General features: G+C 43.5%; 7 protein-coding genes, 1 long non-coding RNA gene and 1 pseudogene across 25 annotated transcripts; 2 read left to right on the top strand and 7 right to left on the bottom strand.

The window, feature by feature from the left end:
* The first annotated feature begins 28,172 nt into the window (after positions 1-28,172).
* On the top strand, positions 28,173-376,917 carry MCPH1 (microcephalin 1). 13 transcript variants are annotated; one of them, XM_082444090.1, is made up of 13 exons: positions 28,173-28,624; positions 29,667-29,758; positions 32,996-33,114; positions 51,788-51,875; positions 54,888-55,002; positions 56,177-56,320; positions 59,538-59,627; positions 61,089-62,258; positions 79,192-79,301; positions 103,084-103,121; positions 105,370-105,535; positions 130,153-130,230; positions 258,385-258,762. In XM_082444090.1, exons 1-13 carry the CDS (start codon positions 28,585-28,587, stop codon positions 258,727-258,729), a joined length of 2,595 nt encoding a protein of 864 aa, XP_082300216.1. In that variant the 5' UTR covers positions 28,173-28,584; the 3' UTR covers positions 258,730-258,762. The 13 variants fall into 13 exon arrangements, with proteins under 13 accessions (XP_082300216.1, XP_082300212.1, XP_082300217.1 ...); XM_082444086.1 differs by lacking the exons at positions 105,370-105,535; positions 258,385-258,762 and adding an exon at positions 257,737-258,341; XM_082444091.1 differs by lacking the exons at positions 105,370-105,535; positions 258,385-258,762 and adding an exon at positions 133,574-135,162.
* Positions 130,237-187,266, bottom strand: ANGPT2 (angiopoietin 2). Of its 3 annotated transcripts, none has more exons than XM_082444103.1 (9): positions 185,681-187,252; positions 157,231-157,386; positions 153,931-154,052; positions 149,075-149,307; positions 147,026-147,156; positions 141,755-141,856; positions 141,038-141,204; positions 136,593-136,723; positions 130,237-133,320 (listed from the first exon to the last, which is right to left on the bottom strand). In XM_082444103.1, exons 1-9 carry the CDS (start codon positions 185,966-185,968, stop codon positions 133,160-133,162), a joined length of 1,491 nt encoding a protein of 496 aa, XP_082300229.1. In that variant the 5' UTR covers positions 185,969-187,252; the 3' UTR covers positions 130,237-133,159. The 3 variants fall into 3 exon arrangements, with proteins under 3 accessions (XP_082300229.1, XP_082300230.1, XP_082300231.1); XM_082444104.1 differs by having other exon boundaries at positions 147,026-147,153; positions 185,681-187,249; XM_082444105.1 differs by lacking the exon at positions 136,593-136,723 and having other exon boundaries at positions 133,161-133,320; positions 185,681-187,266.
* LOC309651401 (uncharacterized protein) lies at positions 237,591-380,445 on the bottom strand. The gene is made up of 11 exons (XM_082444147.1): positions 380,311-380,445; positions 378,218-378,257; positions 249,687-249,787; positions 248,821-248,933; positions 246,279-246,526; positions 245,222-245,313; positions 244,402-244,613; positions 243,840-244,101; positions 242,080-242,180; positions 240,150-240,241; positions 237,591-239,946 (listed from the first exon to the last, which is right to left on the bottom strand). The coding sequence occupies exons 3-6, from the start codon at positions 249,766-249,768 to the stop codon at positions 245,223-245,225; spliced, it is 534 nt and encodes a 177-aa protein (XP_082300273.1). The 5' UTR covers positions 249,769-249,787; positions 378,218-378,257; positions 380,311-380,445; the 3' UTR covers positions 237,591-239,946; positions 240,150-240,241; positions 242,080-242,180; positions 243,840-244,101; positions 244,402-244,613; position 245,222.
* Positions 380,446-380,535: 90 nt separating this feature from the next.
* On the top strand, positions 380,536-442,421 carry AGPAT5 (1-acylglycerol-3-phosphate O-acyltransferase 5). Of its 2 annotated transcripts, XM_082444113.1 has the most exons (8): positions 380,538-381,137; positions 398,638-398,707; positions 403,869-403,984; positions 407,124-407,213; positions 417,030-417,120; positions 430,816-430,977; positions 437,371-437,494; positions 439,892-442,421. In XM_082444113.1, exons 1-8 carry the CDS (start codon positions 380,919-380,921, stop codon positions 440,115-440,117), a joined length of 1,098 nt encoding a protein of 365 aa, XP_082300239.1. In that variant the 5' UTR covers positions 380,538-380,918; the 3' UTR covers positions 440,118-442,421. The 2 variants fall into 2 exon arrangements, with proteins under 2 accessions (XP_082300240.1, XP_082300239.1); XM_082444114.1 differs by lacking the exon at positions 407,124-407,213 and having other exon boundaries at positions 380,536-381,137.
* LOC309651421 lies at positions 407,121-417,119 on the bottom strand. Its single transcript, XR_014258116.1, has 2 exons — positions 417,006-417,119; positions 407,121-408,263 (listed from the first exon to the last, which is right to left on the bottom strand). It is a non-coding gene; the product is annotated as an uncharacterized lncRNA (long non-coding RNA).
* On the bottom strand, positions 412,445-417,022 carry LOC309651384 (protein SEC13 homolog pseudogene; annotated as a pseudogene). The gene has a single exon. The product of its transcript is annotated as a protein SEC13 homolog pseudogene (transcript).
* A 26,372-nt stretch (positions 442,422-468,793) lies between the features above and the next one.
* Positions 468,794-505,532, bottom strand: XKR5 (XK related 5). Of its 2 annotated transcripts, none has more exons than XM_082444405.1 (7): positions 505,402-505,532; positions 503,281-503,464; positions 496,449-496,633; positions 495,447-495,656; positions 493,727-493,896; positions 489,007-489,118; positions 468,794-470,345 (listed from the first exon to the last, which is right to left on the bottom strand). In XM_082444405.1, the coding sequence occupies exons 1-7, from the start codon at positions 505,457-505,459 to the stop codon at positions 470,221-470,223; spliced, it is 1,044 nt and encodes a 347-aa protein (XP_082300531.1). In that variant the 5' UTR covers positions 505,460-505,532; the 3' UTR covers positions 468,794-470,220. The 2 variants fall into 2 exon arrangements, with proteins under 2 accessions (XP_082300531.1, XP_082300530.1); XM_082444404.1 differs by lacking the exon at positions 468,794-470,345 and adding an exon at positions 475,353-484,971.
* A 3,879-nt stretch (positions 505,533-509,411) lies between these two features.
* On the bottom strand, positions 509,412-516,829 carry LOC309651553 (uncharacterized protein). The gene is made up of 6 exons (XM_082444406.1): positions 516,308-516,829; positions 514,014-514,099; positions 512,783-512,909; positions 511,970-512,065; positions 511,360-511,442; positions 509,412-510,902 (listed from the first exon to the last, which is right to left on the bottom strand). Exons 2-6 carry the CDS (start codon positions 514,023-514,025, stop codon positions 510,192-510,194), a joined length of 1,029 nt encoding a protein of 342 aa, XP_082300532.1. The 5' UTR covers positions 514,026-514,099; positions 516,308-516,829; the 3' UTR covers positions 509,412-510,191.
* A 3,910-nt stretch (positions 516,830-520,739) lies between these two features.
* Positions 520,740-536,169, bottom strand: LOC309651596 (putative protein FAM90A23; the record flags this gene model as incomplete). The annotated part of the gene is made up of 6 exons (XM_082444427.1): positions 520,740-521,624; positions 522,222-522,327; positions 522,766-522,965; positions 530,234-530,301; positions 534,392-534,518; positions 536,158-536,169. The coding sequence occupies 6 exons, from the start codon at positions 536,167-536,169 to the stop codon at positions 520,740-520,742; spliced, it is 1,398 nt and encodes a 465-aa protein (XP_082300553.1).
* Positions 536,170-561,827: the final 25,658 nt, after the last annotated feature.

Raw genomic sequence — 561,827 nt, forward strand, 5'->3', positions numbered from 1 at the left:
TTCATCTTGATCTTTTGTTAGCACTTTTATGAGTTCATCAGTTTTCCATTAGAGTTCTGAAAATGCTTATTCCTTCAGTTCAGCAGTATAGTCAGTTACCAGAAACCGGTACTTGTCAAGTCTTTTCCATGAATTCCTTGAAGATGAAACCCTTTTATAGGAACATATTTGCAAAAGCATCAGAGTACACCCAGAACTGTCTGTAAATGACAAAAGACTTAAAAATGACCATGGTTAAAGATTTGATGAAAGTTCATAATAATGCAATTGACAAGGAAATTTAGTTATTTCTGAGATATACATTTTAAAGTAATAACTAGAATTATGACTTATAACATTATACCAGAACATATAAGATTTTTAGAAATTTCATGTAATGTCTGAAACATTTATATTAACATATTTCCATATGAATAACCCAAAGAAAGTTTAGTATTAGTTTTTTTTTGTTTGTTTGTTTGTTTGTTTTTTTATACTGCAGGTTCTTATTAGGTTCTTTTAATTTTAAAAGACTTACTGCAGATATTTCAACATCCATAAAATATGCATAAAGCGTCTATTATAAACAGGAATTTGGTTACACCATGATAAATTGCCATTTTCGTGGGTTAGGCCCAGTTATTGGCAATTTCATGGGTTGCAGCCTAAATAAAGCTATCCAGAGGACAGAGCAGAGAGCAAAGCAGCAGTGAGGGTTGCCCTTACAGCAGGGAAAGCTGACCTTGGACATTGTTACAATTATGTCGTGGGCGTCGCCACAGAGAGCAGGTAGCAGAGGAAACTTCCAGTGACCGGGCAGAAGCAGGGGCAGATGGGGGCATTTCAGGAACCACTCCAAGAAGGACTGGCTGAGGTGTGCAAGGACTAGGAAAGATGTAAGAACACATCAGAGTGTTACATAAGGTTAGTTGTGAGGCAATAGCCCTCAAGTAAAACTCCAAGTGAAACATTATAGAATTTTGAATATTTTATAATGGCATTTATCTCCAGAAGGAACGAAAACGCTATGGTTGGTGGAAAGACCAAAGAGAACTAGCTATGCCATCAATAACTTTGCGTGGCACTGAAATATCTTACAGAATTAATTCAGGGTTTACAAAGGGGAGATCTCAGTCCCTCTGATTTAGGAATTTTACCATTTATAGATTAGAGTGTAGTGATTATTCAGGTGTAATGAACAGAACAGGAGGAAGCCAAAATCAATCTTTCTAACAAGATTCACTATGCTGCTTCCAAGCTTTTATTGTTCATTGAATAGACGTTTGGGGTTATTTTTTCCCCCAGATGAATTAATTCACCATTTTCTGGTTTAAAATATTTCCTTTCCTGCTCAGCTTTCTGATCTCTGAAATTCTGTTTTTTGTTCTTTGTCTGCTGTTACTAAGACTGCCCACCTAAAATGAGCCCTCTAACACAAATTCGTACATACCTCCTCCAAAATCCAGACGCTTCTTTTCTTTAGGAAGGCCACATAACAAAGGGCTTAAAAATAAAAACAAACAACAACAACAAAAACTAACTTTGGAATCAGCATCCCTGGTTCTGGTTCTCGCTACTATGTGACGTGATTTTGTACAAAACACATGATCTCCCTGAGCCAAAATTTTTTCATTTATAAAAGGAAGATAATTTTTTAAAATATTAAATCTAAATAATAGAGTTTTATGAACAGTAATTGTGATAGTGCATATATTCACTTCACAGAAAACTTGGCATGTATTGGGCTTATTAAACAGCAATTATCATTTTCTTAAATATTATGTGTCACTTTTCTTATGATTTTTCTGGATAATATAATAATAATTACCTTTATTGAGCATATACTCTTGGGCTAGACTCTACTCTGGAAATTTTACGAGTATCATCTCATTATTTTAAACCCCTTCAAGGTTGATCTTATTTTTACCAGTTTTACAAATAAAGCAGTATAGTGCAGTTTCAAAAGCAGTTTTCAGAGCCAGACAGACCTGGGTTCCCTTACAGATTCTAAAATTTACAATTTATAAGACCTTAGGTAAGTTGCCTAATCTTTCTAGCTCTTTGTCTCTTCGTTTGAAAAATGGGTCATACTAATCACAAGTTTATTTGGACTTTGTGGGAACTGAATGTGATATCATATGTAAATTACAAAGCACAGCTCTTAGTGTGTAATAAACATCAACAAATCTTAGCCATTTTTAAAAATTCTCACAAGGAAATTGAGTCTCCATGGGAATAAGTAATTTGCCCCAGGTAGCAAAGCTTGTAAATGTCAAAGCCGAGGTCCAAAAGCAGGTACAAGTCCAAAGTCTGTGTTCTTTCCAGCATATCACCGGCTGAGGTCAGTAAACTTGACCCCTGTCATTGTAAATACTGAAAAGCTTTTCTACTTGCCTTTACTTTTGGATACAAGTTGGTTAATAGATGGTGGTCATTCAGCTCCCATATTCACTTAATTTATCAGCTGCCTGTTTTTCTCCTAAGGGTGGTTACTTATGCCTTACGAAGTCATCTATCTTAACTCCAGGCCTTTGCAATAAGAAGCTGGATGAGAGACAAAGAATACTCTAGCCACGGAGATAAATACACGAGGCCAGGAAATGGCTGACCTCCCACAAAGCCCAGCATCTTAATAAAAGTGATATGAGCGTGCCATAGAGAAGGAAGAACTCTTCTGCTCAGAATCTTCCAAATAGGGCTTTCTACCTATTATTGTTTTCACACATTAACTGAAATAAAGGCAGGTCTATGTTAAACATGTTCGTATTGTCATTAGTTATTTATTTCAAATACGTGTATCTGCGAGACAGGTTACATGGTAAAGAGCAAGGTACCCTCAAATGTGAACTTGAGGTTCAAACCTACTTTCCCTAATAAAATTAGAGGGAAGGGCGTGTAATAAATAAGCCCAGTCATGTGTAGAAGGAATTACCTGTCCCAAGTGATCATTTGTACCACTGGAAGTCAACTAGAAGATGTTGCTTATAATTGAAGAAAACTTACATTGTACCCTGTTTGAAGAATAGTGCTGTCTTAGAGGATGAAAAGTTAGGATAATCTAGGTACCAGTCGCCATGCTAGGATTTTCCTATATTCCTTTTCATTAAATTTCCACAACAATTTGGGAAGACCTCTACTGCACAGGTGAGAAAATGGAAGTGCAAGAAAGCTATGTAATTTGCCCAAGAGCACAGAGCTGAAATTTAAAGCAAGGTCTGACTCCAAATTCCATAACCTTTCAATAGAAAAGTAAGAGTTTGAATATCTCCAAAACTGTCCAGAGAAAAGTACAGTCTCAGTGGTGGATTCTGGTTCCTTTAGAAGGTAATTCTCTGTAGCAAAATTGGAGTTCTCAAGCTCTCATTGCTTGGAAGTCACTGACCAGCGGGGCCATCAATTGCTCAGATTCCCAGAGCATCAAGCAAACATCTGTCTCACATAGATGCTCCACGTGCTTTTCCAGAGGGTAAGACACCAATTCCCTTAGCACTTGCACTTTCATGGTTAATTAGCAAACGGTCTTTCTGATTTATCCACCACCTTCGTGCTAGCTTGAGCACCGAGAGTCATTCTCCAGACTCTGTGAGTCCTGATGAAATAAAAGTTATATTTTAAGGCAGGACAAGAAAAAATTAAACATAAAATTCTCTCTCTGTGTTTGTTTGTGCCATGTGCACCTGCATTACACCTTAACCAGAGCTCCTCAAAGATGGGAAGCCCTGCTCAAGCGTACAGATCAATTTTTGTCTTTCTTCTGACGTTAGCAATGTAAGTTCTTAGAAGAAGAGTGTTCTTTCCCAGCTCTGTAGGGGGTCATGGTGACTTGCTGTTCACTTTGCATGTGTTTACTTGGACTCTGGATCCTTGGTGAGCTTTACGTAAAATAGCAGCACGTCATTTTGATGTGTGATCCTTTGTCTCAAAAATGTACATGACTGTGCCTTCAACTGTTAACAGGCGGAGCAGTTCTCAAAGCTTTATGAGAATCTGCTTCCAGAGTTATAATCCTCAGTTTGGCTCGAATAAAATTCCCTTTTTTCTTCTTAACTTGTTAATTAATTGAATTTTTGTCAACAGTTCTCCCCCCGCCACCCCCCAGTAATGGAGTTTCCGGGCCTGTGAGAGCTTCTCTATGGCAACCTTGTCATCACTGCAGCCAGTTTCAGTGGTGGTAACAGAGAAATCCAGCCTATCTGTCTAGGTCTGTCTCTACAGGACATGGTGCTTAGTTGGTTAGTGTAAAGTCAGATCCCCTAATGCTTAAGCAACACTTACACTTTCAACAGTTCCATAAAGAAGTCAACTAATATTTTTCAAGCATCTGTAGGCCCAGACATTATACTAAATACAAAGGGCTATTTAGACTCTAATTCAAAGAGATTCACTCTTGGAATCCACTCTGGAAACCACAGTCTAGTAGAGGAGCTCATAACTCCTCATCAGAAGATCACAAGTCATCTGAAGGAATCCAGGGAGGTCAGCTGTGCTTTACAACAGAATAGAGGGACATCCAGTTCAATAGCTCCAACGTAACCCAAGGCTGCCACAGGCAGCAAGTGTAAAACCCAGTGTCAGGGGAAGGGGGATGCCACTCTCTTCCTTCCAGGTGGAGGTGGAAGTCTGGGCTCCCTACGCAGTCTCTGTTGACACCCCAAGGTGGGAGGAACCCCTCATTACCGCTGGGTGGGAGATGGGGTCCAGCTCCCTCTGTGAGCCTGTGCTGATACCACCCTGGCGCCATGATGTCCCGAGGTCCCAGGTTCTAGCCAGTCTGCCTTCTCCCCACCTTCCAGAGTCTCCTCAAGTTCATTTTATAGATAATATCCAGTGTTTTTAGTCGACTCAGCAGGAAGAAAAGAACAAAGTACTGCTACTCCACCTCCTATACACCATGTGTCAATCCAGAAGCCAGCCTGCCCCCCGGGGACTCTGCTCGGCCAGGGTTGAAGGTTGTGTCAAGGTGATGTATCCCCTGAGGGAGGGCTACCCCATGGGTATTTCCCTCCTCTACTCCTATCTGGACCCTCGGTCTCACGGCCAAACAACACACCGTAAGGACCCAGTTCCTGGCAAGGTGGAAGGGCTGGGAATTGGATGAGAAAACAGCCATTCATCTCAGCATTTAACTTCTGTTCTCGCCAACTACCACAATAATAAGCCACATGCCGTACTATATTCCTGGCTAATAACCAGCAAGGAGGAAATGAGCACATTTATGAATTATCCCATTGTTGTTCTTCAATGTGCAAATCCAAGTGTTATTTTAAGTAATTTCCCTGCCGAAGTAATCATTTCCCACCACGGATGTCTCGTTTTGAAAATAACCTTAGAGATTATCTTCTGTATATTACATGTACATCTTTACATTGTAAATCTCCTTTCAACCTACAAAGTTTGATTTTGCAATGGCCACTGGCTTACAAGGATCAATGCAGCACCAGCTAGATAAAAAATACACTTGCTCACCTGTATGCAGTGAAAACAGAAAAGCAGTTACTACCAAAGTCTGTTTGGAGAGTCAACGTCTTTGTAAATACATCAAATAACAGTTGTGACATGAAATTAAAGCACATTCAGATATATTGCTGAAAAGACTGTCTTTGTAGTAGAAGTCAATGCTAAATCCTCACAAACATGATAAAGTAAAACAAAACACCCTCATGAATGAGAAAATGTAAAAAATCAGAAACTGAACAGAAAACTTGGATTTACTCTTTATTCTTCAGCGTCTTCAGATCTTGTCTATTTGTCTTCTGCATGACCACTGAAAATTGCCCATTCTGGTTTATTTTCCATAAGCTCCTGAGTTATGATATCTTTGTTATTATATTTTGTCAATGTGCAAAACCTTGGGAACATGCTTATTCTTGGAGAAGCCCAAGCCTCCTCCTGCCTTCCTTCCCACTGAACTTGAAGACATCCACCGTACAATGTAGGAAATGACATGAACGTGAGCCGTTGGGGGCAGGCAGATACCAGCCAAAGAGAAACAGTCAGGTTATGTTTGAGGTCTTTTCATCTCTTGTGAAACCTTAACAAGAGCAATGTGTCTAATTTTGAGTCTTACAGGTGTGAGAAGAGGATCCAAAAAGAAAAGCTTTCCACTCCTACCCTCTAGCTAAAATTAGCAAATAAACAAAAAAATCTGTCATGGCTTCTGATCGGCTTGCAAATTCAAATACCTTTTCTGATTCTTTGCCACCTTTCCTAACGCAGCCTCACGACCGGACTGCCTGATCCACAGGAAGCCTGAGAATCCAGTGACCCAGCTCACCAGTCCCTGTGTCCCCTACGCACCATCCACAGGCCACCGTCATTCACCCACGTTTGCTTAAGGTCACTTTTTTGCAAATATAAACAAAGCATTTTCTCTATGTCAGGTACCATCTTAAGTGGAGGAGATAAATATAATAAAATTCAACCCTGGAACTGCGTGCCTCACACTCATTTATTCTGGAATGTTCTCCACCCCTGCCCAAATGCCACCCTTCCCCGGAAGTTCTATTCCTTCCATGCAAAACTCGCTTTGATATCCTGTATTATTTTCATGCATAAAGGAGCTGAAACTCCCCACAAACACACACACATTCTTATGATGCTGTAAAGGGGTATCGCGTGTGTACCACCCCTACCCCGCATCACACCTCCACTCCCGACCCTCCACAAAAGAGCTCAAGGGTTATTTTAGGAGGAGAGTTTATGTCCTACAGCAGGTGGTAGAGTGGAAGTCCAAACCCCAAACTCTAAGACTGTCCCCTTTCTGGACAAATAGGATCACCAAGTTTTATTCCTGGGACAGGATAAGGGGATTAACGTTTCTTGAGACACTTTAAGTACATATCTCATTTAATCCTTTCAGCAATCCTAATAGATACCATTATCTCCATTTTTTACTTTTATTTTTATTGTGGTAAAACACACATAACACAAAATTTACCATTTTCACCACTTTTAAGTGCAGTGGCATCAAGTCCATTCACATTGTTGTGCGACCATCACCACCATCCATCTCCAGAGCTTTTCACCTTCCCAAACTTAAACTTAGTACCAATTAAACAATAACTTCCCATCCTCCTTCCCCAGCCCCTGGTGACCATGATTCTACCTTCTGTCTCTGTGAATTGACTGTTCTGGGTCCCTCGGATGAGTGGCATCATAGAATATGTGTCCTTTCATGAGTTTCTTATTTCACTCAGCATAATGTCTCTAAAGTTCATCCATGGTATAGCATGTGTCGGATTTCCTTCCTTTTTAATGTGAAATAATATTCCCTTGTATAGATGGACCATATTTAGCTTATCCCTTCATCCATCTATGAACCTTTGCATTGCTTCCACCTCTTGATTATTGTGAATAATGCTTCTACAAACATGGGTGTGCTATTATCCCCTCATTTGAAAAGTGAGGTTTTCTTACCATAGCTCTGGGGATGGAGTTCAAACTCAGGAGAGTCAGACTCCAAGATACACATGTGGCTCTCACCCAGGTTGCCTCTCCTGCATTTATGCAAAGGAATTTATCAACGTTGTCCTCACCAGGCTGCAGAGGAACAAAAAGATACGAGTGTCCCCTGCAAGGTGCAGAGGTAGAAGGTACACTGGTGGTTACCAGGGGATGCAGGGGGTGGGGGTGGGGGCTCTGTTTAATGTGTATCGAGTTACAGTTACACAAGATGAGTAATTTCCAGAGATCTGCTGTACATCATAGTGTCTGTAGTTAACTCTACGATACTGTGTGCTTAAAATTTGTTAAGAGGGCATATCTCATGGTCAGAGTTCTTACCACACACACACAAAAAACCACAAACGGACACAAGGAAACTTTTGGAGGTGATGGATATGTTTACTTCTCTGATTGTGATGATGGTAACACATGTGTATCCGTATATCCACACTTACCAAATTATACACATTAATGATGTGCTGGGTTTTTGTATATCCATTATACCTCATTAAAGCTGAGGGGAAAACAAAGAAAAGAGAATGAACAATGAGACACCTTCTTGCTGAGATTCTGGGTTGGAGAAGAAATGAAGGTCATTGGCACTGAAAAAGTCTGAATTTCATAAACAGGGAGGCTCCAGACTCCTGAGCCCAGAGCCCAGAGTGAAATGGGAGCCTGTGCGTGGGGTGAGATGGAAAGACCAAAACTTTATCAAAGATGAAAACTGTATAAACATTGTTCTACAGGCAAAGTATTCATATTCCCATATTTTATTCTTCTCTCCAAAATATGTCCTAGTCAGGCTACTTTGTGCTCAGTAGAGAAAGCCCTTGATAACCATTATCAAAAGAAAGACAAGCTAAAATCCACTGTTGTACAGGGAAAAAAATAAAATGAGATGGGATGGAGAGAAGGAAAAATAATACTTACATGTAAACCAAATGATAATAAAATTACAATATGAGTCAAATAGTCTGTGCATAGAAATTTTTTAAGTAATACGAAGTGGGGACTTCCCTGGTGGTCCAGAGGTTAGGACTCCGTGCCCCCAATGCAGGTGGCACGGGTTCCATCCCTGGTCGGGGAACTAAGATCCCACATGCCTCGCGGTGCAGCCAAAAAATAAAAATTAAAAAAAGTAATACCGTGTGGTTGTTTTGTATCCTCCCAAACAAAATTTTTAAGAAAAGAGAGTGCTTTCTTAGGGATTTATTCTGATTAAAAATTTGAAAACAGAATTTATAATCCAGAGACAATTAGTTTTATCCTTTTATTCACGATAAAGAATACAGATTGAATAATAATAATACCTTCTCATTAATATATGAATTTTTAAACAATAAATATGTTGCCTGCGTTTGAACTCTAGATGACCACTTACTGATTGACAGCAAAGGAGGACAAAACGCTCCTGTCCACCCTCTCTCTTAATCGGCCAACGTCCTTATTCTGAGAAACATTCATTGAGGACTTTTTGCTTCACCCTGCATCACATGTAACTTGTAGGAGACACTGCAGCTCACAATTTCACACCCAATGGTCTGCTCACTTTTCCTTCCTTGCAGAAGTGGGTTACCTACTACACTGTAATCAAAATACTGAAGAAATGGGAATCTTAGAAAAAGGCACTAACTTTGTATATGAGATAGCTTGGCCTAAATACCTTCACGATTTAAGTGAAATTAAAAATAACTTTAGATCCCTTTGCAAAGGCTGGAAATTCAATGATTTAAGGGTAACAGATGCGGTCAACATGAATCTTTCTAGCTTTACCAAGGTGACATGTGAGCAGCCATAAGCTAGAGGGACTCACTCTGTATGTCCAGGAGGAAAAACAGAATTCTCCTGTGTCAGCAACTTTGAGTAAAGAGAGAGAGATATACTTTGCAATGTCCCTACCTATGAACCCCTGATAGAAAAGCTGGGAAAGAAATTATTAATTAGTAGCCAGTGGCTGGACCAAGGCTCAGGCAAGCTAAACTAAAGGTTTTACAAATACTTTACAAAATTTACAAACAGTTTTACAAATTTTACATCAGCCCTGTTCTGGAACACCCAAGAAATTTTCTGCTTTGTACAACTCTTCTACCAGAGTCGGATTCCCTGGGAAACCAGGTGAATCTGGGGGAGATGCAGGAGAGACAAAGAAATTAACATTTGTTGAGTGTCTTCTATGGTCCAAACTGTCTCCATATGCATTCTATAATTCCCAATAAAGAAAAAATCCTTCTATTGATACATTGATAATACCACTCCCACTTGTAAAAGTTGGGTAACTTGGCTGAGACCAACACAATCTCACTAATAATAAACTACAGAAAGAATCAGACCCAACAAAGCTGCTTGCCCACCTCACTGTCCCTGCCGTGAACAAAGGCATCACATGTTTGCCCTTCCCCATGAATCATTAAGTGAAAAGACATTCCTGAAAAGTAAATTAGTCCAGGAATATCATCAAGGCCACGGAAGAGAGATCAACACTTTACACGTCTCCTAATGTATGTCTTTATGGAAATGGTGATAAACACATCTGATTTACATTATATCTTCAATATGAGTTTCACTTGACTTTGCATAATGAATTTTAACCTTCAACTTTGGGCACATGAAATTTAGATACAAAAGTCAAAGCAGTGGAGTAAAGCATGTCTTAAGGAAAGGGGAAAACAAAAAAATCAGCCCTTGCCAGACTCCTGGAAGATTTGAAAAAGAAAGAGCAAGAGTTCTTCGGCTCCTAGAGAGGTGAAAATGAGAAAGCAAGTCAGAGATCATGACAAAGATGAAGCAACTGGAGGTCGAACTAGATAATTTCCAAGGTTTCTTCCCACTCAACAACCTATGATTCTATCGTATGAAAAGGGAAAATAGAAAGTAAGGGTCCCTTTGTAGTGAGACTTCAGTGAGCCCCCTACGCCCATATCTCCTTCCTGAGCTCGAGAAGCCAAGCTGAATCTCTGAATCCTTCACTCAGAATAATGAGCTATTTTGGCTCTTTGTCCAAGGAACCCAATCTTCCAGAACCCAAGGCACTTCCTGATACCTCAAGAAAGAAATCATGAAAAGGATAGAAAATATTAACCCAATTAGATTCAGAATCGGCCATATTTATTGAGCATTTTTAAGAGCCAGATTCTTACAGATGTTCTGATGATAATTCTGAGTGATGAGTACTCCCTATTTTCTTTTTAAATCATCTATATTGAGGTATAATTAATAGCCAATAAAATACATCCATTTTAAGTGTACAGTTTGATGTGTTTTGATAAACGTAACTACCAAGACAGGAAGACACAGAATATGTCCATCAACCCATAAAGTTGCCCCATGCCAGCCCCAGGTGACCACAGATATGCTTTATGTCACTGTAACTTATTTTTACCTTTTCTAGACTCTCATATAAATGAAACTGTATATAATAATGTTTTCAATGTTCACCCATGGCATTACATTTATCAGTACTTCATTTCTTTTTATTGCTGAGTAGTATTTCACTGAACACATTATATGGATATACTGTAGTTTATTTATACATCCATCTGTTGATGAACAATTTGGGTTATTTCCAGTTTGAGGCTCTAATGCAGTAACATACTATAAACATTCATGAACAAGTCTTTGGATTGACACAAGTTTTGCTATCTCTTAGGTAAACACCTAGGAGTAAAATTTCTGAGTTTTATGGTATGTGTCTGATTAATTTTATAAGAAACTATTTTCCACAGTAGCTGTGCCATTTTGCACTCCTACCAGACGTGGATGAGAGTTCTAATTGGTCTACAGCCTCATTGACATTTCATATCGTTAGTCTTTCATCTTGGCCGTCACTGTGGGATCACATTGTGGTTCTAGTTTTCATTTCCCTGATGACTAATGATGTTAAGCATCTTTTCATTGGCCACTTCTTTATCTGTATTCAAATCTGTTGCCCATATCACTTTTTTATGTTATCTTACTAAAGAACTTTAAGTTATTTAAATATTTTTATATACATCCTGTGTCAGATATACATATTATGAATGTTTTCTCTCAGCCTGCGACTGCTTTTTTGTTTTCTAAATAGTGTCTTTTGAAGAGCACAAGTTTTAAATTTTAATGAAGTGCAATATGTCATTGTTTATATAGTTCATGATTTTTGTATCTTATGTAAGAAAACTTTGCCTTCTCTAAGATCACTAAGATTTTCTTCTATGCTTTTCTTCTAAATGTGTTACAGTTTTCATGTTTACATGTAGTCTAAGATATATTTTGAGTTCATTTTTGTGTATGATGTGAGGTAGGGCTTGGGGTTAATTTTCCCAAATGGATATCCAGTTGCTCCAGCACCTTTTGCTGTCAAGATTATCCTTTCTCCCATCACATTATCTTGGCCTCTTTGTTGGAAATTCATTGATCACATATCTGTAGATTGGCATTTTCTTCTTGACAACAGAGAAACCATCTGGAAATAAAATGACTTCCCCTGGGTCACACTATAGTTCTTTTACTTGTAAATTTGTTTATATTCCCAACGTTTTGGAAAGTTTTGAAGCAGCTTACTGAAATGCTTACAGCATAAAAACCAACAGCTACTAAGTGCAGCTAAGATTCAACCCAGGTGTTTTCATTTTAAATTCTGTGCTTTTTTTCTTTTTCCTAGACTGCCATACTATACAGACTACTACTTCTCCGGCTCAGTCCGTGAATAAGTCCCCACCATATTCCAACATTATTCCAGGGACTGAGGATGGAATCGTGAAGAAAGCAGAGACTTTTGCCCTTAAGGAGCATATATTCTACGAGAAGAAGTCAGAAAATAAACACAGAGTGGATATATAGGGAGCTAGAAAAAAAATAGAGATAGATTAAAAATTCAGGCACTGACAAATTCTCTGAAAAAGATAACATGAGGTATTATTGGTAATATGTTAGGAGAACGGCTGAATAAGTGTCACCACCTCCTTATGAAAAGATGACATTTCAGGGGAGACTGAAATGATAAACAGGAGTAAGAAAAGCTAAGGGAACACAAAGTGCAAAGGTCCGTCTAATCAGAATGGTGTGTTGAAGACGCAGAAAGAAGGCCAGGATTTGTCACTCCTGGCTGCCCTGTGGGTCGTGGGATGAGAGAAGGAGGTGTGCTGAAGCCAGGAGGACCGACCGTGAAGGAGGCTGCGGCAGCTGGCCATGAGAGATGAAGGTGGTGTAGACTGGGGCTTTAGCAGTGGAGATGCCAAGTGCTCAGGGTCCATATATACTTAGAAGGTAGAGCCACCAAGATGTACTTCCAGATGGAATGTCGGGAAGAGGGTAAGAGAGGGGTCGGGGTGTCTCCTAAGTGTGTGGAGAGTGCTGCCTTTTGCTGAGACGGGTCTGTTTAGGTGGAACTGGATTTGGGGAAGGGAAATGAAAGCAAATCAGCTCTGTTTGGACTGTATTAAGTTGAAGATACTTGAGATGTTTAAACATGGATTCTGAGTAAGCAGTTTGATACATAACACGGGAGCTAAAGGGAAGAGTCCGGCACAGAGATGTAAACTTGAGGGCATCAACTAATATTCGAGGCCATGGGAACAGATGAACTCACCTAAGAGTGCTGCTGAGAACTTATCTTCTCACATGAAGATTTGGGGAAGAAAAAGAAGATTTTGATAAGAGACAACTATGGGTGTGTCATGGAGTAGAGTTCAAAAACTATAGAATAAATCGTGGTTACCAACAGCCATTTCTGGTGACGTTCACTCGCTCTAATGTCTTAACTATCAATGAATTGTCAGCACTCACTGGTGTATACTACATGCCTGAAACAATAAGTGAATTATACAATATCTCCTAAGGAGACAGATACTGTCATTATCCTCTTTCACGTGTAAGACAATTGAGCACTAGAGAAGTTGAATGATGTGTCTCCCACAGACGGTGTCACTTCTGAGTCTAAAGTTGGCAAAATTTGACCATTACTCTGTACTACCATCAGTATAAGTGGTTTACATTTGCTATCTTAATTCCATCTAATCTAAAATGTCATTGATCATAGAATGCACCATTGTTTTATGTTCCGTGGAGAGAGAAAAAATTTCTGCCTATTAAACTGTGGCACGGTTACTGCTTGGAATTTTTATATATAGTTCTTGAAAGAACTCATTTAGAATTAATTAGATCGAGACTGGTTTCATGCTAATTTTATAATACAAGGGAAAATAAAAACAAAATATATCATTAGGGTTTTTCTAAAACTTTTCCATGTTTGAGTCCAACTCTTCTGAAATACTTTTTGTCTCAGAGATACACATTTTTTTTTTTTTTACCCCAAATCACCCTTTGTACCATTTGAAGTGCTGGTGATGTAGCACTTCTTAAAAGAATCCATAACTCAGCTGAAAGCTATTATTTCTGAGCTTTGAAGCCTGCTTTCCAATTATGGAGTACGGGTCTACTTTTGATCCTGACTCAGGAATGTTGACAAATACACCTCTTTCCCCATCTTTCCCACTTTCTCCCACGACTGTTTTTTCTCAGGAAGTTACAGATGGAGACCTTGGCTTCCAGGTTTTTTCAGCAAAGGCGGGTCACCTCCTGCTCGCTGATAGCCATGCCAGCACTGCCCCCTGGCCCTCAGAGGCGGTAAAGCAAAAACCAGTAGTAGACTGTACCCCAATTTCAGAGATGCAAAAGGTAAAAACATGTCTGCAACGCAGAACTGATGAAATCCAGTATTTACAGCAGGAGTAAGGGGGAAAATTAGGAAGACTAGCACTGCCCCAGAACAATATGAAGGACCAACAGTGTTAAAAGCAGGCAACGTTGAGGGCTCTTTTGCTTTCCTTGATTTGCAATATTCCAAAAGCAGCCAGGCTTGCTTTTGTAAAAGCTGTGTTGAAGGATTGTAAATAAATTTATTGTTATTTTGATAATCTGAATTTTCTAATTTTCCTAAACTGAACCTAGATTATTTGTGTAATATTTTTAAAGCAATATTAAGTGATTCAATGTTTTCTTGTTTCATCCCGGTTAATTTCACTAGTTCTTGTATATGTCCTAATCTATATATAACATATATATATATATATATATATATATATAGTTGCAAATATATAACATACATATTTACATATACATATATATTATATAGTGTGTGTGTGCATATACACAGCACAAGGGCATCTGCGTACAGAATGCTGGAGGTTGAAATACGTGCTTGTGACACACTTTTCCACAATGGTCACCTTAATCGTAACATGCACAATGTTGCTAAGCGAAAGAAAGTCAAATACATGTTTACAGGTAAAAGGCGCTGGTTATACGCCTGTTTCTTGATGAACTCTTGCTGTGCGTTCTTTCAGTCCTTAAAATTTTCAAAGCGGAGCAGCGCCATCTGGTGGTACAAGCCAGAGCTGCAGGCAACACATGCCGTGACTCCAGGGCAGGTCCTCGGTCCTGCATCCCTTTCGTTGAGAAGAAAATTATAGCCGAATTTGTGTGTCTGTTAGTGATCCAAGTCTTATAAATGATCACCAAAATGTCAAAAGCCCCAAACTCTTCCAAAGTGGTGGCTTTACGCATCCAGTATTTCCTGTAAACCGTCGCAATAACTTTTCAAACCTTTTTACAAATTGTTGGATTATGTTGGCAAACTCAGACACATTTTGCCTAAAGATAAACATGTTGTAATGATGAAAGGATTGTTTGTCTTATAGAATTACACCACAGTGACTTTTAGCCTATAATTCACTTGTTCATGTTATTTTACAAATTACTGATACATGCAAGAGTTATCACTATGCTGATGGGAGTGGGGAAATCCACCATCATTTTTGGTCTGGTTCACCTCTATAGCTTTCAAAATACTTTCTTCACGTACGTCATCGCTCTTCTCCAATGCAGCCGCTAATGTGATCTTTTTATCCCCGCTCAATATTGTTATTGCTTTCTTTTAAAATGTAAGAGTGGGACTTCCCTGGTGGCGCAGTGGTTAAGAATCTGCCTGCCAATGCAGGAGACACGGGTTCGAGCCCTAGTCGGGGAAGATCCCACATGCTGCGGAGCAACTAAGCCCATATGCCACAACTACTGAGCCTGGGTGCCACAACTACCGAAGCCCACACACCTAGAGCCCGTGCTCTGCAGCAAGAGAAGCCATTGCAATGAGAAGGCCTCACACCGCAATGAAGAGTAACCCCCGCTCGCCGCAACTAGAGAAAGCCTGCGCGCAGCAACAAAGACCCAACACAGCCAATAAATAAATAAATGAATAAAAGTTTTAAAAAACAAAATAAAATGCAAGAGTAATACATGAATATGTGCTCGCTGTCAAAAATGATTTTAAGCACATAGGGGAAAAGTGAGCATCTACCTTGACTCCACCATAAAGCCATTCCTCTCCCCAGAAGGGATGTCCAGTTTGGATCCTTTTCTGTGCATTTCCATGTGAAGGTGAAGAAATGAACATACCATCAGCAGAATGTTTTGGGCCATCTGTTTCCACATGAAGTTGTTGTTGTAACTATATACCCATCATTACCAAGGACTGTTGTAGCTATGCTTACAACATAAAGTCTTACTGGAACTATCAAAAGGATTTTTTGTTTTGGAGTCCAAAGTATTTAAAGAACTTCCTGCTGGACTTGAACTAGAGCTTGGACTCTGTTGACCTTTCCCCAATTCCATGCTGAATTCTCCTCAGCTCAAGCCCCTTCATGAACATGCATGTTCCCTTAGCTTAAAACTTGGATATTAAAAACTGAACTCACTTCTTTACTGAACACAGACCTTAAGTCCCACATCAGCCATTCTGCTGAGTCCAGCTGATCCTGCAATCTGTTCGTCTCTCCACACTTGAGCTGTGTAGCTCTGCAGGCTGAGAGAAGGGGTCCATCATAACAAGTAGTTCTGGGATCCCCACGTCATGCTCTGATCCCACCTTGCAGAAACCTTGACATTCACTTCTGTAGAGTACTCAACAGAACTGAAGGAGGTATCAATAGTTCTAATAAAGTTACTTTGATCAGTGCTCAAATCATGCATTTTCTGTCATCAATCTCATCCCCTTCCCCAAGGAGGTATCAGAGTGCAGAAAGCAGGGTCCCAGGTGATCTCATGGAGCTGGCCACACGTCTGATCCTCAGAAACTGATTAGCTTGAGTTTTCAAAGTCTATTCTGATACATCCCTTATTAATTTTATAATTTTATGAACAATTTTGAAATATACTATCAAAACCATTGAAATTTTTGCTGCCCTAATTCTCCAATCAGAATATTTTCAAAGATAGCTAGGAAAGTATGAGCCCTCTAGGTAATTTCTCTTCTAGAAAATATTAGCAAATGAAATTGAAAGAATAAAAAAACATTGACACAAAACATAAGTGATACTGTTCAGTGTTTCTGCCCAAAAAAAAAATTGATGACGATCGTTGTTCCCAAAGGCATTTCCAACAGCGTTTCAGGGAAGAGCTCTATCTAACGTGTTTTGTAAAAGCACTTTTACATAACTTTTTAACCCAGATCTTATATGAAAAGTCACCTAAAATTTTAAATGGGAACATAGATAACCCTCTCCCCCGCAATTTAAAAGTAGTCTTTTCATTTTCTCTCAATTTTTTGGCTTCAAATCTTTCCATTTTCTACCCACTTTTTATTTGGTCGTTCTCAGTTCTTCAGGGCTGTTGAAACTGAATACTGCTCCCTGAGGTGTCGTATTTATACTACTCTTACCTGGCTGACTTATTGTACCTCCTCTTTACCACAGAGTTAAGTAGTAAAAAGGCTAAGAGATAGTGACTGGAGAAAAAAAAGATGTCAAAATATAATCCTGACATTTGTATTTGTATGAAATAATGTCCAGGTTTCTTTGTTTGGCCCAGGTGATCATTTATTTATCAGCAATTAAAACATGTAGAGAACATACCCTTTTTAAAAATATTTTTAAAAGATTCGGTGACTGGACTTCCCTGGTGGTCCAGTGGTTAAAATTCCACGCTTCCACTGCAGGGGTCGCAGGTTCAATCCCTGGTTGGGGAACTAAGTTTGATCTTGCATGCCTCGAGGCATGGCCAAAAAAAAAAAGAAGGAAAATATGAGGGAACTAATTGTCATATGATCCAGCAATTCCAACTCTGGGTATACATCCAAAAGAATTGAAAGCAGGATTTCATAGAGATGTTTGTTCATAGCAGTGACAGTCAAGAGGTAGCGATCCAAGTGCCCATCGAGGGAAGAATGGACAAATGAAATATGGTATTTCCTTACGATGGAATATTATTCAGCCTTAAAAAGGAAGGAAAGGAAATATAAGAGCTAACACCTATCCTTCTCAAACTCTTCCAAAATATAGCAGTGGGAGGAACACTCCCAAACTCATTCTATGAGGCCACCATCACCCTGATACAAAAACCAGACAAAAATGTCACACAAAAAGAAAACTATAGGACAATGTCACTGATGAACATAGATGCAAAAATCCTCAACAAAATAAAGCAAACAGAATCCAACAGCCCATTAAAAGAATCATACACCATTATCAAGTGGGCTTTATTTCAGGAATGCAAGGATTCTTCAATACATGCAAATCAATCAATGGGATACACCATACTAACAAACTGAAGGAGAAAAACTATATGATAATCTCAAAAGATGCAGAAAAAGCTTTCAACAAAATTCAACACCCATTTATGATAAAAACTCTCCACAAAGTAGGCATAGATGGAATCTACCTCAACATAATAAAGGCCATACATGACAAACCCACAGCCAACCTCGTACTCAATGGTAAAAAGCTGAAACCATTTCCTCTAAGATCAGGAACAAGACAAGCTTGTCCACTCTCACCACTATTATTCAACATAATTTTGGAAGTTTTAGCCAATCAGAGAAGAAAAAGAAATAAAAGGAATCCAAATCTGAAAAGAAGAAGTAAAACTGTCGCTGTTTGCAGATGACATGATACTATACATAGAGAATCCTAAAGATGCCACCAGAAAACTACTAGAGCTAATCAATGAATTTGGTAAAGTAGCAGGATACAAAGTTAATGCACAGAAATCTCTTGCATTCCTATATACTAATGATGAAAAATCTGAAAGAGAAATTAAGGAAACACTCTCATTTACCATTGCAACAAAAAGAATAAAATACATAGGAATAAACCTACCTAAGGAGACAAAACACCTGTATGCAGAAAACTATAAGATACTGATGAAAGAAATTAAAGATGATACAAACAGATGGAGAGATATACCATGTTCTTGGATTGGAAGAATCAGCATTGTGAAAATGACTATACAACCCAAAGCAATCTATAGATTCAATACAATCCCTATCAAACTACCAATGGCATTTTTCACAGAACTAGAACAAAAATTTCACAATTTGTATCTAAACACAAAAGACCCCGAATAGCCAAAGCAATCCTGAGAAAGAAAAACGGAGCTGGAGGAATCAGGCTCCCTGACTTCAGACTATACTACAAAGCTACAGTAATCAAGAGAGTATGGTACTGGCACAAAAACAAAAATATAGATCAATGGAACAGAAGAGAAAACCCAGAGATAAACCCACACCCATATGGTCACCTCATTTTTGATGAAGGAGGCAAGATTATACAATGGAGAAAAGACAGCCTCCTCAATAAGTGGTGCTGGGAAAACTGAACAGCTACATGTAGAAGAATGAAAATAGAACACTTCCTAACACCATACACAACAATAGACTCAAAATGGATTAAAGACCTAAATGTAAGGCCAGACACTATAAAACTCTTAGGGGAAAACATAGGCAGAGCACTCTTTGACATAAATCACAGCAAGATCCTTTTTGACCCACCTCCTAGAGAAATGGAAATAAAAACAAAAATAAACAAATGGGACCTAATGAAACTTAAAAGCTTTTGCACAGCAAGGAAACCATAAACAAGACAAAAAAACAACCCTCAGAATGGGAGAAAATATTTGCAAATGAATCAACGGACAAAGGATTAATCTCCAAAATATACAAGCAGCTCATTCAGCTCAATATCAAGAAAACAAACAACCCAATCCAAAAATGGGCAGAAGACCTAAATAGACATTTCTCCAAAGAAGACATACAGATTGCCAACAAACACATGAAAGGATGCTCAACATCACCTATCATTAGAGAAATGCAAATCAAAACCACAGTGAGGTATATCACCTCACACCAGTCAGAATGGCCATCATCAAAATATCTACAAACAATAAATGCTGGAGAGGGTGTGGAGAAAAGCGAACCCTCTTGCACTGTTGGTGGGAATGTAAATTGATACAGCCACTATGGAGAACAGTATGGAGGTTCCTTAAAAACTAAAAATAGAACTACCATATGACCCAGCAATCCCACTAATGGGCATATACGCTGAGAAAACCATAATTCAAAAAGAAGCATGTACCACAATGCTCACTGCAGCACTATTTACAATAGCCAGGACATGGAAGCAACCTAGGTGTCCATCGACAGATGAATGGATAAAGAAGATGTGGCACATATATACAATGGAATATTAGCCATAAAAACAAACGAAATTCTGTTATTTGTAGTGAGGTGGATGGACCTAGAGCCTGTCATACAGAGTGAAGTAAGTCAGAAAGAGAAAAACAAGTACCGTATGCTAACACATATGTATGGAATCTAAAAAAAAAATGGTTCTGATGAACCTAAGGGCAGGACAGGAATAAAGATGCAGAAGTAGAGAATGGACTTGAGGACATGGGGAGGGGGAAGGGTAAGCTGGGATGAAGTGAGAGAGTGGCATGGACATATATACACTACCAAATGTAAAACAGATAGCTGGTGGGAAGCAGCCACATAGCACAGGGAGATCAGCTTGGTGCTTTGTGTCCACCTAGAGGGGTGGGACAGGGAGGGTGGGAGGGAGACGCAAGAGGGAGGAGATATGGGGATATATGTATACGTATAGCTGATTCACTTTGTTATACAGCAGAAACTAACACAGCATTGTAAAGCAATTATACTCCAATAAAGATGTTAAAAAAAAAAAAAGGAAGGAAATTCTGACACGTGCTACAACACGTCTGAACCCTAAGAACATTCTGCTAAGTGAAATAAACCAGTCACAGAAAGACATAGTACACGATGCTACTTATCCGAGGTCCCTAGAGGAGTCAAATTCATAGAGACAGAAAGTAAAATAGTTGCCAGGAGATGGGGGAGAAAAAGGAAGAGAGAGTTAGGGTCTGATGGGTATGGAGTTTCAGGGTTGCGAGATGAAAAATGCGAATACCTTTAACACTACATCTTGCACAGCAAACTGTCGTGCAAAGCACAATTTATACTTGACACCACTGAACTGTTTACCTGCGATGGTGTGATTTGGAATAAGAATAATCAATTTGGTCTTTGTCCTCATTTCCACGGCAAAGCTCCTAAAACCTTGGAATTTCCTGTGATGAGAGTGACAAAGTTGTCTTTTGTTGTGTTAACGAGGTGACTTTTGGCCCTGAGGGTGGGAACTGGTTGCAGGTAAGCCAAACATCGTGATTAGAGGTTGGAGTTTTCAGTCCCAGCCCCTCGAGCTACTGTTGATGTAGCACATCTGCCATTTACATTTAGATTGTTTCCAATAATTTTCTTAGGTCTTGACCCTTGCAATTACATTAGAAATCAGCAAATCCCACTGTCTATATCCAAGATAGACCTATATTCTGTGAAAAAAATCTCCAGCATGGGCACAAAAATACACTGAGTGTCCACCGCAGCGCTGTGATTTTTCTCCTTCACTAGTGGTTTGCTGAGTGTTGGGGGCTTTGTTGCTGCCATATAGTCTCTGCAAGCAGCAGAAAGTGGCAATGCAGCGCCCCATCTCTTCAAGGGACAGCCCAGCCTTATTACCACGGCCACTCTTTGTCCGAGCTGTGAACACGGCCCAGGGTAGTAGATAAGGTGGCATACAAAGGAGCCGGGGCGCTGGATCAATTACGCTCCCTGCAGTTGGAGGCCCGTGAAGTGTGCCATTTTTAGGGTGCAGTGTAAACCTGGATCCAGTGGCTCTTTTACGGTGCTATGTCCCCTTCTAGTCTATCTTTTGATAAGTACATGGATCTGAGAACCAAGGGGTAAAAGCAGGAGTGGCCTTGCTCCCCATCACTCCCAACGACTGGCTCAGGGAATTCGTGTGTCGCATCCCCCCACAGGCCTAAGCTCTGTGGGTCTGGAGGTCCTGCTCCCAGAGGGAGGTTGTCTCTAACCAGGGCACAGTAAGAGTCACACAAACTTTAAACTGTAAGACTCACACTAAACAAACTTTGACAACTTGTGCCCAAAGACTAACAGGATATTGGTAGGGAAAAGAAGCATAGGATGGAAGTCAATGACGGAAGTCAATGACGGATAACCAACTGAAGACTTAAAATAGGATGGATAATTTTTCATGAGCATATATGCTTCAAGATATTCAAAGCAACAACTCATGAAACTGCGAAGGAGAAGTCATTGGCAACCATAGTTAGAGATTTGCACACACCCCACTCAGAACCGGATAGAACAAGCAGAACATAAGATTGTAGGAAACTATCACAATCATTCAGTGCGCCTCTCTTACACTCAACCCCTGTGCGTACAGACACCCATCATGGGCCCTTTGCAACCTCCCGTGGGAATCAAAGGGCATGGGAACCAACCAGCTCAGAGCTTTGGTTGACGCTTTTGTTGTGAGTAATAAAGTCCTATGTCTCTGACTCAGGAGTCCTGTGTTTTCTGCCAGCATTCATGAGGCAGTGCAGGCTAATTTGTTGGCTTGCAAAAAAATAAAATCCCAGACCCTGCCCAGTTCTTCACACAGGCCCAGAGGGTTCATCTACTCAGACCTTGCCATCTCGGGTTTCAGATCCCATTCCTTCCCTGTCAGGCATTTACACCCCTGTGTAGCCCCTTCTCTTGAGTCTGGCCTGGCCCTGTGAGCCATTGCCTACCAATTAAATATGGTGCAAGGGGCACTGTGTGTCTTCTGAGACTAGGTCACAAGAAACCTTGCAGCTTCTGCAAGGGTTTCTGAGAACACTTGCTCTGGGGGAAGCCAGCTTTCCTTTAAGAAGTCCAAGTAGATAAAGAAGATGTGGTACATATATACAATGGAATTTTACTCAGCCATAAAAAAGAACGAAATAACGCCATTTGCAGCAACATGGATGGACCTAGAGATTATCATACTAAGTGGAGTAAGTCAGAAAAAGACAAATACCATATGATATCACTTATATGTAGAATCTAATAAAAAAATGATACAAATGAACTATTTATATAACAGAAACCAAATCACAGATCTCGAAATCAAACTTATGGTTACCAAAGGGGAAACGTGGGGAGACGTGACAAATTAGGAGATTGGGATTAACATGCACACACTACTATATATAAAATAGATAACTAATAAGAACCTGCTGTAGGGCACAGGGAACTCTACTCAATACTCTGTAATGACCTATATGGGAAAAGAATCTGAAAAAGAATGGATATATATATATATGTATAACTGATTCACTTTGCTGTATGCCTGAAACTAACACAACATTGTAAGTCAACTCTACTCCAATAAAAATTAAAAAAAAAAAAAAGAAATCCAACTATCCTGGGACCACCAGGTTTGAGGAAGCCTTCCCCAAGCCAGCCACATGGAGTGGGAAGGAGATGCCACACAAGAGCCCAGGGACTTCAGCCATCCCAGCTGAAATGCTAGGAGGGTCCTTGAGACGGTTCTCAGGAGCCCAGCCCCACCTGCCATCTGAGGGTAACTGCGTCGGAGAACGCAAGTGAGAACCATGAAGCTGAGCCCGGTCAACTCACAGACCATCACACACTGTCATAAATGGTTGCTTTAAGCCACAGAGGTCGGGGGTGGTTTGTTACATAGCAGGAGATGCCAGGAGCAGGGAATGAGGGGGCAGGATCAGCAGAGAAGCCAACCATGGGCGAGCAGGTGAAGCGCAGCTTCAGCCTAACTCCACAGGGAGCTCCTGAGTGAAAATCATTCAGTGCGTCTCTGTCCCGGCTTTTGTCCAGGGCTTTTGAACTCAGCCTCCCTCACCGGAGGGACGGTCAGTGGCCAAGGGGTGGGGCTGGAAGGTGATGCGCCTCCCAGCGGTCAGGGCGTCAGGGGTGTGAGCGCATCCCCTGGAGCGGGGCAGGTGGGAGCCCTCAGCCAGCGCACCTGTGCTGTCAGGGGTGGGGCACAGCAACGGAACAGCGAAAGGGCGTCAGGACACACCAGCAGTGTCTGCCACTCTCCCTCTGACAGCACCCTCTTCCAAACACCTCCCGCCTGGGTCCCGAAGGTAGCATCTGACTTGTCTTCCCAATTCTACCCTCATGGTCCCCCATTCTCCACGCAGCACCCAGAACCATCTCTTGCCCTGAGTTTAATCTGGGCACTGGGCTGGAAACCTTCCGCAGTTCTCCCATTGTGCTTCGATGTAAGTCCGAACTCCTCGCCCCGCCCTACAAGGAGCCCAGTGGCCTGGCCTCGCCCACATCTTCACTCCAACCTGCACCGCCTTCCCCACTGGCCTTCCCGGGGCTCGGACTCCCCAGCCTCTGCACAACTGTGGCTCTTCCTGCAGAATTTGTTCTCCAGCTGTCCTTGCATGAGGGCTGGGGGAGTGAGGTTGTGAGTCACAGTGAGGGACGGAGGGAGAGAGTGAGACAGAGAGGGAAGGAGGGAACTAAGGAGGGGGACGGGGAAGGAGAAAGGAAGGGAAGAGTGAGGAAAGGAGACGGGAGAGAATGAGTGAGTGAGTGAACAAAAGCATTTTTATTCTAGAGAAAAATTAAAATCTGTCTTAGGAGGCAAGAGTCATTGCTGTTAGGTTGGGTATTGGAAAAAAACCCCAATGATTTCTGCATATAAACAGGCATAATATATAAAATATATATTTAAAAAATAATATATAAAATATATTTAAAATATTTATAAAAATATTTGCCGAGGGGGCAACCAATGGAAATGGACATTAGTAGAGGTTTAGAGCAGATCCCAAGGTCCCCGCACTGGGCCCGGTGTTAACCCATCATGGGGAAGCAAGATGGAAAGGGGCAGAGGTAGTGCCGGGAGAGAGGAGACAAGCAAAGCCTAGGGAGGTTCAAGACCACAGCTGTTTTCCAAATGATCCAGAAGTATCCAGTATTTCAGGAACCAGTGTCGCTGTACTGATGTGCCTTGGCTTGAATATGTCCGCTGAATAGAGACTTTTTAACAAATTTGAGGTCATACCATATATAACTTGGTGCCCCACTTTTTTCAGTTTAACGGTATATTGTGCGCATTTTTCCATGGCCGACACTTTTTGGGTTCAGCCCTTTGCTTCCAAAAAGGATTTCAGGCAATTTCATTTTGAATCAGAGTGTTCAGGGGCACTTACTTCAGGCCACAGGAAATTCTTTTGAACGACCTGCTTCCAAATGGTGCGTCTACTCCCCTTTGTAAGTCGCTGGTCATTGGACATGGTAAATAACTGTCAATAAATGAAGGAAGAGGTAGATACTAAGTTCAGTCAAAGCACCAAGGGCGGGGAGAGGCGCTAACTTACGTTTTATAATTGCAGCTACTGGGGTAACTGAAAACAACAACATTAAAAAAAAAGCCAGCACTGGCAGAGAAGCAATTCCCTGGAGATCTGTCTCACTGTGTTTCATCTGTTCTGCTCACAGAAGGGCAGTATTGTTCGGTTTTTCTGATTGAATTTTACATAGATCCTGGGAGCAATAAAGATAATGAACAACACATTTCCTGGCAATTAAGCCAAGCGGCTGGTCTAGGTAAAAACTCCCCTTGTAAGGAATCCTTATCTTATTTGAACACATATTTGAGTTTATTAGGATAAGAACATTACTTATTCAGTCAGCTATAAAGTTCTATTTTTATTGCTGTAAAACATGACCAAGACACAAAACTAAAATAATTCATTATTGTTCTTGCAAATCATTTCAGTTCTTCAATTTTTCATTGCGTTTTTTTCCCTTCTTCCTTTTTCAGTCATTCACTTAATTCATGTATTCATGGTTTTTACAATTTTTTCATGTTTTTGAGGGCAAGCATGTTAGTTATTCTGTACCATCAAATAATAATTTTAGAACACATCAAACCTTTATTTTTAAGAATTTTAAGTTTGAGAAAAGCATATTTTGCTAATATTAAAGAAAATGCTAAATTCCCTTTTAATACTAATAATTAGAGATTTATATTTTCACTAGGAGATTATAAAGTTTTAAAGTTTTCTATTACATTTAATGTGTTCTAGTCAAGTCTCTCTCCACTGTCTTTTTTCTTTTTTGTTGTTGTTTTTGTTTTGTAGAAACACCATAAAGGAAAATGTAACTCAGCGATCTGTGCCTCACCTATGAAATTCATGAACTCCTAGGAAAACAGATCCACTTCTGCCCTAAATGTTGATGCAGTACTGTTAAGAATGGAAGATTCCAGGGCTTCCCTGGTGGTGCAGTGGTTAAGAATCCTCCTGCCAATGCAGGGAACACGACACGGTTCGAGCCCTGGTCCGGGAAGATCCCTCGTGCCGTGGAGCAACTAAGCCCGTGCGCCACAACTACTGAGCCTGCACTCTAGAGCCCGCGAGCCACAACTACTGAGCCCACGTGCCACAACTACTGAAGCCCCTGCACCTAGAGCCTGAGCTCTGCAACAAGACAAGCCACTGCAATGAGAAGCCCATGTACCACAGCGAAGAGTAGCCCCCGCTCGCCACAACTAGAGAAAGACTGTGCACAGCAACGAAGACCCAACACAGCCAAAAATACATAAATTAATTTATTAAAAAAAAAAGAATGGAAGATTCCAGAGGGAACTTCAGACTCCGGGGCACCAGGGTTTCCTTCTGAAAACCTGGGCCCTGTATCTGACTTGTCTGCAGGATTTCTCAGAGATGGGCTCATCCCAATTCCTGTCCAAAGGTGGTCATTTGTCAGAAAGGAACCTCTGAACACCTACCACCTGCTGAGCTGAAGTGTGCATCTCAGGAAAGTCAATATTTTCAGCTTCCCTTTGTCCTGAGTGTGTATAAAGGGCTTTCAAGTATTTATCCCTTTTATTGTGAGTGAGTACTGGCAGAGAAAAATGGCTTTCATCTTTGATCCTTTTGCAGAGAGCAAAAACGTAGAAGCACGGATAACTTATTTTAGACTTTACTAGATCCTTTCTTTAGGCTATTTTATTAAAAACCCCAAATAGAAATGCAATGACAAAAAATAAAACTACACTATATTAGTGCCAAGGTCACGTTTCTTTGAACCCAGTAGTTTAATTAACTTTGTTCTTAATGGTGAGGTGTACATCAACTTAGATGATAGAGTCTCCTTCTGATGTGAAGAGGTAGTCAATCAAATCAGAAGAGGGTAACTAAAAGCTCGGAAATTGAAACTACGAATAAGGGGGGACTTCTGTACACTGTATTTTAACCTCATGAGACTATTATTATTGTTTTATACAATCCATTTTTGTTATTGTTATTTAGACCAAGTGCATTTAGATTTACCCATATTTTAACGCTTTTTGTTATTTGCTATTCCTTCTTGAGCTGAGTTCACACTCCCAAGTAGACTGTGTCCCCATTTCCTCAGAGTAGAGTTTATTAGGTCAACAATTTGTGATAATGATACAGTTATTGACCAGAGATTTGAGTCCAGGAAGTGGGGTTTGGCAGCTGCATATACTCAAGGTGATTCTTTAGAACCACAGTGGGCTCGTTGGATCCTGTTAACAGCTGGTATAACAACTAGGGATGAATGAAGGAATGAATGAATGAAAGATGAGCAGTCAATATTCTTGTACACATACCCTGCCACTGGATGTAGTAGAAAGAACTAAACTTGTATAGTTTCCAGCTCCAACCAACATCATCTGTTACTAGCTGTTTGTTGCCTTGGACTAGTCAGGTAACCTCTCTTGAACCTGATTACTTATGGTATAAATTGTATAATATTGCTTACTTTCTACCTAACAAGGCCCATTGTAAGCATCAAATGACACAAAGTATAAAGAGAAAGTTTCTTTAATTGTAAAGGAGAGGGGGGTGGGCAAAGGAGGGGTCCACTGTTAGTCTCCAGGTTACAATAATAAATACCTATAAAAATAGCAGAACTTTAGTGAGAATCCAGGAGGAAATACATATAAGTGCTATATAATAACAGTCACCTCATAGGGAGGATTAACTTTGATAATACATCTAAACTTGGGTCATACATCACTTACATGATAAGTGCTCGCTAAACATTAGGTATTATCTCTACTATTATTATTGCTTTTTTATGAGAAAATGAAGCTTGGAGAGTGTTAGTAACTCATCAACATCTCATAGCTAGTTAGTGGCTGATATTAGCCTCCAAACTCCAAGTCCAGTCTGATTTCAAAATGAAGCCTGTTCTTCTAACCATTCGGTTATAAGGGAATCCCTTTAAGATTACGCTTTTCTTTAAGCTTGGGAATAGATTATATCCTACATGGTAGAACACAAAGATGGTACTCAGGTCACTGAAAATGAAACTTTTTACACTACAGACGGCATGGGTCCTTTAACTGATTCGGTGTTTCAGGGAGATTAAACAGAGAACTTATCAACAGGTGGGCAAGACCTTCCCCTCCCTAAACGTCACCGCCGGGAAGCTGGGGGCTGGGACAGTCTCCCCCGGGGCGCATGCGCGCAGCCCTCGGGGGGGGGGTGGGGCCTGCAGGCGGGGGCGGGGCTTGCAGGGGAGCGGGCGGGAGGTTTGAAACCCGGAGGCAGAGCGGCCGGCGGCCGGGCTGCTCCTGAGAGTCGGGCTCGCCCGCTCCAGCCAGGATTTATCCGCTCCGGGATTTGCGGGCGCAGAGCTCGAGGGGGCGGCCAGGCAAGCGGGACACCCCCTCCCCCAGGCGGGAACAGGAGATCCGGGGCCCCCTGCGGATATCGGAGGCCCGAGGTCCCCGCGCGTGACCTGACCCGCAGCGTAGACCTGCGGGCGATGCGAGTCTGGGCAAGAAGAGCTTGTCTCCACTTCTCGCGAGGGTGGGCCTTAGTCCCCCACCGCGCCCTCCCATCGGCGGTTTAGAAAACGCGGAGCAGCGGATTTCCGCGCAGCCGGAGCTGAGCGGCGCGCGCTCGCGCTGCGCATGCTCAGCGCCGCCGCTCCGTCAGGCTCGCGGCTCCGCAGCGGCGCGCTCCCCGCCGCCCCTCATGGCGGCCCCCGAGACCCTCGGGGGCCCCGTCCTGAAAGGTGAGCGGGTGGGGGTCGAGCCGGCTTAAGGACGGGTACCGGGGTCGGGCGGCGCGGGGACCGGGCTCGCGGGACGCGCGGGGCCTGCTGCCTGGCCCTCCCGGAAGTCGGCCCGGGGGCTGGGGGGGCTGTCCCCGGCCTCGGTGCCGGGACCACCCGTGTGGGGTGGGGTGTGTCTCCGAGCCCAGTGCCGGGGTCGCCCCACGTGGGTTCGGTCCGGTGGGGCCGGCGGTGCAGACGCGCGGCGGGGCGGGAGACGTGGGTGGATTTGATTTTCAGCGTTTTCTGGGTCTGGCGTCTCTGGCCAGGTGGATTGGGGGGGGGTAGGGGCAGTAGTGAGATCGGGGGAAGAAAGGGTAGCGCCCCCCGCGTGCCTCTGTCAGCGTTGGCGTCTCGGCCGCTGAGTGAGGAATCACCGCCTCCGGGCACACCTGGAGAGCATCAGGGTCGGAGCGGCGCCCACCAGCTACGCTCCCTGCCCCTTGGATCCTGCCTGATGCTCGTTTTCTGTAGGGCCTGCCGGTGAAGAATGCTTTTTGCCTTTTTTACATGGCTTGGGGCGGGGGAACAGAAGACGGGAGGACAGATGAAAATTATATCAAACCCAGACTGCCTTGTTCATAAAGTTTTGATGCAACACAGCTATGCTTGCCCATTAGTGTGTTGTCTTTGGCTGCTTTTGTGCGACAGCCGTGAAATTGAGTGGCTGGTATGGCCCTCAGAGCCTCAGCTGTTTGCTCTCTGGTTCTTTACAGAAAACAGGCTCTTGCACTAGAAAAGGTTCGGCTTTGGTTTTAGGAATTTGGGAAGACCATCCCGTTGAGAATGTAAACGGTGACGTGTGTATGAGTAAAGTTGTTTTCCCTTTGAAATTTTAAAAACTCTAATAGCACTAATACTATTTTGAATAGGCTTTTAACAGAAGAAATGTAAAACTTACTTTTGAATGTAAATAGAACAAGAGAAAAATCTATGGAAACCCTTGGGCGAGGTATGCTGGAATATCAGATATATTTCACGCTAGTATCTTGTTTATTTTCAGATGTTGTGGCCTATGTAGAAGTGTGGTCAGCCAGTGGAACAGAAAATTATTCAAAGACATTTACAGATCAACTTGCGGACATGGGGGCAAAGGTAGGAAATTCATTTTACCAGTGCTGCGTCTGACAGCCCTCTGAAACATACGGAGATCTACTTGCGTTTTCTTATTTTGAGAATCTTTACTTAGAACACGAAGGACAAAGAAGACAGTGGGTAAATGGCAGGAGGAAGAAGAAAACCATGGTATGAAGAATTGAGAACAGTTGGGCTTGTGGGTGATGGGAGAGGAGAGCTTGAGGATAAAAATATTGGTCCTGCCATTGGCTGCATGCTGCTGTTGATGAAAGTGCGGGATACAGGGAAAGGAACTGTTCTTTAACGGAAACGTTGTGGATTTGGGGTACACTGGAAGTATCTGATAGACATTCGGATGTACAAACCTGGAGCTTGAGATTTTCAGGGCTAGAGATAACGGTTTAGGCGTCGAGGCCTTAAGGGTCAGGTGAAGCCACTGGTGTGGTGATGACCCAGGTAGTTAGCATGAAAAGTGCTGCAGGTGGAGCCTGTTTAGTATTTCAGGGGCCGCCGGTGGGAGCCATGGAACCAGGCGGAGAAGGATGCCAGGGGAATCCAGAAAACAAGCCTGGAAGTTGGAGGAGGGACGGCCTTCAAAGATGGACTTTTAAAACACTATCGAATCTTAAGTTAAGAGTGGGAAGTATTCTTCAGGCTTGAGAACTGTAAGGTCAGTGCTGGGCCTATCGCAGTTGTCAGTGAACTGGGTGAAGCGGGTGGAAATTAGCCCGGGAATCACGGAGACCCGAGGAACGGAGATGGTGGAGGCAGACGCTCTCTGAGTGGGTTCAGCTGTGAACAGAGTTTATTTGTGTGTGTGTGTGTGTGTGTGTGTGTGTGTGTGTGTGTGTGTGTGTGTGTGGATGTTGGGATTTGGGGGAGGGTGGCCGATAGGCTGGTGAAGGGAGAGATTAATACGGGTAAGATAGCATTGAAGGCAGGGCAGGGATTAGGGTGAAGCAAGGGCATAAGGTAAACTGCAAGGCGGCATTCACCGTCAGGCAGTACGTGCTCCCGAATTTCCCTTGACTCACCCTAGTCCCTGCCCTGACGAGACCAGATGTAAAGGCCGGGAGCAGATAGGGTGGAGGACGGTCAGAATGCAGGGTGGGGCTTGCTTGTGAACCTGAGAAGACACCTTTTTTCTGACACTGGAAGGTAGGAATCCGGGAGAGCTTCCGCCTGATGATACCGACCGCAGACTTGGGCTGCACGTGTTACTGTGGCTGAGAAACAAAGCCGTGGGACACAGGAATTGGCAGAATGGCTTTTGAGAGTAGTGCTAAGGTCTTAGATCTCTTGAATCTTTTTTTTTTTCCCCACCTTTATTTAGAAAATTTTCAAATAGAAAAATTGAAAGACTAGTGCAGTGAACATAGATCCAGCAATTAACATCTTTACATACTTGCTTTGACTCTGTCTCTCTGAACTGTATATTTATATGTGTATTTTTTTCCTCAGCTATTTGAAAGTAGGTTGCAGGTAGGATAATTTGCCCCTCAGTATATTTCGTCTGCATCTTTAAGAACAAGGACATCTTCTGTGTGATGGAAGACCGTTGTCACATCTGAGGAAACTATCAATGATTTCCTAGCATTTTTCTGCAGTATTTGAATCAGTTTATCATTCTGCCAGCATATAAAAGCTCCACTGCTGTATCTGCTTGGTTAGGTCTGTCTTTACCTTCAGTCTTCCTGGTGCATTTCTGGTGGCATAGCATGCTGGTTTAAATTTGCATTTTCCTGCACATCTTCACATATTTATTTTGAAAACCCTGTTCAAGTCTCCAGCTAATATTTCCATTGGGTTTTTCTTTTTCTTCTTGATTTGTAAGCATTCTCTATATTTTTCCGTTGACCCTTTTGTCAGCCATGTGAATTGCAGTATTTTCTGTCACTCTGTGGCTTGCGTTTTCACCTTCTTAACGGTGTCTTTTGATGATAATTGTAAAGTAGTTTATTCTCTATTGTGAGCTTTTGTGTGTGTATCTTGTTTTAAAAAATCTGTTTCTCCACCGAGGTTATGAGGATTTTTCTCCGTTACTTTCCAGAAGCTTTATCATTTTGCCTTTCACATTTAGATTTAAATTTTTGCATATGGTGTGAAGTAGTTTCATTTTTTCCCATGTGGGTGGTCATTCATCTCAACACTCTTGATTGAAAAGACTGTCCTTTAGCCAGGCTGCACAGTAACACCTTTGTCATCAGTCAGGTAACCATGTTTCTGTGTCCATACAGTCTGTTCTCACGACAAACCACCTTGTCTTAATTACTCTTTATAATAACTCTTCATAAGTCTTCTCCTTGCTCTTCAAGGTGTCCTGGCTATTCTTAGCCTTTTGCCTTTCCAAATAACATTTTAGAGTCAGTTTGTCAGTTTACAACATGAAGCTTTTTTGGGATTTTGATTGGTATTGGATTGACAACAACAGACTAGTACGGAGAGAACTGACATTTTTATAAAATGGAATCTTCTAACCCATGAACATGATGTATGCCTTTGTTGATTCGGGTTTCTTTAATTTTTTTCAGGAACGTTTTATAATTTTCTCCAGTTATTTTTGATGCTGTCATAAATGGTATCTTTTGAATTCTTTTTTCTAACTGCCACTGTTACATAGAAATCGTTCATTTTTGCGTAACCACCTTGTGTCCAGAAAACAGTAAGTTTTCTCAGTGAGTTTCTCACAAACTCATTTATGAATTCTGTGGCGTTTGGGGGATTTTAACAGTGTGCACAATTGCACCTTATGTGCCCAGGACTGTTTTATTTCTGTCGTTCCTACTCCTAACACTTTTTATTTCTTTTTCTTGCCGTACTGCGCTGGCTGGGGCCAGTTGAATAGAATGGAGATACCAGGCACCCTCATCTGGACCCTCTTCTCAACGGAAGGCTTTTAGCATTTCCCATCATGCAGTTTTGTACCAACTTTCAGATCCTAATTGACTATGAATTTTCCTCATGAATAAACTCTTAAACTTTAATGCGTTTTTGGCATATATTGAGATGGTTGTGATTTTTCTCTTTTACTTTGTTAATGTAGTGAATAATAATGATTGACTTTTTGTTGTTAACCAAACTCAAGTGGTAGGAATGTATTATCCTTTTTGTACTTTGATACTGTTTGCTAATTATTTTGTTGCTTTTTTTTTTGCAAATGCAGTGTCACAGGAGTGACACTGGCTTGTACTTAAGAAACTGTGTGAAAATAGTATAACAGTAACTTACCTTTTGTTTTCTGCATTTTGTCTGCAGGTTTCAAAAACTTTCAACAAACAAGTGACTCACGTCGTGTTCAAAGACGGGTACCAGAGCACCTGGGCCAAAGCACGGAAGAGAGGCGTGAAGCTCGTCTCAGTGCTCTGGGTTGAAAAGTAAGTCATATCTTTTGGTTTTTTCACCCTTAAGTTATCTAGTATTGGTAGAGTGTGGAGGTATTTTGCATGAATCACAGAACCAGATAAAGTTTGATTGCCATCTTTTCTCTGCCTGTTACTAGGGTCTTTTAACATCCTCAGTTTCCTGAGTCGCAAGATGGGTGTGGTATAACTCCTAGCCTGCCCAGAGGCCCTGGGAACGGGGTATGTGTGGTGTGTTCAGGAAACAGTAAGGAAGCAGATTGTGTTAGTCTGCTAGGGCAGCTGTAACAGAATACCACAGACTGCAGACTTAAACAGCAGAAATTTATTTCTCACAGTTCTGGAGGCTAGGAGTCCAAGATGAAGGTGTCCACAGGGTTGGTTTCTTATGAGGCCTCTCCTTGGCTTGCTGATGGCCATCTTATTTCTGTGTCTTCACCTGGCCTGCGTGTTTCTTTGTCCTCATCTCCTCTTCTTATAAGGACACCAGTCTCACTGGGTTAGGGCCCACCCCAATGACTCATTTAACCTTCACTGTCTCTTTAAAGGCCCCATTTCCAACTACAGTCACATCCTATGGTACTGGGGGGTTAGGACTTCATGTGAACTTGAGGGACACAGTTGAGGCCATACAGGAGTGGTCGAGAGAAAGCTTAGGAGGAGGTTGAGGTCAGAAGTAGTGGGGTTTCAGATGATGTAAATCGAGTTCCCTGAAATCCAGATGTAAAGGAGTCATACTGCTGCTTTTCTAGAAAACTAGAGTGAATTTACATGAAAGCAGTGATGTAAAATGTAAGGCATAGACTTTGGCTGTTGATGTGTAAAGCTGCTCTAAAAGAATAAAGGCTATTAATTTAAAAAACTCTAACAGTAAGGCATGGCCATTGATTCCATTTCTTTATCTTCTGTGGCCTGGGCAGTTTTGAAAACTCCAGCCTCACTCTCCACCCTTTTGTTTAAAATGAGATGTTCTTCAGTTTGGATGTGACCTGTGCCCCATGTTTAGACTCAGGTTATGGTTTCCCACCCAGAAGGCTCCATGAGTGAGGTGTGCCTACCCAGAGACCTGCAGTGTTCATCTGCATGTTAATTTTGGTTACCTGGCAAGGTGTTTGCTGCTTTTTCCGCTGTGTAATGACTGTTGTTTCCCTTGAGACTGATAAGCTACCTGTGGGAAGGCAATTGAAGATCATGCAGACATTCTGCTCCCCCTACCCTCCAGGTGTAGCATTGGTGATGATTCTTGCCTGAACCAACCTTAACTCTGAATCTCACAAGACACCTATTTTCCAAGTTCAGCACTTCCTCCTGTTTCCCCCGGCTGTGCCCAGCTGTGTACTATAGTAAAGAGCGTTCTCTTCTCCCACACTGATTGATTAACTGGTTAGTGTCAACTGCCAGGTTCCTATATTTTTCAGGGGCTTGTAGTTCATTACTGTCTGTTTGGTGCTCAGATTGTTCAGATTTGGATAGAGGGAGCCCCTTCAGCTGATTCTTCTGTCATGGTGACATGTCCCGTCTGACACCTTGTACCTGCTCTACCCCAGCCTTGGCGTCAGCCGTTTCTGCAGAGACCGTGATTCCTTTGAGTGGGGAATAGTGTCAGAGACTAAGATGTGGTGCTGGTGGGCTCGCGGCCATGGAGTATCACTGCTTCTTGGCCTTTCGAGCAAAGGCAGGAAATACATTTGTTCCTTTTCTTCCCTTTTCCTTCCCTCCTTTGGACTATTTGATCTGTTAGTTTTTAAACTAAAACTCTTTCCATTCTTTTTTTTTATTTGTAGTGATTGCTTTAGGGATTACAAAATAGATCCTTAACTTCCGAGTCTACTTAGACTTAATATTGTACCACTTCACGTAAAATACAGAAACCTGGTAATTGTGTCCATTGCTTCTGCCCTGCCATCCTTTATGTTAGTGTTGTCATGTGTATTACATCTATATGCATTATAAGCTCACAGGGCAGTGTTGTCATTTTGCTTTCAACAGTTGTCTGTATTTTAAGTAAACTAAGAGAAAAAATTGTCTCGTATTTATCCATATATTGACTCTTGCTCCTCGTTTCTGAGGATCTGAGTTTCCTCTGGTCTTATTTCCTTTCAGTGTGAATTATTATGTTTGGCATTTCTTCTTTTTTTTAATTAAGATAAAGTCCACATCCCATAAAACTCACCCTTTGAGTGTATATAGTTCAGTGGTTTTTAATATATTCTATTCACAAAGATTTGTAGCAATTACCGCTACCTAATTCAAGAACATTTGTGTCACTCCAAAATGAGCTCCATAGCCATTAGCAGTCACTCCCCATTGTTCCGTTAGCCCCACCCCCTGGCAACCACTAATCTACGCTTTGTCTCTCTGAATTTGCTTGTTCTGGACATTTCGTGTAAGTGTAATCGTACAATATGTGGCTTTTTATGTTCGGCTTCTTTCACTTGGCACATGTTTTAGAGGTTCATTCGTGTTGTAGCCTGTGTCAGTACTTTATTCCTTTGAGTGGCTGAATTATAAGGATGTACCATGTTTTGCTTATCTTCAGCAGGTGGACCTTTGGGTTATTTGCACTTTTTAGCTATTATGAGTAATGCTGCCTTGAACATTTGTGTACAAGTTTTTGTATGAATATATATTTTCAATCCTCTTGGGTATATATGCACCTAGGAATGAAATTGATGAGTCACGTGGAAACTACTTGTTTAGCTTTTTGAGGAACTGCCAAACTATTTTTTGGATTGGATGCGTCATTTTACATTCCCACCAGTAACGTATGAGGGTTTTTATCCCTCTTTTATGTTTATAGACATTGTCGTGAATGTGAAGTGGTATCTCACTGTAGTTTTGATTTGTATTTCCTTAATGAGCAGTGATGTTGAGCAGCTTCTTGTGGTTTTACTGGCTTTTTGTATATTTGGAGAAATGTCTATTCAAATACTTTGTCCATTTTTTTTAAATTGGGTTATTTTTCTTGTTGAGTTGTAAGAGCTCTTTATCCTGGATATAATACCCTTATCAGATATAATATTTACAAACATTTTCTCCCTTTCTGTGCGTTATTTTTTCACTTTCTTGTTGATATCCTTTGAAGCACAAAAGTTTTTAAATTTTTCTTAAGTCCATTGTATCTGTTTTTTTCTTTTGTTGCTTGTGTTTTAAATGTCACATCTTAGAAATCATTGCCTAATCCCAGGATGTAAAGATGTACACCTATGCTTTCTTCTAAGTTTTATAGTTTTATCCTTACATTTAGGTCTGCAGTTATACTTGAGTTAATTTTTGCACATGGTGTGAGGTAAGGCTTCACCTTCACTGTTTTGCATGTGGTTGTCCAGTTTTCCCAGCACTATTTGTTGAATAGACTGTTCTTTCCCCAGTCAGTTGTCTTGGTACCCTTGTTGAAAATTAATTGACCATAGATACATGGGTTTATATCTGGATTCTCAATTCTGTTTCATTGATCTGTGTGTATCTTTATGCCAGCACCACAGTCTGGATTCCTGTAGCTTTACAGTAAGTTTTGAAGTTGGGAAGTGTGGCTCCTCCAATTTTGATTTTTCAAGATTGGTTGCTTCTTCCAATTCCCTTGCATTTCTGTATGAATTTTAGGATTAGCTTCAACTTCAGGGGGAAGAAAAGGGCAACTAATATTTGATAGAGATTGCATTGAGTCTTTAATTAGGTAGGTGTTGCCATCTTAACAGTATTTAATCTTGCAATCCGTGGCCGTTGGATGTGTTTTCATTTTTTTGGCCGTCTAATTTCTTTCAGTGATGCCTTGTAGTTTTCAGGGTGCAAACCTTATACCTCTTAGGTTAAATTTATTCATACTTTTTTTTTCTTTTTGATGCTATTGTAAATGGAATTGTTTCATTGTTTAGTTGTTAAAATATAGAAATGTAACTGACTTTTGTATGTTGATCTTGTATTCTGCAAGTTTTCTGAACTTGTTTATTAGCTCAAAGTGTTTTTGTGATTTCCTTGGGATTTTCTGTATACAGTGTTGTGTAATCTGTATACAGCGATAGTTTTACTTCTTCCTTTCCAATCTGGATGCCTTATATTTCCTTTTCTTTTCTAATTGCCCTGACCATAATCTCCAGCACGACATTGAATAGAAGTGGTGAGAGTAGCCACCCTTGTCTTGCTCCCAGTCTTCGGAGAAAAGCTTTCTGTATTTCTCTATTAAGTGTGATGTTAACTTCGGATTTTTTTGTTTTTTATAGATGCCCTTTGTCAGGTTGAGGAAGTTTCCTTCTATTCCTAGTTTTTTTTGTTTGTTTCAGTTTGTTTATCATTAAAGGATGTTGGATTTTGTCAAATTCTTTTTCTGCAATTATTGAAATATTCATGTGGTTTTTTTCATTCATTCCATTAATGTGGTGTATTAGATTGATTGATTTTATATGGTGAACCAATCTTGCATTCCTGGGATAAATCCTGCTTGGTTATGTGTATACTTTTTTTTTTTAATTGCTGGATCAATTTGCTAGTACTTTTATTTACTTTTATTTTTGCATCTGTATTCATAAGGGATATTGGTCAATACTTGTGATGACTTTTTCTGGTTTTGGTGTCAGGCAGTATTGGCACCATAGAATGAGTTGGGATGTGTTCTTCTGTCTTTTGAAGTTTGTAAGAATTGATGTTAATTCTTCAAGCATTTGGTAGAACTTCAGTGAAGCCATCAGGGCCTGGGCTTGTTTTTGTGGGAAGGTTATTGATTACTAATTCAAACTCTTGTTATAGGTTTATTCACATTTTCTATTTCTTGAGTCAGTTTGAGTAGTTTGTGTCTTTCTAGGATTCGTTCACTTCATCTAGGTTGTCTAATTTGTTGGCATATACTTGTTTGTAGTATTCTGTAATAATCCTTTTTATTTTGATAAGGTCAGTAGTGATTCATTCTTGATTTTAGTAATCACTTCTCTTTTTGTCTTGATCAGTCTAAGCTAAAGGCTTGTCAATTTCATTGATCTTGTCAAAGAACCAACTTTTGGTTTGTTGATGTTCCTCCATTGTTTTTCTGTGCTTTTTAAATTTCCACTATAATTATTATTTCCTTCTTTCTGCTTGTTTTGGGTTCAGTTTGCTCTTATTTCTTTAGGCAGAACATTAGATTATTCATTTGAAATCTTTAGTCTTTTTTAATATGTGTTTATAGTTATAAATTTCCTTCTAAGCACTGCTCTAGCTGCATCTCTTGAAATTTGGTATATTGTATTTTTGTTTTCAATTATTTCAAAGTATTTACCATTTTTTCTTGTGATTTCTTCTTTGACCCATTCGTTATTTTGTAACTTCTTGTTTAATTTCTACATATTTGTGAGTCTTCCAAAGTTCATTCTGTTTTTGGTATCTAATTTCATTCTGTTATGGGTAGAGAACATATATTATTTCAGTTTTTTTTTTTTTTTTAAAGTAGTTGAGACTTGTTTTTAATGCCCTAACATTTGATCTGGCCCGGAGAATGTTGTATGTGCACTTGAGAAGAATGTGTATTCATTCTGTTGTTGTGGATGGAATGTTCCATATATAGATGTCTGTTAGATCTAGTTGGTTTATACTGTTTTCTAAGTTTCTTTCTTGATCTGTTCTTTTTTTTTTTTTAATTAATTAATTAATTTATTTATTTTTGGCTGCCTTGGGTCTTCGTTGCTGTGCACGGGCTTTCTCTAGTTGCGGCGAGCGGGGGCTACTCTTCATTGCAGTGCACAGGCTTCTCATTGCGGTGGCTTCTCTTGCTGCGGAGCAGCAAGAGGTGCGTGGGCTTCAGTAGTTGTGGCTCGTGGGCTCTAGAGCGCAGGCTCAGTAGTTGTGGCGCATGGGCTTTGTTGCTCTGCGCCTGTGGGATCTTCCCTGACCAGGGCTCAAGCCCGTGTCCCCTGCATTGGCAGGTGGATTCTTAACCACTGCGCCACCAGGGAAGTCCCATTTCTATCCGTTACTAATTGGGGTATTGAAGTCTCCAAATGTTTTTGTTAAATTGTTTATTTCTCCCTTCAGTTCTGGCAGTCTAGCATTTCTTTTAATCAGATGACAGTAGATTTCCATGGTTTTCTCCATCTGAAAATGTCCTTATTCCATCATCATTTGTGAATAGTATTCTCAATGGATATAGAATTGCAGGGTGACAGGTTTTTTTTCCCCCCAACTGCTTAAAGGTGTTTTCCCAGAGTCTTCTGTCCTCTGGTATCTCATGAGAAGCCTGTAGTCTTTTAAATAATTTCTGTGTTGTAAGTAATGTGTCCTTTCTCTCTGGCTTCTTTCAAGTTTTTCTCCTTATCTTTGGTTTTCAGAAGTTTCAGTGTCTAAGTGTGGTGCTTTTTAACTTATTCTGTGAAGATTTTGCTGAGTTTTTTAACGTATGAGGTTATACATTTTTTTTCTAAAAACATGATTAGTTTGGGCTGTTGTTTCTTCACATATCTTTCCTGCCTATTTTTCTGGTACTACTCTAGCTGCATATCAGGAATTGGCTAAGTTTCTCTGTAAAGGGGCAGATAGTAAATATTTTAGGCTTTGTGGGCCGCATGGTCTTTATTCAGCTGCTCCCTGCCCTGGAGAAGAACAAACAAATGGGTGTGGCTGTGTTGCAGTAAAACTTTATTACAAGACCTTGTGGTGGGCCGGGTGGCCTGCGGGCCATGGTTTGCCGGTCTCTCCTGGGTGATAAAGTTCTTGAAATTTTCCCACTTGTCCCTAATGCCCTGGTTTTTGTTTATTATTTTTCAGTCATCTTTTTTCTCTCCAAGTTGATCTTTCTTCAATTTCATTGACTCTTTTTTCCATCAATTCCCTTCTGTCATTAAGTCCATTAATTAAATGAATTTCAGTTCGAACATTTCCACTTGATTCTTTTTTGTGTGTGTTTGTGTGTTTTGTTTTTCAGCTGAGATTTCCTGTCTTTGCTCTCCCTGTCTTGCACTACAAGTGTACCTTCCATCCCCTGTGGAGGGCAGTTGTAGCCATTCCTTGTCTGGTCCTTTCAGCATCTTGAGGCTGGTGGCTGTTGATTGTTTTTTCCTTGAGGACGTGTCACATTTTCCTGACTCTTCCGTAAAACAACTTTGGGGTGTATTTTGGGCATTGTAAATGTTACATAGACTCTGGGTTCTTTTCTATTACGCCAAAGGGTATTGATTCTGTTTTAGCAAGCAGTTGAACTGTTTAGCTGTAAACTGGGGACTGTCATTTTACAGCCTGTGCTTGCATTGCTTGGGTTTGCGCAGTTCAAGCCTTAGCTGCAGGCTTGCTTGTCTGCCCCGTGGACATGCAGATCAGGGCTCAGCCAGGGGCTTGGGCTTTGATGCTCAGAATCTGAGGTTCCCCTTCTCTGGTTTTTGCTTCCTGGATCCTTGCATCATTTCCTGGTGGCCTTAGCTGCCCAGGCTCTTTATCTCCCGTTCCTTTGGCCAAGACAGCAGCTGCCCATCACTACCACTGCCGTAGAGATTGTCATGTTTTACTTCAGGGTAAAGCCCCAGATTTTTTTTATTTTTTTGCTTCCTTTCAAAATGTGCTTGTTTTTGTTTTTTGGTTTTTGTTTTTCCCTAGCCTCCAAAGCCTTCTGGTAGTTGGAGGGTTTTTTTGGTATTTCCAGAATGTGTGGCTTATAGTTTATAGTGTATTTATTTGTGGGAGATTTGGTTTGTTGGGAGTAAACACAGTGGAACTTAGTATGTTCTTTTTGAAGCATCTGGTGCCAGTCTAATTTTTTTCTCCTTGTAAATTATTCTTTCTGCTGGGGGGCTGTAAGGATTTGGTTTTTTTCTTTTAAAGTTTAATGGTCTTTTCTTACTGTGTCTCTAATTGATCCAGTTGATCATTCTAATTCTAGATTGGCCTTTTCAAGAGATTCAGGTCTTTATTTCTGAAAATTTTTCTTGGATGATTTCAGTATTACTCTGTCCCCTTGCTTTGCTCTTCTTCTTCAAGGGCTGAAGTTATATGTATGTCAGTCCTCCTTTACCTGCTTTTTATTTCAGCCAGTTTGGCTCTGCTTCCTTCTCCTTCTGCTTCACCCTGTTTTGGACTTAGCTCCTTCACGTGTGTCCCATTTCAGGGTCACCTTCCCTGAAGTGCTCTCTCTGTTCTCCCATCTATAGTAGAGCCCCCTTTGTTACTCTCTTTTGTGCTGGTATAACTTATTTGTTCATTTGTGTGTCTGTCTGTCTACCTACCAAATCATGCATTTTGGTCTTTCCATTATGATGTAGACTGTACGCACAACCTCCGTGTTTGTCATCTTCTGTAGTTGTGTTTCCAGTAAGCACCTAACACATAGTAGGTGCTCAGGAAGCATTTGTCCCAACAGCTGATGAACAGAGGAGATATCAGAGCTACAAGTAAAAGGTTGTATGGATACGTGGGTACAGAAAAATAGACCTTTACTGAAAGCTTGAAGTTAATGGAGAAGCTTGGGCAAACATGTAACCTGACAGCTGGGCACTCCTGTCCTGAAGTGAGGCCTTCAGCCAGTCCTGACGTGGGACCTCTCACCAACAGTTTTTCTCCTGCTATCCTGCTCCTTTGCTGGTCTGTTCCCTAATTTCCTTCCTCTTTACCCCCTTTCTCATCTCTGCCGCTGCTTAGCTCAAGGGACTCATAGAAACTACAAAGTAACTGTAACTGTACCTGAAGGCCATCTCTTAAGGTCTCTTTAATTTAATCACATTTTTAATACAAATTCTTTTCTTATTATTATTGTTTGTTGTAACACAATCAGATTTTAACTATTACATACAATTAATTACTGATTTTTAGATTTCCTTCTGCTATCTTGAAAACAAACTTTCTTTTGAATTAAATATATTTATATTTAAATGTGTGCTACTTTTAAAGTGAAAAATCCCTACTTAATCTACCTTATGCCTTATCTTCCAGCACTCCGCTCGGTTGGGGGAAACCTACCATTGAGAATTTGGAGTATATAGTTTCAGATTCTTTTTTACTGAGCATATAAAAAATGTGTAATCGTGCATGTATACACTCACATTAGTATATATACATCCAAGTAAATAAGTAGGTTTCTTTTTTCATGGAATGCAAATATGCTTTTTTAGTTAACAGTATAAGAGAGAACATTTTTCCATGTTTTTACATAGAGGTGTATCTTATTTTTTAAAACATATATTGGTCTTTTGTAATAGATACCCAGTAATTTATGTAAACTATCTCCTATTAATGAGTATGCAGTTTTCCATTTCTTTCTTCTTTTTCTTTCCAATCAGAAATAGAGCAACATTGAACCTTTGTGTACATTACTTTCTTGCAGAGGTATAAGTCTTTCCATAGGTTTAAATTCCAAAAATGGACTTTTGGGTTCAGAGGGCTTACATAGTTAAGCTTTTGATAGATGCTATCAAGTTACATTCTGGAAAGAATGTGCCAAATTCCGTTCTTTCTAGCAGTGTGAGTTATCAGACTTTTTAATCTTTCCTACTTTGTAGGTGAAATGGTAAAGTTGATTTCATTTGCGTTGCCTTGATTTTTAGTGAGCTTGAACTTCCTTTGACAGAACTTGGAGGTAACAGCCAAGCTGACCTTTATTTTTTGTGTCATGTATCCGTTCTTCTATCATTAACTGCCTGTGCAGACCATTGCTCGTGTTTTCCACTGAGGATGTGAACTTTCATGAAATACATAAGGTCACTAGGTGTCACTAGAATCCCGTTTTGTTGGGTTATTTCTGGGTGTGTTCTTTCTAAGAGCAGACAACTGTAACTGCAGTTGATAAAATTCTGATGTTTCCTTTGGACACACGTTTCCATATTGAAGGAAGAAGAAATAAAGGTGAAAGGAATGAAGGTCAGCTTGACCATCACCTCTAAGTTCAGTTGGAGAAGGTTGTTGAAGTTACATTTTTTAAACAGTCACAGACAAACAGAAAACTGGGGACACAGTTCTCAGGTGACATCCCTGCGTGTTTGAGAGTCCGCCCCTCACACCTGCCTTTAGTGCTTCCTACACACAAGCATGTTTCCTTGCACAACCACAATGCGGCCGTCCACGCTGATCTCACCGGCTGTTCAGTCACACACTTGACGGCCATCGACTCCACTCCAGAAACCCACGTTGTGTCCGGTTGTTGCATCTCCCCGTCTTTCTCCCCCGGAGCCCTTCCTCGGCCTGTCTTCGGCTTTCCTGCCTGTGATGCTGTTGAAGGCTACGAATGGGACTGAGTCGGGACTGTCTGGTGCTTCCTGGTGAGATGATCCGAGTTCTGCGTCTTGCAGGGATGACCTGGGACTGGTGATGGGTGGTCCCTCTCTGTGTTTGTTGGTGGTGCCTTCCAGGCCGCTCCACTGGGGTGAATGTGCCCCCTTGGCAGTTAGTCAGTGTGGCTTTTGACGGAGGGACTTTCACACTCTGTAAATAACTCTCCCTCATCACACTGTGTCTGTACTTTATCCAGTGGGTTATAATCCGTTACTATCATTGTTCCTTTTAAGGTTTGAATTGTCCTCCATTGGCCAGTGGTAGCCCGTTCAAGTTGACTTTTGTCATTGTCATTATTTTATCATTTCTCCATCGTTCCCTGAACACTTCTTTTCTCTTCTGACACAATTTAGTCCAGGCTCAGCTTGTACTTTCTCTTTCCCGGCCCTGCATGCAGCCTTTTCTCCAAGGAGCCTTGGTTCCTTTTAGTGGAAAAATTGTACTTGAGTCCAAAACCTGGGTGGTGGGCATGCTCATTGCCGAGGGGTGCTGGTCCCACGCCTTCTTGTGGGCAGAGTTGGTGATACGTACCTGTATCCGTGCCACGCATTTGTTTCTGCAGCCATCCGTGTATAACGAGTCAGTGAGTTCCCACGGACACCTGTGGTTCCAGCCCAAAGATGCGTTTCCCGCCAGCTCGTGACATGGCATTGCGAAGCGGTTTTGCTGTTTGACACATGCGGGGGAAAGGCCACTTGAGCACCAGACGCTTGCTTTGCTGTCCTGGGTGCCCCTTGGTCTGCGCAGCATTTGATGCAGCACTTGGGAGGCGGAGAAGGCAGTCATCCCCACCCCACTCTACAGGGGGTCTGCACTGCAGCCCTGGCCAGGATACTTGGTTTAAAGCCTTATTTCACTGTTGACAGCAGTATTTGTGATAGACCAAGGCATGTGTACTGGGATTTGACAAATTAAGGCGGGTCATCACACCAGTCACATAAATTGTCCCTACTTTGTGCCAGAGGTTTTTATTTCCCCAGCATGTTCTCTGATACGGTTCAGGATGGAGGTGGTCGGCCTTTTACCGGCAAATCCAAAGGCCCCGGGGTGGGCGTCCGGGGGCTCTTGGCGGAGGGGCCGCGGGGGTCAGCGCGGCCTGGGCGGAGTCGGGGCTGCGGGTGGAGAGCAGAGGGCCTGCGGGAACCGAGGCCTCCAGGCAGCCCTCGGGAGGCGCCTAGCGGCGGTGGGGCTGGGAAGGTTTCCTGCCGCCAGCTCTCCGTGTCTCCCCGGCATGGCATGCACACGCTCTCGTTCCAAGATCGGTGAGCAGCGGTGGGCACAGTGACGTGCCTGCTCCTGGGAGAGGACGGGGACCTGGCCGGGCGGGCAGAGCGGGCCGGGCCGGGCCGGGCCTGGGGCCGACCTGCTGCTGCGTGCGCATCGCGCAGGCGCCCGAGGGACGCGGCATCAGCTCCTGGGCGCCGCCGGCGCTCCTCCGTGCTCTGCTGCTGCGTTTCCCCTCCAGTGCCCCTCCCTCAAACCCAGGTCTGAAACTCCTTTTCTCCCCTTAAGGTCTCGTCCAATCCTGCCTCTCCTCTGGTCGCTTTCCAGCCAGCAGCCTGGAGCGCAGATCCAGGCCGCGGGCTGTGGCGCCCACCGGGCCGGCTGCTCCCCGCGTGCGCCGTCGGCGGTCGGTGCTCTGCCCGCAGCGCTGCCCCCCAACTTCTGTGGCCCCTCGCCTTCTCCCCTGTGCCGCTGGTAGGGGTGGGGACGCGACCTGAACGCTCTGTCAGGACTGTGTGCTTGGAGCCTGGCGCCTCCTCAAAGTTGCCCCGGTCCTTCGTCTCCCCTGAGCGCGCAGCCCTTCTGCTGGGCATCGAGACCCTTGTGCGGAATGACTGGCTGGCCGGGCTCGGGGTGGCCGGACCCGAGCAGGCGGGGCGGGCAGTGCCGCAGGTCCCGCCGGTCCCGCCGCTCGGCCCCGGATCCCAGGCAGGACTTCCCAGGGCAGGGCCCGCGTGCTGGGCTGAGCCCAGGGCTCTGAGAGTGGCAGCCGGAAAACGGGTGAAAGGCTCGTCCTGCTTTTAGGGGCATCTCTTGAAACTCTTCCCTTCTTGACCACTAGGTGGGGGATGATGTCATCATTGTACATTTCTGAAGAAAAGCAGAAGTGCAGCTGGTGAGCTTTTTCTGTTTATTCAGTAGATTTTGATTGCGCGCCTGATAAACGTGCTTCTGAGGTAGAGGCTTCAGTATTCTCCTGCGCGTGTGGGCGCACGTTATGTTTGTATCGTGGAAGGGCCGACGTTCAGCCGAGTGGGTTCAGGGAGTGTGTCCACGCCCGGCTCCATCCTACCCCGTGGGGGGCGGGTGGTCGGGAGCCTGGGGTCGGGCGCACCTCCAGCCCGATGGGTCGAGCCTTTCCAGGTTCCTGACTAGCAGAGGAGGCTGGTGGTTCTGTAAACTCGGGCAGATGGTCTTGTGTGAGCCTCCGTGTCCTCGGTCGTTCCGTGGGGGGAACGGTACTGCTTCCCCACCAGGCTGGAGTGAGGCTTCGCGGGAGCTGACTGCGCCTCATGATGCTGCCGGTTGTAACTTTCCCGTCGTCGTGGTGATGATGGGATGATCCCAGGTCTTCCCAGCCGAGTCTTCCATCCGGGTGCTTCCGGCCACCCCTGTTTGGCTATTTTGTTGCTTATAACAGTGGGAAATGGGTGACATTTCTCCTGAGCGGGAGGAGCTGGTAGACACTGCTTGAGGTAAAAATTGGTGATCAAAGGATTTTTTTTAAAAAAAGAGGCATCCTTAAGAAACCTCTCTCTCCTGGTCTTCTCCATCCTTGCTGCCCGTTTCTCATCTTTTTTCATTAGATCCATAATTCTGCCCAGCTCTTAACTGTAGGCTTCCTACAGGCTTCGGTGATTAGTTGGTTTTTTAAAAATCAACTTTATAAAAATGATTTTCGTAAGATGAAATATTTCCATTTTAGGTATATAGTTCACTGAACTTTGACAAAGGTACATACCCATGTTACCACCATCACAGTCAAAACACAGAGCATTTTCATCACCCCAGGGGTTCCTTTGTGTCCCTTTTTAGTCAGCTTCCCCGCCCACACTCCCCGCTCACCTGGTTTCTGTCAGTATTGATTAGCTTTGCCTGTTCCAGCATCTCGTATAAATGCAGTCATCCGGTGTGTATTATGTTGTGCCTGGCTTCTTTTGTTTAACGTGATGTTTTTGAGATTTATCCATGTTGAGATTTATCCATGATTTATCCATCATCCCCCATCAATAATTTCATTTCTTTTCTAGCAGAATAGTATTCTTGTGCATGGATATACCAGTTTGTTTACCCATTCACTTGTTAATGGACGTTTGGGTAGTTTTCAATTTTTGATTGTTACCAGTAAAGTTCCATGAACAGTCATGTGTGTGACCTTGTATATCTTCCTGCTCCTGGGTCATTACCCAGACTGTTTTCCAAGGCGGTTGTGTCACTTTACGTTCCTACCATCAGGGCACGAGTCTTCACCAGCACTTGGAGCTTGTCAGTCTTTAATTTTAGCTTTTCTAGTGGCTGTGTAGTGGTATTCATGTGTTGTGGTTTTTTTTGGTAGCGGTTTTTTGGGATAAAATTCAGCCAGTGTACAGTTCAGTGGTTTTTAACATACTCACAGAGCTGCGCAGCTACGACCACGATCAGGTGAAAGCTTTCTCATCACCTCAGAACAAAACCTTTGCATCGCTGATCCCTCTATGCCGCCCAGCCCAAGGTAGCCACTGGTCTACTTTCTGTCCCCGTGGATTTGCCTGTTCTGGATGTTTCATGTAAACAGAATCATACAGTATGTGATCTTTGGGCCTGGCTTCTTTCTCATGACCTGATGTTTTCAAGATCCATCCATACTGTAGCCTGTGTCAGAATTTCATTGCTTATGATCAAATAGTATTCCATTGTATGGCTGTCTCACATTTATCCATATTGTATACGATATGCAGATATTTTCTTCCATTCTGTAGGTTGTCTTTACACTTCCTTTACAGTTTCCTTTGATGCAGAAAGATTTTAATTTTGATGAAGTCCAGTTTATTTATTTTTGTTTGTTTCTTGTGCTTTGGTGTCATTTAAGAAACTATTACCAGATCCAAGATCACAAAGATTTACTATCTCTTTTCTAAGAATTGTATAGTTTCGGCTCTTACATTGAGGGTTTTGTCCATCTTGAGTTAGTTTTGTGTACGGTGTGAGGTCGGGGTCTCATGTCTTCTTTCTCATGTGATTGTCCCACAGTTGTCCCAGCCCCATTTGTTGAAAAGATTTACGTTGTTCTTTCCCCAGGGACTTGTCTTGACCCTCTTGTCAAATCTGGTTTTAATTATATTTTCCTGATGTCGAGTGCTGAACATAAGATAATGTGCTTAGTGAATCTTTGTGTATTGTCTTTGGTTTAAATCTTTTGCCCATTTTTTTTTTTAAAGTGTTTTTTTTTAATTAATTTATTTATTTTTGGCTGTGTTGGGTCTTCGTTTCTGTGCGAGGGCTTTCTCCAGTTGCGGCGAGCTGGGGCCATTCTTCATTGCGGTGCGCGGGCCTCTGACTGCTGCCGCCTCTCCCGTTGCGGAGCACAGGCTCCAGACGCGCAGGCTCAGTAGTTGTGGCTCACGGGCTTAGTTGCTCTGCGGCATGTGGGATCTTCCCAGACCAGGGCTCGAACCCGTGTCCCCTGCATTGGCAGGCAGATTCTTAACCACTGCGCCACCAGGGAAGCCCCATTTTTTTTTTTTAAATTGGGTTTTTGTCTTCATAATATTGAGTTGTATGTGATTTTTGTATATTGTACATACTAATTTCTTTGGTCAGATTTACATATTGTAATTATTTTCTCTCAGTCTGAGACTTTTGTTTTCTTTATTGTGTCTTTCAAACTATACAAATTTTTTGTTTTGTTAAAGTCCAGTTTTTCATTTTCTTCTTTTGTGCTTTATGTTTTAACATCCTATCTGAATATCTTTGCCTGCTTCAGAAGCATGAATTTTTTCGTGCATTTTCTTTTAGGAGCTTTAGGTTTAGCTTTTGCGTTTAGTTCTATGATCTGTTTTGAGCTTCTTTTTTTTTTTTTCTTTTTCTTTTTGGTGTGTATGTACACGTATGGTGTAAGATAAAGAGCTCAACAGTGTTTGTCTTTCTACAAACTACTCATTATTCAGAAAATATTTTTGAGTGCTTACTCTCTGCCAGACATTGGGGTTACAGCTCTAACTAGACAGGCATATTTACTGCCTCCCCGGAACATACTTTTAATGAGGAAGGCAAGTTTTGTAAGTGCAAGAAAGGTTTTGTAAAGGCCCTGGAGGGCACAGGAGGCCCCCTGGAGTGGGTTGCCCTGCTTGGGCAGAGCGCTTTTGGGGGGGCCAGGGGGCTCTTGGAGTCGGTGGGAAGCTTTGAGCTGAGGCAAAAAAGACAGCAAAGGAGCCAGTCTTTCCCTGAACTGGGGGACCGTGTCCTGGGGGCAGAAGGTCCGGCCCGAGGCAGGACAACGCCGGAGGGTCAGTGGCTGGAGTCTAGTGAGAGAAGGAAGCTTTGGGACAGAGACCTGCTCCTTCAGGACCTGGGTGAGGGATTAGAATTTTACCCACATCTGTCTTTATCCTAGTACATCCCCTAAGCGTCAGAGCTACGTAAGGGGTTGCCTGCTAGATGGATTTGCTTGGATGAGTCATCTGGGTTTAAATACGTCCAGAACTGAACTCATTCCTAACCGCTTCTAAACTCCATCTTCTGTCTCGGTCTGTGGTGCCGTTTTCCTGCCTGTTGTGTAAGCCAGAACCCTTTGGATCAGGGTGCTTAGTTTCCCATTGCTGTCCTGTTAGGAAGGGAGAGCTGGGTCCCACACACACCGCAGAGAGGAGAATCAGCTCGTCTTACAGGGCTCACAGCGAAAACACTAGCCCCTTTTTGTCCCAGTTCCTGTTCTCCGGAGGTGTCTCCTTTCCACTCCTGCAGCTCTTTCTAGAGCTCTGACTTACCTCCGGATTCCTCATTACTGTGGCTCCACCGCTGCCTTGATGTTCGTTTTTGATGTTGTCTAATGACTTTTTGGTGTGGAGGTGAGACTTTAGCTTTCCAACTAGCTGCCTTTGGGGGACACACCCCGACGTCCCCATGTACATGCATTTACCGCGTGCATATACTCTCCACACCCCCCTCCCCGTGATTCTTAGTCTTCTCATTATTCCAGTGTATGCGATCAATTAAATCAGTAGTTTTATTGACATTATTATGACTGTGAAAGTGGTTTTAGCTGAATCTGAAAATGCACCACAAATACATTTCGTTTCCTGCACATCTTTGTCCTGACGGAGCTGGGCCTGGTATCCTTAGTCCAGTGTGTCTTCGGTCCGCGGCATCTGAGAACAGAACCCATCACCTCTGCTCCGCTGGAGGAGCGAGTAGGGTGCAGCGGTTAGGAGTAGAGCTGCTGCTCTTCAGACCCACCCTGGCCTCCCTTGAGGTGCGAGGAGAGGAATCCGGACCCTTCTGGTCGACCCACCACCCCCAGCTGCAAGGCTGGGGTTTCCTGTTAGTTTCTCAGTCCCCCAGATTCTCTCTTACCTACTCTTTACTTCTGTTGGTTTGTGTCCTTTTGTTTTCCTTTACTGTCATTTGATTGGGGTTTGGTGGAGGGAGGAGAGAGACATGTGCTCAGCCCATCAGATCTAACCAGAGGTCAGGCGTGCGCTGTTTTTATTCCGAAGTGTTGCTCAGTTATGGGTCCCCAGCCCAGCCCCACAGCGTTGCTGAAATCTTTGGCGTCTCCTACCCCACTAGCCCTGGCTGGTCTTGGTGTCCCTGTCCTGGAACTCGTCCCTCAGAGGCACCTGTCCAGGGCCCCTGACACCTTCTCTGGCCCGGGAGCCCTCAGGACGAGGGTGTCATCTTTGCCACTGTCTCCTGACTCCTGTTCATTCACTTCACTCACACCGAGTGCTGGATGTTTTCCCGAAATTATCACCCTCTTCACTTCGCTGTGCTTTCGTCTCTGCTCCTCCTCCAGACAGAAGACCTGCGTCCTCCCACGTCTGCGTCCTCATCCGATTCAGCCTGGTGGTGGCCTCTGACCTGCAGCCTTTCGTGACCCTGTCCTGTCACCTGTGCCGTCTGGCTTGTGCTCCGCCTTGCGGCTCTTCTCTTGTCCCAGTGATTGTGCTGCCTTCTTCTTTTTTACATGTTTGACCATTTCTTTCACGTCTGGCCTAATAGAAGACAGTTGCATTCTAACATCTTCTAACATCCGCTTCTGCATCTGGCGTGTGGGGGTGACCCACGTCATGCAGCTTCAGCTCCACCGTGTGCTCTTGAGGGTGAGGAGTGGAGCAGGCGGGGGGTGTATGCTTATCATGATAGCAGTAGCTTTGACCTCGCGTCAGGCGTCTTCTGTGTTCACACTTTGAGATTCACAGCTGATGAGTGCTGTTGACATTTTGGTGTGTCATCTTCCAGACTTTTCTTAAAGTGAGAAATACTTCACTGTACAATACCATACACATGCACATTTCATTCTTATTTTAGAGACCTTTCTATATCATTAGGGATAGATTTGCCTCATTCTTTTTTTATTGCACTGTATTTTATTATATTTTCAGCTATTATTTGTGTACTAAATGTTGAACAGTAATAGTCTTATGAAATATAGTTGGAGACGGGGTTAGGGGCCTTATTTTAAAAAGACTTAGATTGGTGACATGATTTTGTAAACATGGGAGTGATTGATCTGGGTTATGGAGAGATGAATAAAATGTTTTAAGATGAATGTTTCAGTATTATATGAATGAATCAGAAGAGGAGAAACTGTAGGGAAGGAGATCATTTAGAAAATCATTGTAATTGTTTAGATTTGAGCAGCTGAGTGCTTAGAAGTGGGTAATGGTCGAGGGATTCCCAAGGCAGGTAGGGAGGTGAAGGGCGATGCGGGAGGGGAAATGGCAGATGTGAGGACAGACGGGCTGTGGAAGCAGGAGGTACAGCTCAGGGTCGCTGGGACCGCAGAGCTAGGTCTCCAGGTGATGGTGGTGCCTTGACAGAAACACACAGGAAGGAGAACTTGGTTTTGGAGGTTAGATAAGCTTTCTGGCCTCAATTTCTTTAGGACCCTTCTAGCTCTAGATTATTCATTTTATGGCCTGTTTACTCTTAAGTTGTGCCTTGAATAGCGTGTGCTTCATGAGTGCCACACAGTGACCATTTTGGAGTGTTTCATGTCTCACATTATTGCATAAAAATTGTACTTCCTGTACCTGCCTCTCACTTCTCTTCTGCTCTTACACTCAAAAACAGCAAATAGAGAAGGTTTTGGAAAATTGAATTTTTATTGCCTTTTGTGTTTGGTAATAAATGTACTTATTTTAAAGGACATGTCTGTTAGAATGACCTGTGTAGGGATTTCTTTCATTGCTAACTGACACGTGTGCAGATTTAATGTTGTGTGACTCTAATAGGAACATGCCCATTACCGTTTGTTTTGATCACACAGATGCAGGACAGCTGGAGTGCACATTGATGAATCGCTGTTCCCTGCAGCTAATCCCAGTGAACACCTACCAAGCCTGATGAAAAAAAAAGTAAGTACGGGACTTCACTGTGGACTCCGGCAATCGTCAGTTTATTCGTTTCTTCCTTCCTGGAAAATAAAACTTTCAGGAGTATGTTCAAGAGTTGTCTGAATACTGCTGTTGATGGTGTTCTTCTTCTCACACAGCATGTTTTAATGAGTTATAGAGCTTACTTTACCCCATGAATGCTTTGATGTAGTTTGTGATAAATGGAAGAGACCGTTTGTCCAAAGGAGAACTAAAAGTTGCCAAGAAACCAGCATCCTTTCAGGTGCTCTGGTAACTACCTCAGGATTCAGGTTGTTAACGTCTGTAGTAAAATACATTTGATCTGTTTGGCTGGAAAATCTCAAAAGTCTGAGGCAGAAATAGCCAAGTGTGCACAGTTATTTATTACAGAAAATCTGTGCAAATATAAAGTTGCTGCTTTCCTCTGAGGTCTGGTTCACATTTGAGCCACAACCCTTTTGGTTTTTTATTATTTGAAAGTTTTAATTGATTTCTGTATCTGAGGGTAAACTGTTCACTGTGACACATCAGTCACTTTGTTGTCACGTGAGAATCCCTGTTGGAGAGAAGATTTACAGACTTTCTCCACACTGAGTGAGGCAGAGGAGAGCTGTCGATTAGGGAAGACATTCCCGTGGATGTCTCCAAGTTTTCTGAAATAGTAAATCCTGTGTCTCCATCACATTTCATCTCAGACAAGCTGGAACGCACCCGTGCAGTGATGGAAACTCACTTGTCTCCGTCCAGATTGTGTCGGACGGTAGTGAAATGGAGCGTCTCATGACTCTGTGGTAGACCAGCAGCAGCTGGTAATACGTTGAGTGAACACAGATCAGGCATATCGCTCCTAATTTCCCTTCCCTCAAAATAAGCAGTTTTCAGTTTGACTTGGGTCCTTGCTGATCAGGTGGTCTTCAGTACATGTGCTTTGAGTGAACGAGGTTCTACTACGTTATGTGTACTGTTTGGTGGGTTGCTTTTTCTCCTTCACGTAACCGTGTGTTTTCATATCAGTGTGTGTACGCGGCTCCACTTCCTTCTGCTTTGTGTTAAACAGCGTGAATGTGGCTTGGATTCATGCACCCTTACATCATTGACGAGTTTTACTAAGTATGTTGTCTGTGTGATGTATTTGAGTTTATTTCTGTAAGCGGAATATCTAGAAAGGGACTTAGAGTTCCACCAACAGTGTACAAGGGTACTTTTTCTTAACACTGACCACTGCTGGATATTATTCATCTTTTAAATTTTTCCTAATCTGAAGCATTAACAATGTCTGCTCATACCCTTCACCACTTAAGGTTTTATTAGTCCCTACAAGCATTCCCTTTCCTTCCTTTCTCCAAATGCAGTTGCAGGTTAAACCTGACTCCAGACCTTATTCTTTTGGTCTTTGGGGAGGGTCTCTGCTTCGCTCCCCTCACTCTGCTGCCAGCCTGACCCTCTTGCTTGCTGTTCTTCAAACATACCACGTTTGTCTGTGTTTTAGAGCCATTGCATTGTCTGTCCCTCTGTCTGGAACACACTTTCCCCCCTCCATCCACAGACGGTTCTCTGACTTCCACAGGGCTTTGTACTGCTGGTCCTTTCTCACTAAACACCGGCTCACTCCCCTGTCTACAGTGGTAGGTCCTTCCCACCATGCCAGCCGTTCTGAGCCCCCGGCCTGCTTTTTCCGTGTTATAGTACTTGGCCCTTGCTAACATACTGCAGAAGTGCGGGCAGCCGGCCTCTCGCGAAGACCCCAGAACCCCGCGTGGCGGTGCTTCCGAGCCCACAGAGCGCCTGCTGGTCACCTGCCCCTGTTCTAACTGCGTTACCTCTGCCAGCGACGGGGCCCTCCCACTGGTGATGGGCAGTGTTGACGAGCTTTGGGAGTACAAACGCCCCGAGCGCCAGGGGCCCATAGTTACAAAGCAACGCTGTTAATTAGTGCCTTGCATGCTGTCCAGGTACTTTGGCAAAAACAGTTCAGGCCGGCTCCAGGCCTGCTGGAACTAATCCTCCTGACACACATACGATGTAGTTTACTTATTTGTTATGTGTATTTTCTGTCACTCCTTCATAGAGTATAAGCTCCCTGATGCAAGGATCTTTCTTTGTTTCCAGACCAGTGACTGACACACAATACCATTTTTGTTAAATGATGAACGAGTGCGTTACTAACAGATAGAGCAGGGTGCTGAACAAGAGCACAGTGTAGCAGCAGCCTTGACTGGCTAAGAAGTCCTTCCTTTAGACTGGGACGCACGTGAACACACTTGGGCTGGACGCCTAAAGAGGCCTGGACAGAAGACACGCTTCCCTAGCATCCTTCAGAGACCCTCGGGTGTAGGAGTAACCGTAGGTGAAATCGGTGTCAAGCTCAGCTTTTGTGTTTACGGTGGCGACCTGCCCAAATGGGCTCTTCCGCAGGGGACCTGGGGGCCTGCGGTGTAAAAAGTGCTAGGAGACGTGAGGACGGTAGGGTGAGACGGTGACCCGGACGCCACGTGTCCGAGGTTTCCTCATTCCCTACACTTTGGACGCGTGGTCACAGGTTTTGTTTTTTACTGGCTGAATGGAGTTGCTGTGATGTAAAGACAGTAAGACAAGATTAAATAATGGTGCTCTTCTTTGGTAGTTATAAAATAATTACTTTTGTGTTTTGTTACTGTGTCATGACTTTTGGGGGGGGGGAGATAGATGTAAAAGTAGCAAAAAATAAGGAAAAGGAGACTAATGTCGTTTAAGAATCTTCATGGAAACTAAGAGTGCTGGGGTCCTGAAAATGCCTCAGAAAACATAGCCACTTAGTGTGTAGCTCTTTATTCAGTCTGAAAATTCTGTCCATATTCTTAGAGTTATAGGAAGAATAAACATTACAAATTCACATATAGTGAAGAAATATCTCTTTAAGTAGGTTGTATTATGGATGTTACAAAAGATATCAGGAATGTGTACGGAAGGGTTCTTTTCCTGTCTTACACAATCGCAATACAGTATTATTTTTTTTATGTCCTTTTTGTACAGCGCAAGTGTATGCAGCCCAAAGATTTTATTCCTAAAACACCAGAAAATGATAAAAGACTGCAAAAGAAGTTTGAGAAAATGGCTAAAGAGCTGCAACAGCAGAAAACCACTCTGGGTAAGCTGAGAAATGTAGGGCAGTCCCTGGTGCTTGTGTCTGTACTTCTGAAGCAGCAGAACTGAGCAGAACCCTTAGCCTGCACGGTGCTGCCCGATGCCTTTCCAGAACATTGGCTGAACCCTTTGCCCTTGCGCTCGGGCATCCCACTGCCTGATGAATCGAGTCTCTCGGTGCCGTGCTGGTGCCTCCCTGACAAATCCCGCGTGACTGTCTGGTCTGCTGCCCCAGACAGACATGGAGTTCTCCTTGGCATCTGTCCGCCCTGATGCCTGTCACCCGCCTGGACCCCAGACCTGCTCTGAAGTGGTCTCCCAACTCCTCCTCTGCCCTCTTCGCCCAAGCCTGCAGCACCCCATGCGGGCGTCTGGCAGCGCCTTGGCTGGCCTTCCCGCCGCTGTGTCCTTAGCCTCTATCTCCCTGCTTCAGTCAGAAGGGTGTACATCCGAGCTCACGTGGACACCCCACCCGGGCTTTAACGGTCCTCAGTGTCATCCTAAGGAAAAGACACTTAGGGTAAAATCCTGTACTTCACATGTCCTACAGCCGCCCACATCCTCTCTGATCTGCCTGCCCTGCAGCCTCACCTCAGCTCTGCCCCTCTCTGCTGTCAGCCTTCATACCTCTGCCATTTGGCCATCTTTCCTGCACCAGCGATAGTGTATTTGAAAAGAATTCAGCAAAATGGTAATGATAGATTTTAAAAAGTTCTCTTTTTAGACCAAATTTATGTCTGAATTGTCTCTTAAAAACTACAACTATAAGGTATTAAAGATTCAACTAACGTATGTCTGCATGTTGCCAGAAGTGCAGTAAAAGTTGTGCAGGCCTAAGAGTTGCAAAGGAGAGGCTACTGAATGATTTGTTGTGGTCTGTTTTTTAAGCGGGGCCGGACAGCTGGTCAGGGTCCTAAAGTTCTTTCATTACCTGCAAGGTGTGGATTCCAGGAAGCACACCACTGTTCACCCCACCACTGAGCCCCTTATTTCATGGCTCAAGGATCCTCTGACCCCCTTCCTGCCGCCGAGTTCACGTGCGGGACTGTGTGTGTGTCTGTCAAAAGGGAAGAGGAACCCATGGAGTAGGGGACAAGGGGTGTCCTTAAGAGGAATCATATTGTTGAAGGAGGAAGGCATTTTTTTGAGATTAAAACTGGGTTTTTGTTTCTTTTCAGGTAATGATGCTCCTGTTCTCTTGTTCGAATCTAATGGCTCCCTGGTGTACAGTCCCCCAGTTAGAATCTGCAGTGGCCACCACAGTGCAGCGGGGAAGAGACTGCAGGCGATGCAGGCGAAACGGGAGGATCTTTTCCCCACCTGTAAGTGACACTTCGTATGATGGAAATTATGAAGTAGGTGAATACAGTGTGGAAAGGGTTTTTTTTTTCCTTTACATAATATTTTAGTGAATTTAGATTATAATTTTTTTTTACCTCTATCAGTGTAGGCTTTGTTGATATTTTCTTCCAGAAAATCTTATGCTTTGTTAAGATTTTTAAAGAGTATATTGGGTATGTAGTATTCTCCAGGTTTAAAATCCTGTTGTTCCTTTGTAATTTTTCATATATTCGGGATTTTTCTTTCTTTTTTTAAAAAATTAATTGGGCCCCTCTTTTGAAGGAGTTTGCTTTAGATTAAGTATCTAATGCTTCAGTTTATGTTTTCCTTTATTTCTTTTATCTTGAAAATTTTTAAGTAATATACAGGCACATTTTCATAAAACGTTGACCAGTAGTACATCGTTTGTAGTAAACATCCATCTTGATTCCCACCTCATTCTCCTCTGCCCCTGGGTAACCCGTGTTTTATGTTGATGTGTTTCTCCAGATCTCTTTCAGTGGGTCACATGTCTGTGTATACGTGAAAAAGATAAGGCTTCTGTATTTTTCTCTGTGGTGGTATAACTTTTCTTTACCTAAATTGGATCATGGCATACCTCTTATTTTCAGCTTTCTTTTTTTACTGAAAAGTGTATTGGTGTGGACCTACATCTTTTTTAAATTTTTTATTTTTAAAGATGTTGCATAGTAGTCTAGAGTGTTGATATTGAATCATCTGTCTGTTGGTGGATATTTTTCCATTTTTTCTTTCTTTTTTTTTTTTAATTTTTGGCCTCGCCTTGCAGCTTGCGGGATCTTAGTTCCCCAATGAGGGGATTGAACCGCAGGCCCCGGGAGTCCTAGCCACTGGACCACCAGGGAATTCCCCCAATTTTTATTTATTAGAAACAGTGCTGCAGTTTTTATTCTTTTTAAACTACACGGTATGGTGGTTCTTGCTTTTTATGTAGCCATTTTCCTCTCTGGACATAAGGCTTTTCCCCCCACTGTTTACTGTTATAACCCACACGCCAGTGGACATGCTTCTATATGAATCTTTACGTTCCTCTGTATTTCATGTATTGCAATAATAATTCATAAAGGCAGAATTTAAAAATTTTGGTAGATATTGTCAGATTGCCCTTCAAAAAGTTTGTGCCATTTTACCCTTTGCCAGTTGTTTATAAGAACTGCAGTTTCACACCCTTGGGAAACTAGATTGAGTAAGATACACGAACTCTGTGTTGTTTGTCATAATGCAGTGACTTTTGAGAAACAGAAATATTACGTTTAAGGTAGACAAATCTGTTCCGTTTGTCTTTTCCTTCTGGCCTCTAGGATTCCTGTGATGCTTAGAACTCCTCCACCACAAGGTGTCAAAATTGTTGTATTTTCTGCTATTACTTGTATGGTTTATTTTTAAGGTTAGTTGTTTCATCTGTCCTGAATTTATATCTGTATATTTATGCAGTGGGCACGTGTATCAGTTAAGGTTAGTTGTGGCCGCCGATAACGGATAAATGCAAAAACCAGTGGCCGCGCTTAGATAGAGTTGTGTTTCTCTGTCCTGCCAAAGAAAGAGGCCGGCAGGGTTTGGGGAGGCTTCCCGCCTGGCCTCCCCGGAGCCAGCTCCCTGCAAGCAGGCGGCCCCACCAGCTCCTGCCTCCTGCTGCTGCCGAGCGCCGCCGGCCAGAGCGCGGTCCTGTGGCTCTTCCTGCTTGCAAGCTAAGTGCGGCCATTTATGGCCCAGGAGCTGCAAAGGCAAAGCACCGCTCTGGACGAGCCAAGAACTACAGTACAGTTCTTTGTGTCTGTACATCTAATTTAATCTGCCAGTTTAATTTATAATGGGCAGTGGCATTCAGGATGGCATGGCTAAGGTGACTGCAGTAGTTTTAGCCTAGGAAGTAGGAAACAAAATACAAGTCACCTACAGGGCACTGCAAGCAAGACTGAAGTGTAGTCTTAACTAGGGTGTGTGTCTGCGCTCATAAAATCAGGGTCTGTTGTAAGAGGCAGGTGGGAATGGCCACTGAGCTAGGTAACTAGCAGCGTTCCAGGGGACTCTCCAGATTGTTTCGACAAATCATTATATATGTGTGCAAACTAATTTGCCTTGGACTTTATTCCACTACTTTGCAGTGTTAATTCTGCTACGTAACTGCCTCCCACAGTTAAGTTTAAATTCAGCAGTCGAAAATGTTATCTGTGTGCTTACCTTTCTTATCTTGGTTTATTCTCATTTTCTAATTGTTCACCTAAGTTTTCTCAGAAGTGTATCCTTTTCAGTCTCCTCAAAAAACATCTCTGACCGTGAGACCGAGATCTCTCTTTTGTCTCTGGTCTGTTGCATGCACAGCCTTTGAAGGTGACGCCTGTGGCCTTAGCTGTTGAATCGCTGATCTCCTGGATGTTGTTCTGTGAAACCTCCGCCCTCCGGACACTTGGGGCTGCATAGTTCTTTGTTGCTGGGGCCGTCCTGCACCTGGCAGAGTGTTCGCAGCGTCCCTGGCCCCTGCCCACTAGAGGCTGGCAGCATGGGGCCGTCCTGCGCCTGGCAGAGTGTTCGCAGCGTCCCTGGCCCCTGCCCACTGGATGCCGGCAGCATGGGGCGGTCCTGCGCCTGGCAGAGTGTTTGCAGCGTCCCTGGCCCCTGCCCACTAGAGGCCGGCAGCATGGGGCTGTCCTGCGCCTGGCAGAGCGTTCCGCAGCGTCCCTGGCCCCTGCCCACTAGAGGCTGGCAGCATGGGGCACAGTCCACCCCAGCCCCACCCGCGATGTCCAGCAGCATCCGCAGGCGCCAGGCCGCCCCTGGTAGAGAACCACCGCTCTGGTCATAGAGGCAGCTGTCTGTGATCATCATGAGAAAAGCCTTGATCATCGAGCAGTGAGACTGACTGAAAGGTTCTCTTTACCTGTATCGAGCTTCTGCTGAGGTCTAGGCCGGCCGACTTTCCAAGAGCCCTTCCAACTTTTATGATCCTAGGATTCTGTGCCTTTTTTATGGTATGATTTGTATAAATTATATTTTAATGATTCTCATCATCTGTAATAGATTTGAGTAAGAAGTCTAGAATAGCACGTATTAGGAATAAGTCCTCTGTGTGTGTGTGTGTGTCAGTGACACAAGAGTGGAATGAGTGGACCTAGTACTGGCTTCATCTACTACCAGAGATCAGAGCTGTCATTTAATGAGGAGTTTTGATTATGTTTTCAGCTTCCCAGATGGTTGAAAAGTCTGACGATAACACCGTTAACTCTCTGTGTGAAGCATCTTTGAACCTTTCACATGATACTTTGTGTTCAGGTAAAACTTTTTAACAAAAGCTTTGTTTTGTGCATGGTTTATTCTTTAATATCTTTGGTGTGTGTGGAAATTATTTGCCCACGTATCTTAAATAGTCGCCATCTTTTTATTTCATACCTGATGCATGCGTTGCCTGTAAGTTGGAAACAAGTGACGACAGTCACTAGCTCAGTTTCATCGTTGGCTGTGCTGTGGGCGGGCGCTGCTCGCGTGTCTGTATCTCGTCTGATTCTCCCGTTAGCCCCGTGACGCCGGCGCCGTCGTTGTCCCGCTCCTGCCGGTGAGAAAGCCCGGCCAGAGAGAAGTCAGACGGCTCGTAAGAGGTCACGCCATTTGTGAGCGGCTGACCGGGGCTCCGAAGTAGGCAGTCTGACTTCAGAATTTACTCTCTTATGCCGTGTCCTGCTGCTTGCCAGCCTTTTGAAAAGTGAGCTAAGCTTATTCAGCTGCTAAAATTAAACATGTCCTATGTCTCCAGCTGCCGACTTAGAGACACGCAGCACCACCCGCCCGCTGGGCTTCTCTCTGCTCCCTGGGGGCTGCCCCTCTCCTCCCTCTTTAAAAGCAGAGCCCTAGTGGTGTCAGTCAGTAAGTTAAGACACCTCCGTTGCCTCTGGTGTGGAGTTTCTATAAACTGGGGCTCCTCCGTCTGTTCAGCAAGCGCCGAGCCCCTATCAGAGGAGCCAGTGCTGGGCGAGCGGCTCCAGATTCCAGAAAGCCGTGTCTGTGCTGGGGGCGTCTAGGCCGGGGAGGGGGGCGGATAGGAGTATAAGCGCAGGGTGCTGACACACACGCTCTTCAAGGTTTGGGTGCAACTCTGGGTGGCAGAGGAGGGCGTGGGTGACCAGAGCTGGTGGAGTCTGGGAGGATTTGCAGGGGTTCTGACGTCCGAGGTGGGTTTCGAAGGAAGGGTAGTGTTTATCCAGGTTAGAGCGTGCAGCGGGGGGAGTATAAACCCAGCTTTCAGGAGCTGGGCGGAGCTTCGCGTTACCCTCAGGAGACGTGTAAGAAGTTGTGTGCAGGGTCAGAACCCTGAGATACGCCAGGCGGCTCCTGGCATATAAATACAGAGTGAGGCCTTCGGCAGGCGGCCGGGAGTCTGGGCGACCGAGTCCATCGTGGTCGACTAGAGCCTGAACGCACGGTCCTTCCTCCTCGGACAGCGGGCCTCCTCGAGGCTTTAGTGACGGGGCGCGGCGCTCTTCGTGGAGCGGGGCACCCGGGCGTGAGGACGTGCAGAGCGCTACTGCCTCTCGGACCCCACCTTGTTCCGGGCCCCTGGCTGGCAACGCCGGCCGGGAGGGCGTCCTCGCCTGTCGTGAGAACTGGGCTGGGCGCTGCCCTTCCGAACCAGGAGCTGGGCTTAGCAAGTGCCGCTTTATCACGTTGCGGGCGGACTGAGAATTAGTTTTATAACAGTGTAAACCATTAAAAAGTTGCTTCTTTATTAATGTTTTCCAGAGGACTTCTTTGCTGGTGTTCTACACTTGTCTTTTGATGATCTTTGTGGGAGCTCTGGATGTGGGACTCAGCAGAGGAAATTGGGCAGATTCCTTGATGAAAGTAAAAGCGCTGCGTGTGCTTCCTCAGCTGTGTTGAAAACGAGCAGTGTCCGTCCGCCAGCATCTCCCGGTTCCCTCGGTCAGTTAACCCTTCACCAGTCCCCCGGCAGTCTTTCCAAGGGAGACACCCACGGGCAGAGGGGTGCTGCGGGCCAAGCCATCACCCCCGACGCGAAGCCAGCGTGGGAGCCGGCTCGGGGGGTGTTCGACGGGAAGAGGGGCCTGTCTCCTACGTCATCTGTAACAAAAGAGCCCCCCAGGGGCCCTTCATGTCCCCAGAGCTCCTCAGCCACGGGAAGAAGGGTGTCGGCGAACTCCAGGCCACCCCCGGAGGAGAGACTGAGGAAGAGGTGGTCCCTCGGGTGGCCCCCCGCGCCCCGGCTGCAGCCGGAGAACAGCCCGAAGTGCGCGAGCCGCTCTGCCGTTGAGACTCTGGGCCGCGGGGAGTCCTCGTACGATGATTACTTTTCTCCCAATAATCTCAAGGAGAGGGACTCGGAGAGCCTCCTTCCCGGGGTCCAGCCGCCCGCCGGCCCTGCCCTGCTCCACTGCACGAGGAGCCTTTCCAGGAGGGAGAGGACCAGCCTCCTGGAAAGGGCTGACTTTTCCTGCATCGGCAGAAACCCCAGGTCAGCCGATGGTACCTACTCAACAGTGAAGGCTGGCTTCCGTCTCCAGAAACCTGCAAACTACGGAGCTGATCTGGGCTTGAGCAGCGTGACTTCTAAGGAAACGCCTGCTGCCGAAGGGACCCCAGGGGACTGTCCCCGGGCCGAGGCTCAGAGACGGGGAGATGCCCGCCCGGGCGGGAGTGACTCTCCCCATACCCTCGACGGACTCACTCCTCAGAAGGGACGTCGAGGTGATTTTACTCCTTTGAAAGGAAGCAATAAAGAAATGAAAGGATGGATTGACATAAAAAGCACACAGAAAGAAGATACTCCTTCTAAAATGGTGAATTCCCCTGAAGGTGAAGCACTAAGTGATTATAAGCTAAACTGTGCAGGCGACTGTGATGTGGAGAAGTCTGCAGAGGCGAGGGAAGAGTTACCCCGAGGACGCAGTGGAAGTATGTGCACCTCCTGTTACTGGTCTCTCCACTATAGGAACATGCAGTAGTGCGCCCATCTTCCATGTTTATCACAACTTTTTCATAATTAAAATTTCCTTTTTTCCCTTTTTTTAAACTTTAAAGAATGTATTTGATATTTACAGCGATAAATTCTTTAACTTCTTGAGGAGTAGACGGCTTACTGCCCCATGGAATTTCTAGGTTCCTTGGTGAAACCTGTTATTAGGAATACATTTCTCTAAGTCTTATAGGTGAAAAGAAGAAGTGATGTCTGGATGTCTTGTGTGAGTAATGGGCTAGAGTGAGCGCTTTTCCTTGTTTCAGTGCAGCCTGTCACTGCAGCACCACTGCACAGAGGCACGCGAGTGGAGGTCTTCTGAAACTACCAGTTTGTAATGGTGAGGCTGTTTATTTTAGAAGGGAAATTGAGGAGTGTAAGCCATTCATTCTGTTAAGAAAAGATAAATAAATGTGGAAATAAGTTATCAATATTTATTTTTGAAGAAACTGGGCAATGTTAGCTATGAAGAAATTTTTTTTTAAGTATTTTGTTTAAATAGTTCATTGTAACAGGCCTTATTAGATTTCTATTTATTTGCTTTAAGCATGTCATTTAAATAGATATATTCCTATCGGTAATTTAATTGTAACCATAGTAATGAACTATGTCATTATAGCAAAAGTAGCAACAATTTTGCACTTTCTGATTATAAGCACAGACAGGTTTCAGCAATCAAAAGTGAAGAAATCTTGAACTTAAACCATCTTCACCTAAAGATTGGGTTAAAATTTCGATAAGGCCAAGTTTATTCTTCATTGTTTCTCTACTCCTTGAATCATTTTAACCACGCTTTTCAACTTGGAGAAGTTATATGGATTGAAATAATCACAGATGTATTGCATATCTTTTCCTTGGGTATGAACTCCCCGAAATCATCTCACAAAAAGAATTTAATTTGTATATCATTAGCCTTCTTTTTATGTCTGAGCTTTCTGATATATATAAAACTTTATTATATATTTATAAAATATATAAAATTTGACATAAAACTATGTTTTATGTTCCATTAGGGTTAGTATGTGTTTTCAAAATATTTATTTTAAAATTATGTCAAGGCTAAAATTAATATAACACAGTGGGTGTACAGAATTAGTTTGGTAGCTAAGAATATCCTGTTCTTGAAGCTTACATTCTCATTCTTCTCAGTTTTCATCTTGTGTGTTCTTTCAGCTTTTGAATAATACCTAATGACGTGCAAACATAAGTCAAGTAAAAAAAAAAAAAAAAACAAAACCTGCTTTCAGGTGGTGTGGAGCACCGTGCAGCCCAGCGTTGCGCCCAGCGTGACGGTCCTGCTCCGGGGCTCACCGCCACGCTCAGGGCCCCGTGGGGTCTGGGGCACGTGTGCTGAGGGGTCACGGGCTGCAGGCAGGGCCCTGGCGTAACTGAACCTCAGAGACGGAATCGGATATTCTGTGTGCCCTAACGTAAGGACATGTAGATTCGCCTTGTTTTACGTCATCCCAAGAGAGAAAATCATTGAATTTAGGACAGGAAAAGACTTAGCTATTGTCTAGCCTAAACCTAGCCCTTTGTTTTATGGTGGTAAAGTCAAGACCCACCGATGTCTTAGATGGTCCACAGTCAGCCCACCTGGCATCCCACCTCTCTCTGGGACCCCCCCCCCCCCGCCCCAGGTAAAGGCACATGGCCTGCGGGCTACCTTAGACGTTCGTAGATGCCGAAATTGCGAAGCGGTGAAGCCCACTCTACTTCAAGCTGTACCTCTCCAAATCTTTTATGTTGCAATAAAAGTCTTTTTTCAATATCTGTTTCCGTTCACTTTTACTCATCGCCCTTGTCAGTGTCTAAGATAGATAGTGTGCAGCAAAGGTTGTGAGAAGAGGTTACAAAGACACTCAGTGATAAACGTTAACAGAACAAGAATGGAGAGAGAAACTTCTGATTTTTAGAAAAACAATAACCTTTGAAATCATATTAACCAATAATTGTTTTCTTTCTAAGCTTTTCATTCTCTAGTTTCATAAAAATACACAAATACACGCTCAGTGTAAGAGAAACTGCTAAAAAGGATAAAATCATCCTGTCCTGCTCTCCTCATCTACCCCTTTTCATTACTTCATTTAACAGGGGTTTTTGTGCACCTGTTGTGTCCCAGGGTCCCTTCTAGTTCCCAGGGAGACGGCAGAGAAGGAGGCAGCGCACCCCCCACCAGAGGTTACATTCTAGTGAGGAGGAGGGGACAGTAAGTGTACGTCAGCATCATGCCAGGTAGCACGCCGCGTGAGACAAGTGCGCTGGTTAGGTTAGGGAAGGCCTCTCGGAGGAGGTGACGTTGGCTCACAGGCCTGGGTGTGGGAGAAGAGGTACCTTGTGGCTGGGGATCATGTTTCAGCCTGAGGAAACAGCAAGTGCAGATGTCCTGAGGTAGAAAATGCCCACAAGCGCCGCAGGGAAGCCACCGTAGCGACAGCTGTCTGGGCTGAGGGAGACCGGGAGGAAGTGCAGTCAGAGAGGCCCCGACAAGCCTGGGGTGGCTTTGTTTTGTTTTCAAGTGTGATGAGGAGCCACTGGCGGGTTTTAAGCGGGGAGTAACCAGTTGTGATTTTTGTTGTGGACGTAACCCTGAGAGTGTCCGCTAGAGGCAGTCCGCCAGCAGTTGTGTTTCCTTCCAGACATTGTGTGTGTGTGTACAAACACACAAGTGCAAGATGATGTTTTAGGGGAATTTTATCGCATACATAGGATTACATTATCCTATTGCCTTAAAATCTGGTTTTTTGAAAAATATGTTGTTTCCATATCAGTATCAACAGAGCAATAGATCTACCTCATTTTAAAATATGTTTCAGGAGTCAATGAAATTTTTCTATAATGAGTCATATAGTAAATGTTTTAGACTTTCTGGGCCAGGAGGCAAAATCAAGGTACGTAGGTAGGTATACAATGAGAAAAAGACATTATTACAAAATTTTTATCGGCTAAACTCAAAGTTGAGTACAACTTTTTTGTAATACAAGTCTAATGAGAGTAGAATTCTACTTTGGGGGAGGAATAACTTAATTGGGGTTCAGATTGAGTGATCTCATCAAAATTGATTGCAAATGTTTATTAAGGCTGACGTGTAATAAGATTTTACGTATTTCACCTTGGAAAATGCCGTTTCACACGGATAGGCTACCACCCCCGAAGCACGCGGGTTTCATCGAGCACATGCTTGCCTAGGAAGGATCTACAGACTTTTATTAGTGTGTCCCCTGCGTGTGCCCTGTAGCAGGTCCTCCCGGTGCAGGTGAAGCTCCTCCGTGTGCAGTCTTGTGGGTTTTGAGTAAATCCCCTTTGCTGTTGCCTCAAGGTCTGTAAAACGTTGCTGGAACTGGAGCTTGCTTGTGGGAGATACATCCACATCAAATTAGCACGGCACTGGAGATCTAACTTCTGGCACCGCAGGACAGGAAGTATGTAAAGCTGCTCGATGTCACTTACGTGTGGAAATGGCTTTCCACCCCCTGTGGCATTGCTGACCACAGCTCTTCAGATGACCACCTGAGGTCGGTTTTCACTGTCAACTAGTTAAAGCCGATTCATGATCCTGAATTAGCGCACAGCTTGGCCGATGCTCGTTTCTCAGTAACAAAGGTGGCTGGAGTGGTTCCACGGGCGCCGCGTGGCCACCGGCGAGAGCAGAAAGAAATCCTTTCCACGCCCACGCCCTCACTCTGGTCCCTTGGTCTGAGAGAGGCTTTGCTGTGGATGATGGAATTGCGTGTCAGCACAGACACGTGCCTTATCTAAACAGTTTGGCCATGTCCAATTATTAGGTTCTTTTTGGTGAATAATAGTTGCCAGTAGAGGTTGATGAAGGCTAGTTTGCCCTCTTCTGCAAGCTCTGTCTACCAGCTCTTATTGAAAGCAAGTCCAGACACGCAGATATTATAAAACATTGGCATGCAGATGGGGAACTGTCCACAAATCAGACCTATAAGCTGAAGTCCCAGGTCTTGTCCTTTAAGTTAACTGTACCTGATGTGAAAGGTTTAGTAGAGGCAGACGGGATTCTCGGGGCTCATTTCTGGGAACTGGTCAGCATCAGGCCACTAGATAACCCTCAGCCCTGCAGTTTCTCATAGGACCATTTAGGGACCAAGTCTTGCATATGACCCCTAGGTACCAGCTATGGCGCATGACCTATTCATACGTGGGTAGGGGGGCCCTGTGATATTTTAGCCAATCCATGAATTTAACTGAGACATTCCTGGCATCCATTACTCTGATTAACAAGCCGATGATATCACCAGTTACCACTCATTTCTTTCATCCATTTTGCCAGTTAACAAAGCATCTAGTATTGGGCGGGAGGGTTTATAGGAGTTGTCTCTAAAGTGTGATGTTCCTGTGAGCTCACCACTACTGGCGGGGGTGTCTTGATAGAGAAGCACTAGCACACGTACTTCATGTCATGCAGTCTGTGATGAAATGTGCTAACTTACAGCCTTCACGACACTATGTTGCTCTGTCTTAGTGCACTAATCCCTGGGACAGAAATGGCAGGAGGGGTCTGTGCTGGCTTTGGTGGTTTTGTTGGTGGTCACTGCCTGTGTCTCTGAGTTGGGAAGGATTATGAGGCTTGGTCTTGGCTTTGAAGGACAAAGTGACATGAATAGTAGTGTCTGCTTAGAGAAGTGATTAACATGCTTCAGTAGGGGGTTTATCTGGATTATCACTTTATTTAATTGGTGGAGAATTATAGGCAAAAATGCTGTAGTAATTGTCTGTAGAAGGTATTTTGTATATTTCTTCATTCGTAACCCCAGGCAGGGAATTGCTTTTATAATTTCAGATTTGTTTTGCAGCCTTTTGAGAAAGTGGTAATCTTATTTTGATGTAATTGATACATCTCATTGAAGTCATCAGGAGATATACCATTTTCAATTGAATTAATTAAAAATATTTCATACATGTTTTACGAAAACAAAGCCCAGCAAATTATAGGCACTTAGATATTCAATGTAGAATATTTTGCATTCTGAATATTTCTTCATTTAAGAGAAAGTATGATTTACTATTGTACCAAGTAGGTAGGCATACGTGTACATGTATTCCTTAAGTATTTAAAATTGAAGATTAATTATTGTACTTCTGGATAATTCAAGTAATATACAAATATATTCAGAAGAGTGTTTCTCCTCACCCTCTTCTCCAGAACCTCCCAATCCACTCACTGGATGTAAGAAGTCCTAACAGCTTGACGTAGGTTACTCAACCTATGTGGCTACAAGGAGGGTATTAGAACCCACTGATTATTTGACTGCTTGATGTGTTTATTTGTATATTTATTCATTTATTCGCTAATCACCTATGTCCAACACATAAGCACACGGGGAGTTAATGATGTAAAGCTCTGTCCCTTTTCCCTCAGGAGCTTAGATGTGCAGGGAAGATGTAGTCAAGTTAATCCATATACGAGGATCAGGCAATTCAAAAGATGGAGAGATGACCCCCCAATGGGAGAGGTTGTATGGTATTAAAACTGATATACGCATTTAAAATCCAGATTTTAATGGTCTCTACAATGATTATAAAGGAAAAGGTTCCACATCATCTTTTGAAGATCGTGATTAGATTTTATTTTTGTTTTCTTGGTTAACAAAGTGAACTTGATATTTTAGCAGATGAATGTGTGTGTGTGTGTATTCTCTTGTCAGCTGAGTATTGCTTGTATAGAACTTGTGAACTGGCACGTATCCAAATCCCAAAAGTATATATGGAAAGGATTTTTCCTGGGTGTCTTTTAAGGCTCTTTCTACAGTCTTAAAATTCTGCATTCTACATTGTTCTTAAATAATTCATTTTTCAGATTTTAGGAGCTCAGAAGAAATTTCCCACTGGGACCGTGTTAACATTTTGTATTGATTAGTGTACGCCTTTATTGTTAAAATTATAGATTCTTAAATCAGCCTTCAGAAGCCTTTTTTTCTTTGATATAGTTGATCTTACAGTGTCTTGTACATGTAAATATTAATTGCTTTAATATATTATTAGTAATAGTATTATTAGTCTTAATTCTGTGTCTTGGAAGTAGGAAAGTAGGATGTGCAGGAGGATAGATTGTTGGGAATAAGTTTATTTTGTTTTTCTCTGCCTTGGACAAAACTTTGACATGGACCAAGTTTCTTTTTTTTTTTTTGTAACATCTTTATTGGAGTATAATTGCTTTACAATGGTGTGTTAGTTTCTGCTGTACAACAAAGTGAATTAGCTATACATAAACATATATCCCCATATCTCCTCCCTCTTGTGTCTCCCTCCCACCCTCCCTATCCCACCCCTCTAGGTGGTCACAAAGCACCGAGCTGATCTCCCTGTGCTATGTGGCTGCTTCCCACTAGCGATCTATTTCACATTTGGTAGTGTATATATGTCCATGCCACTCTCTCACTTCGTCCCAGCTTACCCTTCCCCCTCCCCGTGTCCTCAGGTTCATTCTCTACGTCTGCATCTTTATTCCTGTCCTGCCTCTAGGTTCTTCAGAACCTTTTTTTTTTAGATTCCATATATATGTGTCAGCATACGGTATTTGTTTTTCTTTTTCCGACTTACTTCACTCTGTTTGACAGTCTCTAGGTCCATCCACCTTACTACAAACAACTCAATTTCATTTCTTTTTATGGCTGAGTAATATTCTGTTGTATATAATATGTGCCACATCTTCTTTATCCATTCATCGGTCGATAGACACTTAGGTTGCTTCCATGTCCTGGCTATTGTAAATAGTGCTTCAGTGAACATTGTGGTACATGCTTCTTTTTGAATTATGGTTTTTTCAGTGTATATGCCCAGTAGTGGGATTGCAGGGTCATATGGTAGTTCTATTTTTAGTTTTTTGAGGAACCTCCATACTGTTCTCCATAGTGGCCGGTATCAACTTACATTCCCACCAACAGTGCAAGAGGGTTCCCTTTTCTCCACACCCTCTCCAGCATTTACTGTTTGTATATTTTGTGATGATGGCCATTCTGACCGGTGTCATGATACGTCATTGTAGTTTTGATTTGCATTTCTCTAATGATTAGTGATGTTGAGAATCCTTTCATGTGTTTGTTGGCAATCTGTATATCTTCTTTGGAGAAATGTCTATTTAGGTCTTATGCCCATTTTTGGACTGGGTTGTATGTTTTTTTGATATTGAGCTGCATGAGCTGCCTGTATATTTTGGAGATTAATCCTTTGTCAGTTGCTTTATTTGCAAATATTTTCTCCCATTCTGAGGGTTGTCTTTTCGTCTTGTTTATGGTTTCCTTTGCTGTGCAAAAGCTTTTAAGTTTCATTAGGTCCCATCTGTTTATTTTTCCATTTCTCTAGGAGGTGTGTCAGAAAGGATCTTGCTGTGATGTATGTCATAGAGTGTTCTACCTATATTTTCCTGTAAGAGTTTTATAGTGTCTGGTCTTACATTTAGGTCTCGAATCCATTTTGAGTTTATTTTTGTGTATGGTGTTAGGGAATGTTCTAATTTCATTCTTTTACATGTAGCTGTCCAGTTTTCCTAGCACCACTTATTGAAGAGGCTGTCTTATCTCCATTGTATATTCTTGCCTCCTTCATCAAAAATAAGGTGACCATATGTGTGTGGGTTTATCTCTGGGCTTTCTATCCTGTTCCATTGATCTATATTTCTGTTTTTGTGCCAGTACCATACTGTCTTGATTACTGTAGCTTTGTAGTATAGTCTGAAGTCTGGGAGCCTGATGCTTCCAGCTCTGTTTTTCTTTCTCAGAATTGCTTTGACTATTCGGGGTCTTTTGTGTCTCCATACAGACTGAAATTTTTTGTTCTAGTTCTGTGAAAAATGCCATTGGTAGTTTGATATGGATTGCACTGAATCTGTAGATTGCTTTGGGTAGTATAGTCATTTTCACAGTGTTGATTCTTCCAATCCAAGAACATGGTATATCTCTCCATCTGTATCATCTTTAATTTCTTTCATCAGTGTCTTCTAGTTTTCTGCATACAGGTCTTTTGTCTCCTTAGGTAGGTTTATTCCTAGGTGTTTTTTTCTTTTTGTTGCAGTGGTAAATGGGAGTGTTTCCTTAATTTCTCTTTCAGATTTTTCATCATTAGTGTATAGGAATGCAAGAGATTTTTGTGCATTAATTTTATATCCTGCTACTTTACCAAATTCATTGATTAGCTCTAGTAGTCTTCTGGTACCATCTTTGGAATACTCTATGTATAGTATCATGTCATCTGCAAACAGTGACAGTTTTACTTCTTCTTTTCCAATTTCGATTCCTTTTGTCTGTAAAGCTTTTGATTTCTCCATCAAATCTAAATGAGATCCTTGCCGGGTAGAGTAATCTTGGTTGTAGGTTCTTCCCTTTCATCACTTTAAGTATATCATGCCACTCCCTTCTGGCTTGTAGAGTTTCTGCTGAGAAATCAGCTGTTAACCTTATGGGAGTTCCCTTGTATGTTATTTGTCGTTTTTCCCTTGCTGCTTTCAATAATTTTTCTTTGTCTTTAATTTTTGCCATTTTGATTACTATGTGTCTCGGCGTGTTTCTCCTTGGGTTTATCCTGTATGGGACTCTCTGCGCTTCCTGGACTTGGGTGGCTATTTCCTTTCCCATGTTAGGGAAGTTTTCGACTATAATCTCTTCAAATATTTTCTCTGGTCCTTTCTCTCTTCTCCTTCTGGGACCCCTATAATGCGAATGTTGTTGCGTTTAATGTTGTCCCAGAGGTCTCTTAGGCTGTCTTCATTTCTTTTCATTCTTTTTTCTTTAGTCTGTTCCGCAGCAGTGAATTCCACCATTCTGTCTTCCAGGTCACTTATCCGTTCTTCTGCCTCAGTTATTCTGCTATTGATTCCTTCTAGTGTAGTTTTCATTTCAGTTATTGTATTGTTCATCTCTGTTTGTTTGTTCTTTAATTCTTCTAGGTCTTTGTTAATCATTTCTTGCATCTTCTCGATCTTTGCCTCCATTCTTATTCCGAGGTCCTGGATCATCTTCACTATCATTATTCTGAATTCTTTTTCTGGAACGTTGCCTATCTCCACTTCATTTAGTTGTTTTTCTGGGGTTTTTTCTTGTTCCTTCATCTGGTATATAGCCCTCTGCCTTTTCATCTTGTCTGTCTTTCTGTAAATGTGGCTTTTGTTCCACAGGCTGCAGGATTGTAGTTTTTCTTGCTTCTGCTGTCTGCCCTCTGGTGGATGAGGCTATCTAAGAGGCTTGTGCAAGTTTCCTGATGGGAGGGACTGGTGGTGGGTAGAGCTGGCTGTTGCTCTGGTGGTCAGAGCTCAGTAAAACTTTAATCCACTTGACTGTTGATGGGTGGGGCTGGGTTCCCTCCCTGTTGGTTGTTTTGCCTGAGGCAACCCAACACTGGAGCCTACCTGGGCTCTTTGATGGGGTTAATGGCAGACTCTGGGAGGGCTCACGCCAAGGAGCACTTCCCAGAACCTCCGCTGCCAGTGTCCTTGTCCCTACGGTGAAACAGAGCCACCCCCCGCCTCTGCAGGAGACCCCCCAACACCAGCAGGTAGGTCTGGTTCAGTCTCCCCCAGGGTCACTGCTCCTTCCCCTGGGTCCCGATGCACACACTACTTTGTGTGTGCCCTCCAAGAGTGGGGTCTCTGTTTCCCCCAGTCCTGTCGAAGTCCTGCAATCAATTCCCACTAGGCTTCAAAGTCTGATTCTCTAGGAATTCCTCCTCCCATTGCCGGACCCCCAGGTTGGGAAGCCTGACGTGGGGCTCAGAAGCTTCACTCCAGTGGGTGGACTTCTGTGGTATAAGTGTTCGCCAGTCCGTGAGTCACCCACCCAGCAGTTATGGGATTTGATTTTACTCTGATTGCGCCCCTCCTACCGTCTCACTGTGGCTTCTCCTCTGTCCTTGGACGTGGGGTATCCTCCTTGGTGAGTTCCAGTGTCTTCCTGTCGATTATTGTCCAGCAGCCAGTTGTGATTCTGGTGCTCTCGCAAGAGGGAGTGAGAGCACGTCCTTCTACTCCGCCATCTTCTCGATTCCTTCTATCTTTTTCTTCTCTGATTGCTGTGGCTAAAACTTCCCAAACTGTGTTGAGTAATAGTGGTGAGAGTGGGCAACCTTGTCTTATTCCTGATCTTAGAGGAAATGGTTTCAGGTTTTCACCATTGAGAACGATGTTGGCTGTCAGCTTGTCATATATGGCCTTTATTATGTTGAGGTAAGTTTCCTCTATGCCTACTTTCTGGAGAGTTTTTATCATAAATGGGTGTTGAATTTTGTCGAAAGGTTTTTCTGCATCTCCTGAGATGATCATATGGTTTTTCTCCTTCAGTTTGTTAATATGGTTTATCACATTGATTGATTTGCATATATTGAAGAATCCTTACATTCCTGAGATAAACCCCACTTGATCATTGTGTATGTCCCTTTTAATATGCTGTTGGATTCTGTTTGCTAGTATTTTGTTGAGGATTTTTGCATCTACATTCATCAGTGATATTGGCCTGTAGTTTTCTTTTTTTGTGACATCTTTGGTTTTGGTATCAGGGTGATTGTGGCCTCGTAGAATGACTTTGGAGTGTTCCTCCCTCTGCTGTATTATGGAAGAGCTTGAGAAGCATGGGTGTTAGCTCTTTTCTAAATGTTTGATGGAATTTGCGTGTGAATCCATCTGGTCCTGGGCTTTTGTTTGTTGGAAGATTTTTTTTTTTAATTTATTTATTTTTGGCTGTGTTGGGTCCTCGTTTTCTATGCGAGGGCTTCCTCCAGTTGCGGCGAGCGGGGGCCACTCTTCATCGCAGTGTGCGGGGCTCTCACTGTCGTGGCCTCTCTTGAGGTGGAGCACAAGCTCCAGACGCGCAGGCTCAGCAGCTGTGGCTCACGGGCCTAGTTGCTCCGCGGCATGTGGGATCTTCCCAGACCAGGGCTCGAACCTGCGTCCCCTGCATTGGCAGGCAGACTCTCAACCACTGCGCCACCAGGGAAGCCCCTGTTGGAAGATTTTTAATCACAGTTTCAATTTCAGTGCTTGTGATTGTCTGTTCATATTTTCTATTTCTTCCTGGTTCAGTCTCGGGAGGTTGTGCTTTTCTAAGAATTTGTCCATTTCTTCCAGGTTGTCCATTTTATTGGCATAGTGTTGCTTGTAGTAATCTCTCATGATCCTTTGTATTTCTGCAGTGTCAGTTGTTACTTCTCCTTTTTCATTTCTAATTTTATTGATTTGAGTCTTCTCCCTTTTTTTCTTGATGAATCTGGCTAGTGGTTTATCAATTTTGTTTATCTTCTCAAAGAACCAGCTTTTACTTTTATTGATCTTAGCTATTGTTTCCTTCATTTCTTTTTCATTTATTTCTGATCTGATCTTTATGATTTCTTTCCTTCTGCTAACTTTGGGGTTTTTTTGTTCGTCCTTCTCTAATTGCTTTAGGTGTAAGGTTAGGTTGTTTATTTGAGATGTATCTTGTTTCTTGAGGTAGGATGGTATTGCTATAAACTTACCTCTTAGAACTGCTTTTGCTGCATCCCATAGGTTTTGGGTCATCGTGTTTTCATTGTCATTTGTTTCTAGGTAGTTTTTTACTTGCTCTTTGATTTCTTCAGTGATCTCTTGTTATTTAGTAGTGTATTGTTTAGCCTCCATGTGTTTGTATTTTTCACAGATTATTTCCTGTAATTGATATCTAGTCTCATAGCGTTGTGGTTGGAAAACATACTTGATACGATTTCAATTTTCTTAAATTTACCAAGGCTTGATTTGTGACCCAAAATATGATCTATCCTGGGGATGTTCCATGAGCACTTGAGAAGAAAGTGTATTCTGTCATTTTTGGATGGAATGTCCTATAAATATCAATTAAGTCCATCTTGTTTAATGTATCATTTAAAGCATGTGTTTCCTTATTTATTTTCATTTTGGATGATCTGTCCATTGGTGAAAGTGGGGTGTTAAAGTCCCATACTGTGATTGTGTTACTGTCGATTTCCCCTTTTATGGCTGTTAGCATTTGCCTTATGTATTGAGGTGCTCCTATGTTGGGTGCATAAATACTTACAATTGTTATATCTTCTGCTTGGATTGATCCCTTGATCATTATGTAGTGTCCTTCTTTGTCTCTTGTAATAGTCTTTACTTTAAAGTCTATTTTGTCTGATATGAGAATTGCTACTCCAGCTTTCTTTTCATTTCGATTTGCATGGAATATCTTTTTCCATCCCCTCACTTTCAGTCTGTGTGTGTCCCTAGGTCTGAAGTGGGTCTCTTGTCCACAGCATATATACAGGTCTTGTTTTTGTATCCATTCAGGCAGTCTATGTCTTTTGGTTGGAGCATTTAATCCATTTACATTTAAGGTAGTTATTGGTATGTGTGTTCCTATTACCATTTTCTTAATTGTTTTGGGTTTGTTATTGTAGGTGTTTTCCTTCTCCTTTGTTTCCTGCCTAGAGAAGTTCCTTTAGCATTTGTTGTGAAGCTGGTTTGGTGGTGCTGAATTCTCTTAACTTTTGCTTGTCTGTAAAGGTTTTTTTTTTTTTTAAATAGAGAGAAAGTCTTATTTATTTATTTATTTATTTATGGCTGTGTTGGTTCTTTGTTTCTGCGCAAGGGCTTTCTCTATTTGTGGCAAGTGGGGTCCACTCTTCATCACGGTGCGCGGGCCTCTCACTATCGCGGCCTCTCTTGTTTCAGAGCACAGGCTCCAGATGCGCAGGCTCAGTAATTGTGGCTCACGGGCCCAGTTACTCCACAGCACATGGGATCCTCCCAGACCAGGGCTCGAACCCGTGTCCGCTGCATTGGCAGGCAGACTCTCAACCACTGTGCCACCAGGGAAGCCCTCTGTAAAGGTTTTAAGTTCTCCATCGCATCTGAATGAGATCCTTTCTGGGTAGAGTAATCTTGGTTGTAGGTTTTTCCCTTTCATCACTTTAAATATGTCTTGCCACTCCCTTCTGGCTTGCAGAGTTTCGGCTGAAAGATCAGCTGTTAACCTTATGGGGATTCCCTTATATGTTATTTGTTGCTTTTCCCTTGCTGCTTTTAATATATTTTCTTTGTATTTAATTTTTGATAGTTTGATTAATATGTGTCTTCGAGTGTTTCTCCTTGGATTTATCCTGTATGGGACTCTCTGTGCTTCCTGGACTTGACTGACTATTTCCTTTTCCATATTAGGGAAGTTTTCAACTATAATCTCTCCAAATATTTTCTCAGTCCCTTTTTTTTCTCTTCTTCTTCTGGAACCCCTATAATTCGAATGTTGGTGCGTTTAATGTTGTCCCAGAGGTCTCTGAGACTGTCCTCAATTCTTTTCATTCTTTTTTCTTTATTCTGCTCTGTGGTCGTTATTTCCACTATTTTATCTTCCAGGTCACTTATCCATTCTTCTGCCTCAGTTATTCTGCTATTGATTCCTTCTAGAGAATTTTAAATTTCATTTATTGTGTTGTTCATCATTGTTTGTTTGCTCTATAGTTCTTCTTGGTCCTTGTTTAAAGTTTCTTGTATTTTCTTCATTCTGTTTCCAAGACTTTGGATCATCTTTACTATCATTACTCTGAATTCTTTTTCAGATAGACTGCCTATTTCCTCTTCATTTGTTTGGTCTGGTGGGTTTTTACCTTGCTGCTTCATCTGTGTATTTCTCTGTCTTCTCATTTTGCTTAACTTACTGTTTTGGGGGTCTCCTTTTCACAGGCTGCAGGTTCGTAGTTCTCATTGTTTTTGGTGTCTGCCCCCCGTGGCTAAGTTTGGTTCAATGGGTTGTGTAGGCTTCCTGGTGGAGGAGACTAGTGCCTGTGTTCTGGTGGATGAGGCTGGATCTTGTCTTTCTGGTGGGCAGGACCACGTCCAGTGGTGTGTTTTGGGGTGTCTGTGAACTTATTATGATTTTAGGCAGCCTCTCTGCTAATGGATGGGGTGTTCCTGGCTTGCTAGTTGTTTGGCATAGGGTGTCCAGCACTGGAGCTTGCTGGTCGTTGAGTGGAGCCGGGTCTTAGCATTGAGATGGAGATCTCTGGGTGAGCTCTCGCCAATTGATATTACATGGGGCCGGGAGGTCCCTGGTGGACCAATGTCCTGAACTCGGCTCTCCCACCTCAGAGGCTCAGGCCTGACGTGTGGCTGGAGCTCCAAGACCCTGTCAGCCACACGGCTTTTGGGAAGTCTGAGGTCTTCTACCAACATTCAGTAGGTGTTCTGCAGGAGCTGTTCCTCATGTAGATGTGTTTTTGATGTATTTGTGGGGAGGAAGATGATCTCCACGTCTTACTCCTCTGCCATCTTGAAGCTATGTCCCCTAGTTTTCATGGACCAAGTTTCTCTTAATAAATTTAATGGTTTTCTCAACCATATGTTCTCATGCTGCCTTCGCCTGGTTCTACCTCCAGAGAGATCTTCCCTTAGTATCAGAAGTATCTCTTAATCCTGCTCATTTCCATTGGGTGAGGGAAGGTAGTGATTTAACTAATTCACTCTGAGAGGCGAGTGAGTTCACTTTCTCACCTTGATGTATCAGTATTTGATGATATTGATGACCCAGACAAATTTCTAAATGGTGAAAATTCAGGCAACATAACAGTGATAAACAGCCTGGGGTTGTGAAGTTCTTTTCTCTCTGTATTTGATCATTTTTTGAAAATGGAGGCAGTGAATCACTTATATAATGAAGAATGAAAATGAGGGGAGAGAAAAGAGTCTAGCATTTATGACTTTGGTCCTGGACGGTTGATAACCCTCATCACCCTGGGATATGTTGAAGGAAGAACAGCTACAGGGTGGACCATGGCACGTCAGCTGAAATGTCTCGGGGGCATTCATGATAGATGTCCGTTAGGTGGTTGGGTTTATCAAGTTGCACCTCAGGTGGGAGGTCTTAGCAAGGGACATTGAACTAGGACCCTTCAGTAAAGGATGACTTCATGGGCTATGGTGAAATCACCTTTGAGGCGATGACAACCCACTTAAGGAGCAACCATAGCAAGAGTCTCCACGAGGCAGAGAGCCAGGAAGATGGGGGTCAGTGTTTGCTCACTGATCTGCCTGTTCTCGCCTTCCTTGGCACTCTCAGCTGCTTTGGGTTTACTGATGACATCCTTAAAGAGAACGTGTTAGTCAATGACTGTAGCTGTTGCGAAATGCTGTTTTAACATAACCACATAAGAAATCATTTGCTTATATCATTTTGTGACTGCGTGATTGTGAAAACATGTCATTAGCAATGTCAGTCTGTCTTAAGTTTTAAATGGCTATAATGCATATTCTGGATCTTTATGTCTACAAAATGCTTTGCAGCCTATTTCATTGTTCTCAGCTAGGACTGAGGCAAAATGAGTACAAGTGGAAAACTTAGCATAGTTAGATCTTAGCACAAACTGTTGTATGCAGAATGCCCTTTCACGTGGCCTACTAACACATCCACTCCAAGTGAGGTCTCTATTTAGCTAGCTGCAGCCATTGCCGGGGTTGGCCAGTCACCTGGGACTGAAATAGGACTGGGAGAGAAGTGAAACACAGGGAAAAATAGAAGCTTGTTAGGGAGATGGTGGGATCAGCAAGTGACTGGTTCAAGCCTCCGAAGGAATCCAGTATTGGGGTTTATAGGTGGGTCAGAACCTGACCTTAAAACATTTTGGGGGACCAAGTTGAAGATAACTAGTTTGAATTCAATGAAATACTTAACCATTGTTGTTCTGCATTTTGTTTTCACTGAGCTAAAACCCCATTTTTGAAAGAAGAGTTAAAAGTTTCAAATCAGAGCCTCCAAACTTAATTATATCTGTTTTATCAGAGCATCCTATTTTATGGAAATACCTGCACAACAGTCACTCTCATGTTATATGATTTTTAATTCCCGATGGCTCTTAAATCATTTTAGCCTTGTATCATGTTCATTTCTCTATGTCTACATTTTGTGTTGGCTTGTGAGCTCCCTAAGGGCAGGGACAGTATTTGTGTATCTTCGCATCTTTGGTGGGCAGCCCCTGAGCACTAGATATTTGTTGATAAGCCCATCAGTGGCAGAGGGGGATGACGTGGAAGGTGGGTGTGTGGCACGGCAGTGGCTGGGACCTGAGCATCCCCGAGGCTGCTGTGTGCCCTTCGTGTCAAGGTGCGAGTTATCCTACTGAGACCGTGTAAGTGGTGGCTGGTACGCTTAGTCCTTCTTCAAAGTATCGACTAAGTCAGACATCAGGCAAACTATTTGGAGAGGAAAGAATGAGAATTGGGAGCACAACATAAAGTAGTAGCAGTGGATGAATCAAACATTTCACACTCCATCGTTGGCTACTTAGGGTTTCTACACCGTTTAGCATCTGACAAAACCGAATTTCACGTGATGAATATCTTCTTTTTGGTTTGTGTGTCTTCATGACAAGAGGTTGGTCTAACGTGGAAGTTTGTGGGGAGTAAAATCATCACCTGTCATTTGTAGATTGTAACCTGAAACTTTGTACTGAAGACCGTTGGCTGGAGTAACTCAGACTCACCCCCTAAGCTAAGGTTACTTATTTCCTCTAATACAGAACTGCCTTCTCTGAGAAGCTGGGTTTTGATCATTATGTAAAAACCTAAGAATTGGAGTTTGAATAGTGCATGAGGTATAGGCATCATTTTGCATCATCCATTGGATGCATGGGTTTCTGTCGAACTAGTACATTTTCAAGTGACAGGCACAGTTGTTTCTGACCCTTGAGTTAGTGAATTGCTTGGGATACTGGAGTGGAATAAGCTGAATGTTCTAACTAGATCTCAACAAGCAAGGAGTATGCAATGTTTATTTTCAAACGCTATACTTTCTTATTACCAGAATGCATAAGTAAATTAATTAAAAGGTTTTTATTCAGCTTAAGTTGCGTTAGTATTCAGTCCATGTAGAGTTCTAACTAATCTTCAACCCACTTGGGTTTTAGGTGTTAAAAGAGGACCAACAAGGCATGATGTTTTGGATGGCTCATGGGAAGGCTTCAAGGATCTCATCAGACCTCATGAGGAATCAAGGAAGAGAGAGAAAGGCCAGAAGGTTGGTGTGTGAAAATATTGTTTTAAGCTTTCCGATGCTGAGGCATCATGATGTATTGCTCTGGGTTAATGAAACATAAACTCCTCTGCCCAGCTTGTATTTGATTTTAAAAAATTGATTATGGGTGGATGTTGGGAAACTCCGACAGTAAAACCAAGAACGTTGGTCACATTCAGGGCAGAGAGTTACTATTGGTGGAGCAGGCCTCCTCTTGCCCCTTTGCCAGGGCATTTCTCGCTTGTAAAAATGCCGCCAGCTTCCCTCGAGCAGGGAAGGTTGGTCATGCCAGCAATTGCTATTGTTCTATAATCTGAATAAACAGTCACTAGGTAGGAGGTGAAGAACCCAACCATCTTCCATTTGTGAGCTAATCATGGTTTGACCCCAAGCCATCGGAGGGAAAGGTTTTTGTACTGAGGCTCGGGCACCCACTCCTCTGTGGCTGCAGCCTCGGAACCCGGCTCTTTCTCTGAGGCTGTGTGGCGCTCTCGTTGCACTGGAGGCTTACTCGGATAATGTGGGGAGGACTTTACATTTGTTGATTCTTCAGCATCTACTCTCATTGCTGAACTTTTGAATTAGCCACTCATAATCTTGGTACAGCTTTTGTACCTGCCCCGTGGGTGACCTCGGTAGAGAGCTGGTGCCCTGCGGCTGCATTTAGGTTTTGTTGTCCTGTGTTCCAGTCTTCTTCCTAGTTGCAGCATGGCCACTTAATCTTTTTCCTTTGGAAAAATTAAGGAAAAAACCTGTTTGGCATTCATTCCACTGATAGTAGTGTGCGCTACTATCTACGTCCTGCTCCTTCGGAGGCATTCCATCAGTGCTGAAGGGAGTGGTCACTGCTGGTTCGGTGTGAAAGAATCGCCCGGAGGACTTTTTTTCCCCAAACTCCTAATGTGCCTCTCACCACCCTCCCTTCCCCTTTGGTAACCATAAGTGTGTTTTCTACGTCTGTGAGTCTGCGTTTTGTAAATAAATTCATTTGTGGTTTAGATTCCACATGTTTTAGATTCCACATGATTCCACATTCATGTTTTAGATTCCACATATAAGTGATATCGTATGATATTTGTCTGTCTCTGTCTGACTTCATTTAGTATGACAATCTCTAGGTCCATCTGTGTTGCTGCAAATGGCATTATTTCATTCTTTTTTATGGCTGAGTAATATTCCATTGTATATATGTACCACATCTTCTTTATCCATTCATCTATTGATGGACATTCAGGTTGCTTCCATGTCTTGGCTATTGTAAATAGTGCTGCAATGAACATTGGGGTGTATGTGTCTTTTTGAATTAGAGTTTTCTCTGGATATATGCCCAGGAATGGTAACTCTATTTTTAGTTTTTGAGGAACCTCCATACTGTTTTCCATAATAACTGCACCAGTTTACATTCCTACCAACAGTGTAGGAGGGTTCCCTTTTCTCCACACCCTCTCCAGCATTTATTATTTGTGGACTTTTTGATAATGGCCATTCTGACCAGTATGAGGTGATACCTCATTGTAGTTTTGATTTGCATTTCTCTAATAACTAGTGATGTTGAGCATCTTTTCATGTGCCTGTTGGCCATCTGTGTGTCTTCTTTGGAGAAATGTGTATTTAGGTCTTCTGCCCCTGGAGGACTTTTTAAATGTGCAGATTCTCTGGTCCTACTTGAGACCCTCTGAGTTGGCATTTCCCAGGCAAAGTTTACATCACAGCAATGAGCTGTGAAAGCCCCACATGGAGTAGAATCTCCTTCTTCACAGGAAGGAAACCGGTACTCAGAGAGGGCAGAAAATTCACCGTGGGTACCACGTCTCCCTCAGGGCAGAAGGAACAGAACCTGGATCTACTGTCTTCCACGTGGCCTTCTTCCTAATCCATTTCTTATCCCCATTCACTGCACAACCTTTTCTCTGATGAATCAAGAACTCGTCATGCCTGAGGGCAGTGGCCCCCAACGTTGCCTCACATTGCAATCACCTGGGGATCTGAATTTTGTCAAGATTCCTGGCTCACACCCCCAGACAGCCTGATGTCATTACTATGGGGTGCATCTTGGGCACTAGGATTTTTTAAAACTCCTGAGCTAATTCTAACATGAAGCAAAGTTTGGAAACCACTTTTGTGCCTTAGGGACTTTGTCTAGCATAGTTCAAACAAGTAATTTATCCTGGAAGAAGTTCTGTTTGTTTCTAAACATGTCTCATATAAACGGATTTTATCGTTTAGACTTGTAAAAAACAAAGACAGAGACTTAAAATCCTGATTTGTTTGCTTATGGGATAAACGTTTTTAAATTTAGATACCAATATAGAGATGAACGGTCATGGTTTATCATTGCACAGGTTAAAACAAAGGACAATAGAAATTTCTTAAAATGCAATTTAAAATTTTAAAGATATAGCTTCCTGGCAGTTTGAGATCTTGGAGTATGGGTGTGGGGAGTGGAGTTTATATTGTTATGTTATAGCTAGTCAGCAGAAACACTAAGTTTAATCGACTGGTATTAAAAGTCTACTATGGAGCTGCACAAGGATTGTGAATTGGTGAATTAAATACAGGTCTCTGATCTGTAACTTACAAGTATAATATTAGTCTTGAGGGTTATGATAGTATCCAGTCATTCCCTTTTTTCCCTACCAAAACTGAGGTCTTACCTGCTTGCTTTTGTTCCTTATTAGATTTCAAGACAACCTGTGTTAAACTGAAATTTCAGACTTTTTAACATAGTCATGTTTTTATGTATAAGTATATATAAGGGATTAGATTCCATCGAGCACAGCAATTGTTGACATTTCCTAAAAGATATCTTGTAATTGGATTTTAATGTTGAGTAAAGCAACTTTACAGGAAATATCTTTCATCAGCTAATTATTAAAGCACATGCCTCTACTGAAATGGAGAACTCTTGGGTCTAGAGTATAGGATCGCATTTTTACATTTTCACATGGGAGCTGGCGTCCATGCTGTTTCCGTCATTATGAAAACGGTTTGAAGCGGATGTGTCCCAGGACCCTAGTGATCTTTTTAATCTTAAACTTGACGTAGCACCTACGGGTAATGTCCTTTCTGGGCAGCCCTGCAGAGCAGGCCTGTGAAACTGTGAATCCTAAGTTCTGTGCTGTGTAACAGTGCAGCGTGGAAAGCGGGCAGCCTGTGGGTAGGGACCACAGCCTGGGTAGAAGGTGTGGCCTGGGAAGGATGCTGGTGCATCCAAAAAAGATGCTGAAATCAGCCCCAGCAGGTTCTGGGTGAACTCTTCTCATTCTTGGTTTTCTGTAGTTTTGCTGCAGCTCTGCCCGAGTGTTGCTTTTGTCGTCAGCCTGATGCAGGGTCGCAGGTCTTCGGGTCTTCCATCTGCTTTGGAGAAGTCTCATTTCTCTTTCTTCCACTTCTGGAAATTCACTCACACGTGTTACCTGAGCCTTCTGTATCCCATGCCTCATGATTTTTCTATATTTCTATATTTCTCTCCTTTTTTATCTCATTTCGTTCTGGGTATTTTCTGCTGATTTCCCTTTCACCTCTCCCTCTTTATATTATAGGTGTACTCTTATGGTAAACCTATATATTGCATTTGAAAACTTCATTATTGTATTTTTCAGTTTTCGTTATTCTATTTGGATTTTTAAAAATTTCTAGCTTTCTGCCAAAATTATTAATTTTGTCTTTTATTTCTTTATGCATAATTAGCATATTTATTTTGAAATCTAAACCGGGTAACTCCATTTTCTGGCTCCCTTAGTTTCTGTCTTTATTATCTGTTGTTTCTCTTAGTTTTCTGTCGTACGTTCCTCTAATATGCTTTATTATTTTTGGCATGTCTTCCTACCAGGAATTGAGATGATCTGAGGCTGAGCCTCTCTCTCTGTGAGGCCAGCTCTCCCCTTGCTCACCTGAGGGTTTCTCTTCCTCCTGTGATTCACTGTCTTATCAGCTCAGCAGTGTCTCTGAATCGTGGGTTTGTGTCCGTCCAGCTTTACTAACTGTTCACGATGGGGAGGTTGTTCTGAACTACTTAGTCGATCCTTCCTGGAAATAACGGGTGAATTTTAATGGCCATTAAAAAAGGGTTTTTTTCTCTAATTAGAGACGGGATAAATCCTTCTCTGAGAAAAGAACAATGAGAGACCAAGTCAGCAGAATTTTTCAGATGAACGTGCAAGTCATTGGTTGCAAAAGACACACTAACCATCTCTTAAAGAGGGAAAACAGATATAATTCAATAAAGAATTACAAAATCTCAGAGCTATAATTTCCATTAGAGATTATTTGGTTTAGTACCCACTTTTAGTGGGAAGAGTCATTTTGTACATTAGTGGGAAACTATCTTTTTTAGACTTATTACTTTAAACATATGCTTATAAATTCATTGAACCTTTTTTATTTTGAGACCCCAGTTAAGCAATATCATCACCTCCATAATCTTAGCTTACAATACATGGGTCATTGACAAGGAAATCTATTTCTGCCATCTTTTCACAGGGAGAAATATAAAATGTTATGACAGATCATAGCCTGTCTTGTTTGTTGCTTGTTTAATATTGTCAGACATAGAACCTGAAGAAGGTAAATATAACATTAATGCTAGTGATACGGTGAACGCATATGAAAATGTGGGGTTTTTCTACTACAAAGTGTTTATTCTACTACTTCTGTTATTCGTGTTATTGTTGTTCAAATATTATTATCATTAACAAAATTTTTCTTCTTTTTTTTTAAATTAATTAATTTATTTATTTTTGGCTGCATTGGGTCTTCGTTGCTGCGCGCGGGCTTTCTCTAGTTGTGGCGAGAGGGTGCTACTCTTCATTGTGGTGCACGGGCTTCTCACTGCAGTGGCTTCTCTTGCTGCGGAGCACAGGCTCTAGGCGCGCAGGCTTCAGTAGTTGTGGCTCATGGGCTCAGTAGTTGTGGCACATGAGCTCAGTAGTTGTGGCTTGCAGGCTCTAGAGTGCAGGCCCAGTAGTTGCGGCACACGGGCTTAGTTGCTCCGTGGCATGTGGGATCTTCTCAGACCAGGGCTCGAACCCGTGTCCCCTGCATTGGCAGGCAGATTCTCAACCACTGCGCCACCAGGGAAGCCCTCAAATTTTTCTTTTAAGGTAAGTCATCCACTGGACAAGAAAACCCAGCTTTCCTTAGTGGCTGTGGTTTTAAATCTTGCTTTGGGGCCCTCTCTGCCAAGCAGGACTGCCCGTCAGAGGGTGAACTCTGGGTCAGAGCACAGGAAGGGTCCAGGTGGCTCTCACAAGCTTGGAGGCTTAGACAGACATGAAGGACCAAATACTTCAAATCGTAGAAGTACACTTATTTTGACCGTGGTTTTAAAAAAAAAAAAAAGACACTATACACTAGATCAAGTCCTTAAATATCCAAGTTTCTTAAACAGAGTAGAAAACAAATGATGAATAACGGTTTTCATATGTTCCAATAATTGCTTGTTCTCACATTTTTACTAGGATATGAGCCCCCTAGGACACAAGCTTTAATCTTTTAATACTCATCGTAATACAGTATGACACACAAAATTGGTGTTTAGTAGATATTTGCTGAGTGAATAAGGGCTGAACGAATTTCCCTTCTGCTTTTTGAGTTCATATCTTACACCATTTCTGGTGCTTCTAACCATCACACAGTGATGTTGTAATAATCATAGTATACCTCATTTCTTTTTGAATATTCTTCCTAAATTTGTGAAATGGCCTCCTATTAGTGAAAGAAGGAATGTTTCCATTGCAGGACATTGTTGCCACAAGCGTTGATTCCTGAGCCAGACACCACTATGTGGTGGTTCTGTCACATTGAACAAGTAAATTAGTATTTCTGTGCCTCTGCTTCCTTTTATATTAAACAGGCATAATAATAGTGCCAATCTCAAAGGGTTTGTGCTAATTAAATGAGTCGAAACCTGCAAAGAGTTGAGGATGATAGATCCCTGATATTCATGGGCACTCAACAAAAGTTAGCTCTGTTTTCCAGCACAAATGTGGGTGAAGATGACATCCACATACGGACTCAAAGCAGACTGGGGGGGGTCACTCTGCCACCCGCTTCCCTAGCCCCCCCAGAGACTGGCACGTGTTTGTAATGAGAATGGCCCTCAAAGTTCCAGTATGGCCCAAACTATGTCTCTTCCTGGATTCACTGACCACAGTCATGCCTGGGCCAAAACAGCACCTCAGGGCGTGGGGGGGAGGGAGAGCTGGGGTGCATTTTTGAGAAGCCCCCCACACGGTTCAGACATGACGATCCTCCTCCCAGGTGAGAACCTGTGTCACAGGGTTAAATGGAGCCTCGTCTCTCTACGTCTTTAGCGTGAAACCCCCGTCACCTCACCCGGAGGCAGGCGGTGTGCGTTTCCCAGTCCCCGATCCCTGCTCTGGCGATTTGCTTCCCTCTCTCTTCTGGTACCATTACAACTGTCTGAAAATACCCGGGCTCTCCTAGGAGACCTGCGTGAGGTGTACATAACGTGCTCACTGTTGCTACTCATAGTGGCCGTTCCTCAAGCACCGAGACCTCTTCCAGAAAGAGCTTTCCATCTCGCCATCACGCGGAGGTGCTGGAGAGAACCTCGAGCGAGCCCTTCTTGGGAGGGCAGTAGGTTTGGAATCACAGCTTATCCGGGTCGGCCTTCTCCGAAGAAGGAAGCTTGCAGCCGAGAGAAGGTAGAAGAGAGGCCACAGGGGCGCAAGAAGATATGCTGGGCCGTAGGGCGGACGTGAGGGCTCAAGCGCAGGTCCAGCCTGGGTGGGCTGTCTGGGGGCAGGGACCAGGAGGTCTGGGGAGACGGAAGCCTTCCGGAATAAAGAAGTCGGGTATCTGAGCCACGTTTCGTGTTCTTTTCCCTAGTGTCTCCTTTCCTCGAAAAGGTCCCTGAATGAGCACTTCACAGCTCTACTGGAGACTCCACGATTTCATGAGTGTGCTTTTACAGTCTGCAGTAATTCCAGGACTTTGGCTCTTTGCCATTAGATAGTGTGCTTGGCTGGAAGCGTATAATCTGGTGGGCCGCTTTGTTTTTAAGTTTAACTTTCAAGTTGAAATAGCAGTGACTCATCCACATGACAGGTGATATTTATTTTGTTTCTTGACAATTCCGCACGAGCATGTTGTTACTACTCGGGGGAATTGGCACACTTCCTGGAGGATGACACCCTCTGTAAATTCCACGGAAATAACTCCCCAGTGTTCAGACACCTCCCGCCTCCGCTGCCGATGGGGCCTGTCTCCTGGGGGGGCCTTTGAAGACAGATAATTAGAGAGATGAGCTGGCAGAGACTGCAGGCACCCTAGATTTCTAGCACGGGTGTTTCAAGGATCTGCCATCCCTTGGATGAACCGTTTCTGGCAAAGCGCGCCCAAAGCTGGCAATGGGGGCGTGGGAAAATGTGTTCGTTATGACAGGTGTCGCTCCTGCCCCCAGATGTGACTCCGAAGCCCCGGAAACCCGCGGCCTCATGGTGGTGTAGCAACTGCTTTTGGCTTTGTTAGCGTGTTGTTTTCTTCTTGTTGTGTATGAGAAGAAAATATTTATAGAGAAAACATTCAAAGAGCATCTTCAAGCGGCAGCACCTTTTCTTTACTGTATTTTCCGTGCCCCGTGGCTGCCGTTGTGTGTGGTCTAAGGTGTGTGCTTCAGAAACCCTCAGGTGTGTCCCGTACGGGAGGTGGTTGGTGTGAGGGCCACTGGGCTGGCGCTGAGGCCATTCTCCTGGGCGCCCGCGGTCATCTTGGGCCACGTCAAGGTAGGGGCCAGGGTAGAGCCCTCCCACCCCCTGCGGAGGTCATGAGGCCGAGAGAGGAAACTGCCAGAAATCCTGTTACCATCTGCCGGCGGGCACTGGGCAGGCTGGGCCAGTTTGAGATGCACCTTCCAAATGTGAACAGTCACAGCTGCCGGTTCCTAAGGTCTAGCTTGCTAAGTAGGACCTTTGGGGGATGTTAGCCAAGCGATAGTAAACCACGGTAACCTAGCTTAGAAATATCAAGTTCATCTCTGTAAAATATGCAAAACCTATGGGGGCTTCCCTGGAGGTCCAGCGGTTACGACTTCGCCTTCCAGTGCAGGGGGTGCCGGTCCCATCCCCGGTCGGGGACCTGAGATCCCACCTGCCTCGCGGCCAAAAACCCGAAAACATACAACAGGAGCAACATTGCAACAAAGTCAATAAAGAGTTCAAAACGGGTCCACATCCCAAATAATCTTTCAAAAACATATGCAAAACCTCAAGCAAAACAGTAACTTGCCGAAGTAGCAAGCGTGAAACTTTAAGAAACCCAACAGAACGGCTTCTTTGGGAGTAAAGGAACTGAAGAGAAGGAAGAGAAAGACACAGGTGCAGTCCCGGTCCACCTCCGCCCCCGCCGCCCTCCCCGTGTAAATACTCATTCTTCACCGAGCTGCGGTGCGGGCCGTTGCTGCCGGCGAGTCGGTTACAGGCCCTCGGCCCCCGCCCGGCTCCCCGGCTCACAGCCGCTCTCTTCTCGGACCGCCCGGCCACTACCCCCCGGCTCACAGCCGCTCTCTTCTCGGACCGCCCGGCCACTACCCGTGGTCGCTCTGCTTCTCTTAGCAGCAGCTGGTTTGGGAACATGACTCACTTCGGCCCAGTGAGATGCGAAGGGAAGTCTTGCTGGGAGGTTTCTGGAAAAAAGCCTCCTCTCACTTGAGACAGCCCTGGGAAGAGAAGCCCTCCTGGTCCTCCGAGCTTTGTTATGGCTGGACGCGCCCCGGGGAAGGAACCGCGCAGCCCGAGGACCGGGCCAAAGAGCGGGCCCCGGGGAGGAGGCGGGAGGGGGCCCTCCGATCTCACGGCTTCTTTCCACTGACGTCAAGGCATGTTGCGACAAGGGACCCAGGGCTGCGTCTGAGACGTTGCTAGGCTACGCCAGGACGCACACATAGGGAGCCGCAGGGCTGCACCCGTTTGTCCACAGAGCTGGAGCTCACTTTAAACGTGGGTGGTTTTCCCAAGCAGGCTTTTCCTGTCTTCTCTGGAGGAGCGGCGCTGTCCTCTCCAATCACCAGATATTTATTACTTCTTTCCTTAAGTCTCTTCAGCTCTCTCGACTCGGGTTCAAAGTTATTGCTTTCCAAATAATACTTAAGAATATGAATTATGGGATATTAGCAGTTAAAAAAAAAGAAATGAAAACAGCATTATTCAGATGGAAAGGAGTTAAGTGGAAGAATGACAGATGAAACCACAGCTCAGAATCAATGAGGCATTATTACAGACTGTTAGAAAATAAAATAGGAGGCATTTCAAATAGATTTTGGCATATGCCTTTGTGGCTTTTGGATATGAGTTCAGGTTTAGTTCATCTGTCAATGATGAGTCAGTGTAACGTACAATGGCTGTGAAACGGGGCAGCCTGGTCTGGGGGGGTCCTTTCTCTGGTCTTCATCATCAGTGACTTTAGTTTCAAAAACTGTTCTTTTTGAATTTATGCTATCTTATTTTTCTGCAGAAATGTCTTCTGCTTTTTACTTCTGAATAAATTCACGAGTTAAAATCTAATTCTGTTCATTTTAAAAAAGGCTCTGAAATCTTTCTCAGCATTGATCAGATTGCAGCTTTTTTCTTTGTTTCTGGTATTTTTTACCATGTTCCTCCAGCTCCTCGGGTGAAGTTTGAACACAAAGGTGGGACAAAGGATGGGAAACTAGGAATCAAAAACCACGGCGGAGGCTGCGGCTGTGGTAGGAGCCCGAAGGACCAGGGCCGGGGCGGTGGGTGTCTTTTCTTTCTTTTCTTTTCTTTTCTTTTCTTTCCTTTCCTTCCTTCCTTTCTTTCTTTCTTTCTTTTCTCTTTCTTTCTTTCTTTCTTTCTTATTTTTATATTGGAGCATAGCTGATTAACAATGTTGTGTTAGTTTCAGGTGTACAGCAAAGTGTGTCTTTGTCTCAAAGTAAAAGCTCTAGCCTGGACATCCCATGAAGTTGCATGTTTTCCCCCAAACCTACCCCTCTTATTTCCTAAGGTCCAGACTTGGTGAGTTTAGAGTATATTGAGAGTATATGGTGAAGGAACTTCTGCCCTTCACCGGACCTGAGCAATTAGAGCAAGTTTCTTTCAAAGGCCACACGGCAGGGGTCGAGCCCTGAAGCCCGTCCTTGTCTACCTACTGGAGATGGGCAGGGGATGAGAGCCAGGCTCAGGCCAGCCATCTGCCCCTGAAGCCCGTCCTTGTCTGCCTACTGGAGACGGGCAGGGGATGAGAGCCAGGCTCAGGCCAGCCATCTGCCCCTGCCCTCCTGGACGCTTTGTATGTCCCTTCTCGCTCCACGCGCCCCATGGACTCAGATTCTCCCGTCATTCGGCGGATTGTCATTTGTTCAGGTAGGTGGTCCCAGGTTGAGTCTGTGTGAGCCCCTTGGAGCTGCCCTCTCCCCAGCCCCTTTCCCCTTCATGCACTTCCTTCCTTTCTAGAATACTCAGATCACCTGGGCTCCTGCTTCCTTTCCGTGCTCTGGCCCCGTTTCTCCATGAAACTGGTTCCCTTGAGTGGAAAATGGATTGCATAAAAACAAGACGGGGCGCTCTCGGTGTCTTGGTCTGCTCAGGCTGCTGTAACGGAATTCCACAGACCGGATGGTTTCTGAACAACACTTCTGGAGGCTGAAGTCCAAGATCAAGGCCCAGCAGGTCTGGTGTCTGGTGAGGGCCATCTTCTTGGTTCATATCTGGCTCTCTTCTCCCTGGTCCTCATACAACAGAAAGGACGAGGGAGCTCTCAGGGGTCCCTTTAATAAGAGCATTAATCCCACTCATGAGGGCTTCACCCTCAGAAACTAATCACCTCCCAAAGGCCCCACCTCCTAACACCGTCAGCTTGGGGTTAGGATTCCAACACAGGAACTTGGGGGGACACAGACATTCCGTCCATGACAATGTGCTTCTTGATATTAGGGCTTCATTGCCTCTAGTCCCCGGTATGTTCAGGGCCAGGAGATGGGCAGACGCGTAGACCCCTGGGAGTTTCAGTGTTAGATGTTAACTTTGTTAGATAAAGCATCTTAATAAGTGAGGTGATATATGTTTACTTTTTTTAACAAATTGGGTATTGATGCATACCTCAGATGTACATTTTCTCTATGCTTGTTTTTTGTACTGTAAACATTCATCTTTATCCAACATATGAGTATTCAAAACTGATACTGACGCTTTACTGATCAGTTTTATTATTGCATTGTTCGAGAACATTTAGAAAGGTATTACATTTTTTAGAAAAAAAAAACCCTGAATATTAAGAGTCTCTATAATTCTCTGCAAAAAAAGATATAAGGAAGGGACAATTAAGTTACAAATAGATTTACATAAGAACGTTAAAGATTTCTGCCCCAACTTCCTGCAGTGAACCCAGCTTCAGAGCGTAGACTTTATCATCAAATTAAAAAGGGGAGGAGGGGTATCAACAGTATGAAGGACACATCTAGTGAGCTGCTTATTTTAAAACGCTGGGACCTCTTGTATCCGTGGATTGAGTCTTTCTGAAGACACTTAAATGACACAGCTGCCAGGGATCTAGATAATGGAATATCCTCAGGATGTAATTTGAAGACATTTTCTAGAATCTGTTTTGTTCTATTTGATTTGCTCATTTTTACTTTTCTCTATAGTCAGAATTCATGCAAACATGTTATTCTGGCAGCGCCCCTGTATCTAGATGGGCTTATATTAGTAGTGAACGAAATCAATAATTTCGGCAAATGTGTGGATTATCTCTTCACTTCTTTTTTTAGGAGAAGCATTTCCACTGTTTACTTATGAAATGGTACCTAAAGCCAAAACATTTCAAAGAATGTTTTATTTTTAAAGTTTCTTTTTTATCACTAATAAAACAAGTACGTTTGTTTAATTTGACCTCCCTTTGATCTTATTAAAACAGAATCAACTAGGCTATTTCCCAAATATTCATCTTCAACACCCCCCCCTCCACTCACCACTTTAGAACTTCCAGAAAATGCTTTTGCTAAAATTAAGTACAACGTTTCATATTTGTGAGTTGTTCCTCACTGGTTAGTGGATTATTTCACATGATTACCTCTCAGTGTTTGCTTTGATTACCTTTTGTTACTGCATAGCTGTATTTGGACAAGTGTTTTCCTTTTAAGGGACAGGGTGCTATGTTTTCTTTTGTCACGAACAAACAACAATGTTAAAAACATAAAAGGGTTGTTTTTCTTCTTTGTAATGGACATTCTATAATAGAAACCCTGAAATGCTTAGCCGTGCTTAACCGTGAGTAGATGTGAGCAGAATAAGAGTGGGAAGGTTACATTTTATATTAATATACTGCACATGATAAGATAAAGGTTTCCACTTTTCTTGAGGTCGTCCATATAATACAGTTTTACTGTATTTTTTTCATTGGTGAGACCTTCATGCTTATAACTAAAATGTTAAGATCCATGCTTTGTGCTTCTGTTTCTTCTCATGTCTGATGAATGCAACTAAACCCATGGGTAACCCACGAATACACGTAAACTTCCTGGACCTCCAAGCCATGTCCCGCTAGAGGCAGTGCTGGAAGACATCAGAGGTTGTACCTTGAATTGTCTGGTTGTTTTGTTAACTTACCATCATAAGCTATAGCAGATGATGAAAGAGTTCTTAATGTCGTCTCAAAAATAAGGAGAAAATCAGTGGTACCTCCCACAAGACATATAAACTAAGGGGTATCATTTCCACCGTCCTGTTAAGAATTAGGAAAAGTCTTCCCTCTGTGAACTCCTACCATTTCCAAGTGATTTGTCTTATTCTGAATGTTGGTCTCCTAAGTGACATCTTGGTGCATCCATACAAACTACTCTCAGATTCCCAAAGGAGCCACTTCCTGTCACATCCATTTCTTTGCGTAGCTGTCCTCCTGTCCTACCCTACCTGCCAAACTCCTCCTCCTCCTCCAAGTCTGAGCTTGGTGACATTTTCCTTCAAGATTTCCTGACCACTTTCCCCCTCCAGGCAGACAGTTTTCTTCCCTTTGTACTCTCAACTATACATATATCTGATGATACCTGTAATTTGACTGGATTATAATTTATATCAAAAAGCTTGTCACCCTCTTAAGGGCGGGAATCATTGTTCTTTGTGTCTCTGGTGTCTGGTTTTGTGCTTGATAGATTATTCTGGCTTATTTAGTATTTATTGACTAAATGAATATTTGGTATCTGACTATATTCTTTCTTAAGGATAGGATCATTCTGTTCCCATTAATTATTCAAGGATTTCCTCGTGTTTTCATGGGTTTATATTCAAAACTGACCAAAGAGGACAAACTTGACATTTGAAATTAAAACACTTCAGTAGAAGATCTAATGAGACAATTGCATCTTGGGTATTCACAGCCTTTCTCAGAACTCTGTTCCCAGGCAGTTAAAACGAAAGTGTAGCAGTTCTGCGAGACAAAATGCACCGGAAATTAGGGAGCTGTTTGTATTCAGACCGCTGTAATATGGAGCTCGTTCTTTAATGGGGAACACTCAAGGGAAGGAGAGGGCTGGGGTCTCACAGAGCCGGGTAAACAAGGGCGTCACTAGGGGTCTTTGGGAACGAAGACAAGAATGAAGATGGTCTCATCTGAGTCAGTGGAGGAAGAGAGGTGGTGCAGGTCATGGAGAGCAGAGTGGTCCTTTGGGGTTAGCCTCTTCAAACACGAGGGTGGTGTGTTTCTAGCCAGCACTATTTCCCAGGAGCTCAGGGCTCGGGTTCCATGTTCTCAGTCCCAGAGCAAAGGATGTGGTTCCTCAGCAAAGAACTTGGAAGTGATCGTAAACCTTCTGAGTGAGGCAAAGCTGAGCCTCATAGTCTCCAGGGGATTCTTGCTGGTGTTGGTTCCATCTGTTGATGGCAAATGTTGGTTGCTTTAGGGTCCTGGATATCAGACATTGTGAAAGAGGGATTCCTAAAGTGAAAAGGAGCAAAACAAATTGATGTAGAAGGTTGTATTATAGTGAAGACTCAGGAGCTGAGCCCTGAGGGGCCTGGTCTAGGGGGTCTCAGGGTTGCTGGAGGAGCATCTGTTGGTTTTGCAGGACAGCTTGTCAGGTGTCCTGAGGGTCTCGAGCGAGGCTGCCCACAGGCATGTTTACCTCTCGCACAAAGGCATGTGCCAGACTATCCTGTGGCCTGTCCAGAGAGGACCCTGCCCACCTGTGATCATGTTGTTGGGCTGCAGTGCCCAGGGCTCCTTCAGATCCTGGGGAGAAGCGCCAGCTGCAAGATAACTGGAGTCCAGATGGGGGGTCTGGGCAGACTGGTGCCAGCTCCTGCTGGTGCCGAGATATTAGTTTGGGGGCCTGTAGCCAGATAGTGAAGGAAACCCGAAGAACTGGCAATTTGGTAAGAATGGGCAATTTGGGCAGGGTAACAAGATCTGGGCCAATATGCAGATAGGGGTGGAAACTGGTTTTTCCCTAGAGGAAAAGGAAGTCAAGTAAATCTCTACCAGACAAAAAAGAGTTTTCACATGCATCAGGTCCCTGCAGTCTACACAGAGGTGCAGAATAACTCAGCGAACATGGCTAGACTCTGAAGTCCTGGAATGGTGTGCTGTAAACAGTGCAGAGTTTCCCATAGAAACAAAATTTTTTTCTATAGTCCCTCCCCCAATAATCAAAGAAAGATTATTTATGATCACAGAATAAGGCTGGTCTCATTAGCTGTGTTTACATAGGGGCAGCAAGAATGGTAATTTACCATCTAGGCCTTAGGTTTGATTTGCAGGATGTTTTCATAAGGAATCTTAGATTGTAACATTTAAAAGCCTCTTGGGGCAAGGAAGCCAAGCCAAGGGCTTGCTGTCAGATTTCACCTGCGGTGCCTATAAATTTGGGTGAATTCCTTTCTTCTGAGGTCTCCACTGTATCCTATAGTTCTTGGGCCTGCTGCAAAGTTACTCCCTTACTCTAAGATCCCTGTAAGCCAGGGACCAGGCTCGTCATAAATAAGCTACAAGGATATATTGTACAGCACAGGGAATATAGCCAATATTTTATAATAACTTTAAATGGAGTATAATCTATAAAAATTTTGAATCACTATTTTGTAACCCGAAACTAATATAATATTGTAGATCAACTATACCCCAATTAAAAAAAAAAGAAAATAAGGAAATCAAAAAAATTTTTTTGAAAGAATACTATTTTTTAGCTCTGTTTAAAATACTGAGAGTTCAATTTCCTTAATATTTGAGAATTTTAGGAATATTCAGTTTATAGGCAACTTATTTCTAAGTCAAGAGCTTCTTTAAGAGATTTTATAATCTCAATTGGTAACAACATCTCAGGATGCTTTTCTCAGGATGAGGGAGAATGGCCTTTCTGAATTATAGGCACGTGCGTGCACACACACACACACCCAGAGCTTGTAATTTCAATTTTAAAATTTCACTCATAGCTCAAAATTTCTCTCATGGCATAAACACAGAAATACAAAATTCAGTCCAGATATCTACTCCCTCATGGCATGAAATTCTTAATAGTTTTGAGCTGAAAGTAGGAAAATAAACAGAAAAAACTAAGAAGGCAGATTCTCTGTCATCTATCAGGCAACAAAGACAAGATCTCTGTGAACCATCAACCAGTTTATGGTGATCAAACCATGAAACCAAAAGAAGCTGGCACCAGAGTGAACACTCAGAAAGAATAAAAATCAAATTCTTACCATGGTATCAATGGACAAGAATCTGGACTTCAGGACAGGATCTGGACTTAACACTGGGACCCTGGGTCACCACTCAGGAAAGGTGCACAAGGACACCTTCAGCCCTGGTTAACTGGGTGGGGAGACGGGGCCAGTCCCTTCCAAGTCACAGCACCAGAGCCAAGAAAATGGGAATGCACAAGACAATGAAGATCATTCTATTCCGACTGATGTAATAGGGAGCATGTTCACTAATGAAGAACATTGCAAAGAAAAGGGGGGGAGCCTGGGGCTCTACAGAGACAGGTAAACCAGGGGGTCATCAGCAAGTCTCGTGGGAATCATGGGGAGGATGGAGGAGGGCTTTTCTGAGTCACTGAGGAAGAGTGCTGGTGGGTCCTGTCTCGGAGTAAGGAGAGAGCAGTGTGGTCCTTTCAATTATGCTTTTCTAAGAACATAACAGGGTGGGAAGAGCTCTTTACCAGTGTTCTAGGTTCTGGGGCACAGGGATCAGATAAAGTTCAAGTTTGTTATGGAGAATCAACTTTGTTTTTTTTTTTTTTAATTTTTATTTATTTATTTATTTATGGCTGTGTTGGGTCTTTGTTTCTGTGCGAGGGCTTTCTCTAGTTGTGGCAAGCGGGGGCCACTCCTCATTGCAGTGCGTGGGCCTCTCACCATCGCGGCCTCTCTTGTTGCGGAGCACAGGCCCCAGACGTGCAGGCTCAGTAATTGTGGCTCACGGGCCCAGTTGCTACACAGCACGTGGGATCTTCCCAGACCAGGGCTCAAACCCGTGTCCCCTGCATTGGCAGGCAGACTCTCAACCACTGCGCCACCAGGGAAGCCCAGCCAATCAACTTTGAATAGACTGGGAATGCATCTTATAGGACAGGTAGATCCAGGTCTCAGTCTTAAAGGACTATTTAATTTTTCAACACTGAATATGGTTGGTTCTAATAAATGTTAGCTGGTCTTTCTTGGTCTTTTCCAATAATTTTAAATAAAATATACTTTTATTAGATTTGTATGCTATGAATATCACCTTACATACAGATTTCATGGCCGGGGTGGAGGAGGGTCAGATTATCATCATTAACAGAGAATAAAGTGGCCGAACTTTCTCCCCATTTTTATTACCTTCGTTGAAATGTGACATGTAGCAAAGGTTACATAGATAAAGGACTAACTTAAGAGGTGGCTTGGGACTTCCCTGGTGGCACAGTGGTGATGAATCCGCCTGCCAGTGCAGGGGACATGGGTCTGGGAAGATCCCACATGCCGTGGAGCAACTAAGCCTGTGCGCCACAACTACTGAGCCTGCGCTCTAGAGCCCGCGAGCCACAACTACTGAAGCCCACGTGCCACAACTACTCAAGCCCGCGTGCCTAGAGCCCGTGCTCCACAACAAGAGAAGCCACCTCAATGAGAAGCCCACGCACCGCAACGAAGACCCAACGCAGCCAAAAATAAATAAATAAAATAAATAAATTTATTTTTCAAAAAAGAAATGGCTTGTATTCTCATGAAATTACATACTGTGAAGGTTCTAATTTGAAAAACTGCTAGGGTTAATATCTGCTCTCAACAGAATTATTAATCACGTAGCACCCTAGGAGTAATTCATTGTCTCGTTTCTTAGATGAGACATGTGAGGTAAGGAAAGGCCAAGTGGCCTGTCAAATATGAAATCGCTAACAAGTGAGCTGCAAAAAGTTGTCCTGAATTACAGTCTTATTCTGGGTCTACTAGCATCTGATTGTATTTCTTATGCTTCATATATTCTTTTTGTATAATTGACTGTTATAAGGTATTTTCCAGTAGTGAGAGCATTCTAAGAGGAGGAAAAATACCTTGACTTTTGTGTATAGAAATTCTATTCCACTCAACAGAGCACGCTGAATGCTTGCTACACTTCAAGTACTATAAGGGATAATGTGATACTTGACCCTTTGAGTTGTTTTTGCAACAGTTGTCATATGCCTTGCCAGTTAACAAAATATTCACCTGAATAATGGTTTAAACTTTTTTCTTACAAAAATTTTCAAACAGAAAAAAAGTGAAAGATTGTACACTTGTTATCGAACCAAACTTGGGTCCACTCACCCACCGCATAGCAAAGCCAATTTACTGACACTAGGCTGTGGTGAGGGAAAGTCCAGCATCTGTTGCAGGGCCCAGCAAAGAGGACATGCTCGGAAGACCCGAGCCCCCCGATGGCTTTCAGAGAAGGGCTTTTAAAGGCAGCATTTGGGAGGAGGGCTGCAGGATGCGTGACTTTCTTTTGATTGGTTGGCGGTGAGGTAACAGGGTGGTAGTTTAGGAGTCTTAATCACCAGCCTCCTGGTTCCAGCCAGTCTGGGGTCTAAGTGCTTGTGGTCACCATCCTCCACCTGGGTGGGGGTGGGAGGGGGCTTAGTTCTTGCGGAAGAGCTCAAAGATACGTGTCAGATCATTCTGTGTGTCCCTCGAGGAGGAACTAGGACCCAGTTTTATTGTTTCTTGACTGATTTTCCTTTGTTTCTGCATTCCCTCACTTCTGTAATTAATAACTGCCGGAGTCTGCTCTTTGGAGCTCAGGGAAGGCCTAGGAGACTGAAGCCTTTTTTCTACAAACAGGAAACAGGGGACACACAGGGGATTTTGTACGCAGGAGGGCCCTGCAGGGTCCTGCTCAGTTTCCACTGTTTCCACTGATAGAGAATAATTTAGCTATTAATGAAACGAAACAGACAAAAAACTAGCAGAGAGGACAATTAAAATAGAAAAACGGAGAGTCAACAATGTTCTGTTGCCACTGAATTCACCTCTGGAGCCAGTGAAAGGTGTGCCTGGAGGTAAGCTGCCCATGGACTGTCCTTCACTGGTGATGACGTTTACCGACCTCTTCAGATAAACCTGCTGGGCATCTCAGTGGGAGACCTTCAAGACTGTTGAAAGATAAGTTTTTCTAAAGGCACATCATAACTCTCTTAATAACAGAAAGTGAATGCATTACTTAACTCATTAATTAGTGATGGAACCAGAAAGCTCTTTTGTCCTGTTCAGAGGAGAATCCACAGAGCAGACACATGGATGGACCACAGGAGTTCTGAAATGGCCTTGTTAACACATCCAGAGCTGGCTTTTTTCCCCAAAAGTCAGTTAAACCTCCTTGGGACAGACTTTGCATTTCTATAGATAAGAATTATTTGCATTACTTTCAGTTTTCTACAATAAACAGAGTTGTAAAGTAGCTCAAAAACAACGAAAGGCATAAACCCCATAGAATCAGGCAACCCTGAAGGGTAAGTGTGACAAACAGTGCACAGTTTTCCACTGAAGACACCCAACAGTCTTTTGTTCCATTTAAAAGTATTTCTCGGGGCTTCCCTGGTGGCGCAATGGTTGAGAATCTGCCTGCCAATGCTGGGGACATGGGCTTGAGCCCTGGTCCGGGAAGATCCCACATGCCGCGGAGCAACTAAGTCTGTGCGCCATAACTACTGAGCCTGCACTCTAGAGCCTGTGAGACACAACTGCTGAGCCCATGGGCCACAACTACTGAAGCCCGCGTGCCTAGAGCCTGTGCTCTGCAACAAGAGAAGCTACCGCGATGAGAAGCCGACGCACCGCAACAAAGAGTAGCCCCCACTTGTCACAACTAGAGAAAGTCTGCGTGCTATGCAGCACCGAAGACCCAACGCAGCCAAAAATACATAAATAAAATAAATAAATTTTTTAAAATAAGATCAGATAAGCAGATACATTTACTCTTGTAAAGGGCCTTGTACTCAGAGTGAGATGTGACGCCATTGGAGTGAAATGATCTAAGTCTAAATAGTACGACTCTGGCTTCTATGTTGAGTATTGAAATTGGAGGCTCAGGATTTCAGCAAGGAGGTGATTTAAGGGGCTTTGACAGTAACATCACTTCATCTGTGTGAGACATGGGATGTTAGGGGTGGAGGTGATGAGAAGGGGTCTGACTTTGGATACATTTGGAAGGTTGAGTTGATAGGATGTGTCAATGGATTGTACACGAAATTAATAAACAGAAACCCCATCACGCCCTGCAGTGATAGCAGAGCCCAACAGGAAGAAGAGGGACTCCTTTTCTTTCCTGGCAGTGACTCAGCCAGGGACAAGCCATGGACTCTGTTGAGATAGCTCTCCCAATTCCGCTTTCGCTCTATAAAAGCCATTCTCCTTTGTTTGCCCCAAGGGGACTTGCACGTGACCCGCCGTGGTTGCCCACGTGGAATTGCAGTTTTCTGCGGATCCTGAATAAACCCCTCTCTGCTGGAGAAATATCTGGCAGCCTTCTTGTTTCAGGTCACAGTTGCATATGTGGGGCATGAGAAAAAATTAGAGAGTCAAAAATGATGAAAATGCTTTTGACCTGAGCAAGAACAGAATTGCCATTAACAAATGAAGCTGTGGAAGAAATAGGTTTGGGAGAGAAGATCAGTAGTTTCGTTGTTTTCTTTTATCATGATAAAATATATGTAACAGAAAATTTTGCCAATTTTAACCATTTTCAAGTGTTCAGTTTTGTGGCAATGTTCAATGTCGTACAACTATCACCGCTATTTCCAAAACATTTTCCTCAATCCAAACTAAAACTCTGTACTCATTAAGCAATAACTCCCGGTTCCCACCCCACCCCCAGACCCTGGTAGCTTCTGATCTACTTCCTGTCTCCATGAACTTACTTATTCTAGATATTTTATAAGTAGAATTACACAATATTTGTCCTTTTATGTCTGGCTTTTTTCTCTTAAGCGTGATGTTTTCAAGCGTCATCCATGTTGTATATATCAGAACTTCATTCGTTTTTGTGGCTGGATAATATTTCATAGTATGTATCTGCCAAATTTAGTTTATCCATTTACCTGTTGATGGACACTTGGGTTGTTTTCTCCTGTTGGCTCCTGTGAGTAATACTCTTGTGAAAATTCACATACAAGTATATGAGTCCTTGTTTTCAATTCTTTTTGATGTATTCCAGGAGTAAATTTGCTGGTCGTATCGTAATTCTATGTTTAACTTTTTGAGGAACCACCAAATGTTTTCTACAGTGGCTGCATCATTTTATATTCCAGCCTGCAGCATATGAGGCTTCCAACTTCACACCATCATCAACACTTGCTGTTTTGGGTGGTTTTTCTTTTTTTTGGTTGTTTTTTTTGTTGTTGGAACCATCCTGGTAGCTAGAAAGTGGTATCTCATTAGGTTTAGGTTTGAATTTCCCTAATGACTAGCGGTTTTCATGTGCTATGGGCCATTTGCTTATCTTCTTCGGAGAAATGTCTATTCAAGTTAATTTTTGTATATAGTGTAAGGCAAAGATCCAGTTTTATTCTTTTGTATGTGGATATCCAGTTCTCTCAGCATCATTTGTCAGAGACTATTCTTTACCCATTAATAGTCTTGGCAACCTTGTAAAAAATCAGTTGACCATGGATGTGAGGGTTTATTTCCGGAGTTTCAATTCTCTTTTCATATCTATCCTTATGACAGTACCATACACTTTGAACACTGTAGTTTTGTAGTAAGTTTTGTTTTGTTTTGTTTTTATAGATTTATTTATTTATTTTTATTTTTTTTGGCTGCGTTGGGTCTTCGTTGCTGCGTGCAGGCTCTCTCTATTTGCGGCGAGCGGGGGCTACTCTTCGTTGCGGTATGTGGGCTTCTCATTGCGGTGGCTCCTCTTGTTGCGGAGCACGGGCTGTAGGCGTGTGGGCTCAGTAGTTGTGGCTCGTGGGCTCTAGAGTGCAGTCTCAGTAGTTGTGGCACACAGGCTTAGCTGCTCTGCGGCACGTGGGATCTTTCCCGACCAGGGTTGGAACCCGTGTCCCCTGCTCTGGCAGGAGGATTCTTAAGCACTCTTCCACCAGGGAAGTCCCTGTAAGTAAGTTTTGAAATCAGAAAGTGTGAGACCTCCATCTTTGTGGTTCCCTTTCAAGATTGTTTTGACTACTTGGGTTTCCTTGGAATTCCATGTGAATTTTAGGATGGATTTTTCCATTTCTACAAAAATTGCCATTGGAATTTTTATAGAGATTACATTGAATCTGCTTTGGCAAGCATTGTCATCTAAATAATATTAAGTCTTCCAATTCATGAACACAGGCTGTCTTTCCATTTATTTAGGTCATCTTTAATTTTTTCAGCAATTTAAAAAAAATTTTTCAGTGTACAAGGCTTGCATCTTCTTTATTAAATTATTCCTAAGTATTTTATTCTTTTTGATGCTATACAAATGGAATTGGTTTCTTAGTTTCCTTTTCAGATTTTTCATGACTAATTATAGAAATACAACTAAGTTTTGTGCATTTTTTTTGTTTCCTGCAACTTTGCTAAATTCATTTGTTAGTTCTAACAGTTTTTCTGGATTAGCCAGGGTTTTCTGCATGTAAGATCTTCTCATCTGTGACCAGAGGTAGTTTTATTTCTTCCTTTCCCATTTGGATGTCTTTTCTTTCTTTTTCTTGCTTAATTGCCTGACTAGAGCAGTGGCTTGGGTTTGGGCATGTCACATTTGAGATCCTTATTGGCCCTCCTGACAGAGGAGTCAGATAGACAGTAGAGTCTTTGAGTCAGGGCACCAAGGAGTAGGTCTGAGCTAGAGACGTGGAACTGGGACTGCTCGGCCTGTTGCTGCTGTATAAAGCCCAGAGGCTGTGTGAGAGGCCACGTGGGCAGTGAGTGTAGGTAAAGAAGAGAAGCAGCCTGAGGTGCAGTCACGGAGACGAAGCCTAGTGATGCCGAAGTCAGGAGAACTTCCTCTTCCCATTCCCCTTCATCCCTTCGTTCTAGAATTGAGGATTTCCCACCGATGAAACCTTACAGGCGTCCTTTGGATGGTTCCCCAGAAGAAAGTAAGTGCCTTGGAATGGCCTCCTTCTGGGTTTTACTTGGATGTGGCCACACCACTGGGCCTGTGTAGGTATCATTCCAGGGTGACACTGAAGCCAGACTCTTATTCAGCGAAGAGAGAGACTCCTCCGTGAAGGCTTTGTCTCCAGACTCGACCCAGGGAGCTGTGCTCACGTTCCACACGTACCCGAAACAGAGGAGAGCTGACACAGGAGGATCCAGAGGGTTATCTAAAGGACAGGGCGGCGTCATCCATTGCTGGGTTGCTCATCTGCCACTTGTGAGACGGCTTCCTTTGAGTATCTTTTTCATTCGTCTTATCTCTTCCTCCACGCTCCCTCGATACACCCATGGGGCTCACAGGCCCTTCAGTCCCATCATGTGTCCCCAGGTCCTCTGGGTGTCTTTGGTTCCTCCTCATTCATGCACAGGACCATTCAGGGCACCGACGCATGTGCCATGGTGGGTTCGTGGTTATACCAAGCAGCTGGATGCATTTGAAGTACATCATGTGAGCTGAGACAGTGTATGAATAACGTGTGTTCACATTTGTTTTTTAAATAAACAGAACATTTGGCTTAATATATACCAAATTATTGATATTAAATGATTGTCATTTCTGGCTGGTGGAACTATGGGGGAGTTTATATATCTAATTACATATTTTTAAAGCATTTAATTCTTTGCCATCAGCATGCATTTCTTATACAAGTAAAAAGTATTTTTAAACTTTTATTTTTAAAAATTTACATTTCCAGTTAATAGGAGATGCCAACACATAAATAAGCAGTCCCATTATCTGTGCTTTTGTGTGGAAGGAGTTAAAGAATTTGCTTGACTCAGGTACACACATTACTGTGTACCTGTGTCCAAGACAAGAAAATGGTTGCCTAGAAGCCTTAGGAAAAATGGTTTCTAAGCCTGCAAGAAAAACGCCTTTCTTACCCTCTCCTTCCTTGGAAGTTTATTCACAGTTTGGCACTTTGGGAGGTCTGCTAGCCAACTGGTAGGACGAACTTCAGGAGGGAAACTTTTTTTCTCTTCCACCTCATGTCCTGGATTATTTTGGGTTGGTTTGGGGATAGTATCTGAGTTTCTATCTCTTGGGCTGTTTTTTTTCCAGGAATATAAAGTTTTTTTCCTTTGATATATGCTTAAATGTTTACTTTTAAGTGATGTAACTTTTCAGAAAACATATTAAAGTTTATTTCTGTGGGAAAAATATTTTTTATATTTTTGACTGTTTTTTGTTCCTTCTCTTTTGACATCTCTAGCCAACAAGAACATTAGTCATGACAAGCATGCCATCTGAGTAAGTACTCATTGTTTTGATAACTTTCTCCTCAATATAAAATTTTAGAGTTTTTGTTCATATACTGTGCTGCTGTGCTCTTGGGCGGCTCATACCTCTGTGCTGTATTGCTGTGACTCTAGATACTTAGTATTGGAGTTAGAAGATCACTGGAAATAAAAGAGGTGGTTAAAAGACTGTGAACAGTTTAGCACTGAAGACCTCTTGAGTGGTTTGGACAGCATTTGGAGGCGTTATAGTATTTGCTGTTCTCTTGCTTGTCTCGTACCTATTGGCTCTACATGTCCGCCATCCCCACCCCATGAAGGGCCCGTAAGCGGAGCCTCACTGGTGGAAGCATTTCCCTTAAAGGTCTTAAAGAAACGCTCTGGTGGTAAGCTTTCTACCGCTGCGTTAAAGCAGCTGTGTGCACATCGTGTGGGAGAGTTCACAGCTTGCTGGCGTGCTCTTATCACCATCCTTAAACTTTTAGCACGATATAGAACATCCAACAAAAATACAGTGCCATATTCTTCGCAACAGATCTTTGAATTCTCGTTCAAAGGGGAAAATTGTGTTTTTTATATCTATCAGAGGTTTTAGGGCTTTAAGACATTGATCAAAACGTTGGGGCATCTCAGTGAAAAACAGGCTGCAAAAAGAGTGCATGCTTCCAACACTTTCTGTAGTGGGATCCCTTTCCACCTGTGGCATGAAGTTACAAGGACCGGTTGTTCACACCACATTACCTAGTGAAAAAGGAGAACACTCACAATTTCTGTTAATGTCTTGTGACATATATTGGTCACCCTAAATAGTCTAATACAGAAATGAATATTGAATACAGGTCTAGCATTTTTAAGAGTCTATATTTTTGCCCCAAATTAAAAAAAAAAAAAAAAACACTGATAACTAGTTATTTTCCCAGTTGAAGGTTTGAAAATCAAACTCTTCATTTAGGCCATATTCTCTTTTTTATTCTTTCTAGCACCACATATACTTCTTGTCTGAAGGTAAGAACGAGACCTAGACGTTCTGAGGCCATATTGATTAGCCCTGTCTTGAAAAGATCCTTGTTATTGATTAGCACATCTACAAATAGCCAGCAGCTCCCAGACTTGGAATGAGAAAATCACAGATATGCAGGAACGAACGAGGTTTCTGAAGAGCCTCTGGGTTAGAGGTTTTCACTTCTTTTTGTTTTTGTTTTTGTTTTTGTTTTCTTTGCCTTTTGTCCCCCCCAGTTTAATATTTTCCACAACCCCAATAAGCACAGATCCTCTGGTTGAAGGGGTGATGGGACCCGACCTTGACCCATCCGTCTTCTGTACCCTGGGGATCCCTGAGAACTTCTCACCAGGGTAGAGGTCAAGCCTTTCATTTCACAAGTGGAGAAACGGGTCCTTGTGATTGGCAAACCCAAGTTCATTGGTGATAAAAATAAGAAATGCTGTAAAGTGGATGGGGGATTGTCAGAGACGGTCTGCACAAGCATGGACAAAACTGCCTCCTTCCCTTTGGAGTATAATTTTTGGAGAAGAGAGAAGTTTATTTCTTAACTCACTGTTCACGTCATAGTGTGGCTCAGAAAGCCTACATATTGTTTGTGTTTCATCGGGGATTTCCAAAACTTGCCTGGAGACCGAGGGAGAGGAAAAGTGGAGAGTTGTTTGGGAAGGAAGTTAGAGAGGAAGAATATTTAAAGAGAAAAAAAGCGTTCTTAAAGCATTAGTGGAATGACAGACCAGAAGATGAACACTGATGAGCTTTGTGAAATTTGCCCTGAGATTTGATCCGATGACTTAATAAAAAGGACCCCTTTTTCCCCCTCTTAGTAGAAAAGCGATGTGTTTGACTCTCAGCAAATGTTATATTTTCCAAATAAAATGAGTGAGAAGCTTGGTCCTGACCATGCACAAATTGGTTCAAACGGGACACAGAAGTAAATAACTGCCGTGGTGTCTGGGCAGGTGTCAGGAGGTCTGGTGTGGGATGCTGGCTTGCCCCACCCCGGGCACATGGGGAGACCCCTGGTAGCGTTGGGGCCACCGTTTTCTCAGCCATTAGAATAGGTGGTTGGAGTTGAGATCTGAAATTTTTTATCTCCCCACATTTCAAGTCATCGACGGCAAAGAAATTGACATGAGCGCCATAGCCGACATCGATGCAGAATTCTTCCGGTTTTTTACGTTTTAATTCATTGCCATCACCTCGATGTTTCTGCTCGGGAAACACATCCATTGCGTTGGTTTTTCTTCCTATCTGGCAGAAAGCAGAAAGTGGTCATCCAGGTTGTGGATAAACGGAAGGGCTTCTCCTTGGCGGGGGAGGTGTGTGGCCGCCCCACGCACGTGCTCGCCGGGAAGCCCCGCCGCACCCAGAACGCGCTGCCGCCGGACATCGCACGCGGCGGCTGGATTCTCTCCTTCGAGTGGGAAAGCCGCTGCGTCAGCGAAGCGCGCGTCTGGGTTAGTGTCCTGAAACAGGGCGTCCGATGGCTTTGGTCAGGCCGAGTGGTGGCCCTGCATCCGTGTTATCACGCTTCCTCTCCGCCTGCTCTGGTCCCTCTGGCTCCTCACCGCCAGCCACTGCTGGTCCCCAGGAGGACGGGCAGGTAGCCTTCCAGACACAGACCTCGCAGCCGCGGGCAGACACAAGATCAGGGCAGACTTGGACGGAAAACGTCCAGTGCATGTTCTCACAGTCAGATGCACTTTCTTCCGTTTTTGACCAAGAAATAATGTGACCTATGTTAACGATGGTTTAAAAAGCCAAAAGAATTCAGTGATTGTTTTCACAGATGGATTTACTTAGGGTGAAACATGTTCATTTAATCCTGTTTGGATATGTTTTATCTTATGCATATCTATCTTTAACATTACTTGCCCTTATTTCTCTGCATTAAATGTAGGGTTTTGGGTTTTTTTTTTTAAATTATTTTTTAATTATTTTTTAAGAATTCTTTTTTTTCTTTTAATTAATTAATTTATTTTTATTATTTTTTTTTAGCTGTGTTGGGTCTTCGTTTCTGTGCGAGGGCTTTCTCTAGTTGCGGCAAGCGGGGGCCCCTCTTCATCGCGGTGCGCGGGCCTCTCAGTGTCGCGGCCTCTCTTGTTGCGGAGCACAGGCTCCAGACGCGCAGGCTCAGTAGTTGTGGCTCACGGGCCCAGTTGCTCCGCGGCATGTGGGATCTTCCCAGACCAGGGCTCCAACCCGTGTCCCCTGCCTTGGCAGGCAGACTCTCAACCACTGCGCCACCAGGGAAGCCCCTGGGGGGTTTTTTCTAATCATTGTTTTCATTATTCTTGAAATTGAAATTGTTTGTTACTCTTTCTGTTTTTACTTTGATCCCCAACCTGTGGTCACTCCAAAGCATTGCTGTCTGAGGGTAGCATCATTTGTTACTTGCGTTTCCATTTTGCATCCGCTAAGTACCCACCCTCCCTTCTCCTTCCCCTAAGCATGGTGTTATATTAATACTGTGTTAGTTTAAACTGGTAGAATTATAATACACAAGCAAACTGTAGATATATTTTCAAGAACAGAGGTGGTCTTTTTCCCTCGTCATGATTTAACCCTGCATCGGTCCAGTACAAGAGGTTTAGGACATTAGTGCTTAGAGTCATGAAGTGGAGAAGGCTGAAATTCCCCCCAAAAGTCCTATTTGCATAGGCGGCAATTGGGGATTATCTTACCTAATTATGTCTGAGTACCGATCCACATTTATTTGTATGAAATGTCACTAATAACTCCAGCTTCCGTGCATGAATATCCTATTTGCCTTCTCTCCAGTTCACAGTGTCTCTGTCTGTTTATCAGTCACCTCTTCCTTCCCGGGTGTCTCAGAGGGAGAGATGTTCTTTATCTTTTATGAGGCCAGGCAGCTGTACTTGATTCTGTGCCCAGCCTATTCTCCTGGAATGTGGAGCCAGCAGAGAGGTCAGGCATGAGGGCCGGCGTTTACTGCTGCCAGGCGTGGAGACCGCTGCCTGGGTGCCCCCTGTGTTTCTGCTTCGTGTCCTGCCAATGTTCTCCCACTAATCACACATGGAAACGGAGCCAGGTGCACATTTAACTTCTGGTAACCATATGTGGAATTAACCACTCTCTGTGGGATTAACCACTATCTGTGAGCAAGGCAGGAAGTAAAACATGTTATTTGATAAAATTCCAGGGCTCGGACAAGACTCCCCGCCTGGGCCTTCCTGCCCTGAGGGAGGAGCCTTGCCCACATGACGTAAGTGAATTGATTAAGTGCAATAAGGCAAGAAAACGAAATAAAAGGCATTTAGGTTAGAGGGGAAGAGGTGAGACTAGCTCTGTTCTTAGACAGTATGCTTGTTTATGTAGACAATTGCAAGAAATCTATACCAAAAAGCTCTCAGAACTAATAAGTGAGTTCAGCAAATTGTCGGGAAACAAGGATACAGTAATACAAGGTCAACAACGAGGTATTTATGTACAAATCTAACAGAAAAAGATGTGCAGGACCTACCTGTGTGCTGGAAACGACAAAACACTGATGTAAAACAACAGAGAGACATACTGTGCGCATGGATTGGAAGACTCGGTGTGGTTAAAATGCCGCTCCTCCCCAAAATGATCTGCAGATTTAAATCATTCCCACTCAAACTCACGGGAGAATGCTTTGACGATATAGACAAGCTGACTCTAAGATGTGTATATGGAGAAAAAGGAACAGAGTAGATGAAACAGTTTTGGAAGAGAAGGACAGAGCTGGAGGCATACGCCCCCGGCCCCTGGCTTCCAGGAGTAGGAGCTGCTTCCCCTCATCTGGAAGGTGACGGAGCTGGGAGTGATGACCCCTTTTGGAAGGGGACCCTGTCCGCTTGGAGAGCCTTCACCCAGCCTGACCAGCCAGAGAGAACAACTTCAGACTAGAGAGCCCAGCTGGACGGGGGTGGGGAGAGGCTCCGACTAGCAGGGTTGGCTGGTCTTTGTGTGACAGCGGGACGAAGTGGAGCAAAGGAAACCCCATCTACCCCTCTACCCAGGTGTCCCACCCTTGCTCCTTGTGCCCATCCTTTCCTACTGGCCTCTCCAGGTGATGCCCTAAAGTACGTTCCTCTTCAGGGAGAAGGTCACACGGAGGCTCCCATCTGAGCAGTCATCCCCCGCTCTTGTCTTTCCCTGTATTTATTTCCTGAGTCTGGCCCAGACTCTGGATTCAGGGATACTCGCCTCTGCGTGGGACCCTCAGACCCGCCCGCATCTCCGCTTCTCCCCCTGAGGTGGGGAGTCACAGAGCTGAGCCTGCCCGACGGAATCAGAGCCGCCTGTGCAGACTCAGAGCCCGGACGCTCCTCCCGCTGCAGTGGGAGCAAAGCAGCTTTCGCAGAAGCTGCGGCCCCTCCCCACCCCGGTGGCAGCTCAGTCTCTGCACTGACCTCCCACCAGGCAAAGGTGGTCGCGGGCTCCCCACGTGCACCCCCAGAGCAGGTTGCAGGCCCCATGGCGTTCCAGCGGCCCCTGCTCTTCCTTCCCTCACTTTACTTTCCTGAACAGTGTGTGAGACTCAGCTCAGGCCTGTGCAGGCAGGAAGTTCTCCCATCCATCATCCAGGAGAGGTGGGCTGTGGGATGTGTGACCCCCTCTGGGGCATCAGGCGGTGTAAACCTGCCACCCCCAGCTCCTGATCCGGTCTCACTCCTGGGCTCTGGTGTGGTTCAGCCTTGGCCCAGGCTCCCGGCCTGAGATGGTGACTAAGTTCAGGGGCTGCAGGAAGCTGTTTGCTCTGTTTGGGGGCAGGAGGTATGTAGGGAGCTGGGTCCTAGTCTCCATTTATGAGAAACAGAGAGATTAGGGGCACGCAGGTCACTGAACCCACACTTCTGCAGGCTAAGCTGGATGTGTGTGGGACTGCGGTCGAGGGGGTGGGCGGTCTGGGTCCACTCGCAGGCTGCAGAGGTCGCTCTGTCCCTGGACCTTGCTTCCGTCCTTTCTCACCCTCCTCGCTTCACTGGCCACGGGGTCTCCCTCCAGCCCTGGGTGTGCGGCTCTGCCATCCTCACCCATCATGGGGCAGAAATGAGGAGCAGTAGCCTGGGAACACAGAGGCAAGCAGAAGGCCAGGGAAGGACCAGGCCTGGAGGGCACAGGCCCATCTGGGCGTCCTGCAGAGGGGCCCACAGAGACCAGGAGCTCCCCAGGAGGAGGGTGACAGCCACTGCCATCCAGGACAAGCGTCCAGCCATCTGCTTGCCTCTCCGATTGTCTCCAGTCTTCCCACTCGGCCCAGAGATGGGGCCACGTGAAGGTGTCCTTGGCTTCATCCTGCTTCCCCTTCCCCACCCTGTGATGTTTATACACACAGCCTCAAGGAGCAGGAGCCGGTGGTGAAAGGACATACCTGCCGATTCATAGCCGACATCCGAACGGATAAAACCATGGAGAGAAATGTGTGCTTCATTAGTAATTAATGAAAGGAGAGCACTTTTCCCGTAGCAAACCGTAACAAAAAATAAGACGCAGTTATTGGCAAAGTAGCACTAAAATAACACCCCACACATTGCATATGGGGTACCAAGTGGTCCAGGCTTCCTGATGTCAGTTTGGTGATAGTGGCAAACATCCTAAAAGTTTCCATGGCCTTTGACTTCATAATTCTACGTTTGGTCATTTATCTTAAGGAGATCATTAAAGATGTACTTATAGGATGTTCATCCCAGCATTGCAATAGAGAAGAAAAGGAAAGCGACTGTCTGATTGGGGGTTCGTTTCTTTTCTGCTGTAATGAAAATTTTCAATAGGGAATTGCTGAAGTAAATTATTGTGTATCCAGCCAGATGGCAGAGTACTGCACAGCCCTTAAAAATCATGTAGAAGAACATTTGACTAGAAAGAAAAATGCTCTTTGAACATTAAAAAAGGTTATAAAAGTAGTGAGTATTATGTAATCTCAATTTTGGTTTTTTTTAATATAGGTGTGTACTTGTGTACATAAAACAGATAAAAAGACTGAGGACATATTCCAAAATGTTAATAATAGTGGTTATCTATGGATGGTGGAATAAAATAATTGTAATTTTCCTCTTTGGTTTTCCTGTTTTAGAGGAAAATTTTCTAATATAGAAAATTATAGAAAATTTTATAGAAAATTTAGAAAATTTTCTAAAATTTTATAGAAAATTTTAAATAAAATTATTTTCTGAATAATATAGAAAATTTTATTAGAAATTTTATATAGAAAAAATTATTTTCTAAATAATATAGAAAGTTTTCTAATATAGAAAATTTTCCAAATTTTCTATATTACTTGTGCATGACTTTTGTATAATAAATAAAATTTAAAAGAAAAAAAAAGCAGTTGGAGGTATAACACTACCTGATCTTAAGGTATCCTTTGACACTTCAATAATCAAGATGATGTGGTCTCAGCAAAAGGACAGACATAATGGAACAGATGGAGAGTCCAGAAATACACCCAGGCAAACGGCCACTGGTTTTGATGAACATGCAAAGGCCATTCAGTGGAGAAAGGACAGTCTTTTCAACAAATGGCGCTGGAGCAACTGGACATCTGTATACAAAAAAATTAACCTATAACCTTACGCTCTGCACAGAACTTACCTCAAACTGGATCACAGACTAAAATGTAAAATGATCAAAACCATAGGATAAAAATCTTCGTGACCTTGGTTTACACGAAAAGTTCTTAGATACAGCACCAAAAGCATGATGTGTAAGAGAAAAGATTAACGTTATACTTCATCAAAATTAAAAATTGTTACCCTGTGAAGAATATTATGAAAGGACCAGGAGAAAATACTTGCAAATCTCATCTGACAAAGCACTTACATCCGAATATATAAGCTCTCACAACTCAAAAATAAGAACACAAACTACCCAGACAAAGGGCGGTTCTGCTTAGAGACTCCTATATATTTCCACTGCACCCTGGGCCTCCAGGTGTTGGGCTGTTGGCATTCCCAGACGGGTCCTGTGAAGTTGGCACTGCAGACCCCGACTGAGAGCCCCCAGGCGTTATACCAGGGCAGAACCCCTAAGCAGGAATGGTGTCTTTGAGGAATAACGAGAAGGTCGGATTGCGGTACGCCAAGAGAAAAAGTAGCAGAAGATGAGATGGGACAGCCAGAGCGTGACGGGAACGGTGGTAAAGTGCTTGTGTCCTATTCCTTGTGTCGTGATAAGACAAGGGAAGGTTTCTATCCTGGGAGTGACGTGATCTGACTTGTGTTTCCCAGAGGACGTGGCTGCTGGGTGGAGAGCTCCCTGCAGGGGAGCAGGGTGGCATCAGGGAACCTGCTGGCAGCTGCTGGGGTCAGTATTCCAGTGGGAGAGACTGCAGCTCGGAGTGGGTGGCAGGAGGGGTAGCAGTGGCAAGACGCGCTCTGATTTGGATGCGCTCGTGACGGTCGAGGTCAAAGGCTTTCTCATGGATGGGCTGCAGGTTGCGAGGGCAGAGGAGTGGGATTATCCCGGGGTTGTTGACTTGGACGACCACATAACAGTTGATAAGAAGATGACTTAGCAAAGATCCATGATGATTTAGAGGGGTGCGTGTGGAGGCTTCTCTCTCCTCCTACGCACCCAGGCAGACGTCACGGAGCTGTGAGAGGCACCAGTGCAGGGACCAGCCATCCACCCAGCGCCAGGCGTCACCGGATCCACAAATCCGCCATGAGTGGCCCTGCAGTTTGACACAGCGGCTGCCCCTGTTCCCCCCTGACTCCCTGCAGCTGAGCACAAGTGACGGTAGCCCCAGGAGCCCCCGTGTCACCCACGGGACCCTTGCCAGATAGTCAGCCCACTCGGCCGATTTTCTTAAATAACACAAGGTAGCATCACCTTGAATAATTTCTTCTGCTTCAGGATCCATGGTACTGTATTAGTTTTCTCTGGCTGCTGTAACAAATTTTTCAGAGGCTAAAAAAAAAAAAAACCCCACAAATCTCTTTTCTTACAGTTTCAGAGGTCAGTAATCTGAAATAGGTTTCTGGAAGCTCTAGGAGAACAGTTGTTTCCTGCCCTTTCCAGCTTCTGGAGGCCACCCATGTCCCTGGGCTCGTGTCCCCTTCCAGCGATTAGGTCATGACCTCTGCTTCCATAGTCAAATCTGTGATTTCCCACTTTCGTCTTTCACTTATTGGGACCCTTGTGGTCTCATGGAGCCCACCTGGATAAACCAGAGCATTTCCCATCTCGAGGTCAATAACTTCATCACATCTGTAAAGTGCCTGTCACCGTGGAAGGTAACACATTCACAGATCCTGGGGACCCGCCTGTGGACAGCTGTGGGCGCCATTATCCTGCCTTCTCCCACATGCACAAGTGCATTAATTCTATAAAGGCCATGTAACACTGTTTATTGTGTTATAAACAGTTATAAAGGGCTGATGACTTTTAATTGATTTGAATTCTGTAAGGGCAGGCTTTCTAAAAGTTTAGGAAGACACAGAAGGAGGAAGGCATGTGAAGAGTAGAGCTTGGAGTGACATGTCTGCAAGCCAAGGAGCCCAAGATTCCTGGCAGCTCCAGGAGGGAGGCCTGGACCATGTTCTCCCTCAGAGGCCCCCCCACCCCAGCAGGGACCCTGCCCACGTCTTCATGTAAAATTCCTAGTCCTCAGAATGGACTTAGGTCCTTGTAAATAAGGAGACAGACCGTTCAGAGACAGAGCACGTTGAGAAAAATTAAAAAGGAAACGCTTACAGAAAGAATAGAGTAGGTTGCCCTGGGCCTCCAACCGTCCCCAGTCTGTTCATGTCCTTCCTGACGCGGTGCTCACCGGCGGTGCTGGCCCGGAGCGAGGCTGACCCGCGGGGGAGGGTGGGGTGTGGACCCCCCAGGACAGGAGCAAGGGCAGGACTGGGGCGGGGCTGTCATAGTGCTGAGCCCGGAGCCTTCCTCGGGGTTTTAACACTAGTGCAGGAAAGCATTCAAGTGGTAATTTTTTTTTTTAATTAATTAATTTATTTATTTATTTATTTTTGGCTGTGTTGGGTCTTAGTTTCTGTGCGAGGGCTTTCTCTAGTTGCGGCAAGTAGGGGCCACTCTTCATCGCGGTGCGCGGGCTTCTCACTATCGCGGCCTCTCTTGTTGCGGAGCACAGGCTCCAGACGTGCAGGCTCAGTAATTGTGGCTCATGGGCCCAGTTGCTCCGCGGCATGTGGGATCTTCCCAGACCAGGGCTCGAACGCGTGCCCCCTGCATTGGCAGGCAGATTCTCAACCACTGCACCACCAGGGAAGCCCCAAGTGGTAATTTTAAACAACACATTTTACTTACCAGTATAGTGATTTCAAACAGTGGCAAAGCAGCTGCCTCAAAATCTAAGAGTATTTTACCCTTGCTAAGGCACTAATTAAGCCACCGGTTCTTCTGTAAGATCCAACTTCCGACAGGTCCTATGTTTTGTTTGTCTGGTATCTCATACATCTAGTGCCTTCTACTAAGAAGACAGGAATCAGCAGGTAGCTGTTCAGAGAGAAAGAATGGGATGACAAGGCCCTTAAATGATTGCATTGAAAACACACATCCGCACACAAATGTAAATCCATACGTGCTTGCTCTGTGTGGAGGTTCCCATATATTTCCATTATGTCGTCATCATTTTCCACGTATAAATCGGCAGTGCGTTTACCTTATTTTGAAATAAAGGCCCATAGAACTATAACACAATGTCCAGGCCTCCAATGTTTTATCAGTTGCAATAAAAAAAAAAAATAATTCAGTACAGAACAGTTAAATGGTGAGCCACCTGGCTGCCCCGGGATTTGGGGATTTAAAGTTAATCCATCCCCACATAAAACGGGAATAGACTCTGCTGGGTGGCGGGAACCTTCCCGCAGGGCAACCTTAGGTAAGACGCTGCATCTCACTGAGCTGCAGCTCCTCGTCTGGGAGACGGACCTAGCGACAGGATGTCCGTCACAGGATTGTGTGAAAGCTAAGAGTTAAAGGTGTGTGGTGCGCCTCACGGTGACTGGCAAAAAGTAAGAACCTAACGTATGTTAGCCTTACAACAGAAATAACTTATTCATCCCCTGCAAGAGCTGTAAAAATCACTTCTTACATCCTGTCCCCGTGGTCTTTATATATGGAAAGGACGTATTAACCCTAAAATTGACAAAAGACACTTGCTCTGGACCAGTGAACCCTTGGCCGTGGACCCGTCCTTTCCACGGCTGGTCCTGGGGAACATCCACAAAAGCTTGTAAACGCTGTTGGCGCTCGTAGGAGAAGAGGCTCTGGGGCCCCTTTATCGAGGAAGGGGTTGTGAGAGAAGGCTGGAACAGGGGTGGTCTGGGTGGACAAAGGGAGGAGCATCTGCGTCTGGCCTTTGGGGGACCCAAGAACAGACTCTTTCCTGATCCTGCGGATTTCAGTGTATTTGAGACACCACTTCTCCTAAAGCCACCGTGGTACTGATTTTCATATATTGTTATTTTAAGCTTCTCCAGAACCATCAGAGTCCTAGTACTCCAAGTGAGAGCTCTCAGAGTTTAAGGATACTTTTGGGATTTGTGTCTCTCTATGAAAACAGCTTACCAACCATGCCCGAACACTCACTATTTGTGAAAAGCACCAACCCCTGGGAAATCAAAAAGCACAGGATGCACTGTGGCTTAAAGAAAAATGCCTGGTAATTGTGATGACTCACAGGTTTCCTCTTGCGGGCATGATGTGTTCATTGATACTAATATAGATTATTGCCTTTAAAAAAACCCGTAGAAATGAACTGAATCCCTTTCCCTGTTCAGCTCCATCTTAAATAAGACAAGACATCCTCGCTGCTTCTTGAATGGCCTCCTCCATTAATTTTCTAAACAAAATCAATCGGACGAACATGATAAACTCTTTTGAGAGACAGAAGTTGCCCCTGCCGCTTACAAAGCCACACCAGCTAGTTTCTAAAGCTTAGTGCACAGTTTAAAACTCATCTGCAACTTGTTCACGACTTTGGACAGGAGCTTCACAGGCGGCAGCTTCTTTTAGGGTCAAAGTTTGAAGACTCCACACACTTACTTGAAGGGTCATGTTGCCTTTGTGCAAAAGGAGTGACTCTCGCCCTGTGGTCTGCCTCCTTTTTCCTTGTCCCCAGTGCAGTTTGGGGGGTTCTTAAAATACTCCTCTTGGCGAGCGCCATGGACTTGCCTCCAAGAAAAGCATTGCTGGGAATGCTTTTATTCCAGGGTTTGTGTGGTATTCTCTGGAAATTTTTTGTGAAGGAGAATTCTAGCAGCTCTTCAAAATTAGACAGTTGTATGTGGTCCAGTTAGTCATAGCCAAAAAATCATGGTGATTTTATAACACAGTTCAGTTTGAATTTTTACTTAATCTGGTGTGTGTGTGTGTGTGTGTGAGTGAAAACTCTGTTGGCGATTTCTACTTGTTTACAGTTCCCACTTCCATTGTTAACTCTGCTGTTTTCAGCAAAGAGAATAACTTGTGCTTTTCCTGCTTCGTGACTGAGTTGTCTATCAGAAACAGAAATTAGGCCTATGTCCTGTTCACAGGAGACAGGAAGTAACACAACAGAAAAACAGAAATCGGTTTGACCAAAGTGTCCCTTTAGACTGAAGTGTGTTTGTTATTTTTTTGTTCAAGCGTGGGCTCTTTGAATTCTTTAGCAGAATTGTCTCACTTTCACTTGTTTGGTGTCTGCCACACTCCTCCTGACTCACCTGTGATTCCGCTCTGCCTACTTGCCACCTCTGTCCAGGGAGGGGAGGGGCCCTGTCACCTCTTCTCCCCTCTGCTCCCAGTACATGTAGCTCTGTACCCCTTTCAGAGACACGCAGAGGAGTGACTCAGCCTCTATGTTCAGGTCTAAAAGTGTTGATTCTGACTGCTTTTGAATAAGGCTTGATAGAGGGTCTTAAAGCTAAATCACCTGTAAATGCAAATCCAGGGCTTAGAAGCTAAATCAGTTCTGCAGCCACATTTCAAGGCAGTGAACTCAACAGAAGAACAGAAAAACACTTTATAATCAAGTGTTTCATAAATCAAAAAATGATGTCATAGTGGGTCAATTGTCTTGAAATGATGTGATTCAGTTTTGGCTTTCTCACACTGAACTCAGTAGGCAATGAGTTTGATAAGACGTATTGTACGTTATTGGCGTGAGCATGGAATAAAACAACCGAATTAGAATGAAACATAGTTCCTGCAGCCCATGCCTGTCGTGTTGCTCTGAAGAATGCTTAGTCACCCTCCTAAAATTACAGCCAGTGGTAGAACCAGACTGGAATCTGGGGTTTTCACTGGTGTTCTGGTACATCCCTGCCTTCCCGGGACTGTTCAAAAGGAATCGTCTTGAAACTATTTTCTCTCTCTCTCTTTTTTCTTAAAACCTTAAGTTGGCGTATTAACTTTGAATAATTTTTAGACAGAATGTACTTTATACACCACACTTGTCACCAGGGTTTGTGAGCTGTTTTCGTAAGTTCTCCAGCAAACATTTATTGGCTGCAACCACATGCTGGGCGTTGATGACATAAGATCTCCAGCTTGGGTCTTTGAATCTTCATTGGCTTAATTCAAGTTATTTTCACTCTGCCGCAGATTATACCTCGATGAAGTACTTATACTTTAAAAAACGTTTTCCCATCCACTGTCTCCGGGACCCTGTGAGATAATAAACATTGTTCTGTTTAGTGGTGGAGACACTAGGAAAAATAGCTCACCTGACTTGGATGTGAATCTTGGAAACAGTCTTGATAAAGGTATTACCCTAGGCACTGGCTATAAACAGTCATCTCAAAGTACACCTAATTTAAAAGTTTTCCTCCTTAAAATAATGGATTCTGTTTGTGGACCGACACAGAGCCTGCCGTCCTCTGCTCCTTTCACTTGCAGTGGTTCCTGGAAGGTGCCCAGGATCTTCTCTGCACACCCTGGGGCCACGGGCAGTAGTGGATCTGCAGGGATCCTGCACCAGCTCTGCCATCCTGTCGTCCCAGCCAGACCTGGCGTACTCTCTCCACCCTGGAGGTGCTGTGCCCTCCCAGCTGCATAGCCTCACCACTGAGGACAGATAGGAAAAAGTGATTCGCCTAGGAAGTCCGGGGCTTGGGTGTTGCCCTTCTCCAGAACCCTTGGAAAGCTGTGTGAACAGGACCGTGGGTGTCACCTTGGAGTGACCCGTGCTGGAGTTTAAGGGGTGAAAGTCATCTTTAGGGGGAGGAGGCTGTGAAGTCCTGGACCGCAGCCGTTGACTGTGTTATGAGTGAAGTTCCACCATCATTTTGGAATTCGTAGCTTCACATCGATAATTGGTTCTTCTGCTGTGCAAAGGTGCTGGAAAGGTCCCACGGCTGAGACTGCAGGAGACACGGCCCGGGGCGCTTAGTTGGGACGCAGAGGACAGGACTTCGGCTTCGTAGGTCATGGCCAGGAGCTTGGGAAGCCACCGGGGTATTTTAACAAGAGGGCGGCCGGCTTTTCTCTCTCTGGCTTCGTGTAAAGAATGGATTGCAGGGAGGCAAGAACAGAGGGACCTGAAGCAGGCAGTTAACGATCGTCCAGGTGAGAAAGCACCATGGCCGTGACCGGGATCAGTTTGGTGCACTTTCTAGGAAGATCTGACAGGGTTGGAGAACATAGGTGTGTGGAAATAGAGAAGTCAAGGTGCCTCCTGCCTAAATGTTTTACTTGAGCAGCTGTAAATGATTGAGAATTCTGTAGGGTAGGTAGTGGTACCAGTTACTGAGATGGGGAGTACTGGGGGAGAAAAATGTTTGCAGGGTTTGGGGTACGATAAAAAAATTCTGGGTTATACATATTAGGTTTGCGATTTCTATTAAACAACCACATAGAGATATCACATCAAATTGTATAAAATATAAATATCAAATTATATTTTCTGTAATTCAGTATTTATTTGTTTGTTTATTCAGGGCAAAGGTTAGGGCTGTAAATATCCAATTGGGAACCATTAGCACATAGGTGGTATTTAAACTGTGGTACCTGGGGAGTGAGGAGGGAAGTGAGCTTAGGACTGGGTCCTGGGCTGTGCCAACCTGTAGAAGTTGGGGAGAAGGAAGAAGAGCCAGCAAGCGAAACCAAGAAGGATCAGGTGGTGACAGAGGTGGACCACCAGGAGGACTGATTCTCAGGCAAAATGGGAGCCGTCTCAGAAAGCAGAGCGTGTTCAGCAGTGCCGAATTCCACTGAAAGGCGAAGAGGGTAAGGACAGAGAAATGACCATTAGGTTTGACCAGAGGGATGTGGTCAGAGACCTTGGAAGCATCAGGCTTAATGATAAGGAGGGCTGAAGAGTTAACAGTAAGAAAAGAAGTGGAAACAGTGAGTGTAGAACTGTCTCTGCACCTCCTGGCGTCTGGACGGGGCAGCATGAAATGTGACTCAAGCCTCGTAGCGTGGCACATTGAAAGACAGCATTCCTGGGGCCTGACAATTTGGTTTTGTTATGATGAATTGGAATTGGTCTGGTGAAGCACCTGAATCTATTGGCTTTAGCAGGGGAAAAAGAAAATACTAGATTAAGGTTGTGTATGTTAAAGCAGAAGTTACCGTATTTGGCAAACAGTGTAAACGCACGAGGCTACACATGAGAAAACCCAGTGATTCCCCTTGTGCGGGGCTTGTTGCTTTTCAAAATACGGCCTTCCGGGGTCTCACTGCTTCTGTTTTGTTTTGTTTAACTAGGGGCAGCTAAGTAGAGATGCCAGTTCTTACCTTTTCTTAACCTCAGATTATCTCTTCCTCGCTTTATGCTTGAGAATTCTAGGACCTCAACTTAGTCCACGTGGAATTGAATCACAAATTCAAAGTTCATTTTTAGAAAAAACTTCAGTTATACCTAAAGGTACATATTTATTATTTAACCTTTGCAACTTTGTGTTGAATTCCTAAACTTTCACCTGTGTTTCTGGCATCCCAGTGAAGCAGTGCTCTCCTTAAACAGCAGCACAGAATATCTTACCTTCAGGTTCTCATCAGAAAATGCAACCATGATTTCATTCTGTGGAACTTTTCGAAAATTAGGGTCAGCTCTCCATCATTGAGATTATCTGTCGGTGACCTTGGGGACATTGTTAACTGTGCATTCTTTTAGGTTTCTAAGCTCTATTCCTGAGTTAGAATAGATTGCCACAGAACATCATACTTGAGCTCTGTTCATCCCTGCACAAGTACCCTCTGTGAATTGGACTTTAGTGGAAATATTAGGTTTTTGAAGAGAGAGGATGTAAGAAATACTGGATTTTAAAAAACTATTGTATGTTTTTCAAAAACTGTAATTGACAACATTTTGCTACCTGATACTTTTTATGTATGATCTACACAATGTGTTTCTCCTAAAATTCATTGCCCTGGAAGGTTCTCTGCAGAAAACCTTTTAGGCTCTTTTTTTTTAACTGGAGAATAAGAAATACGTAACTGAAAGTGATTTTGTCAGGCTTCCCTGGTGGCACAGTGGTTAAGAATCCGCCTGCCGGGGCTTCCCTGGTGGCGCAGTGGTTGAGAGTCTGCCTGCCAATGCGGGGGACACGGGTTCGAGCCCTGGTCTGGGAGGATTCCACATGCCGCGGAGCGGCTGGGCCCGTGAGCCGCAGCTGCTGAGCCTGCGCGTCTGGAGCCTGTGCTCCGCAGCGGGAGGGGCCGCGATAGTGGGAGGCCCGCGCACCGCGATGAAGAGTGTGGCCCCTGCTTGCCCCAACTGGAGAGGGCCGTCTCACGGAGGCGAGGACCCAACACAGCCAAAAATAAATTAAAAAAAAAAAAAAAAAAGTGCTTAAAACTAGTGATAGAAAAAAAAAAAAATTAAAAAAAGAATCCGCCTGCCAATGCAGGGCACACAGGTTCGAGCCCTGGTCCGGGAAGATCCCACATGCCGTGGAGCAACTAGGCCCGTGAGCCACAACTACTGAGCCTGCGCTCGAGTCCGCGAGCCACAACTACTGAGCCCGCGAGCCACAACTACTGAAGCCTGCATGCCTAGAGCCCGTGCTCCGCAACAAGAGAAGCCACCGTGATGAGAAGCCCGTGCACCTCAATGAAGAGTAGCCCCCGCTCACCACAACTGGAGAAAGCCTGCATGCAGCAACGAAGACCCAATGCAGTCAAAAATAAATAAATAAAATAAAGTTATTTTTAAAAAAAAGGAAAAAAGTGATTTTGTCAACTGAAATAGCAGCTTGCCTTAGATGCCTGATAGATCTACTTCTTAGTTCTTTTAAATTGGTCCTTGTTCTTTTGCAAGAACAAATATCCTGTGCTTGAATATTAAAGTTCTGCATAACCTAATAATTTATCAAACACTGGTGGTTCTCAGGGAGTTCACAGACTTGAGACATTAGCCTTGACACATAAATGCAGTTGTGTGATCTCTGGTTGTGGGCTCTCGTGACGCTGGGGCAGAATGAAGTGCTTCCGTCCTTCACATGGTCCATCCTGCCTTCCTTGCAGGCTGCCTGCTATGTGCCATATCGCACACCATTGGAGAGGGTCCTTCAGTGAACAGGGAAGCACATCTCCACTGAACTTGGTTTCCTATAACTCTTTTTTATTTTGGTTTCGTCGGATGACAGCAAAACAAGAAAGACTAGTATACAAGCATTAATACTATGCACAGGACTTTTTTCCTTTTAGGCATTTCTAATATTCTGTGGATGCCTATCGAAGTAGAACACTTATTTCAACTGTTAAACTGTGGACAGTATTTTTGGTAGTAAAACTCACGTAGAACAAAAAACAAAAAAACCCCAAAAACAAAACAAAAAGAAAACCTCGCATAGAGACAGCCATACCCCTTCTTAGCCCAAGGGACTGGGGCGAAACAGAGACGGTTTGAAACATTAAAGCAGCCCCTTTTTAGCAGACCCTGGTTATTTATTTAGTGATTACAAGCTCTTTGAGGGCAGAGGCTGTGCCTGTCTTTACTTATGTGGCCCAGGACTCAGGATGGGACGTGGAACACAGCACTTTCTAGTTGAATCAATGTGTGAGTTGATGGATGACTAAACCTACTGTTATTTCTTTTAAAAATCTTGGAATTTATTCTTGCCTCTGATGAGCTAAAAATGTCGTTTAAAAATACTGTACATCATTATAAATTACAGAAATGTCCATGTAGTTCATGTGTTTCTCATTAAAATTCATGAAAATAAGATGACCTGATGCTCATTTAAGAAAAAAATCTCTAGAACTCAAATTCACATAAAGAACAAAAAACAGAGATTGCTGTTAGTAGCCATAATATTTGGTTTATTGTCAGGGATGGTAATAATAATTTCTACTCTGTTTTCATACGGCGAAGTGATGTTTCTGCTATTTATTTTAGTTACATTGGAATGTGTTATATTTATTTCTTTGTTTTCGTTTTGATAAGAAAAGTGGAGCTTGTGTTATTTATAAAGATGTTTGGACTTCACATTTAACTACACTGGTAAAATTCTGGGTCACCCTGCTCTCTACTTAGCAATATGTAAAAAGTGGCTAATCATGAGCAGTGAAGCTCTGAAATCCAAGAATAATCCATTTTTCATTCTTGCAGCCTGAAAAGATGGGGTAAAATATAAGCGGAATAAATCTAACTTGAATGCCTGCATATGATATAGCCAAACTTGTTTGTAGGAAGGTACATATCAACATGTAGCTTCTCTTTCCTCTTACCATCTGGTATTTAGTCTCTGTCAGTTAATATCTCTTAAAAAGAGAGAAGAATTCTTAACTACTTATTTTTAGTACTTTATTGCTTATTTTTTCCGTCTTGGTTAAATACACTGTGTTAAGTTCTGGGTTTCCTTCTGTGCTCCTCCCACCCCCTTTTCTGAGACAGCTGGAGCAGTGCTTTTTAAACCTTAGTAACATGTGAATCACTTGGGGTTCTTATTAAAATGCAGATTCTGATTCGGTGGGTCTCGGGTTCTTCATCTGCTCGCAGCTCCCAGGTGCTGCTGGTCCCAGGACCACGTAGGGAGGGGCTGGCGCCCAGTGAGCATGTCTGAGGGTGGAGATGGTGCTGCTTCCAGAAGATGCTAGTCATGTAGAAAAGTTAAAGAGGTGGGGCCGTCTTGTCAGGAGACTTACCTACGCTCAGCTTGTCAGTATAACAGTCCTTTGTGGAAACCGAGAATTGAACAGTTCTGATAAATTGCTCACGATCACAGCGCTTGAACATGGTGGATTTTGGATTTGAATTCAGCTTTCCTCCATTCGTAACCCACAGACTTTCTGGCATCTACTTCCAGAGATAGCCTAGGGGATATTTTGATTTTTGCTGCCTTACACTTTGATGTACTCATTCTGGGACTGCGCACCACCTTGTGTGTTTTTAAAAGGTTAACGGCTAAGAGAGTGAATTTTGCTGCCAGCCTTGCCACTCGCCAGCTGTGTGACGAGGAAGGCAGTGAGTGTCCAGTGGGCACTCAGGTGATATTGATTTACTAATATTAGTAGACAAGACTTTTTGACACCCGTCACTAGTCTTCATTCAAATCATAACGCGTGTGAACCTTGAAAGCACGATGCCAAGTGAAAGAAGCCAAAAGATCACATACTGTGGGGTCTCTTTCCTATGATGGGTCTGGAAGAGGAAGATCCTCGGACAGAGGCCGATCAGTAGTTACCGGGTTGGACCGGAGAGGATGAGGAGTAATCTCTTAATGGGTGCGGCGTGTATTCCTGGGCTGACGCAACAGTTTCGAAACTAGAAGGAGGTAGTGGTTGCACAACGTGGTGAATAAACTGAATGCCACTGAGCCGTACACTTTAAAAGGGTTACTTGTGTATTATGTGAATTTCACCTGAATTTTAAAAATCACATGGAAAATTGCCTCACTGAGGGAGACTACTTAGGTTTGTATTTTTAAAATGACTTGATGGCATTATAGAAAGCATTTCTTGGTGTTCTGAGAAGTGTTGGAAATACTTATTTTGGAACAAACGTCGTTACCTTGAAACTTTGCCAGTTCACGTTGGTCCTTCTGGGAGACTAGACCTCCTCTGCTTTCTGGCTCCAAAGTGTTCAGGACTTAAGCACCCTATTATATGGTTATTAAAAGTTATGCTATTGATAGCCCCAATTTTTTCTCCTGAAGCTTAACCTAGAAACAACTTTATTGCCACAGCAATTTCATTAACTACACAGATATTTTTGTAATCTATGATGATGTATAATATTTTCGTGTGACAGAAAGGTTAACTGACTTGCTTCTTGTCGCAAAACTGTGAAGAGATGGACATTGCTTTAACCCAGTGGTCTGGGTTCTGTGTTCTTAACCAGTACATTATACCGTCTGTTTGTGGAAGAAACACAAAGATTGCTATTCTCCCTCTAGAAAAAGTCGAAACAATGGACCTAGTAGCAAATTCTCTAAAAGTTTTGTTGTTTGAGAGAATCAATTACTCTCATGACTGAGGCAAAGAGTCTATGAGATCTGACAGGAAAAATATAATTTAATTTTTATAATTCCGTTGTTAGCTAAAAATAGCGAAAAAATTAGTGAGGACCGTTTTTGTTACTCTTGGATAGGAAAGAAGAAATTTGCAAATGCTGAATATATGTTTCTATACCTCCACAGACTCTCACAACCAAGTTTTTTACCCCAGTTGGTGTGGGGAAGGGTGGAAGGGCATAGGGTGATGAAGACAAGCCCAATCTCTTTTCAATGAGTAAAGGAGAAAATAACGTGTACTTTCGACCTGTTTGAAATTAACAGGATTCCCATTGGTTAAATCTGTGGCACAAGTTTCTAACCATCAGATTTGAATTTTAATCACTCAGTTGGCATTTTATACAATATGAAGTCTTCTGTATGCAAAGAGTATTGTTGACTTTTCCCACAAAGAAGCCCCTCCCCCATTTTTTTCTTTAGCTGCTATGTTCTCACTAGTATTCTTAGTACCAAAACTGCAGTTGAATTTAACAATTATATATGGTAGGTGGTATGGTCTGGCGACAAGTCCAAAAATAATGATTGGTTAGCCTGGCTATTTAGAAACTTGGAATAAACAATATTACAATTACAGTAAGACATTGTGAATGTTAATAAATGGTTTCAACACGATTAGTAATACTCCCAAGTAAGTTAAGTCAGCTTCCTATTGAAGTTGTAATTATCGACACCAGCAGTGAATCATCATCATTCAGTTTTTCAAGTGCAACCTAAAATCCCTCTTACAGGTTACTTTCTGCTCATCCTTCTCACATCACTTGTACATGGAAATAACTGTTGTTTTCCCTCTCTTTAATTTTTTTTTTTTGAGAAACGAAAAATTAAGGGTACCTTGTTTAGTGTTTTTGCTTATTAAATGCTCTGTGAATAAATTAATTTTTAAGACAGCTAAAGAAAATTTCTTGGGAAAATTTCTCAAAATATTAAGAAATGAAAATGAATGTTAAAGAAAAAAATTAATTTGGTTCTGATCCAGAAAGTGGCATTTAGTTCTTTTGATCCTTCAGAATGTTCTAATTATTCTATGAGGAATAGAGAGTTGAAGAACCTAATAAAAGCTTGTGACAGTTAGCCAGCACCAGTACCAAATAACAATAGACCATTTTTTTACTTAAACAAACAAACAAAAAAAACCTTGTGCTTTACATAGACACATTAATTTATAAACAAGAGCAATTTGGGTTTATGCTATTATAGTAAACCGAATTAATCTGCCTCACAAAGTTGTCCAAGCAACTTTAATGCTTTCACTGCTCCTCTTCTGCGTTGTATTGGAAGTTCTAGCCAGTGCAATAAGGTAAGAAAAAAATATACACACAGATTGGGAAGGGAAGAAATAAAACTGTCTGTTTACATAAGACATGATTGTCTACCTAGAAAATATCAACAAGTCTACAGAAAAGCTCCTACAGCTAGTAAGTTGAGTTAAGCAAGGTTACAGGATACAAGGTCAATATACAAAATTTGGTTGTATTTCTGTGTACTAGCAATGAACACCTGGAATTCTAATTTTTTTAAATGCTGTTTATATTAGCAACTCCAGAAGCTGAAATATTTAACTTTAGGTCTGACAGAATATTTGCAGGATTTGTATGCTGAAAACTACAAAATTCTTGAGAAAGAAATTTTAAAAGACCTAAATAAAAGGAGAGAGATACTATGTTCATGAATTGGGAAACCCGGTATTTTTTAAAGCTGTCAGTTCTCCCCATTTTGAACTCTAGAATCAACTCAGTCCCAGTTACAAGCCCAGCAAGATGTTTTTGTAGATATTGACAACTGGTTCTAGGTGCGAAGCACTTTTGAAAGAGAAGGTTGGAGACTCACACGATAGAGGAATCTAGGTGACCAGTAAATGAGAACTCTGTACTGTTGTGGAAACTCTTTCGTAAGGGTAAAATTACCCAAACCAAAATGTTTTCAGAATCAAGTGTAATTTATGAGGCCTCTAATAGAAATGGCACTCCCTGCCCTGCTGTTTCCCAGCCCAGATTCTCACTCCTACAATATCCTTCTGATATTTAATTTACATATTTCTAAATAAAATGCTTTTTCTGCTTTTTTTTTTTTAATCACTTTTAGACGTTATCTATAGGCTTCCTTCTATGGAAGATTAAAATATGACTGTATAGCTTTCACTGTGACATACACATCCCCTCCCCATCTACCCAGTATGGTTCTGATTTTTGTTTAACATGTTATATATGCATATAAAGACATACTTGTTCACATTTACATGCACACATGGATGACTATGTGAATGCTGTTTGAGCTGAGCCATAGAGTGTACTATGATTCTATTCCATTTCTGGTCATTTTTGTTTGTTTTTTGTTTGTTTGTTTTGTTTTGGTTTTTTTTAATGGGATTTATTTATTTATTTATTTATTTATGGCTGTGTTGGGTCTTCGTTTTCTGTACGAGGGCTTTCTCTAGTTGCGGCAAGTGGGGGGCCACTCTTCATCGCGGTGCGCGGGCCTCTCACTATCGCGGCCTCTCTTGTTGCGGAGCACAGGCTCCAGACGCGCAGGCTCAGTAGTTGTGGCTCACGGGCCTAGTTGCTCCGTGGCATGTGGGATCTTCCCAGACTAGGGCTCGAACCCGTGTCCCCTGCATTGGCAGGCAGATTCTCAACCACTGCGCCACCAAGGAAGCCCCATTTTTGTTTGTTTTTGTTGAGCTAATCATTGACAATCATTTTCATTGCTTAGTTTTCTATGTACCTATCACTAACTCACCACAAGAATTTCTAAAAAGCATTGTAGTTTTTCTCCAAAACTGTCTACACATTAGATAATCTTCCAATCCCATTTATTTCTCTTGGAGACACCACCCATGAACCCCTTTGTTGCTCTGCTCCCTGTGAGACTGGTTCTCCCTAGGTCTACAGAGCAGCTGTTATCCTGGGACTTCCCATCACTGTGATCCCAGGAATCCCCTTTTTGTTTGCTCTGGTCTCTGTTTGCATGCTAGAGGCTTTTATCAAATGGGTAGAAAGTTATGTTTAATATTGAGGACTGAAAAGCTGATTGAAATTCTGTTTATCTGAGTGTATAGATCATCTGATATGATGGAGGTATTTGATAGATGGAGGTCCACGTGTCAGTATCTGTAGGTCTTTTTTCCCTGGGCTGATTTGTTTCTCCAGAAAAGAAAGGCCCTTGTCCTGCCATGGGGTTCTGTGCTCGTGTCTCGGGGTGAGGGCTGTGCTGGAGGTTTTCCCTGCTACTTCTCACCACTGCTCCCAGAAAAGCCTGTCTGACTTTACTTTTGTCTTATTCCAGAGGAGGGTGCGCAGGAGGGTGGAGGTAGGAGATTTCTCCTTTTCACCCTGTTCTACACCGCATTTTCAGAGCTTTCTAGTACCCCCAATGTCCCGGCCTTTCTGGGAATCTGTGGAGGGAATTGGATGCTTCCTACTGACTCCCTCTCTAGACGTTTAAGCTCGAGGTTTCTTTGCTCTTCTAAGTCAGTTACCATTTATCCATTTGCTTTGCAACTTTCAAAACATCATCAGCTTTTATCTGCAGTGGGCTCTTTTCCCATTCCTCTTAGCTCCATCATTTTAGCTGAGTCTTGTGAGATGGTGAAAATAAGTTATGCTCACTTTGCTATGTTTACATAGTTGGCTTCGTTTTCTCCTTTGTGTTTGATGCTATTCTTGACTTGCATTTACTCTCAGAGCCCTTGTCTGGCTTGGGTTGACTCTAGTTACTCTCCTCACCCTGTTCAAGGAGAACGATTAGGTGGATATAAAACGAGAGAAAACCATTTGCATTTTGCCTGGTATGGAATTAGTTGCAAAGTCAGTCTTACATTATGGAAAGCTGTCTCATCATTAACTATTAATCTAATAATAAGGCAAGAAAATGGGTCCTATTTAAATTCATCAACAAGGTCCAAGTTTTACAAGTGATAATTTTACAATGCCAAAAATATCATATTCATTTGCAGTGGATGCTGAAATAACTCAGCCCTCATTTTAAGGGCTATCCACATGGGATTTGATCCTCTGTATTCATGCAACCCCATTCCTTGCTTTATATAGCTTCTCAATTATTTTCATTCTATCACGTATATTATTATAAATATCTCAGGTTAACCTTTTATTTTTAACTACACTTGCAGCCTTAACTGCCATCTTGCAGAGTAGATTTTCCCTATTTTGAACACTCTAGTAAGGTAAAGATAAGTCTAGCTAATGAAAGAACTAAAGCGAAAAAATTTACACTCTATTTCTGATTTGATGATTTCATTACAATCAAATTAGTGTTTTTTTGCTATCTCTGTACAGTACTCATTCCTGGGATGCCTACATAAATTAAATTTATTAATTTACTTACCAAAATGCTACTGTAGATGCCTTATGGTTTTATTTTTATAACATTTAGAAGTGGACAAATTCAGAGAACATACATTTTCTCCAAGAGATTGTTTAAATTCAGTTGATATTTTAATGTGGCTTACATTTGAACTCAAATGCCACAGCCATTTTTAAGACTGGTTCCCTGGACTCTCTCACTGCTACATTGTGTTTCTCACTATACTCGTCTTCCACATGCCTCATGTCTTGAAGTGAACCTGATTTTGAAACTTTCCACAATTTACTTCCTGGGCTAATCACATGAGTTTGTAGGGAACTAGTGTGTCTTCTGTAAACAATAACAAACATCGACTGATAAGAGTAAGGTAAACACTGTTACTTCAATGGGTTATTTTAACCACCCATTAACCATGTTTTCTGTGTGTACAAACATGATTTCAGTGTAGAGTTACCAATTTTCTAATACCTTCTTTCATTGGACTTATTAAGGTAAGTTTTGTTTGTTTGTTTTTTTGTAATGTTTGTTAGACAGTAAAAATCAGGGGGAAACCAAAAGGGAATTCAATGACAAAATACTTGTCTACACACAAATCTATTGAAGATTGAACAGGGTCCCTGAGAACCCAACTCATTGCTTTCCGTCTCTCTATATCATCTTGGGCCCAGTGCCCATGGAGCTGTTTGTCCTGTCTTTCCTGGCTTGTCTTCTGATTCTCCTGCCCAACAGTTGTGCTTGCACTGATGTCCTCAGCACACAGGGGTAGGACAGGGTATATTATCATACCTTCCCTACCATATGCAGCCAGGCAACCCTATTTTCTTACCACTTCTTCCAAAGCTCCCTCTACTGCAGCCAAAAAAATAGAAGCTACTTTAATCCTGGCTTGGCACATGGTATTCTCCCTCTTCCAGAATACCCTCTCCCCTTCCCACTGTCTATCTCTTTGCCTGATGAGCTTTTACTCAGTTTAAATGTCAGCCCATCTGTGGACCCTTTCTTGGTTTTCCTAGCCCGAGTTAGTTTGCTTCCTACCACAGGTTTGCACAGCCCTGCTTTGGAGGAACCAGCATTTGGTTGCTGTCATGCCTCCTGCAAGAGGGTAAACCCTTCTAGGTTTGGGTTTGGGTTTCCAGGACCCAGCTTGGACTCTTATTCATGGTAGGCTCTCAATAAGTTGTTCACAGATGAATGGATAGTGAGCAGAAAGAAATAGTTGTTGAACAAGTAAATGCATCTATTGACAGTAAGATCCGGGCCAGTGCTGAGAATGATCATTCAGATTCTGTATTCCGTTCTTGTCTTTATTCCATTATCATGCTCACTTTTTCTTAGAAACAAAACATTGCTGTCTCATGTTGGATAAGTATTAGGTTTAATATATAAAAAAGGAAATATTTCAGACTGATAGCCCATAGATGGTTCTGAACTTTAGGAACTACCAAAAAGGAAGACTTAGACCTCATTCCTGGTAATTCAGCAAAAAAACCCTTGAGTTTTACATAGCAACTCTAGGGCCAAAAAAAATAAAATGGATTTACTGAATGTAACAAAGAAGGAAATTGCAGATAAAAGGATCAGTGTGAGTTATGTAATTCAGCTTGATTATTTTAGTTGTAAAATTCTACTGGTACATAGAAACATACAGCTTTTCAAGGAGTTTGGTCATAGAGTAGAGATGAGCGCAGAATCTCAAATGTTGAATTAAAAATGAAAACATTGTTTTGATTATTTAAAAATGTGTGGGTTCTAACGATGATGATGAAAGCTTGTTTATGAGACATTTTACTCTTCCAAAGTGTGAGAAGGATTTCCAAACATGTATGTGGAGAACTTCTCCTAAAAACATTAGCTAATGATAGAAATAAAGTTACACACCAAAAGGTTTGCTTTTTGAATTTAGGCTTATGATCTATCTTCTCCTAATACATGGGTTTTTTAAATTAATAAAACTCTGTATTATTTACTAAGGGTTGTCTATAATGACTCCTTAAATTGGAAACTGGAATTTAGGAAGACGTAGTATATCATATGTTTAGAAACGGGGTGGTTATCCTCACTAGGATAATAACCCAGACTTCTAGCCATCAGGAGACTTTTTTCTTATCCAAGCGTTTATTAATATTTGTAACATTTTTGCAACCTGAAGATTCTGATGGCACTTTGGTGTTCAAGACACATGTACTTCAGACCAATGTAGTATGTAGTTACTGCTAGGGTTTTTTTGTTTGTTTATTTTGGTTTTGCTATATCTTCAAAATGGTTTATTGTCCACTAAAAGCCTAATAAGTCTATAAAAAACGTTCTGCTTCTTCTGTCACTTATAGGTACTGCGGTCTTTGGAAATGGGTCATCGGATTTCCGAGGAACCGTTCGAACAGTCAAACTACTTCCCTGCAGCTCCTGTAAGTCACATATTATTTTATGGTGCTAAATACAATTTGGTATTTTCAGGAAGTCATTATTAGCATAGTTATACACTCAAGTTTTTTAAATTAAATCAAGAGCAATTATGCCTATAACTAAAAAGACATATTTGCAGAACTTAACACATTTTGTGTGTTTGTGAGAATAAATGTGAGAATGTGAGAACATTCCTCAAAAAGTTGTGAGAAATGTAATCTCAAAAAATGTAATTATAAAAGTTCTCAGGATTGAGAAAAACAAAAATGAAAAAAGACTAGATTCTTGAGAAGATACAATTATATATTGCTTACTGCCTCAAAAAATAATGCTGTTACTGTTAACAGAGATAGAAGTGATAGGTATAAAAATTGTGGCCTGCTAGCATTATGACGTGGTCTTTCTGTTTTGATATTTTTCCTGAAACTCAGCTTCAGCTTTACTGATTTTCAGGTATTTCAAATGCTTAATGGGAAAGTTCTAGGTTCTAATTGTTTTAAAGATTAATAAGTAGGTAATTTCAGATTTAGTTGGAAGCAGGATTGTGCAGAAGTTGGCTTTTGTTTTCAAATGTTAACTGGTTTGTGACGTTTTATCCTTTCAAAAGATTAATACCTGAAAGGTAAATGATGATTTGTAACCTGTGAATGGTCTTCATGTTTTTTAATTGTTTGAGTATGCCATATGACTATCACATAGTGAGAAGTTGAACTCTGCCCTCCAGTCGCTGTGGTTTTCTAGTTGTTGGGTTGTTTTTGTTTTCATTTTTGAGATTGCTGTTTTGATTTGCTATGGACTTTATAAATGTTTTCTTAAGGAGAGAAAAAATTCCTCTCAGCAAGACTCTTTGTTTGAAATACCGGGTAAGGAGTTGAAGTGTAAAGTAAAAACGCAAATTCTCCCCCACTCGCTGTCATGAGAGAGTATACGTAACTCTGAATAACATAGTAAGGTTTGTCTTTGAAACTCACCTTATCTGCCTACGTGAGCAAGTGAATATAAATTAAGTGTGTTGTTGCCAATTTTTCCTGTATTATCATTTCCGCACCTTGGTGTCTGTCATGTGGTCATTGAGATGTCATGGAAATTTATTGTTCCTTTTGAGGCGGTGATATTTTCTTATTATCAGATGTTTTTTAGCTTGATACAAAGCTGTGTATAAATTCAACCTCTGTTAACTTTATGATGCCTTCTTACATGTAATAAGAGGACCTGTTCTGGGATGGGAGGTTATGTTCTCATTAATATATTTGTTGGGAAAGTGCAGCATGGTGGAAAAGCAGAGGGCCTGACTTGTCCAGAGTCCATAAGTTAACTCAGCAACACCTGAGTGTCATAAAACTAAGCTGGGAAGAGGGGGGTGTGGGGATAAAATAAATTAGATAAGAAAAATGGAATAAAGGAAAAAAATAGTGGTAGAACAGTATAAGGTGAAGACAGACACAGGTAAACGCTGGCTGCAAATTTGGCTCTAAGTGTCCTAGTAGCTGACTCAAAAGCGAATATATGAGAAATTGCTTCCAAATTATGAAGCATTACTCAAATGTTCATTAGTATTAATTGTACGATGAAAACTTCAAACAGAGTTAAAACTCTAGGAGTTTAAGGTTTCGCAGTCCTGAGCTTAAGTCTGTGCTCTCAAAATTTTCTGTAAACATTTGAATATGCTATAAATATCAGATTTTGGTTTTGCGCCCCAGAACACTTTTTTTTTTTTTTTTTTTAAATTTGCTGGTGGTTTAAGCCTAGTAAGATTTAAGTTAATGTTACTAACGCAAATTATTTTTTCCCCTAAATAACTTCCGGGGTGAATCCAGCTTGAGAAGTATAGCTTTGTAAGTGTTTTAAATGGAAGGGTTTTCTCAACCACAAACTACATTGTAGCCTACTTCCCTAAAATACATCTTAGTAGAAGAGAAAAAAGACTTTTGTATTAGAATAGTGAGTAAAATATAGGAAAGCCTCTTTGTCATGAAATTAAATGTATAATTTTCTTCATCATTAAAAGTCAAGATTTTCCTTGTCACAAGGCACAATCATTTGTTTCAGAATCATATTACAATGTTGTAAATATCATAAAAGTTAAATGCGGTCATCTCACCTAATAAGTTATATTTAATTACTAAAAATCCCTTCATATTTAACAGCGAGGCTGAAAAAAAATAGTACAATCTTCATATATACTAAAAGAACACGTTTCTATTAATAATTTCAGAGATCCTGAAAGTTTTCACCATAGAAACTTGAAATATATATATTTGAGCATTAACTTAAAACTAACCTATCAATGCCTATGCAAATATGCTGTTCTCAAAATGAAAATTTAAAGCACCTACGAGGAGGAGTAAAAATGCGTTAAGTATGTTTTGCCTTCTCCAAATATTAAACCGCTAATAACCACTTCTCATAAAAATCCCTGAATATATAGTATATTTTTATGGCTTCGAGAATTTTTCCTTCCTTTTAATTACGATAGTGGTGCTGAATTCAGGACATATGGATATTTACACAGTCTATAAACAGTGCTCAGAAGAATGCAGTTCCAAGGTTATCTCTACTATATGGCATAAGTGTTCTGTTTTCCAGTTATTTACTGATCGACTCGCACATAACATTCTTGGTTGTGACAACAGAGCCTGTAAATTGTCAGTCTCATTCGCAAGCTTAAATTTATCTTCCCGTAGGCTTTCTACCAGGTCACCATGCCAGGCTGTGGCTCGTTGGGGGTTGTGCTTCGGTTCGTTGAGTGATGCGGGTTTAAGGGGTGACGTTGATGGGGCTCTAACTGGGAGCTCGCGGGTCCCCTCGGTCTGGAGCGCGGGCAGTCTGTCCGAGCTGGATAGGGAGGCAGCATGCAGCTGTGTCTTCCAGAGCTTTGGGATTAAGTCTTTGAAAACTGGAAGACACCGTTCCTCAGGTGTGCGCAGGCATTTAGAAATCTGCTGGGCGGATCATCATGGTCGTGGCCTTGAGGGAGTAGCCGGACCCTTTCCAGTAGTACCACTTAATACCATTGAATTTATTTGTGTTCTGCCTCTGTGGGTAGTACATTCCGTTCAGGTTGGAAGGACCACAGGCATCAAACCACCAGCCTGTGAAAGTGAAACACAGAAGGAATTAGGAGCCAGGTGGCCCTATCTCACCGCAGAGTTACAAATCCTGGCTAATCCGCGAGTCACGTCGTGCTCATTTTAAGCAGGTGTGTGTGGGCCTTCTTGAGAGTGGAGGGGGCCGCCCTGGCAGGTGGCAGTGTGGTTTTCCACCTCTACACTGGCGGAACCGTAGCCCCTGGGGCACATGTTTTTATGCGCTTTCTTACTCCTCTTTCCCTGTGCTGTGGGAAAGGGCCAGTCACCCACAGACACGACTAGGAGACCCACGGGACAGTTGGAAGTGTGGAAAAGTCAGAGCCCGAAGAATCGATGGGTGGCTCTCATCGGCCCAGGAGCACCTTCCATCCAGTGCCAGCAACACGGTGGACCAGGCTGCTTCAGGCTCCCCTCCGCCTAACAAAGAAAGTCTTTTGGGGACTTCCCTTGGTGCAGTGGTTAAGAACCCCCCCTGCCAATGCAGGGGACACGGGTTCAAGCCCTGGTCCGGGAATATCCCACATGCCGCGGAGGAACTAAGCCCGTGCGCCACAACTACTGAGCCTGCGCTCTAGAGCCCGCGAGCCACAACTACTGAGCCCGTGCGCCACAACTACTGAGCCTGTGCTCTAGAGCCCGCAAGCCACAACTGCTGGAGCCCGTGAGCCACAACTACTGGAGCCCACGTGCCTAGAGCCCGTGCTCCGCAACAAGAGAAGCCACCGCAATGAGAAGCCCGCGCACCGCAACTAGAGAAAGCCCACGCGCAGCAACGAAGACCCAACACAACCAAAAATCCATTAATAAATAAATTTATTAAATAAAAAAAAAGTCTTTTTGTTTCAAACGTAACCCCAAATTTTAAGTACTCAGTGGAGCTAGATAAAAAGGAAACCTTTAAGTCCCAGAGACAGAAAGGAAATGTAAAGCTATAGTGGTGTGTGCACTAAGGTAAAGTGGGGACCTGGGAGGCCACTGCATGGCACAGCGGCGGGGCAGTGGGCATCCGCACCTACATCTGAAGGACTAGGCTTGGGCTTTTAATACCCTTACCTAGAGGCCCGGGGTTTGGGACGGGAAGGAATGACCTCAGTCTACAAGCATTAATCCAGATAAATCTTTGAAAGATAGTGTTGGAAGGACACATACAGTATGATGCCATTTATATAAATTTCTAAAGTACAGAAAAAAATAACTATTATTGATCTCTCCATACCTAGTAAAAGAAAGAAATAATGTGAACGTTACAGGTATTGGTAGGGCATGTTTTATTTCTTTAAAAAGGATTCTGATGCAGTTATTGTATTATTTATACACTGGAATGTGATCACCAGTTATTACATCCAAGTGCCTAAGTTTTTTCCTGATAGTAACAGCTCCATGACTTGAGTTGATTCAGATTAATGTTGATTTGATAAGACATTTGTGTGTGAGACTCATAAACCTTCAAAATATTCAAGAATATTGCAGATTTATAGATCCGTCCATTCCGGAGCCTGTTGTCTGACTCAACTATAGAATTTACTGTCTAGGCAAAAATCTAGCTGGTCATTAGGCTGGTTTATCTGTGGTCCAGACCACGGCTTGGAATCTGACCTCTACAGTCGGGACCGCTCTGCTGTCTCTCTTGGGCTGCGTTTCTTCTCCCCAATCTCCTTTCCACTTCCACTCTCAGCCCTAAATCTTGATCTGAGTAAGTAAATATGTTGTTTCCTTGGTTATTAATGCACTGATACTCTCTTGAGTAGCTCTTGACATTCGGGTGGTCTGAAAACCGCCACCCTCTGCGTGGACAGCTGGGCTCAGTGTGGGAATGACAGGCAGGAAGAAGGATTCGGCGCGCTCCCTCCCCTCCCCCCTCCCCCCTCCCCCCCTCTCCCCCCACCCTCCCCCGGCTGGCTTCAGAAAGGATTACTGTGGTGGGATGGGAGAGACAGGCAGCTTTTACACGATCAGCGTAATAGCTTTCTCTGGTCGAAATAATTACTGAAGTAAGTATGGCTAATAGGGAAGACCTAAGTCACCAACATATATTTATACATGAAATATATTCTCTAAGGAACCATAGGACTGATTTTCTTAATGGAGCCTAATTCTCTCAGTATCATTTTAAAGACTTGAAAATTACTGAGTTTCAAATTATTTTTGTAAATAAATCCTTCCTTTTGTCCGTAAATGATTCTTAACTGCAGTACAAACACATGACAAGTTTAGACCCTTTACTTGTTTATGCAGTACCTCGTATTTATAAGATACATTGACTGCAGCTCTTTCCTCTGGTTTTCCTGGGTGAGTAATGAATGAATTTTTGGTGATACAATTCATGGTCTCTACAAATTAAACCCTGCCAATTTCCTGTTTGCCTCTGCATTTAGTCTACACTGTTGGCAGAATTTTTGTTGCTGATTTCAACCTTTCAATGTTTTTAAGAACTAACTCCACAGCATTTGCCCGACTTTTTTCCTGGTCTCAATCACAATTAACTGGTTTTGGTTATTCCACGTTTAAACTTTTAGGAATCAGAAGAATACGTTTTCTAACAGTTGGTTCCTGTCACTAAACTCTGAAACGTTTCTGAAAACTCATCTGGCCATTAAGTGACTGTTATATCACATTTTCTTATGGGTATGTTTTCTGTTTGTTTGTTTGTTTTTTGTTTTTAAGAGGTTTAACATGAAAGATAGAAGGCAAGAAGAGCCTGAAGATAAAGGCCTTAAACTGGACAATCAGTCATTCTAATTTGATGCACAGAAAAGGAGCTTGGTTAATTAGTTTCTGTGCATTATTAGTATTTGCTGTATATTAATGAAATACTTTAAAAAAAAAAGACAACTGAAAAATCCTTGTTTGAACAATAAATTATTAATTGGAAACATTTCTATACTAATGAATCTATATCACTGTTTTGGTAGCCATTTTTCATTTTTAACCTTTTTAATAAAGCAGAATGGAATTAAACCATCGTGCCAACATCTGATACTCAGCACAAACCCCAGAGAGCTTGCTGAGTATCACATGGCCCCTCTCCTTGCCAGGGGTAGGTCCTGAGGAGACACAGTTGGCCTGCTGACAATTCTAGCTCAATATCACATTCGTGTGTAAAACTCAACAGTCTGAAAAAGCGAAAAACCAATCTCCCTGTATTGAGCAAGTAAGTCTATTTATGAAATTTGGACATTGTCACCAATCACAGGTTGAAGTCCAAAGAGGCAACCTTTCCCTCTATGAAATCCTTCCTTGCCAGTACAAATAGGAAGAGAGAAAAGTCTTCCCACCTCCTGTGAGCATTTGTGAACATTTGCAAATACATTTGTCGTTGTCTGCGTCCTTTGTGCTAAAATCATTTCCTGGTTGGCTTATGCTGCTTATTTTGCCGGCTGTCCCCGTGAGTCCTTTAAGGTGAATCCTGTAAGCATGTAAAGAAAAAAAAAAAAAAAAAAAGGCAAAACATAATTGGCTTGGGTGGTTGATTTATCATAGTGGAAAGTTTTTTACAATGAAGAATTTCATTCTACAGAAACACGTGCTATGCTGGTTAGTGCACTAATGCATACTCCGGACAAAATGTTTTTGCGCTGGTATAAACAGGAACCAACTTATCATCAAATCCTTAGGCAAAGAGGAATGTTTTCATGAAGCCTTCAACGCATATCACTTGCACAAGCGTCAGCGGGGACTTCGGGGCCCTGTAATTTATTTTCCTGCTGCTTTTAGGTAAACAAAAGAGGGGGAAACACATCGTGATGGGACCCTCTTTGCACGTCTCCAGGAGTCGTCCGTATGCTGTAGAAGTGAGAACCCAGGATGACTGGTGGCTGTGGGGAGGGCAGCAGGCAACAAGGGACGGCCACTGAATGTGGAGCAGAAATCTAGTGAACTGCGTGGAAAACAAACCCTTGTGGCTGCTTTGCCTTGTTTCTGAATAGTATCATAATAAACCTGCCAGACACTGAGAAAGGATAAGCGTCCTATTAAGTTAGACCCTAGATGATAGCCCAGGCTTTTAGAAGATTGCAGAAATCTGGCTCGCCCCAGCAATGTGCCTGCCAAGGAGGAGGGGAGAAGGGCAGGGGCAGGTCTGTGAGCCCGACTCCAGGAAAGCCCCAGGCAGACAGGCTCCGGAGCTCGGAGCAGGGTCCAGGGGATGCGGGTGCCTGTGTCGAACTCCACGTCACAGTGTGGCACTTGGAGTGTGGAGACCTGGGGCGTGGGGGTCTCCCCGTCCCAGGGACCCTCCTGCTGTACTTTAAGCCCCGCCGACGCCGCTCATCTTGGTAACACCTGCTCACATTTGCTAACAGCTATCTGGGAGGGAATAGAATCTCCTGGAATTCAGGTTGGAACAGAAGGTGGAGCCGAGAGGAAAGGTTCTCCAGGGGCGTGTCTCTAACCCGCCCGTGCCACTCGCTCTCCCGGGCTGGTGCACGGAATGCCCAGACCAGCCCCGAGAGGCAGGCGTCACCCCCCCCCCCTTACATGTAAGGTCGCTGAGGTTCGGTTCGGAGGCGGGAGCTCGTCCACAGTCACGCGCTGTAAGTGGTGGAGCTGGGACTGACAGCAGCTGGGACTGCACCCCGGTGAGGCCTCACACTGGTGCACCCCTTCACAGGGGCGCTTGGTTATCGAGGAGGCAGTTGTGCAAAGGGGGGCACGGGGGCATATCCAATGAGTTCCATAAAGCGTTGGTCCTGAGTAACGTTTGTGTTGGTAACTCAGATTTTTAATTGTTTGTAGTACTGTAGCTCTGGAAGCCTCATCACAGGCATTGACCGAGTTTCTGAATTTCAGGGTTATCCTCATGCTTCAGAAATGACCCTGGGCCCTAGCTCAGCCTCTGCATACCTGCTGCGAGGCGTTCCTGTAAGTTCTCCTCACCATTGGGATTTTGAAACACTTTAATTTCTGTCCAGGCCCTTCTCATTAATCGTAGGTAGGACTGAGATGAACTACTCCCCGTGCTTTTCCTCCTTTGAACTCTCCTGTCTCCTTTGAAAGTCTCAGTTCTAGTGGAACGCATTAAATTTCCCCAAAGCAAAAGAAGGGAGAATACTATGTTTTACGAGTCTCTATGAGAAAAGTTGTATCTTTTTAGATCCTTCGGCTGTGTGGCCCATTGTTTTATTTTTGTTTTATTTTTATTTTGTGGCTGCGTTGGGTCTTCGTTGCTGCACGTGGGCTTTCTCTAGTTGCGCTGAGCGGCGGCTACTCTTGGTTGCACTGCGTGGGCTTCTCATTGTGGTGGCTTCTCTTGTTGTGGAGCACGGGCTCTAGGCACGCGGGCTTCAGTAGTTGCAGCATGCAGGCTCAGTGGTTGTGGCACGCGGGCTCTAGGGAGCGCGAGTTTCAGTAGTTGTGGCTCGTGGGCTCTAGAGCACAGTCTCAGTAGTTGTGGCGCACGGGCTTAGTTGCTCTGCGGCACGTGGGATCTTCCCAGACCAGGGATCGAACACGTGTCCCCTGCCTTGGCAGGCGGATTCTTAACCACTGCACCGTCAGGGGAGTCTGGCCCATTGTTTTCAAGTTGCCTTCTTGTAAAATTTGATTATTAAGAATAGCCACGTTCTTGAAATTACTTTAAATTGGTACCCATTGCTTTTATATCACAGTGGAGTGAAGGGAGAGGTAATGCCAACGTTTAATAATTAAATCTCGGTGTTTGTATAGAATTGCCAGAATGTTTGTGAAAAGTGACCAATTCTTAAGGTCTAATATACAAATAGTTTTTAGTTTTAGTAAAAATAATCATACTCTATTGATGCATTTATCCCTTCGTATAACGTGTATTTTTTCAGTTTTCCTACATTTGGGAAAAAATTCCTTTAGTGAAAAACAACTTAGCTGCTACATGCAACTGGCATTCTGAAACATCTGTAGTTATTGTAAGTTTTAGTCACATCCCAGTTTTCTTATCACATTGACATGTTTTATTAGGATAATAATTTTTTCAGTGTAGTATCTGTTTTATACTGCCAAGTAAATTAAACTGAGCTTTAAACAACTGTGTGCTTTTTAAAATGGCATATCCAAAAATTGATTGCGCTTCTAAAGGAAATATCTGTTAAGAAGCATCACAGTTTAAAATATTTTTATAATGTCAGCATACAAGGGTAATGACCCATATTGTAAAATCTTCTTATATAAACAGTCTAATCCTTAATTTTCGTGTTTTTTTGTTTTTTTTTTTTTTTAGTTCCTGTGTTGTAGATTCCTAACTGTTGCCAGTTGAAAAAATATTTAGCTTGGAGGTCAAACAATGACCAACCACTCATGTCTAAAAATTCATTGAAGTTTTGATCTGTGGAGTCAACTCTGGGCTGCAGTGAGGCCCCAACACCTATCTCTTCATTCAGCTGAGCTCCTGTCGGCCCTGGACAGCCGGCTCTTTCTGTAACGAGAGCTGATGGGCTGTTCCACTGACTTCTTAAAAGTCGTGTCGAAGCTTGTCGTACGTTATCTGTTTTCAAAACATGCTTCTGAATTTCGGTCCACTGTTTATAAAGCAGGACACTGGACATCGTGCAGTTCTCAGGTGGCTCTCAGTCAGCTGGCTTTCAGCCCGTTTTTCCATGCTGTCCATTGCGAGCCTCCCCAAGGAAGCCAGCTCAAGGACTTCGAAATCCTGGGTTTTTCCCAAACTACTCAGATCTTGGAATTTCTGTCGAGCAGAGGGTCTGAGTCGGGCATCAGTGGGATTTAGACGGGGCGGCAGGCCAGTTGATGCCTGTCTCCTGTGACGTTCCTATGGAACTTGGCTTGTTTACTTCTGACTTCAGAGTTGGTGTTTCATAACGTGTGCTCCGTGATCACCAAAACCCCCAAACACCACCAGTCCAAGCTCTCTAGACTCCCTCAGGGTGTGTTGGTGCCTGAACCCTTGTGTTGTGCCTTCTCAGACCAATTCCCGTGTGGCCACCGGGCACCCCATCGCCCTGCTCTGTCCCACCGTCGACACGCATTTCTGAGCCCCTCTCCCTGTAAAGCACAGATGCACGTGCCTACTGCCCTTGCCTGGCACAACAGGTTGTAAAGATCCCTTTGCTCTGTCTCCACTCTCTGGGTGTTTTAGAGCCAAAGAGTAAATTCCCAGTCAAAATTGCCCGTGCTTTTCTTGGAACATTCAAGATTAGCTGTGTCCAGTGGGTGGGAGGAGGTAGGTAAATACTGAGGCAGTGCTGTGAATCAGCTGGTCTTCCTATAGCAGAGGGCAGAGGGTCTTGCTACCTACTGCCCACCTAATCCTTCCTCTTTTGAACTTGGCAACTCATCCTGACTTTGGGATGGAACATAACATTTGAATGTGTTTAAACTTCAAAAAGATAGATTTAACTTTGAAAACCTTCTGGAAGAAAACAATATAGTCATGGGTATACATCTGTTGTGATATTGGCATGACATTTTGTAATAGGGATACAACATTCACCTATTCTACAGATAGTTGTTAAAGGCCCATTATCTGCCGGGCAGGGTTCATCTGTGCCCTGAGGATACACAGCAAACACAACAGGCAAAATTCTGTCCTCATGAAGCCTTCCTTATATTGTTGAAATTAAAGTTAGAATGTTGAAACTAGAGAAACTTACCTAAAGGCAGCAAAGAACTCTAAGAAACAAGATGTTTTTCCGCCTATGAGTAATTTAGATTCTGGTTAATGCAATGGGGTTCTGACTTTCTGGAGTCAGCAAATCCTTTAACTTTTTTCAGTGATATATCATTTCCTTACCTGTAATTGAGTTCTTCGCTTGAGAGATAGAAATGGTCGTACAACGAGTAAGCCTCATTCCCTTCCCAGTCTTTCAGGTGTATTTTAAGCACGTAGCGTTTCTGATTAGTCACTTGTGAAACAAACTCATTTCCCAGCCAGTGTTCGCCTGAAGGGTTCCCAAATCCCTGAAATCCAAGTTGTAAAATTCACTTACTTCATTTATTTTTTCTTCATGTATTTGAAATCAATAGTCCATCAATTTGACACGGAATAACCATTCAATATTCAACAGAAATCCCTTCCCGTACCGTGAAACTTTGGGGTCTTCCATATAAGAAAGATTTTTAAAAGGTCAGTTTTAGGAAACTAAGCTGTTACCAGAAGGAAATTAGTATTGGAATAATTAGAACGACTTGGGGAACCACCAATATCATAAACAGCTCAGTTTATAGACGTGTGAAACACTATGAAACGGTTTACCAAGAAATGCTGAGCCCACCGTTAAAAATAAGCCTAACTTTCGCATGCCTTTGTTTTGATATATAGTTTACATCACATTGGCAGGACCATTCTTTAACAGGGAGACTGAAACACCAGTTAAAAAGAACCCTTTGGTTAAAAAAAATGGTCAAAAGTCATTGGTTGGTTTTAGATTTGTGGTAAAGTTCCTGCACATTCTCAAAGTTAGTTTTCGCAAAGAAAGTTATTTTCAGCTGGTTTAAAGAGTATTCATACCACTTTATATTCTTTCCAAGTCCTCTGAAAATCAACACTGCCATCTTCACGTCGCTGAATAACTGTCCACCCACCTCCAGCTGTTTCCATGTCACAGTAAGCCTGCAAACAGGAACGCACAATTACTGCCTGGGAAACGTCCATGACTTGGGTCTTTGTCTTAAATAACAGAAACGAGATGAACGGAGATACTTATAATAAGACCAGGGCTGATGGGGTTCTCTGGGGTAAATCTTTGTGGTCTTCCAAGAGGCAGAGGATTTTAAAGAAATTGAAAACCATGAATTTAAAATGATGGTGAGAAATAAACAGTAATATAACATGATGTGTCGATGAAACTAGGACCTTGTCATCATCTGTTCTAGGCTAAAGACCCACCCCGATAGCTGACCCTGAGATCACTGTTCCTTAGAGATTTGTTGGGAACAGGACATGTTGGCAGATTGCCCCAAACCTCTCATCTCCAGCCTGTAGAAATCCATCGCCTCGTGTTCACAGCCCTGAAAACCTTTATGATGGTTGCCAGTCCCGACTGACTCTCCAGAGAGTGGTGTAAAAGGGAAACTCTTGCATTGTGGGGTTTCCAAGACTCCTGTGATGCCGTGGGGCTGTTTGGCTTCCTCCATGTGTGGGATCAAAGTCAGGTTTCCTGGTTCATCCCTCAAAACAAGGGATGGGTACACGGGGGCTTCCGTGTACCCAATGTGTGTGTGTGACCTGAGGGGGCCTGGCAGCTCCACCCCACAGACCCTGACTTCATGCTTCTCTGCACTTTGCTCACTGCCCCTGTTATTTCTCTTCCCAGCTCTTTTGATTTCTGCTTTTAAACGGGCTTGGTGGGTTCAAACTTTGTTCACTACACAGGATTCTTTCTTGGGCTAAGAGCATGCATGCTCAATTTCAACTCAGCTGGAGTTTTATTACGAAATTAAAAACCCCTGAAAATAAGATTACACAAATAGTTTTAAATAATGAGATTATAGTAGAACGAAGGAGTTTTCCAAAAAGTTAAGATGTATTTCCTTACAGGTTACAAGGTAGTAAATGTGAAAGTTAAGGTTCAAAAACAATTAGAAATAGTCTTCCTTTGTTGTCTTCCATGGTCTTTGGGGGGAATAATGGAGATAATTTTGGCAGAGTAAGTTTACACGTCAAATCTACTGCATTTGTGAGCCGAAATCCTGGAGAATGGGGGCTAAAGGAGAACCCAGAATGCACCTAGACCTGCCCTTTCATTGTAAGCGCTCGTTGGCCATCCTGTTTCCAGTGGAACCAAGAGCAGCAGCTGGAACCCAGCACTGGTTCTCCTGTTGCGCTCTCTCCACCTCCATTCCAGACTCTCTCCAGGATGGACACTTGGCCCATCATCACTTTCCCAATGATCCTCATGTTTCGAAACATGTGTTCCATGAAAGAAAATTATATTTATCAAGAATAAAATGATTTCCCCATTTTAAATTAATCAGCCATATGAAATTGATCTGCTTAATATAACCCCTTATTATCTCTCTGTGTTGCCGTGATTATTATTATTATTAATTATCGTTGTTATCATTGCTATGCATCACTCTGTTCCAAGCACCAGGCTAGGTACTTTCCGTATGTTATCTGTAATCTCACGGCAACTCTGCTGTGATGCTATCATTCTGCATGTTTGAAAGGAGAAAAGATTTGGTAAAGTTAGGTTAATTTGATCAGAGTCATTCAGCTATTAGGTGGCATATAGGATTTGAATAAGGTCTCTTTAATTTCCTAATTCTGCGATGTGTTTTATACTCCCCCACGCTTCCGAAAACAGAGGAACCTGACTCTTTTGTTAATAGGTCAGAAGTCCCTCCATGCAGCTCCAAGTTGAAATCAGTTCATGAATAATACTGTCTCTCGCTCGCCTCTGGTCCACAAGATGGTCAGTACTGTTCACTTCTGTCAACGTGTCTAGTAAACTAGCTGAATAAGCTCCATTGATCTGAGCAGTCCTGCGCACACACGGTAACTCCCCTGTATCCTAAAAGGCGTGCTAGGGGGTAAAAGGACTGCACACTGTCCTCAGTGAGCCTGTCCTCATTCTAATACTTGCTTCTTCAATGTCAAAATCACTCTGATGAAGTCGCTGATATTTAAATCAGAGAACAAGTCCATCTTGTTGTGGAAATCAGTGGAGACCAAGAGCTGGGGTCTGAGCCATAGTATCCTCTAACCCCATTAGGGACAACGACGGGATCATGAGAACGTTTTCTTAATATTACTTTGTCCGGCTTAAGAAAAAGAACAGAGCGTTTATAAAAACTGAAGTATTATGGTTAGTTGGCTCGTGAGGCTTCCAGAGGAAGATAGTGTTCAAGTAGAGTTCTACACGTAGCCAGAAGGTACAGATGAAAATGATGAAGCAGATTATATCAGGGTCGGAAAAGCATAAGTCCTCGGATAATGCCCATGACCTCACTGCTCAGTTACAGCAAACCTGAGGGCGGTTAATACTTTTGATGAGCACACCATGGTGTGGTCCAGGGACCTGATACCTCGCTCTAAAGCTTGATTTCTTTCAGCAAATAGCGCTTGATTGAAATGTTATGCTTCGGCTCTGAGGCCATGGTGAATGCGTGATTAAAGATCAACATTAGGAGTCGGGTATCCTGGGCAATTTAGGGAAGGAAACTGTTATGTCTCCAACAAGCAAAAACGTAATGCTAATGCTTCTGATAAATGCCATCTTGCAATGTCTATCTTGTACAAAAACCTAATGAATTCTTCAAAAATGAAGTTGAAATGATATTTAGGCCTCTTTGGGAAAGATCTGCGCAGAGATCTGTTGAACGTTCTTTCCTTGAGTTAGAGGAAGCAGGCCAAGCTCGGGTGCCCTGGCCCACGGAGAGGTCCTCGGGTCCTTGGTGCTCGGGTGTTGCATGGATGGCACGCGCCGAGCCCTGTCCTGGGTGTTCATCTCCGTCACCACCCCGAAACCGCCCTCTAGGACAGGGGGCACCGCGTCGCGTCGCAGGTCAGGAGGCGGAAGCCTCACGCAGGTGCAGTGACGTGCTGAGAGGCACACACTGGCAGAGTCAGAACTTAAACCCAAATCTATCGGACTTCCTCAGATTGAATTATGGAGTCTGAAGTCTGGAAGGGAATCCAGAGGTAACTCATCTGGACCACATATTTTAGAGATGGAAAAATTGAGGCTGCAAAGATTGTTGTTCCCGGCTGTGTCAATGAGTTGTTTTCACTGCGTATGTGTAAAAGGCGTATATAAATCCTAATGTTTCCAGCCGTGGCCTGACACCACATGACCCCAGAGCTGTATATCTTCTTCTCCCGGCAGTGAGGCCTTTGGAGTTGCTACGGCGAGCTGGGGCAGGGACACGCACTAAGGCAGGAAGCGTTACACAGCAGTAGGAAGCTGATGGTCCCTCTGGGTCTGCATCGGGGAGCATTCCCACTTTACTCTCCATCCTCCTCCTCCTCATGTCACTCCTGTCCCCTTACCTCCAGACCAAGAACAGACCAACATCTGGTGGCAGACAATAGCATACAGAGAGCTGCCATGAGAACCAGATAGCAGAGGGGACTGAAGGGCTTAGTATAGAGTCTGCTCATTACTTGTTCATCTGCAGCAGAATATTTGGGTTTTTTTTCTCCCCCCAGTACACTGCTTTTAGGGTGCTAGGGACATTAACTGATTTTCAAGGTTGATTTAAAGCAGCATGAATGAATTAGAAAGCTTTCTTTGGAAAGTCTTATCGTGAATAATAGCACAAGAATATTGTGCTATTATTCAAGATAAATCGAATATTTATCTTTTAAATTCAAAATCAAGTGTATGTTACTATTTGAAGTTCGATGTCTTTAAGCCCTTGTTTGTATTTTTAAAGTGTTTTTCTTTATTACAATGTTAAATACTGAGGATAGCCCTGAGTTCAAAGAGATGATACTTTCAGGAGCCTTTAAAATTTCCATTTTGATACAGCGTCAAGTGCCTTTTCTGTAAGTGTTTCTGTTCATTCAATGTGTAGCTGCTTTTACAGTTAGACGTAAACATATTTATAGGCATTTAACATATACAGTCATCCCAGAGTTATATAACACTTCACACTGATTCTCATGTAATGTTGTTTTACCTTATCAAAGCCACATTGAAATATTCCCCGGGGAAGTGACTTTTTTTTTTTTTCTCATCTAAAGCTTAACATCTCCCAAAGCAAGTTCAGGAGGCATGCTCCCTGAGAAATCCAGAATATCCAAGAAAAACCGAGCTAAGCTGTACACTAGCTTCTCCTGATGGTAAATTCTAATTCTAGGTTCACTTTTGAGCTTCCACCTTGAAGGAAACTCCAGGTACTTGGGAAGAAAACGACCTGCTCTCATTGATGGTGTGATTTAAGTCTTCCAGCCCATCAGATGGGGTAAGAATGGCCCACCCAGGGAAGCCTTGAGCCCCCTGCAGGAAGTCCAAAGGGTCAGAACTGTCTCCATAACCATGTCCTTGGCCTTTGGGGCTGTGACAGCATTTGCACTGATGGTACAAAAGCACTAGAGGGTGAAACTGCCATCGCCCTAGAATGAACTAAGGAAACAGTGCAAACCATGCCGGAGTCACTCTGTTCCTCAGTCACACACTTGCAGTTTGGGGGGAAAAAGCCAATTTCACTTCAGGATGTCTCTGACAAAGCAGTACAAAGTATTAATTTTATTAAACCTCTACTGCTGCGGGCACGTCTTTTTATATTCTGTTTGATGAAATGGAAATGAGTATAAATCACTTCTGCACATCAAGGTGCCATGGCTGTCTCAAAGAGAAATTTTGTGTGTGACTGTGTTAGTTGCAAGTTGAACAAGCCTTTTGTTTTTTGGATGGAATACCATTGCTGCTTGAAATAACGATTGAAACATAAACTATGGGTATTCAAACTCTGGTATTTTGGAAGACATTTTCTTTAAAGTTAATGATGCGAGTCTGACACCTCAAGGCAAACAGCTGACACTCTGCATGACTACGCCAAATGCAAGGAGAAAATAAGTAGATTATCTTATATATTAGGTAGACACATATAATAAGATGGATATTTCTACATTGTTCATACGCATCGTCAGTGTCTGTGCCCAGTGGCTGGACTCGGAGCCCTTGGTGAGACCTTTACGTGGGTCAGTGTTTCTTGCTTTGCTCTGAGTGGAGCTGGGATGCATCCGGGGTATGTGAACTATGTCTGCAGTTGCTCCACTTCTAAAACGACTTGCTTCAAGCCAGGGAGGTGAAAATGGGAGACAATGCCTTACCTTGATCTCCTCCGTGGAGTTAGGGAACGTCAGCGTGTAGATGCCACTGGTGGTCAGTCCTGATTTGAAAGCTTCCGCGCAATCTCTGAAGATGATTTGTTCTTCCTTAGCAATGAGGGAGTGCTTAGCTGCTTTTTAAAAATAGGAAAGCTTTTAAAAGGAGTTCATGGAAAGATAAAAGTATGTTATTTCGAGATGCACTCATTTGCTAAGTTTTATTACGTTTGAATTCTTACAGTAAGTAAAAGGGAGATGCTAGTACTTTAGCCTTTCAAAAGTTATTCTTTCAGCCTGTTTCATGTTAACTCTCAAAGATTGTTACCAATAATCTATACTTCCTTCTTCTTCTCATCAACTATGTAATGCAAGTACTTCACAATCAGCCTTAATAAACTATTACTTTTTAAAAACTCTTCCATCTCGAGTAGAATCAGATAAAGTTATTACAGAAGAATAAAAAAGAATGTACCTAAAAACAGTGTTGTCTCTACAGTGGCTGCATCCATAGCCCATTAGCCACATCCTATCTAGGCAGTGGTGTGGGTGGTTTTCCTTTCTTTTTGTGTCTCTGAGGCCAACTCTTTATACGTTTCTTTAGACCGTTGGGTGAAGACATTTAGTATTCTTTGGATTTTTAGCAACCGTCTCATAATAGCTTGCGTTAAAGAGGAACCTAACATTTATTTATCTGCGTCTTCCTTTTAAGTCTAAAAAGTCTAGGACTATGAAATTCTTTCCAATTTTTATCCTGCTCTCAACGTTTAGACTTCCCAATCCCTTTTTTGCCACATTGAAAAAGTGTTTGCGTGTATGTATTCTTGCAGGTATGTGTTTGTACGTCATTCTAGAGACGGACAAAAGCCTAGGTGTCTGGACCAGGTGGCGTGGGCAGGCATCACAGGTGGGGGCTCCCGTCTGCACACGAGCCGGAAGCACACGGGGTAGACGAAGCCTGTTCTGCTGCTCTTTCTCCTGTGCTCATTCGTTCTGCCAGGATCTGAGCTGCGTGATTTTCTCTACTTTGGCTCATCCAGGCTAATACCTCACACTGTCTTGGTCCCACCAGACATCAGATAATTGTCTCTTCCTTTTCTCTGAATGTGAAAAAATATATGATTTTTTTTTAAATTATAAGAGAGTGAAACTCTAGTTGGAAGGCATACGCTGCAAACTGGCCACCTGGTGTGAAACCTGCCACTTAGCACAAGGTTGTGCTACTGTTTTTGTTTGTTTGCTTCCTTGTTTAAGAAGAAACCTTATTTAAATGTTTCTGTAATTAAAGTGGGGATAACTGTATGAGTCAAGGAAAATGTGAGAACATATTTCTTATGGAGGTGAAGAGGGTCTCTACATGAATCATATGTAAAGTGCATCTGTGTCAAAAGAATACAGTTGAAAGGACACTATGAAACAGACCATAGTAAGAACTAGGCCCAATGTTTAAGAAAAAAAAAAAACTTAAAAATACCACACAGGTTGTGTATCATGTCTCTAATTAATGACTGAAGATGCATCCCTTCTTCCCTCTAATATCGAAGAGAAGTTGAAAGGTCAAACAGGAATAAGGAAGGCAAGATGTAGTTAAGGATGTGGTGAGAGAAGGAAACTGGCATTTCTTGGGTACCAATCTTATGCCAGTTACTGCAAGTACCAATATTATCTCATTTAATCTTCACAACAACCCTACGGGCCTAGGATTGTTTCTCCCTCTTAAAAAATAAAAAAAATGTCCACTATGGTTTAGTAACTTACCCAGCCCCAAACATCTAGTTAGCAATGGAACTAACTAAAAGTAGACTCTCTGAGCCCATGAACAAAAGTATGTTTGGGTTGGTTTGCCTCATAATAATTAGTATAAATATATATTCCCCTTCCCCTCTTCCTCCTTTTTAATCGATTCCATATTGAGACCCTATAAAGCATTCATATGAAATATGTAAGAGAAATGTGCTTTTTCTTGAAGATGAGAGTTTTTTTTAAAATTTTGAAAGATTCGTCGACTACTGGCAGATAAAACTGAAGAAAAACTTATATGTAAACTTTACTTACAGTTTGATGTCGATATCATAGTCAGTAAATTATGCACTGTCTCCATCAGATCATGTTGCTGCTTTTGCAGAACTGAGTTATTCACCGTGGCCGTCACCAATTGTTTTTCTAGTTCTTCAATGATGGAATTTTGCTTGGATACTAACACCTGGAGCTGATCTTTCTCTTCTTTGATTGACCGAAGTTGGACTATGTGCTTGTCTTCCATATCTAGAACTTTCTTTTCCAGGAAACTTGTAAAGGGAAATAATTGGTAGTTAGTGAAGGGTTCTCTGATCACCATCAAAGCCAAGTGCTTTGTAAACAGCTAATCAGTTTCATAATCCTTATACAATCGTTTATATTTATTGAATTTCTGCTTCTCCAAGGCACTCTGTTAAGATGTTAAAGGAGTTGTAAAGTGACAAGATGTTGCCACAGCCCTGAAGAAGCTCTCAAACTTGCTGAGATCAGATAGAGGACATAGATATGACATGAGGAGAAAGTACCCCAGTGAAAATGTAAGGTTCATAGCTAGAAGTTACCGCATGCAGTGCATTTGAAGACCATGGTTCCGCTGAAGAGGAATGTGGACAAGGACAAGGAACCCTTGGTTTGGGGACACCTGTGGGTCAGTGGGGGGAGCCCCGGGCTGAGGACCTTGCCTCTGCACGTGACCCCCTGGGTTACCTGGGGCAGGCCATCCCCTCCTTGGATCGCAGGTGTATACCTATCTAAGGGAAAGTCCACCTCCAGAAATAAATCTCTATCCATAGTGAAGGCATTAGATTAGATGATGCTCTCTGAGACCCCTTCTAGTTCAAATAATCCATGGGTCTGTTGTTCCTTTTTGGGGGCAGTAACATTTCCTGAACCTTTAACCCTGGAAACAACATTACTCAGCCAAGGGACAAACTACCCATTACAGGTCTTACCTATGAGCATTAACAATCAGTATTAATAATTATTATTATTAGAAATCAGTTGCAGTTCTTAAATTTATCCCAGTCCAATAGTCATTGTAAACCAGTGTGTGACAATAAGTATACTGTCAAAGTACCAAGTCAAGAAATAATCCGTTACCGTGATGCAGACATTTGCTTTCGACTTTGATCAGGTTCTCCATATCCATTTTTTCAACTATTATTTCTTAATATTTTTACTGATATCAGCTAACTTACTTTTTTTAACTTGTGTATCACTTTCATTGATTTAAAAACCAAGATGACTTACCATAAGCAGAAGGTAACCTAAAAATAAATGCATAATTTTTTTCTTTTCTACCTAAAATCATTTCTAGGACCATCAGCGTACAGGCAATAGGATATGCTCCTACAATGCTTCACCTAGACAATTAACATAAAATGTACGGACATTTTAAAATCACTAATCTATACTGCCTTCAAAGTGATGTTGCTGAAATTTGTTATCCAGCCAATCTTTTGTTGTCTTTAATATTCTACGAAGAGGCATAAAAGAAAGGTGTGATGATCACACGGTCCACAGTGTGAATGAGAGTATGAATACTCTGGGATGGATATTAAAAAAAAAAAATTTGTTTCTTTCTCCCAAACCTCTACCAGTATAATCCAGAGGTCAATCACATCCTGATCTAAAAGATTTAATCTTACGATTAAGTACGAGCAGGTACTGAAGAGTTAAGCCCAGCACCGGGTCATCCCAGACCAGGCTGGTCGTGAGCAGCACCATGTATCATTGCATTTAAGGCTGTAAGGCGTCTCAGAGATCAGATTTTAGAGCAACATTTTGCAAAACGCACATCTGGACCTGTTACTGGCTTGTGCAGTCAATTTAGTGGGTTGCAATAAGCTTTTCTTTTTTTTCTTTTAATAAAAGGACATTAAATAAACGGGATAAAACAGATGAGAATAGAGCATAAACTCATAGCAAGAACTTTGCACAGCGCAGCAAATGCCATGGTCAGTGTTGACGGGTGATGGGAGGAGGGTGGGGCAGGGTGGAGAATGCCTGCATTGCCTGACACTTTGCTTATTAGCATCTTATTTGAATTTCTGATACAGGATGATCAATTTGATCATCACCATAACAGTTGGACTTAGGTACAGCTTAACTTTATATTAACATAATTCACGGTCTGTTGAGAAATGTGGGGAAATATCCTTGTTGGTGGAAACATCAAGGCTGAATCATGTTTCTTTTATGAGTTTTTTTTTTTTTTTTAATTATTTATTTATTTTTATGGCTGTGTTGGGTCTTCGTTTCTGTGCGAGGGCTTTCTCTAGTTGTGGCACATGGGGGCCACTCTTCATTCATCGCAGTGCGCAGGCCTTTCATTATCGCGGCCTCTCTTGTTGCGGAACACAGGCTCCAGACGTGCAGGCTCAGTAATCGTGGCTCACGGGCCTAGTTGCTCCGCGGCATGTGGGATCTTCCCAGACCAGGGCTCGAACCCGCATCCCCTGCATTGGCAGGCAGATTCTCAACCACTGCGCCACTAGGGAAGCCTCCCTTTTATGAGTATTTATTGCCTCTCTTCAGAAGGGGACAGTGTCAATGACAACATTTTTCAATAACAATAATCATATAACAATATCACAATTTAACTGAACTGGTACAAGTAGCCCCTAAATCAATCACTTATTTTAGAAGAAAAAACAAAAAAGGATGACAAGATGAAAAAGGCATAGTAATTTTCAACTTCAGCTGGTGAATCAGAAAGTGTTATAGTGGCAATTTTCAGAAAAATGTTGACTCTAATAAGTACTTTGACTTCATTGGAAACTGTTCCACGAAGAAGGCAATTGTACATTGGGGGAATTACTGAAGATAATTTAAAATGTGGTTTGTCAAACGTGCAACACATTCACATATTTTTGTAATGATGTTCCTGCAGATGAAATCTTAGGCTAGTCAAAATTTAAGGCACCTGAAAACAGCACGCCAAACTCACTGAAAGAGGTAGAATCATCAACACAATTTTCTTATTTTTATTTACTTACAGTTGTTGATGAAAAAAACATTATTATTGCCATTTCATTTCATATTTGTGACAAAAGACGGCGTGATTTCTGCAGCTGCTAAAATGATTATTCTTCCTGCAGGTATAGATTTGGATTTGTTACATATGGTTTTTATAAGTCAGCTGATAAAAGCTATGCCTTTCAGTGTCTGCACTATGGCAGGTCATTCAGAAACAGTTCTTATGCAACTCCAGTCTGAGTTAGATGTTTGCTGTCTAAGCTGTGGTGCTCTGGTGCTGCAAGTCATGTAGGATTTTAGTCTGTTAGAGATGTTTATTCGACAAGGTAGTTTTACGGAGAAAATGTTGGGATGTTTAAATATAATTTCATATAAAAATGGAGTGAAATTATTGGAAAAGCACACTACTGGTCAAATGTCAATTAACCTGGGAAAAATTGTGAAGGATTAAGGAGAAAAAAATGTGAAGGATCATTTAAGCAAGAATTATCAGAAAATACAGCAGGTTTCTGTGTGGTTGCAATCACTATTTTGCACATTGTAAAGCTTTAACATACAAAGGAATTTCATCAAATCGTGGATGATCAAAAAACGTAGTGAAAGTTGTCAATTGTTTTTTACAGCAATTCAGGTTGACTTTGTATAGGAAAGTTTGCACCTTGTGGTAAATGAAAATATTAAGCAGTGTGTCTTGATTTGGGAATAAGATGCACACTTTTTTAGGCAAAGGGCAATACAGTTTGACAAAAATTTACAAAGATGGTGCCTGGGTAACGTAACTGACGTGTGTAAGTGATCATTTTAGCATCCTTGCGTACTAACTTAGAAAATTATGGTGGGATCCATGTCCGATACCAGGGCGTCCAGCATTACTGCAGCCCACTCAAAAGAACATTAAATAAGGCCATTTTAACAACATGAAACTAGAGAGACTGTTATATCTCAATTATTAGTCTCAGACTTTTATTTATTACTTTGCAGAAGAGAAAAATTTGGAACGTTAAGATATTTGGAATAAAAATCTACTTGATTTTCAAAACCCTAAATCATAATGAGTCCAACTTGTTACTCAAAAGACAGAATTGTTTCAGCTTCGTTCTTGATTAACAGGAAAGAATGATTATAAGACAATGAGTTTACAGTCATTTTTGGTTAAGAATAAAGAATCATTTAATTGTGAATTAGAGTGTGTTGTTGCCTGACCATTCTCTATGTCATATGTACATATCCCGATTAGAAACAAGGAGGTAAGCACACCTGGAATGTGAATAGAATTATCCTCATATGTCCCCACCTGGAATAAACCTATGAAAACCATCCCCATTGGTCATCCATAATCTTAGTTTTTGTATTGGTTTTCTTGGGATTTTTAAATATTTATTTAGATATTAATATAACCATATTTAGTATTAACTTTTGTTTTTACTTTATCATACGCTTTAAGAGTAAATACTGCATCATGAAATGTGCATTGGTTTACAATAAAGTGTAGTTTTCCTGCTGTAGACGGTTTTGCATTGGAATAAACTAAGTCCTCAGAGGCAAAGAACTTGGTAAAGTTAATATCAAATTGCCCCAACCAGTGTGACTTTTACTGCACAACCCTGGCAGTAGTTTTCCATAGATTCATGCATAATATTGAGGTAGAATTTGGAGGATTAGTGTAAGAGAATCTTTAAGGGGCCAGAGGATTAAAAAACAAAGTTGAGGACTGTTTTAGAAGGTGATGCCCTTCCAGTATTTTTCTCCAAAGCCTCTCCCTACCTTCCCCTCACAAGGTTTCTGATCCTTGTATTATACGTTAAGAAATTCAGCATTTTGGAAGCCACACTTACAATTAATAGTCATATGAAATAGGCTTTCATATCTAGAAAGTGTACAGTTCTGGATTATACATTTCTTTGTATTTTCATTACCTGTTCTTATCTTGCAGTTTGTTTATTTCACTGGTCTGATCCAAAATCTGTTTTTCCAATTTGTTTGTAGATAGGGAATGTTCCAGAAGCTGAAGTTCAAGTCTTGTTGTCTGATTTAATACCTAAATGTAACAAAATAAAATTCCTATTTATTATTTTTTAATTAGATAGAAAGTCATCTAAATTATAGGAAAATATAACTAAAATGTTACTTACTTACCCAAGCATCTTAATTTGGCATATTTTTCATTTTCAGAAAAGGCTTGTTGTGCTGGATTACATCAGAGTGTGTTAAACATTTTTTTCATCACGTATTTTGGAAAGGGTTTAATAGTTCTGAACAATGGTGTTTGTGTCAAATAATGTTCATTTTCTTGTTCTGCCATGTTTTACCATTTCACACAGTGAGATAATTGAGAGTATAAAATGGTCATATTTAATATATCGGAAGTTGTTGATAAATGAAACAAGGCTTTTCCTCTGCTCAAGACAAAATGCTGTTTTCACATCTGTCAGTAGACAAAGTGTTCAGAAGTCACATACTTCCACTCTATAAGAACGTAGCTCATTTTTAGCCCAGCATTTCCTTGTTTGTATTCACTTGTTTAGTCTTTCTTTCTTTCCCCTCCCCCCTTTTCTATTGCTCTTTTTCCTATTTTAAAAATCATGTAAACCCATCAGGAAGCAAGAACATCAATATGAAGTAGGAGTTCAGTTTTGCTTTGTGGGCCTTTCTGACATAGACCACGTGCGGTATCTCTGTTCCCATTGTGTTCAAACAACTTAAAGAATGAATTCTTTCGCGTTTGGCTGCGTTTTAGCAGGAAGAGTCCATGACTCACATCCTCTGTGTCATGGTTACTCAGGATGTGACATCATGTGTAAGTGTCAGGCAGAATTGTTGCCCAGAATGAGGGTCCTTGAAAGAAGCATTGTTTGCTCGGGGTCTGTGTCATTCATGAAAGCGGCAGCCCAGCCCCACCGTGCAGGTTTAGGGACGGTCTGGTCCTTAGTCAAAGCTGGATGCCTTCATACCATGAGCACTTCTGCGCATGAATAAAGGCATTGGCCAACTTCAGGGTGTGATTTAATATTAACACCCGGAATATAGATTTGGCCTACATCTTCTTTGGGCCCAGACATTCTGTGTTGGTTATTGATAGAAGGACCTGGAAACTCGGTCTTTTATTTAGCTCCTAAGAGCTATAAAATGAGTTCAGTGGGGGAGGGGTGGGAGGATGGCATGTGGGTCCTGACCCACCCAGGACCAGTTGCAATGTTTTCCATCACTTTTCCGAAGGCCTCCAGCTACAGGTGACTCTAAGTTACCCAGGTCACGTGGTTGTCTGTTCTCTCTGAGTTCTCAGGCCTCCAACCACCCCTCACAGTCTGGTTTAATAGTCTGACACCCTGACAGGCTGGAAGAATCTTCATATCAGAAATTTTCATGTTTGGATTTAACCCATTTCACATAGTAACAACCCAGCAGATGCCTTAAGTAAGTTGGTACGTAATTCGGTCCCTTGATGTCCTTGCTTGGGCTCCGCCGTCTTAATGTTTTCAGTTGGACATTATAGGCTGTTTTCTTTCCAGCCATCTTCCTATTTTCCTGTTATCCTGGATCAGATGATATCTAGTTTCACAATAGATTTTTTTATATCATGTGACCCAACAAAACCTCATTAAATGCTAGTAAGCCTAACTTACACAGGATGGCAAAGATTTACATCATTGCTCTGTATCTTATACTTTTTTATTTCTCTTATCTGAACCATAGGCAATGTTATACTTCCAGGACAGCTTTTTGAAGGGCTTAATTGCTCATCAGTTTTACTACCCAAAGGTGGGATGTGGCCTAAACATTACTAATTTATTCTAATAATTGGCAATGGATATGTTGGTACATTTACTTTTAGATTTTTGTGTCTTCTCCTTTTTGGATTTTATTACCTCTGGGGATTACAGTTTTCAGTACCTTGTGACCTGTTGTGTAAGATACTTATATTTGTCCTAAACTGCTCTGATGTTATGGAAAGATGTGGTAAGCAAATAACTTCTTATTCTATATTCAGATAAAAATCTTTTATTCTCCTACCACCCCCCTGCTGTTCTCTCTACCTTATCCAGTAGTTCTCAGAGAGACAATGAAAGAATGCTGGTGCCCTTCTCAACGTGGGCTTATTACAGTTGGAAGGCTTATCGGTTCCTTTATTTCTTATCCCCTCCTGACTGATGTTTGGCATTTCTTGGTCTTTTAGCTTAAGTAGCACATAAGAATAATATGTCATGGGGATCGTTTACAATTAAATCTACATTTGTTTGTTTTTTTTTTTTTTTTTAGCATTATTTATAACTCAGGGTAGGAAGATACTAACTTCATAAGCCTATAAAGAAGCTAGGGTTAGGACCCAGAAGGCCATTTCACCGATAACAAGGCTTGAACTTGAAGCATCTCCATAAATCCCCCCAGCAGCACTTTTTCCCCACCCGGACTCTTCTTATTGGGTCACATATCGTTTGTCATTCAGCATGGCTCCAGATGAATTTTGTTTTAATGTTTTGCTGTTATTCTTCTAATATTTTCATATTTCATATTCTTCTTTCCTACTACTATTAATTGATAGCTCATGGAATCTTAAAGCTAAAAGGGAACTTGGCAGTCAGTCACCTGGCCAGTCTCCCCATTTCATAGTCACAACCTCAGAGGCCAGGGAAAGCTAGTGCCTTGTTGAGATTCGTGCATCCAATTAATCATGGAACTCAAGGCTCTGGGCCTCAACCACTTCTTCTTACTCTTCTCTTTGCTTCTCTCTCTATAAATTCACACCACAAATTGTACAAACACACACCACAAATTGTTTTGGCAGTTCTGTGAGACTTAGCTTTCATCTTAACTCAAGAGTTAGGGTTAAGCACAAAGCTTCTAGCACTCTGCCTCAGTGCTTTTCATGTCTCAGATGCACAAAAAAGGGAAGGGCTCAGAAATGGAAAGTTTATCTCAAGTCCAGAAAATACCAGTGAGGCAGAGGAACATCTCTCTTGTAGTCAAGTATGAATAACATGAAAATGGTTTGTATGTCCTCAGTAGAATAAAGGTAATATAACTTCAGTAGTAAAAATGAAAATATATTTCCTGATTTTAAATTTCTATCTGGACACAAATTCTTAATTTCTTATCAATTCATCCTTTTTTCCGCTATCCTCGCGCTTTCTCTGCTTTTCCCTTGTTTCATTAGGTAACGATTTTGCGCTAGTATTTGTCTGGCTGGGCCAGTCTATGTTTCCTATTTCACTACTTACTTGGGCTTCAACATCAGTTAACTTCCGGGTCTGCTCTGCGGTTTGATTTAGCAGGTTGGTTCCTATTTCTATCATCACAGCGGTCTGGTTCTGCACTGCGTTCTGTTGTATCTCCACCATTTCTTTCTTCATGTTGTCCTGGATGTAATTCTCAAGCTAGAAAAGAACAAGTGTCAGGAAGACGGTCATGAGTCAAATGATCAGAAACCTTATTCCTAATTAGTTTCCCTGCCTTTTAAAACACCTCTTGGAAGTCTTGTGCCTTGCTCTGACTTTGCAATCTTGCTGGGTTTTTTTTTTTATCACTAGCAGTAAAAGACAGTGTGATTTTGTGTTAATTCAAAATCTGGCAGCTCAGTAACAGCATGTGTGGGAGACAGATGGTTCAGATAGCCCTAGAAGTGCACACAGGCAAGGGAGGTGGTAAGACCACAGCTCAGAGGTGGGCAGATGGCCGTGCCGTGCGGCAGGAAGGGCCACCAGGATTTCGCTGTGTTGCATCCACGTTACGCAGGAAATGAAAATCTGGTACGAAGAAGCATCACTATTTCTACCACTTTCTAGACTTGTGGTTTCTCAAAATACAGGCTTCAGAAGACTCTCTAAGACAGAGTATGAGGAGGGATGCACCTTTGGATTTTCCCTGTAACTCAGGGCCACGTTCTGCAGAGACCACCCCCCTACCTTCCCTCTTACTGAGGTCATCACACATTAGACCTGTTAAGTTCTCCTAACGTGTGCATTTTTCACGGTTTCGTCATTTTCTCTATCAGGCAGACTTAATCCTAGTCTAGTCTGTTCATTATCTCACATGACCGTCAGGATTGGTTCTTCTCCCATGGACCGAGGGCATGCCTGCTCATTTGAACACTCGCTTACATGCAAGAGCGTCAAGCTAATTCACTGCCATGGGTATAGATGCCTATGTCTTTGGCAGTAAAAATATACAGTTAAATACAAATGCAGGGACTTCCCTGGTGGCGCAGTGGTTAAGAATCTACCTGTCAATGCAGGGGACACGGGTTCGATCCCTGGTCCGGGAAGATCCCACATACTGCAGAGCACCTAAGCCCGTGCACCACAACTACTGAGCCCGCAAGCCACAACTACTGAAGCCTGAACGCCTAGAGCCCGTGCTCTGCAACAAGAGACGCCACCACAATGAGAAGCCTGTGCACCGCAACGAAGAGTAGCCCCCGCTCACCGCAACTAGAGAAAGCCCGCGTGCTGCAATGAAGACCCAATGCAGCCAAAAATAAATTAATTAATTAAAAAAAAAATACAAATGCAGGCCAGCCAGGTGTGTGGGAAGGAACATGTGGGCTTCAGGCTGTGCACACCTGCTCCCCTATTTTCCTTGGACTCTAGGTAAGTCGTTCAACTTTAGGGGGGGCCACAGTGTCCTCGTATATATAATAAGGGTTTCGGTTTGGTCAGAGGAGTGTTTTAAGGATTAATTAAGCTCTGCTTTTAAAGGCATTGTGCATGTATAACTCTAGGTACTTAAAATTTCATTTCCTTTCTTTGTTTTTCTTAATGATCCAATCATGGGAGACACAATTCCAGTCATTGGTCTAAACTATAAGGTCATGAGGACAGAAAGCTTATTTTTATTTTCATTTCTTTTTCACATAGTTATAACTCAAAAAAATTTTTTTATTAAATTGGATACTTGAAAGTTGATTATAAAACTGCTTATTTATAAACAAAATCTGCTAATAGTGCCTTTCTTTACAACTCATGATTCTCTGCAGAGAAACCATTCATAGAGCTAGTCATCAAACCTTATTTCTCCTAAAGTGTTAACCCCTGAGTAATTCTATGCTTCTGCCTATAAGAGTGAGAAAATGGAATGGACAGGGTCGAGTTTCTCCTGATAATCAAGGGCTTCTTTGTTGGTGCAGCTTACACACTGTGTCCTGAGTGGTGGTGCAGGGTCGGGGTTGGTGTGAGAGCTGTAGGGCTACTGTTTCCATGTTGGTTTGCATCGGCTCCATCCCACGCACTGCCCGTCTCCCTCTGTGCTGGTTATCTTGATGGTTCACAGTCACCCCCTGGTTCTCCCTTGGTTTGGGCAGATCAAATATAGCATGAAACCTGACAATTACTAGAATCCTGATCATTTGTAAAATCTTGTAGTTGACGCCTTTACTTCTCAATGTGAGAAGTGGTCAAAATAGAAAAGACCACCATAGGAAAAAAAATCAGGTACTACTACTTGGCAGTCCAACAAACATGTATAATATAGACTTCATATATTCTGAAGCATGATAACCCTTGTTACCCTTTTATTAACTAGCTAGTACTAACTAGCTCAGGCCTTTTGGCGGTTGTGGTCTTTCTTTCTTAATTCATTGTTTCCTTTTTCCTTTCCCCCGCCTTTTAAAAATTGTAACTTTTTACAATTTAAATACATGATATAAAACAGCTCATGGATAGAAGTTTGTAATTTCTCCTTCCCTCCCTCCCTCCCTCCCTGTCTCCTCCCTCTCTCCCTCTCTCTCTCTCTCTCTCTCTCACTACCATGGGAATAATGGAATTTTTGAGGTTAAAGTTAAAGCTATGTAAGTCATCCAGAAGAGTTGTCTTAGTTACTCTTAACACCCAGCAAAGATAATATTTAGAAAGACTTATTCTGGGAAGTTTCGAACTAGTAAAGATATACTTAAGCTGGGGTTTGATTTAAGTACATACTCTGAAGTAATAAGTTACAAACTAGTAGAAGTAAGTCTTAATCTTCTTGTTGATTTGAGTACTTAAGAGCTAAATAAAAACGGTTCTATCTTGTTTCGCTCTAAATCGCATAACTAGAAGGGGAAAATGAATCCTTCATCATCCTCAACCCCGACTGTAGAACTAATGAGTCAAATGTGGTTACAATCAACAAGACACATGAGAGGATTGTTTATAATTTGACATTTTAAAGTCAAGTTCCAATTTAAAATTAGACTCAAGAACTTTAAGACATAAAAGACCTAACTTTTTAAAATAAAATTTCTTAACTTTATGGCCACATCTTTCTCTAAGCTTGAAAACAATAGAATATAAATGCTTTTTAAGTCACTATTTTTTCAGCTTTTCAGGATGACGAAGTCTGTGTACGAGTTATGTGTGTGTGAAAGTATATGTGTATGGTATGTTGCGGGGCGGAGGTTAATCTTACACTGAAGCACGTTACAGATCTGTGTATACACATGATATGTGTATATAGATATTATATATAGTATATACATATATAGTTTCTTTATATAATATGTACAACTAAAAAAAGTAAAATTCTATATGATACTGACCCAATTGCTAACTAATTGAAGTCTTTGAGAGAAAAGTAAAACACAAACAGGAAAATCAAGTATTAGATACTTTGCGTTGATTCTCAGCAAGATCTGTGCTTTCACCCTTGACGCAGCGAAATTAAATTAAGGTTTTTAAGAGAGATGGGTGATATGACAGTTGAGTACTCTAAGAATTAAGAACGTACTTAGTCCCAGAAACGGTAGCAGGAGTAACAACCACAGTAACTCTAGTTGATGTTTGTTGGTTGCTTCCATGTCTCAGTTACTGAGTTCATCTCTTTCCATGGACCACAGGTGCCCAGTCTCACATGGGCACTTCTGGACTGGGGTGCCTGGAGCAGACTGGTAGTTCAACCCCGAGGGCACACCGCACTTCCTGCCTTTTAACAGCCAAGAGTGGTACATCCCAAAATTGCTGTGAGCGTGCCTTCCAATGTCCAAGCTTCTCAGTGCCTTAAAGAAAAAGATAGACCACCTACCACATAGTTAAGGAAGGAGAGGGGGTCATTTTTACTAATAGAAAAGCCTAGATGCGAAGACTACCAATGACGATTTTTATCTCCTGGGACATGACAAATGGGTATTTTTCACCCCCAAAGACTAGTAGTAATTTTTTTTAGAGAGAAAGACTCTGAACATTCATTACGTAGTGTGAAAATTGCCCATTTAATGCAGGCTTTCCCTAAATCACTGCATGTGCCTGAGCATACGACCAAATCTAGAAATGAAGCCAGTTTGGCTGATCCACACGGATACATGTGCTTTGAAATTCCCCCATCTCTTGAGGTTGACAAATTAGTTCTTTTCTAGTTTGTTGCCTAAAAACATCTTTGTTTAGTATCTCCTGTATTTAATTGTCTGCAACTGAAACCCAGAAATCTAGAAATCGGCCCAATGAAAGTTCACTCTGGTATAAGGAGGTCTCAGTACAAGAAAGAATATGAAGCAAATGAGATCTTTCCTCTCGCTGGCAGCGTCCAGCTCCCCCTCTCCTGCAAATGTTTCCCGTCCTTGTTGTTTGCGCTTAGCCACTCTTATCAAAACAGTTCCAAGACACTTGAGCCTCCCCAGGGAGGGATATGGTTCTTTCTCGTTTCACATGGGTGGCTTCACATACTCATATTTTGCAGGAATGTTTGACATTGCCCTCATGTCTGAAGATGATTAGGCAGTGATTCTCATTTGTGGGTCCAAGTGCCTCGGAAAGGTTCCCATTACAAGTTAGAAAGAATTGTGTGGACGTTCATTTTGTCCTCGTCTTAATTAATGGTCCAAGCACGCTTCCATGTGTGGGTCCTTGAGCTCTTTCTGTTTCCTTCGGGTTCAGATGGATTATCCAAACTTAAATGAACCTCGTAAGGCTATTGCTATGCTTATACTTGCATAGATTCTTGCTTGATATTATTTTTTATTCGCTAAAAAGAATTACACCCTAAACACCATCTTTTAAAAGTTGGCCACACATTGAAATTCAAGCAGCCAGAAGAAAATATTTTAACACAACATAGGCATATATATTTTTTTCAATGTAAAATATGTCCTGAGGTTTTTCATTACTCCCCAAACATTTGGAAAGATCAAATTTGACAGGAAAAATAAGTCCATTTACGAAGCAACTGTGGCAGATTGATTACACACTAAAATATTTCCCTGGCTATCTTCCTTTTCACCAAGATTATCATCATCATTTTTTTGTACCAAAAGGAAAGTAATCTCGGAATTGGCTGGGGAAAGGAAAACATAGATAGTATACAAAAATCATCCCTAACTTCAAGATTTTGATGTTGGTCCCTTACCAACTATATAGATCCTGGTTGAGAGATCACTTCTACTTAAACAAAGCTCCGTGTCCTGATGCCTTTTAGTTCATTAGGTTTTGTCCATCTGAATAACCTAATTTCCATAGGAAGTTAACAAATAACTTGAGGTTTCATTGGAAACATTTTATTCTATAGCATTTCAATTTGGAAACAGATACTATAACTGTTGTCTCTTCCACTCACACCCCTCCCCCAAAAAGGATGTTTTTTCCTACCTCACTAATCCCTCCGACTTGATCCCTTCTTCCCACCAAGGTCTGCCCTCCTTTGTCTTCTGGGTTGTGGCGCAGCCCCTAACTCTGCTTCCATCCCGCCTGAGAGTCAGGTCGCTGGGTGCAGCTTGATCCCCCTGCAGCTCACGTACTGCACTGCACCTGCTCCTGTGAGGCAAAGCGCAGCACACACCCTTCTTGGCCTGTGCCCTGTGATCTCCTTGCCTCACGTCCTGTGCTCACCTGCCTCCTGGATGTGCCAGACCACGTAGGCTGCTTCATCCCTCCGGCCTTCGTCTGCATCTCCTTTGCCAGGAGGCCTTGCCCTTTCTGCAGTCAGATGCTACACCATTGCCCGCTCTCTTCAAAGAGCCCCACGTCCTTGTGTGTTGCGATTTGATATCAAAAACATTTCGTTTTTGTCTCATTGATTTTTAAACCTCCTAATACTACAGGTTTACGTTCTTCTTTGCTTGGGATACAGCAATCCTGAAGCCGCTCTCCAGCCATCCGCACTAGTAACAACGAGCAAAACATTTGCTCCGATAATTAGTTTGGAAATGTGAACGCGAGATCATTAAATCAAAGGATATTCTGTTTGGAAGGCTTATGACCTAATGTTCTTGGTTCCCTGTCATGAGGAAACTAAAACATCTTTGGAGGTCTTCAGACAGAAAAGTGGCAAAACTGGGCTTTCTTCTCCCTCCATATAAGGTTTTGTTTTGTTTTGTTTTGTTTTGTTTTGTTTTTTAATCTGGACATTTGACTGCCCAAGCAGTTGTGTCCTCAGCAGTGTTTAAGGAGAGATGCAGATGTTAAAGGGGGAAGGGCTGGGAGATGCACGTCTCAGGCAAACCTTTGTCATCTCAGACCTTGCAAGGGACTAGGGGCAAATGCATTGCTCCACATTTTGGAGATGATGATCAAATACCCCATGAGCTGGGGAGTCTCTACATGTCCTTTTTATATTGATGCCATACTTGAATTCATGTCTTCCAGAAGAGCCCATATCAAAGCCACTTGCCTTCCATTCTGGCCCTTTCTGTCCTCTCCAGGGTCCGGCAGATGGGATATAAAGGGAAGCTAGGCCCTGACAGCACAGGTTCTCTGAGTGGTTCGTAAGCACACCTGCCTCTGTCCGCCATAACCACATGGACCCCACCCCACAGAGGATCATTCAAGCGCTTCCTACAACTAATTTGTTCTGACCTAGTTTTCACTTTTTTCTATTTATCATTTGTGAATGACATTCTGTTCTCTGAGCCTGTGTCTAGATAACCCCGTTCCTATTTTCACTAGTACAGAGAGACTAAAAGTGTGCCCTGTGCTGACTGTAAACTTGGAAGACGTGATAAGGCAGAGCACCGTAGTCACTAGTTGCTGCCGTACTGAAGTTCATAGCTTGTCCGCCTCCTCCTGGGACAGATAAAGTTGTAAATAATCTGAGTTCACCAGTATATCTGTGCTCCATCAAGTCATATGTCTTTGCTTTTATTTGTGGGCATAACTATATACTCCTTTTCATTATTTAATTGTGTTGTGTTTTTTTTTTTATCACATACACTATCTCTTCGCCTCTTTGTATGTTGCCCTTACCATCACTCCAAAATCTAAGGAGAAAATGTATTTTTCCCCTCAAAATGTTCCAGTCATTTCCTACTGATGAAAAGGCTATTTTTCATCAATAGCATCCCTTTTAAATTTAGGCAAGCATAATGAGGCTGGTATAGCAACATAAATTTGTTTGGGCATTTCATATAGGAAAAGGGGTCATGTTTTACACAAGATAGAGCTCTTAACTGGGCTCTTAAAGTACATACCTATTTACCCAAATATCTGCTAGGGCTCTGGTTCACAGCACTCACAGATACTTGTAAGTCAAGGAGCAAATAAAATGCAGCAGATGCTGTTAGGTCACATATACACTCATATACGGCAAGGCTAGTTATAGCAATTGACACCTGTAAAATGCCTATCTGTATCTACATCTATATCTTATCTATCTTTCTGTGTATATCTATATGTGTATGTTTAATCTCCTTTGATTCTCATGCTGCCTTAGCTTGGGTTTCCCCCGAAGCGGAGCCCGAGACAAACGCACACATGCAGGAAGTTTACTTAGGAAGTGGTCCCAGGGAGCAGCCTAGGGGGACAGGCGAGGGAAGCTGGGTGGAGGAGGCCGGCACACAAGCGGACACCCTTGACCACCGCGGTGGCATTGGTGACAAATCCCGCAGGACCTTCTAAGGATCCGTAGGAAATGTGTTTCAGAACCTTCTGCCTGGGGCAAGAGAGAGCGCACTCCCATCCCTCGCGGGGCAGGGCGACCCCCGTGCTGTGCTGCAGGGGCCCGCGGGTGCGCCGGCGTCCCCACGGCTGGGGGTCAGGCGGGGAGTGGGCGTCCGGGGGCCTGAAGCCCACTGACTGCTCCCTGTGAGACTGGCTGGCGGGGGTGGGGGGGGGGCCAGGGGACGGGCCGTGGTCTCCAGATGTTCCGGGGGATCAGGGGCCGCCCCCGGGCCTCATTCAGAGAGCAGAAACCCCAGGCCGGAGCCCTCCCAGCCTCACCCGCAGCCGCGTGCACCTGACTGTGCTGTGATGGGAGGTGAGGCCAAGGTGAGCGGCTCCCGGCCCCAGGTCGTGTGGGATCATTGGCTTAAAGCCCTGGCATGTGCAGTTTGGTAACGTTGCTGACAGAGCGGCCGTGAAAGCAGCTCTCCTGAAAGTGTCAGTGTTTATAACGGATTGGAGAAAGGGTGGAGCCGGAGACAAAAGCGAGGCCACGATCACCGATCACGTATGCAGAAGGTAGAACATGAGCTTAGCAGGCCAACGCAACTGAGAGGACTTCCCTTCAACCTCAGCAAATGCCCGACGGCACAGAAGACATTCTGCAGGCTCCGTCATTGGTCTGGTGCCTGGGACACTTTGTTCTCAGCCTAGGAGATGCAAGTGATGCTTCCTACAGAGGTAGAAAGGGAACATACGACTGTTCTCTCGTTTATAAAAGGAACTGAATTGTCAGTTATTACAATGGGAGCCGTTGAAATTCAGCTCTGGGAACGAGATTTGAAGAATTTAGATTACAGTATACTGAGGATTTCTTTTTTAATGAAACTAAAGTGTTCTTGCCTCTCTGAAATTAAGGTGCACCGAGAAAAAAATAAGGTAAGTAAATTATTTCAGTGTCTTTCTACGGCAGGCAGAATCTTTGAAACATTATGTGTATATTCATGAACATACATATTTATAAACATGTCCTCAGGTGTGGAGATAAATGTAGATACAGATATATCCATCCATTGTCACCTGGCTGTGGGGTGACAGACCTTCAAAAGCTGGGTGGGGAGGAAGGCTTTGGAAATCAATAACATTGTTGAACTTTCTCATTATATGAATGAGGATTCTAGGCCCTGGATCACAGTGTTAGCTGGTAGCGGAGTGAAAATTAAAACCCTGGTGACCCAATGCCCAGTCCAGGACTCTTACCACTGCACTGGTGTACCTGTACTTACCCGAAAACTTTGCTACCAAGTGTTAACAATGTTACTTTTTCATTTCTGTGATGAAGTATTCAGATCGCAAAGGTTACTTATGCCTGTCCCATTTCTGCTCTTTCTGTATTCTGTGGGTTTGCAAAAATCCTGGTTAGATTTCTAGGGACAAGATAGTGTGATCGGGCATCCCTGGTGGCACAGTGGTTGGGGGTCTGCCTGCCAGTGCAGGGGACATGGGTTCGAGCCCTGGCCCGGGAAGATCCCACATGTCGTGGAGCAACTGAGCCCGTGAGCCACGGCTGCTGAGCCTGAGCTCTGGAGCCTGCAAGCCACGGCTGCTGAGCCCACGTGCCACAATTACTGAAGCCTGAGCTCTAGAGCCTGCAAGCCACAGCTGCTGAGCCCACGTGCCGCAACTACTGAAGCCTGCGCGCCTGGAGCCCGTGCTCTGCAACAGGAGAAGCCCCGACAGTGAGAAGCCCGCACACCGCAACGAAGAGCAGCCCCCACTCACCACAACTAGACACAGGCCGCACACAGCAACGAAGACCCAACACAGCCAAAAATAAAATAAATAAAATAAATAAATAATTTTTAAAAAAAAAGATAGTGTGATCATCTTTGGAGCAAAAGCAGATTTTTTTTTTTTTTCTTTTTAACATGAAATAAAGGTACACTGTCACAATTACTATACTAGATGGCTATGAAAGGGAAAAGGCTTGAAGAATTTAAGTGATTTTTGTCTTGAAGATACTTTCAAGACAAACTAGTTTTTTAGAAGGAAGGCAGGAAGCTTGTGTTGTTTCTTTAAAAGAATGGGGGGAGGCGCTGGGAATGCAGATGGGAATGCTTGAGAACTGTCAGAACGGGGCCTTGCACGCCCTGCTGAGCGCCCGCACAGCGGAACAGATTCCAGCCAAGCCCCTCTGCTGCCTTATCTCCTCTGCTAGCAAAAGGTGGAGAGAATTCCAACGGAGAGAACGCGAGGATACTACTGGAAGGTGCCCAAAGTACACTCGATTGATTTGCATGAAAACAGCGATAAAGTCTTCCATCCCTTGTATATGATGATGTACTACTGATGTACCATCAGCAAAAATGTGTTCTTACGGTATTTTCTCGGTACGGCTGGTAGCTCTCTTTTGAACTGTTCATGTTCTCTTGCCCCAAAACCATTCTATCTACTTTACGGTGGATTTGAATAAATGGACACAACATGTATGTGTATACTCTCTCCACCGACTGACGTTTCTAAGAGCCGAGTGTGTGTGACGGTGCCTTGTGTGTGGTGAGGAAATGGAGAGCTTCGTCCAGCATCACGCTCTAGTCAGACTTGCTGCAGTAACAGTGCTGGGAAATATTTAGACAAGTGTGTTCATTTTGCTTTTCATGTTCATAAAGCTGTAGCTGCAGCTTTTTTAATTTTATGATTGTATAGCAGCTAAAGTTCATGCTTTTCTGAACCATTAAGGAGGGAGAGTTTACCTCATCTAATATATTAGATTATCTCTAATTTGACCTCTGGTTCAGTCCTCTCAAAGGTTTAAAGCTATAAAAGTTTTCATATTTTTACATTTATTTACATAATTCAGTGGCCTGTGTGCGCATACTTTAAGGAATCGTATTACTTGCCGGCGCTTTGCAAAAGCAAAGAAACTTAAAAGTGATCAATCCTTTTTTTAAACTCACATTAGAAATACAGATTATTTGTTTAATTAGGCTATGTTTTGCAGATTACTCTTTAAACCGTAATGCATTTTTAAGCATTTTAACAACTTATTTTAAACCTGATAAACAGAAAAAAAATTTTTTTTCTAATCGAAAACAATGCAACAAAAGCAGAACAATATTCAATGACCAAATTAAGTGGCAAATAGAATAGTACAGCTTTTTTTTTTTTTTACTAATTATAACTCATCTTTATTTCTTGATCTGAAATTTGATAACTGTATCAAGTATATATCAAAGTATTTACTGTTCACCGATGAAATATTTTGCTAGTCCAGCTGGGACTGCGGTTCACTTTGCAAGGCCATGGGGAAGCTTTACGCATGTCCCCCCTTCTGGCTGTGGCTCACAGGCCCTCAGAGCTGCGGACGGCTGAAGTTTGGCTCCACAAGAAGAGAACCTCCACCAGGAGCTGCAGATAGTGATTATGACTTCGGACAAATCAGTGACCTTCTAATTATGTCTTCCAAGACCTCCAGACCCAAAATAAGAGTGTCTTGCTACAAAATATATGTTGTATCAATCTTCTCTTTACACAATACCAGTTCTAGGGATGGTGTTGTTTCTGACTCATTTTTAGAGGGAGTTTATTTCTGTCATTTGTTTCAGCGGCATGTCATTCATGTGTAGGGAAGTCACCTTCTCTCCAGTGGTTAAGTAAGAATAGAGATGCAAAGTTTGGCCATAAAGTGAAGATGTCACTTTAAATGCACATTATTATATTTCTACATGGTTAGTTACTTATCACCCTAATTTTTGAATAAAATTTCACTCTAAGAAGGAATCCATTTAAATAGACACCCAGGGACTTCCCTGGTGGCTCAGTGGTTAAGAATCCACCTGCCAATGCAGGGGACACGGGTTTGATCCCTGGTCTGGGAAGATCCCACATGCCACGGAGCAACTACTGAGCCCGTGTGCGCCACAACTACTGAAGCCCATGCGCCTAGAGCCCGTGCTCTGCAACAAGAGAAGCCACCGCAGTGAGAAGCCCGCGCACCACAACGAAGAGTAGCCCCCGCTCACCGCAACTAGAGAAAAGCCCGCGCACGGCAACAAAGACCCAATGCAGCCGAAAATAAATAAGTAAATAAATTTTTAAAATAAATAAATAGGCACCCATATAGATTTACACCTTGTCATAAAATGAACCTTTCTTACATACTAACTTGCTCAATATAAAACCTGTTGAGCTGCCCAAATCATGAGGATTGGGAATGTTTTGTGGCCAAGCATATGATGCCAAATTGAAACTGCTAAATAATATTCCTTTGTGAGTACTTTTCACTGCTTTCTTTCTCACAATAGAATATTATTTTGACGTGTAAATATTGCTCCTTGGGGACTGGTTTGATGTGTTAGTGCACTACATCTCAATTTTTTTAAATAACAGATCGCGGGTAAAATTAAACACATCACGGGCAGCCTGTGGAGCAAAAGGAGCCCGTGCAAAAGAGTACCTACTATATGATCCCATTTATATCAAGTTCAAGAATAGACCAAACCTATGGATGGTGACAAAAGTCAGAATAACGGTTTCTGGTTGGGAGGCGTTTAGGAGTGTGCAAGAGAGATTATTAATGGGGAAGGAGTACGAGGGGACCTTCTGGGTGTGGGAGATGTTTTATATCTAGATCCCAGTGCTAGATACACAAGTAAATTCATATTTTAAAAGTTCACGAAGCTGTCAATTTAAGGTTAGTACACTTTATACACTTCTCGTGTTTTAGACCTCAATAAAAATATTTTTAAAGGCACGGGTATTAAAAATGAAATGTTTGATAACTTTTGCCGTGACACTGCAACCCTAGTTACTATAAGTGATTTTATTTACCTCTGTCTGCAGCTTTCATCTGGTTGTACCTAAGTACTGCCTAAAGAAAAGAACTTTGAAAAAGTGGTTTTAAAGTGACTGTCTGCAGAGAGTGTAGATTAAACCGTTCCAGCTGCCCAAAGAGGGTTAAAAGTATTCAGTTAGGTAAATTAGTAATTTAACATTCTGAAACTCGATTCTTTCCGGATCAAGCATAAAAGGCATTTGCTCTCGGAAGACTGAGAAAGAATTCATGCAGTTCCCATTAGTCTAAAAATAAATAATAAATAAATAAATGTCTGAGTCATGGGTTGCATTTTGATGGAGTTCAGTGGCTTCAAGCATAGGAAGAAAATGATTTATCCTTTGAATAGCTGTGCTACCCATTGGGATGAATACAAAATTACTCTGAAAAAAGTAAAATAAATGAATTAATCTATTGAATTTAATTGTATTTTGAGTTATTCCAATTAAAGCAGCTCTTGCTTTTGAGCAGCATTATAAAAACTTGAATAAAGTAGCTTTGTGTTGGATTCAGGTTGGAGAGAAGTTACATGTGTGATTTTTGAAGCTGTTGTAGGGCCATCATTATGGCACAGGTTTTGGGACTTGGACACACCTGGGTGTGAATCCTAGCTCAGCTGCATACTAGCTACCAGGTCAACTTTTTTAACCTCAGATTTCTCATTGGTAAAATGAGTATATAAATGCATTCTGTGCTACGTTCGTCTGAAAATCAAATGGGACAAATGAATCAGAGTTCCCAAGCTGTGTGCCAAGCCTCCCCAGGTCCCTGCAGCAAACTCCTAAGAACACTGGGGACAGTTCAAATATTCAAGGGAAATCCCACAATATTTAACATCTGTCAGCTACTGGAAGAATTAGTAGCCCAAAGTAGCTCAGTTTCAAAACTATTAGATGGTGCCACCGGGCAAAGCTGGGTTTTTAGTGGTTTGCTGTTGTTAAAAGCAAGAGCGCTACAAAAATCAGCATGGAACTTAAAATGGGGGTGGCAGTGTCCGACCCGATTCCGAAGTTTGAGGAGCTGGGCAGTGCCTAACTGGCAAACAGAGTCCATAAGTATTTGGGGTTACTTGAGTTTTAGAGCATCCTGTATGGAACCTTGCATTTGGTAGGGTGTAAGCCCAATCCAGATACTGCCTTTAATTGCCCTATGATTTGATAATATTTATCGGAAAACCAGTAAATCAAAAAGACTTATTAAATCATATAAGACCTTCATCAAGACGTGTACTTGAACAGTTTCCCAACCTCAGAAACCATTCAGAAAAACAGCCACGCTTCTCGCAAGCTTGTTGCTTGGCCCGGTGTCTGCTTTCAGGCTAACAACTTTCGTAAGCGCCGTGCACTGGGGGAGAAAGCTTCTTAGAGCACACGGTGCGTGTGTTCTGTGGACGGCGTGGCAGCCTCAGGCCGACGTGTTTTGGGTGGTGTAGTGGGAGTACCGAATGCGTGCCAGTCTCACGAAAGTAACGTGGTCCATTTCTGCGTGTAATTTACAGCTTGCATGCTTGCCACCCTCATTCGTTCAAAGTTGAACTAGTTTTATGGCGCGCAGAGAAGCCCAGCTTACTTGAACACCAAATGTTCAGCGTGATTCTTCAAACGCTTGTGGTAAAAGTACGAGGGACTTGAGTCATTTTCCCATAATTAGTTTCAGTTCTGTAGGTCAGCCCCCCCTCCCTAACCCTGCTGCCTTGCATGCACGTCTATTCCAATGGAAGCTAGTGGAAAATTCCTATCCCCTTTCACTCCGCTGCCATGAGTTATAAAAAGCATGTCATTCAGGATTGACTTTTTCTTCTGCAATGTTGAATTTTTACTCACAATTTGAAGGGGAAAAAAAAATAATCATTTTAAGAGCGATTTCTCTGTCAGTGGGGGGAGGGGCCACGGCATCACTTTGAGCCACCGGAGAATGGCTGACTCACTTTCCTTCATCTTTAGGGGGTCGTGTATTTATATCAACGAGTGCTTTCTGAGGGGTAGTATATCAGAGTGCAGCATACCACCTTGTCTTTTTCAGGGTCCCATGACACTCGTTCACACAAGTCACTTAAGATCCACATGTCACTGAGTAATCAGTGGGCACAACAAGCTCACAGGCACGTGCGGCTGGGGAGTGAGGGCTCATACAGGAGATGGGAATGAGGGGCGAGGGCTCACATAGGAAGTGGGGGTGAGGGGCGAGGGCTCACACAGAAAGCAGGGAACAGCGGCAGAAGTTTTCCTGTTGTTACGGTTCATTTGTTTGTTTCAATCAAAATATGAGTCATCTTACCCCCATTTTTAACCAAAAATCACTGCGGTCACTGCTGTGATTTGGTCTTGACGCCTACAGGCCGGTTTAATTTTATCAGTGGTAGTGAATTCTTGAAAGCTTCCCTCAGTCGTAGAAATCTGGTTTCAAATTAACGTGGTCCACATGCCAGCTTAAACTTTGTGGCTTAGCGTTTTTGTTGAATCCCCTCGGCGGAAGGACCTACATTGGAGTTTTGGCTGCTTTTTGGGACTCAAATTATGAGTAGTTGGTTCCACGGGAATCTTGGCCCTCTCCTGGAGTGACTCTAGGAGCATTTTGGCTTAAGGAGGCCAAAGATAGAACTTAAGTGAAGGCTTTTTCCCAAAACGCCTATCCTGCATCCCAGCACTTTCAGGTGGTATGTGTAGACCTCTTTTAATTGTTCCTGAACCCCTAAACCATTGGTCTCCTGGAGTGTGATTGGCTTTGGGGGAGAAAGTCCATGCTAGCCTCGGAAATATCCTGAAAATGACCGTGGTAAACTCAGAACTGGGGTATGAACCCTCATCTTAATCCTTCTCCCTGGGGGCCACTAGCTCTCCTCCGGCCGACCTCAGGGAAGCATCTCTCGGTTCTTCGTGGCCCCGTTGCTGTGGTCTCGGTGGTCCCCATAACTGCTCAGGAAGCAAGATGAGGCCGCCCACGCGGAGAGAGGGGCCGACATGCCCCATGATGCAGAAAGTACACCTAAGGGGTTTTCATAACGATGACCGTAAGTCGTATGCGTTCAAGTGTAATACCATTTAGAAAGATTTGAAAAAGGAAAAATCCGGGTGTTCCCAAAAGCAGGCGCCAGTCTGGAAGATGGTTTTGTTTAGAACCGTCTCTCTCTGGTGCTGGGAAAGAAGGTGTCGTCAGGGGAGAGGCGAAGGTAAGGCCAGAGGGAATGGCAGGTCGTACTGGTCAGGCCTGTATTTTACGTCCAGGCTTTCTTTTCCATTGAATGTTTATACAGCTCCTTCTTTCCTCAGGTGTCTGCTGTACTATTGAATTATCTCTTTGTTAGCCTCCCATTGCAACCTTAACGGAATTATGTTTGACCAGTACTTAAAATACTCCTCAGAAGTCCTTTCTGAGCACCTCGGGAATAAACACCAAGACCACTCTGCAACGTATGGAATATTTTCTGAAGAGCAGGTTTCATTAGAAGGTAGATTAGTCTTGGAAATCATTCAAGGAAGCTTTAAGTCAGTCCAACTGTACAGGTTCCAAAGATACAAGAAAGACAATACACAATACTTGGGTTTGTCCAGTTAAGAAGTGTCAACTTCCATAAAAGAACACAAGTATCCACCTACAGTAGTACGGCGGGCACATAAGTTGTGTCATGCTCCTACAGTGAAACACTACACAGTAATGGAAAAGGGCAAATTTCAGTACACACAACAACATGGATGAATCACAGGAATAATAATTTTTAAGAAAGACTCAAAGAGAATACATACTGTATTCCAATTACGTGAAGTACAAAACTTAGCAAAATTACCCTGTAGTGGCAGAGGGCAGCATAGAGGCCAGCCTTGAGAGGAGGGGCTGCAGGGTGGGAGGGGCAGGAGGGAGCCACCTGGTGGTCATTACACAGGTGTGTACATCTATCATCGAGGTACACGCTTCGGATTTGTTAATTTTATTCTAAGTTATACCTCAAAAAAAAAAGAAAGTGCTGGATTCCATAAAACAGAGCCAGCTCAGAGTCTGAGGCATGTCTAAGCCAGCGTCTGAGTGAACGAAAAGCAAGGGCTGACCTGGTCCAGTCGAGTGTTTGGGGGAGCAGAGGTGCATGTGTGAATGGACCGAGTTCCTGCTCTTCAAAGCTTCTTATTTTGCCCGTCCCTTACTCCGACAGGGCTGTCTTGGGAAGAGTTACATTTCAGTTTCTTATTCACTTGCTTATTCATGAATCCCTCCCCATGTCTGAAAACAGAGCCATGTGTGTGCCACTGTCTGCAGATTCAGCAGGTGCCATCTTGCTGTGTCCTGAGATGCCAAAGGGCGACGGCAGCTGCCATTTATGCAGCGTCGCCCTCCTAGGGAGGCTTAAATCATCCGGGATTGACTGTTCTGCGTATCAGCCTCGGTTCCAATCCTGAGAGTGAGAAAGCAGAGCTGGAAGGAGGGGGAACAGTGCTCGGAAACAGGACAGACGTGGGTTTAAATCCCTGCTCTGCAACCTCACATCTCTGGAAGCTAGCAAGTCACTTAACATCTCAACACTTTTCAGCCTTCCCCGGGGTCAATGAAAACAATAACGTCGACCCAAATTGGTCTTCTCGCAACTTCCAATATTTGTTCTTACTCCTGGCGGTGGACACACTCAGGGCGTGACCGTTGTGTATAGTATTAGAATGGCAGGTGTTAGGGGACCCCCGTGAAGTGATCCACGCAAAAAGATGTCTTATTATAAGAAGCTCGGAAATAAAGACATTATCCTAGTATTGCTAACTTTCTGCCATCTGATACCACTCTGAGCTTGAGTTTCCTCAAAAGAAGAACAGGGTATCTACCTTCAGTAGGCTGTCACGAGATTAAACGAGCTGACGTCAGCAGGTCATGTGCACCTGGTAAATGCCAGCTGCTATGCTGAAAACCGGCAGCATCCTGCTTCCGTCACTTCACAGTAACGACTACACCTCAACAAAGGGGAGAAAGAGGCTTTCTCTGTTTTGAACTCTCGTGACTGCTGTCATATGAACAGGATCCTTTTTGCAAGAAGTCTGTAGACTTTTTAAAGAAACCAGCAAAGTATGCTGGCGTCAAAGTAGAGTCGAAAGCCCCCACCTTGTTTGGGAAGAGGTGAGGGCGTGGTGCTGGGTTATCTCCACAGCTGCTGTGGTTGACCTGTGTTCCCGGTTTAGGATTTTGAATCACTTAAAATTGAAATGGATAGAGAAAGGGCCCCAAATAAGTAGAGAGAGTTGTTTATTCACCAGATATTTTTATCCTTTTTTTCCCCTCATCCAGAGACCATTTATATTAATGGTAGTGGTATTTCAGGTGAAGAAGGGAAAGGAAAAGTAGCATACTGTCAGACTACAACTGTAAAACCTAAGTGGCATAGGGCAGGCTAATCATGTAGCAATAAATAAATGATGCATATTAAACATCGTCCAATTAGAGGGAAAGCACATATAGATTTATTGTGCTTGTCATAACCGAGAAGGGAACTGTATTGGAAAATATGGACAATTAATTACACATCACAAAGTGAACAATTGTTTTTGAGGGGGTGGTGTTCTGATTAATGTTGATTCTTTAATTTGTAATATAATTATCCCAACCATCACTGCTTTTAAGAGCATTTCGCTGTTGAAGTTAAGTTAAAACCAGTTCGGGTCAGGAATTCCTGTTACTAATACTTTCTTGAATTAAAACTGAATAAGTTTATTTTATTTTATTTTTTTAGGAAATTTAAGAACCTATTTCTTAGTAGCTAAAAATAATAAGGAATTTCATACACGAAAACCAAATGTTAAACATAGATAATTGGCTTGTGGTCGGAATCTGATTATTTTACGTTACTCAGCAAAATATCTTCTCTCCAGCAGCATTTTTGTACCAGTATTTCCCATTAAGAAGACCATTTTGCTTAGAGAAATTTTAAGCTACATCTGTATGTAATAATTTTTCAAGATTCCAAGGACTAGATAGTAGTTAATAAAACTCAAAAGAATTCTTGAATTATCTTCAGACTAATGTTTATAATTATCCAGCAAGTAAACAAGAGTTGATAATACCTTGTTGATTCTACAAATCTAATGGCAGAGAAAGTGCTTGCAGGAGCCCAGAGGAAACGATACCTCTTAGGAATTTTGAATCTTTTCTACCAAGATGTGCAGGTTGACTAGTTAACCCCAGACCACCCGCTGTTCAGTATTCATATAGTTCCTGCCATTGTCTTCTATAAAAACAGAACATACAGAAGAGTAACATTGCTCTTAGCTTACTGAACGCGGAAGTGATAATAATAAGTTTAAGCATAAAGTCTGACTGTTTTAATGGGCTCATGGCATTACCTGCAAGCACAATGGGGCACAAGTAGGGTGGTTTAGGAGAAGATGCCACGTACGATTTTGGAGCTGCGTGTTTCAGGTACTCAACTACCTGTTATAATCAGGACCTTCTACAAGCACACTTAACAGCTGTCCTTTTCCATGATGAAAGGAAGTTCATTGTCTTACAGAGTGAAGATGTGCCTTGAGGCATAAAGTCAGATCATTTAACCTGATAAGACTGAATGGAGTTACAATCTTTAATGTGAGATAATAGTACAGAACTTGATAAGTATGTTTCTGGTATCATTATTAAAATTAATTATAATGATAATCCCCGAGTACTGTGACATCTGACAGTTTCCAGCACACTTGTGCATTCATCATCCTATTTGAAACACGTAATAATCCCCTGAGGTCCCTGCTGTAGGTAGGAAAACCTTACGTTTCTGAAGGTACACTGTGAGGGTTTTAGCTAGTTAATAACTTAGTTGAATAATCAAGGTAAGGGGTCACTGAACAAATGTACAGTTAATCATGCTTAAAAAAAAAAAAGTCATTTACTAAGTGAAAGAAGGCAATTTGAAAAGGCTACATACTGTGTGGTTACAACTATATCACATTCCGGAAGAGACAAAACTATGGAGACAGTAAAAAGATTCGTGGTTTTCAGGGGTTGGAGGAGGTGGGGATGAAGAGGCAGAGCACAGAGGATTTTTAGGGCAGTGAAACTACTCTGCATGATTCTGTAATAGTGGATACAACGTCATTATACGTTTGTCCAGACCCATCGAATGTACACCACCAAGCGTGAACCCTAATTATCAACCGTGGACCCTGGGTGATGATGTGTTCGTTGATTATAACAAAGGTACCATCTGGTGGGGTCATTGATAACGGGGAGGCTGTATATGTGGGGGGCAGTAGGGAGCATGTAGGAGATCTCTGTACCTTCCCCTCACTTTGGCTGTGAACCTAAAACTGCTCTAAACAATTCAGTCTTTTTTTTAAAACTATCATTTGCTACATATAAGGAGGAACAAATGAAATGAAAAGCTTGCATTCCGTAGCTTCAGACTGCACCAGTTAACCCAGCCAGCTCTCCCTGGCTATATAGTTGTTTCGTGGAGACACAGAGACGCAGGAAAATAACAAGCCCGCCCAAAGGCACGCTTGTTAACAGTGATGGCATGGACTTCACGCGTAAACACGGTTTCTTTTAGATTTAGATTTCTTGGAATCTGACCAAGTGTGTCCAGGAGATCTCTTCTGTTGGTATAGAACCCCTTTATTCCAAACTCAGGAGAGCAGGAACACATCATTCCCTTTGCTCTAGTTTGGCTCAATTCCTGGGGCTGCCTTGGGCCAGAAATGAAACCCCTGGAATGGTCTCAATTTTTTTCACCTCTATCCTTTTCCTTCAAGGTGGTGGTCTTGAGGGCCCCAAAGGCTCCTCAGACAGAGGGAAGGGGGCAGCTCCTGGTGTAGGAAAACTGTCCTTATCAAGTCCCACACGACTCAGCAGGTTATACCAAAGAGCGTGGCCTGCTTCCTGAGGGTTCATGACATTAGACAACTTTGCTGTTGAACCCAACCACCAAGGTGTGCTTCTGGAGGCCACAGTGGAAATCTCCCATGTGTCGCATGCTCAGACCATTCCTAAATGTTAATTAGCGACATACAGAGGCTGACCCACAATTCGGTTTAACCTTCATCCCCGGAATTTGCTGGAACTGTCACAATGAAGGTGCTCGTATGTATGTCCTGAGTACTTATCTTAAGATGGGGAGATGTCGGTGGCAGGTTTTGTCACCAGGTTAATCAGTAGATTAAGTCACCCCGGTGGAATAGTCCCTCTCACATCAAGAAGACTTGATATGTGAGAAAGTGTTAATATGGTCTAGATGTAACAAAATCGAGAAATGGAGAGGTTGAACGCTTGCTTCCTTTTAAGACTTGATTAATATTCTCTACCTAAAAGACCAATAACTGCTGTGAATATTCAGCACATACAAACCATGGGAAACTCTAGGAAACTGTGTCAACACAATAAAATAGTGTATTTCCCAAGACCTCTGTATCTGAATATCTCTTCCCTTAAAAATCACCATTGTCCATGAAAAAGTATAAAGTCACATATTTTTTAAATGACAGGTTATATTCTTAGTGTATACACTTAGTTTGCTTGATTGCTAGTTTTTTAAGTATTAAACATTGGAAGTGAATACTTGGTAGTGTTAAGTTGTCAGGTTGATAGAAAGATTCTGAAAGTAACTCCCAGCCGGGTAAAAGGGTGCTCAAAGGAAGGAATGAGGCTGTTTGGAGGAAAGTAATTACCGGCCAGGCACCCCCCGAGGCGGGTCCTACAGAGGTTTTCATTAGGTTCTAGTTGAATTGCCAGGATAATGGTTTTAGCTGGTGGAAAGGGTGGTGATGGTAAAAGGACCAGGCCCACTTCTCAGAGATTTCTAGTGCTTTTCACATCTTTAGTCAGCGGTGCATGCCAAGATTAGGATGAGAAAGAAAGGTGATTTCATGGGCAAATATCTAATTAAAATATTAATTTAAAGACAGCTAGCACACCTGACTTTCGGTTCAGGTGGCTGAGGAGAGCTCATCCCTTTATTTTCAAACCATATATGAAACAGTCATTTTAATCCTGATAAATGTTGAAAGTTCTATTCTAAAACAGTACCCATGAATTTTTTTTTTTTACTGTAATCAAAAGATCACATCAAATTGTTGACCTTGACATTACTTTCTCATTTTAAACATTAACAGCATGACGTCAAGGTATTTTTGTTTATATCTACTTGTAGAATGCTAAATGAGAGATACACCCTAGTTGTTTTTTAAAATCAAAGAGAGGCTAGGGCAGGTCACACGTTACTTTCCTGGGACTGAATTTTATTTGCCTGGACTTTCAGGTGGTACTGGGAAATTCAGGCTGTCGCCCTCAGTCGACTTCCAGAGAAGGGTTGTTACTGCATGTACGGTTTGTAAGAATTTGTATACTTTCTCTTGGTTATGATACAGGTTGCCTTTACTCTTCTGAACCACAGAGTGGAATTTCATGTGATTACTTTACACACAGGATATTCCCGATTGCTTTTTTTTTTTTTTCTTAGCAGCTTTGGCACCAACCCCACATAGGAAGGATTGCGAATGTTACCCGATGACCAGGTTGTCCACAAGCTGGTTGGGCCCCAGAACACCTGTGCTTGTCCTCAGACAGGACTCACAGGTGGTGGCAATTGCCTCTCTTACTGACTTGGGATGTCAACCAAGTTACTTAACCTCTCAGACCCACTTCTTTTTTTATTGTTATTAAAATAGATAAAAGTTATCAGATAGGTATAGGTGTATATAATGTTATAGCATATACAGCGTGTTTTTAAAATAGTCATCCCTGTATAGGCGGATTTATGTGCTGAGTAGTAAGGTGCTTATTTCAGAATGCTAGAATTATACATAATATTTTTAATGCATGTTCTGTATATGTGTTATTTCCTGCAATATCCACCTATTACTGATGACTTTGGTGATCAGGAAAAATGACCATTCCGAAGTAGTTCCAATTGATTGTCCTTTTGTAAAAGAGGTTTCAGTGGAGTGACCACACTGTCTGGCACTGCTCCCCTCTCCCCTCACCCTCCAACACTCCCCATCTCCTGCACCCGCTCGTCTGTCTCGTTTCACCCGATGTTCTGTGGGGCGCTTATCACCTTCTGACCCACACATTCCAACAGGATGTGGTGGTGTAATGCCGCGTATCCCCACCAGGGCAGACCCTAGTCTTTGTCTTCGCCCCAAGCACCTAGAGCACTGCCTGGGCACACATGGGCCTTCAGTAAATATTTGTTGAACAAATAAATGAACTTCAGTGACGCCTGCCCTGAACTGGAAACACCCCAAAAGGAGTGGGAGGGGTAGAGCAGTGTTCACTTATTTATGTTAATGAGCTAAGAAATAACACGATATTCATATTCACTCACACTTCTCCCAGTGATTTTCTGCGGTCTTTCCAGCCCCGTGGAAAAGTCTGCTTTTTGTCAGAGGAGGGATGTGCGTGCTTTTCCGTGTTTGTTTTTCCTCTCTGGGTAACGCATGCAAGACTCCTACACTGCAGAGCACTCTGACGTTCCCTGACCCGTGTTCATGAGTGGTTTTAAAATAGGTGGGGTTATAGCCACCATGTCTGTGCTCTAGAGGGGTTGCTGGGACGGAATGAGGTAAGGTATGGCAAGTGCTTTAAAATTATTCAGTACCCCTTGATTGCCATCCCCCAATTACTACTATTGCTTTAGTGATAAAAGTGTCACTGGAAAGTTGAGTGGCTCTCTTTTTATCAGAAAAGTTCTAGAAAAATTTAGAAGAAAAACATTATCAGGTTCCTTCAAGTCAAAGAAGGATGTAGTGAAAAGAGAAAAAAAAAAAATATATATATATATACACACATGCACACACACATACACATACACAGTGGACCCTTAAACAACATGAGTTTGAACTGCACGGGTCCTCTTATACTCAGATTTTTTTCAATAAATACATACTACAGTACTACACAATCCACAGTATTTAGTATATATATATATATATATATATATATATGACATATATATATACATGACTCATATGAATTATATTTTATAGGTATAGATGTGTATAATGTTATATAATATATACTTTTTGTATACATTTACAATAAGTATGTATACATATATAATTATTATAAGTATATATGTGTATAGTTATTATAACAGAGAGAATAGTTTGATGATTTGTCATTATCAGTAAGTAATATAGATGCTTTGCAAACTATGAGCATCTGATCTGGAAACAATCTGTATATGTTCATGATTCATTACCTATACCCTCTTGATCTCGACCCAGGAAATCCAAAGCTGTCCAGAATATGGAACAATATAAGCCACCTCCTTTTTGTCAAAATAGCCATCCCATTTACTGCCCCCTTTCCTGTGTTGATAGGTGATAGATTCCATCACAGGTAGTCTCTCCTTTTTCTCCTTCCCCCCATGTCTCCTTTTCTCTCTAATACATACACACACCCCTTTAATCCATATTCTCCTTTTCCTTAGTCTTCCAAATTTTGCTCTTTTCCCCTAAATAAAATCTTTCTTTCAACCTCTTTTCATGTCACTTGTGAGCCAAAAAAAAAAAGAAAAAGAAAAAAAGATTCTGATCACTGTATAATACCACTGGACAGGTTTTAAGAAGAAGGAAATTCGTTCATTTTGATATTAAATTTGTCACAGTAAAGGGCTAGTATACATCTCTAAGTGTTCATCTTGAAGAAAGGGGCTGAAGTTTGAGAGGAAGGAGAATTTACATCCTATTTTCTACTGTTTTAAAGGTTTGACTTTGTAATTTTACATGGCCCATATATTACTCTCATATTTTTATTTTATTGTTAAGTTATCCATCTGGTGGTAGGGTTGATTGGAACTGTTGTTCTTGAATTACAAATATACAAAGTTTCAGTTATTGTATGGATTAAAATAAGCACTATTTTAATCCATAAAAAAAATGGGCCAGCTTGAGCATCTGATCACCATTTATAAGATTAGTATCCTCTTCAAGTTCCATATAGTACAGTAACTGGCTTACAGATCAACTCCTGGATTACAACCTGTTTGTAAACTGTAGAGGACCATATTGGTTAAAATCAACCAATTTTCAAAATACAGTAAGGAGACTATATGGATTATCTAGTGTCTAAACAGAAAGTCAGATATGATGGAAGGTGTATGCACAAGCCCATTTCCTACTTCGTGACTGCAGGCAAGTTCTTCATCTCCCCACAGTGTGATACCTGCATAGTTAATCCAGGATGTCACACAGCCCCATTCAATAAGCAGAGGCCACTTGACCATGGAAAACAAATACTGTATATATACTATATATATATATATATATATAATATAAACTATATATAGTATATGCATATCTTATATAATATATGTAGTATGCACATATTGTACTATACATCGTACATAGTATATAGTAAACAGTATACTAAACTTGCATTTTCCAACCTTAAATATGTGTACTTCTCCTACCACAGTGAAACTTTAATCATCTCTTCCTTCCTTACAATAATGATATTAATAGATAATTAAATAATAGTAGTAATCATTTTCTTGCAGTCTTAAATAGGAGGTTTAGTCAGCCTATCTGAATGCACAGAATTTGCTTCTAACACTAAACACAATCATGTTTCATGATTCAGGAGACAGCAAGGCATACAGGAATGGTGGGTTTATTCCAGTACTGTAGTAGAACATTGGCTGTGGATACAGTGGGAAATTTTTTCTTTCCTTTATTGAACCAAGCTCTGGTTTGTTTGTTTATTGTTTGTTTGTTTGGATATACAGCTAAGGAGTGTTTTGCCACCACACATGATCTCTCTCTCACACACACACACACACACACACACACACACACACACACACACACACACACACACACACACACACACACACAATCAGTCCCTGGCAGGGGTAGGGAAGGGGCTGACGGTCTGAGTTCATCTGAGCTTCTCACCGTCAGTTTTTCCCATTGACAACAGTTTTGGTTTTAGGAGCAAAACTGGATTGTTCCCTATACATCAGCTGATGAACAGTTCTCCTGCTTTATTAAAAGGATATAGTATTATTAATTTTAAAGAAAGAAAAGGATCTCAATTCAGGTTTACAGCTCCCAGCCTGTGCTGCTGTCGTTAAAAAAAAAAGTAGGATTACGAGGAAATGTTTACATCAACTTAACAGGCATTAGCTTTATTTTTCAAAACACTGTTTTAAAGCACAATAGACTTTGCAGTTGTTGATAACTTTAAAGTATTCATCAGTGTGAAATAACTGTTTATTTCCTTTCCCTGTTTCTTCTGATCGGGGGGAAAAAAAAAAATCTAGTCTCCTAGCAAGATACAATCCATTTTGCTAAGTTATTTGTCAGTTTTTGTAAAGTGTGTTTACTATCACGGGGGCAGAGGTTTACAGTAGTTGCGGGATTAGCAAGGGAATGTGACATATAGTGTTTTTTAGGTCACTGTGGTGTATTTGGTGTCCTAACTATCACTATTTATCTTGTCCTTGTTTAACCGCTAACCAGAAAGTGAGCCTTCCCTGTATTGCTCCATTCATGTGCCTCTGCACTCATTCAGAATTCTGACACTTCCTTTGCCTGGCAGATTAAAGGGGCAGAGTGGCATCTTTTGATGATGTGCGAAACAGCTTTCTTAGTCCAGGCTCCTGACGGAACGCCAACCACTCAGACGTTGAAATGCTATTCATCTACCCTGAGGTTAACCAGAAACTCGGTCTTATTTTCCTTCTTGACAAGTTTTCTTAAAACCTTAAAAGTGTTTTGTGTTTTTTTTTTCCCTCTCATTTTTAGTGTTGATCAGGGAGAGAAAGGAAATATGGAATCATAAAAAGCAGCCCTAAAGAAAAGGAAATATGCAAAACACAGAATGGTGCTTTTTCTTCCTGTCATAATCTATCAATAGGGGTTTGATGGTGATGTTGATCATGGTGGCTTATCTATCATCCCATTATATATTATTTTCTCCCTTATGAGAAAAGCAGTGTTTATTATCACAGGTGACAAAACACAGGAATAAAAAACAAGCAGAGAGGTTACATTCAATCACTTTAGGCGGGTTTCATGTTTGCTTTTTTGCTTTCATTCCCAAACCAGAAGCCAGTAAACCAAGTGAGAGCACAAACTGACTTTCTCAGGTGCACGTTACCCAAGAGGCCCACAGGACAGGTGCTGAGCCCGCGAAAAGATAAACACGAAGTCATTCTTGGTGATATTTAGCTAGATGGCTAAAGAAAGAATTTAGAAATACCATTGTGCTACTGTTCAAATATTTACTGATTGAACCTGGAAAGGAAAAAATGTTGGTCACCTCATGTAGAATTCCTTGTCCTTTTCCTTCTTTAAACAGCATCTCAAAGATCGAAAAGAAGGGGGTTATTTATCTAAGAAAGAAATACGAGCTCTGTATGTGGAGTTTCAGGTATACCTAATGTGGGCTTCATTAAGCAAATACAATTCAGCGGTCTTGATTTGGCAAAACATTCTTTTATGTTCCTCGACTGTTTATTTTACGAGACGACTTACCAGTCGGGCAGATTAGAATGTTTACTACGAATGACGCGTCTTTCATCTCTCACCGTGGTCGTCAGCCCTGGCATTAACCGTGCCATGGGGAGCATGGCAACTCAGGGAGAAATGGGAAGTCAGAGTGAGCAGATGTTGAGGATACAGTTTGTCTTCCAAATATTCGAACCTGTGTTGCTGCGTACTTTTTAAGTTTAACAATATTATTTGCACATCTATGAATGTTAGGAGATTTTTTAAAGCACTGCAGGGAACTTCTTAGGAAAAGAAAGAAAATTCTGGAGAATTTGCTCATAAGGGCTAGTGCTTATAGATACGACTGATGAGTTTCATATTACAGGGCGAGTCTTTTTGATACGTTTTTGTTTTCTGTTCTTTGATTTGAAGCGACCCCTCTTGTTATACTGAATGCAGTGCCGAGGGCTTTCATTCATCTCAGCTCAGGACCAGAGTAATAACTTGGTCATTTCCCCTCTGAAGGTAGGAGAGCTAATGAGAAACACAGATTCGGAGCCAAGATCTATTCTGAGATTAAGATAAGGTGTCCTAACAGAAGGTTTATGGTGAAATGAAAGACAGGGGCAAAGTTTTGAATGAGGGGAATCGGCTTGTTGTAAAGTTCCCATATGGCTTTAAACCGTCACGTTCTCTGCTGTGTAAGCGTTGTGATGTGATGTCATTGTAATAGTTAATGATTAATCTATTTATGCAATTTGTCTAAACCTCCTGTAGAATATATAGAGTCCACATCAAGCAAAATTCCAGGGTGATTTTGGGGTTTGTATAAATAGCTTTACATGTGAAAACGATGGCTTGTAAAAGAAAAACTGAGATTTCAGTGTCCTATTTGAGTTAAACTCTCTATAAAAAGTCTGAAACAGTGGGATTGTGGTAACCCCGTGAACACAACCGTCTTGTCACGGCGTAACTGCAGTAAAATGCCCTGCACGCCTGCCCCACGAGGGGTCCCCTTCAAAGCCCGTGGTGGAACTGAAGGGGCCGCAGCGCCGAATCCCCTCGGAGGCTTGAAAAACCCACCCCTACGGACAAATGACACACCCTCGGGATAAAGCCCCCCGGGTTCTGAGAGACGGAAGGTCTGCTTTATTTAATTTCCTCTTGTTTACCAAGAGCCCCAACCTATTTTAGTAAATAAATTCAGGAAATTGGTAAAGCACTTCAGTCCATCCGTTATGGATCAGTAACTAAGGTGATTGTCACGTTTTTCCTGGCTCCGTCGCTGCTCTTGCGCGCAGCTCCCCTCCCGCGCCTGCAGCCGGTTCTATAACGTCCCTGGCAAAGGATATCACCGCGTTTCAACCACTCGCACAAACAAAACAGGCTACACGCTGTGCAGAGAAGTGCACTTCCTCTGTGCGTGAAGATCCCTGACTTTAGGGGCTCCCCTCCATCGACCCTGGCACTCCCTCCCAGCAGTCCTTGTCACTTTTCACCCCCGACCACTGCACGCGGCGGGACAGACTGCAGCAAGTGGCAGCTCATGCAGAGGCGCCAGCCACCAGCTCTCTCCCGCTCTCATCGCCCCCCTGCCCGCCCCGCCAGGCGGGCTGTTAAGCCTGAGCCGCTCGGAGCCGTGCACGAGGGGCGGAGGCTCCCTTACCTTCATGAGCCACTGGGTGTTGTTCTCCATGATGTTCTCCAGCACCTGGAGCCGCTGCACGGAGTCGTCGTAGTCGAGCGGCGCGTCCCTCTGCACGGCGTTGGGCACGTAGGCGCTGGGGGGCGAGCGGCAGTTGTCCATCTCCGGCAGCAGGAACGTGTAGCTGCAGGAGCCGTGCCGAACGTGATACTGCCTCTTCCCGATGCTGTCCATGCTCTTGCGAAAGTTGCTATAGGCTGCGGCTAGGACCAGATCACAGCTCAGAGTAAAGAAAACAAGCTGCCACATTCTTTCTTTCTGTCGGTAATAAACCACCAGCTCAGCAAACTGCAAGGCGCATGAGACTCCCGGGCGCTAAGCTGCCCTCTCAGACACGGGGCTCTGCGGCCATGGCTCAGGGTCCATCAGTGAAAGTCTCCTCTTCCCTCCTTTCCCAGCGGTGACCTTGATTTCTAAGGCTGTCTTCTCCCCGGTCCCGCAGTAAGCTGTCAGATCGCAGGAGGAAGAGTAATCCTGCTCCCTCGTGAGGGCTGCATTCGCCTTACAGATCAGCCTCAATGCTCCTTTGTCTCTCTTCCCCCAGATCCTGCGGTGTCAGGATCCGAATCAATCACTTTCCTTTCCTCATATGATAAGTTGATAACAGCAGCTAGACATGTGTAGCTGGCTGCTCCGCCCTCCCGGCTTGTCCGTTATCTTCCTGTAGGGGGGTCACTAGCCAGGCCACAGGAAAAATCTCTGCATGATGTGTACTGTCCAACCAGGACTGTATATGCTGCAGAAACCCTCTGGGAAAAACCGATCAGTTACAGGACCCCTGGGTATTTCAGAGGCACCACCCTAATTGAGTATTTCCTAGAGAGAGCTTGCCGGTCTCTTGTGTCTGAAACTGATTTCACAGGGCTAAGCTGGTAAAATATCTGGGGCAATAACTTTAAAGTACAATGAAAGTTCCTGTTTTTTCCTTTAGGAATAAAAATACTACAAATATGTCAGGACTTTGGTTTATTTTTGTTATTACAAACAAAGAGGAAGAAGTCTCGCTCTTGTAAAAACGCTTTGCCTTTTCATAGGGAAAATAGTTTCGTTGGTATTACTTGATTTTTGAACCATTAGCCAAGTATACAAAACTTTCATCTTAAAACAGTTGGATAGGAACATCTCGCTTTATTAAATCGTGTTAGGAAAGTCAGTTTCTGAGCTCTGACGTTTCATCTTTTAAGCAAAATATCCACTTCAGTATTCAAAGTAAACTTAAAATATACTGGACTGATTCATGGCCCGCTAAATTATAATCCATAGAGAAATCAGAATTTAAATAAGAGGAGGTTGAGAGAGGCATGCCTAAACTTCTCCTTCGTTAGGTCAGGATTTGCTCAAATCCCGTCATTTTGTAACACGTTATCCAGGATCAATTAAATCAGCCCCGCTCAGTGTTGGGCTCAGGCAAATCACTTCTTTTTAGTTAAGCTATAAAGTCCTCATCTGTCAAATGCAAGGGTTGCATTAACTCCCAGCATTTTTCTATGTCAATTCTGTGGCTCCATAAACACCCCAGGGTACTTCCTTCGATGGCTAAAACTTAACGCTTCGGAGATTGACAGTGTGCTGACTCACCAGCCAGCTTGTGCGAGGAGGCGGCCGGGGGAGGGGGGGGCGGCTTGGAGCCCTTGCGGTGGTCTCTTAATGCTTCAGTGCACGAGGTTTCTCTCCAGGCAGTGGCAACCTGTTCAGCACTGACCTGATGGACCTCGTCCATCCATAAAGCCAGGGTCAGTCTAATCATGCAAGATCAGATTTCAGGGGACTTTATGATTTTAAGTCTTGGATGACTGAGATTTGCATAGTGAATTGTTTCGAGAGACCTAATTGTACCTTTAAAAACGTTCCTCCTATGCATGGCCTGGCTCCGAGGTTACCTCCAGAGCAGGGGTTCTTGACCCAAGGTCCCCGGACAGAATTCCTGGGGTCCACGAACTTCGACAGGAAAAGACATCTTTATTTTTCACTGAAGTCTCACTGAAATATAGCCCTTCTTTTAGGTGTGAATAGGTCACAAACAACAGTGGTCAATAGCTATGGCTTTCTCACAAATAGGAATTGCAGATGTTTTTATTACGATATCTCAAGCTATTACGTGCACTCAGCACCACATTGTCATTTGATCTATCCCAAGATCCTGTTATTTAATCTCCAAATAAAACAGCCCGTGTCATTTTCTGAGAAGGGGTTTGTAGACTTCCCCAGACTCTCAAAGGGCTCAGTGGCTCAGGAAAGCTAGAACTTGATTCTGGCACATGGTTTCCACTAAAGGAACGAATTAAAGAAGTTATACTCAATTCAGACTGCTAACTGTAGGCGAACGCATGTAGGATTTGAAGACGGGACCTGCGTTCGAACCCTGATTCACTGAGATCTGAAGCAAATGCTTAACTTCTCTAAGCCTCAGTGTCCCTACTTGTGAAATGAGATGATTCTTTCTCAGTAGCACCTTTAGAGTTATAATGATACGGAATAATGCACGTTACTTAGGAATATTACTTTCCTTTCTTTATCAGCACTTCCCATTAAATGAAAATTAGCTCTTGCACCATCAGCTATTATAACTGCGTCATTCTCTGGCTGAACGTGAAGCAGAAACATGGGGTGCACCTTTTTTCTTCTAAGTTTCTTCCTCGTTTGAAAGCGCATATTATAAGGCATTAATAATGCATATGTGGTTTTAAAAATCATCCATCAGCCTCGCAGGCAAATGTGGTGGTTTAAAAAGAAGCCGCAGGAAGAGCGTGTACCGCAAACACTCCTTGTCTTCTGGGTACTGGGGAACATGACGGAGTGTCAGACATAGATAAGCAATAGAGGGCGGGAGACCCCCTCACCAGCGGGATGTGGTGAGAGGATGGAGAGAACACCCAGCAGGAAGACAGCACTGCTTCCAAGGGCACTGGTCCTGCAGGCAGCTGGCTTGCATGTTCCTTAGCCGTCCTCTCAAGGTCACATGTGCAGTGAGCAGCTCTTTGTAGGTACCTAAATGGAAATTCTTACCCAGGAGTTGGGGGGAGGCTCTAGTTAGACCAGGGGTTGGCAAGCGTTCTCTGTAAAGGGTCAGATAGTAAATATTTCAGGTTTGCGGGCCACACGGGCTCTGTCACAACGACTCAAGTCTGCCGTCATAACGTAAAAGCAGCCGGAGACAATCCACAAACGATGGGAGGTGGCCGTGTTCCAACAAAGCTGTATTCGTGGACACTGAAATTTGAATTTATTATAATTTTGACATCATGAAATAGTCTCTGGATTTTTTTCAGCCTTTTAAAAATGCGAAAACCATTCTTAGCTTACTGGCCGTTCCAAAGGGACCACGGGCTGTAGTCAGCTGACCAGAGGGAGTCGCCAGGGGGTGTGACATGCTCGCAAGGCCACTCTTAAGGCGCAGCCAGTGTAAACAGGGAACCTCCCATGTCTCGAGCACCGCCCGGCTTCTTCAAGAGTTGAGGAGTGTGAGACAGGCCAGGGAAAAGGGACGTAGGGAAGGGGCAGGAACGTTTGACCACAAAGACGGTGCCACTTTGAAGCTGGATCTAAACTGTAAGACGAGGCAGACGCACTAGGAGAACTGACCCCGGTGTACACATCCACCTGTGCAGGGCCAGCGCGGGCGGCCCTGCAGAAGCCAATGCCTTCCGTAGTCAGGGCTGGACACGGGGCCGAAGCGAGGCGTCACTGAGGAAGCACAGAGGAGATGCGCCAGTCCGCTGTGGCCGACGTGGGAGAGCCAGACGGGGGCAGAGCTGGGTGGGGGGCTCTGAGGGCAGACCGGCGGGAGGACCGCCCCCCCCCCCTCGGTTACAGACCCGCCCCCCGTACTTGTTTGTTTCCTAAGCACCAGGCAACCGGCAGCTGCAGGCTACTTCCATCCAGGCCTAGGGACGGAGGCTAAACACAGCCTTGACTGTGGTTCTCAGAGCTGTTCAGTTTCAAAGAGAATCTTGAGTTTCCTTCAGTGACTTGCTGACAGGACCGCTAAAGGCAGATGGGACTATAAAACGAGAAATATTATTACAGCCTTCCCAAAAGCTGCCTTCCTGCCCAACCATTTTTTTTTTTTGTCCTAACAGTTCTGCCGAACAGCTGTGTGTGGTGCTATTTATTTTCTTAATAACGTTTGTTTTCTCCCCCATACTGTATGTCATCGGCTGAAATTTCGGAGGCTCCCATTTAATCACCTTAGCACGGCCTCAAGTTCTCCTTTTACGCTTTGCCATCATGACGTAAATCTTCATTTGATGGCACCAGAAAGACCACGTGACCCTCTTCCCTGAAAGAAAGAGGTCAGCCTTACAGAGAACTTTGACGAAGGCCCCTCCGCTTCGGTGTGCCCTGTTGAACAAAAGGCTTAACGTGTGGCGAAAACCCAAGCATCTCCCGCTGGTCATGGCCCCAAAAATGTAGGTCAGATGTCGACGTGGATCCACTTCTGTCTGAATCATGGTATCCGACTGACCCCAACCTTCCGGAGGCTCCAGGTCACCCAGAGCCCCCTGTGAGGCTCTCTCTGTGTAAGGGTGGCCCTGGAAGCCAGAAACCAAGATATGGTGCCAGCTGTAAACCAGTGCAAAGTGGGGCAGCCCCCGAGGCGTGGAGCACCAAACAGGATTGGGGGAGGCCTGCATGACCTCTGCTCTTTCCAGGGGGCCAGTTTAATACTCAGTGTCTACCGGAATGCGTACACGGCTGGACAAAGGAAGGGATGGAAGTGGGCCGGCTGGCCCGGGGAGGCGGGGCTGAGGGGGCTCCTGCCTTCTGAGAAGCCAGCGTAGAGGCAGCTGTCCCCGTCGGAAGCCCGCAGCTAATTGGAAAACACGGGGTCACCACTCGGACGTGCTCGGAGAGGCACACTGGTCTCCCGCGTCTACTGACGCTCTGTGCCAGGGTCTTTCTCCATCGCATCTGGGCACGTCCCCGGACTCGGTCTCACACCTGCCCAGTCACCATCACGCCGCGCAGTGACCGCCGTCCTGTCGCCACTGGCCGCAGGCCTTGGAGACAGTGATTGGGGCCGGCTCTGAGGCCGGCACGGGTTTAAGTTCTGGAAAGTGCTGTGTTGATGTAGGAGGAGCTCTCAGTGCCGAAATACCCCACGAAGTGAGGCTGGGGCGCTCTTGGGTTTTGGCCGTTTCCAGGCAGTGGGGCTACTTGGGGCTCCAGGCCCCTGGCAGGCTGGGGCTGGAGGGGCTGCAGAGGCTTCTCACTCATCTGCCTCCCTGTTCCGGCCTCTTTAAAATTGGCTAAATTAGATCAACATGTTTACAACTTAGTGTGCAGTGCACGGGGAAGCCATTAGGAAGTTCACTGGACATAAAATTGTTGCTAAAGAAGAAGTTATTCTTACTACCTTTTTTTTTTTTTTCCGAATTGTGGGCAGCAACTAATGAGAGCTGAAGAAGCAGCTACATGGGCAACAAGGAAAGAAAGGCGAGGGAGGGAGGGAGGGAGGAAGAGGGGAAGGGAAAAGGAAAAGGAAAAAATGAGTATTCCAGCTTCCGAAAGCAGCCTCCCTCTGGGGTGATTCACAGAAGAGCTCTCTTTCCACTACATTTTGATGTTTGTCAAACCGGACCTGAAGAACCGTAGGTGGCGTCTGGAGCCGTTTTGCAGAAGCTTTGGTGCGGCCTCTCCCCAGAGCTACTGACCGTGTGGAACCGATATTAAACCCTGAGTCTGGCAGGCTGCGAAGGATAATCCCCAGCCGTGGGATCTGAAAACAGTACCAAAGAGAAAGCCCCTTAAAGTTACCGTAAAAACAGCAAAAAGAGTAAAAGCGTAAATATCAACACGCACACGTGTAGCCGTGGAAAGTAAACCTTGCCCCGACGATGGACGTGGAAACCACGGCTCCGTGAGGCACGACGACAAGGATTCCGTCAGACTCGCTTGTGCCTTGCTTTTACATTCATGCATTTTAAGGAGAATTGAAAGCAACGGGCTTCTTCTTCCCGCTTTTACCATGGCAAAGGTCAGCCTTCTTTGGAGACTCTGGCTGTCGCCTCTGTGCTGCACAAACACACACCCCGGAGACAGAACCCATTTCACTGCCAGACCTTTGGTGGCCTGTCACCTGAGCTGGGGCAGCCGGCTAGTCACAGGCGGGGCCGCCACGTGCCCGCTTCAGTATCCTGGACCCGCGGCATCTGTGAGCGGGGATAGTCCGCTCAGAAGTGCACACGGCAATGCAGGCTTAGAGTCAGATTGAACTCCTCACTGAGGACGGAATCTCTGGAAATCCAGCCTCCTGTCTGACTGCATTAGTTGTGCTTTATATATCCACTCTTGCCACCTTTCTGATTTTCTGGCGTTGACAATTTTTTTTCTTTCTTTGCCTCTTTAATTTCATCTGTTGTAGCAGGCTACAAGAGTGCGATATACCTTTGAGAATACATAGTTTCTGAAATGAAGTATGATGCCTAGTTTAGCACAGTTCCCTGTGCTGGTTGCAATTAAACATACATAGCGTTTGCCATAAAATAGCTGGCCCGTTCTATTTAGAGGAAAATTGTCATCCACTTAGAATAGGGCATTGGCTCCGTAGAATTCACCTTGACAGGAGGTGAGGAAATGTATATTTTGTTAAAATAAGTGTCTGCCTGCCAGAGGCGGAGAAAAAGCCTTTGCCAGATGTGTTTTCAGGCAATTTCCTTTCCTGGGAAACAGCCATTTCCCCTGCATGACCCTCGTGTTTTCATTCTCGGAGCAGACAGAGTAAGTGCCGGGCAGTAAAGGGCAGAGGCCTAGATACCATCGCCTTATCTGGGACAATTATCTTCCTTCTCGCAGCTGCGTAACTTCTGTTTGACAGGGAACCATAGGAATCTACGTGTCAGGGGTTAGTATTGATGGAAGAATCAGAGTTAATATGGAGAAAAACCTTTATTTGTCATTCTTATTTAGGTTATTGGCTGTCATTCTTATTTAGGTTAGTTTAATTAAGAAGGTACCAAATACTCATTCATTCTAACTTATCTGAGTGTTTATTGCGACATTATGTCTGAAAGACATTTAGAGAAGACAGTTTTGTTTTGTTTTCTTTTTTTAAAGGAAACCTAAAAGATTCCTGAACCTTTTACAGTTTGTGCGGCCATGAACCAGCGCAGCACCTGCTCAAGAAAGTTTGTTTTGTAAAGCCACATTGTATACAATACGTAACCTTAAGGACTTTGACAAGCCATAAAGCTTTTTATTTGCTAGAAACTTGGGAAATATCCAAGTTACTATTTTTTTTTAAGATTTCATCATGAATTCCCTGAATTTTTAGGAATATTTTAGTTTTTATAATTCTCCTGTTAACATGAAGTTATCGCAAACGCCGTTTGATTTTTAAATATTTTCATCCAATATTTTTGTGGAATATTTTATCTTTCCATCAAAAAAATGCCTAAAAGGTCAAGATACAAGTCATAACTGTAAAAAGGCAGTGGATGAAATTCTAAAACAATAGATGAGTGCATTAGCCTGATAATATTTTTGCCAGTAATTCTGTGTCCTGTTTTCTGCCCGTACACAGAAAAAAAATGCTAAACATTCCCTTTCAGTGGATTGATGTCAGTGATTACTGTTTTGCCCATGACCAACGAAAAGTCAATAATATCTTTCCTTTGACTAACACTATTGTGTTAGTCATCAGAGATTTTGAGGTGGGCCTATGAGTTATAATTTTATATTAAATGTTCCTAAATTCATTTCAGCAAAGTTGTAGAGAATTCAAATCCTGCTGCTTGTGAAAAATGAGTCTAGTCTCTTTGTCATAACCATTCTACTAAAGAACTATCCAAATTCCTCTCAGAATGAATTTTCTCTTGAAAGTGGCCTAATGCCATCTAGATTAATCTTTGTGTAATCTAAATTTATAAAAATTTTATCTTAATTATTGAGAAACCTTTTAAAATAAGAGAGATAAAAATGTCATGTGTGTTATTTCCATTAAGATATATTATCTCTCTTGGTTATAGGTTAACATAAATAAAATTGCTTATGTCAAAGAAGTAAAAAAAAGTAAGAGCACATGACCCCCTTTTGGTATTCCTGTCTGTCTAACTGACTTGATATAAAAGATCTTCCTGTGGGAAATTAGGCTTGATTATGGAGTTATTTGTACTAAAAGTCATTTTTGAAGAATTATAAGAAATAGTTATGCATAAAAGGAAGTGATGTTTGCATTCAAGTGTATAAAAATACTCCCCGCCATTCTTGTTCCTCCGTGAATCTAATTATGGTATCTACTGGATGATTTAAGTCTTTCCTAATAATCTCATATGTGTATGCTCTACTTTTTCTCTTAACCCCTATCTCAAGCAATCTCTTTGGTACTCCTTTAATAATGAACTGTACTTCCGAAAGTGTTTCATTTTAAGGAAAGGGTCTAAATTCAAAGAAAGACTGATACAAAAGAAAAAATGAAAGGAAGTAAGCTGTACAAAGCCTGTGAAGAGAGGACATTTATAGCAGGATTAAGATACCTAGTTCCTGGCATCTGTTTCCCTCAAGAAAAAAAATTTCAACAATAGTTTTTGAAAGCCCTAAAAACTATTCTAGTAGAATATTTACAAAAAAAAAAAATATTATTTACCTTTCCCCAAAATCCTGATGTATCTTTCAGTAAGCTTTTTAATTTATAGGTCAAAAAGTCTTGCTTGACTACAATAAAAATTAACAAAAAGCTGCTAGAGATGATACCTATAAAATACACATCAAATCTGCTTGTACTACTCACCTGCTCCCTCTGCTGGCCTCATAACAGGTAACAGGCAAAATTATCCATGTTGTTATTAAAGTCATTAATACAAATGATAGGCAATTTAGGACATAAATCAGTAGCAACTAATACACAACCCAGAATGCTTTCATTATACTTTTAGTGCAAAAGAAGACCACACCAGACGTTAAACACCTACTGTGCACGCCCGCGCGCGCACACACACACACACACAAACACACAGTGAAAAATACTTTTAAGCATTTGTTTAGCACACACAGAGCCAGAAGCTGCTTCTCTATCATCTGGTAATCAGATTGCTGCCCAAATGAGTGAAGCCATACCATTCCAACAGTAGAAAAAGTAGAGGTCTGTGCTGTCCATCTCTGTAAAGGATGAGTTTAGAGACCTGACCCTGTTAGCAAGTTGGTAGAGTCTTAATGAGGTAGATCTACTTCCCAACACGCAGGGACAGTGCCGTGACACCTCCATGGTGATCCTGGGTGGTATTGGGCAAGAGTGCCCCATGGGGAAGGCTCCTGGATGGAGTGAACAGCCAGAAATACTTTCAGTGATTGTCTAGACCTAAATGCCTCACTTATTTAAAAAGAGCCTTCGCGTCCCTCCCTCAAAATAAAGAGACTAGAAGTGAAGGAAATTACATTCCAGGCAGTGGAAAGCTAGTGCAGTAAATAGGAGACCATGGAACAGATGGGAAATTAACTCTGTAATTCAGCAAAGAGCCAGGGAATGCAGGAACCCTGGGACCCCACTGGAACTAGCTCCAAAGCGTCCGCTTAGGCATTTGGACTTTCCCCCAAGGGAGTAGACTAGCCTGCTATTGAGAGGCCCCTGGAGAGCCGTGCAGAGTGAGGTTGGAGGGAGACCTGGGGAGAAGCTACGTGGTGACTCAGGTGCCTGAACTAGAACATCAACCCAGGGCCAAGGGTGTGTGAGAGGGAGAGTCAGCGGGACCAGGTTGATTGGCCGTGCAGGTTCCAGTGATGGGGTTGGTTTGGTATTGGGGTTGATTCTTCCACTTAACTAAAAATTCTGGGTAAATAATTTCAAAATCACTTTAACAGCATCAATGTAATGAAAAGATGATAAGAAGACATCAGGCTTAAATTTTAAGTGGAGGCAGGAACCAAGTGCGTCAAGTGAGATGTTAAACAGCTGGCAAACCCGGGCCTCAGTGCGTGGGGGGCGGAGCCAGAGGCCAGGGCCCTACATGGTGGACAGTCTGAGAGACTTCCTTCCATGAACGTGGGACCCCAGAGGACTCCACCCGCAGCACCCGGGGAAGCAGGAGTAAACCTGTCCACCCCACCTCTGCAAAGAATGCAAGAAAACAGAACAGAGGCGGACCTGATGTTAAATAGAACGGGGTTGGAGGTGGGAGAACCGCCCCTGGGGATTGTAGCCACGAGCTCACCCTTTTAGTTTTACAGTAAAAATTAGGTGGTCAGAAAGAACCTGCAGCCCTGGAGCATTTTTCTAAAGTGGTCCCCAGCTGGTGCTGTTAACTCCTCCCCATCTCCCAGTTCCATGGCAAATGTGAATCCTTTCTAAAAGAATGCACCTTCACCATAGGTCTCAATTTCTTACAGATAATCTCCCAAGGAAAATGAGCAACTCGTAGACAGACTAAATGAGCGTACAGGAAAACATATCGCTAGCAAGTGTCAGCAGAAAGAATAGCAAAAAGAGACTGGCAAGAGCTTCGTGATTGGAAGCTGTCGGCCACATCTTATAAAATAAGGATCCTTACTGTATTTGTCTCTTAGGGCTGCCGTAAATACAGTCATCCCTTGGTATCCACGGGAGAATGGTCCCAGGACCCGCTGCAGACACCACAATCTGTGTACGCTCCAGTCCCTTAGATAAAACGGCATAGTATTTGAACATAACCTGCACGCATCCTCCCATATACTTTCAGTCATCCCTAGATTCCTTATATTACCGAATACAGTGTAAATGCTACATAAACAGTTCCCAGTACACAACAAATTCAAGTCTTACTTTTTGGAACTTTCTTGAATTTTTATTGCCCGAATATTTTTAACTCCCAGCTGGTTGAATCTGTGGATGCAGAGCCTGTGGATATGGTGGGCAGACTGTTCCACAAGCTGGGAGGCCTAAAGCAACAGAAATGTATTATCTCACAGTACTGGAAGCTGGAAGTCTGAAATGAGGGCGTTGGCAGGGCCATGCTCCCTCTGAAGCCTGTCAGGGGAGTCCTTCCTTGCCCTGCCTGGCTTCTGGTGGTCTGCTGGCGATCTTCGGCATTCCTTAGCTTTCAGCTGCACCTTTCCGTTCTCTGCCTTCATCGCCACATGATGTCCTCCTGTGCATGTGTCTGTGTGTCCTTACGTGTCCCTCTTCCTGTAAAGACACCAGTCAGGTTGGATTAGGGCCCCACCCTATGCCATTATGACCTCACCTTAACTAGTTACATCTGCATCAGTTCTGTTTCCAAACAAGGTCACATTCTGAGGTGCTGGAAGTTAGGACTTATATCTTTTGGAGGGTCCCAATTCAACCCATAACACCATGCTTAAAGATATAAAATTAAATTTTGTAAATACCTAAAAGAGGCAGAAAACTAAAGTAGAAAAAATCTTGTAGATTTTAAAAGAAACTTAAAGAAAAAAATACAATAATTGAAATTTAAAATTCAAAGATCGTGTTTAACAGAACATTAGACACAAATGAAGAGAGACTCACTGAGCTAAAAGATAAATCAAAAGAAGTCTCCTGAGAACAGCAGAATCACAAGGAGATGGGGACTAGGAAGGAAGGGGAGGGACCTGAAGGATGGAGTGAGAAGGTCTAACCAAACTCCAGGAGGAGGACAGAGAGAGATCAGGGCAGATGGTATGTGAAGAGACAGTGGCTAAACATTGTCCCTAAATGATGAAAGACACCAAGCTACAGATTCAAAAATTCCAGTGACTGACCAACAGGATAATAACAAGCCTGGATAAAGGAGTAAGAGATGGGTGATGCTGGCAGCTGGCTGCCTGGTGACACATGAGAGCTCAGGCAGGGAGGTGACGGATACACTTTTGTACAACCCCAGTTTTAATGGTTGTGTAACACCCAGGTGGAGTTTTGCTGTTGAACACGTAGGTCTGAAGCCCAAGAGAGTGATCTGGGCTGGAAGCAGCAAGACCTATTTTCATGATCAATATTAGTGCCAGTTTCATTAAATAATCTTAACTAATATTAAGTAGTATATGAAAATAATGAAAAAGAACAGCTTTGTAAATTGCATGAATCTTAACAGTCTAGTTTTTTCTAGATAAAATTAAATAGCTAAGTAGCCTCCCTCCACCTTGACCCTTGGAGTTTCAGTGGTGCCAGTTCTGTGGAGTCTGGCATATTGTGCTATTCTCTAGATTTCTGCTCTGGAAGAGATAGATAATGATAGTAAATAAAGAAAACCCAGTCTGGTCAGTAAAAAGGTACTTCGTAGTGTCATTGAGATGTTGCAAGTGATTGAAATAAAAATCTGCAAGATATAATTAGTAGCATGTAAGTTTTTGTAAATCTGTCATTGCTTTGAGAGTCTTTGTCATGGTTGAATTGTGTCCCCGAAAAATTCATTGATTGAAGTTCTAACTCCTGGTATCTCTGAATCTGGCCTTATTTGGAAATAGGGTCATTGGAAATGTAATTAGATAAAATGAGGTCATACCGGAGCAGGATAGGCCCTGATCTAATATGACTGGTGTCCTTATGTAAACGGGAAATTTGGAGACAGACATATCCACAGGGAGAACACCATGTGAAGATGAAGGCAGAAATCAGGGTGATGCTTCTGCCCACCAAGAACCACCAAAGGTTGCCGGCCACCACCAGAAGCTGGGAGAGAGACTGGGACAGATTCTCCCTCACGGCCTTCAGAGGGAACCAGCCCTGCAGACACCTTGATCTTGGACTTCCAGTCTCTGGAACTGTTACAGAATAAGTTTTGGTTGTTTAAGCCACTCAGTTTGTGGTACTTAGTTACACCTGCCCTAGCTCCCAAAAAAATATTACCAGAAAGGGAATTAAAATCTGTTGCTGCCTTGCAGCCTTCACCAAAAACTGTTAAGTATTTGGTGGTTTTGCTTGCTATTTAATCTAACAGGGGGAAAATCCAGGCAGCCCAGATATTTTAATGCGGTGGTAACCATGCAAAGCTTCATTTTGCAACAGAAAAACAATGTCTTAGAAACCCTAAGGCTCTTTAACTGCACCCGCCCTTATGTAAGGCTGTCCTCCTTCCTGGAGGCCCCGTGCCATTTTCTAGAGGAATCCTCTCTCGGGTCTGCAGGAAGAATGTTGGATGCCCCTTATCTGTCCACACTGGTGGTACAGTGAGGCTCCTTGACAATGGCTCGTTACCCCCACTGACCGTGAACTCATTGAAGCCCGAGGCCGCGCCTCCTTCAATTGCTGCCTCTGTCTCAACATGGCATCTGTGCATTCACCCCAGCCACACCTGCTCAAAGACAACGGCCTATAAAGATGAGATCGGAGCCTCGCCCCCATCCTGCAGATTCTCTATCTCTGCTGCCTGTTGTGACAGGCCCCCTTCCCCACCGAGCCGAGGCTCCTGCCAGCGGATCCCACTCTGGACGAGGTGCAGGATTCTCCCCTCCGTCCCAGCCATCCTGCTCTCCTGTTGTGGTGGAGGCGGCCTGGATGCCGGGAGGTTGGTGCCAGTCCTTGGGCTAAGTCTTTTCTAAGTAGTTGGATGCCTTTCCCTCAGACCATCTGCGGTGCTTGTGCCATGGCCGCCTTATTGGCGGCCTTCTGTTCTTTAAACTGAGGTCCTGCTGGAGTTTTTTCGTGGGGCCTCTGTCCTATCACCTCATTTTCTCTGGAGCCTGTTGCATATGAATGAAGCCTCTAAAAACGCAGGTAAACACCTCCACATTGGATTAAATTATCACACGCACAGCACCTGATACAGAGTAAATTGGCCCCAAATAAGCACATTCACAGATTCTGAATGCACAGAGCATGACTGAGTGTCTAATAAACATACTAGAGCTAACATCGAAAAGAAAGTGTTGTCCTTCAGGATAACTTTTAAGACTCTATGTGCTTACCTTGCTGCCCCTGTTCAAAACATTTCTATTGGGCTTCCCTGGTGGCATAGTGGTTAAGAATCCGCCTGCCAATGCCGGGGACACGGGTTCGAGCCCCGGTCTGGGAAGATCCCACATGCCGCAGAGCAACTAAGCCCGTGAGCCACAACTACTGAGCCTGCGCTCTGGAGCCCGCGAACCACAGCTACTGGAGCCCGCGAGCCACAACTACTGAAGCCCACGCGCCTAGAGCCCGTGCTGTGCAACAAGAGAAGCCACTGCAATGAGAAGCCCGCGCACTGCAACGAAGAGTAGCCCCCGCTCGCTGCAACTAGAGAAAGCCCGTGTGCAGCAACAAAGACCCAAAGCAGCCAAAAATAAATAAAATAAATAAATTTATTTTTTTTAAAAAAGCATTTCTATTTTTTTATTTGAATTTTATTTTATTTTTATACAGCAGGTTCTTATTAGTTATCTATTTTATACATATTAGTGTATACATGTCACTCCCAATCTCCCAATTCATCCCACCACCCACCCCCACCCCCCCGCTTTTCCCTCTTGGTGTCCATATGTTTCAAAACATTTCTAGAGCTTCTTTTCAACAGCCGCTATAAAATTGCAGTTTAGTAGGTGACTAAACACAATAAAATTATTATAATCCTATCAGTTTTCAATGTTTTTCCTTTTATTCAATTCAACAAATACGAAGGACTGTGCTAGTTGTAAAAAAAAAAACACACACACACACAAATTAAGGAATTCTCGATTCTCTTATAGTCTAGAAAGAGCTTAGGATGACTCTTGTGAATTTTCTTTGCAGGATCTAAGTGATCCAGAGCCTGATTAGTCCAGAATCTATGTCTTCCACCTGCTGTCAAAGTAGCTCTACAAACAAGCCAAACCAGCCCAAGATTGGGTGTCACCAAGGTCTCCTTTGCGTGAGAACCCTCCCATGAGACGCAGAATATCTCCTATTTCTGAATTGGAGATGAGGGTTTTCCTGCCGTGTTGGGGAGACCCTCACTCACCCTCTGGGTACATCAGAAGTGGCCTCTCCTTTCACCAACAGCTAAAGATACCACCCTGGCATTGCTTCCCAGACGCTCGACTGTCCTGATAAACTTTTGGGCCAGGATCTTGGAGAAGAATAAGTTTGAGCCACTCTGAAGGCTCATGGGAGAGGGAAAAGGGTGGAAATTCTTTCCCAAAGTGGTATTTCTAGGAAAACACTCAGCCAGGACCTGCAGCTGTTCGCTATCCAATATCAGTTCTAAACAACATTTGAGTTGGCAAAAGAAAAGTGAGAAAACAATAAGGCTTGAAGCGTAAAACTTTGGGAAACCCCTTTCTATAATGTGCTTGTTTAGGGCTTAAAATATTACTGTTTTCAGAACATCAGATCTATTTTCCAACTTTTCTAGGCCTTTTTTTTGTTTGTTTTTTAGAATATTATTAAGTGCTTTAACGATTAAAAGAGAAAAATACTTCTTGATCATTTTATAAACACAATCTAAATCTCACTATTTAATTGGAGTTTTTCCCCTTCTTTTCCAGAATAGACTAGTTCATTACTACCAAAATGCCAATATAGGTGGGAGAAAATAGAAAGAATAGAATTAATGTAATTCAATCAGGAACCAAAACTCTGCATGCAAGATGTATACTTTGGGCATCTGCAACCCAGGGACGCTAACAATTTCGAAAGCTCTGTCATCCACAGAGAGGAGAGTTCAGGGTAAACAGACCCATCTGAAAGGTTCTCAGTGACAAACTTGGGCTCATTTCAGGGCCTGAGGAGATGTGTGGCTTCTCAGGGGAAGCCGGGAAGATGAACAGAAAAGACAGATGACGCCTCGTGTGGTTCAAATTCTAATTCTAGCTCGTTTGAGATGGGTTAGGTGTTGGGAGTAGAGTTTGGCTTCTCTGGCCCATAGACTTGATTATTCCTGGAGCTACTTCACAGGGCCAAGTCCATGGGTTTTAAGCAGAAATGGCACAGAAATCCTAGCAGAGGGCCAGCCCTCCAAGAACCAGCATGGGAGTTGGGTGATGGGTCTGGGATGTTTCACACCAAGACAGAATTCCAAGACTCTAGTGGACCGGGGATGCCTCAGTCACTAGGACCTGCCCCAGATGGAGCTGCCTCCAAGGGTAGAAGGACCTTTTTCGTTTCCTCCAGACCCTTGTCCGCCTCAGTCTTACCCACCTGCAGTCCCTGCCCTCTGCCTCTGTTCCATGGGAATGAGCAGCAAAGTGATCTGGAGAATTCAGTGCCGTTGATAACATGGGGCGCCGTGTCTGGTCCGTCGGTTAGAGCGCTTCCTCAGCCCATTCCCCATCTAATTATCAGAGAAAGATGGCCTTCACGAATGCGACATCTTGGATCATCCCCTTGAGACGTGACAGCAGTCAGCCTGCCCATGGGTCTGACTTTAGGTGTTGAAACCCCTCTGTCCTAACGTTGGCAGTAAGTAAAATATTCCTCGTGGGTTTCTTTATGAAAAGAGCTGTGCATATAATTAACAGGTAGATTTTGGACACTTTATATATACTTTTGTTGTTCCTGTGAGTGTGAAATTCACCCCTTAATTCAGCACTCACTGCCAAGTGGTTTGCCTATTATCCTGACTGAGAAAATAAGATAATGAGATGGTTTTAGCAAAATAAGACAAATAAGCAAAGGGTTCCCGACAGCTCTTTATGCCCCCAAAGCACACATCACCAGCAGTTACAGAAAGGGTTCTTCGTTATAAGTGAGGGAAACCGATGCTTTCTGCTTTATGTAAAAATGGAATTTTTTGAAAAAATACTGGGTAGTTCTAAAAATAATCACAATAGTAATGAGGCTGTGTAGCTGAAGCCACAGTCAGCTCCCACCCAGACTGGCCCGGGGAGGTGTCACTTCCCCGCTACCCAAGCAGGAGCCACAGATGTGCAGCCAGCCCCAACCAGCACCACCAGCTCCGAGCTGGGTCCTTCTGCCCCTGCCAAGAGCCTCGCCCCATGCCTGCTTCTTTGGGTCACTGGCATCAGATTGCAGCCCCTAGGTGGGTGGGTCGACTTGGCTCAGGCTGGCTGGTTGACTGGACCCTAGCAGCCAAGTGAGCAGCTGGGCAAGTGAGAATCTGGCATCTTCAGACTCCACGGTGGGCAGGCGGCCCTACGTCCCACCGAGACTCATGAGATGGGGGCCGTCCCAGCAAACAAGGTTGCTCAGATACCAGCCAACCACAGAAAAGGGTCCCCTGTCCTACTGAAATGACGCGATGCCCGCCAACACTTCACTTTGTTAGTCGCGCGATAATTCAAACGCGAACTGGTATCAAGTGCTAGCACTTTCTTGTTTCAGCTTATGGCCCCTTATCACATTAAACCGAAAGAATCTCAGAGCTGGAGAGAGACTGAGAAAGAGCCCTCGTTTACAGATAGAAAACAAAGATGCAGGAAGGCAAAGTGACTTCCCCAGAGGGCGTGACGCTACCCAGTGTGTCACAACTGCACGTGTGATACTTTTGTACGTTGAGTGTAAGTATAGTTATTCCCTCACCGTCCATAGCTGCATTACTGTCATTAGTTTTTAAGGCGGGGATACAGTTGCTGATAGTACTTACTTGCTGTCCTGAAATCTAATGCCCCTGTACTGTTTGTAACCACGGGACCAAGAAGGGCAATTGAACAGAACACATGAATAGAACCCAAAAGAGCACAATTTAGGGGTAAAAGCAATCACTCCCTGTCGTTCCCTTGGTTTTCTCTTTGATCATTAGCGTGTAACACACATCAGGATCCCGTGTGAAAACAGAGCAACGTGTTCTAACAGTTCTTACGAGACATTCTTACAGGAAAGGAAGGTTTAGGGAGAAAACACCCTCACTGTGTGTGGTTGACTGTTTAGTACCTGGCCGGCATTGGCTCCGATCCGACTCCCACTGGCCTTGGGCAGCCTCCAGCCCTGGGCTCCGTGATTGCCGGGACGGGGTCTGAGCGGGAGGGAGGGGGTCCCGTGCAGACACCTCCACCATCACATCCAGTGTCAGCATGCCGAGAAGCATACGTGGCCGCTGTGATTTTTTTGAGTGTGTAAAGCACTTGCAGTGATGCCTTGTATGTAACAAAGTGCTCCATAGATGCTGTTACTGGTTGTTTATCAGCCACTTTACTTCCGTGATCTCTCCCTCTCTCAATCCTCACAATAACTCTTCCAGGCCCCGTTTAACAGCTGAGGAAACTGAAGCTTAGCGAAGTTCAGTGACCTTGCAGAGCTAAGTTCAGACCCAAGTCTGACTCCAAAGCAAATAACCAGTCTGTGTGTGTATTTACTCACTCACCCGCCGATGCGCAGAGTGGGATTAATCACAGTCTTGACTTCATTGCTCCGTGCATGGCCTTCCTTTATCTGTGGATTTTAGGGTTCTTGGTTTGTTTTTAGTAATGCAGTGAATACTGTGAACTCACGCTAGACACAGGAGCCGCAGCTCTGACGCCCGCCTCTGTCCCCGTGCCGCCCAGGCCCTGCCCTCTCCCCCTCCAGGGACCCCGTGGTCGGGGTCCCTGTCATCCGGGCCCTGCCGCCTTCTACTTCTCTACTTCTTTCCCATCACAACACTGTGTTTCCAGGAAGTCATGGCCCACCCGTCTCCCGGCCTTGGCTCCTCTACTGCTCTTTCTTCTAGAGCCTTTGTCCACATGAGGTCATTCTCTGCTTCCAAGGCCGTCCCACCCCTCAAGGCTCTACTTCTTTCCCACGAAGTCTTCTCCAGGGGCACAGTCCTTGGGGAGAACTCGCCCTCTCCTCTGAAGGGCTGCGCTCACGGGCGCAGCCAGGCATTTGGGCCCATATGGTCTGGTTGTGTATTTCAACTAAAACTCCTCGGGGAAAATGCTACTTTCGCCTCTGCACACCCCGCCCTGCCTAGCTCAGTGCCAGCTGATGATTGGGCCCCCCCCACCGGGGCTCTGGTTGAGCAGGATTCAAGGAGAAAGGGTTGAGGCCGAGAACAACTGCCAGAGTGTCCCATGGCAGATTTTCCTTGGGTGTTAACAGGTACACACAAACACGCACGCATGTGTACTGAATGTGGAGCGTGCACCCGCAGGGCACTGGTTCTAGAGCGATAAACAAAACATACGAAATCCCTGCCATCCTGGGGCGCTGTGTTAACACTAGAGCAGCGGAACAGATAAACAAATAGAAATACACACACAAAGTGAGTGGCATGGACATATATACACTACCAAACGTAAAATAGATAGCTAGTGGGAAGCAGCTGCATAGCACAGGGAAATCAGCTCGGTGCTTTGTGACCACCTGGAGGGGTGGGATAGGGAGGGTGGGAGGGAGACGCAAGAGGGAGGGGATATGGGGATATATGTACACGTATAGCTGATTCACTTTGTTATACAGCAGAAACTAACACACCATTGTAAAGCAATTATACTCCAATAAAGATGTTTAAAAAAAAAAAAACCACACACACACATACATATATGATGTCCAGAACGGTAAATCCTTACAATAAAAAGAAGCCGGTGAGAGGAATAGAAAATGATGGAGGTAGGTGCCGATCTGTAGCGTGTGATCACCGGTATCTCAGGTGAGACCCCTGCGTGAAGGACGGGCTTGAGGCACTTGGCGGGTTCCCGGAAAAGGACCTGCGAGGAGGAGGCGGAGCAGGAAGCCGGCTGGGGGACGCTAGGAATGGGTGACAAAGGAAGAAGTGAGGCCGTCTGGACGCAGTGGTCCTTCCTACATCGTAGAAATAGAGTCTGCTGAGGCGGGCTCCTCTGTGGAAGAGGCCCCTAGGCCAACCTGACCCCAGAGGCCCATGCGTACAGCATCAGTGTCTCCAGGTCCTGTTTCCTCTAGGTGGCTGTCGGGTTGGTTGGTTTGCTTGTTTTTAGCATCGTTTTCTTTGGCACTTTGTACGTACCTTCTGTTCTAAATTTTGAGTTTTTACCACCTTGACGTGGGTGCACTTTGTTTTGGTGGCTCTCGCGGTTCATTGTATAAACTTGTTTCTACTGTGAAATTCTCACCAGCCTAATGGATACATTGGTTTTCCTGCAAGACGTGCTCTCCATACACTGCCTCTGATCACCTTCAAACCCCCCTGGGCTTCCTGCCTTGGTCACTTCTCGGAAACTCTTGCCAATTCCCAGGCTTGTCTGCGATTGAAACCCTCAGATCTGCATGTTGGATTTGTCGTTAAAATTACAAATTGAATTCAGAATCAATACACACTTTAAAAATAATACTACGGATTTAGAACCTCTGGTAGGAAGGAACTCTCAAGTTCATCTGCGATGTGAATTCCTCCTCTTCCTAAATGTTTGTATTCCTATCACAATCCAGGGTTTAGTGAACCATAAAAAGTTGGAAGTTAGTGCAAACAAAGTCACCCACAAAAATATTTCAACTGATTTAAAAGGAGACATAGCAGATGGAGATTGTTGTTAAAAGAACTCTTACGGCCTAATGCTTTTTTATTTTAATCTCTACTTATCCCAGGCCTTTTTGTCTGCATGTACTGATACATCCAAATCTACCATAAACTTACTGCTAGGACACAGTTCCTTCTAGCCGGTTATAACTGGGGGAGGAAATTTTTTTAAAGGTTATCTTACAAAGCATTTCTCAGTGTTGGCTATACTTCACTTAGTCTTTTCCAACATTTGACAATACCCGAAGCAGTTCGTAGTGACTTTACAATAAAATGGTCCTGTCCTGCTTGCATTTTCCAAATACACTCATATTCTGACAAGAAGTGGCTACTTTGGGCAGCCCCTGAAGGCAAACACGGTTCTCCCGCTCAGCAGGTTGGGTCAAACTGTGTCCCCCAGTTACAGTTACCCCACTTTTGATTAACAAATAGGGATCAGAAGACAATCTCAGAAGTGCCTAAGAGTCTGAAAGCCCAACTAAAATATAGAAAGGTTCCTGCGGAGTCTAATTGGCAAATTTGATTAATGGGTCCCAAGAATTAGTAGATAGCCCCCCATCACCCCACCCCACTTCCAGCATTCTTGACAGCACAGGAGAGTGATATTTTATAGACATGAACGACCCTCCAGCGGTTCAGTGTTGAGGACTGGGGGTGAAACTGTATTTTCTAGCATGTCCAAACTAGTACACAATGTCTCTGTGGCGAATGAATGACTTCTCCGCCACGCACAGAGGGGTCTTTGCCCTGCCTGGGACTCCACGGGGAAGGAGGCCCGGCTTTAACCACACAGACGCCGGGCAAACACAGTGTGCGTGACGTGGCGGGCTGTGTCCACCCCCGGGCAGCGTGGCCTGCGGTCGCCCCGCCGGTTTCCTGTTTAAATGAGGCCCTTTGGGTGAGCGCTTCGGGAAGTCGAATCTGACTGTGGTCCCCCCAGCCGGAGGTGCGCCCTCACGCGGACGCTGCCCCCTCCGACTTGGGGCCTTACGGGGCCTCCGTCCACCCACGTTTGCACCTCATGTTACTTCCAGTAAATAAGACATGTAATCACGATATCTTAGCCCTAAAGTCCTGGAAGCTTTCCCTTCCCCTCCACCTCAAGGTTGCCTCTCTCAGTGTTACAATACGAGAGAACACTCTCGGTTTTTTTTTTTTTCTTTTATTGAAATTTATTTGTGGCCTTAGGTGTCGCTTTCACCCCCATCATTCTGCGTGGATTCTCCTGCACGCTTACACGTCCCTCTTCTGTACTGCCCGTAAAAAGAGAGGGGAATTACAGTTCACTGCTGTTTTCTGCTCTTTATAAAATGAAGCCTGGTGGCTGAGAACCTCAGTCTGTATTTTATTCTTTATGACCGATTATGCCTGGGGAGTTGCAGGGCAAATTAAAAAAAAAAAACAAAGGTACCTCCAGTTTCTGAGCAAAGTTACTGAGCGTCTGCTCCGTGCCGGTCCTAGGGTTTAGAAGTACGCACACACTTTGTTTTGTGTTCTGGGAGAGAACACAGAACTAAGGTGAACAGGAAGAGAAGTTCAGGGTAGAGATAGGAAACCATGAGCCCCCCAGTATGGGCCTAGGGACAGAGATAAATCTGGAGAAGGAAGATGCGGGCCGTTCATGTCTGTAGGCAGCAGATCCTTGGAAAAGCCATGGGCACAAAGCAGTGAGCTCGTGTGGCAGTGCTGTTTAGGGTGGGCTGAGGGATGAGAGGTTTGGAAACATGCCTTGCGAGTCCCATAACTGGCTCTGCCTACCGTGGCGCACCTCCTTGGTCCCACAGCCTCCCGTGAGCCGGGCATCCTGGCTGGAAGCCCCTTGTGGTGACCCCCATCTGAAGGAAATACTCCCAGAGTGAGGGAACCGGGGCCTGCACACCCAGCGCTCTTCATCAGCCAGGAGCCAGGACACCTGTGCAGTTCCCACTGGTTTGGGTTGTCGGTGACACGTGTGGATGGGGTGTGAGCAGGCCTGAACATCTCTGGTGGTCTGAGCTATGGAGACCAGAAGTCTGTACTATGGCCCTTTCTTTTATGAAACAATCTGAAAGGAAAAATGACTCACTGGAGTCTGGCAGATGTAGGGCCCTCCGAGCTGACTTCTACCTCGGCCACGTGGGATTTCAGCTGGATGTCCTCCGACTTTGCTATCACAAGATCTCCTTCTGGTTTAGATTTTGGTGGTTGCTTCAGCTCGTGATTTCTTTTCTCCCAGCCTTATCGAGGTTTGACTTCCATGCAGTGCGATTCACCACTTCCAGGGCCTCGTCGATGACTTCTGGCAGCTGCACGGTTGTGTGAGCGCCACTAAACCCAAGATCCAGAATGTTATTTGTTTCCCATCTAGTGATTGATGGACTTTTGAGTCGTTTCCAGTTTTTGATTGTTAGGAATCTGATTACAACTTTTGGCATACATTTGTGTGTGGTTGCATATCACTTGGTAATTTTTCAGGAGGATAGCAGTCTTGGGACTTGGGTGGTTCACTGTGGTCTTAAACATCCCCCGGTGATAAGGCTGAACTCAGGGCTTCTCTGTAAGAATACATTTTTACTGGCAAGGGAGCTTTGGTAAATGAGAAAGAAGGCAAATGCTTGTGGAGCTCCTGTCTGGAGAACCCAGACAGAGGGCTGTGAGCTAGCCATCCCCAGAAGCATACGGCGGGGGTGCTTCGCTCTGTCGCCCGAGCTGATGGCGTAACTTGTGCCGAGCGTGAGCTCTGAGCAGGTGAGCGTCCTCTGACCGACGTGAGTCTAGCGCACTTGACAAAGGCCTTCCGGGGACAGGGGTGCACAGAGTTCAGGCTCCCTGCCGTCTGCGTTATCTCTGAGCCATTCTGTCTCAAGCTCCCCAAAGTCTGGCCGTTTTGGGAAACAGAGGTGAAGGAAGAATTTCCACTTGGCTGAGGGAGGCTATGCGGGGACAGAGCAAGGGGCACGTCCATGGCAGTGAGGGGGGTGCCGACCAGCTCAGGGCCGGTCCTGAGCAGACTGGCCTCCACCGGCGGAGGCACGGGGGCCCCTCACCTTCACCTCCACGGGGAGGCGGCTGTGTCGGCAGCTTCCAGGCCGACCTTGTGCTTGGGAACCAGGAGGACGTTTGGGCCGAGCACGAAGCTGTCTGTCTATAAAGGGCAGCAACCTTTACTGGAGCAAAAACTGAATTCACTTAAACTTTAAAAAAAAAAAAAAAAAAAAAGGAAAGAAAGGAAAAAAAAAAAAACGGTTTGGAAAAGGAGAAGTCTGAAAAGAAAGTTGCATTCATGAGAACGTCCCTGGGAACACAGGCCTTGCGGTTGGAAGGAGGAGTTGAGCAGCTCCCTGCGGGTAGGAGGACACCCGTCCCAAGGGAGGGTTCCATCGTTTGCGGGGTGGAATGGGTCAGCGTGGGCCAGCACCGGATTGCTTAGGACAGTAGAAACACCCTGAGCCCTGCCCTCTCACTGTCCCCCAGATAGACGCTGAGCAGAATCATTCGTTGGTCCACATGCTTGAGACATTCCTGGTTACTGGCCTTCCCAGGACACTGTGAGCCTTGGCCAGGCCTTGGGCTCATGGTTTCTATCTCTGCCCATCTCCCCCAGCTGTTTGCGGTCCGGAGTCATGCCTTGCACCGCCTGCTAGCACCATACTGGGAGGGCAGGAATCCCAGTTCTAGTGGAAGGGACTCCAGTGGGAGACTTCACATAGTTTGTAATCGGCTGTTACTTATAGGACATCAGAAAAAATGATCAAAAGGGTAAAGGGACAGAAATTGCAACGTTGAAAGAATGAAAGGGCAATCACTGAAAGCAGACTTTTGCTTTTCCAAGCAGATTTTTCTTAAATAATCAATGTGTGAAAATTGGAGTATAAAAGTCATCAAACTACCTAGATAAATCTACAAGAATTTTCCCCAGACATCTGTCTTCCTGCCGGTCTCAGGAGGGCAGGTCGTTCTACAGCGACTGACATTAGAGAAATGTTAGTGACACAGAGGTATAGTTAATGATGTTTTTTCACTTATTAAGGATTTCTTTTTTTTTTTATTTTTCTTTTTTTTCCTTCTTGAATCACTGACACCTCAGTTTATAGGAATCTTTTTCCATGTAAATTGAGGCTGGGATAGTGAGTGAGGAACACTTATATGCTATACTTCCTCTCTTTCCTCATATTTTATTACTAAGGATATTGACATGAAAACAGGATCTTAGTATCCAGTGAGCTCACCTACTGCTGGTTTCCCACCAGACATTCCAGGCTTTGTGACATCAGTGTGTATTGCTCTGGATGTCATTTGAAGAGCAGGCATCTGGAAATGATGAAATCCTGAACAACAAAGTTTTGTTTTCAGGAAGACAAGTTCGTGGGGGAGGGAAAGGAAGGGAAACTTCCTTTGAGTACCTACTATGTGCCATACGCTTTGCCTGTCTTCTGGTTGTGATGCTCTGCTAAGGTGTCCGATGAGAACAAATGAAAGACCCAGTTTTCCTCAGTGACTTTTCAAATGTTGCTGTCGTATTTGTTCTAGCTAAACAAATTACATGCAAAGTATCAAGGATTTATGAATTCTTAAGTCAGTGTACAGCATTTGAATGCTTTTATATCTTATTTGTCATAAAACCAAGGTGTGATGATGCAGCAGTATCTGTTGGATAATTCTCTGTATATATGCTTATTGAAATGAAAATAATTCAAGAGAAGTTTCCATTCATAAATATTTTTACTTTAAAATACCTGAAAGACGTGCATTAAAAAGACACACGTGGTCCCTATGAGTTATCTTGTTCTACTGAATGTCAAATGCTACCCTCATTTAAAAATTTTTTGCATTACAAAGTTCTTTAGAAGAGCAAAAAGTCAGGCAGTGAGGGACAAGCATTCATTACCAGAAGAATGACTGTAAATTATGCAGAGTTTGAAAAATTATTTTTGCAGAGGGTTTTCAATAGCATGGGAGTGTGTTATGACAGCAAGTAAAAAACTTAAGGTCCCGACTGTATCATCATTACACATAGAAATAAGAGTGAAACATAAAGCAAAAAGGTCAGTAGTGGAAGGAGGGGAGGGGAATGACATTGTCTTAAATGGTATCAGTCTGCAATCGTTTCAGGCATGGAGAGAGTGAAAAACATTCGGTTTATGTTTTCTGAAAAGTTTTGTAAGCCAGTGCAGCCGAAGACAAAGCAGTGACCACGAAGAGCAAGACATCCTGGGTGGGAAGAGGAAGAGGTGGGCTCGTTCTCAAACTCAAGTCCAGTTGGCCCCGGGCCACTGGAGGATCTATTGGTTTCTGGGTTCAGATTGACAAAGGGGTTAATCTGGAGTGTGGCTCTAAAACCAATTTTCCTCATGTGGCTTGTTGGGTGCCAATCTGTGTTGAGACGTTGTCACAAGCAATAAGTTATCACAGAAACATGACAAAGCGAACTAGAGGAGCCTACGGAAAGGATTTGGCGTCAGAGCTGTGAGGTTCCAACGAGCAGGTCGTAATCTCTTAAAGGCACTGATAGAAAAGATCTCTCACAGCTATCTTCTGTGAAAGACTGCCTGTTCTTTTTTTTTTTTTTTTTTGCCTGGACCACGCGGCTTATGGGATCTTAGTTCCCCAACCAGGGATCGAACCCGGGCCCCCGGCAGTGGAAGTGCCAAGTCCTAACCACTGGACCGCCAGGGAAGTCCCCAAAGAGCAGTTGAGAGTTTCCAAAGTTCATCCTCGCCCCGTGTTCCCTGATTCAGCTCCTACAGTAATTCTATGGGGCGGTTACGAGGATGAGCCCCGCCTCGTAGAGGAGGGAGCCGGAGCTGCCTGCGGCCACTCTGACCCTCCTGGGGCAGTGGAGACCGGCCTCAGACCTGGGCCTTCCTACCCCGCAGCCCCTCACTCGGTGCCGTGACCGACTATCCGCCACTCTGGTCGGCTGCATGCCTGCCGCTGACGTTAGCTGGGCCCGCTGTGCTGTGGGCTCCGCGGCGGCCGAACGCTGGGCTGTTTGATCACTAGGGCCTTGCTCTCCCGCGCTGTTTACACATTAGCAGACGTCGAGGAACAGACCCTGGTAACAGCGATTCCTCACTCCTGGCCCCTGAGGTCAGTATATGCGCCGATAATGGAAATTTCCCCACTGAAATCAACCCCGGTGTGGGATGAATGGTTAGACTGACAGGTATTTTTCTCTCCCATCCTCTAGGCTTTAAAAATTCCTAAATGTTCTTAAACACAATAGTATCTTAAGAGCCCTTTAGAAACCTCTTTGGGGTCTCCCTTCCAGCATGCTTTGTCAGCTGGGTAATAAGCTATGGATAAACACTGCGTTCCAGGACATATGGCCCTTAGAGAAGCAAGTAATTCTGGCACCTCCTGCTTCAGGATCACTGGTGAAGTTTGATGGTTGAATTTCACAGAAATAACACGAAGAGACTCAGCTTCTGCTTTGGGTTTCAATAGAAGGGTATTCAAATTCGACTAGTGGCAACTTAGTCTAAAACCCAGAGAATTCTTCATTTTGATCCGTGGCAAACTCTATGTTTATTGAAATGCAAAAGAAGGAGAGGAAACTTACTTTATGTATATATATCTAGGTAGTGGGTAAATTGTGTTCACGGTAAAATTCTTTCAACTTCCCTGGATGTCTGAAATTTTTCATAATAAAATGCCAGGCGAAGCCTGCGGGACAGAAGGGGAAAATTCTATGAGGCCAACTGAGAACAGAAAACTGTGAACCTCTACCAGAGTATTGTTAGTAATTTTTTCCTTTATACATACATTTGATGAAGTATTTCAAGCTTATAGAAATAAAACAGTAAATATAAATGTCCCCACCACTCAGCTTGATCAAATTTTAATATTTTATTGCCATTGCTTCCATTTTTTTGTTTGCTTTTCATAAATAAAATATTGCAAATTTTACAAAATATTACAAAGTTAGAGCTCCCTTTATATCTCCCCAACCCCATTCCATTCTCCTCCCTCCCTCCCTGAATGCAACAGCGATCCTGAATTTGCCGGTTATCACAGAATTTTTCTGTGATTTTTCAGAGAAGGCGGTTACCTGCATCGGGAGGTGGGCGCTGGTTTGGAGTCCAGTGTAGCCGGGTAGAAAAGCAGATGTTAGTACTTCCTAGAAAACGAGTAAGTTTCTTCAGAGCCTCGGCTTCTCCATCTGTTAAATGGGTATGATAACCCCAACACACAGGGCTGGTGTGAGGATTAAAGGAGACATTTGAAAGCACCTGTGCAGCTCCTGGAGTGATGAGCGCCTGGTGAGTGGTGGGACAGCAAAGCCTTAGATATTGAAAGTCATTTCAAAAGGAAATAGCACAGGACTCTGACTCGATGCTCGCAAATCCCAAGGGGACCTTCTCAGTATCAGAGTCCTTGAGCTGCCCTCTCGGTTTGCAGATAAGGAAACTGAGTCCCAGGAGAGGAAGGGGCTTGGTCTACGCTCAGACCTCGGTTGGTGGCCCAACAGGACGAGCAGTGACCCCCTTCTCAGGGCTCTGAACCCCAACACAGAACCACCAACCCAGCAGCCACGGAAGGGAGCATCTGCTGAGAAACCCCCTACCCACTCTTGCTTCTGGTTTACACTGGGCTCCGTACCATGGATGTAAAGATTTGCTATCATCTCATTTGCTTTTAATTCGAAGATAAAACGGTTTCCCTGCAGTAGTCAGTTTCTCTTTCCTCTTTTTAAGTCAAAGTCAATCTATAATGTTTAGGCTGTACTTATTTACTTCTAAAGTGATGTAGACCCTTGTTTTTCTTTTGTTTTGTTTTGTCTTGTATTTTTGTTTCTTTAGGGCCTTATTGTTCTCAATTGGCTGCCTCAAGGCTGCGGTTCAGACGCTATTTTTCACTGAGGATTTCTGTCTTTGCTCAGACTGAGAGGAGGTCTGGGGCACCTTTATAAACCCAGTGTGGGGAATGTTGTCAGTATATGTTTACAGAGCCCGTGCAGTGCTGTGGAATTGCCGCTGAGGGCTTCTCGAGTGGAGAAGGTCGCCTTTCCCCCATGAAGGTTTTTCTCTGCTAAGATGGTAGTCATCTGATAAAAGCAGGCTCTGTTTCTTGCTTTCTTCTTCTGCGAATGCGGCTCCTGGTCTGGAGTATCCGAGCTGCTCTGCAGTCTGTCTGCGGGCAAACAGAAGCTCTGGAGAGAAAAGGGGTGATGGTCCCCGGCCGGCTTCACGGCATCCTCATGCCGGGGCCCCCGTTTTCATGAGTCGCTGCTGTGACCGGTGGGAGATGAGGAGAGCCGGGGTGAGGCCACGTGCAGGGGGGCCCAGTGCCGGGCCTGTCCCCACGGCCTCCCTGCCGCGTGCTCTGCGTGGACCTAGTCGGGCACGTTCCTTGTGCAGGATCCTGGAGAAGGTTTATCGTAAAGGATGGTTTGTCTTAAGAAAATTCACCAAAGCAAATCCGCAGAGCAGCGAGAGCCAGGTGACGACGCACGACCAGTGTTTTACCCAGAACACCTCCTTACGATGGGAGTTGCAGTTACAGAACGTTATCGCTTTCACTGCGATCCGGCCCTGAGATAGGACCCCACTCCCAAGGGTCGTGCAAATCCTTCCTCGTGGCCCCACCGACTCACTCAGAGCCCCTCCAGGCAACTCCTAGGGCATTACCAAGAAACAAGCACCACTGCTTATGTCCAACTGATTTTGAAACAATGGTCAAATGGGAAGGTTTCTTTTCTTTTTCCTCTTTTACAAAAAAAAAATACATTTTTGTGTCCTTCCAGACACAGTTTTTCACATGCTGTTAGCATACGTTCCCCGAGCGCCGCTTCTGCTGTGTTATACTGAAGGGGGTAAGCCGCGAGTGACATATTTTTAACCTAAATGAAGAGGAGGTCGGAAGGTACTTTGATAGTTCTATTGGGCTCAGATCCTAGCTCTGCCTCTAACTGGGCCTGTGCCCTTTCCCAAGTCCTTCATGGCCTCGGGGTTGAGTTTCGTCGCCTGGGAGGTCGGGGGAAGGGTGCAGTGGGCTCTCCCGCTATAGCTCAGGCAGCTCCGGAGAGCCCCACGGGGCAGCCCCCTGCACCGCACGCCCACGGGTTATACACAGTAGAGGAGGTGAAGGCATCTGCTGTAGCTCAGGCAGCTCCGGAGGGCCTCACGGGGCAGCCCCCTGCACCGCACCCCCACGGGTTATACACAGTAGAGGAGGTGAAGGCATCTGCCTGTTGAGGGGAGCAACTCCACATCCAGGACGGTTGGCCCCATCGCTCATGACAGACAGGGAGGTCCAGGCTTTGGAACAGTAGTGACCCCGTGACTGAGGACGGACGGGGCAGTAGCCGGGGGGAGGGGGCAGGTGCACGGAAGAGCCCGCCTGCGGACGGGCCGTGGACTGCAGTACCTGACGCGTATGCCCAGCGACCAGCGCGGAGCCTGGAACACAGGAGATGCCAACAACCTAGAACTGAAACAACCCAGCCAGATCCAGGCCAAAGAAGCCCCTCGTGTGCTGGGATTCGTAGTCTTCTGGAGGGTGATACAGTGCAGTGGAAGATGATCAGTGTCAACTGTGAGACGGCCAAGGCCCAACCCAGGCGACGTAGAAGGGCGAAAAGCGAAGAATGAACGGTAGATCTTAGGTGTTCCCACCACGCACAGAAAGGTCACTGTGTGAGGAGGTGGGTGTGTTAACCAGCTTCCTGCGGTCGTCGTCTCAACGTGTACGTACACAAAACATCACATCATACAAGCTCAGGGTATACAGTTGTGTACACAAAACATCACGTCATACAAGCTCAGGGTTACAGTTGTCGTTTGTCAGTTATTCCTCGACAAAGCTGGAGGGAACAAAAGCAAAGGATGAACACAAAGACCCTATTATGTAGATGCTATGGTAAGACGTAGCTTTACAGTTGGTCCCATAGGTAAATTCAATCAGCAGAGGACCTGAGAGGATCCTCTAGACCTCCCCGCACACCCCCGCCCCAGAGGACAGGAAGGGAGCGAACCGCCCGCAGAAGGTGACGGTGGCTGGGAGCACCGGGTTGGGTGCCCCACGGCTGGACACAGTCCCCTCAGTTCCCGGGTGGACCGGCACCCGCCGTCACCTCCCTGCACCTTGGCGAGGCCACGATCTCACCTGCTCTGAGAACTAAGCGGACGAGTCGCTGTGCTAACCTTGGTCCCGGGCGGCGTGCCGGGTGCCCATAAAGGCTCCGCAAAGGTTATCTTTACCATCATCACCATCAATAGGGAGAAAACACTGAGGAAAGGAGACAGAGGCGGGGCGCGGCGTTTCCTGCCGTCCTCTTCCTGGACCTCGTCACACATCTGGAGGGGCCTCATTCCAATCCAGTCCGGAATACAGACTCTAGAGCAGGGATTGGTCACTTTGTTCACAGGTGGTAAGCCTGACACGTCAGGTGGACTTTACGTGCCGGTGGCAGGTGCCCTGAGATACCGGGGATGAAGGAGAAGAAACGCCCCGGGCCAGAGCTCACTCCCTCCCGGCGCTCACCCGCCGTTCTCTGCCTGGATTGTCTCTGGGAGCTGCTGGCGGGAGCCCAGCGCTCATGGCACCTGGAAGGGGGACGGGGTGAAGGAGAAGGAGCTCGTCTCTCTTCCTGTTTCGTCTGGTTCCGGCAGCGTGTCCTTCAGGATCGTCAGTCCCGCTCGCCTCGGACTCTGACTTCGCTGCGCTACTTCCGAACTCACCGCTTCCCTAAGCGTGCCGTGTTTCGCTTCGTGAACCCGCCTCCCCACCCCCAGGTGGGTACTCACCCTGCATTTAGCAGGAAGGTGAGCTTCCGAGGACAAGTCCTTGCTTTTGGTCTCTCTGCCCCCAGCACCTCCGGAGAGTCTCACACGTAGCAAACGGTGGTCAGCGCGGGCTGAATAATAAACAGTCACGTTGCCAGGGGATGCGGTCCTTTTCCAGCCAACACGAGCTTAGCGCGTCTGCACGTGTGTAAAGGCACACCTCGTTTGATTGGACTTCGCAGATACTGAATTTCTTACAAATTGAAGGTTTGGGGCCGCCCTGCGTCGAGCAAGTCTGTTGGCACCATTTTTCCAACATCTACTCACTTCGTGTCTCTGTGCCACATTTTGGGGAATTCTCACAGTATTTCAAATTTTTATTATATATATATATTTTTTAATTTATTTTTTTGGCTGCGGTGTGTCTTCGCTGCTGCGCGCGGGCTTTCTCTAGTTGCAGTGAGCGGAGGCTACTCTTCGTTGTGGTGTGTGGGCTTCTCATTGCGGTGGCTTCTCTTGTTGTGGAGCACGGGCTCTAGGTGCACGGGCTTCAGTAGTTGTGGCTCGTGGGCTCAGTAGTTGTGGCTTGCAGGCTCAGTAGTTGTGGCTCACGGGCTCTAGAGCACAGGCTCAGTAGTTGTGGTGCACGGGCTTAGTTGCTCTGCGGCATGTGGGATCTTCCTGGACCAGGGCTCAAACCCGTGTCCCCTGCATTGGCAGGCAGATTCTTAACCACTGTGCCACCAGGGAAACCCAAATTTTTATTACATTTTTATGGTGATAAGTGATCTTTGGTGTTACAATTGCAAGGTGTGCCTGTATTTGCCCCTGAGTCCCCCAACAAGAATGTCCCACACACAGAATTTGCGGAGGGGCAGGAGGAAGGTACATGAAGGCAGCGGGTCACCGGGAGAGACGGCATGCTCCTGCCCCGGGCCGGGAGTCCGGGTTGGAGAGTCGGTACTCGCCCGGGAAGCAGTGCCACCTCCAGCCTTTGGGAAGCCACCATCGGGGCAGAGCTCAGAAAGGGAAGAGGGGCCAGGAGAGAGCGAGCAAAGCAGAAGCTCCCGACACCAGAGACAGCCCGGCGGCAGCCCCAAACAGCAGAGAAAAGGAGTCCGGGCTCCTCACCTTGAGAAGCTCGTGGGTCAGCAGTGAACACTGTCGGCCAGGCCCCTCCCGTGCACACCGCTCGGGCAAGTGGCCGCGCAAAGGAAGCGGAGGGGTGGAGGGCACTGCCCCCAGAAAGACTGCCTGCAGAGGTCGGTGCTCTCGGTGCTTTAGGGCAGGCCAGGTAACTGGTGCCGGTGACCCCAGGTGACCCCGTCTCTGCGGCCCTCCCAGCTGAAGCGCGCACGTCTGCACCGCGTTTAGCTTTGGGGCTGCAGGCAGAGGCGGAGGGACACCCGCACCTTGTATGTTGCCGCCGCGGCACATCCCCCGGGGAAGGAGGGTACAGGGTGGGTGCAGAGTGAGCAGGTGGGCTTTCCCTTGCCTGCTGTAACCCACGAATAGCAAACTGGAATCTGAAAAGGGTTGGCAACAGATGGGAGTGGAAAAGCCTCGAACTTTCCAGTTTCTTATTGCAGTAAGAACTTGCTCGTTTCTTATTGCAGTCACACCGGAACTGCAGCTTTCCCCTTGGGTGCAGCTCAGATTTTGACTTTCCAAAATACAGTGGTTTTAAATTAAAAGAAAAGGAGCTTTGGCTCTCATTTGCATAAAATGCACACGTGTATACACAGGTATTCTCACGCGTGCACACACACACGCCCCCTACTTAACTGGGTAGGAGCAGGAAAGCAGTGAGAAGATCCTAATTGTGATTCAACCATGCATTTTAAAAAGCATTGCACCTATTTAGATGGTACTTCTTAGAGCGAATATATGGCTTTTAAAAGCTTTGATAAACGTGAACATTTAAAGACTCCTGGGAAATGAGACTATTCCTTTCAACTTGGGCTTGCGTGGTTATAAATAGGAAGGCCTCTTCTAATCTCGGAATCTTAAAAAGAAACCTTGATGTTGTTACGTGATGACCTAAAGGAATGCCTTCCTCTTCGGCCCGGAAGGATATTTTTAAGAGAATGTTAAGCTTGTGACAGGAATTATTGATACCTTTGGAATTAATTCTATTCTCCAGTGACTCAGGCCTGCTTCAAGTCATTACCTGGGAATTAGCCTGGGACTGCATGACGCCAGTCCCACACTGTTCAAAGTGGGGCAGAACCGCGAAAGAATGAAAAAACGAGGATGTGCTTTTGTGCATTATTCTTATCGTGGTGAATGATGCTTGTTTTCCTCTCCACTTTAATTAGAATGTTTCTACATTTGCCAAAGAAAATGTTGGAATGGAGACAAAAACCTGAGATTATAGGAACAGGGCTTGATGTAATAGCTTATTTATAAAGGAAACACAACTTGTTTGGTATTTTATTGAAACAGGAAGTTCAGAACCTCGGCACATACAAGTACAACAAATTCTCAGGTGCTCGTTGAGTCATCTGTTGTTGGAAATAGTCTCCTGGTAGTTTTCCCCTGGATTTACTTTTTATCTTCATTTTGGTATTTTTTAAGCAGTGAGACTGGATGGGTATAGGAAATTGCATAGAGATTCAATTAGAGATTGTGTACTTTTTAAAAAAAATATCCGCTATCAAGACTAAATAAGTAAAGCAGGGGGGAATTCTCTCCTTATACATTTGTATATATGCATTTTTGGTAGCTACCTATGTACAAAACATAAGGGAAAACAAAGTGAAACAGACATTTACCTCAATGCTATTGCTATTTCAAAAGCAACCCTTGGTCAGGGGAATGGATTTGAGATTAATAAAGATGAAAAGCATTGTGGATTCATGGTCTATTTGCTATTGTTTAGTAAACATTTAATAGCAGAAGCTAGATAGCAATTTGATTCCTAGTATTAAAACCTTATAGGAATGACTTGAGCTGAGTTTGTGTCGACACAGAAATCTTTAGGTTTAATTTCCCATCCTTTTCTGAAAGATCAGGCTGGGATGGTGTTTTAAAACATGCAGAAGCTGCAGCCACCCTGGCAAGAGCTCAGGTGCACTAACAAGCCAGGTGCTGCTTCCAGGGGAGCTTTGCAAGGAGTGCAGGGCGGGGTCCCCGGAGAATGCCTGGGAGTCAGGATTCCGGTGATCCCCAGTCCTTCTCTAACTTGTGTGGCCTGGGCCTCAGCCCTCCGCTAAATTCGGACGGTTAACAAATGCGCTATCCATTCAAAGACACCTCAGAAAGATGCAGGGATACAGTGGGACAGGAGGCCTTGAAAAGGGGCAGGTGCTAAACAAGTGGTACCCCTCCCAGAAGCAGCTGTGCCGCTCCTGTTTTTAACTAAGACTTCTTTTAAGAGCAATTTTAGGTTCAGAGCAAAATTGAGGGGAAGGTACAGAGGTTTCCCATACACCCCCTGTCCCCCTCACACACACAGACTCCCCCTGTTAACAGCACCCCCACCAGATGGTACGTTTGTTACAGTTGATGGCCCTCCATTGACACATCTCATCCCCCAGAGCCCATAGTTTACATTAGGGTTTGCTCTTGGTGTTGTACATCCTATGGGTTTGGATATGTGTATCCATGATTACAGTATCGTGCAGAGTAGTTTCACTTCCCTAAAAACCTCTGTGCCCCACCTATTCACTCCCCTACCAGCTCCTGGAAACCCCTGATCTTTTCACTCTCTCCATAGTTTTGCATTTTCCAAACTGTCATAGAGCTAGGATCATACAGTATATAGCCTTTTCACATTGGCTTCCTTCCCACAGAAGTATGCATTTAAGGTTCTTCCGTGTCTTTTCATGGTTTGATAGCACACTTATTTTTAGTGCTGGATAATATTCCATTGTCTGGAGGTACCCCAGTTTATTTATCCACTCACCACTGAAGGATATTATGGCTTCCAAGTTTTGGCGATTATGAACGCAGCTGCTATAAGCATTCGTGTGCAGGTTTTCGTGTGGCCATAAGTTTTCCATTCCTTTGGATCAGTACCGAGGCGTGTGATTGCTGGACTGGACATAAGAGTATGTTTAGTTTGATGAGAAACCAGCAAACTGTCTCTCAAAGTGACTGCACCATTTCACGTTCCCACCAGCGGTGAGTGAGAGCCCCTGTTGCCCCAGACCCTTGTCAGCCTTTGGTGCTGTCGGTGCCTGGAGTTTGGTCATGCTAATGGGCGTGCAAGGCTACCTCACTGTGGTTTTAGCTTGCATTCTTCTGATGACACAGGATGCGGAGCATCTTTTCATACGCTCCTTTGCCATCTGAGGACCGTCTTTGATGAGGTGTCCGTTAAGGTCTTTGGCTCACTTTCGAACCCAGGCAGTACCTCCTTTTGAAGTCTGCAAGCCCGCCGCCATGGGCACGTTTACGAGATTGCAGCACCGTGGACATAACCCTGAGGGGCGTCCTGCTCACACTGAGCGGGGCCTCAAAGCCTCCATCCAGCAGGAAGGTCTGGGCTTGCAATGTCTCACCTCCTGCTCTTAGACTCGCCCGAGACTGTAAATGTGACAAGGCAGAAACTTTATGGTTCTGCGTTGAAAGATTTCTTTTGGTTTTAGGTTTTCTTTTTTCCTTCATTGACTGAATAACACTGAACAAAACAATATTACTATGAAATGAAAGTAATACACCCCTCTGAGTTTGTATAAATACAGTTTTTTTTTCTTTTTAACATTGTTTGGATCGATAAACGATGCAAGAGATACCTAAGATAATTCCCAAAATGCTATGAGGCAATATGGAAAGGTCTGGAAGCCCACCCCTCCCCCAAGATGCTTTCTGGTTGCTTTTACAGCGACAGACCCCCCACCTAAAGGTGGGCGTATTGCTAAGACTTAATCTCCACCTCGGCTACACTGCTGAACAGAAGCGCCACCTGGAAAAAGCGCAGCACGGCGCCTGTTAACACGGCTGGATGAGCAAACCTTGAGGTGAGAGAAAAGCAGGGAGCGGCAGTCCATAACTGCTGAATGCGCCCACGCAGAGAGAGAGAAAATGGCCATTAAGAGGTGACGAGGAAGAGACGTGGGCTTGCGCGCCCCGGGAAGGAGGGGCTCCCGGAACTGCATCCGTAGCCCTGCAAGCCACGCACACCAGAAACCCCGGCGGCGTCTTGAACACCCGGGGGCTGCAGGGCACGCCAGCTGTGTCCTCCAGACGTCGCCTCCCTCCACTTCCGCTGTCACTGCTTTCTGTCCCCCTTATAGATGCGTCTCTGGAAGACACAGATCTCATCATGTTACGTTTCAGGTGACTTACCTTTGCCTGCAAGATCAAGTTCAAACTCTGCAACAAGGCATGCAAGACCTTTCCCAACACTTGTTCTCAGCCCACCTTCCCACCATCCGTTGCCTCCCTGCCCCTCAATGCCAGCTGGCTACCCGGGACCCACTACCATGCCTGACACCAAGCTGTGTGTGTCCGTCTCTCTCCTGCCAGGCCACACCATCAGCATCCCCCATCACACCACAGACACACACACACACACACACACACACACATCCTTTTCCTAATTATCCTGGAACAAGCCTTTCTGGGAAGCAGTCCCCAGACCTTCCAGGAAAAATTAATTTCACCCTCTATTACGGTTTTACAGTATTGTTTTCATATCACCGGTATAAATACTATAGTATAAAAAGGATAATTCATATAACTTCGTTTAATTAATTGTTTATGTATGTCTCTTACTGGGAGATTATGAGCTTCTTGAAAGCAAGGTCCACACTTTTGCTTTCTTTTTTTTAATCCCCTGCATCATACATTGAAGACACCTATAATATCTTGGGTTAAAACTGAATCCGATTGGAAGGGGGTGACATGGCAGTGGTTGCCATACGGGTCGAGGTCTGGAAGGCCGGTCTCCTTGAGCAGAGAGATTCAGGACAGGTGCTTGTTGGGAAGGATGGAAGGTCTTCAGGGGCCACATGGTAGAGGCCTGAAGACCAAACCAAGGTCGTTGCCAAGGTCCTTATACTTTTATCTGCAGCGTTTGGAGCCAGAGAGGGACATGGTCTCCACAGTTTTTGTGAGGATTTCTGGGCAGTGGACTGAAGGCAGATGAAGTTAGATCTGAGAGCCCTGATGGGAGGTGGCCTGACAGCCACGTGCCATGTGAAACCAGGATCTTGATGGTGGCCCTGCAAAGGGGATGAAGAGCACCAGGGAGCTGGGGAGAATGGACGAGCGGGAGTTGGGGGAGGAGGGCCGGGCTTGCCCATCCCAGCGAGAACGCGCCAGTGGGAAGGCTCCCCTGCCTGTCTACTTCCTTTCCTGAATGCACAGCGAATTCCTGGGCCGCCTTTGTTGTGAGCTGGTTTAGTTTGTCACTCTCCCGTTGTTTACAGCCTCCAGGTATTTGTAGACAGATCTTATCTCCTTCCCTCTTAGTCACCACTTGGCCCAACTCTGCATGTTTTACTCTTTTAAACTCTGCCCCTGGGGCTGACCTCTCACTACCCTCTCAAGGAGACTTGTTTGTGCTGTTGGAATCTATTCCATTTTGATTATTTTAAGACAAGCGGTAAGCTAAATATGGCCCAGCAAGTATGGTCTTGAAGTAGAAAAAATAAATCTTATGCATATATATGTTTATATATATTTGTGTGTATCAAGTGTGTTATAAGCCCGAGGCAGCTGTGGCGCTTCCCAAGCATTAGTCTGCAGCCTGTGTTCTCCCAGTTTCCCCACGAATGAAATCACTCTAAATTTTTTTTTAAAGGAAGAAAAATCAGAAAGTGATAAGTGCCTACTGCCTCCTGATTCTCCTTTAGGATACATCTGTTTCTGTGAGGTCTTGGGGTTTATAGGACTGTGCTTATTTTCATGATCCCATTAATATGTATGCTTATCAAGAGGGCCAGCTCTATTTTGTCACCAAATTTCTCATCCTTTTTCTTAGTTTTTCCCTCCTCTTCCCCATTCCATGTCTGGTCTCTAGTGAGGTTTCCATACGTTACACTTTTGTCAAAAAATGCTGGTTGAAAACACTTCTAGAAAACAATGTAGGAGAAAATCTTCATGACCTTTGGGTTGTGTATTTCTTAGGACACAAACCCAAGCACAAGCACTGACCATAAAAGGAAAATTGATAAGTTGGACTTCATGAAAATGAAAAGTTATGTTCTTTGAAAGACACCATTAAGAAAATGAAAAGGCAAGCTCCAGACAGGGAAGAAACATTCATATTCCATATTTTTGAAAAGGAACTTGTATTTAGAATGTATAAAGAATTCTTAAACCCTATCCAATTTCTTAAAAATGGGCAAGATGTAAGAACAGAACCTCACAAAAGAAGTTATGTCCATGACAAAGAAAGCACATGGAAAGATGCTGAACATTATTAGTCATCTGGGAAATGCAAATTAAAACCACAGTGAGCTATGGCCACACTCACCCACCATGGACAAATTAACGCCAAAACTAAAATGCCAAGTTACAGCAAAGACGCAGAGCAACTAGATCTCATACTTTGCTGACAGGAGTATAAAACACTGTAGAGAACTGTTTGGCAATTTCCTACTAAAGTTCAGTGTATACCTAGCAAATGACCCAGGAATTTCACTTCTAGGTATTTACCCAAGAGAAAGGAAAGCATCTGTCAACAAAAAGATTTGTAACTGTTCATAGCAGCCTTATTCATAATATCTAATAGCTGGAAAAACCCAGATGTCCATCAGCTGGTGAATGCATGAAAACTATGGTATGTTCATCCAACAGCACAACAATAAATACGACCGTAAAAAGGAGCAAACAGCAACATAGCTGAATCTCAAACACTTGTGCCGAGCCAACGAAGGCGGTCACAGCGCGGGGCCGTGTCCTTCCCTTTACGAGACCTTCAAAGACAGGCCACATTAGTCCGCTGGCCCGTGGTGGTCCAGGGATGGGGGCAGCAAGGAATGCAAAGGGACACAGGGGACATTGGGGATGACACGAACACGCCCACCCTGATGGAGCTGTGATTGCATGGGTGTACACGCCTGTCAGAAGCATCAGACTCTGTGCGTCCAAGCTGGGAACATTTTATCCTTTGTAAATTATACCTCAATAGTGTCCATTTTTAAAAAGCTAATCACAAAAGAATAAATTAAACACATACGCGTTGCCAGAAAATGAGACCGTTGGTGGTTTACGCGTTCACGTGAATTTAAGGCAGCACGTGCCCTGCGCCAGGGACGTTTGCATTGTGAGATGTAATTGACAGTGAAGACATTGGTGGGGGGTTGGGCTGGGGATTTGGGCGTGGAAGCATCTCCCCACCTTCAGTAAGTTACATAGATATGACTTATTTACAAGGTTGGGCTGGGTTTCCTACAAACAGATGGGAAGTAGGCTGCCGGTAACTCTGAAACCATCCCGAGTCAATCTCGTTCCTGAACTTGGTGCAGTCACTATTCCGTATGCGGTGATTCTATGGGACACTAAAAAGCAGGTGTAATAAGGTATTCGTATTCAATCTCCGTTGAAGTCAGTGAGCGTTTTGTAACGATTGGGCTGGAGACCTGGGCGTCCTTGTCCTCGGACCACCCCCCCAGCTCAGCCGTCCCCACTGCCTGTTGCTGCAGCGGCACACACGGTGGCAGGCGCCACAGGCATCGCATGGCTGCCATACTGTGCCTTCCCAGTGACAGCTCTTGCCAAGGCCAGCGGATGTGTGTGCCCACTAGCCCGCGATGTTTTAGCCAAAAGCAAAGCCTTTGAAAGTGCAGCAGAAACAAGACCATTCAAATCTGGTCTGTGTAGGGACTCCAGTACCCAAATGATGAATTCAAGGGAAAAAAAATAATTCCGTAATAAACTTCCAGGACTATTAGCTTGAGTGGGTTACAATACGATGGAACGTTCCAGTGAACATCTGAATTCCCCAGCATATTTTTGTAATCCGGACAGAACTTCTGAGAATTATAAACTTAAGTGCAGTAGAAGCTTTTGGAATTAGCTGGGGGGTGAAAGGAGTCGCTATAAGCACAAAGGAGTGACAGCAAAGAAGTTGACCAGAAGGAACCATCAAATCCAAAATAGCCACACGAGAGAGCATTAGGAAATTATCCAGCACCATCGCTCCACGTTATAGGTGAGAACTAAGCCTGGAGAAGTCGTTCCACCAACTGCAGCCCCTTGTGCTGTTTCCTGGAAAGCCGATCACTCCTTTTCATGCTTACGCCTCCCCTGTAAGGAATGCAGGGTCAGGTGAAGCGTTGGGACCGTGACCCCGCAGCCGGCTGTGAGCAGAGAACCAGAAGGAAGCCCGGCCTCCCGGCACCCAGCCCCCCGTTCTTCCTGGGCTCCTAGAATCTAGAACCATCATCATGTTTGGGACATTTTTTATCCCTTTTTCCAACTGTTGACATCCTGAAGGGATCTTTCCTTCCTGTGAGTTTCTCAGTTGCCCTTTTTCTCCTCCCTCTCTAGGCCCCTACTCCATTGGGGCTTCACACCCATTGAAGAAGAACTTGTTTTGTCCAGGGATAACTGTTTTGAAACTTAAGAGCCGGGGACCCCTGGCCTTTCGCTGTGACTTGTTCCCAGAAACCACACAACAAGGCAGATCATCAGAAAGATGTTAGGGCCCGGGTTGCATTTCTGACCAAAGACTCAGCAGCAAATAAATCACAGATGTGAACAATGCTTAAACCCCGGCGTAACGCAGCAAACCACTAGTATCTTCTGAAACAATCCTCTTATGCTTTGAGCAGCTGGACCCCGCGTGCTGGCCTCTGAAGGGAGACATTTGCCTTCCAGGTTGTGTCTTGGAAGGGAAGGGGTCTGTGGACACTGGCCTGTGCCTTCATTCGAAGGATATAGAGAAGTCGTGTTTCATTTTTAAGCACTGGGAATTAAAGAAATTGTTTCCATAAAATAAAAAATGTTAATTTGCTTTGTAAAAAAATAAATCTAGATTGGTAAGTTTTATTTTAATAGGAAAAAATGTGTAAACAAGGTTTTAAATATTTGGTAAGTTCACTGGTGCCTGTCGGCAGCCCACAAATTACTAAATCCAATAGCACTCCAAGATTCTGGAGGCTGCTATTTTCCCTCATACTCTGAAGAATATGCCTGATTGTAAGCATAAGGAAAGATAAGTTTTTGAAACCTGCAAATGACGAAGTTCTTTCATTTGTCTGTATGTGGAATAAAATATCTAAAAGCATCTAGCAACCCTCAAAGAAGAGGGGGAGGGACCTTTTGAGAAAGCAAATGTAATCCATCTCAACTCAAACCTGCAAACTCACAATAGTGGATTTTAAAGTGAACTAAAAATGAATGGTGGATATAAGTTGACCTAAGAATAAAATTCACAGTAGGTCATTTCATAAATCTCAATCCAAAATATGGCTTTGAATAAAAGCTTCATTAAAACACCTGACCTACGTCAGGTGCCACGGTCATTTTCTATGAAAACGCCATGCTGCTCCAGTTAGAGGACTTCCCCAGTCAGACGGCCAGTGATGGTCCACCCCAGGGAGGGGACAGAAGGAAACGCCTCTTCTCTCCCCACAGTGAGCGGCAGCATGGAATGCAGCTTCCTCGGGGGGAGAAAACGTGGAGACCAAAACGAAACCCAGAAAAGGATTGACAACCGTGGGAAACCAGGAGGCCCATGTCACAAAGCTGGGTCCTGTCCAGGATGCGCTTGGCAGGGAAGCAACCAAGTATGCCCGCGAGAAGCTGGGCTTCGGCCGGGCTCTGGGCGAGGAGGGCCAGCCAGGTGGATACCGGGCCTGGTCGGGCAGTCCCGGGAGGCGAGGGCTGGCCGGAGCTGCAGGGAGGGCAGGCCTACCTGCCAGGCTGGCACAGCAGCTCAGAGCCACCCCGGACCCCTGACCCACCAGCCCCAGACCGTGCCTGCTGCCGGCAGAGAGCCTGACTCCCGGGCCTGAGGACGCCTGACTAGGAGAGGAAGGACGACCCAGAGACAAGACCCCGGCGAGAGAAGACCCCGGCGAGAGAACACCCCGGCGAGAGAACACCCCGGCGAGAGCGGAGAACAGAGCCCTACAGAAGGAAGCTCATCTCTGCCCGGGTGCTGATTTGCCTTGGAATTGACATTGCATTGGCTGAACTGATTTAATGTCAGGATTTTTCCCCCCTCCTCTTTCAAGCTTTTTGAGTCATGGACTGTATTTTATTCCTCTCTGGGCGCTGGATCAATGTAGGGCGACTAGTGCCCACTTGCTACGCATTTAGTACAGATGCCTTCTCAGCCCGTGGCCGCTGGAACTGCACACGGGCCCATCCAGCGTGAAGCCGCCCGCTCTGCAGAGCCTCTAGGATTATAATACGGTGGTTCTCACCCATTAGGATCACCTGGGAGGGTTGTTGTTTTTTTTTCAACTCCTGTTACCCAGGCCACAGCTCTTTAGTGAAATCAGAATGTCTGGATTGGGACCCGGGCACTGGTATTTTTAAAACTCCCCAGGTGGCCTGAAGGATGCAGGCCAGTTTAAGAACCAGGGCTGTGATTCTGTCTCAGCCCAGCAGCCCACCGGAGTCACCCAGGGGGCTTTAAAACTTCCTGAGGCCAAGGCCTGCACCCGCCAGGTGCTCTGACCCGACTGCCATGGGGTGACGCCCTTGCAGTAGTATTTTAAAGCTTCCCAAGTGATGCCGGCACGCAGCCCAAGTTAGACTGCTCCGTACAATCAAGACCTACAGAGCCCTGCCCGCGCGCTTGGTTTTTCAGCCCTTTCCAAAATTTTGCCGAGAACCCCCAACTTTAAATTACACTATGGACTTGCTCTAGTGTTTTTATAAGTTTGCAGATTTCTTGCCAACTACCTGACAATTTTTAAAGGATCAAATTAAGAAGTTCTCCAAAGCCAAGGAGTTATCTCCATGTGTATTTTATCAGGATTTTTTTCTTTTATATGAGCGTTAGAGCAATGAAAAGCCATCCAGAACCAAGTACAGCTTGAGAGCTGATGTGGTGGCTGGTAAAGCGTGTGGAGCAGGCCCAGGGCAGCCAGCCCGCAGACACGGGAGGGAGAGAACCCACCGTGTTCCAAGCTTTGACCTATTTCTTGCAGTTGTTGAAAACTATGAGGCGTGAAATCCAGATTTATGACTTTTTAAAAAGTTAGTTGTGGATTCCCTAGACGATTATGTTCCCATCACTTATGTAGCTTTTAAAACTCAAATGACGCTTTGAAAAAATCCAAGTTTGGCATGCTCCGAGCTCCAATGTCGGTCGTCTTAATTCAGTAAAAGGAAGGGGGAAAATGCCTCTGCCTTTGCTTAAACTACGGTTTGTTGTGAGGGGCAGACAGGAAGTCTCATTCATGTGTAACTTTGGGGAAAGCTAAGCCAGGGGTGATTCTCCTTGGGCACTTTATTTCTCTGTCTGCATAAAATGAGAATTTGAGGAAAATGTCTTAGGAAAGTGGAGGCTTCACGCTGATGTGCGTTTCCTTTCATCTTTTCCAATTTTATGTTTACTGGGAGTTTCATAACCGAGAGATGTCACCCGTCTCTGCCAGGGCCAGGTGCGCCAACACCAAGGGTTACTGTATATGCCTCTCCTCTACCCTTATCTCTCTTTCGTTTGTTTGTTTGTTTTGGTTTTTTTGTTTAAATTCTTCGGAATTTCTCTCAACTGTTTTTATAAAACATTGTAGTGTGAAAACCTCTGCTGATTGCATATCAGTTATATCTCAATAAAGCTGGAAAAGGATAGAAAAGAATGTTAAAAGTTCAAAAACCAGCGGAGATTTATAGAAACCATACTGCATGCCTGGCAACACACGCTTCTGCCTGAGGCTTTTTCTGCCAAGAGCCCTAAGGATTCCTGAAGTCATTCGCACCGTTTTTTACTGGTCTCCAGTCTCCTTGCTTGGTGGTGCTCTGATCTCCCCATTGCCAGACTGTTACAGCTGCCTGCTTCCACTTCTCCTAAATGGACGCAGATGTGAGGGTGACTGGCCACCAGGTCGCCTCACCCACCGACAGGAGCTGCACCTGTCCGCAGTCAGACGTGGGGAATGGCGTGCACAGGGCGTGCCAGCCGGCTCACGTGCAGGCTGCGTTCTCCGCCATGGGCTCAGCACGTTGCGCAATGCGAGGTTCCTTAAGGACGTGGATCTTGTTCTGACCCCCCGGGGGTGCTGTAATTTTCTTGGAGCACAGGCTCCGAGCCCCAGTTGCCTCCGTCTCCCTCACGACACCCCGGCCAGCTCCCTGCCCCGCACTCGCGCTGTGCGGGGCCCGTCGGGTACCAGGCACTCTCTTAGGCTCCTGTGTGACGGTGAGAAGAGCGAGGACAGAGACGTCGCGTAGCCTTGGGATGAGGATCTGGGACTCCGCGTGCAATCTTCGTAAATCCCAATCCCACGTTAGCGAGGAAATCGAGCTCCAGGTTGGACTAGGGGAATGTCATGATTTCAGACCTATCTGAAAGGCAAAGATGGCTCTAGAATAGAAGACCTGAGCATCCTCAGATAATTCCTGTCGCCAGGACTGATGGGCGTGAAACGACGGCTCTACTCTGGGCTTCCGAGGTTGCTGGTCCTCCCTGGGCGGCGCAGGGCTGTCATTTAGAGCGGCGCACGGTGCGGGGAAGGGCATTAATGCGGTGAAGGGCTCTGCGTCTGTCACGACGCGACTGGTTTGGATGCCCGTCCCTCCACCCGACGACACGGCACCTTGGCCCGTTCCTCAGGACCCCGGTTTTCCAGCTGTGGAATGTGGCTAATGATGGTCTCTGCCTCACGGGACTTTTGTAGCAATTAAAATGGGATGCTCTACGGAACACAGCTGGAACAGTTTAACAAACGTGCTGTATGCAAGTGCTCGGCAGATGTTGACTATCACTTAACATCTCCGTTGTTAATTTGCACAACCGCTGCCTCCCTAACCTCCACGAATGGGACCCCTAGTCAGCCAGTTATGCCCACCGAACTCCTCGGCGCCCCGCTCTCGGGGACATCAGCCAGAGAGGAAGCAGGGCCTGAACTGAGGTGGAAAAGTGACAGCTGGCCTTTATTAGCAGCTCCCTGGGAGCCAGGCATTGTGCTGGCACGGACTTTCACTCTGCCTTCCAGCATTTCTGCTAGGTAGACAGGATGACTGTGGACACTTGTAGAAGCTGAGACTTCAGAGATTTCAGGGCTCACGCGAGGCCACTCGAGCCTCCCTGGCAGCCGACACTTAAGCCCAGGTTCTTCCTGGAGCCCGGCCTGCTCTGGCCTCCCCGTGTCCCTTGGCCTCCGGGGACGGGCACTTGCAGGGAGGTGACGCAGGAGCTGTCGCAGGTAGAGGGAGAAAGCAGAGGCGCTCCTGAAGTCTTGAGACTGAGTGACTGAGTAAGGGAGACAGGAGAGGCAGACGCAGAGGAAGGAAGATGGCTCACACGGGAGATGCGTTAAGTTAGACGCCCGCAGACTTGTGCAGCGGAGCCCGGGCATGTGTCACATAGGACTGAGTCAGTAACAGAGCTGTCGCCTCGCGGCTAGTTTTATAGCTTCAGCTTCCAAGTGGCATCTCACCAAAAAAAACCAAAATGTGCCCCTGCAACATTATAAATACATACACATGTACATATACACACGTACACACACACACACACACATGCATGGCCACCAGTAAGCTACAAGGTACCTGGGCTGTGTCAGCTGAAAGTAAGAGCCGACGCCCATTCATTCATGCAGCTGTTCGTTGAGAGCCTCCTGTGGGCCAGGCACCTCGCCTGGAGTGACAGGTGCGCGCATCCTGGGGGAGCTCGAGGGGAAGCAGTGTGGCCCCGGGGGCCGGTGGATGTTCCAGCAGCTCCGTACCCGTTAGCTTTGCGACCCCAGGCAACTTACTTCCTCTCCACGTCTTCGGTTTCTCGTATAGAAAATGAGGAATAATAATAACACCTGCCTCATCACATTTTTATGAGGATTGAAAGTATTCTTTTTATTGGAGTATAGTTGATTTACAATGTTGTATTAGTTTCAGGTGCACAGCAAAGTGATTCAGTTATATATTCTTTTTTAGATTCTTTTCTTATTGTAGGTTATTACAAGATATTGAGTAGAGTTCCCTGTGCTGTACAGTAGGTCCTTGTTGTTTATCTATTTTATATATAGTGGTGTGTATATGTTAATCCCAAACTCCTAATTTATCCCTCCACCCCACCCCTGGCTAGCCCCTTTGGTAATCATAAGTTTGTTTTCTATGTCTGTGGGTCTATTTCTGTTTTGTAAATAAGTTCATTTGTATCATTTTTTTAGATTCCACATACAAGCGATATCATATGATATTTGTCTTTCTCTGTCTGACTTCACTTAGTATGATAATCTCTAGGTCCATCCATGTTGCTGCAAATGGCATTATTTCATTCTTTTTTATGGCTACTATTCCATTGTATACATGTACCACATCTTCTTTATCCATTCATCTGTCGATGGACACTTAGCTTGCTTCCATGTCTATTTACATGGCTATTGTAAATAGTGATGCAGTGACCACTGGGGTGCATGTATCTTTTCAAACTAGAGTCTTCTCCAGATATAAGCCCAGGAGTGGGATTTCTGGGTCATATGGTAGTTCTATTTTTAGTTCTTTAAGGAACCCCCATACTGTTCTCTATAGTGGCTGTTTCAATTTACATTCCCACCAGCAGTGTAGGAGGGTTCCCTTTTCTCCACACCCTCTCCAGCATTTATGATTTGTAACCTTTTTAATGATGGCCATTCTGACTGGTGTGAGGTGATACCTCATTGTAGGTTTGATTTGCATTTCTCTAATAATTAGCGATATTGAGCATCTTTTCATGTGCCTGTTGGCTATCTGTATGTCTTCTAAAAGTTAGTATTTATAAGACGTTTAGGACAGAGCAGCGTGTTTAAAGGCCCCGTGGCCAGAAGGAGGCTGGCAGGAGACTGGTGTGACGGAACAGAGGCGGGGCGGAGGGTGGAGATTCAGCTGCAGGTAGAAGTAGGGGCTTGTCCATGGAAAGCGTTTAGGAGTTTTGGTTTTTGCTCCAAGTAATGGGAAGCTGTTGGAGGGTTTAAGAGTGTGTGTGTGTGTGTGTGTGTGTGTGTGTGTGTACACAGCGTGTTGAGCAAAAGAAGCCAGAAACAAAAGAGTATGTGCCACATGCCTCCATCGTTGTGGTCGAGTCTCAGACGGGAAGCATCGGTGATGACAGAGCTCAGAATAGAGGTTATGTCAAGTGGAGGCAGCAGGGGGAGAGTTCTCTGCGGTGGGCACGGGGGAGCCCCCTGAGGCCTGGAGACCACCACCTTGGTGGCCGTGGTTAAACAGGTAGATGCGTACGTAAAAACTTAGGCTGTGGCTTCAGATTAGTGTACTTTGTGCACTTAACTGTATGCATTTAATACCTCAACGTAAAAAAAGAAAAATGGTGAGTGACGAGGATGCAGGGGTGCACGCCCGGCCCAGTTCGTGGGCTATTTCAGTCACCCGGAACAGAAACGGGAAACAGTGACAAGGTTTCAATGAGCTAATTCACATCAAGCGCTTAGAAGGGCTGCGCACGGTAGGCTCTGAGTAACTGTTAGCTGTTATCTAATGGGACCGGGCTGGGGAATGAAGACCTGAGTTAAGTTAGACGTGTGGAGTGTATAGTGCCTGTAAGTCATCCAGAGAGAGAGTTGGGTGGGGCGTTGCTCTGGTCGCAGAGTTCAGGGAAGGTCAGCAGCGAGGACAGAAGCGAATCGCTGGTCATCTGTTGCCAGGACGGCTCTAACCGCCTGGGCTGTGAGCCGTCCTCGGGACCTGATGGCCCGGTGGGGAGGACGAGCCCAGACAGGGGAGGGGCCCGGGGAGAAAACCAGGGGTGACGGGTCCCAGGGCCAAGGGGACATGACACGAGGTTCAGAGCAGGGAGGGGACGTCTCCAAGTGTCGAAGGCTGCTGAGAATGCAGCCAGGATGAAGGTGTCTTCTGCCACTGTTCTGAGCACCTTACCTCCATGGCCGTGGCTCCCGCCCTGTCCCCACCCCCGGGCAGCCCTGGAATCGCCCAGGCTGCACAGACTGAAGCTCAGGGTCGAGACTTCGGTGGCAGAGAAGGATCTGATTGGGGGGAGCGTCCTTGTTTTATCCCCGTCGTCTTCCTCCCACCACAAGCCCGGGCGCCACCCCAGTGGGGACCTGGGGATCGGGGTCCCGGGCCCGTTGTTCCGCACGCATTTATCTTACTCAGATGCAGTCCCGTGCACCTGCCTTGCTCTGCTTACCAGTCAGATGAAAAGGCGGACTCGAATAATCGTTTTCATGTTGGAGTCTTTCGTTGTAAATGTGAGCAGCTTTGAGAAGTGTGCTGCTTGTAGACGTTACTGCAACTGTGCTTCTTACACTGAGCTCTGTGCCCGGTCTCTCTCGTGTTTGTTATGTTTACTTACTGAGAAGTAATTTAAAACATGTTAATAGTAAAACAAACAGATATATTACAGGGCAGAACAACTACATACGAAAGCCTACAGGAAAATTACTCTACAAGGGCTGCTCTGTGCTCTGCTGTCACAGGGTTTGGGGAACACTAGCCCCGGTGAAATGAAACTAAGAAATTGTTCGTTACAATTAGGTGTATTTACTCATGGGTTTTGACCTTTTTCTTAACCCTTTCAAACCGTCTTCTGGTTACTGGTTAGAACACACTGTCCTCACGTACCCTAAATCTTCTGTGTCCCAACGCTCCCAGAGTTTAGGGTCAAGGCTCACGGTACGCAGTTAGCTGGCCTCTACAGCCTTACTAGTTCAGCGTTTGGCCAAAGCCATAATCTTCCTTAAATCAGATTCCTCTGTGATGACAAAACTAACCAGAGAAGGGAAAGCTCCTACCTTCCTTCTTTCCAGCTCCCTGGTTTAAGACTGTCTTCTTTCCTCATGATAAAAGACAAAAAACAAAAAACTAACATCATCTGCTTAGAAAATACAGCCCTCTAAGACCATTTCCAGCCGAAGGAAGGATTTTTATCCGCTTCCCTGTGGGTCTCGCCGGCCCGGAATCAACAAACCCATTTCTTATGTTCCTGAGGTCATTTAAGGTATCTCTTAGCCCATTTCCCCAAATCTGAGAACATGAGGCATGGGTTTTTCTTACAAAAACCCTTTCTAGGCCTCTTTAAAAGTGTTTCACTAACAGTGTTACAAATTACAACATCCAAACCTCAAACTTCTGAACTTCCAACTAAAGCAGGAAACAATCCCATCCCCTCACGGCTCTGCTGTCCCCTCCGTTCAGGTGGCTCCTGGACCAGCTCTCCAGTTGTGAGCTACCTTCCAGAACCATCCTCCCACCCACCCACCCCCCCCCCGACGTGGTGACGCGCTGCCCTGTCCGATTCCGCGTACCTAGAACCGAGCCCGCACCCTCCCGCCGGCTCCCCGGTGCCGGCCCAGTTCTCCCAGTGGAATCACTGCCCTTCGGATCGCCCGACCAGAGAATTAATCAGGAGCTCCCCTTTCCTCTGCGATCCTCTGCACGCTGCGATCGATAGTTCTTGTCTCCTAAGAGCTACCTTAGAGTCACTGCCTTCTCTGCTCCATCTGCGACGTTTCATCCAGACCCTCACCCACTCTGCACCTTCCGCACCAGAACCTGCCCTTTTTTAACATCTTTATTGGAGTATAATTGCTTTACAATGGTGTGTTCGTTTCTGCTGTATAACAAAGTGAATCAGCTATACGTATACATACATCCCCATATCTCCTCCCCCTTGTGTCTCCCTCCCACCCTCCTTATCCCACCCCTCTAGGTGGTCACAAAGCACCGAGCTGATCTCCCTACGCTATGCGGCTGCTTCCCACTAGCTATCGATTTTACATTTGGTAGTGTATATATGTCCATGCCACTCTCTCACTTCGTCCCAGCTTACCCTTCCCCCTCCCCATGTCCTCAAGTCCATTCTCTACGTCTGCATCTTTATTCCTGTCCTGCCCCTAGGTTCATCAGAACTATTTTTTTTTTAGATTCCATATATATGTGTTAGCATAGGGTATTTGTTTTTCTCTTTCTGATTTACTTCACTCTGTATGACAGTCTCTAGGTCCATCCACCTCACCACAAATAACTCAGTTTCGTTCCTTTTTATGGCTGAGTAATATTCCATTGCATACATGTGCCACATCTTCTTTATCCCTTCATCTGTTGATGGACACTTAGGTCGCCTCCATGTCCTGGCCATTGTAAATAGAGCTGCAGTGAACATTGTGGTACATGACTCTTTTTTTTTTTTTTTTTTTTTTAATTTATTTATTTTTGGCTGCGTTGGGTCTTTGTTGTGCGGGCTTTCTCTAGTTGAGGCAAGTGGGGGCTACTCTTTGTTTTCAGTGTGCTGGTTTCTCATTGCAGTGGCTTCTCTTGTTGCGGAGCACTGGCTCTGGGCACGTGGGCTTCAGTAGTTGTGGCACGTGGGTTCAGTAGTTGTGGCTCACGGGCTCTAGAGCACAGGCTCAGCAGCTGTGGCGCACGGGCTTAGTTGCTCCGTGGCATGTGGGATCCTCCCGGACCAGGGCTCGAACCCATGTCCCCTGCATTGACAGGCAGATTCTTAACCACTGCACCACCAGGAAGTCCCACATGACTCTTTTTGAATGATGGTTTTCTCAGGGTATATGCCCAGTAGTGGGATTGCGGGTCGTATGATAGTTCTGTTTTTAGAAGAACCTGCCCTTTCTGCTGCATCCTCTGCAGATTCTATTCCGGACTCCTAGACCACCATCTCCCCCAGCGGAGGATCTGCTCCAGCAGCCCCAGCCCATCCTCTGCCGGCCCGTCCTCTGCTCCGCTGCCCACCTCCCTGCCCAGCGTGTCTCCCTCTTCCCCACCCCTGAGGTGCTCGGTCTCCTATCGGTGCTTCTCCATTTCCTGCTGCTTCAGGCTGGCTGAAGGCCCTGCCGCCCGGTGGGGCTCTCTCCGGGCTCCCGCCCACCCTGAGCGCTGCCCTTGTTCGGAATCCTTTTTGTCTGGTCACTGCTGCCCTGATCCTCCCCGGGGGGTAAGTTTGGCTTCCCTAACTAGAGTGGAAAGCGAGTCTAACTAACTTAGAAGCAGGGAGACCCGTTCCGCGGCGTCGGTCCGGGTAAGAGGTGGCGTTGGCCGGTCTTGGAGCAGAGAGCACGGCACCGAGAACGCCCTGGTCCGCGTGTATTTGGAGGTTTCCCCACAGCGCGATGGGAGGTGGGAGGAGTCACGGCGACCTCACGCTTCGGGCCTGGGCGCCTGGAAGGATGGCCCGGCCAAAGCTGAGCTGGAGAAGGCGCAGGTGGAGGCCCGAGGGAGGGGGAGAGGCCGGGACGGGGTCTGCGGCGTGCAGGTGCCCCGAAGAGAAGGCAGCCGGGCCTGGGGTCTGCAGGGAAGCGGCTGCTCGAGTCACCGAGGGTGGGGTGAGCGCGGGGAGGGAAGGACCAAGCCCTGAGCCCGGCCCTTGCTGTGGAGCGTCGGGACGGAGGCAGAGACCCAGCGCGGCAGCAGCCGCCGGGGAAGCGGGCGGAAACCCGGGGCGTGTCGTGTCCCGGAAGCGACCGAATGAGCGGCCTCGGGGTCCCCGTCCGGATGGCGGCACGAGGTCCTGGGGAGGAGACAGCTTCGCGGCTGGCGCGAGCAGGAGGGGCTCGGCGAGGACAGGGCAAGGAGAGAGGCAGGCAGTGTGGACCACGCGCCGCGGGGGGACGCAGGGACGCGGGGCCGGGGGCGTGGAGGACAGGGAGGGAGGGATGCGGCAGGGCGACAGGGAGCGGGGCCTCGGCCTGGAGGGGCCGCCGGGGGCCGTGGGGGATCCGCTCAGGAGGGCCGGCCCGTCCGCGGGACCAGGTGCTGCAGGGAAGCCGCAGATGTCCGGCATGACGTCCCCATCCCGGGCCGCAGGGCCGCGGTGTGCGCGCCGCCGGCCGGGAGAGGGACGGGAGGGAAGGGACAGTGGCAGCCGGCCGCATTGAGGGGGCTGGGGTTGACCAGGGCTGCGCTTCGACCGCGTTTGGGGGTGAAGGCTGGCGTCACAGGGGCTAATGACGGCCACTGACCACGGGCGTTAAGCCTTGGGTCGGGGGGGGGAGAGGGCACCACGGGGGTGACCGTGAGAAGGCAGAGGCTGCCGGAAGGACGGGGGCGTGCGCCTGGGAAGGAGGAGAGTCTGCAGCTCCCGGGGCTGAGGCTCGGGTGAGGGGCCGTGGACAAGGTCACCAGGAAAGAGGGGTCCTAGGAACTGAGAGGACAGGAGCGGTGATGGAGGTGACAGGGAGCCCGGAAACAAAAGGTCAGAAGTGAGAGGTTCTGAGCTGGGGAGGGGGGGTCTGGAAGCTGCAGAGAGAAGCAAGGACAGGTTTACATGGAAAACTGGGGGGATTTAAGCAGCATTTTAGGGATCATTATCTATTTGAAGACCTTGTCTTTATTTTTATGGGATTTAGGCAAATATCAGAATTGTTAAAGGTGTGTTCCATTTGTTTCTTCAGCTTTTTAAAAATTTCCCAGGACCACAGACGTCATTTGTTCTTTCCCTCTGGCACAGGCAGCTCACTTTACCTGTGATCTATTCAGTCCCCCTAATGCAGTCAAGTGTAGGCACTGACATTTTTTTTTTTTTTTGGCTGCATTGGGTCTTTGTTGCGGTTCGTGGGCTTCTCACTGCGATGGCTTCTCTTGTTGCAGAGCACGGGCTCTAGACACGTGGGCTTCGGTAGTTGTGGCACGAGGGCTCAGTATTTGTGGCCTGCAGGCTCTAGAGCACAGGCTCAGTAGTTGTGGCGCACGGGCTTAGTTGCTCTGCGGCATGTGGGATATTCCCGGGCCAGGGCTCGAACCCGTGCCCCCTGCATTGGCAGGTGGATTCTCAACCACTGCACCACCAGGGAAGCCCGGCACTGACATTTTTAGAAGGTGAAACCTCTATATTTTGTGTTTCCAAACAGTTGCCTTTGGGTGTACCTTTTTCTATTTTGAAACAGCACTAGGATCTGTTTTCTGAGATGTGTCCTCCAGAGCTAGCGGTTTCACTGGGGCCGAATGCCTGGGGGAGTTACAGTGAGAGCCACTCAGGTCACTGTTTCAGAGATTTGCCTTCTCGGTGGGTGTCAGAGAGGAGCCCCATGTGTTCCCATGGTCTCGTGCCGCCTCCCCTCTCCGCCCCCCGCCCCCCCCAGGAGGGGAAGACCAGCTTCTCACACTGGAGGGTCTGCAGGGAGGAGTGGGGCACTCTGACAGCCCCTGCAGTTGGTCCAGTGCCAGCTGCGGCCCTGTGGGTACCTCCTTCTGGGCAGGGCCAGCAAACTCACCACACCGCAGGTCTAAGGCCCAGGTGTCCATTCGGCTTTATGAATGAGGAAAGTGGGTTTGACCTCTGTTAGACACCTGTGTCTGTCTCCTGGCTGGTATTGAACCTGGGGGGAAAGAGAGGCATTATTTATTGGAACCTTTAGAACCTCAGCAGCTGAGCTTCCCTACAAACGCGTGCACCTAACCCCACATAGTAATAGGAAGCTTGAAACAGGTTCATTGCATCTAGAAGCCATGCCCTTCCTGCTCCCCGTGCCCTGCCCGACTTCATTTCTTGCTGAAATCACTGCAGTTCTTTCCTTGGAGTCTTCTGTCTCTGATCTCAGCCCCTCTGTACCGTCTGCAGCATGATCTTCCTAACATCTGGATTTCGTGCCCCGATCTGCCCACGGTTCTCATGGCTCCCCATGAACTAGATGTCAGGCAGTAGAATCACGGTCCGTCTGGTGCCTGCTTACTCAGCCTCATCACCTGGGTACACACTTACAGGCTTGCTTTTAACAGTGAGCTTTTGTCACAGTGGCCCCCCGCCAGGCCTTTGGTCCCGCGCACTTCACCCCCAGTGATCTGGAGCTGTTGGTGCCAGCGTGTGCGATCCCAGACACCCCCGCCCCACGCGCCCCTCCCTGAGCAAATATCCTCCTGTCCCAACTCCAAATCACATGCCGCCTCCGGGAAGCCTGCCCGGCTCTCGTTTCCCATCCCACGAGGTGACGTGTCCTGTCCTGCTGTGATTTCTAGGATGTCCTGGGGAAGCAGACACTGTGTCCTTACGTTGCTGTATCCTGGTAACGTAGCCTGACACTCAGACAAAGGAATAAACAGGTTACGTTGTGGACCCAGCCCTGATGGTAGGATAGCGGGCGGCGGTTCCAGGATTTTGTACCTTAGGCAGTGCAGGCAAGCTCTGCTGTGACGTCAGATAAGGAACTTCGTCTCCTGGGCCTCGGGTTCCTCGTCTGTGAAGGCGAGCCGCGCCGTGGCTGAGGCCATCTCCAGGATCCTTCCTGGCACTCGTGGTCCCTGCTGTCGTCTGTGACAGCCCCCCAGCCAGAAGGTACCCAGCTGAGCTAAAGCGTCCACCCTCGTGGGGCTCGTGGTCTGCCTCTGCCCCCTGTCTCCTCCCGGGCCCTCTCATGGGCATCTCTGGGCTCAGCAATAAAGTGCAAGGCCACGTGGGACACGGGTGCAGCTGTCCTCACGGCGAGGGGACACTTCACCGGCTCAGCCTCCTACCTGGACCCTGCGACGGGGCCTGGCACTGCGTGTGGTGGGTGAGCCACGTCTTCTGGGGTGGGCATGGTCAGCTATCTTAACTACGTAGTCACCTTTTAATTATTGAAAAGTACAAAGGAAAAGATCGTAGAATCACCCTCCCATGTGACGCGTCCCCTCCGGCGGGCATCCTTCTTCTGCCTGGCTCACCCCGTTCCTCCTTGGCTCTGTTGTGTTCACAAGGGTTCTCGAGGACCAGAGCCAGTCGGGGAGACAGACACACACACAGATCGCAGGAGGAGACTGATTATAGGGGTGGGCTCGCACGATTCCGGGGCTGAGAACTCGCAGGACCTGCTGTCTGCAGCCCGGAGAGCCAGGAAGGTTCAGCCCAGGTCCGAAGGCCCAATGCCAGGAGCTCCGATGGCCCAGCTCAAGCAGAGAGAACAGATTCGCCCTTCCCTTGCCTTTTTGTTCTATTTAGACCCTCAAAGGCTTGGAAGTTTCAGAGACACCCTCACATACACACCCAGAAATCATGTCACCAGCCCTGTGGGCATCCCTGAGCAGCCCCGCACCCCCCGCCAAGCTGACACATTAACTGTCACATCGGTCACGCGTTTTCTCTCCCTCGAAACCTCTGCAGCTGCAGCAGCTACAAATGCCCTATCGACTGTCGTCACTGCGAGCCTGGCCTCTCTGCACCACTACGATTATGGCCACTGGGACGTGCTGAGTTCCAGTAAGTGGACCAGTCTGCGCTCGATAGGATTTTAGAGCAGTGCCCTTCAGAAAAGCCTCCACAGAGGAAGCACTTAAATTGTCCTTGAAAGAAAAATGGGATGTAGACAAACATAATGCTAAAAAAGTATACTTTTTAACTGTTATTCTGTCTTTTAAGTTAACCGTAAAAATTGAGTCTTTTTGGTGTACAGATAAGTTTTAACATACATAGATTTGTATAACCACCCTAACTAAGCACAGGGAATCGAAGAACACCCAGGCACAAATTAGAGAGTTCTGTGGTCTCTTTGGCCAATCGGAACCACACCCCATGGTGCGGTGTCAGCCCCGTCCTTACGTTACGGTTGCTAGAATGCGGGAGAGTGCGTCTTAGCTCTGAAGAGGTGTGGCGCCATTTCACAGATGGGTATTCCTGTCCCTCTGTTGCCACAAGGAGCAGAGATCATGTGAAGTTCTGGGAAGGGCCAGGGCTTTGGGGCCTCACCCCTCAGTTCTGTGGTGTGCGATCTCAGGCAAAACAGAAAAAGCCAACCTCGCTGAGCTGCGGGTCCCACACACGGGAAATAGTTTGCCAGGAGAATTCCACAGTGAAGGATGTGTACCTCCTTTTCCCCATACGGCTCGTAACTACCTGCGGAAACTAACACGCAAGGTGCGCTCTACCCAGAGGGAAAAGCAGAATCGCTAGTGACCTCTAACACCCACGTCCGGAGTAAATGAACCGTCAGCACCCTCCCCTGTTTGGGGCTCAGGGTGGGGATACGTCTGGGTCGGGGATGTATACCCGGGGGTCACTGAAGCTAGAAGCACAGGGTTGGCAGGCAGGGGGCGGTTCCGCTCAGCTTTGCTCTGTAAACAGCGTGGTCCCCCTTGACTGACTTCTACGTGAATAGGCTGGAAGGTTCTGAGCTAACCTATTAAGTCAGTATAGCTTTTTTAATGAAGACACAAATGCAAAGGCCACATTTTATAAAGCAGAGCCAGTGGCTCTTTGGCCTTAACTGAGACCCTTTAGTAGTAGCCCTGATCCTCTACAACCAAGGGTTCAAACGAAGATCTCATGACAGAGATTTCTGCCTCCTACCAGCTGCCTCCTTGTCATACATGTACACATGCATCCACACACATATCTGTGTAATGATCATCTTATGCCTCCATTCACAGAGAAAAGTGGCAACTTCACCCCAAATTCACCCAGACTACTGACCTGTCCTGTTATGTTGGAGGCTCCTTTAGTCCAGAGCTGTCAGTAAATTCCACTTAATCCTCTTTTCTCCCATGATCTCCTTTAAACAAGCACCCTGGGCTCTGGAGGGGAAAAGTTGCGCTTCACTGGAAAACTATACTTCTTAGACCACGCACCCTACACCCCATCCCCAGGTTATCTGATTCCAGCTTTCATTGCCTTTGAGCTGTTTCACAACCCTAGGCCGTAAAGGCCTACTGGCAACGCACACGATTCTTGTCTGTGGGCTAGAAGTCACTTCTGTCTGGTGAAGGGAATATCCCCCTACCCCATGGAAAAGCCAATATTTTGGTCCGTTTGCAACTTCATTTCAGTATTTCTAATCTATAAATGTGTTATCTGTTTCTCCTTTGAACCAGTATAGCGTCTGTCAGAGTTAAATAAAATAAACACATCTTAAATGTTCATTTTACACTGATATGAGTTATGATTTTTTTAAATTGTCTTTTAATCCTTTTTAGCCAGAACCTTCTAAGTCAACATGGATAAACCCGGTTATCTCTGAGGTCACCTTAGAGGAAAGCAATAACACACCACCATCCACCACCCTGTAATAATGCCCACATGCCCCGCCCACACTCCTTTTTCTGGCAGTTGGTGGCGGGGGTGTGTGTGTCGAAAAGTTTGAAATGAAATTAGGATTTAGAGCAAATGGCCATGAATTGTTGTACCAAAAGGCTTGCAGTGAAAGCAGGCCTGTCGGGGGGAAGCCGGATCGAGGCACATGTCAGAGGGCACGTAGAGCTTTCTCGGCCACTCTGTTAACCTGTGCTGCTTGCAGCCTCACAATTCTCATTTTTTACAGCGTCCCCGTGGGGACAGAACGATGCTTTGCTAGACAGGAAAGTTGACTGCCTCAGTCAGAACCCTTCAGGCAATGTCAAGGGCAGTAGCAAAGCAATTTTATGATCTGTGCCTTCAGAGCAGAGCGTGGGCTCCAGGGTGAGGCTGCACTGGTACATCTGAGGCCCATCAATCACAAGGACCCAGGAAGCAAAAGCGCGGGGACTGAGGACAATAAAGGAAGTGTTGGGGGAGTATTCCATACTTAAACTCATTTCAGTAAGCGGAAGGTTTTAACTAAAGTTCAGCAATAAGAAGAATCAGGTGTCCTATTATATTTATAAAAAACCTTGCCAATCATCTGTTTCTATGGCAATGAACTCCTATACACACATGTCCTTATATACATCAGGGAGTGTATTTGGAGGATAAATTCCCAAATTTAATTTTAAGTAAACTAAATCTTGATTAAACTTCCCCAGAAATTATTTTACTTAGGATTGGAAAGTCAGCATGCACCTAGTCTCAATTATTTTGAGTGAAGAATCAGATCCTTGTAATTCTTTGCTTCCTCTGATTCCAAGCTGAATAAATAAATAAAGGGAAGCATTTTCATTTATTGACTTTTGCAGTACGTGCTTTAAACTGAGGTCAGGGACTGCGTCTTAATCAGCTTTGCTTCCTGGCACTTTGCACGTGCCTGGTAGACAGTAAGTGTTCAATAAATGTGGGCGGGAGAAGAAGGAAGCATCAAATTAGCTTCCGAAGTCACATTCTAAACATGAGAAAGGCTCACTTACATCCTTTCTGCTGGATTAAAAACAGGTTGAGTTACTGCTTTTCTGTATACCAAGATATATCCTTGATTAAGAAAAACTGTATCCCAAGTATGTGTGTGCGTTGTACAGAATTTAGAAAAATACACAGCAAACTCTCACCTCTGGTAAGGGGCAGGGTCGTGAGAACTGCAGCATTTGGTTGCTTGGGCTTCTGCAAACAAAAACCTCAACAAAGAGTAGCTTAAAAATCAAGATTTTTTTTTTCCTGACATTAAAAGGACAAAAGGAGGACAATTCCAGGTTTGGTCAGGCCAGTGACTTAGAAGCATTTGTTACCTAGGATGCCGGCCTTCCCCTCTTCCCACTTGGTTGTTCTCAGGGTGTCCGGGGTCCTCGGGTGGCTTCAGGAATTCTGGGTGTCCTTTGTCGACAGGACAAAGTTGGTTATGTTAGCAGGTGAGGAAAAACTGCCCCCAGCAGGCTCACTCTCAGGTCCCGTTGGCCGGGATTGGGTCCAGCCCACGCTTGACCCTGTCCTTTGAAAGGGGATCCCTGTGGTTGGCTTGGACCCAGCCAGAGTCTTCCCCTTGGGCTGGGAAGGGACCCCTATCTTGAACACATGGCCCTGCAGAAGTCAGCACCCAAAAAACCACCACGCCTTGCCGTTAAGGAGGAAAAGACAGGAGTGGATTTGAGTAGCAGAAAGCCCAGGAACACTCACCTTACCGTATTCCTTTCTGTATCGTTTCAGTTATCAACTTCTGCAGCTAGTTTTTAGGACGTGTGACTACATCCAACTTTAGTAAGATTCCTGATCCCCAGCTTCAGGGCAGGGTGGCCCAGTGATGCACTGAGTTTACGGATCGTGGGTTTTTTCTTGCAGCTCGAGTCACGTTTAACCAAAGCAAATCTCTTCTGCCTCAGTGTCTTCATCTGCAAAAATTAAAGGAATAACCCTTTCCACTCCCTGCCTCTCAGGGATGTTGGGAGTAACAGCGTGAACGAAGGTAGCCCATGGGGAGAAAGGTCATTTGTCCTGTTAGGTACCCAAGTCGAAGGGAAGCTGTGAAATGTGAAATGTATCAAAGCTTATGGCGAAATTCAAGGCTGGGGTGAGAAAAGAGAATGAGTCCACGGCCTTGTTTAGCAAATCAGTCCCAGTGGTGTTGCAGTGGGGTTTTGGGGGGTTTTTTGATCAAATCAGTCCCAGTGGTGTTGCAGTGGGGTTTTGGGGGGTTTTGTTGTTGCCGGTGTCGCTGTTACAGTAGGATCGGCTTCTTCAAAAGGAAAGGAGCGTGAAAACCTAGTAGGGCGACAGTTCCTTCTTTCTCGGACTTTGTCGGAGTGAAGGACTGAGGAACACCTTCTTCGCTGCCTGCCCCCCCCGGGGTCACCCCTCTCCCGTGCTAGCCACTCACTGTCCTCTGGGTAACAGGCGCTCCCTCCACCCGCGCCCCCGGGCCCCTCCTCTGAGAGGCACCCCTTCATCTCTTTTCCCACAGGCCTCCCGTCAAAATCCTTAATTTCTCTGAGCCGCTGACCTCAGATGTTCAGTTCTGTCCTCAGGGAAACCTGCGGGTTAAAGCCCTCAGGTGTGGATGGCGGATAACTGTCAACATGTCCCAGAGAGCATCTGCACACAGAGAAGTCTTTGTGAACCTGGAGTAGTGACATGAGCGTTTACAACAGTGGGGCCTCCCTCCCTGCTGTCCCTCGGGCCAACCGGCTGACGTGACTTTATCAGCACAGCAGGGCGGGCCGTTTAGGGCCCGTATCTCTGAGCCCCGTCCCAAGGTCCCCACACACTCCCCTCCCCCTCCATCAGGACGCATCCCTCCCCTATCAGGGCCCAGCAGGGACTCCTGCTTTGTGCTTTGCCATTTACACCCTTGACACCACGAGGCTGGATTTACAGCCCTTCGGGGCTGTGGCGTCACTTGCTCCGGGAACCCTGAGCCCGGGACGGCTTCGTCCCGGTGCCGAGGGCACTTGTGTCCGGCGAGGCCCCTGCCTCCACACTCCTCTGGGTCACTCAGAACGCAGAGACCGTTCTCCTCCCTCGGTTGAACAGTTGATTACTTTTCAGTAATTCGGTTTAGAATTTGTAGTAATTCAAAGGCCTACACATTTTTTTTTTTTTTTTTGCCTATGCATTTGTTTGCTTGGAGTTCTGCCTGTAGGCTGCTTCAGAAAATGTCACTGCTCGTCACCCGTCGTTATCATTAAACGGCATCGTCTCCCCTGGATCCTCAGAATTCACTGAGAGTGTGCAACCTCACCTTCAGTTTGTTCTTTTTCTGAAAAAGGACGTGAGCCTTGCAGTCGGCCTGTTGTGAACGGTGAATTGGTCTGGAGTAACCCTCCCCCGGCCTTTGCCCGCAGCTCTGCCGCCAGGAGCGCCTCTCGTCCGCCGGGTGGTCCCGGGGAGCCCTGTTTGCCCATCAGCCGACCGTGTTCATCACCCCGGCCAGCGGCCCGCCCAGAGCCAAGCTGGGGCAGCTGGTCGTGCTGTGTGGGGTTCGGGTCACGCACATCCCTCACCAGGCCAGCGTCTTCGTCGGACCCGTCCCAGGAAGGAAGAAGGCGACAGTCACGTACCTGTCGGAAAGGTGGATGTTAGGTGAGAACCCACGCACAGGACGACCCTGTGTCCTGGGGGGGCTCGGGGGAGACAGGGAGGTCCTTGTGATTGCAGTAGCCATGGGGATCCCCTTCAGAGCCTCTGTTGTGTGTTCCTGGCCACTGGAACAGGTTTCAGAGGGGAGCATCAGGCCCATGCCCCCGTGCACGCAGCCTGGGGGCCTCTGCCGATATCTCAGTGTCCACGCATCTGCCTTAACAGGGTCCTGTAAAAAGAAACAGACGCTCCTGTGACTTTCATCTGTCACAAGCCCACCTAGACATTCCTGCTTTTTACTGTCAGCCCAGGTGCAGTTCGCGGGGACAAAGGAAATCCTACTAGACTTGTGCCACTTGCCCTCCCGGCTCGTGTGAAAGACCCGGTCGACCCCCAGCTCCCAGCCGTGAGGCCACGGCACCGGCCTGGCCGCCCGCAGCTCCTGGGTCCTCCCCCCGCGTGCCTGCCTCGCTCTGCGTCCCGGGTCTCGGCCAGCGCCGGCTGCCAGGACCCGCCACTGTCCCGCCCTTTCAGGCACTTCTGATACGCGTTTGTCCGCGCGCTCAAAGTGGTACGTTTTAGCGCAAAAGGACTGGGGCTTTTATTTCTAAAAGCAAGTGTGGTGTGAATGTGACGTGTGTGTCTGGCGTCGATTCCGCTACGTTGTGCAAAACGCCCCCCTCGAGCCTGCAGGGGAGGAGGTGGCGCCAGATGAGCCCCGATTCCTGGGAGGCTGGAGGCTGACACCAGCAACGAGGGGCTTCGCCTGTTACCCCAGCTCTGGGGGCTGCAGGGGCGCAGGGGCGGCGGACTCGGGCAGCGAATGTGATGTAGTCGAGCATGGTGGGGTGAACTTGGGGCTCCACTGGGTTTGGATGAAGGTACTAGTCGGCCTGGCTGCCGTACAGTACCACAGACCAGGGGGCTGAGACAGCAGGGAGGTATTCTCAGCCCTGGGGACCAGACGTCTGAGATCAAAGTGTCCTCGGGGCTGCTTTCTCCGAGGCCTCGCTCCTGCTTGCAGGGGGCCGTCTTCTCCCTGTGTCTTCACGTGGCCTTCCCTCCGCGTCCCCATCTCCTCTTATAAGGACACCAGTCACTGGATTAGGGCCCACCCTCATGACCTCAATTTAATTAGCTCTTTCAAGGCCCTTTTCCCAAACACAGTCCCATTCTGAGGTCCTGGGGGTTCGGGCTTCAACCTGTGGGCTTTGGGGGACACAGTTCAACCCGTGACATTGAGCGAGCCCTGCTTCGGCACTTTGGGCCAAGATCCTGACTTCTAAAGTGTGCTCCCTCTCCCTCTCTGCCTAGGTTTCTTTTCCAGTCTTCCTATTTGCTTTCCTTGTCTCTAAATCCCAGACTTCTGGCTTTTCTCACCCCTTCCGAGACATTATCCTTTGACACACTAGCAGAGACCTTGTTTGTCCAGGTTGCATTCGTTTATAATAACCACATTTTATGAATATCTTTTAAGTGACTGATGGTCATCCTTTGCTATATTTTTAAAGTATGACAATCAAAAGTCATTTTTTACCTTCTGGTGCAGAGTAATTTATTTTTGCCTGGAAACTAATTTCAAAATACCTATGGTTTTAGCTACGGTCCAGAGGCCAAGAGAGGCTGTTTACTCTTTTCTAAATGCCAAGAATATAACCTTCAAAACATCCAATGTTCTGAAACAGAAGTTCTGGTTTGGGTTTTTAGAAAAGTGCATGTATCAAAATGACACCGACTAGAGACCAGAATTGTGCTTTAAAAAAGGAGCCTCATTCAGCTAACGGAACTGTGCACATGACTGATATCAACAACTAGTCTTTCCAAAGTCTGCAGTCGTGCACCGTGCGGAGGGCCGAAGCCTAGGTCTGCACTCCTATTATTTCCAGGTTGGGGAACTCAGCCGGCCCCTTCCTGGCCCTGGGCATTTCTGTGCACGGACTGTGCACAAGTCAGCTGTCTGCCGGGTTCCTCCTGGGCTTTGGCCACTTGGCGCCCCTGCTGGTGGGTTTTCAGGCGGCGAAGCCCAGGGTGCAGTTTCCACAGGGCCCTTTGGAGTTCTTTGAGTCTCAGAGCTGGAACTGCGGACCTAGGTTTTTGTTTCTTTCCTCTCCCATAACTCATGTCCTGTTTCTGATTGGTCATTGATCACACCATCTACGTGCGCCCTTGGCAACTCCCAGGTACTGTGTGTCCTGGAATCCTCGGCTCTCGGCATGCTGAGGTGCTCACCTGTAACATCAGTCCCGCTGCCCCGTCTGCGCTAGGTCCTCCCCAGCCTTGTCGTGTGAGTGTTAAATACTTGAAAAATACATGTTCTGTTAGTTTATGTGCACCTCTTTCCGAATGGAGTTACGATACAATAGCTCCAGCTTTGTGCAGATGAAGGAGATTTCATTTTTCTGTCTCTACACATATGCACAGACCTACAAAACATACAATCTAGGGCATCACCTTTTCTGCCACTAGCTTATTCTCTGACCAGACGCAAGTCACCTGGGTCTCTCTGGACCTAATTTTACTTACTTCGTGTACAAGACAGAGTAGTAAACACAATGATCCGAGGAGACAACACCGGGGTGCGAAATCCCTCCCATCTGCAGGGGGCAGTGTCCAGGACCGCTGGGCAACGGGACCTACTGACATGTAAAATATCATTCCTGACCTTTTGCCAAAGCAGCATTTTCTCTCTTGGAGACTTTTATCCTTCCCATTAGCTTTCAGTACAAACACTTCCAGAGAATATTTTATTGTCAAAATGTGAAATTAAAATCAGCAATAAAACCACTTTTAAATTAAAATTAAAACCATGTTAAAGCACCAGTTTAAAAGTTATTTTGTGATAACTTATGAAAAGCAGTACTCAGAATTTATCAACTAGAGTTGTTCCAACTAGAATATCAGGTGCCGTGTGATGTCGAATCCCTGAGAGCTCGTTATTCTATTCAAACTGTTTTTAAAATCTTGAACGTAGCTTGGTGTGCCCACTTTCAGATTTGTAATTTACCTTCCAAAATAAAGGTTCTAGGATTTTTTAGTACCTTTACACTTATTCCTGTATTTTATGGGGTCTTTGTTTTTGCAGACCTAATAGAGTCATGGGGGATGGGCAAGCAGGAGACTTTTTTGGCCATTAGAAACTCCCCCTTGGCTGGGGGAAATATGGACACTCTCCCCAGGACCTCTGACATCCTAGCACTGTAATCTATCCGATAAAACTTTTATCCCTTCACTGTATCTTAAAAACAATGACCCAATGTTTTTGAATATTTTTTTTAAAAAACTGTTAAATGATCATTCTACCGCCTGGTGTTGCTGGCCTAGAACGGTGTGAACTTAAGAAGTCTCCCCTTAGGGCTCCACACGTGAAACTTAAGCCACGTCTTACTCACTCGCTCCGAGCAGAAGCTCACACACGCCGAGCTGCCTTCTAACGAAGCCACTGGACCAGTCCCGATTGTGTTCCCAAGTCATTCCCCAGAGTCTGTTTTCCCTGAAACAGCAGCAGACTTAGGCCAAGATTCTTGATGAATCATTCACGCAGGAGGAGGGACGGGGATTTTTGAGAAAGACCACACTTGCGGCGCTTGAATATGTATGAAAATAAACGGGAAAACAAAAGTCAAATTTCCGGCACCAGGAAGCAAAATGTTACCTTTACCTGATGTTGGTAAGACGTATTATATTTTGAAGCACTTTCCAGTACTTTGGTTTCCCCCGCACGCCCACAGAGTATAGTTCCCATCTTACACATTCAGAGACAAAGACCCTGGGGTCTGAGGTACCCACTGGTGTGGAGGGGCCCATGGGCGTCCATCGCAGGTCAGCGGCCTGAGCTGTAACCATTTCTCACTCTTTTTATCCCCGCTGGTCTTATCACTGCAGGTTGGTTTGGCCTTTCTCATAGGCACGTTTCCAGTCTCGGGCGCCCTTTTATTGTCTGGGCTACATTCAAGTGATAAAACATATATTTTATACTATTGTGGGAACATAATGTAATAGTCTCAACAGCCTTGCCAAAAAACAAAAAAGTCTTGCCTCAGCATGACTTCCTTATAACTTATAAAAAAGCATTTGATTTGAATGTCTCCCCATGTCAGTGTTTTCAGGGAAAAGATCGCTGATAGCGTGTGGGCCTCGTGCACGCCGGCAGGATGGCCGTCTCCACTGAGGGCTGACACGAGACTGGCTCAGACCCGTGTGCTCTGAACAGGGCGTTTGTTACAGCCCCAGACCCTACAGGGTTTCCTGATCATGGAGACACCGTCAGGGATCCTAGGAGCATCTCATCTGTGTTCCAGGTTTGCGCTGTTGTTGCATGTTAGGTTTACGATGTTCGTCACTAACTGCCTAAGTGATGGAGCTCGTGCTGTGGACTGAGTTGGTCCTCACAGAGTCCTGTGCTGAAGTCCTAACCCCACACCTTAGGCTGCGACTGTGTGTGGAGACAAGGCCTTTAAAGAGGTGACTAAAGTGGAATGAGGTCATAAGTGTGGCCCTGATCTACGTGGACCGATCACCTTAAAAGGGGAAGAGACACCAGGGATGTGTGCATAGAGGAAAGACCTCGTGAGGACAGAGAAGGAGCGAGGCCTCGGGAGAAACCCACCCGGCTGACGACCGTGAGAAAATAATGTCTGTTGTTCAAGCCACACGATGGGCAGTGTTTGGTGACGGCAGCCCTATCAGACTAAAGCTGCTCGAAATGAATTCTGAGACGGTCGACAGAAAACTACTCCTTTTGGAGATGAGGAAAGTGAGGGATCTGAATTCCTGGGCCAGAGCCACGTGGTGAACTGCAGACCCAGAGTTCCTGGTCGCCCACCTCCCAGCCCAGAGTCTGTGTTTGTGAAGAGTCAGATCTCGTGCTGCTCGGTCACCGCACCTTCTCCTCACTCGTGCACCCACCACCGCGGTGGTTCTCAAACTGTGCATGACGGACCCCAACACCCCACAAGCTGGGCTGAGGTCAGCGTGTCCACGTCAAAGCACAGGCACAAGCAGCTTTCCCCGATTTGCAGGAAGAGGGAAAAGTCATTGGATTAAATTATCTCATTTTACTTTTTGAATCAATTTTTCTTAAACCGTGGTGCTTGAAGATGAATGTGTAGCAAGAAATTAATACAGAGGAATGTAGGAGAAAGAAATAATAAAGGTAATATCAAACATTAACAAAACTGAAGCAAAGAAAAAAATTTGAGAGAAAAAGTTCTTTGGGTGGCGGGGAGAGGAAAACTTAAAGTCAAAATTCTAGAAATAGTGAAAAAGAAAAGAGTCCAATGAACAAAACTAAGAATGAAATCGGGGCTACAGCTACAGATACAGTAAGGATGTCTAAAAATCATGAGCTCAGGATGAATAACTTTATGCCAGTAAATTTGAAAATAGGCAAGATGGATAATTTCTGGGAAAATGTTACCAAAATCGATTCAAGAAATAGAAAATCTAAACAGTTTCAACCATTAAAAAAAAAAAATGAATCGTAATCTGAAGTATGCCTCTCACCACCCGTCATGAAAGTCGCCTGCAGAGTGATGTCAGCAAGATGGCAGGCTGGGAAGCTCCAAGCCCTTGTCTCCCCACAGAAACATGGAAAAAACAAGCAGAAGCCGTCTGAACCAACTTTTCAGGAGCTCTGGGAAAAAATCAAAGGTTTACGGCCACCAGGCAAACGCCCAACCAAGCAAAGCCATGTTTACAACAGTAGGAAAGTCCTGTGCCATTTACTCACCCCAACAGTCTTGGTTTCCCAGTTCCCCTCCCTGAACAGAGACCTTATTTGCTCTCATCGGCCTGGGAGACCTGAAGGACCGACTCGCCCGTCTCTGTCTCGAGTGACTTGGACACATGGAAGAATAAAGGTGACCACCGCTCTTAAAAGCTACTTGGAAATAATAGTGGTTAATATCCGAAAACTATAAAGAACTCTTACAACTCAACAACAAAAAAACCTGAGTAAAAAATGGGCCAAGGAGTTGATTAGACCTTTCTCCAATGACGACATTAGCACATGAAAAGATGTTCGTCATCACTAATCATTAGAGAAATGCATATCAAAACCACAGCTATTATCAAAACAAACCGTGGAGAGAGTGGAACCTCGTGTACTGTTGGCAGGAATGTAAAATGGCAGTTCCTCAAAAAATTTAAAAAAAAAAAACAAACTACCATATGACCTAGTAATTCCAATTCTAGATACATATCCAAAAGATTTGAAAGCAGGGACTCAAATATTTACACACCTGTGTTTACAGCAGTATCGTTCACAACAGCTAAGAGGTAGAAGCAACCAAGTGCCCATTAACAGATGAATGGAAACAAAATGTGATATATACATACAGTAGAATACTATCCAGCCCTAAAAAGGAAAGCTATTCTTAAACCTGCAACATTAATGAACCTTGAAAATATTATGTTAAAGTGAAATAAGCCAGTCACAAAAGGACAGATACTGTATGATTCCACTTTTATGAGTTACCTAGAATAGGCAAATTCATAGAGACAGAAATTATAATAGAGGTTAACCGCGTCTAAGGTGGGGGGATGGGAATGGGGAGTTACTGTTTAATGGGTACAGAGATCATGTTTGGGACTATGAGAAAGTTCTGGAAATGAGGGGCGGTCATGGGTTGCACAGCATTGTGAATGTATTTAATGCCACTGAACTGTACACTTAAAATGGCTTAAATGGTTAAGTTTTAGGTTATGTCTGTTTTACCACAAGAAAATCGTTTCTAAGACACCTCCCCCTAGATAGTTTTAACAGTAAATTTTACCAAACATTACACATTACTGCATAGAAAATCTATTCACCTCATTTTACGAGGCTAGCCCAAACTCCTTTGTGAATATGGATATAAAAATTCCAAACAAAATATTTGCAAATTAAATTTATCAGTGTGTTAGGAAACATATAGTCAGGTAGGGTTTAACCAAAGAATGTAGAAATAGATATCATTCAATCTTTTTTCCTAATCCATTGATTTTTCTCAGTAGATGTTAAAAAGCATTAGAGAAAATCCAATACCCACTCATGATAAAAACAAAAAACTCTTCATCAACTAGGAATAAGAGCACTTTCTTAACATGATGAAGGGTATCTATAAAAAACCTACAACATATATTTAACAGTGAAAATCTTAGTTTAAGGTTTAAGTCAGGTACAAAATACATATGGCTATTACCCTTGTGTCTCAACAGCATTCTAGAGTTCCTAGTCAAGGGGATAAAATAAGAAACACAAACGAAGGATCAGAATTAGAAAGGAAGGGACAAATCATTTTATTTGCCTACGATACAGTTGTGTATCTAGAAAAATCTAAGAGAATCGTTATAACCAATTCAGCAAGATTAGTCTTCATTTATGATCCACTTACTAAAATCATTAGTATTCCGATGCCCAGTAGTAAATATAAAATCTAACAGAAATATAGCGAACTCAAAGCTAGCCCTGTAATATCATTTCACTCATGTCTCTTGGGTGGAAAGGAAAAGTTGGCATGCTAGGAATAAACTAGACTGTCTTGTCTAAGACACAGTGCAAATTCGTGCTATACCCTTAGGAAAAGTATCAGATATGTGAAAGTCTCCAGCCCAATATCAGAGCAGAAAAAAAATGCTGAGAACTGCTATTTCCTTCAGATATTCTGCGTGGCATCCGGTCATTCACTCATTTACTCAGTATTTATTGAGCATCTCTCACGTGCCAAGCATGTTCTCGGCACTCCCAGAATAGCAGGTGACGAGGCAGGTACAGCCCTTTTCCCGTGGGACTTACATTCTAAAGACGGACATTTCTTTTTAATGCTGATGGTGATAAATGCTATGAAGAAAACAGGGTGTGAGTATGGAGAGAGACACTGAGGTGGGCTCCTTACCAAGGAGCTGTGTTTGAGCTGAGCTCTGAATGTGGTCCAGAGGGATGAGCTCGTGTGGAGCTAAGGGAACAGTTAGGGTCAAGGATGAGAGGTGGGCAGAGGCAGTGGGTCTAGAGCACAGAGCGATGGGGGGGAAGCAGCAGAGCCTGGACCACGCAAGGCCTGGTGGACAGTAGTCAGAGGTGTGGTTTTTGTTCTAAGGATAAATAGAAGCCAAAGGATTTTAAGAAGGGGAAATGGGCTCTAAGACATATTTTTAAATAGAAACAGAGAGAGTGATCTTAGGCTCTTGCAGTGACTCAGGTGATAACCGATGGTGGATAGGACCAGGGTACTATCGATGGAGATAGTGTGAAGCTGTTTAATATGTTAAATAAAAACTCTGGAGCCATTGCACTTGCTGGCAGATTGGACACTATGCTGTGTTAGGAAAGAGAATAGAAGATGAGTCCTAGACTTGGGTTCCGAGCCCCCGGGAGAACGGTGAGGGTCCGTGAAGAAGCAGAGAAGGGACTGGTTTATTCAGAAGAGGAATCAACGTGCAGAGGGAGAAAGACTTGCTCGGTGTGGGTCCAGAGGGAAGTACAGGCCGGGCTCAGCATCAGAAAGGACTTCAGGAACATTCGGCGTCTGCTGGGGGACCCTCGCTCTGCAGAGTAGCAGAGGTGACCCCTTATGCGTGGATATCTGGCTACACAGATGCTGAGGTTTCCCGGCCCTAAAATTCATAGCTCATTTTGGCAAGTCAAGATAAAGCTCCCAGCAGGGCCCTGAGGGTCCCCAAACTCTGCACACAGGACCGTTAGCCACATCTGGCTGTTGGCGTTTGGAGTCTTAGTTCAATAAAGCGACTTGCCTGTCCCACTATTAAAAAAAAAAAAAAGCATTGGTGGCACGTTGATTCCACATCCCAGCCACACAGAAGCACGGCCAGTGAACTTTAGCATGTGCAGATACGTGCGCCAAGACCTGCTGAATAACTTTGTTAAACAAACACACACAACCTGGGGTTTTTTCTTTCCAATTTAAGTTTCATGGGAGCTGCTTGTGTACTATTTGTCTCCCTTTCCGCCGGCTGGGACGGGCATTGCTCTAACATCTGTCTCGTGGTCATGTTTTATGGGGTGTTTGAGGATCGTGCACCTGACGTGACACTGGAATCGGGGGACGTGGCTGTCTTCAGATGCCAAATGAACTCGGATAGAAATCACTCTCCGTGCGTGTGTTTACAGCTGGGAACTTGGAGCCGAGAGGCGCTCCCTGGACACAGCTGTCCTGACTCTCAGCTCTTACTCAGTTCTCAGGTGTTCTCCTGGTCCCACTCTGCACAGCACCACGTGCAGGGGGCTGAATTCCTCAGGCAGCACCATCGAAGAGCTGGGAGGCGCCAGCCACAGGCTTTGTTGTGGCTTCTGTTTTATCTGAATTTAAAACTGGATCCTTCTGCAGCCAGTCTTTTTTCCCCACCACGATGGATGGATGGATGGATGGATGGATGGATGGATGGATGGATGGATGGATGGATGGATGGATAGATGTGTACAGTGATGCTTGATTTCATGGTCAGAGAATTCAAACAATAGAGAAATACATAAAGTCCCAAAATCTTACTACCCTTCCCTAAAGTAACGACACTAAAGATTGAACTGTGTGTTTCAGATTTAACACGTATTTACATAGAAATAAATGTATATAAACATATGCATGGAGGGTTTGTTTTCTATAAAAGGAGGATCACATATCGTTCATGAGTTTCCATCCCAACTCTGTGTCTAGAAGATCCTTCCGTTTTAACACAAGCAGTAACCTCATTCTTTTTAACCATTGGAGGTGCTTAATTTACACACTCCTTACAATTAGACATTTGGGGTTATTTCCACTGCTTCTGCTACTATAAATTCTGTGTGTGTTGTCTGTGTGTGTGTGTGTGTGTTCTAACTGGAATGATCTGAATTCAATTTTAAGAGACTGTCTTGAGCTCTAATTAGTGTGGCCCAGTCCCAGGCAGGGGTATTTCTGTGACATAGATTCGTAGAAGAGTAATTACTGAGCCCTAGGGTGTGTGCACCTTAAACCTTGATCCACCCAGCTGGACCAGCTTACAGTCTTACTAACAGCACCTGGATATTCCCTTTCCCCAGACCCTCACCAGTACCAGACTTTACCCATGTTTTCAGTATTTGGTGATCTCATTACTTAATGTATGTGCCGTAATTACTCAGTTACTCATGAACATGAGTACCTAGAGGGGGGATTCATAGGTCAGGAGCGGCCGATTCTTATCTCTTGCCTGTTTTTACATTGGGCTGTTTCTCTTTTCCACAGTTTCCCAGCATATTTGTCTAGTACGGACTCTAATCTTTTGTGATGAATATAAGATCCTCTCTGTCTCTTATGTTTGTTTATGGTGTTTTCTGTGGGTTTTAATTTTGAATTATCATTCTGGATGGAATCAAATACCTCTGTTTCTCCACAGCACCTACACTGAGGTTTCACTTAGGAAGGTTTCCCTACCCTGAGCTTTAAACTCATCTCCTGTCTCTATTAATACTTTCACAGTTTTTTAATGTTTAGAGCATTAATCCATCTGTCATGCAGTCATTGTGGGATATAAGGGATCATCCCATCTCTTTAATAACTTATCTATTCTCCACTGATTTTTAACGCCCCCTTGAATCAGCTCTTAAACTCCCACATATGCACGGGTGGGTTTCCGGACTTTGTTCTCTTCCACTGATCTATTTATCTATTCTGTGCTAATTACCTACTGTTTTACCACCGTAATTTTATAGTATGTTTCACTATCTAGTAGGTCAAATTCTCTCTCATTCTTCTTTTTCAAAGTTGTCTTCCTGTGCATTTTTCCCCCATGTAAACTTCAGAATAAGCATGTCAAGTTTTTTTTTAACAAACATTTGGAATTTGGGGATTATATTGGATTTTTAGATTAATTAAGAAAGAGCATCATACTTTTGGCACTCTTCTCTGGCTTTTAAAAATGACATCCTGTCAGAAATCTAAATGCAAAAATTGAATCAACAGGTTTTTTAAAACCTGGAAGAAAATATGGCTGAATTATTTTATAACCAGGTACAGGGAAGGCTTTCTACCTGTGATTCAAAATCCAAATGCAATAAAAGATTGATGTAATTTGAATATATAAATAAACGTTTGCATAAGAAAAGTCAAAAGGCAAGCAACAGAAAATATATGCAACACAAATTGTGAATAAAGGACTAATATTAAAATGTAAATCATAATAATACTTCAGTGTTGCAGAGACAGTTAAGTGGTATGCTGGGTATCAATAATAATTGTTAAGGTTCTATTGTATGTATTATTAATTATAATTATATAATGTATATAATATATATAACAAACATTAATGATCCTCTGAGATTCAGCTACCAGGTCAGACCGCCTGTGTGGAAGTGCATTTGTAGCGGGAGGGCTGTGATTAAATTCTGGGGCACTGGCTTGAGCTGTAACTAAGATAAGCTATTTTTTTTCTTTTATTCATAAAAGAAACCCATTTTTTCTGCTTTGTATCTCACAACCATCACAGCTTTCCATGTCCTATCGCTCATCACCCTGACTTCTTAAGGTCCTTCGAATATACAGTAATTGTTCACCCTCTGGATAATAACAGGAATCAAGAAGTTAACTTTAATTTGTCCGTCAGTCAGCACCGACAATCCACTGCACATCTCTCTCATTCCAACAGCAGCAGGAGGGTCGGAAGCAGCCCGCCGTCCAGCATTAAGACTAAAGGGCCTGCCTGGAGCCGCCTGCAGGCACAGCTGTGTTGGCCTCTTCCCTTGCACCTGTGGCTTATCCCGGGCCAGGGCACTTCATGGGATTTTCATAAAATAATAGAGTTATTTATACTCTGCCTTCTACCAAAGAGTACTTGCTGTAGCTGAGATTAGAGTTTGGATCTCCCACATCGTGACGTTCTGCCATGAAGGGCATGCCCTGTGTGTGCTACATCTAATGGGATACGTGACGACTGAGCATCTGCGATGTGGTGGTGTGACTGAGGAACTGAATCATGTATGTTATTTTACTTCATTTTAAACAGCCACATGTGCCATATGGACCATACTGCCCAGGACCACTGACGATTTTAAACATGATCTGTGTATCTGTGATGAGTGTGTCATCTTACCATGTGATGGCCGCTGTCAGTGCTAACCTGCTTCTCTTCCTCTAGACTCACTCACTCAGCACAAGGTCTGGGCCTCAGAGAACCGCCCACTGCTGCCGTGAAGGAGACGCCGATCAACCCACAGCTGCTGCTAACAGCCCCCCCACGTCGTCCTCGGACGCTCAAGTGAGGGGAGGAGTGGACGCAGGAAGGATGCCCTTCTATACCGTCACGTTTGCCGCTTGTGGGTGTTGTGGTTTTCACGTGAAGAAAGCTCCTTCGTGCGGCTTTCTGATGCCTGAGTGTGTGTCTCAGAGAAGCACTGACCCGCCCTGTTGGGCCTTTTCTATTAAAGCCAGTCTGTGTGTCCTAGTGATCATAATTGAGAGGCCCCAGAACCTTTGTCATTGAAGTGCCATACTGTTAAATAAAGGATGGAAATTACACTGTTTTATTACCGAGAACAAGGAGCCCCCTGAGTTTCTACGTTTCTTTATTAACGTATCACCTACTAGGTATGAAGGATGTTGGTCCGTTATCACCTTATGTACCTGAGATTCTTCTCAAAATAATCATGAGGACAGGCGTGAGGAGCTGCCATCAAAGGAGCCCCGCTTGTGCAAGCTTAGTTTCTGGTGAGGAGAGCATCACCCACCAGAGACCAGGGCCTCTGCAGGCTGCCAGGACGCTCGCCATCCCCTGCCGGAAACGGGCATTCGGGCCAAATCGTACACACGCTGGCTGGTCACCTTGTGTAGGAGAGAGATGCTAAACCCCAGCAAGGCTGAAGGTGCCAGTTAAGACTCCCTCGTGGTACTGTTCCCTCCGCGTTGTTTATCTGTCACTCATCTCAGCTGCTCTTTCTACCTCAAATAAATGTCAAGTCCCTCAGCAAATATGAGGGATCAACTTCTAGAATAACCCTCCTAGAAGGGCGGTAACGATGCACATGGAAATAATGGAGGGTTTTCTCTTGGTGTTAATATAACGTGTACCCCAAGTCCCCTGGTAATACTGCTGCCTCAACAACGTTGGGCCTCAGCGCAGCTCGGCAGGCCGGGGGCCTTCCTCCCACCTTGTAAATCCCGTGTCACTACACCCACTGCCTCCTGGGCTTGGCGACTTTGAGGCTCAGGTATCAATACTATGGCAGAGCTCCCATCGCACCAAAAGTTCCCGAGGCGGCTGACAAAATTGTGTGGACTCCCGGTGGAGACGAGCCACAAAGAACTCCATCCCACGGCCACATCAGCCACAGAGTGCCACCCAGGTCACGTGTCCCCCCAGGCCTGCATCCTCACAGCTAAGATTCCTGATGCCAGCCTGCCAGGAGCCACTGAAGATTCTCTCTCTAAAAGCTAATCTGTTATGAGGACACATTTGTGCGTGGCTTTAAGCATTTTCTATGTGGTACCTCATTTAATCCTGCCAACAATCCTAAAAGTTAGTTACTAGAGGTTTGCAACCCCTTACCCAAAACACATAGGGCTAAAAGTGTCTCCGAATTCTGAATTTTTTTTTTTTTAAATTTTGAAAGGTATGTGACTGGCTCTCACCGCTTCTATTCAACATTATATCAGAGATTCTACTGAGAGAAGAACGCCAGGAAAGGAATTAAGGGCATACAGACTGGAAATGAAGAAGTAAAACTATTCTCAGATCACATGATACTATATGTAGAAAATTATAAGGAATTAAAGAAAAAAGTAGATTAAGCATGTTTATCAAGATTACAGAATACAAAATCTATATACAAAGCTAACTGATTTGTATTTCTATATACTATCAATAAACAATTCAAAAATGGAATTAAGAATACAATTCCATTTACAATATCATGTAAAAATAAACTAAATAGGAATAAATTTAACAAAAGAAGTATAAGATCTGTATACTTAACAAAACATTTCTCAGAGAAATTAAAGTTCTAAATAAATGGAGAAATATACCAAGTTTATGGATTAGAAGTCGCAATATCGATAAGATGGCTATTTTCCTCAAATTGATCTACAAGTTCAATGTAATCATCAAAATACCAGGTAGATTTTTTTTATAGGCTTTGAAAAGCTGATGTTAAAATGTATATGAAAATGCAAAGAACCCCTAGTAGAAAAAAATAATTTCTTTAGGAAAAGAATAAAGTTGGGGGATTTATATGAGCTGATTTCAAAACTTATTGGCATAAAGGTAGACTACAGATAAAGGGAAGAGGATAGAGAATCTAGGTATAAATCCTCATATTTATGGTCAAGTTGATTTCAACAAAGGTGCCAAGTCAATTCAATGCAGTAGGATAAAACAAAACAAAACAAAGCACACTTACATCCTTACCAAACTTACATCCTTACTTCACACACAAAAAGAAAATGCACATGGATCCCTACCTCACACCATACACAAAAATTGACTCAAATGGACCAGAAACCTAACTTAGGGTTTCTCAACCTCAGCACTATTGGCATTTTTGGACCAGATAATTCTGTGCTGCAGGGGCTGTCCTGGGCATCATACTATGTTTAGCACCATCGCTGGCCTCTATCTATTATATGCCATTAGCACACCATACCCAGTTGCGACAGTCCACACTGTCTTCAGATATCCCCAGATTTCCCCTGGAGAGCAGAACCGTTCCCAGCTGAGAACCACTGACCTAAAATTTTAAAATGTCTAGAAGAAAACATAGCAAGAAATCTTTCTGAAAGGTCAGGCAAAGATTTTTTTAGGTAGGGCACTAAAGGCACAATTCATAAAAACATAAATTGGACCTCAAAGTTTTAAAAAGTTTTGCTGTTCAAAAGAAACCATTAAGAAAATTAAAAGACAAGTTAGAGACTAGGAAAAATATTTGTAAAGCATATAGCTGATGAACTGTATCCAGACTATGTAAAGAACTTGAGTGGGCAAAAGACATTTCACACAAAAACATATAGAAATGATTAATAAGCACATGAAAAGATGCTCAACATGATTAGTCATTAGAGAAACGCAAAGTAAAAGCACAAGGAGACGCTACTACACACCCTCGGGAACGGCTGCAGCCAACAGTTCTGACAATACAAGAGTTGACCAGCACGTGGAGAATCTAGGACTCCCATGCACTGCTGGTGTGGCTGCATCATTTTGCAGTTTGGTTTAAAAACTAAGCATACACTTGCCATATGACGCAGCAACTTCACTCCTAGGTATGTACCCAAGAGAAATGAAAATGTGCCTGCACAAGGACTTGTACGCAAATGTTCACAGCAACATTATTCACACCAGCCAAAAGCTAGAAGCAATCCATCAACTGATAAATGGATACACAAAATGTGCTATATCCATACCATGGATTGCTACTCAGCAATAAAAAGGAGCAAACAACTGATACAGGCAACAACCTGGACCAACCCCAAGAACATGGTAGTTGAAAGAAGCCAGACTCAAAAGACTACATATTGTATAATTCCATTTAGATAAAATTTCTAGAGAAGATAAAATTATAGAGACAAAAATACAGATCACTGGTTTCCTGCTGCTGGGGGTAGAAGTGGGAATAGACAGCAGACATTTTGGAGTGATGGAAATATTCTAAAACTCGATTGTGATTTTAGTTGTAAAACTGTATACATTTACTAAAATCGTTGAACAGTACACTTGCCATGGGTAAATTTTTATGGTGCATGAATTATACACCAATAAATTTATTTTAAAAAAAAACTATGTGGCAACCTTGGAGCTGTGCCTCTCGGATCCCACTTTAAGAAAGAATCGTCTAAGACTTCCCTGGCGGCGCAGTGGTTAAGAATCCGCCTGCCAATGCAGGGGATGTGGGTTCGAGCCCTGGTCCAGGAAGATCCCACATGCCGCGGAGCAACTAAGCCCGTGCGCCACAACTACTGAGCCTGTGCTCTAGAGCCCGCAAGCCACAACTACTGAGCCCATGAGCCTAGAGCCCATGCTCTGCAGCAAGAGAAGCCACCACAACGAGAAGCCCGCGCACCGCAATGAAGAGTAGCCCCCGTTGGCCACAACTAGAGAAAAGCCCACATGCAGCAACAAAGACTCAGTGCAGCCAAAGATAAATAAATAAATTGTTTTAAAAAAGAAAGAATCTTCTGCTCAGCTGGAATGAATACAGTTAGCTGACGGCTGTTAGTGCCTTAAAGATCCACCTCAGCTTTCAAGCCGAGGCCACTCTCTTCCTGGGCAGTCATCCCCGGGCAAGGATCAGGCCCAGCGGGCATCAGGGGCCTGGCTAATTCTGCTAATATAAGACCCCTAACAGGCACCCGGGCTCCAGAACCTCCGTCCCCACCTGCAGTGTCTGAGGCCTCTCCGCCATCCTCTCTTCCTTCTCCTGTCCTGTCACAGCTGCGTCCACAAGCGCTCCTTATGAATCCCGCTTCCTCCCATTTGTATTTTTCTCGGGAGTTACCCCCAGCAAACCTCTTGCTCTCTTAACTCCCATCAGTGTCAGCTACCTGAGGCCCCCCCGCCCCCGCCAGCAAGGACTGTGATGCATGTGACCCCCCCAGGCACTCGGGCAGCAGCCTGCAGCCTCATATTTCTTCCATGACACATACCACACTGAGTGGAACACAGAAAGCTATTGATCGTCTCGTGTGTTCAGGTCAGATTTTGCCTCTAATTCAGAAAAACCTCTATTTTAGTGCCTTTGGCTTTGGGAATTGTGGATTAGGGACTGTGGGACTTGTATTCTTATCTGTGGATACTCTGCTTTCTGGAGATATTACACCAGTGGATGGAAGGACTGGGGTTTGAACATGGAGTCCCTACATGGCACTGCAAGCTCGTCAGGCTTAACTGCAGCTCTGAGAATGTCCAATGGACTGGTAATGACGGATTTTTACAATGTTTCCTAATGCCTACCATGTGCAGGTAACTACCTTCATAAAACACAGGTCCTCAAACTCAATCAACGTGTTTCCAAGAAACTGTAATTAGTGGCTGTTTTCAGCCTTTGTTAAATAGCAAAACCCGTTAAGTGAGGTTGCATGAAAGTTGCAATAGATACAGCAGGTGGCAACAGAACTGCTCCGGTTAAAGAGTGGGGAGGGAAGAGAGGGTTCCAGATCCTTGCCCAAAGATCCATTCCTTCCTCCCATGGGATCACCTCCGCAGTGCCTCTGTGGATACTTATGGGATCACCTCAAAACCACTACATCTGGTCCAATCCTCCACTTCACTTGCAGAGAAGCTGACACCTTCAACATCATTCAACTAATGAGCAGTAATCTACAAAAACCATCTAAAATCAGAACTCCCCATGCACAATAGCACAAACTGAAATTGTCTGTGAGTAAGGGACAGCCTTGATCAAACTCAGAAAACTGCTTTGAAAGGCAAACAACACTGAAAAGTAGAGTCACAAATGAGACTTCATTTGATGTCAGTTAAAGCTGCTTTGTGTCATGCCGGCCACTCCCATTATCTTGTACACCCAGTGCCACATTTTTTAATAAAACATTTTTCACCATGCGTTACATTAAATACTATTATCCTCTCAGGTGTTTAGAAGTGCCATTTAGGGCATTAAAAGATTTAATTTCTAGATAGTTACTTACAATCATGCCGCCTTGTAATTGTGTTTGAAAAGCGTATGAGAAAATCCTGAGCTGACTTCTTGAACTTTAATGTGAATTCCAATCATCTGGGGATATTGTTAAAGGTAGATTCTGATTCAGTAGATCTGGGTGGGGCCCAAAACGCTGCATTTGTAAAAAGCTGCCAGATGATGTCATGGAAGCTGCTTGAATTGCAAGGATTTGGAATACTCAGAGGGATAACTTTACATACCATTTAGTTCTGTACAGGAATTAATGATTTGGAGATTTTAATGTCCTTTTTATTTATTTATTTATTTATTTATTTATTTTTAACATCTTTATTGAAGTATAATTGCCTTACAATGGTGTGTTAGCTTCTGCTTTATAACAAAGTGAATCAGTTATACATATACAATATGTTCCCATTTCTCTTCCCTCTTGCATCTCCCTCCCTCCCACCCTCCCCATCCCATCCCTCTAGGTGGTCACAAAGCACCGAGCTGATCTCCCTGTGCTATGCGGCTGCTTCCCACTAGTTATCTATTTTACATTTGGTAGTGTATATATGTCCATGACACTCTCTTACCCTGTCACATCTCACCCCACCCCCTCCCCATATCCTCAAGTCCATTCTCTAGTAGGTCTGTGTCTTTATTCCCGTCTTGCCACTAGGTTCTTCATGGCCTTTTTTTTTTTTTTTTTTCCCTTAGATTCCGTATATATGTGTTAGCATACTGTATTTGTTTTTCTCTTTCTGACTTACTTCACTCTGTATGACAGACTCTAACTCCATCCACCTCATTACAAATACCTCCATTTCATTTCTTTTTATGGCTGAGTAATATTCCATTGTATATATGTGCCACATCTTCTTTATCCATTCATCTGTCGATGGACATTTAGATTGCTTCCATGTCCTGGCTATTGTAAATAGAGCTGCAATGAACATTTTGGTACATGACTCTTTTTGACCTATGGTTTTCTCAGGGTATATGCCCAGTAGTGGGATTGCTGGGTCGTATGGTAGTTCTATTTGTAGTTTTTTAAGGAACCTCCATACTGTTCTCCATAGTGGCTGTATCAATTTACATTCCCACCAACAGTGCAAGAGTGTTCCCTTTCCTCCACACCCTCTCCAGCATTTATTGTTTCTAGATTTTTTGATGATGGCCATTCTGACCGGTGTGAGATGATATCTCATTGTAGTTTTGATTTGCATTTCTCTAATGATTAATGATGTTGAGCAGTCTTTCATGTGTCTGTAGGCCATCTGTATATCTTCTTTGGAGAAATGTCTATTTAGGTCTTCGGCCCATTTTTGGATTGGGTTGTTCGTTTTTTTGTTATTGAGCTGCATGAGCTGCTTGTAAATCTTGGAGATTAATCCTTTGTCAGTTGCTTCATTTGCAAATATTTTCTCCCATTCTGATGGTTGTCTTTTGGTCTTGTTTATGGTTTCCTTTGCTGTGCAAAAGCTTTTAAGTTTCATTAGGTCCCATTTGTTTATTTGTGTTCTTATTTCCATTTCTCTGGGAGCTGGGTCAAAAAGAATCTTGCTGTGATGTATGTCATAGAGTGTTCTGCCTATGTTTTCCTCTAAGAGTTTGATAGTGTCTGCCCTTACACTTAGGTCTTTAATCCATTTTGAGTTTATTTTTGTGCATGGTGTCAGGGAGTGTTCTATTTTCATACTTTTACATGTACCTGTCCAATTTTCCCAGCACCACTTATTGAAGAGGCTGTCTTTTCTCCACTTAATGTCCTTTTTAAACCAAATTGCTGCTTCTAGCCATGTGTTGCAAACACGTTGTAAAATTCGATCAAGGTATTTCTTTGAAAATGCTTAGGGCAGTGACTCTCAACCCTGACAGAACATCAGAATCACCTGAGGGGGTTTAAAAATACACAAACACCAAGGATTCTGATTTAACTTGTCTGGGCATCCATATATTTGGGGGGGGGGTGTATTTGTCTGTTTAGTTCTCTGCAGTTTTTTGTTTTGTTTAATTTTTGAATTTTATTTATTTTTTTATACAGCAGGTTCTTATTAGTCATCAGTTTTATACACATCAGTGTATACATGTCAATCCCAATCGCCCAATTCATCACACCACCATCCCCACCCCCCCACGGTTTTCCCCCCTTGGTGTCCATACGTTTGTTCTCTACATCTGTGTCTCAACTTCTGCCCTGCACACCGGTTTTATCACGTGTGAGGTTCACCTATCAACCACCACAGTGAAGATAGAGACCACCTCCATCACAATGATCCCTCGTGACCACATTCCCCTTTGTAACCACACCTATTTACCCCACTTCCTTAACTCCTGGCAACCAGTAATCTGTTTTCCATTTCTATAACTTTGTCCTTTCAAGAATGTTATGTAAATGGAATGGAATGTTGTGTAAATGGAATCATACAATATGTATCCTTTGGCATTGGCTTTTATCCCTCAGCAAAATTCTCTGATAACTCATCTACGCTGTGTGTATCAATAGTTGGTAACTTTTTATTGTTGAGCAGTACCCCATGGCATGTTTACTTAACTACTAAACTATCCCAAGTTTACTTAACTATTCACCCCTTGAAGAGGGTGAAGACATGCCCCAGGCCAGTGTGATGTTCATGTATCAACTTGACTCGATCATGTGATGCCCAGATATTTGGTCAAACATCATTCTGGGTGTGTCCATGAGGATGTACCTGGGTGAAATTAATATTTGCATGGGTAGACTGAGTAAAGCAGGTTGCCCTCCCCACTGTGGGTGGGCCTCATCCAATCAGTTGAAGGCCTGGCTAGAACAAAAAGGCTGAACATCCTTAATAAGGCAGATCTCCTCTTGCCTGACTGCCTTGAACTGAGACATCCATCTTTTCCTGCCTTTGGACTCAAACTGAAACATCGTCTCTTCTTGGGTCTCAAGCCTGCAGGCGTTCAGACTGGAGCTCACACCACCAGCTCCCCTGGGTCTACAGCCTGCCAAATGTGGATCTTGAGACTCTCCAGCCTCCAGCAGCACACAAGCCAATTCCTTACAATAAATGTCTCCTATGGGTTCTGTGTCTGTGGAGGACCTTGACTAATACACTCAGTGTGTGACACAAAGTAGGTATTTGAATATTTGCCGAACCTGGATTTGAATCCATGGGAAGTTGACAAGCCCTTCAAGTCTTTGAAGGAAGTATGGTGGCATATTGTGGTGTCTAAGCAGCTTGGCGGGGTGGGATGGAGGGTCAAGTGTTGACGGGGTGGGTGGGGGAGCAGAGCCCAGTCTGTCATCTCCCTCCACCAAGGATGGTTCCTGGAGCAGGATGAACACTGGGGCCTACACTCTGACCCGGGTGAAGCTGTCAGGCACAGGGTTCACCAGCCCAGAGAGAATCCATGGAGTATCATGGAACCTCTTGGTAAAACTGGGTTCTAGTCTTCACCTACCACTTGGTAGAACCAGGGCAGGTTGACTTAAGAATCCTGGGAGTCAGGGAAGTTATGTGTAAAGTGGTGATGATTCTGCACTTACTGCACATGTCATAATAATACAGGGGTCTTTGTAAGGATCAGAAGAAGGTGTGAAAGGTCTTCATAAGCCACCAGGCACTATGAAAATGTAACCTATGACTATTCTTGTTCTAACAGAAACACAGGCGCTGGTTTGCATTAATCATGAGGAAACAAAAATCAGAACAAATTGATGAGGTGTCTGAGAATAAACCACTGGCAGAGTTTCTCAGAGCACTGAGAGGGACCTTCTGGCCCAGGGTCACCAGCAATGCCGACTCCTGAGCCACTTCAGAGGACCAAATCAGGACCCCTGGGAGGAGTGACTAGTTAAACCTAAAGTTTGAAATCTCTCAGCTCTGCTCTTTAAAGGGAATGCAATAACATCCAGTGCTCCTGGATGTGGTCAGGCCAGTGAGGGTGAAACCAATATTCTATGCTGATCTTTGGGAAGGAAAGGAAAACAAGGGTATTTACTGTGAAGCATTAAAAAATTAGATCCAAAGCATGAAACTAAAGCAAAATGTGTAAATATCCACCTCTCCATGAAATAGCTCTGTTTTACAGAATGTGTCATTCTGTATTGTGTAGAGGATCAATGTAGGTTGATAACTGAAATAAATAGCAAGCTTATCTCTCCTTCTGTGTTTATATTTAAAGCCACTATTTTATTTCATGTAACAAGTGGTGACTTAATTGCAGATACAGTGAAAAAATGATCATAAACATTTTTGTGTTCTCATCATTACTTCCTTACACATAACCTTTCCCTTAGTTAGAGAGAATCATATTGAGGAGAATAGGCTTTATTTAGGAAGAATGCAAGGAAAACAGATAATGGCCAAGTTTTTGACTTCCAAAATATTGGGGAAGAAATAGAATAGGCTTAATAACCTAAAAACACTTCTGCTGCAACATATGTAGAAAACTAAAGAAAAATATTACAAATTTCTTTATAAATGTATTGCAGAACCCCTAAAAAAGAAAGGAAATTTCCAGTGGGTGGGAATCAGAAAGGAGCCATAACCTGAGAACCACCTGAGTCTGAGGGCTGAAGGCTGCTGCCCGGGAACAGGAGGGTGGGGGTGGGGGGGCGGGGAGTGGGCTCTGGGAAGCAGGGGCTTGTGTATAACGGAAAACAGGGTCAGCAGATGAGGTTATGGGCCTGTGTTAGTGAGTGGTATTGGAGTGGAGACCCTCCAGGTAAAACTGAAATTCTGTCCAGTACACACTCAGTGAAGGAGACTAGGAAAAAATTCTATACTAGTTGACAAGCTAGACTATCTGGCTTGCAGTTCCAATCAAGGAGAAAAAAAATCATTCCTTTCATACCATGTTTTATGAACTAAAATTAGAAAAGCAATGACACGAGTATAAAAACTGTACTTATAAGTTTGAAAACATACTTATAAATAATTGATACAGAAAAGAAAGCATAATGGAAATAAATAAGATAATATTTAGACCTGAAGTAAAAACTCCTTGCTTCAGCTAAAGCAAGATTTAGAGGGAAATATATAGCTCTAATTGCTTACATTAGTAAAGAAAAAAATCACTGCAAACTAATTAGCTAAATATTCAACAAAAGAGGTTGGGAAAAGAACTATATAGTAAATTAAAGAAGCGACAGGAAGGAAATAATAAAGCTAATAGAAATTAACAAAATAAAAATAAAGAAATGAAAGAATTCATCCAACAAAAGGTGATTCTTTGGAAACACTGATAAAATAGGTAAATTTCTGAAAGCCTAATCAAGCTAATTAACATCATAAAAACATAAGAAGGCAGTGTGAAACTCACCAGTAATGTTATATAGTCAAAGATTCTGTAATATGATAATGGTGCTATGTAATTCACTTAAAACTCCACTTTAGGTTTAAAAAAATGTAGCAAAAATAACCGTAACTACAATAATCTGTTATTTGTTATACAATATAAAAATACATAAATTGAATCATCAATAACCTAAAATGTGAGGTGGGGAAAGGTAAAAATGTAAAGCATAAGAACTCTATTTAGGTTAAGCTGTTATTAGTTTAAAATAGGGTGTTATAATTTTAAGATATTTTATGTAAGCCTCATGGTCACCATAAGGGAAAAACCTGTAGTAATTACAGAAAAACATAATAAAGAAGACAAAGCATAGTGATACTACAAGACATCAAAACACACACAAAAAGCAGGATAGGATTCAAGGAAGAATGGGTCTACAAAACAACCAGAAAAGAAGACCAAAATGGCAAGAGTAAGTCTTTAGGTATCAGTAGTTACTTTAAATATAAACAGATTATATTTTCCAACCAAAGATATAAAATAGCTGGAAGGATAAAAAGAACAAGATCCAACAATACGCTGCCTACAAGAAATTCATTTTAGTGTTAAGACATACATAAACTGAGAATGAAGGGCTGGGAAAAGATATTTCAAGCACATGGTAACCAAAAAATAGCAGAGGTAACTATACTTATGCCAGATAAAATAGACTTTAAATTTAAAATGGTAAAAAAGCCAAAGAAAGTCAGTATATAATGATAAAGGAGCCAATATATCAGGAAGACCTAACAATTTTAAGTATTAATGCATCCAACATCAGAGCACCTAAATACATAAAGCAAAGACTAACAGAGCCAAAAGGAGAAATAAACAGCAATATAATAATGGTTGGGGACTTTAATATCCCATTCTTGACAATGGATAGAGTATCCAGACAGAGAATGAGTAAGAAAACAGCAGACTTAAGCAACACCTTATGAAGGTAACAGACATATACTGAACATTCTATCTGACAACAGCAGAATACATGTTCTTCTGACATGCACATGAAACATTTTCTAGAACAGGCCATGTATTAGGTCACAAAACAAGTCTTAGCAAATTCAAGAAGACTGAAATTAGTCAAGTATCTTCTCTGACCAAAATGGTATAAAACTAGAAATCAATAAGAGGAAAACTGAACATTTTACAAATACATGGAGAGTAAGCAATACTCTTCTGATCAATGAATCAGAGAAGAAATTAAAGGAGAAATAAAGTATCTTGAGACAAACAAAAATGGAAACATAACACACCAAAACTTATGGGATGCAGCAAAAGCTGTTCTAAGAAGGAAGTTTATAGCAATAAATGCCTACATTAAGAAGAAATATCCCAAATAAACAATGTAACTCTATACCTTAAGCAACAAGGAAAAGAACAACAAACTGAGACCATAGTTAGCAGAAGGAAAGAAATAATAAAGATTAGAGCAGACATAAATGAAACAGAGAACAGGAAAACAACAGAAAAGATTAACCAAAATAAGAATTGGTTCTTTGAAAAGATAAACAAAATTGACAAATCTTTAGCTAGACTAACCAAAGGAAAAAGAGGAGCCAAATCAATAACTTATAAATGAAAAGTAGACATTACAAATGATACCACAAAATTACAAAGATCATAATAGGCTACTATGAACAACTATACACCAACAAACTGGAAAACTTAGAAGAAATGGAAAAATTCTTAGAAACATACAAACCACCAAGACTGAAGTGGGAAGAAATAGAAAGTCTGAATAGACCAATTGTTAGTAAGGAGATTGAATCAGTAATCAAAAATTTCCCAACAAAGAAAAGTCCAGGACCAGATGGCTTCACTGGTGGATTTTACAAACATTTGAAGAATTAACATCAATCTTTCTCAAACTCTTTCAAAATATCAAAGAGGAGGAAATCCTTTAAACTCATTTTATGAAGCCAGCACTGGCCTGATACTAAAACCAGGTAAGGACACTACCAGAAAAGAAAACCATAGGCTAATATCCCTCATGAATATAGATGCAAAAGTTCTGCAAACTGAATTCAGTAGCACATTAAAAGGATCATTTACCATGACCAAGTGGGCTTTATCCCTCATGTGTAAGGATGTTTCAACATAAACAAATCAGTGTGATATATCATGTTGATAGAATGAAAGAAAAAATCATATAATCATTGCAGTTGACACAGAAAAAGCATTTGACAAAATTCAACATCTCTTTATGATTTAAAAAAAACTCCAACAAATTAGGTACAGAAGGAACATACCTCAACATAATAAACAACATATATAACAAGCTCACAGTTAATACCGCTCAATGGTGAAACGTTGAAAGCTTTTCCTCTAAGATCAGGAACAAGACAAGGGTGCCCACTCTCACCACCCTGTTTAACATAATACTGGAAGTTCTTGCCAGATCAATCAGGCAAGAAAAGAAATAAAAGTCATTAGAATTGGAAAGGAAGAATAAAATAGTCTCTATTTGCAGATGGTATAATTTTATATGTAGAAAATCCTGAAGACTCCACCCAAAAACTGTTACATCTAAACAACAAATTCAATAAAATTGGAGGATACAAAATTAACATACAAAAATCAGTAGTGTTTCTGTACACTAACAACAAATTAACTGAAAAAGAAATCAAGAGGGCTTCCCTGGTGGCGCAGTGGTTAAGAATCCACCTACCAGTGCAGGGGACAGGGGTTCAAGCCCTGGTCTGGGAAGATCCCACATGCCACGGAGCAACTAAGCCCGTGCGCCACAACTACTGAGGCTGTGTGCCACAACTACAGAAGCCTACACAACTAGAGCCCGTGCTCCACAACGAGAGAAGCCACCACAATGATAAGCGCACGCACCGCAACAAAGAGCAGCGCCCGCTGGCCGCAACTAGAGAAAGCCCGCCCACAGCAATGAAGACTCAACGCAGCCAAAAATAAATAAATTAATTTTAAAAAAAAGAAATCAAGAAAACGATCCAATTTACAATGGCATCAAAACAATAAAATTCTTAGGAATAAACTTAACCAAAAAGTTGAAAGATCTCTACTCTGAAAACTACAAGCCATTGATGTTTAAAAATTAAAGACAAATAAATGCACAGGTGTCCTGTGTTCCTGGATTGGAAGAATTAGTAATATTAAAATGTCAATATCACCAAAAGCCATCTATATATTCAGTGCAATCCCTATCAAAATTTCAATTTTTTTTTTTACAGAAGTAGAAAAACAATCCTGAAGGCTGTATGAAACCACAAAAGATGCCAAATAGCCAAAGCAGTCTTGTGAAAGAACAACAAAGCAGGAGGCATCACACTTCCCTATTTCAAGCTATACTATAGAACAGTATGGTACTGGTATAAAAACAAATAGATCAATGAAACAGAATCAGGAGCCCAGAAATAAATCCAAGCATATATGGTCAACTGATATTTGACAAAGGAACCAAGAATACTCAATGGAGAAAAGACAGTCTCCAATAAATGGTCCTGGGATAACTGGATATTCACATGTAAAACAATGAAATTTGACCTCTATCTTACACCACTCAAAAATTAACTCTAAATGGATTAAAGACTTGAATGTAAGACTTGAAACCACGAAACTCCTAGAAGAAAACATAGGGGAAAAAAAAGCTTCTTGATATGAGTCTTGGCAGTGATTTCTTGGGTATGACACCTAAAGCACAAGCAACGAAATAAAAAATTAACAAGTGGGACTACATCAAACTAAAAAGCTTCTGCACAGGAAAACAATCAACAAAGTGAAAAGACAGTCTATGGAATGGGAAAAATTGCTTACAAACCATATATTTAAGATAATATCAAAAATATATAATGAATTCATATGACTCAAAGCAAAAAGATGAATAATCCAATTTAAAAATGGGCTGATGATCTGAATACACATTTTTACAAAGACAACATATAACTGACCAACAGGTACAATGAAAAGGTGCTCAACATCACTAGTCATTAAGGAAATGAAAATCAAAATCACAATGAGATACCGCCTCACACCGGTTAGAATGGTTGTCATAAAAAGATGAGAGATAATAGATGTATTGATAGATGAGGATGTGGAGAAAAGAGAACCCTTGTGCACTGTTGGTGGGATTGTAAACTGGTACAACCACTATGGACAACTGCATAGAGGCTCCTCAAAAAGTTAAAAATAAAATTGCCATATGACCCAGCAATCCCATTTCTGGGTATACATCCAAAGAAAATGAAATCATTATCTCAAAGAGGTATCTCACCCCATGTTCACTGCAAAGATATGGAAACAACCTAAGTGTCCATTGATGAATGAATAAAGAACATGTGATACATATATATACAATGGAATATTATTCAACTGTGAAAAACTAGGATATCCTTTCATTTGTGACAGTATGGATGGAAATTGAGCATTATGCTTTGTGAAATAAGTCAGACAGAGGAAGATGGATACTGTATGATCTCACTTATATGTGGAATCAGAAAGAAAAAAAAAAACTCAAAGCAAAAGACCTAGTTTGCAGTTTCTAGAGGTTGGGGGCGGGGGCATGGGAAGATTGGAGGAAGGTGGTCAAAAGGTAGAAACTTCCAGTTATAAGAGAAATAGGACTACAAATATAATGTACAACACGCTGACTACAGCTCACACTGCTGTATGATACATATGAAAGTTAAGAGAGTAAATCACAAGGAAATTTTCTTTTTTGCTTTCTCTCTTTACTGTATCTATATGTGATGATGGATGCTACCTAAACTTATTGCAGTAATCATTTCACAATACATGTAAGTAAACCATTATGCTGTAAATCTTAAATTTACAGTGAGGTATGTCAATTATATCTCAAAATAACTGGAAAAGATTAAAATAAAGAAATGAAATCATCTATTCATCAAAAGATCACTGAGAACGCTGTTAAAATAAGTAACTCTCTGAAAGCTTAATCAAGGAGGAAAAAATAAAGTAATAAAAATAATCTAGACTTGAAAAGGGAAACACTCACACACACATATACACAACTCTAATTTTTCAAATTTGAAGTATTTTGAAAACGTTTATGAAATTGATAATAAACAACTGATAGAAAACCAGAGAAAGTTGATCTAATATTATATTAGAAATGAGTAGACATAATTCAGCAAAAATAGGCTGACACCAAAAATCAAAAGTATAATAACAGTAGAGAATAGAATATAAGCATGTGCCACGCAAACCTCTGTCTGTAAGAAAAAATAAAAGATAGCCACTGGAGAAGGTGTGGAGCAAAGGGAACCCTCCTCCACTGTTGGTGGGAATGTAAGGTGGTGCAGCCACTATGGAGAACAGTATGGAGGTTCCTCAGAAAACTAAAAATAGAATTACCATATGATATAGCAATCCCACTCCTGGGCATATACCTGGACAAAACTATAATTCAGAAAGATGCATGCAACCCTATATTCATAACAGCACTATTTACAATAGCCAAGACATGGAAGCAGCCTAAATGTCCATCGACAGATGAATGGATAAAGAAGATGTGGTACATATATACAATGGAATAGTACTCAGCCATAAAAATAATGAAATAATGCCATTTACAGCAATGTGGATGCAACTAGAGATTATCATACTAAGGGAAGTACGTCAGAAAGAGAAAGACAAGTACCATATATCACTTATATGTGGAATCTAGAATATGGCACAAATGAACCTATCTACGAAACAGAAACAAGAATCACAGACATAGAGAACAGACTTGTGGTTGCCGGGGGGGCTGGGGGAGGAGAGGGAGGGATGGAGTGGGAGTTTGGGATTAGCAGATGCAACTAGTATATACAGGATGGATAAACAACAAGATCCTACTGTAAAGCACAGGGAACTATATCCAATCTCCTGGGATAAACCATAATGGAAAAGAATATTTTAAAAAAGAATGTATATATGTGTAAAACTGAGTCACTTTGCTGTACAGCAGAGATTGGCACAATACTGTAAATATACTTCAATTAAAAAAAAAGATAGCCAATATAGGTTAATCTCAGACATATATTTTATTTGCCTACAATTTAGATGGGGGGAAAAAAACCTTTTCAGCAAGACTGCACAGGTAAGGAGCAAAATAGGACAGTCTCAGTCATCAAACATTTCTTATTAATTGCTGGTGGGAATGCAAACCGGTACAGCCACTTTGAAAGACAATTTGGCCATTTCTCATAAAACTGAATGTACTCTTACGACATAAACCAGCAGTTACGCTCCTCAGTGTTGACCCAAATGAACTGAAAATTATGTCCACACAAAAACCTGCATGCAGATGTTTATAGCAGCTTTATTCATATTTGCCAAAATATGGAAACAACCAAAATGTCCTTCAGTAGGTGAATGACTAAACTACAGTAAATGCAGACAATGGAATATTATTCAGCTCTAAAAAGAAATGAGCTATCAAGCCATAAAAAGACAGGGAGGAACATTAAATACTAATTTCCATGTGAAAGAAGGCTACATTCTGTATGATTCCAATAGAGTGGACCCTTGCACAACGTGGGTTTGAACTCTGAGGATCCACTTATACACGGAAGTTTTCTTTTTTCGCTAAATACGGATGACAGTACTACACAATCCGCGGTTGCTTGAATCTGCAGATGTGGAACGGCAGACATGGAGAGCTGACTGATGTTATACGTGAATTTTTGACTGCAGGGATGGTCACTGCCCCCAAGCCCCACATCGTCCAAGGGTCAGGTGTATATCACCTTCTAGAAAAAGGCAAAACTATGGAGATAGTAAAAAGATCAGTGATTGCCAAAATATAAAAAAAAAATTTTTAAAGATTAGTGGTTGCCAGGAGTTGGGGAGAGGAAGGGTGAATAAGTGGGGTACAGAGAATTGTTAGAGCAGAGAAAATACTCTATGACACCATGTTGATGAATACATTTCACTAGACATTTGTTTAGACCCACAGAATGTATTGAGTTGGCCAAAAAGTTCGTTCTGGTTTCTCCATAACATCTTATGGAAAAACCTGACCGAACTTTTTGGACAACCCAGTACAACACCAAGAGTGAACCCTAATGTAAACGATGGACTTGTGTGATTATGACGTGTCAATATAGGTTCATCGGTTGTAACAAATGTACCATCTGATGCGGGATGTTGATAATGGGGAGGCTGTGTACTTCAGGGGACACATGGTAAATCTCTGTACCTTTCAGTCTTATGGTGAACCTCAAAGTCCTCTAGAAAGAAAACAAAAACAGTAAATGTTTTACTTCAAGATAGCAATGTAGAAGGACCCCGAATGCATTTCCTGCCACCAGACACATCAAATCTACTGCTACCTACGGGACAATTTCATGTGAAAGAAACCCCGAAACTACATAAGTGACTCCTACCCACCAGGTGAATGAGAGGGGAAAAACACATCCAATCTGTAGGACAGGCTGAGACACAGTCTCACCATGAACCCCACCCTCTGTGCAGCGACCCACAATCGGGAGGAAACTCACAACCCTTCTCCCTGACGAGTGAAAGGTTTGCACCCCACATCCGGAACCGCAGCTTTTAACACCTGCCCCTGAGAGAGAAAACCGCCAAACATCAAGCTTTAAAAGCCAGTGGGGCTTGTGTCCCCAAGACCCACAAGGCTATAGAGGTCTGAGAAACACTTCTTGAAAGGCTCATACACAAAGACTCAGACCCCAGCGAGCAGAGCAGAGCAGTGCAGAGGCAGCCGACTGAAAAGCATCCAGTCTTCCTGTGAAAGAGGCCTATTTGCTTACAGGATGCTTTGGCCTGCAGGGCAGACCTCCAGTTTAACTCACATCCAAGAGTCTGACTGAAATACTCTCCAAAGAGTACTGGGGGCTGGGGGGTACCAACTTCCTGACCCCCCCTGACCTCCCTCTGCCTCACTCCAGGTTGCTGGTACCTTCCAGAATGGAGCGTGTGCACTGCATACTCCCGGTGCCCCAGCCCAGGGGTCGCCCCCTGATCGCCTGCTTCTGGTGGCCAGTAGGGCAACATTCACAGGTCCCCCAGGGCTGTAACAATGGAGAAACCACTCTTAACCGGATACACCCAGGGTACAACAGAGTGGCAGCTGACTGAAAAATGGAGTCTTTCTGCAAAAGAGGCCTGTTAGCTTATCTTCAAAGCTGGGGCTGGAGGGGTAGGCCTCTAATTAAAATCACATTTTAGAGCAGGCTGTAATCCTCTCTTCAGAGGCCCTGGATGGCAGGCACTACATCTGCGCTCTCCCTCTGCTTTATTCAAGGTCATTGGTACCTCCCAAAAAAGAGTTCTTGCATTCATCTAGCACCCTGGGTTTTATGTCTGGTGCCTCGGTTTTTGTGGCCACCCAGTGAGATGCCCCTTGATCACATGGCTCTGGTAGCCAGTGGGGTTATATTCGCTGGTCCCATAGGACTGTAACAAATGGAGAAATGGTTCTAAACCAACCATCATCCCCAGGGCACAGTGCAGGGATAAGCAGACAGAAACATACTAGGTGTTCTGTGAAAGAGGACTATTAGCTTATCTTTATATCTGTGGCTTGAGGGCCAGGATCCTAATTAAACACACATCCAGGGCCCTACCATAATTCTCTCCAGAGACCCAGAGAGGCAACAGCTGATTTCTCCTGGAATGGAACTTGTGTGTACATCTGGTGGCCCACTTATTGTGGCTGCTGCCCAGAGGACACATCCCTTGATGGCCTGGATCTGGCTGCCAGTGGGGCTGGCATTCACAAGTTCAACAAGACAGTAGCAAAGAAACAGATCTTAACTATCACCCCAGGGTTCAGTGCAAAGGGAGCAGATAGAGATGCCCGTATCCCAGTCTTCCCTTTGAAAGAGGTATATATACACATACTTTAAAAGCTGCTTCCTAAGGGTCTGACTTCCAATCACCAAGAATCTTGGTGCTGACTGAGATCCTCCCCTTTGGGATACTGACAGGTCTTAACACACCCTCAACTCCTGGGAGCCACTAATAATAAAGTAGGCTGCTTGAGCAATCACAAAGGTTTGAGTTACAACCAAGAGCTAAGGCAGGGTTGAATGATAAGATTCATCTCCTACAAAAGGATGCTCCTTCAAGAATGAGGGAGGTGGCTGAAAACTTCTCTGAACTGGGGAAGGAAACAGACATCCAGATGCAGGAAGCCTAGAGAGTTCCAAATAAGATGAACCTAAAGAGATGCCCACCAAGACACATTTTAATTAAATAGTCAAAAGTTAAAGACAAAGAGAGAATCTTAAAAGCAACTAAGAGAAAAACAACTTGTTACATACAAGGGAACCCCCATAAGACTATGAGCAGATTTCTCAGCAGAAACTTTGAAGACCAGAAGGAATAGGCATGATATTCAAAGTGCTAAAAGAAAAAATTGCCAACCCAAAATACTCTACCTAGCAAAGTCATTCTTTGGAAACGAAGGAGGGATAAAGAGTTTTCCAGACAAGCAAAAGCGAACAGACTTCATCACCACTAGACTGGGCTTACAAGAAAAGTTAAAGGGGCTTCTTTAAGCTGAAATGAGAGGTGCTAATTACTAACAGGAAAACGTATGAAAATATAAATCTCACTGGTAAAGGTAAAAATGTAGTAAAATTCAGAAGATCCAATGTTGTAAAAGTGGTGGGTTAATGACCTATAAAGCTAGTATGAAGATTAAAGGACAAAAGTAGTAGCTCTATTATAACTACAATTTGTCAAGGGATACACAATATAAAAAGATGCAAATTGTGATATCAAAAACATAAAAAGTGGTGGGGAGGAGTAAAAATGTAGAGCATTAGAATGCTTTCAAACAACTTGATATCAGCTTAAAATATAGTTATAAACATAAGTTATTTTATGTAAGCCTCATGGTAACCAAAAAAACATACAGTAGATATATACATACATACATCCTCAAATCACAAAAGGAGAGAGCAAGAGAAGAAAGGATCTACAAAAGACCCATGTGACAATTAACAAGATGACAGTAAGTACATACCTATCTATAATCATTCTAAATGTAAACAGACTAAATTCTCCAATCAAAAAACGTAGAGTAGCTGAATGAATAAAAAACCAAGACCCATCTTTATACTGCCTACAAGAGACTCATTTTAATTGTAAGGATGGACAAACACACACACACACACAGAAAGTGAAGGGATGGAAAATGATATTCCATGCAAGTGGAAACAAAAGAAATCTGGGGTAGCTGTACTTGTATCAGACAAAATAGATTTGATTTTAAATTTTTATTTATTTATTTATTTATTTATTTTTGGCTGTGTTGGGTCTTCGTTGCTGCACACGGGCTTCCTCTAGTTGCAGAGAGCGGGGGCTACTCTTCATGGCAATGCGCGGGCTTCTCATTCGGTGGCTTCTCTTGTTGCAGAGCATGGGCTCTAGGCTTACGGGCTTCAGTAGTTGTGGCACGTGGGCTCTAGAGCACAGGCTCAGTAGTTGTGGCACACGGGCTTAGTTGCTCCCCAGCACGTGGGACCTTCCTGGACCAGGGATAGAACCCGTGTCCCCTGCATTGGCAGGCAGATTCCTAACCACTGTGCCACCAGGGAAGTCCCCAAAATAGACTTTATAACAAAGACTATCTGTTGTAAAATGAGTATTTATTATATAATGATAAAGTAGCCAATCCAACAAGAGGATATAACATTGCAAATATTCATGCATCTAATATAGGAGCACCTAAATATACAGAGAAAATATTAACAGACATGAAGGTAAAACTGACAGCAATACAATGATAGTGGTGAACTTTAATACCCCACTTTCATCAATAGATAGATCATCCAGCCAGAAAATCATTAAGAAAACTCTGGCCTTAAACATATTAGACCAGATGGACTTAACACACATATATAGAAAAATCCATCCAAAAGCAACAGAAACATATTTTTCTTAAGTGTACACAGAAAATTCTCCACGGTGGATCACATGTTATGGTAAAAAAAGAAGTCTTAAGAAAACCGAAATCATATCAAGCATCTTTTCCAACCTCTAAGGCAGAAACTAGAAATCAATTATAAGAAGAAAACTGGAAAATTCACAAATATATGGAGATTAAAAAACTGCTAGTGAGGGCTTTCCTGGTGGCGCAGCGGTTGAGAGTCTGCCTGCCAGTGCAGGGGACACAGGTTCGAGCCCTGGTCTGGGAGGATCCCACATGCTGTGGAGCAACTGGGCCCGTGGGCCACAACTGCTGAGCCTGTGCACCTGGAGCCTGTGCTCCCAACAAGAGAGGCCGCAATAGTGAGAGGCCCACGCACCGCGATGAGGAGTGGCCCCCGCTTGCCGCAACTAGAGAAAGCCCTCGCACAGAAACGAAGACCCAACACAGCCAAAAATAAATAAATAAATAAATAAATAAAAGCACACTTTCTAAATTACAACAGAAGGACTCACATTAAAAAAAAAAAAAACTGCTAGTAAGTAACCAATGGATTAAACAAGAAATCAGAGAGAAATCAAAAAGTAATTCGAGACAAGTGAAAATGGAAAAACAACATACCAACACTCATTGTATGCAGCAATAGCAGTTCTAAAAGTTCATAGTAATAAATGCCTACATTAAGAAACAAGAAAGATCTCAAATAAAACAGTTTTTTACCACAAGGAACTAGAAAAAGGAGGACAAACAGCCCAATGTTAGAAGGAAGAAAATAGTATCGATCCGAGCAGAAATAAATGAAATAGAAATGTAAAAGACAATAGAAAGGATCAATGCAACTAACAGCTGGTTTTCTGTAAAGATTTTTAAAAAATAGACATTTAGCTATACTAAGAAAAAAAAAGAACTCAAATAAATAAAAGCTTAAATGAAAGAGGAGACATCACAACTGACACCACAAAATACAAAGGATAAGAGACTACTCTGAACAATTATATGCTAACAGATTAGACAACCTAAAAGAAAAGATAAATTCCTAGAAACATACAGTCTACCAAGACTGAATTAGGAATAAACAGATAACAGTCTGATTACTAGTAAGGAGACTGAATCAATAATTTAAAACCTCCCAACAAACAAAAGTTCAGAACCAGAAGGCTTCACTGGGGGATTCTATCAAATATTTTAAGAATTAATAGCAATCCTTCTCAAAACTCTTTCAAAAATGACAAGAGGAAGGAACAATTCCAAATTCATTTTACAGGCCGGCATTATTCTGATAACAAAAGTAGACAAGGACAATACAAGAAAATTACAGACCAATATCCCTGATGAACACAGATGCAAAAATCCTCAACAAAATAATAGCAAACTGAATTCAACAATACATTTAAAAGATCATATACCATGACCAAGTGGTATTTATTCCAGGGATGCAAGAATTGTTCAACAATCCATAAAATCAATGCGATGCACAACATTAACAAAATAAAGGATAAAAACCATGTGATTATATCAATAGATGTAGAAAAAGCATTTGAAAAATTCAACATTCATTCATATTAAAAGTTCTCAACAAAATGGGTATAGAGACAAGTTACCTCAACAAAATAAATGCCATATATGACAAACCTACAGCTGACATTATATTCAATGGTGAAAAATTGAAAGCATTTTCTCTACAATCAGGAACAACACAATGATGTCCACTCTCACCACTTCAACATGGTATTAGAAATCTTTGCCAGAGCAAATAGGCAAGAAAAGGATATAAAAGGCATCTAAATGGGACAGGAAGCAGTAAAACTGTCACTATTTGCAGATGACATATTATATGGAGAAAACCTTAAAGGCTTCATCAAATAACCATTAGAACTAATAAACAAATTTCAGTAAAGTTGCAGGATATAAAATCAATGTACAAAAATCAGTTGCATTTCTATACACTAATAGTGAACTATCAGAAAGAGAATTTAGGACAACAATCCCATTTACAATTGCATCAAAAAGAATAATATATATATATAATTTAACCAAGTCACAAATAAATGGAAAGATATTCCATGCTCATGTGTTAGGAGAATATTGTTAAAATGTCCATACTACCTGAAAGAAATCTACAGATTCAATACATTCCCAATCAAAATTTCAATGCCATTTACACAGAAGTAAAACAAACAATTCTAAAATTTGTATGAAACCACAAAAGACCGCAAATAGCCAAAGCAATCTTGAGAAAGAACAAAGGTGGAGGCTTCATGCTCCCTGACTTCAACTATATTACAAAGCTATAGTAATCAAAACAGTATGATATTGTCATAAAAACAGACACATATATCTACAGAATAGAGAGCCCAGAAATAAACCTTCATGTACATGGTCAATTAATTTACAACAAAGAAACCAAGAATATACAATGGGGAAAGGACAGTACTTTCAATAAATGGTGTTGGAAAAACTGGACAGCCACACACAAAAGAATAAAACTGGACCACTACCTTACAACACACAGAAAAATGGATTAAAGACTTGAATGTAAAGCCTGAACCTATAAAGCTCCTAGAAGAAAACATAGGTCGTAGCTCCTTGACATTGGTCTTGGTGATGATTTTTTGGATAAGACACCAAAAGCAAAGGCAAGAAAAACAAACAAACAAAAAGCCCAAGTGAAACTACATCAAACTAAATAATTTCTGCACAGCAAAGGAAACCATCAGCAAAATGAAAAGGCAAAATTCTGAATAAGAGAAAATATTTGCAAATTATATGTCTGATAATGGGTTAATATCCAAAACCACAAAGAAGTCATATAACTCAACAACAACAAAAAAAAGTTAAAGTTAAAAAAATCTAATTAAAAAATGGGCAGAGCATCTGAATAGACATTTTTCTAAAGAAGACATACAATTAGCCAACTGGTACATGAAAAGGTGCTCAACATCACTAAACAACAGGGAAATGGAAAATCAAAACCACAATGAGATCACCTCACATCTGTTAGAATGGCTATTATAAAAAAGACAAGAGATAACAATTTGCTAGGAAGGATGTGGAGAAAGCAGAAGACTTGTGCACTGTTTGTGGGAATGTAAGTTGGTGCAGCCATTATGGAAAAAAGTATGGAGGTTCCTCAAAAAATTTAAAATATAACTATCATATGATCCAGCAATTCTACTTCTTGGTATTTATCTGAAGTAAATAAAAACACTACCTCAAAAAGATACCTGCAACTCTGTGTTCACTGCAGCATTATTTACGATAATGAAGACATGGAAACAACCCAAGTATCCATTGATGGATAAAGAAAATGTGATAATGTGATCCACACCCATACCCACACCCACACTGGAATATTATTCAGCCATAAAACAGGAATTCCTGACATTTGTGACAACATAGATCGACTTTTAGTGCCTGATTCTAAGGGAAATAAGTCAGATAGAGAAAGCCAAAAAACTGTATTATCTTGCTTATACATGGATTCTACAATAAACAAACAAATTTAGAGATACAGAACAGTTTGGTGATTGCCAGACGTGGGGGTGGGTAGTGGACAACATGGTTGAAGGTGGTCAAAAGGTACAAATTCCAGCTGTAAAATAACTAAGTACTGGGGATGTAATATACAGCATAGTGACTACAGTTAATGTCAATGTATTGCATACTGGAAAGTTGCTAAGAGAATAAATCTTGAAAGTTCTCATGATAAGAAAAAATTATGTAACTACATGTGGTGATGGATGTTAACTAGAGCTGTAGTGATCATTTCACAATTATACATACATCAAATCAGTATTGCACAGCTGAAACTAATATATCCTATGTCAATTATATCTCAATAAAAAGGAGAAAAATAATAAAGTAAAAGCTTTTTCTAGTACCCCTCCCCTTCAAAACAAAAAACTACACAAGGACAATACTATAAAGGAATATTTTGTTCAATCATATAATACAGTACAATAAAACCTACCCATATACACACATGACGATCAACCCAAGAACTGCAAGATGAATACATTAACAAATTAAAGGAGGAAATAATGTGTGATTGTCTCTAAATAAATAGGAAAAAAATTTAAGTCAACACATAGTAATGATAAAAATTCTTAGTAGCAGTGTTATCTTCTGATAAGGGGTATTTTCTGACACCTATACCAAATACAGTTAATGGTGAAATTAGACATATTCTTTTAAATGTCAGGAACAAGATAAGGATGCTTATTCTCATCCCTGCTATTCAACACTTACTGGAGGTTCTAGCCAAACGACAAAACAAGAGAAAAAGTCTAATGATTATAAAGAAAAAGCCAAAACTGTCCTAATTTGCAAAAGCTAGAGTTATCTAAATAGAAAAGCCAGGACTTCTCAAGCAAATTATTAGAGTTCAGAAACATTTTGGATACAAAAATCAATGTAAAAAATAATGTATTTCTATATACTAGCAACTTTTAAAAAGATAATATGTGAAACAGCACCAAAAAGTATGAGGTACTTTAAAAACATATCTCATAAACTTTGCATAGAACATTTATTAAGGAAATTATAAAACTTATTGGAATACCTTAAGAAGATCTAAATAAATGAAGATATCATGAGATAGATTAAGTACACAAAAAGGGATACAATGTATATGTATAGGAAGACAATATTGTAAAGATGTCAATTTCCCCCAAATAATCTATAAAGTCAATTGTGTTGTATGTGCATATGTATGTGTTCTGACAAGCTGATTCTCAAAGCCCCCAAATAGTAATATTTAAAACTCTCCTGAATAGAAGAATACATGATGAGGCTTGTTCCACCAGATAAGATGACTCAAAATACAGCAACAGTAATTAAGACAGTGTGGTAAACAGAGGTGTAAGGGCAGATACACAGATCAACAGAAAAGAATAGAGAACCAAGAAATGGACCCACACATGTATAGAAGCTTAGTATATAACAAAAATGGTTTGACAAGTTAGTAGGGACATTATGGAAAATTGTGTTATTCATATGGGGAGAAAGTCTCTCTACTTCACACCATACACACAAAAAAAATCAATGCCAGGTGGGGACTGATAGTTCAAAGTCTAAAGCTTTAAGAATAAAATATGAGATAATTCAAAAAAACACATGCACCCCAATGTTCATTGCAGCACTGCTTACAATAGCCAGATCATGGAAGCCACCTAAATGCCCATCGACAAGACAAATGGATAAAGAAGATGTGGCACATATATACAATGGAATATTACTCAGCCATAAAAAGGAACGAAATTGGGTCATTTGCAGAGACGAGGATGGATCTAGAGACTGTCATACAGAGTGAAGTAAGTCAGAAAGAGAAAAACAAATATCGTATATTAACTCATATATCGTATATTAACCCTAGAAAAATGGTACAGACGAACCGGTTTGCAGGGCAGAAGTTGAGACACAGATGTAGAGAACAATTGTATGGACACCAAGGGGGGAAAGCCGCAGGGGGGTGGTGGGATGAACTGGGAGATTGGGATTGACATGTATACACTAATATGTATAAAATGGATAACTAACAAGAACCTGCTGTATAAAAAATAAAATTCAAAAAAAAAGAATAAAATAGGAGAAAAACCTTATAAGTGGGAAGGATTTCTTAAAACACAAAGACACCACAATCCATAAAGCAAAAACATGAAATAAATTGTATTATATAAATTTCAATGAATAAATATTAAAAGTTAAGACATCTGTATAAACAACAACACCAAAAACAAAGTTAAAATACCAATCACATAGGCAAAACACCTTATAAACATATTGAATGTGGGAAGGCTTTCCCCCAATGTTCACATAGGAAAGAACATGAGAGAATTTATAATGAAGAAAAAAACATAGAACATATATAAATACTGGAAGGCCTTTCTCATACTTCAAACCTTATGCAGTATCAGATAATTCATACTGGAGAACAAAATGCATCTCCTAAGCTTCCCCCCACCCACTTAAAGCCTCAAAGTTTACCTCATCTGGGATATAATCAGACACTCAAGGTGTAGCAACATCATTTTTCATGGCTCAAAAGCTAATGAGAAGGAGTGAATTCAAAAGCGGGTAAATTCCCCAGCATGAAAAGTAAATTTGAATATACAGATATCCAAGAAGCAGAGGGAATGTGAAACAATTTGTCTATTCTGAACACATTGCTTCAACTGTCCTGTTTGTAGTCAGTGTGATCCTTGGAATGCCAGGTAGCAAACTCCACTGATACATTTCAGCTCTGTCCTCATGATCAACATATTCCTAATGGGATGCCCCTCTCCCCACAAGCCTGAGAGAATAAGGGAGGTGGGGAGGTGGGGAGGTGGGGAGGTGGGGAGGGAGAGAGAAAATATTCACTTCTCTCACCCCTGAGCTTGGTAACAGGGGTGTTAGTTGTAGGGACTGGGGTGTGGGGCATCTAGGGAAAGACTGGCTGGGGAGAAGTGCTAGAGACGGAGGGTCTGGATGACTGGATGGAAAGGCTTAGGGGAAGAGCAAATAGCACAACAAAAGCCCGTCTCCAGGCACACTCCTGATCTGGCCAGAGATACCTCATCTAAACCTGCTCTGAGAACTGAACCATCTTCTGTGCCCTCTCTTTTGGACAAGAGCAATCTGCTACTTACTACAGGGAAATAGCTTATCAGCCATCTGCTTACTCTGTTAATGAGAAGTGGAGGCCTGGCATCATGGCTTGGCAGCCTCTGTGATCAGACTGGGGAGGGAGGGTGTCTGGGGAAAGCAGTGTACTAGGCAAAGGGAAGCCTTATGGTATGGAACACGGAGTGCTTTCCTTTACCCAAGTGCAGCCAAGACAAGCACCCAACAATGGAGATCCCTGAGATTAGGGTTAGTTACAGGCCTATTTGTCTGCCAGACTAATTCTTTATGTGGCCTGCCCTGTATCCCACCTGCTCACGATCAAAAGATTCATTCACTCAACAAATGTTTACTAAGCCCCTACTGCGTGCAAGGCTCTGGGGAAGAACAGAGTGAACAAGACAACTACTGTCTCTGCCCTCATAAAGGAAACATTTCTACAGGAAAGGCAGGTTAAAATATGTAAGTTTAAGTGAGTAAGAAAAGGAACAGGAATGGAGATAGGGAATTGTGGAGAGGAGAACTACTTCAGATAGTGTGGTCAGGAAAGGCTTCTAAGATGACAGCATTTAAGCTCAGAAATAAACAAAGAGCTAGCCATTCAAAGAGTGACAGGAAAAGCTTTCTAGACGGAGGAAATAAGACACACAAAGATGCCAAGGTAAGAAGGGGCTGGTTGTATCTGAACAACAAGAGAAGGGGAGTGTATCTGGAGCAAGACAAGTAAGGAAGAGGCTGGTATGTGATGGGGTTGGAGACAAGCAAGGGACAGACTAGGTATGATGTGTAAGTCATGGAAAGAGTGTTCTACTTCATGCTAAAGCTAATGGAAAACCAGTGAGGGTTTTAAACAGAAGAATGATATCCAATTTATCTTTCCTGATGGCTTTTGCAGCTCGTGTAGAGAATGCATTGGAAGGAGACAAGAACAGAACTAGGGACCAGTTAGGAGACTTTGGCAGTAATCCAGACAAGAGGTGACCATGACAGTAAAGATTTTGAGAATGGATTTTTGATATATTTTTGAGACAGACATAATAGGACTTGCTAAAAGATGGATTCAATGTGGGGGGTGAGGGAAAGAGAAGAATCAAGAGTGACTCCTAGGTTCTTGCTGAGTGACTAGGTAGATGATGCCATTTAATGGCTTTATGAATGAAGAGGTAAAGGAAACAGTTTGGAGCATCGATATGTCAGTTTTTGTTATGTTATACTGCTGTAACAAACAACCCACAAATTTTAACAGTGCTTTACTATAATGATTTATCTTAACAGTTTATTTTTTGTTCCCGCTATATATCCAAAACTATAAGACAGGGCTTCCCTAGTGGCGCAGTGATTAAGAATCCGCCTGCTAAGGCAGGGGACACGGGTTCGAGCCCTGCTCCAGGAAGATCCCACATGCCGCGGAGCAGCTAAGCCCGTGCACCACAACTACTGAGCCTCGGCTCTAGAGCCCACGAGCCACAACTACTGAGCCTGTGCCCCTACAGCCCGTGTTCCACAACAAGAGAAGCTACTGCAATGAGAAGCCCACGCACTGCAACGAAGAGTAGCCCCCGCTCACTGCAACTAGAGAAAGCCTGTGCGCAGCAACAAAGGCCAACGCAGCCAAAAATAAAATAAATAAATAGATAAATTCATAAAAAAAAATTATTAAAAAAAAAACAAACTATAAGACAGATACAACTCTGCTGTATATGTTTTGCTAGGACCCAGGCTAAAGGAACAGTTCCCATCTGGACAGAGAAACAGCACAAGAAAGCTAGAAATACGTGATAGCTCTTAGAGCTTCTACTCTGATACCCCATCGTTCCCATTTCACCAGCTGAAGCAAGTCTCATGGTGTTCTCTTCCCATACCCATGGGGGTGGACTTCAACGACCTGTGACACGACACTAGCTTAGCCGGAGTCAGCATCAGACTCCACAGGCTTAGGGACTAGTGCTCCACAGGGCTGCCCTTTCTTCAGTCACCAGCCACACATCGGGGGGAGGGGTCCCAGGTCACCTGTGCTTCCCAATCACCTGGCCACAAATGTGGGTGGTTCCCACAACTCCATGTTTGATCATTTGCTGGAATGCCTCACAGAATTCAGAAAATTGCTTTACTTACAATTACAGTTCTCTTATAAAGGATACAAATCAGGACCAGCCAAATGAAGAGACACATAGGATGAGGTCGGGGAGGGAACACACAGCTTCGATGCCCTCTTCCCATGAAATCAAGGCATGTAACCCTCCTGACACATTAATGTGTTCATCGACCAGGAACCTTCAACATGCTTCAGTGTGCAGAGTATTTATTGGGGTGTTGTTACATAGGCATGATTGATTAAATCACTGGCCACATGATTGAACTCAAAGTCCCAATCTTCTAATCACATGGTTGGTCATTCTGGTGACCAGCCCCCATCCAGAAGTTATCTAGGGGCCCACCATGAGATAGCTCATTAGCATAACAAAGATACTCCTATTGTTTCTAAGAGTTTTTAATGCTCTCTGCCAGGAACTAGGGACAAAGACCAGATATGTGTTTTATTATACCACACATGATAAGCCTATGCATGCTATATATGTAAACATATAAGTAACTTGGTAACAGGTGGGGATAGCTTATCTTCTTTCAAGGAGAAGAAATAGATAATTGAAAACAATAATACAAACCACCTATATGAGGGTTCTCCAGAGAAACACAAGCAATAGAATATACATAGATATATGTATTTTTCAGAATGGGGAACACCTTTCTAATTATTCCACCAAGGTATCAACTATAAAAGGACATTTGTTTTCAAAAGTCTGCAGGAAAAAAATAAATAAAAACAACCAAGATCAAAAGAAAAGCAACTGGGGAAAATATAACTCAAATCACAAATGGTAAATAGTCCTTAATATACACAGAGCTTCTACAAATCAATAAGGAAAGAATAATCAAAGGATTTGGACAGGGCTTCCCTGGTGGCGCAGTGGTTGAGAGTCTGCCTGCCAATGCGGGGGACACAGGTTCGAGCCCTGGTCTGGGAAGATCCCACGTGCCACGGAGCAACTGGGCCCGTGAGCCACAATCACTGAGCCTGCGCGTCTGGAGCTTCTGCTCCGCAACAAGAGAGGCCGCGACAGTGAGAGGCCTGCGCACCGCGATGAAGAGTGGCCCCCGCTTGCCGCAACTGGAGAAAGCCCTCGCACAGAAACGAAGATCCAACACAGCCATAAATAAATAATTAATTAATTTTTTAAAAAAATTAAAAAAAAAAAAGGATTTGGACAGATAATACACTGAAAAGAAAAATCAAATGGCTCTTTCACTTATGAAAGTATGCTCAACCTCCATCATGATACAAAAAAAAAAAAATGCAAAGGAGAACCAGGAGTTCCTATTTTCTCTTATCAGATTTATGAAGATCCAAAAGTTTGATAACTCTCTTGATAATACATTAGTGAAGATGTAGAAAATAGGCAATCTATATTTTACTATTGAGAATGTAAATTTTACAACTTTGGTAGAAGGCAATTTTATAACACCTTTATAATTATAAATGTATATACCTTTCACCCAGCAAATCCCATTTCTATTAATTTATCATACAGATAGACTAAAAAAGGACACATTCAGGTTTTGTGGGGCCTGAGGTGTATACACTTCTCAGTGCCATCTCTAGGGAAAAGGAATCAAAATTATAAAAATAAAATGAGGTACACAGAGAGCCCATCACAGCCTCACTTGGGCAGGGAACAAACCAAGCAGTCCTATTCAGATGTTCTTAGCTAGCAGCACACTTGCCCACCTTTGACCTCACCCCAAAAATGCCTTAGATCAGGCCCCCACACCCAAGGACATTACCAGCAGGCATGTCCAGCTCAAACTGAGCTGAATGGTGAAGAACTGCCTCTGTCAAAGCAAATCTGCCAAGTCTGAAAGGGAAGACCACCTGCTTAACTGTGGAGATACCACTGTAAGAAGTGAAAGATCATTAGAAGTCGGGTAGATATTGACACCATCAAAGGAAACAAAGCTCTAGTAACTGACAAAAGAATGAAGATTTATGAACTCTCAGACAAAGAATTCAGAACAATTTTCTTAAAGAAGTTTAGTGAACCACAGGAACACAAAGACAACTGAACAAAATTGGGAAAATAATGCATGAACAAAATGAGAACTTCACCAAAGAAAGAGAAAACATTCTTTAAAACCAGAAATCCTAGAGCTAAAAAATATACAATAACAGAACTGAAGAATTTAACAGAGAGCTTGAAAAGCAGAATCAACCATGGAGAAGAAAGAATCAGTGGCGTGAAAGATAGGACATTTGAAATTATCCATTCAGAGGAGCAAAAAGGAAGAATGAAAAACAGTGAAGAAAGCCTTTGGAATTTATGGTACACAATGAAAAGAAACAATATTTGTGTTATGGAAATTCTAGAAGAGAAAGTGTCAATAAGAATATTTAAAGCAATAATGGCTGAAAACGTCCCAAACTTGGGGAGAGAAATAGACATCCAGGTCCAAGAGGCCCAAAGGACTCCAAATAGGTTGAACCTGAAAGGGGTACACTGAGAAACATTATAATTAACTTGTGAAAAGTCAAAGACAGAGAAAAACTGAAAAGGCATCAAGAAAAAAGAGAGAAGTTACATAAAAGGAAACCCCATAAGACTATCAGAGAATTTCTCAGCAGAAACTTTTAAGGCCAGAAGAGAATGGGATGATGTATTCAAAATGTTCAAAGAAAAAAACCTGTCAACCAAGAGTACTATGCCCAGCAAAGCTTCCCTTTAACAATGAAGGAGAAATAAATATTTTCCTAAGCAAACAAAAGCTGAAGAATTCGACACCATTAGACCTGCTTTACAAAAAATACTAAAGGGGGTTCTTTAAGCAGATGTAAAAGGATGCTAAATAACATAATAAAGAAAGCAGTGTAAACCGTTCTGGTAATTGTAAATATATAGTAAAAATTAAATTCTGCTATATGGTAATGGTGGTGCATAACACACTTACAGCTCTAGTTTAAAAGTTAAAAAAATAAAGGAAGTAAAAATAACCACAACTACAATAATCTGTTATTACTTACACAATAAAAATTGTAGTATCAATAACCCAAAATGTGAGGAGAAGGAGAACTAAAAGGGTAAGCTTAGGAATCTATAGAAGTTCAGTTGTTATTTGTTTAAAATAGGGTGTTATAATTTTAAGATATTTTATGTAAGCTTCATGGTAACCACAAGGGAAACCCTTGGTAATTACACAAAAGAACATGATAAGCCAAAGTATACCAATACCATAACACACTATATCACAAAAAAAGACAGCAGAATAAGAAACAAGGAACAATCTATGAAACAACCAGAAAACAAAATGGTAATAGTTAAGTCCCTACTTATTAATAATTATTTTAAACATAAACAGATAAAATTCTTTTATCAAAAGACAGAAAAGCAAATCCAACAATATGCTGCCTACTCATGTTAGTCTTAAAGACACACATAAACCAAGAGGGAAGGGATGGAAAAAGATTTCAAGCAAATGGTAACCAGAAATAAGCAGGGTAACTATATTTATATCTCGGACAAATAGTATTTAAACTAAAAATGTTAAAAAGAGAGAAAGAATGTCATTATGTAATGATAAAGAGGTCAATACATCAAGAAGATGTAGTAATTGTAAATATTTATGCAGCCACCATTGAAGCACCTAAACACATAAAGCAAAACTAACAGAGCTGACAGGAGAAATAAACAGCAATACAATAATTGTTGGAAATTTAGTACCCTACTCTCAACAATGAGTAAGATCATCCAGGTAGAGAATCAATAAGAAAGCAGTGGATATGAACAACATTATAAACCGCATGAACCTGAGAGACATATATACAGAACATTCTATCCAACAACAGCAGAATACACATTCTTCTCAAGTGTGCATGAAACATCTTCTAGGATAGACTATGTGTTAAGTCATAAAACAAGTCTTAGCAAATTCAAGAAGACTGAAATCATATCAAATATCTTTTCTGATAATGGTGTGAAACTAGAAATCAATAATAAGAGAAAAACTGAAAAATTCACAAACACAGGAAAATTAAACAGCACTCTCCAGAATGACCAATGGATCAAAGAAGAAATTAAATGAGAAATTAAAAAGTATCTTGAGACAATTGGAAACTTACCAAAACTTATGGGATGCAGTGAAATCAGTTCTCAGAGGGAAGTTCATAGCAATAAACACCTATGTTAAGAAGTAAAAAGATCCCAAATAAACAACCTAACTTTATGCCTTAAGGAACTAGAAAAAGAACAAACTGAGACCAAAGTTAGCAGAACAAAGGAAATAATAAAGATTAGGCCAAAAAAAATAAAATCAAGAATAGGAAAATGATAGAAAAGATTAACCAAAAAGACAAACAAAATTGACAAATTTTAGCTAGACTAACCGAGGGAAAAAGAGAGGATCAAAATCAACAAAATTATAAATTAAAAAAAGACACTACAACTGATACCACAGAAATGCAGAGGATCATAAAAAGGTACTATAAACAACTACATGCCAACAAACTGGACAACCTATAAAAAAAATTGAGAAATTCTTAGAAACATACAAACTACCAAGACTGATTTAGGAAGAAATAGGAAGTCTGAATCTAACTATTACTACAAAGGTGATTGAATAAGTAATCAAACTCTCAATGCAGAAAAGCCCAGGACAGATGGCTTTACTGGTAAAATTTACCAACATTTAAAAAAGAATTAATGCCAATACTTTTCAAACTCTTCCAAAAATCAAAGACAAGAGAACACTCCCAAACTCATTTTACAAGTTCAATATCACCCTGACACCAAAGCCAGAAAAGGATACTACCAGAAAACTACAGGCCAAGATCCCTGATGAATATAGATGCAAAAATTCTCAATAAAATACTAGCAAACTGAATTCAGCAGCATATTAAAAGGATCATCCACCATGATCAAATGGGATTTCTGCCTGGGATACAAGCATGGTCCGACAAACACAAATCAATCAGTGTGATACATCACATTAATAGAATTTTAAAAATCATACGGTCATCTTAATAGATGCAGAAAAAGCATTTGAGAAAATTCAACATCTGTCCATGGTAAAAACTCAACTAATTAGGTATAGAAGGAATGTCCCCAACATAATAGTAGCCTATATGATAAGCCCATAGCATATATCATACTCAATGGTAAAAGGTTGGTAAAGTTGAAAGATCAAGAACAAGACAAGAGTGCCCACTCTCACCACTCCTACTCGACATAGTACTGAAAGTCCTTGCCAGAGCAATCAGACAAAAAAGAAATAAAAGCATCACAATCGGAAAGAAAGAAGTAATACTTTCTCTATCTATTGTTGGCATGATTTTATTTGTAGGAAAATTCTAAAGAGACCACCAAAAAACTGTTACATCTAGTCAACAAATTCAGTAAAATCACAGGAAACAAAATTAACTACAAAAGTCAATATCATTTCTATACACTAACAAAAATTACCTGAGAAAGAAAGAAAACAATCCCATTTACAAGAGCATAAAAAACAATACTCAGCAATAAACTTTAAAAAGGAGGTAAAAGATCTCTGAAAATTGTGAGACACTGATGAAAGAAATAGAAAAAGTCATGAATAAATGGAAAGATAATGTTGTGTTAGTAAATTGAAAAATTATTAAAATGTCAATACTATCTCATGGTAACAAAACAAAGGAACTACAATGAAAAAACACAGGTTGGCTAAATGGATAAAAAAGAAGACCCATCAATATGCTGCCTATAAGCGATTTACTTCAGATATTAAGGATACACACAGACTGAAAGTAAAGGGATAGAAAAAGACATTTCATGAAAATGGAAATCAAGAGAAAGCTGGAATAGCTATAATTACTTCAGACAAAATAGACTTTAAGACAGACTAATAGGGGACAGAGTTGTTCATTATATAATTATTTAAGTGGCCAATCCAACAAGAGGGTATAACATTTGTGAATATTTTAGCACTCAACATAGGTTCACTGAATTATATAAAGCAAATTTTACAAGACCTAAAGGGAGAAACAGATTGCAGTACAATAGGAGGAGACTTCAATACACCACTTTCATCAATGGACAGATCATTCAGACAGAAAAATCAATGAAAAGCACTGGTCTTAAATGATACATTATTCCAGATGGACTTAACAAACATACACATAGAACATTCCATCCAAAAGCAACACAGTACACATTTTCTCAAATGCACATAGAACACTCTCCAGTATAGAACAAATGTTAGGCCACAAAACAAGTCTTAATAAATTTAAGAACTGATATCATATCAAGCATCTTTTCTGATCACGAGAGTATAAAAGTGAGATCAACTACAGAAAGAAAACTGAAAAATTCACAAATATGTAGAGATTAAATGACATGCTACTCAACAACCACTGGGTCAAAGAAGAAATCAAAATAGAAATTTAAAAAACCCACTGAGACAAAAGAAAATGAAAACAATAACAAAATTTTTGGGATGCTGCAAAAGCAGTCCTAAGAGGGAAGCTCATAGTGATAAACACCAACATTAAGAAACAAGATCTCAAATAAACAACCACAAGAACTAGAAAAAGAAGAGCAAACTAAGCCCAAAGTTAGAAGTAAGGAAATAAAGATCAGAGCAGAAATGAATGAAATTGAGACAAAAAGACAATAGAAATGGTTAATGAAACTAAAAGCTGGTTATTTGAAAAGATAAACAAAATTGACAAACCTTTACCAAAAATCAACAAGAAAAAGAGAGGGCTCAAATAAAATCATAAATGAAAGAGAACACATTACAAATGATACCACATAAATACAAAGATTGTAAAAGACATGCCAGCAAACTGGAAAACCCAGATGAATTGGATGAATTTCTAGAAACATACAACCTAACAAGACTGAATCATGAAGAAACAGAAAATCTGAACAGACCTATTACTAGTAAGGAGAGTGGACCAGTAATCAACAACCTCCCAACAAATCACTGGACCAGATGTTTTTACTGGACCAGATGTTCTCACTGGTGAATTCTACAAAAAATTTAAAAAGTAATTAATTCTCAAACTCTTCCAAGTAATAGAAAATGAGGGAACACGTCCAAACTCATTTTATAGGATCAGCATTGCTCTGATACCACAAAAAAAGAAAATTACAGGTCAATATCCCTGATAAACACAGATGCAAAATTCCTCGACAAAATATAACCAAACCAAATTTTAAAAATACATTTAAATATCATACACCATGATCAAGTGGGATTTACTCCAGGGAAGCAAGTATAGTTCAACATCTGCAAATCAATAAGTAATACACCACATTACAAAATGAAGGATAAAATCATATGATCATCTCAATAGATGCAGAAAAAACATTTGACACAATTCAAGATCCATTCATGACAAAAACTCTCAACAAAGTGGGTATAGAGGGAAGGTACCTCTGCAAAATAAAGGCATATATGACAAGCCTATAGCTAACATCATACTCAACAGTGAAAAGCTGAAAGCTTTTCTGCTAAGATCAGGAATGAGAAAGAATACCCAGCCTCATCACTTTTATTCAACATAATAATGGAAGTCCTTGCCCAAGCAATAAGCCCAGAAAAAGAAATAACAGGTATCCAGTTGGAAAGGAAGAAGTAAAATTTTCACTTTTTGCAGATGATATTATATATAGAAAAACCTAAAAACTCCACCAAAAAACTGTTGGAACTAATAAATGACTTCAGTAAAGCTTCAGGATACAAAATTAAGATTCATAAATCTGTTGTGTTTCTATACACTATTAACAAACTAGCAGAAAGAGAAAATAAGAAAACAATCCCATCTCTGGTTGCATCAAAAAAATAAAATACCTAGGAATAAATTTAACCAAGGAAGTGAAAGACCTGTATACTGCAAGCAATGAGACACTGATGAAAGAAACTGAAGACACAAATAAATGAAAAGATATTCCATGCTCACAGATTGGAAGAATATTGTTAAAATGTCCATACTATCCAAAGCAATCTACAGATTCAATGTAATCCCTATCAAAATTTTAATGGTATTTTTCATAGAAATAGAACAAACAATCATAACATTTATACGGAACTGTAAAAGACCCTGAACAGCCAAAGCAATCTTGAGAAAGAAGAACAAAGCTGGAGTCATCACGTTCCCTGATTTCAAACTATATTACAGTGCAATAGTAATCAAAACAATATGGTATTGGCATAAAAACAGACACATAGATCAATGGAACAGAATAGGGAGCCCAGAAATAAGCCCACACCCATATGGTCAATTAATTTATGACAAATGATCCAAGAATGTACAATGGAGAAAGGACAATCTTTTCAATAAATAGTGCTGGGAAAACTGGACAGCAGTTTTCATTAAAGAATGAAACTGGACCACTATCTTACCCCATAAACAAAAATTAACTCAAAATGGATTAAAGATTGTAAGACCTGAAACTATAAAACTCCTGGAAAAAACCATAGGGGCTATGTTCCTTGACATCAGTCTCAGCAATGATTTTTTGCATTTGATGCCAAAAGCAAGTTCAACAAAAGCAAAAATAAACAAGTGAGACTACATCAAAATAAAAGCTCTTCACAGCAAAAGAAACGATGAACAGGGGCTTCCCTGGTGGCACAGTGGTTAAGAAGCTGCCTGCCAATGAAGGGGACTTGGGTTCGAGCCCTGGTCCAGTAAGATCCCACATGCCTCGGAGCAACTAAGCCCGTGCGCCACAACTGCTGAGCCTGCGCTCTAGAGCCCGCGAGCCACAACAACTGAGCCCACATGCCACAACTACTGAAGCCTGTGTGCCACAACTACTGAGCCCACATGCCTAGAGCCCATGCTCCGCAAGAAGAGACCCCACCGCAATGAGAAGCTTGTGCACCGCAAGGAAGAGTAGCCCCTGCTCACCGCCACTAGAGAAAGCCTGCACACAGCAAGACCCAGCACAGCCTAACATAAAATAAATTTATTTAAAAAAAAAGAAACGATGAACAAAATGAATATGCAATGTCCCAAATGGGAGAAAGTATTTACAAATCATTTATCTATTATGGGTTTAATATCTGAAATATATAAGAAACTCATACAATTCAATAGCAAATAAACAGTCCAATTTAAAAATGGGCAGAGAATCAGAATAAACATTTTTCAACAAAAGCATACAGACTACCAAGTCCATGAAAAGATGCATCATTAATCATCAGGGAAATGCAAATCAAAACCTCATACCTGTCAGAATGGTTATTATCAAAAGACAAGAAATAACAAGATTTGGTGGGAATGTATATTGGTGCAGCCACTATGGAAAACAATATAGAGATTTCTCAAAAAATTAAAGGCAGAACTACCATCTGATCCAGGAATTCTACTTCTGGGTATTTATCCAAAGGAAATGAAAACACTAACTTGAAAAGATATATGCATCCCCATGTTTATTGCAGTGTGATATACAAAATTCAAGATGTGGAAGCAACCTTCAGTGTTCATCATTTAAGGGATGGATAAAGAAAATGTGGTATATGTATACAATGGAGTATTATTCAGCCTTAAAACAGAAGGAAATTCTGCCACCTGAGAACATGCATGAATCTGGAGGACGTTATGCTGAATGAAATAAGTTAGAGAAAGACAAGTACCATATGATCTTACTTATATGTGGAATGTAAAACAAAACAAAATAAAAAAACTGAATTCAAAGATATAGAGAATATATAAAGCAGAAACTAACACACCACTGTAAAGCAATTATACTCCAATAAAGATGTTAAAAAAAAAAGATATAGAGAATGGATTGGATTTGTGCTTGCCAGAAATGGGGGTTGGGAGGAGTGAAACGGGTCAAAAAGTATAAACTGATAACTATTAAAAAAAAAAAAAAAGAGTCCTAGGCATATAATGTACAGCATGGTGACCATAGTTAACAATGCTGTATTACCCATTTGAAAGTTGCTAAGAAAGATCTTAAAATTTCTCATCACAAGAAAAAAACTAATTATTTGTGGTGATGGATATTAATGAGATTTATTGTGGTGATCATTTCACAATATGTACAAATATTGAATCACATTGTACACTTGAAACTAACATGTGATATGTCAATTCTATCTTAATTTTAAAAAATAGCCTGGGCAAGTGGAGGTAGCAAGGAGCACGGTGGGGTCAGAGGATGGAAAATTACTAAGAGGAAACATCAGCGATAAGGGGGATTCTGAGTAAAACAACCTAACAGGATTCTTGCTGGAAGCAGACCAAGCGGTTAACCTTCACCTGTGAGATGAGGAACCTGACCAGGTATCAAGAGTGGAGGTTCTCATTAAATGGACTTAGCAGGGCTATTGCTGAAGCTGGATTTGACGAAGGCGGGCCTAGGAGAAGGTTCAGGAGATGGACTGAAGTTGAACCAAGCAAAGAAACTTTGTCATTTCCTGTCTGGATACCTCAGAGCCCAGGATGAAGGTCAGTGTGGGAGCAGATGCAGCCGAGTTCGCATTATTCAGGGAGCCACATCTTTCCCAACACACTGTCAAACCTCCAGGTGATAGGAATTCCCAGCACACATTAAGAAACGCTTGGCAAACAGGCCTCACTCCAAACAACTGAAACGATGAAGAGGGTCAACAACGTCTTTGCTTACAACTCTTGCGTGTGTTTAGCAATTAGTTAATTTACTTGACCATACTGTAAGAAGGAAATGTATCTATTTTAAAGTGACCTGTGCATATATAATCAAATTTTATGTTCCCTGTTGTCAATTTTGTTTCATCTTTTACTTTAAAACTATAAAGTCTATTTTCTGTGCCTGGAGAACAGTGTCTACTTTTACCCCTGTCATATTTGTACTGTTAACTGAGACAAAAATTTAAATTATTGAACTGAAGCTAAACAAGCCCATGCAAAGATTCTTCAGGCTAAACTAGTATTTTGTTTGGTATGCGTTCCCAGTTTAGGCGTTGATGTTTTCCCAAAGCCTTGGGACCTTCCAAATCCTAAGCTCCACCTAGAACTCGGAGACACTGGCCCCCATCATTCCGTTATTAATCTGGTTTCAATTTTTCAATTGCTCGGATTCACAGCTAATCTATGGGAACAAATGGTTTTCCCTCTTTAATATTTCGGAGAGAAGATTTACTGAAAGAGTTTAATATCCCTAACAGCAAGCCAGCTGATGAAATCCCAGCCAAACCTATGGAGAGAGGAATTGTCAGGAGGAGCCCTTCCTGGGGATCGCCCAGCTGTCTGTCCATCCGTCTGTCTGTCAACATGAGCACAGGAATGGGGCACATTAGTAGCTGTTCTATCAGCTCGCAGCCGCCACAGGGGCCCAGACAGAGCAGGAGAGGAAGCGACTGCCAGACCCAAAGCTTGGCATGAAGAGCCAGCTGTTAGCCAGATAATGTGCTCCGCCAGCTACGTGAAACCCAATCACTAAGTTTTGGGGGAATTGGTCAGAGAGAGAAAGACTCTTTGTCCTGAGTGTGTGGAGCTGCTGAGGGCGGAGGGCAGAAGGGCTGTGACTCATGATGCCACAAGGTTTGTTCCCAAAACAGATCTGGGGACATTATGTCAGGGATGGGGCCAAGGGCACTGTAGGAGGTAGAAGGCTCAAGACAGACCTCACTGCAGAGGGGTGACGAAAGACTGTCACCTTGTCTTCGCGGCCACAGAGCCCAGAAAAGATGATGGGGGCAGCCCGCCAAGGAGGTTGGAGACAGAGGAATTTGGTCATTTTCAACTCATTGGAATTCTGCTTTTCTTGAGCAATTCCCACCCCACCCCCCCTTTTGGACTTACTGGATTCAGGGGCCACCTTGTAATAGCCTCTGAGACCAAATTAGACTTGGACGGATAACATATCCAAGTTCCAGGGCTTAAGAGTTCACTTCCTGCACTAAAGGAGTGAAGAAATTGGGGGAAATGACCCCTCTAATCCTCAGTTGTTGTTTTCATTTTTTGGTTTTTTTAAATTTTTGGTTGCGTTGGGTCTTTGTTGCTGCACGCGGGCTTTCTATAGTTGCGGTGAGCGGGGGCTACTCTTTGTTGTGGTGCGTGGGCTTCTCATTGTGATGGCTTCTCTTGCTGCGGAGCACAGGCTCTAGGCACGTGGGCTTCAGTAGTTGTGGCTCGAGGGCTCAGTAGTTGTGGCTCTTGGGCTCCAGAGCACAGGCTCAGTAGTTGTGGCGCACGGGCTTAGTTGCTCCGCGGCATGTGGGATCTTCCCGGACCAGGGCTTGAACCCGTGTCCCCTGCATTGGCAGGTGGATTCTTAACCACTGCGCCACCAGGGAAGTCCGTGATCCTCAGCTTTGATGGACCCACCGCCAGAGGCAAAGCGATCATAGTTTTAAGACGTGGGAATCTTTTCCACATTGTTGCTTGGGCAAGAATTCCGTGGCTTCTTGCAGGCTGTGTCCACCTGCTCTTCCCCACGTGGCGGCCACAGTGTTTGCTGTCCTAATTCTACCATTTACCTTCTAGCACACATCTAAGGTTTGCTCACACCCAACACAAAGAGCCCAGATCCACAAGATATTGTTTGAGCATCCATTCCACCGCAGGTACAGATATATACCTGGCTCCGGGGACCAGAATAAGTGACAGAGCAGTTGCCCTCAGAGTTGACAGCCTTGGAGGGAGGGAGTTGGGTCAGAAAGCAAATTGCAGTGCAGTGTGATAAGCTCACCAAAGGCTGGGGAAAGAGACAATGCTGAGAAAGGGGTGATTCATCCTAAACCCTTCTCTTTCCCTCTAGGAAATGCTTCTGGGAGAAACTGACATCTGAGATAGGTTTTAAAGGAAGCTGAGGTGTCCACCGATGGGAAAACACAGCAAGGAAGAGGTTGTGGAGGTGTCGGGAAGCCTGCTGGGTCACAGGGGCTCTGGAGCTTTGAGTGGGAGGGGAGATGGAGTATGTGCCATAGACAGACGAGCCCGGGCCAGATGTGAGCATCTGCTAGTCGTGAGAGGCTCCTGTAGTTCTCCAGGCAAGAAATGCTGGGGTGCTGGACTAAATGCTCGTGGAGATGCAAAGGAGGAGATGGACTTGAGGGCTATTTAGGAAATGGAATGAACAGAACTTGCAGACTGAGTAGCCATGCAGAGTAAGAAGACACAGCTGAGCAAGGATGAGTCTCCGGGTTCAGGGATACAGTGTTAGAACGATCAGGAAGATCTATATTTTAAGAGGAATCATGTCCGTAAGCTAACGGGACAAAATGTATTGGAGTGCTTTAGCCATGAAGGGAGTATGCCGCCCAGTGGATATAAAGAGGTCCAGTTCTCACTGCTGAAGACATTGGTCAGAAAGATGGGGGTGGGGAGATTAACGCACAACTCTGTTTCAGAACTCTATCTTAAGCTTGTTAGATATTCCAAGAGTAGTTGCCGGGCTTCTAGATCTAGCTATTTGTGCGATCCAAAAAAGTAAAGAAGTGACTTCCATTTTCAGCAAGATAATGAACATTATAATGGACATCTAAAAAGGCAGAATGAAATATAGAGAATTTCCTTTTGAATAATGGATAAACTCACAAACTCTAGGGCTGGAAATAAAGGGGAGAGGCAGATCATCACTGAAACTGGGAAGACCCTACTGATCTAGAACCGTGTGTGTGTGTGTGTGTGTGTGTGTGTGTGTGTGTCTGTGTGTGTGTGTGTGTCTGTGTGTGTGTGTGTGTGTCGGGGGGCAAGGGGAAATTGGAATGGAGAGCACACCTGATAAAGTGGGGGCTCAGGAAGGGTTACACTCCTGGAAATGCACTCATCAGGGGCAATCACTTCTTCCCCAAGGCAAACAAGAAGGAGGTTTGTCTTTATCAGCAACATCCTTAGGCATCTGGAAGAAGTAACACATACCTTCCAGGAAGAGTGTTCCTTAACCTGGGCTTCTGATAATACTCACAGATAAAGTGACTGCAAATATGAATGCACAGACACTTGCAAATAAACCATCATGATCGTCTTTAGGAAAAGCAAATAGGACCAGACTGACCAAGACTTCAGAGACTGAATCAGACATAGATTATAAAATAAGAATGTTTAACATGTTAAAAGAAGTAGGAGGACAAAAAAGAGAAAGGAGCAAGAAATGTCACAAAATGATAAGATAGAGTTGAAAAAGAACCAAACAGAACTTAGCGAAATTTAAAAAAAGATAAACAGTGTTTAAATCGTTTTGAACCTCCACATAAAAATGATGTCCTGGATAGAAAAAACAAACCAAGGTATTCTCATGAACTCCAATACACAAGCATGTGGAGACAAAGCACCCTCAGCCACAAGATCTGTGTGGGTACCAATGTCTATATAGGAGGAAAAAAGGAGGAGGTTATGGGTCAGTGGCTGATGACCTAAGAACAGACAATACCTAAATAGCTAAGTTATTATCAGAACGCACAGCAGGGTCAATTTGAGAACAGCACCTGGGTTTTGCCCAATTCAATAGCATGTGAGTACAAGGGGCCTACAGTAAGAAGGGCTGAAGGGTCCTGGAGCAGTCTACACCCTGTGAATTCTCAAAACTGACCCACCTGAGTGCGCTTCTAGGCTAGGGTCCTACACTGAGGAGAAATTGCTGGGGGTGGAACCAAAATTGATTAAGACAGGCACGACAGAGACAAAAGAAAGAGAGGGTCAAGATCAGGGATCCACAGATTCTTCCGTAAAGGACTAGATAGTAAAAATTTTAGGCTTTGAGGACCAGACAGTCTCTGTTACAACTACTCAGCCCTGCAGTTATAGTGCCAAAGTAGCCACACATGATATGAATGGATGTGGCTGTGTCCCAATAAAACTTTATTTACAGACACTGAAATATAAACTTCATATAATGTTCATATGTCCAAAATATCCTTTTGTTTTTGTTTTATTGCCTTTGATGTTTCAACCATTTATAATTGTAAAAAACACTCTTAACTCACAGGATGTACAAAAATTGGCGGTGGGCAAGATTTACTTTTCCAAGCCCTGGTATCAATCAAAATAGGGTAGAGGAAAAGACACAAGGAAGTTCAGATGCTCCACATCACTAGTCATCATGAAATGCAAATCAAATGTACGATGAGATACCACCTCACACCTGATAGGATGGCCTTTGCCAAAAAGACAAAAGATAAAAAATGTGGCAAAGATGTGCAGAAAAGGGAACCCTTATACACCTTATTGGTGGGAATGTGGAATATAAAATGGTGGAGCCACTATGGAAAACAGTATGGAGGTTCCTCAAAAAATTAAAAATTGACCTACCGTATGATCCAGCTATCCCACTCCTGAGTGTATATATTTGAAGGAGTGGAATCAGTATGTCAAAAAGATACCTGCACCACCATGTTCATTGCAACATTATTTACAATAGCCAAGATATGGAAACAACCTCAGTGTCAGTCAACGAATGAATGGATAAAGAAGATGTAGTATACACATACAATGGAATATTATTCAGCCAGGAGAAAGAAGGAAATCCTACCATTTGTGACAACATGGATGGGCTTGAAGGTATTATGCTAAGTGAAATAAGTCAGAGAAAGAAATACTGTAAGATGTCCACTTATATGTGGAATCTAAAAAATCAAACTTGTAAAAGTAAATAGTAGAATAATGGTTACCAAGAGAGAGGAGCTGGAAGAATTAGGGAGATGTTATGGGTCCAACTTTGCAACAAGTAGATAAATAAATTCCAGAGATCTAAGGCACAGCATAGTGATTACAGTCAACAATACTGTATTATATAATTCAAAGTCATAAAAAACTAGATCTGAATTGTTCTCACCACAAAAAAAGAAATGATAATTATGTGAAATGATAGAGGTGTTAGCTAACACACAGTGATAATTATATTGCGATATATAAGTGTACCAAATCAACACGTGTATATCTTAAATTTACACAATGTTGTATGTCATTTATATCTCAAAAATAAATACATTTAAAAGAAAAAAAGAAGCTCAGAAAGCAAGCCACCTTATTTTTGAAGACTACCAAACAACAGCAGTAGACGGTTCAGTTAGAAAAGCCACCTTAAGCCATGCTTCATCCTAAAAGTTCAAACTAATTTCACAAAGAAATAAGATATAGCCAACAGAAAACTATCAAGGTGAAATCCCATACAAAATTATTATAGGAAAAAAAGAGAAGGAGGAGTAATCCTGCACAGACAATAAAAGCATGAACAAAGACATGACCACAAAATAGATCAAGAACTATTATGACTTTAAGAAAATTATGTAAGACATAAAATAACACATAAGTGAGAATTAGAAAAACTCAACAATGAGGCAACAGAATTCAGGAACGATTTAAAAATAAAGGAAATTAATTTCAGAAGCAAAGGCTAAACTAAAAGGAACACAATAATAAATACAAAAAAGAAATGAAGAAATATTTTTTAAAATGTCAGAGAAAGTGACAAATATTAAAGACAGGCAAAGGAGATTACACACAGGAGCTCTTGAAGAAAAAACCAAATCAAACAAAAAAATCTGAATTAGTACTAAAAACTACAGTTCAAGAACCTTTCTTGAATTAAAAAAAAAAAAAAAAAAGATCTGAAGCTCTGTATTGAAAAAGTACACAACATACCTGAGAATACTGACCCAAAATGGTAAAAGTACAAAAGTTTAAAGAAAAAGGAAAAGATCTGTTGGACATCCAAAAAAAAAAAAAAAAAAAGAGCATGGTGACTATTAAGAAAAAAGTAGATTATCAAACTTTTTGACAGCACTGCTTTAGGAAAAGAAAATGAAATAACATATTTAAGATACTCAAGAAAGAAATGTATAAGAATTTTATATCCAGCAAACTGACTTAAGTATAAAAGGCACCAACTGTTACCAACATGCCAGAACTCAGAAAATATATTCATGAGTCTTTCCTGAATAATCTATTAGAGATCAAGGTTCAGACAACCAAAATGACTAAAGAGATATTGAATTAAGTACTGGTGAGGTGTACATATATAATACACACATGCACACATACATCACACACACACAAAAATGAAGCTTAAGAGAGAGACAGTATAATATCTACAAGCTCTGACAATGTAGCTATAGTACAACCATTTCAAAAATGGTAGAGGGAGAAAAAAAATGGGGGGAGAATGGGAGAACACATGCCAAAAAAACCAAAATGTAGTGTTTTTAGGAATCATATTGGTGGTAGCATTGGTATTATTATTCTGAGACTTCTGTGTATATAATATGGCATAAAACCAATGAGTTTTTATAGGATATTCTAAGTCTATCATCTTCTGTGTCTTTGAGAACTAGGTTCTCAGGTATGAAAGAAAGAAGATACAGATGTAATTGAGAAGAGACTGATTAGAACTGGACTCATGGGATATTTTACTTTTAATATATGCATATATTTCTTAGCTCTGTTCACTAAACATCCCTTAGGGACAAAACCGTGGCCTGGAAATATCATTTCACTTTAAGAAATCAAACCTTCTTGGAGAAATGGCTTATTTCATGTCTATAAAAGGAAAAGTGTGAGTGTGGGACATCTTGTCATACAAAACTGCAAGGAAGATGTCCAAGACTGTTAAGGTGATCTCGAAAGGACCTAGAAGCCAACTAGAAGAGGCTCCCACTGGATGAAGTGAGACACTTTGAGTTTTAATAAGAATAATTGCAATGGATTAAAGCCCTTCAAAGATGTTTAAATCCATGGGTTCTTAATGCTCTGAAAAATGACAGGAATGAAAAAGAACAAATTTATTTTCTTGAAAACTGATCTTGAAGCAATCAAACATTTATTCTACCACTTCTTTATAAACTGTACCACTTGGTAAACAAAGAATTATGAGGGAAAGTGTATCTTTATAAACGTATTCCAAATAATAAATGAAAAAGTACTGATAGACTTAGAAACTGCCCTTTGCAAACCCCTATGAATGGAAGTAGATGTTAAGTATCAGTATCACTGACTGCTAAGATCACAAAATAGACAACCAGGCATTATATTCTTCCAATTGGCTTAACGAAGGCATTGAGCCTGAATGATCCAGTCAGTGGTTTCAGCTGCCAGTTATCAGGAAATGCAGAGGACAGAGGAACATGCTGAACTGCACCATAAGTCTGCAACCACCAAAGTCCACATGGTGGGAAATGGTATAGATCAAATTAATTGGGTTCTTCAAAAGAAACTGGACAAACTGCAAGGGAGTAAAAGGAGGTAAAGGAGGAACATATGGATATTTAAAAGACTTAAAAGAGATGGTGAAAAAAATTAAATGGCCAAGGGTAAGAAAAAAATATTTAAAGGAAGTGTAGTTTTCAAATTAAACACAACTCATGAGAGAATTAGCAAACTGGAAAATACTGTCCAAAGAAATTGTTCAGAATGCATCACACCTTCTTTATCCACTGATGGGCACAAGTTATTTCCATATCTTGGTTATTGCAAACAATGCTGCAATGAATGTGAGGGTGCATATATCTTTTCAAATTAGCATTTCCTTTTGGGGGGGATAAATACCCGGAAGTGGGATTGCTGGATCATATGGTAGTTCTTTTTTTTTTTTTTTTAAATTATTAGCACCTTTAATTATTATTAATTAATTTATTTATTTTTTTGGCTGTGTTGGGTCTTCGTTTCTGTGCGAGGGCTTCCTCTAGTTGCGGCAAGTGGGGGCCACTCTTCATCGCGGTGCGCGGGCCTCTCACCATCGCGGCCTCTCTTGTTGCGGAGCACAGGCTCCAGACGCGCAGGCTCAGTAGTTGTGGCTCAAGGGCCTAGCCGCTCCGCGGCATGTGGGATCCTCCCAGACCAGGGCACGAACCTGTGTCCCCTGCATTAGCAGGCAGATTCTCAACCACTGCGCCACCAGGGAAGCCCCATATGGTAGTTCTATTTTTAATTTTTTGAGGAACTTCCATACTGTCTTCCATAGTGGCAGCACCAATTTACATTCTTATCAACATCCTCACCAATACTTGTTATTTCTTGTCTTTTTTGAAAACCTACCATTCTGACAGGTGTGAGGTGATATCTCATGGTGGTTTTGATTTGCATTTCCCTGATCATTAGTGATGTTGAGCATCTTTACATGTACCTGTTGGCCATGAGAATGTATCACAAAAGGACATGTAGAGCATATAAAAGAGAAGTTAAGAAAAAATGAGAAACTCCAACATATGTCAATTTCAAGTGTCAGAACAAAATGTTAAAGTGATGAGAGAACAAAGATATTTAAAGAATATTTAACATATTACTTAAAAAAATAATGGCCAAACTGGCCAGGTGTCAGGCTTGAGCCTCTGAAGTGGGAGAGCCGAGTTCAGGACACTGGTCCACCAGAGACCTCCTGGCCCCTCATAATATCAAGCAGCGAGAGCTCTCCCAGAGATCTCCATCTCAATGCTAAGACCCAGCTCCACTCAACGACCAGCAAGCTCCAGTGCTGGACACCCCATGCCAAACAACTAGCAAGACAGGAACACAACCCCACCCATTAGCAGAGAGGCTGCCTAAAATAACAACTTCACAGACACCCCAAAACACACCACCGGACACGGTCCTGCCCACCAGAAAGACAAGATCCAGCCTCATCCATCAGAACACAGGCACCAGTCCCCTCCACCAGGAAACCTACCCAACCCACTGAACCAACCTTACCCACTGGGGACAGATGCCAAAAACAACGGGAATTATGAACCTGCAGCCTGCAAAAAGGAGACCCCAAACACAGTAAGTTAAGCAAAATGAGAAGAAAAAGAAACACATAGCAGATGAAGGAGCAAGGTAAAAACCCACCAGACCAAACAAATGAAGAGGAAATAGGCAGTCTACCTGAAAAAGAATTCAGAGAAATGATAGTAAAGATGATCCAGAATCTTGGAAATAGAATGGAGAAAATACAAGAAAAGTTTAACAAGGACCTAGAAGAACTAAAGAGCAAACAAACAGTGAAGAAAAACACAATAAATGAAATTAAAAATTCTCTAGAAGGGGCTTCCCTGGTGGCGCAGTGGTTGAAAATCTTCCTGCCAATGCAGGGAACACGGGTTCGAGCCCTGGTCTGGGAAGATCCCACATGCCGCGGAGCAACTAGGCCCGTGAGCCACAATTACTGAGCCTGCGCGTCTGGAGCCTGTGCTCTGCAACAAGAGAGGCTGCGATAGTGAGAGGCCCGCACACTGCAATGAAGAGTGGCCCCCGCTTGCCGCAACTGGAGAAAGCCCTTGCACAGAAACGAAGACCCAACACAGCCATAAATAAATAAAAAAAAAAAATTCTCTAGAAGGAATCAATAGCAGAATAACTGAGGCAGAAGAACAGATAAGTGACCTGGAAGATAAAATAGTGGAAATAACTACTGCAGAGGAGAATAAAGAAAAAAGAATGAAAAGAATTGAGGACAGTCTCAGAGACCTCTGGGACAACATTAAATGCACCAACATTCCAATTATAGGGGTCCCAAAAGAAGAAGAGAGAAAGAAAGGGACTGAGAAAATATTTGAAGAGATTATAGTTGAAAACTTCCCTAATATGGGAAAGGAAATAGTCAATCAAGTCCAGGAAGCACAGAGTCCCATACAGGATAAATCCAAGGAGAAACACGCCAAGACACATATTAATCAAACTATCAAAAGTTAAATACAAAGAAAAAATATTAAAAACAGCAAGTGAAAAACAACAAATAACATACAAGGGAATCCCCATAAGGTTAACAGCTGATCTTTCAGCAGAAACTCTGCAAGCCAGAAGGGAGTGGCAGGACATATTAAAAGTGATGAAAGGGAAAAACCTACAACCAAGATTACTCTACCCATCAAGGATCTCATTCATATTCGATGGAAAAAATTAAAACCTTTACAGACAAGGAAAAGCTAAGAGAATTCAACACCACCAAACCAGCTTTACAACACATGCTAAAGGAACTTCTCTAGGCAGGAAACACAAGAGAAGGAAAAGATCTAGAATAACAAACCCAAAACAATTAAGAAAATGGTAACAGGAACATACATATCAATAATTACCTTAAATGCAAATGCATTAAATGCTCCCACCAAAAGACACAGACTGTCTGAATAGATACAAAAACAAGACCCGTATATATGCTGCCTACAAGAGACCCACTTCAGATCTAGGGACACGTACAGACTGAAAGTGAGGGGATGGAAAAAGATATTCCATGCAAATGGAAATCAAAAGAAAGCTGGAGTAGCAATTCTCATATCAGACAGAATAGATTTTGAAATAAAGACTATTACAAGAGACAAAGAAGGACACTACATAACGATCAAGGGAACAATCCAAGAAGAAGATATAACAATTGTGAATATGTATGCACCCAACATAGGAGCACCTCAACATATAGGCAAATGCTAACAGCCATAAAAGGGGAAATCGACAGTAACACACGATAGTAGGGGACTTTAACACCCCACTTTCACCAATGGACAGATCATCCAAAATGAAAATAATAAGGAAACACAAGCTTTAAATGACACATTAAACAAGATGGATTTAAATGATATTTATAGGACATTCCATCCAAAAACAACAGTATACAATTTCTTCTCAAGTGCTCATGGAACAATCTCCAGGATAGATCATATCTTGGGTCACAAATCAAGCCCTGGTAAATGTAAGAAAATTGAAATCATATCAAATATCTTTTCCAACCACAATGCTATGAGACTAGATATCAATATCAATATTATGGGGGAAAAAACTGTAAAAAAATACAAACACATGGAGGCTAAAAAATATGCTACTAAATAACCAAGAGATCACTGAAGAAATCAAAGAGGAAATCAAAAAATACCTAGAAACAAACGACAATGAGAACACGACAACCCAAAACCTATGGAATGCAGCAAAAGCAGTTCTAAGGGGGAAGTTTATAGCAATACAAACCCACCTCAAGAAACAAGAAAAATCTCAAATAAACAACCTAACCTTACACCTAAAGCAATTAGAGAAAGAAAAACCAAAAAAAACCCCAAAGTTAGCAGAAGAAAAGAAATCATAAAGATCTGATCAGAAATAAACGAAAAAGAAATGAAGGAAACAACTGCAAAGACCAATAAAACTAAAAGCTGGTTCTTTGAGAAGATAAACAAAATTGATAAACCATTAGTCAGACTCATCACGAAAAAAAGAGAAAAGACTCAAATCAATAGAATTAGAAATGAAAAAGGAGAAGTAACAACTGACACTGCAGAAATACAAAGGATCATGAGAGATTATTATAAGTAACTATATGCCAATAAAATGGAAAACCTGGAAGAAATGGACAAATTCTTAGAAAAGCACAACCTTCTGAGACTGAACCAGGAAGAAATAGAAAATATAAACAGACCAATCACAAGCACTGAAATTGAAACTCTGATTAAAAATCTTCCAACAAACAAAAGCCCAGGACCAGATGGCTTCACAGGCGAATTCTATCAAACATTTAGAGAAGAGCTAACACCTATCCTTCTCAAACTCTTCCAAAATATAGCAGAGAGAGGAACACTCCCAAACTCATTCTACAAGGCCACCATCACCCTAATACCAAAACCAAACAAAGATGTCACAAAAAAGAAAACTACAGGCCAATATCACTGATGAACAAAGATGCAAAAATCCTCAACAAAATACTAGCAAACAGAATCCAAAAGCCCATTAAAAGGATCATACACCATGATCAAGTGGGGTTTATCCCAGGAATGCAAGGATTCTTCAATATATGCAAATCAATCAATGGGATAAACCATATTAACAAACTGAAGAATAAAAACCATATGATCATCTCAATAGATGCAGAAAAAGCTTCTGACAAAATTCAACACCCATTTATGAAAAAAACCCTCCAGAAAGTAGGCATGGAGGGAAATTACCTCTACATAATAAAGGCCATATATGACAAACCCACAGCCAACATCATTCTCAATGGTGAAAAACTGAAACCATTTCCTCTAAGATCAGGAACAAGACAAGGTTGCCCACTCTCACCACTATTATTCAACATAGTTTTGGAAGTTTTAGCCACAGCAAGCAGAGAAGAAAAAGAAATAAAAGGAATCCAAATCGGAAAAGAAGAAATAAAATGGTCACTGTTTGCAGATGACATGATACTATACGTAGAGAATCCTAAAGATGCTACCAGAAAACTACTAGAGCTAATCAATGAATTTGGTAATGTAGCAGAATACAAAATTAATGCACAGAAATCTCTTGCATACCTATATACTAATGATGAAAAATCTGAAAGAGAAATTAAGGAAACACTCCCATTTACCACTGCAACAAAAAGAATACAATACCTAGGAATAAACCTATCTAAAGAGACAAAAGACCTGTATGTAGAAAACTATAAGACACTGATGAAAGAAATTAAAGATGATACAAACAGATGGAGAGATATACCATGTTCTTGGATTGGAAGAATCAACACTGTGAAAATGACTATAGTACCCAAAGCAATCTACAGATTCAGTGCAATCCCTATCAAACTACCAATGGCATTTTTCACAGAACTAGAACAAAAAATTTCACAATTTGTATAGAAACACAAAAGACCCCGAATAGCCAAAACAATCTTGAGAAAGAAAAATAGAGCTGGAGGAATCAGGCTCCCTGACTTCAGACTATACTACAAAGCTACAGTAATCAAGACAGTATGGTACTGGCACAAAAACAGAAATATAGATCAATGGAACAGGATAGAAAGCCCAGACATAAACCCACGCACCTATGGTCACCTTATCTTTGATAAAGGATGCAAGAATATACAATTGAGAAAAGACAGCCTCTTCAATAAGTGGTGCTGGGAAAACTGGACAGCTACATGTAAAACAATGAAATTAGAACACTTCCTAACACCATACACAAAAATAAACTCAAAATGGATTAAAGACCTAAATGTAAGGCCAGACACTATCAAACTCTTAGAGGAAAACATATGCAGATCACTGTATGACATAAATCACAGCAAGATCCTTTTTGACCCACCTCCTAGAGAAAGGGAAATAAAAACAAAAATAAACAAATGGGACCTAATGAAACTTAAAAGCTTTTGCACAGCAAAGGAAACCTTAAACAAGATGAAAAGACAACCATCAGAATGGGAGAAAATATTTGCAAACGAAGCTACTGACAAAGGATTAATCTCCAAAATATATAAGCAGCTCATGCAGCTCAATATCAAAAACACAAACAACCCAATCCAAAAATGGACAGAAGACCTAAAGAGACATTTCTCCACAGAAGATATACAGCTTGCCAACAAACATATGAAAGGATGCTCAACATCACTAATCATTAGAGAAATGCAAATCAAAACTATAATGAGGTATCACCTCATGCCAGTTAGAATGGCCATCATCAAAAAGTCTACAAATAATAAATGCTGGAGAGGTGTGGAGGAAAGGGAACCCTCTTGCACTGTTGGTGGGAATGTAAATTGATACAGCCACTATGGAGAACATATGGAGGTTCCTTAAAAAACTAAAAATAGAACTACCATATGACCCAGCAATCCCACTACTGGGCATATACTCTGAGGAAACCATAATTGAAAAAGAGTCATGTACCACAATGTTCATTGCAGCACTATTTACAATAGCCAGGACGTGGAAGCAACCTAAGTGTCCATGAACAGATGAATGGATAAAGAAGATGTGGCACATATATACAATGGAATATTACTGAGCCATAAAAAGGAACGAAATTGAGTTACTTGTAGTGAGGTGGATGGACACAGAGTCAGTCATACAGAGTGAACTAAGTCAGAAAGAGAAAAACAAATACCATATGCTAACACATATATATGGAATCTAAAAAAAAAAAAAAAAAAACGGTTCTGAAGAACCTAGGGGCAGGACAGGAATAAAGACGCAGACGTAGAGAATGGACTTGAGGACATGTAGAGAATGGACTTGAGGGGGAAGGGTAAGCTGGGACGAAGTGAGAGAGTGGCATGGACGTGTAGATACTACCAAATGTAAATTAGATAGCTAGTGGGAAGCAGCCCCATAGCACAGGGAGATCAGCTCGGTGCTTTGTGAGCACCTAGAGGGGTAGGATAGGGAGGGTGGGAGGGAGACGCAAGAGGGAGGGGATATGGGGATATATGTATACGTATAGCTGATTCACTTTGTGATACAGCAGAAACTAACACAGCATTGTAAAGCAATTATACTCCAATAAGGATGTTAAAAATATAAATATATAACGGCCAAGAAGTTTCCAGAATTGAGGAAGCACCAAAATATACAAAGCAAAATAAATTCACGCATAGATATCTCTTAGTGATGCTATATACCATCAAAGACAGAGACAAGATTACAAAATCAACCAGATTATCTACCAAAGAATATCAATTAGGCTGACAACAGTTTTTTTAATAGCAACAATGGAAGCCAGAGGAAGTAGAATATCTTCGATGTGCTAGAAAATCATTATAGATCTAAAGACACTCTCAGAAATTGAGAACATTTACCCCCAAAAAAAACTCAGGGAAGGAACATCCAAAGGGTGTACTTCAGGAAGAACAAGACAATCCCAGGAAGAAAGTCTAAAATGAAAGATTTGGTAAGTAAACAAAACAGTCAACATATGGGTAAACTTAAACACACATTAAGTTAATGACCATAGTAACCTAGTCAGCAAGGTTAAAACTGGAGAAATATGAGAACATTCAAAACATGGTATCCCCATAGCATGTAAGGTGGAAGCAGTAGTCAGTGGAACCAAAGCATCTTCAAATCCTTGTACTACTCAGGAGGATGGTAAAATAGACATTAACTTTGGACTGTTAAGTATGTATAAAACGTTTCAAAGGTAACCACTAAAAGAATAGAAATATGCATCTATCTTCTAGCGATGTGAGGAGAAATAAATGAAATGCAAAAGCAGATGAAAAGCTAAAGCTGACAACTGCTTTGAGCAGAGAGAATTTAGAGTTAGTAAATCAACAAGCCTCAAGATTTTTCATGGGGGCTTAGGATAGTATTAGACTATTCATAAAAAGCAAGTGGCTGCCTTTTTGATAGGCTAGGGTAAAAAGGAAATGAAAGCAACGATTCCTTATGCTTTCCTACCGGGAACTATAATTTATAACATTTGATACCTCCCCTGTTAAAATATTTTAGGTTAATTTTTAAATCTGCACCCAATTTAAAAGCTCCAGCAGGGAAAATGGACTTTAGATGGTTACCTCCTTCTCTCCCTTCAGTCTTCTCAGACGAGCAGCTGTATCTCCCTCCCCCCGATACCAACTGCCCCCTCACTGCCTGAGCAGCACCTGTGTAAGGACCTGATGGTGCCCCTGTGCTGGGGAACAGGGGTGCTGCTGTGGCCCAGCTCTGGCATTCACTTCAGATACTGCAGGGAGACTGCTCAGATCTTTTAACAGCAAAAAAAAAAAAAAAAAAAAAAAAAAAAAGATACTTTGTGATTGGACTTGAATGGAGATGATGCCAGAAAAGCATCCCTTCTTTCAGCTGGTAGCATGGGGCAACCCTTCAGCTCTCACAATGAAAAACTTTCCTCAACCGTTTTCTCTCCATCCAGCCAGCTGATTCCTTCGTAACTGTTTTTAAAATTTAAACCAAATCATCTGTTGTTTTATTCAGTTTTACATTGTAATTTTGGCAGACAATTTGTTTTTTAACTCCTGGACCAGTGGGTTTTACCACAAGGTTCTTATTTCATCAGTTCTAGAGAAAAACCACAAAACATGGTTGTAACTCTTCAAGTCTTACTGACCAGCTGGGTGCTATCCTTATTGACAGACAGCACCTCCAGGCACCTTCTTGAAGTAAAAGTGACTCAGAAGAAATCACTTGAATTTGCATCTTACTAGTTACAAAACGCCAACAGTCCCCAAATTACAGTGTGTTATGAGTTTGTGAGTCAGGTGTTTGGAATTCTACAGAAACAGTCTTAGCTGGTACTTGCTTCCTGGTCTTACCGTTATGTAACTATTATCCATCGCATCACTGAGGTATTGTATATTTACAATAGGAAATAATGTGTGGAGCATCTATCTTTCTTAACCATATTACAATACAGACATAGTTCACAGGACCTGGTCAGCTAACCCAGTCTTCAGCTCTGTCTCCTCCATTCTTTTTTTTTCTGTTTTTGGCCAGGCAATTTGGATTTTGTCCTCAACTGACCACTGGTCCAAGGAAAGGGTGTGGGAATTGTAGGACCTACTCCAGAAGGGGTGAGCACTGTTCACGGCGCAGGGAAGGTCTGTGGTCTCCCCCAAAGGAAGGGGCACTTACCTCTGGAGCTCTCCCCCAGCCTTCAGAAGGAGTGGAAGAGGAAGAGAGCGAGGGGAGCCCCCGTGGCCTGCTGGGCGGTCAGCCAGTAGGCAGACAAAGACTGCCGTAGGGGGCCAGAGCCCTCCCTTCCTGGGGCAGGAAGGAGGAATGTCAGTTCCCACAGGGCAATTCCTAGACCCTCCAAGGACATAAAGATTGGGAGCCCCCAAACACTTGACTCAGCCCCATCACTCCGGCCCCCTGTCCGGTGTTCAGAGTCCGCTCACAGTATTCAGTGTCAGCGGAAACTCTTCCTATGTCAGGCGGACTCCGGTTTGGGGCGTCCCTGGGATGACACCCCGTGGGGGGGGGACTAAGGAACAGGCCCCCGAGGCTGTGGGAAGAGGAGAGGGCAGAAGAAACGCGTGTGGGGAGGAATGAGAACTTCTGCAGCCAAGTGAAGAGGAGGAAAGCATTCCAGAGTTGGGGTATTCCTGGTGTTCGGGGGGCCACGGGCAGGCCGTGGACGGGGCGGCCATGGTCCGCCGGGGAGAGGTGTGGGCCTCGGGACCCAGGTAGGATCTACCCAGGATGGACGCCTTCACAGGGTTTTCAGGCTGGAGTGTGGGTAGCCCAGAGTTTCTTAGTGTCCCTTCTACACCCTCCCCAGAGGTAAAATGAAGCTCATGTGGCATTTGAATTGTGCCTGGGCCGAGGGTTCCAAGGAGCAGTGCAGCTGCGATGGGGAATGGGTGGGAATGCCAGCGAAATTCTGCCAACTTCCACCGCAGCAAAGACGATGGGACCACCTCAGCCAGGACCTCCCCTCCCACGGCTGGGGGGCTGAGGCCACCGGGGGCTCCCAGGAGGGTACCGGTGATGCAGGCCTGGGAAGAGAAGCGGGGAGGCTGCTGGTCCGGAGCTTGTGCGAGTCCCCAGGCCTGGGCAACTACGGTCATATGGGAGCCACCAGGCAACTTGGCTTTGAGACCCTCAACTACTCAGTTGCCTCCTCAGAAATGGGCTTTAGGACTTCCGGGGGTGCCCCCGGCGCAGTGGGGAAGCCAGGGAAGGAAAAGGAGTTCCCTGATCCCAGGGAGGCCCAGAAAAGTAGTGAGAGGTCTGTTAGCCCTAGACTCACAGAGTTGGGAGGGATCTGAAGGTCTTAGCTGGGGCCTCTGTGCTACTCTCTGCATATTTATTTGTGCATGGGGTCCAAGCCTTGAGCGCATCTGTTCAGCTATGTTCATCCCACCTGCCAATGCTCATCAAGTCTAAAATAGTGGTGAGGGGCTCCACATCAGCTCAGAGACATTCGTTGCCTTTTTTTCCGAAGCTCAAATGGATGAAGGGTTATGATGTAAAGCATGTGTGTTTTTCATACACCGTGTCCTTGGTCCTGCACCCTAGCTTCCTAGCAGCGCTCGTCAGAGAGACAGGGAAGCCCTCGGTGCCTGGTGCACCAGAAGGCACCGTACAGATGAAACGGGGAGGAGGGGGATTGAAGACCCAAGGGGAGACTTAGTTCTCCTCTTTCCTCGTCTTCTCCCTCTATGGGAAGAAAGGCAAGCTTTGGATCGAGAAGACTGGAACAATCTAGGGAGGGGAAAATGGGCTGCATGGAGACGGTCGGCTTGCAGCACTTACTGAACCTAGTGATGCCACCTGCAAAGAGGTACCTGATCAAAACTGCAAAATCGGAGTCCTTTTCGGGCCGGCCCCGGTTCCCTTTGTGAGACCCCTCCCACCACCTCCCCTGGGCAGCTCTGTGAGGACTAAAGTCACCTCCCTACTCTGGTCAGCCTGCCATGGCCAGATTTCTATTCCCTAATCAGATCTTGCATTCCTTGACCATCTCCATCACTCGCCTGAGTAAAGTAATTCACAGCAAGGTTGAAAAGCCAACTGCTTTTTCAGAGATGGAGGACACAGATGAAAGGGACCCACGTCATAGAAGGAATGTCTGTCCTTGTGGGTGAAACCACCTCCTGAGGGTGCCCACTCCTCAGTGGCAGAAGGGAGATTCAGATCCCACCGGTCTGACTCCAAAAGCCACATTCTTTCCAAACAAATTTCCAAAAACCGACTATGTGCGAGAACCCTTTCCTTAGGGATGAAGGGGTCCTTCCCGAACCAGTTACTTCAGGTTCATGGTGCTTTGCCTCCTGTTTCCCCTCCTGCCCGTGAAATAAACACATGGGATCTGTATTGCAGCCACAGGGGACTCCCAAGCACCCCAGGGAAATCTCCGTAACAGAGGAATTGCTGGAGGAGGGAACATGGGTTGACTCAAGAAAAGCACAATCGCAACTCACAAGAGTGCCAGCCCTGCAAATCACAAGAGTGCCAGCCCTAAGTGGTTGTTCCAGTAAGGCTGGTGTGCGAGTTCCTTCTTGCAGCGCCTACTTGAGATGCCTTACCAGCAGGCACCAGTTAAACCATGGTAACTAATAACGCTTCTGAAGGAAAAGGGAAAACGGGAGAATTTCAATCAATTCGATACATTCAGTTGTTATCACGTGAATGTTCTCAAACCAAAATACTAATTTTGAGATGATTTAGAACTAATCAGATAATGCTACCTCTGCCGGACAAGATAAATTATCCCTCGAGGATTAAAAACAACAAAAAGAAATAAGTTTATATGACTGCAAAGTTCTCATGAAATGGATGAGATTCTCAAACTCACGAGTATAGGCAAAAAAAAAAAAAATCAGACAGGAAAAGTTAAAATCATGTAAAGAAGTAAAGATCCCATCTACATTGAATTATGTTAATATAGTAAAACTAAGCTGTAGAGATTTGGTGAAGGAAGTTGAGTTTCCAATCTCACGTTCACAATTGTAACTCCACAACCCGCTAAGAAATATGCCCCATTATTTACTGCTTTCAAATTTAATAAATCTTCAGCTAACAGTGATATTCAGAGACAGGAATGTCATAGTTCTCTGAGTTCCCCGGTTAAAGTGGTTAACCAGAAACCCTTTTTGAGTTCAATCCTTCCTTTTGAAAATCTTTCACGTTTTTTTCCTCTGTTTTCTTGTCCTAATAAGTACAGTGTACTCACCAGAGAATCTTTCTTCCAGAACCTCAGAATTATTGTACCATGCTGTGTTTGTGGGAAGTCTAAGAGACTGGGCTCAATTTGTAACCACCCTGGAAAACAGCCTGTTGCTTTTTTGATAAGTGTCTGGTAGGAATTCATTGAGTTGTGAGTAAACTCTTCCAAGTGACAAAAATAGGAAGTAAAGCCAAAGGATCTAGTTGAAGTTTCACTGAGTTCTGTCTCAATGAACAAAGGTCTCCTCCAGTTTCCCAGCCTGAGCAAACACACACACAACACCTATTTGAGATGGAGTTTTCAAAAAGTAGATAGAATCCTTGCATCTGAGGCAGTCATAAACTAGGATAAATATTGATAGTTAAGTCTATCACATAGAGTTGTATTTAAAGTACAGTGAGGATAGGAATTAAGTGGATGCAGGAGGAGGGAGAGTGATAGGGCAGATGGCACTTGAATTAGCCTTGGAAAATGTGAATGGGATTTCTGGACAGAGGGAGGATGGTGGAGAGGCCATTCCAGAAGAAGGAAACAGCATTGATAAAGGCATATAGATGGAACTACATGGCACTTACAGGAAATAGTAATGCATCCATCTACATAGACTAGATTGTAGGGTTCAAGATGCAGAAAAGATGATTATGATGCCAGAAACAGAGACTAGATGGAACGAGTGAGTGACAACTTGGGTGTTTCATGCTAAGTGTGTAATTTAGTAAGCACTGGAAAGTCGCCAGAAGTTTTAAAGCAGGAAAACAATGGTGTGATCAAATTTGTGTTTGGGGCAGGTCATTCTGACAGGAGAGTGTTGGGTGGCTTGGGTGGGGCTGGCCTGGAGGTGAAAACCTGAGAGGTTATCGCTGTGGAAAAATTAGGAGCATCTGAGCTGCGGCAGCGACAGAGAGAACAGAGAGAAAGGGTGAGATTAGTGAGTCGTCTTGAAGGAGGATTGATCGATAGGACCTGTTGATTGCCTGATTTAGATAATCGGGATTCTCAGTGGATAGAGGGATAATTTAGTCCCATAAACTAGGGAGGATACACGGATAAAGAGGCTTAGAGGGAAGAACACGAATTTGAATACTAGGTAAATCTGAGGAGCCTGTAGGATTTCTGGATTAAAATCTCTAAGGACCAGTTGGATGGATCCTTACATGATTGAATCCCCCAAAGAGCATCTTAATATCCATGCAAAGTTTCATGACTAGGCAACCCTCGACAGCACAAATACTTGACATTAAACACATAGTCTGCAAACAGACAATGAAGGACCACAAAACCCATTCACCAAGACCAACCAAGAAGTCTGAAGATGGATGCTGTGCTATGTTTGTTATTTGGTGCTCAATTTCCCCACCATCCCACGGTGCCATTGGACCTCTAAGTTCGCCCCAGCAGGACCTCATGAAATAACTACCACTCCTGACTCCAAATGATCGCCCAGGGGAGGCTTAAACTTGGGACTCAAACTCAACAAGGAATCCTTTCTGATTCTATGAAAAATATGGTAGACAAGTGATCTTATTCTGTTTAGTGGACATCCTCTCTCTATCCTCTGCTGACCACGTGCAGTTCCCCAAGCGATTCAAGGCCTACAGCTGCATAGCCTCCAACCACATTCCTTTGTACGACACACGCCTGAATACAGGAAGATTCCGTGTGCTGTACAAACCACCCCTCTGTATGAGCTAAGACTTTGACTCCAACTCTAAGCCAGGTTTCCCCCATCACTACCAATGACATGTAGCTGTACTGGGTTGCTTGTTGACTCCAAACAAACAAACAAAAAACTGCTTTCTTATCTGAGCACACAAGAGAGTTTTGTCACAAATAAGCGCCATGCATAATCAAATTTCCCATATAAAATTAGGGTAGTTTCATGATTGCTTCGGTGGTATTGTTAAATTACTTTGATCTGAGGTACAGTGTACATTGTGATTCCATCAAAATCTCTGCCAAAGCAGCCAACAGGGTAGAGTACATGAAACATCTATCCAGCATGAAACAAGATTTGTTGGGAGATTAAACAGGAATGAGGCCAAGGGCAGAAGATTGAGAGCTGAATCATTTGTTGTCTTGTCATAATGCTAAGGTAGTGAATTTCAACTCTGGCTGTGGCTTGGAGTTACCTGAGATTATTTCCCATCCTCACCCCCCAAAGATACTGTGCCTGGGCTCCAGTCCCAGAGATTCAGAAGCAAACCCCCTCCACCACGTGCACTTTTAAATGATTCCTTCTTGCAGTGTCTTTTATTCATGGTACAAGAAAACTGATGACCTTCCAGAAGAAACTGAAAATGACCATGAATGTGCATTCCCTCAGCCGACATGCGATACCCAGAGTGGGTCAGGATTGGAGGGACTGGGGAATAAAGCCTGGATGACACGGGATGTGCATGTTTCTGAGAGACACTTGGACTCCTCGGGATTTCCCTGGGCGTTTCTGAAGCTGCAACTGGGATCAAGCCTTGTGAGCGCCCCCCGTCCTCTCCCCATCAAAATAACATTACCCAGTCTACTCAAAGACACTCGGCAGCCTGCAACAGGAGAGGCGGGAGGTACACCCCCCGACCCTGGGCTCGGGGACAAGGGAGCTGCTGTAGTAGGTCAGGGGGAGGGTGTGACAGTGCCCAGAGGTTGGCCATCATCAGCAGGGGTCTGTTTGGTCCCCAGGTCTCTCTTTCCCCAAAGTTCTGTCACAGTAAATGAAGAATGAGGGCCCAGGGACCTTGGCCGGCAATGCTCGTAGCTGGGAACTGTGACCCCCAGGCCATCACCAGTGAGCACAGCCGGGATCCAGGTGGAAAGGGACGCGGCTCTCGGACCTCAGCTCGCAGGACCCCAGACCCCCCTCATGGCCCCAGGCCTGCCCCACCACACCCCTCTGACTCCAGCCATTGGCCACCTGGACGCCGCCCCACTGTGACCGAGAATCATCGTGACCAGCCCTGCAGAAGGCCAGCCTGCTCGTGCCGACAGGAGGAGGCCGAGTCAAGCAGATGTGAGTGGCCAAGATTCGAGGACAAGGCACATTGTCACAGGCACGGCTCCATCTCCTGAGGATCTGCCCTGCGACGCCTCTGGGCGAGATGCTTCACGTGCATCTCGAGTCCAAATACAGAAACGAGACTTAGGTTCAACGCATAGGAAGGTCAGATCCTCGGCCCTTCAGGGACCCTGCAGCTTCCGGGTGAGATCTCCCATTGGTTCATTAACCCACTTGGACCCTCTTACAGTACTTTGATTTGGGGGTGGGCTTGTAGATTTTCCTGCACGACGCGTGGAAGGTGTAAGTCGGATGATCCACTGGTCCTCGGAGTTTCGTCCAGTCAAGAGGGGGCGGAGAACAAAGCCTTTTAGAGGCAGAGCGACTTCAGAGATTACCTGGCCCAAACCTTCATTTCAAACGCGAGGAAACAGACTTAGAGAGGAGAAATGATTGTACATCATTTCAAGGGTGAGGACCCCGGGGCCCTGACTTGTCCCCCAGTTTCCCTCTGGTGAATGCAGCATATGTGGTTTCCAGGGAAATCAGTCAAGTCCTCAACAGCAGATAATGAGGTCGCTGAGGCTGGGGTCCCAGAGGTGGACACAGAGGAGCCGCAGTGGCCGCAGGAAACAGATAGAAAGGACAGTGGCGCCAGAGGTGGCATAAGGCAGCATGGGGTTAAGTGACAAGTGGACGGCTTAGCAACTACCGTTTGGGAACTGAAAAGGTGAGATCACGACGTAGGTGGATGAGAAAGAAGTTATTGGGTAAGTTTATCCTCCAGATGAAAAGGCATGGACGCGTCAGGGTCCCAGGGAGGTGTTGACCTTGCTCTTAGGTGATACCAGGATGCGTTGCCTGGGCAACAGGATGGACTTTGATAAAATGTGGCCACAGGAGATGAAATGCTTCCGTGCATTTTGGAAGCCTGATTTTTCTGTCTAAAGTGGTTGACACGAAAGCATATTGGGTTCTACAAAAGTTCTGCTTACAGGTTTGAATTAGGGATGATTAATAAATTCCCAGTTGGGTGGGATTTCGTGTGAGGCGTATGCAAAGAAAGTTGAGGCAGGAACACGACCTTGTTGTTTACCCATCGCTGTATTAATTCGTTCTAAATTATCTCTAAGATTTGTATCCACAGCCAAAGGTCACATTATGATTGAGACAAAGTTTTCCTTTTGGTTGGAAGTTCATTCTTAGCACCCGAACACCTTGGCAAGGCCTCCCCCTCAGGCTCCTGACCACTGCCCTGGGCCACCCTCTCATGAGCTCTGGACATTCCACCGCAATAACCTCCTAACTTGTCTTTTTCCTCCAGAAGAACATATTAGGAAAACCACCATCAAGCTCCTAAGGGTCAAGAGAATATACAGTTCATGTTGTGTATGTGCAGATTCTGTGTCACATATTCGAGGCCAGAGTTTGCTGTTACGGTCTGGTGGAATTTCCAGAAACTGGTATTCCTCAGAGGAATGTTTCAAGTCTGCTGTTTGAAGCTTGGTAATTTTACCTGGCCTTCTTTTTTTATTCAGATTAATCAACCAGTGTTGGGAATTCCTTCATAAGCCCACTCTCCTGCCTCCTTTACATCAGATAAGCCCACATACTACAGACAGAATCCAACTTGCACTAAACTAGAAAACACAAGAAAAGCAAGTAAGAATCACTTACTCAGGAAAAACATCGCTCTTTTCGATTTAAACAGGTTTTTTTCTCCTTAGTCAAGATATATTTATTATCATTTCCAGAATTACTCTTGTAAGTATCTGGTTATCATAACCACAGAAAGACAGCTGATTAGTTTCAACTGCTGGATAAAAGCATGCAGCATTTTCAAGATTTCTGGTTTCACCCTTTTAACCCAAAGAATAACTATAAATAGATGGTAGAGTCTGGGATTTCCACAGCTAAGTGCTGCTATAAATAGTTTTAAACATTTTCCCACTTCATGTTTTCTAAAAGAACATTCTTCGCTTCCTTTCTTGGATAACCTCTGGGAATAAAGTGAAATCACATTCAGAATTTTATTGAGGGAGTTTAACGAAACTCTTAATGAACCTATTAGCAATTCTAGACATTCCTCAGAGATTGAAAGAACTGAAAATAAAATGATTCTACAAATTAATCAAATAGTCCTGAGGAATGTATTTTTAAAATAAGCTTTTAAATCGTCATCTCTTCTCTCTCAATACTGGGAATTTTCTTTGTAAAAACATTAAGCCAAGACCTGGACCCCTCACTTACAGTTGCGATTTAACTTAAGTGAAATTTATTCTCGTTTTCTTGAGAACTTAGCTAGATTGGGAACTGTGGAGGCTACAAAATGAAAAGAATTTCTTTTTCTTTCAACTTTCTTTACACATAAACATCCAGAAAGAAAGATGTGAGTTCACTTCAGCTGTTCAGGCATCCAGACTATTTATCTTCTTGCTTCAAGAATATTCATAGGACACCCTATAGAACACACACACAGATTTTAAATTCTCTGAAAAATCTCTGCCATTAAACGCTTTCCCATGGTGCATGTCCGTAGCAGTCAGAGCAAAGCCAGAGCAGCACAGACGTGCCTCTCCTGAGAGGGATGCCTGCATTCTAGCAGCCTCTGCTGGTGGTTATTTTTGACAGTGGAGAAAGCAAAATTAGCCAGTCTCCTAAATGGCAGGAAAATTAACAAAGAAAGGACAGCGACGAACACAGGTAATGTTAGTAAATCTTATGTTCCTTATGTTATGTTTTATATTTTGGTTAAAGAGAAAAGGGGGGGGGGAGAAATGAGATGCTATAAAATTTAGAGATTTACAAAAATTAAGACAATTTTTACTTTTAGATTTACAAAAAATATTGAGCAAGAAGTAGAGAGTTCCCATATATCCCCTCACACACCGCCCATTTTCCCCTATTTCTAACATCTTACATTAGTGTTGTACATTTGCTACAAGTGATGAACCCATATGAACATTAACTAAAGGTCATAGTTTATATTACAGTTCACTTTTTGCGTTGTACATTCTATGGGTTTTAACAAATGTATAATGACATGTATCCGTCATTATAGTATCATACAGAAAAATAGTTTTAGTGTCCTAAAAATTCTCTGTGCTCTCTGTATTCATCCCTTCCTTGCTCCAACCCTGGGCAAGTACTGATTTTTTACTCTCTCCGTAGTTTCGCCTTTTCCAGAATGTCATATAGTTGGAATCATACAGTATGTAACCTTTTTCAGATTAGTTTCTTTTACTTTGTAATATGCATTTAAGGTTCTTCTATGTCTTTTTGGGGATTGATAGCTCATTTCTTTTTATAACTGATTAATATTCCATTGCCTGGATGTAGCCTAGTTTATTTATCCTTTTACTAACTGAAGTACATTTTGGTAGCTTCCAAGTTTTGGCAATTATGAAATAAAAACATGCATGTGCAGGTTTTTGTGGGGACGTAAGTTTTCAGCTCCTTTGGGTAAATATCAAGGAGCATAACTGCTGGATCACGTGGTAAGAGTATGTTTAGTGTAGTAAGAAACTGCCCGCTGTCTTCCCAAGTGACTACCATTTTGCATTCCCACCATCAATGAATGAGAGTTCCTGTTACCCCACATTCTCACCAGCATTTGGTGTTGTCAGCGTTCCAGATTTTGGCCATTCTAATAGGTGTGTAGTGGTATCTCCTTGTTTTAACTTGCATTTCTCTGATGACATGTGATGTGCTGCATCTTTTCTTATGCTTATTTGTCATCTGTATATCTTCTTTGGCAAGGTGTCTGTTAAGGTCTTTGGTCCATTTTTTTAAAACTGGGTTATTTGTTTTCTTACTTCTGAGATTTAAGAGTTCTTTGAATATTTTGGATAACAGTTCTTTACCTGATGTGTCTTTTGCAAATATTTTCTCTTAGTCTGTGGCTGGTCTTCAAATTTTCTTAATATTGTCTTTCACAGAGCAGAAATTTTAAATTTCAACGAAGGGCAGTTTATCAATCATGTCTTTCATGGATTGTGTCTTTGGTGTTCTATCTAAAAAGGCATCACCATACCCAAGGTCATGTAGGTTTCCTCCTGTTATCTTCTAGAAGTTTTCATAGTTTTACATTTTACATTTAGGTCTGTGATCCATATTGAGTTAATTTTTGTGAAAGGTGTAATTTCTGGGTCTGGGTTTATTTTATTGCAAGTGGATGTCCAGTTGTTCCAGCACCATTTTCCCCCAGTTTTATTGGGATTTAATTGACAAATAACACTGTATAAGTTTAAGGTGTTCAATGTAGTGGTTTTATATATGTATCTAATCAGCACCATTTGTTGAAAAGACAATCTTTTCTCCATTGTTTTGTCTTTGCTTGTTTGCAAAGATCAGTTCCCTTCTGTTATAGGTTGAATTGTGTCCCCCCCCAAAAGATATGTTTAAATACTCACCTTAAATACCTATAAGTGTGATCTTATTTGGAAATAGGGTCTTTGCAGATTATCAAGTTAAGATGAAGTCATTAGGTTGGGTCCTAATTCAATATGGCTGATGTCCTTATGTCTTAGTACATTTGAGCTGCTATAATAAAAACACCATAGACTGGATGGCTTAAACAACAGAAATTTATCACAGATCTGGAGGGTGTGTAGTCCAAGATGAAAATGCTGGCTGATATGGTGCCTGGTCAGAGCCTGCTTCCTGGTTCATAGACAACTGTCTTCTTGCTGTGTCGCACTTGGCAGCAGGGGTCAGGGTGCTGTCTGGGGTCTCCTTTTTAAGGGCATAATTCCATTCATGAGGGCTCTGCCATCATGATTGAGTCACCTCCCTAAGGCCCCCACCTCCAAATACCATCACGTTGGGCATCAGAATTTCAACATATGAATTTTGGAGGGACACAAATATTCAGTCTGTAGCATCTCACATAAAGGTGAAATTTGAACACAGACATATACAGAGGAAGAAAACATAGACACACACAGGTAAAAGACAGCCACGTGAATGGACAGATTTATCTACAAGCCAGAGAACAAGGGTTGCCAGCAAACAGCAGAAGCTAGAAGAGGCAAGAAAGGATCCTTCCGTAGAATGGTTAAGACTAGCCTCCAGAAGCATGAAGTAACAATTTCTGTTGCTTTAAGCCACAGTTTTTGGTACTTTGTGCGGCAGTGTTAGAAAACTAATACACTGTCTATTCCTAGTTTGCTGGAATCTTTTGCTTCTGTTTTTTAAATCAGAAATGGATGCTGAACTTCACCAATGCTTTTTCTGCATATATTGATATTACCATATGGTTTTTATTTTTTCTATATGATGAATTACATTGATTTTTAATTTTTTTCCGAATGTTTTTCTTCATCTATTGAGATTACCATGTGGGTTTTCTTTTTTATTCTATTAGTAGGGTGAGTTATATTGACTTTTGAATGTTGAACTAGTCTTGAGTTCCTAGAATGAACCTCACTTGGTTGTGATATATTATCCTTTTGACATATTGCCAGATTTGATTTGCTAATATTTTTCTGAGAACTTCATGACTCTGTTCCTGAAGGATATTGGTCTCCAGTTTTCTTCTCTTGTTTTCTCCTTGTATGACTTTTTTTTTTTTTTTTCCGGCCACACCATGCGTGGCATGTGGGATCCTAGTTCCCCAACCAGGGATCACACCCTCATGCCCTGCATTGGAAGCGTGGAGTTTTAACCACTGAACCACCAGGGAAGTCCCTCTTTATATGACTTTTGCATCAGAATAATACCTTGTAAGATATGCTGGGAAGTTAGCTTTCCTCTTCTGTATTCTGGAAGAGATTGGTAAAATTCACCAGTAAATCAGGGCATTTAGGCTTGGCGTTCTCCCCAAATGGGGATTTTTTTTTTTAAAGCTATATATCCAGTTTAATAAATATAGAACTATCCAGTTTCTACTTCTTCTAGAACAAGATTTGGTAGCTTGCGCCTTTCAAATAATTGGTCTGTTTAATCTAAATTGTTGAATTTATGAGACTAGAGTTCTTCATAGTGTTCCCTTGTCCTTTTAATGTTTATGGAATCAGTACTGGGATCCCATCTTTCATTCCTGTTATTGGTAATCTGTGTATTCTCTCATGTTTTTCTTGGTCAGCCTAGTTGGTAGTTCATTAATTTTACTGATATTTTCAAAGAACTAGTTTGGGGTCAAATTTCTCTAATGTCTGTTTTGAATTTCATTTATTGTTATTATTTCTTCCTGCTTTGAGTTTACTTTTTTGTTGTGTTTTTTTTTATATTCCACAAATATGCCATATTGCATTTCATTTTTATTCAGTTCAAACTTTATAATTACCCTAGAAAATTCCTCTTTGCCCCATTAGCTATTTAGAAGTACACTGTTTAATTTATAAATATTTGGGAATTTTTCAGTTATTGATTTCCAATTTAATACCATTAGGGTCAGAGAAAACAACTGGAATAATTTCCATTTATGCTTTTAAATTTTTTAAGGTATGTTTTATGGTCCAGAATATGGTTTATCTTGGTAAATGTTTCCTATGCACTTGAAAAGAATATGTATCCTACTGTTTGGGGTGAAGTATTTTATAATTATCAATTTTATCAAATTGATTGGTAATGTTTTTCTGGTCTTCTACATCCTTATTGATTTTTGGTCTATTTGTTCTATCAGTTATCAAGAGAGAGGTCTTGAGATCTCTAAGTATAATTGCAGACTTATCTCTTTTAAATTCTCTCATATTTAAAAACATTTTTAATTGCTTAATGTGGTAAAAATACATATCATAAAGTTTACCATTTTAACCACTTATAGGTGTACAACTTAGTGGCATTAAATATGTTCACAATGTTATCCAGCCATCACCACCATCCATTTCCAGAACTCTTTCATCATGGCAAACAGAAACTCTTTACCCACTAAACACTAACTCCCCAGGTCCCCCTCCCCATAGTCCCTGGTAACCTCTGTTCTACTTTCTGTCTCTAGGAAACTGCTTACTCTGGGTACTTCATATTAATGGAATCATACAATATTTGTCATTTTATGTCTGGTTTATTTCACCTAACATAATGTTTTCAAGGTTTATCTATGTTGTAGCATATATCAAAATTTCATTCCTTTTTAAGAATGAATAATATGCTAGTATATATATATGTGTGTGTGTGTATATATATATATATATATATATATATGCTACATTTAAAACAAAAATCTCTTCATATGTTGATGGATGTTTGGGTTGCTTCCACCTTTTGGCTATTGTGAATAATGCTGCTGTGAACATTGGTGTGCAAGTATTTGAGTCCCTGCTTTCAATTCTTTTGAATATATACCCAGAAGTAGAATTGCTGAATCATATGGTAATTCTGTTCAACTTTTTGAGGAATCAAACATTTTCCCACAGTGGCTACACATTTTACATTCTTATTGGCAGATACTTGTTCATTTTTTTCTTTTCTTTAAAAATAGCCATCCTATTGTGTGTGAACTGGTATCTCACTGTGGTTTTGATTTGCATTTTCCTAATGACTTGTGATGTTGAGTACCATTTCGTGTGCTTTTTAGCCATTTATATACTTTCTTTGGAGAAATGTCTATTTAAGTATTTTGCCCATTTCTGAATTGTGTTGATTTTTGCTGTTGAATTGCAGGGGTTCTTTATATATTCTAACTTATTTTTTTTATCAAATATATGATTTGAAAATATTTTCTCCCACTCTATGTCTACCTTTTCACTTTCCTGATAGTGTCCTTTGATGAATAAAAGCTTTCAATTTTGATAAATTCCAATTAATGTATTTTTTCCTATTGCCAGTAGATTTGGGGAGGGATTTTATTGAACCTGTAGATAATGTTGGGTAGTTTGTCATGTTAGCAATATTAAATCTTCCAATCTATGAACATGCGCTCTCTCTCCATTTACTTACGTCTTTAATTTCTTTCAGAAATTTTTGTAGTTTTCAGTGTACAAGTCTTTTGTCTCCTTGGTTAAATTTATCCTTAAATATTTTACTCTTTCTGATTCTATCATAAATGATTTTGTCTCTTAATTTCCATTTTTGGATTGTCTAGTGTATAAAAATAAAACCCATTTTTGTGTGTTCATTTTTTATCCTGCAACTTTGAATTGTTTATTAGCTCTAGCAGGGTTTTTTTGGTTGTTTTTGAAACAGTGTAATTCTGTCAGAATTTGCTCCATATATTTCGATGCCCTGTAGTCGGGGGTATTCGCATTTAAGATCGTTATGTCTTCTTAATGAACTGACCCCTTTATCATTATGTATTTTGTTTTGGCCACTTCAGCTTTCTTTGGATTAGTGTTCGGATATTACTTTTCCCATAGTTTTACTTTTAAGCTATCACCATATATAAAGTGGGTTTCTTGTAATAATGGAGTCTTGTTTTTATCTAATATGAAAACCTCTGTAATTTACTGGATGCATGTAGACTTGTCACATTTAATGTTATTGATGTGTTTGAATTTAGGCTGATCATTTTGTTTTCTGTTTTTCCTGGTTTTTGTTGTTGTTCCTATCCTTCCCCTTTCCTGCACTTTTTGAATGTATTATTTGAATGTATTTATTACTATTCCATTTAAATTTAAATTTATCTTTTTTTGAAAAAAAAACTCCTGTTGCATATTTTTTTTTCTGGTAGCTCTATTACAACATACATACTTTATAGTCCAGTTACAGTGAATTTCTCTTTTTAAGCAAGACATAGATGCCTTACAAGCGTATCAGTCCCTTTAGTCTCATCCTTTTTATATCACTGTCATATGTATCACAACTACGTACATTGGCAGCCTCACCAAGCAATGTTATAGTGTTTGCTTTCCATCACACACATTTTAAGCAGCTTAAAGAGAAAAATACTTTATCCAGATATTTATAATTTCTCTTGCTATTCCTTCATTCCTTAAGTTTCAAGTTTCCCTTAGCCAGGAGAATTTCCTTTAGCATTTCTTTTAGAGCAGAAGTGCTGGTGCCAAATTCTCCTAGCTTTTTTCATTTGAAAATGTATTTTGTATTTCCAAAGGACATTTTTGGTACATATAGAACTCTGGGTTGATAGCTTTTTTTTTTTTTCTTTCAGCACTTTAAAGATGTTTGACAGTCTTCATGCCACCGTGGTTTCAGATGAGAAATCTTCCATCATATGTAATTTTTGTCTATATGTAATGTGTTTTTATCTACTGCTTTCATAGTTTTTCATTTTTTCTTCTTCTCTCTGTGTCTCTCCTCCCAGTCTGTCTCTCCTCCTTTTAGTCTTCTTTTCCCCTTCCTCTTCTCCCTTATCTGCTTTCCACTCTATCCTTCTTCCTTTTGCAGTTTGATTATGATGTGTCTTGGCATGGTTTTCTTCAACTTCTTCCTGATTGAGGTTCACTGAGGTTTATGTTTTCCCTCAAATTTGGTAAGTTAAGCATGCCAATTATTTTCTAAATATCTTTTCTGCACCAATCTTTTTCTTCTCCTTCTGAGACTCCAATGATATAAATGTTAGATATTGTTTCGATATTGTCCCACAGGTCCCTGAGGCTCTGTTAATTTTGTTTTAAATCTTTGTTTGCTGTATACTTCAGATTGGATTATTTCAATTAATTATTTTCTAGTGTGTCTCTTTCTGATGTGTCCATTCTATTGAGCCCATCCAGTAAATTAAAAAAAAAATTTGTATTACATTGTATTTTTCAGTCCTAAAATATTCATCTTGTTCTTTTTTTTTTTTTTTTTTTTTACTTTTTTTTGGGTTTATTTTATTTATTTTATTTATTTATTCATGGCTGTGCTGGGTCCTCATTTCTGGGCGAGCGCTTTCTCTCGTTGCGGCAAGTGGGGGCCACTCTTCATCGTGCCGCGCGGGCCTCCCACTATCGCGGCCTCTCTTATTGCGGAGCACAGGCTCCAGACGCGCAGGCTCAGTAGTTGTGGCTCACGGGCCCAGCTGCTCCGCGGCATGTGGGATCTTCCCAGACCAGGGCTCGAACCCGTGTCCCCTGCATTGGCAGGCAGATTCTCAACCACTGCACCACCAGGGAAGCCCCCTCATCTCGTTCTTTTTAAAAATAGTTGTTCTCTCTCTGTTGAGAACTTATTTGTACCTTTTGTTTATCTCAAGCATGGTTATAATAGCCGCTTAAAGACATTGTCCACGGATTCCAACATCTGAGTCATCTCACTGTTGGCATTTGATTGCCTTTTCCCTTGAGAAATGGTCATACTTTCCTTATTTTTTTGTATGAAGTAATTCTGCCTTATATCTTAGACATTAAGTATTTGTGATATGAGACTTGGGTCCTGTTTGAGCACTTTGCCAATGCTCATTTTGTGTTGTCTGTTTTAGCAGGCCATCAGCCTGGTTAGATTGAGACTGCAAGTCCTTTTTGCCTTCAGTGGGCAGTGTTTTCCATCTCGGTTCAGTTTTCCAAGCCTTTCTATTCTTCACTGGGTCTGTTCCGTGCATTCACAGCTCTGGATGAGCATGGGGCTTGTGCACATTCCTACACAGACTTGGGGGATGACCTTCTCAAACTCACTTCTCTCTTGGATTTCCCTGACAAAGTCTGACTCTCCAGGGCCTCTTTCCCCAGTTCCTCTGACCATAAAGATAGTTTTCCCTTGGGATTTTAGGTGCCTCTGAAAAGTGAGTTAGCTTTATGGCTGAGCCAAGAGAGAAAAAAGGCAAAAAAAAAAAAAAAAAAAAAAAGAAAGAAAAGAAAACAGCTTTCCCATCCCCACTGCCCTCTTCAGCTCACAGGGTCCCCTTTTCTTAGTTCTCTGGCCAGAAAAAATAGGATTTCTCTTGGAGGTTTTGCAGTCTGCACCTGCTGTGTAGTTCTGCAACTCAGACTGCTCAGGTGAAAGTCAGGAGATAAAAGAAAAAAACTCCTGGACACTCACTGGTACTGGTCATTTTTCAAATTCTTACTTCCCCCTCAATCTGCCTGATGTTGTTTACTTTTCAGTCCTCAGGTAGTTGCCATTTGTATCCTTTTTAGAGATGTTAGCTACAATCAACTAGAGAGTTAAGGAGTAACAAATGTTTGTTAAATGAAGCAAGTAAGTCTCATCTATCTCTCTTACTGGGCTCTCAGCTCCAGGAAGCACCGACTGTGTCTCTTCTCCAATGTGATGTGATGTGCCTGATCCAGTGTGGTACATGGTGAGATCAAAATAGGTTTTGAACTAAATAATATTGGGCAAAGAAGAATGAGGAAGAAAATATTGAAATGATTAAGAAAAAAGAAGTTAACCAAGAATATGTATAGGGTGACTAAATATGAGATAATGATACAAGAATGATGGATCTTTTGCTTAAGACAGGAGATTAATGATAAAAACTCTGTAGACACACCAGGGTTTTGAAAGATATAAGTAGAGGAATTTTGCTGTTGTAATACTGAATAATAAATAAAGCTCTTGGCAGAGAAGGCAAACCTGAAAGTAATATACTGTTCGGTAAACAACAGAAATTGGCATGGATTTCCAAAAAAGAATAAAACAATCATTTAAAAATCTGGGCTTTAGGTTTTGATAAGAGAAACAGTAATAGCGTGAGGTATAGAAAATAAAGGAAGAGAGGAAGCCTACTGTCCAACTCTGAACAATGCCTAATGAAAGGTTTGAAAGCCAGAGACAATGGGAGATGTCCTTTCTAACTGCTCTATGAGGTGTCAGTGCTCGTCCAAATGTAGCCTCAGAAAGACACTCAGATGCCGGATAACAAAATGGTCACAGGTCAAGGCAAGTGACCCATACCGAGGGTCATCAGTACAGAAGAAGTAACATTACGTAGGGTGGCTGCTGACATCCCTTGGCAGGTGACAAGGGGAATTATCACGGACACTCTTCAGTGGAACGGAAGAGTGACTGATGCTTAGCCGCACATAGCTGTAGGCTGTTCAAATGGCCTGTCTCCAGGGGTAGTGTTTTCTTTACAAAAATGAAAGGGAGCGGGGGGGGAAAGGAACATTTCCAAAATACGTATCTTTCAACAGAAAAAGAACAATGTGTTTAAATCCCGTAAATTATTAGAAGAGTACCGATTCAAGAAATGGTACGGTTGAATCTTAACAGTCTTATTTCTTTCAGAAATTTTGAAGCTATTTATAGGAAAAAACTTTTAAAAATAATTTAAATGATTTTCAATATTTGTTTTAAAGCATGAAAGGCCTTAGACACTGAATATAACAATATGGTCACCATTTCTAGCCAATGTGATAATTATTATTGGATTACAGACATACAGAAAAAGAGGTGAGTGGGGGAGGTGAGGAGGGAGAAACGGCACTAGTGACACCAGTGATAAACTGTGAATGATGTCCAGTAACTTATGAGGAAAGCTGGGGAGAAACCTTCCATGCTCTAGTGATCTCTGACGAATGAAACGACCTTTAAATTCATACTTTTTTGTTTGCAAGTTAATAATAACTTGTAATCAAGTCTAAGTGTGATTTTTTTTTAAAGCCTTGCTTTTTTTTTTTTTAATTAATTAATTGATTTATTTATTTTTGGCTGTGTTGGGTCTTTGTTTCTGTGTGAGGGCTTTCTCTAGTTGCGGCAAGCGGGGGCCACTCTTCATCGCGGTGCACGGGCCTCTCACTATCGCGGCCTCTCTTATTGTGGAGCACAGGCCCCAGACACACAGGCTCAGTAGTTGTGGCTCATGGGCCTAGTTGCTCCGCGGCATGTGGGATCTTCCCAGACCAGGGCTCGAACCTGTGTCCCCTGCATTAGCAGGCAGATTCTCAACCGCTGCGCCACCAGGGAAGCCCTAAGTGTGATTTTTGTCCTACTGGATGAGCTATAATAAAATTGAAGTTAAGCTGCAGAGAAAGAAATCAGAGTGCTCACTCTAAAGTCCATTTTAGGGACTTCCCTGGTGGCACAGTGGTTAAGAATCGACCTGCCAATGCAGGGGACACGGGCTCAATCTATGGTCCAAGAAGATCCCACATGCCTCGGAGCAGCTAAGCCCATGCACCACAACTACTGAGCCTGCGCTCTAGAGCCTGTAAGCCACAACTACTGAGCCCACGTGCTGCAACTACTGAAGCCTGCAAGCCTAGAGTCTGTGCTCCGCAACAAGAGAAGCCACCGCAATGAGAAGCCCACGCACGTCAAAGAAGAGTAGCTCCTGCTCGCCGCAACTAGAGAAAGCCCGCACGCAGCAATGAAGACCTAAAGCAGCCAAAATAAGTAAATAAATAAATAAAGATTAAAAAAAAAAAAAAAGACAAAAGCTCTGATAGGGTGTGTCGCTCTCAAGAAGAAAAAAATAAAACAAAGTACATTTTATCTGCTGAGATAAACAGAAGCATATGAAGCCAAATTTAAATCTGCGTGAAGAATATTCTTGATTGAGCATGTACATAAACACATAAGCCAAATGCAAATAAAGTATAAGAGTGGGGAGGAGTGGGAAGCCCAGGTTATGTAGTGTAGCTTAGTCTCAGCATATACTAGCTGTGTGATCTGGGCAGGCTCAGGATTTCTTAGGCTCAATTTCCTCACCATTAAGATAATAGACACTTCCCTGGTGGTCCAGTGGGTAAGTCTCCATGCTCCCAATGCAGGGGGCCCGGGTTCAACCCCTGGTCGGGGAACTAGATCCCACATGCGTGCCACAGCTAAGACCTGGCACAGCCTAAATAAATAAATAAATATTAAAAAAAAAAAAAGATAATAGACTAGCTCAACATTCCAGCAGTCCTTCCTGGCTCCTCTTATTGTAAATTTTGGATGACTGGGATGTTTCTCCTTCTAACATACAAAATAGGAGGATGCATATTCCCAACATGCAGATGACATTGTTTATATCACACACTAGGAGACTCCAAATAGATAACTGGCCCTGCAACCTAACTACCATTAGAAACAGAGACAGAGGTCAATTATCCTAAAACAAAACTTGTCATATTTAGTAGGTACCTCCCAACTTGTAACTGGTTTTTAGGTAATAATAATTATTATTATTAGGTAAAAATAATTATTAGGTAAAAAAAATTATATTAGGTAAAAATAATAAGGCAACTTAATCTGTTATCCACGGATAAGGAACTAGCTCATTCCAGAAAGTATAATAAGTTACTTTCTTCAAAGCTAAACATTTAAAAATAATTATGAGACTATGTAACTAAAAGCTAATAGAGAAAAATTGGGAAAATTTGGTTAATTAAAAAAAGATCCAGGGCTTCCCTGGTGGCGCAGTGGTTGAGAATCTGCCTGCTAATGCAGGGACCATGGGTTCGAGCCCTGGTCTGGGAAGATCCCACATGCCACGGAGCAACTAGCCCGTGAGCCACAATTACTGAGCCTGCGCGTCTGGAGCCTGTGCTCCGCAACGAGAGGCCGCGATAGTGAGAGGCCAGCATACCGCGATGAAGGGTGGCACCCCGCTTGCCACAACTGGAGAAAGCCCTCGCACAGAAATGAAGACCCAACACAGCCATAAATAAATAAAAAATTAAAAAAAAAAAAGATCCAAAAAAGGGCAGGCAAATGCAATGTGGTACTCTGGATTGGATTGTGGAACAGGAAAAGGACATTACTGGAAAAACTGGTGAAATTCAAATAAAGCAAAAAGAGAAAAACAACTTGTTATATACAAAGAAATCCCCATAATCATATTTTTAAGCAGAAACTCTGCAGAACAGGAAGAAACAGCACAATAGATTCAAAGTGCTGAAAAGAAAAAAACTCCCAAACCAAGAATACTCTATCCAGCAAAGTTATCATTTAGAATTAAAGGTGAGATAGAGTTTTCTTGACAAAAGTTAAAAGAGTCATCACCACTAAATTGCCCTTACAAGAAATGTTAAAGGGAATTCTTTAGGGGAAAAAGTAATGGCACTAATTAGTAGCAAGAAAACATATGAAAGTATAACTCTCACTGGTAAAGGTAAATATATAGTAAATGTAGTGAATTAATCACCTGTGAAGCAGGTATAAAGATAAAGGCAAAACTTGTAAAAATAACTATAACTACAATAATTAGTTAGGGGATACACAAGATAAAAAGATGTAAAATGTGAATTAGAAACATAAAACGTGGGAGAGGAAGAGTAAAAATGTAGAACTTAAGAGTGCATTCAAACTTGTTATCAGCTAAAAAACAGACTTATAAATATAGGTTATTATATGGAAGCCTGATGGTCATCACAAAGCAAAAACCTATAGTAGATATACAAAAGATAATGGGAAAGGAATATAAGAATACCAATAAAGAAAGTCTTCAAACCACAAAAGAACAGAGCAAGAAAGAAGGAACAGAGTGGAACTACAAAAACACCCAGAAAACAATAAAATAGCAATAAGCATATACCTATCAATACTTACTTTAAATGTAAATGGACAAAATGCTCCAATCAAAAGAAAGAGTGGCTGAATGGATTAAAAAACAAAACAAACAAACAAATTTAAAAAACAAGACCCATCTGTATGTTGCTAATGAGACTCACTTTCAGATCAGAGCAAAAATAGAGACTAAAAAACAATAGAAAAGATAGATGAAACTAAGAGCTGGTTCTTTGTAAAGATAATAGACAAACCTTTAAGCCAGACTCATCAAGAAAAAAGAAAAAGCATAAATGAATGAAATCAGAAATAAAAGAAATTACAACAAGTAACACAGAAATACAGAGGATCATAAGAGATTACTATGAACAACTACTGTATATGCCAACAAATTAGACAACCTAGAATAAATGGATAAATTCCTATGGTATACAACCTACAAAGATTAAATCATGAAATGAGATAGAAAATCTGAACAGACCAATTACTAATAAGGAGATTGAATCAGTAATCAAAAACTTCCCAACAGTCAAAAGTTCAAAACCAAATGGCTTTAATGGTGAATTCTACCAAATACTCAAAGAATATCAATCCTTCTCAAACTCTTCCCAAAAAATAGAAGAAGAGGGAACTCTCCCAAACTCATTTTATAGAGCGAGCATTACCCTGATACCAAAACCAGACAAGGACGACACAAGAAAAGAAAATTACAGGCCAATGACCCTGGTGAACATAGATGTAAAAATCCTGAACTAAATATTACCCAACTGGATTCAACAATACATTAAGATCATACACATTATCAAGTGGGATTTATTCCAGAGTTGCAAGGATGGTGTAATATCCACAAACAAGTCAATGTGATACACCACATTAACAAAATGAAGGGAAAAGAAAAATATATGATCATCTTAATAGATGCAGAAAAAGCATTTGAAAAAATACAAAGTCAGTTCATGATAAAAATCCTCAGGAAAGTGAATGTAGAGGGAACATACCTTAACATAACAAAATCCATGTATGACAAGCTTAGAGCTAACAGCATACTCAATGGTGAAAAACATTTTACAGCTTTTCCTGTAAGATCAGGAACAAGACAAGAATACCCATTCCTGCCACTTTTATTCAACACTGTATTGGAAGTCCCAGCAACAGCAATTAGGTAAGGAAAAAGTGAAAGAAATCCAAATTGGAAAGGAGAAACTAAACTTCATTATTTGCAGATGACATATTATATATAGAAAATCCAAAGACTCCATCAAAAAACTATTAGAACTAAAAAATTCAGTAAAGTTGTGGGTTACAAATACACAAAAATTTGTTGTTTTTTCCATACACTAATAACAAATATCAGAAATGGAAATTAAGAAAAAAACCCATTTACAGTTGCATCAAAAGAATAAAATACTTAGAAATAAATTTAACCAAGGAGGTGAATGATCTGTATATTGAAAACAAGACATTAAATAAATTGAAGATGACACAGATAAATGGAGACTTCCACGTCCATGGAATGGAAGAATCAATATTGTTAGAATGTCCATACTCCCCAAAGCGATCTACAGATTCAAGCAGTTCCTATCAAAATTCCAATGGCATTTTTGCAGAAATAGAACAATCCTAAAATTTGTATGGAACCATAAAAGACCCTGAATAGCCAAGCAATCTTGAGAAAGAAGAAGAAAATTGGAGCCATCATGCTCCCAAACTATATTACAAGGCTGTAGTAGTTAAAAGAGTAGGTATTGACATAAAACTGACACATAGATCAACAGAGAGCCCAGAAATCAACTCACACATATGTGGTAAATTAATTTATGACAAAGGAGCCAGGAATATACACAGGAAAAGAACAGTCTCTTGAGTAAATGATGTTGAGAAAACTAGTCAGCCACATGCAAAAGAATGAACTTTAACCACTATCTTACATTAGACACAAAAATGAACTCAAAATTGATAAAAGACTGAATGTAAGACCTAAAACCATAAAACTCCTAGAAGAAAACATGAATGATACGCTCCTTGCCATAGATCTTGGTTATGATTTTTCAAATCTGGCAACAAAAGCAAAAGCAACAAAAGCAAGTAAACAACTGAGACTACATTTTTCAATTTAAAAAGCTTCTGCACAGCAATGAAAACCATTAACAAAATGAAATGGCAACCTACTTAATGGGATAAAATATTTGCAAATCATATATCTGACTAGGGACTAAGATACAAAATATATAAAGAACTGATAGAACTTAATAGCAAAAAACAGACAATGATTTAAAAATGAGCAGAGGATCTGAATAGACACTTTTCCAAAGAAGATATAAAGATGGCCAACAGGTACATGAAAAGATGCTCAATATCACTAATTATCAAGGAAATACAAATCAAAACCACAATGAGATATCATCTCTCACCTATCAGAATGCCCATTATGAAAAAGACAAAAATAACAAGTGTTGGTGAGGGTGTGGAGGAAAGGGAGCCCTTGCGCCCTACTGGTGGGCATGTATATTGGTGCAGCCACTATGGAAAACAGTATGGAAGGGCCTCAAAAAATTAAAATTAAAACTACCATATGATCCAGCCATTTACTTCTGGATATTTAGCCAAAGAAAATGAAAATACTAACTCAAAAATATATATGGACCCCCATGTTTATTGCAGCATTATTTACAATAGCCAGATATGGAAACAAAGTGTCCATCAACAGATAGATGGATAAAAGAGATGTGGTATACACACACACAATGGAATATTGTTCAGCCATAAAAAAGAATGAAATCTTGCCATTTGCAACAATATGGATAGACCTCGAGGGCATTATGCTAAGTGATATAGACTCAGAGAAAGGCAAATACAGAAAGAGCTCTCTCACATGTGAAGTCTTAAAATAAAAAAAAAAAAAGCTCATAGATACCAAAAACAGATTGGTAGTTGCTAGAGGTGGGGATGGGAGAAATGTTTTCTTTTTTTTAGTTTAAATAAGTAGAAAAAATAACTTTAAAAAGCTAATCTATAATGTTAGAAGTTAGCATAGTAGTTATTGGGTGCAGGCAGTGAATAAAAGGGGTTGGGTGCTGCGAATTCTGCCCTGTTATCTGGGTATTGATTACATGGAATGGGTCTGTAAAAACTTTCCAGCTGTATGTTTATGGTACGTGCACTTTTCTGTATGCATATTATAACTCAATAAAAAAAACTTTAATGCTGAAAAACTAGCAAGATCTTTTGGGTGGTGCCCCTAGAAAGGGAGTGCTAGCTCCACACTCAGTCCCCCATACCTGGTTTCATGCATCGTTTCCTTATGGGTGCCCCTGAGTTGTATCCTTTGTATTAAGCTTATCCTCTAGCCCAGCTAGAGATACAGTCAGTTCAAGACGTCGCAGTCTAGGCTACCTCCCCTGCCAAGGCAGCACGGATGCTCAGATACAATGACGGGGCCGTGAGGGACCCCCTCAGTGCTGGGGGTGTGGAGCCAACGTGAAGCACAGTGACAAAGAAAAATATTCTCTTTCTCAAAAGCACAGTTTAAATGCTCTTTGCTGGCAAAGGCAATACTCTTCCTAGAACCTTCTCCCCAGTTCTGGTGCCACTGCAAAGGGAAGTTAAAGAGCTTCAAAATCACCTAGTAGAGGTTTGATGATCCACATGCTTAATAGAAAAAAAAAAAAAGAAAAAGAAGAAGAAGAAGACTGGTTATGGAGTTGGGAGACAAACCTGTCTGCATCTACAGCCTCATGGTGGTGACCGTGAGGCACCACTTTCAGGTACAAACTTGGACCTGAATGGCATCACCCAGTATCCAAGGAAACATTTTTGGTTCAAGATGGCAATGTAGGGGGATTCTGAACCCCACTCCTCCCACAAACACACTGAACCTACAGCTACATATGGAACGATTTTTTTCTGTAAAAAAAACCCCTAAAAAGTAGCTGAGTGATGACTACACATTAAGCAAATGAAAAGAAAACCACAATGAAACTAGCAGGAGAGGGTGACACAGTGTTACCACAAACCCACCACCAGGCCGGGCCACCCCCAGCTGGGAGGGAACGCACAGCCCTGAGCTCCTCCTTGTGGGACAGAGGGTTTCATCCGCCCATCAGGCATTCCAACTTCGAAGACCTGCTCCCGAGAAATAAGCCCCCGAATACCCGGCTTTGAAAACCAAAGGGGCTCCTGTGCCTGGGACCCACAGGCTACAGCCATCTGAGAAACGGCTAATCACACCCAGACTTCATGTGAAAGAGGCTCACTGCCTAGTCTTAAAGCACTGGCCTGAATGGCAGGCTTCCAACTTAACATGTCCCTAGAGGCCTGCAGGGATACTCACCAGGGACAGAGGCTGCTAGGGGCCACCTACCCCTGCCATCTTTTTTCCCCCCCAAACCCAGGCCTTCTTCCCGCACCTGACGTTCCCCTCTGCCAAGCTCCAGCATGCTCCATTTTTTTTTTTTTTTTAGCTCCAGGCCTTTCTTTGTGCTTTCCCCGCACGGCAGCACGCATCAAGCTCCCCCTCTACCTTGCCCGAGGCATCAGGCATGATCTGCTCCCTCTCCCTGTGCAGCACTCCAGAGCACAGGTATGTCCCCAGGGTCGGGGGGGAACCGTCACCCACATCCGTGGCCCTGACTTTCGTGTCTGGTGCTACAGCTTCTGTGACTGCCACTAAGGAGAAGCGCCTCGACTGCCTGGCTGGGGAGGTCAGGGGGCCTCACGTTCCTGGCACCCAGTGGCCTGCGACAATCAGGGAGACAGTCCTTGGCAGACTGCCCGCCCCCAAGGGCACGGCACAGGCGGCAGACTGAAACACACCCCTCGTCCTTCTGAGAAAGAGGCCTGTTTGTTTGCCTAGGAGCTTTGGCTGGGGGCAGGATTCTGGGGCCTATGGAGTTGCTCTTGGGAAATGGGGCCGGCGATGCAATCTTCATGCTCTCCCTCCGCCTCACTCCAACTTGCCGGATCTCCCTGAAAGGAGCACGATTTTTGTAGCTACCACCAGGGGACACCCTGCACATCACCTGGCCCCTGTGGCCAAGGGGCTCGTGCCTGCAGGTCCCACAGGGTGTAACTGATGGAGAAAGAGTTCTTAAACAGCTACCAGACTCAGGGCACAGCAAGAGGAAACAGACCCAGGAGTTCAATCTTTCTGTGAAAGGGACCAATTAGTTTACCATCGTAGCTGCAGCCTGAGGTGCTGGCTTCTAATTAAACACACATCTGAGGCTGACCGTGACCCTTTCAAGAGACATCGGGCGGGGGCACTGTCTTCTCACTCTCTCTCTACCATGCTCCAGCGCACCAGTATCTCTCAAAGGGGAGCTGTTACAGGTTTCTGGTGCCCCAGCTTCTGCAGCTGCCCCCCAGGGGATGTCCCTCGATCGCCTGGTCCTGGTGGCCAGGGAGGTTTGCTCCCGGCTCCTGTGAGACTATAACAGTTGGAGAGACAGTTTTGGGCAGGTGACCACCCTGAGGGCAATGCACAGACCGCAGCAGACTGAAACACACTCCCAAGCTTTCTGTGAAAGAGGCTAATCTGCTTATTCTGGAGCTTCGGACTGAAGGGCAGGCTTTAGCTTTAACACACATGCAGGGCCCTATGAGGAGCTCTCAGGGAACATAGGTTGGTGGACGTCACCTTCGAGCTCTTCCTCTGCTTTGCTACAGCCCACCGCTATGTCCTAGAATGGAGCTTATACACACCTCTGGAGCCCTGATTTTTGCGACTGCTGTCCAAGGGACACCTCCAGATCACTTAGGTCTGATGACCAACAGCACAAACACTTGCAGTCCCCTTGCTGTGGATATTTGCCCACTTGAAAAGCTGCTGCCTGTGGGTCTGGCTTCCAATCAGCCTGTATCTAAGTGCTGACCGCAATCTTCCCCTCTGGGACATGGACAGGTCTTCGCACACCCTCAACAAGTGGGAGCTATTACAAATAGAAGAGACCACTTCAGCAATAAATAAGGTTTGAGAGACAACCAAGAGGTAGAACATGCTTGAACAAGAGGGTTCCTCTCCTACGTGAGGACACTCCTTCAAAACCGGGACAGGATTAAAAGAGGGCTTCCCTGGTGGCACAGTGGTTGAGAACCTGCCTGCTAATGCAGGGGACACGGGTTCAAACCCTGGTCTGGGAAGATCCCACATGCCGCGGAGCAACTGGGACCGTGAGCCACAACTACTGAGCCTGCGCGTCTGGAGCCTGTGCTCCACAACAAGAGAGGCCACGACAGTGAGAGGCCCGTGCACCACGATGAAGAGTGGCCCCCGCTTGCCGCAGCTAGAGAAAGCCCTCGCACAGAGACGAAGACCCAACACAGCCAAAATAAATAAATAAATAAATAGCGTTCCCATTAAAAAAAAAAAACCAGGAGAGGCGTCTTTCATCTGATGCACAGAAACAAACACAGAGTGTCAAGCAAAGTGAAGAAAGAGAAGAGTGTGTTCCAAACAAAAGAACATAAAACCATGAAGGAAAAAAAACACATAATGAAATGGAGATAAGTAATTTTCTTGATAAAGAGTTCAATGTCCTGGTCATAAAGGTGCTCAGTAAACTGGGGAGAAGACTGGATGAACAGAGTGAGAACTTTGACAGAGAGAAAATATAAGAATGTACCAAACAGAAGTCACAGAGATGTAAAATACAATAACTGAACTGAAAAAATGCCTTAGAGGGGTTTAACAGCAAACTAGATGAAGCAGAAGAAACAATCAGTCAACTTGAAGACAAGGCAGTGGAGCTCACCCAATCAGAGCAGGAAAAAGAATGAAAAAGAGTGAAGATACAGGACAGCATCAAGCTTACTAACATTCCCATTACAGGGGTCCCAGGAGAAGAAGAGAGGAAAAGGGGCAGAAATCTTTTTTGAAAAAATAATGGCTGAAAACTTGTCTAACCTGGGGAAGGGAAGAGACATCCATAACCAGTAAGTCTAGAGAGTGGCAAGGGAGAGGAACCCGAGGAGACCCACACAAAGACACATCGTAATTAAAATGTCACAAGTTAAAGACAAAGAGAGAATATTAAAAGTAGTAAGAGAAGAAAAACTTGTTATGCACAAGGAAGTGCCCATAGGACTATAAGCAGATTTTTCAACAGAAACTTTGAATATATTCACTCCCTTATGGCCTGCAAAGTGCTGAAAGAAAAAAACTTCCAACCAAGAATAGTCTCTCCAGCAAAGGAATCACACATAATTGAAGGTGAGATAAAGGGTTTTCCACACAAGCAAAAGTTAAGAGTTGAACATCACTGGATTGGCCTTACAAGAAATGTTAAAGGACTTCTTTAAGCTAAAAAGAAAGGGCATTAAAGAGTAACAAGAAAACACATGAATGTATAAATCTCACTGGTAATTCTAAGTACATAAAGAGGTAGTGGGTTAATCACTTGTAAGGCTAGTCCAAAGATTAAAAGACAAAAGCAGAAAAATAATTTGTTAATGGGGTACACAAGATAAAAACGTAAAATGTGACATCAAAAACAAAATGGGGGGTATAAATATAGAAGTATAGGATACATTTAAACGTATGTTGTTATTAACTTAAAATAGGCTCTTATAAATATAAGTTGTTATGCATAAGCCTCATTATAACCACAAGCAAAAACCTATAGTAGATACACAAAAGATAATAAGTATCAATGCATACCACTAAAGAAGGTCATCAAACCACAAAGGATGAGAGCAAAAGCAAGGAATTACAAAACAGCTAGGAAAGAATCAAAATGCTGATAAAGTACCTATCAATAATTACTTTAAATGTAAATGGAGTAAATTCTTAGAAGAGTAGCTAAATGGTTAAAAAACAAGACCCATCTATATGCTGCCATCAAGAAATTACTTTAGTTTTAAGTGTATACACAGAGAGAGAGAGAGTGAAGGGATGGGGAAAGGTATTTCATGCAAAGAGAGAAACCAAAAAGAGAGCTGAGTAGCTTTACATATATCAGACAAAATAGACATTAAAACAGACAGTAATAAGAGACAAAGAAGAGCACTGAATAATGATAAAGGGATCAACCCAACAAGGGGATATAACATTTGTAAATATTTAAGCAGTCAACAAAGGAGCACCTAAATATATAAAGCAAACATTAACAGAAATAAGGAGAGAAATAGCAATACAATAATAGTCAGGAACTTTAATATTCCACATACGTTAATGGATAGATTTTCCAGACAGAAAATCAATAAGAAAACACTGGCCTTAAATGCTATGTTAGACCAGACACTTAAACAAAAATATACAGAACATTTCATCCAAAATCAACAGAATACACATTCTTCAAGTGCACATAGAACATTCCCCAGAATAGATCACATGTTCAGCCACAATACAAGTCTTAACAAATTTAAGTAGACTGAAATCATATCAAATATTTTTCTGACCACAACAGTATAAAACTAGAAATTACAATAAGAAAATTGGAAAATTCACAAATATGTGGAGATTACACATTATAAACAACCAATGGGTCAATGGAGAAACAAAGGAGAAGTTAAAACCTACCTTGAGACAAATGAAAATGGAAATAAATCATGTTAAAACTGATGGGATGATGCTAAAGCAGTTTTAAGAGGAAGTTTATAGCAGTAAATGCTTATATCTAAAAACAAGAAATCTCAAATAAATAACCTAACTTTACAACTCAAAGATCTAGAAGAAGAATAACAAAGAAAGCCCAAAATTAGAGAAGGGAGGAAATAAAGATAAGAGCATAAATAAATTTTTAAAAGACAATAGAAAAGATCAATGAAACTAAGAACTTATTCTTTGAAAAGATAAACAAAATTGACAAATCTTTAGCAAGATTCACCAAGAGAAGGGACTCAAAATCAGACATGAAAGAGGAAATGTTATAACTAATACCAAAGAAATAGAAAGGATTGTAAGAGACTACTATGAACCAATATGCCAATAAATTAGACTACCTAGAATAAATGCATAAATTCCTAGAAACATGAAGAAATTACATGAATTTGGAGAAAATATAAAATTATGAATTATGAAGAATAGAAAATCTGAACAGACCAATTACAAGTTAGGAGATTCAATCAGTAATGAAAAAACTCCCAAAAAACAAAAGTCAAGGCCCAAACGGCTTCACTGGTGAATTCTAACATTTAAAGAAGAATTAACGCCAATCCTTCTCAGTCTCTTCTGAAATATTTAAGAGGAGGGAATGCTTCCAAACTCATTTTATGAGGCCAGCATTGCCTTGATACCAAAACCAGATGAGACACCACTAGGAAAGAAAATTACAGGCCAATATTCCTGAAAAACATAGATGCAAAAATCAACAAAATATTACCAAACTGAATTAACTTTAAAAGGATCATACACAATGCTCAAGTGGGATTTCTTCCAGGGATTCAAGATGGTTCAACATCTACAAAAATCAATCAATGTGAGATGCCACATATGACAAAGCCACTGTATCATACTGAACAATGAAAAGCTGAAAGCTTTCCCTCAAAGATCAGGAACAAGTCGGGATGTCCACCCTTACCACTTTTATTCAACATAGTTGGAAGTCCTAGCAAGAAAAAATAGGTAAGAAAAGGAAATAAAGTCATTCAAATTGGAAAGAAGGAAAATTGTCACTAATTGCAGGTGACCTGATGTTGTGTATATAAAACTCTAAAGACTCCACCAAATAACTGTTAGAATAAACAAATTCAGTACAACTGCAGAATATAAAATCAATATACAAATGTGTTGCATTTCAATACACTAATAACGAACTATCAGAAAAGAAAACAATTCCATTTATAATTGCATCAAATAAAATGCCTAGGAATAAATTTAACCAAGGCTGTGAAAGACCTGTACACTGATAAATAAGATATTAATGAAAGAAACTGAAGACACAAATCAATGGAAAGATATTTCTTACTCAGGGATTGGAAGAATGTTGTTAGAATATCCATACTACTCAAAACAATAAACAGATATAATGCTATCCCTATCAAAATTACAAAGGCATTCCACAGAAATGAAACAAAAAATTCTAAAATTTGTATAGAACCACAAAAGACCCCAAACAGCCAAAGCAATCTTGAGAAAGGAGAACAGAGATAGAGGAATCACACTTCCTGGTTCCAAACTATATTACAAAGCTAGAGTCATTGTATTGGCATAAAAATAGACACATAGATCAATGGAACAGAATACAGAGTCCAGAAATAAACCCATGCATCTGTGGTCAATTAATTTAAGACAAAGGAGCCAAGAATATACAATGGAGAAAGGACAGTCTGTTCAATAAATAGTAATGGGAAAACTGGACAGCCACATGCAAAAGAATGAAACTCGATAGTAATTTAAACAAACTTTAAACACAAAAATTAACTCAAGGACTTCCCTGGTGGCACAGTGGTTAAGAATCCTCCTGCCAATGCAGGGGACACGGGTTCGAGCCCTGCTCCGGGAAGGTCCCACATGCCGCGGAGCAACTAAGCCCGTGCACCACAACTACTGAACCTGCGCTCTAGAGCCCGCGAGCCACAACTACTGAAGCCCGTGTGCCACAACTACTGAAGCCCGTGTGCCACAACTACTGAAGCCCTCGCGCCTAGAGCCCATGCTCCACAACAAGAGAAGCCACCAGAATGTAAGCCTGCGCACCGCAATGAAGAGTAGCCCCTGCTTGCTGCAACTAGAGAAGCCCACGCGCAACAACAAAGATCCAACGCAGCCAAAAATAAATGAATAAATAATAATAAAAAAAAGAAGATTAACTCAAAATGGATTAATGACTTGAATGTAAGACTTGAAACCATAAAACTTGTAGAAGAAAACATAGGGGATAAGTTTCCTGACGTCAGTCTTGCTAATAATTTTTTTTAATTGACACCAAAAGCGAAGGCAACAAAAGCAAAAATAAACAAGAGGGACCACCTCCAACTAAAAAGCTTCTTCACAGCAAAAGAAGACAAAGAAAACAAACATAAACAAAAAGAATAGGCACTCCAAAGAATTGGAGAAAATATTTTCCAATTATATAGCTAATAAGATTAATATCTAAGGTTAATATCCAAGGTATATTAAGAACTCATACAACTCAATAGCAAATAAACACCCTATTACTATCTATTTTTTAATATATTAAAAAAATGGGCAGAGCCTCATTTTTCTTAAAGATGTACTGATGGCCAAAAAGTAAATGAAAAGATTTTAAACATCATAATCATCAGGGAAATACAAATCAAAACCACCATAAGATATCATCTGACATCTGTTAGAATGTCCATCATCCAAAAGACAGGAGACAACAAGTGTCGACGAGGATGTGGAGAAAGGGGAGCCCTTGTGCGCTGTTAGTGGGAAGGTAAGTTGGTGCAGCCACTGTGGAAAACAGCATGAAAGATCCTCAAAAAACTGAACTACCATATGACCCAGCAACTCTGGGTATTTATCTGAAGAAAACATCGCTAACTGGAAAAGATACATGCACCCCGACATTCACTGTAGCGTTGTTTATAACAGCAAAGATATGGAAACCATCTAAGTGTCCGCTGACGGATGAATGAATAAAAAAAAGTCATATATATATACATACACACACACACACACACACACACACACACACACACACACACACACAATGGAGTGTTATTCAGCCATAAAAAAGAATGAAATCTTGCTATTTGCAACAATACAGATGGACTTTGAGGGCATTAATGCGCTAAGTGAAAAAAATCAGGCAAATACCATATGATCTCACTGACTGTGGGCAAAAACACTGAACTCGCAGAGACAGAAAATAGATTGGTGGTTGCCAGAGGTGGACGTGAGGCTGGGGGTTGGGAGAAATGGGTGAAGGTGGTCAAAAGGTACAAGCTTACAGTTATAAACAAGTCATAGGGATGCAATATACAGCAAGGTGACTATTGTTAATAATAATGTATATCTGAAAGTTGCTGACAGTGGCTTTTTTTTTTTTTTTTTTAATTTATTTTTGGCTGTGTTGGGTCTTCGTTTCTGTGCAAGAGTTTTCTCTAGTTGTGGCAAGTGGGGGACCACTCTTCATCGCGGTGCGTGGGCCTCTCACTATCGCGGCCTCTCTTGTTGCGGAGCACAGGCTCCAGACGCGCAGACTCAGTAATTGTGGCTCATGGGCCTAGTCACTCCGCGGCATGTGGGATCTTCCCAGACCAGGGCTCGAACCCGTGTCCCCTGCATTAGCAGGCAGATTCTCGACCACTGCGCCACCAGGGAAGCCCTGACAGTGGCTCTTAAAAGTTCTCATCAAAAAAAAAAAATTTGTAACTGTATGGTGACAGGTGTTAACTAGACTTATCGTGGTGATCATTTTGCAATATATACAAATAGCAAATCATTATATTGTATACTGAAACTAGTATAAGGTTTTATGACAATTACACCTGAATGAAAAATAAAAGGGTGACTCCAGATTTCCTCTGTGGTGTGTCTCCAGGATGACTCTGGGACCAATGAATCTAGTGCCTTTTATATGTATCCCATCTTTTATTCCCTACTATTGCTTTTTTCAGGTAACCGTTTGTGCACTGGTGACTACGTTTTGTTGTTGTTGTTAAAGATTGTTTTCCCCTTGAAAAAAATGCATTCTTCATTCTAATTACATTCACAGCGTGTGCATATCCTCCCACCTCCAGCCCACACAGGTCTGAAGACATTCTCCACAGGCACGTAAAGTCCTACTTTAAACATCTGTTAGGAAGTCAGAGCAATAAGTAGAATAACAGTCTCTGTGATTGATTTTAAGCAGACTGATTTAATTTTGAGCTTTATTAACCTATAATGAACCCTTTATTAACCTATAATCTAAACCATGAGCTTTGCTGATGTCCATCTTATAACTGAGCTCCATTCTCCCCTGCGGGGGGGGGGGGGTAAATGTTTGCTTTATGTTGTGTTTTTCTGGTGATTTTATGGTACGTGGCAGAAAATCAATTTCCACCAGTGTACTTTGGGGCAAAGGTATCTATCTACATTGGGGGAGGGGAGGAAGACAAGGAATGATCCTTCAGTCATGCCTTACTTTGAGCCAAGTCCAAACGCAAAAGGTTTTAAAAGGAATGTCAGATGACTCTCCAGATAGTAAATAATCTATAAATAATGACAAATGGGAGAATGAAAGGAAAAACCTTTCTGTGTAATCTGAGCCATCCACTGCAGAAGAATATATCATGACTTAATATTAAATATTTTAATTTGTCAGTGAATTCAAAGTATAGAAAACATCTTCTATCCAGAAAGTGATAACTGATTTGTATATGTCACAGGATACATTGTCACTTAGACTGACAGTCACCCAAGCCCAGGTACAGACCAGGGAATCAGAGAATCTCATTATCTTTGTCCTGATATAACATTAACCCATGGCTGTTAGGCACACATATTTTAAAGCAATGCCATTACGTATTAAGTGGTAACTGAAAGTTAAAATTATAGATGCTCATTTTTCTAACTGTGATTTAGAGATACTTGCTGTGTGTGTGTGTGTGTGTGTGTGTGTGTGTGTGTTCTTTTTTGTTGGAATTACTTGAGCCTTTTATCCATGCTATAAAGCCCAATTTGTTTCTAGAATCAAGGATTCCAAATAAATGGGAAGTTTTTCTTCTAAAAGAAATAGCAAGGTGGTAGACTAAACATTCCAATTAAAAGGGAATTGTCAGAGGGAATTTTTTTTTAAAGGCTCAACTATGTACTATTTATAAGAGACATATATACTCTAAATATAAGGACAGATTGAAATGAAAAGGTAAGAAAATCAGCAAACATGAAGCAAAAGAAAACTGCTGGGTCTTCACGAATATCAGGTAAAGTATCAATATTTCTAGAGCTAGAGAGATGTCCCAGTAATTAGAGGAGTAAGTTCAATGGGAAGATGAAACAGTTTGACTGCAACTAATACTATAGCTTTAAGAGATAGAAAGCAAAAAGTAATAGAATAAAAAAGAAATAGATACATCAGCAACCATAATTGGAGATTTTAAGACACATCTCTTAGTAAATCATGCATTGAGGAAACAAAAGAATCAGTACGGATATAGAATATTTGACCCGATACCCTAGTTAACCTAATCGACATATACAGAATATGATACCCAACAGCCACAGAAAATACATCATTTTTGCCATTACTTGGAACATTTATCTAAATAGATTACATGTTGCACCACAAAGCAAATCACAACAAATTCAAAAGATCACTATCATACAGAATAATTTACATGACAGTAATTAAGTTTGAAATCAACAAAAGAAAATAGCTAGAAAATTTCTCAATGTATGGAAATTAAGTAATGCGATTCTAAATTATCCTTGGGGATGAGTGACGTCACTAAGATTGCAGAGCAGGAGACCCCCGTCTCTGTCCTCCCACAGCAAACTACAATTAGATGCTCTCCGCAAATGAACATTGCTCGGGGAGAGCTCAGGGATCACTTAAGAAGCTTCATCAATACAGTGGAGCAGGGCTTCCCTGGTGGCGCAGTGGTTGAGAATCTGCCTGCCAATGCAGGGAACACGGGTTCGAGCCCTGGTCTGGGAAGATCCCACATGCCGCGGAGCAACTAGGCCCGTGAGCCACAATTACTGAGCCTGCGCGTCTGGAGTCTGTGCTCTGCAACAAGAGAGGCCGCGATAGTGAGAGGCCCGCGCATCACGATGAAGAGTGGCCCCCACTTGCCGCAACTAGAGAAAGCCCTCGCACAGAAACGAAGACCCAACACACCAACACAGCCATAAAAAAAAAAAAAAAAAATACAGTGGAGCAAAAACCCTGAGAATAACGGCACAAAAAGGGTAAGAAGAACAGTTTCATTAGCCTGCATCATCCCACCCCTCGGGCTGTCACTGCTCAGTGCCACAAGGGAGCTCAGCGGCTGGAAAGGCTTCCCCGCTCCGGGAAAGGGAGAGCTGGGTCAGGGACCAGCTTGCCCGCCTTTCAGGGCCCCTCATGAAGGACCTGCTCCAGTGTCGCCGCCCAGAGACTGGCATAGCTGAGACGTCTAGAGATGGCTAGGAACAGGGAAGAAGGGCAGGGGTATCCATTACCAGCGTGTGGTGTAAGTGATGGAGTCCCCAACGCAATGCTCTGCAGAAAACCTAGTAGCTGTCACCGCGGAGCAGGCCAGGGGCCAGCATAAGTGCAGTGGACCCTCTGCAGAGTCCGCTGCTGGGGGCCTCACAGCAGTGCACACGTGTAGACTCCAGCTGCCTGAGCTGACGCAGCTCGCGCCACAGGGGGCACCCTGGGTGCCAGGATCCAAGCCAGCGGGCAGCCCCGGCCCCTGGCGGAGGGCATGCTTAACAGCGGTCCAGTCCCCTGGGGCTGCCTCACAGCGGTGCCCACACCCGCGGCTCAGCCCTGTGACCGCACGAGTGCACACCAGCAGCCCAGGCTCCCACAGCTGCTAGGGCGCCCAGACTCAGCCCGCACCACCACCGGCACACGAACAGAGCGAGGCCCTGCAGTCGCCCGTCCGTAAGGAGCCGCCCTGACGCCTGGCACAGATACCCACAGCTAGCCCTGCAGCTGCTCAAGTGAACATCGGCACGGCCGGGGTCCCAGCAGCTGCCTGTGCACCCGAATCCAGCCCCAGTGACGATCCTGTCACTGGCCTACCCTGCCATGCGTGCCCACAGTGAAGTCTTGCGTCTTTGTGCCTGCGTGCAGCAAGCCCCGATCCCCGCCACCAATTCTCACCGTCACGCACACACCTACACCTAGCTCCTCCAGCTGTGTGAGCGCACACTCACAGCCCCGGCCCCTGCAACTGCTTTCACATCCCCAGCTGGCCCCAGGCCTTGCCGCCGGGCCTGGCCCTCACCACAGCCTGTGCGCCAGCAGCCCTTGCCATGACAAGTCACCTGCGACCCGTCCCCACAGCCGAGCATGTGCACGCTGCTGACTCTGGCCACCGGTGCTGCCTGCCCTGATCCCACACCACTGATCTGGAGGCGTCACTGAAAACCCCAATTGAAGGCCTGGACCCTGGTGGCCTGAGCCAACGCGACACCATGCCCACCCCCCAACTCAGCGCTGTCGCATGCCCTCACGCTTGGTGCCCTGCACCGCTAGACACAGGGCCACAGTATGCTAAAGCACGTCCCCACCCGCAGAAGACGGTCTTTCCTTCCTAAACTCAGCCCATAACGTCTGGAAGAGGTGACTGCTTCTTCAGATGCGCAGATACCCATGGAGGGTTACAGGCCTCATAGGAGTCACCGAAACACACCACCAAAGAAACACAATAAACTACCAGTGACTGACCGCCCCGCCCAAATGGAGTTGCACAAATTGCCTGATAAAGAGTTCAGAACAATTGATCTAATGAAGCTCAGAGAGCTACAGGTAACACAGATAAACAATCTAAATTTTAAAAATACAAGACCAAAATAAGTTTGACAAAGAGATAGGAAAAAAAACAACACAAATTTTGGAGACCAAGAAGGCTCATATTAGAAGGATAAGAGGAGCAGCTACATTCGGACCACGATGCCCCTCCTCCAGGCCGTTGCAGCCCTGCCCTGAGAGGGCATCCCTGGGCCTACAGGTTCCCCAGTGGGAAAAAGAAAGCCCAAGTTGGACACCCAGCGTTGTGAGTTGCTTCCCAGGAAGCCCATTCATGCCCACCTCTCAAGGGGAGTCCTGTGGGGCTCGGTGACCGCAGATCGGACTGTGGCAGAAGGAGATGGGGCTTTACGGCAACCGGCTCTCAGATATTGACAGAATGAGTACCTACTCACTGCGCCCAAGCAGTCGTGCGTACCAGCAGCTCCGCACATCTACAGAGCCCAAGTGGTGGCTCAGTCTGACCAGGGAACTTCAGTCCTGCCTGGTTTAGGACCCCAAATGGCTAGCCTTGCCAGCCTTGGAGCCTGTTCTGCTGACTTTCCCCGGTAGGGAAACTTAATTCATAGCCCCATCTACTGCTAAGTATACACTCCCTGTCTCACACGACCAGGAAGCCTGGTTGGAGCACCTGAGAAGCTGCGTAGCCCAGCGTACTCAAGCTGAGAGCCCGTCCAGCAGCAAAGCCAGGACGGTGGCCCTGTCTGGCAAGGGAACTCAGCGCACAGTTCTGCCTGCTTTGAGGCTTTAAACAATGAGCATCGCCAGCCTTGGAGCATGTTCACTGCCACTGCCGTCTTGGGGCCTGTTCTGCCGGCCCGCCCCAGGCAGGAAAGCTCACTCATAGCCCAACTTACTGCTTGCTGCCGTCCCCAGACCTGCCTGATGAGGAAACCTAACCAGTGCACCCAGGAAGCTGAGCAGCCCCTCCTTCAGCCCCACTTAAAGTGGCAAATGAGCAGAGAGACCAGCCAGCAGCTCTGTCTGTCTGCAGAGCAAAGTCGGTAGCCCCAGCCGGCCAGGCAACTCAGTGTGCAGGTCTGCCGGGTCTGAGTCCCCGGACAATGAGCCATGCTGGCCTTGGGGCCCATTCTACCACCCTCGCCCAGACGGTGAGGCTACTTCATACCCACCCCACTGGGAAGCCTGACCAGAGAATCTGGACAAGTGCAGGGCCCACCCACATCCCGTGTGTGGGCAGGGAACCAATCCAGCAGTGCTATCTCCCGGTTCTCAGTCAGCCCCACCCACCCCGGCCCCCAGACCTCAGCGCTCAGGCAGCAGCTTCACCTAAAAATAGGTGCCAACAGCACACGCCATGTGCCCGAGGACGCTGCCAGCTGCCCCATTCAAAAACGCAAGCAGAGTGGACTGGTGAAGAGCTTGTCTCTGCCAAAGTGAACCTGCGAAGTCTGGAAGAGGAGGCTGCTTAACTCAGATGCTTAGATACCAATGTAAGGAATCAAGAATCACACACACACACAAAATCAGGTGAAGATGACGCCACCAAATGAAACTAACAAAGCTCCCATAACTGACCCTGAAGAAATTGAGATCTATGAACTGCCTAAGAACTCAAAATAATCTTCGTAGTGTAGTAAAATACAAGAACACAGAGACACACAAATAAAAGAAATTAAACAATGCATGAACAAAATGAGAAGTTCAACAATGAAATAGAAACAAAATCAGAAATTATAGAGCTGAAGAATTCAATGACTGAACTGAAGAATTCAACAGAGAGCTTCAAAAGAAGATTCAACCAAGCAGAAAAAAGAATCAAACTCAAATATTGAATATATGTCATGTAAAATTATTCAGTCAGAAGAGCAAAAAGAAAAAAAGAGTGAAGAAAGCCTATGGAACCTTCTGGATACTACACACACACTAGATACCTATAGTGCCAGAGTGCTGAACTGCAAGAGCCACAGTAAACAAATAATTCCTTAATGAAGAAAAGTGTTTGCTACATCAAATGTGAAGGCAAAGGCACATTTCATCAAACATTTTGAAAAATCATGGTATTATGGCATCATAAAAAGAAAATAATTCTACAGCAACTGAACTCAAAGGCACAGAACATTGAGATCTAACAGATAAAGATTCAAAATAGCTATCATAAAGAAATGCAACAAGCTACAAGAAACTCAGAAATGCAATTCAATGAACTCAAAAATAAATGTACAGAAGGAGTTCTTTACCAAAGACATTAAAATTATAAAAATAAACCAACAAATTCTGGAGCCGAAGAAATCAATGAATGAGAAGAAGAATTCATTAGAGAGCATATGTAATAGGGCAGATCAGATGGAAAAAAGAATAAGAGACTTGGAGGATGTGAATTTAGAAATGATTCAGTTGAAAGAGAAAAGAGAACTAAGGTTTTTTTAAAAGTGAAGAAACCCTATGAGAGTGATGGGATTCAATCAGAGAAGCAAATCTAAGAATATTTGATGTACCAGAAGGAGAAGAGGGCAGAGAGTTTATTTAAAGAAATAATAGCTGAGAACTTCCCAAACCTGGGGAAGGAACTGGACATTCAAATCCACAAAGCCAGTAGAACACCTTATTATCTCCATGTAAAAAGATCATCTGGACAGTTCCAGTTCAAGATGGTGATGTAAGAGGATTCTGAACTCACTCCCTCTCACAAACACAAAATCTATGGCTACATATTGAACAACTTCCTCTGAAAAAGCCTAACACCTGGCTGAGTGACTCCTACACACTGGACAAATGAGACAGCCCACCCTGAAGCAGGTGAGAGGGGCTGGGACACGATCTCGCCATAAAGCCCCACCTCCAGAACCGAAACCCACGGTCAGGAGGGAACTCAGCAATCCCTGAGGAGTGAAGGGTTTAAACCTCACATCAGCACTCCAGCTTTTAAGACCTGCCCCTGAGAGGCAAGCCCCCAAAACATCTAGCTTTCAAAACCAATGGGGCTTGTGTCCCCAACAAGGCTATAGACAACCTGAGAAGAAACAGCTCTTAAAGGGCATACACACCTGGACTCATGTGCCCTAGGGCCCAGCGTGGAAGTGGCTGATCGAGGGGTGGCCCAGACTTTGTGTTGGGGAGACCCATCTGCTTGTCTTGGAGCATCAGCCCAGAGCCGGCTTCTGATCTGACATACCCTTGGGGGCTGCCTGGTGACAGAGGACTCGGGCACCATCTCTGGCTCTCCCTCTGCCTTGCTATAGCTGTGGGTGCCACTGTCTTCTTTCCTGGGGGCACCATCTCTACACTCTTGGACTTGCTCCAGCCAGCGGGCACCAACCTTCACAATCACCCTCCATTGTGCACTAGCTGGTGGAGGCCTTTTTTCTTTTTTTTCATTTTTGTTTCCCAGCAGATGCCGTCTTGTTGCTCACCCTCTGCCTTGCTCCACACCCAGTGGGTACCATCTTTGCACTCTTGCTCTGTTGCACTCCAGAGCGCCAGTTACTCCCAGAGGGGACCTTTTACATGAATCTGGTGGGCTGGTTTTACACCTGGTGCCTAGTTTTTGCAGCTGCCACCACGGGACATCTCTATTTTGCCTGGCTCTGATTTGTCAATGGGGCTTACACTCAGGGGTCCCACAGAACCGTAACCAACAGAGAAAGGATTCTTTAAAGGCTACCACTTCTGTGGCATGGCAGGAGTGAACAGACCCAGGAGCTCAGTCTTTCTGTGAAAGATCATTAGCTTATCATCATAGATGCATTACTTAAATTAATTAAACACACATCTAACTATAATCCTTCCCAGAGACCAGGTGCTATCTTCACACTCTCTCTGCTGTGCTACAGAATACCAATATCTCCTAAAGAGAAGCATTTACACTAATATGGTGCCCTGGCTTTTACATGTGGTGCCTCAGTCTTTGCAGCTGCTACCCGAGGATGCCCCAGCATCTTTTGGCACTGGTGGCCAGGGAGCCTTGTGATCCTGGGTCCCATGGGACTGTAACAACCTGAAAGATAGTTCTTGGCATGCTACCACCACCAGGGCACTGTATAAAAACAAGACTGAAACACATCCTTGGTCTCTCTTTAAAAGAGGCCTATTTGCTTATCTTGGAGCTTCTGAATATGGGGCAGGCTTCCAGATTAGCACACATCTAGGGGACTGCAGATGTGCTTTCAGGGAATGTAGACCAGTGCATGCCATCTGTGCAGTCTCTCTCACTACAGCTCATTGGTACCCCCAGACCAGAGCCCTGACTTTTGTGACTGCTGCCCAGGGGACACCTCTAGTTCATCTGGCACTGGTGGCCAGAGTTGTGGTCCCATAGTACTGTATATATTGCATATTTAAAGAACTGCTGCCAGAGGGTCTGGCTTACAATCAGCCTGAATCTAGGTCCTGACTGAGATCCTGGGACACTGACAGGTCTTGGCATAACCTCAAATAAAAATAAAATAGAGCGAACCATTAGAAATAAAAGAATGTTGGACACTCCAAAGGTTTGAGAGACAACCAAGTGTGAGGGTAGTGTTGAATGATAAGGTATATCATCTATATGAAGCCACTCCTGCAAGACTGGGAAAGGGAGCTGTTTTATCTAATGCACAGACACAAGAACAGAGAATCAAGAAAAAATGAAGAAACACAGGGTGTGTTCCAAGCAAAAGAACATAATAAAATCTCACTAAAAAAAAAAAAAACCTTAATGAAATGGAGAGAAGTAATTTACCTGATAAAGAGTTCAAAGTAATGGTCACAGAGGTGCTCACCAAACTCAGGAGAAGAATGGATGAACACCGTGAGAACTTCAGCAAAGAGAGAGAAAATATAAGAAAGTACCAAACAGATGTCAAAGAGCTGAAGAACACAATAACTGCACTGAAAAATACACTAGAGGGGTTTAACAGCAAACTACATGAGGCAGAAAAAATGATCAGTGAACTCAAAGAGCAGTGCAACTCAGAGCAGCAAAAAGAAGAATGAAAAAAAGTGAAGATGGCTGAGAGGACTTTTGAGACAACATCAAGTGGATCAACATTAGCATTGCAGGGATCCCACAAGGAGAAGAGAGAACGGGCAGAAAACTTATTTGAAAATATAGTTGGTGAAAACTTTCCTAACCTGGAAAAGGAAACATGCATCTAGATCCAGGAAGCCCAAGGAATTCAAACAAGATAAATCCAAAGAGACCCACATCAAGACACATTAAAATTAAAATACCGAAGTGAAAGAGAAAGAGAGAATCAAGAAAACAACAGCTTGTTATGTACAAGAGAACGCCCCATAGGACTATCAGCAGGTTTTATAAAATAAACTCTGCAGGCCAGAAGGGAGTGACACAGTATGCTCAACCTGCCAAAAGGAAAAAACACAAAGAAAGAATGCTCTGTCTGAAGTTATTCAGAACTGAAGGAGACAGCAAGTTTTCCAGTCAAGCAAAAGCTAAAGGAGTTCACCACCACTAGGACCAGCCTTAGAAGTTAAAGGGACTTCAAGTTGAATGGAAAGGGTGCTAATTAGTAACAGGAAAACATATGAAATTATAAATCTCACTGGTAAAGGTAAGTATAGTAAATGTCAGAATAATCTAATGTAGTAAAGGTGGTAAATTAATGATTTATAAAGCTAGTATGAAGATTAAAAGACAAAAGTAGTAAAAATAACTATAACTACAATAATTTGTTATTGGATAAACAGGATAAAAAGACAAACTGTGACATAAACAAAAGGGGGGAGCGAGTAAAAATATAGAGCTTTACAGAGCATTAAAACTTAAGTTATTATCAACTTAAAATATACATTGTTATATGTAAGCCTCATGGTTACCACAAACCAAAACCAACGTAGATACACAAAAGATAAAGGAATTTAAGCATGCCACTAAAGAAAATGATCAAATCACAAAGAAAGCGAGCAAGAGAAGAAAGGAACAGAGAGAAACCACAAAACAGCCAGAAAACAATAAAAATGGTAATCAGTACATAACAATGAATAATTACTTTAAATGTAAATGTACTAAATTCTAATAGACATAGAGTGGCTGAATGGATTAAAAATAAAAAACAAGACTCTATGCTGCCTACAAGAGACTCACTTCAGATGTAAGAACACACACAAACTGAAAGTGAAGGGACAGAAAAAGACATTCCATTCAAATGGAAACCAAAAGAAAGCTGGAGTAGCTATACTTATATCAGACAAAATAGACTTTCAAATAAAGACTGTAATAAGAGACAAAGAAGGGCATTACAAAATAATACAAGGGTCAATCCAACAAGAGGATATAACTGTAAATACTTAGGCACCCAGCAGAGGAGCATCTAAATATATAAAGCAAATATTAACAGACCAGAAGGGAGAAACAGACAGCAACACAATAATAGTAGGTGAGTTTAATGCCCCACTTTCATCAGTGGATAGATTATTCACACAAAATAAGGAAACATTAGCCTTAAATGACACAGTAGACTAGACTTAACAGATAGATACAGAACAGTCCATCCAAAAGCAGCATACACATTCTTCTCAAGTGTACACAGAACATTCTCCAGGATAGATCATATGTTTGGAGATAAGCCAGTCTTAATACATTTAAGAAGACATATCATATCAAGCATCTTGTCTAACTACAATGGTATAAAACTAGAAATCAATTACAGAAAGAAACAGGAAAATTCACAATATGTGATTATACAACAAGCTCCTGAAAAATCAATGGGTCTAAGAAGAAATCAAAAGAATAAAAAAAATACCTTGGGACAAATGAAATTAGAAATACAGCATTTCAAAACTTTTGTGATGCAACAAAACAAGTTCTAAGATGGAAGTTCATAGCAAAAATACTTACGTCAAGAAACAATTTGAAATTAACTTTATACCTCAGGAACAAGGCAAAAAGAAGATTAAACAAAGCCCAAAGTTATTAGGAAGGAAATAACAAAGATCAGAGAGGAAATAATTAAAGCAGTGTTTTAAAAGACAATAGAAAAGATCAATGAAACTGAGAACTGGTTCCTTGAAAAGATAAAATTGACAAATGAGTAGCTGGACTCACCAAGAAAAATAGAGAGGACTTAAATGAAAAAAACGGACCTGAGAGAGGAGATGTTACTGTTGATAACATAAAAATGCGAAAGATTAAGAGACTACTATAAAAAGCATTATACGCCAACAAATGTGATATTTAGAAGAAATGGGAAAATTCCTAGAAACATATGACTTACCAAGACTGAATTAGAAAGAAATATAAAATATGAACAGGAAGATTACTGGTAAGGAGATTGAATCAGTAACAAAACCTCCAAACAAAGTTCGGCCTTTACTGGTGAATTCTACCAAACATTAAAAGGAGGATTAATACCAATCAATCCTCTGAAACTCATCCAAAAAATGGAAGAGGAGGGAACACTTCTAAACTCATCTTCAAGGCCAGCATCACCCTGATACCAAAACCAGGCAAGGATGACACTAGCAAATTACAGGCCAGTACCCTGATAAACATAGTTGGTAAAATCCTCAACAAAATATTACCAAACTCAACAATACATTAAAAGGATCATACACCATGGTCAGTGTAATTTACTCAAGGAATACAATGATGGTTCAATATCTGTGAAATCAAGGTGATATACAACTTCATTAAAAAAATGAAGGATAAAAATTACACGATCAATATGATTTACAAAATTAATGTAAAATTGGTGCAGTCACTAAGGAAAACAGTAGGGAGCCTCCTTAAAGATTTAAAAATAGAACTACCATATGATCCAGCAATTCCACTTCTGGGTATTTTTCTGAAAAAAAACCACAAACACTGATTTGAAAAGGTACATGCACCGTTAGGCTCATTGCAGCATTATTTACGACAGCCAAGATATGGAAACCATCTGAAGTGTCCTTCAGCAGATGAATGGATAAAGAAGATGTGATATATATATTTATGTATATACAATGGGATATTACTCAGCCATAAAAAGCCATTTGCAACAACATGGCTGGATCTCGATGGTATTATGTTAAGTGAAATAAGTCAGAGAAAGACAAATACTGTATGATTTCACTTACAAGTGGAATCTAGAAAAACAAGTAAACAAACATAACAAAACAGAAACAGACTCATAGATACATAGAACAAACAGGCGGCTGCCAGAGGGGAGATGAATGAAATAAGTGAGGGAGATTAGAGATACAAAATAAACGAGTCGTGGGGGTGTAATAGGATACAGTCAATGATAATGTAATATGTCTGTGTGGTGACAGATGGTAACTAGATTTATTGTGGTGATCATTTTGTAATGTACAGAGATACCAAATCACTGTTGTGCACCAGAAAAAAAATCATACGATCATTTTAATAGATGCAGAAAATCATTTGACAAAATTCAACATACGTTTATAATAACACAAGTCTCAACAAGTGGGTATTGAGGGAATGAACCTCGACATAATAAAACCATACATGACAACCCATAGCTAACACCATACTCAATGGAAAGCCGAAAGCTTTTCCCCTAAGATCAGGAACACAGCAATTATGCTCACCCCTAGCACTCCTGTTCATTATGGTACCGAAAGTCCTACCCAGAGTAATGAGGTAAAAAATAAAGAATAATGAAAGGCATAAGAATTGGAAAGAAATAATTTAAGTTTTCTGTATTTGATAAAATAATTTTATATACATATGCATATATATATTCATATTTCTAAAGTCTCCAAATCAAAACCAGAATGAGACATCACCTTCGACCTGCTGAATGACTATACTTTTTGTTTTCATTTTTGGCTTCACCACACGGCGTGCAGGATCTCAGTTTCCCAACCAGGAATCCAACCTGCGCCCCCTCAGTGGAAGCGCAGAGTCCTAACCACTGGACCGCCAGGGAACTTCCATGAGTGACTATCTTTAAAAAGGTAAAACATAAGAAACGCTAGTAAGGATGTGGAGAAAAGGGAACCCTCGTGCACTGTTTTGGGGGATGTAAATTGGTACAGCCACTAGGGAAGACAATATGGAGTTTCCTTGAAAAATTAAACATAGGTGGATTCTGGTTCAAGATGGTCACGTAGGAGACTCCTGAACTCACTTCCTCCCGGGGACACACTGAATCTACAGCTACAGATGAAAAGAATTTCCTGTGAAAGAAGTCCAGAAATCCCCTGGCACAGTGACATATATTCTGGAGGAACTCACAACTCCCAGCTCCTCTCTGAAGAGTGAAGGGCTCTGAGAGGGACGGAGTAAAGGGACAAAGTAGGTGATTAAATACTTAATCCCATGAGGGGATCATAAGTAGAGAGGGAACTCTGGGAGACCCCTGTAAGTTAATGATCACTCAAGAAAGCAGGCTTGCTTAACAACAAAACTAACAACAAAACTGTAAATCAAGGCAATGACACCTGCCCCCTGCTGGTTGAGGTCACTCTATGCACACTAAAAATAAAAATACAGGGGAAAGGTGACATTATACTGAGACCTGAGATGATGTACCATATTTTAGTATATGTTACCACCTTTTTGCTTATTTCCATAGCACCATGACAGTCCCGGTTGGGCCATATAGGGTCAAAAACTCCCCCACCCAACGTGTAGGAGGAGTTAATGATGGAAGACTCAAAGAACAAGGAAGAAGGTGGTCTCTTTCCCCTCCCCACTTTTCCTTTGATTATAAAACTGTAGCCCACTAAGTTCTCAGGATGGTAGGTTCCAGTGCCCGCTTGTATCTCTCACAAGCATCCTATACTAATAAATCACTTCTTTTGCCTGTCAATTTGCCTCTCGGTGAATTCTTTCTGCACTGAGACAGAAGAACCTGGGCTTCATTAAGTCCTGAGTTGAGTTCTGCGGTTTCAGACCAGGTGAGTGGTTTTAATTAAAAGACAGTGGTTTTGAGTCCCCTCCTAAGTCAGGGATGGTGGGTTCAAGACCCAATCCGAGGTGCGGCTGGGTTCAAGTCCCATCCAAGGAGGAGTGTGGGTTCAGTCTGAACTCAAAATTTAGCACCCCAGCTTTTAAATTTCCACCCAAGGGACAAGTCCCCAAATACCTAGCTCTGAAGGCCAACGGGGCTTGCATCCACGAGACCCACAATGTATAGGAAACCAATGGGCTCGCAGGACTCCGTGGTGATCCCCCCAAATCTCAGCACAGAGGCCGCAGACTGGCACGTCCATCTCACGGTCTTTCCATGATCTAGGCCTATTTATGTATCTTAAAAGCCACAGTCTGATGGTCCAGCTTCTATTTAACACACATGTAGGGGCTGACTGGGACCTTCTCTGCAGACCAGCAAGGCTGACGGCACCACCTTGCCACTCTCCTTCTCCTGAATCCAGGTCACCAGTGTCTCCCTGAAAGGAGCTTTTGCACATGTCTGATGCCCTGGCTTCTGCAGCTGACACCCTGCGGTCACGCCCCCTGGCTGTGGTGGCCAAGACAGCTTACATTCCCACAGTCCCACAGGACTGTAACAAATGACAAAGCAGTTCTTAACTGGGTATTCCCCAGGGCTCAGTCCAGAGGGAGGAGACGGAAAGGCCCACTTCCCGGTCTTTCCCTTAAAGAGGTCTATCTGCATTCTTTAAAAGCTGCTGCTTGAGGGTCTGGCTTCTCCTTTGGGACGCTTACTGTTCTTCGAAAACCCTCAACTACTGGGAGCCAGAAACAAGAAACAAACAACCCCCTCTCCCCTCGTGCCCCCAAACACAAAGAAGAAAGCTTGGTCACTCACACAGGTATGAAGGAATCAAGAGGTAGGGTTGGGAGGAAGGATAAGTTTCATTTCTTACACAAGACCACTCCCTCAAGACTGAGACAGGTGGCTGTTTATCTAACGCACAGAAACTAAAACAGATGGTCGAGAAGGATGAAGAAACAGGGGACTATGTTCCAAACAAAAAGATAAAACTCCAGCACAGACCTTAGTGAAACAGATAAGTCATTTACCTGGTAAGCAGTTCAAAATTATTGTCCTCACCGAGGTCAGGAGGGAAAAAAATGCATGAACAAAGTGAGAATTTCAACAAAGAGATAGAAAATACAAGTACCAAACAGAAATCACAGAATTGAAGCATTCAATAACTGAACTGAGAAATTCCACAGAGGGGTTTAATAGCAGAATAGATGAAGCAAAGGAAGGATCAGCAAACTCCAAGAGAGTGCAGTAGAATTTGTCCAAAGAGCAAAAACAAAAAAAAAAAAAGAAAAACAATGAAGACAGCTTAGTCTTACAGGACTTCAGCAAGGGCACCCACATTTGCATTGCAGAGATACCAGAAGAGAAGAGAGAAAGGGATAGAAAGATTATTCTGAGAAATAATGGCTGAAAACTTCTCTAAACTGGGAAAAGAAACAGATATCTACATCCAGGAATTCTAGAGTTCCAAAGAAGATGAATCCAAAGAGACTCATACTGAGACACATTATAATTAAAATGTCAAAAGTTAAAGACAAGGAGAAAAATCTTAAAAGCAGGAAAACAACTTGTTACATATAAGGGGACCTCCATAAGACCATCAGCAGATTTTTCAGGGGAAACTTTGCAGGCCAGAAGTGAGTAGCATGATGTATTTAAAGTGCTGAAAGAAAAATATTGCCAATCAAGAATACTCCACATGGCAAAACTGTCCTTCAGAAATGGAGAGATAAAGTGTTTTCCAGAACAGCAAAAGTTGAAGGAGTTCATTACCATTAGACCTACCTTACAAGAAATGTTAAATGGATTTCTTCAAGCTGCAATTAAAGGTGCCAATTACTATGAAAGAATAAATCTCACAGGTAAAGGTAAATGTATGGTTAAATTCAGAATACTCTAATGTTTTAATGGTAGTGGGTAAATTACTCAAAGTGAGGATAAAAGCTAAAAGACAAAAATGTCTTAAAAATAACTATAAACAACTTGTTAAGGGATACACAATATAATAAGATGTAAATTGTGATATCAAAAAGAAAATGGATTAGAGTAAAAATGTAGAGCTTTTGTATGCATTCAGACTTAGGTTGTTAGCTGAAAATATACTATTATAGATATACGATATTTTATATAAGCCTCATGGTAACCACAAAACAAAAATCCGTAATAGATACACAAAAGCTGAACAGAAAGGAATCTAAGCATACCACTACAGAAAATCATCAAATCACAAAGAGAGCACGAGAAGAAAGGAACAAAGGAATTATAGAACAGCCAGAAAACAATGAACAAAATGGTATTGTATATGTCCACCAGAGGGCAAGTATAAGACTGTTCAACTGTATTCATGACAGTTCAAATCTGGACTCAATACAAATGCCCATCCACACAATAGGTAAATAAATTGCAGTCTATGCATATAATAAATCACTACACCGCAATTAATAAGAAAGAACTACTGATCCGTAGAATGAGAATGTCCCCACCAGGAGAGCAATAACATCTGTGTGAAGGGTACTCGCTCTGGCCTCTCTCCATCTAATAGTTCTGAGGATGCAGAGAACGGTTCTCCCCTAGATGTGTGACACCAGCTCTCAGGAACCAAAAGACCTCTGATTTAGCCCAAACTTTTATAAAGTCTCTCACGAAAAAGGTTCTTCTAGCTTCTGAGAGAATTCTAACTTTGAGGACTCAACCTCCTCCAAGGTGCCAGGTGGGAAACAGATGTCAAATCATCCCCCTCCATTGACCTTAATCTTTCACAGTCACCCACTGGGGGCCATGGACTCCAGCTTCCAAACAACATCCTCTTTCTCTCAGTTAGGATTAGCTTTAGCTATAATTCTCATACACACACACACACTCAGCAATGGCCCTAGAAGCTCCAAGATCCCAGCTCTTTCCATCTTACTCCTCTGCCACATGGCCCAAAGTAGCTCTTCAAGCTCCAGCCATCACTTTTTCATTCCACCACCCAGAAGAGATAAGTGGGAGAGAAGGGAAACACCCCTTTTTTTCTAAGGCCATTTCCCAGCGGTCTCACAACAACTATGCTTATGTCTCATTGACCAAAATGTAGTCAACGTGGCCACACTTGGCTACAAGTGGAAGTTAGGAAAGGCAGTCATCTAGCTGCATGGCAATCTTCCCAGATTGACTCTGGATTCTTTCTACAAAGAAGAGAACTGATATCAGGGATCTCTGCTACTACCTCTAACCCAAAAATAATGTTTCCAAGCCTATCAGTAGATGCCAGCAATTGTTACTGCAGCTGCTTGTGTGTGTGTGTGTGTGTGTGTGTGTGTGTGTGTTTCCTCTTCTGGGGTGTGGGAGAAGAAAAATGGTTGTCTACCTTATCGATGTGTAAATCACAGTTCAGCTGGCTCAGATGCCTACTTACAGTAACTCCCCTACATACAAACGAGTTCCGTTCTGAGAGGGTGTTCATAAGTCCAATTTGTTTATAAGTCCAACAAAGTTAACCTAGGTACCCAACTAACACAATTGGCTATATAATACGGTACTGTGGTAGGTTTATAATACTTTTCACACAAATAATACATACATAAAAAACAAACAAAAAATAAAGAAAACACTTTTAATCTAACAGCACAGTACCTTGAAAAGTACAGTAGTACAGTACAACAGCTGATATACAGGGGCTAGCACGCACGTTTGCATCTTTGAAAGTTTGCAGCTTGAAGGTTCCTCTGTAGGGGACTTACTGTATACCTGGATTTGGCAAGACCATTAAAGAACCTTCTACTCAGTCACCATCCTGTGCTGTGCATGGTGACCACAAACTGTGTATGTCAAGGGCAATTGTTGCTGTGTTACTTATTACATATTTATTATTGTCATCCTCTAGTGTTAAATGTAAAGATGACTTGTACTTCTCTGTACTCTTGGCTCCAAAAGCTGAGAGCCTACTTGAGGATAAAGCTGTCGTCTCATCACGAAGAGGTCTGCAGGGCACCAACCTCATCTTGCTATCAGGTACCCACCTCTCCTCAGTGTTCTCATTTTATTACTTGTTCTGTTCTACAGGCATCATTGTAAGTTGCCGCAGAGTTTATTTGTAACAGACTGAAATGCACACACAACGAATGAAAACAAGTTATCACCATATGTCAAGTTTAAATATTTCACTAACAGACAAAATTAGAAAAGTCACGACTGCAGCGTCCCGCCAAAAGCATGAGTCATATCTGAAACGGGGTCCAGGAGAAACAGGTGGCCGGACGTTAGTGTCTGCAGAAGGGTTGCTGCTAGCAGGGCAGCTGGAAGGTGGCCGTAAGTCAGGCCAGCGCTTGGGTGTAGAGCCAGCAACTTACATGGTGCTTGGTACAGCTGCAGAGCAAGCGGGGCCAGACTGCGAAAGGCCTAGGAGCCCGTGAAGAGTGTGATTTTCACCTTAGAAAAGAGGAGTCACTGAAGGCTTTCCAGAGGGGAAGAGTGAGATCAGACTGTTCTGGCGAGGTGACACTAGCAGCAACGTGGGAAGGATTTGAAGCAGGGCAGCAGCACAGCGGTCCCCACAAGAGGAGGTCAAGGGCTCAGCAAAGTCCCTGCTACCAGAAGACAGGAGAAGTCAAAAGGCATCTCTTAAAAAAGGAACTGGAATAAAGGAAGCCCGCCAGCCAGCTGGATAACATATAGGGTAGGGTGTGCACGGACGAAGCTGAGGGAAGATGGAAGGGTGACGTCAAGCCTTTTAGCAGCAAACTGAGAGGATTCAGGGGAAAGAGTGGGGTGCTGGTGTTGGAGATACTTTCTGCTAAGAACATTTAAAATTCTTGTAGAATTTTTAGGCTCGGATGTCAAGAAAGCAGATTTTTTTTTTTTAATTTATTTTTGGTTGCGTTGGGTCTTCGTTGCTGCGTGTGGGCTTTCTCTAGTTGCGGCGAGCGGGGGCTTCTCTTCGTTGCGGTGCGCAGCCTTCTCATTGCGGTGGCTTCTCTTGTTGCGGAGCATGGGCTCTAGGCGCGCGGGCTCAGTAGTTGTGGCACAAAGGCTTCAGTAGTTGTGGCTCGCAGGCTCTAGAGCACAGGCTCAGTAGTTGTGGCGCACGGGCTTAGTTGCTCCGTGGCATGTGGGATCTTCCCGGACCAGGGCTCGAACCCGTGTCTCCTGCACTGGCAGGCGGATTCTTAACCACTGGGCTACCAGGGAAGTCCAAGAGAGCAGATTTTTAAAAAAATGTTTGTAGCTCGGGAGAAGTAATCTGTGGATTTGGGGGCCATTAGCAAAGAGTGGATGAGCCAAACCCACAGATGGAAACTCAAGGACGTCTGGGGAACTAGAGTGGTGGAGTGCGGAGAGGCATTTTCAGTAGGCAAAGGCTGATGACAGACAGGCTTAAAAAGGTTGGGTGAAGGACTGAGCATCTGACACGGGGACAATGGTCTGGGCGGAGGCCACAAAGAGGAGGAAGAGATGGCTTCAAAAGCACCTCCTCGGGTAAGAGAAGCACCAATGGGTATTTTGACAAATTGCAATAACTTAGGGTAAGTTCTGTAATAGAGGCACCTTCAAGGGAGTGTTGAAGGTCAAGGGGCGTTTACTACAGTCTGGGGGCTCTTTCAGCAGAAAGAAAACTTGAGCTAGGTCCGGATGGGTAAATTAGCGAGGAAGAACATTCCAGTAGAAACAATGGTGCTTACAAAAATGCTAAGATACCAAACAGCATGGCCGTTTTAAACCATGAAAGGGGTCTGTGGGAACGCAGCTTAGTTTAGAAGGCGGCAAGCAATGGTAAACATTGGCAGAAAGGCAGGTGGGGACCAGACTGGGAAGAGCTTTACAGGTGTCCTTAAGAGCACGTACCCCAAAGAGATGTAAGAAGTCTCAGCAGGATTGTTCCTAAACAACGAACGCAAACCTACTCAGAGTGGATTAGGTAAAAGTGAATTTATCATGAAGAATCAAGGAAACTGCATGAAGCCAGGTGCTGGAAGTCAGCTGGAAATCACAAGAGAGACAGTGGGCAGCTTGCCTTTTCTCCCCTTCTTTCAGGGCACATGAGCTGCGTGCAACCTGCACTCATATCTCTGCACGTTCATTTGTTCTTCTCCCAAAGCATCAACATGTGTGTTTGGGGTTTCCATGGCACCAATTATGACGGCAATTCCTCATGACTTCTATGCTCTAGTGTTTAGTCTTGTCTGGCTCATAATCTGTACCTGATGGTCTGTGACTTCATTACCTAGGATCCAACACTGGAGGCCGGAGAGAGGGCCTCCCTTGTACAAACCTGATTTTATAGATCTGTCTCACTTAGTCGTGCCTCTGGGGAGCACTGCCAAAGAAGGGGGCATGGAGTAGGAAAGCACCCCCCAGGTTTCTACATAGCGGCAGTGTGCTGGGGCTATTCAGCAAATCCTAGAGAAAAAACACGGCACATCTTCCTGGAGTGCAGATTTCCTCTTTAATTCATCAACTTTTTATTAATTATTTCTATAGCCTGATCAATGCCTAGCAAATAAAGTAAAAACACAAAGTCCTACCTCATTACAGCAAGGGGAGACAGATAATGCATACTGTGTCACATAGAAATAAATGCAATATAATATCAAGTGGAGTAAGGATGATTATATTAGGATCAGATTTGGCTGCAAATAACAAAAACCTAAAACAAGCTTAAACAAGTTAAAAGGCTTTTGTTGTTTCGTTTTTTTTTCTGCTTTCAAGTCTGGAGGTAATAAGTCCAATGCTGGTATGATGTTCCATAGTGTCAGGAATTCAAGTTATTTTCATGTGATTGTTGTGCCACGTGTGCCTGCCAACACGGCTGATGCTCCAGCCATTACATCCGATCTTACCCAGTAAGAAAGAAGAGTACACAACGCATCTTATACCCCGCATACACCACTTCCTTTTACATTTCATTGGCTAGTCAAACCATCTAGGTGGAAGAAAAGCTGGGAAACAGTCTTTATTTTAGGCAGCCATGTACCTAGATAAAAATTAGGGATCTACTTATTATAAAATGGGAGGTGGATATTGGGGAAAAACTCACAATGTCTGTTGCAAGGTAAACAAGTAATAACAAAAGGGCACACATGGTTAAGAGACAGTTTCTTTGATGACATTTAACCGAGACTGGCAAAGGGAGGACAAGCATGTCCATATACGGGGAGGAAAATTCCAGGTTCTGGGAAGGCCTGTCCTGCTCAATGCACAGTTAGAACAGCAAGAGGTCAGGATGGCTGACTCTTTAGAATGACCAGAGTAACTCATGGATCGACTGAAACCTGTTCCTTACTGCAGTGAAGAATGTCACCCAGATGGGAGAGGAGAGGGCATTTGTGGGTCTGGGGGGTCTGGGTTTGAGGAGGGCTCAGTCCTGACGGCCACTGCACAGCTGAAGCTGGGAGTCTGAGGCACAGCTGTGGTGCACACAGTGGGGAGGGTCTTCCTGGTGAGGCCTGGGGTCGGGGAAGCATCACAGGCAGGACTTAATTTGGATCTGACTCCGAGATGGGAGTGCAGTTGACCCTTGAACAACACAGGTTTGAACTGCAAGGGTCCACTTGTTCTTGGGCTTTTTTCAATGGTAAACACTACAGTAGTGGAGGAACCACCTTTACGTTATACCCGGATTTTTGATGGTGTGGAGCCCCAGAGCCCCTAGCCCCAAGTGGTTTAAGGTCAACTACCTCGAGCAGAGAATTAACAGAAAGATGGCCTTGGCTGCTGGTTTTGTTCACTCAGGTTGCTCTAACAAAGCTCCACAGACCGAGGGCTTGAACAACAGAAACTGTCCCTCAGTTCTGGGGGAGAGAAATCCAAAAGCAAGATGTTGGCAGGGTTGGTTCCCCCCGAGGGCTCTGAGAAAGGATCTGCCCCAGGCCTCTCTCCTTGGCTTGGAGACGGCCGTCTCCTGTGTTCCTTCCCATCATCTCCCCTTTGTGTGTCTGTGTCCCAATTTCCCCTTCTTGCAAGGACGCCAGTCATGCTGGATTAAAGCGCACCCTCAGGACCTCACTTTACCCCACCCACCACTTTTAAGAACTTATCTCCAAATACAGTCACATCCCGAGGTGGGGGGCGGCTAGGACTTCACCACATGGATTTTGAAGGGGACAAAGTTCACCCACAACAGCTTCTGTGCAGAAGATACAGTGACTGGGAAGGGGGAGGCGGTTCGAGGGTGGAAATAGGGAGGCTACGACATTCGCACAGGTGAGACGTGACAGCACCTGGACAAGGTGGAGAGAGGGGGTGGGTTCTGGGTGACTGTGACGGTCAAACTAATAGTTTACTGAGGGATTGGATGTGGGGTGGGGTAGAGCAGAGTCAAGAATGCCTGAGGATTTTAGCCACCGGTAGATTAGAACTGCTGCTTACTGAGCTCCTTCCTTCCTGCCTCAGGACCTTTGCACTTGTCTCCTCAGCCTGAAATGCTCTCATCTTCCTTTTGCTCATCATTCCAGCTTTAACTTAAATGTCCCCTCCGTACAGAGGCATTTCCTGACCTTATGATTTAAAGGAGCTACTTCACAACTCTCTCTCACACCTCCTTATTTCAACTCACTGCTTGCCCTTGTAACTGGATCCATCTCTCACTACTGACATTGAGCCAGGGACCTTATCTGCCTATATGACCAGGTCCTAGACCAGGGCCTGGTACATAACAAGCACTCAGTAACTGACTGAATGAGTGAGCAAATGAATGAATGACCCAGTGCCAATGGGTGTAGCTGGTGAGGAGCAGGGAAACAGAATAACCTCTAGGTTTCCAGCCTGGAGGACGGAGTAGATGAGAGATGAAACCCACCTCAGCCTGGCTTTAATAGAGGCTTCTTTGTTCGTTAACTAGAAGGCTGAGAGATGGGCTGTTGAATCAGATCAGCTGTGAAACACACCCTAAGGATTTCAAAGCCTTCATGTCCTATTTCTTAGCTCTGCCTTCAGGTTGAAGCTGACTTCCTGGCTGTAGAGTTCCAAGTTTCACCCCAATATTAATTCATCAGCCCAAAGAGAGGAAGGAACATTTCTGGTAATATCTTCGGCAGAATCAACAAGCTTCATTTCCAGAAACCACAATAACCTCCACTCGAGTCTCAGAAGCCCTAAGGGGGTTAGTTCATCCCTAAACACTTTTTTTGTGGAAACAGAAGTAGGGCTACTTTGATTGTCCTAGAGGAGTGGCTCAGGAACCCGTTATCTGTTTTTTATCTTGTTTTTTTAAACCCAGGTTATACTTACTGCTATTTACTATACTGGAAATTAAAGTGACAAGTTTAAAATATTTAGTAAGTCCTTTTAGAGAACAGTAAAGTCCACTGTATGTTAATATTTATGGAAAAAACTTCGAAACAAAGAATTTAGAAGAGCGGCATTGTTTTACATTTTTTGTTAAATCTCTTTAATGTCTGGCTTAATTGAATACAGCTGGATTCTCTGCATTCAATCTGCTGCCATGATTTTTTGGTTGAGGCATCTGAAGAAAATCCAGCCTCAATCAGATATGTGATTAGAAAAGGGAAAGAGTTTAATAGCCTTCAGACAATGTGAATATTATTTTGTATTATACTAAAACTCAGGAACTGGTAATTTCTTAAAGGTTGTTAGCAATGCGGAATTTGACATATCAAATTTTTGTACCCTATTAAAATCCATTGGTTTGTCTTGCACTTTGAAATAACCATTTACCCACACATGATTTTTAGAGTCCAAGTACTGATTTATAAAATATTGGTTCACTGAGTTATGCAGATATTCTAAATGTTGACATACAATACTGAAAGCACAATAATTAATATCACCACAGAACTAAAGAAGTCCAATTACTGAGAACATGTCAAGTTCATGAGAGCAAATCTAGGTTTTCCAAAATTCTAATGTTCATTGAAAAGCTCGAGTTTATTATCAGCAATACTATCAGTTGTTTTTCCTTGAAGTGACAGAGCCGGTTTGTTCATTTTTGATAAAATATCTGCCAGAATAACCATAGGTTATGTTATGCAAGTAAAATTATGTTCTATGAAAAAACTAGCTAGTTGAGCTCACAAATCAATGTTTTTCCTCTAGAGAACTACTGTACATTAATCAGGGTGCAAACATGCTTCACGCATACTTACCTTTTACTCACACATGTTAAAAGGATGTGTACTCAGGGCTTCCTTGGTGGCACAGTGGTTGAGAATCTGCCTGCCAATGCAGGGGACACAGGTTCGAGCCCTGGTCCGGGAAGATCCCACATGCCGCGGAGCAACTAGGCCCGTGAGCCACAACTACTGAGCCTGCGCGTCTGGAGCCTGTGCTCCGCAACAAGAGAGGCCACGACAGTGAGAGGCCCGCACCCCGCGATGAAGAGTGGCCCCCGCTCTCCGCAAATGCAGAAAGCCCTCGCACAGAAACGAAGACCCAACACAGCCAAAAATAAATAAATAAAAAATAAAAATAAAGGAATTCCTTTAAAAAAAAAAAAAAAAAAGGATGTGTACTCAAGGGTCAGGATTTAATAGATTTATGTTTATCGCTTTGTCAAGGGTATTCTTAAGTGAAATGAGTGGTTTTTCACCGAGAGCCCATGGCAATGAACGCATGGCCACCATGCACTTTGGTATCACTGCCTTGATGCCAAGGTGCCAGCAGGTTTACCCACCAACATTACTCCAAATTCAATGCAAATAATGTTTCAGTGTCATTGTGAATATACTTTTGACTTTGGACCACCTGAAAAGGTCTTCAGGAGCTTCAAGGGTTCAATGTCCAGACTTCAAAATGAAAACAAGAAAACCCACAAGAAACCACTGCCTTACATGGATCATGGCCTCTCCTGAGACAGTGGATGGAATCAACTTTCCCCAAAGCACATGAGTTCTGTTGGGGAGCGGTGGATATCTGATCCAAATGGAAATCTTAGGGCTCTCAAGAGGGGAACAGGGCAGGGCATGCACAAACATCCACTGACAGAAGCACGAGAAAATAACTAGAAAGTTATGTTTATTACAACCATAACCTCTAGGTGAGTAAGTCGGATTTGAGACAGCAGTAAGTGAGAACTTCATTTCATTCAATATTCAAAACAGTGTTTAAATCTTTTAGAACAAGAATGCCTTCTCGTTTTAGTTTTACAGATAAAAATAAATGAAAGCTCCAATGGAGGCTGAACAAATAGAGGCAGTACTGGGCTACATTCTAAGTCGTTAGTGAAGAGAAGGTATTCTTGTTCCCGAGTGTTCCATTCGTTCACACCGAGACAAGCTTCCCTTTGCTTCTACGTTCAGATAGCACCCTTCTGTTCCCACTTAACCGTAGTCAGTTTACAGTACAGCTGATCATGTTACAGCTTTCTTTAATTACATTCCACACCTGAGTTCAGGTAGGATCAATTTGGGTGTTCCAAGGCCCTCAGACACGCTAAGACCTCACAGCATTCAGGGTGAACGTTCGTGGTTATTCAGAGAGACACAAGTTTATTCAATTCTGCTGTCAGATTGCTCCGTGGAGACGCCAAGATCACATGAGACTCAATACTTTGTCTTAGTATCATGCCAAGTAAAATCTCCTCCACGTGAAATTTATAAAACGATTACCCTGCATTTTTTCTAGTATGTTTTTTACTTTTTGAAAAAATTGTTATTTATTTTTGGCTGTGTTGGGCCTTCGTTGCTGCGTGCAGGCTTTCTCTAATTGCGGCGAGCGGGGGCTACTCTTCGTTGCCGTGCGCGCGCTTCTCATTGCGGTGGCTTCTCTTGTTGCGGAGCACGGGCTCTAGGCGCGCAGGCTTCAGTAGTTGTGGCTCGCAGACTCTAGAGCGCAGGCTCAGTAGTTGTGGCGCACGGGCTTAGTTGCTCTGCGGCACGTGGGATCTTCCCGGACCAGGGCTCGAACCCGTGTCCCCTGCGTTGGCAGGCGGATTCTGAACCACTGCGCCACGGGGGAAGCCTGTTTTTCACTTTTCAGATGAATTTTAATGTTTAAACCCTCCCGTCTGGCCTTTATTTGGGTGTAGGTTGTCGAGTTTGTTTATATAACATTTTCCCCAAATGTACCGAGGTACTAGCATTTTTTGACTAATTCATTCTTTTCCCTCAGATTTTAAACGCCACTTTCATGAGACAATACAAAACACACAAACACAGCAGCACGTGTGTCTCTAGACTCTTCCTTCTGCCCCGCTGAGCCGTCCGCTTCCTCGCTAGCAAGACACTATTACTGTAGCGTTACGCTATGTGTCGGTACCCGCAGGAAAAATCCCTCCCTCCGTGCACCCGCTTCCTATCGTTGCTATCAAAAATCACCACCTACTTAGAAACTTAAATAAAACCAACGTATCTTACGGTTCTGAGGTCAGAAGCTCCAAGCAGGGGTCACTGGAGTCGGCACGGCACCGAGCAGGGCTGTGTCCTCCGGGGGCTCCGGGGACAGTCCGCACCCGCGTCCCTTCCAGGCTCCGGGGCCTGCCTTCCCTCCCCGGCCCGCTTCTCCATCTTGGAAGCCAGCGAGGGCGGCCGAGCCCCGCTCCCAGCACGCCGCTCTGAGCTCCGTAACTGCCCCCTCCCACTTTTAAGGCCCCTCGTGACTACATTGCGCCCACCTGGATGACCCAGGATTAGCTCCGTAAGGTCATGCGATTGGCAATCCTAAATCCAGCCGTGCCCTAAAGTCTCCTTTGCCAAGCAAATCAACGTATTCCCGGGTTCCAGAAATCACACGGATGTCTTCGGATGGCCATCACTCCGACTGCCATGCTCAGTCGTCCGCCTCTTCAAAAATTTGTGAGTTGTTTCCCTACATGAATTTTACGATGCGTTTGTCAAGTTCCCACTATATTCTTCTCCTTCGCACCTCCCCCTCTTCACGAAATAAACCTAGTTTTACTGAAAATGTACTAAAGTCATAGGGTGAGGTTGAATATCATGCATCCTGACAATGAATGATAAAAACCAAGTTTACATTTATCATGCTAGAAAGGCAATTACTTTTCTGTAGAGAAAATGCAAAATGGTTTTCACAATCAGAAGAAAGGTATATTTATCACTGATCTGTGATAGTTACATAATAAAAGTTATTTTTCTGAATATTTTATTTTTGTGGTATGTCAGCTTGTAAAAATTTATATACTTAAAAATTATTTCTCTCATTCTAAATAAATATCCATGTTCAAATCCAATTTTGTATTTGTAAACTTGTGTTCTTTTCCTTAAAGTGCTCTCCGCTGCACGGGCTGAGGAAGTTCTATGCCCCATAGAACCTGTTTCCACCCCTCATAGATGAAACCAAATTCCACCGGGTTACTCAAGCCTGAAGCTGGGGACGCATTCTTCACCCTCCCTCCCCCTCCTTATCACCAAGGTCAAGTAACTCCCGTGGACCCCACCTTCTAGTTATCTCCTGCAAAAGTCATCTCTTATTTTTCTCCTTTATTTTTATTTGCCTCTGTAATAAATTAATCCCACTGCCCCACCCCAGACCGCAAGGGTCATGACCTCAGGGCCTTTATCTGTTCTCTCTCTTTACCTCTGACACCCAGCATGAAGTGGGATGTGGAACACTGGATACATATTTGTTGACTTGAAACAATACAGGAAGTCCAGCTGAACTTCATCTAATCTTACTTCCCCTCCGCTGAGAAAACCACTGTCATCAGTTTTTAGACATTTGCATCTAGAACTATATTGTTTTATTTTTTACAGGAATGGGGTAATAGTGCATGTATTATCCAGCAACTTGCTTTTTTCACCTAACGTGCAGATCATCTGGGTACATTTGGGTCTACTTGTTTTTTCTTCTAACTGCTGCATAACATTTCTTGTGTCATCTTTGTGTATTCAGGTAACCACTCTGCTACTGACTGTTCATTTAAGTAGATTTCTTGATTCAAAAGTATCTGTCCATTTGATGTGCCTGAGAAGATTCGTGGAGTACAGACCCGCCTTGCATTTCACAAGCGTCCTGCCCACTTGCTCCCCAGCCCCCAATCTTACCACACTGTTCTGCAGTGAGGTGGGAAAGGTGTAATAACTTTAGGACACCAAAGGATAATTCGCCAATTTCTTTCAATTAAGGTACCATTAAGACAAGCATTTCCAATCCAACTTTACCTTTATTTACAATAATCAGATTTTATGATATACATTGATTAAATTGTATATTGCTAACAACAGTCATAGCTCAATCCAGAAGAAATTTTAACTCTTGGGACCCTGATGACATAGTCTGATCAATAAAAGACTTGGAAGCATAAAATATATTCCATTAAGATAAAATTATGTGGCAGAAGTGCAATGAAAATGTTTTCAAGGAGACCAAGGATCAATGTAAAACTCTAATTGGTAAAAATCTTTTTTAAATGGAGAATGGTGGTATTAAATCACTACGGTATTTATAACCCATGGGGTCCACTTAAAAGATTTCTGTAATTTTATTTTAACTATTTTTTAATTCTGTAATTAATTTTATTTTAAAATTTCATTTACAACTCATCAGAACTTATTTCTTTTTTAACTAATTAAACTTATGATAAAAATAATTTTAGGGCTTCCCTGGTGGCGCAGTGGTTGAGAATCTGCCTGCCAATGCAGGGGACACGGGTTCGAGCCCTGGTCCGGGAAGATCCCACATGCGGCAGAGCAACTGGGCCCGTGAGCCACAATTACTGAGCCTGCGCGTCTGGAGCCTGTGCTCCGCAACGAGAGAGGCCGCGACAGTGAGAGGCCCGCAAACCGCGATGAAGAGTGGCCCCCGCTCGCCGCAACTAGGGAAAGCCCTCACACAGAAACGAAGACCCAACACAGCCAAAAATAAATAAATAAATAAATAAAATTTACAAATAATAATAATAATAATTTTAGATATTAACTTACAAATGTGAGGGAAATACACAGCATACTTCTAGGGGGGCATCTGGATAAAAAAAGAGAAGAGCGCCTCATTACCATGCTGCACACAGGCCTCTGCAGCCTTGAGAACCTGTGGGCTCTCGGCTTCAGTCCTTCCGACTCGCTGTTCTCACTTGGAAGGCTCTCGTCTTCCTTCCCTTCTCTAGCTCTCACCTAACTCCACCCTCAAACTTCATCTCAAATCTCTCTCTACCTGAGAAGCCTTCTATGTGCCCCGACTAAATGAGATCTCCTCGGTATACGTCCCCATGGTATCCTGAATATCCCCCTTTACGTAAAGCTCACCCCAGACCTAAGTCCCTGCTAAATGCAATCAGTCTTCTCACTGTTATATCCCAGAGCCACTGTATGCAAGCTGGGTTAGACGCGCTCTTTACAAGGAACCGTTTCAGTAGAGAGGTGGAAAAGGAAGTCAGACTGCAAGGGGTTAAAAAATGTACACCGTAAGGAAGTAGAGGCAGAGGGTGTGGGCTGAGTACAGCTTAAGAGAGGGGAAGGCAGAAAGGAGGGTAAATCTGTGACCAGCAGGGACGGAGGAGGCTGAAGAGCACAGGGGGTAACCGAGTGTGTCGGGCTGGGTTTGGATATAAACAGGGGACAAGAGAGGCTCGCGTGCTCAGTGTCCCCACGTCAGAACCGGGCACAAAACTTTACAACCGGGTGACTAACAGTAATATGGGGGTAATTCACAGGAAGTCACATACTTACACATATCACAACATTTACTGACTGCATGTGTACAGACTGTAACATTAACACTGAACCAGCTTTATCTCTTCATACATTTTCCGAATTGTAGGGATGTCTGGTCTCAGTTATTTAAAGGAAGCGAAAGCAGCATCGGCTCTGCACAGTATCCGTACCCATGACTTTTCCCCTCCGGAATGAGTCTAGTTCTCACAGGGCATTACTTTCCACAGGAAGAGGGGAAACCGCGTTGAAAATCTTTTTAGTGTTCAATGCTTCCTGTCGGCAATATACCTGTCCAAATAATTGTTCCTTGAGCAATCTCTATTCACCTGGATTTGTCCCTCAAGGTCACCGTTTACCCATCACGTTACATGATGTCAATCATGTAGAGATAGGCAAATCGAGTAGCCACCGTCCTGGCCCTGATTAGAATTTTCCGCTAAAATGCCTTCCTGCATAAAGCTACACCACAGGCTTGCATTCAGGCAAAAAAAAAAAAAAGAATTTTTTTTTTTTTTTCACTTAAAGCATTCGGCAGTCTTCTGAAGTGCAACTATCCCTGGAAAGGATTACACAGTAAACCACACTCACTGTAGCCAAAGGGCAGGAGAAGGATTCAGAAGGCCTCAGAGTCTGTTTTTACATCAATAAAACGGCTGCCCTGAATTCCTAGATTTTTGTGAAGGTCATAGAAGTAGGTTGGTACTTTATCCCACATGTGCACTCAAGTACCTTCAAGAACTACTCAAAAACTGACGCTCATCCTAAACTACCAGAAAGAAGTTAAAGAGCCAGGCCTGGGGGAGTGAAGCAGGAGTGAATTTGATAAGGCCTGATAAAAGAAAAGTGTGTCAAGAACCTTGTAAAAAGGCTGTCCGGCTGTGCGTAAACTTGCAGTGATGGGAAGGCAGGGGCCTGACTCGGAAGCATGCTGGTGGGCGAGTGAAGGGCAGGAGAGGGGGTCCTGTGCGCCCGGCTGGGAGAAGAGGAGGAAGCCGGGAGGGCGGGGGGGTGAGAGCCACCTTGAAGAGGAAGGTGAGCCCGGCCCGATAACCCAGGGCTGACGCCCTGACGGCGCTTATCGCGCTGCTGTCACCGCGGGCCGTCCCACAGCAGGCCTGACAAGTCCCTGTTGCCTGCAGGACTCCTCTTAGCCGCCCGAAGCCACGGTCTGCAGCACCTGCGAGGCACCGCGGGTCACCAGCGCGCCTCACCGAAGGGGACATCTCGGCTTAAGGGCGCATCCCGGGGTCCAGGGGCCCTCAGGTGTGCAAGCAGGAGGTGGGGCGTTCCCTCAAGCCAATCTGCGCCCAGAGCTGGACCGAGGGGCACAAGGCCGCCCGGGCCCTTCCTCGGCTGACACCCACCTTCAACCAGCTCCGCCCGGAAGTCGCCGCTTCCCTTGTGGGGGGTGGGGGGGTGGGGGGCGGGGCAAGCTTTGGAGCATGCGCAGTAGCCAGAGCGGGCAGTCCACGCGTCCGGGCGGTAGTTGAGCGTCAACTGTCAGCAGCACTCGACCAATCGGGAGACGAGTTCTTGCCGCTGAGCCCCGCCCCCGGAGGGGGACTATGGTAACGAGCGGCCAATCAGGAGTCGCGTTGTTGGCGCGGAGCCCCGCCCCCGGCAGGGGCATAGGGTGACGGGCGAGGGTCATGGGGTGTGAGTGATCCTGAGCTCTCGAGCCCCCGAGGGCCGCAGCTTCCCCTTGCCCCGCGGCCGGGAGCAGCGCGCCGGGCCCCTCACTCGCCAGCCCGCCCACCGTCCAGCGGCGGCGCGGCCCATGCGGCTGGGGGCGGAGGCCGGATCCGGCGCGGGCTGGGCGTCTCAGGGGCGGCCGGCGGCCCGGCGAGGTGAGGGGGCGGCGGCGGGGCCCGGCTCAGCCCGGTGATTGGCCGCCGACTGAGGGCCGCCGGGCGGCCGGCGGCGGCGGGGCGGGGAAGAGCCGGCGGAGCCTTCCGCGTGCGGAGCCGGGAAGATGCTGCTGTCCCTGGTGCTCCACATGTACTCGATGTGCTGCGTGCTGCCGGCCGCCGTGCTCCTGGGCACGGCTCCCACCTACGTGCTGGCCTGGGGGGCCTGGCGGCTGCTCTCCGCCTTCCTGCCCTCGCGCTTCTACCAGGCGGTGGACGACCGGCTCTACTGCATCTATCAGAGCATGGTGCTCTTCTTCTTCGAGAACTACACCGGCGTGCAGGTGAGGCCCCGCCCGCCCTCCGGGCCCGCCCGCCGCACCTGCCGCTCCTCCCTGCGTCTGGGGTCCCGGGGGGTCGCAGGCGCATCTCCCAGCTGCCACCCACCCAGCGTCCGTCCTGCTAGTGTAGGCTCGCTCCGCCCTGGCGGGCAGATCCGGCCCCGGGAACACGTGCCATTACGCCGTCCTCCCACCGTGGGGGCAGTTTCACGTTCTCGCTTAGGGTTTGGCCAGGTGCTTCCTTGCGGGTACTCCAGGATTACTAGGTAGCTGCGGTAGCGCTGCTCTGCGGCCCCAAGTGGGATCCACCGCCCGGCCTCCCCCTCTCTCTTGCAACTGTCTGTCTTGGTGCTGGGAGAGGTAGGTGCAGATGAACGTTTAAATAGGACAAGCAGTTGACAGCTTCTGGCGCTTGGTCTAAGAAGATGGTAATGGTGGAACTCAACAGTGCGCTTTTAAAAGTCGGAGACCTTCTCTTGAAACAGATTGATGTTAGTGTTTGGGCGAGAAGTACAACTTTGTTTTGCATTCTTCCCCAGTACAAGTGAAAGCTGGGCAAGGGAATTAATCCATTTGTTACTGTAGAAGCCTTACCGGAGATAAAATTCTTGCCAACTTTGACTAGGCTTATATGTATGGCTAATCTTTTGTCTGCTTGCTTTCTGTTATTTTCTTTCTCTGTAGAGATTGGATTTGTAGATTAAATTTGTAAAACAAACAAAAGTAGAAGGCCCTTTTAACTCCATTTAATGATTTGAAGTCTCTTACACAGAAATAACAGTTGTGTTTTCCTTCTGTTCCCCAATTTGAAAAAAAAAAAAAAAAAGAGAGAGCTTAATTCTTGGTTTTCCTTATATTCAGTTAGTCCTCGTCTTTTCTTTTCTTGGTGGGGGTGGGTTGGAGTGAATGGGATGGCATCATTTTGTCTTTTTGTCTTTTTTTTTTTCCCCCTAGAGCAGCTGCTTTCACCCTTTTGTCCACCAGCTACTATTAAATTTGTAGTTGCATTGCTGTTGATTCCTGATGACTCTATGAGTTTCCCGTAGTTGGAGGTTTGGGGGAAGAGAACTAGAAGCCACGGACTGTGTTTAAATCAGTATCTATAAGTGTTTCCTAGGAAAGAAAGAAAGATCGCTTTTCCAGATACTGGTTTCCTGATCATTGACTTTTACAGTGGGCCACATTTAAAATTTTCACGAATTCAGACCAGTCATTTCCCCACTCTGTTCTTACCTCACCACGTTTGTCTAAATGTATGGTTTTATCATGGTGAGCATTTAATTTCACATCATATGACAACTGGCCTGGGCTAGGATACAGGATCAGAATATACGACAGTCATTTACCTCTTAGAAAAATAATTCTACCTATGTCAGGTTTTAAATTTTTCGTTAAAAGCATGTAATATGTCCCATGCAATGTAACATATACCATTGAAGTTATTTGTGTTTAGCAAGTTTCTTATTTTTAAAAAATGACTGTAAAATTTCACAGTATTTCTCAAATTGTATATCTTACCTTATATCTGTTCAGTATAGACCTCCAATTTGTTGTTTGAGTTCTGAGCACATGGTTTTTAAAAAGTCTAATCTGATGATGACCAGCGGACACTCAGTTCTAGGATTCCTAACAAACTTCATCAAGGGACCTGCGTGAAATGAAATTTTGAATTATGTTTGAGGACCATCAGACATCCTTTTATAAATACATGAAGCACCAGTATCCAGTGATAATCTTCTAAATGTCAGAATTCATTTTTCTTTGTTTATTAAAAAAAATTTTTTTTGTTGCTCTTTCCCGTCCTTCTACTGGAATACACCAAAAACTGATCATTGATATTTGCAGGCCAAAATATCCAGTGATATTTATTTCTAGGCATATGCAACATGCCTCCTCATTAACACCCTCCAAATATTTTAGTCACCATTTTCTTCCTGCTTAAATCAGTACTTTAAAATATATTTTACACTAATGGCTCTGTCTGCTAATCCCCACTTCCCCAAATGCTAACATGATACATTATAACAATCAAAAGTAAAATTTGATAAAAAATAAATTTAGTTTTTCAGCTGACCTGCTTCAAGTATAAATTAGTTCAAATAACACTGGGAGAATAACGTTTATATAATGTGTTCAGTTAGAATACCCTTAACTTCTCTAATAATTCATACGTTTACTTGAAAGATTGTTTCAATTTCCTCAGAAACCCTCAAGGCCTTCATGTCTAGAGGCCATTTATAACTAGTTCTTTCTTTTGGTAGCACTATGTCCTCAAAAATAGTCCTAAACTCTTAATGAGTTAAATTTGTATTCTGTATCTTGTTGTAAAAGCAGCTAAACTATTGTGTTTGAATGAAACATGTTTATTTAGAATCAGAGAAGGGACCTTACAAGTCCAACACCTTTTTTTCAAGTCTGGATTCTTTCTGCATTTCTGCTAAAATGTTGCCCAGATTCTTCTCAAATATCAGTAGTTCTAGATAGAATATAAATTGTTGCTTGTATCCTTAATTTTTTTTTCTCTGCTTATTTATTATCATTCATGTTGAAACCGTTAAAGACCTTCCTACAGTTTAACTGGGAGTAACAGAGCCAGGAAGATCTGGATGTGCTTCTGGGTTTGCTTAAGTAGAATGACACGAACCTTTAAGAGGAAATTAAACATTTCTCAATCAAATATGATTCCAGTCTAACACAATTTAAGTCTGGCCAGGGGACAGACTTATAAGAAAATCTTAGAGAAATGTAATTAGAACCTTGTTTTTATACTTTATATAAATGTAAATCCTGGGCTGTGAGCAAGACAGTTATTTTAGGTTGCATTTGTATAAGATTTTTTAAAAATACCTTATTTTTCTGTTATGAGTCACAGGTGCAATAAAATATTCAAACACTGCAAAAATATTTTGAGAAAGTTAAAAGTTCCCCTTACCTACACACACCTCGCCTAGGCCTGCAGCAGTTTGGTGTGTAACTTTGGATTTCTGCCAAGAGCTTTTATACACATGTATGAATTGTGGGAAGACTCCTTCTCCGTTAAATAAACTTCTTGGGTGGGTTTTATAGTAGCACGAAATATACCATAACCTATGGGGGCGCCTCTGTGCCATTGTTACGGAAAGCAAAAGAAAATATGACTCTCTCTACCCAGTTTACTTTCCCTCTTTCGTAAATTTGTCTAATTTTGTAGAACTGAAGACACTGAGAGTGGGCTCTTCTTCAATGGAATTATAAGTTAATTTTTCCTTTAATATTGTCTCATGTTATTATGGTTTTTTAAACAGAGGTTAGTATTAGTAGTTAGACAATCCAAAACTAAGTGGTAACGTCTCAGAGCCCGCCCTTTATTCATTCATCTGGTATTGGAGTGTACCCTGAATGCCAGGTCCTGGGCTGGACTGTATGGGATGGAATGAAGAAAAACACAGACAAGGTCCTGCCCTCGTGGATCTCACATTCCAGTGGGACACAAAAAATAAGAAGAAAGTTAAAAGGCACTGTACTCTGTGACTTTGTTAACCTAGTGGGTAGAGGTTGGGGGTTTGGGGAAACGTCCCTGAGCAAGTGGCATATGCGTTGAGCTCTGAAAAGGGCCAGTTTGGGAAGTATTGTAGTAATCTAGCTGAGAGATGATGGTCAGAGTTGTGGAAAGAGTGGGCATGGAGAGAATGGAAAGAATCCCAGAAGTATTTTAAGGTGGTTGATGGAGCTTTGTAATAGGATACGGAGTGGAAAGGAGAGGATGGAGTTAGCAACACACCTAGCATTTAGTGAGCGCTGACCGTGTGCCAGGTACTGTTGTCTTATGTGAGTCATTTCATCCTTACCAGATAGGCGCTGTTTTTCCCACTTTACAGATTAGAGAACTAAGGCACACGGAGTTCACGCTTGTAATGGTCAAGCCAGGATTTAGTCCAAGGCAGTCTAGCTTCAGGGTCCGTTTTCCAAAGATGCTTTGCTAGGTGGTGTGGTTATATTTGTTGAGAGGACAGCCCCGCTCTCAAGGTGTGCCTTCTAGGAGAAACACTGGCAAACAGTTAGAGTAGAGGATAATACTGCAAGGGGAGTTTTTGTGTTTACTAGCTTTGTGATACAAAGGGAATGTGACTGCTGGTTATTCAAGAAGGCCGTATCAATTGTTATGAACCACTGTGAGCTTCTACTTCAAGCAGGAGTAGCATGGTGTGTTAAGGGAAAAGAGGTTCTCAGCTGAGAACTGAATGAAGATGAAGACCCCTAAGCATGGCATTCAAGGCTGTCTGAATTCTGCCCTGGCCGGCTTTTGCATTCATTGGTTTCACTGTCGCCCAGCTACTGCTTCCTCACCAGTCCCTCCCCTAAATTACCAGTGCATTCTCCAGAATGTGCTTTTGGACTGCTCTTCTCTGTATACTTCCTTCCAGCTCGGGCAACTTTTCCTCATCTGTCATGATCTCACCCCATCTCCATGTCAGGATCACTTGTATGTAATATTAACATAGCATTAGCATATTTTAATGTAGATATTATCCCCTTTACAAGACTGTAGCCCCATGGAGGTGGCAATAAAGGGGAGAGTGACTTGACTTGATTGTTCCCTTTTAACGAAAGGGCAGAGCACTCTGCAGGGAATAGTGATCTGTGTTTCTGTGGAAATGTGGATGAGAATCTCACTTTTAAGGCGTGGGGGCTCTTGGATGGCCCTCTAGTTGACAAGTTTTGATCTAACAGGGTCAACAGGTGGAGTGAGTCAGTTTGCTTTCTTTACTTAATAGACAGGGGAGAAAACATGCACTCTACCCACAGAAGTAAGACTGAGAAAAGGTCAAAGACCTTATAAAAGAGGGGATTCTGGAACAGCTAGCAATGCAGAGAAGCCTTTGTTTACTTGTCAGTAAAAACCTGTACTTTTGGCAATGTTTAAAGATAAGCAATTCTGTAAGGTTTACTTTGTTTCCTCTGCTTCTTTGCATGGAGTAGCAGTGAGAACCCCAAGTAAGCAGGTGTTGCGTGGGGTTTAGAGGGCTGTGTGTGTGTGTGAGTGTAGGTGATAGTCGGAAGCAGAAGGAAGCGAGGCGGGTGGTACCTGGAAAGGGGAGTTACGTTAAGTGCTAACCACATGCGAGGCGCGAGCATTTCCATTGATAAATTAGTCTCTACTCTCAGCACACAATTTAGCAGTTAGAAAGAGGTCAGTTTTTGTTTTTTTAAATATTTATTTATTTGGTTGTGCCAGGTCTTAGTTGCGGCAGGTGGGTTCCTTTAGTTGTGGCTCGTGGGCTCCTTTAGTTGCGGCTCACGGGCTCCTTAGTTGTGGCACATGGGCTCCTTAGTTGCAGCATGCATGTGGGATCTAGTTCCCTAGCCAGGGATCGAACTCCAGCCCCCTGCATTGGGAGCGCTGAGTCTTAACCATTGCGCCACCAGGGAAGTACCCTTTTTTTTTTTTTTATTTAAATTGAAGGTATAATGAGATTTTACAAAATGACAAAATGAGCAAAGAGCTGAGGAAATACAGGAGTACTACAACTGGATGCAAGTGGTTGCTTAACTGAGGGGGGGGGTGTGAATACAAGGAAATGATTCTTCCACGTTAGCTGCGTTGCAATGAATGCCAGCTCTTCGTGTGCTTACATGTTGCTTTGCTCTCATTCTTACTTTGTATTTCTGTAGGAAAGTATTTTATGTCAGTTTTTAATTTTTTCTCGAGTTTCTTATCTCCTTGTGGTTAATGTTCAAAGTGAAAGAATTATATAAGCTTCTAATATATGGGAAGCCTCATTTGACATTTTTTATTTGGAATTTTTGCAGATAATAATTTTGTTGTAGTCAAAAGATTTTTGGATCTTGGGTGAGAAACCTGGGTGTAATTCCTAGTTCTTTGCTATTCTCTGTCAGCTTGAATAAATCAACTTTTCAACTCAGCATTCTCATTCTTAAATGGAATACTTATTGTCATGTTATTTTGTGAAGACTAAATGAGGTAATATGTGAAAGTGCTGAGCTCAGTGAAGATGCTCAGGAAAAACACACCCTGTAAATGAGGACAATACAGAGAGACAGATATGACGAATGTATAAAAGGAGGTTTGTGATTTTTAAGGTTCCATTTAAATGTTGCATAATAATTATTTTTGTGTACTGATTATTAGACAAATGACTATGTTTATATTTTAACATTGTTTCCGAGGGGTGTCATACTTTTCCTATTCAGAGAAAGGTTTCAAATTGGGCAGAAAAAGACCATAGTTTTGTGTGTATTACGGTAGAAGTCTTGTACTTGATCTTGAAATGATATATTTCATTGGCACAGAAATACATTTCAAAATCATTTCAAATAATTATAAACGTCATAGAGTGTAAATTATGTCTGCAGACTTATTTATGCTGCAGTTCTTTATGGCTGCATTTGTACATACTCAGAGACCTTTTTTTAAGGAAGAGAAATTAGATAGGTGTTTCTCCTATCCGTTCATCATGTAACACGATTTTGAGTAAACAGTCTGACTTTGTTGGACAATACTAATACTAAGAGCACCAGCTAACATTTTGGGGGACAGTTCCTGTGACCCAGGAGTTGTGGCAGGCAGCTTACATGGTCGCGATTATCTCACCACACCTGTGGTGAGTAGTTACCGTTATTACGTTCACTCTACAGGTAAGGGAAAATAGGCATGGGGAGGTGAGGTGCTTCTGCTGCAGTTCACATAGTTGCTAAGGGGATGGGCTAGTGCTCAGGTCCGAGGCTCAGTTTAAACCCAGTGTTTCTGCCCGGGCCCTTAGTGACTGGTGTGCTGTGCATAGAGGAGATAGAGCTGTCTGTAGCTGGGCCCGCAGATCAAACTGACAAGGCCAGATCCGCAGGAGAAGAGGCACACAGATTCACCGGGCGTTGATACTTTACACGTAGTTTAATATTTTACACGCTAGGGTTTTTACCGGCCCCTCTCAGAAAAGAAGGGCAAAGAGGCAGTTAGAGTCAGCCCAAGGCAGTAACCTGTGGAGGCACAGCTAGGTGCAGGAAAGGTGGGTTTGGGCTCCTAGGGTTGGTAAATTGTGGGAAGGTCCCTAGGAAATGTATGGTAGATAAGGACTGTTAAGTAAGGTTTGCTGACTCATCTCGGTGCTGTCTCTGATCTTCCTGGTCCTCTAGGAAGGAACAGCTTTACGAGTGTTTTTAATGTCACCTTTACGAAGGGAAGTTTAGGCCTCCTTTAGGCGGAAAAGGGGAGGGCAGAGAGCTGCGTGTGCTGCTTCTCAGTTGCCCTCAGCTCAAAATAATCCTCATGTCAAAGTGGCATGTTTTGGGGCGGCATGTTCTGATCCCCTTCTGCAGCATCATCTGCATCTAAGGACAGTGAAAGAAGTTTTTTTAAAAAATGACATTTCAGTGTGCATGTGGAAAGGAAATGAATTTTATTGAGATAAATGAAGATTTTTTTTTTTTTTCTTGAAGAGGAAGAATGCTGTACTTTATGTCCCCATGGCGGTGTTGGTTAGATAGTCCACTGTGTTAGACATGTGATTACTTTAGATTACCACCTCTTTTCAGGATACAAAAGAGGGAGTCTTCAAGTAGTTTATCAAATCATGGGAGCAAATTAAAAACAAGGTGAAGATGAGATCCAGGTGAGAGGACAGTGTCTACATCTAAATCCAAGTCTTCTGAAAGGCGCTTTGTGCAAGATAAACAAGCTTGTTTGACTAAAGCCGAATTGTAACTAGTGTGTCAGTCGCAATGAAGATAATCATTCAAAGAGCATTTTTACTGAATTAATAAAATGAAAGAGAGAACATTGTTATTTTTCTCTAGAGGGACTTTACATGAGTGTTTTAAAAATGGAGGAACCCCAACTTGAACAATTATGATGACTTAAAATTACTTAGAGAATGAGGAAGAACCAAAAAGCCATGTTTTTCACATGCCTTGTTCGAAGGAACAAATTACCTGCCGAAAAGTGATTGTAATTTGAAATACATGTACTAGAAGATTCACAGAATGATGCCTTTAAAAAGTCACTGGTGCATTTAAAGTATTTGTTTATTCCCCACCTCTTTACTGTTGAAAATGAGGTATAGCTTTATCCACTTGTGAAAAATAAACGTGCAGCTTACTGATGCAGTGAACATCTGTTGAAAAGCATTTGAGTGCTGGGCTCTGGGTAGAACAAGGATGAAGTCCTTGCCCCGGAGGAGCCTGTGGGCCTTGAGGGGGATGTGATGTGAGTTGGAAATAGGAATGCACAGCGTGACCGGGTTCGTTGTAATGCAAAAGGGGGAGAGATTAATTCTGGGGTCTGGGTTAGAAGGCGGGAGGGCTTTGTGAGGAGGTGAATAAGCGGATAAAGCTGATCTAAGACGACTGCAGTGAGAGGGCGCAGGTGGCTTTTAGGTAATCATGGAGTCATTTAATAATTTATTTGTAGGGGTATTTTATAAGTTATTATGAAATTTTTGAATTTGGAAAACACTACAGTTATCTTATTAATTCTATACTTGTTAGTAAGATAGTAGTAACTGTCTTATTACGTATTTTGAGAATCTGTACCCTTAAATGAAAACTTTTACTTGCCCTCCATGTTAGTAAATTTAAAAGCAAATAACCTTTTCACTTCAATGAACAGAAGAAATTTGATAATTTTAAGTTGGAGTGAAATGCTTTTTCTTTGAAGCCTGGGAAATAAATTAAGTGAAGGGCCTTAAAAACTGCATATATGTGGTACATAAACATTGTAATCATGCATTCCTTTCTTTGGATAATCAACATTTATTTGAAGTACTTAATAATTTGCGTCTATTGCAATAAGATTTGCAGTTCATCATTTCACTTACTTTGCTTTTAGAGCTTTTAAATTTTTAAATATGAAGGGCTATTCTTTGTAACTTTTTATTTCTGTTGAAATCCAAATAAGTGATAATGAAAAATTAAAAAGAAAACAACTTAAGAGGCAATCAATCCAAATATCTACTTTGAGATCCTAAATTATGTTATGTCAGAGGCTTACCATCTTCTTTTGCATCTTAATTGGAAATAGCTTTTATTTCAGTGAGATGCATACTGAAAAATAAACTTTAAAAGTATGAACTATGTATTTATTGTTTTCCCTTCAATGGCTAGGAATTAAGATTTTGTTCCTTTCACATTTCCCCCATCTGTTTTGCCCACCAGAATTCATTACTTATCTTACTTTCTCTAGATAACCACTGAAGATCTATTCTTAAACACTGGGCATGTTTAACTTTGTTACTGAGATAAGCTAAATATAGAAAATGTCGATTGTTTGGAAGCCATTTAGGGATGGGGAAAATTAGTGAGTCTTACAGGGATTGCAGAGATGGCTCTCCTGCAAAGCTTTTCAGTTCATGTTTGTGTCTATAAACAAAGTGGAAAACTGTGGCATTTTAAGGCCAGCGTGGTATATAGTATATGGACTAAGCCCAAGTAGTGGGGGTCTGGCATCTTAAACTGGTGGTGCCGTTAACTGATCATGGGTCACTGAACAAGGCAACTTGGTTGTTCTGTGCCTGAGCCTGCTAAAGGGTGAAATCAGAGAGCTGGACTAGACAGTGGCCAAACGTTGTTCTGGTGGCAATGTGTGTACTGATTATATTCACTGTTGGGAATTGTTTGTCATGACATTAGATGACTGTGCTTATTTTTGTGGTTTCCTTTTCACCCTCACCATGCTTGTTTTATTTTAAAGTGGGATATATTGGGTTTTATAGGAGATAAAGTTTTCAGCGCTATGTTTTCTGTATGATTGACGCTGTAAATCCTGTGAAACATGCCCATTATTTAAATTTTTTAAAAATAGATCTTTATTGGAATATAATTGCTTCACAGTACTGTGTTAGTTTCTGTTGCACAACAAAGTGAATCAGCTATACGCATACATATATCCCCATGTCCCCTCCCTCTTGAGCGTCCCTCCCATCCTCCCTTTCCCACCCCTCTAGGTCATCGCAAAGCACCAAGCCGACTTCCCTGTGCTATGCTGCTGCTTCCCACCACCAACTATTTTACATTCGGTAGCATGTATATGTCGATGCTACTCTCACCTCGCCCCAGCTTCGCCCTCCCACCCCACGTCCTCAAGTCCATTTTCTATGTCTGCCTCTTTATTCCTGCCCTGCAACTAGGTTCATCAATACCATCTTTTTTTAGATTCCATGTATATGTGTCAGCATATGGTATTTGTTTTTCTCTTTCTGACTTACTTCTCTCTGTGTGACAGACTCCGGGTCCATCCACCTCACTACAAATAACTCAATTTCGTTTCTTTTTATGGCTGAGTAATATTCTGTTGTATATATGTGCCACATCTTCTTTATCCATTCATCTGTCGATGGACACTTAGGTTGCTTCCATGTCCTGGCTATTGTAAATAGTGCTGCAGTGAACACTGTGGTACATGACTTTTTCAATTATGGTTTTCTCAGGGTATATGCCCAGTAGTGGGATTGCTGGGTCATATGGTAGTTGTATTTTTAGTTTTTTCAGGAACCTCCATACTGTTCTCCGTAGTGGCTGTATCAATTTACATTCCCACCAACAGTGCAAGAGGGTTCCCTTTTCACCACACCCTTTCCAGCATTTATTGTTTCTAGATTTTTTGACAATGGCCATTCTGACTGGCGTGAGGTGGTACCTCATTGTAGTTTTGATTTGCATTTCTCCAATAATTAGTGATGTTGAGCATCTTTTCACATGCCTCTTGGCCATCTGTATGTCTTCCTTGGTGAAATGTCTATTTAGGTCTTCTGCCCATTTTTTAACTGTATTGTTTGTTTTTTTGATATTGAGCTCCATGAGCTGTTTGTATATTTTGGAGATTACTCCTTTGTTGTTCATTTGCAAATGTTTTCTCCCATTCTGAAGGTTGTCTTTTTGTCTTGTTTATGGTTTCCTTTGCTGTGCAAGAGCTTTTAAGTTTAATTAAGTCCCATTTGTTTATTTTTGTTTTTATTTCCTACTCTAGGAGGTGGGTCAAAGAAGATCTTGCTGTGGTTTATGTCAGAGTGTTTTCCTCTGAAAGTTTTATAGTGTCTGGTCTTACATTTAAGTCTTTAATCCGTTTGGGGTTTATGTTTGTGTATGGTGTTAGGTAGTGTTCTAATTTCATTCTTTTACATATAGCTGTCCAGTTTTCCCAGCACCACTTATTGAAGAGGCTGTCTTTTCTCCACTGTATGTTCTTGCCTCCTTTGTCGTAAATTAGGTGCCCATATGCACGTGTATCTCTGGCCATTCTATCCTGTACCACTGATCTATATTTCTGTTTTTGTGCTAGTACTGTACTGTCTTGATTGCTGTAGCTTTCTGGTATAGTTTGAAGTTGGGGAGCCTGATTCCTCCAGCTCCCTTTTTCTTTCTCAAAATTGCTTTGGCTGTTCGGGGTCTTTTGTGTTTCCATACGAATTGTTAAATTTTTTGTTCTAATTCCGTGAAGAATGCCATTGGTAGTTTGATAGGGATTGCATTGAACCTGTAGATTGCTTTGGGTAGTATAGTCATTTTCACAATATTGATTCTTCCCATCCAAGAGCATGATAAGTTTTTCCATCTGTTTATGTCATCTTTGATTTCTTTCTTCAGTGTTTTATAGTTTTCTGAGTACAAGTCTTTCGCCTCCTTAGGCAGGTTTATTCCTAGGTATTTTATTCTTTTTGTTACAGTGGTAAATGGGAGTGTTTCCTTAATTTCTCCTTCTGATTTTTCTTTGTGGGTGTATAGGAATGCTAGAGATTTCTGTGCATTAATTTTGTATCCTGCAACCTTACCAAATTCATTGATTAGTTCTAGTAGTTTTCTGGTGGCATCTTTAGGATTTTCTATGTATAGTATCATGTCATAGGCAAACAGTACAGTTTTACTTCTTTTCCAATTTGTATTCCTTTTATTTCTTTTTCTCCTCTGATTGCTGTGGCTAGGACTTCCAAAACTATGTTGAATAAGAGTGGTGAGAGTGGACATCCTTGTCTTGTTCCTGATCTTAGTGGAAATGCTTTCAGTTTTTCACCATTGAGGATGATACTTGCTGTGGGTTTGTCATACATGGCCTTTATTATGTTGAGGTAGGTTCCCTCTATGCCCATTTTCTGGAGAGTTTTTATCATAAATGGGTGTTGAATTTTGTCAGAAGTTTTTTCTGCATGTATTGAGACGATCGTGTGGTTTTTATTCCTTAATTCGTTAGCGTGGTGTATCACATTGATTGATTTGCGTATATTGAAGAATCCTTGCATCCCTGGGATAAATCCCACTTGATCATGGTGTATGAGCCTTACAGTGTGCTGTTGGATTCTGTTTGCTAGTATTTTGTTCAGGATTTTTGCATCTATGTTCATCAGTGATATTGGTCTATAATTTTCTTTTTTTGTGATATCTTTTTCTGGTTTTGGTAGCAGGGTGATGGTGGCTTCATAAAATGAATTTGGGAGTGTTTCTCCCTTTGCAATTTTTTGGAAGAGTTTGAGAAGGATGGATGTTAGCTCTTCTCTAAATGTTTGATAGAATTCACCTGTGAAGCCATCTGGTCCTGGACTTCTGTTTGTTGGCAGATTTTTAATTACGGTTTCAACTTCATTACTTGTGATAGGTCTGTTTACATTTTCTAATTCTTCCTAGTTCAGTCTTGGAAAGTTGTACCTTTCCAAGAATTTGTCCATTTCTTCGTGGTTGTCCATTTTATTGGCATATAGTTGTTTGTAGTAGTCTCTTATAATCCTTTGTATTTCTGCAGTGTCAGGTGTGATTTCTCTGTTTTCATTTCTAATTTGATTGATTTGTGTCCTCTCCCTTTTTTTCTTGATGAGTCTGGCTTTATCTTCTCAAAGAACCAGCTTTTAGTTTTATTGATCTTTGCTATTGTTTTCTTCATTTCTATTTCATTTATTTCTGCTCTGATCTTTATGATTTCTTTCCTTCTACTGACTTTGGGTTTTCTTTGTTCTTCTTTTTCTAGTTGTTTTAAGTGTAGGGTTAGATTTTTTCTTTGAGACTTTTCTTGTTTCTTGAGGTGAGATAGTATTGCTATAAACTTCCCTCTTAGAACTGCTTTTGCTGTGTCCCATCGGTTTTGGGTTGTCGTGGTTTCATTGTCATTTGTTTCTATGTATTTTTTAATTTCTTCTTTGATTTCTTCAGTGATCTCTTGGTTATTTAGTAGTGCACTGTTTAGCCTCCATGTATTTTTGTTTTTTACAGTTTTTTTCCTGTAATTGATTTCCAGTCTCATAGCATTGTGGTCAGAAAAGATGCTTGATATGATTTCAATTTTCTTAAATTTTCCGAGGCTTGATTTGTGACCCAGGACGTGATCTATCTTGGAGAATGTTCCATGTGCACTTGAGAAGAAAGTGTATTCTGCAACTTTTGGGTGGAATGTTCTATAAATATCAATTAGATCTATATGGTCTATTGTGTCATTTAAAGCTTGTGTTTCTTTATTTATTTTCTGTTTGGATGATCTGTCCATTGTTGTAAGTGGGGTGTTAAAGTCCCCTACTATTATTGTGTTACTGTCGATTTCTTCTTTCATGGTTGTTAGCATTTGCCTTATGTATTGAGGTGCTCCTATGTTGAGTGCATAAACATTTATAATTGTTATATCTTCTCCTTGGGTTGATCCTTTGATCATTATATAGTGTCCCTCCTTGTCTCTTGTAACAGTCTTTATTTTAAAGTCTGTTTTATCTGATACGACTATTGCTATTCCAGTTTTCTTTTGATATCCATTTGCATGGAATATCTTTTTCCATCCCCTCACTTTCAGTCTGTATGTGTCCCTAGGTCTGAAGTGGGTCTCTTGTACACAGCATATAGATAGGTCTTGTTTTTGTAACCATTCAGCCAGTCTGTGTCTTTTGGTTGGGGCATTTAGTCCATTTACATTCAAGGTTATTATCACTATGTGTGCTCCTGTTACCATTTTCTTAGTTGTTTTGGGTTTGTTTTTGTGAGTCTTTTTCTTCTCTTGTGGTTCCACCTAGAGAAGTTTCTTTAGCATTTCTTGTAAAGGTGGTTTGGTGGTGCTGAATTCTCTTAGCTTTTGCTTGTCTGAAAAGCTTTTGACTCCTCCATCGAATCTGAATGAGATCCTTGCTGGGTAGAGTAATCTTGGTTGTAGGTTTTTCTCTTTCATCATTTTAAGTATATCCTGCCACTCCCTTCTGGCCTGCAGAGTTTCCACTGAAAAATCAGCTGATAACCTTATGGGGATTCCTTTGTATGTTATTTTTTGTCTTTCCCTTGCTGCTTTTAATATTTTTTCTTTAAATTTAATTTTTGTTATTTTGATTAATATGTGTCTTGGTGTGTTTTTCCTAGGGTTTATCCTGTATGGGACTCTCTGTGCTTCCTGGACTTGGGTGACTATTTCCTTTCCCACGTTAGGGACGTTTTCAACTATAATGTCTTCAAATATTTTCTCAGATCCTTCTTTTTCTCTTCTTCTTCTGGGACCCCTATAATTCGAATGTTGGCACATTTAGTGTTGTCCCAGAGGTCTCTGAGATAGTCTTCAATTCTTTTCATCCTTTTTTCTTTATTCTGCTCCTTGGCAGTTATTTCCACCATTTTGTCTTCCAGCTCACTTATTCGTCTTCTGTTTCAGTTATTCTGTTATTGATTCTTTCTAATGTGTTTTTCATTTCAGTTATTGTGTTCTTCATATCTGTTTGTTCTTTAGTTTTTCTAGATCTTTGTTAAACATTTCTTGTATTTTCTCAATCCATGCCTCCATTCTGTTTCGGAGATTCTGGATCATCTTTACTATCTTTACTCATCTTTACTATCATTACAATTCTTTTTCAGGTAGATTGCCTATTTCCTCTTCATTTATTTGGTCTTGTAGGTTTTTACCTTGCTCCTTCATCTGTGACATATTTTTTTGCCATCTCATTTTTTTTTTTTTTTTTAAGGAGTGGGGCTGTGTTCCTGTCTTACTGGTTGTTTGGCCTGAGGTTTCCAACACTGGGGTTTGTAGGCTGTTGGGTAGGGCTGGGTCTTGGTGCTGAGATGAGGACCTCCGTGAGACCTCACTCTGATGAATATTCCCTGGGGTCTGAGGTTCTCTGTTAGTCCGGTGGTTCAGACTCGGAGCTCCCACTGCAGGAGCTTCGGCCCGACAAGGGGCTCGTGAACCAAGATCCTGCAAGGCATCTGAGGCAGCAAAAAAAATCAAAAAACAAAAAAAACAATAGTAAAGTGAAAAATAAAATTAGACTAGGAAACTAACAGATATGTTAGGAAGAATATAAAAATAAAAATATAGATGAATCAACAACCGGAAGGTACATTAGTACCACAATAGTAAAAAAGAGGAGGAGGGAAAAGAAAAAAAGGGGGCGGGGGGGAGGCCTTGGCTGTGGAGGGCGGGGCCTAAGCAGGGGCAAGGTTTGGGTGGTGGGTGGGGTCAGTGCTCAGGACCCACAGGGCTGGAAAAGGCCCTGGGGGCTGTGGGCAGTGGGGCTTAAGCTCAAGGAACAAAGGGGCCCGGGTGTGCCCCCCACCCCTGGTCTCAGAGGGCAGGGGACCTCACCTGGGAGCCCAGCAGGCTTCCTGGGCTCCAGTGGGCAGGGCAAACGCCCTCCTCTCCTCTGCTGCTCCTCCAGTCTGGGAGGGCCCCTTCCGCCTGCCTCTCCTGATCTGCCCAGCCTCCCTCCTATGCCCCCAAGGACCTACGCAGCCTGGAGGGGGCTTTGGAGGGCAGGGGATCGGCCTGGGAGCTCACCCATTATTTAAATTTTTAGTTTATTTTTCAAAATTATAAAATTATACATATTTAAGGTGTTCAATGTGATGTTTTGATATATGTATGCATTATGAAATGATTACCACAATGAAACTTAAAAAAAATTGCCTTTTAATAGCTTGTATGCCATCTACCTTCAAAGGCTGTGGTCTCTAAATGAAGCTCAGAGCAAGAAAAGGGAAGGAGAGTCTCCTAGTGGTTCAAGTACTGTCTTCAGCCTGGGGACAGGCAGGTCTCCAAAGAGTGGTATTCAGATTGAATCAGTTAAACCACAGCCTTTCATTGTGAATGTCTCATCCACGGAAGTCAAGCCAGAAGTACTCTGTCGTGTAGCTGCAGTACTTTAAACCCAGTGCGTCCCACCCAATGGTCTCAAAGCAATTCTGGCTCATTGGTAGGAAGGGGGATTGCTCACAAACCAGGACTCCACTTTTTAACCCTGCATAGATCAAGTTATTGATTTCGCTCTTTTGTTTTGGCACTGATAAGCTTTCTTAATAAAAAATTATTGAGCAGAAATTTAAACTCATGTTACCTGTGTAGCACTGTATAGTTTTCTGAGGAAGAGATAAGAAATCTCAGTCCTGGAGTCCCTGGTCTCCAGAACTTTGTCATCTAGCTCCATTTATCTACAGAGGGGTTGGCTTAATGTCTTTTTCTTTGTTCTGTTGTTAAGATGTAAATGAGTAGTGGCGTGATCAGAAGATAATCTCTGTGGCTATCTAAAAAGATAGACCTGTAGCTAATTCATAATCTTGAATAATCTGTGACGACAAGATACAGAAACAAAAACGCCCTGAATAAAAAAAATACCACTGTTAGGAGTCATTTCCTTTGAAGTCTTTAAAAATATACTTCCAATTTCTTTAAATAATTTATTATGAAATATTTGAGACACAGAGAACTACAGAAAGACTCATATAAGGAGCACCTGTGTACCCACCACCCAGCTAAAGAAAGGAAACGTGACAGCTGGAGTTGAAGCCTACTGTGTACCCCACCCTGTCGTGCAGCTTCCCCTTCCTAGAAGTCACTGATCCTGAGCTCCCTGTGCTCTGTATAGAGATGTAAAGAGTCCTAATCATGGGACCAAGTTTCCCCATTACTTACAGAATAAAGTGCTCATCTTTAGCTTGGTATTCAGAAGACTTTGTACATATTCTGGTTCAGATCTCCCTCTGGTCCGCCTGCACCAGCTCACCGACTCTAGATGCAGCCTGGGTTTGCCGGCACCCTGCCAGGTGCACCCTTACTGGCCTCAGACGCTGCCGCTTCCATTCCTTTGTTCCTCTCTTCATGAACATTCCTTCCTTCACCTTCTCTGCTGAAATCGCACCTAATGAATGCTACTACTGCCTGCAGTTGACAGTTCTTTACAATAGACTGGATTTTCATAATATTTGCATTATGTCTCATCACAGTTACCGCGTGCACGCCTGTCTCTTCCGCTACACTGTAGGCTCTTTGAAGGACGCTGTACCTTATGAACCGTGTTTCAGATGTGGTGAGCAGTCAGTAAAAACTCAGGAGGATACTGATCATTGCTTTACTTTATGACCATTAACCTGCCCTGCGCTCAGCTGCTTTATAGGCGTGTGCTGTTCATGGTCTCTGAGGCTCCTAAGAGAAGTCTAATAGTTGTTAATCATGGATGGGACTATTCATGACATCGCGTATTTGTCAATTTTTTGACATTGTCATATTTTGTATGTTACAGTAGTACATGTTTTAAAATAGCAAAGTAATGTTTCTCTTTATTTTATCTTTTAGATATTGCTATATGGAGATTTGCCAAAAAACAAAGAAAATATAATATATTTAGCAAATCATCAAAGCACAGGTTTGTATTTCATTTGCATGAAACAGGTTTCTCTACGCACAGTAGGGAAGTAATTCAAAGCAATGTGATATTTTTAAATGAATTTGTTGTTGTTGGTAAAACATGAATTTTCAATGCAGATATTATATGTGACCTCGTATTTTTGTGATTTTAGTTTTTTGGAAAATCAGGAATGTGAAGGCTATGAATTTTCCTTTTCCCTCTGCTGGGTGTATATAAGCTATTTTCTTTCCTTTTTTTCTCTTTCTTTGAATATCTCTTTAAATAGTCTATGTATTCTTCCTTTTTAAGTTTTGTTTTTGGAAGTGGAATTTGTGGATCATACTGTATAAACATTTTATATTTTTGATTGTTAAGCTGCAGAAAGGTTGTACTGATTTGTGAGTACTCATTTCCTTAAACACAGTATTAATTTCTAATGTCTGCAGTTCCTTTTGCATCTTCAAACGTTTGGGTTTAATTATAGCTTGCTCTTCTATCAGAGGAATGACAGAGGACTCTGGTCTCCAATACAGCGCAGTATATACTTTAAATTAGCTCAAGGTACTTTAAAAAAAACTTTTTATATTGAAATAATTGTAGATTCACAAGGATTTACAAAAATAGTATGTAGAGTCCATTGACCCCTTCACCAAGTTTGTCCCAATGACGGCATCTTGTATAGTAACCAAACTAAGAAATTAACAGGGGTTAAGGTACTTTTTAGTTCTCCAAATAATTCAGTCCAAGAAACATCCCACTTCATATTTTTTCAAAGCTGTAACTGCTTTTGATGCACACTTCCTAAATTCTATTTATTACTTTAAAAAATGTAGTACCCAGAAGTTCAAAGCTAAAAACAAGCTGACGAATGGTAACACCTGATTGGGAAATCAGTAATGCCTGTGGCTGTCCTTTATCTTCCTCTTGTCAGCTGTGTTTCTTCAGGGTTACTTTTATTACTACGTATACCTTCTGGAAGGTAAAGAAAGGTAAAGAAGTTGAGGTGCATCTTTCTCAACTTATCTTGTTACTGATTACACTCAGTTTTCTAGGTCAGGAGCTGATGCTCTGAACGGGGAATGGGAATTTGATGTATCTGTATTTCCCTGACTTTATTACCAGGACTGCTAAGACTATTTGATTTAATTACCTTTGACTTTAGCAAAGCAACCAGCCCTGTGGTCAGGGTCTACTTCTAACTCTGGCCTATAAAGCAGCCTGACTTCCTCCTTTATTTTGACTGTTTCTCCAGTCACATCGGGCTTTTTACTGCTAACACAGTCTTGCTCTCCCTGTTCTGCTGCTGATGGCATATGTCTGCCAGGGTTCCAATATCCAAATAAAAAGGATTTGTGGGTCTAGGGCAGGGAGTGGCTCATGATAGCCCAACTTCCTTTATATTGAGCCCCTGGTTAATTGCATTTAGAGTTTTCTTTCTGTTTAAAGAATTCTCTCTTAAAATTCCTTGTTCAGGTTCCATGCCAACTTTCCTTTTCCAGGTTTCAATGGAAACAGTGTTCTGCTAACAGAGCTTCGGTACTAGCACAAACCTGTGGTATAAATACTCCCTGAATATTCCTGGAGGTGGGAGTAGTAGTAATAAAAATAATAATACAAAAATTATAGCCACTGCTGTCATTTGTCTGCTTACTATGTGTTGGCCTTTATATCCATTACTGCAGACTGAGGACTTCTGGGAAAACATTTGGAAGGACACAGATTTTTCACAATTCTTCTGTGTTTGGACCTGGAAGGGTAAAATGGGAAGCGTGAGCTCCTTAGGCAGCCCACGGCTGCCGTGCAAACGTTACATGTCTCATCACAGAGAACCAGTCTGCATTCCCGTCCTCTCACCTGACCTCTGAGTGCCTGGACTTTTAGTACCGGCCCCATACCAGTCCGTCGTTCGGAGTTGAGAAGGTTACTTTTTGAATGCTTTAAAAAATCCATAATTTAGGAACATAACTAGTGATTTTAAATTACCTTAGAATTATAGGCTTCAGTTAGAATGTGATAGAAGATACGTAGCCTTTTCCCAGAAGAATGGGCACGTAAAACTTTGCCTAGAGTTTGAAGTTCCAGAGGCCCCTAAAGCTTATCCAGGGACATGGCTCGTTGGCCTGTTATGTCTAGGTACCCCTTTTAAAATCCTTTTGAGGTATTAAAAACCACAACCGAGTAATCTGAAAATGTCAGTAGCAGAAAGAACATGTCAAGGACTGCCGTTCAGCTTAGGCTTCCTTGCTCACCCTCTACAAGGCCTGCCAGAGTACAAGAGTCTTTTCTTGGCCTGGCATGCCAAAGAATTGGCATTTTAATTCGTCCCTCTGGTCCCCTGTTTTCACTTGATGTGCCCTTGCTGTCTCTGCATTCTTAGTCTCTGTTAACTTATTTCTCTCCAGAGTCAGCAAGGCTGCAGTGACCACTATTCCTTCCTCTCGGCCTTCTTTAACTCTCTGCTTTGGACACTCTGTACCTTTTTAATCTCATGAAGTGTTCCCTTTTCTTGGTTTAGGTGACATTTGTCTTGACTAACAACATGTATGGTGAGGCCTGGGCTGTGGAGTCAGACCTCGGTTCATAGGCTATTCTGCAATAGGCTGTGTGACTGTGGGCAAATGACTTAGCCTCTCTGAGCCTTATTGGTCAGGTGTGAGTCATGTCTACTGGTCAAGGCTTTTAGGCAATTTCCACAGGCTAGCTCATCATCTCCCAGAGAGCCCAGCTCATACGGGCAGCGAACAGTAGGGCTGATGATGATAAAAACTCATCCCGAGGGCGCACGTGCAGGGTCTCCTTCAGGCCGCGCTATGCCCTTCGGAGTTGGGAGCTGTTGTTACCTGATAACACAGATGAAAAAGCTGTCATCTTCTCTTGCTGCCTCTCCTCACTGCCCTCCCCTCCTCTCTTCCCAGTTAATGGGAACAACGGCTTGGGCCGGATCACCATGGAAGAATTCTTACACAGCTGCATTTCTTGATCTCATGCCAGAACACAAAATGTGAATAGTTATTATAAAGGTAATACATTAGCATCTTAGCCGTCAGTAACTCAGCTGTAGTCTAGTGTCTCCTATCTGAAACCTAGTTGAGAATTTTAAAAAGTAAAAAAGATAATTGAGTAGCAAAAATTGATGACACAAAGCTTGTGTCTTTTGACTACTAAATTAGTTCTTAAAACTTTTCCTCTAAATATTTCAGAAGTCTAAGGGTATAGCCAGGACAGTTCGTTACAACATGACATACTTTGTAAATTGTACACTTTCTCTTAAAAGTTATTGGAAGATGTATCCTAGGCCACCATATAACCTTGTGTGTTTTAATATAAAACTGCATTTTCAAATTCTTCCACATTTTAAAAAATGATTGTTCCAGGAAAAGATACCAAATCTTGTTTTTAGCCTGGTGTCCCAAATATGTTCCAGAATATACTGTAGCCTGGAAACCATACGGTAAGTTCTCAGAATTTATTATGAGTCTGTTTACTTTTACATTAGATATAGTTATAACACTAGCTTGATTATCTAGTTTCCAAGACGTAGTTAGAAAGAAATGTGTTTATCAGTGACTGTTTAATTGATCTGAATTACAGGGAAGGGGATAGGGAGAGGGCTTCTATAAGGAGGTACATACTTTAGAGAAAAGTGATAATTGATAGTTCCATAGAGTAGGCGTTGCCAACTGATAGATACCACTGCTGGGGATCATTTACTACAGGGGAAAATCTTTGCATCACTCTATTTAAAGGAGCCATAATAGGAATTATAGATGTAATCATTGTACCTCTTAAATCATCAAGAAAGAGTTAATTATGAAAGATAAAAAAGATTAAAGAGAAAGATTTATAATTATTGACAAAACATTTTTCCAAAAGGATAATTTTTAACGTTTAAATTGGCTAATATACTTCTTTAGGATATTCTGTCCAGTATGGTGCATTGTCTAAAGAATTTCACACAGCTAAGAGTTAATCTTCCTGTAATCCTGTGGAAAACTGTCCCTTTTGGTTGAAATTTTATTGTAACTCCGTTATTTTCTTGGTTTTTATTTCCTACAGGGTTTTTATTTTTAAAAAAATTTTTTTTCCTCTCGAATTTGCTCCTTTTGTTTTCATTTCCCTGGCCCTGAATACACTTGTGATCCTATGACTGAATCCTTTCACAGATTCTTATTAATTTTTTTTCAAGTATCCCATCTTCCAATTCATCTGTAGATACTAGAAAAGTCTCCCTCACATTTCATTTTTATCATTTTCATTCTTATGAAGAAATAGGGTAGTTTGCAGCCATTTATTTTCAAATCCAGATCTCTCTGGTCCTCCAGACCCGTTACCATTTGCTGCCTTAACTTCATTTTATTTCCTCTTGATCTCTTTAAATCATCTCTTCTGTTTGCCATCTTTTGTACCGTTTGCTGGTCTCCGGTTCTTTGCTTTGGCAGGAAGGCTAGTCCCAAGGAAGGGCTACTTCTGTTTAGAATTTGCTCTGCTTGAAAGATCAATTAACAACCTATTTCTTCCTATAGGTTTTTTGAGTTTTTTGTTGGCACCTCACTCGTGCCTTCTTATTTTTGTTTTTTTGAACTTTTAGTCACAACATATCTATGGAATTAGAGTTATTAGCAGCCTGGCTACGTGTCCTTTGATTATGTAAAGAACACATATGTAAGCTTTGAGAGGTCTTTGTTTTGAATTCCATTATAACCTGTTATTGTGTCCTGAAAGTCATTGGTCAAGATAAAATGTCCTCGCCTCTTGTTGAACATATTGGTATATACAGAATATTTACTTGCACATGACAGTTTCATTTAGCCATTTTTTTGCTTATAATTTCATGTTTTCTAGACGTCAAGAATGAGAGAAGCCTATTTTATTTTGTTCATGCTGCTTTTGGATTACTCTGATGGTTTGTGACTTTTGCATTTTATCCCTGAGACGAGACACTTTTCAAGACCGTAAAAACAAAAAAACAAAAACCAACAAAAACAAATCTAAAAAACTCCACAGAATTTATATTTTGCAAATGTCTGGGGTTGTTTTAAAGTAATTAAAAAATTCTAACCCTAATATTTTCAAAGCATATCCTCATACAGTCTTGTGAAGAGGCATTTTGTGTTTCTGTGGAGGGGATGCTGGAGTTCACTCAGGGTCACTTATGCACTAATTGATTCTGTCTTTGCAGTTGACTGGATTGTTGCTGATATTTTGGCCATCAGGCAGAATGCTCTCGGACACGTGCGCTATGTGCTGAAAGATGGGCTCAAATGGCTTCCATTGTATGGGTGTTATTTTTATCAGGTAACTTTCCCATGCTTCTTTCTTTATATATATGTAGCTTATGAAAATTTCAGATTTTAAAATTTAACATACATTTAATATGAATGCATGAGGTTTTTCGGTTTATTTTTATGGGTTTAATAGTTTAAATTAATATGATTTTGTCTGACATTTTTAATGGTGTGTATTTATATATATATATATCTGATTACCCAGATTGTTAGATTAAATAGAAAAAAATGCAAATGTACAAAAACCAAACAAATAGAAAAATTTAAAGACCTAGAACTTGATGGACACTTACCTTAAGAAACTAAAAAGTAATTATCTGTAGGATATAAAAAAATAGTGAGCTATATATGCAAAGTGCCTAGCATGAGTGTCAGGTACATAATAAATATTCAATATATGTTATTTTATGCAAATCCTTTAAAATTACATAATAACCATCAGGTCATGGAACTATATAACAGGCTCTTTGATATTCAGAAGGGGATTACTAGCATTTTTCTATGCCTTTTCTGAATAAATTATTTGATATGTAATTTTCTAAATATTAAGAATGAAATTTGTATGGAAGACAGACTTGTTAATAAGACTCTAATAATTGATTAAAGAAGAAAAGCTAAAGTTACGGTGAGCTCTGAAAATATATGAATCTGAAAGTCATCCACTGGACACAAGACAGTGGTGCCACCGATCCGTGCTGCCCCAAGTCCCATGATCAGTGTCCCTGTGGTGTTGGAGGTTAGTGTACTTACTGCCCGTCTCCTTTCCTCTTTTCCTGAGTCTTTTAAAGAAAAATAAAATTCATATATATTTTGACGAAAAGTATTTTAAACTACTGGGTGCATGTATAAACGGGAATAGATTAATAAGTAGTTGACTTTATGCCCCGAAGTAAAATTTTCTTTTAAAAGGATTTGTTTTTACAGTTTGTATGAAACAGAAATAATGCTATTCAGAAATAGTTATTTACAAGCAAAATACGAGGAAACAGACTCTCCAGTTTTATATTTCTTATAATTATTGTATTTATAAAATATTAAGTATTTTATATGTGTAGAAAAATGCATATTAACATATAGACATGCAGAAAACTAAATATTTCCAAACTGCCAGCTTGTGAACATTATAAGGTGTAGATTAACTGTAGAATTCAGAACAGAGATCTCTTTGCTCCCTCATCCCAACCAAAAGCAGGTGTTTTGGGAACCTTACTGTTGGGTTAAATTAAAAAATAAATAAATAAAAAGGGCAGTAGCGAGCTTTTGCTCATTTAAGCCCTGTGAGTATAAATAGAGGTATGTATGACAGCTGTGATTGACCGCCACTCAGTACTCTCTTTCCTCCACTCTGCTTTCGTTTCTGGCTATCTTTATTATAACACTTATCAATTCTCTTTATATCACCCACGTATACATATTTTGCTTCCTCACTAATCAGGGAGTTCCTAAGGAAAGATACCTGGTCTTCACTTCTATAGCTTCCATATACCTGGGAAAGAACTCAGATGTTTTGTAATTAAAATAGACTTTAAGGGACTTCCCTGGTGGTGCAGTGGTTGGGAATCCACCTGCCAGTGTAGGGGACATGGGTTCGATCTCTGGTCTGGGAAGATCCCACATGCCACGGAGCAACTAAGCCCATGTGACACAACTACTGAGCCCGCGTGCCACAACTACTGAAGCCTGTGCGCCTAGAGCCCGTGCTCCACAACAAGAGAAGCCACCGCAGTGAGAAGCCCGCACACTGCAACGAAGAGTAGCCCCCGCTCACCACAACTAGAGAAAGCCCGCGTGCAGCAATGAAGACCCAACACAGCCAAAAATAAATAAATAAATTTATATATTAAAAAAAAGAACAAAAGATGCTCCTAGTTCTCTAAAAAAAAAAAAAAATAGACTTTAATAAGCAAATTAAATGACTGGGAGGAAATAGTATGTGAAGAATAGACATCACGTCATTGAAAGCTTGGGGAAGTTTCACACTGCAATATGTGCATTCTTTGGCTTTAATTCTAAAGAGTTAGTGAAGAATGAATTCTGTAGAGCACTTTGAGTTTCTTCTCTGTACTCAGGCAAGCCAGTTCATATGTGGAAGGAACCATGACCAGAATCTAAGACCACCCTTCCTCTCCTCTTTATCCTATCCCCTCCTTGCTTCTCTTTATTTCCTTTTACTCATATTCTTGATTAAGACAAAGTCAAATTCATCCAGTCGGTTAATTTTACAGATGCGTTCAAATTAGTATAAAGGAGTACAAAAAAATAGCTGACCTGATGCAAAGTTTCAATGAAGTGCACTTATGAGGTTTAATTAAGGCTACCTTAATTTTTATGAAGGTGCCTGTATTAGCCTGCTAGGGCTCTCATAATAAAGTATCACACTGTGTGGCTTAAACAACAGGAATTTATTTGCTCACAGTTCTGGAGGCTGGAAGTCCAAGATCAAGGTGTCAGCGGGCTTGGTTTCTCTTGAGGCCTCTTTCTTTAGCTTGTAGACAGCTGCCTTCTCCCTGTGTCTCTCCTTTGCATGCACTTGTCTGTGTCCTAATCTCTCCTTATAAGGCGCCATTCCTGTTGGATCAGGGCCCACTCTTATGACCTCATTTATTTTCCTAAAAGCCCCATCTCCAAATACAGTCACATTGGGGGTTAGGGCTTCAACATAAGAATCTGGCGGGGAGAACAGAATTCAGTCAATGACAGTACGACATAAATATGTAGCAGGGTCAGTTTCTAAAATTTCAGAAGATAGTGTTTGTTGAAAGGAGAATTTTTAGTTATTCCATAATAAGTCAGTGGAGAAATTGAGAGCTAAGATCCATCTGATTGAATTTTTGATTTTAAAAAATGTATTTTTAAGAAAGAAAGCATTTTTAACTGCCAACAGAACTAAATATTCATGTATTTTCCAGTAAAATGTCACACACAGTTTTATTTGAATTGTATTGAAAGCGTAGGAGAATTTTCAGCTAGTGTTCTCTAGATGCTAACATATGAATGTATTAAATATAATTTAATTCCTAAAATGTAATTTTATTCTTCACTCTTTGGGAATAAAGTTAACCCTTTTGATGACTGGCCATTGGATATTTTAATGGTAAATACTTTTTTCCCCTCTTTTTTTTCCTTTTTTTTCTTTTTTTATGTGGCAGCATGGAGGGATCTATGTAAAGAGAAGTGCCAAATTCAATGAAAAGGAAATGAGAAAAAAGCTGCAGAGCTACATCAATGCAGGAACTCCAGTAAGATTGCACTCATTTTCATTATTTTTCTTATCAACTCTCATTTTTTAATTTAAACATTAAATTAGCGTTTAAGAATTGTTTTGAAAATATAGTATCCCGGGTGTAATAAATAATTCGGAGTTTTTGAGGCAACAAAAACCCTCTAAATATAGGTAAGCAGTTATTTTTGGCCACCAGAAAGATTGCAGCAGGCAATTCGATCCTTTGCTGGTAGTTGTCAGTATTGACCTTAAAGAGGAGTAACAAGAACATTTGTTGTCTTCAGTCTATAAATAGAAAACAGAACTGCGCTTGTAACCTTACGCTTCAGCCACTTCAGAGCTCCTCTAACGCCGCTTCTTCAGAGTCACATGGAGTTTTAGAACAGCTGTTTTCTGTCAGTATAAATTTGGCTTTCTTGTATCTGTTGAGTTATTTGAAAAGTCAGAAAAAGTATGAATATCTACAAATGAAGAATCATTGAGTGTAAATATTATTTATAAAACCTTGCTCGTCCCAGAAGAAATCTCAATATTCTCTTTGAAGAATGCTGATTGCTGCCCTGTGGCTTTTCCCCGGCCCTCTCCAAGGACAGAGCAACATGATTGCAGTGACTCCCTGAGCTTTATTCCCCAGTGCATGGCATGGTTTTCTGTCCTGGTGCTCAGAAACTTAGCTCACAGTTACCAGTTCTTCTCTTTTTTCATTCCCTCTCTCCTCCTCCTCCCCGCCCAGTTGCCCTCTCTCTCCACCTTCCGCTTCTTCTCTTCTTGCTCACGGTGCCTTCTTTCCTTGTGTGCTTGGTGATCTTTGTCTGCTCTTGACTGTATCTGGAAAATTATTTGCAGAAATCAGCTCAAGCGTAAGATGAAAGTGCCTTCCCCCCAGAGAACATTGGCATTTGCTTCAGCTGGGCCCCTTGAGGCTCCTCTCGTCTGGGCCCACCCAAACCAGATTCTGAGCTTGAGGCCAACTGGACCACCCAGGCGACGCAACCAAGGTGGCAAGTCCACGTGAGGCCTGGATTGCCTGCTTTACTTTTACACCAGGAGTGAAGCCTTCGGTGCTCTCTGCACTTCGGGGTCGCTCTCACTGTTTCCAGCAGAAGGTCTGTGGCCTTCCATTTCAATTCCCCTCACCTTTTTAATCTCTTAGAACGAAAGTTCTTTTCTGGGCTTACTTCTGCTTTACTGTGTTGGCTTTAATTTTGGTCTTACCATCTTGTCAGCTCTTGGATACTTTTAAGATGATGTTATCTCCAGCTTTTTAAGTTGTTTTCAGTAGGAAAGTCAGTTCAGATAACCTAATCTTGGGCTACCGGAGAACTTTTCTGTTTTTCTAGTGTTTTGATGTTCATGCAGTGGTGCTGGATGGCAGGCTCGTGAGGCAGTGCTGTGAGCCGCTGTCACTTCAGGCCACTGTAGGTCTGAGGCCGGTTTCTTAGCATCTGGATGAATCTCCAGTTTTTAATGTTAAAGGCTATGAAACAGACACGTAATCTCAGACTCTTCATTATGCTCTTTTGTCTCTGAAGGTTAATCACATAATTGCCAGGGTGGAATATATTTATCAAGTCAACTTCCATATGGCTTAATTTTCCTCACAGAAATCTATGGTTAATCATTAAATCAGCTCTTATTATTCACTACTAGTATTATTTGAGAGACTGCAGAATTTTGTTTCCAAAAATATGTCTGAAATATAAATTACTAAGAAATACATCTTCTCCATAAATATTGCTGAGACAATATTTTTACAAGGTACTTATCAGTTGGTGGTGCAAATGAAACATTTATGATAAAAATAACTACTTCATCTATAGAAGTCACTTAGTCAGCATTGGAGCCATGCGGTTTACAGCACAAATATGGAATCTTGTGCTTTGTTTCTTCCCAAATTTAACTCAAGTTCCTTTTCGAATGTGAGGCAACCTAGTGCATAAGATATTGGCTTTGAAATCAGATTTGAGTTTAAATTCCAGATCTGCCATTTAAACTTTGTTACTTTGTACATCACTTAACTTCTCTAAGCTTTAGTTTCCTTGTATGGTAAATTTGTTAATAATTACTTAGTTTGGTAGATAGGATTAAATAACATGTTTGAAAATTATGCTTATTGTATTTTCCTATTGCTGCTGTAACAAAGTACCACAAACTTACCGGCTTAAAATAACACAAATATTGGATATAACAGCAAAAGCACAGGTAACAGCAAGATAAACAAATGGGACTACATCAAACTAAAAAGTTTCTGCACAGCAAAGGAAATAATCAACAAAATGAAAAAGCAGCCTACGGAATGGGAGAGAATACTTGCAAACCACATATTCTATCCAATAAGGTGTTAATTCCCAAAATATTTGAGGAACTCATGCAACTCACGAGCAAAAAAACAAATAACTCAATTGAAAATGGGCAAGGGACTTGAAAAGACATTTCTCCAGAGAAGACATACAAATGGCCGACAGGTGCATGAAAGGTGCTCAGCGTCACGTATCATCAGGAAAATGCCAGTCACAGCCACAGTGAGGTATCACCTCACACCTGTTAGGATGGCTATTATCAAAAAGTCAGAAGATGAAAGTGTTTGTAAGGATATAGAAAAGTTAGCCAATGTTGGTGGAAATATAAGAATTCCATAGTGGTACAGCCATTATGGAAAACAGAATGGAGGTACCTCAAAAGATTAAAAAAACAACTACCATATGATCCAGCAATTCCACTCCTGGGTATATATCCAAAAAAATAAAATTACTGTCTTGAGGAGACATCTGCATTCCCATGTTCATTCACAGCAGCCAAGATATGGAAACAACCTAAGTGTCCGTTGACAGATGAATAGATAAAGAAAATGTGGTGTACACAGACACACACACACACACAAAATGGAATTTTTTCAGCCTTAATAAAGAAGGAAATCCTGTCCTTTGCAACAACATGGATGAACCTCAAGGGCATTATGCTAAGTGAAATAAGCTTGACACAGAAAGACAAACACTGCATGGTCTCACTTACATGTGGAATCTAAAAAAGCTGAACTCACAGAACCAGAGGGTAGAATGGTAGTTCCCAGGGCTGGGAGTTGGGGGAAATGGGGAGATATTGGTCAAAGGGTACAAACCTTCAGTTACAAGATGAATAAATTCTGGAGATGTAACGTACAGTATGGTGACTATACTTAGTAGTAACATATTACGTACTTGAAATTTGCTAAAAGAGTAGATTTTAAGTGTTCCTACCATAAAAAAATATGGTAACTATGTGAGGTGATGGACATATAAATTAATTTGATTGTGGTAATCATTTCACAGTGTGCATGTATAGTAAGACATCATGTTGTACACCTTAAATATATACAATTTTTATTTGTCAGTCATACCTCAATAAAGCCAGAAAAAAATAATAACACTAATTTATTATCTAAATCATTCTGGAGGCCGGCAGTTCAAAATGGGTCTCACTGGACTAAAATCAAGGTGTCAGTGCACTGAGGTCCTTAGGGAGATTCTGAGGGAGAATCCATTTTCTTGCCTTTTCCAGTTTCTGGAGATTGCCTGCCTTCCTAGCTCACGACTTCTTTCTGTCTGCAAAGCCAGCAGTGGCCGGTCTGGTCTCTTTCATGCTGGCCATGTCTTTGGTTCTGACTCTTCTGCCTCCCTCTTTCCTGTTCTTGTAATCACGTGATTGCATTGGCCCCCCCCCCCCCCGACGTTCTACGATCAGCCCTTACCCTGAGGTCCAGTGGCTAGTAGTCTTAAATCCCCCTTTGCCATAACCTGCCCTATTCACAGGTTCTGAGCATTAGGAGCTGGACATTTGGGGGAGGGGCCATTATTCTGCCTGCCACACTCGTGTGCATCTGTGTGATTTTATCACTGTTTTCTGATCATACATAGAGCACTTCCATAATTAAATAATACATTCTTTGAGGAAAGAGATAGATACTTTGTATCCTCCACATTTTTGTATTCTTTCCTCTGTAAATGTACAATGGAATTTTTAATGGGTTGAATGTTTCTGATTATAAATGTAGAAAACTTTGTAAAGAAGTTATGCTGTGCTAGACTGGTTTAATTTGGGAGACAGAAGGCAGAGAAGAACCGTCTTATTTATATTCTGTGCATCAGTAGGAAATAGCTTTTTATTTAAAGAGAAGGCAAGTAATTAAATGATGTCTAGCTAATCAAAACTTATTACGTTCTGAGATGTTATTTCTGTATAAATGTGCCTGCTTTGGAACTCTTTAGTAAACTAGTAGAATTTTTAAAAACCAGAGGGGAAGGAAACAGTATGTTTTAAGAGCCTGCCACACAGGGCTTGATATTTTCACATATTTCCTTTAATCCTCACAGCAACCCTGAGCCTTCATTTGGGAGTGAGAAACTGAGATTCACTTAAAAAGTAAATTAACTTTTCCAAAGCATGGAGAAAAGGCTGCTTTTAGTAGAAAATCATTGGTTCCATAGTAGGTTACAATTTGAATATATTTTAAACTCTTAAATAGCTCTTTTCTTTTCGAATAGACTGTTAATGTGAAATAGCCTGCTGATTTTCCATTAGAGGCTAAAGTACGTGTGTTTAAAGTGGTATATCACATCTTGAATATAGAGTTTTCTTATGTGGAAGGTCATCACTAAAGAAAAACAGACTCTCTTGTTCCTTCCAAACGAAAATTTAGCAGAATAAAAGAGTTATATGAACAGTAGCAAAAATCTTGTACATAATTTGATTGGTTTGTGACAGTTTGTCAGTTTGTTCCTGTCCTCCTCATGGCTTCCCTGTCCTTGAGCCGGGACTTCACTTATATTTTCCCTAATTGAGAAGCAGGTCCAGAAATGTCAGACCCTGTGGTCATCCTTCTCTTGCCCTACCTAGTGCTCTACTTTTAGTCCCTCCACTTCCTCTGCTGCCACCCTCTCTGTTTCCAGGGGAACTAAAGAAGGGAGCAGGCTTTGGGTCAGCAGTTTGAAAGCCGTAGCCAGGAAGTTACCAGATGAGAACACCTCTCCGTTGTGCTGGGCTCTCATTCCTGAGAGAAGCAGAACTGCTTTGTCTCATGGCCTTTGGAGGTAGTTATTGAGAAGGCAACACACAAAGCTGGTGGCAGAGAAAGCCGGTCCCCTAGGTCAGGGTGATGAGCTGCTCAGGTCATGTTCTTCTTCTTCCCACCAGATGCACCATCGCAGATTTCTAAAGCAGATCTGTTTTCACTGTAACAGCAAACGTTACAGTGAAACGTTACAGTTGCAACGTTATTTTGCACCAGGCACTGTACTGAGTAGATTATATGACTTCCCACCTTTCTTTTTTTTTAAGAAGCAATATGAGTTTAATTACTCTGGAAACAATCAGCCCCCAAATGATGCCTGAACCTAAAAGGTGCATAAAAATGACCAAAAATATCTTAAAATAATAGAGCTGAAGGTTAATTGTCGTTTTTCCCTCAGAGCAAGTGTGTGTTCAGCTGGACAGTAAATTACAAACTATATCAAACCACGTTAAGGCAGATGATAAATCTGGTTGCATTTGTTACGACTCCCGGGAAAGTGATCTCGTGGGAGTTGGGCGTTCTTCCTCCCAGCTGTTGGGTCTGCTGGCCCGGGAAGGGGCAGTCCTGGAGGCAGCAGGTGGAGACCAGGCCCTGCCTGTCTTGCCACTGCTCGTTTTGCTGACCCTTTGTGACGGAAGTGGACACCAGACCCTGGCCCTTGTCGACATCACTGACGCACACCCACTGCCCGTCGACCGACTCCTTCCACAGGGTCACCTCATTGTCTCCACCTGAGGCGGCCAGGATGTTGGCTGTGATGGACCAGCTCACATGCCATACGACATCATTGAACTTGTGCAGCAGTTTGGGGGACCACGCATTGCCCGAGGCACCGTCACAGGTCCAGACGAACACTGGACCATCCTGGGAGCAGCTGGAGATGGTGCTGGCGGGCAGGCCGATGGAGGGGCCCGGGCCGCGTCTCAGACCCAGTCACTGCGCTTCCAACTTCTGCCCTTCCTCCCGCTGGCCCTCCTCCTCCTCCTCCCACAGTTTGATGAGGTTGTCACAGCCAGCTAATGCAAACTTCTCGGTGTAGTTGGGCTTCTGCCCAGATGGCTGGTCTGTGAGGCTTCCAGGTCCAACAGCAGGGGCCCAGCTGACGGCATTGCAGCCAATAGTGTGAGCACTGTTGGTCTTCCTCACTTCCCACTGGCCCAACCTGGTGTAAGTCAGCAGAGAAATGGCCCCATCCCAGCTCCCACAGGCTAGGATCAGGCCGTAGTCACGGGGGGCCCAGCACACGGAGTTTACTTTGTGCTCATGCGTCTTCTCCCAGGTGCCATTTTCCTCTTTCCAGATAATGACTTTCCGGTCGTAGGAGCAGGATGCCAGGACATTGCCGTACGTGGGGTGGGCCCAGGCCACTGGCCACACAGGACCCTCGTGACCCCTGAGGTCGGCGATGAGGGTCTGCCCTCCGTTGAGCATGTCGCAGATCTTGACGGACCTGTCTGCTGAGCAGCTTGGCGGGCGGGTGCCGCCGTAGTCCACCTGGGCGTCATGCTGCGAAGGGAGGGCTGCTCGGGGAGCCGGCAGGAACCCCGTCCTCATGGGACGTGTCCACAGTGGTAACTGCTGACGCCGTGGTCACGGCAGCTCCAGGCCTTGGACACGGCAGGTCCCGGCGGCGCGTCGACTTACCACCTTCTGTCGTTGTAATATCCCAGTGAGGCGTAGGTACCACTGTCACTTCATTTTATAGGTGAGGAAACTTACGGTGCAGAGAGGAGGAGGAGGTCATCCAGGGTCTCGGGGCCTATAAGGGGAGAGTCCGGGATTGAAGTCAGTTATTCATACTGCTTTGTGCTTTCTCTAGTGACAGTCTTTGTAAATACAATTTCCTATAGAAGACCACCTACTTTGTGGCGTAATGGCCATAAAATAACTTTATTTATTGTTTAGCCAGTGACCTTAATAATTTAATAATAATTAATTGTGTGACTGTCATATTTTACTTTTTTAATGTAACTTTTATTCTGTGTAATGATCAGTTTCTTTTAAAGTTTGGAACCCATTCACTGACTTGTGGAAGACAGTAATGGGCTTTGGCCTGTTTATTTGTTTATTGAGATGTGATTCACAGACTGTAACATTCACCATCCTATAGCATATAATTCAGTGGTTTTCCATGTGTTCGCCAACTTGTGCGGCCATCAGCATTATGTAATTCCAGAACATCTTCATCACCCCCAGAAGGAACCCTGGCCTCCCAGCAGTCACTCCCTGCTTGCTCCTCTTCCCATCCTGCGCCTAGAAAATCTGTAAAATTTGTGCGGTCTAATTTTGTTTCATGCTATTCTTCCACTTCCACATTTAGTTACATTGGCTTTTTCTTAGTCCCGCAGTGCCCCAGCTCTTCCCCACCTGAGAGTCTGCACACAGTGCATCTTCTATCTGGCGGCTCCCTCTCTCTTTTTTACTGAAGTACTGTTGGTGAGGTGTGACTGATGTGCAGTAGGCTGCAGACGGTTACTGTGTAGAATTTGATGAGTTTTGGTGTCTGTGTACAAACCATTGCCACAATCAAGATACTGCACATATCCACAAGCTCCAAAAGTGTCCTTGTGCCTCTTTGTGCCTGTTCCGTCTCAAGGCAGTCACTGAGTTGCTTTCTGTCACTATGGATTAGTTGGTACTTTTTAGAACTTTATATAAATGGAAGCATACAGTTTGTACTCTTTGGGAGTGAGTTTGGCTTCTTCCACTTAGCATAATCATTTTGAGATTCCTCCAGTCAAACTGGGGAGGGTGGGCGTCCTTGCCTTGTTCCTCGTCTGCTGGGGAAAGCACCTGTTCTTTTATCATTCTTTAGACCTTAGACCCATCATCCATTCTGGTTTCCCTCGTGTCATTTTCTTTCATAACACTTTGTTCTTTTTCTTCGTAGTCACATAGTATGTAATTATATATTTTTATTTGTTTAGTGTACTTTTTTGTCACTTGTCTCCAAAGACCATATTGTTTTGTTACTCTGTATATAGCACCTCGCACATAATAGGTGTACAAGAAATATTTCTTGAATGAACCCTGAATGAATAGTTCTTTCTTCCTTTCTTGCTAACCATCAGTGTTTTTTAAGTAAAACATCTGAGAGACAGAAAATAATACCACATGAGTTATTAACCGTTCCAATCATGAATTGTTTTATTTAGAAATGATTGAGTGAAAAGCTCATAACCTTCAGTAATTGCTTTTATGGCTTTGAATACAAACTTACTAATTTAAAATGTTTTCTCGTGAGAATGAATTTGTGGTTTTTGGAACTAATTTTAGTATTTTTCTTCTGGTTTTTCCTTCTGGCTCCTGGAACATAATAAGGAATTCTTAATTTAAAAAGTTTTTTTACCCAGTTTTCTACATTTTTTGACCACTCTGAAAAGATAACCAAACACAACCTATTAATTTCTAAGTTAGGCAAAGATAGTAGGTTCTAAAAATTATATATATGGATGGATAAAAAGCTTCTGCATTTGCATGGAAGCTGAAAACGCAAAATTGCAGAGCCACCATTATACCAGCTTTTCAGGTGAAACTTTGGAAGAGAATGATCATATGTTTATCTAATGAAAAAATTCAGATTTCACATAGGTTCATTTAGATCTGTGTGAAAATCATAGATCATTCAGATAAAAGAACACTTCTGTGCTGGACATCTAGGTAGATGGCCTTACCTGGGATCTGGTAAGGATGGATAAAATGAGCATACTTTTCTCTCCTGAGCTCCTTAAGTTTAGACTAATTGATGACTTAGTAAACGTCCAGCTTGATTTATAACTTCATTTATAATTACATTGTTTTAATTTATGAGGCCACTTGTAAATTGAGTCATTTAAAATGCATTAAGGGAGTCCTATAAAATAAGAATACTGTGTGAATCTTTTGAAATACGAACAGCTATTACCTTTTATATTGTGGAAATTTATATATTTATGTATGGTTTCCCTCAAATGAGATGTACTTAGGGACCCTGATGTCTAAAATTTACATGTTTTCCTTTTATTTATGTATTTATTTATTTAATTTATTTTGGCTGCGCTGGGTCTTCGTTGCCACGTGTGGGCTTTTCTCTAGTTGCAGCAAGCAGGGGCTACTCTTTGTTGCGGTGTGCAGGCTTTTCATTGCGGTGGCTTCTCTTGTTGCAGAGCACAGGCTCTAGGTGCGTGAGCTTCAGTAGTTGTGGCGCACGGGCTCAGTAGTTGTGGCTCGTGGGCTTTAGAGTGCAGGCTCAGTAGTTGTTGCTCGTGGGCTCTAGAGCGCAGCCTCAGTAGTTGTGGCGCACGGGCTTAGTTGCTCCGCAGCACATGGGATCTTCCCAGACCAGGGCTTGAACCCATGTCCCGTGCATTGGCAGGCGGATTCTTAACCACTGCGCCACCACGGAAGCCCTAAAATGTACACCTTTTCAAAAGTCATTTTGCAGAATCTTAGGGGGAAAAAAACCTCTTTCATTGATGAATTGAGGCTTTGTATGAGTCATTTATGGCCAGTTTTTAAATTAGTGAATATTTGCATGTAATTAGAAATGTTGGATTCTTAATGACTGACCTACAAATGAATGTAGGACTGCATTTCACATATAGTCTATGTTATATTAAGACTTAACTGAATTTGTGCATTTTGGTTGTTCTGCTTGAAATGAAGGTCATAGGTAATTGAATATACATTTTTTTTTCCCCACCATGGGAAATACTCTTAGGATTAATAGGGTTAGCATTGATAAGTTAGCAGCAACAATAAAAACACTCACATAAAACAAACCAAATTTTCTTTATGGCTTCACAGATGTATCTTGTGATTTTTCCAGAGGGAACAAGGTATAATCCAGAACTAACAAAAGTCATTTCAGCTAGTCAAACATTTGCTGCTCAAGAAGGTAAGTAAAAAATTACCTATATTTGAAAATAAAATTTTTAAAGATAATGACCTTTTAAATTTTTGTTCCTAGAGAAGATATTTATGTTTTACAACAGATGAAATGAATGAATGTTTTTATTCCGTGAATGAATATCTATATTATTTCTTAGGAAATGAAGTTTCTTCTCATTAATTCATATGTATGTTATTACATATGTCTGAGAGATTAAATTCAAGTGCTTCCCACAGTACATATTTTGGTACTGTGGATTTAGGCACAGTCTATCTGGGCACATGATTACTTAGATGGAACCTTCTTCTGCAATATGGGTTCTGTGTGGCGGACAGAGTTTCTGTTTTGTAGGTTGGCAGACCTAGATCGGAATCCGAATTCTGACATTTATTAGCGGTATGGCTGCAGCTGCCTGATGTTACAGAGCGTCAGTTTGCTCATCTCTTAAAAAAGATCTGTGGATTCTGCATCGATGGATTCAATCAACCACAGATGGAAAATATTTTTAAAAAATTTGTTTCAGGGAGTTCCAAAAAGCAAAACTTGAAATTGCCATGCTGGCAACTATTTACATAGCATTTACATTGCCCTTACAACTATTTACATGGCATTTGTGTTGTATAGTTATTATAAGAAATCTAGAGTTGATTTAAAGCATACGGGAGGATATGCATAGGTTATATGCAAATACTAGGCCATTTTATATAAGGGACTTGAGCATCTGTGGATTTTGGTATTCAAGGGGTAGAGTTGGGATTGGGGGTAGTCTTAGAAGCAATCCCCTGTGGATACCAAGGGGTATGCCTAAGTCTGTGTAAGAATTAAAGTAGAAGATATGTGAAGTTCCTACTGGAGAATATTACACACAGTTAGTTCACAGTACTTAAAAGCTCTTAATGTCCCCAATAATGAGAATGTTCTTAACATCCATATTTTAGAAAATTGGATAACTGATACACCAATAAGCTATACAATTTAACCACATTGGCTGTGTTCTCAAAGGTGTCTCTAAAGATTGACTGTAGATTAGCATGTGATCTGCCTACTTTGATCAGCAGCGCTACCTGAGCAGATGCCTTGTTGCGGCGCTCTGCCAGGGCCTCTGAGGTTACGAGAGCCTGCTGCAAGGGTGGTGCTGTTCTGTGTCTGCTCTGACCCATGTGGTAGTGAGCATTCGAAATGTGGCTGGTGCCTCAGAGGAAATGCATGTTTAATTCTAGCTGGTTTGAGTTAACGCATCATGATCTGAGACGGAATTCTTCCCCTGGACTTCCATCTGGCTAGTCTCCATTTTCCTCCTACCCTTCTGGTGCTTCCCGCTTCGTCTCCTTTCTAGCCGCCTCTTCTGCTTCATTCTTTCCTGTTTCATATGTTATTTCTGGTGTCTGACTTCGGTCTTTTTCATTTATTTCACTTTCTATGTTTTTCATGGTGGCCTTCATCTAAATCCAGAGCTGTCGCCACCATTTATTTCACTGCTGATGACTCACAAAAAGCTTTCTCCCATCCACAGCTCTCTGCCTGACTCAAAACCTGTATTCACAGTTGCCCAGCAGAGAGCTTCACCTGACTGACTCAAAGGCATGTCCCAAACTTGGTGTGTCAAATACAGTATTTACCTTTCCACTCATACGCTATATCAGCTGGGCCTCTCTCTTCAGGGTTCCTTCAGCTTTTCTTTACAGAATATACAAATATCCCTCTTGAACTAGTATTTAGTCTTAGATGAACATTACCACTAGCTTTGGGCTGCATTCCCAAGCATATATTAATTCATATAACCTTAGACAGGTTACTTTATTTCTTTTGGTCTGTTGCCTTATTTGTAAATCAGGAATCATAATATCTTCTTCATAGGGCTCTTGTGAGATTCAGTGATACAATGTTTATAGAAAGCCTGGTATGTAATATGTATTTACTAAGTCATTACTGCTAACTTACAAAGTGGAGGAGAGGTACCACCACAGGTAAATCTATTAATAATGACAAAAATTGATAGCCGATCCTGAGGGATAAAACAGAAGGGCTAATAAAATTGGACATAAGAACTCAAATCATTACCATTTGGAGCTATTATGTAAAAGGCAAGCAAGGCTTATGTCTTGTAACCACATTCCCTTAAGAAATATTTATTACAAAGCAGGTATGAGTCCTTATCCAAAAGTGGATAGATAAGAACACACGTGTATGATGTACAAAGAGATAAGATGTGAGAAGTACAGATAACGCTCCCTGGGAGTTGAAGGAAAAGAGAACTAGCGACACGCAGGGTGTCTGGATGACTGCCAAGAGGAGGTGACGTTGGAAATGTAGAATTAGGGCCGGACACGTATGGGGAAGGGAGGGAATTTTAGGTTTAAGAAATAACAATAGCAAAGACATGGAGTTACGAGCAAAGAATTTGATGCCTTCAAGCAAATGATGAGTGAAGGAGAGCTGTGTGAGTTCAGTGCGTCAAGTTGGCGTGAGTATCAGTCACGGAAGGCGGCGAATTTTAGGCTTAGTGGTCTGGACGTCACTGCAGAGTTGAATGGAAGTCATTGAACAGTATTCTTTTTAATTAGTTCATTATGTTTTATTTAAGAAGTCACAGTCTTAATTCCATTTTTCTAAAAGCATGTTCTATAACTGAGCCCCCAAGATATTTGGGGGAAAAAAAGGGTTTCATGTCCAAAGGGGTTTAGAAAGTGCTGCACTTTATATCCTTTCCTTAGGGAGTTATGGTTCACATTCATGTATTAGTCTCAGGAAAGTACTATTGTAAAAATGTCTTATTTTGTTTAAGGAACTGTTTTCTAGATTTGTATAAGAAAACGGTGATCTAAAATGGTGACACAAAATTTGGGGTTTTCATGAAGTAAATTTTTAGGGTTTCAGAAAATTGCGGCTCTCCTGAATTATTCCTTCTCTAATGATTCTAGATTGCTGAGCCCTGACTTTAACAAAATATATATTTTACTCTTTGAAGCTTAAAATAGTTTATAGATGAATTAGTTTGAGACTCTTCATAAAAACTTGAGTTATGAAGGCCATAAACTATATAAATTTTCAGTTACACTTGTGTGTCACCTCTTATATCCACTTTAATTCGGTTTAGGAATTACGATTTTATGTTAGATGAGATGAAAGGGAAACAATAAACTTAATATTGGGGAATTTTTTTCCTGTTACTTTTCATGTGTCTTGTAAAATCTGGTGCATTTTGTTGTCATTAAATAATCAACTACATCTTGGAACACGTGTTTTTAATGAGTTGAACAGAGAGCTGAACTCTGGAGAAGTTGACCCAGAGTGCTTTAAGTCCTCACAGACTGTGCTGATTTCATTTTTGATTTCTAATATGTAACACATTCTGCTAAGGTGGTACAACTAGCTATAATGTCTTCTAGGAGTTTATAATTTAATAGGAGAGATAAAACATGATTGTATTTGTTATCTATTGAGGTGTAACATATTATTCCATACCTTAATGGCTTAAAATGACAAACATTTATTATCTCACGGTCTCTGTGGGTCAGATGTGTTTAGCTGGTGGCTTCGTGCTCAGGGCCGGTCTGAGGCTGCAGTCAAGGTGTCCGCCGGGGCCGTGGTCACATCCTGGCTCCCCTGGGGAGGAACTGCCCCCGCGCTCATCACACGGCTGTCCACAGGCCCTGGGTCCTCTGTGGCTGCAGAGTCCGCTTCTTGACACTTGAGCCTCTTCACAGAGCTCCTCACAACAGGACGGCTTGCTCCCCTGGAGCGATGGATCAGGGAGGGGCGGGGACAGGAAGAGGGAGAGGTAGTGACCGTGCGAGCCTAGGGGAGGGTGAGCGAGACAAGCAGGGTCTTCTCAGAACCTAACCTCAGAAGTGCCAGCCCGTCGCTCTTGCCACGTTCTCTTCGTTAGAACAGTTCACCAGGTCCAGCCCACACCCCAGGGGAGACTGTACAGGGGTGTGGCTACAAGGAGGGCGTGTTAGAGGCTGCCGACCTCAGTGATGCCCAAGTAGGAGTTTTACGTAAGTAGTGGCATCACGCTAGACTGTGATGAGACGCGGATGAGCAGAGCAGCCTCGAGGTTAACTCAGTTCCAGGTGTAGGTTCAGCAAGGCTTCCTGGGAGCGGAAGCACTGGGCGCTGTGAAGGGTCTCGCTGGAAGAGGCGGTGGTCGTGGGGAGGCTGCCTTTCAGTAGGAAAGGGTGGGCGAGCCCAGGAGCGCTGCGAGCTCTCTGCTGTCTCAAGCACAGTCAGTGTGGGGCGTGGGGCAGGGTGAGAGCCTGGGGGGCTTCCCGCTACTGGCAGGACGGCCTGAGCGCTGCTCAGCAGGAGCAGTTGAGGTCTTCACAGTAGCCATCAGGTGTCCAGAAACTAGTACGCTGTTTTCAACACCTTTGCCTCTGACAACCCTTTTGTAATGTGTGATGGACGAATTCATTAACTTTAAATATATTAAGCAAGTCAGAATTAGCCCTGGACGTTTTACTGTATCTTGTCACTGGTCAGATCACTAGTTATTGTTGAGGTATAATAAGTTTGCATGATGGAATGAGTATAATCCTAGGTTATTGTCTGGGTGAAGAATAGCATAGAATTATTGTGTGTTTTGGCTTTGAAGAACTAATGATTTCTTTTGTACAATCCACGTGTGTGTGTGTGTGTGTGTGTGTGTGTGTGTGTGTTCCTATTTAAATATTGGTGTACTTTTTTCAGTTGGGTAAGACAAATGGTTATTTGCAAATAGATTTATTTACTGTGTTACGTTTATTCAGATTTGTCGTTTCAGTCCAGGTTTTAGGGCCTGTGTTAGTCGCCTCAGGCTGCTGTAACAAGCCACCACAGACTGAGTGGCTTAAACAGCAGACATTTATTTTCTCCCAGTTCTGGAGGCTGGATGTCCAAGATCAAGGTGCCGGGAGGGTTGGTTTCTCTTGAGGCCTCTCTTCCTGGCTTGTAGGCAGCCACCTTCTTGCTGTGTCCTCACATGACCTTTCCTCTGTGTGCTCGCTCACAGAGCGAGGTCTCAGGCATCTCTTCCTCTTTTTATAAGGACATCAGCCCTGTTGGACGAGAGCCCCACCTTTATAACCTCATTTAACCTGAATTACCTCCCTAAAGATCCTTTGGGGTTAGGGCTTCAGAATGAATTAGTGGGGCAGGGGTGGGGTGGGGACAGGGACAGACACGTCAGTCCATAACAGGGCCTTAAATTATTTTTCTGTATGTAATTACATTTAATACTAATATTTCTTAATTTATCATTTTAAAAACAATGTAAGATGACTGCCTTAAAGAGTACATTATATAAATATTATTACCTTATAAATTTAATAGCTTATATATAGCTACTAAAAGTTACCTGTTTTTTAAAATCCACACTAATTTTGTAATGCTAAAAACAAGTTCTTTTAAGTAATTCTTAAAATAGCATAATAATGATATATACTGTAGCTTTTTAAATCTAATAGTACCCTAGTCACCAATAACTGACCATTATTGGTCTGTCATTTTTCTATGAGTTGTAGATCTTTCTCAAAGTTACCAAAAGGGGAAAAAAATGAATAATTTGTCTCATGGATATAATTTTTAACTGCTAAGTATTCTTTCTTTAAATTCTGTAACAGGGAAAACTTGCTCTCTATTAGAAATATATTTTCTTGTAACTATAAAGGTAATTATTTCCCACCACACATAAAGGAAATTGATTTGTGAACAGTATAGGTAGAAAAAGTGTTTCCTGTTTTCTTTCCTCTTAGGTCACAACTAAATGACATTGCTTGAAAATAAAAACAAATGAACTTGTTTTTCCAGCTGTTAAGCTAATTTTTCTTCAGGAAAATTGAAACTTAGTAGGACTTGTTAGTCTGTGATATGTTTTGCTTCAAAACATTATTAATTTTGCTCCTAAAGTACACCTTGATTTGAATCTGACTTAATAAACAAATAGAAAAACAAACCAAAACGAACCTTTTTAATTTAGATTTTTAAAATTTGATACTTGTTTACATGTTTAAGTCATTATACCATATACCATTGACAGTGGTGATGGCTGGTTTAAGAGGGAGGAGTGGTGGGTGTGGGTGTGTCTGTTTGTCTGTCTTATAAACCCTAAATATTTCAAGCCCCTGGATAACACTATTTCCTAGAAGTATATGTTGCTTCAAAAAAATATTAGCCACAAAATATGTTCATTTATCATTAGAGTTGTTATTTCAGGTATGTCTGTGTTAGAGCGTCGTGAATTCTTAATATTGTCCACTTCAAAGGTTGTCAGATTAATGATCTCTAAATTCCATTCTTACTTGAAACTAAATGTTAGTCATTCCTTTTAAAAAGACTTACTCATATTTCCAAATAAATTAGTCAAGATTTTGTTTAACTACAACCTCTCCAGGACAAAAATTAAGATTTCGAGAAGTCTGAAATATCGGTAGAGTCTTCAAGAAACTACTAAGCAACGTATATGTTGAAGGCTGCTCAATTCTGGGAATTGAGCAATTCCCTCAATTTCCTACATTTAGGGAAAAGAGAATTGTTTTTTCAGAAATGCTAACATAGAACTTGTCATTTCAGAAAACTATGGTAAAACATTTAATAAGGAAAGCTTCAACATAATATGTAAATATAATAGAATTATATGATATAATAGTATTATAGAAATGTAAATAAAATAGTATAAATATAATAGTACTATACAGTATAATAGTACTAAATAAATATAAAGAAAATAACATGGCAGGTAAAAATGATCTTTTTGTGTTTCTAAATTGTTTATTTTGTTAAGTAACCAATTAGATTATTTTAATTTCAATCCAACAACCTATCACACAGTGACCTCTTCCTCTTCTGACTTCCCGAGGAAGTTCATTTTCGGCCCGTTGTTGAGCAGTTATTGCTGTTTTGTGTCGTCATGCGTCTGTTAATCTTTGCAGCAATTTGTGGAATGCTCTTGTTCCTAGAAAGGCCACAAAGTAAATCTCATGGATCTCAATTACTATTGAGTCAGAGATCATAGATGGTTCGGGATATACAAACAGAAAAGAATTATATTGGAAAACCACACTCGAACCTTATATTCCCAGTCTGGAATGTTTTGTTCTTGTGTGCTAGTCATTTTTGAAAAAGAGCAAGAATGAAAGAAGGGAGTTGAGAAGGCTTTCGAATTATAGTGATAGTCACCATCCTGCTTTACCGTCTAAATCGCAGCTGTCGTTATGTCACTTCTCGATCCTTTGGCCTCTTGCTTCCTTTTTCTGTAGCATGGCTCCCGCTGGCACCCGCTCAGGTCGCAGTCTCAGGGGAACGGTGGCAGCAGGGAGCAGTGCTTGTAGATCTGGGAAGAACTCGGGGTCGGGGGGAGACCAGGTCACCTGTCACAACATTCCTGTGGGGCTTTGGACATCGCAAACGTTCAGGGATTTTGAGAGCTTTGGTTTGCCTCTTTGAGGTCATTTCCATACCATTTACTTAAAAATTTCTACCAGAATAAATATTGCTGTTTACTCCTCCTGCCTTTTCACAGTCCTTTCAGCTGCCCTTTTGCGAATTCTTGATCCACTCAAGCCTGGTCCGAACTCTCAGTCAGCAGTTCTCAAATTGTCCGGAAACTGGCGTGAAATCCAGATTCTCAGGATCCACCCCAGACCCACTGCCTCAGAAGCTCTGGGGCTGAGGCTCAGCCTTGCAGATGACCCTGAGACATCCCAAAGTTTTAGAACCACTGGTCCAAGTAAGATGAGTTTTGTGCTCAACAGGCTAGTTGGGTCAGATTCTGGTGGTTTAACCAGAACATGTGGATCTAATATTTATTGGTAAACTTTCATTTTATAGTTGTTTCATTAAGAAAAAGAAAAAAATAATAGCAGTTACTTACCCATTATAGGGAACAGACATGGGGAATAGGGAAGGGGCTTTCCATCTGGGTCCTGTAAACATTCAGGTACTGCTTTCCTAATTTAAACCTTCCTCAGTTATGGTGAGGTGTTTCATTTGAACTCATTTTCCTTAGAAGCGTTTTAGATATTTTGCTAGGAAAATTGGCTTCCAGTGGTTGCTAGGAAATTTGGCATCTTATGTATCTTAATCTTCCCCCTGCAGCTATTAAAGTGAGCTCATAGTGGTTTTTACCACAGCAGCCAGCAGGATGATAGACATAAACTTTTAGAACTCTAGTAGTAGAAGACAGAAATTTTAGTGACACACCTATAATGGCAAAACAGATACCTAGAATTTTCATGTTATTGAGCAAGTTATATTATTGATCAAGATCTTTGTAGTTTTAAAACTCTTTAGGATTTGTGGAATTCAGCTTTCATCCTTTGAATAACACTGCCTATTGTATAGGTTTAAGGGTCCTTTCAAAACATAAAAGGAAAAGGATTTTTTTTGGTAGACTTCACTCAGTAAAAGTTATTATTATATCTGGAACATCATATAAACAAATTTAAATGGCAAGCTAATAATATTTGTACTATATGGCATATTAATAAAGTTAGTATAGAAATAGATCTTGCTAATTAGTAAGAAAAAGACAAATGAAAAAATGGGGAAAAGGACATGAATAGGAAATTTAAGAGACATGAATGATCCACATCAGTGAACAAATGTCCTTCCTCCCTAATAATCAAAGTAATACAAATTAAATGAGCATTGTGAAAGCAGCTTGTGAAGGCCAACCTGGCAGACATTAAAAAAGAAAGTTACTGCCCAGTATTGGCCCAGGTTTGGTGGAAAAGACACACTTATCCTTCTACTGGGCGCTAAGACGACGTATTTGTTTCCCGTGGTGCTGTAACAAATTGCCACAGACTTGGTGTCTTAAAACAATACAGATGTGTCCTCTTACAGTTCAGGAGGCTGGGAGTCTGAAATGGGTCTCATGGGCTGAAATCAGTGTGGGCATAACTGTAGTTCTATTCGTAGGCTCTCAGTGAAAGTCCGTTTTCTTGTACAGGATCCGGTGATGGTTTAATGCTCTGTGTTTATAGTCTTGAAATTGCACTGGGTCCTGCAGATTATGTTGCTGGCTCTGCCTCTGCCTCTTCCTTGCTGTTCCTTCCTCTGAACCTTTTTCTTTTTTGGCTTAATTCTGACCTGTCTTTCCTTGGCCCTGCTGTAACTCTCAAGGCCTTCGGGAGCTCTCCGGTGCCTCCTGGCCCTGCACTCTGCTCCCCCGCCTTGTATTCCCATCCCCTGGCCTTCTGACAGTTCTTAGCGGTCAGTAACCCGGCTTTTTCTACCTTCTCAGCAATTGGGAACGTGATAAAAATCCATGCTGATCGCCGTCTGCAACCAATCCACACCGTCAAATCTCAGCTGAGCCAATCACGCTGTGTTTGGCGATTCTTTATTTTTCTCTTTTTGACTATCTGTTCTATTTTTCAGATTTCCCCCCTCACATCTCAGGGTTTCTCTGCCTTGAAGAAGTTATGTTTCTCTGACAAGATTGTATCATGCAGTCATATTTATCTCTGTTTCAAAATCTTAATGTTGCTGCTTCAGCAGTTTCCTTTTGCTCACATTACCGCCACACCGTTCCCCCAGCTCACAAGCACAGCCTGTTTCTCACATGGATGGATCGTGTGTGTGTGTGTGTGAGCGTGTGCACATATACCCCACCTAAGGCTTTGCTGCTGTCTCTCTCCTTTTCTTTGGCGCTAAAGAAGTGTGGGCCCCATGCATGCTCACATTTACTCCATCCAGCCTCCAGAAGCTAATCCCAGTGAGCTCTGACTTAACAAAGTGTCACGTCACTTTGGTCACTTGTCGTATTTGTTAATGTGCACGTAATATACAAAGTCATTATTTATGATTGCCTTTTCATCTCTCCCTTTAGTATTCTCGGTCGCTGCCGTTACTTCAATTGTCATGTCTATTCAGATGATTCCCAAATGTTCACTTCTGCCATTTTATAGACCATATTTTCAACTACTTCTAGAGGGTTCTCTCCAACTTCAGCTTCAGCACCCCAACTTGACTCAGGTTTTCCTTGTTTAGCTGCCTCCTGCTCCGCCACTTGTGCTCTTTCTGCATGATGGGTATCCGCACACACGCCGACACACGCACACCCTCCCCCGGCTCTTCCTCCTGCCCATCTCTTCCTATTGACGGCACAGCCTGGTCCATGTTTTCTAGGGCAGAAGCCTGGTTACTTTTTACTCCTTTTTTTTTTAAACTGCCACATTTAATTTTTGCTGAATCGATGTATATTTGGTTTTTAGAACATCACTTGACTACGTTTTCTCTTTTCAGTTGCACTACTTCAGTCCTAATTCAGGACCTCATTGCCTATGACCTGATGTCCTAAACTATTTCTGAAACCTAAACTGTTTTTCTTAGCACCTAGATAGTATTTCTCCTTTGGCCTAAAATCCAGGGAGTCCCACAGACCAACCTAAGTACATCCGCCCACCGTTCCAAAGCCTTCAGCAGTGTTGCCCAGTGTACTTTTCAGTCTTAACTCCTTACTGGCTCTGGACATGTGCTCCACAGACCTTCCAGATCCTGCCTCTCTTCCCTCCTTCATCCGCTGGGCTTTCCCCCACTTTGTACCCTACTAGCCTCCATCCTGGCCTCACTCCAACGTGCTGTTTTTCCTGAAGCCTTTACCAGTAAGTTAGAGTGACAGTATCTTTAAGTGTGAGTAGTATTTTTATATTCTGAGGATACTTTTAATCTCTTTGAAGACATTCTACCATGTACTATAGCTATTTATTTTATTGTCTCATTAACCTCTAACCTACATGTTAATAGTTTTAGAGTAGTATCTTGTTAATAATTACTGAATAAGAAAGTACTGAACAAGACATTATAAAGTCTTGTGAGCTGTGTGACTTTGAGCAAATGATTTTATCTCTCTGAACCTTGGTTACTTAATTTGTGGGAGTAAAGTGAGATGATAATACATATGTGTGTGTGTGTGTATGTATATATATATTATATATCTATAAAATGTAGAATCTCCTGCATGGATCGATAAAGATTTTCTGTCCAATGAGTATCATTTATTTATGTTTCCAATCTATAATACTAACAACAAAATTTCAGTTATACCAAGCATCACTATAATGGCCCTCAGGGAGAAGCTTGGTCAAAAGGTAAGGTAGAGTATTGTTAGTACCAACTAGAAGTTCAGGAGATCTGGAGATGGAAACAAGGCACAGCAGATACTAAAATAGACTAGATATTGACCAGAAAGAATTAATTTAATTAGCTACCATTTTCCTGTTTAGGGCTCAGGGGTTTTCTTTTCCATAGAGGCAGAGGCAGATCTCAGTATGGTGGGCTCAAGCTCGAGCAGTTAATTATAAATGCCTGTTATTTGGCTCTCTCCATATTGAAATTCTAATTGGTATCTATAGTGTTATTATGAAATTGGTTTTATTTTTTATTTTTTATTTATTTATTTATTTATTTTTGGCTGTGTTGGGTCTTCGTTGCTGTGCGCGGGCTTTCTCTAGCTGCGGCGAGTGGGGGCTACTCTTCTTTGTGGTGCGCGGGCTTCTCACTGCGGTGGCTTCTCTTGCTGCGGAGCGTGGGCTTCAGTAGTTGTGGCACGTGGGCTCAGTAGTTGTGGCTCGCGGGCTGTAGAGCGCAGGCTCAGTAGTTGTGGCTCATGGGCTTAGTTGCTCTGCGGCATGTGGGATCTTCCCGGACCAGGGCTTGAACCTGTATCCCCTGCATTGCCAGGCGGATTCTTAACCACTGCGCCACCAGGGAAGTCCCTATGAAATTGGTTTTATAATAATGACCCAAGGTTTGCAGATAGTGGAGCGGCCCCTAGCACATTCCTTAGTGAGAAGACTTTGCCTTCACTTTGTCTACATAATAGTCATAGGTATTTCTTATTCATCTGCCACAAAGTTGATTTTTCCAAACCTTCACTATAACTCATTTTTAGGGAAGTATTACTTTTCTGTGTTCTTATCTTCTTACTGACTTAACTTAGATTCTAATAATTGTTCTTACTGAATACCACAGAGTGATTCTGTAGAACTATGGACGTAATAAAACTTGGTGAGTTCCAATAGCAAAGAAGGAAGTATTAACTAATTTAATTGACAAACCAATGTTTCCCAGCCTGGTATACTATTCAGATTTTTGTTATAAGTTTGTGAATAAATTAAACTGTTTCTGCCCTAGGGACTCAAGTCAGACATGTGGTTGTGGGAATCTTTGTCTTTCCCACACCACTCTGCATTTTAAAAATTCTTCTGCAGGAAGATCCCAACATACTATAGCTGTTCTTTCTTATGCAGCTAATTTTCCCTGGAGAGAAGCCATAGAAAATCCAAATCAAGTTTTTTTCTAGTCTATTTTCATGTCACTTCTTCAGAGAGCTACACTGTTCTGTTAAATTGTCAATAAATATTCTAATCCAGGAAAAGGGGGACAGTAGGAAATAGGAAGGGGAAGGGAACAAATTCTTACCACTAGCAGGTACACTAATGAGTGTGTGATTAATTGTTCTATATAAATTGCAATAGTTTCTCACTTAAAGAAGCTTTTAAAAGTATAGGTGTGGTATAACTGATTCACTTTGCTGTACCCCTGAAACTAATACAACATTGTGAATCAACTATACTCCAATAAAAATTTTTAAAAATAAAAGTATATGTGTGTATATATATATAAATAATATACTCAAGAGAATTGAAATCGTATGTTCATACCAAGACTTGTTCATGTGCAGCATTCGTATGCAGTTTATATGAATGTTCATAGCTGCATTGTTCATAATAGCCAGAGGGTGAAAGCAACCCACACGTCTGTCAGCTAGTCAGTGGATTTACAAAATGTGGCATATCCATACAATGGAACATTACTCAGCCATAAAAAGTAATGAAGTACTGACACAAATGTCCACATGCTGTGATTTCATTTGCGTGAAATGTCCGTAATCGGGCATTCCACGGAGACTGAAAGTAGGTTTGTGGTAGTGGGTGGGTGTGTGCCGAGGAGGGTAGCGTGCGGTGTCTGCCGGGGCTGAAAGGTGTCTTTGGAGTGGGGGAAGTGGTCTGGGATTTGATAGTGGCGAGGGTTGTATCGCTCTTTGAATAAACTAAAAACCATTGAATTGTATACTTTACAACGGTGAATTTTAGGGTATGTGAATTAGAGTTCAGATTTTTAAAAAAGTTTACCGAGGAACTAGATTCTTCGATTACCCTAAAAGTATCAGGCCAGTATTTGATGTTATATAGACCACATCAGCTCTTAGTTCAAATATTGTACACAGTGGGGGTCATTTAGGTAATCCCACTGCATCTGTATTTGAGTAGAAATAGAACTGAAAGAATCAGGGACTTGGAGTCAGAAATTAGGGAATTGTTCCTGAATCTTGAGTAACCATGGGCAAGGTGCTACCACCTTTATTCTTTTGCCAGAAATGAGGATCATATGTTTACTCTTGTCAGAGATTTCCAAATCAAAGGGTTTCTGAGAGACCATAAGCTTCTTGAGGGCAGGTTTTCCAACAGCTTCCCACCGGGTCTTATACATGTAGATGTTTAATAAATGTGTATTAAATGAATGTTGATTTAAATTGAGAAAGTCATGTGAGAGTGCTGTCTAAACTTTCTTAATGTCCTATAGGTATGAGATTTAACCGAAAGTATATACTGGTCTATTAGTGGAAATTTAAAAACAATTTAGATGTTATATTCTATTTCCAAGGTGTTTTGTAACTAATGTATGGCCACACTGAATCAACTTCTTTTCTAGGCCTTCCAGTATTAAAACATGTGCTGACACCAAGAATAAAGGCAACTCATGTTGCTTTTGATTCTATGAAGAATTACTTGGATGCAATTTATGATGTCACAGTGGCCTTTGAGGGGACCGTGGACGATAAAGGGCAGCGGAAGGAAGCGCCGTCCATGGCTGGTGAGTTGGTTTTGAGCGAGTTATATGTTTACCCAGGTAGAGTTTATTTTTTTAAAAAGGTAGGTGTATTCTACTACATTACATTGATATGGTTTCCAAGTATATATACTTGTATTTCTCACATATTTTTTATTAATCTGTAACAGTTGAAATTTCATTAGTCCTGCTAAGTTTGGTGCTTCTTGGCTGTCCTGTTAGTCCTTGAACTTGCCCAATATCGTTAGCTCAGCCTCCTTGCGCCCAAGGTTTACACAAAGAAATGGAAAAGTTACATAAATCTAAGGAAGGAGTGAGGCAGGAGAGCGCTAGCCTAGCCACACTGAGGTGCGCACTGGTGCTCAGTTTCCATCTTTGTACGTGTTTTCTATATAATATTGGTGAAATCTAGTATCACTGACAGTTACGTGTGACTTTTTCTTTTTTTCAGCCACGTGCTAGGTGTTAGGGACCTTTGAGCTATTGTTTATGTCAGAATAACCAGAAAAAAACAGAATTTTAAGCGAGCGGCATGTTGTAGTTAGACAAACCCACAGACGCTCGTGATCGCTGGCGACGTTTGCACGTGGCGTGGGCACAGAAAGCGTGTGGAGCTGCCGTCCCTCCTCAGGGTGTCAGTTGCCGGGGCCTCATGCTTCGCCGTGGCAGCCGCCGGCCGTGGGACTAGCTCGCTTGTCAGGGTGCTTCTCTCCGTAGCAGCTCTTGAAGGCGGCCGTTCAGAACGCGTTCAGGGCCACAGAGGGTAGCAGCTCCCAGAGGTTGGGAGAGAGGACAGAGGGCTGAGGCAGGAAGGGACTAAAAGGTGGCACAATTGATGGTGGCGGGAGGAGCTCAGACCTGGGGCAGCTGCACCTAAGGCAAGACCGACCGACCGCTCTCGTGACCGCCGTCAACTCCGAGTAAAGCAGGAAGCTCACGCTTTTTAAATTTTATTTTAAATTTTATTTATTTAATTCTTTGGCATGTATTATACATCATACAGTTTAAAAATCAAAAGTACATAAAGTATACAGTTGAAACGGCCTGTTTCCACCCCGTCCCCTTCCACCTGGTCTCCCCCTTCCCCTCCGCAGGGGTAACCACTTTTCTTCCTTACTTGTGTATCATGTGTACAAGTTTACTGTCCATCCCTCTTACAGAAAAGGCAACATATAGTACTTTTTTATCTTTTTTAACCGTGGAAGGAGTCATTCACCCAGTTCTACATTTCAGGACAGTGCATTTAGTTATTCAGCAGTATTGCCATTCATTTATCAAACGTTCAAAAAGTAAGATTAAACACATTTTTATTGTTTATGAAAACCAGATGTAATTCCCATAATAACCTTTTAAAAATGCTGCTTTATCATGTCACCGTCCAGTCCTAGGAACTCGTGGGCTGGGCCGCGCCCACGGGATCAGTGCTGACGTCCCGGGACTCAGCATCCTGGTCCCCAAGCTCCTCCTTCACGTCGTTTCCTCCTACTCTGTGCTGCTCGCTGGGTGGGACCGGTTTCCTCACGGTTACTGAAACCCTCCTGCACCTGCATGCGGGTTCTGACCGAGGGCCGTGTGTAGGCCAGGCCACCTTCCCCTCCGTTGCTCTCATCCAAGTCTGCAACCTTGTCCCCGTGAAGGCTTCCCTCGCTCCTCTGCTTGCTGGCTCACAAAGCTTCCTCTTGCTTTCCACTCCCGTGGCACGAAGTGCACCTAAGGTTAGCACTTGGCATGTGGTTACTCTGTCCCCTCCCAGGTAGATCAGAAGTGCCTTTGGAGGCAAACCATTTTAGGCTGCGTCTCCCGGGCTCCAGACCCAGCGCCTCCTCCCGTTGCTCCACTTGTTCTGCACCGTAGCCGATGGGGCTTTGTGCATTCATGACGAGTGTCTCTGTTTCTGAAAAGGCTGGTTTTCCTGGCTGTCACACTCAGAAGCCATGTGGAAAACAAAATGTGTCATTTCAATAAATTAAGAGTAAATGTTTCCGCAAGGAACGCTACAGCAGAGTAAAACCAAAAGACAAGTGGAGGGTCGCAGAGAAAAAGGCTGATTTCCTTAATGTACAAAGTGTTCCTATAAATTGATATGATCAGTAATTCAGTAGAAAAATGGGTAAAGGGTAAGAACAGACAGTTCACAGAAAAAAATTGTTCAACCTCCTTCATAATAAGAAAAATTCAAATTAAAACGTACAGTGAGATACCATTTTTTTACTATCAGACTGGCAAAAATCCCCATTAACAGGTTAGATAACAGGCCCTGTGGGTGAGATTAAAGTATCTCAGAGACTTTCATACTTTGCTGATAGGAGTGCAATACAGTACAACCTCTGTAGAAGTTGTCCAGACAATGTCTACCAAATTTACAAAAGCATTTACATTCCCACTGCTGAGACATTATTCTACAAATACACCTGTGCACGTAAGAGATGACATCTGTTGTGTGTTGATTTTGAGTTGAGACCTGTAGCTTGAAAAACTCTCATTATTACATGAATTGATTGATACGCTGCTCTACTTAGTCTAGTATAAATTAAGATTCACTTTAAACTTAAATTATGATGTAAGTCGGGTTAGGTATAAAATTCCATAACTTGGAATATTGTAGGTACCTTGTGGCTGAATTTAATAAGTATTAAATGTTATCTCCATACACAGTGGGCTGTTATTTAATATTCATATTATATAGCCCAATTAAAAAATGTTTTCCCATAAAGTTGCTAGATTGTTCATAGATATGCCATAGACCAGTGTTTCTCAAAGCCCTGTAGGAGGCTCGCGGTTCCATCAGAGTTACCTGGGTGGCCTCAGCTGCACTGCAGACTGCCAACGGGCTCGCCGCAGCGGGGTGAAGCTGCGTGCTGGTGACCCTGCAGGGCTTCTCGCGGTGGCCAGCGTCTAGTAGCGTGGGTCTCATGAGGCCTCGTGTCGGAGAGGGCGGCGGCAGGTAGTGAACCGTGAACCGTATCCTTCCCATTTCGTGGTCTGTTTCATTAGAATGTGGGTATGGCTCAGAGCCATCTGGGCGTCCTCTTGTGGTTCATCTGGTCTTTTCAGCAGAGTCTGAGCGCTTTCGTGGACAGCGTCCATTGGGCAGAGGTGAGGCAGGGCAGTTTGATTGTAATTGATTTATAAATCCTGTTTTTAAAATGGGTGGTATACCAGAAGAAATTGTGAGCTAAAGGACAACAATTGATCTTCTGTTTAAGCATTTTATATGGTTCTAGGTAACTTTTGTGTCTTAATATTTTCTTATACGAAAAGAAAACATATTCGGAGGGAAAATTACAGGTAACTCTGAAGAAGGGAAAAAACTCTACAAACTCACCTGTCCAGATGCAGCCCAAGATAACAGTTCAGATGTTTCCCTCAGAGTCTTCTTTTCTGTAATGTCTGTATGTTGGCGTGTGTATGTGCCTTTATGTATTTTTTTAAATGAGATTTTATATATGTATATATATCTTCATATCCTGCTTTTTTTTTCCCCCTTAATAGTGTGTCGTGAACATCTTTACGTGTCAGTATATACACTTACGTAATTTTTTTATAAGGCTACGTAGTGTTCATTGGTGTGAATATACAACAATGTATCTATCCGGTTTGTGTTGGATTTAGGTCATATTGTTTTTTTGTTTTTGTTTTCAGAGGGAAGGGGGCAGGTTGTAAGGCGGACAGCAAGCTGTATGGGCACCACCCGAGGGCCTGGTGTGCAGAGGCACACAGCTCAGCCCGCAGACGTCCTGGGCCCCGCTGTCTGGGCTCTGCCTTTCTCGCCAGGCTCCCCAGGCACAGAGCACTCGGGACTCCGTCTCTCCAGAGACTAGACCTGTGACATGTGTGGATACTTGGAAGACTTTCTGTTTGGCCCTAGCGTATCAATATACTCTAGGGACCTGCTGGAAAAGCTACAGTTAGAAAACAGTTACACCTTAATTTCTCCAGAGACTAGACCTTGTGACATGTGTGGATACTTGGAAGACTTTCTGTTTGGCCCTAGCGCATCAATATACTCTAGGGACCTGCTGGAAAAGCTATAGTTAGAAAACAATTGCACCTTAATTTGAGTACTTTTCCCTACGTTCCCTAAATATCATGGATAATTTTTGCTCATGCCCTATGAAATATGCCCCAACTAAAAGGGTTTTTACTAATATAGACACAAAAGCTTTACTGACTGTTGAGGAAAGTATTTGTGACTCATTTCTCATCTTTGGTGGGAGAACCTCCTGGATGCGCTGAGAGCTGATCTGGTGCTTGTGTGGTCTGTGTCTGGGTGCCTGACCGCAGGGACCGGGCCAGCCTGTTTCCACTACTGACGACGCTGGGCCTCGGTTCCTTCATCCCCACGAGGAGGCAACAGTCCTTGCCTACAGAGGTGCACGAAGGTCCAGTGAAGTGACGTGCACGAAAGCGTGGTGTGAATACCACAGTACCGTGTACATTTTAGGTGGGAAAACCTAAAAGCACCCATGCGAACTTCAGGGCCCTTTTCTCACGCCAGCATCTTACTAGAGGCCTTGCTGACACATCCCAAGCACTTGACTTCGCAAGCATTCGTTTCTGACACTGGAAGTGCAGTCGGTTTCGTTTCCTTGCAGACTCTGTACGTCTGTGCACGGGACTTGGAATATCAAGGATAAACGCAGTGTCAGTTGGATGACCACTTAATTAACGGAAGTGTTGAGGGGCAGGCGTAGGTAATTAAGTGAAGGTAGGAAAGTTGGTGTCGGCATCTGCGTTTTTATGTATCAGAAATAGAAATAAGAGGGTGAGGTGAGAAGTCACGTGCAGCCAACAGATTCTGGTCCGTCGCCTGCCGCACACGCGTGTGCGGGGTCCTGGCCTGCGTGCTCCCAACACCCTCATGTTGCAAAGGGGAATCAGAGGAGGTGGCTTTCCATGGTCGGCTACGTCTTGTTTCCCTTCGTAATAACGTAGCTCATGACACCCTCTCAGGCAGGGGCTGCTGCTGTCACCTCCCTCGTACGGACGTGGAAACAGGCACGGAGAGGCTGAGAGGTACGCGCAGGGCTGGTGAGGGATCAGAACCCAGGCTGCCTGGCTCACTGGCGGTGCCCTTCGCCCATGCCCAGTTCTGCTCCTGAAAGCACTTCTTAAGCCGGTCTTTGATTTAAAGGGAAATGGAACTTGAGGAAAATTAAGAGAAAAATATTGAAAAAGTAAAATCTTCCCTGTGGCAGTGTTTTTGCACATTTATCATCAAAGCCAGTTCACTCCTAAAAGTGTAGAAAAAATGAGAGAATTTTTGATGACTTGAATGCAGCATGTTACTCAGAGCAGTTGTAGCGAGCACTTAGCAGAAAGAGGTGTGTGTGGTCCAGAGGCGGAACCTTCTTTAAGGGTTAGCTTGAAGTCTTCCTCAAGCTCTGCAGCACACTAGTGACCGCTTCTCAGAACGCGTCTTTGGACACATTTCGGCTTGAGATAAAAGGCCTCGGCCTCCTACTTGCGTACCCACCCAGGGAACATAGCCTTCTCGTAAATCTCGTAGCAATATTTCCTTGTTCTCCAGGAATTTAAGTATGTTAATATGCTCATGTCTCCACAGAAAGCCACCTGCAGAAAAGGGTATTTCCGGACTCAAAGTTCTGTCTTATCTTGGAATAAATCCTGACCTTATCCCTTGTGCCACGAGGGCTGAAAAAAGGACCGTCTGCTTTTTTCAAATTAGCATGTTTTGGGATCTGTAGTTATTGAAGGGCTCATAGCTATTCCACGGAAAGAAATTTGGTTCCCGAACCGAGTAGAATATGTTAAAATACAGCAAGGATCAGGAAAGCGGGGAGTACCAGTGAGTAGAAACCACTGGCAAGTCACAGAGGGGCGGGGAGAACTGTGGAGTCGTGGAGGGAGGGCCCGGGCCGGCTCGGCGCTAGGACTGAGGGGCTCAGTGCGCCTGTGCACCCGGTGCTGCCAGCAACACCCCTCCGTGTCCTGCGGGGCTCACCGCCCGGTGGGGGCGGCAGGGACGTGTGGCGAGCACTGGGCTTGGGGCCGGAGGCGGTGGCCCCGGGAAGGGGGTCACTGGGTCTGATGGTGCTGGGCATCTGGGGACCCCTTCAGAGGGGGGCTCCGTGCTACTAGTAGAGGCCGGCCTCCTGACCCTGGGCTGCCTGTCGTATCTATTACAGGTGGTTGTATGAAAAGTCACATTTGGTTGATTTAACTCATGACCGAGGTAACTGTGGAAGACTTGGAAATCATACGACTTCAACTTGAAACCCAAAACCACCAGTTTATAATCTTTGTTTTCTTCTTCTTTTTTTTTTTTTTTTTTTGGCTAAAGAAAGAATCTGTTCTTCTTCATTATTTTTAAACTTTTTTAAAGCTCATTTTCATCGTTTTATGTAACTGTGAATTCTAAAATAATAAAAGTGAAATATTTTTGTTTCTTGTTAGAATTTCTCTGCAAAGAATGTCCAAAAATTCATATTCACATCGATCGTATAGACAAAAAAGATGTCCCAGAAGAACAAGTATACATGAAAAGATGGCTTCATGAACGTTTTGAAATAAAAGATAAGTGAGTAACGACAGTTCTAGCCCTTCAGAAACAGTGGCTCAACACAGTCACTATAGTAAACAGCGTGAGACGAATGTAAACAGTTGTATTATCTTAAGAGTGCCTTTTATAAACTCAAGTCAGATCTCATTCCATGCCTCCTCTGTCCGTGTTTTAAACTTGACTGTTAAAGTCACTGTGAACCATCTTGTTATGGGGGCTGTCCTTTGTTATTTACTGCATTTCAGTAATTCGTGTATAAAGATATAAAATTTTTTAAAGAAGAGAGAGACACACAGAAAGCTTTGCACTGTTGAGATACCCCAGGCCCGCCCTCCCGGGTCCAGGGAAGTGTGTGCGCGCTGAGGACAGGCCGTCAGGCTGGCGGTGCGGAGAGAATCGGGCTGTGGGTGGAGGACGGTGTCTCACGAGTACGTGGAACTGACCCCGGTGTATTTGCTGGAAGAAGAAGGGGCAGTTGACATTTTCACGAGAAAAGTGTCCTTTTGCTCTTAGCATCTTGGGGCCTAAACCGTTTCTGGGGTTGGCCTTGTGTTTCCCCCACCAATAACATGACTTGGGAGCTAGTGCGGTGTTGGCCCCTGGCTGAGAGTTGCTGTGGGTAAGTTCCAGGCGGGCCTCTGGATGCCTCTGGGGCAGGCGGAGCTCGAGGTCAGGTGAGGGTGAGCCTGTTAGTCTCCCTGCGATTCACACAAATTTCTAAAGGTGGAAATTTTAGAATTTTCTTCTCTTTTCAGGAAGATAAAAACTGGGTCTTAGGTTTAGATGTAATACTTAGAAACTGAATTTCCGTGGATGAAAATTTCAGGATATATTATTTATTTACTATTCGTTTTGTTTTCAGTGGAAATTTTATCCTTTTTGTTTTTTGAAAGATGTGTTTTAAACATCTATACTTTTTTTTCCTCTTTCTGAAGAAAATGGATCTATGAGTTATAGGATGCACCATTTAAATTTACTAGGACCACATTGAAAAGTATGGTTTTTTTAAAGGCTTTAGAAAATACTTCCAGGGCTTCCCTGGTGGCACAGTGGTTAAGAATCCGCCTGCCAATGCAGGGGACACGGGTTCGAGCCCTGGTCCAGGGAGATCCCACGTGCCGCGGAGCAGCTAAGCCCATGCGCCACGACTACTGAGCCTGCGCTCTAGAGCCCGCGCGCCACAACTACTGAGCCCGCATGCAACAGCTACCGAAGCCCGCGCGCATAGAGCCCGTGCTCCCCAACAAGAGAAGCCACCGCAATGAGAAGCCCGCGCACCGCAACGAAGAGTAGCCCCCGCTCGCTGCAATTAGAGGAAGCCTGTGCGCAGCTACAAAGACCCAATGCAGCCACAAGAAAAAAATACTTCCAAAATTCTGTTTATGTTCAGAAATTGTACCTGTGTTTTAGTCCCTAAAATGCTTCTTCTCAGGAAACTGCCACTGTTTTTCTCCTCTCCTTGTTGTATGGCAGTAAAACACTTCCTAATTAACCCTCCTAGATTAACAAGTGAAAGCTATTAAAAGTGTATTATGTTGAAAATGAAACTATATGAAGTTTATAAACACATTTCTGTATTTCATTGACTCTCAATTGTGCATGACAATGTGTTAAACCAATTATTCAGCACCACGCACTTTGGATATGGAAGAAATTTTAAAAGTAAGATTTATGTGTTTTGACATGAAAATCTGTTATCAGAAAAAAACCCTGAATAATATGATTAATATCCTATGTATTTTGTGTTATAAGTGTTTATATGTATATTTAGAATGAGTCTGGACGTTTTAAAACAGTGATTTTCTCTAGGGAATGTGAGTTGTAAGGCAACAGAAAGACTTTCCCTTTTTGTACTTTGTGTTTCAGATTTTTATGTTGAGTATATTCTGCTATTATAACTTTACATTTTTAAAATAAGGAAACTGCATTAACTATGCTATTTTTCCTTCTTTTACCTGCTTTTGTAATTCCATGCGAATAGGGGCTTTGGGGGGTAACTCTCCATTTATAAGAACTGCTGATCTTTTCTCTGACTTCTGGTAGAACAGGACCTGCGAGGAGGAGGAGTGTTTGGAGGGGTAGAGATTGGGAAAGGCAGAGAAAAAGCCCACGTGTGTGTCAGGTCCTTGTAAAGTTTTACAGATCTAAAGTTTAAAAAACAAAAACATCCCCATAAAATTACTTGAAACCATCTGTTTATAAATATTACATATAATTCATATACATTAATCATAGAGCATATTAAAGATATTTTTAATGTCTAGGAACTCCAATTAAACCAACTCTCTGGGTGTTTCCTATAAGGACCTATAACTTCTCCAGCATATAATAGGCAGCCAATAAATATTTGTTGAATTAAAATATTGAAATGGCTAAACCTGAAAGTTAACACTTTTTTTTTCATTCTGGCTATAGATTGCTTATAGAATTCTATGATTCACTGGATCCAGAAAGAAGAAACAAATTTCCCGGAGAAAGTGTTAATTCTAAACTAAGTCTCAAGAAGACCTTACCATCATTCTTGATCTTAAGTGGTTTGACTGCTGGTATGCTTATGACCGAGGCTGGAAGGAAACTATATGTAAAAACGTGGATTTATGGAACCTTAATTGGCTGCTTGTGGGTTAGTATTAAAGCGTAAACGCGTAGCTGTCTCCAGGCGGTGGGATGTGCTACGTTGTTTATTACTGGCGGCTGCACATTACACCCGATTGTTCCTGAATTTAATGAGAAGCGTAAATAAAGCCTTGTTGATTGAACATTGGATGAAATAGAATTTCTGACTAAAGCCAATGTGCAGTTGGTCTTGGGCAGACATACATGGTTTTACAACTTTAGTCCAGAAGCTGCTGGAAAGGGAAAAGATAAACAGAGTTTATGTTATAGTTGGCATTTCCTATGAACTAATGTCAACTTCAGAAGACTGTTAGGATTATATATTTTGTTACTGTTTTGTAATTCCGATAGCTGCGTTCATGAACATTAATTTGCAGTATATTTCACTGTATTTGTTATCTTCAATTTTTTACAACTTGACTGGTCCAAACTCTTATCACTGAAATATTTAGTATCTTGCAGCTGTGTAATATTTTGCCTTGTGTTTAATTTCTCCAAGTCGATGAAAGAAATTGTAGTTAAGTATGGAGAAGGACACGAGGAGAGGCTGAGGAATGCTGGTGAGGGGAGCTCTGGTTAGCGCGGACTTCTATTGTGTTGTTAGCTGATTTCACTTTATATTGGCAAAGTGAGTAGCATCTCTGATATTTACTGAAACAGCTTCATTTGCACACCCTGTACTCTATACAAAAGCATAATGTATAAAAATACGAGAATTAAGTTTAAGTTAAAATTGTGATCCTGATTCATTGTAGCAGAACTTTAAATTGCTCAGCTTTTTGAAGATTTAAGCTAAGCTCCTAGCACTTCATGACATTTGTGCCATAAGTACTTGAAAACCTTAAGATTTCCTGTTATTTTTTATATCGAAATAATCAGTGTGAACCTTTGTTGGACCTGAGTCCATAGATATTGGAGATGGTGGGAGCTCTCAAACACCTGACTAGGTTTATTAGCATGTGCCTTTAGCCTGTTACTCTTGGGTTTAGCAAAATATTTAATCCCCAGATCATTTTTTTTATGTCATCATGGTCGGTTTCCACTGTCTTCGAGTTCTTTTCCTTTGGATCACCGGCAGGGCTGCTGCTCGGGGCTGGCACAGGGGCTCACGGGAAAGCACTGTGTCGCCAGCCAGCGTTTGTCCTGATGCAGAGTTGAACCATTTAAGCTCTCGTGAGCCAGCCCACCATCCACAGCAAAGGCATTTTGTATTCGTCTTACGTCAAGAAATCACCTTCCTCAAGCCAGTGAAGTACAGACTTAATCCATCAGGACGGAGTAAATTTGTTTCGTTCCCATTGGTATTAATGGGGCCACACAATTCATCTGTATCACCTGAAAAGAAGAGCTTTGTTTCAGGAACCAAATCACATAATTTGCAGTCATGGAACAATTAATCGCCTAGAAGAGGACCTTTTTTAAAGTGTGATCTGCTCTACTTTTAATGTTACAATTCAAGCTTGATTGCCTACTGGTCATTTAAGATACCAGTTCTGCTTCTGAGTAATGGATTTTTATCACCATTTAAATCATGATAAACAAAATGGAAACACAAATTAAGGGAAATTTGGTCTGATTTTCCAGAACCAGAGTAAGCCATTTCAAGTAACCCCTCTGAAGAGTTGGGTGGTATGAATTGGTTTGTGTATGTTAGTGTGTGTATATGTATTGATACACACATTCCCACAGGATACACTTGGCCTCATTATGAATGGGGGTGCAGGTGAAACTTCTGTTCTCATGCCAAATTGCAATTTTCTCTTACCCTGTGAAGTGCAATTTAGATCAATCCCATGTCTTCGTTAAATACTCTTTTTAACAGTCCTAAACTTAGAAACTATTTCTAATTAGATCACAATAAATGTAAGTTGTGTAACTTACTTTGAATGTCATGGATATGTTCTCAATTTACATTTTAAGAAGCAATACCATTGGAATCATGTTGATTATAACTGATTTGGAGAAGGCCAAGTGAACTGCATAAGATCACTTGAACAGCATGTTTCTTGTAACTATCCTTATATTCTTCTCACAAAAGGTCTATAAAATATTTGTTTAAAATTTTTTTGTATCAAAATATTTGGAAAATTAGAAGCTTCTTTTTAACATGTATTGATATGATTTGAATTATGAAATTAAGAGCCCTATATACCTGTAAATCTTTTCACATAATATCATTTAAGCTTTTGTTTGTGTTACTGTTGATTTACAGCTTAGTTAGTACTTGGTTTATCTTTCAAAGAATGCAATCAATGTGCATGCTTTTATGTTTTTCGCAGAAGGGTGTGTTTGGATGAAAGTAAGAGAAAAAATAAAATCTTTCAGTGTCTCTAATGTCTGTGCTATTTTGTGACCCAAAAATTCATCAACAGTCTCTTATTCTATAAAATAGGCTTCATGGCTGGCCTTGTGTTCTGAATATATAAAACTATAATAATTTTTCTTAAGTATTAGGCAAGTTTTTTTTAATACATTAAAATCTTCAAAATTGTGAAGCAGTATATTAATTTGGTTAATTCATCCATATACTTTATAAGATGTATGGCAAATATTAATTGCTTAACAATTCTGTAATAATTAGGATACCTCACTGAAACATGTCAGATGCCTAAAATTAGCCAGATTGGTGAGTCGAGTGTGAATCTGACTAATCCTTACATCACACGTACCAGTGATTTCTTTCATATGTATCATTTCCGTGTGATTTTTTTTTTTCACTTAGAGTGGTACAGTTCTCCTTTATATCCAGATTATGTAAACTTTATTGTTCCCTTAGTAATATTATGTGGTTTATACTTAACGTTCACTGAATAGGTCCATGTCAATAAAATGATCTGAATAAATTGACCATTAAAACAAAGAAATAATATATGAAATTTGCCCATCAAGTGTAGGCACAAAGTAACTGCCAGATATACATCAGACTCCCATTTGAGAAGAGAGAGAAATGTCTATCATAGGATTTCGTGTGTACAATTGCAAATTTATATAGTAAAATTAAACTGTAACCCTAATCATATTTGTTCTTGAAGTGTCAGATGAGGAAGAGGTTTCCTTGGCCCCTATTCCAGATGTCATCTTTGCTTATAAGTAGGTTTTCTTTTTTGGGTAGGGGCGTGTTTTTATTATGAATTACACATATTTTTAGATTAAAGATTGGCTAACTTGGAATATTATGTTACCATTTAGTATAACTGGCATTATAAACACACTAACTTAACCTAACACCTAAGCATTAGAATGAAAATCGGTACTTGGCCAAACTGATACTTGGAAATATTCAGGTATTTGATGTTATATAGGTAAAATCTGCATTGACGGAATCTAAAACTTTTCATTCAGGTATTTTGGAGTGCCATGTTTGCAGTCACTAATTTATGTCAGTTCAGAGTAGTTATGATTTGACATTATCCCTGAGATTTCATTGACACCTTTTCCAATTTGTGGATGATAAAGTAAGTCCATTACTTCTACCAACTGGGGGGTCATTTTTGACCTCATTCATGCCTGAGGTCAAAGAGACAGATTCCTGGTTTTTATCCTGAGCAGAAAGAAAAAAAAAAAAGCTGTTTTTCAGAAGGCCACTGTAAATAGAAAGCTCAGTACCTTCTACTGTGTGGGAGAAAATCTGATGTGGGCGGCAAACTCTCAATAAATGTTTACTGATGGGGACGAGACAGGTCAGTCATTCATCCAAATTAGTGACAATTCATGATCTTATATGTGACTGTAAGAAAGACATGTTCTACAATTTTATTTTTATAAGTCTTTACATCTGAAAAAAAAAGAGGAAGAAGATGCTATTGATGTTCTCCGTGTGTCCAGCAGGAGAGAATATTTACTAACAGTCTTGTCTCCTTATGGTATGTTCAGAATAAATTCTGACTTACGTTCTTGCGCTTATTGGTGTTTCCTTATTTCAACAAAAAGGAAAATATAAATCTCAAAAGTTATTCGGTGATATATGGGATGGTAAAGGATATATTTGGTTACCGTTACTTCATATATATGTGATATGTAGGTATGTTTTATTGACAACTGTAGCGATAGAATACCATATATTGTTTTAAAAGCTCGTTTTGCTTTTATACTTGCCAAGACTTGTTGAGTGCTTACTGTGTGTTGGGCACTGTGCTTAGCCACAGGCATGATCTCCTCTAATCCTCATAACAGATCCCGTGCAGTGGGGATCTGTTGGCCTTTGAGAGTAACAAGTCTGTAGGCGGACTGCCAGGTTTTGGGTCCTGGTTTTACCACTTGATATCTGACCTTGGGCAAGTTGAAGTTTAAAGTTTCTGTGACCCAGTTTTTTCATCTGTAAAACAGCGATACTAATGGTGTTTACCTCAAAGAGTTGCCGAGGACTCGGTAAGTCGGTGCGTCTGAAGCACGATATGTAGTGCGTGGATGTAGCCGGTGCTAAGTAAGTCTTGTTCTCGGAAGACTCCTCTGCTCCCAGTTTGACAGATGAGGAACTTGAGGCTCGGAGTTTGAATAAAATAATACAAAGTCACATAACTAATACCTCGGGCGGAAAAAAGTACTCCCATTCTTTTCTGCTTAAAGAAGATGTAACGCAGTATTTCAAGCTACTTAGGTGCCTTTAAAGGTGGATGATCTTAACTCTGATCATAGTTGTTTAAACATTACAGGTTTCGTTTTAAATCTGGATCAGATAATCCAGAGATCACAGAAGGAAAGAGTCTCCGTATTTTCATAGGAAGCCTCCTGGTCTCTCCAGACTGACTCCACGTCGGTCCTGAGGGCCGAGGGGGTGCCCGTCAGGTTGGGAGCACAGCATCCTTCCCACGTTGGTACAGGTGAGGCGTAACAGCCGGTTCAGAGGGCTTTCCTTACAGCGGCACACGGGCGCAACGTTTGACGTTATCCCACCTAAGGCCCCTTACCAAGGGAAGTCACAAACTGTACAGTCATCTGTGCTCTATCACTACATGTTTATAATCTTAGAAAAATTACCTTCCCTGTTCGAGCCCTCCTTTATCTATAAAATGAAGAGAATACTTAACCTACCTCACAGAGTTTAGTAAGAGTCAATTGAGATACTAGTTGTAAAAATGCATTCTTACAGAGACTTCCCTGGCGGTTCAGTGGTTAAGACTCTGTGCTTCCACTACAGGGGGCCCGGGTTCAATCCCTGGTCAGGGAACTAAGATCCCGCATGCTGCACAGCGCGGCCAAAAAAAAATACATTCTTACATAAAGTTCATGAGTGAGGGATTATTATAATTCTTTCTAAATTATTTCGGCTTTACTTTATAATGTGTGAATAAATAATTATTTTCTGATGCATATAGGAATATTTATCATTAAACATTTTTGAGCCGTTCAGGATCGTATTTATGTTGTGTTTTGTCCATGCATCCTTGAGTTACTTTTCATCTGCGTCACAGGACAATTAGCCGGTTTTCATTTGTTCACGACTGTCTTCATTCTTTTCTCTCTCTTGCACCCATCTTTTATGAGGTCTTTGGAAGTTCGTTTCAGGAAAGGTGGCAGAGAAAGTTGTGTTTTTCCCACTCACCACCCCATCCCAGTGTCTTATCACTGCTCAGAATGGGAAATACCAGTAAGCGCATTTGGAGATCATTTCTTGCTGTATAATGGAAACCAGGATGAAGAAAGAAAGAACCCAACCTAGAAGGAAGAGCACTTTCAAATTGAGGACCCGCTGAAGAGAACTAGAAGTAAAGGAGCATTTCCCTGTCGAGCTGCTGTGTGTGGGGTGTGAGGAGCTGACGGAGAACCTTCTGGAACCCTGGAAGGTGTCTGAAAAATATCTACGGGGCTTTGTCCTGTGCCTGCTTTGGCTGATTTGATTTTATCCTTGGTGGTGGTGGTGGTTACAGTTTGACCTTCCAGCTGAAAGGCAATCTCACGAGCTAGCAGCACAGTGACTGTCACTTAAAGATGTCAGGGGTGTGATTGTTGTTCCCCAGATTTTCTACAGCTGCAGCCAGCATTGCACATTCACCTCACATCACAAAATATCATGGAGCACCTGCGAGGGCTGAGCTGACACAGCTGTTTCCAAAGGAGCCTACTTAGGGTGCAAGGGGAGATGGTGAAGAATCCAGCAAAGCCAAAGACATCTTAGGAAGTAGGTGATAACTGGACATGGCCACCCTGCCACGTCCCTCGTTCAGGTTTTCGCAGAGCACGATGACGCCCCGAGGACCTGCGTGGATGACAGCTGTTGGTGACGCCATCCATTGCTGGCATGTTCTTCCGAGAGGCAACTCACCTGGAACCAGGAAGAGTGAAAGCAGTTGCTGCTCTGACCTCGGGGATCTTGAGGATGCTGGCACCTCGGGGGGGCGTCACAGCACCCAACACTGTCAGTTACACACTTCGCGTCTCTTCAGAGAGTGGCTTTGTGTAGCTCTTTAGCATCCATTCTGTCTCTTAATGCTTTTTGTTTGGGGGGAGATTTGGGGAGGAGGGGGGGGGTAGTGAGTGGAGAGGCGGGCGTAAGAGCATAGATTCCGGAGCCAGGCCACTGGGGTTCGAATCCTCCTGTTTCTCACCAGCTGGGCGACCTTGGTCCGCTTCCTAGTCTCTGTGCCTCTGTTTCCTTAATTATAAAATGGCAATGATGAGAATGGTCCCTACCGCATAGGGTGGTTGTGAGGATTAATGAATAATTAATGATGAATGAAGTTCCTGGATGATAAAGTACGCCTGTCACGTTCTAAGCGCTCGATGTTAGCTGTTGTTATTACTAGTGTTCTGAAAATTCAGAGCCACGAGGATGGCAGGCACCCTTCTGCCCAGGAATCCCAGTATGAAATTGGTAGCTAAACTACGTACAAGTCTGGTGTACCTGTGCCTTTTATTGTAAACTACCTCGAATACTTCGTCCATATATATGTCCATAACTGGCTCTGCCTTATACTAGAACTAATCGCATTCTTGTTTCAGGTTTTTGGTGTGTTGGTCTAATTTGGCATGTGACAGACACAAACTTCACATTGTGAAATGAAATAAAGGATATTGAGAAGGTCAACCCAAAAATCTATCCCTCTCGTCTTGTGCACTAATGTCTTTATTCTTTTTTTTTTTTTTAAATATTTACTTATTTATTTTTGGCTGTGTTGGGTCTTCATTGCTGTGCATGGGCTTTCTCTAGTTGTGGCGAGCGGGGGCCACTCCTTGCTGCAGTGCACAGGCCTCTCATGGAGGTGGCCTCTCTTGTTGCAGAGCACAGGCTCCAGGCGCATGGGCCTAAGTAGTTGTGGCGCGTGGGCTCAGTAGTTGTGGCCCACGGGCTTTGCCGCTTCGCGGCATCTGGGATCTTCCCAGACCAGGGCTGGAACCCCTGTCCCCTGCATTGGCAGGCGGACTCCTAACCACTGTGCCACCAGGGAAGTCCTTTTTTTTTTTTTTTTTCTTGGTCTCTGTATTCCTTCCCCATTCTCTTTCTAGAAGTTGAGATAAATAAAGGATTTTAGATCAGAAATAAATCCAATACAGAGCATCCCTCCATGTGTCCTTTTCTCAGGTACCTCCTGGCTCTGAGGTTGTCTTTGACATGCTCTTCTTCCTGCACTCTGGTTACCTGCTGGTCCTCTAACTTTATCAATTGTGGCACTTTTTTTCCTGATATATTTTATTACTGACTGCCGGCCTCACTGTAACATGGGTATGTGTTTGGCGTTGGTTTCTATTGGACAGACTGGTCTACAAGATGACAGAGGCCGGGGCTTGTGGGTCCTGAGACCCCACCCCAGTTCCCAGCACGTTAGGTACCCAGCAAGGTTTGCTAAACTCACTCAATAGGTACACATCCGAGGCTCGACAGTTTACAGTTAATCATCGTGACATCAGATTGAATATCAACTGAAGGTTTTTTAAAGCAATTGTGTCTTAATTTTATAGTCTGAAGTCAACAAATTCTTTTCTAAAAGTAAATGGTATAACCAGCATTCACTAAGTGATAGGGAAGTTACTATTTGGAAGGATCATCCAGGAATTGACGTTCAAGACAGTAAAGCACAACCAAGAAACAATCTGAGGCAAGTAGGACAATATTGAAATGTGTTCATTCTGGATTGGGCTTAGAGTGGATGCTACATCAAACCATTTTCTGTGTGGGGAGAGGGGGATTTTTTTTTTTAATCTTTAAGTTTTTCCAAATTAAAAAATGTTAAATTTTATCAATACTAGGCACATAAGTTCTTTTGTTTAGCAATATTATCTGAACATGATTCCATATGGTATCATGATGACTAGTTAAATGTCAACACTTTTTCATCATTACCAATCAGTAAAGTCTTAAAATCTGCAGTAATTGAAAAATCCTCTATCTGGTGTATCTAAATGAATGTAATCAGTTAATGTTATGTGGTACGGTGTTTCCAAATAGTTATTGGAAATAGGTGTGTGCTGTTGCGTCGGCTTCTAATGAAGAGCTAAAGTCTTGTCACTTCTGTCCACTCCTTTCATTCTTCCCAGAGGGAATTACTTGGGATGAATTGTGTTGAAAGGCAGTGTGTTTATAATGGCCTCAGAAGACACATTAAAAATGCTGACAGCAAAAGAATGAGACTTTTTAAGAAGGTTGCAGTTAATTTCCAGAAGTGTATGGGAAACAAGATAATTCCCCCTGAGTTCTTCTTCTTCTTCTAACAAGAAGAACAATCTTGTAATCTCGTGAATAATGTCCCACTGTAGGTTAAGGCTAATAGTTACAATATAAGATCAGTTTCTAAATAGCTCAAGGCAGTGATAACAATAGGGAAGCTTGAGTTGGAAAAACCAAGGAGAGAGAGAGTCAAGCAACGTGGCTCACTTTACAGAAATGACTGTGACGACCAAGGAAGCCTGGGGACTGGACTCAGATCTCACAGGCAGAGGGGCGAGTGGCGATGCCAACCAGAGCCAGTCTGAACTGTAGTCACCCATGTTGGTGGGACTTTATTAGCAGTAGAGTATGTTCAAAAGAATATATAGGGTGTAGAAACCTGAGTTCATATTAATGAGATGTATGTGTGTATATACGTGCACATGTATAAAAATATATGATTTACAGTTGATGATAAGGATTCTCAGGCAATACTGAATTACCTCTCTTCACACCTTTAATGTTGAATCCAGAATCTTGGGGACCTTCTCTGAAGAGTCCTTTCACGCTTTTTGAGCTGGTGACCTCCTATTCTATTCAATGGCATAATAAACTCTTTAACCAACCTCTGCCCTGAAGCCTCCTAGTTAATTTGGAGACGGCTGACTTTTTTTTACATCTTTATTGGAGTATAATTGCTTTACAATGGTGTGTTCCTTTCTGCTGTATAACAAAGTGAATCAGCTATATGTATATATATATATATATATATATATATATATCCCCATATCCCCTCCCTCTTGCGTCTCCCTCCCACCCTCCCTTTCCCACCCTCCCTATCCCACCCCTCTAGGTGGTCACAAAGCACCGAGCTGATCTCCCTGTGCTATGCGGTTGCTTCTCACTAGCTATCTATTTTACACATGGTAGTGTATATACGTCCAAGCCACTCTCTCACTTCGTCCCAGAGACGGCTGACTTTGATACATGACTTCTCCTTGTGTTCTCTAATATCCATCCATGCCCTGTTACTGTCTCTCTTACCTCGCAGAAATCTTTCTTTACTAAAACATACTACATTTATCTGTATAGTCATGCCATGTGTATCTGTCTTCGCTAAACTAGGGCAAAAATGTTTAATCAATAAAGGGTTTCACAGCTGACAAAATTTTGAAATTATCAGCCATACCCATGTTCAAATAAAAGCTCCATTCATAATAATTAGAATAGCTCCGTTATTATTTACTATCTGATAGACAACGTGCTAAGTGCTTTTCTTACATTCTACTTAAATTCTCACAATAACCTCGGGAAGTAGATAGGGGTCCCTAAAATGTCCTATTCATTAGAATGAATATTTATTACCTTTGAAAAATCTCATCCAGAAGCAGAGCTGGGTCCTAAGAGATGCGTGACATTTGCTCTTATGTCCATAGAGGATCAAACAGGTCTGCAGAGACAAGGCCAGCTGGAAAAACATCTCCCCTGCCTCTGGGAGGGCAGGGGTTTACAGGGTAAAAGAAGTCACCAATAATTTCTTTTGAAACCGTAAACATGTAAGAAAAGAAATGGACTAGTTCATAGACAGTATCGCACGATACCTTAGATCTTCACGATACAAGTTACTTTGAAGCCTACTTCCAGACACCCTGTGGGTAGTGGTGGGTTCCTCTAGGTTCAGGACTTTGGGGTAAAAGGCGGGCATCGAGTCACGTGTAGACAGGGTGAGCGGGAACCCCGCCCTCGGGCCTTTGTATTCCAGCCCCTCCTCCATGACTGTCCGACCCCCGCCTTGGTGGCCACTTGCCGGCCGGAGCCTCGGGGGTTTGCCTCGTCCTCATTCACGCGACGCCGGGGCAGGAATGGCGGCGGCCCCGGGCCTTGGTCGGATGTGTTTGCAGCCCCCAGGCGACACCCGGGCTCCTGTTAGGTTCGGGGTGATCTCCTGCGGCCGGTGGGTAGACTCGGCCGACGGGGCTTCGGGGACCCCGCGGGGCCGCCTCCGAGCCCGGCAGGCGGAGTGGAGGGGCCTCTCAGGTGAGGAGCCGGAGGCCACGTGGGTGAGACCCTTCCCCCGCTCACCTCCTCCGGGGGCCCTGCCTGTCCTGCGCCACGTGCGCCACGTGCGCCACGGGGACGGGGACGGGGACGAGGGCAAGAGGCCTCAGCCTGGCCGGGGGCGGTGGGGGGGCCGCGATCGGGCCTCCCCGGATGCCGCCGCGGCCGAGGGACAGCCATCCCGGGGCAGTGGTCCCCCTGGACCCAGGTGGCAGGGTGAGGGGCACAGCGAGGGCGTCCCGGCACGAGCCCCGCCCGTGGCCCTGCTCGGGCCTGGGCCGGGGGGACACTCGGGCTCCGTCTGCCGGCCGCGGGCCGCCCTGGCCGGCAGGCGCTCAGCCCGAGGGTCCTGGACGCCAGGGTGGCAGCAGGGCCGGCCCGCGGTGGAGGGCGGTGGAGGGCGGCCGCGGCGCGCGGCGGGTGAGGTCCTGTGCTCCCGGCGGGAGGACTCCGCTCCCAGGCGCAGTGTCGCCCGAGGCCACCCCAAGAGCGCCGAGCCCAAAGCCCGGCCCTTCCCGCGCTCGGCCCTCGGTCCCCCGCTTTGCGCCGAGCGACTAGAGGGGTGGCCGGGCCCGGGCGGCGGGAACACCCCGGGGCACCTCGCTCCGCGGGGAGCTGGCAGGACCCCCGGGACCCTGGCCTCCGTCTCCAGGCGGCGTTTCCAGGCTGATCTGGGCCGTCGTGTTAACCCTGGGGAGAGAGCAAGGGGGTAGACGGTGCGTTCTGCTGAATTCTCCGCGTCCCCCCGAGGGAGGACCTCAGGCAGGACTCCTGCCAGTTTGCGGCTGAGCAGGTGTTAGGCAGGTTCCTGAATAACAGGAGGGACAGCGTGATGGCCCCTCACCAGACGTCAGTCCCACCTGAAGGGACAGTGACGCCTCTGGAGAACGGGCTGGCGGCCGTCGGCCACGACAGCTGGGCAGTGAGGGTCACGCTCGTCCTCCCAGTTCCCGCTGGGCCACCTCTGGCCCACGGGTGCCGTCACCACACAGCCCGGGGGTGACACGTGACCAGCCCTGGAAATGACCCGAGACCTGTGAGGTGTCAACTGTTTCTCATTTCCAGGGGGCACTTAGGCCTGGCAGAGCAGACGGGTCTTGAGCTAAACTCGAGGAATTACAGCAAAAACCACTCGCGTCTGTCGTATCTCAAGTGCCAACCGCACGTCTGGTGTTTGACATGTTTCATCCTCATCGTTTTATAAAGCAGGCATCACTGTTCCCACTTTACAGATGCGAAAACTAAGTCTCAGAGGCTGTAGAACTGGTCATAGATGAGAAGCCCTAGGAGGCAGAGAGATGGAGAGGGAAGGTTGTTTCCGGCAAGGAGAGCACGTGAGGTCGGGCCCAGGCCTGCCGGTGGGACAGCATGTGTAGCGGTGACACCACATGGGGCTGCGGGGACGGAGAGGGTGTACGGCTCAGGCCTGGGACACAGCGGCGCCATGCTGGGGACTTAACGTGCACTATCCCACTCATTCCTTACAAAACCCCAATGACACAGAAGTTTGTCCTGTTTTCACAGCTGAGGCAAGTGAAGCTCACACAGATTAAATAACTTATGCAAAGTTCCTGAAAGAGTCAGGGGCTGAGCCAGGTCCAAATTGGTGTGTCTGACCCCAGCACCAGGGCTTTCCCCACCCCTGAAGCCTCTGATGAAGCTCCACTGTGAGGCCTCCAGAACCATCACCAGCTGGAAATGAGGAGAAGCAGCTCTGGTGCCCCTGGCCTTTGCTCGGCTTGGCCCGGCACCTGTGGCTCTGGGCTGTTTCCCTTGTCCATGGGAAAGTTGGTGGCTTGAGATCATCTGCAAGGTCACTTTCATCTAGAAAAGTCATCCCAACCAATGCCTAGTTGAGAAGCTCTTTGGCTGTGGGCTGCACTCTGCCCATAGAGCGAGCCTGGGCAGGTGACCTCGGTCATAGCCCATGTGCTATTGTGGAGCAGTTTTGTTTTTTTGGTTTTTTGTTTTATTTATTTATTTTGGCTGCGTTGGGTCTTCGTTGCTGCGCACGGGCTTTCTCTAGTTGCGGCGAGTGGGGGCTACTCTTCATTGCGCTGCATGGGCTTCTCATTGTGGTGGCTTCTCTTGTTGCGGAGCACAGGCTCTAGGCGCGCGGGCTTCAGTAGTTGTGGCACGCGGGCTCAGTAGTTGTGGCTCGCGGGCTCTAGAGCGCAGGCTCAGTAGTTGTGGCGCACGGGCTTAGTTGCTCTGTGGCATGTGGGATCTTCCCAGACCAGGGCTCGAACCCGTGTCCCCTGCATTGGCAGGCGGATTCTTAATCACTGAGCCACCAGGGAAGTCCCTGTAGAGCAGTTCTGATTGTCCTCCTCCCCTTTCTCCAGGATGGACCTGCCCGGCAGGACTGAAATCAACCTTGACGAGGGTCTGATTCTTCCTGATGTCAGACATCCTGCTTTCTTATTGTCCTTCCTGTTTACAAAGTGTCTCCATTCAGGGGAGCTGTGGCTTGGACCACCATGACCTCATTGTACCAACTCAACCAGAAACGCAGAGGACAGGCTGTGACGTGCACATTCTCCTTCAGGGTTTCTCAGCTCTTCTGTGCTTTGGTTCGCTTTCTTCGGACAAGCTCCTGCTGTGCGTAGGGGTGTGTGTTGGGGGGCGGGGGGAGGTTTGCATGTACAGAGAGGAAAGCAAGTGAGGACAGTGAGGTGACCCCAGGGCCGAAGAATCGACTTGGGTGGAGGTGAGTAGATCCACATGCGGTCCCGCTGGGCATCTGCCTGCTGTGTGGTGCCATGCCGTGCGGGTGCTCGAGGTGAAACCTGGGGAGAAGCAGCTGTTTGGACACTGGCTAGGCATTTCCCCAAGAAGGGGCGTCTGCAGAGGCCCAGAGGCGCTCCTGACTCTCCCCTCCCGTGGGCTCGACCCTGCCCAAATTCCCAGCCCCGCCCAGCTCTCAAAACGCCTGCGGTGTCTAGTCTGTGCAAATCCACTGTTGACCTGTCAGCCCTCTTTTCTGGGGCCTATCAGCGTCCAGTGGAAGCAAAGCGACCTGCAGGGTGAGTGAGCGAATATGTGTCAGTCCCCTCCCCCATCACAGATGTGCCGGCTGTGCGTGTGTCTGTGCTTGATTGTGGAATCATGGGGATTGTTATGGGCTGAACTGTGTCCCCCCGGATTTGTATGTTTAAGCCTAACCCCCAGGACCTCAGAATGTGACCGTGGTTGGAGATAAGGTCTTAAAAGCGGTGATTACTGTAGAGTGAGGTCATTAGGGAGGAGCCCTAATCCCAGAGGACTGACGTTCTTATAAGAAGAGGGATGCGTGTGCACAGAGGAGAGGCCAGGGGAAGACACAGCCAGGAGACAGCCGTCTGGAAGCCGAGGACTCAGGAGAAACCATCCCTGCCAACACCTTGGTCTTGGACGTGCAGCCTCCAGAGCTGTGAGGAAGTACATTTCTGTTGTTTAAGTCATCCAGACTGTGGTACTTTGTTATGGCAGCCGAGCAAACGAACACAGAGATCAACAAGACATCATCGCTGGGCTCAGAGACTCCCTGTCCAGCAGAAGACACTGACACCTAAGAAACACCTGGTCCATCAGAAATGCAATGGGCTCCCCTCTGCCGCTCCACTCCCAGCTCCACTGCTGCTGGGGCCGGAATACTCTCTCAGGTGGGTCAAGAATACACAGAAACTGTCTAGACAGAAGTGAACTGAGATGCCCTTGAGGCTTTTACGTCTCCCTTCCTTCCTAAAATTGCTGAGATCTATAAACTTCTTATTGTTGACATTCTAAAAACAACTCAACAACTCTCAGTCTTGAGATCTCTTAAGGTCCATTAGAGGGGAACCGTCACTCTGGAGATTCTCCAAGGACTGACTTCTGTGCTGGTCTCTGAGGGACACCATAGGAGCTGAGGCAAATGCTTTTTGGAGGAGTGATTTATTGGATGGATTTGTTCATTGTTTCACTCTTTGAACAATTGAGAGAGATTGATCCTACTTACACCCTTGGATGGGATCCCCTGTCCCCTGGTCTGTAATGTCCTTGGCAAACTCCTACACGTCTCTCAAAACCCAACTCGGGGGTTTGTCTCCCCCAAGTTGAGCTGACTAGTCCCTTCTTAAAACTATCCCTCCTTGTTAAACCTGATGACCAGGTCGCTCTGGACTGAATGTTTGTGTCCCCCCAAAATTCATATGTTAAACCCCTACCCCCCGAAATGTGATGGTATTTGGAGGTGGGGCCTTTGGGAGGTAATTAGGTTAGATGAGGTCAAGAGGGTGGGCTCTCAACACGGAATTAGTGCCTTTAAAGGAAGAGACCAGAGCAGGCACGCTCTCTACCATGTGAGGATACAGCGAGAAGGCGGCCGTCTGTGAAGCAGGAAGCAGGCCCTCACCAGACACCTGATCTCAGACTTCTGTCCTCCAGAACCGGGAGAAACAAATGTGCGTTGTTTAGGCTCCCCCAAGTCTGCATTTTGTTACAGCAGCCCAGGCTGACTGAGATGGTCTACGGGGACCCCTGGGGGGAAGCAGTTTTCCTCTCCGCATGGGACACAGGCCAGGCGTTGGAAGGATTTCCATTAACACGAAGTGAATTAATGAGTCCCCAGGACTAGGGATCCCGCCCGCGAGCCTGGAGCAACCTAGGAGGTGACGTTATATAAACTTAGGGCCTCATTGTTTGTGTTCATTTTGCTTCCGAGGCAGAAGCAAACAAACTGGTGATGTTTTAGGAGGCGAGGAAAAGCCCCTATCCCCTCCGTGATAAGAAGACCGCTCTCAAAGGTGATCAAGGTGAACTTCGGGGAAGCTGGGAATGTTGCTTCTTCAGACCTCTGCCCAGGCCTTCCTGTTTCTCCTGTGAGGGCAGCAGCCCGCGGGCGCTGATGGCGCCGGATGCAGGAGTCACAGCTGCCCGGGCCAGTTGCCCTGCCGCCTGCCGCCCCCTAGGGCCCCACTCAAAAAGTCACGGCCCGGAAAGGCAGTTTCCACAGGACGGGCCACAAAGGTGGCAGCTTTCTGCTCCTCAGGGGATGAACCTGCCCGAGGTGCTAAGGGATTCACAACCAGCCTGGTGAACACAGGGGGCCGGAGCCTGTCCCCTGGACGCAGAGGCACCGACAGCTCGGGTTTCCTGCGGGGGGTGGAGCGGCCAGAAGGACCAGGCTGATGGGAAAACAAAACCAACCTCCTGCTTCCCACCGGAGCCCCGGGAGAACCCGACTGCGGTGGAGACAGGGAGTCAGGGAGGCCCGTGGGCGGCCCCGCGGCTTCCTGGAGGTGGGGGGCCCCCGTTTCATGTAAGATTTTCACCTTTGGAGGCCTGAGACGATGCTTCCCATGGACAGCATCCCAGCCTCTGTGACCCAGGAATTATTTTGGCTCCATACTCTTTCCCAGACGGGCTTCCAGATGCAGCACATTTGCCTTTGGCTCTTTTTTCCTGGATGCTTTCGAAATTCTCTCCTGGATTTCACTCCCCTGCCCGTTTCTCTCCTCTAACCTGCCTTCCCAGCCAGGGTGGGAGCTGGCCCGCAGCTCCCGGCGGGCGAGGGGCAGAGCCCGGGGTGGGGCGCCATCTAGTGGCGAGCGGAGAGACGACTGTTCGGCCCCTCGAGGCGGCAGCTCTGCCTGAATCCAAGTCGTTAAGTAAATACGAAGATGCAGAGAACAAAACAACAGCAGTGACAACAAGAGGCCATCCTGTGAACACGGAGCGACCCTGTAGCTGCCCCAGGTCTTGGGTTCTCTCCTGGGCCCTCGCTTGCCCCAAGGGTGACTTGGTCCTTTCGCCGGCTCCCTCCTGCCTCCCAGTTGCTGGGAGGACAGAACTGACCTTCTGGCAGGACAGCTTCCCAGCCCTCAGCAGTCACCCCTGCCTCGCGGTGTGGGGAGAGATGGGGTGGGTCCCGGGAGGTCTGGTCCTTAAGCTCCCAGGCCCATCCTCCAGAGACGGGGTCCGCAGGTCTGGGAGGAGCCCAGAAATTCACTCTGGTCACCACCTGTTGGGCGATTCTGACACAGGTGGCCTTTGGATGTAGGAATGCGGCCCGTGGAGGAGGGGAAATGGCTCATATGATAAACGCCGAGGACAGAAGGTCCCTTGTGTACTGTTGACCTCACACTTTGGGCCGGAACCTCCCACGTTCACAGTCTCGCACACCAGTAACGCGGGGCCCGCTCTTCAGTTAGGATACAACCCCGCCTCTGGGTGGCTGGGGGCTTCCTTCTCCCAGGAGGAGACCTGCTGTTGCTGGTAAGTGGTGGAGGCCCGGCCAACACGTGCTGGGGAGACTGGTTTCCCTCTGTGCAGAATACCTACAAGTAGAGATGTCTGCTTTCTCTTTGGACACCAGAGGAAAGATATTCACTGCAAGCATAGAGCAAGGGGACAGTTTCCAAGAGCTGCAGAGAGGGGAATCACAGAGAGCCTGGCCTCAGAGGCCTGCGGTGCTCGGGGATTTCAGAGGCCAGGAGACACAGAGGAAACACCCCTCGGTAATTCCCCTTCCACAAACTAGTGGAAAATCGTGCCCCTAAATGCACACGGCAAGGTCTGAAGAAGGTCTTGGGAAGAAATGCATTGTGGAATGTTATTAAAATGCTTAGGGCCCCATGTCTAATCTGCAACAGCTCCTAATTCTTGGGGTTACTATTGAAATGCTTTCCTTTCCAGACTGAACGAAGCTGGCATAGACAGGAGGGTCATGGAGTGCGGGCTTTTGCTCCCATGTCTGGTGTCCGGTGGTCATATAAGCCTGGGCCCCCTGCCCTTACTGAGTGGCTCCAGGGAAGAGTCTCTCTGAGGCCTGGTTTCCTCGTTTGCAACTGCAGAAGGTAACAGTTCCTTCCCCGTTGGATTTTTGGGAGAATCAGATGAAACGGCGCATCAGGGCTGGCATTTAAGTGCTTGATAAATGTTTGCAATTATGACCTGAAGACAGTATAACATTCAAAGAAGTTCATGGAAATCAACGTAAATTTTAAGCTGGTGTGTTTTTCGGTGACTGGGAAGCTATCATCTTTAGGCTAAAAAAAAGAACCGTGTTGTTTTTCTTTTTTGGTTTGGTTTTTCATGAAAAAAAAGTAGAGAAAGCTCTCCCCAAACTTAAATGAGCCAATGAACTGAAGGAAATTTACAACCGCAGGAGCCATTAAATTTCAAGGCCTCCCTGGCGGCCGGGGAGAAGCCATTGCTCCATTGCCCCAGCTCATGGAATCATTCGAGAATGCCCTTCCCGGGACTGGACAAAACGATGCAGGCCAGTTTTCCATCTGCAGTGCTGTGAGGACAGTTCCCGCTGGCCACTGACCAGTCTGAGGCCTGTGGCTAAGTGACAGCTTTCTTTCCGCCTGGAAAAACCGCATTGAATGGGAGAGATCACGGTCGTGGAATCCTTTGCCTCTCGCAATGGACAGAAGCATTTCCTAGTTCATTTCCCTGTAGTCCGACCGCCAGAAGGCACTGACCCCGTTGCAAACACGGAAGTCCACCTGATATAACGAGAGTTTTCCCCAAGCCGCAGCCATCTGCCTCAAGTTGGGAAGCGTCCTTAACGTTATTGCTACGGGGGCTGCTGCCCAGGGTATGAACAGGAATGGCCTTCGCACAGGCCGCTCGTTGAAAGAGGGCTGGATTCAGAGACTCCAGTCTTAAATCCTAACGGTTACTTACAAACCGTATGATCTTGAGAAATTCTTCTTTTTCAGCTCCTGTGTATTCATCAGTAAAGGAGGTGATTAAACTATCTAACAGAATAAAACCGAGGAAAGTGGCATTTTGTTATACAATGCTCGATGCATAGATATTAGTTGAATATGAGTATGTGGGAGGGGATGGGTTGACGTGTTGGTGAGGGTCAGTTAAGAGGGTCGTGGAAACCGTAAGAGCAAAAGCTTGTAGAACATTTGTAACTAGATGTCAAAGGCATATAGTCATTTATCCAGTAAGACAGGTCAGCACCAGGCAACATGGTCTGTATGGGCTCAGGAGGAGTAAGTCTGTTTCCTGGAGACTTCCAGAAAAGTCTCTGAAACATTAGATGCATGTTATACATGAAAAATATGTAAGTCCTAATTGTATTTCACGTACATAATGATAAACGCACGTGCAGCAGGAGGGTGAAGTGAAGACACACAGGAGACACACACAATCCTCCACGTGAAGCCAGAGGATTGGAGACTGGCGCCCACAAGCCAAGGAACGCCAGAGCTCACCAGCGAACCCCCAGGAGGGGTTTCAGAGGGGGCGTGGCCCTGCTGACACCTTGAGTTTGGATGTCCAGCCTCCAGAACTGAAAGACACTACACTTCTCTTGTTTAAGCCTCCAGTCTGTGGTTCTCGGTTATGGGAGCCCTAGGAAATGCATACAGGTTTGGGGTGGGAGGTTTAACTGATTTAATGAGGAATTCTAATTCAGAATAAAATTAGGTGGAGAAGTTGAGATTCTCTTAGGTCTGATCAACCATTCTTATGCGTAGCAAAGTTGTTGGACCAAAGAAAAACCTACTGCCAAACGCAGTTAACCCTACTTTCAGGTGAAGTTTCCAAACACAGATAAACATGCAAGCTGGCTGGGCAGACCAATATCTATGAAGGGACAGGATTCGAACATTCATAGTTTTCTAGATGAAGTAAAACTGATAAATTAGAAAATTATTGTTTGCTTTCAAAATACTAGCCAGCCCACAAAAGATATAAAGGATGCCTTTAAATATAAGTTTGCTAAAGAATCAAGATTACCTTGTTACAAATAGTATTTTATCTATATACAATATTTGAGTTGCATGTCTAGTATATTTTTTTAACATCTTTATTGGAGTATAATTGCTTTACAATGGTGTTAGTTTCTGCTGTATGACAAAGTGAATCAGCTATACATATACATATATCCCCATATCTCCTCCCTCTTACGTCTCCCTCCCACCCTCCCTATCCCACCCCCCTAGGTGGTCACAAAGCACCAAGCTGATCTCCCTGTGCTATGTGGCTGCTTCCCACTAGCTATCGATTTTACACTAGCTATCGAATTAATTATAAATAAATAAATAAAATTTTTACAATTGCGCTCATTAAATCCTCACCAAAAAATTGTAAAAAAAAAAAAAAAAACTCATTTCTTTAGCACTCCCTGCAAGTGGTATAGGTTATCTCATTCAATTATCTTAGTAGTTGTTATTCTTTCCCCCATCGTTTTTATTTTATTACTTTATTGTTAAATAACTTTATTGACATGTCATTTACATATAAAAATTGTGTATATTTAAGGTGTACAACTTGATGTTTTGACATATGTATGAATTTTGAAAACATTCAAAACTGGCTAAATAATTTATCCATCACCTCTGCATAGTTACCGTGTGTGTGTTTGTGTGTGTGTATGTGTGTGTGTGTGTGTGTGTGTGCGTGTGTGGTGAGATGACGTAAGAGCTATCCTAACCATTGTCACCATGCCGGAGCACCTCAAGAGCTCCTTCCTCCTGCATAACTGAAACTTTATACCCTTCGGCCAGCACCTCATTTCCCCCTCCCTCCATTGTTTTAAGTAAATGACATCAGAGAAGCTGTGAGAGATTAAAGACCTTGCACAGAATCACAATGTTACTAACTCTTGGAGCTGCCAAAGCCCTTTGCATTTTAGTGTAAAGGGAGGGTAACAGGTGAAGCAATTTCACAGTTTCTACCCCAACTCACATCCAACCATATACCTAAAAGCATTTGTCCGGAGAGGGTAGTAGAAAGGACTCAGAAACCAGTGCTGCACAGACCTCAGGCAGTGGTGTGCCAAGCTGGCTAGCATCTAGTGTATACCCTTAATAAAGCTTCCAGTGTCCCCCTCTTTGCTCCGTTTCCCGGGGCGGGGAGGAATGGCTCTGTAGGGAGGAAGGTAGCTGGGAGGGGAGGGACCACAGGGCATACACACGCCCGGAAGAAGCGTGGTACCCAGAGCCAGGTAGAGGGTGGTGTGCGGTGAGCTGGGGCTGGTACCACTTTGAACTTTGCACGGCCTCCCGCCTGTGGTACCTGCTCTGGGAATGTGAGGAGGCCTTCCCCAAAGACCAGTAACCATGTACCTTTCTTTCCTTACTTACTTTAAAGAAATTATGGTAAGATGTACATAACATAAAATTCACTCTTTTAACCATTTCTAAGGGTACAGTCCGGTGGCATCGGTTATATTCACACTGTTGTGCGACCATCACCACCACCATCCCTCTCCAGAGCTTTTTCACCTTCCCGAACAGAAACTCTGTCCCCATGAAACGCGAACTCCCCTCCCCCTCCCCCAGCCCCCAGCCCCCGCCACTCTGCCTCCCGTCCCTGTGCATCGGATTCCTCTAGGGGCCTCTCGTAAGTGGACTCATGCAGTATTTGTCCTTTTGTGTCTGGCGTATTTCATTTAGCTTAATGCCCTCGAGGCTCACCCGTGCTGTAGCGTGGCTGAGAATCTTCTTCCTTTTTAAGCCTCCTTAATATTGCAGTGTATGGACAGACCATATTCGTTCATCTGCCCATCGTTTGGTGGGCACTTGAGTTGTTTCCACCTCTTGGCTGTTGCGTATCTTTAAGACCTCACTCACCCCAGGACCAAGTGCTCTAGGGTGTGTCATCCTTTTCACAAATCATCACGTATAGTTACTGGTCAACTTGCCATTTATAAACAATGCTTTTTCCTTAGAAATGACTTTAGCTCGTGAAACTAGAAACAGAGGAAAAGCAAGAGAACGATAAACCCAGCATTTGTGAGTGAAGTCCTGTCTTGGGGGCGCAGTGGGATGGGTGTTCGTGGGTGGTGATGACCTAGTTCTCGGGTCAAGCAGTGGCCTTACCACGATCACTATTAGGTACACACCCTTGTTTTCTCTATCAAACACAAAAGCAGTAATATAGGAAATTTTTCTCCAGCCTAGTAATTTTCCACATTGGCTCTGAGGGGAGATGTAAATGGTACAAATTACTGGCGGACTTGGCTGAAGTTCACCTAGTTTTGCTGCGGGAAGGGACCACCCCGAGCTCAGTGGCAGGTGGGTGGGGCAGGGAGGTCTGTGGGGTCTCTTCCCTCCCAGCTGTCTCTCCCCTGGGGACCGTTGAGCCTCCAGGACCCCTGTGGCCAGGTTCAGGTTCAGCCGTAGGCTGGGCTGCTCCAGAGGGTCAGCTCCAGTCTCTGTTGGCTCCGGAGGGTGGCCTCTGTGGTCACCAGTGCCCACCTCGTGAGCGCCCGCATGGCCCCGGCATCCCTCAGTCCCATCCCTCTCACCCCGTGTTCTTGGCCTCAGGAGAGAAGCGGGACCGCCACGGCCCTGGGCAGTGCTGGGACGAGCACGTGGTCTCCAGCCCTGTCTTCCTCTGCAGCCCACGTGCCGGCCAGTGGGCAGGTGTGATGCTGGCGGGAAGTTTTCTCATTGAGAACACCCCTTACTCCTGCTTCCAGCTCCTTGTACAGCGATGCCTTCTACTCACTGCATCTTTCCCATATCCGTGGGCTGTCAGCACCTGCCCTGCCCTCTCAGTCCCAGCGCAGTGAAATTCTGCAGATCTAGTCACTCCGTCTTCCTTCAAAAATCAGTCCCTCCTTAGATTGGGGTTGACACATACACACTACTATATATAAAATAGATAACTAATAAGGACCTGCTGTAGAGCACAGGGAACTCTACTCAATACTCTGTAATGACCTCTATGGGAAAAGAATCTAAAAAAGAGGGGATATATGTATATGTAGAACTGATTCACTTTGCTGTATACCTGAAACTAACACAACATTGTAAATCAACTCTACTCCAATAAATTTTAAAAAATAAAAGTTCGAAAAAAATCAGTCCCTCGTTGTTGGTTATGTAGCACAGGGAACTCTGCTCAATATTCTGTAATAACCTAAATGGCAAAAGAATCTGAAAAAGAATAGATACATGTATATGTATAACTGACTCACTTTGCTATACACCTGAAACTAGCACAACATTGTTAATCACCTCTGTCCCAATATAAAATAAAAGTTTTAAAAAAAATCAGTCCCTCCTCTTCAGTCACCGTTGGGCTGTGCTTTGGACTATCTCTGCCACACACACTCACACACACACACACACACACTAACATGTACACACACAGACACACTCCCAGTCACTCTCACACCCCACGGGGCATGCACTATCCATTATCTCACTTCTTCACACACTCTTCTCTCCCTGTTTCAGAGTCAACACAGGTCCCTCACCAGCCAAGAAAACTGTGATTTGCCAATCCCACTAGAATTCTTCTCGTCAAACAGGTTTTTAAAACCACAATTCAGTCTGATGCCTTAACTCCTTTATTCTCACAGATGCTGTCATCATTAGGACGAAATAGTTATTCTTAGTGACTAAGTGGTGATGCCCAGGGTCGTCAGAGGTTATCGGACAGCTTATCATTAACCTGGGAAAAGACTACAATTCAAAATACAAGGTGCGGTTTGTGCTGAATACCTATGGCTGTTGCATCATCGTAAAGTCAAAAACTTTTAAGTAGAGTTGGGGACCATCTGTGTACATATCTATAGATAGAAAGATAAGTTTCTTTCTCCATTCATCCACTGACGGACCCTTAGGTTGTTTCCATGTCTTGAATGTTGCAATGAACATGGGGGTGCGTGTATCTTTTCAAGGTCGTGTTTTCCTTTCCTTGGGATAAATACCCAGAAGTGGGATTGCTGGTACATATGGTGTTGTATTTAGTTTTTCGAGGGAACTCCATGCCGTTCTCCATAGTGGCTGCACCAATTTACATTCCCACCAACAGCGTACAAGGTTCGCTTTTCTCCACAACCTCACCAATGCTTGTTATCCCTTGTCTCTTTGATGATGGCCATTCTGACAGGTGTGAGGTGATATCATTGTGTATTTGATTTGCATTTCCCTGATGATTAGTGATGTTGAGCACCTTTTTTATACCTGTTGGATATCTGTATGTCTTCATTGGAAAAATGTCTATTCAGGTCCTCTGCCCATTTTAAAAATCAGATTGTCTGGTTTTTTTGCTATTGAGTTGTATGAGTTCCCTCTCAAACATTTTAAGGGTACAGTTCAGTGGCATTAAATACATTCACGTTGTTCTACATCAATTATCACTATCCATCTCCAGCCTTTCTTCTCCTTTTAAATACACTTTATATTTTAGAGCAGCTTTAGATTCACAGCGAAATTGAGGGGAAGGTACAGAGGGTTTCCATACATCCCCTGCCCCTGGGCTCAGCGAGTTCTGAGTGGTTGCTTCCTCACTTCTCCTGCCGTAAGGTTTTTTTTTTTTTTTAACATCTTTATTGGAGTATAATTGCTTTACAATGGTGTGTTAGTTTCTGCTTTATAACAAAGTGAATCAGCTATACATATACATATATCTCCATATGTCCTCCCTCTTGCGTCTCCCTCCCACCCTCCCTATCCCACCCCTCTAGGTGGTCACAAAGCACCGAGCTGACCTCCCTGTGCTATGCGGCTGCTTCCCACTAGCTATCTATTTTACATTTGGTAGTGTATATATGTCCATGCCACTCTCTCACTTCGTCCCAGCTTACCCTTCCCCCTCCCCGTGTCCTCAAGTCCATTCTCTATGTCTGCGTCTTTATTCCTGTCCTGCCCCTGGGTTCATCAGAACCATTTGTTTCTTTTATTCCATATGTATGTGTTAGCATATGGTATTTGTTTTTCTCTTTCTGACTTACTTCACTCTGTATGACAGACTCTAGGTCCATCCACCTCACTACAAATAACTCAATTTCGTTCCTTTTTATGGCTGAGTAATATTCCATTGCATATATGTGCCACATCTTCTTTATCCATTCATCTGTTGATGGATACTTAGGTTGGTTCTGTGTCCTGGCTATTGTAAATAGAGCTGCAATGAACATTGTGGTACATGACTCTTTTTGAATTATGGTTTTCTCACCATATATGCCCAGTAGTGGAATTGCTGGGTCATGTGGTAGTTCTATTTTTAGTTTTTCAAGGAACATCTATACACTTCTCCATAGTGGCTGTATCAATTTACATTACCACCAGCAGGGCAAGAGGGTTCCCTTTTCTCCACACCCTCTCCAGCATTTCTTGTTTGTAGATTTTTTGATGATGGCCATTCTGACCAGTGTGAGGTATCTCATTGTAGTTTTGATTTGCATTTCTCTAATGATTAGTGATGTTAAACATCCTTTCATGTGTTTGTTGGCCATCTGTATATCTTTTTTGGAGAAATGTCTCTTTAGGTCTTCTGCCCATTTTTGGATTGGGTAGTTTGTTTTTTTTTGATATTGAGCTTCATGAGCTGCTTGTATATTTTGGAGATTAATCCTTTGTCAGTTGCTTCATTTGCAAATATTTTCTCCCATTCTGCGGGTTGTCTTTTCGTTTTGTTTATGGTTTCCTTTGCTGTGCAAAAGCTTTTAAGTTTCATTAGGTCCCATTTGTTTATTTTTGTTTTTATTTTCCTTTCTCTAGGAGGTGGGTCAAAAAGGATCTTGCTGTGATTTATGTTATGGAGTGTTCTGCCTATGTTTTCCTCTAAGAGTTTTATAGTGTCTGGCCTTACATTTAGGTCTTTAATCCACTTTGAGTTTATTTTTGTGTATGGTGTTAGGAAGTGTTCTAATTTCATTCTTTTACATGTAGCGGTTCAGTTTTCCCAGCACCACTTATTGAAGAGGCTGTCTTTTCACCATTGTATACTCTTACCTCCTTTATCAAAGATAAGGTGACCATATGTGCATGGGTTTATCTCTGGGATTTTTATCCTGTTCCATTGATCTATATTTCTGTTTTTGTGCCAGTACCATACTGTCTTGATTACTGTAGCTTTGTTGTATACTCTGAAGTCAGGGAGCCTGATTCCTCCAGCTCTGTTTTTCTTTCTCAAGATTGCTTTGGCTATTCGGGGTCTTTTGTGTTTCCATACAAATTGTGAAATTTTTTGTTCTAGGTCTGTGAAAAATGCCAGTGGTAGTTTGATAGGGATTGCATTGAATCTGTAGATTGCTTTGGGTAGTAGAGTCATTTTCACAATGTTGATTCTTCCAATCCAAGAACATGGTATATCTCTCCATCTGTTTGTATCATCTTTAATTTCTTTCATCAGTGTCTTATAGTTTTCTGCATACAGGTCTTTTGCCTCCTTAGGTAGGTTTATTCCTAGGTATTGTATTCCTTTTGTTGCAATGGTAAATGGGAGTGTTTCCTTAATTTCTCTTTCAGATTTTTTATCATAAGTGTATAGGAATGCAAGAGATTTCTGTGCATTAATTTTGTATCCTGCTACTCTACCAAATTCACTGATTAGCTCTAGTAGTTTTCTGGTAGCATCTTTAGGATTCTCTATGTATAGTATCATGACATCTGCAAACAGTGACCGTTTTATTTCTTTTCCGATTTGGATTCTTTTTATTTCTTTTTCTTCTCTGATTGCTGTAGCAAAACCTTCCAAAACTATGTTAAATAATAGTGGTGAGAGTGGGCAACCTTGTCTTGTTCCTGATCTTAGAGGAAATGGTTTCAGTTTTTCACCATTGAGAATGGTGTTGGCTGTGGGTTTGTCATATATGGCCTTTATTATGTTGAGGTAGTTTCCCTCTATGCCTACTTTAGGATTCTGCAGTATACCTGGATCAATCAATGTGATACACCATATTAACAAATTGAAGGATAAAAACCATATGATAATCTCAGTAGATGCAGAAAAAGGTTTTGACAAAATTCAACACCCGTTTATGATAAAAACTGCTATAAGGTTTTAATGCAGGCAACATGATGGCCCCTCCAGCCAATGCCATTCTTCCTAGAAGCTGCCATGGTCCCAGCTCATGCAGGGCTGTGCTCCAGCAGACACCCAGACCCCCACCAGCAGGAATTTTTGGTTAGGTTTTGTGAGGGAAATTCAAAGGCCTGTCTGTGTGGTTCTCTGGCAAAGATCCCAGGCCCCAGGGAGGCCTTTTAAACTGGGGGCCTGGCGGGAAATGAAGCACTGAAAGCAATTACCTACTGGCAGAGAGTGAGACCAGTTGATTAGAGAACCAAACATACAAATCCATTTACACCTGGTCTTGATGCTGACCAGGTGGGGCTGCAGCAGTCAGGGCCGCTGGGGCGGGCATCACTGTGGAAGCTGTGTTTTGCAGCAAGCGTCTGGCTGGGGTGAAGGACAAGCTAAAACCCAGCCAGACAGGGCAGACTTTTCCTGCCGTGTAGGATGGGGCGACAGGAGCTGGTGGCGGTGAGGGCGGGGGACATGGAACCGAGTTAAGGGCTGACAATCCAGAGAGAGGAAGAAACTAACATCGGGGAGGTTTACTGCTACAGTATTTCAATTTAGTTTCTCTCTTTCTTCCTTTTTTTGGTAATTAGTATGTATTGGGAGCCTCACATGCCAAACACCATGGTAGGCCCGTTCCTTGTGTGACCTCAGAACTGCTTACAACCTCCCTGCAAAACAGGCGCTAGCGTTCAGCCCACTTCCTGGAGGAGCAGACTGAGGCAGGAGGCAGGAACCCTGGCTGAGGTCACGGCAGGCCTGCTGGACGCAGAGCCAAGCACTGCCCTTTGCATTTGCCTGCCCCTGTGGAGGTCCAGGTCGTGCTGCTCAACGATGCACTTATTTTCCACCCTGAGTTTATAGATGTTGTGTACATTTTCAGATAAAAATAGACTCTTTCTGGGAGATGGCCAAAGCATGATGAGAAAGTATCTTGAAAATTGCCAAGTGTTACAAAGAAGGTATTTTAAACAACCTCATTATACATTTCTGCACAAAGTGTTATTGTTTCTATTATTAGGGTGCAGTGGACAAGTCCTAGAATTTTTCTTTCTTTTTTTTTTCAGCAGGACTGTCTTGGGGATATGTGGGGAGGGAAAGAAAAAAAAAAACATTTCCCTGACTAGCTCTCTAAACAGAGGATGTCTAAGTCTTATGCAGCAGGTATGGTGGTACTGCATCCAGCATATCTTCTACGGGACAAACGTACGGTGGTGCTTTAACTCAGGACTTGAGACAGATGCGAAAAGAATTTTGTTGAGGATGTAAATCTGCCCTCTGGAAAGAGAACTATATTCTGTTTAAAGGAAATTATGAAAATATTCACATTTAACAAACTGATCGTTGGATAGTAAATTATTTTAAAATGTCTTTTGCCTCAACCCTTTTCCCCACTGTCCAAGGAACACGAGCTCTGTCTGTTCACACTGTCTTCACCATTACTGCAGAAACGCAATGAGATGGGAGAGACTCCCCACTTCAAGAGCAGAGCCTGGAGAAGTAAATGCAGAGAACTGGTTCCCTGTGTTGAATCACAGGAGGAGAGGAGCGCTGGCGTCAGGATGAAGTGTAGGGCTGGAAGGGCTGGCTAAGGGGGAGCTTGGGGGTAGGGAAGAGTTAGTGTCCAGACGGCAGCATCCGTGGGCCAGTGGGGAAGGGGTGGGCGGGGGAGGGGACCAGCCCAAGCAGGAGCCTTCGGAGAGGCAGGGAGAGAACCAGGTGAGCTGTGGAGTGGGAAGTCTGCTGGGCTGAAATGTGCGAGATCCTGGGATGGGGAGCTGAGTGGGAGTGGAGAGCACTCTGAACGGAAAAGGGGAGGTCGGGGTCCTGATCCTGAGTCAACCTTAACTCCTGCGACTCTGGGCCGGTAATGTCACCTCTGTTGTCTTTCAGCCTTGAAAGGAGAGGGTCAGGTTCGATGGTCCCTGAGACTTCTTCGAGACCAAATGCATTCTCTGTGTCAACTGGAGGCCGTGCATCGGGTTAGGTTAGGGTTAGGGTTGGGGTTGGGGTTGGGGTTGGGTTAGATTTAGGGTTGGGGTTGGGGTTGGGGTTGGGGTTGGGGTTGGTGTTGGGGTTGGGGTTGGGTTGGGGTTGGGGTTGGGGTTGGGTTGGGGTTGGGGTTGGGGTTGGGTTGGGGTTGGGGTTGGGGTTAGGTTAGGGTTAGGGTTGGGGTTGGGGTTGGGGTTGGGTTGGGGTTGGGGTTGGGGTTAGGTTAGGTTTAGGGTTGGGGTTGGGGTTGGGGTTGGGGTTGGTGTTGGGGTTGGGGTTGGGTTGGGGTTGGGGTTGGGGTTGGGGTTGGGTTGGGGTTGGGGTTGGGTTGGGGTTGGGGTTGGGGTTGGGGTTGGTGTTGGGTTAGGGTTGGGGTTGGGGTTGGGTTAGGGTTAGGGTTGGGGTTGGGTTAGGGTTAGGGTTAGGGTTAGGTTTGGGGTTGGGCTTACGGTTAGGGTTAAGGTTAGCCTCAGGGAGAGCCCAAGAACGGGGGCAGCCTCAGGGGCTGAGCTGGACTTGGAGACGCAGCAGGGAAGGGAGAGAGGGTGGTCTGAGGAGGCGGCAGGACCGGGGAAGCGTTAGAAGCAATATTTCTTTGTGTGGACACTCACGTGTGTTTCGAGTCTTATCAGAAGCATCTAGAGAGAGAGGTGGTGAGGATAACTCGTGGAGGGAGGTCGTGGGAAGCAGGTAGGGATGGAGGTGCCAGGGTGGGAGACGGGATCTTACAAGGAAGAGGACAGGAGATAGAAGAGAGGGTGCGTGAAACTCCCCACCCTTTTCCAGGGGAAAACATGGGAAGTTAAGAGGGCTCCCCTCGATGGGGTCCATCTTCCCAGCTCGCTTAGATTGAAGCACAGAGGAAGGTGTCAGTGTCAGTGCCGGGGGTGACATCGCAGGGCAGAAGGGGAGGTGGATCTAGCATCTCCGAAGAAGAAGCACGAAGAGCCCCTCTCTGAGTGAAGAGGGGGGATTTATAGTGAAGCTGGTTTCCTGCTTTGCGGGTTTTCTCCCAGAGCCTAGATAACAGCTATCAGTGTTGGAGGGTGAGTTAAAGTTGCCATCAAATCTCTTGAACTTCTGGGCCACGGTCTGGCCTGTGGGGACCAGGGGGAGGTGGGGAGGGGCTTGGGTCCCTCAGCAGCTGCACACGCATCCTCTGGAGAGGGGAACCCAGGGGGCCCCTCTACAGCTGCTGATGAGGGCCTTCTCTCCTCCGGCTCTGGAGATCCTCCTCACTCCAGACTCACCGTGCCGAAGAGGACCAGCTGGGGCCTCCTTGCTCCTTCACTGCACAGACAAAGACATCGAAAAGTCATTTATTCAATAAATGCATATTGAGTACTTAAGGTATTAGAACCAGCCAGGGTCCTAAGGCCCGGGGTGCAGTGCGGGGTGAGGCCACCCCGGGCCCACGTCTGATGGGAGAGATCAGAGGCCACGGGCACCACCTGTGCAGGGAAACAGCTCACAGGAAGGAGAACCTCCAGCGGACCTTCTTCACTGCCTGCGCCCCCCGGCCCTGCACTGACAGCTTGTTACCGTCCCTTGTGGGGCAGGGACGGATTCCAGGAGGCCAGCGGGTTCTCCCTCGCTCGTCGGCTGGGCTCTGGCCAGGCTCTGCTCTCACTCCAGACGAAGCTGTTTTCCGTCGGGTGGGGCTCCCGAGTGTCCAGGTGCGGCGGCTTTGACCTGCGTCCTGCTTTCAGCCCAGCCTTGTAGGTGAGGCGGACAGGCATGTGGTGGGTCACAGCTGTTGGAACAGACACGCCACCGAGTGTGTCAACACCTTCCCTTGAAGAAAGGGGACCATTGCTCGGCCCCAGTGCCTTTGCTTCGGGCGGTGAGCCTTTCCAAATGTTGGGGAACTCTCTGGAGGAGGAAAGAAAGGAAGACACCAGGCACCCCCATCACCATAACCCCTGACAGGGCAGTGGGTTAAAAGCAGGAGACAGTGGACAGGGGGTCACCTTCCCGCCCAGACTGGAGCAGGGCCTTGGGGACCGGCCGCAGCGAGAGCACGAGTGGGAACCGGTTTGGAATCTCAACTGTGATGCCCGAGACCCCTTTGTCTGGGCAGGAGCTGCGCCATCCAAGCTGGGAGCGGGGACATGGGGTAGGCTGGAGCCCCGGCCAGGGCCACTTGGACTTATCATGTTTTCCTCTAACCCCGCTGTGGTCCCCACCCCCGAGGCCTCTAATCTGGAGGCTGTGCTCTCTGGAGCAGCTCCCAGGAGACAGAGCTTTCTCCCAGGGCTGGAAGACCTTCCTCTGTGTGTGATGCTGGAAACATCCCAGCTGAGGCGGGAGGAGTCCCCCCCCCCAGGGCCTGTTTGTCCTTCCTTGCAGACCCGTGGAGAGTGTGGTCCCTCGATACCTGCCACCCGGGCCCTCAGACCTCTGAGGAAGGAGGGAGGAGAGACCATCTGCAGTGCTGGCTGAGAACAAAGTGTTTCCTGTGCACTTTGCTGGGCATGTTCTGTGAGACTGGTTTGTATTCAGTGGGTATTTTCCTTGGCTCGTCTCCAAAACACAGCTTGCCTGGAGGTGGAAGAAACCAATTTGTTAACAATTCTCAGAAAAAAAGAGGCCAGGGCGGATAGCCGAGGAATCTAGAGGCAAAATCCCAGGGCAAAGACCACAGCCAGACGAGTGAGAGGCCCTGGTCCAGGCCCGGCTTTTGCCTCCTATCCAGCCATGGTCCCTCATGCCCTGCAAGGCCTCCTCCACCAGGAAGGCTTCCTGCCGGTCTCCATCTTGTGACCAACACTCTTTGCCCTGCAGGATGCGTCCTCCACAGCAATGAGCCGGATTGCTCATTTTGATTTGCTTTTATGCTTGTTAAGATGGTGCAACCCTGCTTCAAGGTGCCTGCTCTCAGGCCACTGGGGTCAGCGTTCCCTGAGTCCAGGGCATCTTCGATCATTTGTTTTGTTTTTCTTAATAGTCTTTATTTTTTGAGAGCAGTTTTAAGTTCACAGCAAAATTGAGTGTAAGGTGCAGAGATTCCGCATAGATCCCCTGACCCCTCTACACACAGCCTTTCTCACCAATCACATCCTGAACCAGGTGCTACACTTGTTTCAATCAATGAACCTCCACTGACAGATAGATCATCATCACCCAGAGTCCGTAGTTTACATTAGGCTTCACTCTCGGGGTTGTACATCCTATAGGTTTGGACAAATAGGTAACGATGCGTATCCACCACTATAGCATCCTACAGAGTATTTTCATTACCCTAAAAACCCTCTATGTTTCACCCCTTCATCCTTTCCAACCCCCAACCTGTGAGGACCACTGATCTTGACCATCTCTATAGTTTGGCCTTTTCCAGAATGTCATACAGGTGGAATCCTACAGTATGAACCCTTTTCAGATTGGCTTCTTTCACTTTGTCCTATGCATTTAAGGTTCCCCATGCCTTTTCGTGGCTTGACAGCTCATTTCTTTTGATCACTAAATAATATCCCATTGTCTGGATGGACCACGGTTTATTTATCCATTCACATACTGAGAGACATCTTGGTTGCTTCCAAGTTTTGGCAACTATGAATAAAGCTGATAGAAACATCTATGTGCAGATTGTTGTGTGGACCTAAGTTTTCAACTCCTTTGGGTAGATACCAAGGAGTGTGATTGCTGGATCACGCGGTAAGAGTGTGTTTAATTTGTAAGAAAGTGCCAAAGTGGCCGCACCATGTTGCACTCCCACCAGCAATGAACGAGAGTTCCAGCTGCTTCGCATCCCCGTCAGCGTTTGGTGATGTCAGTGTCTGCATCTGGCCATCCTCCCAGGCGTGCGGGGTGTCTCGCTGCTGTTTTAACTTGCACTTCCCATATGATGTGCAGAGCACCTTCTTTCATGTGCTTATTTGCCATCAGAGCATCGTTTCTCCCACACAATGACAGCATCGTACTGGGCAGTCATTGGGATCTGAGCACTGGCCTTGGTCTCACGTTCCTTCTTCCTGAAAGTAGGAAGAGAGCTTACTGAGGGCAGAGTCTACATCTCCTAGGTCGGAGCTTGATCCCGAAGAGTCTGGGTACCTCAGGGCGAGTAAGAGCATGTCTGCTTGTGTGATCACGGAGAAGCTACTGTACCCACCTGAGCCTGGGAGAAGCTTAGGACCTTTTTTTTTCCCTTTTTTTTTGTTGCGTTGGGTCTTCGTTGCTGCGCGTGGGCTTTCTCTAGTTGCAGTGAGCGGGGGCTACTCTTTGTTGCGGTGCGCGGGCTTCTCATTGCGGTGGCTTCTCTTGTTGCGGAGCACGGGCTCTAGGTGCACGGGCTCAGTAGTTGTGGCTTGCAGGTTCTAGAGCGCAGGCTCAGTAGTTGTGGCGCACGGGCTTAGTTGCTCCGCGGCATGTGGGATCTTCCCAGGCCAGGGCTCGAACCCATGCCACCTGCATTGGCAGGCGGATTCTTAACCACTGTGCCACCAGGGAAACCCCTAGGACCATCTTTAGAGGGTTGTTTCCAGTGGTAAACCTGCTGATGTATATAGCATAGCTCAGAGCCTGGCACATGGGCGACCCCTAGGAACGATTAGTGGACGGTGATGAGGATTGTTCAGTTTGCATTTTGGAGGAATGACCAGATTCCATTAGTCCAAATAATAGCTGAGCTGGGACCAGGCAGCTGAAATCATTTCCCAGGAAATCTGAAGCCAGCAACCAGGGTGCCTTCTTGTGTTGTTTCATTATGAATATTTTGTTCTAAAATGGGTGCCTAGGAGTTTGGGGGTGATGAGTAGATAGAAAAGGTTAAGACAAAGCAACTATGCCATGGCCACAGCTCAGTAAACTCCAACTCCTGAAGCACATATTTGGATGGAAAAACACAGTTATGACTTGAGAATTAAATCTGGAGATTAAGAGAAATTACCTATTGGGGCCTTCACCCAGGAGTCAAGCTCAGATATCAGCAAAGGGGCTAATAGAAGGGGTTAATAGCTGGTTAATAGAAGACTAGTTCCCGCATCCCTTGCTCACTTTCTCGACTCCAGCCAAGGCCAATCCTGGCCTGGCGTCTTTCCTCACACCATCAACACACAATTAATGAAATGCTGGAACAGGCCCAGACAAAAACTTGTTTAGAACACTTCCTCCCCACTTCACCAGTACAAACATCTATTCTGGGTTTGGGCTATTTTCCAAGTTAGGTTACATGATAATAAACAAGTTTTTTTTTTTTTTTTTTTTTTTTTGGTGAGTGAAACTTTAACTGGGCACTTTGCAAAACACAATTTAAAAAATTATTTGGAGAAACTATTAAGTGGAAAAGTTCAAGACGTAAAGAATTGCATGCAGTTATAAAAAATGTTTTTCTCTAAGCTCTGTTTATTCCTTGGCATTTGGAAAGACCTGCTTGGACATATTTCTGACCAGGAGTATGTGTTTCCCATAGATGTTGGGACTTTCTTATATAGGCTATCAATAATTACCTATCTTATTTTAAGGATAAAAATGGGAATTGAAAAGTTCAAGAAATCGACAAGCTGGCTTAAAGTTGCTGAAAAGTTCAGAATTCATGACTGAAATTTACAAAGTAAATCAACACACTGCAAAGAAGTAAATTAACCCAGAATGACAAAATGAAAGGATGGTTCCCATGTAACCTCATAAATTTCCTGCTTGATGCATTTCAAGTCTCTGATTTCTAATAAAATTCTCATGAGAACATAGTATCGCTCCATAAAAACTCCTGAACTCTCCCCATGAGAACGGGCTGGTTTATAAGGGCACATGGGTTCAAGCCTGTGGTTTATTTATTAAAAATTTCTCAGTAAATATATCATGGTCCACTGGAGAGCACACCACGGTTATGGGGCGGCCGTTTGTCATTTCTCCTGTCCCCAAGTACGAAGAAAAACAAGAAGAAGCACGTCAAAAACTCTGAACCATGAAAAAACTGTAATCTTTCTTTTCCCCCTAAAGAAAGTTCTATGTGAGCTACTCCTGGCCTTTATCTTTGGCCCAAAAGACCTTGGAGGAGTTTCACCTTTGCCTTACGAGAGTCTGAATGGTTGACAGTGAGCCCGCAAGGTACAGGGTGGAGTCTTGGTGTCCTTTCCCCACCATGGGGCATCCCTCCTGGGTCACCTCTCCTGGGGCGCCCCTCCTGGGAGCACACGCCAGACAAAGTCTGCCAAGCGGGTATTGCACATTTCTAGGGATTTCAAACGTCTCAGAGAAAAGATGTAGTTTTAAATGTAGGCAAGAAAATAATGAGTTCATGGCTTACTCAGCTCTCCCCACATGCTTACCACCTGGGAAAGTAATCTTCAATAACCTTGTGTTTTTCATCTGTGCCAAATACTTGGCCAGAAGCTTTATGGGTCTTACCCCACTCGATTCTACACACGATCCTTTAACACGGGCTGTTACTATCACCCTTGTTTCAGAGCGAGGGAAACTTCACACAGACAGGTTAAGTTGCAGGGATCACACGCTCTCTGGGATGGAGCAGGGAACAGAACCCAGCTAGGCTGACTGCAACGCTGACCGCTAACCACCAGACTGGACTTGGAGGGGATGCCAACCAAGGAGATGGCATGACTCCTGCGAGACTTTCCAGGTTTTATCCTACTCGCCCCAAGATCCTCTTCAAACAAACTGGCAGGTTTTCAGATCTAACATTTGCAAAGCATCTGTAATCGGTTAAAATTTTTGCTGACCTATCCACGGGTGGGCTGCGTCTGACGCTCACAGCCAGCAAAGGAGACAAGCCCTCCGCCTTTTTTGTGACCCTCTTCGCCTGACTCCAGTACTCGAGCACTGGACCTCGTGTTTCCAGCGCTTGGTGGAGGGCCTGGCACATGCAGGTACTTGATGAAACGTTTGGAGAGATAAAAATAGGTTCTGCTTCATGGCTGCGAAGAGAGAATAATGAAGAATTTTTAAAAAGTAGACTTCGAGAGATGGATTGGGAGGTTGGGGTCAGCAGATGTAAGCTTTTATATATTGAACGGATAAACAACAAGGTCCTACTGTAGAGCACAGGGCACTATATTCAATATCCTACGATAAACCATCATGGAAAAGAATGTAAAGAAAGAATGTGTATGTATGTATAACTGAATCACTTTGCTGTACAGTAGAAATTAATGCAAGATTGTAAATCAACTTTTGTAGATAAAAAATATTAAAACTGAAAAAGATAGACTTCTTTTAAAGAGCGGTTTTAGAGTCACAACAAAATTGAGGAGAAGGTATAGAGAGTTCCTATTTAACTCCGGCCCCCGCCCAGGTACAGCCCCCCCTGTTATCAACATCCACACCAGATGGTACGTTTGTTACAACTGATGAACCTACATGGGCGCATCATAATCAGCCAAAGTCTACAGTTTCCATTAGGGTTCACTCTTGGTCTTGTACATTCTGTGGGTTTGGACAAATGTATAGTGACGTGTATCCATCATTATGACGTCATGCAGAGTAGTTTCACTGCCCTAAAAACCCCCTGTGATCCACCGATTCATCCTTCCCTCTGCCCCCATCCCTTGGCAACCAGTGATCTCCATAGGTTTACTGTCTCCATAGTTTAGCCTTTTCGAGAATGTCAAGTAGTTGGAATCACACGGTATGTACCCTTTTCAGGTTGGCTTCTTTCACTTAGTCATACGCATTTAAGGTTCCTCCACGTCTTTTCATGGCCTGATAGCTCATTTCTTTTTAGTGCTGAATAGTATTCCATGGCCTGAGAAAAGCATACTTTTCACTGCATAGAAATGAAAAGCCCTTTCTAGGTCCATGGGATTTAGCCTGAACCTGGGAGCTGGGGACACCACAGAACCAATGGCCCATCACAGAACTCACTGTCGCTGAAGAGACACAGAAATGACTTTTTTTTTCCTTAATGACCGTAGCAATGGGAGCCTGACTCATGGGTCCCCATAATAAAAAAATCACTCCTTTGGCCCTGTTATATGAAATGCGGGTGAGGAACTGTGTACGTCTATCCCACGAATGAACTCCATGAGTAAGTCATTTCATAAGTGCTGACTTCTAAGTTAAGGGCACCTGCTATTGACAATGGACATTTATTGTACTCCTTCTATGGGAAATGGCTCTGCCCTTAACACTTAATTATCTCAATAAACCCTCAAGCCTACAACTTACAAGGGCAGGGCCTCAGCCGGCTGGGAAATGCAAAGGTCCTGCATAGCCTTTCAGAGCTGCTGGTACCATCCACGCGGGACGTTTGTGTGCCTGACTGAAAGCAACGGATTAAAAAAACAACCAACTAAACTTATACTTAAGGGATGAAAGATGGAGCATTAAACAGAACAGGGTCTCCAGGCCAGGATGCGGGCTGATGGAGGGGCAAGGGCGCCACCTACTGAGGCCACGCTGCCCTGCAGGTGCGGGGGGCCAGCCTGCAGCTGCAATTAACAAGTCGTCTGTCCGCTGCCCCTTCTGCCCAGGGCTGAGGATCGTGTGAGATTACAAGAGCGTTCACTCTTAAAACAGAACATGGATGTACAGTATGCTTAAATCCATAACATACACCTATTGAAACAGCCCGGCACAGCACGTGTTCATTGCAAAAGTCAGTAAGATCTATGGCCGCTTAATGCATTAACATGTCATGGGATGTTGATCTCTGCATAGAACGGGCTTTTTGCAGCTTAGAATTATGGCTAAGCCTTGTCATGAATTAAGTGAGAGAAGAAGGCAGTTGGCCATTTATTTCCAATCCAAGTCAAAACTAAGCCAAATTAAGCTTTTTAGCTGATAGTTATTTAAAACAAATGACCCAAATCCTGAAAGTTTTTATAACCTTACAAAATGCAACTTGGACCTTTGTCCACCTAACTCCGTTACTCAGATTAGTCACTTTGCTTCCTGACTGCTGGGAAAAAAAATATTGACCTCCAAATTCTTCAGATGTTTGAGAAAGGAAGGTGGGGTCTGAATATCTAAGGAAAACTTTACCATTCACTTTGCAATGGCTGTGATTTAAAGCAAACACAGGATTGGCAGCCAGAATCAATCTCTTTCCCTCCTGTATTCCTAGAAGTTCTGGGGTTATAAGAGGGGAAGGCTGGGACCTAACATTTTGGGAATTCCTGTTTTGTTTGTTAGTCGTTTCCTAAGGGCCATTTTATCATTGGTCCTGACGATAACCCTATGAGCCTACAAGGCCTGAGAAGGGTCTCGGCCCCCGCCCAGCAGAACTCTGTGGAGGAAATTTTTGCCCCTTGTGCCTTGCAAGGTCACAAAACCATGGCAAGATGCCCCAAGATGAGTTTATAGCTTTGGAGCAAGTACTGCAAAACTTTTTAGTAAAAACAAGCTTAAGTCTCCATCAGGATCCAGGATGCATTGGCTCTGGGGTAACTCAGTATCCCAGGGGTGGTGGTGTCTCCCTCCTTCCACGGTGTGAGGGACAGAGGACCTCCACCCACACAGGGTGACTCAGGCTCCACTCTCTCTGGAGGTTGGCTGGGACACTCGGCTTGGGAAATGGGACGAGCCAACAGAAGGACCCTGTCCCTTGGGTAAGAGAGTTCATCTCCCATTGGTTTTGAGGCCATACACAAGAACTCTGTAAGTTAGCCAGACCAACAGATAGTATCCCCGATTTCCAGAAGAGGAACCTGAGCCTCAGAACGATGAATTGACTTCCGTACAGTCAGAGAGTTAGCTGGAAAGAGAGCCGGAAGAGGACGCAGGTCTCATGCCCCCCACCATCTCCCCAGCTCAATGCTTCCCACAAAGGCACAGTTGGCCAAAGCTCGTCTCTTCAGCGACTGACCAAACTTCAGGTATAAGAAAAAAAAAAAAAAGCAAATCTCTGTTCTCTTATCGAATGCTCCATCTTTTAAAGTGAATTAAAGACAAAATGTCACCTTGAAATCCAGAATTTTCAGATCTGGATGACATCGTCAGTTGACACTGGTTGGTTATTTTCCTGTTGGTCTCTGTTCTCCTAGTTTCAGCTTAAAGGACATACGAAGAACAAAAATCCATATGGTTTATTCTGTTTCTCTCTCTCCCTTCCCCCGCTCCCAGCCAATTTGTAAACAAATCAGAAAAATCCCCAGTGGGCTGGAAACCTGTCCACGGTTTGCTCCAGCTAGAATTGCGTTCCACCAAGATTTAGACCCCATTTATAATGGAAACCCGAATGGGCAGTGTTGTAATTCTAGTCTTGCCATAATGAAGTGGTCAAAGTCATGGATTTTTCCATAGTATTTTTCCACTGGAGATTTCCTTCCTGAGAGACGTTAAATTAAAATCTGGATTACAGCTTTGACTTCAGAGCAGGACCTCTCCTGGCATTGGTAGAGATTAAAGTTGACCATTATATTGGCTTTGGTAGTCATGATTAGCAAGGGGGACAGTAGTCAAATTGATTTTTGCAAGATTGATGGGGGTGTGGGTTAGGGGTTTGGTGCTGGAGGACCTTATTTCGGGAAACTTGCATTGTCGCCCAGATTTTTAACCAGGGAATGTTTTCTCTGCTCTCTGAGTGGCTACATAAAATAGAAAAAGTGACTAGGGTGAACAGGCATCAGGGTGACCAGCCGTCCTCATCAGTGTGGGACTCCCGGGTTTTAGCCCTAAAATCTCAGATCCCAGGAAACCCCCAGTCTTAGGGACACAAGGATGGTTGGTCATCTTAAAAAGTATGGAAAATTGAATCAAACTCTGGAGGACAGAAAAGTTAACAGTCTATTTTATTTTTTAACTTTTTTATTTTTTAGCCGTGCCGCGCAGCATGTGGAATCTTAGTTCTCCAACCAAGGAACGAAACCTCATCCCCTGCAGTGGAAGGGTGGAGTTTTAACCACTGGACAGCCAGGGAAATCCCTATAGTCTATTTTAAAGAGAAAAACCAGACTGAGTTTTAAAGTAAAATCCTTTCTTGTTGCTTAAAAACCTTAACCACCTAGGGGGGTGGGATAGGGAGGATGGGAGGGAGATGCAAGAGGGAGGGGATATGGGGATATATGTATACGTATAACTGATTCACTTTGTTATACAGCAGAAACTAACATACCACTGTAAAGCACTTATACTCCAATAAAGATGTTAAAAAAAAAAAAGTATAAACCATAAGAAAAAAAAACTTAAGTGTCATCAGCCTTTAGCTTGAGAACTGATTCAGGGCAGGTCTCAGAAGGAATGTAGAAATCTCACGCTTGGCATAGCAGAATATAATATGAAAAACCAAAGACGCCGCTGCTCTGCCTAGCAATTTCTTACGCTAGTGTATCCTCGGGTCTCTGGAGGCGTGAACAGAACAAGGCAGTCCTTGGTGCGCAGGCCTTCCCGGAGCTGCTGCCGGGGCCCCTCTCCTCCAAGCCTGTCCTGCAGGCCCTCGACTGCTTGGCAAACACCCTTCTCCCTGCTGGAAGACGAAAAGGATGCAGGAGAGAAGGAGCGCAGGGGCCAAGATGTGAGCTGGGGTGACAGTGCCCTGCCCCAGAGGGTGGCTTTCTAGGTCTTCTCTTAGGTCACTCTGATGGCCATCAGAGTGGAAACCTCCGACTTTTAGGAACTGGTAGGCTGACTGCAATAGGAAGAAAGGAAGGAGTATGGAATCAAAACTAAAGCAAAAATGGCCAACACAAAACCCCCAAACATTAGACACTTCTGCACAGGGGTGAGAGGAAATGTGCGTCAAAGCTCTTCTTGGACTTGTAAAAACAGATGTCTCAGGGCATGAATATTAAATCCATCTTTGGAGTTATAAATGCCGAGACTTCTATGAATAGAAGCTGTTTCTGGATTTATAATTTCAGAGCCTTTGGTAGGTGTGTGTTAACTCTTTCTGCTGTTACAGATTCTGTAGCTGTGAGGTCCAGGATCGTGAGATGGAGAAACAGGACAGGAGTGTAGGGAGGATTTTGACCTGCTGGGGAGACGGCTACTCAGCCCTCGCCCCACAGAACTCGGGCTTGGCCGTGTGGCCTGTTGAGGCCCTGCCCCTCTGGGAGCTCCTGGCTGGTGTGTCCACTGCCCCTCAACCCCAGGATGTGGAGCACACGTGACCTTGACCTGCAGCCTGACGAGGGGACCCATAGATGACCCACAGACCTGAGTGAAAGATAAGTGCTTGTTGTTTTATGCCACTGAGATGTTATGCTGTCTGCTTTGCATCCAAAGCTGACGAATACACCTGCTTTTAAAGAAGGCGTTGCCTCATTATGTCACGTCTGATTCTCTTCCCCTTGGACCAGCCCATGTGTGTCAGGTCTTCAAAGTTGTCTTCATTCTAGGGTCTCTTCTAATGTCAGAGGCGGCAGGAGATGTAAAGCTTCCATTCTTATTTTTCTGTTTCTGTTTTTTTTTATTGAGGTATAATTGATATATAATATTATATTAGTTTCAGGTGTACAACATAATGATTCGCTATTTGTACATATTGCAAGATGATCACAATGATACCACCCATCACCGTACACAGTTTCATATTTTTCTCTTCCTTTTTCTACTTATTAACAGAAGAACTTGCAATGAACTTTGTCACTGTGCCTGCAAAGGCCATAGAAAGATATTAACCAGCAATCCAGAATCTAAGTAAACTAGGCATATAAAAATAAATTGTTTTATTTTCCTTTTGCATGAGGAGTGAGGAAAACAGCGAAAAGCAGACGCACATTTAAAAGGCCACGTCACAGCTCGGGGGTGCTGGGTTTAGAGGCAGGTGCTCTACAGCTTGTGAAAGAAGCTGAGGGCATTGCTGTGGGGAATCGGGCAGTTATGGTCGGTCCCCCCCAAGGCTGGCCTCCCTCGCTGCCGGGCTAGGGGCGCCCACTTTTAGAGACTGCACGGAGAGTCCAAGTCCTCTGCCTGCCCGCCGGGTCCCGCCCTGGCAGTGCCAGTGGAGAGTGGGGACGGGGCCTTCGTCCCTTTGGCCTCCTCCTGCCCGGTCAGTGCGGGTTGGCATTGGTCCTCACCCACAGCACAGCAGACCCAGGAGCCCACTGTGGCTACGGGTCCCCCCTGGATCTGGTGGGCAGATCTGAGGGGCAGCAACAGCAAGCTGGGGCGCTCTGCAACCCCCTCCTTGGCTCCTGGAACTCCACCCACAATGCTGCCAACAGCCCCCTTGCCAGACTGTCAATCCCCCTGTGAGCGGGACACAGAGGCACTCAGGTTCTGAGACCGCAGAGACCTCTGCTAAAAAGGCAGGCATGTGCCACTGTTTTACAAAGACCCACTCCCCAAAGGGTTATTAAGATGCTTTGCTTATGAGAGGTAAAATCCCTAGTCGTTCAGAAAAATCTAGAATTGCAATTCCACTTACGCGTGTCTACTGAGTGTTTTTGCTGTGAGTGTCCGTCAGCCAGGCCTCACCAGGCAAACAGCTGAAGAAAATAGGCAGCCGCAAGGAGCGAAAAATCATCATAGAAACATTCATGGAAACCAACCCTAATTTCCTGCAGGTTCTGGCTAGCCGGCTTTCCCTCTTTTGTGTCAATGGCCGGGAGGGGACGTGCGGACAGTCTGTAGCACTGAAGGATACTAGGAGTCCTTTTGTTGCTTCCTATGTAGCTTCATGGGAGAAGAAGGGAGTGAGGTAGCCGTAAAAAAAAATTAAGAAAAGCAGGTGTGACAGCAAATATAAGATAAACACCCTTAGAGTAAGTACCATGGGGGCAGCAGACACTTTTGAAGTTCTGGGTGAAGGCCACTTACTGAAGCAGTAACATCAATAGGATAGATCTAACATAATGACACTTAGCCTAACAAACAGCTATTCAGCTACTACTAATATTCTGAGGGAGAAAAGAGCAGCCTCTGGCATCTGGGAACTTATCTGATGCTCCCAGCCAGGCCACGCGTTCTGTTGGACACAGAGGCTCTCACAGAATATCAGCCTCAGAAGAGGCCACGTGGAAACGGTGATAGAGATAAAAGCAAGGTCACCTCGCATCCCACACCGCCTTCTACCCAAAGGGGCAATGGCTGCTGTTACCAAATAGGGCTTCCTTCTCAATCTGGTCCGCCCTCTCTGCAGGTGAGAATGATTGTGATGCCCAGTCACAAAACTGCACCCAATCCAGAGCGAGCCCCGGCTTCCTGAGGTCCTCTCCAAACTCACCCCCCACTGTCCCCATCCTCGGTCCTTCCTCACAGCCTCGTCCTGAGACGCCCCGTGGGTGCATTCTCCCTCGCTGTGATGTCATAAACCCAACTGGTTCAAGTTCAGTGGGTTCCCGGTGGTCACTGGCACTGCCATCTCCAAATGTCACACTTGTGCTCCGAGGGTCCCGGCCATGGAGATTCAGACGAGGAGGAGTAATGTAAATGCTCCATCCAATAACTATTTTCTCAAGGTTGCAGTGAGCATGCAGTTCCTGGTGAGCCTTTGGCGTGGAGGGGAAAGGCCAGACGTCCTGGTCAGACAAGGCTCTTCTCCTGCCCTGGTCAGAGCCACCGAGGCTGTTCTCCACGTCCTCCTGACAGATTCTCTCCTTGACCAAACCCTGCTCAGGCTCCCTTGAACTTTTCAACCAAGTCCACTTCCACATTCCTCCCTGCACTGTCCAATTTTAGCAGGAATCCTGTTAAGTCCATTTTAACCAGAAACCCTCACCCTCAATATCTGATTATCTTCCATATCTGATCAGGTTCCTCACCCCTTCCCACCCTGCAGGTGATGTCTGACCTCCCTGGCCTGCCTTCAGCAAGAATCTGTTAGGTCAGTTTAGCCAGAATCCCCCTTTACCCCGCTGCTTCCTCTTAGTAATTTCCATCCACTGAGTTCCACCTGCTCCTTGGCTATAAACCTCCACTTGTCCACAATGAGTTCAGAGCTGTGCTGGTTTTATACTGAGGTCTCTTTCGCTATTGCAATAGCTCCTGAATAAAGTCTGTTTTCACCACTTTAACTCTGTCCAGCTCTGGTTTTTCTCTGACTCTCCTTCCACTGGGCAGAGGTCTGAGATGTCCTAAAGTTTACCAAGGAATTTCATAAAATAATGCAGTTAAAATACATTTTAAAAAACTTGATTAAAAACCAGTGTCAGGAGCTAGCTGTGTCATGAAAACCCAGAACAAAATAGGACTCTGGGTTTTACCTTTGAGTTTCCTAGGAACCACGGTGGGGGACAAAAAAGGATCATAGAGTTTGTAAATGGAAGCAGTCAATTTTGATTGGAAGCCTTATCTCTACCACCTTCTACAGTGTGTTAGAGAATGACTCCTACGTATATGTGTGGCATGTGGTGTTTGCAGGGGATCTTATCTAATCTAATCTGGTTCTCTCATTCTCTAGCTGTGTGGACAGAGGTCCAGAGGGGATGTGATGCACGCAAGGGTGTAGGTGTCAGAAGTGGGATTCCTCCTATCCCGACACTGATGACCAGCTTGATCCGCTGGCCTGTTGCTTTATCCCACAGTGACTGTGGTCAGATGAAGAAGCTTGTCTCGGTCTTCAGCCTTTCCCTCCAGCTGCTGTCCCTGTGGGTGGACTCAGACTTGGGGGTGGACGTGAGGCAGGGCTCAACAGCGGGCCTTGGGCTCACCTTCGGCCGTGACGTCTGTGTGCCAGCAGTGGCAGGATGGTCCTGGTCCCTCGTGGACTCCTGCCGCTCCCCATGCCCTGAGCCACCCAGGGCTCTGCCACTAGGGTGGAAGCTTCTACCTGGGCCGGTGCCTAAGATCGGGCTGATGTTGGCCATGGTGGCGGGAAAGGGCTTGGTGGCCGGCAGAGGTGAGGCAGGCCGGGCAGGGCTGCCCTCCCCCAATCTCCTCCCAGAGAGGGACATCGTCAGAGTTGCCCTCCCACCTTCTTGGTGTGAGGACATGGCCCCTTCAGTGGTGGCACTGAAGTAGAGTGTGGAGCTCTCCTGCCCTTCCCCTCCACCCAGCCACCCACCTGCACCCCTCCCCTGCACCCCAGAAGCAGCCTCGTCTCCTTCTTTTGGGCTGCCCTCCTGCTGCATAGCTGACGGCTTCTGGGCAGAAGTTTTGTCATGATTATCGCTGGCAAAAGAGACGTAATTTGACGTTTCGTCAGCCTCTGCTCTGGGGACCACTTGAAGCTCAGAGCCTTCCTCTGAGGTTAGGGAGTTGTGGGGTGACGATGGGGGCTCTTGCTGGGAGGATGGGGGCTTCCTCTCCTGGTGGCAGTGTTGGCTCAACCCCCATGGAGGGGAACAAAAGAAGGCAGGATTGTCTTCTCCAAAGAGTGCGTTGATCTTCGACACATTTCCCGTTTTCAGGGCAAGCTTCACCAACAGCCAGTGGTGATGGCTGAGGAAAGAGGCCTCCCCAGCCATCTGGATTTCCATCCCAGCCTCTGGGGGACCCCACTGTGGGCTGGGGGGCTTCCCCAGGCTTGTTAGCACATCACTTTCCTCTTGGCAGGTCCCCAGGCTCTCCGGCCCCTCCCCAGCTGGACCCGAGGCCCGGGGAGGAGAGTCTCCCTCTGCTTTATCACCCCCTGCAATGCCACAGGACTTCCTTACAAAGCCCTGCCAGATGTCTGTGGATTTAGGATGTAGCAGGCTGTAATAAATGACCAGCGAGACACTGCCTGAAAAAGAAGAAGAAAAAGAGCACACGGTTATCTTCTTTGAAGTCCTGCGTCCTCGCTGTGGTTTGCAGAGTTCCAGGTTCTGGAATTTTGAGTGGAGTAATGTAATTTGGGATCCAAAACAGGACTCGTTGCAGCACCAGAACTGGATACCTGGGGGGAGTTTAAGTCTTCTCCAGCTCCCATAAGCTGCAAATGTGTCTACACTGGAAAATCTAAGAACAAAGTTTAAGTCCTGTGGATTCTATGACTTCTTCCTTGAGGGATATTCCAACTGAGTCCTCTAGATGTGTGTGTGTATGCGTGGGAGAGAGACAGAGAGAGGTTTGGTAGAAATGATCATTTTACTTTCAGAAAACTGGGTCAGATACTCAGAATTCAACCATCTACTCACCGGTTGATGGATTCCAAAGCGAGGGGAGGGGGAGGTAAGGAATCATTTCAAAAACAAGACCCAAGCAGAGGTTAAACATACGCATCAAAAACCTCGTATCAAGGAATTTCCATGAACAGCAACAATACTTCCTTTGTGCATAAACATCTTAATCACATTGTTGTCAGGTTCATTTATTTTGATCAGAAGTGTTGGCTACGGCAATAATTCATTTAGCAGAGCTTTCCAGTAATCCTCCCACGTTATTTCCAGCTTCCTGTTGTACTGGACCAAGCGCCTGGTTTCAGGGCGCTCGTTATAAACAGCATGAAACCTGACATAGGCGGAGGAGGAGGGGGGAGAGCATCGGAGGGGCCAGGAAATTGCAGCAAGGATGGAGCTAGAAGGAACCTAACAGACGTCCCCTTGCATCCTCTCAGAGTATCTTTGGGGGAATGGAGACAGAATTCCTATGGGATGTGACCGAGTGTTGTTTCTGCAGGGGGCACGGCTCCGGCCATTTCTATACATCGTTCCAAGTTCTCACAGTCAGCGTGAGGGAGGTATTGTCACTCTCCTTCTACAGTGAGCCACCCGAGGCCAAGAAATGGGAGCTGACCCCCTTCCCCTCCATCCTGCAAGTCCCGGGTACATGTGTTCAGCGAAGGTAGACTTTCCTTGAGGCTGCGTGTTTCACTGGGTTCTTGGTTGCAGCCCCAGGCTGGCATGCAGTAGGTACTCAATAAATGCTTATCAAAGGAGCTCAAGATGGCAGCCAGAGCTGCTGCTTTAAAGCCTGTGCTCCGCTGACTATAATTCATGCCCCGTGTTCCCACTGAGGACTTCCTCCAGCACCACAGGGGAATCAGGAGCTCAGGCTGCCCCAGGAAGCCGGGGAGAAGGACCAGCGAGCCTGGCTCTGTCTGAGCCCCTCAGGCCTTCTGAGCCCTGGGTGCCGAGCCTCGGACCTGGATCCCGGCTCCCTGGGCCCTGGGTCAACACCCAGAGAATGAAAACATCTTCTCCTTGGAGCAACACTGGGTGGGTACCCAGCATGGCAGCTCCCAGGAGCCCCACACATGTTGGGAATGGTGTCAGACATCTCTTTTCCAACTGGAGCACAAAGCAGATTGCGCGGGGGGGGGGGGGGGGACCTGTTTACTTCGGACCCCGCTGTGCTCACAGGACTCAGTGAGAACTGGAAAGTCCGAATGAGTGCTTGGGTTGCCCAGCCTCACCGTCCCTTCCTCCCACGTGTCATGGTGCCACGCCCCCAGGAAGGATTGCTTGGGCAGCAGTGCCATGTGAGAGAGCCCAGCCGCTTCTTGCCTGGGCACCCTGGGCACTTACCTGCACCCTAGCGCCTGGCATATATATTATTATTTTAAAAAGGACCAACCAGCTGTCCTACAACAGGCAAATGGTTGGCACACTGAGCTTCAGCCAAACCACAGACCAGTCCTCGGCAACAAAGGAAGGGATATTGATACACACGAGGGCCCAGAAGAATTGCCAGGGAATGGTGCTCAGTGAACCAAACCAATGCCCAAAGCCACGCACTGTACAATTCCAGTTGCATAACATCGTTGCAGTGACCAAATTATAGAAACGGAGGACAGGTTAGTGGTCGCCGGGGGTTACAGAGGAGGTGGAGATAAGGGGAAATGGATATGGTTTTGAAAGAGTAAGAGAAGGGTCCTTATGGCCTCGGAAAAGTTCTCTCTGCATCTTGAATGTGTCACGTCAACATCCGGGTTCTGATGTTCTGCTTGTAGTTTTGCAGGAAGCCACCACTGGGGGGACTGGGGAGGGATGCAGGGATCTCTCTGCGTTCTTTCTTTTCCCTCCCTCCCTCCCTGCTACCCTTCCTTTCTTCCTTCTTTCCTTCCTTCCTTCTATTCTTTACTCTCTCTTTCAAACTCTCTCTTTCATGCACAATTTTGAAAAATTTCCCTGTTCTTTACCGTAATACCTTCCATCCATCCTCCTAGATCCGACTCTCAAGTTATCTTCTCGGTGAATTATTTTCATGCATCTCCAGTCACATTAGCCGTCCTTGCGTCATTTCTCACCTTACCCTCTTTAAAATGTTTTTTAAAATACATTTATTGATGTGGAGATCTCTGTATTATTTCTGAAAACTTCGATTATCTCAAAGGTAAAAGTTTAATTTGAAAAAGAAGGGCTGACTTGGCCACCGGAATCTCTAACGAGCCTTGGTTCCTGACAACGGAGGGGTCGAGCTTAAAGGTCACCGCTGGTTCGTGGCCGTCGAATACTTGTTCTATGGCCACGTTTATGAATCCGCTCCGTCCCTGGAAGAGTCTCTTCATGTCTCCAAACGCTGGAAGCTCCGGGGCGTTTCCTCTCCCTGGTCAGTGCTAAAAGGACCCTACTCCCCGCCACCCATCCTCCTGCGTCAGGGGCCAGGGCTGCCCGGCGGTGCCTCGACTCCCACGCGCTCCCCCCGGGACGTGGGTGGCCAGAGGCAAGGCCTTGGGGCGCGCGCGGGAGCTCAGCCCCGAGTTGTTGCGAACAGCGGGAGGAGCCTCTGCCCTGGACCGTGTTTCGGAAGCGCAAGGCCCCGCGTGGAACATTCGGGTGCTGTCCTGGAAGCTCTGGCAAAGGCCGCAGAATGAGGGCGCCGCCATCGCCGGGCCAGCGCGTGCTGGGGGAGGAGTGCGGGGAGGAGGCCGGCCGCAGGACTGTGACTTCTTTTTTTTTTTTTTAATTGAACCCAGTGTTTATATTTAATTAATTAATTTATTTTTATTTATGGCTGTGTTGGGTCTCCGTTTCTGTGCGAGGGCTTTCTCCAGTTGCGGCGAGCGGGGGCCACTCTTCATCGCGGTGCACAGGCCTCTCACTGTCGCGGCCTCTCTCGTTGCGGAGCACAGGCTCCAGACGCGCAGGCTCAGTAGTTGTGGCTCACGGGCCCAGCTGCTCCGCGGCATGTGGGATCTTCCCAGACCAGGGCTCGAACCCGTGTCCCCTGCATTGGCAGGCAGACTCTCAACCACTGCGCCACCAGGGAAGCCCCGGGCTGCGACTTCTGTTATTTTCCAAGTGCAGGAGAGGAGCTCACACCCGATCCGCTAAGCCGGGTCAGCGCGGTGGGCACAGCGTGGACCTTGGAGCCGTTCCCTCATCAAGTGCCGTAACTGATCATCTTAAACCGCCAGGCCCTGTGGCTCTGCCCCTCCCAGACCGCCTGACCTCGCGTTATCGCTTAACCTCCCCTGTGCCTCCCCCCAGGCTGGGGGGACCTCAGCCCCTGTCCTAGGGTTCTTGTCAAGATGCCGCACGTGTGTGGAGTCAGGAAGGTCCCTGCTCTGCCCCCTCCGCACCCAGTGCCTCGATGCTGGGAAAAGAGCGGGAGCTTACGTCCTTGACCCCTGCCAGCGCGCCAGAGAGGGTCCCACCCCCGAGGCAGCCCCTGCCTCACCAGCAGTTCCTCTGAGCACAGCCAAGCAAGGCAGACGGAGGCTGATCCGGTTTCTCGTGCCCCATGGGAGCGGCCTTGCCGCCCGCAGGGCAGGGAGCTCCCCTGGTCTCCATCCAGCTGCTTCTGAGCGCCGTTTCCTACCCTTGGAGGGAGCTCACTGTAAAGAAGCAAGTTGGGGTAGGGCGGGAGGGGCTAGGAAGGAGACGCGGGGTCTTACCGATCAGAAATCCAAACAAGGCTCCGGCTACAGCCCACAGGCCGGTCCACGACGCTCCCTGGAGAAAATCCGTGGCCAGCAGCACGAGGATGGTGTTCTCAAGCAGCATAACCTAGGGCACCAGAAGGAGAGTCAGCACGCTTGGCCGGGTGCAGGCGGCCTCGGGACGCTCCCGTCCCGCGATCTGCTGCAGCTCCCTTCAGGGTTGGGGGCTCTGTCCTCGTGCCCCCGGAGGCTCCCACTGCTGACCCGGCCCTCCTGGAAGCAGGGTCAGGGTCGAGTGAGCCTCTCTAGCAACGGGGGATTCTCCCTGTTCTCAGTGCAGCTCATTAAAATGTCTGCAGAATCATAAACGCACAGGAAATGCAAGGGCACAGCTCACAAGGCTGGGGGGTTCCCTTTGGTGAGTCAGGTGGGGCTGACAGAGACTTTTATTTCCTACTTTATATGTTCCATATTCTCATGTTAACTGTATTCGCCTGTTAGCTTTACCATGCAATAATTAAAAGTATCTGCAGGGCTCACAGTGACACTGAATTCCAGTTAAGCCAGAGTCAACACACTTTCGTTAACAACTTCAGAATTTTTTTTTCAAATATTTACCTCTTTAAAGGTAAATCTGGCCCCTGGCCACCAGGTGGCAGCAGGGGAGGTACTCCTGCTGGCTGAACAGGGAGCCTTCCTCCTGGCCTGAAATAAGGGCAGTTCTTACAGAAGGCTCTCGGTACCTCCCGTCCAGGCGGGCTTATTAGCTAAGGTTTCCAAAGCTAATAATTTTAAACATAAATATAAATTAATATAAAAATATTTTAATATAAAATATATAATATAATACAAAATGTATTTCTTAAAATCAGTAAATAAACGGGATGTAATTCAAAGATGATGTATTTAAAGACTGTGTAGGAGACATTTTTGAAAAACCCTGAATTGCAATACTATTTTTTTTTCTTTTTTTTTTTTTATAAATTGATTAGCACAATGCCCTGGCACTTGGTAAGTAAGTACTTTTTTTTTTTTTTATTTTTGGCTGTGTTGGGTCTTTGTTTCTGTGCGAGGGCTTTCTCTAGTTGTGGCAAGCGGGGGCCACTCTTCATCGCGGTGCGCGGGCCTCTCACTATCGCGGCCTCTCCTGTTGCAGAGCACAGGCTCCAGACACGCAGGCTCAGTAATTGTGGCTCACGGGCCTAGTTGCTCCGCGGCATGTGGGATCTTCCCAGACCAGGGCTCAAACCCGTGTCCCCTGCATTGGCAGGCAGATTCTCAACCACTGCGCCACCAGGGAAGCCCCTGCAATTATGCTAAAAGTCTTCCAAGGTTTGCCATAGCCATTTACTGGCATCATTTTAACTCTAGAAAGGTCAAATAAGGAGAGAATAAAAAATGATATTAGGGGCTGCTTAAAAATCCTAAGAATACCCACCTCCCCGTGCCTTAGGCTCTGGGCAGCTGTGCTTCAAGGGTCCAGCAGGTGTTATTTTGGTTCTAAATGGCGCTGCCCAGCAGCCCAGCCTGCAAAACTTGGAGATGCTCTCTCTCTACTCCTTAAATCAACCACATCTCATCAGCTGTCTGGCCCTCTTGACTTATACAAACTCTTAGGTTTGTATATGTCAAAACAAAACAAAACAAAAAAACTGGTAGTGCAGACTGAAAAAAAAAAAATCCATCCCCTTTTTCCTGTCCTTACTGCCCTTTCACAGTTCTGAACTTGCTACTTCCTGTCAGCGTTCTACTGCAATCTCTCCTCCCCATCATTGTCAGGGTGACCCGTTTCACCTGCAGATCAGACCTTGGCATCCTCCCTAACACACCTGGAAACAGCCCCACCTCCACCCAGGGCCGCGGGTCCAGTCCTTGACAACGCAGCGGTCCTCTTGACAGTGTGTCCTGACTCTCCGGTCCAGGGTCATCTTCCTACAGGCTGCCCCCTAAAGGGCTGTGACTGCTGGTGTTACGTGTCTACTCGGCTGGGTTAAGAGATGCTCAGATACCGGTAACGCGTTACTTCCGGGTGTGTCCGTGACGGTGTTTCGGGAAGAGATTAGCATTTGAATCGGTAGTCTGAGTAAAGATCACCTTCACCTGTGCAGGTGGGCTCCGTCCAATCTGTAGAAGGTCCGAATAGAACAAAAAAGAGGAAGAGAGAATTCTCTTTCTCTTCTTGAGCTGAGACATCCATCTTCTCCTGTCCTTGGACACCAAGCTCCTGGTTCTTGGTCTTCTGGACTTGGACTAAGTTACCACGGGCTTCCCTGGTTCTCCAGCTTGCGGCTGGCAGACCGTGGGACTTCTCAGCTTCCATAATTGCTTGAGCGAATTCCTATAATAAATCTGCTCTTACGCATCCATACATATCCCATTGGTTCTGTTTGTCTGGAGAACGCTGACAAACGCAATGACTTTCCACTGACGAAGACCCTCTTCTTGACCAAACAACTCAGACAGGCTCCCCTAAGCCCTCTTGTGGACGAGGCCTCAGCCTTGACCTATAAAAACTGCAGACTCGTAGCGGAAATGATTTTGCCCACCTCTGCACATTAAGAGACCCGAACCAACACTACCATAGTTTCTAACAGCTCAAGGCTGCATCCCTAGCATGATGACCCCTGCCTAAGAAAGCTCAGTGCTGCCAGGAGAATTTACTGTTCATTCCAGCCCAAATCTGGTGATAGGCAGATAGGCCCTGAACTTCCTCTTGGGGGGCGTTACCTTAGAAAGTCTGCGATTATAAATCCTTTCTCTGTCCCTTTGAAATGTACATCTTTTACCACCCAGAGCCGTCTTCTCCAGGACCTGAGAACCATCTCTCTGAAATACACACATCCCAGGAGACGACACTCCCAGCCTGTGAGCTCCTTGCCCTAAGGTGTGTGAACACTGCCTCCTGTCGTGAAGAAACGGGAAGTGTGTTTCTCACCCCGAAAGCGCCAACTAACACCCCAGATGGTGAGGTCACATTGACCACACCCCTTCACTCCCCGACTCTGCTCGAGCCCACGCTGTCCCACGCCATTTTCCCTTTAAAATATGCAGTTGCCGCTGCACAAATTGAGGTGGGGGTCAGTCCACCCCTTTCCTTGTTGCAACTGACTTAATAGAATCTGTTTTCATTGCCGTCAACTGACGTCCGGGTGTGTTTAACTCGGTACCGTCCACACTGTCTTTCCTACGGCCTCCCCCGCGCCCCGTGGCCTTCATTGTGCTTCTGCATCTTTGCTCCTCCACGCTCGAAACTTCCGTAGTGTCTAAGTTCTGTCTTTTCCTATTCAATCACTCTGAACTCAGTGGTCCGGTGACTAAGACAGCTGCAAAGAATTAAGCATTTGTTTCCCTTCCTTACGTAACAACCCCTAGAACTCCTGGGACAAGGGTGTGAACGTGACAAAAACAAAGAAAGAAAAGCAGCAAATGTGAAACGTCTCCCTACGTAGTCCTCCTTCTCAGGGCGCCCATGGGCGTCGGCACGTGAACACGCTGCTCCGGCAAACGGATGATGGAAAAGTGACCCTCAGCTTTATTCACGGTGCGTGGGGGCGGGGCCCTGCCACACACTCAGCCCTCACCCCCCGCAGCGAGATGGGCCTTGTTACTCCCGCTTTCCAGATGTGGAAACTGAGGCTTGGCGGGGCTCTGTGACTCGTTCAGCATCACAGGTCCTCTTTGGTCTGTGGGCCCCGTGGCCTATGGGGTCACCAAGCTCTACGGCGCTCTCCTAAAACCAGGGGGTGACCACGCCGCCCACCTGCTGCCTGACAGGAGCTGCACCTCCGGGCTCTTCTCTTTGTTCCCACCTCCATCCTGGAGCGCCTGCACCCGTGAAAGTCTCTTCAAGTTTTTGTATTAGTAACAGCCACGATTTGTTAGTTATTTCAGCCCAAGTTGTTTATTATTTAATCTTCCCAGGGACCCTGAAAAGCAGGTAGGTCTTACATCATTGTCACAGGGACACCGAGAGGTGGGTGGCTATGTCCTGATGTGCTGATGAAAAAATAGGTCCAGAGAGTTTAAATTCTTGGCCATGTCATTTGGTGACAGTTAATGGCAGAGCCAGGGTCCCACATAAGCCCGTTTGATTCCAAAGCATGTGCTCCGAAGCCCTGGCTGGTCCTCTCTCCTTTGCCATTTGCAATGCAGTTCAACTTCCCCCTTCTCATCAAAAGTGTCCCTGGTCATCCCAGTGGGAAGTGACACTCCTGTGAGATTCAGACGCTGCTTTCTCTGCCAGCATTTGTCCACATTCTGCCTCTTTTTAAAAATTGTTTGGGTAGAAGCTTATCTCCTCCATGGGACCAGAAGCAGCCTGCAGACAGGCATTACGTCATCTTTGTGTTTTTCACGCTATCTAGGACCACAGCTGTAACTCAGTGATTGAGCTGATTAACAAGGGCATCGCGTATATGACACAGAATAGAACTGTGATTATATTTATCAGATGGGCTGACGTAGAGAGTGGCTGAAAAACATCGCCAAAGGCGCCACAATCCTTGCCACGGTAACTACGTGGAAACGACTGGACGTCAGGTTACTATTTTCAGAGCCCATCATCTCTGTTCAAGACTATACTTCCTTTTAGAATTTTTCCTAAAATTAAGCTATTCCTTCTTAACAGATACGTGTGCACAAGTGCACACATGCACACACACACACACGCATGCACGCACACGTTCTACGTATACAGTAAAAGCTGGGATTAAACAAAACCGTCATCACCACTTGCCGTGTAGAACGTGGCCATCCGGCTTCGGGAAGGGCTGTCCCAGACGTTGAGGTAGCAGAGGATGTACGTGGCACCCATGAGCAGGTTGAACAGCCTCCAGTGGCAGGTGCTGTCCACGATGTCACTCTGCTGAGCCACGAGCCAGAATGTCATCACCAGCCAGTGGGCACCTGCAGAGAGCAGACTCGGAAGTCAGGGTCCTCGGGGTGGGGGGGCGCTGAGGGAGGAGACGGGTAGCGGGTAGGGCAGGAACTCGGAAACCAGGGCCTGTAGCCCTCCTCTCTGTTCTGACCGCATGTGACCCGGCATCCAAGAAAACAAATGAAAACCCAGAAGAGATTCAAGGGGCACAGAAAACCCACACTTTCTATTTTTGCAAGTATTATCTCACTTGATCCTCATAAAGGGTAGCTGACCTAATTTGGGGATAAGCAAACAAAAACTAGCTTCAGTAACACTCACCAAATATCGCGCACTTAGGCCTTTTTAGTTCCAGAAAGTGTTTAAAGAGCCAGTGACAAAACTGATTGCTCACTGTTTTTTAATCCCTGCTCGAAGGGCTTAAAAACCTCCACATCCAAAGGAAAGATCTGTACGCAATCCAGCTGTAATATTGGTTCCTATAGTTTAGGAGGAATAACGTCATACTGGAGTTTGAACTGAAATTTTTTTAAAAAACGAATTAAACACAGCTAATGTCTCTTTAGGGACATGATTTCTTTCAAAGATTTCTGCTTTCTGCCAATAAATGTATCCATGCTTGTTCTAGGCTCAAGTCTAAATATCTCTCAGTGCTTCGTGTTCCTTCCTGTAGAGGCTGTTCCCTGACGACCGGAAGAGGTTCCTCTCTGGGCAGGGACACACAGGCCCCCGGCAGGCATCCTGCATCGTCAGGCAAACTCCCTGCCATCCCTGGTCAAATCAGGTGTGGCTAGACTGAGGGCTGAGGGGGGCTTTGGATTCAGTGGAGGTGTCCTGTTTGAAACAGAGAAGGTGCCTAAAACTCAGCATCTGAGTAACAGGGAGGGCTTTTGGAGGCTAGGAGCCACAGCACAGTATGTACTGCACATTTCTGTATCGCGTCAGGGCACGTGGGACCCTGTGCCTCCCTCCTGTTTAAGTGCCAGTTTTACTAGGGATTTTCTGCCCATGATACAGAATGTGGAGCCCTCAGCAGCTAAAGCCGTGCTCTGGAGTTGGCTGGTCCTTTGAGGGCTGGGCTGTCTGAGCTGTGGGCGCGTTTCTCCAGAGAGACCCTCCATGCGTTCCTCCTCTCCCTGGACGCTCGTGGGCTGAGTTTATTCCTCCACGTTCTTGAACTTGGGCTGGCCGAGACCGCTTCGCCAGGCAGAATACAGCAGAAGCCACGCTGATCCAGTTCCGGGCCAGTTGTAAGAGGACTGGCGGTTTCCACCCCCTTTCTCTTGGGATGCTCAGCTGACATGTCCGATTCCAGAGGACTTTGCCGAAGAGAAAGGGTGGAGGAGCCCTGGGTGCCAGACGTCTGTACAGCCAGCCCAGGGGAGCCTCCCTGTGAATGCAGACCCCTGCTAACCTACTGCGACGGTGTGAGGACGCCCTGGCCCAGGCAAGAACCCCCAGCGGGGCCCAGTCAGCCCGCAGAACCGGGGCTGTTGATCATGAATGGTGCTTTTAAGGCATTAAGTTTGGGGTGGTGTGTCACGCAGCAACAGATAGTCGGAACGTATGCTCAACTCACCTGCAACAACCAGAACCCAGACGCGGTAAACTTGGAAGAACAGAACCAGACTCAGAACGCGGGCTCCCACCATGCCCATCCTCCAGAGCAGCTGGCAGCCGAGGGCCGTCCACGGCATGGAGAGCTGACCCGGCTTCATGGAGCCCATGGCACGAGCATAGCACACCAGGGCCCAGGACAGCATAGACCAGGAGCACAGAGCACTCATCCCTGGAAGCCAAGCGGACAGGACAACCCCGTGTTTACAGGACGTCTAACCTCCTAACAAAACCTGACTTCTCAGAGGGCGTCGTCACCTCCGTGCAAACACGCACGTCCTTCTCCGCTCTGAAGAAGTGAGGACGTGCAGGAGGGCCTTGCTCGGCTGAACACGTGGTTGCTTGTCCCCGCAGGTGGGCTGGGCTCTCCGTGTGTCCACCCTTTAAGAAAAGCATCCAGCCACTGCTCCTCAAGCACCTCCGGTTTGTGACGAAGCAGATCCTAACGGCTCTGAACGTGGCATTTCATCCCAAATGCACTTTGCCATTCAAACCATATACAGGAGGTTTAATCAGAGAAATAAGACCAGGACATCAAATGGTTCCAGGCCCGTAGGAGACAGCCTGCACCCTGGGGTGAGAGGCAGCAGAAGATGCACGTTTGCCGGGGCCTGAGTTGCTCTGTTTCCATGGCTCTCGAGGTGTGTTGCTCAGGCTGCAGACTTAGTCCCGTGAGAAACAGACACACCGATTTCACAAGCGGCAGCGCGTGGCACCTTCCCAAGGTGCTTTCAGGCTCATCTGACTCTCTGCAATTTCTGTCCCATGGACTGAGCCCCACGAGGGAAGCCGAACCCCGGGAACTCATCGCCCCAAACAAAAGCCAGTGTTAACCATTCCCTTGGGCTGCCCTAATTCTCCCAAACAGGAAATCTTAGGTTGCCGGGTTTTGCTAAATAAGGCGTTTCCTTCTGTCCCCCTTGAGAAGTCAGACGGTCTGAGGTCAGTGGTAGGAGACACTCACCCGGCACGATACCAGTGAAGTCCGAGGCGAGAAAGACGTATGTTTGAAGCAGCAGGTGGGGCCCAACCTGCAGCAGGGCTTCCAGGAGGCGCAGGGCTGACAGGTCGGCCTCCTGCATCCGCAGCTGGCCCCAGGGGGAGGCCTCCCCTTGCCTCCGGAGAACACGGGCCACGGCGTCCCAGTGCCTGAGGAAGAGGAGAGCCCGGGGCTCAGAACCACACCGTGATAGCTTACGCAGGAACCCCCTTCTCTGGCTTATCGTGTAGAGGCCGATAGCTTTCCAGGGGTTAACCGATCGCATCTACACCCCAACTGCCTGAGCTCTGACCCCAGAGTGAAGGTGGCACGTCTGACCCAAGTGCTGCAGCAGGTGACCTTGCCCAGCAAGGCCCGGCCCGCAGAACACACTCTGCCCACACGTGGAAGGGGTGGTAGGTCGTGGAAGGGGTGGTAGGCCGGGAGCCTGGACCACACAGGTTTGCTGCGGACTCTCTCTGAGCCCTGCAAAGTTTGGAGCTAACCCTGAGCTACCTCCCCGGCCCCAGGGCCTCTCGGGATGGGAATTAATCCGCTTCCGCAGGACAGCAGGAAGGGCAGGGCGCCATCGCGGGGTGTGCAAGGGCGGGCCGCCCTGGCTGCAGGGACACACATCCAGGAAAAGGAGTCAGTGCAACAGAAGAAAAAGGAGGAAACGTGCCTGTTTCATTCTGCTTCCCCCAAAACCCACCCTAGAAACCTTTCTGATGCTTCCATCTTATGAAAGCCGTCTGGAGGTGCCATGGGTCGCTGTTCCACGCCCCTAGGAGGGTCGTGCACGTTTAAAAACGACACCGTTCCCCCCGCACGTGTGGGCTCTGGGGACTTCGGGTTTTCACAGCGGTTTCCCACTCACGCGCCCAGAAGCAGGAACACCGTGATCCCTACACCTGCCTGCAGCAGGGGCAGGCGTGCCTGCCAAGTCCATGTGCAATTGCGAACTTCTGTCCAAGTTCAGAAAAACTGGGAATCATTTTAATTTACCGACTCCTGAAAGAGAGCTGGGTGCGCCTTTCAAGTTACCCCAAACGCCCCCTCCCTCTGATCTCCGGCCAACATTTCTGCGGCCAGAGCAGAAGGGGGTCCTCTTTGAAATGGCTTTGTTCAGGGTACAGAGGGCCCAGGAAAGACACTTAAGAAAGACAGCTTTCCTCTTTCATGATTTGGATCCTGGAGTGAACTGATTTCTTACTGAGTCTTTGAAGCCGTGATCTCTGACCCAAATATAATGTTAAGAAAAAGCATATGGGGCTTCCCTGGTGGTGCAGTGGTTAAGAATCCGCCTGCCAATGCAGGGGACACGGGTTCGAGCCCTGGTCCGGAAGGATCCCATATGCCATGGAGCAGCTAAGCCCGTGCGTCACAACTACTGAGCCTGAGCTCTAGAGCCCGCAAGCCACAACTACTGAAGCCCACGTGCTACAACTACTGAAGCCTGTGCTCTGCAACAAGAGAAGCCACGGCAATGAGAAGCCCGTGCACCGCAACGAAGAGTAGCCCCCGCTCGCCGCAACTAGAGAAAGCCTGCGCACAGCAACGAAGACCCAACGCAGCCAAAAATAAATAAATTTATTAAAAACAAAAAGCATATGCAGCTGAATACGGTAGCTTCCCTTTCAGTCCTGAATCCTCCATTGTGGGGACGTGCCAATGTCCCTTCCTACCCTCCCAGCCGCCTCCATTCATTCCACGGGCATCCTTACTGGGCTGATCTCACCTGCTGGAGACGGCAGAGGGTGCAAACAAAATTGAAGACCTTCTCCGGAAGCCCAAGATTCCGTTGTGGAAAGAAAGCCATACACACGTGAAAGGTTTTAAGCAGGAAGAAAGACGTGTGAAAATGAGAGGGGCGGAAGGGGTCCCGGGGAGAGAGGAAAACATGTTCAGGGAAAGGAGGCACGGGCATACTCAGGACAGGGACAAAGCCTGAGGGAGCACGGTGGCGTCGGGGGGGCGGGAGGAGGGCCCCTGAAACGGCGGTCCGCCCTGGGGCTGGACAGCGGAGGCCTCTTCTGGCCCAGCTGAGGAGTTGGGTGTCCCTTCTGGACCAGTGGGAAATGGAGAACCAGTGCGAATGCGATTCACCTGGTTTTCTGAATCGCGCTTCTGGAACCTGCTGCGGGGGGAGGGACTCAGGCTGAGATCACTGGTTGGGGGGTTCGGGGGGCCCAGGTGAAAGCGGAGGCACGGGGCGGGCAGTGGGGGGAGGAGGGCGGGGCCGGGAGTGGATGGTCCCCTTCCAGGTCCTCGCCAGCTCCTGCCCGGATTTCTGGCCGCCTGCCTGGCCCCTGGACTCCCCCTTCTCAGTTCCTTTCCTGTGCTGTCTCTAAGGGCCTTGCCGGACCAGGTTATTCCTTTACTTAAACCTTTCCAGTGGCTCTCCAACCCCTTACCTGGCGGACAAGTTCCTTCACGGTCCAGCCCACTCTGTCTCCGCCCACACTGCTCGTGTCCAGAAAATCCTCAGCCTGCACTCACAGCACCGCAGACTTCTAGTTCCCCAAAACCACCACTGGCAGCGCTTCTTTCTGCATCAGCTTTGCTGTTTCCTGGGTCACAAGTGCCTCCCTCTCCCAGGTGCATCAGAGTCTGCCTCATCCTTCAGCCCTCACACGACGGCTCCTGTGTCCGGACGGCGGTTCCAAACGTGAGCGGCATCAGAGTCACCAGGTGGGCTGTTTAAAGACAGCTTGCCCGGCCCCAGGCCTAGAATTTCTGATTAAACAGACGTGTTTGGAGAATTATGAGAAGATTGCTGCGGTGCCATGTGGGTCCCGGTGAAGCTCGAGAATTTGCATTTTTAGCGAGTTTCGGGTGATGAAGACGTCGCTGGTCCAGGGATGCACTGTGGCAAACCCTGGGGCTCCCAGCATCCTGAGAACATCTCCCTCTTCTTCTAATTCACTGTTCCAGCTTTGTTCCCAATTTGGCCTCAGACTGTGTCTTAATCACGTGTCTCCAGCACCTTTGTTCATACAAGGTTAGTAAACATGAACGAATAAATACCGAGCATATTGAGCTGTGTTGATGATGGTCTAAGATTTCTAGTTGCACTAAGAACAACATACACTAAAAATTGACGTTTGTTAACACGTTTAATTAAACTAACTTGGTCTTTGGAATGATGTTTCCCCACAAGCTCCATTGAACAGCTTAAATAAAAAACCAAACTTACCCGCTTCACCCGGAATAGTCTATCGTAGCCCCACAAGGTGAAGAATTAGTGAAACCTCTCTCCATCTTAACACTTTATGGTGACGTGAAAGCTGAGACAGTGAACAGTTGAGGTTTCCGCTAGGCCTGTACATTTTTTTCAACTTTTTAAAATTGCGGTAAAATGCACGTAACATAAAATGTACCATCTTTACTGTTTTATGAGTACAGTTTAGTGATATTAATAATTTAAATTTCATAATTTAATAGATTATTGACAATTTGCAATAATTCATAATGGTGTGCAACCACCACCACCATTGTCCTCTGTAACTCTTTTCATCTTGTAAAACTGAAACTCTGTCCCCATTAAACAATAAGTCCCTGTTCCCTCCTCCCCCGGCCCCTGGCACCCCCCATCCTACTTTCTGTCTCTATGAACTTGACTCTATGAACTTGACTACTCTAGGTGCCGCATGTAAGTGGAATTATATATTTGTCTTATTGCATGGCTTACTGCATCATGTCCTCCAGATTCATCCACGTTGTAGCATATTACAGAATTTCATTCTTTTTTTCCATTGTATGTACAGACCACATTTTGCTTATCCATTCATCTGTTAATAGACACTTGGGTTGCTTCATGTTTTGGCTACTGTGAGTAATGCTGCTAGGAACATGGGTGTACAAAGATCTCTTCCAGATCCTGCTTTCAACTTGTTTGGATATATACCCAGAAGTGGAATTGCTGGATTATATGGTACTTCTATGTTTAATTTTTTGAGGAACTACCATTCTGTTTTCCATAGTGGCTGCACCATTTTACATTTCCACCGACGGTGTGCAAGGGTTCCAATTTCTCCACATCCTTGCCAACACTTGTTTCCTGGGGGGTTTTTTGGTTTTTTAAAAATTTATTTATTTTTGGTTGTGTTGGGTCTTCGTTGCTGCCCAGGGGCTTTCTCTAGTTGCGGCGAGTGGGGGCTGTTCTTCCTTGTGGTGCGCGGGCTTCTCATTGCAGTGGCTTCTCTTGTTGCGGAGCACGGGCTCTAGGCATGCGGGCTTCAGTAGTTGTGGCTCGCGGGCTCTAGAGCACAGGCTCAGTAGTTGTGGCGCATGGGCTTAGTTGCACCACAGCATGTGGGATCTTCCCGGACCAGGGCTCGAACCCCTGTCCCCTGCATTGGCAGGCGGATTCTTAACCACTGTGCCACCAGGGAAGCCCTACTTTTATATTTTAAGTCTTTGCATTTTTTACAAGCCACTTCATGAGGTTTGCGTTTAATTGGTTTTTTTGTTGTTAGTAGATTCTTCTGCATTATGTTATGATCCCTTTTTAAATGCTATTTGTATAGGATTGTGCAAACAGAATTGTTTTGGCTCCTCCTACAGGTGCTTCAGCTGAACTGCAGTTTCCTGAGCAGCTTCTTTGCTGGCCCTGATTGGGAATCAGTCTTGCAAAATTCCGTGTGGATGTGCTGAAAGACACTCCATTACCCAGTGTCTTCTTTGTGAAAGCCCAATAAGCTGGTTGCAGGATAAGGAATAGATTTCTTGTTTTCTACTTTAACTTTCAAAGTTTTCTTCTAAGGAAGTAGATTTCCATTTGTTTGGTTTATTTTCTATCACAGAAACATTGCAAACCATGTAGCTTCTTATGCTTGTTGCAAAACTGAGAGACAAATTTGTGGTTCACCGTGAGCAAGAGTAATTGTGCTTTTTTTTTTTTTTTAACATCTTTATTGGAGTAATTGTGCATTCTGGCATTATCTTCTTTCCCAACATTCCCTCCGTTTCCTGACTTTTCTCACTTCTTTTCTTTTTTCTTGCCCTTTTAAATTACACATATATATTTTTAGTCACCTTTTTTTTTTTTTTTTTTTGGCCACACTGAGCAGCATATGGGATCTTAGTTCCCTGACCAGGGATCGAACCTGCGACCCCTGCAGTGGGAGCGCAGTCTTAAACACTGCACTGCCAGGGAAGTCCCATTAACTTCTTTTTTTAAATAAGAAGAGATATAGATGACTAGTTGTTTTTCCTAATTTCTAATTTTCCTGTCTCTCTTCATTTACCCATTTTAGTTTTTTTAAAAAATATATTTAGTATTCATGGCATCATCTGAGAAACTTGGGGAAGAGGAGCGGGGGTCAGTTTTGGACACCAGCATGGAAGTGGATACATGCGACCTGACGCTGCCCCATCTCTGAAGAAGGCACTGGATCAAATGGGACCAAGGGTCTCCACGGAGCCCCAGAAGACAGATTTATCTGACAGTTATTCAGGAGGCTTCTCTCAAGTGACTGGCCCTGACTTCAATCTTCTTTTGAGCTATGACATGTTTGCTTAGGGGAGAGTTGATTCATTTTTTTTCAATAGGTGCTCTGTCCTTGAGGTCGCACACTTGATGACTATAACGTACCACGTGGTCCCTGGAAGGACCTGAGCCCTTAATGGTTTTCGTACCAAGTTGGGCACAGAGAAGGGTCAGCACGTGTGGGTAGCGCCCGGTACAGGCTCCGATCCTCCCTGAGTCCAACGGGAAAGCCACCTCTGCTCTCTCCCCACTGGTCAGAGTCCTATCGTGTCAGAGGAACCACATGGCTTGAACACAAAGGCTCAGCTTTAGGCAAAATTGCTGTAGCTGAAAATGCTTCTAGTGCCTTTGGAGATGTAGGGTTCCAGCTCCGAGGGGCCCAGAGAAATTCGGGTGGTTGGGCGATGTCTTTATCAGAAGTACCCTCTGCCTCCAAGCTGAGATTCAGTCCCTCCTCAGAGGCAGCTGGGGAATCAGAAAACTCACTTCAGCTCCTCCAAAGAAAGCCTTGGGTGTGGCTTGAAGGCATAAGCCACGCAAAACAGCCAGCAGCACAGCCCGAGGTCTGGGACTTGGCCGTGACTCCTGGACAACCTTCCTATCCTCAGCGTCTACAAGTTCATGTGCTCTTGAGCCGGAGGGCTTCACCCATCTGATCTCCCAAGTTTCTCCCTTTTAAAATTCCTGGCAACTCTATGGGATTATGAGGCAGCTGAGAGCTGAAATGTGCCCCAGTGTAAGCTCACTGCCATATCTGCCCTGACCCTCCAGGAATCCAGGTATCCCAGGGAAAATAACACCTTACCGGCACTGGTGGACCAAAGGCGAGCCAGCTGAGCGCTGGGCCTGTCCAGGATGGCTTTTTATGGAAAAATTTGGCCCTGGCACCCAAATGGCTTCTTCTTGCAATAAAAGTTTAATGCAAATGTTACCAGGCCGACCCCACTGCTGAGTCTGCTTAAATCTGTGTCACCCTCCTGGAGTGAGGGAGTAGGGGTTTACATGGACCGGCCCGAACTGAGTCACTTTCCATGGCTCTAAAGGCGAGACCAACTGAATTAAACAAGAGCACACAGGATTTGGCCCAAGTCAAGAAAAAGCTTTTGAAGGGTCACGGCTCCTTCTGGTAGGAGCCCCTTGAGGATGCTCAAGGAAGTTCAGGCTGGGCGAGGTGACCAATATCAGAGCAGATGTTCAAAGAGGTGGCTTCGAACATTCTCCCAAGCCTGCACTCTTGTGACCCTAAGGATGGAATACGTATGCGCAGAAGAACCCTCCTATCGCACGTGTGAAATCACGCTTCAGGGCTGAAAGGGGCTGCCTTACCGCTTCCACACGCCCAGCTGGAGGAGGTGTAGCACCACCAACGAGCAGTGACTCTGATGTCCATCTTCTCGGAACCAAAGGTAGCTCAGGCCCTGGACCAAGAAGCCAGGCAGTAGCACAGAGAGGGCCAGCCACCCCCAGAGGAGCCGGCCTGTGGTGAAGTAGTAAACCACGGTGCAGAGGCCTGGGGACCAGAGGAAGGACCAGAGCGTTAGTGGAAGGCAGGAGGGAGCCTGGGCAACCAGCCAACACTGTGTCCCTACAGCCAGCAGTGCTGCCTGCTACACCTAGCCTGGAGTGGGCAGAGCCCGCGGGCAGTCTAGACCGGAATGGGGTTGAACGAAAGTGCCAGAGCTTCCCAAAGGATCCCAAAGGCCCAGACACCATGGCTGTATAAAGGGACTGTTGGATCGCATAGGACAGCATGCAAAAAAAAACACCTGGCACTTAGTATGTGCTCAAAAATGTAAACCCTCCTCTCTGGGGACGGCTTCATTTATTTTATTTTTGAGGGTTGTAGGATAGGGTCAGGGAATGGAAAGAGCTTGATAAATCTAGGTTAGGATCTGCCCTCCCTGATGAGTGACAATAGAGGTAGGTGCTTACCTCTGTCCAGTACTAGTAGGTGCTCAGGGCTCACAGTAATTGTTTTACAGGACTATTGCTTGCGTTTCCCAGTGTTAGAGTTTAACATGGATTTATGGGCACATAAAGCTGTGAACTGCAGCAGTAAGAGAGCACTGCCCCAGGTACAGACGGGAACCCTGCAGGTTCCCAGAGAAGCCAGGGCTTGGGCAGCCATTCCTTGGTGCCCAAGCTCTGTCTCTTGCTCTAATCACCCGGCACACAAGGCAAACCAGGAGCCCCAGGCACAAGAAGCCTCTGGGGGAGTCACGCCCTGCCCAGTCTGAGGAACGCTGAGGCCCAGGCGTTCCTAGCTGGGAGGGAAGGAGGAGCCCACGTCCGCGGGGCCACCTGGGGTGGGTGCCGAGACCCGGGGTCCTGTCTCATCTTAGCCCTGCTCGGTGGCGGCGCTGGACCCCGGAGCTTTGGAGCCGGTCTCAACCTGGGACCTCCTCTGGGCGCCTCTGAAACCTCATGGCGGGGACGACCCCGGGGGACCTTCGCGGACCGCGGCTCGAACAAGGGACCCGCCGACACGGCGCGGGGGCAACTCCCTCCCAGGATAAAGTGCAGAGCCAGCGCCCGCCGGGGTCCCCAAGTGCCTGCGAGCTGGGGAGTGGCGAGGAACGCTGGGGGGTCTGGATGCTGAAGCCCCATTAATTCCACTCCCCCCAACCCCTCCCCATCTGCGGGGGCCCCGCGAGGAAGAAGCGGCTGCAGGGAGCCGGGCAGCAGCGGGCGGAGGCCTCCGCTCCGGCACCGAAGGAGTTACAAGTTCAAACTGGAAAGGCGCTGAACCGCGCCGCCTTCTCGCCCCGCCCCGGCCGGCGGACCGCGCTCCCCACGCGCCCAGGGCGCCCCGCGCCGGCCGCCTCCGGCCCGGCTGTACACGGTCCTCCCTCCAGAGCTCCGCGGAAGCCGAGCCCAGTCCCACCACAGCCTGGCCCCGAGCGGTTTCCCCCGCCGCCCAGACCCCCAGGCCGGCCGGGTAGTGGGGAGAGCAGGGCGCCCCCAGGCCCGCGTGCAGCGCCTCGGGCACCTGCAGCACTTTGCCGCGTCCTGGAGGCCTTTCTGGAGGGAAGGGGGGGGGCACATGTGCCGAGACTCCTGCAGGGGATCACGCACCCGCTGGCGGGGGGTGGGGAGAGGATCGTGCATCCGCCGCGGAGGGACCTCAGATACACCGGGACCATGCATGCAAGGGGGAGGGGGGAGGATCGTGCATCCGCCGCGGAGGGGCCTCAGATGCAGGGGGACCATGCATGCGGGGGCGGAGGGGGCGCGGCATTCATCCTCGGGGGCAATCACGCATCCCCGGGAGGGTCGTGCATTCGCGGGGATCTACTAGGGACCGGGCGGGTGGGGTGCCACCGTGTGTGCACTGGCGCGCAGTGCTGGGCGCAGGCGGGGACAGGCCGCCGCCGTGGCCGGGTGGCGTGTGGGTCCCCGGGCGTCAGGGTGGGTCGGAGGGGTGAGCGTGGCCTGCCCCGCACTCACGCGCGCTCTGCTCGGCCGCCAGCAGCAGGGCGGAGAGGCCCAGGACCCCCGCGTGCATCCTCCGCGCCCGCCGCGCCGCTGGCCTGCCTCCCGGGCCCCCGCCCCTTCCCCTCCGGCCGCCCCGAGTCGGGGAGGGTTCCGGCCGGAGACCCGGCTGCAGGATGCATTTCGGCTGAGCCTTTAGGCGCGGAGTGTCTCGTCCTGGGTTTTCCCGAGTAACTAGACGGGTCGGAGGGAGGCAGGGAGGGGGGCAGACTTGAGTTGTGTGCTTCCTAAGCGGGGAAAGTACCGATTACACCCGGCCTCTAGATGTGCGCAGAAGCGGTTCCTCTGCCGTCCCCCAACCTTATAACGGGCCCTGGAAGAGTACTACGTGAACCTTAGGACCGCAGGTCGGTGGTCAGCAGGAAGTTAAACTGGCCACCGCCTCCGGAGCCGCTGAAAGGCAGTCTGGTCAACCAGTAGGCAGAGAGCACATGTAGGTCTATGGAAGGAGTTGAGTTAGAACCGTTAATTAGTCTTTTCAAAATCTTAGAGGGCATGTAAACTGGTATCTTCTCCTGTATCTCACTCTCAACTCCATCCCGATCTCTGGCCTCACAAAAGTTTTTTTTTCCACATGGGCTTGAAGGTTAATCAAGATTCCCATGCGCAAGAAATAAAACTGCCCACTGGAAAACCTTCTTCCAGGATATCTATCTCTCTATCTATCATCTATCTATCCTTCTAACTATGGTGTAAAGGAGAAGTGGTATTTAGTCATGGTGATGCTGAGATGAAGTTGGGGTCTTTAACTTTTAAAGCAGGCAATTATCCAAACTATTCCTCCTTTTTATTTGGGGGGAGTTTTCCACCTCCATCAAGGATTTGCCACGTCCAAACAATCTTGCTGCGCTGATCCCACTGGTTTAGTGAGATGGAGTACCCCCTCCTTCCCTACAAAAGCCCTGCAATAGAAAGAGCCACAGTTGAAGAACTTACATCTTGAAGGAAAAATATAGAGTTGGGTGACCCTATAAATCAAGTGAAGCTACAAAACTCATGATTATTTTCCATTTACCAAATAAAACCTCAGAGTCAGACACCTTTGTCTCTTCCCTGCATTTTCGATGTGATTCTTACAAAATGCTTTATTTCATTGAAGGGAATGTTTATTTATCCTAAGAGGCTTCCTTCCCTCCCTTCCCCACGACCAATTTTCCACTCACTTTTCAATGCATTTCTGGTTTTCTGGTCAGAACTTTGAATTCTGATCTTCTATGTCTCTCCCCATTTCAGAGTCTCAGTTCTGTGATACAGATGATCAAACCCCCTGTAAACCTTTTGAGTCTCTTCCCTCTAAATCAATACAAGGGAGCAGGTTTAAGGTCTGGGTTTCCATACCTTCAGCTTCATACCTCATTGTTAAGAGGCCCACTCCCTCTGGTGTACTACGGCCTCCATTTTTATTAACTTCCAGTCCCCAGATGCTCTTTTCCTGGTTGTCCTGCAAAGGGAGTATGTCATAATGTGGACACACTGGGAGAAGGACCCTCCTCCACTAGTAAAGGAATAGAAAATTGAAGTCACGTACAGAAATTGCGATTGAGAGTAAAGGTGGAATCGTTGTGGTATTCCATACTTTGCTCAAAGTTTCAAGTTTTAGAAAAAAATGTTTCCTGAATTCCTAGGTATTTTTGAAGAATAAACATGTATCCCATTTTCATATGTTAAAAAAGAACCTAGTGATTTAAAGGTTAGGAGGAGGGTCTTTCTCCTGGGACAGCAGCAGTTTGAATAGGAGCTACAGTCAATGTCTTCTGCCTTGAAGCTATGGGAGGGTTTTTGGAAGGAAAGGTAGAAAATAGAAAACTTCATGGAGAAAGGGGTTTATACTGTCCCAGGAGAATAGCCTCAGCTCAGAAAATAGTGGTTCCCACTCTACATCACAGCCATGGGATGAAAGAGATCGTGATGCAGTGTGAGGGGGTGAGGGGGAGGATTCTGCAGAAATCTTGGAAACTAGAGAATCATGTATGACTAAAGTGTAAACACCTGACCCCATATCTAAGCCTTTTGAGTTAGATTGAAACAAATCACCACAGATTCCTTCCACCTTCTCGGGCCCACGGCTCTGCTGTGTGACTTTGCCGCTTCTCTAATTAAGGGCTGGACCTTCTTCTTCATCCCTGGAATTTGGCCAGCCTGCAATTTGCTCTGAGCAAAAGAATGTGGGAGAAGTTATGTGGTAGGAGTTCTAAGCCGAGCCCAGTGGCCCTGCAACTGCTTCTCTGTCTCTGTCTCTCTCTCTCTGGGAGTTTCTCTCTTTGTTTCTCTGACTCTGACGCTCACTTTGTCTCCGTGGGCCTGTCACTCTCAGCACCCGAGCCTGTGAAGAAGCCTGGGTCAGCCCGACCAAGAGAGCCCTGAGTTCCCCCCAGGGACTAAGCTTCAAAGAGGTTTCTTCCTGACTCCAGGCCCCTCCACCACTCAGACAAGCTGCCAAGGTGCCCCCCAAACACACCTCCTTGTGAGATGCTGCCCCCCTGTGGTCACCGTTGTAGGGGAACAGCTCTGAAATCCCTTGTCTAGCTAGGAATGCCCAGCACAGGCACATGCGTAGGTCAGTGTAGATAAATCCCAGTGGGATGTGCACTCCTCTGGGAAGGGAGTGTGCACATCACCATTCCTGGGGGTCCCAGCACCTGCACAGGCTTCACCCGCAGCAGCACCGGGCCCTTCCCTCCTGGAGACACATTGGGGCAGAAGAGGGCATTCCTGGCTAAGCCACCACATAGGTCTCAGATAAGGTGGTTGCCCATAAGTACAGCTAAATTCGAATACAGCTTGTGGGTAAAACATGTTTTTTCTTAGGCCGACAATAGAATTGTTTGCTCATCCTCTTCACACAGGATGTGTTTTTCCACCCTGACTGTCCCCCAGAATCCCTTGTGGAGAATTTCAAAAGTAATGATGGATCAATATCACCCTCGTATGTGTTCCTGTAAGGGGACTCAGGCCTGTGGTTTGGGAATCGTGCTACTTTGTGCTACAAGAACACAAGTCATCCCAGTGGATATCCGGGAAGAATTTCCCTCGAGATTTAGGTTCAATATTGATGTGTGTCAAAGGATAACACTCCAAGTCCTGCACAAAGTGGGGAGATCCGCTTTGTGAGAACATTCATTTTTTCTTGGCGAAAAGTATATTGCACTAATTATTTTAAAAACTGGAATGTGTTATCGCTGATAGTTTCATTCCTGGAGATTTATTCCATGAGCTTATGCAGGGGTATGTGTACCTCTTTAGTGAGACTGCTGGGTGCATAATTCAGGAATCAGCTGAATAAGATAGAGAGTACGATCCTGGAAGGAACTCTTCATCCACTTAGCTCAATTCAGAGGTTTGGGGACAAAATAACAAGAGATTTCTGAGGTCTGGGAGGGCAGAGATGCCTGTCTCTTTAGGCCCCGGTGGTTTCCATCTGCAGAAATATGTTGAGGGGCCTCAAAAAGTGTAGGACTAGATGTCTCTGAGACTTTCCCATAACCTTGCCTGACCAGGGTCGTGACATTCTGGGAAACATGACCAGTGGAGCTGAAGATCAGAGCTGTGTCACCACCAGGGCCTGAAAGGGTTGATGGGGTTAGGGGGACGTTGGAATGAGTGGAGCTGAGTTGTGTGGAAAGAGCTGTGGAGAAAGGGGACACTCAGAGAGTGGGGCTGAGTCTCTGCCCACTTCCCAGGAGTACAGACCTGAATCCCTGTGTTTACAGGGGCACAAAGAAAACCAGACACCAACACTTGGCTCCTTTAGCCACAGACTTTATTGTTTGAATATTTGCAACTATTATTCTATACACAAATTTTAATTTCTTCCAAACTCTACATTCTATATTGCTAGATCACTTCAGTCTCCATTTTATGCCACATTTTCATGAAAAGGTATTTCTGCAAATCACAATTTGCCTGAATGTGTGTTAAAGGATTCTTTTAGAGGCTCCCCTCCCACTCAGAGGGTCAGTTTTTTTCTGATATGAAATCTAGCTGTAGCTCCACTTTGATTTTTAGGATTGCTGAATCCTCAGTGCAAGAATTTAATGTTGACTGAGAAATAAGTGATCACTGAAGACTTCCCTTCCTTCACGACACTGAGGGTGTGTTGTACAGTCTGAGCACACGTGTTCCAGAGAGGTTGCTCTATGAAGAAAGAATTTCTCACGACTTTACATTGCTTCACTTCTCCAGGATGAATTATTTATAAGTATGCTTTGGTGTTGCTCACCATACTTGGGTATTTCTCGAGAGTTTACATCTTTGTTCTTGTTTTAGTGTTTATTTTTTGGAGGAGTTTCTCGTTCACATCAAGCCTGGTGATCAGCTGAATGTTTGTTAACAGTGATTACAGTCTTAGTGGTTCTCTACCTGGAGTTGGCTCGTGTTGAACAATAATTATCAAAGAAGAACTAGGGGTTGTTTATCCTCTGCTCAAGTCCTCTAGGGTCTTTAGAGTTGGGAGCTGTTGCTAAAAACACCCATATTGTATTTACAGAGTGAGTTCTGCTAAGTTATCTGAGGTCAGGCCAATGACTAAAGGCTTTGCCACAGAGACAGGGCACATATGGATCCACGTCCACAGGTGATGCCTTTCTGGACTGAGGAGTGTGATGCCTGAAGGAGTGTCCATATTGATTACAGACAGAGTTTCTTTAGTGAGTGTGAACCTTGGTGTGGTTAAATGCTAAAGCTATGCTGGTGTTCCATCCACATTCCTCACATGTATGATGCCATGTCATCTCAGGTCAGGACGTCTACTGAGGGCCCTCCTGACTTTCTCTCCAGTGCTGAGTTGCCTCATGTCGTCTAAGGGAAGAGCCTCGACTGAAGCATTTCCCACACCGCTGACATTCATAGGGCCTTTCTCCAGTGTGGGTTCTCTCATGTTCTCTCAGTTTAGCATGTTCACTGAAGGCCTTCCCACACAGAAGGCATACATGTGGTTTCTCTCCAGTGTGGATTCTCATGTGTGAACTAAGCCCTGAACTGTGACTGAAGGCCTTCCCACACTCAAGACATATGTGTGGTTTCTCTCCAGTGTGGATTTTCTTGTGCGAACTAAGGCCAGAGCTTTGAAGAAAGGCTTTCCCACACTGATGACATTCATAGCACTTCTCTCCTGTGTGAGTTTTCTCATGTTGTTTCATGGAGGAACTTTGATTGAAGACTTTCCCACACAGATGACATTTATATGGTTTCTCTCCGGTGTGAATCCTCTTGTGTCTGCTGAGTGTAGAGCATCTACTAAAGACTTTCCCACATAGAGGACATTCATACGATTTAGCTCTAGTGTGAATGTGATCCTGTCCATCAAGGAATGACCCTTGACTAAGTGATTTTCCACACTGTTTACTGACAGTACTTTTCCTTCTTAAGGGAATTGGTGAATGTTGAGGTGAAGATCTAGGAGTAAATTCATCACTCAACTCAAACCATCCAACAGGATCCCCTTGTGTGTGAGAAACCTGCTTTGGGAAAGAGATAGGAGGCTGTTCCTGGTTCACCCACGTCTATGCAGACACTCATTCCTCTACATTTACACCCTAGAGGATCAGTCAGTTATAGTCTCCTGTTAAAATGTTTCCTGTGTCAGTTGCATACACATGTTGTGTTACTCCCCTGCAGGCACAAACATTCTCTTTTATAGTTTCCCAACACAGATATCAGATTAATTTTGAAGACTTCAGTTTGTTCTAAAGACTAGGAGATGAGCAATGTTTGTGCAACTGACTTTCTCTTAGGTCTCATGTTGTGGTTTTGAGCTCATATTAATTTTTAAACTGATTTCAGCCTATCCAAAAATATTCCCAGAAAGAGCTCAATCTCAACTTAATTACATACAGGCAATTGTGCTCAATTACCAACTTATCTCACTGCCAGGTCTTTCATTTGGATGACTGGTGTTCCACCCATGAAACTTACCATTGGCATGGTGAGAGATATGTGCTTCCTGTAGACTTGTTGCATGAATATCATTTCTTGTTTTCTAAGCAGACTTTCACTGCCTAAAGAAATGGAAAAAATATAGATTTTATAATGAAATTAGGGAAATAAAAATGTAAACAAACACCAAGGTCCATGTGAGTATCTTTCAAAAATTGGCACTCTGATGGAGAGACCGTGTATAATAAAGAAATACTCAAGGTAGTAGAAATACTTTAAAAGTCATTGTCTATTAGATAAAAACAGGATTAAAATATAAAAATGTAATGTGGTGGAGAGACATTGGGTCAGCAAATGATGGAAAACACATTAAATGGGACGATCAGGACAAGAATCACTATGTGAAAGTTTAACTGCAGTAAGTCCACAAGCACCCTTTTCCCTAAGGAATAGAAAATGGCAGGAAGTAATACGAATTTTCATTGCTAGATGCAAAGAATGATAACAACATGAAGAATTTCAGCCCAATGTCTTCACCTCCAGTTTAGAATGTATCGCTCACTTCATAAAACTTTCATTTGGTGTTTCCAAGGACTTAACACACTGACTGAAACTTTCTTGCAGTGAAGCACAGGCCCCTGGTTCTTACCTGGACTCTGGCCTTGGAGGCATCCTGTTGCTTCACTCCACAGCTCTTTTCCTTGTTCGAGCTGGGAAATCACATCTGATTTGCTGATCTGATACCCTGTTTGATTTGAAAAAGAAAAAAAAGTGTTGGATTTTGAGTCTGGGCTAATTACCCTTTGCTGTGCTCAAGTCCAGGGTAAGGGAAAGAGGAAAATAAAGAGATAACTGAAGGTCAGTGCAAGCAACAACATCTTCAACAGGCAAAACAGTGAAGGCCCTTCAGCAGACCAGGAGGAAATCCAGAGCAGCAGCAAACACAGTGAGACCCTCTAGCGGCTGATGCCTGTGCACAAGTTCAAAGAGAGATTACAGAATTCTCAGTGTTTTCCAAATGGGAAAGATTAAAAGACTCTACAGTGGGCTAAATATTACTTTCAAAGGAGCCAGTAAAGATACGCTTTACAGGAATCATCAAAATTATGTCATATACACGACTCTGGTCTCAAGCCTTCATGGAATGACTAGAACAGAAAAATCATTTTTAAAATACTTGATCAATTTACTTATGCATTAAAATATCCATTGAATCCCCAGTTCTGTTCTGAGTGTAAACACTGAGTAACAACAAAGGTATGAAACGTGGCCAAGATTACCTTCCAGTGTGGTAATGAAAAGTGCCATGAAAAGAAACGTCTTCCTCTTAAGTAGTTATGAGGACTATCAAAGAATCAGAAAGGACTTGCAGTGGGACAGGGAAGCCGATCTAAATGCCTGTTCAGTGAGTGAATGAATGGATTGGATACAGGTGCACGTACATCCGTGTTGACAGACTCACCTACAGAGGCCAGATGACTGATGTTCTCCAGCATCACATTTCTGAACAGGTTTCTCTGGGATGTGTCCAGCAGGGCCCACTCTTCCTGGGTGAAGTTGATCGCTACATCTTCAAACGTCACTGATTCCTAAAACATCAGGGATATTCTGTTTTAGACGGAGCAGTCCCTACCACTGTCCAGAGTGGGAGGGTTGAGATGAGGAGGTGATGGGGTCTGGGTGGATAAAGGATCATGCTCTGTGTGGGGTTCTCCCCGGTTCTCTGCCAACTCTGAGCTGGTGTCTGCCTTTCAGGTACATTCACGGACACCTACACACTCTGACATCATGAAGCTTTATTTTACAGTAATATCACTGGAAGTGTGTTATAATACGACATGGACATTTTTTAATAACCTGGGAATTAGGACTTCCAGACAGGTGATTATAAAATATTCACTTGCAAATTCATAACTCAGTTTCTGTTCCCTAATAATTTCAAGGAACTCTACAGATTCATGACAAGACAAACAATAACCATGATGGGCTACTTTGAAAATATGACTTTTGTCTTAAGTTATTTCCCTAGAGGAACCTTTCATTCCCCAAATATGAACTGCTTTAATAACTTGTTATGAGCTTTAAAACATCCAATGTATTTTTCTATTAAGTGGTTCCTGTCTAGCAAACCTACAAGAAATACATTATTCTATCAATTAAGACCCATGAAGGAATGCCTAGCATTCCTCAGAGGTGAGCAAGATTCATACAGAACTTGGTACCAGGAGGTGTTTCCTCTTAACGCTACAGGACCTCAGACTCTGAGGGCAGATGGTTCAGAAGCATAAGCCAGGGACTCGGGTGGTTGGAGTGAAGGACAGACCTAGCCTGACCATCGCTGTGGCGTGAGGACTTCCACTCTCAACATTTTCAGGGACCTTGACCTTAGTTATCACTGTTTCTCTTGTAATCTAATCTCATCTCCACGTTGAGGGATGAAAGAAACCTAGTGATTGGTTTTGTTTTCTCCGATTTTTCAAAAATCTATGAGAGAACCTAATTTTATTCTACCTACTGTACTGTTTCTCATTTCTGTGCAGCACAGTTAAGAAAATACTCCTCCCTACACATTCCTCCCAGTTATCGAATATGAATAAAAGCTTAATTACTAAGAGGTGGAATGTGTGAATGAGGGAACGATTGCTAATGGCACTCGGGGTGTAGCTTCAGGAGAAGGAGGCATCGCTACTCACCAGAGGCTCCATTGTCAACAACTCAGCCGCCAGGAGTCTTTCTCCGGATTTCACTCACAGCCAATCCAAGCACTGAGCAGGCAAATCTGAGGTTGGAGAAGAAGCCGTGAGACTCCAGTCCTGTGCACAACTTCCAGAAGAAGCCATGAGACTCCAGTCCTGTGCACAACTTCCAGACCCACCTGAATTGGAGCCCCCCACCTCCACCTGGGTGTGACCCCAGCCCAGCAAACGGAAACCAGTGGTGCATCCTAAGAACACGGTGCAGTCTCTCCTCTCCCAGATCCCATGTAAGAAGCTAGAGCTGTGGTTGCTAATACAGAAAGTCAAAGTCCAGAGAGTTTGCAAATAAGAATGTGCTAAGCATTGACTTTGTGTGTTCAGCAGCCTAGGGCATCCAGAAACATTCAATGTCCTCCTTGATTCAAACCCTCGGGAACCCTGACTCATGCCAGAGTAGAGTTTGGTTTCCTCTTGTAGGAAACACTGGAAATCCCCAGATCATTCTCTTCCCTTCTGCACTCACAATGGTCCTCCAACACCCCTGGCAGCCCTCTGGAAACTCACTGCCTTCCATCTCTCCCTCAACCCTGACTTTTAGTTCTGTCCCCCATCTACATGGATATTAATCAGCCAAGGACCTACTTCAGGATGCAGTTAAACCAAGGACTTATTCCACTTGGAGGAACCGTGGCACCCACCCTGCCAGCCTAGTCCTTAACATCCCCTGCTCCAGAAGGTAGCAGGAGCACACGAGTCATAGTGTTACGGTCATGGACTGTCTCAACCCTCTCGGTCAAGGATGCTCAGAAATATGGAATGGCTAAGGTTTAGCAGGAAATTGGTTTATTTACCAATGACATGCAGAGGTTCCAAAAACTTTAATATATGACAGAGTTACACATCTAGAAGAAGGATCAGCTGTCATTTAATTTTGTTCAGTCTGTGTCCTGTGTTCAAATTCACAAAGGGTAACAAAGATCACCTAGGTTTCACCTGTAATATGACCGCTAACATTAACAATCAGGAGAAGCTCCCTGTTATTTATGTCTTCATTTTTATCTCTCAGTTTTGGGGGAAACCTCTCCGTATGATGCACAATCGATCCCCTCATTACATCCTGTCTATCTTGAAACAGAAATATCTTCTAAAGGTATTTGCTCTCAAGTTCCTTCTCTCCTGAACTCCCTCCACCATCAAAGTGAAAGTGCAGTGATCATTTTCTATCAGAAATAAAGAGAAGCCTTGGGTTAATGCCAGCATCTTCTTATTGTGGATAGGAATCAAGTATCCAGGACAATTCACAAAGCCCAAAACACACTCAGGAAAAAGTTTAGTGTTTGGATTATCCAGAGAACCTGGGAAAATCCAAGGTGGGAGGGACTACCTAGGAAAACCAATCAAGAGTTGGCCATGGATTACCTTTGGTTTTGCCTTCAAGGCAAATTTGAAGATGAAATGAAACGTCTTTTTTTACATTTAGAATTTTTCTTCTATTGATAATAAGAATATGTAAATCCCTATGATATCCAGGGAAACCCCAGGCATATGCAAAAGAGCAGCCTTACAAGTAGAAAGAAGATGGAACCTAGGCAACCCTGCCTATGTCCAGATTACAAGTCAGAGGACTCAAAGGGGGTTAATATATATTAATTTGGGGGAAGAATTAAAATAAATATCTCAAGAGATTTATTTTACCTTGAGATAATTATTTCAACATAAAAATCTATCTCAAGACACGTAAGAAATGAAGAAAATCACTTGATGAAACCCATAAAAGAAAATTAACTCAGAGAGGCAGAAAATAAAGTATTTAGAAACAAATTAGTAAAAACATCAGATGTAGATCAACAGCCAATAGAACTTTCCAAGACGAAGAACATGCTTTACATATGCAATGTATGATACAGAAACTGCCACAAATATGTGGTGACAGAACACTTGAAATCTGGCTGGCACTACCAAGGATGTGAAGTTTAGCTATTTAATTTCATTAATTTAAATGTTCTAGCCACATGCAGCTGGTCGTCACTGTACTGGGAGAGCACAAGTCTACAATCTTAGGTTAGGCAGATAAAATAACTAAATAGATTCAAGACAACAGTGTTGGAGCTGAAAAAAGGGACATGCACACTCAAGAGTAGGAAATGATGGTGGCAAAGTAAATGTTGACACCATATGATTCAGAAACCATAAGAGGCTGCTCTGATAGGGCAAAAGTGTAAAGACAGACAGGACTTACAACATTTTCATGGAATGAAGCCAAGGCACATCTCACAGTTTGGAGGACTCACCGAAACCCCAAATTGGAGGAGCTGGTGAAGCCAAATGGATTCTGAGGCAAGTACCAGAGCAAGCAGCCAATTTCTCTTCCTCCAAAGCCCCAAACTGTCCAGCTTCTTCTTCTCTGGACAAATGCATCCCTTTGCCTGTCTGACTTTCCTTTATACCTGGATAACAGCTTATAACCCAATCTGGGCTACATTCCGGGATCCACCCTCTCAGAAGGTTACTGACCTTAATAGGGTTTCAGTCTGTGAGCCACACCCTGTTCGCTTTGATTGGATTTTCCAGACTAATAGGAAATTGTAACCCTCACACAGTGTTGGAGAGCAAAGATGTAAGATCATTGTCCAGAGATAGTGAGAAGATCCATTCATTCCCTTCTTCATCCTTAAACACTGTTGAGTGCATTCTTTATGCTGGGAACCATTCTGTGTCTTCAGAATAACAGGGCATCAGACACACTGGGAATCTGTGGAAATGAAGCTGGGATTCCCTGGGAGAAATCCGGAAGTAAAAATAAAATGCAAGTTGAGGAACTATGAAAACGTACATTTTAAAAAAAAGGAAAGGAATTGCCTTTCCTCTCAGCTCAGGAATTTATTTCTAGATTTGTGCTCATTCCTATTCTTTCATGCCACGTCAGAATGTATGTTATAATTTAAATCAAATACACTTTATTTTATTTTCATTTAAGTTTTAAAGTATAGTTGATGTACAATATTATATTCGTTTCAGATATACAACATAGTGATACAGTATTTTTTATAGATTATACTCCACTTAAAGTTATTATAAAATATAATCTGGATTCCCTGTGTTGTACCATATATCCTTGTAGCTTATTTACTTATTTTATACATGGCAGTTTGTATCAATACCTTTTATAAAAAAATTTATTTATTTTTGGCTGCATTGGGTCTTTGTTGCTGTGCGCGGGCTTCCTCTAGTTGTGGCGAGCAGGAGCTACTCTTCGTTGCAGTGCGTGGACTTCTCATTGCGGTGGCTTATCTTGTGGCGGAGCACGGGCTCTAGGATGTGGGCTTCAGTAGTTGGGGCAAGAGGGCTCAGTAGTTGTGGTTTGCAGGCTCGAGAGCACAGGCTCAGTAGTTGTGGTGCACGGGCCTAGTTGCTCTGCGGCATGTGGGATCTTCCCGGACCAGGACTCAAACCCGTGTCCCCTGCATTGGCAGGCGGATTCTTAACCACTGTGCCACCAGGGAAGCCCCTGTATCAATACCTCTTAATCCCCAACCCCTATATTGCCCCTCCCACTTCCCCTTCCCCAATGGTAACCAGTAGTTGTATTCTATATCTGTGAGTCTGTTTCTGTTCTGGTTTTTTTTTAGATTATACATATAAGTGTTATCATACAGTATTTGTCTTTCTCTGTCTGACTTATCTCACTAAACATAATACCCTCCAGGTCCATCCACGTTGTTGCAAATGGCAAGATTTCATTCATTCTTATGGCTGAGTAGTTGAATTGTGCATATGTATCACATATGGATATGTGTGGATAAAGATTCACATACGGATATGTGTGGATAAAAATGGATAAAGATCCATTCACCTCTGGATGGACACTATGGTTGTTTCCATATCTTGGCTCCTATAATAATACTTCTGTGAATACGGGACGTGCATGTATCTTTTGCAATTAGCGTTTTCCTTTTCTTGAGATATATACCCAGGAGTGGAATTATCTTTTTTTCCTTGAGACAGTTGACAGATGATTTTTCGTCTGAAAATATTACATAGTTTAACGCGTTTTCCCTTTCTTTTTCTGAATATTTTCTGTCAAGTATGTATAATGAACTTTGTGCTCCTGCCCAAGTTCACATGTTGAAGCTCAAACATTTAGTACATCAGGATGTGACTTTACACGGAGAGCTAGCAGTTAGAGCTGTGATTACCTTAATCTGGTGGCCTTATGGTGAGGCCCTAATTCAACCTGACCTGTGCCCTTAGAAGTAGGAGAAGAGACCAGGGGTCTGAGCAAGAGGAGAGGCCACGTGAGGACAGCAAGTCAGCTCCTGTCAGCTCGACATGGACGGAGGCCTTGGGGAGAAACAAACCCGTCTACACGTGGATCTGGGAAATTCTGGCTCCGGGACTGTGCTGCTTCCAGCAATTAGAAACCTTTGTTTAGATGGAAACTAAGGGGAAACTCCTTCTCGGCCTCGAAGGAATGCACTGTTTCACGCTAAAGGCTTCAGAACGTATTTTCCATGTCTTTTGTCCGTTCCCTCAGGAGGCAGAGACTCCACACAGGGCTCAGCTCCAGGGACCTCACGGGGCCAGGACGTGGTCAGTGAGGATGGAGGGCTTAGGAATTCCTTGAAAAGAACACGTGTTACTGTATATATCTAATATCTATACAGTATTATCTGTATACATTCTGTCTCATTCTTTATTTGTCACGTGTTCTATCTCACACTTCTTGAGATGAGTTATAAATTCAAATACCTTTTTAAAGATGTGGATGGCATCTCATACTTTTTCACTTTTTCTACATATATTGTCATTTCACATATTTCATTATCTTTCTTCCCTGGGCTATTTGAAAGATTGTTTTTATTTTTGAAATTAGGAGATTATTGAACCCGTTTTTGCTTACTCTGAATATTTTGGGTCGAGTATGGATAACGAGCTGTGTGCCATCACCTGGGGAGATGGAAGGAGCATCATCTTCTCAAAACTGACAACACGTGTTTCGATTGAGCCCCAGATCAATGCTGTCTCACTAAACCCGTCCTGTGTCCTGAAACCCTGTCCCCTGTATTCGCAGGCCCAAGAATACGGAGCCCATCCCTCACAGTTCCAACCCCAGATGGCTACTGTGGCAGGCTCCTCTTCTTCAATCCTGTGATGCTCAGAGGATTCCATAGCATAGAACATTTGTCAGGGCCTATTCACACCCTTTGAAATGCCAGAAGTAAGGATCAATGGTGTTTTGTTTGTGAGAATCTGTAAGAAAGTACTGGGACAGGATTGAGGTCATGAGATAAGGGAGTACAAGGAATAGGCTCAGAGCCAGGTCACAGGAGAAAGGTCATTTCAGAAGTTCCAGTAGGTCTGGGCATGGCCCCGAGTGTGCCAGCTCTGTTTTCCCCATATTTTAACAACCTTGTGCCTTCAGCCAGCAGCTCGCTGCCCTTGAGGTACAGGCTTCTACGGAATGAAGATGCTCTCCCCAAACAGTTGCTCTGTGTGGAGGTAGGAACGTGGTTTGCTCTGCCCGGGAAGCCCTCTCTACACAGTTCGGTGAATTTTCTTGGACCTGCTCAGGTCTCTTCCTGTTAGAGAACAGAGGCAGCATGTGACGTAGGGGATTTCACTGCCACCACCTCCAGTGGTTCTCAAACCAGATGATATAATCATCTCCAGAGCAGCTACAATCCCAATGCCCGGGCCTCAAAACAGACAACATAAACTCGTACCTTTTGAAGTAGGATTCAGGCTTATGCACCTATTAAGATTCACCAACTGAGTCCAATGTGGCCCAGTGTGAGAATAAGGCAGCCTACACGTTATCACATCGTCCATGCAGGGGATTGACACGGTGCATTGTTAATGTGCAAATGTTGACCCGTGGACCAGGGAGGGCCGGAGATTCTGTATTTTTAATAAGCCTTAGGTCCTCCCAAGCTCCCCTTTCCCCTCAGTTACAAAATCCATCTTAATTTTTCTTTTTTTGTTGTTGTTCTTTGGCCGCACGGCATGTGGGATCTTACTTCCCTGACCAGGGCTCGAACCCGTGCCCCCTGCATTGGAAGCAGGGACTCTTAACCACTGGCCTACCAGGGAAGTCTCCACAAAATCTATCTGAGTAAAAATAGACGTTAAGATGATCTTCAAGGCTTAGAGATAAAAACCACGTACAACATGTCTTATACGGTAGAACTTTATTAAAATTGAAAGAAATTTTGAAAACAAAGCTTTATAGTAACACTCAATGAAACATAAGAAGCAGAGCCGTGGGAGTGTCCCCACCATGATTTACAGTGAAAGTCTCCACAGAGTCCACGAGTCTCATCTCAGGACAGGGCACTGCTGACCTTCTGCAAAGCACAGAGTTGGGCCCTTTAGCCAGGTTCCAAAAGTTCAGACGTTTGCACCAAATGCAGATTACTACCATAGCTTCCTATTTACACAATAGCTCAAAGTTACTCCTAGAATTTGCCTCAATTACTTAAAATAGATTCAGACTGACAAACAACTTGCCATTCCAGTGTGATAAGTACCATCTGACGGATGACTCTCGTTCCATCAGGAGAAAGTGCAGTGCGTGCACGTGTGTGTCCCTGGGGCTTGTCTGGGTTTCCATCAGGAGAAAGTGCAGTGCGTGCACGTGTGTGTCCCTGGGGCTTGTCTGGGTTTCCATCAGGAGAAAGTGCAGTGCGTGCACGTGTGTGTCCCTGGGGCTTGTCTGGGTTTCCATCAGGAGAAAGTGCAGTGCGTACACGTGTGTGTCCCTGGGGCTTGTCTGGGTTTCCGCCATCGTTTCGCCCAGCAGGGGTGGGGGATCGCTGCTTCTCCAGGAACAGCTGCTCCCTGTGACGCCCCCTCCTCAGGTGCACAGCCACCTGCAGGGCACCTGGGGCTGGAGGACAAGTCTTCGTTGCCATAGGCGTGTCCCTCCCAGTCGCTGTCTTCAGAGGAAGACGACACCTGAAGGTCATCGTAGAGGACACTCCGGGGGCCAGGGGCCCAGTGCCCCTCAGGCTTCTTGCCAGTGGGAGGGTTCTGAGCAGGAGGGGCTGACTGCTCAGGACGAGGCAAGGCAGGAGGCGCCACGTACCTGCAGCTCCACCAGCCTTCGTCTACTCGCACGAAGAGCATCCTGAGAGGCTGGCCTGGAACGTGGCTGACGGGTGGAGGATGGTCTCTGGTGCAGGCTTGGACACTATTGGGGCGAGATCTGTCCAGTGGAGGTTGGAGGGCAAGGCTTTGCCCCTGGGCAGGTGTCTTCCTGCTGACCTGGGGGGTCACTGTGGGTCCATGTCCAGTTGTACTGGGTGGAGGAGGGAGATTCTGGAAAGCCCCCAGATCTGCTGTCAGACTGCTCTTCTGGGGAGTCTGGATGGGGCTGAGTCTAGGTTTCTTTGGGGGGTTCAGACACGTCTGGGTGGGGATCTGGGCAGATCTCTTGCCTGGGGCCTTGATGCTGCTTTTGGAGTCCTGGACCAAACTTCTGCTGATGAGAGACACTGCAGGGTGGGTGGATTTCCCGTCATCTTTCCTGACAGGTGACCTGCTTGGGAGATCTGGATCCTGGAGGGGTTTCCTCTTGGATGCCTGGATGAGCGTGGGCATGTTTGGATGCTGTAGGAGAAGACCAAACAGAAAGGTCAGACGTGAGAATCTTCTCTCCATCCAGGAAAAAATAAATTAACCAAAAACCATCTCATAGGAATTAATTGTATGTGATGAGCTACTCAACCTCAGTGGTGCTCATGAAAAAGAAAGTTACAATATCACCTTGAGACATTTATACATCAAATAGGCACATAGAAAGAGTTTAACAATGTCTCCTGTTAAGTAAGTGGAAACAAGCTTTTTGTATACCCCCTTCCGAGGACTGCACACAACTCGGTGTTTTGCAGGCACTTTGGTGGCAAAATAAGTTCTGATGGCCAGTTTTGGAGGATGAACCACAATGTACAGATTCGTGTTCTGACTTAAAGGATTCTGCTTATGGAATGTGGCTGATAAAATCACTTCCATTTACCAAACAGCATATCCTTGCCAGCCATGCAAGTAAGAATGCAAAATCAAAGAAACCGAGGAAAATGGCATCTGAAAAAACTCTAAATGATCACATTGGTTGGAAAAGAATGTGACCCGCTCCCTCCCACAGAAGGGGACTGAGAACAATTGGATTACCCCAGAAGGAGAAAGCGCGGGAACCGGGAGACTGACCCTCAGGTAGTGGCAGGACTCTGTCCCCTCCTTCCAGTACCGCTGCCGCCACCCTTGGGGTTTCCTGGGGAATCTCTGAAGCAGCTTCCTCTGCTGCTCTTCTTTCCTGCAAAACAAACCACGTTAAGGGGCAGAAACCCAATTTCCTTGTCACAATTGGGACCAACGGTGCTGTGGCCCAGCCCCTTTCCAAGTCCGGGGGTGACACCCGACCTGAATCCCTGTGCTTGGTGCAGACTCCTGCCCCGCTCATGTCCTTCCCCCAACTCCAGGGTTCCCTCCTGGGTTTCCCAGGAAGTCCTGTCTATTTGTCCCTATGGCTTTGGGGCCTGTCAGGTGCAAAACTGCATGTGTTCTCCACACCCCTCAGTGACTTCAAGGCATATTATGAGCTCCTGAGTGTGGACCCCTCAGGACATGGCTCCTGTTTCCCCATTTTCCCTGTCATGTCTAGAGATGGCTCAGCACCCAGTGTAGAGAAGGAGAGGAACCATCTCCAGCGATTTCAGCCCGAATCTTGGGTACCACCCACCCCACTGCTCACCTTTGCCTTTCACCCTTCTCTCTCTCAGTCGTGTTAGGGGTCCCGGGGGTCTGCAGGTCCTGCAGCTTCCATGGTTCCAGGTTCTCCTTGCCGAGTTTGGAGCCCAAGGGCTGGGGGGCCAGGGCCCCATGCCAGCGCTTCATGGGGCACCTGAGGCTACTCGCTTTGTGCCCAAAGGCTCCGCAGTCCCTACACTTCACCTGTGGGTGGGGGAGAACAAGGTCAGTGAGTCAGCAGAACTCACAGGCGCATGTCCAAAGTGAACACGAGGACAGATTGAGAGGGATGAACACTGGTTCTGGAGAAGGGACAGAAGCACACGGCCCCTTAGGTGCCAGGATATTTATGATACTGTGGTGCTTCCCAAAGCCTTTGCCAGGGAGCATCAAAGGAGGAAGGGCTGGTGCTCCAAGTGTGCACAGCAAGACCCCGATTGAAGGATTTGGATAAAAGCAGGCCAGACATCACACTAAGGAGGGGTCAGGTGGCCCCCGTCTCTGAACGGCCCGGTCTCCCTGGGGATGAGGTCCCAAGGCAGCTGTCTTTGGATGGGGCTGGACGAGGGAGTTATGGACCCAGGTATTCCAGGCCCAAACCCTGTTTCCGGAGTCCATGTCTCCACTTACCCTGGGGTCTTCATCCTTTGGCGGGCGAGCCACCTGTCTCCCTGCTCCCGGGTTTTGCTTCCTCACTTGCTGGGCTTGAGAGAGTTTGCAGGGACCCAGCTGTCTGTAACGACCGGCCATGTTCCCCGCCTCCTCGGTGCTTCTCGCCAATCTTAATTTTTGGATTTCCTCTGTAAAAAGAAAGAGAAAACTGTCATATTCATACAAGTCACCCCTGCCCCCTCTACACAAATGGGGTCATGAAACCTCACGACCACTAAGGAAATCCAGGTTTCTGATACTTTGACTTCTCTGCCCAGACATTTCTCCATCCCCTCCAGATACCTACCCACAGATGAGGGCCCTGACTTGGTTAGAAGTTTTAGGCAGACTGTGAATTTGGATTTGCATCCTTGAGACTGAATTTAGAGACTTTGGTTACATGTATCACAGTCTAATAGATAAGAGTGAGAAAGATTTCCCCACACGTACAGAAATACTTATGCTATGGAAAGGCCACATTTAATATTGACGCCCAGGCATTTGAAAATCAAACATAAGTTTGATAACTCCTTGAGAATTGGGCTCTCCCATCTGACATCAGAGAAGGCAATTCTCAAATACAAATTCACGTAACACAATAATTTTCTCCTCTGCTAGCTTAGATGGGGCACAACGCAGGGTCTGAACTGTTTTCTAAATCCTTCACCCTCAGTGTCTCACTTTTACCTAGTTAATAAAATGTGAAATACATGTTTCAACTGAGGATGAATGAATAATTTTTTAGGCTTTCAATGCCTACAGACAATCCCACCAAGTTTTCATAACTGCTCATCCAGTGCCCCACATCAATCAGAATGCTAGGATGCTAAATTCCTTAGAATTTGAATCTTCACGTAATAAGAGCATTCAGAAGGATATATTTTTTCAGCCTCTGTTCTCAAAACTGCTACTGAAGTTAAATGATCTAGATCATTATCTGGCACCATACTTAAAACTCAACTCAAAATTGATGAAAGATTTGAAGATAAGACCTGAAATTGTAAAACTCCTAGAAGAAAACAAAAGATATATGCTCCTTGACATAGTTCCCAATAAACGGAAAAAAGGATGAGGAAACAATAGTATGTATATTCTATGGAAATCTATTCAGCCGTAAAAAAAGTTGAAATCTTGTTATTTTCCAGAACATGGATAGAACTTATTGTTATGATGCTAAAGAAGAAAGTCAGAGGCTGAAGGTGAATACCAAAGGACTTCACTCATGCATAGGCTAGTAAGAACAAACAGAAAGAAAATAAACCAACAAATTGGTGAACAAACCAAATGACAAAAGCAAACATATAGATTCACAGAACAGAGTAGTGGATACCAGGCAGGAAACGTCAGGGGCCAAGGCACAATGGTGAAGGTGGTCAAATGTGTAGTGACAGTGGGAGAGGAAAATTTTGGTGGTGAGCCTGTGTTAAGGTTTACAGAATTTGAAATGTAATACTGTACAAATGAAACATCTAATATTGACACCCACTGTTAACCCAATTTAAAAAATAAAATTATAAAAATAAAGACACCTTGGGACTTCCCTGGTGACGTAGTTGTTAAGAATCCACTTGCCAGTGCAGGGGACATGGGTTTGAGCCCTGGTCAGGGAAGATCCCACATGCTGCGGAGCAAGTAAACCCATGAGCCACAACTACTGAGCCTGCGCTCTACAGCCCACGAGCCACAACTACTGAAGCCTGTGAGCCTAGAGCTGGTGCTCCGCAACAAGAGAAGCCACCGCAATGAGAAGCCCGCGCACCGCAAGGAAGAGTATCCTCCACTCACCGCAGCTCGAGAAAAGCCCGCACACAGCAACAAAGACCCAACACAGGCAAAAATAAATTAAAAAAAAAAAAAAAAGACACCTTACCCTATTGCCAGGCCAAATCACTACATATCTTCACTATGGACTTCTTGTTCTGAGGGATATGCTGAACACAAATTTAAAGCAAACTATCCTAAAGTCCAGCTGTGCTCCTCCTCTCTGTCAGGAGAGTATCAGGGAGGTGGGTGGAGGAATGCAGCTTTGAAGGGGGCTGAGGACGGGTCAAGGGGGAACTTCCTTTCCTAGTTGACCTGATACTGCTCCAAGGTCGCATGACCTTGTTAAGGGTTGCTTAACCCATCAACGTCATCTGTCACCTTTGGTCTAACCACGTCTGAAGACATGTTAAGAGAAAGAAATGATTCGTGATTTCACTCACGTGTGGAACACAAAAAACTAACAAACAAAAAGAAAATAAGTAAAAACAACTTTAAGGAAGAAAAAAATTGACACGATAACAAATACAAAGATACACAGACCTGAGTAGTGGAAATCAGAGGAGAAGCCACGGGCAGAGGCAAAATGGACAAAATGGGGCAGCTAGATGGTGACAGAGGAAAACTGCATTTTTGGTGCCGAGAAGGTGTATGGTACACAGAAACTGAAATGTATTGCTGTGCACATAAAACTTACTAATATTATAATGGAATGATATCTAAGTTAAAAAATTTTTTAAATTAAATTAAAAAGAAATTAAAGAATCGATACTCAACTGCCTGAAGCCACATCACTACGTAATTTTATTCTTGTCCTGTTTCCTTGAAGGACTAGCTGAACACCAAATGTAAATCACACAACATGAAACTCAGCTGAATACCTCTTCTCTGTCAGTAGATGCTCAGAATGGTGGGTTCTGGACACTCTCCACTTGAGGAGATGCAGCTTTGTGGGTGGCTGAGGAAGGAATTTCCCTTTCCTGCTGACTTTATACTACTCTAAGGTCACGTGACCTTGATGAGGTTTTTTTTTTTTTTTTTTTTTTTTTTAAACCAATCAACATTAGGTATCACCTGGTATTTATCAATGTATTGAAGACACATTTAGAAAAGAGAAATATCTTATGAATTCACTTATATGTGGAACACTAAACACAAATACAAAAAGCAAATAAGTAAAAAAAGATTAAAGAGGAAAACAAATGACACAAAAACAAACACATATTCACAGAACAGAGCAGTGGATATCAGAGGATAGGTTCAGGGGGGTGGCCAATGAGTAAAATGGGTCCACAGGATGGTAACAAAAAAACTTAAGTTTTTGGTACTAAGCAATTTAATGGTATACTGGGGTTGAAATATATTTTTGTGCACATAAGACTTATCTAACATTTTGACCGAATGATACCCTACAAAAATAATTAAATTAAAAGATTAAAGCATCTGCACCCCATTGCTTAAACCACATCAGTACATATTTTGTCTACTGTCGGATTTCTCTGACAGACAAGCTGAACACCAAATTTAAATCAAACAACCTGAATCTCAGCTGTGTACCTCTTATCTGTCAGTAGATGCTCAGAATGGTGGGTGCTGGATACTCTGTGCACCTTTGAAGGGGGCTGAGGACAGGTCAGTGGGGGAATTTCACTTTCACTCTGCCTTTGAGTCTGCTCCCAGGTCACATGACCTTGATGAGGTTTTTTTTTTTTCTTAACCAATCCAGGTTACGTATCACCTTTACTCTAATAATGTCTTGAAGACACATTTAGAAAAGACAGATACCTTATGACTTCACTCATATGTGGAACACTGTATACAAAGAAAAAGCAAATAAGTAAAAAAAATTAAAGAAGAAAGTAAATGACACAAAAACAAACACATATATTCACACAACAGAGTAGTGGATATCAGAGGGTAGCAGCAGGGGGATGGCCAATGAGTAAAATGGGTCCACAGGATGGCAAAAGAAAAAACCTAAGTTTTTGGTGCTGATCAGTTTTATGGCGTACTGGAGTTGAAATATATTTTTATACATATAAAACATGTAATGTCATAACCCAATGATACCATAGAAAAATAAATAATTACATTAAAAATTAAATTATCCATGACTTATTGCATAAAGCCACATCTATACATATTTTGTCTAGAGTCCTGTTTCTCTAGGGGATATGCTGAACACCAAATAAAATCAAACAACCTGAAATCCAGCCTGGTACAGGAGTTGAAATATATTGTCATACACATAAAACTTATCTAATATTATAACCAAAAAATACCTCATTAAAAAAGTCTACTGAACAATAAATTGAAAAGAAATTAAAGCATCCATATCCTTTGCCCATAGCCACATCATTATTTTTACCATTGCCCTGTTACCTGAGGAACAAGATGAACACCAAATATACAGCAAATCAACCTGAAATCCAGCTGGGTACTTCCTGTTGGTAGATCATCAGAAATATGTGTGCTGGACAAACTCCATTGGACGTAGTGTGGGTTCCAAGGTGCCTGAGGAAGGGTCCATGGGAGAAGGGTCCTTTTCTTGCTTACTGTTATACTACTCCAGGTCACGTGACCCTGTTAAGACATTTGTAGCCAAGGAAGGATATCAATCCCCTTTTTTCTTACCCTGTCTCTAAGGAAGGTTTATACATTGTGATTTATTGTTATCATGCATTTTAAAACTAGAGGGACACCTGTACATACTTTTAAGAATAATTTTGATCTGAAAGAAAATTAAACATTTTTGCATATGCTTATTTTGTCTATGAATCACAATTTTTACTGTGGTAAAACATGCATGACAGAAAATTTACTATTTAATCACAATGAGGTGTCAAGTCCTATGGCATCAAGTACGCTCATGTTATCCTGCAGCCATCAACACCATCCATGTCCTGATAAAAAATAGACAGGAAAAAGAAAGGTAACATTTCCCCACATGGAACAAATAATTATGCGATGAGAAAGCTGCATTTAATATTGTGGTACATGCATTTGAAAGTCAAAGGAAACTATGCTTACTTCTTGAAAATTCGACTTTCCCATCGGACATCAGAGCAGGCCATTTTCAAGTACATATTCACTCAGGAAAAACATTTTCTCCTCTATTAAACTAGAAGCTTCACAGCTGAGCTTTAAATCTTTTCTCTTCAGTGTTTCTTTTTTATCTAGTTTCTGTTAATGGAAGACAAAGAGGTTTCAGCTAAGAATGAACAGATCCATTATTTAGGCTTTCAATGCCTATAGAAAATCCCACCTTGTTTTGAAAACTGCTGCTGCAGTTCCCCACATAGATCAGAATGCTGATTTACATGCCCTCTGAATTTTCATCTTCTTGTAATAAATGGTGTGAAGAACGATGTATTGTATCAGTTTCTGTTTTCAGAATTACCCTTAAAAATAAAGAATCAAGGTCACGAACTCACGCCATACACAAACCTGAACTCAAAACGCATGAAATACTTGAATATAAGACCTGAAACTGTAAAAATGCTAGAAGACAATAGCGACAGTACACTCCTTGAGATAGGTGGTCATCAATGGAAAAACAGATAAAGACGAGGTAGTAGGTATTTAATGGAACACTATTCAGTCATAAAACACATGAAATTTGCCATTTTCCACAACATGGTGGGACCTGGAGGGTATCATGCTAACAACGTAAGACAGGCAGAAAAGACAAACCCGTTATGGCTTTACCCATGTGTGGAATACAAAAAAATTACAAGAAAAAATAAAGAAAGAAAAGCATTAATGATGAAACCAAAGGGCACCAAAACAAACACATAGGTGCACAAGACAGAATACTGGAAACCAGAGGGGAAGTGGCAGGTGGAAGGCCCAATTTGTAAAATGTCACAAGATGGTAAAAGACAGAAACTAAGTTTTTGGTCCTGAGCAGGTGCATGGTATACAGGAGTTGAAATATATTGTTGTAAACATAAAACTTATCTAATATTATAACTGAATGATACCTCAGTAAAAAAAAAAAAAAAAAAAAAAAAAAGAAATGTAAATTTAAAAAAATTGAACAATCTTTACCCCATTGCCGAGAGCCATATCACTACATATTTTGACCACTGTTCTATTTCTCTGGTGGATTAACTGAACACCAAATTTACTTCAAACCAACCTGAAATCCAGCTGTGCTCCTCCTATCTGTCAGTAGAATCTCAGAAAAGTGGGTGCTGGACAAACCCCACTGGACGAGATGCAGCTTCCAAGGTGGCTGAGGAAGAGTCCATGGGGAAAGTTTTCCTTCCGAGCTGACTTTTATGCTGTTTCAAGCTCACAGGACCTTGTTAAGCCTTTCGTACCCAAGGAAAGAAATCTGTCACAACAGATAGACAATAGAATTGGTTGCTCATCCTCCTCACACAAGATTGTTTTCCACCCTGACTGTTCCCCAGAATCCCTTGTGGAGATTTGAAAAGTAATGATGGATCAGTATCATCCTTGTATGTGCTCCTGCAAGTGAACTCAGGCCTGTGGTGTGGGAATTGTGCTACTTTGTGCTACAAGAACACAAGTCATCCCAGTGGATATCCTGGAAGAATTTCCCTTGAGATTTATGTTCAATATTGCTTTGTGTTGAAGGATAAATTCCAAGTCCTGCAGACAAAGTGGGGAGATCTGCTTTGTGAGAACATTCATTTTTTTCTTGGGGAAAAGTACATTGCACTAATTATTTTAAAAACTGGCTTGCATGATGGCTGATCGTTTTAGGCACTTTATATTCCTGGAGGTTTATTCCATGAGCTTATGCGGGGGTAACAAGGCTGGGTTCATCTTTAGTGAGACTGCTGGGTGCATAATTCAGGAATCAGCTGAATAAGATAGAGAGTACGATCCTGGAAGGAACTCTTCGTCGACTTAGCTCAATTCAGAGGTTTTGGGACAAAATAACAAAAGAGATTTCTGAGGTCTGGGAGGGCAGAGATGCCTGTCTCTTTAGCCCCAGGTGGTTTCCATCTGCAGAAATATGTTGAGGGGTCTCAAAAAGTGTAGGACTAGATAGATGTCTTTGAGACTTCCTCATGACCTTGCCTGACCAGGTTGGTGACATTCTCGGAAACCTGGCCAGTGGAGCTGAAGATCAGAGCTGTGTCACCACCAGGGCCTGAAAAGGTAGACGGGGTTGAGGGACGTTGAAATGAGTGGAGCTGAGTCGTGTGGAAAGAGCTGTGGAGAAAGGGGACACTCAGAGAGTGGGGCTGAGTCTCTGCCCACTTCCCAGGAGTACAGACCTGAATCCCTGTGTTTACAGGGGCACAAAGAAAACCAGACACCAATACTTAGCTCCTTTAGCCACAGACTTTATTGTTTGAATATTTGCAACTATTATTCTATACACAAATTTTAATTTCTTCCAAACTCTACATTCTATATTGCTAGATCACTTCACTCTCCATTTTATGCCACATTTTCATGAAGAGGTATTTCTGCAAATCACAATTTGCCTGAATGTGTGTTAAAGGATTCTTTTAGAGGCTCCCCCTCCCACACAGAGGGTCAGTTTTTTCTGATATGAAATCTAGCTGTAGCTCCACTTTGATTTTTAGGATTGCTGAATCCTCAGTGCAAGAATTTAATGCTGACTGAGAAATAAGTGATCACTGAAGACTTCCCTTCCTTCACGACACTGAGGGTGTGTTGTACAGTCTGAGCACACGTGTTCCAGAGAGGTTGCTCTATGAAGAAAGAATTTCTCACGACTTTACATTGCTTCACTTCTCCAGGATGAATTATTTATAAGTATGCTTTGGTGTTGCTCAACATACTTGGGTATTTCTCGAGAGTTTACATCTTTGTTCTTGTTTTAGTGTTTATTTTTTTCACTGAGTTTCTCGTTCACATCAAGCCTGGTGATCAGCTGAATGTTTGTTAACAGTGATTACAGTCTTAGTGGTTCTCCACCTGGAGTTGGCTCATGTTGAACAATAATTATCAAAAAAGAACTAGGGGGTGGTTATCCTCTGCTCAAGTCTCTAGGGCAGGGGTCCCCAACACCTGGTCCACGGCCTGTCAGGTACCCGGCCGCACAGCAGGAGGTGAGTGGCAGGAGAGTGAGCCAAGCTTCATCTGCTGCCCCCCATCACTCGCATTACTGCCTGAACCATCCCCCATACCACCCCACACCCCCGCCCCCCGCCCGTGGAAAAATTGTCTTCCACGAAACCAGTCCCTGGTGCCAAAAATGTTGGGGACCACTGCTCTAGGGTCTTTAGAGAGGGGAGCTGTTGCTGAAAACACCCATATTGTATTTATAGAGTGAGTTCTGCTAAATTACTTAAAATTAGGCCAATGACTAAAGGCTTTGCCACAGAGACAGGGCACGTATGGATCCACGTCCACAGGTGATGCCTGTCTGGACTGAGGAGTGTGATGCCTGAACGAGCGTCCATATTGATTACAGACAGAGTTTCTTTAGTGGGTGTGAACCTTGGTGTGGTTAAATACTAAAGCTGTGGCTGGTGTTCCGTCCACATTCCTCACATGTATGATGCCATGTCATCTCAGGTCAGAACGTCTACTGAGGGCCCTCCTGACTTTCTCTCCAGTGCTGGGTTCCCTCATGTCGTCTCAGGGAAGAGCCACGACTGAAGCATTTCCCACACCACTGACATTCATAGGGCCTCTCTCCTGTGTGGGTTCTCTCATGGTGTCTCAGGTTTGCATGCTGACTGAAAGCATTCCCACATCGCTGACATTCATAGGGTTTCTCTCCTGTGTGGGTCCTTTTGTGCCGAGTCAGTTCAGAAATTTGATTGAAGGCCTTCCCACACAGAAGACATACGTGTGGTTTCTCTCCAGTGTGTGTTTTCTTGTGCGTGCGAAGTCCAGAACTTTGACTAAAGGTTTTCCCACACAGATGACATTCATAGGGCTTCTCTCTGGGATGGATTTTCTCATGTTTTCTAAGGTAAGAGATTTGACTGAAAGTTTTCTTACATAGGCAGCATTTATATGGCTTCTCTCCTGTGTGAGTTTTCTCATGTCGTTTCACGTGGGAACTTTGATTGAAGACTTTCCCACACACATGACATTTATATGGTTTCTCTCCAGTGTGAATCATCTTGTGTTGTCTGAGCCTAAAGCAAGTACTAAAGGCTTTCCCACATAGAGGACATTCATACGATTTAGCTCTAGTGTGAATGTGATCCTGTCCGTCAAGGAATGACCCTTGACTAAGTGATTTTCCACGCTGTTTGCTGACATTACTTTTCCTTCTTAAGGGAATTGGTGAATGTTGAGGTGAAGATCTAGGAGTAAATTCATCACTCAACTCAGTCCATCCAACAGGATCCCCTTGTGTGTGAGAAACCTGCTTTGGGAAGGAGATATGAGGCTGTTACTGGTTCGCCCACGTCTATGCAGACACTCATTCCTCTACATTTACACCCTAGAGGATCAGTCAGTTATAGTCTCCTGTTAAAATGTTTCCTGTGTCAGTTGCATACACATGTTGTGTTACTCCCTTGCAGGCACAAACAGTTCTCTTTTATAGTTTCCCAACCCAGATATCAGATTAATTTTGAAGACTTCAGTCTGCTGTAAAGACTATGAGATGAGCAATGTTTGTGCAACTGCCTTTTTTTCTTAGGTCTCATGTTGTCGTTTTGAGCTCATATTAATTTCTTAACTGATTTCAGCCTATCCAAAAATATTCCCAGAAAGAGGTCAATCTCCACTTAATTACATACAAGCAATTGTGCTCAATTGCCAACTTATCTCACTGCCAGGTCCTTCATTTTGATGACCGTTGTTCTACCCATGAAACTTACCATTGGCATGGTGGCAGATATGTGTGTCCTGTAGACACTTTGCGTGAATATCATTTCTTGTCTAAGTGGACTTTCACCGTCTAAAGAAATGGAAAAAATATAGATTTTAGAATGGCATTAGGGAAATAGAAATGTAAACAAACACCAAGGTCCATGTGAGTATCTTTCAAAAGTTGGCACTTAGTTGGAGAAACAATGTATAATAAAGAAATACTCAAGGTAGTAGAAATACTTTAAAAGTCATTGTCCATTAGAAAAAAACAGGATTAAAATATAAAAATGTAATGCGGTGGAGAGACATTGGGTCAGCAAATGATGGAAAACACATTAAATGGGACAATCAGGACAAGAATCACTATGTGAAAGTTTAACTGCAGTAAGTCCACAAGCACCCTTTTCCCTAAAGAATAGAAAATGGCAGGAAGTAATATGAATTTTCATTGCTAGATGCAAAGAATGATAACAACATGAAGAATTTCAGCCCAATGTCTTCACCTCCAGTTTAGAATATATCGCTCACTTCATAAAACTTTCATTTGGTGTTTCCAAGGACTTAACACACTGACTGAAACTTTCTTGCAGTGAAGCACAGGCCCCTGATTCTTACCTGGACTCTGGCCTTGGAGGCATCTTGTTGCTTCACTCCACAGCTCTTTTCCTTGTTCGAGCTGGGAAATCACATCTGATTTGCTGATCTGATACCCTGTTTGATTTGAAAAAGAAAAAAAAAGTGTTGGATTTTGAGTCTGGGCTAATTATCCTTTGCTGTGCTCAAGTCCAGGGTAAGGGAAAGAGGAAAATAAAGAGATAACTGACGGTCAGTGCAAGCAAAAACATCTTCAACAGACAAAACAGTGAAGGTCCTTCAGCAGACCAGGAAGAAATCCAGAGCAGCAGCAAACACAGTGAGGCCCTCTAGCGGCTGATGCCTGTGCACAAGTTCAAAGAGAGATTACAGAATCCTCAGTGTTTTCCAAATGGGAAAGATTAAAAGACTCTACAGTGGGCTGAATATTAGTTTCAAACAGGAGCCAGTAAGGATATACCTTACAGGAATCATCAAAATTATGTCATATACACGACTCTGGTCTCAAGCCTTCATGGAATGACTAGAACAGAAGAATCATTTTTAAAATATTTGATCCATTTACTTATGCATTAAAATATCCATTGAATCCCCAGTTCTGTTCTGAGTGTAAACACTGAGTAGCAACAGAGATATGAAATGTGTCCAAGATTACCTTCCAGTGTAGTAATGAAAAGTGCCATGAAAAGAAACGTCTTCTTTTTAAGTAGTTATGAGGACTATCAAAGAATCAGGAAGGACTTGGAGTGGGACACAGGGAAGCTGATCTAAATGCCTGTTCAGTGAGTGAATGAATGGAGTGAACACACATGCACCTACATCCGTGTTGACAGACTCACCTATGGAGACCAGGTGGGTGATATTTTCCAGCATCACGTTTCTGAACAGGGTTTTCTGGGATGTGTCCAGCAGGGCCCACTCTTCCTGGGTGAAGTTGATCGCTACATCTTCAAACGTCACTGATTCCTAAAACATCAGGGATGTTCTGGTTTAGACAGAGCAGTCCCTACCACTGTCCAGAGTGGGAGGGTTGAGATGAGGAAGTGATGGAGTCTGGGTGGATAAAGGATCACGCTCTGTGTGGGGTTCTCCTCGGTTCTCTGCCAGCGCTGAGCTGGTGTTTGCCTTTCAGGTACATTCACGGACACCTACACACTCTGACGTCATGAAGCTTTATTTTACAGAAATATCACTTGAAGTGTGTTATAATATGAAGTGGACATTTTTCAATAACCTGGAAATTAGGACTTCCAGACAGGTGATTATAAAATATTCACTTGCAAATTCATAACTCAATTTCTGTTCCCTAATAATTTCAAGGAACTCTACAGATTCATGACAAGACAAACAATAACCATGATGGGCTACTTTGAAAATATGACTTTTGTTTTAAGTTATTTCCCTAGAGGAACATTTCATTTCCCAAATATGAACTGCTTTAATAACTTGTTATGAGCTTTAAAACATCCAATGTATTTTTCTATTAAGTGGTTCCTGTCTAACAAACCTACAAGAAATACATTATTCTATCAATTAAGACCCATGAAGGAATGCCTAGCATTACTCAGAAGTTAGCAAGATTCATACAGAACTTGGTACCAGGAGGTGTTTCCTCTTAACGCTACAGGACACAGGTGTTCATAACAAACTCTGAGGTCAGATGCTTCAGCAGCTGAGGCTGGAGTGAAGGACAGACCTAGCCTGACCATCGCTGTGACAGGACTCCCACTATCTACATTCTCAGGGACCTAGACCTTAGTTATCACAGTTTCTCTTGTAATCTAATCTTGTCTCCATGCTGAGGGATGAAAGAAGCCTAGTTATTGGCTTTGTTTTCTCCAGTTTTTAAAAAATCTATAAAAGAACCTAATTTTATTCTACCTACTCTAGTCTTTCTCCTTTCTTTTTAGAACAATTAAGCAAATACTCCTCCCTACATATTCCTTCCAGTTATCAAATATGAATAAAAGGTTAATTACTAACAGGTATATAAAATGTGTGATTTGGGGAAAGAATGCTAATGATAGTTTGGTGAGTTTTTCAGAAATCTTCAGTAGTGCGTATATACTGAATAACTGTGAGAGGTTTCAAGTGGAGAAAAAGTAAAATATTCCCCTTTAGTTCTAAACCTGTGTTCTGCTCTTGTCGACACTGAACAGCCTCACACCAGGTGGTGTAACACTGGATTCGTTACATCACAGGCTGTAACCTCTGAGTCTCCAGGGACTGGAATGTCTGCTCCTTCCTCAGCTCTGCTACCTGCCATCACCAACTTCTAAGCTCAGCACATCCAAAAACGGTCAACAAGTTAATCTTTGTTTGCCAATCAGGACAAGGGTTGAACAAGTTAAAAGAAGTTTTCTTATCTCTTCTGTAAATACATATGATTAGTGCCGGCTCTCATAAATTTAATTAAAGAGTGAGATTAGTTTCTGATTAGTCCTGACCCACGATAACTATCCCAGAGTCCTAGAGCAAAGTAATTTGAGCTCAGATGACTGAATACTGCCTGACTACACTTAGAACATACACGCCAGTTTGAAAAACTCATCCATCTAATGGCACTCGGGGTGTAGCTTCAGGAGAAGGAGGCGTTGCTACTCACCAGAGGCTCCATCGTCAACAACTCAGTCGCCAGGAGTCTTTCTTGGGATTTCACTCACAGCCAATCTAAGCACTGAGCAGGCAAATCTGAGGATGGAGAAAAAGCCATGAGACTCCAGTCCTGTGCAGAACTTCCAGAACCACCTGAAATGGAGTCCCAAACTGTCACCTGGGCGTGACCCCCAGCCCCTCAAACCAAAATAATTGATGCACTCTAAGAATCTTCTCTGCAGGGTAACATGTTAGAAGGCTACAGACGTGGATGCTAATAAAGAAGGTCAAACTACAGACCTCTTATAAATAAGCCATGATAAGCCTTGAGTTTTGTGTGTTCAGCAGCCTAGGGCATCCAGAATGATTCAATGTCCTCCTTGATTCAAACTCTTGGGAATCGTGACTCATGCCACGTGTAGACTGTGGTTTCCTCCTGTAGGGAAACACTCTGCAACTCCTCAGATCATTCTCTTGCCTCATGCACCCACAGATAAACTACATATTATGACCAAGTAACTCATTTACCCAGGACAATTCACTATGCCTAAGGGACCCCCAGGAAATACTGTGTTAGATTTGGATTAGCCAGAGAACATGGGAGTGTTCAAGGAGGGAAGGAAGATCTAGGAAAACTAATTCAGACTTGGCCGTGGATTATGTTTGGTTTTGACGTCAAGGCAAATTCAGAGTGAAATGGACTGTTATTTTTTACTCTCAGGTTATTTACTCTATAGATAGATAGGAATATGTAAGTCCCTATCTGGTATCCAGGAAATCCCCAGGCATGTGCAACAGGGCATCCCTATAAGCAGAAAGAACCAATATACCTAGGAATCCCTGTGCAACTCCATCTCTCAAGTAATAAGAATCAAAGGTTAATATTTTTAATTTTTTAAAATAATTAAAATAAATACCTCAAGAGATTTATTTTATCTTGAGATACTTATTTTAAAATATCTATCTCAAGACATGTAATAAATAAAATGTAATAAGTAAATAAATGAAGGAAATCGCTTGATGAAACCCATAAAAGGAAATTAATCCAGAAAGGCAGGAAATGAAGTATTTACAACAACAAAAAATAACACATAAGATACAGATCAACGTGCCAATAGAACGTTGCAAGGTGAAGGAAGTGCTCTGTATCTGCATTGTACAATACAGTAACTGCCACACGTGTGTGGTTATGGAATACTTGAAATTTAAGGAACACTACAGAGGTAGTGAAATAGAGCTATTTAATTTTATTAATTTAAATTTTATAGCCACATGTGGCTGGTAGTGACTGTATTGTTGGGACCAAAAAACAATAAAAAAATACACAAATAGTCAAATCTAGAATTATGAGAGTGATAAAATAAATCTTGGCACAATAAAATTTAAAGACCATAAGAAGCTCCTTTGATAGGACAAAAGTCTAAAGACAGATACGACTTAGACAATTTTAAGGGAATGAAGCCACCTCACAACTCACTGTTTGGAGAATTTACCAGAACCCAAAATCAGAGGAGCTAGTGAAGCTGAAATAGATTCAGAGGCAAGTTCCACTGCAAGCAGCCAATCCCTCTTCCTCCACCATCCCGAACTGCTCCTGTTCTGCCTCTTCTTCTTGGGACAAATGCCTCCTCTGTTTGACTTTCCTTTTACTGGAATCCTAATCTGGCTACATTCCAGGGACACACCCTAACTAGACTCTAATAGGGCTTCACACTGTGAGCCACACACCCTGTTCAATTGGATTGGATTTTCCAGACTGATATAAAATTATAACCCTCACACACAGTTGGAGAGCAAAGATGAAAGGACATTGTAAAAGGATATTAGGAAAATCCATTTATCCTTTTTCATCCATAAATACTTTTTTTGTTTTTTAAATTTTATTTATTTATTTATGGCTGTGTTGGACCTTCATTTCTGTGTGAGGGCTTTCTCTAGTTGCCACTCTTCATTGCAGTGCGTGGGCCTCTCACTATCGCGGCCTCTCTTGTGGTGAAGCACAGGCTCCAGATGCGCAGGCTCAGTAATTGTGGCTCACGGGCTTAGTTGCTCCGCGGCATGTGGGATCTTCCCAGACCAGGGCTTGAACCCGTGTCCCCTGCATTGGCAGGCAGATTCTCAACCACTGTGCCACCAGGGAAGCCCCATCCATAAATACTTTTGAGTACATTCTATGTATGGGGAAACATTCTGTGTCTTGGAAATAAAGCAGGACATCAGACATAACGGAATTCTATGTACGTGAAGCTGGAGTTCCCTGGAGGAAACATGTACTTACAAATAAAATGAAAGATGAGAAAATATGAAAAACTGAAATGTAAATAATGAGGTGACAATATAAGTTATATTACTGGGATGGAGAACTTGATTCTTAAAGCACTGGCTACGTAGAACTTTCAAGAACATGTTAATAATTTATTAATTGTCCAAAGAAAATGGGAAGACAATTTTATACTTTATTTCTTGGTTAATGGAGAAATCAATAAAAAATGTCCCTACATAGTAAAATATAGTAAATAATTTTACTTCCAGGTCATTCACAGTTGATTTATACATTTTGTAACAGGGAAGAACAAAATCTGACTCCATGTTGGATCTGTTTCTTTTACTTTAACCTTTGCTCTCCATTGCTTTTGTTACTATCTGTCTGTAGCTATAAGCATACATAGTGGCCTGCCTCTGGGAACCCTGTCCCTCTGCCTGAATGATAAACTAAAGTGCCTTTGTTCAGCTCACAGGGAGACATTCTGACCCTGCCCACCTGTGAATGGCTGCAAGAAAGAAGAAATTAACACACCCCCTCCCCAGGCTGGCCAAACCAGGTGTTTTGCAAGACTTATGGCCCTTCTTACTTTACTTCCTCACCTCCTCCCCCTCTGTGTTCTATAAAAGAAACTAACATCCAGACCCTGATAAGATGGTACTCTAGGACACTAGTCTGCCCTCTTCTTGGATGCCAGGCTTTCCGAATAAAGTCACTATTCCTTTCCTCAACACCTCATCTCCAATTTATTGGCCTGTCATGTGGTGAGAAGAGCTAGCTTGGACTCGGTAACAAATTTGGCTTAGCCAGCCAAGAGCCTTGCCGATCATGGCTAGCCGGTCCCAGTCAGGAATTTTGAGACAAGGCCCTAGCAGCTTCTGGGACTATTTCTCCTGAGGATCTTCCCTTCAAAATTCCCTGAAGTGGCACCGGTTACCCCAGCACTTGGCAGTTGGAGCAAGGAATCAACAAACTTCTGTGAGACTTGCTCTTTGTAGGGTATGTAGCTCTGGTACTACTGTGAACAAATTCCCCCCTCAATTTGTTTTGCATTCGGTTGGGCTACCCTGTTGGAGAGGGAAATTGTTCTTGGACTCTACCTGATTCGGGAACCTGTTCATTTGCCTGCATCGATGTTGGAATTTGTTTGCGTCTTTTGTGTTTTGGTGTTATCGAACATAAAAAATGGGAAATATTCCATCTATCCCAAAGGAGAGCCCTTTGGGGCATATATTAGATAAATGGGCAAAACATAGCCGTGAGCCTATGACTAAGAAAGAGGTGATATACTATTGTAATAGGGTGTGGACCCAATATATGTTAGGATCAGAGGAGCGATGGCTCCTGAATGGCTCACTCACTTACTATACGATCTCGCAATTAGAAGTGTTTTGCAAAAGAGCAGGGGAAAGAGACGAGATTCCATATGTAGAAGCATTTATGCTATTGCATCAGGAGGAAAGGAGTCAGAGGGCTGCCCCCTTATGGTGCAGCGGTCGAAAGGAAACCCAAGGGCAGACCTAGACAAAAGAGCTTTAACAAAATTCAGGAGATAAAACAAAAACCAAGTGAGGATCCATCGGAGTTTCTAGAAGAGATTTACCAAGCTTATAGGCACTATACAGGTGCAGACCCTGAGAACGTAAGGATGGGCCTTCATCGGGCAAAGCGCCCCACATATAAGAAAATTACAGAAATTAGATGGTGTATGTGGAATGAACCCTTCTCAATTACTAGATGTTGCTTTTAAAGTATTCAACAATAAGGAATGGCGACAGAAGCGAGAAGATGTAAAATGGAAGGCAGCTTTTCTGGCAGCAGCATTGAATTCCTGGAAGGCGAGTAACCTAAAGGAAGGTAAGCAACCATTGGGGAAGGAAAAATGTGCTTACTTCAAGGAGGAAGGGCATTGGAAAAAAGATTACCCTAGACTAAAGAATAAGAAGGAGAATAATAAAAAGGAGACAGGAGCCTCTCATATGGTAGAAAGAGAGAAACACTCTGATAATGAATGAGGAAGCCCGGGGACTCCCTTGGACTTGAGGCATCCGATTCTAATTTCCCCACTGGAAGCCCGGGTAACTTTGACAAGTGGGGAACAAGTTGATTGACTTTCTAGTAGATACGGGTGCCACATACTCTGTGGTAAATACTAAGGTTGCACAGAAAACATTTCAGTCTATCGTGGTCATGGGAGTTTCTGGAGAAGTACAAAACTGTTCATTCTTACAACCTCTAGAATGCCAACTAGGGGACCTCGCCCTGAAACATAGCTTCTTATATATGCCAGAGTGTCCAATCCCCCTCTTGGGATGAGATCTCCTTTGCAAAAGGGATGTTGGGACACCTAATATAAAACAATATACTGAGACAAGAGGCCCCAAATGGAATTCAGCCAATTCTGGAAAAGTTTTCGAAAGCAGGACTGATTAAACCTGGCAGGTCCCCAGATAACACCCCTATCTTCCCAGTCAAAAGGCCAAACTCAGCAGAGTATTGCTTTGTCCAAGATTTGAGGGCTATTAATGAAGAAGTCCAAGACTTACACCCTGTGGTGCCCAATCCATACACTCTGCTCACAACTATTCCGGGAGAATGCGGCTGGTTCTCAGTCCTAGACTTAAGAGATGCTTTTTTCTGCATTCTTATTGCAGCAGAATCACAGCAGCTAAAAGTAAAACATGCCAACATAGGTAAGTGGGTGTGTCAGTCCTTCAATATCACTGAGGTAGCCACCCAATTCTTTGAAAAAAAGAAAAAAACTGTCCTTGTTTTACAAATCTAGTCTTTACAGGACCAGAGGTGTAGCTCCAAAAATAATCCAAAACCCACCAATCCTTTTACCACTCCCCAAACCTTCCTTACTTATCTTACAAAGTCATCCTAGGAGAAACTTGCCTGTATCTTTGAGATGCAAATGTCCTATCTGGTCTTGTCAGGAACCCTTATCTCTGCCATCCTTTTAAAGGAGGGCAAGGTATAAATAGAAATCCTAAGTGTCTTTTCTGTAAATATTAGTAAAAAGATTTAGCCGTCTAGACAAGCGAGCTTGATTTGTTCCATCTGCCAGAAACCCAATTTTAATCCAATCTCTTTTGTAAACTGATGGGTTTTACGTTGCTGTACCTGACTCAGGGCTGAAATTTTGAAATGAGAACTATGAGGTCTGTTTGTGTGTTTGTATGTGTTGTCTATGTGTGTTGTAGATGTATGGTATTACCAAAATTAATTCGTAAAAGAGCTCTACTTAATTGACTAAAAAAGAAAAACAAAACTAAGTGCTTATATACTCAGGAATACAAAACTGGCCAGGATGAATTCTGGGCTCACGTAACCTAGAAAATATTCAGCATCAAACTGATATCTGGTATTGAAGGTGGCTTAAGCTTGTTGATCTAATAAATATAGACCTGTCTTTAGAGTTGTCATTATTGAGTATAATACTTTCACCGCACCTAGTGTTCCTGGTGAATTTCAGGTTCTTTCTTTGTCGTGAAAGAATTTGGAGATGAAGTGATAGGTAAGAATCAGATTTATTTAGAGAGAAACACACTACACAGACAGAGTGTGGGCCACCCAAGGCAAGAGACTTCGAAATATGGCATGGTTAGTTTTTTTGTTGTTGGTTTTTTTTGTTTTGTTTTGTTTTGTTTAATTTATTTTATTTTTGGCTGCGTTGGGATCCTCCCGGACCAGGGCTCGAACCCATGTTCCCTGCATTGGCAGGCGGATTCTTAACCACAGCACCACCAGGGAAGCCCCACAATAAAAGATTTTAAAGGCAAATACATAACAGATCACTTAAAAGGTAAAGACCTTAAAACCTGTTACCAAAGGCAGTTTAACATTTTAAGAAAACTTGTCCTTTTAACAGAGAGAAAGGCCAAATTCAGGTTTTGCACCAGCTTACTTTTAAAATTCATTTACTCAGTTAAATTTATTCTAAACCTAGTCAATCCGGACCATGCACAAAACTCTTTTCTCAGGGTTCACTTTCCACAAAACTTCCATCACTTTCTGTACCCACCACTTTATTTTTTTCCATCCCAAACCATCCAGACTTACTTTCTTTTCCCTTAATAAAATGCAATTCCATTCCTCATACCTTCTTTACTAAAAACACACACCTTACTTTCCTTAAAAGTTTTTTCACATCGAGTTACTTTTCTTGTTGACAAATTTGTAACAGATAGAATGAGGTCTTATTTCACCTGTAGTAAACCTAGGTACAACAGAAATATTATACATAACATTGATGACTCAAAAGACATGTCTATATTAATTACACCAACAAGCTTAAGCCATCTTCAATGCCAGATATTAATTTAGTATTGAATATTTTCCAGGTGACATAAACCTGAAATTCATTCTGGCCAGATCATATTTCTGAGTATTTATATAAACTATAAGCACTTAATTTACTTGAAGCCAATTAAATAGAGCTCTTTTATGAATTAATTTTGGCAATACCATGCACCTACAACACACATAGATGTATACAAACACACAAACAGAGACTTCATAGATCCCATTTCAAAATTTCAGCCCTGTCAGGTACAACGTCAAACCCATCAGTTACAAGGGGTTGGATTCAAACTGGGCTTCTGGCAGATGGAACAAATCAACGTCACCTGTCTAGATGGCTAAACCCTTTTTACTAATGTTTACAGAAGACACTTAGGATTTTTAAGTGTCCTTTATCCTTCACAAGTCAAGTTCTAAATGGCTTTACCCTCTTTGAAATTTGCATTTTATTTTATTTTATTTTAAAAATTTTTTTGGCTGCGTTGCGTCTTTGTTGCTGCTCGAGGGCTTTCTCTAGTTGCGGCGAGCGGGGGCTACTCTTCGTTGCGGTGCGCGGGCTTCTCATTGCAGTGGCTTCTCTTGTTGCAGAGCACGGGCTCTAGGCACGTGGGCTTCAGTAGTTGCAGAACGCAGTCTCAGTAGTTGTGGCGCATGGGCTTAGTTGCTCCACGGCGTGTGGGATCTTCCCGGAACAGGGATCGAATCCGTGTCCCCTGCATTGGCAGGCAGATTCTTCACCACTGTGCTACCAGGAAAGTCTGAAATTGCATTTTAAAAGGATGATGGAGATAAGGGTTCCTGGAGAAGACCAGGAGGGCTGGAGTATTACAGGGAGATTGGCATGGCACCAAAAGCCTGTATTTAATGAATTTTGAGATTAGGGGTTGAAGGCCTTGTTGAGCCTCTGGTTTTATAGGGTATTGGCACCTGGAAGGGAAGTTACTAGTTTCCTTTAAGGTGATTCTTATAGGAGTGACAAACTTTGCCTTCTCTGGGATTCCCTGATCCCAGACCTGCGGATCTATAAGCTTTTTAATTTGGGGGGGAATGTTTTGGGTTGGTCTGTCAATGTCTTGTGTAATAGATAGTCCAGCCAAAAACATTCCCTGGCTTTGGTTTTCAGAGAGTAAGAGATGACCACAGGCTGAGAGAAAATCCCTTCCCAATAATGAGCTGGGGCATTCAGTCATGACAAGAAACTTGGGAGTTACAAGACTTTTTCCCCAGGTGCAAGTTAGAGGGGTTTTAGTTTTGGCTTTCCTTCGACCCCAACAGTAGAGCAGATTACAGGGGCAAGGGGCCCAGCGTGAGAAGTCAGGACAGAGTAAGTGGGTCCTGTGTCCACTAGAAATTGGACAAGCTTACCTGCCATGCCAATGGTCACCCGCAGTTCCTCCTGTGTGATGATGACTGTCTTCTCGGGAGCCTTGGGAGGTCCCAGGTCCTGTCAATCAGCCACTGCCAAGACTGGCATGGAGGAATTTCCTTGCTCCCTTCGGAGCTGGGGGCAGTCCCTCTTCCAGTGGCCCATCTGCTTGCAGAGTGGGCATGGCGTCTGGGGTTTAGGCTGGGACCCGTTTCCTGAGCATTCCTTGTTCCGGTGTTTGGGACTCCCACAGCTGAACAGCTCCCTTCCCTGGCAGAGGTCTTCCAGGAGTACTTTTGGGGTGACCAGGAGGTGGGTTAGGTCTTGTCATGACAGCTGCCCAAAGCCTGGCTTGCCGTCGTTCTTTCCTTAAGTCACACTGTTCCTTCTTTTCCTCCTTAGCCTGGTCTCTATTGTTAAAGACACTGAAAGCTTGTCAATAAGGTTAAGAGGGGTTTGGGGCCCCATGGCAAGCTTCAGAAGATTCCGACGGATGTCAGGGGCTGATTGGCTGATGAAGTGGGTTGCACATATAATGTGTCCCTCGAAAATATTTGGGTCTTCTGTCTGGGGCTCCTTTTCTTCCAGGGGTGCCACTAGAGAGGGCTTTTGTGTAGCCCGAATGGGTCCCAACCGGCAAGGTTCCCTAACATAGGACTTGCATAGCTCTGGGTTTTCTCTCAGGGCCATAAAAGCCTGTACATAAGGAACTTCTGTCCATTTCCTCTGTCTTTTGCAAAAGATGTCTAACTGTAGGATGGCATTATAGTTGAAGCTCCCGTTTTCTGGCCAGGCCTCATCGTCCTGAAGTTTATACATTACAAAAGAAAATGAGCTTTTTCATTTTAAAGACTCGAGAAAACACTTGTCCCAGTGACTCAAATTGCACCCGAGGGGCGAGTCCCTGGGGATGGTGGAGGCGTTCCCCGTCGTTCCCTCGGGGAGCGAGTGCTCCTGCACCAGAGAGGGGCACTAGGGTTAGGTGGTCCCATGGGGGCTCTGAAAGACAGGGCTGGTCCCAGGCACCCCTGTCCAGCTCGTCCTGCTGACTTCATCCACAGTGGGGGCCAGCTGCCCCCCCCATGTGGCAGTCCTGTTGGCCGCAGCGTCCTGGGGCCCGTGTCCTACCCTGGCATCCGCAGTACCCGGGATGAGCGCCCTTCCTGAGGTTTCTCTATAGATTCTACAGATTAATCCCTGTGTTCTGGGATACGTTCCCCCTGGACATCCTCGTGGTTCTAAGACCTATTTAAGTCCCCGGCTTTTTCTCTATAAAGGTGTTAAGTTTCAGAGAGCAGGCACTGGCCATTAAGGGAGATGGTTTCTGAAAAAGGACACAACCCTGTCTTTTCCCTTCCCTTTTGTGGGCGGCACCCCTGGGGCCTGGGTGCCGCGCTCCCCCCGCCTTCCCACACGTGCTCTGGCCAGCGGGCACTGGGGCGGGGCGCAGGGGCGGATCTGCAGCTGAGGCCGAGGCCTCGTGACTGTGGCTGGGGGGACGGGGGCCCCGCGACCCTGAGAAGACCCTCGCAATCACTCGCCCCGGGGAGGCAAGCGCGGCACAGGCGGGTCAGGGCCGGGCACGTACCCCCGGGGCGGGGCCGGGTGCAAGGCCCACCCAGCTTGAGCCGCCTGCCCCGCCCTAACAGGGCGGGGTGGCGTCAGGGCGGGCCCTGGAGGGGGCGGGCCAAACACCAGGAGGCTGGCGGTGAAGGGACGGTCCCACTGCCCTAAGTCCCAAGCAGGCGGCGCGGGACCCTCCGCCTCCTGACACCCCGGGGGCCGCCCACCGTGGAGGGAGCGCCCTACAGGGATGACAGCTGCAGTAGCCAGGGGCACGAGCTCTAAGTAAGGCTGTAGTCCTTCTTTGTCCACAACTGGACCTGTGAATTGTTAATTAAATGGTGCCTAAGGCAAACCCAGAGGGCAAAGATCCTATGGTTAGGGTCCTTAGCTGTCTGTGCCAGCTTTCCCTGGCATGCCCCGCGCATACGTAACAGTAAGAAGTGGAAGACCTAGCGGCAAGGTTGGAAAATGCCTGGCAGATTTCCCCCCCCCCCCCCGTTTCCAGCAAAGTCACGAGATAAGAGTGGCAAGTAAGAGTGACGAAGGGATGCAGAGTTGAGACAAGATAGTTAGGCAGACGTGGACCAATAAGCCTATGCGGCTAGCCTCGGGGAGGGGGCGATGTTATGCTCGTCCTGAGCCCACATTTTTGCTGCAATAGGTCTGAAAATGAGACAGAGTATAAGAAAGAGAGGGAGGGCGAGATGGAGATGGCTGGAAGTAAGGCCGCGCTTCTCAGGCCCAAGAGAGGCCAGAGGCTAAGTCCAAAAAGGCAACAGAGAGTAAGAAAGCAAAAGAGAGAGAGTGGGAGAGTAATGGTGAGTAGAGCCCCTCAAGCCCAAGAGAGGCGAGAGGCTGAGGCTTATCGTATTCTTCTGACTCGCTTCGCCAATAGTTCAAGGTGAAGTTAAGGTTCTCTCTTCGCCGCGAAAGAATTCAGAGACGAAGTGATAGGTAAGAATCAGATTTATTTAGAGAGAAACACACTGTACAACCAGACAGACTGTGGGCCATCTCGGAAGGCAAGAGACTTGGAAACATGGTGCGGTTAGTTTTTATGGGCTGGTCATTTCATAGGCTAATGAGTGGGAGGATTATTCCAACTATTTTGGGGAAGGGGCAGGGATTCCCAGGAATTGGGCCACCTCCCACTTTTTGACCTTTTATGGTTGGCCTCAAAACTGCCATGGCGCTGTGGTGGGTGTGTCATTTAGCTAAAGTATTACAATGAGCGCATAATGAGGCTCAAGGTCTACTGGAAGTCGGATCTTCCGCCATCCTGGACCCAGTTGGTTCTAACCACTCTTTGTCATGTACTATGGCTATGTCATTCTTTTAAAGGTTGTGCCCTACCCCCTTCCCTCCTGTTTCACTAGGTTTAATAGAAGTTAAATGAAATCTTGTTATATCTGTCGCAAATTTGTCAGCAAGAAAGATAACTTGGTATGATTAAATTTTTATGAATGAATTAAATACAAACAAGATAAGAGCTTTTAGGTAAACTCCATAGGAATAATTACATTCTGAAAATTATCTAAAATAGTCTCTCCAGATTTTGGTAACTATTACTTGCCTCTTGGTTTTTACTAGAAATTAAGGTTTTTAAGAGTTGGGGGTTCTGGGCTTCCCTGGTGGCGCAGTGGTTGAGAATCTGCCTGCTAATGCAGGGGACACGGGTTCGAGCCCTGGTCTGGGAAGATCCCACATGCCGCAGAGCAGCTGGGCCCGTGAGCCACAACTACTGAGCCTGCGCGTCTGGAGCCTGTGCTCCGCCACAAGAGAGGCCGCGACAGTGAGAGGCCCGCGCACCGCGATGAAGAGTGGCCCCCGCTCGCCGCAACTGGAGAAAGCCCTCGCACAGAAACGAAGACCCAACACAGCCAAAAAATAAATATAAATAAATAAATAAATGTATATTAAAAAAAAAAGAGTTGGGGGTTCTAATTTAAATAAGTAATTAAAGCTACTAAAAATAATAAAACATTTCACTATACAGTAGGAAAGTGGGATATGTGTTTTGAGTAAAAAGGAGTTTTTGCATGGTCAGGCTGAGATTAGATTAAATTTAATTGGGTAAATGGATTTTGTTATTAAAAGTAGACTGGTGCCGGACCAGACTTGGTTCCTCTCTGCTAAGAGAACAAGTTTACTTAGAATGCTGCTTTTGATAACAGATTGTGTGAACTATCTTGCCTTTAACTGATCTGTATTTGTTCTTAAATATTCTATCTGACCAAATGTTTAAAAAAAAAAAAAACTTCTTGATATTTTTGATGAACTTCCTATCAAATTCTAATTAAAGTTCTTTTGATTTCAGCTAGCTTTGGGATGCTTCAGAGGGCCCCTGAGAGCCTTCCCTAATGCGTAGGTTTCGCCTGCGGTGGAGATTTGGTTGGGATTTTTCCTTTTGAACTAGCCTTAATCATTCATTCAGCTTCATTTCCGATGGGGCATTGGTTGGGGTTCTCCCCTTTTGGACTAACCGGGCATTGGTTGGGAGTCTTCCCTTTTTGGGGCTACGGAATTGTGACCCTGAGAGACCGATTTGATAATGGGACTTGTGTGTGACGACACCAGGGTCTCCTTCCCTATTGCATTGGTTTCGCCTGCAGCAGAGCGCTGGTTGGGATTTTCTTCCTTTCTCGGGGCTAGGGAACTGTGACCCCGAGGCACCTCAGAAAAGAATACACACACACACACACACACACACACACATATATATTAAACTGACTAGAATTGGTTGGTATGCTACATTACACAGAAAGCATTGTCAAATGTGTGTTAAGCCTCCTCAGATTATATGGTATGAATAAACGTTATTAATATAGACATTCTAGAAATTATATAAAATTTCTGAAATTTGTATATGTCCTGGTATAATATTATAATTTTGGTTGTTATCTTAACATGTTGTATGTCACAGCAACTTGGATAAGCTTCTTTGCCAAGAAGAACTGTAGTCAGATCTTTAGCCTTGCCTTTTAAAGACCTTTATCATTCATAGGCAACTAAGGTGATGCTTTGCAAAACTGCCATCTTCAAGAAGACTCATAAAAAGGAACTTTTTTTTTAACAAATATAAGTTTCTGATAGCCTTTAGATGATACCACTGGACTGGGTAAAAAATGACAAAACTAATGGAAAACCTGATTACTTCATCCAGATCTACAGGAATTAATTACAGGGGACTGAATGAACTGATGAATATGATGTCAACTTAAAAAAATGCACAACGTGAGAGTTGCGAGTTAAGTTTTATTTGGAGGAAAATGAGGACTGCAGCCCGGGAGACAGCATTTCAGATAGCTCTGAGAAACTGCTCCAAAGAGGCAGGGGGGAAGGTCAGTATATATGTGATTTTGGTGAAGGGGGAGTACATGCAATCGAGCACATATTTTTTGCAGAAGGTTTCTGCTAGTCACGAGGAACAGTCATCACCCTGAAGGATTTTAGTGCTTTTCAGATATGAGGAGATACAAGGATTGGGCTCATAAAATCGGCTCCTCAAAATATCTCACTATCTGAAGACCTGTTCTGCCAGTTTTTCCCAGAGCACAGAGTGCCTTATTTCAGCTCCCCACCCTGAACTCCTTTCAGGGGGTGTTGAAAGTCAGCAGCTGAAGCAGCACATGATTTACTCCTTGTAGAGGTAGATGGCAAGTGCCAATGGTGAGTGCCAATTGTAGATGACAATGATTTATAACTATGACTTTGGGAAATACACTAGCCTTAATCCTTGTTTTCCAGAAAAACCTTTTCTCTTAGGCTATGACCTACAATAAGTTGATGAAGTATATACCTTTGTAAACAAAGGTGAAACATTTATCTTTTTCTCTGTTCCTGATCCGCCAGAAGTTGGCTTCTCCAGCCGGCTCTCCTGTGGACTTGATGGCTTATTGTAACTGGATTACAACCAGTTATACTAAACATTGTTTTAATTTGTTCTTTGTTTCCAAACTGTTTATGCTTTGTGTCTCCCTGCTGCACTATGACTTCTTTGTCAGTGTAACTAGCTGCATTACTTATGTCCCGTCTATTTTTATAAAATTGTTCTCTCTTACAGTACCCAGTGTATAACCAGGCCTCCAACAAAATTGATGATGGCTAAACATCTTGAGGAAATAGATCACATTTATGACTCTCATAGAATAATTGTAATAGTGTGATTCTACGTATGGGAAGAAGCAATAGGGAAAACATTTCCTGGTTCATAATAGACTAGTAAGACAGAGAATCCAGAAAATCTTTTTTATTTATTTATTTATTTATTTATTTATTTATTTTTGGCTGTGTTGGGTCTTCGTTTCTGTGCGAGGGCTTTCTCTAGTTGCGACAAGCGGGGGCCACTCTTCATTGCGGTGCGCGGGCCTCTCGCTATCGTGGCCTCTCTTGTTGCGGAGCACAGGCTCCAGACGCGCAGGCTCAGTAGTTGTGGCTCACGGGCCCAGTTGCTCCGCGGCATGTGGGATCTTCCCAGACCAGGGCTCGAACCCGTGTCCCCTGCATTAGCAGGCAGATTCTCAACCACTGCGCCACCAGGGAAGCCCCCAGAAAATCTTTAATTATCAACAGGGCCTAATCTGGAAATTAGCACCTGGAGTGGCATATCAACAAGAATTTTCGCCTGATCTGGGCTGAGCCTCCCAGCTCTGTGGGACAAGATTTGGTCATGAAATGTCTCCCAAATATTGGTCTAATTCTGGACCAAAGGGAGGATCTGAGAAATGGAATATTTCCTGCCATATCAATGAAGAAAGGATGTCACAAGCAGCAATTGCAGCCCTCTAACCTGAGCTGGTAAGCCCTGAGGGAACTCCAGAAGGAAACAAAGAATACCTGCCATCTGGCCACCATCAGACTGCAGCCTCTCCCCTATGGTGAGCCTTGAGGAAACTCAGGATGTGAAAACATAGAATACTGGCCCCAGATAGGTGAGCTGCATATCAAAGGAATGATTTCAGCGAGCCCAGACTCCTGCATCTTCCCATACATAGAAAAGCACTAAATTCCTTAACTTGAGATGGCAATTTCCTTACAGCTGGAGAAGGGTGGGTCGATCTACATCTTTCTATAGCTATAAGCATACATATTGACCTGCATCGGGGAACCCTGCCCCTCTGCCTGAATGTTAAACTAAACTGCCTTTGTTCAACTCACACGGAGACATTCTGACCCTGCCCACCTGTGAATGGCTGCAAGAAAGAGGAAATTAATACATTTCCCTCCCCGAGCCTGGCCAAACCAGGAGATGTTTTGCAAGACTTATGGCCTTCTTACTTTACTTCCTCACCTCCTCCCCTCTCTGCTCTATAAAAGAAACTAGCATCCAGACCCCGATAAGATGGTACTCTAGGACACTAGTCCGCCATCTTCCCAGACGCCCGGCTTTCCTGATAAAGTTGCTATTCTTTGCCTCAGCACCTCGTCTCTGATTTATTGGCCTGTCATGCGGCAAGCAGAGCGAGCTTGGACTCGGTAACTATTTGAGTGGAAACCTTACGGTTGTGCAGATGGCTCCTTAAGCTTAAAATTCCTGGTTCCCAAGAGGAAATAATTAAACTGGGGGGCACAATAAGTATTTCATTGTATCTGAGGACATTTCAGTTATTTCTCAGAAAAATGCCTGGCAATCCTATGATCGAATTGCTTGTCAATTCTGTCTCCCATTCACATTAAAGAGTATTTCAAACCTTCCCCATTGCTATTCATTCTCCATGGACTCACATTTTTTTTTCACATTTATCAGGTTGTATATAAACTCTTTCACAAAGGAAATAGATATTTTTGTATTTGTTTCTCAATATAAAAGTAATTTATTCATAGTAGAAATCCATAGAAACCTATAAAGAATGAAATTTTACATTTAAAAATCACCCATATCACAAAGACTCAGAGGCAAAGAATATACAAATCAATTTTCACTGCAAAGTAAAGGAGCTGTTACAGTGGAGGATTACTGGACTGAATGTCAATATTATGACATAGTATGAGTGTGTTTCATGTTTGGTAATTGCAATCATTGTTGCTTTTGTTGTGGTCATCCATGTACAATGCCTGGTGTCAGTCTATTTATCTCTTGTAAAAATAAAATATAGTGTGTGTGTGAAAAAAAAAAAATCACCCATAATCCTACTACCCAGCAATGATAACCGTTACCATTTTAGTCTAGGGAAATAGATAATTTTGGATGTATATACATTCTACCACTAGATTTAGAGTATTCCTGTACTGTCCTTCATTATGCCATCTCCCTCATAACAGGAAAGAAATTGCCTTTAATCTCAACTTGGTAATTTATTTCTACATTTGTATTCAGTTCCTATTATCTCCTGCCACATCATGAATTTTATGTTGTAATTTAAAACGTATACACTTTATTTTAAACTACTCCCTCTCTCGGGACTATCCTCTTAGTATTTAAATACATTATGGTATCATCCAACCTGAAATTTGAATTGAAAAAACTAAAACACTTTGAGCCCCTTTTATTTCCAATTGCTGCCTTCTCGTTTCTTTTTAAATCAAGTTGAGGGTAGAGTCCATTAATTAACATTTCTCCTCATCCCACACCAATGTTATCTTTTTGTCCCCATTAATTCATGCACATTATTCTTGCCGGTAAAGCTAACATCTAATAAAAAAAAGACAAATCTCATGAGAGGTCATCAGTCTTTATGTTATTTCCATCCTCAGCAGAATTTGCTTCCTTCGGTCGTGAGCCCTGTTTTCCTTGGAATCGTACCACTTTTGTCCCAGTTTGGGATACCACAGGGCAAAGGAGATGGAGTTCCGTGTGCTGGATATTTATTAGGGAGTGATTTCAAGATGAACATGTTTGGAAACAATGAGGAGGCAGAAATGGACGCAGAGGGGAAGCCCAGCTGCACCTCAGCCTGACAGCAAGGGTCAGCCCAGCACACAGGTGGTTACTGTGCTGACACGGCCCTTCATATTTGCCCCAAATTGGACCCAAGTGCGCAGGGCTGTACCTCCCCTACCTCTCTTCTTCACTGCCTGTCCGCCTCTCTGGGGAGGCGGTCACCCTGAGGCAGGCGGCTCTTTGCAGCTGAGCCCCACCCCCTGCATGTGCTGCAGTTAAGGTCCTCTGGGGAGCCCGAGGGTGGATCCCACAGTCCTCATGGCCCTGCAGATCAGAGAGTTATGAGCATGATGTCCTACAAGGACTCTGGCCAGAGTGGGCAGGTCTAGATGTCTGAGTCCTGTGAGCCCAGCCAGCGTGGATGGCAGGAATGCAGCCGCATCTGAGGGGTGACAGAACCCGGAGCTAAATGTCTGTACTAAGCGGTACTTCTGTGCCAGGAGTGGATCAGGACCCTCCCTCCAGGATACAGGAAACCTGTCCTCTCCCATCTCTTTAGATTTATTATTATCATTAATATAATAATTATATCTCCCTCACCATCATCATCATCATCATTTTTGTTATCCATCATTATATCCATTATTACCTTTCTTATTATGAATTATTTTTGTGGTTGTTGATACACGTCGAAGAGACACCCTGTATCGGGAAGCGTTTCCTGCTGTACCACATGATACTTTTTCTTCCGAGGAGCATCCTGAAATATTCCGAGTCGGCCTCCAGAAGCAGGACTGGCACTTGATACCATGGGAGCCTCCAGGAGTGTATACTTTCCAGGCTTTTGCCTCTGTTAAAGTTTAATAAATACATTAAAATATTTTTTAAACATCAAAAAGAAAAAGAACATCCAGCTCTCCCAGTCTTTGCAGACACTGTTGTAGGACAATCCTTACTAGTTGGCTAGTTTTTTGTTTTTTGTTTTTAAACTTACCTTTTTTTTTTTTAATTTTTAAAAAATTTTATTTATTTATTTATGGCTGTGTTGGGTCTTCGTTTCTGTGCGAGGGCTTTTTTTTTATGGCTGTGTTGGGTCTTCGTTTCTGTGCGAGGGCTTTCTCTAGTTGCGGCAGGTGGGGGCCACTCTTCATCGCGGTGCGTGGGCCTCTCACTATCAAGGTCTCTCTTGTTGCGGAACACAGGCTCCAGACGCACAGGCTCAGCAATTGTGGCTCACGGGCCCAGTTGCTCCGCGGCATGTGGGATCTTCCCAGACCAGGGCTCGAACCCGTGTCCCCTGCATTGGCAGGCAGACTCTCAACCACTGCGCCACCAGGGAAGCCCAAGTTGGCTAGTTTTACTCTGAGCCATGAGATCATCCAGAGGTGAAAGGTTAAAGGCCACCTCAGGTCTTTTCTGAGCATGCTTTGTCTGGACTTGCACATGCTTTCCAAAACCCCCAGTGTATGTTGCAGCTTTTGAATGTCTTAATACCCTAAAGATTTGGAACCAGAGTTCCCACGAGAGTCCCCGTGTTTGCACGTGCCTACCTTGGCCGTGTACTTGTGAGCCCACCTGCTGCTACGCCTTGCCTTCAGGGAACACTTTCTCATTGTGTAACCCGGCACTCTGACTCAGACTGTCTCCACGAAGTCCAGGATCTGTATCTGTCGTTCACCTGAGGGAATCTGTACTCTTATCTACCCTCTTTGTAGGCTGAGTCCTATTTTCAGTATTATAATTCTTAGTATCACTAGGATGATAATGATCTTTGTTACTGTTGACATTCATGATTATTTTTACTCATATATCTGTTGCCCTTATGTATTGTGTTTTGGTTATATTTATACAGCAATGAATAGAGTCTGTCTACTCACCAAGGGTGTCTGATTTTCTGAAGATGTCTGTGAGGGGTTCCCCAACACAAATACTCACGTACTGCAGCTCCCAGCCCCTGATATTCCCGATTGAACCTTCGGCTTGAAGACGCTCCTGAGATACTCCTCGTCCCCCTTCTGAGGCAGGGGCTCTCCCGGGCTGGAATGTGAGAACCAAGGGTGATGTACTGGGCCCTCCTGAGACTCTGGAAAAAGTCACCAGTCCCTGCGAAGCCCAGCAACTGTTTGTAGCCAGCTGGAATCGCCACCTGAGGGCATCTTTGGACATCTTGAGAAACCACTGAATTTTCTCCTTCAACTCAGGGACCCAGAAACAGCTCTTAATGACACAGAAGGCCAGCGAGTGAATGGTGGGCATGAAACTCCCGATATTTCTCTCAGATGCCCCCAAGGACACAACAGCCCGGAAAGGCTGCAGGGAGAACACTTCTCCTTCTTCAGAAATTTCTACTTCGGCTCGAAAGCCAGGAGACCACCATTGGTCAAAATGGCTGGTCAGAGTCAGCTGCCTCGTTCCTCCTGAGCTGATGAAAACTTTCTAGGTCGCCTCTGGTGGCCAGGAAACGTTGATACTGACCTGGAAGCCGTAGAGGAAGTGACCGGCTCACCCAAGCAACCACGGAACTGTCTAAATACTCCGGGGAACCTTGGAATTTTATGGAATTTACTCCAATTGGGATATAGCTGATGATTTTTCTTATAATTAGTTTGGCTTATGTGTCTCTTTATTTGTTGAATTTTTATTTTGTTCATTTGTTTTTTGAGAAAGATGACAGAGGTAAACTACCATTCTCATCATTTCATTTCAAGGCTACAAGTATGAAATGATTTATCACTAGGATGTTAATGTTGTCTGTCCAGCTATTTATCAGGTTTCTCCAGTGGAAAGTTATGCTTTCGTCATGTCAAAAAATGCATTGTTTTGGAAGGATTTCACTATGCACAGCCCTTAAGGAGTGGAGAGTTCTACTCTACCTCCTGGATTGCTGATATCCACCTGAATTATCAGGAATTCCTCTCCATGGGAGATTTGTACCCTCCCCCAATTTATTTACATAGTTAGTCTTTTATTGAAATCAGTATGAACTCTTGGATATTTACTTTGTACCCTGGGTTATAGTGAATACTACTTTAATTATTTTGTTGCTCAGAATCTTCCAGTTTTGGCCCTTGGGAATTCTTTTAGTTGATTTCTGTTTTCCTTTGACATAATCCCATCTGTGCCTGTGTGTGTATGTGTGCGTTTATTGTTTTGTTGAATTAACACTTCCTCACTGTCTGGAACTACAAGAGTCTCCAGGTTCATCTTGTACATTTCCTGCTCCAGACCTAGAATGACCTATTTCTCCAAGGAACATGGTTTCTTTTCATTGGCAAATACGTTCAACAACAGCAACAACAAGGTAGATCTGAATGCGTCCATTGCTACAGGGGAGTGCTTGTTTCTCGGCTTCTCAGCTGACAGTGTGAGGAAATTTTTGTATGTCCTGACCTATGTATGTCCACCTAAGTTGTATCTACCGATCCATTGATCCATATATACATATAGACATAAATGCATGTCTATAAGGAATAATCGTCGTTTATATTAACATATTAATATAAATGTTAATATTTATAATGTTAAGCTATCAACATAGCTTAATATGTTAAGCTCCGTCATCCATTAGCACATGGGCTATTCTAGCCGTCGCCCCTCACGTGTCTGTTACCCCCAGGCTAACTGCGGAAGAGCCTGTGAAGGGCTCACGTCCCCAGCGAACAGCGAGCTCCGAGCATCCTGTACCGCGCCCGGCCGCCGGCAGAGGGCGCAGGAGCGCCACGTGGCGTGACGCACATAGGGCGCATGCGCTTTCTGCCCGCGGACCTCGAGGACGCCGCCCGCCCCGGAGAGCAAGCGGTTTGTTTCCTCAGGACAGACGCGACCTGGAGGTACGTTATTTTTCTCAAAGAGCGGGAAAGTGCTTTCCATTTTGTGGACTTTTCCAGGTGTTTTATTCTTCACCTTCTCGCGCACTGATTTAACAAGACTTCTTTTACAGAAGTATGTGTTCAGTGAGGGGTTTGGGGTGAGAATCACAGCACGCTGTCGTATTTTTTACGGGTTCAAGATCGTTTCTGAGGGGAAATCCCGCTACAGATTCGGAGGAAGGGACCCGAGTGGACGCTGGTGGAAGCACCACGACGAGCCGGGGTGTTTGGTCGAGTGACTTGGGGACACGGGAAGGGCCTGGCAACACGCACCCGGTCCCCAGGCGAAAGGGAAGTAGTGTTTGCAACACTACATGTGTCTGTTACTTCCTGGAGGGTAGTTTTTCTATAAAGTGAAAGTAGTTGAAAAAACATTGAAAAATTGAAGAGTAGGTGTATTAAAATTCCCAACCATGTTTAAATGTTGATATTTTATTCACATCCAAATCAGAATTTGTTATGATTTCAGTTTGCAGGCTTTAAAGGAAGTTGCCTTCTCTCTCATATATTTAAAATAATGCTTCTCAGCGTATCTCGTTTTCAAGTTGAATTATTACCATGATTAACTTTTTTTGTGTGACCCAATGACAGCCCTAGATACTTTTGAATTAATTTCATCTTATGACAGGTCTTCTCCAGGACCTCAGTGTGACAGGAATTGTTGAAATAAACCGAGGACACTCCCAAATTTATAAAATTGTCATAAAAAGACATGGAGGGAAAATATTGATTTTGAAACAAAAGCTTATACTCAAAATGACAGTAGATTGTTTTTAAACAGTTTTTCAGAATCTTATATTCTTCTTTCTTGCACCAGTAGCCTGAGACATCTCAATTCTAAGTTTTATTTATTTATAAATTTTACTATTTTATTTTATTTATTTATTGTTTCTGGCTGCATTGGGTCTTTGTTGCTGCACGCGGGCTTTTCTCTAGTTGTGGCGAGCGGGGGCTACTCTTCGTTGTGGTGCACGGGCTTCTCACTGCAGTGGCTTCTCTTGTTGCAGAGCATGGGCTCTAGGCGCACGGGCTTCAGTAGTTGTGGCACGTGGGCTCAGTAGTTGTGGCTTGCAGGCTCTAGAGCTCAGGCTCAGTAGTTGTGGCACACGGGCTTCATTGCTCTGCGGCATGTGGGATCTTCCCGGACCAAGGCTCGAACCCGTGTCCCCTGCATTAGCAGGTGGATTCTCAACCACTGCGCCACCAGAGAAGCCCCTAAGTTTTTTTTTTAATTTTTTTTAAAGATTGATTGATTGATTGATTGATTGCTATGTTGGGTCTTCGTTTCTGTGCGAGGGCTTTCTCTAGTTGCAGCAAGTGGGGGCCACTCATCATCGCGGTGCGCGGGCCTCTCACCATCGTGGCCCCTCCTGTTGCGGAGCACAGGCTCCAGACGCGCAGGCTCAGCAGTTGTGACTCACGGGCCCAGCCGCTCTGTGGCATGTGGGATCTTCCCAGACCAGGGCTCGAACCCTTGTCCCCTGCATTGGCAGGCAGACTCTCAACCACTGTGCCACCAGGGAAGCCCCTCTTTCTTTTTTTTTTTTTTTTTTTTTTTTTTTTAAAAGGTGCAACCCATTCTTTTTTTTTAATTTTATTATTTATTTATTTATTTATTTTTGGCTGTGTTGAGTCTTCGTTTCTGTGCGAGGGCTTTCTTTAGTTGTGGCGAGTGGGGGCCACTCTTCATCGCAGTGCGTGGGCCTCTCACTATCTCGGCCTCTCTTGTTGCGGAGCACAGGCTCCAGACGCACAGGCTCAGTAATTGTGGCTCACGGACCTAGTTGCTCCGTGGCATGTGGGATCCTCCCAGACCAGGGCTCGAACCTGTGTCCCCTGCATTGGCAGGCAGATTCTCAACCACTGCGCCACCAGGGAAGCCCTCTTTCTTTTTTTAATATTTATTTATTCATTCATTCATTTATTTTTGGCTGCATTGGGTCTTTGTTGCTGCGCGTGGGCTTTCTCTAGTTGAGGCAAGCGGGGGCTACTCTTCGTTGCGGTGCGTGGGCTTCTCATTGCGGTGGCTTCTCTTGTTGTGGAGCACGGGCTCTAGGCACACAGGCTTCAGTAGTTGTGGCACATGGGCTCAGTAGTTGTGGCGCATGGGCTCTAGAGCACAGGCTCAGTAGTTGTGGCTCACGGGCTCTAGAGCACAGGCTCAGTAGTTGTGGCTCACGGGCTCTAGAGCACAGGCTCAGTAGTTGTGGTGCACGGGCTTCATTGCTCCATGGCATGTGGGATCTTCCCAGACCAGGGCTTGAACCCGTGTCTCCTGCATTGGTAGGCGGATTCTTAACCACTGTGCCACCAGGGAAGTCCTCGCTTCAGATTTTCTTGAGTGAGTTATGTTTTTAGGAAAGCAGTAGAGGCCACTGGGGCCTATACTCTCTTTTGCACTTTCTCTTGGTCTCAGAAAGGGACTGTTATGTCCTCTTAGAGTTAAAGTTTCACATAGTGTCCTTTGTCCTGTTCCCTTCCCTTTGACAATTTTCCTTCTCTTCATCAATCTTGATTTTATTTTTTCTCTTATTTCAATCCTGAAAATACTTTCTAATTTTCAGTTTTCTGAAACGTGTTTCAACTCACTTTACCTCCTTTTCACATACCTCCTCTGTGTCAGGGTCAGTATTTGAAACATACTCACACAGGCCTTGCATGCTTTCAGCAGGTTTCTTTCTCCAATGCATTTTTAAACATTATTTGAGACAGGAAAAGCGGCCTTATGGGAGAAGAAATAATATTCGTACAAGATACCTGCAGAAAGGACCCCATCTAATTGCATGTCAGTGGTGAGTTTCAAGGGGGTAAACCCTTTCCTCCATATTAAAGACATGGGAACTGAAAGGCTTTAGAATGCAGGACACGATGGTTATTTGAGTTGGATGTAAATGCTGCCCCAGCAGAAGGTTGTGGGTAGTTTCAATTTAGGGAAAAATTAATGTGTGCTCAAAACCATAACCTGAGTTCTTATAAAAGAACAATTGCATAAACGTGCTCATACTTGAAGTCTTTGAAACTAGTGAAATCTTTAACAAGTTTGATAGCCCTGCAGTTGAAATGTTATGAAACAGGAAATCTCTTTGTGTTGTGGAAGATAACATGCAATGCATATGTAAATAACATGGGGAAGATTTCAGCAGGAGACACTCACATCGTGGTCAAAGTAGAAGTCATGTGTACAGAAAAGAATTAATGAACATCTGTGAGAAATTCTTTAACAGCCTCTCATCTCCTTCCAACTGCAGAGATTTCACACTGGAGAGGATGCCTGTGGATATAATGAGTATGGGGAAGTTTTCACTAACAGATCCACAGTGACACAACATGTGCTAACTCACGTTGGGAAAAAAACCTATAAAGTAATGAATGTGGGAAAGAATTCCGCCAGAGCACTCAGCTTTCTATACACAAAAGGACACACACTGGAGAAAAACCCTATAAACGTAACGAATGTGGGAAATGTTTCAGCCAAAAGGCTAATGTTTGCTCACACGGAAGAATTCACACAAGAGAGAAACCTTACAAATGTAATGTGTGTGGCAAAGAATTCCATCGAGCCCTCAGCTTTGTATACACCAAAGAACACACACTGGAGAGAAGCCCTATAAATGTCATGAATGTGGGAAACACTTCAATCAAAAGGCTAACTTAGATTCACACAAAAAAAGTCACATGGGAGAGAATTCCTATGTTTACAATAAATGCGGAAAAACTTTTTATCATCCTTCATCCTTTAGTCAACATAAGAGAATTTACACTGGAGAAAAACCATAGGAACACTTTGGTCAAAACTCTGGCTTTAGCATAAGAGAGTTCACACTAGAGAGGAACCTTGTATATGAAATGAATATGGCCAAAATTCCAGGCATACGTCCTATCCTTAAAATAATCATGTGTAATGGAAAAGCCTTCAAATGGTTCTCTAACCCTAATTGATGTGAAAGAACCCACACTATAAATGTAATGAAGAACTGTCTTCATCCTCAGTTTTAATGTTTACGTACACCAGAGAACTTACACAGGGACAAATTGTGTGTCTGCAATTAATGTGGAAATGCCTTCATTTATAATCTATCCTTTAAGCAACATGGGCAAATTCTATAGCGGAGACTACAGAAAAAATTCTGTCAAGAATTCTTTAACCTACATTACATCCAAGTATTCAGCATTTTGGCAAATGACCTTTCTTAAACAATGGAAGATGAAAATGTAGGTTTGTGCTATGATGTGGGAATGTTTAATGAAGAATTTGTAACAATAAAAAATTAGGTTAAATTATTTCAATGATTAGTACTTGTAATCCTGTATACACAGGAAAACTTTCCTCAGAAATCTGATATGTTGCTCAGTTTATATTTTTATGCAGCTTTCAACATAATTACAGAGACTTGGTTCAGTCATAATCTAAATAAACTGAAAAATATAATACAAAATAATGTAATCTAACTGTCATATCAGTGTTTAAAAATGTATGTGGTAAAAATTAATACAAACATGGAAGAATAAACATATAGTTTGTGACTAAAGCTTGATGTTAAAATAATACTTCTCTTCTTGAAATGTCAAACCTTTCTGCATTTTCCTACCTGTCCTGCCACAGTCATTCCTATCTTGAACAGGTCAGAGGAGAAGAGAGAGGGGATGGGAGGCCAAGAGACCAGGGCCAAGGTGGGGTAGGAGAAAAACAAAAGCGGTCAGGAGAAAGTACAGGTGGGTGAGGGGGCAGCGGTGCCTAAGGTGCGCGTCTGGCATCTGAGGCACAAGGCGTCACTGGAGCAGGGATGGAGTGAAGGGAGCGTTCAGTGCCCTTAGGGGCTGGCAAAAGCAGAAAGCAATGTGTGATCCAGGACTGGATCCTGGAGAGTGGAAAATTAACAAATAGCATTTACATTAGCACCAAAAATCATAAAATACTTAAGAATATATTTATCATACTAGATAGATTTGTACACTGAAAACTACAAAATGTTTTGAAAGAAATTAAAAGATATACGATAAAAGGAAATACCTAAATGCCCTAAATGAAAGTGATTTATGGATTGGGTGACTTTATATTAGATGACAATACTCCCAAATTGATCTACAGATTAAATGTAATCTTTATCAAAATCCCCAGTTGGCATTTTTGAGATCAGCAAGCTGACCATAAAATTCACATGGAAGTTCAAGGACGCAGAATAGACAAAACAACCTTGAAAGGAAAAATAAGTTGAGTCCTCATACTTCTCGGTTTCAGATCTTACCACAGAGGTACATTAATTAAGACTCTGTGATATTGGCATAAGAATAGATTTATAGAACGATGGAATAGAATCGAGAGTTCAGAAATAAATCCTCACATTCATGGTCAATTTATTTTTGACAAGGGTACCAAGAACATTCAGTGGGAGATATGAGTCTCTTTTATGTGGGCATCTACATGCAAAGGAAAGAAATTGTACCCATATCTAACATAATATTTTTAAAAACCTAAAATGGATAAAATACC

Source organism: Balaenoptera physalus (genome assembly GCF_965194825.1).
Source record: "Balaenoptera physalus genome assembly, chromosome: 21".
NCBI classification, from domain to species: Eukaryota; Metazoa; Chordata; class Mammalia; order Artiodactyla; family Balaenopteridae; genus Balaenoptera; species Balaenoptera physalus.

Coding starts and splice junctions, on each gene's coding strand:
- LOC309651553 (XM_082444406.1), bottom strand. Junction 512,066..512,782: donor CAGTCATCTGGCCTCTGTAG/GTGAGTCTGTCA, acceptor CAAATCAAACAG/GGTATCAGATCAGCAAATCA. Junction 511,443..511,969: donor CCTCCAAGGCCAGAGTCCAG/GTAAGAACCAGG, acceptor CCATTTCTTTAG/GCAGTGAAAGTCTGCTTAGA.
- MCPH1 (XM_082444090.1), top strand. CDS start 28,585: ATGGCGGCCCCCGAGACCCTCGGGGGCCCCGTCCTGAAAG. Junction 55,003..56,176: donor ACAGCAGAAAACCACTCTGG/GTAAGCTGAGAA, acceptor GTTTCTTTTCAG/GTAATGATGCTCCTGTTCTC. Junction 130,231..258,384: donor ACTACTTCCCTGCAGCTCCT/GTAAGTCACATA, acceptor CTCTTCCTCTAG/ACTCACTCACTCAGCACAAG.
- AGPAT5 (XM_082444113.1), top strand. CDS start 380,919: ATGCTGCTGTCCCTGGTGCTCCACATGTACTCGATGTGCTGCGTGCTG. Junction 407,214..417,029: donor ACATCAATGCAGGAACTCCA/GTAAGATTGCAC, acceptor ATGGCTTCACAG/ATGTATCTTGTGATTTTTCC. Junction 430,978..437,370: donor GGAAGCGCCGTCCATGGCTG/GTGAGTTGGTTT, acceptor GTTTCTTGTTAG/AATTTCTCTGCAAAGAATGT.
- LOC309651401 (XM_082444147.1), bottom strand. CDS start 249,768: ATGACTTGGGAACACAATCGGGACTGGTCCAGTGGCTTCGTTAGAAGG. Junction 248,934..249,686: donor TGAGCTTCTGCTCGGAGCGA/GTGAGTAAGACG, acceptor TTTACATGTCAG/TAGGTCCCGTTGCCCAGCGG. Junction 246,527..248,820: donor TACTCTGTCTTGTACACGAA/GTAAGTAAAATT, acceptor TTCTTTTTACAG/GACCCTGTTAAGGCAGATGC.
- XKR5 (XM_082444404.1), bottom strand. CDS start 505,459: ATGCACGCGGGGGTCCTGGGCCTCTCCGCCCTGCTGCTGGCGGCCGAG. Junction 493,897..495,446: donor CTGGGTTCTGGTTGTTGCAG/GTGAGTTGAGCA, acceptor TGCTCTCTGCAG/GTGCCCACTGGCTGGTGATG. Junction 484,972..489,006: donor CTTGTTTGGATTTCTGATCG/GTAAGACCCCGC, acceptor CTTCTTTTTCAG/GCAGTGTCTCGCTGGTCATT.
- ANGPT2 (XM_082444103.1), bottom strand. CDS start 185,968: ATGTGGCAGCTTGTTTTCTTTACTCTGAGCTGTGATCTGGTCCTAGCC. Junction 157,387..185,680: donor ACACCCAGTGGCTCATGAAG/GTAAGGGAGCCT, acceptor GTTCTTTTCTAG/CTTGAGAATTACATCCAGGA. Junction 147,157..149,074: donor TATGATATCGACATCAAACT/GTAAGTAAAGTT, acceptor ATTTTTAAAAAG/CAGCTAAGCACTCCCTCATT.